Source organism: Hippopotamus amphibius, chromosome 6, assembly GCF_030028045.1.
Source record: "Hippopotamus amphibius kiboko isolate mHipAmp2 chromosome 6, mHipAmp2.hap2, whole genome shotgun sequence".
NCBI classification, from domain to species: domain Eukaryota; kingdom Metazoa; phylum Chordata; class Mammalia; order Artiodactyla; family Hippopotamidae; genus Hippopotamus; species Hippopotamus amphibius.
This window is the reverse complement of record NC_080191.1, coordinates 105,968,559-106,545,274: the sequence shown is the minus strand read 5'-3', so window position 1 is coordinate 106,545,274 and position 576,716 is coordinate 105,968,559. Positions and strand designations below refer to the sequence as shown.

At 38.5% G+C, this 576,716-nt stretch overlaps 1 protein-coding gene and 2 pseudogenes across 1 annotated transcript; all 3 read right to left on the bottom strand.

Annotated features, from left to right (window-relative positions):
* Positions 1-56,038: 56,038 nt before the first annotated feature.
* On the bottom strand, positions 56,039-78,758 carry LOC130854942 (ATP synthase subunit a-like; annotated as a pseudogene).
* Positions 78,759-125,940: 47,182 nt separating this feature from the next.
* Positions 125,941-535,622, bottom strand: KCNH8 (potassium voltage-gated channel subfamily H member 8). The gene is made up of 16 exons (XM_057739199.1): positions 535,547-535,622; positions 397,679-397,912; positions 363,306-363,437; positions 306,614-306,741; positions 300,508-300,748; positions 257,149-257,306; positions 252,342-252,549; positions 217,956-218,153; positions 206,447-206,646; positions 205,191-205,440; positions 199,260-199,474; positions 169,249-169,287; positions 164,711-165,066; positions 162,282-162,388; positions 159,516-159,592; positions 125,941-126,642 (listed from the first exon to the last, which is right to left on the bottom strand). Exons 1-16 carry the CDS (start codon positions 535,620-535,622, stop codon positions 125,941-125,943), a joined length of 3,321 nt encoding a protein of 1,106 aa, XP_057595182.1.
* On the bottom strand, positions 441,918-460,498 carry LOC130855502 (farnesyl pyrophosphate synthase-like; annotated as a pseudogene).
* Positions 535,623-576,716: the final 41,094 nt, after the last annotated feature.

Below are 576,716 nucleotides of genomic sequence, written 5' to 3'. Positions count from 1 at the left end.
GAAATAGGAGAATGCCAAGAGTGCTGTGAACTGATATGGGGTGAATTTCCTTCCTAGTTATTTTAGTAATTGTTTGCTCTTTGGTATTTTCTTAAAATTTATGCCCTGAGTGTCTCGAAGTATATGTCTTTCCTCTCATCTCTTACACACAGGTTGCTTATGGATTGACTAAATGTGGTTTTATTTTGTTTTCCCATAAATGTTAGACTCACTATTCTATTGCCTGGCTTGATAAATACTCCTGGGTAATAAAGGCAAACACACACACAGCCAGTCAGGTTGCAGAGGAAAGAGAGATAAAACAAAGCACAACATGCAAAGAAATTAAATAAACATTGTGTGGGTTAATCAGTAAAGTCATACCTCAAGCAGTATTTGGAAGGGCAAGCTTCATTCTTATAAAGTTAAAATCTTCCTTTTGTTTGTTAGGCTCATTTAAATATTTTAATGACAAAGCTAATATCAGTGTACATATTCTTTTTTTTAAATTAGTTAATTAATTAATTTTATTGGCTGTGTTGGGTCTTCATTGCTGCACACAGCCTTTCTCTAGCTGTGACGAGTGGGGGCTACTCTTCCTTGTGGTGCGCGGGCTTCTCATTGTGGTGGCCTCTCTTGTTGCAGAGCACGGGCTTCAGGCGCGTGGGCTTCAGTAGTTGTGGCACATGGGCTCAATAGTTGTGGCTCACGGGCTCTAGAGGGCAGGCTCAATAGTTGTGGCATATGGGCTTAGTTGCTCTGTGGCATGTGGTATCTTCCTGGTGTAGGGATCAAATCCGTGTCCCCTGCATTGGCAGGCAGATTCTTACCCACTGCAACACCTAGGAAGTCCCATATTCTTCTTATAAAAAATTCTGACACAGATAAATCACAATCTCACCCCTTATAACCTTGCTCCAAAATTCAGCCCCCCTTTCAAAAGTAACCATAATGAATGATCTAGTGTGTGTCTTTCTTACAGATTTCATTGTCTCCCAAAACCAAACCATATCAAACCTATGCAAACTGACTCAAACACCAACCAACCAGTTAATAAACAAAGAAACCAAAAAAACCAACTCCTTTCTTCACACCTTTCTCTGACCTCTCAGTTCTGTGTTCCAGAGTCATGTAGGAGAAACAGGGTTTGGCTACCAGGTTTGGGGACACATTTTCTATGCATGATTTGGTGAGGGAAGCAGGGACGCCCTGATGCTGGTTAACATCTGACAGCAGGAACAGAGAACACATGCCGTCATTTTGGTGTTTTTCTGGATTGTTCTTAATTCTGGATACACGACCAAAGGCTAGAAGATGTCATAATCCTTGGCCTTGTGATGGCATGTTGTCTTCTCTTTGATTCTGATCTGTCCAGGTGATTTCTTTTCAATAAATATTTTTCTGAGTTTCTGCTACATCTGAGGCATGATTCTCATCCCTGAGGAGCTTATAGCTGGGTCCCCCTAGCACTTTTTAGATAACAGTTTTATTGAGATATAGTTCATATACCATACAATTGATCCTTCTTAAAGTGACAATTCAGTGGTTTTCAGCATATTCACAGAGCTGGGCCGACATTACCACCACAATCAATTTTAGAATATTTTCATCATTAAAGAGAAACTCTGTTCATTAGCAGTCACTCCCCATTTCTCCTCAACTTCCCAGCCCTATGAAACCACCCACATACTTGCTGTCTCAGTGGATTTGTTTATTCTAAACATGTCATGTAAATAAAACCATACAATATATAGTCCCCTGTGCCTGGTTTCTTTCACCTAGCATAATGTTTCAGGGTTCCTTTATCCTGTAGCCTCAGTACTTCATCCTTTTTATTTCCAAATAATATTCCATTGCATGGATATATCATATTTTATGTATCCACTCATCAGCTGATAGACATTTGGGCTTCTTTCACATTTTGGCTATTACGAAGAATGCTGCTATGAGCATTCTTATACAACGTTTTGGTGGACATATGTTTTCATTTTTCTTGGGTGTATACCTAGGAGTAGAATTGCTGGGTCATATGGTAACCATATTTAATCTTTTGAGAAACTGCTAGACTATTTTTCTTAGAAGTTACACCTTTTTATTTTCCTACCAGCAATGTGTTAGCACTTTTGTTGTATTTTCTTCCTATGAAAGTCAGCATCAGCTTTACCCTATGCCTTAAGCACCACATCTAATCACTTATGAGCCCTGACAATACAGGTTTATGTGTGTGTGTTAAAAATGGCTTTCCATTCTCACCACGACTCATCATTTTACAACTTCACAATAACAATAGCCTTAGTTGGTCTCCCTGCATCTGATCTCTCCTACCTTCTTTGCATCCTGTTTTATCACTCTAGAGTAAAAAACTTTTTGTTTTCTTCCTTCCTCAAAATCCCTTAATGCCCATTTGGCCCTCCCTAGTTTCTATCCTACATAAATCAAATCTTCAGGTTGCAGCCTAGCTTGCCAAGCTCACTTTCTGCAGCCCCATCGCTGTCATGCGTTGCTTCAGCCTCTACAAAGCCCTTGCTGTTTCATGGGACCACCTGATGTTTCAGGCCTCTAGGTCTTTTCCCAGATTTTCTTTTGCCTGGCATGCCTCTCCCAGTTTTGTCGTTCTATTCAACTCCTGTTTGTCAAGACCTCAGCTAAAGAAACTTTTTTTCCCTTTGAAGACTTTCTTCCCCAAGACCTCCAGACAGAAGTTTTGTCCAGTTTCCCTCCAGTTTTACTGTTGTACACATCACATTGTATGACAGTTATTTGTTTTTAAAAGTCTGCCTCACTCTTTAGACTGTGAAATATTTTTCCAAGAGCAAAAGACCTTAATGATCACCTGGCTGACTCTTCTTGTTTGAAAGATGGGGCAACTAAGGTAGAGAAGTGGCTTGCCCAAGGTTATTGGATAAATGATCCCTGCCTTCATATCTAACTCGCAGAAACTCTGAAAAGTTTTTGGTTGCCTTTTTCCTGGTTTAAAATGCCACTCCTTTAGTAGATGTTGATGGGCCTAGAGCAATAAATAGGAATGAAGATCTATTGTTTACCCTGATGTTTAGTTTGTGTGGCTTTTTAGAAATGTATTTAGCCATAGAATCTCAAAGCCCTCATGATTTTAAAACAGCCTATCAGCAAATTTTTAGTTTGCTGGGATTTGACCAAAAGCTTATTAAATGAGATGCCTTTTTTTTTTTCAAATATCATAATGATATATTCCTTGAGGGATCAGTGCCCATGGTTGTAAAGACACCCACCAAAAATATTCCTGTAAGAAGTGAGCTTTCAAAACTAGACATGAACCAATAGCAATGCTGAACAGTACTGTTGCGTTTATTTTACAATACTAGGTATTTCTCTCTAGTTTTACTCACATCGAATCAAATATAGGAAATAATGGTGATTCTAAAGGGACAAGTTTCTCTCTTACGGTAGATTAAAAAGCCTCTTGCAGACTTCTCTGGGCCATTTTCTAAGGCATTGAGAAGGGACTTCTGGGTAGTTGTTATAGATTGAATAGGTTTGTAAAGTCCTAAAATGGAGGCTGTATTTTAGGATCTTTTTCAGGGGGGATGTTGGGAACTATAGAATCAAGAGGAGCTGGTAGAGCTCCTTCTAAGCAGTCCAGATGTAGGGCAATACTTCTATTCCATTTCATGTCTTTCTGCAAAGATGCTATGTGATTGATGAGTTTTCATTTTAGTTCTAGGACACTAGGGTGGCTATTAGCAGTTTTAACTATATCCGTATCTTTTTCCTGTTTATCTAATTGTCCATGTTGTTCTCAACCTGAATTCTCCCCCCCACACCACCTTTTTTCAATTATCAACCTTATATTTTAATGCACTTCTTTTTTAAGGACTTTTCAAAATGTTATTGTATACATATTTTCTATTCTACTGAATTCCCTGTTTGGGGTGGGACTCAAGAATTTGCATTTTAACAAGCTCCCTGGTCTGGAGTTTATACTTGGAGTAGCAAAGACATGGTGTGTGTATATTTTATGGTTGACTTAATTTTTAAGAATAATTACCGATTCTTCAGAAGTGAAGAATACAGTTTGGACAGGGTCAAAGAAAACACAAATGAATTTCTGGTCTCCTGAACACTAAAGAATTCTGGGTGGCTGGTGTCCTTCCCTGCAAGTGTTTGCAGGCTGTATTTGGGGTGAGAGAGGTGGTGACTTATGGGTCCCTGGGCTCAACCCCCAGTCTAGGGTATATGACTGTGGCACTGGGTGTAACCAGTGGATTGGCCTGTGCTGTTTCAGAATCAGTAAAGAAGAGGCACTCTTGACCTGGGTTATTGAGTCAAAATTGGGAGCAATATGAAAAATATGAGTCAGGATGGAGAGTCAGTATCTACCTTGGCCAACAGCAGGAGAAAGGAAGGCAAGATCTAGAGGACTTTCCTGAGCCCAGAGCTGCAGGGAATGACTTAAATCTTTTGTATTTTCCATGACTTCAAAATGGGATAAGCCCTGAGAACTTGAAGTCCAGGAACTGATAGAATATGTTTTCTTACTCTTCTTCATACCTCTTCTAGATAAAGAGGAACTAGAACACTTCATGTTCTCCCCAGAGAATACTGTCCTTAGCACCAAAGACAGGCAGCTTGCAACACTGAATAGGAATGGAGTCAACATGTTTAAGTTTGAATCTAGACCATTTCCTATTCACGGGTCACTAAATAAGTTATTCACCTCTCAGAATCTGTTTCCTCATCTGCAAAATGATGAAAATAATAGTACCAACCCCGTGCTGTTGAGATAAGGATTCAAGAAAACTGTGCACATAAAGTGCCTAACATGATTCTTGAAACTTTGTAAATGGTAGCGTTAATCATACTCACAGGTCATTGGGTAGGGCCTTAACTCATGATTTCTATCTGTAGTTGCCTCTGTTCACTTAACAGCCCCTGTTCATAATGCCAGGCAGCACTTAGGTACTGTGGGTATAATTATAAATACAAGACATTACTTCTCTAAAATTGCTCTCAGTTTCATGGTGGAAATAGAAACATGTACAATAAAGTTTAATGTGGTATAATTGGTTGTGTTCTAAGGTATGAACTAAGACTGTGGGGCACTGCAGTACTTTCTTTTCCACTAAATTTTTGGGTTCGGCAAAGGAAGTGTATAAAGTGGGAACTTGACTCTATAAGAAAAATCTATATGTTTCAGACTTCTTAGGACAGAAGTGTAACTGAGTTAAAGAATGCCCCCTTCTAAACAAGATGTGATACATATACACAACGGAATATTACTCAGCCATAAAAAAGAATGAAATAACAACATTTGCAGCAACATGGATGCACCTAGAGATTATCATACTAAGTGAAGTAAGTCAGGCAGAGAAAGACAAATACATCATTTATATGTGGCATCTAAAATAGGATACAAATGAATTTATTTGAAAAACAGAGGTAGACTCAGACGTAAAAGACAAATGTATGGTTACCAAAGGGAAAAGGTGGGGGAGGAATAAATTAGGAGTTTGGGATTAGCATATACACACCACTATACATAAAATAGATAGCCAACAAGGTCCTACTGTTTAGCACAGGGAGTGCACTCAATATCTTGTAATAACCTATAATGGAAAAGAATCTGAGAAAGAATATATATATGTAACTGAATCACTTTTCTGTACACCAGAAACTAACACAGCACTTTAAATCAACTATATTTTGATTAAAAAAAATGCTCTCTTCTTGCTATGCAAAAAGTCACAGCCTCATCATCAAAGGGTAATACTTTTTCTTTAAGATTTGGAGTTATATATGCACTTCTCTCAACCGCAATACAGAAAGAAATCTAAGAAGCTTTAATTTTGGGGTTGAAAGGCTTATTTATAAGACCAAATCCTGGGTGGGTAATTGGATTGATATATGTGTGTCTGTCCTTGAAATCCAAATGAAAGCTGGGGATAGAGGCAGAGTCGTGGGCCCTGTTAATTCAGTTCACTAATTAAATGAATTCCAATTTTAAAAAGACCTTAAGACATAATTTAGACAAAATTCTTTACATAATAAATAATAAATCATAGTATTTATTGTCTTCAGAAATTTGTTTTCAATTCAAAATGGGAGGAGAAAGGTCCTGGAGTAGATTCAAAACCATATGGAAAAAAGAGTAAATATATTGAAGGAACATTATTATAAATAAATAATAATGGAAATGTTATAAATGAAAGACTCCAAAACAAGTGATCTTCATTTTCCATAGTTTCTATCAATTTTTGTCCAAGTAATATTTTGAATGACTTCATTTCATATAGATCACATTTATGAATTTGTTGGAGGGTTTGATTTTGTGAAAAGTTCTGGCCATATCCACCAAGAGTTCGATTGGACTGGATTTGGTAGACAAGGTACGTTCACCTTGCTAACTATTCCAGCAAGCATAGCCTCCCAAAAGAAACAGCAGCTTGCCTGGCATTTATCAGATGTTGATTTCTACTTGTCAATTCTATGTTTGAAATTCACATCAATAAGAAAGGAAAGTGATAGGTGATCCACATGTTTACTTTCATTGTTTTCTTAGGCTGTCATTTATTAAACAGTTGAAGAAAAGTGATATTACTAACTCAAGCCCTGCTTCAATCGCATGCCCTTGGAGAAGCACTTTGGGTGAACTAAATGTTCAGAGGAATCATTACTGCATTGACTGCAGTGTGGTCCGTATAAGAACCCTAGAGTGAGAAAGATTCGGGTTCAAATTGTGACTCTGCCTTTCACAAGTTGCATGAGTCTTAGGCAAAGCAGGTACATCCTCTGAGCCTGTTTCTTCCTTTGTGAAAATGATTGATTTTTAGTATTCATTCGTTAGAGACTGAAAAGTTGGCATTTGACAGTCAAATCACAGTATGGTATCGAGGTTCAGAGCATGGGTTCTGGAGTCATACCACCTCAATTGCTGAGTGAATTTGCACAAATTACTTCTATCCACCTCAATTTCTGTATCAGCCAAATGAAGATAATAATGTTATGTACTTCATTTCATCCTTATGAGTTTTAAGTGAATTAACTCATGTAAAAGAGTTTAAAAATAATACTTGTTTCCTAGTAGGCACTCAATAAATATTTTATTATTACTACTAGAGTAGATGTAATATAATTTTAACCCATCTTTTTTGAAAATCTCCACTCATTTGGCTTCCTTGATAACAAATCTTCCTATACCTCCTTCAACCCCTGTGATCAGTTCTTTCCCAGTTTCCTTTAGGAATCCCACGCTGTGTTCGTAAATGTTGGTTTTTCCTAGGGGTCTGTCTTTGGCCTACCTCTCTTATCACTGTGAGTACTACATACAATTTTCTCCTGTCCTTTAATCATCAGCTGTACTCTGATGAAGTAAAAATCCTTAACTTTAGCCCCGATTTTCCTTCGCGCTTTCTCCTCATGCATATCCAACTGACTTCCACAAACTGTTACCTGAATATTTGAACCAACATATTATTGGCTCAGAATTTTCACCCTTGTCCACATCCACATCCTTGCTATAGCTGATTTGTGGATAAAGGTATCTGTCCACACTCTGTGGCTTTGCACTTGGCCGTGTGCCCTGCCTTCCTTTGGCCACTGGCATATGAGTGGGAGTGATGTATGCCAATTCTGAGCTCAAGCCTTAGAGAGACTTGGTGTATTTCTACCTGCACTCTTCCACCTCTGCTATCCTCATGAAAAAAATCCCTTAGCCAGTCTGTTAGTCCAAGGAGGATGAATGAAACCTGGAGCAGAGCCTCCAGGTTTCATCCAACTGAAGACAGGTGGTGGGAAGTAGACCCTTCCATCAAAGCATAAAGCAAAGTTGCCCTGCTGAATCCAGCCTGGATTAGCCAAACCCCAGTCAATTCACAAGATACGCAAGTGACAATAAGTAATTACCTTTTTAATCTACTGACTTTTGAGGTTGTTTTGCATAAATAGCTAGCCAATAGAAATAACGTTCTACAGGCATCTCACATACAGCTTGCCTAAAGGAAAGCTGCTTTTCCACCGTCTACCATAAACCTGTTCTTTTGGCTTGTGTTTCCTTTGTTGGTTGGTGGCCTCATCACTCATTTTCATCACTCAGTAAGACATCAGGATATCATTCTTGACTGTAACCTTTCCCTTACCCTCTGCATCCCCTAAGTCTCCAAACTCTATGAATTTCATTTCCTAACTAGTTCTAATATCCATTTTTTTTTCATCCCCATCCTCAATGTTGCTGTCTGTCATTGACCTACTACTTTTTCTATTGGGCTATTGCAATGGGGCCCTAATGGGTCTCCCTGCCCCGTCCTCACTGGCCTCTGATCCTCCACATGGCACCCAGAGTGGTATAAAATTAGCCATGCCATCGTGCTGTTTCAAATCTTTCAGCAGACCTCATCACTCCCAGGAGAAGTCCAAGTTCCTTAGCATGACTCCAGACTTCTTCATCTGGTTGTCATCTGCCTACCCAAATTCATTTCATGCGTCTTTCCCTTTATACTTTTTAAAAAAATTAATTAATTAATTAATTAATTGGCTGCACTGGGTCTTCGTTGCAGTGTGCAGGCTTACTCTAGTTGTGGTGAGTGGGGGCTACTCTTCATTACAGTGTGTAGGCTTCTCATTGCGGAGGCTTCTCTTGTTTGCGGAGCACAGGCTCTAGGTGTGCGGGCCTCAGTAGTTGTGGTGCCTAGGCTCTGTAGTTGCTCGCGGGCTCTAGAGCGCAGGCTCAGTACTTGTAACACACAGGCTTCGTTGCTCCGAGGCATGTGGGGTCTTCCTGGACCAGGGATCGAACCTGTGTCCCCTGCATTGGCAGGTGGATTCTTAACCACTGCACCGCCAGGGAAGTCCCTCCCTTTATACCTTTCATCTGTTAGTTTAAAACTGTGTTAATTCCTCCAAACATATCATGGGGCTTCCTACCTGGGTACCTTTATAAATTATATGGCCTTTGGAATGTTATTCCACCCTTTCTCCATAAATAAGCCCACTTTCATCCTTTAAAATACATCTTAGGCATCAACTGACCTTGGGCACCTTGTTGGCTGCCTCAGACAGAATTAGTTGTTTCTTCTGTTACTTGAAAGTGTTTATGTTACTAAACTCATCACTCTGAGTTATGATATATTTGTCTGTCTCTTCTACAAAACTCTGAGTACTGAATGGGCATGGATAGTGCCTGTAATTTCTGGTTATTTGCACCGAGCTTGATGTATAATAGTCAATATGTGTTTTCTTGGGTGAATAATGTTGTGGAAATGATGTGATTTTGTTTGCACTGTCCAAGTGGAGATGGGGAAGTCTGAAAAGCTGGTACAGGCAGCTCTCAACCACAGCCAGGGCCAGAAAGCTACCTACCCTGCTCTCAGAGGCGGTGTGCAGTCATAGGCCACGTAAACTGAGCAGACTTTTGGAAGGGGTGCGGGGCAGGGTATGAGGGGATTCAGAGAGAAGGCAGGAGGCTGGATGGTGATGGACGTGATCTCTTTCAGTTATTTCTCAATTATGAATGTGATTGGATTTTTTGGATGTTCACAGCCAAAGGGCTGAGTTCTGTCTGCTCTGCAAGAAGGGAACTTACTGAGATGTTACTCCCAGGTGAAGGGGCTGAGACAGAGGAGACGGTGCAAAAATAAAGTTGGGGGTCACAGGAATTTGGGGGAGTATGTTTGATTTGTACACGCTGTGAAAGGGGCACTAAGCCTATTAAACTGAAACCTCTGAGGTGCAAAGAGGCCTTGGTCATATCTGGATTACAATGCTCTTTCATACAGTTTATGGAAAATTAAAATATTCCACGGGGTCTGGCGTTTAGTACAATAAAAGTAAGTTTTCTTTCTTCTTAGATCGTCTTTCAGAGGAAAGAGAGAGGAAAATACTTTTCACATTTAACTATCTTAATAACCTAATTAACATACCTACACTTTTCATGGCTTATTTCTGCTAAAATGCAAACACCCTATTTTTAGGGCTACGTGTTAAATATAACAACAGAAATGGACAATTGACAAAAATCTAACTGCTTCTTGAACGTAAAGAGAAATCCTACTTTTGAAATGCTTGTTGACAGGTGCGTGCCCTTTTTCAAACCCTTTTGGCCCACATTTTACCCCAGCCCTTCCCACCGCAACCAGCTTCGTGCAGCAGGTGCCACGTCCTCCCAGTCACATCATGTATCTTCAACTTTCTGCCTCAGGGTTTTCTGACCCAGTTGCCTGGGAAGCTTGTGCGAACCCACTCAGTGTTTACACATGGGCGATCTGGAAACGCAAGGGAGTTGGCATCCTGTGGGTGACTCTTGACCAATAGGAATGGGAGCCAGAGGATAGAGGCCTCCTCTTTCGTCTCTGAGGTGTTCAACTGAGGCCTGTTCTCAGAAGGTCCCAGCAGGACTGAGGCACAGGTGCCCATCACAGTGACCAAGTCAGGAAGAACAGTTCCGTCGGCTTTCTCTCCTTTTCTCTCCCACTCTCACTAGCTCTTCATTCCTGTTGCCCGGAATCTCATCCCCAGATAACTACCTGCTGATGGGCTCTGTCTCAGGCTCTGCTTTTCCAGAGAAAACACAGGCTAAGATAATAAGCTTTAGTGGACACATTTTAAGCACGGTCTTCTATTCTCTAAAAGTCATACGTCTACAGGCCTTCAGCCATCAGCTCGTGGGAAGCCAGTGCCAACCTCACCATGGCTTCTTCTGCTAGAACAACTCCATGGCACTTGCCATGGTGTGAGCTCAGGGTGGACCCAAATGATCCTGACTCCTTTCTCTTTTATTGAACTCAGAACAGACTCCATGCTACAAGGCCTGAGATCTGGCTTCCCTAACAGCTGTCAAAAGGGGCCAAATAACCTAAACTTGAAGAGCAGAAGAGTTGATTCTCCATGGGGAAACTTTGGCCAAATGGGAGACAGGAGATGGGGAAGGGAGGCCATCAGATACGTCCCTCTCCCTTCTGCCCTTGTGGATGGTACAAGGCACAGTTTTCTATGCGTCTTGTTTGGAGGTGTTAGGATAGCTCAGTGACCAGATGTGTCTCTTTGTGGCTCGTGAAGCAGTAGCTGGCATGGCAATATATCACCTTCTATTTACTTCCCTTCTGTCTCTGTTTTTCTTACTGTTCAGAGATTGCATCTCTCAATAAAATGTCAACACTTAAGCCTTGTCATTGGCTTGCTTTCTAGGTCACTGAGGGCTTTTGCGACGTTGCCGATAATTCAGAATAATTGTGGGCAGGTAGAAATCGACTTTGAAAAAATGTCACAAACAGGAAGTAGGCCTTGGAAAGGTCTCAGGATTACACTTCCTTCTTACAGCTCAGTAGAGAAGGGATTAGTTCCTTTTATGTGAGATCAGAGATAACACAGTTGAGCACTGCCCTCACCTCACCTCTGGACAGAGAAGGAAGTGACCCATGCACTTTCATTCCCATGGTGCCTCATTCCCCCCTTAGACAAGGCAAGAAGCAATGCGCTTTGTTTCGGCCTTGCTCTTGTCTTATGGGGTGGGGGGTGCAAAATGCTTTGAAAACGAAAAAGGACTTTCTGATTCTGAAGAAAAACATGTGCACTTGTCTAGAACTTGGAAAATTCAGAAATTTCTCGAGAAGTAAACAAAAAGCCCCTGCAGTTCCCCAAGCCATAGACAACCAGTTAAAGTTTCGTATGTTTCTTTCTTAATTTTTAGAAATGCGTGCAGGGTTCTACACCCGCGCAGGCTCACATGCACAACTTCCCTTCTCCTGGACATCGCTCTGCACTCTCCACTCCCGGAAGGTCTCTTCAGCCCTTACGATGAACTGATTTGGAACCTCTTTTCATGAAGCCTTCTCTGATTTTCCATATCCGAGATTCTAAGACACATCATATTTTGCCTGATATTTTAGTTATTTCTGTTTATATGTGCATATTTTCCCAATTAGATTATAAGTTTCAAGATGAAAGGACAGGGTCCATGTCTGATTCATCTTTGAAACCCACATACCTAAGTATAGAATTAATATTTGATAAATGAACAAAGAATATATGTAATTGTATATTACATATATATCTAATTCAGCCAATTATTATGTTTCAACACTTTAATCACAGTGTTATTTCCTACACATGATTACCATTTTAATATATGCTTTTCTCATTTATGAATTATTTCATATGAATGTGTTTCATTTTACCAATTAGATGGTAAAATTTCCAAAGGCAAGGACCTTTGCTTGTATTTCTTTGCTGTTCTTCACAGCATTTATCACACTGTTGAATACAGAGCAGGTATCCAGGAAAGCTTTGCGGAGTTTTTCCAATGACAGAGCCCAGCCATCAGATGTAGCATGTTTTTTACCCCCTAATTGTCCAAAAGCAAATCAACTGTAGGGTTGGAAAATGATTGGAATCTGTATCAGTGATGTTCTCCGGCAATGGAAAGGGGCTTGTGCATGCATGTCTGAGTACGGTTATAGCTTATTCCTGGCAATCCATCTCTCTCATTGAGAAAAAGGACCAGATGCGTTATAGACACAACTCCAGAGAAGTCAGATTTTGAGAAAATGTAGTTCCCTCTGTTTAAAGTTAGAAGCTTGTGATATAAAACTATTGTTTGTTGACTTCATAAGATTGAAATTCACTTATGTGAGAGAAAATAGATAACAAATTCAAAATCTGAAGCACAGAATTATCAATTACATTGACTTTATCCAAAATGAAATATGGCCCGGGAAGGCAAATTCTGGAGTTGGTGCCACCCGCCTTCACCTGAGTGGCATGAGCCTTGTTTAGGATATTCCCATGAGAGTTTTGAATTAACCCAGTCCCAATCACTACTTGTCCACTGGCTTCCCATGTAATCTCAGACAAGTCCTTAAATCTCTTTAAGCCTCAGTTTTCTTCTCTTGGATGGGGATAACAAAGCTACCTATTTTATAAGATTATTAGATGATTAAGACTAAGATTAAGGTAGCCCATGGAAAAGATTTAGCAAAATACCAGCCTATCACCACTGTTCAATATAGGTTAGCACTTACTACTTTTTTCTCAGACGGTTAAAAACAAGAAAGAAATTGGCATTCCTTAGTATTAAGTTGAGCGATTTTTCTTATCAAAGTCAGTGTGCATTTCTTTTTCTTCCTTACGCCCGTTTGTCCTGCTTGTGCCTTTGCAATAGCAGAGTGATGACAGCCACTTTCACTGAGGTTCTTACGGTTGCAAGAGCCTGCTGCCCCCTCCTTGACATAAATCCTCCTTAAGTGTGGCAACTATTAATTACTGATATCAGAAATAGAAGAGCTGTGAAGTAGGTAGAAGTGTGTGTGAGGGCAGTCAGCAAGACAGCTCTCCTGAGAAAATATGTGCAAGTGACAGGCATCATAGCATCCTTTCATTAATCCTTCTAATATGGGACAGGCTCACAGCTTCTGAGAATGCCTGTTTGTCTTAAAACCGGCAAAGCAGCTTGATGAAATGGTACTGTATAGATACGTGTGAAAGTTAAATTTCATTAACAACTATTATAAATAATCACAAGAGCAATGCGACACACCCCAGTTCATTTTCTATGAGAAAAAAAGAGAAATTGAGAACAAGTTATATAAAAATGAACTAATTTTTATCTGTGTGCACTTCCATCCAGTTAATAACAGCAAAGTAGACAAGCTAATAAGTGTGGTATTATAAAGACGAGGGAAGGCATACTGACTTTGATAAGAGAGAATGCTCAATTTAATACTAATGAATGCTTTCTTTCTTTTTTTTGACAATTTGAGAAACTCTTGTCTCTATGCTGCAATGAAGCTCATTGATTTTGTTTCCAAAAGCTTTGGAAAAAAATTGTAAAAATCTTTTGCCTTGTGGAGAAGACAGTGCAGATGACTATTAGGATTTTTTTTTTACTTCCTTGATTCATGTCCTTTGAAAAAAGAGATACATGGTAGCTCCTGCTTCCCACTCCCTTGACTAATAATAGGCTGACCCTATTTTTCTTCTCTTTAATGTGCTTACTTCTGCAGAGTGTTCTGAAATTTGTTTGATTGGAAAGATTGTTTCAACCCAGGGGATTTAATTAAAGAAAGAACAGTCCTCACAGTCAGTGATGCAGGAGAAGGTGATTTGTAATAGAGCCTTAGTGTGACTAAGACTGCCCGCTCACTGTAGGACTTGCGGTCCTTCTTACTCCTGCCTGAGAGCAGATGCAGGTGAGTCGAGCTGATGATCCACTCTTAGGTTTGTACATGAAGCCGGATGGGTGGCCTCATCTCTTCATGTGTTTCCCAGGAAACAAGTCACGTGCCTGGGGGGAGCTGCATGTGGCTTCTCTGAATGAAGAGATGCTTTCAGGTGTTCATCGTGTTGGTACCTCCTGTCTTCATTCGTTCACTGTCTCTCTCTGGCAGTGACAGTTTCATGGCTCATGATGGAAGACAGGGAGAGTTCTTTTCTCATCTCCACCCCCTGCTTTTAAGTGATCTTGAGTATTTGTCAAAACTCACTATCCCTTTTCTAAAGGTGTGGTGCTCAAACTTTGGCATCCAGCAGAACCCTCTTGTGAGCTTTCTCCAAATACACACGGGAGGGGTCTTTCCCACGCCCTGAATCGGGGCTTCAGGTGATTCGGTGATTGCACGTATACCACAGGTGAAGCATCTCTGCTGTAAACCTTGGACGATGTTCATACACAAGCTCAGGAGTTTTCAGCTGTGGATGCACGTTGGACTCACTTGGAGACTTAAAAACACCACTGCTGTTTTAATTGGGAACCGGGCTTTGAGGTTTTTAAAAGCTCCCTAGGTGATGACGGTATTCAGCCAAAGTTGTGGACCTCTGCTCTAGCTACCTACCCAGCTAGGAGAGAAGCACTTTGAGCTTTCAAAGTGCCATATTTGATCCAAATACCTGCTAGCACTAATTTTTTTCTTAGCTTTAATTAATAGCTCCCTTGATAGGACTGCTATACTGGGAATGCTACAGGTAAGACTACTGTACATAAAGGATACCCTCTATTCATTTGTCTATTCGTTCATTCACACATTCATTGAGTATAGTTCCTACCATGTACCATACTCTGTTCTAGGGGCCGCAGCAGTGGACAAGGATGCACAGCCGTTGCCTTTGTGATGATTCAAACCCAGTGTTTTACGTTCTCTTCTTCAGTTGGGGTTGTTTATGCTCTCTTCTTTTGACTTTCTCTTAGGTGTCCCAGATGCTTCATTTTTATGAATTCGTTCTTCCCTGAAGGAATTGCATTTTTCCCACTCTCTGGGTCTTGTCCCTGTTGCTCTCTCTCTGCCTGGATGCCCCTTCCTCTTCCTTACTAATGAGCTAGCTTCCATCCATCCTTCCTTGCCCATCTTGGCCAGCATCTCTTTTGGAAGGCTCCTAGGACTGGAGTAGACGTCTCTCTTTCATGTCCCACAGTCCCTTAAATTGGGTAGAACTGGTCACAAAAAAAATCTACGGTACAAGGGGAGGAATATATAGTGTATTTGATGTCAGAATTGAATATATTAATTCAGTAAATTCTTGATGGACATTTGGAAAAACAAAGATGGTGAGGGTAAGATGATGGTGTGCTCACAGTTTTGTGGCTGTGCACATGAGATGAGCTCAGGGCAGCACTGGGTTCAACTTATGGGAACAGAGAGTCTCATGAGGACTGAAATGTGCAGATTTCTCTCCTAGTTGCCCTGGCCCCTCCTCATTTTAATGATGTTATGGAGAAAAGACAAATGCAAACAGCTCTAACAACAGACTTTAATAAAAGCAATGACCTAACTGGCTCTAATTAAAGGAAGTAGTTTTGAGAGGTTCTGTGAAGTTCACAAAGGATGAATCAAAGAAGGATTTTTTGGGTGCTAAGTAAATGGTTGAGTGGAGCACGTGAGCTGGGGAATGTTAGGAATATTGCAGATCTGTTGTCTTTTTTGCTGATGGTGTTATAACCAGGTTAAACACACTGTTTGTGAATTTGCATCATCTCTGTTGTTCCAAATGGTGCCATCACTAGATGGCAGGAAGCCTGAGGACAGGAAAAGAGTGGAGTTCATGGCCCCAAGTACATTCTTCACCTCCCACTGTTGCTGAGGAGGGCTGTCTCCCTGCAAGGGGTTGACTAGGTGTTCACTTTTCAAATTGCTTTTTATCCTCTATTCCAATTGTTGGTTTTTTTCTTCTGTCTCCTACCCTGGATGTAAGTTCCTTGAGAGCTACGACCATGACCTTAACTTGATCTTGCTCGTGGGCTACAGGAACTGGTATATAGTTGGTACTCTGAAATATACATTGCTCAATATGCTCTTCCTTCCACAGGGTTCGTTAAAAGTTTTGTCATTTTGAAATATCTTGAGCAAAGTAAGGAGAGCACTAGGAAAATTCAAAATCCTAATCTACTTCCTAAAACTTTATTTTAACCGCTGGAGACCAACTTCTAGAGGATTTTATGATTTATATCTTGCTATTACTCAGGGACTTTCTGACTTTTTTTATTTTTTATTTTGGAAGACTATTCTTAGGCTTCTGTGCCGTGCCTGAGGGAGGTCCCTCAGGTTTTTCAAAAGACAAGTGTAGGTGAGTTTCCATCCTAGAGAGGAAGTGGATGGTGGTGTTATAGGCAAGCTGACATTTCCTTCTTTGAACATATTTATTTGGCTGTGTGAGGGGGAGGGGAGTCATAACGGTGAGGTGCCCTCAAATGACTTAGAAATAGGGGGAATAATATATAGACCCTGGAGAGTGAAATAATAACTGCATTGTAGCACAGCCAGTCCCTTCAGAAATAGGTGAAGTCAATTTAACAAGATTGAATGGCCTCTAGGCTACAAGCCGTGACTAAAGGTGTTACATATACGGGAAAAGAACATAACAAAGAGAAGTGGCTAGTCAGTTTGGTTAAGGCAGAAAAGAAAGGTCAGAGAAATAGGGACCCTACCCCTGCAAACAATCTCTAGGGTGAAAAAGCCCCATATCTTAGCAACTAGCGTGAGCGCTTGATACCAAATGCATGTATGTTCCTATTGTGAAAATGGGTATTTTGGGCTGCCATTTGGTAACAACCAAAGCAAGAATCATATAATTAATTTCCCTACTTAGTCCCATGCTCACCAGGAACTGTTCTATCTACAGCTTGCCTTTGCATGAAGGTCTGCATATTGGAAGAAAATGTGCTTATCACAATGGAATGCATAGTCTATGCTGAAAATAACATGCCTTAATGTAAATATAATAATTGATATCCTTTTTTCCGTAAGTTTTTAAAATTAACGCAAGGTAGGTTTTCCAAGTGGTCTCTCTACTTTGATATTTACTTCCACATTCTGCTTTCTGGATCATGTATCAAAAAAATATTTAACATGATTGTTCATGAAAAGAAACTAAAATGTTATGGCAAAAGCTATTACATGATTGTCATATACCTAGTCCAGATTTTCAGAGTAGATTATCCTGTGCCTTTCAAGAAGTCTGTGTACCTTCTCATGGGTCTCTGTATTTTAAAAAGTTAAAGGAAAGGTTTCGATTATGTCTCCTAGCTTATAAAGCTTTTATGCACTTATCATTTCATCTGATCCTCACACCAACCAAGTAATGTACTGGCACGGATTTCTTTTTTTACATGAGGTTCTAAGATGTTCTTTTTTCAAGGCCATAGGTCTACATGCTGGTATAAATGGAAATTGAAAGCAATTTTCTATATCTAAGACCAATAAACTGCCCACATATCAAATGACATGTCAGATTGGGGAAAGGCATAAAAATTTCTCCACATCAATCTAAGTGAAGGGTCCTATCTTTGTGATCACTCTTCTAACCTTTGAAGAATCATTTCCCCATTACAATATACCCTGCTCCTGGCTTTATTTTATTTATTTGGTTCACTTCTCAGTTACTTCCTTATATATTTCCATAACAAGGAAAAATAACTATTTAAAATTAGATATTTTTAGGAGAGAAGATCCTGATAAAGGATCTTAGTTTTCTACTGGTCTTCTTTTTCTTTTTTCTTTCTTTTTTAGATGATATTTAGTGATCCAGCCTTATTTATTTATTTATTTATTTATTTATGTATTGACTGCATTGGGTCTTTTTTTTTTTTCCTACTATAGCATTTATTTTATTTTATTTTTAAGCTCTTTATTGGAATATAATTGCTTTAAACTCTTGTGCCAGTTTTTGAGGTACACCAAAGTGAATTAGCTGTATTTATACATATATCCCCATTTTCCCTCCCTCCCACGACTTCTTCTCACCTTCCCTGTCCTGGCCCTCTAAGGCATCACCCATCATCGAGTTGATCTCCCTGTGTTATGCAGCAGCTTCCCACTAGCTATCTATTTTACATTTGGTAGTGTATATATGTCAGTGCTACTCTCTCACTTCGTCCCAGCTTCCCTTCACCACCCCCCGCCCCCTGCACTGGATCTTTGTTGCTGTGCATGGGCTTTCTCTAGTTGTGACAAGCAGAGGCTACTCTTTGCTGCAGTGCATGGGCTGCTCATTGAAGTGGCTTTTCTTGTTGAGGAGCACAGCCTCCAGGTAAGTGGGCTTTAGTAGGTGCGGCATGCAGGCTCAGTAGTTGTGGTGCACGGGCTTAGTTGCTCCGCAGCATGTGGGATCTTCCTGGACCAGGGATCGAACCTACGTTCCCTGCATTGGCAGGCGGATTTTTAACCACTGTACCACCAGAGAAGTCCCTCTGCTGGTCTTCTGTGTTGCCAAGAGAAAAGATTGGCCATTTGTTATGTTTGACACATGATCAGTTTGGGATTCATTTGACGTAAAATAGATTTGGCACTAAATTTAGAAATAATATCCAGAGAGAACCGAATACACTAATAAATAGCAAGAACAGCTGTGAGCTTTTTCAGGACATTTCAGGAGGGAGTAGGGAAAGAGAAGTAGGGGAGAGATATTAAGAAATTGGTTATTAGAGTCTGGGATACAAACTGGAGCACAACAGCTGCAGTGGCAGAGTCAACAAGAGAACTTTGGGAAGATTTGTCTCAGAATCAACTTTAACTATTTTTTTTCATTATTGTGATGCTTAAACACCTCCTTTCCTTCCCTGCTCTCCAAACCTTCAGGAATGTCAACTCTACACACAAATGCTTTTTGTGAGGAGTTTGTCTTGATAGAAATCAAGAGAAAAGGCCAAGTTTCAAGTTCGGGTCAGTACAATTTTGGGAGAAGTTTACAATATGAGGACATGGTGAAATTTTTCATAACTTAAAGCAGATAATCGAAGACCAGGTGACCACAAGAACCAAAGCTCCCAGTCCATTTGCAGGAATCTTTAAGAGAGTGTTGGATTTCCCACTGCTGTGACATTGGGTTTAAGCCAATCTTATCTTCATTTTAAGGGGAAGGGTGATCCTAGCTGGCTTCCCGATAACTTAAAAAAAATTATCCTAATGACTAGTTTATTTCCCCTATAATCTTAATGTGATTCACAATTTTTTACCTGCTGGCCAAAACCTGAGAATTAAAATTTTATGAAGTTAGAACATAAAGGATTAATTTGTTCAGGGTTACTGCCCATTATGCAGTAAAGCCAATAGAAGAAAGTGATTGACTTAACAAATGAAGTCCAGAGACTTTCTTGGAAGTAGTTCATGTTAAACACTCATTGTGAATATAGTAGGCAGTTTTGGAATTTGTTTTAAATATATGAAATATCAGTTAAATTATATGTCCTTAATTGAAAACTGAAGCTGGTACATATTTTACTATAGGGGATCAACCCTCTTATTTACAAAGCAGAAGTAGACATGTATGAAAGCAAACCAAGAATTATCTAAGTTTGCTCATGAGAAATAGCAAGTCCATGTGATGGTACTAATAACAGCTACTATAATTAAACATTTTACTATATACTAGGGGCAGGGCTAAAAATTTTTATCATATATCTCATTTAATTTTCACAACTCTACAGAGATAAGTATTATTATTCTTATTATATAAATGAAGAAACGAAGGTTCAGAGACGGTAATAACTTGCCTCTGGTCACATAGGTAGAAAGTGTTAGGGTTTAGACTTGAACTCAGGTCTATTTCATTCAAAACTTGTATATACTATCTAGTGAGTCCTGACAAGACCATCGTCCATACAGGACCATTTTAACAAAAACTATCACTTGGTATATATCAAAGGGATTATTGCATGCTTCCAGCTTCCATCATTTGGAATATAAATCTAGGTCAGAAATAAAATCACCACTACCAACTTAGCCTTGGGAAAGCTACTTATTTTATAAGAAAATTGGTTTCCTCCTTCTATATCACATGTTCTATGGAGCCTAAATTATATACCAGCATTCCTAGTGTATATTCCTAGAAATCTGACCAGATTAGCTATTCCTCTGGCCACCTCACTTCCTAAACCCTTCCTAATCTTCTTCCCAGTTGCTGACTCACCTTGATTTCCAACTTCTTATTCTCTAAACTTTTCATTTTAATCAACACATAGATATTGAGAGGCTATTACATGCACTGAAGGTAATAATAAAGAAGTATAAGGCTTTTGAGGTGGAGCCAGAAGTTTGAGTAGAACAAGAGAACAAAAGTTAGGAAGGGATAAGATAGGATGAGAAATGGAGGGAATAATCTGACAGTGGTGCCTAACATAGAGCAGGGACTTAATGTATTCATTAACTTAATGTTTGTTGGATGAATGAATGGATAAATGAATAAGCAGTCAAGTGAATGAAGAGATGAATGAATGCATGGATGTCTAAATAAATGAATGGATGGATGCATGAATATATGAATGGATGGAATACATTGATTTGGAAAAGATGGGTTGGAGAAGATGAGTACAGCAAAACCATATCTTGCCTATATGGACTTAGTCCTTTAATAGAAAATCTGTTAAAAAATTTGGCAATGGTTCCAATCATCTTAAAACAATCTACAGATTTAATGCAATCCCTATCAACATACCCATGACATTTTTCACATAACTAGAACATATAATCCTAAAACTTATATGGAACCATAAAAGACCCCAAATTGCCAAAGCAATCTTGAGAAAAAAGGACAAAGCTGGAGGTATAACCCTCCCAGACTTCAGACTCTAATACAAGGTTACAGTAATCAAAACAGTGTCATACTGGCATAAGACAGACACATAAATAAATGAAAAAGAATAGGGAGTCCAGAAATAAACCCATGTACTTATGTCAATTAATCTATGACAAAGGAGGCAAGAATATTTGCAAATGATGTGACTGACAAGGGGTTGATATTCAACATATATAAACAGCTCATACAACTCAATAGCAAAAAAACCAAACAACCCAATCGAAAAATGGACAGAAGACCTGAAGAGACTTTTTTCCAAAGAAGACATACAGATGGCTAAGAGGCACATGAAAAGATGTTCAACATTGCTAATTATTAGAGAAATGCAAATCCAAACCACAATGAGGTATCACCTCACACCAGTCAGAATGTCTATCATCAAAGAGTCTACAAATAACAAATGCTGGCAAGGATGTGGAGAAGAGGGAACCCTCTTACACTGTTGGTAGGAATGTAAGTTGGCACAGGCACTACGGAAAACAGTATGGAGATTCCTCAGAAAACTAAAAATAGAGTTGCAGTATGATCCAGCAATCCCACTCCTGGGCATATATCCAGACAAAACTCTAATCCAAAAAGACACACGCACCCCTATGTTCATAGCAGCACTATTCACAATAGTCAAGACATGGCAACAACCTAAATGTCCATCGACAGTTGGGTGGATAAAGAAGATGTGGTGCATATATGCAATGGAATACTACTCAGCCATAAAAAGAACAAAATAATGCCATTTGCAGCAACATGATTGCAACTACAGATTATCATACTAAGTGAAATAAGTCAGAAAGAGAAAGACAAATACCATATGCTGTCACTTATGTGTGGATTCTAAAATTATGACAAAAATGAACCTATCTGTGAAACAGAAAGAGACTCATGGACACAGAGAACAGACTTGTAGTTGCCAAGGGGGAGGAGGTTGAGAGACGGATGGAGTGGGAGGTTGGGATTAGCAGATGTAAGTTTTATATATAGAATGGAATGTCCAGTGTCCTACTGTATAGCACAGAGAACCATATTCAGTACCCTATGATAAACCATTATGGAAAAGAATATAAAAAAAGAATGTATATATATGTATATATATGTATAATTGAATCACTTTGCTGTACAGCAGAAATTAACACAACATTGTAAGTCAACTATACTTCAATGAAAAAAGAAGATGCAGTATATACATATAATGGAATATTATGTCAACCATAAAAATGAATGACATTTTGCCATTTGCAGCAATGTGGATGGATCTAGAGAATATTATGCTTAGTGAAATAAGGCAGACAAAGACAAATACTGTATGATATTACTTATATGTGGAGTCTAAAAAAAAACCCCATAAATGAATGCATATGCAAAACAGAAACAGACTTGCAGATATAGAAAACAAACTGATGCTTACTGAAGGGGAGAGGGTAGGGGGAGAGACAAATTATCAGTATGGTATTAATAGATACAAACTTCTGTGTATAAAATAGATAAGCAACAAGGATACACTGTACAGCACAGGGAATTATAGCCATTATCTTGTAATAACCTACAGTGGAGTATAATCTTCAAAAATACTGGATCACTATGCTGTATACCTGAAACTAATCAATATTATAAAAAACTATATTTCAATAAAAAAACAAAAGGCACAAAACGACTGATCCCGATTTATGTTCCTCCTATTGTTTAGGTTTGAACAAACCAGAGGACACCTGGGGACTAGATGGTAGAATAAACCATTTTGTTGGTACCTAGCTTCCTGCTAGGTTATAGAGACAAGCAAATAAAATTAGTTTTCAATTTGATATAGAAAACCTGAGTATTTAACTAAATCCTAAATATCACATATACTGCCATATTTTAAAAATAGTGCTGAATAGAAAGAAGAAAGATGTTTACACAAAAGCACTGATGACGCCAAATGAGAGAAGGGGTGAGGACAGATAAACAGCTTAGCAAGGAACAAGCTTATGGCTTTGGAGTCAAAAAACAGAACAATGCCAAGCTGTGTCTTGCCTCTGCAGCACCAGCACTTTGCATCTCCATCAGTAACAGAAGATTACCCCCCAGGGGGCCCTGCCAATCTCCTGGGCCCAGAGAAGTGTGCAGAGTTTTACTTTTTTTCTTCTCTCAATTCTAGAAGATTGCTGCACTGGTTTTAGAATGAATATAGCCTGTAGCCAGACTCATGCAGATTTTTGAGATACAGCTCTTTTTTTTTTTTTGTCATTGTCTAACTTTGAACAATCTGAATATTGATCAAATACCATATGTTGTAACAGAACTCTTTCTGAGCTTCCGTTTTCTCGCCTGTTGAATGAAGATGATGAGGCTACCTCACAACGTTCCTTTAAGGATTGTATCAGGTATCCTTTACGAAAAGTTTTCTTGACTTACTGTGACCCATTCCATGAAATTCTATGATCCTATAAGATTATACTTATGCTAAATCCTATATCCTGAAGGCTGTGCTTATCAAATAGAGTTGCCTGCTTTTTTACTGTGTACGAAAGTGAGTCAAAAATTATCTGCACTCCCGTTATATGAAAACTTCTGTGGGCCACACTGTCTCATCAGCACTTTCTGTTCAAGGCTACTGTCTCCCCAGTCATTGCTGTGCAGATGTGAATCTGTTACATCAGTTCATTTGTAACTGCAGTGCAAGCAAAAATGGATGCCCCACTTGTGATTTGCATGAAAGAAGAGCAGCGTGCAGTGATTCGTTTTTTGTGGTCCAAAGGTGTACATGTCCTCACACTTCTGCCCACATTGTCAACACTCTGCAAAAACTTCATTTTGAGGTGTTAAAGCATCCTCCCTGTAGTCCTGATCTTGTGCCATCAGACTTTCACCTGTTTGGTCCCCTGAAAGCAACCCTACAAGGACAAAGATTCACTTCTGATGAAGAAGTGAAGAACAATGGTGAATTCAAGGCTTGCAGCTCAGCCTAAAACATTTTTTTTAATGAGGGAAGATGAAATCTTGTGAACAGATAGACAAGGTGTATTGAAAAGCAAGGAAATTATGTCAAAAATGATGTATTTGTTTTTTCTAAAAGTTAATTAAAATAAATTCTTTAGCCAAAGTGTAGATAATTTTTGACTCACCCTCATAGATGGAGACAGCAAATCATCTCAGAAAAATGTCTTTGTTTTGAGAAGGAGGTAGTATTTCTCTTAGATATGTACTGGTATGGACAGTAGATCCCCTTTGTAACAGGTCAGAGGCTAGAGGAGATCACAGTGTTAAGATCACGGAGACTTTGTGAGCCAAAGTTTCGAGGGCAAAGATGTGTCCTTTAATGAGGAGATATCCAGGGACTGAGAAGATCTTTACTTAAGACTTTTGTTGAACAAAATATACAGTGTGAAGAGGGAGTCTGTAATGCAGACCCAGTTGCAGTGCTGAGACTCTTGATAGCTTGAGATTGGCATAGATATAGCCAATGTTAAACTGAAGTTAGAGATGTCTCAGAGTTTAGGACAGATAGTCTTTCCTTCCTCATTGCAGGAGATAAGATTGTGGCAGACAGGGTGTGTCTGTCCTTCCCATGGTCTTTTGGGAAATTCAGAGGTGGAACAGACATTAAAGGGAACCACAACAGTTCTCTGATAATATGGCATGTGAAGCCCAAATACTTTCCGTGAATATTAAAAAGAGAGAACTCCATCCCCCACCCCCCCGAATCAAGCTTGAATCTGATCAGGGCTCTAGATCCATAGGAAAAAAGAAATTAATATAAATTTACAGGAAATATAGAAGCATAGGAACACATTATATGTTTGTGACCTGTAAAATGCATGTAGAGAGAAACTACAGGATGAAGCACCTGGTTTCTACAATAAGTGAATCAAAGAGAGAGTGAGGGAGTGAAAAAGAGAGATTACAGGAGACTGAAGGGGCATAGCACCTTCTTGTTGACCTATTGAACTGCATGAAACTTTTAGATTCTGGTTTGAACGCACAAACTGAAAATGGAGAGGAGAGACAGAGACAGAAACCTGAGTCGTGACTGGCTATTCAATGATATTAAGAAATTAATAATTTTCTTAAGTTGACATAGTATCATAATTTTTTAAAGGAGTCTTTATCATTTCATCCATAATGATGAATGATACTTGCATACTGAAATATTTATGGGCAAAATGGTGAGAGTTCAAGTGAGAGAGAGTGTGCCTTGTTGGCATCACAAGCTAGTGTAGCAGGTCATGGGTCTGACCCTGGGAGCACTAGAGAGTATGCAGTTCCTTCCTCCATCTGGAACAAGGCAGATGTTCCCTGGTTACTTCCCTTGATCCTTCTTTCTTTAGCAATATCAGAGTTTGTTCCCAATGCATGGTTTTCTGTGCTTCAGAGACTGTAATTGATTTCACGTATACTTCAATGATTTCTCCAGAACTGAGAAAACCTAGAGTTAGTTAGGGTTAGAAGAAAGACATATCATTGTTCACCATCCTGCAGGAGGCAGGACGCGTTAGATGCTCCTGGCATGCTTGCCATTAGGAGTATTCATCTGCACTGCAAGAAGCTCCACAGCCCCTCTTTCCATTGTTTACAGGGTTTCAGCAACAGATGAGATGGGCTGTTGGAATGCAGCTGGGGTCACTTTGGATTTGGTAAAAGATCCATTCCGGTCAAGAGTGATTCACAGGTTCTCATTTTGTGGTGAGACTAGTATGGTAAAGATTGTATCTGATTCCATATTTTAGCTCTGAAGCATAGAGGAAATTTTAAACTTTCAATCTCTTCCCAAATATTGTACTCTAATGCAGATTTTGGCCATTTGTCCCAGTGGAAAAAGTAGCCCAGCTCAGATTCATCAAATCCATCCATTCATCTATTTATTCATTGAATCTACTCATCCCTCCATTTATCCATCCATCTATCCATCCATCCATATTTATTATATATCTACTTTTAATCTATCTTCTATGTAATTTTTTTGAGAATTTTGATGAAAAATTGATTTTATGTGATAATTATTGGTCACCAGCATCAACATTTTGGGGCACATCTTTATATTTCAGTGGAAAAAGTTATGTTAGCAGGAGTCACAGTAATTTTAAGTCTTAACAGCACGTAATCTCAGAAAACTATAGTTTTCTGTGCTTAAGTTTCTGCACCTATAGATTGTTAATAAAATACTTTTCTCTGAAAAAAGCTGCCCCAGGAAAGAGTCATCAATGATGTTATATCATGTTCCAAAGAGTGTTTAAAGAGATGGGATATTATTATAATATGTCAGATGAAAAGAAAAGAATGCAATACTCTCCCAGAATAATCTCAAATTTGTAACATACAGAGTAGGACATGCTGAATTCAAACATATCAAAATTTTTGTGTTTCTCTAGTGTCCCAACTTCCTATAATTAAATATATTTATTTATGATCAGAAAAAATGCTATAAAAGGAATCTGTGAAGATATAATGAGGTAACAAATGTGAAAAGCCTGAAAAACTGATACGTAATGTAATTGTTCAAAAGCGCTATTTTGTTTACCAAGTTGCTAAAGATCAGAGAAAGGTAATCCAGTGTGCAGATAAAATAGATAAATAATGGTATCCTATTGTAGTCAGTGTAACTGTGTTAGATTCAGCAATCATCTATTAATCATTTTTTAATGAATAAGACACTAGGCTAGGTCCAGTAAAGCTATTTAAATGAGGGAAGGTAAATCAAAAGAATGAATTTGGCTTTTGGGTAGGTTGTTTGACCTAATTGAACACAGAGGAATTGGAACAGATAGTCTGATAACAAAATCCAAGTGTGGAATGTTAGTGCTGGAAGGAGATTTAGAAGGCATTGAATTCAAGCACCCACGATTAACATAAATGAAAGTGAAGGCAGAGTGTATGCATGCTTGCCTAAACTCAAAGAGACAGTATCAGAGTCAGTACTAAGACACAGGTTTAAAAGGTGGGGTTGTGTTCAATGGCATTTTACAGAGAGCTAATGTGGGGTGGCCTCAAGCTAGCTGTGTTCCCTAAAGTCACTGCTTCTCTTAAGGTAGACCTCTATTACTGAACCCTCTCCTGATGACTTCTGGTAATGCACCCTTCCCCTCTGTACTGTGGATTTAAGGTACCTACAGATCCGATGTTTTGACTCCAGTGTTACTGCACTACTTTCAGACTGCCCACACTTTTACAATGAGTTCTGCTGAAAACCTCCTATTCTGAGGATGCCATCTGTTTCCTGCTGAGGCCATGACTAGTATAGTGCTCAATAACTATTTTTGAATGAATGATTAAAAAACAGATTTTTCAGGACAAAGGGGTGCTTTCACAGGTTTATATTAAATTTTATACACATCCTCATATCATGTCCAATGAATGAGTATAGTAATTCTCTTTTTTAAATTGGAGTATAGTTGCTTTACGATGTTGTGTCCGTTTCTGTTGTACAGCAAAGTGAATCAGTTATATTCAATACAGATACATATATCTACTCTTTTTTAGATTTCCTTCCCATTTAGGTCACCACAGTGCACTGAGTAGAGTTACCTGTGCTATACAGTAGGTTCTCATTAGTTATTTATTTTATATATAGTAGTGAGTAATTCTAACTCTTAAAGAAGGATTCAGTGAATGTTCACATTCTGCAGAATTTAGAATGTTGCAGGTTACTTTGAATGAATTTAAATACAAAATTCTAAGCTACTTGGCATGTAAAAATAGCTTTTTCCTCTTTTATTCTTATAAGTGTATTTTACATTCATAAAGATTTAATTCCTTAATAAACCACACAGAGCTGAGTCGACAATAATTAATTTAAAACAAAGCAAGGGAATACCACTTTTCAATACTTTTAGATGCTCAGTAATTGACGGTACCTTATTAACAAATAAAAGACTAATAATTTGATTTAATTTAAATAAATGGTTTTCCATTATTTCTTAGCATGAAGACCCGTGGAATTGTTTCATTTCAACCTGGACAGGAAAAGAAAGAATAGAAATTAGCCTCATGAAGCTCCGCCTTCTCATGAGATTTTAGAAGCTTGAAAGGCACTTGCTGATTAATGCTAATTACTGGCTTATAGAAATAAAGTGGAATATAGATGTTAATTTGTCTTCATTTTTTAAAAAATATTTTATTTATTTATTTGGCTGCATCAGATTTTAATTGTGGCATGTGAGACCTTTTCATTGTGGTGTGCAGGCTCAGTAGCCCTGGCATGTGGGATCTTAGTTCCCCAACCAGGGATCAAACCCATGTTCCCTGCATTGGAAGGTGGATTTTTAACCGCTGGACCACCAGGGAAGTCCCTTGATTTGTCTTTATACTGAATCCTTGTTTAGAGAGTGACCACATTGCTAAAATTAAATTGCCAACGGTAGCTGTCAAGTTGCTATCACTCTATCTTTGCCTCCTGGAACGTTCACTTAGATTACACAATATAGAGATGAGTGGTCTCTTCCTAAATTGGAGTGTTGTGGGATGGGTGGTGAGGTGGAACAAGTCTTCCTTTGGAAATTTACAAGGTGGGACCTGGCCACTGGTAAGTTATAAATCTGTCAGTTTGGCTAGGGTGTAATTGCTCAGAGCTCTACTAAAAGTTCAGTGGATTGTCACTGTATCTTTGTGTGTGTGTGTGTGTGTGATTGTATCTTGATTTCTATTTTCTCTCATCTCTGTCTAGTCACTTAGTGTGTGTGTGTGTGTGTGTGTGTGTGTGTATGTGTGTGTGTGTCTGTCCACACATCTCGCCTACCTTTAAAATACATAGTTAAAAAATGCATCTGATCACTCTATACTCTTTGGTTTGAAAGTCCAGTGTTTTGCTTCCATCTAACAACTTTAATTTCAAGAGGAGTTAGAATTTAGCTCTTCCAAAGGAACAAATTTCTAGATGAAATTTAAGTTAATATTTTAAAAATTTATACACTCTATTAATTAGACTGTGTTGGTTAACTATTGTTTAATAACAAACAACTGCAAAACCTCAATGGCCTATAACAAAAAGCATTATTTTTTTTATGTCCCTGCAGGTCAGCTGGGAGTCAGGTGATCCAGGCTGGGATTGGCTGACCAGCTTTGTTGGTCTTGGCTGGACTCACTCACGTGTCTGTGGGTTGCCCAGGGGTTAGCTGATCTAGGTTGGCTGATTGGAGCAGCTTGGCTGGAGGGCTCTGTTCCTTGTGTTATTCATCCTCACTTGGGGTCAGTAGGCAAGCCCAGGCATGAACTTCTCAGATGTAGCAGAAACACAAGGAGGCAAACAGAAACACCCAAGGCCTCCTAAGGCCTATGCTGGAACTGGCCCAATTTCATTTCCATCCCACTCTTCTTCTGGCCAAAGCAAGTCACATTTTTTAGAGTGAGAAACTGCAAAGTCCATGACAAAATGTATGGGAACAGGGAGGTGGGTGTGCAGAACTGAGGCTAACGATGCAATTTACCACAAAGACCATCTAATCAAAGTCCATTTAATGTAATTAATTTTCTCAGTTTTCTATTTAAATGCAATGGTAGTATTATTTTGCAGAGTACCAGACCTGTTTCCCTTTACATGAGATTTCTTTAGAACTTCATTTTCCCTGTTGTATTCTAAAACTCAATCTGCTTCATCTTGAGCAAGTTAAGGAAAAGTCTTCAATTCTAGGGTGTTTTTCATTTCTTTGCAAAGTATGCTAATCAAAGTGCTTGCTGGTTTTTTTTTTAATTTCACTTTGATAAGTTCAATTAAGGTCTTATAATTTCAGAAACTTAAAAGTACAGAATTATAGACACATTGAAGACAATATGCAAATATTTCAATCCAAAGGCAACACACCCAAGTATTCACTAAGCTTTACTAATTATATTATAAAAGTAAAACCAAACAAAATTCTTTTAAAGTAGCAGTCCAGCATTTAGGCCTAGACCCATGGAAGGCATTTCCCTAGCTGACAGTTACGTGAACTCTGAAAATAACCAGAGCCAATTTCCCAGTAAAGGGGACAAGGGGTGCATATACCAGTGTAGGTTTGTGTGGGTTTATATTTTAGCCCCAATGCATTGGCTATTTGTTTTATGGCAGACAACGTTTGGGCAGCTATACAGGCCCTATGTAGGCAATGTGAATAGTTTGGTAAGTGGGACTGAAAGGTAAATATAGGTGACTGCAAAGATCAACAGTGCTAGTTTATGACAGGTGTTGATTCTTCAGCAGAGCCAAGCTTGTGCTAACCCTAGGTGTGCTGAGGCCTGTCTGGAGGGCTGGAGGGGTGAGATCACCAGGAATCTATGTGTATGGATGATAGAAAACCTCTTGGGAATGACTCTTCCTGAAAAGGCAGAGTGTGCACGTTGGTACAAAACACTGGCAGGGAGAAGGTGGTTTTAAACACTATGTAGATCATCCTGAGTTACTGCCTACATGGATTGGCCTTGAGTTTTAGAGAGCAGGGAGGAGGCTACCAATGACACCGAAGGCTAAGTTTCTCAAAAATTCTAAGTGGTGTGTCAGGCACAGGCATTCACTCTTTTGAAATCTGTAGGGAGAAACGCTTATGCCTCTCTCCTCAAGTTCCTGTCTTGGTACCTTATGCACATGAGGACTGAATGGACTTTTGTTCCATACCCCCTCAGGCAGGGCAGAAAAACACTTCTGGTTTCTCTTACTTTGCTGAGGGAGGTGGACGAGCTAATCTCACTGGGAGAACTTCGTTCGCTGGGATTTATCTACTAGAGAGCAGAGTGCTCACGTGTGGCATAGCACCTCCACTTTCTGCTTCCTGGCAGCTTTCATCTCCAAGCATTTATCCTGGGAAGGGCCCACAGCCCGAATCCTGGAGAAGGTCTTGTGAGCTTCTTCACCAAAAGGTGAGTCTACACAGATACAGAAAACAAATTTGTGGTGACCGCAGGGGAGAGGGAAGGGGGGAGGGACACATCAGGGGTATGGGATGAGCGGATACAAACTACTACATATAAAATAAATAACCAACAGTATATTGTATAGCATAGGGGATTATAGCCATTATCTTGTAATAATGGAGCCTAATCTGCAAAAAAACCCCTGAATAACTATGCTGTATACTTGAAACTAACATAATACTGTAAATCAACTGTACTTCAATTAAAAAAAGAGTCTAGATTAAGACGAGCAGGAATGATTTCTTTCAGTAGTCCAAATCTATTACTTTGTTGTCTTATGGTCTTGGTTAGCAAGCAATGGAAAGGATGCATGTGAGATTGGGGATACCCGATGCTCCATGTAGAGGGAGCTCCATACCTCCTCCTGGATCCTCATGGAAACGCACCTGAAGTGTCGTCTCAGCAGCCCATGCTGAGTGAAGAGTCCTCCTGGTCAGAGGAACACAAGGTGGGAGAAGGATGGGCAAGTCAAACTACCTAAAATGAATGTCTTGATGTGTCTTGCATACTTACGATTAGTTTTTTCTTGCTGTATCTTTGGGGCAAGGCTTCCGTGCAGCGGTCCTGTCCACAGTTGGCTTCTCCTCATCATTTGCAAAGCTCTCTCTGCTCTGGGTGTAACTGGGTGTACAAGGCCAGACTGTTTGTGTAAGCGATAAGGAGTCCAATTTATGACCCCCGTCAGGCCTCTGTGTACATGTCTGATCGTGGCTTGAAGATCCAGGTTTGGGGATGGGAGGTAGAAGGCTCAGCCTTGGCCTCCAAACCCTGCCATCCAGCACAGTTATCCCGAGGCTTAGCATGTTGGAGATTCCCGTACAAATAAACCAGGACTTTGTTTCTCATCTGTCTTGTGTGTGTTGCAGCACTCTGAACTGCTACAGGGTATATACAGTGGAGAGTAACCGCGGTGAGGCTGTCTGTTTTATCCACTGCTCTACTGATGGCACTGGGCAATCGGCGTGGGAGGGTGCTCGCCATATTGGGGATTTGACTGCCTCAGCATGACTTCAGACAACGCTGGTAACAGACATCATCAGAGGCAGCATCAGTGAAACTGCACCAGACTTCCCAGAGCTCGGAGGCTTGCTGATGCTTCCATACGCAGCCGGAGCTGACGCCCAGCAGAAGAACAGGAAGCAGTGGCTCGGAGGCCTTGCTCTTCAGTCCCAGGGGGACGTCTCCAGCGGGCATGTAGCAGTGCTCGGGGAAGCTTCTAAGGGGATCTGGAAAATACTCAACGCTAGGTGAGGGAGGAATTAGACAACGGCTGTGTTTCTATAAATGTGACTCTCTGTCCCTCCCAAACTGGCAGGGCCTGGGGACACACAGGTGCTGAGGAGTTTGCACAGGTGTTTGGCACACATTTAAAATTCTAGTCATATCTAATCTGATAGCCAACTTGGGTGCTGGAAATGCACTCTTTGATTGGATTGATGCTTTTAAATCTTTTATTTTCTTTTTGTTATTGTTGACTGTGAACAGGGAGCTTTAGCATCTATTTTTAGCATTTTGACAGCGTTCGCATTACTGATTTCTGAATCTTATCGATTAAAATGATATTGTTTTCTATGTCCTGTGTGTTTGTGGCAGGAGGGGATGAGGGGCAATGAATATCTATACAGAACAAAGTGATGGTTAGACGGTGGGACGAATGGACAGAAGATTTAGCAATAACACAGGAATTTCAAGTTTTAATATCCATTAGATTATAAACCCCACAAATATATATATATATATATATATATATATATTTGATTAACATAGTAATTCCAATTCCTAGCACAGTATATGACATAATGGAGACAAATTATTTTTTGATGAATAAATATTTACTATATCTATGTATTATTGCAACATATAAAAGAGTCTACAGGAAGTTGTGCTTGGGGGAGAGCCTGAGAGGGAAGGAATAAAATGAGGGCAAGGCAAAGAAAACTTGAACTGAGGACAAAGGATTTATTTTATTTTTTTATTAAAGTATAGTTGATTTACAATGTTGTGTTAGTTTCAGGTGTACAACAAAGTGATTCAGTTATATATATCTATATATACACACATTTTTTTCAGATTCCTTTCCATTATAGGTTATTACAAGATACTGAATCTATCGATGATGGATGATGACTTATAGGGCTGGGATAGGGAAGGCAGGAAGGAGTTGCTGGAGGGAGGGGATATGGGAACATATGTGTAGATGCAGCTGATTCACTTTGTTGTACAGCAAAAACTGGCACAACAGTGTAAAGCAATTATATTCCAATAAAGGGCTTAAAAATTAATTAATTAAAAAAAAAGATACTGAGTCTAGTTCCCTGTGCTGTACAGTAGGACCTTGTTGTTTATCTATTTTATATACAGTAGTGTGTTAATCCCAAACTCCTAATTTAACCCCCAACCCCTTTTTCCTTTGGTGACCATAAATGTGCTTTCTTTGTCTGTGAGTCTATTTCTGTTTTGTAAATAAGTTCATTTGTGTCATGTTTTTAGATTTCACATTTAAGTGACATCATATGATATACATATATTTTTTAATTTAGAAGACAAAGGATTTTGAAGAGGGAGCGTGACATGAATCTGTCACTTTAAACTCTAAAGCGACCATCCATCAATTTAGGGGCTTTTCTTGGGTTTTACTCTTTCTTTGTTCAGTGATGCCTCTTCAAACAGTAAGAAACTGTGCATGTACTTCCTGGGAATCTTTATTGAAGAAAAGTAATTCAGAGCATAAGACAGAACAGACTTTTGGCTGCATATGAACAATTTGTTCCAAAAAATCAGATTTAAATGTTGTTGCAGTGATAAAATGAAAACATTTTCAAGATCTGCCTTACTGAGACCCTGGCCTCCTAGGCGAACTCACATCCCTTCATCATGGTGATGGCCTCGTGTCCTTGAATGAAGGTGTCAGAACTGGAGGGTTGGGGTTGGGGCGCGGAGATGGCCCCTGCTTGGTGGTGGTGTCCCGAGGTCATCACCTCAGAACTGCAGAAAACTGCCAACGGGTGCCATCAGAGTCACTGTAAGAATCCTGAATATCAAAAAATACATCTTTTCAGAATGGAGAGCAGCACAAGCCGTCCATACGGAACAGAGCTATAGGCAGCCTGACATATTTTCAAGCTGAAAGCAGCGTAGTGCTTTTCCTTCCTTAAAAATAGGCCTTTGCTGTAAAATAAAATGCCTCAATCAATCTTTGGATTTCACTGTTATAACTTGTTCACTTCCGGTAAATTAAATTGTGGTCAAAACCTGAAACAGACATGCTTTTTTTTTAAAAATAAAATGAACATATAAGGTTGACGAGGAGAAGAGTGCAGTTGTGATTCTCCCTGCCCTTCCTACCCAACACTGATAACAGGGACAGTGCATTTTCAAGAAGCGATAAGGTGTGTTTTGTCACCTTAATATGCTCCAAAGACATCTTTTCACGTCCTGTTTTCTGTGATGTGGTTATTTCTCACAAATTCTTGCCATAGGATTTTTTCCCTTGAGAGTATATTATGAAACTACTGCAATAAAAATATGTTTATCCAAAAATAGATACACAGACATAGAAAACAAACTTATGTTTCTTTCTTGTTCCCTGAATGCTCCTTTTTGATACCACCATGTTCTTATTCCATGTGTGCAGTATATTCTGTGATCTCTGAGTATGTGAGTATATGTGAGAAGTCTTCTCCCAGCAAAGGGGACAGGGTGGGTAGAGATGAGTTAGGAGTTTGGGATTTAACAGATCCACACTCCTATCCATGAAACAGAAAACCAACAAGGACCTACTGTATAGCACAGGGAACTATACTCAATGTCATGTAAAAACATATATGCATCTTCTGTTTGCATGACTTAATTGAAGGCTTTCTGCTGCTCATTTTCGCTAATATCTTTTCCTGCATGTGTTAGATGGATGGATCCTTTCCTTATTTTCCTCTTTTCTCCCCTCTTTTCCATTTCTTTGTCCTTTTTCCTCTTTCACACACACACACACACACACACCCACACACACATACCCCTTTGGCTTTATCTTCTAACCCTACTCTTGACTTCTTTATTTCTGATATCATGTTTTTCTTCTCTGAGGTTTCTTTCTTATTCCCTGAATGCTCCTTTTTGATACCATCTTGTTCTTATTCCGTGTGTGCAGTGTATTTCATGACCTCTGAGTATATTGCTATATGTATATGTGAGAAGTCTTCTTCTCCCAGCAATCTTGTTTTTTTGCTTTTATTTTTGTTTTTCAGTATGTTCTTGTTTTCTATTTATTTGTTGTAATCTCTGTCTTTTGGGTTATAGACTTTGCTCAGATGTTTGGCAATCCTTGTTTGCCAACACATTTAAGAGTCAGGGATGAAAAAGCTGCTTTAGAAGCTCCGAGGACATACATAGAGCTTGTTGACTGAGAACTGCAGTGTAGAGTGATCTGGTTGGAAGTTTGTTGGGAAACCCATAGTATCGTTATCTTTGGTTCTGCCTCTTGGGCTGCTCAAATTCCAGCAAGGAGACTCTTTGGTTTCCTGCCTGAGAGCCTGGTGAAGTAAGAGATTTTTTTTTTCTTTCAGCATAATTCCACCAGAGTTGTTATGTGTATCAATAGGTAATATAAACGGAATCATAGAGTATGTGACCTTCTGAGATTGTCTTCTTCTCTCTCGGCATAAATCCTTTGTGCTCCACCGAAGTGGCTGTACGTATTCATATTTACTGCCGAGCACGGTATTCTGTGATGTGGAAGTACTGCAGTTTTAACCATTCACCTACTGAAGAATATTTGGACTCTTTTCAGCTTTTGGGTCTTATGAATGAAACTGTTATTGACTTTAAAGTATAGGTTTTTGTGTGAACATAAATTTCATTTCCCTGCAAATGCCAAGGAGTATGATTACTAGGTAGTATGGTAAGTGCATATTTAGTTTCAAAAGAAACTACCAAACTGTTTTCCAGAGTGCAATGCCATGTTGCACTTCTACCAGTAATGTATGGGTGATCTAGTTTCTCTGAATGCTCTACAGGGTTTGGCGTTTGCTCACTGTTAACTAGGTTGTTTGTTTTTCAGATTGTACTTTTGATGTCTTCTCTATGAATAATTAGCTTCACCCAAGGTCACAAAAATTTCATTCTGTTTTTTTTCCCAGAAGTTTTAGAGCTTGAGGTTTTATATCTAGATCTGGGACCACTTTTGAGTTAATTTCTTTTTCAAGTTTATTTTAATGGAGGCTGATTTTACCTCTCATAACAGCTCTCCAAGTATTTGGTTTATGGTGTCTAGCACTGATAGAATGACTAAATATTAAAGAGTTATGTAAACAATGTCAAAGTGCTCCTACCCAGTCTGGGGCTTCAACTTTTTCTGTGAAATTGTTGAGTTCTTAATATTGTTTTCTGTTTTTTTCTTCAGATCTTTATTGGAGTATGATTGCTTTATGCTGCTGTGCCAGTGTCTGCTGTACAACAAAGGGAATCAGCTGTATTTATACATATATCCCCATATCCCCTCCCTCCCACCCTCCCTATCCCACCCCTCTAGGTCACCACCAATCATCGAGTTGATCTCCCTGTGTTATGCTACATCTTCCCACTAGCTATCTATTTTGCAATAGGTAGTGTATATATGTTAATGCTACTCTCTCACTTTGTCACAGCTTCCCCTTCCCCCCCACTCCCGTGTCCTCAAGTCCGTTCTCTACATCTGCATCTTTATTCTTGCCCTGTCACTAGGTTCATCAGTACCATTTTTTTAGATTCCATGTATATGAGTTAGCATACAGTATTTGCTTTTCTCTTTCTGGCTTACTTCACTCTGTATGACAGACTCTAGGTCTATTCACCTCACTACAAATAACTCAGTTTCGTCCCTTTCTATGGCTGAATAATATTCCATTGTATATGTGTGCCACATCTTCTTTATTCATTCATCTGTTGATGGACATTTAGGTTACTTCCATGTCCTGGCTATTGTAAATAGTGCTGCAATGAACATTGTGGTACATGTTTCTTTTTGAATTATGGTTTTCTCAGGGTATATGCCTGGTAGTGGGATTGCTGTGTCATATGGTAGTTCTATTTTTAGTTTTTTAAGGAATCACCATATTGTTTTCCATAGTGGCTGTACCAATTTACATTCCCACCAACAGTGCAAGAGGGTTCCCTTTTCTCCACACCCTCTCCAGCGTTTATTGTTTCTGGATTTTTTGATGATGGCCATTCTGACTGGTGTGAGGTGATACCTCATCTTGGCTTTGACTTGAATTTCTCTAATGATTAGTGATGTTGAGCATCTTTTCATGTGTTTGTTAGCCATCTGCATGTCTTCTTTGGAGAAATGTCTATTTAGGTCTTCTGCCCATTTTTGGGTGTGGTTGTTTGCTTTTTTGATATTGAACTGCATGAGCTGTTTGTATATTTTGGAGATGAATCCTTTGTCCGTTGCTTCATTGGAAAATGTTTTCTCCCATTCTAAAGGTTGTCTTCTTGTCCTGTTTATGGTTTCTTTTGCTATGCAAAAACTTTTAAGTTTCATGAGGTCCCATTTGTTTATTCTTGATTTTATTTCCATTATTCTAGGAGGTGGGTCAAAAAAAGATATGTCTTTGATTTGTGTCATAGAGTTTTCTACCTATGTTTTCCTCTAACAGTTTTATAGTGTCTGGCCTTACATTTAAATCTTTAATCTATTTTGAGTTTATTTTTGTGTATGGTGTTAGGAAGTGTTCTAATTTCATTCTTTTACATATAGCTGTCCACTTTTCCTAGCACCGCTTATTGAAGAGGCTGTCTTTTCTCCATTGTGTATTCTTGCCTCCTTTGTCAAAGATAAGGTGACCATATGTGCATGAGTTTACCTCTGGGCTGTCTATTGTGTTCTGTTGATCTATATTTCTGTTTTTGTGCCAGTACCATACTGTCGTGATCACTGTTGGCTTGTAGTGTAGTCTGAAGTCAGGGATCTTGGGTTCTCCAGCTTGGTCTTTCCTTCTCAAGATTGCTTTGGCTATTCGGGATCTTTTGCGTTTCCATACAAATCATAAGATTTCTTGTTCTAGTTCTGTGAACAATACCATTGGTAATTTGATAGGGATTGTGTTGAATCTGTAAATTGCTTTGGGTAGCATAGTATTTTCACAATGTTGAGTCTTCCAATCTAAGAACATGGTATATCTTTCCATCTGTTTGTATCGTCTTTGACTTCTTTCATCAGTGTCTTATAGTCTTCTGCATACAGGTCTTTTGCCTCCTTAAGTAAGTTTGTTCCTAGGTGTTTTACTCTTTGTGTTGCAATGGTAAATGGGAGTGTTTCCTTAATCTCTCTTTCTGATCTTTCTTTCGTTTTTAGTGTATAGGAATGCAAGAGATTTCTGTGCATGAATTTTGTATCCTTTCTACTTTACTAAATTCATCGATTAGCACTAGTAGCTTTCTGGTAGCATCTTTAGGATTTTCTATGTATAATATCATGTCATCTGCAAAGAGTGACAATTTTACTTCTTCTTTTCCAATTTGGATTCCTTTTATTTCTTTTTCTTCTCTGCTTGCTGTGCCTAAAACTTCCAAAACTATGTTGAATAATAGTGGTGAGAGTGGGCACCCTTGTTTTGTTCCTGTTCTCAGAGGGAATGCTTGCAGTTTTTCACCATTGAGAATGATATTGGCTGTTGGTTTGTCATATATGGCTTTTATTATGTTGAGGTGTTTCCTTCTATGCCCACTTTCTGGAGAGTTTTATCATAAATCGGCATTGAATTTTGTCAAAAGCTATTTCTGCATCTATTGAGATGATCATATGGTTTTTAATCATTCAGTTTGTTAATATGGTGCATCACATTGATTGGTTTGTGTATATTGAAGAATCCTTGCATTCCAGAGATAAAACCCACTTAACCATGATATATGATCTTTTTAATGTGCTGTTGGATTCTGGTTGCTAGAATTTTGTTGAGTATTTTTGCATCTATATTCATCAGAGATATGGGCCTGTAATTTTCTTTTTTTGTGACAGCTTTGTCTGGTTTTGGTATCATCAGGGTGATGGTGGCCTCGTAGAATGAGTTTGGGAGTGTTCCTCTTTCTGCTATATTTTGGAAGAATTTGAGAAGAATAGGTGTTAGCTCTTCTTTAAATGTTTGATAGAGTTAGCCTGTGAATCCATCTGGCCCTGGGCTTTTGCTTGTTGGGAGATTTTTTTTTTTTTTGGCGGGGCGTACCATAGTTTCAATTTCACTGTTTGTGATTAGTCTATTCATATTTTCTATTTCTTCCTAGTTCAGTCTTGGAAAGTTGTACTTATCTAAGAATTTATCCATTTCTTCCAGGTTGTCCAATTTATTGGCATATAGTTGCTTGTAGTAGTCTCTCATGATCCTTTGTATTTCTGTGGTGTCAGTTGTTACTTCTCCTTTTTCATTTCTAATTCTGTTGATTTATGTCTTCTTCATTTTTTTCCTGATGAGTCTGGCTAATGGTTTATCAATTTGGTTTATCTTCTCAAGGAAGCAGCTTTTAGTTTTACAGATCTTTGCTATTGTTTCCTTCATTTCTTTTTCATTTATTTCTGGTCTGATCTTTATGATTTCTTTCCTTTTGTTAACTTTGAGGTTTTTTTGTTCTTCTTTCTCTAATTGTTTTAGGTGTAAGGTTAGGTTTTTTATTCGATCTTTTTCTTATTTCTTGGGGTAGGATTGTATTGCTATAAGTGTCCCTCTTAGAGCTGCTTTTGCTGCATCCCATAGGTTTTGGGTCATTGTGTTTTCATTGTCATTTGTTTCTAGATAGTTTTTGATTTCCTCTTTGATTTCTTCAGTGATCTTTTGGTTGTTTAATAGCATATTGTTTACCCTCCATGTGTTTATACTTTTTATATTTTTTTTCCTGTAATTGATATCTAGTCTGATGGCATTGTTGTTGAAAAGATGCTTGATATGATTTCAATTTTCTTAAATTTACCAAGCCTTAATTTGTAACCCAAGATGTGATCTATCCTGGAGAATGTTCTGTGTCCACTTGAGAAGAAAGTGTATTCTGTAGTTTTTGGATGAAATGTCCAATAAATATCAACTAAGTTGAGATGGTCTAATGTGTCATTTAAGTCTTGTGTTGCCTTACTTATTTTCTGTTTGGATAATCTGTCCATTGGTGAAATTGGAGTGTTAAAGTCTCCCACTATTATTGTATTGATGTCAATTTCCCCTTTTATGTTTGTTAACATTTGCCTTATGTATTGAGGTGCTCCTGTGTTGGGTGCATAGATATTTACAATTGTTATATTCTTGGATTGATCCCTTGATCATTATGTATTGTCCTTCATTATCTCTTGTAATAGTCTTTGCTTTAAAGTCTAATTTGTCCGATATGAGTATTGCTATTCCAGCTTTCTTTTGACTTCCATTTACAGGGAACATCTTTTTCCATCCTCTCACTTTCAATCATTATGTGTCTCTACATCTGAAATGGGTCTCTTGTAGACAGAATATATAAGGGTCCTGTTTTTGTATCCATTCAGCCAGTCTGTGTCTTTTGGTTGGAGCACTTAGTCCATTTACATTTAAGGTAATTATTGATATGTATATTCCTATTACTGTTTCCTTATTTGTTTTGGGTTTGTTTCTGTAGGCCTTTTCCTTCTCTTGTGTTTCTTGCCTGGAGACATTCTTTTAGCAATTGTTTTAAAGCTGCTTTGGTGGTGCTGAATTCTCTTAATTTTTGCTTTTCTGTAAAGCTTTTAATTTCTCCATTGAATCTGAATGAGATTCTTGCTGGGTAGAGTATTCTTGGCTGTAGGTTTTTTTCTTTCAAGACTTCAAGTATATCCTACCATTCCCTTCTGGCCTGCAGAGTTTCTGCAGAAAGATCAGCTGTTAACCTTATGGGGATTTCCTTACATGTTATTTGTTGCTTTTCTCTTGCTGCTTTTAATATTTTTTCTTTATGTTTAATTTTTGTTACTTTGATTAATATGTGTCTCAGTGTGTTTCTCCTTGGGTTTATTCTGTATGGGACTCTCTGTGCTTCTTGGACTTGATTGATTATTTCCTTTCCCATATTGGGGAAGTTTTTGACTATAACCTCTTCAAATATTTTCTCAGACCCTTTCTTTTTTTCTTCTTCTTCTGGGATGCCTATGAAGCAAATTTTGATGCACTTAATGTTGTCCACAATGTTTCTGAGACTGTCTTCCATTCTTTTTTCTTTATTCTGCTCTGTGGCAGTTATTTCTTCCATTCTATATTCCAGCTCACTTACTCGTTCTTCTGCTTCAGTTATTCTGCTGTTGATTCCATCTAGAGTGTTTTTAATTTCAATTATTGTGTTGTTCATTACTTTTTTTTCCCTCTTTAGTTCTTCTAGGTCCTTATTAAATGTTTCTCATGTTTTCTCTATTTTGTTTTTGAGATTTTGGATCATCTTTACAATCATTACTCTGAATTCTTTTTCAGGCAATGTGCCTATTTCTTCTTCATTTATTTGGTCATGTGGGTTTTTATCATGCTGCTTTGTCTGCAAGACAGTTCTCTGTTTTCTCATTTTGTCTAATTTACAGTATATGGGTCTCCTTTCCCTAGGCTGCCTAGTCATAATTCCTCTTGCTTTTGCTCTCTGCTCCCTGTGGTGGGGTTGGTCCAGCATCTTGAGTAGGCTTCCTGATGGGAGGGACTGGTGCCTGTGTTCTGGTGGGTGGATCTGAGTCTTTCCCCTCTGATGAGTAGGGCTGTGTCAGGTTGTGTGTTTTGAGTTATCTGTGAGCTTTGTATGACTTTAGGTAGTCTGTGTGCTGATGGGTGGTTTTGTGTTCCTGTTTTGTTTGTAGTTTGGTGTGAGGCATCCAATATTGGCAGTTGCAGGCAGTCAGGCGGAGTTGGGGCTTAGACTCTGATAGAGGCTTCTGTGAGAGCTCTCTGCGATTAATATTCCTTGTGGCCAGGGATTCTCTAGTGGTCCAGCATCCTGGACTCAGTGCTCCCTCCCCAGAGCATCAGGCCTGACTTCTGGTCAAAGAATCAAGACCCCACAGGTCACTTGTCCTGGCAATAAAGGGGATTAAAAAAGACTAACCAAGCCCCAGACTAATGGTAAAAAGTTAAATCAAATGAACAAATACTGAAACAAGGAAACACATACATGCACAAGAGAAACAAAAACAGAACCTAATAAAACATAAAGCACTAGAACAACCAGACAAAGAAAACCCAGAAAGAAATCAGACAATTAGAAAGAAAACCAATGAAAACCCCAAACCAAAAAAATCCAAAAAACAAAACAAAACAAACAAACAAAACCAGAGCAGAATACTAACTAAAGACTGATGCAAAGAAACAAAACAAACATACAAGAATGATTAAAAAGAGAGAGACAGAAAGGGGAAAGAAGACAGAACAACAGAAGAGCAATGTAGAAATGGAAATAGATTAAAAAATTTAAAAAGAGAAAAGAAAAGAAAAAAAGAAAGAAAAAAGATTTTAAAAAATGACAAAGAAAACCCCAGAGAAATGGTGAAAACAAGGACCAAATATAACAAAGACCAAATAGAAAAAAGGACCTAATATAACAAAGAGCAAGAGAACAACCAGATATACTGAAGATCCCCAAAATGAAATCAATTAGAATTAGAACAAAGATAAAGGCAAAACCTAAAACCAAAACCAAAGCAGTGTGTCAACTGAAGAATAAAGCAAGGAAACAGAACAGACTGAAAATAATGGTTAAAAATAGGACAAAATAAAATAAAGTAAAATATAAAGGGATAAAACACAGAACAACAGAAAAGCAAAGTATAAATGGAAATATAAAAAGAAAAAAATAAAATGAAAATGTATTAAAGAAAAAGAAGAAAAAAAGGTAGGGGAAAGAACTCAGTACAACAGAAAAGCCAACTAGAAATAGAAATATATAAAAAGAATAAAAATAAGAAATGGAATAAAAAATATGCTATAAAACACAAAAATCCCGTAAGACTAAAATAGTGATTAAAAAAAAAAATCCAGAACCAAGAACAGAATGAATCAAAACAATAGAATTAATAATAATAATTCTGTTTCCTTGGGGTCTCAGCTGTAAGTGTCCTTGTACACACCTTGATCCACAGGCCACTTTTGCCTCCCCAAGAGGCCCTCCTCTCCCTCTGGGTTGGACTCTGGACCTGCTGTGGGCCCTGTAGGATCCACTTAGGCTCTGATCTAGCCCAATTCCTGCTTATGCTTGCTCCCAAAGTCCACAGCTGCCAGAGCTAAAATTTTTTCATTTGTGGGAACATTCATTATCTACTTGGATATTCCAAAGACACAGGGTCTACCTAGGTGATCGTGGGGATTTCATTTGCAGCTTGTTAGCTGATGGAAAGATTTTTGATCCTCTTCCTTAGTCCCCCTGTCCCTGATATTCAGCTTTGGTTTTGTCCCTGCCTCTGTATCTGGTCCAGCTACAGGAGTCTGGTCCTGAGGCTGCCTTAGAGCTCTTGGGTCTACCTCAGTGACGGCTTCCTCTATTGCTCGTCTACTGATGGCAGCATGTGGGGAGAGAGAGGCTATAATAATTGCTCCTCTCCCTGCATGTGACTCAGCAGTAGCACCCTGCTTGGATTGCTGGAGCCCTGGCAGTGATGCCAGAGGTGCAGGGATGCTGGCAGGCACGTGTGTAGGTGCGTGCCCTAGTGAGGGTGTTTACTGGAACTCAGCATAAGGTGAATGAAGGCCAGCCCTGAGGGGGCTTTTTGTATTATTCTGTGACTAGCAGTGACAGCTAGTCCTGGAGAGGGCTTCCTTTATTGTTTGTGTCCAGGCTCTGGTGTGTGGGGAGAAAGAGGCTACAATAGTGGCTCCTCCCCTGCACGTGAGTCAGCAGTAGTGCCCTGCTTGGATCCTGGGAGCCCCAGCAGTGGTGTCAATTGCACAGGGAAGCCGGTGGGCACAGGTGTCAGAGGAATGGCCCTAGGGATAGCCCACCCTGGCCAGACTGTTTTTGGCTATCAGCAGCAGGCATGCTAGGGCCAGCCCTTGAGGGGGCTTTTTCTATTACTTGCTGACTGGCACTCAACAGCCAGGCCTAGAGGGATGTCCTTTATTGTTTGTCACAGGCACTGAGAGAGAGGCTACAATAGTGGCTCTTCCCCCTGTGTGACTCAGCAACAGTGCCTGCTTCCATGGCAGCCCAGTCTTCCCCAGTAGGCATTCCTTGTTGCGGATTTCTTCCCTCCCATCCCCTCAGTCTGTCTCCCTGCAGCCAACAACAATTCTCACCCTGGGCCTATTCTCCGGTCCCCACACTCCAGCTCCCCAACCCCCTGGACTCCTGTGAACACACGTCTCAGTCCAGGGCACGCAGGGCTGCAGTGCAGACCATCTGTGTGTTTCTCACTCTTTCCCATCTGCCACAGATTGACCACTTCACCCTCTTTGGACAGCCCCAAATGCCTCCCTTCTGTCCTAATCAAATTCCCCATTGGAGAGGGAGTTTCCTCATCAGATAAGGGGGGGTGGTTTCCCTGAATTTGGGAATCTCTCCTCTGCTTCAGCTCCCCTGCCATGGGGTGCAGGTCCCAAAACTTTTTTTCTCCTCCTCTTTCTCCTTTCTTTTTTTCATCCTACCTAGTTATGCAGGATCTTTATAGTCCTTTCTGGTGTCCAAAGTCTTTTGCTAGTGTTCAGCCAGTTTTCTGTGAGAATTGTTGCATATTCTGATGTATTCCTGATGCATCTGTGGAGAGAGAAGAATTCCACCTCCTTCTACTCTGTCACCATCTTTATACTCCTGAGTTAATTTTTATGTATAGTATAAAGTGTGGATCAAGGTTCCTTTTTTACAGGTAGACACTGAATTGCTTCAGCACCATGTGTTCAAAACGCTATTCTTTCTCCATGGAACTGCTTTGCATCTGTCAAAAATCAATTGGCCATATTTTTGACAGTCTGTTTCTATACTGTCTATTCTGCTCTGTCAATCTATGTATGGTTTTGCCAATTCCACAGCTTTATAGAGAGACTTGAAGTCATATTGTGTGACTCTTCCAATTTTTCTGTTTCTTTTTAAAAATTATTGTGACTCTTCTAGCTCTTTTATCTTTCCATATACATTTGAGAATCAGCTTAACAACATTTACAAAAATCTTACTAAGACTTTGATTGGGATTGTAATGAATTTATAGGCCCATTGGGTAGAGTTTACAACTTAATGATACTGAGTTTTCTAATCCACAAGCATGGCAATGGTTCCACTTACTAAGGTCTTTTATGATTTGTTTTATCAATGTTTTGTAGTTTTCAGCACACAGATCTTGAACATATTTTGCTAGATTTATACCTAAGTATTTCATATTCATGGTGCTATCGTAAGTGGTTGTGCCAGTTATCAATTTGTTTTCCATATCCCAGGTGATATTCTTCAGCTCTTAATCCTCAGAGGCTAGGACATTGTCTAGCATAGACTAAGAACTTAATAAATATTTGTTGACTACTGGTCTTAGAAAATTTGAGTTCTACTCCTGGCTCTACTCACAGAACCTCCCTGTGCCTTATTTCATCTAGCTGAAAATAATGCATTGGGTCAGGTGATATGTAAGCGTATCTGAGTCCTACTTACTCTGTGAGTCAAAGACTGAGCCAACTTGACATGAATTGCCAAAGCCTAGCTTTCCCCCTCCTATTCTGGATGACTTATCTAAACTAAGCAGAAGAATCAGAGGAAAAATTACACTTACTAAAGTTTTTCTTAACCCACTCCAGTGTCCAACTGAATTGAATACTCTTGACATTAAATGTTTAAAGCTTTAAAAGTGAGTATTTATTGGAATTAGTGGGTTGAGATGGAAAGAGAAGAAAATCACAGTGATACTTGCTTATTACCTTTTCCATTTCACAGCCCCAGGAGTATAATTTAGGGTGGAATAGTCTCATAATCTGGACATCTCCAAGATGGATGCATCTGGCATTAAATGCTCTGATAATGACCACTCCTCTGTAATCAACTTGATTTTATTTGATACTCTTTAAATGACAAGGAATCAGGTTGGTCTCATGAAATCATGCAAAGTAAAAAGTTATGGCAACCAGAGCAATTCCACTTACCTTCTCCTCTCCCTCACCCATGTGAAATTGTGCCTGTTTCATTTCTCACTGGCATTGTCTCAGGTTGTTGTAGCAGAAGAAGGGATTTGATTTTCATGGACTATTTACTTTATGACTGTTTCAGTGAAGTGGTGGCCTAATTATTATGGGCTTAAATATTTTATCACACTTAGGGAGATAACATTTGATAATGCTGGATTTTAATCACTCTTGTGGTCAGGTGTCGCTGACCAGTACAAAAAGTCATCTCCTTTCATGTACTCAAATTATTGCATTCTAAATTAAAACTTTGAGTACGACTCTCATCCTTTTCCAAAGTGAGGATGATTTCAATCAATTTTTTTTAGAAAAAAACTTAAAAGAACTTGTCATGTTCACTATTAGTATTCCTTCTCTACCTCTGCAGTTAGGATTGTGTTTCTACCACTCAATAGAAACTTCTTGCAAAAGTTATCTTTAGCTTTGTTTTGGTCTTCCTCTACTTTTAGACCTCTCTGAGCCACTTAAAGTCTTTGGCCACTACTTTTCTTGATATTTTTCTCTTACCCTGGCTTCCATAACACATCTTAAAATGTTAGGGTTTTTGTTTTGTTTTGGTTTTGTTTGTGTTTTTTCTTTCTTTCTCCTTTACTCGTTTTGCCTCGGAGTGACTTTGAAGTTATGAAGAGGAAAGACCTGGAGGGATTGATGACCAGAGACCACTTAGGGGTGGGGGGGGGGTGGGCAGTCATGGCAGATGTCAGTAAGGACAAGTGACAAACTAATACCACCCCAGTGCTTTGGCACTACATAGCCCTTCTAACACTATGGGCACAAACGCAGCAGAAGTATGAAAGGACCTGAATTGATGGAGGTTAACTTTTCACAACTAGTAGAATGAAAGCTCAAAATAGAAATTAAATTCCTTTGTAAAAATAAAGTTATAGGTTGGCAAATCTCAGTTTGTGGCCTGAGATTCACGTTTACCAAATATAGCTCTTTCAAATTGCTCTCTCTTACATGTATTTTGACCCTGATAATATTATGAAGAAGACAAGTCAATTATGGCTGCTTTCCAGAGTTAAGTGACTTTCCCAGTGTCCATGAAATCCAATAGCATTAAGCCAGGAATTAGATTTCAGGGCCTCTGCTCCACAATGCCATGCTCTTTCTACTAGACCACACAACCTTAGAGGTTAACTGGTTATTTAATAATAACAGAAAAAAATCTAATGATCTATCATCAATGGGACTAATGCCAAGTGAGCTCCAGAAGGAAAGAATCTGTATTCAGTAGCAATAGAAACTATGTTTATATGAAATACTTTCCAGTCAAACCAGTTGACACAGCCATCAATAGAGCTGATTGCTATGCGATATGAACTGAGTCATCCTACTTTGTCATTTTTGTGTCTAAGAATGATTGCTTCAGGCTTCAAAAAGAGGAATGTTATGAGTTGAAGTTAACCTCTTGTGCAGCCCATTTCATTTTCCAGGTAAGAGAATAGAGGTCCAGAAATGTTATGACTTTTGCAAGGTGACAAAGCTGGTTAGTGGCAGAAACAAGAGTTGGGACCCAGGCTTAAGATGGTGCATTTTCCCTAAAAACTGTCTTACTTTGGGAAAAGTGAAATGGTCGAATTGTTTCTATTTTGGCTGAGCTACAGAGGCTGAAAAAAGTGCAAGGACGTTCAAAGCAGGTCAGATTTACTGTGTCCTGAGCTTCCTGGGCTAGCTCTTCCTCCCTATGTTCTGTTGCCTGTTGTCAGAGCATTTCAGGAAGCCTATTAGAGGCTATTTGTGTTATTAACCCTTCCTTGGGCAATCTGAATATTTTTAGCTTCTGAAGGAAGAGCTTGTCTGAAAGAGCACTAGCTTAGGTGTGGTGAGTGGTAAATATATCTTCAGTCTATTACTTTCCAGTTTTCATCATCGTTTTCAAATATGTAGTTCTCTCTAAAAGGTCATACAATTTTCACCAGCCCTGTAAGTCATCCAGCTCTTAGGTCCATATCGTGTTCTACTGCAGAATGGCCATCTAAATTGCTGGACTTCCCACTTGCTCATTACTCTTTAATTTTTCTTCTTTTGCTAATGCTTTTCATTACTTTAAATTTCAACCTCAATTATGTTTCCCCTGTTTCTCCTCGCCACCCCCCCCCCAACAAATTGCACAGCAAGCGTACTTTGTTCCAAACAAGGATACTGTCTTAATTCACCAACCATGTGGTCAATTAATTAGCCTAAATCCTTGAACACCTGTCAAGTCTTGCTGAGTTGGCAGGTTCTTCTCCTTCCTTCCTTTCCTTTTATGCTTTGTCTTTTTGATTTGTCATTTGGTTAAGTTCCAGTGATGCATGATGTGGTTTTGCTGCAGGTTAGAGTGTTTTAAATTGAAATCTGAGCCTATAATTTTTTTCTGTGTCATACCAAAACAACGTATTAATGACATTTAGTCTTTCTTTACCTAGTAATCTACATAGTTTCCCAAGACTCAGTGTCAATTATTGAAGTGGTGTTAGGGAGTGAATTTTGGCTCTTACTGCTGAATCCAGGCACTTAGCCCTAAAGGAGGCTTGGTTCTAGTGAGTGAGGAGAGTTCAGATCATGTTTAAAAAATGGACCAATGCCTCTGCAGTCACATATGTGAACGAATTACATGAACCCTAAATTCTGTAAAATTAACCTGAATGAGTGTGGGGTCTTTCACACGATCTATTACTTTCCTATGTCAGTTTACCCCCAAATGCTTAAAAATATTCTGTGTCTTTTTATGATTACAAGAGTAAGAATTAACCAAAAACTGTTTCCCTCACTTTCTGGATGGCTATTACTTCCTGAATATATCTGATTTCATTTCCAATGTAAACATTAGTACTATGATGAATATTCTTCCTCTGCAAAGGGTCTGCTTATCAACAACCAGTGAGACAGCTTACAAGTCTGAAAAATGTACTGTTAAAATAACAAAGTCTATTTGTTAACAACTTTAAAAGTTTTCAAACCCACCATAAAATCTTTGTTGAGAACCAAATGGGGATGGGCCTCACTCTTTTTTTTAAATTTATTTTAAACTTATTTATTTATTTTACTTTTGGCTGCATTGGGTCTTTGTTGCTGTGTGTGGGCTTTCTCTAGTTGCAGCGAGCAGGGCTACTCCTCATTGCGGTGCGCTGGCCCCTCATTGTGGTGGCTTCTCTTGTTGTGGAGCACAGGCTCTAGGCACATGGGCTTCAGTAGTTGTGGCACGTGGGCTTAGCTGCTCCATGGCATGTGGGATCTTCCTGGACCAGGGCTCAAACCTGTGTCCCCTGCATTGGTAGGCAGATTCTTAATCACTGCACCCCCAGGGAAGTCCCAGACCTCACTCTTGTAGCATACATTGTACAGATATCTTTTGACCTGGAGGAGACACATCAATAGGAAACTGATTTCCCACTTGAAACTGGGAACAAAGTCATTTATCCTTCCTTCTCATCCTTGGAAATAAATGGTCCTTCTGTTCATATTTTTGTGTACGGACTTCCCACATCATCAGCTCTAATTTCATCCTTTTTGTTGTACACTTTAGTTCCTTGCTTCATGAAAGGTAGGTTCATTGAAGGAACTTTGGTGGGGAGGTAAGGTTAGCGATCTAATCACCTTTTTTTATTAGAGTGTCCATATGGACAGGGAAGCCAAATCTAAAAATCTCCATGTGAATTCCTGGGAAATCTCTGAGAAAAGAAACCAAAAGCAAAATGATATTGTGCTTCTTTCTAGTGAAAGCCTTTCTGACAACTTAGATGACTAGGCTTTCTATATTTTGGGAAGATGCAGCTTTATAGGATGGGAAGAATACTTACTTGGGAATATAGAATTCTAGTATGTCCTTAGATACATATTAGCTGTATGACAGAGAACGAATTAATGCTCCAGGCCTTTAGATTATATTGCCTCAAAATTTCCTTATAGCTGTAATGTCTCATGACTATTCTACAATAGTTGGGATATGGGGCCCAGGCAAGAGCATGACCCTGGATGCTTATACAACGCAGACCAAATAGGCTCCATAAACTGTGTGTCTACTTCATTCCCACCTCCTCCACCTAGTCCTGTTTAAAGGAACAAGTTTCAACACAACCTGGTAAGTACCTGAAAAACAATTTGCATATGCTATTTAGAGTTCTACTATTATCATGGTCTTTAATTGGAAGGATTATTTCTTTCTGAGTCATTCTTTTTGACTTCCAACAGTGGTATTTTTCAATTCTTTCCCTTGAAACAATAAATGTTCTTCATAAAAAAGTTCTGTAATGAAGTAGACTTAACAAACACTATATCGTGTAGTCCTCTACCAATTCACTTTCTTCTTTGGATACAAAAGTTCACTGATGTCCTTCTGTAAAGATCTCTGCTTAGTTGTATTTAACACAGCATGGTAGGCAGAATAGTTGTCTCCAAGTATATCCATGTTCTAATCCCCAGAATCTGTTAATATGTTATGTTGCATGACAAGGGAGAATTAAGGTTACAGATGGAATTAAGGTTGTTAATCAGCTGCCCTTGAGATGGGAAGATTATCATGGATTATCTAAGTGGGGCCAGTGTAATCACAAGCATCTTTAAAATAAAAGTAGAAGAGAAAATCAGAAGAGTCAGTTTTGGCATCAGAGAAAGACTTGACTGGCCATTGCTGGCCCTGAAAATAGGAGGGGGTGACTTCTAGTAGCTGGAAAAGGCAAGAAAATGACTCCACCCTAGATCTTCCAATGGGATCACAGCCCTGCTGACACCATGATTTTAACCCAGAGAAACCCGCTTTGGACTTACGGCCACCAGAATTGTAAAATAATACATATGTGTTGTTTTAAGCCAAGAGTGTAATAATTTCTTACAGCAGCTGTAAGACCCTAATACACACAATGTTTTCCAAAGTTATATGATCATCTTATGCCCTGGGTCTTGTGTCCAAATTTGGGGCAAAATTTGAGGGGAATGCTGGTCCCAGCCCTTCTTTCTTCTCTAGGTTAGCCACATCCAACAGAACTTTTTGTAATGATGGAAGTGTTTTATATTTTTGCAGTTCAATATGGTAACTACCAGCTACAGCTAACTACGGTTCATTCTCAATCAGGGAGCTTCCTGGATATGAACCAGCCTCTGTACATGGAGGGCAAGCCTAGACTGAAGATAGAGGAGAACACTCCATATTAATAAGCAAGGAAACTTAGATCTGAGGCTTGTCTTGGGCATCACAAGACGAGTAGATCTCCCCACCTGCATGCCAAACCTTAATAGTTTACACAGAGGCCTTAAGTGGGTTCAGACATATATACCATCCACATGGTATCAGCAGCACCTTATTCTCTCAAGGCTTCATCCTTGGAACAACTACCCCTGTTGGAACAGTGGGTAGAAGAATGTATGTTCCATGGACAGGGGCGGGGGTCAGGAGCTTTTGATTGTTTGGGTCCAGCTCACAGGTCAACCAGTGACCCTGGCCCTCTTGATGACCTCCTTCAACAGCTACTGCACACCTGAATTGTGGCAACTGAGGAACTGAAATTTAAATTTTATTTTAATTAATCTAAATTTAAATAGGTACATGTGGCTAGTGGCTACCCTGCTGGACCACACAACATTACATCAAAGTTTTCAAATTCGGTTGCCAGGCAGGATATATAAATATGAGAAACTGATCAAATATGAACAAGACAGCAGTGGAAGCATTATGATGAATGACGCTGGCTCTCTAACCTCAGTGTTCCTGAGATTGACAAGGAATAGTGGAGAATGAGAGGAAGTGTATCCTCAGAGGTTACGCCTTGGCTCAAGGGGCAGGGCTACCCTGCTCCTGAAGGTTATTGCAATGAAGGAACAAAGCTTACTCTCAGAACTAATTCTTCAAGAGAAATGGAGAATTTGGGTTCTTATCTTCACTACTCTGATTTCTCAAAGTTTCAGATAGAAGCAAGCGTAGCTCTGGGGCAAATCAACCTGTAGACTTCTAGTTTAGAAGCTCTGAACACAAATGATGCAGAATTGTTTCTATCATTTTAATTCTGAAGCCCTGGCCTAAGGAAGAGGTGTATATCAGCATTCAAGGTAGGGCTGTTGAGTATGGTGGTATAGACTGGGCACTGCCCGAGAATACACGTACCACAAGTCCCCATTGATATGGTCCACATGAAGGATATATATGCTTATTCAGACAGTTTTGTGGCAGGTAGCAGTAAAGTAATTTGTTCTTAGAAAGCCAGAGCATGGTGATAATTTTCCAATAATGGAAGTAAATGGCCTTGAAGAAATCATTTTTTTGTTTGTTTTTTTACGTACTCTCTGGGCTAGCGGCAACTTTGATAAGGAGAGGTATGAGTTCAAAGGAGAGTATGTAGAAAGGCTGAAAATCAGATACAGTTCAGCTTTATGAGCCCATTGTTTGTAAACTCTAAGCTTTTTTTTTTTTTTTTCTTGCACATTTATTAGGAGGAAATGTCTGTATCTTTCCCCAAAGGGTGCCAGACCACTGATACTAGCCAGGTATTCCTACCATGTTCCTTTCCTCAGAGAGTACTCAACTTTGACCACCACTGCTCTTCACTGCAGTGGTTTATGTAATTTTATCTTCAGATGGGTGATGACTTAGAGGGCTGGGATAGGGAGTGTGGGAGGGAGTCGCGGGAGGGAGGGGATATGGGGATATAGGTATAAATACAGCTGATTCACTTTGGTGTACAGCAAAAACTGGCACAACAGTGTAGAGCAATTATATTCCAATAAAGAGCTTTAAAAATTTTTTTATCTTTAGTCCCAGGGCCTGACAACACAGAACCCTCACAGAGAAGCTGCCCCATGGATTCTTGCTGACGGAATGTTCTTTCTCTCATATTCCCACTACAGGTGTCTTTTTCTTTCTACTTCTACCTGTTTTTCCCCCTCTCAACCCCTCTCTGTTTTTGCCTCTCTCTGACCCTGTCTGCCTCTGAGTCTTTCTCAGTCTCTTCCTGTCTTGATCTTTCTATCTGTCTCCACTCCTCCTCTCACAGCATCTCCTCCTCGTCTTCTGAATTACTTCCATCTCCCTCTTTCACTTTTCTTTCTCATTTTTACTCTGTTCAGTATTTCTAGCTCTACCTTTGGTTGTCTGTGTCCCGCCCACCCTGCCCCTGGGGCTTTCAAATCCATAAAATTGAGACAGCAAGAGGTGGGACACATTTACCTTAATTTTCCAATTGTTTCTTTGTTGGATGCTTTCAGGAGTTTCCTCTTTCCAACGTGTGGATCTAGGTTGGAGAATGAGTGGCAGGTGCTTCCAAATACAGCAGTCTTTCTCAAAGCACCAAGGCAAGGCCATTAAAAACGTCACTGACCTTCAGCAGCGGGAGACTCCGGTGGCAGCTTACCTCTTCTTATTCTCTTTCTTTTTTTTAATCTTAGGAAATAAGCTAGTTCCATCACAGTGGAATTTCCTGCTGCAAATGAGAGTCAAACAGCTGCTTATTTTAGTTTCCATGGAGTCCGCTCTTCTCAGGTCAGAAGCAGCATTGGGGGAGTTGAGTCTGGCTGTAACATCCCACCAGTCCATCTGGGGAAGACAGTAGGGATGAGGACGTGTAAATGAGGAAGAGAAGCTGGCTGTGCCTCGCTTGTTGTCAGCCTTGCTTTCAGATTCTCAGCTGTGAAGAAGCTGCCCTGCCTGACACAGCCTACTTGGCTTTGAATTATTGTGGACCGGGCTGCATTGACCAGCCACAGGCATTCAAGGGAAAGGCTTACTTAGTTTCTCTTCAGGCTCTCTCAGAAACTCAGAATGTTTTAGAAGCAAATGTTCTTCATTTGCAGTTAGGCACCCATCATTCTGGCATCGAATTTGTGCTTGGACTCAGATGTATGGCTGGTGGTGATGGCAATCATTGAAAGGTCCCGGAGTCCGCTTTCGCTGGTGAGGTAGGTGCGAATCTGCTATTCACAGCAGCTGAACTTGGAAGAAATTGTGTTTTCAGGAGGTGGGTACACAAACGCAGGAGGTGGGTACACATACACAGAAGGTGGGTCTTTTGATGTTTTGTAAATTACAAAAGGAACTAGTTCTGGGCCATCTAGGGGACCTCTTGTTTAAATCATGATTGAGTTTGCAAGAGGGTCTTTCAGCTGACCACTGTGTCAAGTTGGCCTCAATGATTTCCTCATGACCAGCCAAGAGTTTTGGTTAACCAAAATCGAAACTCTTGCCTTAAAAAGATACATGCACCCCAGTGTTCATAGCAGCACTGTTTACAATAGCCAAGACATGGAAGCAACCTGAGTGTCCATCAACAGGTGGATGGCTAAAGAAGATGTGGTACATATATACAATAGAGTATTGCCCAGCCATAAAAAGAATGAAATAATGTCATTTGCAGCAACATGGATGGACCTAGAGAGATCACACTAAGTGAAGTCAGTCAGACAGAGAAAGACAAATATCACATAATATCACTTATATGTGGAAACTAAAAAATTGATACAAATGAATTTATTTACAAAACAAATAGACTCAAACATAGAAAACAAACTTACAGTTACCAAAGGGGAAAGGGGGGGAAGGATGCATTAGGAATTTGGGATTAACAGATACAGACAACTATATATAAAATAAGCAAGGATCTACTGTATAGCACAGGGAACTATATTGAATGTAATAATAACCTATAATGGAAAAGAATCTCAAAAAAAAACACACACATACACACACACATATATATATATGCAAATATATATAACTGAATCATTTCCCTGAACACCAGAAACTAACACAATATTGTGAATCAACTATACTTCAATAAAACACAGACATACACACACACACACACACACACACACACACACAACTGTTGGCTTGACTTACATTTGACTGAGCAAAGCTGGAGATTCAGAAGGTAAACGCATATGCTGCCCCTCATTCTTTCCGCCCCAGCCACACTGGCCTTTTTTATTCCCTTGAATTCCCACGTTTCTTCCTGCCACTGCTGTGTTTTTTTTTTTTCTTTTTTTCTTCCTGGAATGCTCCTTCTTATTGTCCTCAACTGCTTGCCTTCTGCTCAGCCCTCAGCTCTCCCCAGGGGTCACTCACCCAGAGAAAGCTTCCCTGACTTCCTGGCTATTAGAACATGCCAATAACCTTCCAAATGTAGGATTGCAGATGATAGAAACTCCCCTTCATAGATTTGTCCAGGTTGTGATTTAATATTTCTTTTCATGATCATTCGATTCATGTCTGTCTCCCTTACTAGACTATGCTCCCCAGATTGAGGGACTGGTTTTGGTTACTTTGCCTCTGCAGTATTTGGCAGTGAGCTTAACACATGGTGAGCACTGAATAAATATTTGTTGAGTAAATAAATGGATGAATGAACAACAGGACTATAACACTGCAGTATCATGGTAATGAATCACCTTGGCCACCATCCTGGTTTGTTATTATTTAGTAACTGCAGGGAACAGCTTAGCAAGCAGGGACAGGAGGACCCAGAGAGAGGTAAATCCTTCCGGTGCAGCAGGGATACTCCAAGGGCCATTGGAAGTGACTCTGAGAGGAAAAGGAAAAGGCAGGGGGTCAAAGGAAGAAAGTACAGAGGCTCTGGTGAAACCAATTGAATCCCTCCCCACTGGTAGGATTAGTTTTAGTTAGCTGCCACTGGTTGAGAGCTTCTTAGTGCCCAGAATTACTGCAGATTGGATGTGGATTTTGAGAAGGAAGCAGTTATAGCAGCTTGGAGCACAAACCTCCAGTGAAAATGGATCAAGGATGGTGGGAGGATGGATCAGGGTTATTGGACCACATTCAACACTTCCTGCATTTTATATGCAAGGGCTACCAAGTGTGGATAAAACTTATTAGAGACTGCAATGTGAGAATGATGCAAATTCACAATGAAATTGGAAAATATTCATAGCGACAGCATTGTGCTCAAGTATCCAGGGGCAGCAAGAGTGCCCAGTGGTTGTGGCCCCAACAACACCATCCTAATCAGACTCTTCCTGTAATAAAGTATTGGACTGAGAGGAGTGTCCCTTGGTTCTTAACCATTTTCTGAGTCTGCTTTCTTAACCATTTTCTTAACCATTTTCTGAGTCTGCTTTCGTGTTGCGGCTGGGATTTACTACATGATAGGCACAGATTTGTTGGGTCATTGTATGCTGTGTGAGTAGAGACTTACTAATAAGGTGAACATGAAAGCTTGAATAAGAACTACTGCATATTTAAGAATGGTGAGTAGAATAAGAGTAATAACTAATGAGGGCTGTGGTAATACCAATGCTTATTAGGGCCAGGGTTGTTCCTCTGATTAGATGGATTAATAGGTGACCGTCTGTAATTTTAGCTATTAGCCATACCGCCAGGGCTATTGACTGAATAAGCTAATAGTTTCAATAATTACTGGCATGGGGTTAAGGGGAATTGGTATTCCTTGTGGTAGAAAGTGGGCTAGAGATGCTTTTGCTTTACAGTGGAAGCCAGTGATTATAACTCCTGCTCATAAAGGATCGCTATACCTAAATTTATTGAAAGTTGTTTCATGGACATAAATGAATGTGGTAAGAGACCTAGCAAGTTTGTTGAGCCAATATATAAGTGATGTGAGTATTGGTGTTCAAGTTTGTCCTCATTGTTGTGGATAGCCGTTATCTGTTTTGATGTGAATTGAACTAGTCACTGCTGAATAGAGATTACTCGGTTGTTAACCAGTCGGTTGGGTGTGGAAGTACAATGATTAAAATGACAATAGGTAATCCCAATATTGTTGGGGTGATGAAAAAGGCAAATACATTTTTATTGATTTTGTTTCTCAAGGGGCGGAGTTTTTGGGTGTTTTAGTTGATTTTAGTTTTAGACCTGAAGGATAAGTATATTTTGAAATTTTCAGTTGAAATACAATAAGTAGAACTGTAATTATTGATATAATAGTGATAAATCATGTTGATGTATCTAGTTGTTGCATGTCATTTAGGGGAGGTTTTAACTCCCAGCCTTTAACTTAAAAGGTTAATACTATTCAGCTTCTTAATGAACTTATAGTATAGATGCAGGTCATTTCTCAAAGTATTCTAGAAGGTTAGTAGGTAACCTTCCTGTTAACCTCCCAATAAATTATTTTTCTATTTACTCAGAATCAATCCCTGTTGCTTACAAGCATGAAATATTGGACTGCCGTATGAAATGTGTCAGAAAGTGCCAGGAAAATCTCTCTCTGGTGTAATTTCTGAACCAACAGCAGTCAAGCCTAATGCAGTGTCCCGCAGTGGCCAGAGCTGGGAAAGTGTGGGTGCTCCTGGCAGATCAGCAAAGCCTCAGCAAGCAGAGACTCAAGAATGAGACCCTTGCAGTGCAGGGTTTCCTCTGTGAGATGATAGCTCTCATGGATGTGCATCTTCTTGAGACCTACCTGTCTGCTAGACTGCTGGAGCCCCCAGACTCCTGGTTCCCAGAGCTGAAAAGGATAATCTAATTCAGTGGTTTCTAAATGGGGCAGTTTTACCCCCTGGGTGACATCTGACAATGCTAAGAGACATTTCTGATGTCCTACTGGAGGAGAGGGTTGTTAGTGAGTAGAGGCCAAGAATGCTGCCGGAAAGGCCCCCAAAACAAAGAAGTATCTAGCCAAAATGTTGATGTGTCACTATTGAGAAATCCTAATCTAAATAACGGGTCTGAGACTCTCTTGCTCTTTAGGAGCTTTGTCTTGGAAAAACTCTTGTATTGGAAAAATGTCAGCTTCATATTTTGAGGTAGTATATAGAACTGCATAGACCGGAGGAGTACTGATTAGCCACATGTAGCTACTGAGCACTTGAGATGTGACTAGTTTTCTGAATTGAGATGTGCATGTGTAAAACACACATTGGGTTTCTTAGTATGAAAAAAATGTACACTATTTTATAATACTTTAAAAATGTTGTTTACGTGTTGAAATTATAATTTTGAAATGTTGAATTGAATAAAATAGATTATTAAAACTAATTCCATCCGTTCCTTTTTCCTTTTTTTCTTTCAATGGGGCTACTAGATAAAGTTACATATGTGGCTTACATTATATTTCCATTGAATTGTTCTGGCCTGGAAAAGGAGGAGCTATTGAGTTAGAGATTTTGGGTATAAGCTATCCTGCTCATATTAAAAAGAACAGCAGCTAAAAGAAATAATCTTTCATTTATTCTTTTTTTTTTTATTTTATTTTATTTTTTTATTTATTTATTTTTTGGGGGGGTACACCAGGTTCAATCATCCGTTTTTATACACATATCCCCATCTTCCCTCCCTTCCTTGACGCCCCCCCCACCCTCCCCGCCCCAGTCCTCAAAGGCATCTTCCATCCTCGAGTTGGACTCCCTTTGTTATACAACAACTTCCCACTGACTATTTTACAGTTGGTAGTATATATATGTCTGTGTTACTCTCTCGCTTCGTCTCAGTTTCCCCTTCACCCCCCGCCCCCTCCCATACCTCGAGTTCTCCAGTCCATTCTCTGTATCTGCATCCTTGTTCTGGTCACTGAGTCCAACAGTACCATTTTTAGATTCCGTATATGTGAGTTAGCATACAATATTTGTCCTTCTCTTTCTGACTTACTTCACTCTGTATGACAGACTGTAGTTCTATCCACCTCATTACATATAGCTCCATCTCATCCCTTTTTATAGCTGAGTAATATTCCATTGTATATATATGCCACATCTTCTGTATCCATTCATTTGTTGATGGGCATTTCGGTTGCTTCCATGTCCTGGCTATTGTAAAGAGTGCTGCAATAAACATGATGGTACAAGTTTCTTTTGGGATTATGGTTTTCTTTGGGTATATGCCCAGGAGTGGGATGACTGGATCATATGGTAGTTCTATTTGTAGTTTTTTAAGGAACCTCCAAATTGTTTTCCATAGTGGCTGTACCAATTTACAGTCCCACCAACAGTGCAGGAGAGTTCCTTTTTCTCCACACCCTCTCCAACATTTGTTGTTTCCAGACTTTGTGATGATGGCCATTCTGACTGGTGTGAGGTGATACCTCATTGTGGCTTTGACTTGCATTTCTCTGATGATTAGTGATGTTGAGCATCTTTTCATGTGTTTGTTGGCCATCTGTATGTCTTCTTTGGAGAAATGTCTATTTAGGTCTTCTGCCCATTTGTGGATTGGGTTATTTGCTTTTTTGGTATTAAGCTTCATGAGCTGCTTGTATATTTTGGAGGTTAATCCTTTGTCCGTTGTTTCATAGGCAATTATTTTTTCCCACTCTGAGGGTTGCCTTTTAGTCTTGTTTATGGTTTCTTTTGCTGTGCAAAAGCTTTTAAGTTTCATGAGGTCCCATTCATTTATTCTTGATTTTATTTCCATGATTCTAGGAGGTGGGTCAAAAAGGATGGCGCTTTGATGGATGTCATATAGTGTTCTGCCTATGTTTTCCTCTAGGAGTTTGATAGTGTCTGGCCTTACATGTAGGTCTTTAATCCATTTGGAGTTTACTTTTGTGTATGGTGTTAGGAAGTGTTCTAATTTCATTCTTTTGCATGTTGCTGCCCAGTTCTCCCAGCACCACTTATGGAAGAGGCTGTCTTTTTTCCATTGTATATTTGCGCCTCCTTTGTCAAAGATAAGGTGCCCATATGTGTTTGGGCTTACTTCTGAGTTCTCTATTCTATTCCATTGATCTTCCTTTCTATTTTTGTGCCAGTACCATACTGTCTTGATCACTATGGCCTTGTAGTATAGTTTGAAGTCAGGAAGCCTGATTCCACCAACTCCATTTTTCCTTCTCAAGATTGCTTTGGCTATTCGGGGTCTTTTGCGTTTCCATACAAATCGTAAGATTTCTTGCTCTAGTTCTGTGAAAAATGCCATTGGTAATTTGATCGGGATTGCATTGAATCTGTAAATTGCTTTGGGTAGTACAGACATTTTCACGATGTTGATTCTTCCAATCCAGGAACATGGTATGTCCCTCCATCTGTTTGTGTCGTCTTTGATTTCTTTCATCAATGTCTTAAAGTTTTCTGCATACAGATCTTTTGCCTCCTTAGGCAGGTTTATTCCTAGGTATTTGATTCTTTTGGTTGCAATGGTGAATGGGAGAGTTTCCTTAATTTCTCTTTCTGCTCTTCCGTTGTTAGTGTATAGGAATGCAAGAGATTTCTGTGCATTAATTTTGTATCCTGCTACTTTACTGAACTCATCAATTAGTGCTAGCAGTTTTCTGGTAGAGTCTTTAGGGTTTTCTATATATAATATCATGTCATCTGCAAAGAGTGACAATTTTACTTCTTCTTTTCCAATTTGGATTCCTTTTATTTCTTTTTCTTCTCTGATTGCTGTGGCTAAAACTTCCAAAACTATGTTGAATAATAGAGGTGAGAGTGGACACCCTTGTCTTGTTCCTGTTTTTAGGGGGAATTCTTCCAGTTTTTCTCCACTGAGAACAATGTTGGCTTTTGGTTTTTCATATATGGCTTTTATTATGTTGAGGTAATTTCCTTCTATGCCCATTTTCTGGAGAGCTTTTATCATAAATGGATGTTGAACTTTGTCAAAAGCTTTTTCTGCATCTATTGAAATGATCATATGGTTTTTATCCTTCAATTTGTTGATATGATGTATCACATTGATTGATTTGCGTATATTGAAGAATCCTTGCATCCCAGGGATAAACCCCACTTGATCGTGGTGTATGATTTTTTTAATGTGCTGTTGCAGTCTGTTAGCTAGTATTTTGTTGAGGATTTTTGCATCTATATTCATCAGTGATATTGGTCTATAGTTTTCTTTTTTTGTGACATCTTTGCCTGGTTTTGGTATCAGGGTGATGGTAGCCTCGTAGAATGAGTTTGGGAGTGCTCCGCCTTCTGCAATATTTTGGAAGAGTTTGAGAAGGATAGGTGTTAACTCTTCTCGAAATGTTTGATAGAATTCGCCTGTGAACCCATCTGGTCCTGGGCTTTTGTGTGTTGGGAGATTTTTAATCACTGCCTCAATTTCCGTACTTGTGATTGGTCTGTTCATGGTTTCTATTTCTTCCTGGTTCAGTCTTGGAAGATTGTATTTTTCTAAGAATGTATCCATTTCTTCCAGGTTATCCAATTGATTGGCATATAGTTGCTTGTAGTAGTCTCTCATGATCTTTTGTATTTCTGAGGTGTCCGTTGTTACTTCTCCTTTTTCATTTCTAATTCTGTTGATTTGCATCTTCTCCCTTTTTTTCTTGATGAGTCTGGCTAATGGTTTATCAATTTTGTTAATCTTCTCAAAGAACCAGCTTTTAGTTTTATTTATTTTTCTTATGGTTTCTTTCCTTTCTTTTTCATTTATTTCTGCTCTGATCTTTATGATTTCTTTTCTTCTGCTCACTTTAGGGTTTCTTTGTTCTTCTTTCTCTAGTTGTTTTAGGTGTAAGGTTAGGTTGTTTATTCGATCATTTTCTTGTTTCTTAAGGTAGGACTGTATTGCTATAAACTTCCCCCTTAGAACTGCTTTTGCTGCATCCCATAGGGTTTGGGTTGTTGTGTTTTCGTTGTCATTTGTTTCTAGATATTTTTTGATTTCCTCTTTGATTTCTTTAGTGGTTCCTTGGTTGTTTAAGAGTGAATTGTTTAGCCTCCATGTGTTTGTCTTTTTTGCAGTTTTTTTCCTGTAATTGATATCTAGTCTCATGGCGTTGTGGTCTGAGAAGATGCTTGATATGATTTCAATTTTCTTGAATTTGCTGAGGTTTGATTTGTGACCCAAGATGTGATCTATCCTGGAAAATGTTCCGTGTGCACTTGAGAAGAAAGTGTAGTCTGTCGTTTTTGGATGGAATGTCCTATAAATATCAATTAAGTCGAGATGGTCTAATGTGTCATTTAAAGCTTATGTGTCTTTATTTATTTTCTGTTTGGATGATCTGTCCATTGATGTAAGTGGGGTGTTCAAGTCTCCCACTATTATTGTGTTCCTGTCGATGTCCCCTTTTATAGCTGTTAGCATTTGCCTTATGTATTGAGGTGCTCCTATATTGGGGGCATAGATATTTACCATTGTGATATGTTCTTCTTGGATGGATCCCTTGATCATTAAGTAGTGTCCTTCCTTGTCTCTTTTAATAGTCTTTACTTTCAAGTCTAATTTGTCTGATATGAGTATTGCTACTCCAGCTTTCTTTTGACTTCCATTTGCATGGAATATCTTTTTCCATCCCTTCACTTTCAGTCTATATGTATCCCTTGGTCTGAAGTGGGTTTCTTGTAGGCAGCATATAGAAGGGTCTTGTTTTTGTATCCATTCAGCCAGTCTGTGTCTTTTGGTTGGAGCATTTAATCCATTTACATTTAAGGTGATTATTGACATGTGTGTTCCAATTACCATTTTCTTAATTGTTTTGAGTTTGTATTTGTAGGTGTTTTCCTTTTCTTGTGTTTCCTACTTAGAGAAGTTCCTTTAGCACTTGTTGTAAGGCTGGTTTGGTGGTGCTGAATTCTCTTCACTTTTGCTTGTCTGGAAAGCTTTTGATTTCTCCCTCAAATCTGAATGAGATTCTTGCTGGGTAGAGTATTCTTGGCTGTAGGTTTCTCTCTTTCAGGACTTTCAGGATATCCTGCCATTCCCTTCTGGCCTGCAGAGTTTCTGTGGAAAGGTCAGCTGTTATCCTGATGGGTTTTCCCTTATATGTTGTTTGTTGCTTTTCTCTTGCTGCTTTTAATATTTTTTCTTTGTGTTTAGTTGTCGTTAGTTTGATTAATATGTGTCTCGGTGTATTTCTCCTTGGGTTTATTCTGTATGGGACTCTCTGTGCTTCTTGGACTTGGTGAATTATTTCCTTTCCCATGTTGGGGAAGTTTTCCACTAGAACCTCTTCAAATATTTTCTCAGACCCTTTCTTGTTTTCTTCTTCTTCTGGGATGCCTATAATTCGAATGTTGGTACGCTTAATGTTATCAGTGAGGTCTCTGAGACTGTCTTCTAATCTTTTTATTATTTTTTCTTTTTCCTGCTCTGTGGCAGTTATTTCCCCCATTCTATCTTCCAACTCACTTATTCGTTCTTCTGCCTCAGTCATTCTGCTGGTTATAGCATCTAGAGTATTTTTAATTTCAGTTATTTTGTTATCCATTGCTGTTTGTTTTTCTGAGTTCTTATGAACTGTTTCTTGTACTTTCTCTATTTTGTTATCGAGATTTTGTATCATTTTTACTATCATTACTCTAAATTCCTTTTCAGGCATTTTTCCTATTTCCTCCTCATTTATTTGGTCTTGTGGGTTTTTTTCTTGCTCCTTTGCCTGCATGGTGTTTCTTTGTTTCCTCATGGTTGTCCAAACTTTTGGGGTTGCTTGTCCTTGGGTTTTTTTGCGTTATTCTGTGACCAGCAGAGGTTCCTTTATTGTTCGTCTGTAAGCGTCGGTGTGTGGGGAGGGAGAGGGTACAACAGTGGCTCCTTCTCCTGGGAGGGAGTGAGCAGTGGCGCACTGATGTCTCAGTCAGGCTTGGAGGTGCCTGTTGCAGAGGGCGCCGGTGGCTCAGGCGTAAACAGAAAGTCTTAGAGTTGGGCCTCTCTCGGGGTTTTTTTTCTTTTCTTTTTTTTTTTTTTTCTCTCGGCAGCCTCCCTGCTGCTGGCGTTGCAAGGGGTTTTAATCTAGCCCCACCCGAGTGCCTGAGGGTACTTGTTATCCCTGAGCGCCTTAGGTGGCCCGCAGGGCGTCTCTCCACTGCCTGTTGCAGAGGCGTGGAAAGAGAGAGAGAGGCTATGCGCGTGGCTCCTCCCAGCTGCCAGTGAGCCTGCAGCCTCCAGCCGCCATCATGGCCGGGCAGCTCTCAGGAACGGGCACTCCTCTCCGCGGGCCTCCTCCCTCCTGTCCTCTCAGTCCGTCACCCTACCGGCAACAATGTTTCCCACACTGAACCAGCTCTCCTGCTCCCACACTCCTGCTCCTGGACCCTCCGTTCAGCCGTGGATCGATGTCTTGGTCCGGGAACGCTGAGCTGCGCTGCGGACCCTCCGAATGTTTCTCACTCCCTCCCGTCTGACACAGCTCCGCCGCTTCACCCTCTTTGAGCCCTCGTAGATGCCTCCCTACCGGCTATGTCGGGCTCCCCGCAGTCCCATCCGGTGTCCGAGGCCGTCTGCTGGTGTTCAGCTGGTTTTCTGTGAGAATTACTGCGTCCTTCCGTGCATTCCCAATGCATCTGTGGGGAGGGATGCACTCCACGTCTCTCTACTTCGCCGCCATCTTTTCCTCTCCTCATTTATTCTTTAATTCCTCCATCCAACAGACATTTTTGAACACATGCTATATGCTAATCTTTGGGCGTATTAAAGATAAGTACCTCTTCCTTTGTGAAAAGCTCATAATATATTGAGGAGGTCAAAGAGTTAAGGAAAGGCATTGCAGAAAAGTGTGTACATTAGTGTCTATATATAGAGAAAAGTGTGGTTAACTGCCTAGATGAGCCAGGAACCATGCCTGTAGGGAGGTTTTATTGGGACCTGTTCTTCAAGTTTTATTGGGACCTGTTCTCCCACATCTTTGAGGATGACCTGACCATTCCTTCTTCTGCAACTTACTGACTGGAATGTTGGTCTTCACCTCTCTACCAGCCAATACCCTGCCTGTCTTGAGCTGAATGACTGAACCGTAGCTGGACCACTGGAGCTCAAAACCATCCTTTGTGATTTTGAACTTTCAACAGTCTTGATTTTTTGCTCTCCATAGGTACTTGATAAGGTAGTTCTTGCCAGGGCTCTCTTGTTCTATTGTAAACTACATGAAGCACTAAAACAGAAGTACACAAATATGTTCGTTGAATGCAAGAATGCCCATTCCAGAAGGTCTCATTAAATTAAGTCCTGCTTATAGATCTTTCTGGGATTTACAAGACAATACACAATACACAGGCTTTGTATAGACTTCTTCACTAAATGATCTAGCTGTTCACTGTCTCCCCTCTGGCCTTTGCCCTTGGTGTTCCCTTTGCACGTTCTACCTTGCCCTTTGCATGGATAACTCCTACTTAGATTTCAGTCTCAGTTTCAATGCCATTTCATCTGCTAAGCCACCTCTGACAACCTACACCCCAAAAAGATTATGTGCTTCTTTTCTCAAGGCACTGTTTGTGCTTCTACATTAACTCAGTTCAATGTCTCATCTTCTTGATTAGACCATGAGTTTCAAGTGGCAGTATCTGTGTCTCATTTGCTCACTGCTACAAATGTTCTTAGCATCCAGCCCCAAGTGTGACACACAGTATGTCTTGGATTAGGCTCCCAGAAGCAGACACCGGGGTGAGAACTGTGTGCAGGTGATTTTATTAGAAAGTGTTTCCAGGAGAAAGAGAGTGGAGGGGAACAGGACAGGGCAGGGGAGGAAGCTGAGCAAGGATGTCATTTCAGGTGATGACCCACCTGATGTGGGGGTGAGGCAAGCCTCATTCTGATCTCACTGAGAGCTCTGAATCTGTTTTTCTTTTTTTGGCCATGCTGGGCCTAGCCACTGGACTGTCAGGGAATTCCCAGAGCTCTGACTCTTACACCTTGAGAACTGTGGAAAATAAATTGTGAACTTTCAATATATGCCTACGAAGATTTCTGGAGGAAGAGAATGAAGAGAGGTTGAAGAAATCAGATTTGAAACACTAATGACAAAATGAGAGACAGATTTGAGTATTGAGAATGGAAGGGCACTCTCAATACTGGCTAAGATAAAAACCCCACACCTGATAGTTAGTAGCGAAATGGCAGAATATGAAGAAGAAAAAATAAATTCTTAAAAGTACCATAGAGGAAGTACAGACTATCTAGAATACCAAATAATCAGACAGCAGACTTCATATCATTAACAGGAGATGCCAAAAACAAGAATGGAATATATTCAAAGTAGTGAGGGAAAATAACTGATGGCTTATATTTTTATATCCAGCTAGATTATCATGAAAGAGGGAGAAGAGGGTAAAAAAGACATTTCAGACATACAGTGATTAAGAGAGTTTTCCAACCATAGCCTTTAATTCAAAGAAATATTAAATAGTTTTCTTCAGGAAGATCAAAATTAAATGAGATACAAGATATTAAATATTTGTACACATAAATTTAGTGTAAATTTTTTATAGTTTTCTTTAACTATTATATTTAAAAATAATGCAGAACAAATATTGTGTGTGAATAAAAAGGAGAAGAGTAATGTTCTAGGTAGCAATGACAATGTGGGCACATTATTCTGTGGAAAGTTAAAGGGTGTTACATCAATGTCATTTTCAGGAGGAAAAAAGAAATCGTGAATAGCTTCAAATTTAGAAAAATGAAGACCCAAATAAGTATGTTAAACAATTTAAGAGTAGTCTCTATTTTTTCTCCAGAGGAGGGGGAAAAAAGGAAGTACCCAAATGTTTATTAATCCAACAAAATGCAGCCAAAGAGAAAGTAGGTGAAAAATAAGATGGTAGAAAAAGTGAGTATAATTTACAATACGATACCTATGGATTCCTCTGGTGGCAGCTTCAAGTCTTTCTCAGTTTTGTCTGTGAAAGTATAGAGATAAGGTCACATAATCTCACATATCACCATGTTCTTAGTCATCCTGATAGCCCCTTGACTCTGCTCTGGGCCAGAGAATGCTCTAGCATCTCTCCATAATCCTACTCAGAGATGCACTGTCAGTCTTCACTCCTCAGTGGAATCTGAAATTAAGACACAAGAACTTGGTGGAAGCGTCGTATTCTTCTTAATTTGCCTTTCTTTTCTATCTCTCACCTCTCTCCCTGGGATCTGCAATCAGATTCCTGGGAAAGTTCTGTAAATTAACCCCCTGGAGGGGCATATTCTATGAATCCCAGATCACATCACATGATCTGAAAAGTGGTTCCTGTATGGGAATATGGAATCGTATATTCTCAGTACTGATGAAAAAGAGAACAATATTGGACATATATGGTCACCATAAACTACAGGAAGAAAATAAAAGTGTATTATGTTGTTCATATGAAAGAAAGATAAAACATATGCAATGTTTTAGACGATCAATAAACTTATTGAACTGTTTTGTGACCAGTTTTCCAGCCTACTGTACTAGGTACTACACAGATACTTTTACCCATAAGTATGAGTTTCATCTCATCACACTATTTAATATCATGTCACTTAATTGAAAAATTGATGTTCTTTTTTAAAATTATACAATTTAATCCATTACATTTTACAGATTATAAAATTAAGCATGTTTTGGCAGAAATATGGATAGAACAGAAGAGTTTAGACAACCATTGGAAACAACTTGCTATATTTTTTCTGTCTTTTATTTACTTAGCATACCTGAAAAAGATGTTGGCTTGCCACTTTCTTAAAAACAAATATAATCTTTAGTGGCTTTCTGCATTATTCTTGGAGTCCCTAGTGACAAGCATATAGCAAGCATTTGATGAGTGAATGGATAGATGCATAAAGGAATGGAGTCATGAGTAAATGAATAGATATGTAAATGAATAGATATGTAAATGAAATTCATCAGAGCAAAACCATTTATTCAAATTCAGGGCTCAATTACACAGATACTAGTGCACAGAGGATGAAAAGACAATACATTACAAAGGTGGGTTATGGTTGGAGTAATATAAATTCCAAGAAACAGCAGTGTCTGTTTTTCTGTGAAAAATGATAGCCATCAATCCCAAATACAGAATTCATGCTTTGGGGAAAAAAAGTGGAGTGATTTTCAAATGACTACTAATGGCATCTATGTCATCTTCATGCATCTCAGCCTATGGAATTACTAACGACATATGCCAACAAATGTAGCTATAATTGGGGAGTTTCCCCATTCTGTGCTATTACTGTTTACTTTACACTATAAAATGACACCATTATACATCACATAAAGGACATGAGTTAAGCTGGGCTTCTCAGATTTCCCCCCAAGCTTCACTGAGATATAACTGACATAAAACATGCTGTAAGTGTAAGATGTGTAACATGATGATTTGAAATATGTGTATATTGTGAAATGATTACCACAGTAAGTTTACTTAATACATCCATCACCACACATATTTACATTTGTGTGTGTGTAGTGAGAACTTTTAAGATCTACTGTTTAGCATTTTCAAGTATAAAATTTAGAATTCTTAACTATAGTCACCATGCTGTGCGTTACATCCCCAGAACTTATTCATCTCATAACTGGAAGTTTGTACCCTTTGACCACCTTCACCCATTTCTACCCCATTCCTACTCCTCAGCCCTGGCAGGGGCAACCACCAGTCTGCTCTCTGTTTCTATGAATTTGGTTTTGTAGATTCCACTGTAAGTGAACTCATACAGTATGTGTCTTTCTCTGTCTTGTTTCACTTAGTATGATGCTCTCAAGTTTCATCCATGTTGTTGCAAATGGCAGGATTTCTTCTTTTTATGACTGAATACAATTCCATTATATATACATATATACATAAAATACATATACCTGTGTGTGTATATATATATATATATATATACACACACACATATATATATATATACATAAAATGTATCTTCTTTATCCATTCATCCATTGATGGGCAGTTAAGTTGTTTCCATGTCTTGACTATTGTAAATAATGCTGCAATGAACATGGGGGTGCAGGTAATTCTTCAAGATAGTGATTTCATTTCCATTGAATATATACTAAGAAGTGGAATTCCTGTATTGTATGGTAGTTCTATTTTCAATATTTTGAGAAACCTTCATATCGTTTTCTGTAGTGGCTCTACCAACTTACATTTCTACCCACAGTACACCTTTTTACACTCAACCAGCACTTATCCCGTCTTTTTGATGATAGCCATTCTAACATGTATGAGGTGATATCTCACTGTGGTTGATTTGCCACTCTCTGATGATTAAAAAGTTGAGTACCTTTTCATGTACCTTTTGGCCTTTGGAAAATCTTTTGAATAATGTTGATTTAGGTCCTTCTCCCATTTTTAAAATGGATGTTTTTGATATGCAATTGCATATATTCCTTTTATAATATGGATGTTAACCCCTTTCAGATATGTGCTTTGCAAATATTTTCTCCTCTCTCTTTTTCCCTTGGTTAGATTAAGTAAATATTTGCCATTTTAAAAAATCTTCTCAAAGAACCCACTCAGTTTTTTAAATTCCTTCTATTATTTTTCTATTTTCTATTTTATTTATTTCTCCTCTAATCTTTATTATTTCCTTTCTTCTTCTAACTTTGGGCGTAGTTTGTTCTTTTTTTTTTTTTTTATAATTCCATGAGGAGGAAAGTTAGGTTGTTCATTTGAGATTTTCTTTTTTGATGTGTTCATTTATTACTATATAGTTCCCTCAGTATTGCTTTTGATGGATCCTATAAATTTTGGTATATGGTGTTTTCATTTTTGTTTGTTAAGCTATTTCTTAAAATTTACTATTGATATTTTTCTTTGATCCAGTCATTGTTCAGGAATGTACTGTTTAATTTCCTTAAATCCATGTATTTGTGAATTTCCTGGCTCTTCTATTATTGATTTCTAGTTTTTTACTATTATGGTCAGAAAGATACTTTATGTAATTTCCATCTCCTTGAATATGCTTAGGCTTATTTTGTTGCTTTATATATACTCTATCCTAGCAAATGTTCTGTGTGTACTTGGGAAAAATGTGTATTCTGCTGATGTTAGATAGAATGTTCTATATATGTCTTTTATGTCATTTGGTTCTATAGTTTAAATCCATTGTTTCCTTACTGATTCTCTGTCTGGATGATCTAGCCATTGTTGAGAGTGTGATATTAAAGTCCTCAAGTACTATTGTATTTCTGCTTGTTTTTTCCTTTTAGTTTTGCTAATCTTTGCTTTATATATTTACATGCTCCAATGTTAGGTGTATAAATGTTTATAATTGTTATTTCTTCTTGATGGATTGACCTCTCTATAATTATCTAAGACCTTATTTTGTTTCTTTCAATCATTTTTAGCTTAAAGTCTAAAGATGTAAGCATACTTATCTCTGCTTTCATTTGATTACTAGAATTTGCTTGAATTATTTTTTTTCATCTCTTCACTTTCAGTCTATGAGTTTCCTTGAAGCTAAAGTGAGTTCCTTATAGGCAGCTTATTGTTGGATCTTACTCTTTTTATCCATTCAGCAGTTCAATGTCTTTATTGGATAACTTAATCCATTTACATTTAAAGTAATTATTGATAGGTAAGGACTTAACTATTGTCATTTGCTTATTTGTTTTCTGACTTTTTACCTTGCTTCCTCTCTTGCTGTCTTATTTTGTGATTTGATTACCTTCTGTAGTGGTATGCTTTGAATCCTTTATCATAATCTTTTGTATATATACTACAGGTTTGTCCTTTGTGGTTACCATGAAGCTTCCGTGAAATAACTTGTATTTATATATAACATTCTAAGATGGTAACAACTTAAATTTGATAGCATACAGAAACATTATACTTTTACTTTCTCCTCCCTCACTTACTAGGTTATTGACATTACAGTTTACATCCTTTCTGTATTGTGTATCCAATACCAAAATTATTATACTTATGGTTAATTTTAATATGTTTGTTTTTTTAACTTCTCAACTAGAGTTGAATGTCATTTACATACCACCATTTCAATATTAGCGAATCTGAGTTTGATTATATGTTTACTCTTCTCAATGTATTTTATACATTTATGTTTTATGATGTTAATTAGCATCCTTTTATTTACACTTGATGATTACCCTTTAGTATTTCTTGTAAAACAGGTCTAGTGGTGATGAACCCTCTCAGCTTTTCTTTGTTCAGGGAAGTCTATTTCTCCTTTATTTCTGAAGAGAAGTTTTGTTGGCATAGTATTCTTGGTTGATAACCATTTTCTTTCTTAGTATTTTGAGTATATTATCCCAATCTCTCCTGGCCTGCAAAGTTTCTGTTAAGAAATCCATAAATGGTCATATGAGGCATCCTTTCTATGTGATGAGTCACTTTTCTCTTGCTGCTTTCATAATTGTCTTTGACTTTTGACAACTTAATTATGTTTCTTAGTGTACTCCATTTGGGGCTCAACCTATTTGGGGCCTTTTGGGTCTCATGAATGTGGATGTCCATTTCTTTTCCCATGTTTGGGAAGTTTTCAGCTATTATTGCTTTAATAGACTTTCTGTTTCTTTCTTTCTCTTCTCCTCTATGCTAGGTAGTTAGCTAAGGTCCTAGAACAATACTGTGAAATCTTAACAAATGTGATTAAATAAATGAGTAGCTCTAGTATCATGTCATAGCCTTCTGTTCTCCTCTCTGTTATTCTTCTATTAGAAACAAATAGATGAAGACATGGTTAACCCCTACACCAACAGTGCTGATGACACAAATTGCATGTAGGTAATATTAGTGTTGAATAAATCAAAGTTGAAATTGATCATGAGAAGTTGGACTGTGGATCAAAGTGATCCAGACGAAATTTAATTTTAAAACCTAACCATTAGAGAAAAATGTCAACAGTACAATCCAAAGATGGGCTTGAATAGATTTGATAACAACTCATGTGAAAGACTTCTGGGTTTCACAAGCCATCTGGCCACCATAAACGAACATTATGCTTTGACTGCTGAAAAAGCTAATATGGTCTTAGAGTAATAATGTTACATTATGAAGTATATCTAAGACTGGTTTGTCTCAATCTAAAGAATAACACCTGAATTGCTGGTGATGGCCAGTCTGAAATGGCAGTAATGCCTCCTGAGGCAGTGAGCTGTCACTGGTAGGGTTCAAAGCAAGCCTGGAAGTTCATCTACGAAGCATAAAATTCACTTAGGAGGAAGATTGAAGTAGGTGATCTGAAAGATTGTTTCAATTTGAACCTTCTAAGATTTAAATGGAAATTCTTTGAGCTTCAATTTGTGTTATCTGTAAAATAAGAGGGTTTTCAGAATAGATAATGTACATCTACATAAAATTTTGTGCATAAATAGTGGGCATGTTTAGGCAAGTTCAAAATGATAGAGCAAGACACATGGCTTATTACACTAAAGATTTTCTAAATTATGCTGTCATTTTAAGTTTTGTTCTCATTTATTTCACTGTTTATAGAATTTTATACAGAGTAATGTAGAATTTGTTGGTAGAACACTAATGGGGCTAAAGTTTTAAATAATGTAATGACTCAGTTGTTTTGTTTTTAAAAATGAACCAAGTTTTTGTTTCTTGCTTTTTTTCTCCAATTTGAGAATATTTGAGTATCCTCATATCATCAGGCAACTGGTAACCCCAGTTTTCTGGTCCTCAGCTAGATCCTGAGAGGGAAGCTAAAACCAAAAACACAGGCCCTTCTAAAGTGGCTTTTTAAAACTAGTCCCAGTAAATAGGAGTGGAATTCTCTAGAAGAGCAGTTCTCAAGATATGGTCCACAGGCCCCTGGGGTACTCAAAAGCCTTTCCAGGAAGTCTGTGAGGTTAAAGCTATTTTTATAATAATGTAAGACAGTATTTGCCTTTTGCATTGTGTTGGCATTTGTGCTAATGGTGCCAACGCTGTTGTGTGTAAAGCTGCTGGTGCCTGAGTACAAATCCAGGCAGCTCCACCCAACGATATTAGTCAATAGTCATTGTACGCTTCATTGCTGCACACTCACAAATGTCAGTTTTATTTAAGAATATCCTTTATGAACTAGCAAAATTCTTAATCTTATTAGATCATCCTAGAGTACACTTTTAAAATATTCCCAGTGACATAATTGGAAGTAGGCATGAAGCACTTGTGTGTTTTCAGTGTAAAGTTGTTTTCATGGAACTTAGAAGTTCCATATTTACTTGAAAGATCTACTGACAAACAAACTATGGTTATTCAGACTCAGGTATTTGGCAAATATTTTTTCAAAAGTAAGTGAAGTGAGCTGTCACTCAAGTTTTCATGTGAAAATCAGAATTTTAGAAAACTTGCATCTGATACGTGATCTTGACATTTTCCCAAAGACTTTCCTAATGAGATCAGTGGTGATATTAACTAATATTATTTTTTGATAATCTATAATAAAATGTGTTAACATTTTGGAGATATGCATAACTCAAAGAACAAGTATTTTCCAAATGACCATCTCACGTTACAAATGATTCATTTTTTTAAGCTCTTTATTGGTGTATAATTGCTTTACATTGTTGAGCCAGTGTCTGCTGTACAACAAAGTGAATCCGCTGTATTTATACATATATCCCCATATCCCCTCCCTCCCACAACTCCTTCCCACCCTCCCTATTCCACCCTTCTAAGTCTTCACCAATCATCGAGTTAATCTCCCTGTGTTATGCAGCAACTTCCCACTAGCTATCTATTTTACATTTGGTAGTGTATATGTCAGTGCTACTCTCTCACTTTGTCCCAGCTTCCCCTTCACCCCTACCCTGTGTCCTCAAGTCCATTCTCTACATCTGCATCTTTATTCTTGCCCTGTCACTGGGTACATCAGTACCGTTTTTTTTAGATTCCGTATATATGAGTTAGCATACAGTATTTGTTTTCCTCTTTCTGGCTTACTTCACTCTGTATGACAGGCTCTAGGTCCATCCACCTCACTACAAATAACTCAATTTCATTCCTTTTTATGGCTGAGTGATATTCCATTGTATATATGTGCCATATCTTCTTTATCCATTCCTCTGTGGATGGGCATTTAGGTTGCTTCCATGTCCTGGCTATTGTAAATAATGCTGCAGTGAACACTGTGGTACATGTTTCTTTTTGGATTATGGTTTTCTCAGTATATCTGCCCAGGAGTGGGATTGCTGGGTCATCATCAAAAAATCCAGAAACAATAAATGTTGGAGAGGGTGTAGAGAAAAGGGAACCCTCCTGCACTGTGGTTGGGAATGTAAATTGGTGCAGCCACTATGGAGAACAGTATGGGGGTTCCTTAAAAAACTGAAAATAGAGCCACCATATGGTTCATGTTTAAAAGATCCATTCAGAGTGCAAGAAAGACCAATGGATTTTAATGTCACAGAATATGCAAAGTTCACTGAGATTGTTTCAGATTCCTTATTGCAGCTGGTTCAGTTTTGACATATCACAGAAGAAAACCCATAAATATCTGAAAAGGCTATTAAAATACTTCTTTTTCCAATTACATATTTCTCTGAGGCCTGATTTTCTTCATATCCTTCAATTCAAAAAACACATAGTATTTGGCTGAATGCAGAAGCTGATGTAAGACTCCAGCTGTCTTCTATTAAAGCTGGACATTAAAGGGATTTGCAAAAATGTGAAATGATGCTACTCTCCTTCACCTTTTTGTTTGGGAAAATATAGTTATTTTTCACAATATATGTTATTTTTGCCATAACATAGTATAATAAATGTATTTTAAAATCAATTAATAAGTATTTAAAATATTTCTGTAGTTTCTAATACTGTAAATAGTGTTGGATATAACTCACATAAACAAAAATTTTTGGATTTTCTCCATAATGTCAAGTGTAAAGAAGTGAAGAATACACCAGGGCTGCAAGATGGCAATTCCATTAGGACCTCCTTTTCAGAATCAACTCTATTTGCCCTGACACAGACTTTTCTTGGCTTTGTTTCTAGCCTTAAAATAAGATGCAAAGTTGAGGTCTTGATGATTGTTAAAGCTTCACTAAGTTTTCTCCAAATCCATGAACTTCACTGCCCTGACTAACCCCTTTGGGTAATTAACAGCTTGTGTGATCGAAAGTCCTCTCAGCCTCCCTTGGATGTGAAATAGTTCACTTTAGCGGCTGCACTTCGTGTGGTGGGAAAAGAGCCCTACTTTGGGCCCCTGCTGTGGGAGCCATTACCAACCTGGCAATGGAAAATAGAGACACAAACAGAGCATAAATGTGTGCTACCAAGAAATAAAATGACGTGAAAACTCAAACTTGGATTATTAAGGGATAGTTGTCTTTAGGAAGACCCACATTTAAAATGAAGATAAACAGATTTCCTTTAATATGTAGTCTTTTTCTGGGCAGGTAAATGTTTGCTTCTACTCAATCACTACGTACAGAATCTTAAATCTAATGAATAGAAGTCATAGTCAATTACTGAGCCTGTTAGAAATGGTTGCATGTTTCTAAAATTATCATGTAAGTCAAAAGGGTAATATTTGATTTAAAATAATTAGGCTGTAGGCAACTTTCTTTGGAAATCTCTTTTCTAAGCAAAGTGATCTACATATAAGGGTAAAATACAAACTCTACACAGTGTCTTTAGGCGTTGACAATGGTTTTTAAAATAAGGCTACTCGGAATGGCTTTTTCTGGCAATTGAAATGATTTCCCACATATTAGAAATTTCATTAAGCTGCAAATTATGGAGGAAATGTAATATCTTTTTCTTGAGAAACTTTTTGAATACTCACAAATATCATTCATGTTAATGACTGGATAAAAGTCAAAATAATAAGCCAGGTGTAGCACAGGTCTACACTTATGATTAACAGTCTATCAAATTTGTATTTAATGAATTCAGGTACTGTATGCTGAGACTTCCTGTAAGTTAGAAGCCACAACTTTCAATTAAAAACTGGAAAAAAAAATTTTTTTGGCTGTATTGGGTCTTCATTGCTGCGCACGGGCTTCCTCTAGTTGTGGCGAGCAGAGGCTGCTCTTCATTGTGGTGTGAGGGTTTCTCATTGTGGAGCACAGGCTCTGGGTGCACCTGCTTCAGTAGTTGCTGTGCGTGGGTTCAGTAGTTGTGGTACACAGGCATGTAGGATCTTCCTGGCCCAGGGATCGAACCCATGTCCCCTGCATTGGTGGGCGGATTCTTAACCACTGTGCTACCAGGGAAGCCCCAAAACTGAAAAATTTTTGTACAGTTAAAAAGTTAATAACAATAGGTAGCATTGATTGAGTGCTTGGTATATACACAAGGTACTACTCTAAGCACTTTACAAATATTGATTTATTTTTTGTGTACTGCCCTTCTCTCCAGTCTGACTCTTTTGACCATACACATATGTTTGGACTTATTAATTCTGTTGTATGTTTTGGTTTTATTTTTCATTCTTATTTTTCTCTTATTCTACCCCATCAACAAAAGAAATCATTATATCTCAAAATCATAATGCTATGACTTTGCCAGCATCAAATGCTGGTAATTTATGGAGTCAGGACTCAGATCCAGCCTCCCTGAGTCCATGTTCTTTCAGCAGGACTGTGGTTTGTTTCTTTTTAAATTGAGGATAAACAGAGGTGTCTGAGCTCATTAAAATGCCTTCCCTATAACATTTCCTTCCATGATTAATAGTAATAGCCACTTTATCAGTGACATGGTTTCTGAGTCAGTGACAAGGTATTTACATTATCCTCTAGGTTATCCAGATGACCTAACTATTGTCTAGGGCCATTCTAGCCATGTCAATCATGGCCAATGTGGAAGCAAAATGAACACTCTGTCCTGCTACCATTATGAATAAACATATACATGACATCCTAGAATGAGATAAACTGGAAATAACAGGCTCACACTGTCTAGTTCTGGTCCCTAAAATAAATAAAACTTTGAACATTTCCTCTGAATCACTTACTCCTTAGCAAAATAACTAAAACCCTGAACTTTGCAAAGTTGATTTCTAAAGATAGGTAACATCTTTTGTGAATATGATAATTATGTGAGAAAGTTGTTTCTGTACTAAGAATAGATTAAGGTAAACTGTATAACCTTGGTAACGTCACATTTTTTTTCCCTTTACATTTGTTGTATTTTTTATTTGACAAGCCAATCTTTCTAAAGTCTGACATTTGCCAACTTTTTCATAAGTAAATCTCTCCACTAAATGCTCTGATGTCTGGTTTTCTTCTGCATGAACATGTTTTTATGTTTCCTTAGGATGGAAATATCCCTGATGGTGGGAGGGGTGAAAAAAAGTAATTTTTTTTTTTTAGGTTGAGTCTATATAACATTAAAAGCAAACTTGTGTACCTATATTTCTGGTAATTTAATACATAAAAAGACCCAGCTTAGAGAATTTGTATTTTAACTTGGATTTGGTGGGGTTATTGATCTCGGGTAGCCTGGTCCTGCAGCAGCTTGAAGCAGGATTTCAGTTCCTTGGCTAGAGACTGAGGTCGGGTGGTGGTGGTGAGAGCACTGAATCCTAGTCACTAGACCAATTGTCAGTGACAAGGCCCTGGCCTTTCGCCTTTGCAGAAAAGAATTTCCACAAAGATGGTAAGTAGTGAAACAAGTAAAGTGTTTATTAGGAGGGAAAAAAGAGTATAGTACATGTGCACAGACACATGGGCAGGCTCAGAAAAAGAGAGTTGCACCCTCGTGGCAGTTTGAATCACTTTTATGGGGCAATTCTTCTGGGTTTCCTTTGGCCAGTCATCTTGCTTTGCCTGGCTCTGAGTCCGTATTTGGTTTATCTCAGGGTCCTCCCCTGTGTGTGTGTGCGCATCTCTTAGCTAAGGTGGGTTCTAGCAAAGAGGCCTATGCTAGAGGCCTCACTTACTGTGAGGTGGCGCCCCCTCCCTTTTTGACCTCCCAGGAGCCTTTCTGCGCATGTGTAGTTGGGGAGGTCTCCTTGACTTCGAGAATGAGGAACATGTGGTCTTTTATCTCTTAGCTGGGCAGGGTCCAGCCTCCTCCATCATGCTGCTATTATGGAGTTTCTGCTACCATGGAGTTTCTGTCCACAGGGGAGAAACTGCTCAGCCTGGGGCCCTTCTATCTCCTGCCTCAGTATGAGAAGGGAGGATGGGACGAAGCTGAAATCTGGGGCATATGGTTTATTTCATAACCTTTCACAGTGTTTAGAATATAATCTCTAGCATAAAACTACTAGCTGTAGTAGTTCAAATTTGAATTTATGCTTAATAGCTAGAAGATCTTGAACATTTCATGTAAATGTTCTCTGTCTCAATTTCTTTGTCTAGTAACTAGGGAAAATGAGAGGACCTACATTATAATGTTGCAATGAGGATTAAATGAAATAACATAAACATGAAGCTTAACACAGAACCTGTCACACAAGTGCTTTATGAATTTTAGCTATAATTGTTAAATCTTGTGGTATTTTGGAGGTCATCTGAAGCTTTTGGTACTCTTTCCTTGAAAAAGGATAAAAAATGGTTTAGTAGCTCAACCAGGGGATGTGTTGACCAATAGCTATTGCCAGGGGTTGAAATTCAAGGGGCCAAGCTAAGTATGTTCCTAATTTGCCTCTGGGAAGAGGGGTGGTGTTTGAGGTGGACCAAGTAAAAAAATTCTTTAGGGATGTTGGAAAGTAAAATGCTGTAGAGAAACAAGCATGAAATCCTATAATAGATCAGAGGTAGTGTCACATTTGGGACAGGGAACAATCTGGTGAATCAGAGGAGAGTGGGTTTGGAATGAAAGCCAATTGGGGAAAAAGAAAGGAGGGTCATAGGAAATATCTGAGATCAATCTACCCTCTGCCTTTATTGGATGATGGGAGTGTGGTTTATTGATTATCCAGCTGCTGTGTAACATCAGAGGCAATATAGATTGATCCTACTTTGGAGAATCCTTGAATGGGTGATGTAAATTCCCACATTGATGGGACATAGGTAGGGAATTAATACTGAGCAACTGTCTTTACAGATAGTAAAGTATTTCACCTGTATCATAAACTTCTGCATTATATATTTGTATTCTCAATTTTGCAGTCAGAAAACAAAGTTCAGTGAGGAAAATGTATTAGTCATAGCTCTTTTGATTGTAGGTGACCAAAACCCAGTTTGAAACAGTGTAGGCAAAATGGGAAATTACTTGGCATAAATACCCAAACTATGTAAAGGGCAGGGACAATGCTGAGTCCAGAGTTTTCTGGAACAAGGAAGAGTAGCATTGCCTGGCCCCATTCTCCTGCTGGCTCTTCACTCTCCCTGCGTCTTCCTGCACATCAACTTCAGTCTCACGTTGACATTTTTCTATGGCCGGGAACATGGCCCATAGCAGCTTTCTATCTCTGAGTTTTTCCTCCCAAGAGAGAAGGTGATAACTGAGTAGCTGGTATGAGCCATGTGCCCATTCCTGGACCAAATGAAAATGGCAGAGGGTTGGGTACTTAGTCTGGTTACTTCCACTATAGCCCCAAGTTTGGAGTCAGGAAAGAAAGGGCCCACACACTTCTCTTAAATGGTTTTGATCCGAAGAGGAGAGAAGGGCTAGGAAAACAAAACCAATAATAGATTAAGTAACTCTCCCATGGTCTTACACAATCTGTAAATGATGGGACTGTGATTAGAACGAGTTCTGCTCTGTCTTTGTCCTAAAGCCTTTGCTGTTTCCCTATCTGCCTCCAATGATCTAGTTAATGCCCATCAACAGGACAGTTGTTTCAGGACAGGGGGTGGGGAGGGGGGCCACAGAGTATTTCATAACACGGTTCTCACCACCAAAAGTGGTCTTTCCTTCTTCCAACTTCTATAACCCTGCTGCTGCATCTACATCACTTCTGTAATACTCATCACTTATTATTCTATGTTCTTTATTTAAATTGCAGTGTTCATGGATTAGTGGTGGGTTATTGCTCTCTCTTTTATTGATAGAAAGCTTCTGGAGGGAGAAAAGCCTTGTCACATGGCACCTGGAATAGTCTCCTGCTCTTATTTAGTGCTTCATGAATATTTGAATATTCATCTCCCCAAAATGGGTAAGACAGTGGCATCAAGTAGCCGTCATTTGTTTGCTTCTAGTGACATGTTCATTGAAGTATGATGTGCCTACAGAAAAGTGCACAGATCATAAGAGTACATCCTGATGTAGTCTCACAAATTGGAAAACACCCATGTAAGCCGCCGAGATCAACAAACAACAAAGCAGTAGCCCTGAAGCCCTTGTGTGCCTTTTGCAATCACTCTTCCTTCTAGAAGTAACCATCATAAGATGCTATTGTTTTTAATGATGTCTAACAAAGGTATCATATCTTTTAATATATGCTCTCTAGTGGTATAAAATCCCTATGTCAATGAGCTCAGAAGACTCCCATGATGTAACCTTTTGACACTTTGCTTCACGAGCATCTAAGGCTGTGCTAGAGAGCAGAATCTAGCAAGGAGTAAAAACCTAATGAGGTGTTCAGCCAAGGATGCTCTTGTGAAAGGATATTAAAATTGTACAGATCATCTAGTTCCTAGAATGGGCTTACACACAGACATTAATTTTCTGGCCTGTTATTGAGGCCAGTGGTGGCCCAGTGGAAAGCAAAGCATTCTGCTAAGTTTTATCTGATTGGATGAATTTTTTAATTTTGCTCTTTGTATCTTCCTATGATATCTGATTTTCTTTGTTTTAGCAAATACTCTTTTTTCCTATAATCTCCTTTTTTTTCTTTTTTTAAAGCTATTTATTGGAATATAATTGCTTCATACACTTGTACCAGCTTATGAGGTACACCAAAGTGAGTCAGCTGTATTTATACACATGTCCCCATATCCCCTCCCTCCTGTGACACCCCCCACCCTCCCTGTCCCGGCCCTCCAAGGCATCACCCATCATCGAGTTGATTTCCCTTTGTTATATAACAACTTCCTACTAGCTATCTATTTTACAGTTGGTAGTATATATATGTCTATGTTACTCTCTCACTTCGTCCCGGCTTCCCCTTTGCCCCCCGCCCCCCCCCAACCCTGTGTCCTCCAGTCCATTCTCTGCATCTACATCCTTATTCTTGTCCTCTCACTGGGTTCATCAGTAAAATTTTTTTTTTTTTAGATTCCGTATATATGAGTTAGCATAAAATATTTGTTTTTCTCTTTCTGGCTTAGTTCACTCTGTATGACAGACTCTAGGTCTATCCATTTAAAAAATGTTGTAGTATCAGAAAAACTGCTTATGGGATCTCTAGTGTTTTCTGTACCAATACAGCACCTAGATCTCCTATCTTTAGCTTTTATCTCTTCAGAGAGTCACCTAGGCAGCACACTTTCTCAGTAGCTGTCCCTGGAAATATTGATTCGTGTTCATATATTATATATGTTTCTCTTGTCATTAAGGGTGGACTTAGAGAATTATGCTTAATCCATAGTTCTAATGCAACCAAAAAGGCCAAATACTGATTTTTGCATTTTGTTTTGCCTTCATGCTAGTATGACTTTCAGGTCTTACTTAATCTTTGCCTGTTACATGGCTTTGAATTTTTTCCTGTACTTTGATTTTTAAAAAAATTAGTTTTATGTTTGTGCAGCTTGTGCATTTAACCTTATGAAATTCACTAGTGAAGACTCCAAATGATGGAAACTATGGACCTGAGGAAATGGGGTCCAGATTCTGATGACTTCAGAGAGATTTCCACACACTGTCACATTCTCATTTTGAGAATGTGGAAACCTAAAGCCATTGGACATGTTGTGTTGGGTCATCATGCAAAGCTGTTTCTGTCCAGTGAGATTTATGCTCTGTTCTTATAATACATCTTGAGTGGAATTCTTTAATTTTTGTATCATATTGTCCCCAGATATGTTCTGGGTTTTCTTAATGAATCTTTCACTGTAACCACTTCTCATTTGCCATTGATTCTACAGTTGTTATTTGTGATTTAAAATGCCAGAGGGTCGGAAGACAAAGCAGAGCGGGGGCAGTAGAGGATCTTGTTGATATGCAGTGGTGACACATAGACCCAGCTGCAGCTGTAGGCTCTGCCCTTACTGATTCTGTGGTCCTGGAACACTATGTAATACCTCTACTTCTTAGTATCCATACCCTCTAAATGGCGATGCTCACAGTAGCAACAAGGATCGTGCTCATATGAATCCAAATTCAAGAGACGGAGGCATCTTGCATCAATTTAGGCTTCCCAAGTCTGCATGGATGTTTCCAGTCCCAACTCAACTTTCTATTTTGTCTTCCTCCCTGAGGGCAGCCGTGATCACCTTCTTTCCCTCAGCCTTGATTAACTTCACCAGAAATGGAATTCAGGTGGCTCCTTGGGTCTGTGAGAATTAGCAGCTCTTGGTTACAAACAGGGTTTTCTGGTAAACGTTCTCCTTTTTGGAGAAAACCTTGGTTTGTAGCATTTTAAAATTTTCTTGGTATAAGTGCTGCCACCATGCCCAATCTCCAGCTATCCACTTCACGACACTGAATGTGGAAGTGGGCAGAAATGTGCACCATAGGTCCTTCCAGGCCAGTTGTAGCCAGCTACCCGACACCACTGGTTATAAATCACCTGGGCCTGGACTTGAATTATGATTCTCTGATTCTATAAGCCATGATCCACGGTCCTGGTGGAGAGTTTGCTATAGAGGTTTAGTAGGAACCAAAGACGAGACACTTCCCCTTAGCTGCTTGACCTGATTCTCTATTTGCTGCTTCATGGGTACATGCTTCAGGGTGGAAAGACAACTTTCCAATAAGCTAGAAGTCCTAGTGGGTAGACCTGAGTCCATAACTCACCCCTAAATTTGAAATCTGTGTACAGTTAACCCTTGAACAACACAGGTTTGAATTATTGATACATGGGTCCACTTACATGGGAGTTTTTGGGGTTTTTTTTCTAAATAGTAAATACTACAGTATTGTATGATCTGCAGTTGCTTGAATCTGTGGATGTGAAACTGTGTAAATGGGGGATCCACGTGTACAGAGGGCAGAAGCCTGACTATAAGTTATATGTGAATTTTTGACTGTGTGGAGGTTCGGCACCCCTCACTCTCACATTGGTGAAGGATCACCTGTATTTTTATCTAGTCTGTAGCACTTCTCAGCCTTTGAGGATTTGCATTCATGATAGCAGTATTAGTTATCTGTTGCCGCATGGCAACTTACCCCCAAGTTTAGCCACTTCAAACAGCATCTATTGTCTCACAGCTTCCATGGGTTGGGAACCAGGTGTAGCTCAGCTGGGTACCTCCAGCTCAGCGAGTGTTTTTAAGCTGCAATCAGGCATCAGCCAAGGCTGCCGTCACCTCATGGCTCAACTGGGGAAGACTCTGCTTCCAACTTCTCTCACGTGGCTCTCGGCAGGCCTCTTTTCTCCCCAGATGTGAACTGGAACCATGAGTTCCTCACCACGTAGGCCTTAGCAGAAAGCAGTTCACTATCATGGCAACTGGCTTCCTTCACAGCAAGTTAGAAAAAGAGAGGCTTCCCTAGACGAGGGCCATAGTCTTTTCATAACCCACCTTCAAAAATGACATTGAGTTGCTCTTGCCTGGTGAGTCACTAGGTTCAGTCCACACTCAAGGGTAGAAACTTACTTAAGGGCATGAAGGAAGCAGGGATCATGGGGCTGTTATTGGCCCTACAGCATCTTTTAATTGTGCTTCAAAATCTTTTTCTTCAGTTTCTGGTACACAGCAAACAGGACCAACAAGTCAAAAGTCTCCTTAACAGCAGTGTCTAGAGTAAAAGCAAAGTAAAAAATAAGACATATCATTATGCTAAGAGGGCAGAAGACTGGATGCAGTGTCAAGATATCTGCCTTTGCCCCTCAGTTATTCCAGGAAAAAATAGACTAATTTCTTAAGAAAGTGAAAGATCACGAAGTCTAGGTAAAAACCAGTTTTCAGAAAGTAATTTCATGAGCAAATTTTTAGACTTCCATAAATTTAGAGAATTCATATAATCTACCTACATCTGGTTTTCTACCAGGAACACACAATTTAAAACGGTATTCTTTCCCAAATTGTCAGTCTGGGTTTGCAATGATATCCTAAAAACCATCGCGGTAAATTTTGGCGTCTGTTCCTTGATACTATTTGACACTCTTTGACACTATTTTTCTAGCAGTTGAGTTGGTGTGGTTGGTGGGGCACTCCAGGGCTCGAATGTTTGCTAGTACTTTGTTTCAACGTAGGCCAGCATTGCACCTGTGTTCATACAACCTGTCTGGTGGCCCCCAATATACAACCAGTATAATCCTGAGCACCTAAGGATTCATGTTACTTTCAAAGAATTACTTTCCATTACTGGAAGCTGTAAAGAATGTCTGTCATCACTGCAGGTTTTCAAGGGGCAGCACAAGCAGTTTCATCCCAATATAGAAAGCTTTCTATATGTAACTTTTTTGATCTCTCTCTGTCCTTGAAGTTTTTTCCTACGGTGGCAACTACTAAAAACCTCTCCTCGTCGCTCTCATTCATGTAATTCCATCACCACCTCCCTGTGTTTCACTGACTTTCTCCTCCCCATTTGTACTCGGTATACAATACACTCTCCCAGAACAGCTGTGTGTGACCCTTGAGAAGATGGCTCGGTCTCCTGTTCTGATGGCTTTTCTCATGATAACCAGCAGCAACTCTGCTTTGAAACAGTCATTAGTAAAGTTATAAGTTAGGATCTCGATTTCTTTCTCCTTTGGTTCCTTTCTCCCAGACTCAGTTAGGATGGAAGTGAAGAGGAAACCTTTTCATGGGCAGTCTTAGGAATATAGAAAGGCTTTGGAAATGTAGTATTTATTCTAAGAACTAGCCTTAAATTATTCAGTTTAGAAGCTCTGAGTAGTTCTCCTGACTCCCCACTCCTGTCCACTGAGTCAACAGGGTGCAAAAACCCCCCAATAATTTTCCATGTTCAAGTCATATAAAGTTATATTTAATATCAACATTTTCTCCTACTACCTACTATTTTGTATATGTGTGGGGTGTTTTTAAAATTAATTAATTTATTGGCTGCATTGGGTCTTTGTTGCTGCACACTGACTTCTCTCTAGTTGTGGCAAGCGGGGGCTACTCTTCATTGTGGTGCACAGGCTCCTCATTGCTGTGGCTTCTCTTGCTCTGGAGCACGGGCTCTAGGTGCATGGGCTTCAGTAGTTGTGGCACACGGGTTCAACAGTTGTGGCACACAGGCTCAATAGTTGTGGCTCACGGGCTCTAGAGGGCAGGCTCAGTAGTTATGGCGCACGGGCTTAGTTGCTCTGCGGCATGTGGGATCTTCCTGGAGCAGGGATAGAACCCGTGTTCCCTGCATTGGCAGGTGGATTCTTAACCACTGCACCACCAAGGAAGTCCCTATGTGTGGGTTTTGAGAAGCTTAAAAGATTTTTTGGTCAAAAATACTGTAAATAAAGTTGCAGCTGAGTTTGCTGAAAAAAGAGGAAAGGAGATAAGAATGTACCCTTTGAAATAGTTTTTCCCATTTTATAGAAAGCACAGAGGAAAAAGAAGAGAAACCAACATGGAAATTACCTGGGTGATATTTTCTCCTTTTTTCAGTTTGGGCACTTACAGTAGCTTAGAGACTAGTTGGTAACCAGGAGAATTGGCCCTCAAATTTAAAGGCTATGATTTGTATCCTATAGTTAGGGATTGTGCTCATTTGTTTTTAACTTAGTGTATTTTGCTTCCTCATTTGTTTTTGGCTTGTTTTCCTGCCTACATAGCAGCAGGTGTTTGAGTGATAATAACATCTAAAATAATTCTAGGAATATGTGCAAATTGGCTGGAGAGCAGCAGGAGCTATCACAATATTTCCTCCCCAACCGCCCCCTGGTAATTTAGTTTAACTAATCAGGTTTCAGCACCAAAGCTGTTATGTGCTTGGGACACGATTGTTTTGGTACGTAATTGTGTTGCTGTTTTAACCACAATGAGAGGCATATAGAAAAGTTTTGTAGTTTGGGAGGGGTATTGCCACCATCGAGAAGTGCCCACTACCAAGGATGACCGCACTACAACAAGACTTAGGAAAGAAGAGTTTTTAATTCTCAAATTTGAGCTATGTGATATGAAACTGGTGTGCATTTATACTTATGTTGGTTAGGAATTTGCTTAAAGCAGAAGAAAATCCATCAAACAGTGGTTTAAACAAATAAGGTTTTTTTTTTTTTTTTTTTTTTTTTTAACACAAAGTCCAGAAATTATTCAGTAGGACTCGGATACCATCAGCATCTCATGTCTTTTTCCATCTTCCCACTCTACCATCTTTATTGTGTGGATACCCTCCTCCCAGTCTCTGAATAGCTCTGCACCTCCAAACCTCAAATCCGTATGCGAGCCTGCAATACATTCGCAGTACATTCCCACTTACGTGTCATTGGCCAGAACTGAGTCACAGGGTCATCTGTTGTTGCGAAAGTAGCTGGGAAACCAAGATCTTTAGTTGCACAAATCTGACATACTCCCCAGATCAGGCTTTTGGTTAGTAAGAAAGAAGGGGAGAATGAATATTTAGTAGGTAATTAGAGAGGCTTGCAAAATCACTTTTCAGAGAATAATCTTTCTCATCTGTGTATGAGATATATATATGTATATGTAAAATATGTGTGTGTGTTTCCTGACCATGTCTAAGAGTGTGGGCTTTGGTATCTGAACGAACTGAATTTCAATTTTCTTCTACTACTTACTCGATATGTGACCTCAGGGAAGTGATTTCAGCCTATTCATCTCATATTCCTGAGATTACAATAATACCTGTCAATACGTCACAGAGTTTTCGTGAGAATAAAAAAAGATAATATACGTAAAGCACATGGCACAGTGCTTTGAATAGAATAAATTTTTAATAACAGTTACCATTGTTTTTATTATTTTACAGTACTATCTTACTGCTAGTATTATTAACCTTTGAATTTTCTGAACTGATAGGCATTTGAGAAGCTAGGCAGGATAGGCATCTGCTCTCACATCCTCTGAAGGGCAGCCAACATTGTGGTTCAGTTGCAGGAACATGAAGGTGTGGCGGGTCCCTGTCCAAGGAAGAAAGAGAAAAAAACCACGAATGTATCTGCTTGTTCTTCCTTCCTCTTGGCATCTCTAAAGTACGCCTATTGCAAGTGATGGCAAATATGGGAGCATACCCAGGTGCAATTTGTGGTGAAGCAGACTGCATGGTTCAAGAGACACGACCCTTACCACAGGGAAGTCCACCAAATCTACTTGTGGAAAGGAACTAGCCTAGTCTTCTTCTGCTATCCCATTGTTTCTCAACCCAGAACCATTTCTGTAGGTTTACAAGGTAGTTGTACCAACTAAGTACAGCCTGTGATAACAGGAGGGGCATTAATTAGTATGTCTGTCTGGCTGCCCACTATGTTCAAAGCCTACATCTATGAGGGCTTCCATTGCAGCTCTCCTGCTGGGGTTGCTTGATAATATATCATCAATGGACCTCTGGTTTGAGTATTTCTGTAGCAACTGTGGCAGAACCACCAGGGACCCCATCTGAAGAAATGACATTTGAATGGCCAGAAATGGAATATCTATATTCAGTTCAGCCAAGAAGTCTGCATGATGCCAAGAAGGTATTGCCTGTACTTGAATGTTTTCTATTGCATACTTGATGGACACCTGAAATTACCAGGTAGGTGTCTTGTTGCTTAGGCTGTATAATCTGGTGACAAGTGAGGTAGTCTCACCCCCGGAATATTTGGCCCTAGTTCCATGAGCACCAGTGCTTAAAATCATCCTATAGATGACCTTAGAATAGAAGATATGTCTGTGGAAAGGCTTCTTCCTTCATTGCTATAGCTTTGTCACTGCCACCCCAAAGGGGTATGTGTGTCTGTGCAACACTAATGTAACCCACAGAAACCTTTGATGCTCACTCCCACTGTGACATCTCTAGCACTTCAATTTCCTGACTTCTAGGCAGCATAACAGACAAATGCAGCGGGCTAGAGGGAGCTCTGAGCTCACTGTAGCCTCCTTAATCCAATCCTTAATCCTACATTATCACAGTAAATTGTATCTTACAGCCATGACATCATCCTGGAGTCAGTGGACCCTGACCAAGATTCTGCACACCGTGCTGTGCTTCGCATTCATCACCCATAGGAGCCACTTCTATCCTGTTTACCCAAGGCATTTATCCCACTTCAATAATTTAATTCTGACAGATAGGATTTTGATTCCCAGAAAGCACAGGAGGAAGTTTTGTCTCAAATTGGGTCCTAGAGTTTACCCTCCCAGCCACCTCCACACCTGCCTCTGTATTGGATCGCACAGTTATAGTTCCTTGAATCTTGAGTGTTTCTCCTTTCTTTTCTTTGCCTCTGAATCTTTACCCACTTTCATTCCTTGTACTATCCATGACAAATGAAAGTATCTCTAAGTTATATGATGAATATGAAATATTGAATTCACGTAGCAGCTTGAGAAAAAAACAATAAAATAAATGAGACTTCTACTTAATGATGTGGCAGACAATTATGTATATACAGAAAATAATTCTGGAGGATAACTGCATTATAACATTTCAGACATTATGTAGTCATGCTCTTACTGCTCAACCCTCATTCTTGCTACTGCCTTGTCATTCTTTATACTCATCCTTTTTGTTTTCCTAGGTCCTTTCAGCAATGAGAGTCATACTGAAGGCAAAGACTAAAGAAAAGAAAAGAAATGCTAAAAAGGTGACTACCTGTCTGAATGTCAATGACCATTTCCAACCACCAGAGACAGAGCCACTCTGACTGCATTTTAAATTCCAGACTCAGTGTGTCCTGTGGCTGATGGAATTGGGACTGCCAGTCTTTCTGCACAGCAGAGGGGAAACCTTGGAATTAAGACTGCTTTTTCCAGCATCCAATTATCTTCTAGGTCCTAGAGCTTTGGAAACCCAGTAAATGATATGATACACTTCACTTAACCATGGTGGATGTAAGGGTCTCTATGATTTCAGGACAATAATAAATATTTTAATATAGAGTAAATGTGATGGCAGAATATTCCATATAATACAGTAAATGTTAACTTAGTGGAAAGATTTAAAATTTAACCTAAATCAAAACTAGTATTTTTATAAGTATCAGTTTAATTTATTTAATCGGGAGTATTTTAATGATAAAGGGCTCTAGAAATTAGTGCTGTCACAGGGAGTAATGGGAATTGATGACGTTGGCTGAAAACCACATTCTTCCGTAAAACTGATCTTGTGTTCACTCATTTATTCACTTACTACTTTACAGACAGTTGCTTGCACAACCACTAAAACCTAACTCCTAAATACTGGAGTCTAATGTGATGAAACTTTGGAAATACAGGTATAGAAGAAAATATCTGCTTGAAAGGATTCATGCCAAAATGAAAGTATAAAAGAAAAACAGAGAAAAGTAATATCTTTGAGGATTTCCATTATTATTACCTTTAATTGACATGAAGGTTTCCATTATTATTGCCTTTAAATTAATATCCTTCAGGGTTTCCATTATTATTACCTTTAATTGGAATGATAGTGAATACAGACCTTTTTCACTTAATTTGGGTTGCCTCCCACCAATTGAATATGTATGTGCGTGTGTGTGTGTGCATGCATTAATGAATGCAGGGCACAATAAAATGTTAGATGAGTTGATGAAAATCATTATATAATCACCATTGATGTTGTCTGAAGCATTCCTGTTGGATATTTGAAAGTAGAAATTATATCTGTGACCTTATTTGGAAATAGACTCTTCACAGATGATCAAGTTAAGTTGAGGTCAGTAGGGTGGACTCCAATCCAATATGACTGGTGTCCTTATAAAAATGGGAAATTTGGACACAGAAACAGACACACACACAGGGAGAGCATGAAATAAATGAACATGAAGACAAAGATCAGGGTGATGCATCTACAAGCTAACAAATGCTGAAGATTTCTAGCAAACCAGCAGAAGTTAGAGGAGAGGCACAGATGGTCCCTCACAGTGCTCAGAAGGAACCAACCCTGCCACCACCTTGATCTTAGACTTCTAGCCTTCAGAACTGTGCAAGTATGTTTCTGTTAAATTAAGCCACCCAGTTGTTGGTACTTCGTCATGGCCACCCTAGCAAACAGATACAACCCCAAACCCAAGAGTTTTAGTCAGCTTTGCTCTGGTAGCAGACATTCCCCAGACCTCAATGGCTTCAGGCTGCTCTCTGCTCCAGGCAAGAGTTGAGGGGAGGTCTTTCAAAACTCTAGCCCCAAACTTAAGTGTACAAAACCGGTATGGCATGATGAAATGGCATAAATCATTCCAAAATCTAGTTTGTAGATAAAATCCAGAAGTGGTTATGACTTAGACTTGACTTTCAACACTGAGAGTGTGCCTATCCTTCAGTGATACACCCGTTGAATTAAATTTAATTGAATTAGGACTATGAACACTATAAAGATGTCCTTTTAAGATTTTTCCATTTTCCCTTTTTCTTTCTCTTTTGCAGTGTAGAACTCACTTATGACTGAGACCAGATAACTGACTTTTCCTCTCAAATTTCCTAAGATTATTTTCTTAATATTCAGATAATAATACTTGAAATGGGTTTTTATAGAATTTTAGAAGAAAGTAGTTACCTATTTTCAGTGATAGAAGAGGATATGAAAGAAAAGGTAGAATTCTGCTGTCAACAAATTCACATCATCTCTGAAAACAATACATGACAGGAACAACGATTTAGAAAGTCAAACTAGTGGAGTATAACATGGTGAAACATAAGACATTAACTAAAAGATAAATATGAGAGAAAATAGGAGTGAAAAATCAGAATAAAAGAACATATTGATGATAGTATACATGAGAAATACAAATGTTAAAAAAATAACTGAAGTAGGAAACAGTAGTGTTTTACTCTATTTTAGGTGAATGAAAAAAGGAATAATACTCTACAAGACATATTCTGGCTATTTCATATCTTTCAGAGTATACAATTTTTTTCTTATTCCATTCCCTTCTTAAAATTAAAGACCAGGAATTAAAATTTGCATAGCTTTTACTTCTCTATCATACTATCAAAGTCAGAAGGTAATAGAGTAGTATCTAAATATTCTCAGTGAAAAGCTGTGATGCAGGAATGCCATGCCCAGCTGAGATGTGACCACTGTGTCAAGTATAGTCCCAGTGATTTGTTGCTGTCAGATATGTGCTGAAAACAAGTAGACCAAAAGTGCAGAAGGGTAGCAAAAATGGCAGAGTAAAATGCAAAGATATCATAAGTGAAAGGTAATCATGACAATATAATATAAGGTATAAATTATAATGAGTATAACACATGCACTAACACATGCACAAATAAAACACTAATGTATGCACAAAATAACAGCAGCAAAATTATGTGAAATAGAAGGAAAGGGGAGGATTTTAATCCATTGTAGTCTGCTACAGATTTAATGAGAAAATATTAAATACATGGAAAAAAACAAAGTACACTCAACAAAGTAAAAGGTATGTTACGCAGCTCATTTTGGAAGCTGGAAGCTTCCAAAAGTATTTTCCATAGAGCAAATGTGATCTTAGGTCCCTAACCTGATAAAACACTATGATCAGTGTAAGAATTAAAGGGGAAAAAACCCCTAAAATTAATGGAAATACTTGAGAAAGTGACTTGAAAAATTTTGTATGCATATAAAGCATGAATACACACACACATATATATATACAGACACATAAATTGAGTTTTACTAATGATAAAAACTAGAAACTTTCAAAGTCATGATAGAAAATATGAATTGAATTAAAAAAAAAGAAAATATGAATTGATTATATATCACCTTGCTCTGATAAACATTTAAATTTTTAAAATATTTTATTGAAGTATAGTTGATTTACAATTTTGTGTTTAACTTCTGCTGTATAGCAAAGTGACTCAGTTATATATATATATATTCTTTTGCATATTCTTTTCCATTATGGTTTATCACAGGATATTGAATATAGTTCCCTGTGCTGTACAGTAGGACCTTGCTGTTTATCCATACTGTATATAACAGTTTGCATCTGCTAGTCCCAAACTCCCAGTCCTTCCCTCTTCCACTTTCCTTCCCTCTTGGCAACCACAAGTCTGTTCTCTATATCTGTGAGTCTGTTTTTGTCTTGTAAATATGTTCACTTGTGTCGTATTTTAGATTCCACATATAAGTAATATCATATGGTATTTGTCTTTCTTTGTCTGACTTACTTCATTTAGTATGATAACTCTAGGTCCATCCATATTGCTGCAAGTAGCATTATTTCATTCTTTTTAATGGTTGAGTAATATTCCATTGTATACATGTACCACACCTTCTTTGTCCTTTCATCTGTCAGTGGACATTGAGGTTACTTCCATGTCTTGGCTAATGTAAATAGTTCTGCTACGAACATAGGGGTGCATATATCTTCTCAAATTAATTTTGTCTGGGTATATGACCAGCAGTGGGATTGCTGGATCCTATGGCAACTCTATTTTTAGTTTCTTGAGGAACCTACATACTGTTTTCCATAGTGCCTGCACCAATTTACATTCCCACCAACAGAATACTATCTCCCAGTTCATAGATTGTCTTTTCATTTTGTTTATGGTTTCCTTTGCTGTGCAAAAGCTTATATGTTTGATTAGATCTCATTTGTTTTTTGTTTTTTTTAATGCAAACTATGTATGCTGAAATTTCCTATTCTTTCTTTAAAAATTTATTTCATCTCACTTCGGTTCATTTCATTTTTTGGCCACGTCATGTGGCATGTGGAATCTTAGTTCTCTGACCAGGGATCCAACCTGTGCCCCCTGAAGTGGAAGTGTGGCATCTTAACAACTGGACCACTGGGAAATCACCCCATTTGTTTATTTTTTGCTTTTATTTCTATCATCTTGGGAGACTGACCTAAGAAAACATTGGTATGATTTATGTCAGAGAATGTTTTGCCTATGTTCTCTTCTAGGAGTTGTACAATGTCTTGCTTATATTTTGGTCTTTAAGCCATTTTAAGTTAATTTTTGTGTATGGTGTGAGGGTGTGTTCTAGCTTCATTGATTTACATGTGGCTGTCCAACTTTCCCAACACCACTTGCTGAAGATACTATCTTTTCCCCATTGTATATTCTTGCCTCCTTTGTCCAGAGGTATGTGGGCATCCTTTTGTTCTATTTGGTTCCATTGATCTGTATGTCTGTTTATGCCAATACTACACGGTTTTGATTACTGTAGGTTAGTAGTACTGTCTGAAGTCTGGGAGGGTTATGCCTCCGGCTTTATTCTTTTTTCTCAGATTGCTTTGGTAATTCTGGGTCTTTCATGGTTCCATACAAATTTTAGGATTATTTGTTTTAGTTCTGTGGAAAAAGTCATGGGTATTTTGATAGGTATTGCATTAAATCTGTAGACTGCTTTGGGTAGTATGGCCATTTTAACAATATTAATTCTTCCAAGCATTTAAAGTTTTTGAAAACAAATGTGTAAAATGGTGCAAGAAAACATAAAGTTCAAGTAGGTAAAAATGTATATTGTTTAAAAAAGTTAACTATGTAGAATTTCTTAAAAGTATAAAACTTTGTTAACATATTTAAAACAAAATTTGAATAAAGATAAAACTGATTCTTGAAAGAATCTCTCTTCCTTGATCTTTTGCAACAAATACATTTTAAAACCATATTGGAGGAGTCAGGTGCCCTAACTTCAGACTATATTACAAAGCTACAATAATCCAGACAGTATGGTACTGGCACAAAAACAGAAATATAGATCAATAGAACAGGATAGAAAGCCCAGAGATAAACCCACACACACATCATCACCTTATCTGTGACAAAGGAGGCAAAGATATACAATGGAGAAAAGACAGCCTCTTCAATAAGTGGTGCTGGGAAAACTGGACAGCTACATGTAAAAGAATGAAATTAGAACACTCCATAACACCACACACAAAAATAAACTCAAAATGGATTAAAGACCTAAATGTAACACCAGACACTATAAAACCCTTAGAGGAAAACATAGGCAGAACACTGTATGACATAAATGACAGCAAGATCCTTTCTGACCTACCAACGCATATATATGGAATCTAGAAAAATGGTACTGGTGAACATAGTGGCAGAGCAGGAATAAAGATGCAGATGTAGAGAATGGACTAGAGAACATGGGGGGAAGGGGAGGCTGGGACATAGTGAGAGAGTTACATTGACATATATACACTACCAAATGTAAAATAGATAGCTAGTGGGAAGCTGCTGCATACACAGGGAAATAAGCTCAGTTCTTTGTGATGACCTAGAGGGGTGGGTTAGGGAGGGTGGGAGGGAGGCTCAAGAGAGAGGGGATATGGGGATGTATGTATACATACAGCTGATTCATTTTGTTGTACAGCAGAAACTAACACAACACTGTAAAGCAATTATACTCTAATAAAGATGTATAAAAAAACAAAAACAAAAAACCATATGCAGTTTTAAGAATCCAGAAGAAAGATTAACTTTTGTAAGCACAAAGCCACCATTGTACTTGAATGAAGTATAGCCATTCCTTTATATTTTATTTATTTATTAAAAATTTTTTTTTGGTTTCATTGGGTCTTTGTTGCTGTGCACAGGTTTTCTCTAGCTGTGGTGAGTGGGGACTACTCTTGTGGTACATAGGCTTCTCATTGTGGTGGCTTCTCTTGTTGCAGAGCACAGGCTTTAGGTGCATGGGCTTTAGTAGTTGTGGTTCATGGGCTCGAGAGCACAGGCTCAGTAGTTGTGGCACATGGGCACAGTTGCTCTGTGGTGTGTGAGATCTTCCCGGACCAAGGATTGAACCCATGTCCCCTGCACTGGCAGGCAGATTCTTAATGACTGCACCACCAAGGAAGTCCCTAGCTATTCCTTTAAATTCAAGGACAATATAATAGTGATGCCCACTGTCATCTTTCCTATTTACTAATGCAATTCACACTGAAAGACAGAAAAAAGGAATGAGAAAACTTCCAAATGTTGGAAGCAACTTATTAACTGTCCTTTAATAGGTAAATGGATAAACACTATGGTATATCCATACAGTGAAATATTATTCAGCAATAAAAAGGAATGAGCTATCAAGCCATTGAAAGGCATGGAGGAAGCTTAAATGCATAAAGCAAATTAAAAGAAACCAATTTGGAATAGCTACACAATGTATAATTCCAACTATATTACATTCTGGAAAAAAAATTGTAGATATAGAGATAATAAAATAATCAATGATTTTCAGGGGTTCTGGGAGAGGGAAGAAGAGAGATGTGAATAGGTGGAACACAGGGGATTTTTAGGGCAGTGAAACTATTCTGTATGATACTGTAATTGTGGGTGCATGACGTTATGTATTTGTCAACACCTATAGAACTCCAGAAAGCAAAGAGTGAACCCTAATGTATACTATGGACTTTAGTTAATAGTATTGTATCCATATTGGTTTATTAGCTATACCAAGTGTACCACAGTAATGCAAGATGTTAATAATAGGGGAAGGGGGAGTGGGGGGTATATGGGAACTCCCTATACTTTTTGCTCAACTTTTCTGTAAACTAAAAACTGCCCTAGGGCTACCCTAGTGGTGCAGTGGTTAAGAATCTGCCTGCCAATGCAGAGGACACGGGTTTGATCCCAGGCCAGGAAGGTCCCACACGCCTCGCAGAGAAATTAAGCCTGTGTGCACAACTACTGAGTCCATGTGCCACAACTACTGAAGCCTGCATGCCTAGAGCCTGTGCTCCACAGTAAGAGAAGCCACCACAATGAGAAGCCTGTGCACCTCAATGAAGAGTAGCCCTGCTGTCTGCAACTACAGAAAGCCCAGGCAAAGCAACGAAGACCCAACACAGCCAATAAAAATAAATAAATAAATAAATTTATAAAAAAACAAAACAAAAAAAAACTACTCTAAAAAATAAAATCCGTTAATTAAAAAACACAAAAAGAACAGTAAATGTAGGAAATTATAATTGAAATGTAATTATTTGAAAAGAAGTATTTCTAAATTACTCCACTTATTTTTTATATTCTTCTATATGATGCCATAATTTTTCCAATTGTTAAAAATTTTACTGATGTGTAACTGAAATATAACATCATATTAGTTTCATGTATGCAACATAATGATTCAATATTTGTATGTATTGCAAAATGATTACTGAGGAAGTCTGGTTAACATTCGTCATCACACATAGTAAGAAAAATTATTTTTTTCTTGTGATGAGAACTTTTAAGATCTACTCTCTTAGCAACTTCCAAATATGCATTACAGTATTATTAACTATAGTCACCATGCTGTACATTACATTCCCAGGATTTATTTATTTTATAGCTAGAAGTTTGTACCTATTGATTCCCTGCATCCCTTTTATCCGTCCATCATCCCCACCTTTGGCAATTGCCAATCAGTTCCCTGTATCTAAGAACTTTAAAAAAAAAATTAAAAATTACTTTTAAATTTCACATATAAGTGAGATAATATGGTCCAGTTGTTAAAATTTTTTTTTTAATATCTTCAAGTAGATTTATTTTTACAAATTTTGTTACCCTGTTCTCCTCTTTCTGGTTTGCAGCTGGTTAAACATTTAAATATTGTAATATTAAATTCATATATTTTGCCCAGCTTTTCTGAATGTTTGAGGCACAGCAGTCAATTTTCCATAGTAATTCAATGCATCATATCAATTATAAGTTCTACATGTTTTTAAAAATTATGTTTGATGCTATTTCTATCAAAATCTGAAAAAGTTTAAAAAATTCATTAAAATCTTCTAAATCACTTGAAAAATGAACAGGTAAAAAAAATCAAGACAAATCTAGTAAAGAGCTGCAACAGGGAGATAAATACCTATCAGATATTAAAATCTATAATAAAATAATAACATTTAAGGAATTTCAGTATTGTATAAAATATGAAATAATGGGGTGCAATCAAATAAGAATACATAACCTCATAGAGATGAGTAAATTTATGAAAAATGGGTAGAGATGTAAATTATGTTTTTGGTGACTTTGGGTGATTATGATGTGTGATGGAAGATTCATCAGTTGCAACAAGTGTGACTACTCTGGTGAGGATGATGATACTAGGGGAGGTTATGCTTGTGTAGGGAAAGAGGGCATATGGGGAATCTCTACTTTCAATTTTGCTGTGAACCTAAAGCTACTCTAAAATAATAAAGTCTTTGTTAAAAAATGTAAATGAGTAGTAAAAGATAAATTATTAAATGTCATGTTAAAATAATTCATTTGCATTTTGAAATATATTTTAGAAATTAGTTTATACTAATGACCAAAATATACTCTATTTGAATAAGGGCACTGATTGTCATGGGACTAGAGGGCCTGGGGGAGTGGGTGGTTAGGTGTGGAATGAATAAATGCACTTTGTAGAATCATACTGCATTTTTTACCATGTGAAAGAAAAAGGAGTAGCTTTACAGCTAGATTGAGAGTTGGAATTTTAATTTATCTGTTTCTGCTTGTGTGCCTAAGAAAAATGAAAGGTCTAGAGATGTCAAATTAGAGAGTTAAATATAAAACGTCAAATTAGAGAAGTTGTAGAAAATAGAATCATTAATTTACCATATCTATGGAGGAATAATAACTTTCTAAACTTCTAAATAACAATAAGAAAAATGGAAATATATTAATATATAAAAGTTTAAAGTGTTCTTATGACGAAAAGTAGTAAAGAAATAAAATGTACCACAAAATATTTACATGACATGACACAACTTAATATCTATAAAATATTAAGAATGCACACAAAGTTTATGAGAAAAATATCAACACTACAAAAGATAAATAGGCAAGAGATATGGGCCAGCAATTCCAAAGAGGAAATACAATTGAGGAGAGTGTGGTCAAGATGGGGAAGTAGGAAGACCCTGAGCTCACTCTCTTCCACAAGCACACAAAAATTACAACTGTTTATACAGTAACTATGAGAATCACCTGAAGACTAGCAGAAAACATTTTTTACAAATAAAGATGTAAAGAAGGAATGACAATGAGACAGGTAGGAGGAGTGGAGACATGGTATAGTCAAGACCCACACCCCAAGGTAGGAGACTCACAAACAGCAAGAGAATCACAATTGCAGAGGTTCTCCCCCAAAAGCAATAAGTCCAAGCACCAGCTTGACTCTCCAGCCTGGGGGTCCTGCCATAGGAAGATGAGCCCCAGAACATCTGGTTTTGAAGGCCAGTGGAGATTGCATACAGGAGAGCCAGAGGACTATAGGAAACAGGGACTCTACTCTTAAAGGACACATGCAAAACTCATATACCTCAAGTCCCTGGGCAGAAGTAGCAATATGAAGGATTCTGGGTCAAACTCATTTGTTAATCTTAGAGAGCCTCTTGGAGAAACAGGAGGCAACTGGGACTCTGCATGAGGGTGTAGATGTTCATGGCAGTCATTTTGGAGGAACTTTTTCTACCACAAGGACATTGGTACTTGAAAATGACATTTGGAGTCCTCCCTCAATCAGCCACCCAAGGACCTGACCTTGCCCACAATAGGCTGGCACCAGCCCAGGGACCACACAGCCCCACCAACCAGCAACTGGCAATCTTCACACAAGGCAGGACCTGGCAGCCAGCTGGGCTGGTGGTCAGCCCTGTGAACCAGTGTATCTGCAGTTGTTGGCCCTGCTACTACAGAAAGGCTCACACAACCCACATAGGAGGTACTCCTAGAGCATATAGCTCTGATGACCTATGGTGAATGGGCTTCTGGGCCCCATAGGAGGTCTCCCACATAATGCCACTTCTCCAAGGTCAGAAAATGTAACTGACTTACATAATACACACAAATCAACATAGAGAATTAGGCAAAATGAGGAAACAGAAATATGTTCCAAACAAAGAAACAACACAAAACCCTTAAGAGAAGAACTAAACAAAGTGGAGGTAAGCAATTTGTACAATAAAAAGTTCAAGGTAGTGGTCACAAAGGAGCTCAATGAACTTGGGAGATGAAGGAATTAACACAGTGAGAATTTTAACAAAGAGTTAGAAAATATAAAGTACAAAACAGAGCTAAAGAATACAATAACTGAAATAAAAAAAAAATAACTTGGAAGAATCAACAGAGGAATGGATACAGAGGAATGGATCAGTGAACTGGAAGACAGGGTAGTGAAAATCACTCAGGCTGAACAGAAAAAAGAATTTAAAAAATTGAGGATAATTTAAGAGACCTCTGGAACAATATCAAGCTTATGAATATTTGCATGAAAGGGGTCCCAGAAGGAGAAGGGGGGCAGAGAACTTATTTGAAGAAATAATACCTGAAAACTTTACTAACCTGGGAAATGAATCAGGCATCCAGGTCTAGGAAGTACAGAGAATTCCAAACAGGATGAACCCAAAGAAGTCCACACCAGGACACATTGTAATTAAAATGGCAAAAACTAAAGGTAGAGAATCTTAAAAAAGGCAAGGGAAAAGCAACTTGTTATGTACAAGGGAACTCCCATAATGCTATGAGCAGACTTTTTAGCAGAAACTTTGGAGGTTAGAGGGGAGCAGCATAGTATATTCATAGTGATGATAAGAAAAACCCTACAACCAAGACTGTTCTACTCAGCCAGGTGCTTATTCAAATTTAAATGTGCGATCTTGAGTTTTACAGACAAGCAAAATCTAAGACTTCAACACCCCCAAACAAGCTTTACAAGAAATATTAGGGGGCTTCTCAAAGCAGAAAAGAAACCACATTATAAATATGAAAATTACAAAAGGAAAAATCTCATTGGTATAGGCAAATACACAGTAAAGATATTAGATCAATCACTTATAAAACTAACAGGAAGGTTAAAAGACAAAGTAGTAAAATCATCTATATCCACAATAGTAGTTAAAGGATATACCAAACAGATGTAAAACATGACTTCAAGGGACTTCCCTGGTGGTGCAGTGGTGAAGAATTCACCTGCCATTGCAGGGGACATGGGTTTGATCCCTGGTCCAAGAAGATCCCACATGCCATGGAGCAACTAAACCCATGTGCCACGGCTACTGAGCATACACACTAGAGCCCATAAGTCACAACTACTGAGACTATGAGCCACAACTACTGAAGCCTACATACCTAGAGTCTGTGCTCCACAACAAGAGAAGCCACCTAAATGAGAAGCCCCTGCACTGCAATGAAGAGTAGGCCCTGCTTGCCACAACTAGAGAAAGCCTATGTGTGGCAATGAAGACCCAATGCTGCCAAAATTAAATAATAAATAATAAAATTAAAAAAAACCTACTGATGACTTCAAAAACATTAAACATGGGGGACATTAAATATTGCTCCCTGATTCAAACTATACTACAAAGCTACAGTAATCAAAATAGTATGGTACTGGCAAAAATATCAGACACAAAGATAAATAGAACAGACTAGAGATCCAATAAATAAACCCACACAGATATGGTCAATTAGTCTATGACAAAGGAGGCAAGAATATGCAATGGAGAAAATACAATCTCTTTAATAAGTGGACAGCCATAAGCAAAAGAATCAAATTGGACTATGTTCTCACACCGTATACAAAAGTAAGTTCAAAATGGATTAAAGACTTAAATGTAAGACCTGAAACCAAAAAGCTTCTAAAGGAAGCACAGGCTCTACATTCTTTGACACTGGTCTTAGCAATATTTTTTTGGATATGTCTCCTCAGGCAAGGGAAAGAACTGAGACAACAAAGGAAACCATGAGACTACATTACACTAAAAAACTTTTGTACGTTGAAGAAAAGTATCAACAATATGAAAAGGCAGTATAAACAGGAAAAGATATTTGCTAATGATATATTCAATAAGGGGCTAATATCCAAAATAAACAAAGAAGTAAAAGAATTCAACATAAAACCCCCAAACAACTTAATTGAAAATGGGCAGAGGACCTGGATAGACATTTTCCCAAAGAAGACATATGGTCAACAGACACATGAAAAGATGCTCAAAATCACTAATTGTCAGGAAAATGCCAATCAAAACCATGAGATACCACCTCACACCTGTCAGAATGGCTATCATCAAAAAGACAGTAAATAATATGTGTTGGTGAGGCTGTGGAATAAATGGGACCCTTGTGCACTGTTAGTGAGAATGTAAATTGGTGTAGCCCTTGTGGAAAACAATGTGGAGGCTCCTAAAAAAGTTAAAAATAGAACTGCCATATGATCCAGCAATTTGATTTCTGGATATTTACTTGAAGAATAAAACCCACTAGTTTGAAAGAATAGATGAACTCATGTTCATAACAGCATTATTTAAGATAACCAAGATATAGAAGCAACCCACGTGTCCATCCATAGATGAATGGATAAGGAAGATGTGGTATATATCAATATACACAATGGAATATTACTCAGCCATTAAAAAAAGAAATATTACCATTTGTGAAAACATAGATGGATCTAGAGGGTATTATGCTTACTGAAATGAGTCAGAGAAGGACAAATACTGCATGATTTCAATTCTATGTGGAATCTAAAAAACAAAATAAACAAAACAAAATGAAAACAGACTTACAGATGCAGAGAACAAGTTGATGGTTGCCAGAGGATGGGGGGCGGTGTGAGGGAAGTGAGCAAATAGGTGTAGGAGATTAAGAGGCGTAAACCTCCAGTAATATAATGTCATGAGGGTTTATTATACAGCTTATGGTCAATAGTATTGTGATAACTTTGCATGGGGACAGATGGTTACTAGACTTATCTTGGTAAGTGTTTCATAATGTACCCAAATGTCAAATCTCTGTATAGTACACCTGAAACAAATCTAATATTTTGTATCAACTATATTTCACTAAAAAAAGAAACAGTTGCAAAACAAAATATAAGCAGTTGTTCACACTCTCTACTGTTGAAAATATAGAATAGCACAACATTGAGAAGAAAAATTTTAAAAAGTTGATAACACTCTGTGTTGATAAAATTGGGATGGAATTGGTATGTATTTTTAAGTTGCTACAGCTTGATTTAAAATAAAAGTAACTGGGTTGACAATAGGTATTTTTTACATCTTAAAACTACAACTTTTCTGGGTTTATTTAAAAATATATTTATAAATGGGCTTTAAGTATATCAGACTTTTTGGCCCTGTTGGGAGAATGGGTTATAGTTTCATGTGTAATCTATGTTAGCATGTATAAAGCTGTTGCAGGGCGAAGAGTATGATGAAACAGAAACCGTATCGAAAGAAAGTGGTCATAGTGGCACATTAAAATGGTATTTTATATTTAGCACTTTTGCATCTTTAAAACTCTGTATATTTGGGCAAATTGATTTCTCTGAAAATAGGGACAAGATTTGGCTCTATTATTACAGGAAACAGGGTAATGTTCAGAGAGAGATCAGCAGCAAATCCCAGTATCTGATGCTCTTATTTATGACTGGAATTGTCCCTGCAGTCACCTGAGATTAACTTTTAAAGTTGTGCCTTCACTGTAAGGATACATGGTTATGTTGAAATAACCTCTTCTTGTCTTCTATTGGCCTAGATTAGAATTCCTAGGGAATAAATCTTTCTGTTTACTGACAAGGGGTTCATGTTCTTGCTGCTGAATTTTAAAGCCCTTGGTGGTTATTTTAACAAGATTTCCAGCTAGAGAGTTGGCAGAACAAAAGCTTTCATCCCTGAGTTGCCAAAGATTTAGACCACAAGTGAAAGCTAATCAGAGGTCTTTCTTTTCTTAAGTAGCTTTCCATAGGCAACTTGTCTGCTTAGAAAAACTTTAGCACTCTGCTCCAGGTCTTGTCTGAAATGTACCATATAGTTTTAATTCTGAAAATTTATAAAAATTATATTTTGTACAATTGTGAGTGACATTTCTTTTTAGTGTTATGAAGTGTTCCCTGTCTTATTTGCCTTCATCTCAGGTTAGGCTACTCTCGTTTTGTCCTTTGTTGTTAATAGCTTGGAAGATGAGTGTTCTGTTGCGAGTGACTACCACATCATTTGAGGGAGAACCTTCACCCAACAACTTCTGCTACATGACTTTTTCTCATTTGTTTGATAGTGGAATGAGAGATATTCTTTAAACGATTAACTGGAAAACTTTAGGAAATGAGGATGGCATCTTTAATGGGTTTCAGCATAGGTGTAGTGCTAGAAGATATCTACACTCCAAATATCATATATTTTTTGAAATTCCATTGCCCTCCTCTTTGAAATAAAATAATATACAAGATGACTTTGTAACCATACATTGCTTCTCCCTCTCCCTAACATATCCTTGGTGACTTTTATCCAATAAAAATATTTTCAACATATGATAATAACAAAAATCTTTTCATAAATTGATCCTCTTTCCATAGTGTGATGGTAATAATTATCCATTATAAAATAATTGAGGCTCTCATCTTAATGGACAAATTTGATTAAACAACTTTATATGCCATTAGGATGTCAAAATGCTGCCACATATAACATGTATTCTTATACATAAATATTTGTGAACAATTGGCTGAGAATATTTGTAGAATAATTTTCTAGAAGCGTAAACCTCCATCTAATTGTATATGCACTTTAAAAATTGACAGATGTTGCCAAATTGCCCTTTGAGAAGGTGAGACCAGTTTAACCTACCATTGATAGATGTTTTATTAACCATGATAACCATTAATCCTTTCCCTTTATCAGTTTTCCCATGGGATAACTGATCTTTTATTTTAATTAATATTTATAGTTTTTTTCATATAGCAATACTGAGAAAATTATCATTTTGTCCTTGGCTGCATATATTTTCTCCAGGCTGTTGATGTTGTTCATAGTATTTTTTCTGGTACAAAAGTTTTCATTTTTATGTAATCAGATTTATCAGTCTTTTTTATTTGTGTTTTCAATCTTTCTGTCTTTATGGCACTAGGTTTTGTGTCCTGATTGGAAAGGAATCCTGTACTCAAAGATTTTCATGTACGTGTGTGTGTTTGTGCATTTGTTCTTCTGGCACTTTTATTATTTCATTTTTTTAGTACCTAAATCTTTGATCTTCTGGAATTTATATTTTAGCACAAGAGGTAAATTAGAATCCAGCTATTTTTTTAATGCTAGTTGTTTTCATATCGTTTATTGCCTGTTGACATGAAATATTAACTTTATCATATACCAGATTTCCATCATATTTGTGTATAATTCTGATTACTCTATTCTTTCTTTATCATTGGGCTCAATAATCTATCTCCAGCAGCAAGCTGCTTTCATTACTGTGATGTGCTTTTTTACCTGGTAAGACTCATTTCTATTCATTATTGATAATATGCATGTGTATGGAAGGATAGTGTGGGGACTTGGTGAAAAGCAAGGAGAATTTTATAATTACTAAGCTAAAAATCCTGGAGCCTAGTTTTTATTTTTGAAAATTGTTACTGCTGGTCACTAGTCCTTAAACATCTTTTGCGATAGCACACTTCAGGCATTGTTGTGTTTCTTCATTTGTTCTTACAACATTGTGAGTGAATTACACCTTTTGGACAAATGAGATATTGGCACTGCTATAAAACAACTATAAAACCTGAATATATGTGCTGTATTTATTGAATATAGTTTACATTCAATAAAATGTTATATTTTGAAAGCTTTCTAATGAGTTTTGATAAATTTATACTCCCAATATACAGAACATTTTTATCATCCCACAAATGTCCCTTGTGTTTTTCTAATTGGGATCTGCTTTTTGTCATTATAAATTCAGTTTCTCTTTTCTAGCATTTCATATAAATATAATCACACAATATGCTTCTTCCATGTAGACTAATGCTCTTGAGATTCATCCATGTTGCTGCATGTGTTAGCAGGTCATTCCTTTTACAAGCATTTTATTTTTTGATTGAAGTATAGTTGATTTACAATGTGTGTTAGTTTCAGGTATATAGCAAAGTGATTCATACACACACACACACACACACACACGTGTTCTTTTTCAGATTCTTTTCATTACAGGTTATTACAGATATTGAATGTAGTTCCCTGTGCTATATAGCAGGTCCCCTGTGCTATACAGCAGGTCCTTGTTGTTTATCTATTTTATATATAGTAGTGTGTATATGTTAATTCCAAATTCCCAATTTATCCCTCTTATCCCTTTCCCTTTTGGTAACCATAAATCTGTTCTCTTTGTGAGTCTATTTCTGTTTTGTAAATAAGTTTATTTGTATCATTTTAATATTTTCCACATATAAGTGATATCATATATTTGTCTTTCTTTGTCTGACTTACTTCACTTAGTGTGATAATCTCTAGATCCATCCATATTGCTGCAAATGCATTGTTTCATTCTTTTTTTCTGGCTGAGTAGTATTCCATTGTATATACATCTAACAGATCATTCTTTTTTATTGCTGAGTAGCATTTTGTCCATCCCCTATTGATGGACATTTGGGTTGTTTCCAATTTGAAATTATTATGAATTAGGCTGCTGTGAATTTTTGTGTACGTCTTTGTGCAGACATAAGCTTGTCTGTTTTTGTTTTCCTTTTGTACACTCTATCTCCCTATCTGATTTTCTACAGCTTCAGAAAGCCATGCCTTGAAATGGACCAACATGAACAAACTCAGAAATAAACATGACAGTGTTTGTAGAGCTTCCTGCCTTTCCTGTTTCTATTTTGGAGATGCAGAGAACAGTCACTTCAAGAAAAGAATCCTACTTCTTTTTCAGTTAGGATTTAATCTTTTTAACTAACCAACAAGACAGTAGTTCCGTGAGGAGACAAAAGAAATTGGAATGGATGTGAGAGCTTGGAAGTACAAACAAGTAATTATCTGAGTCAATCAGAGGAAGAGCTAACCTTAATGAGGTATTGCTTACTAAACTAAATTGCAGGGAATCAAACATGTAAATCTAACTTGAGAGGTAAACAACTTTCTAAGCCTCAGAAAGTTCAGGCTCAGTTAGCGCTCTTTGTTCTCTCTTGCCATAAAACTCTTAGAAGAGCCTCTAGTTATATGGTATTACTCTGGAATCAACAATCAATCATATGGTTGATCCTTTTTATACTGCAAGTGGTTTGATGATGATTTGGAATATCAACAATCAATGAATTCTCACAGATGTTTTATCTCAGTGGTGGAGAGAATATCTAAGACTAATCCTAGCCTAGCTTCTAACTTACATTCTAACCCCAAGAAAAGTACTGAATGCATTAAGGCCTCTTTGAGAGGAGGAAAGTGGAACTGAACATTTTAGCTACTATGGCAACAGGGGCCATTTACATCTTATGGTTTTGTTCTTGGAGGAAATCTACTCAGGAGCAGAAATGGGGACAGAATCAGAGGGGAAAGTGGAACATGTGGTTCCAAGATCTTCTCGCCCAACCTCAGTGCAGAAGATTTCATAACAATGAAGCCAGAATTCTCAGAGCAGGGAATTTCCATTCCCACCACTAATTATACCTGCATACCAAACTACAGCTGAGAAATTTTGAGGCATTCTAAACCACAGTGTCCTTATTCAAATTTCCCCTGATATATAAAAGCTAGAAACATATTAAATACAAACACCAGGTATCTTACCATGCTCCCAATAACAACATATTGAACTGTAAGAGGAAATACCATTGTCTCAACAACCTATCAGTTTTAAACACTTGGGCTTTGAGAAATGTGCTATAATTCTTTGGTAATTATAAAAGATATAACTAGTTACATGAGAATTATTATTTTTCTTATTTCCAATTGTTGTGTTGAAAAATCAATGCTCTTTTCTGTTTTCTTTCTCTTTTCACTTCCCAACTTTTCCCCTTCCTTCACTGTTTTCTTCTGTATTCAAGTATGGCTGAATTAGACCTAGAAGTCCAGGATTTCTTTCAAGTTTTGAGGACACTCTGACTCAATGCATATAACTTCATGCTCTTTAGATAAGAATCCTAGAAGTTCTTTAAGGATGCAGATGCAGAGAATGGACTGGAGGACGCGGGGTTGGAGGGGCGGGGGGCGAAGGGGAAGCTGGGACGAAGTGAGAGAGTAGCATAGACATATATACACTACCAACTGTAAAATAGATAGCTAGTGAGAAATTGCTGCATAACAAAGGGAGATAAACTCGATGATGGGTGATGCCTTGGAGGGCTGGGACAGGGAGTGTGGGGGGGTGTCGCAGGAGGGAGGGAATATGGGGATATGTGTATAAACACAGCTGACTCACTTTGTTGTACCTCATAAGCTGGTACAAGAGTGTAAAGCAATTATATTCCAATAAGGAGCTAAAAAAAATATATATCAGATACATATGAAATAAAAAAGAATCCTAGAAGCTCTGGATGTTGATAGCAGTCTTTTAGTCAGTATCTGGAGAGTCTGAGGAAGCTACAGATTGGATGTGCTTGGACCTAGCAGAGCAGCTACACTGTTAGGGACTTCAAGGGGGCTCAAAGAATTCAAAGTTAGCCCTGAGTTCTTCTACTGGAAGATCCACTGCCTTATGAGGTGGTAAACATGACACAAATAGGGGATACAAGTGAGAGACTGGCCGGATGTCAACAAGATTTTTTAAGGACACAATTTATCACACAAAAAATCTGATCCCAGCTCCTTTTCATTTGTGCATTCATCCCTTCATTTATTCACTCATTAAGTACATGTGTGTTAATTTCCGTGTTCTTTGTAGATATACTGATGTGCAAAATAGACAAGCTCTCAAAGAATTTACAGTCTGAGTAAAAGACATTAATCAAATAAGTGACACATATTTTAAATTTAAATCCTGTAAAAGAAAATCTCACAGAGATTTAGAAGAGGAAAAAAAATTCAGTTATCTTTAATTCTTTTCTTTCTTTCTTCACTATGCCAAGCTAGTTCTTCATGCCTAAAACACATTACAGTGGACTGCAAAATTACAAAATGATGTTGACTTTTAAGTTTCTTACTATCTTTATTCAGGGAAATAGAGTAGCCATGAGCATTAAGCACATTTTCTAGGATGGTTTACAATCATTTATAGGTTAAGACTTTGGCATTTAAGATATTAAACATTTTATGAACTTAATTATTAAAATAGAATAACTTTTTTAACAAGAAAAGAAAATCTCACAGCACTCTAAGGGTAGAAACCTAAACAAGTGACATTTGAGCTGGGACCTGAAGGTTGAATTGCCATATGTATCTCGCTGAAACTTCCAGTTTCATATTAAAATTGTAGTTGAAACTAGTCCAGCCTCTACACATAGGTTGTAAAAATTAATACTGATTGAATAGGGAAGAGAATAAAGAAAGACGACGGTGCCTGGCATTTTACACATAAATTTTGCTGAGGAAATCCCAGCAGTTCTTACATTCCTTAACATAAAGCTTGAAACCTTACACTGAATATAAGAAATATTTAAATTTATTTTATCTGGATAAGAAACCATTGAAAAGGGAGCTGGAGATCTTGAAGGTAAAGGATGAAATTTTGCCCTGGGCTGGGCTGGGCTTGGCTTGGCTGTAAAGCCCTCTGTGAAGTGGTAAGTCAATCAGCAGACTACCTAGTAGGCTCCTTTCTGATTCTCAAGTGAGCTCAGTAACTGTTGTGCATCCCAGGCTAAAGGCATCAGTAAAGAGGAAAGACATCCAAACTTTAACGCTCAGAATACAGTTTCATGCAAAAACTGGAGGCCATTTTCCCCTAGTAGAGAGAAAAGGCAGAAACTAATGAGAAAAATGAGTAAACATCATCAAGGATAAACTGTTTCTTGGAAATAAACATAGGGTGATTATCACACGGCTTGAAATGGAAAGACCGAGATCAGGGAAGGTCTGTGAAGTGCCTTTCTGATTCCATACAGTGTGAAATCACAGCTGGGAGGAATAGACTCAGAAGAAAGCACACAGCAAGAGACAAAGTCTGTCATGTATCATCTGATTCATCATATGACATTGGTCATCTCTGGACTTACTCTGGGGATTTTGTCGGGCGTTACAACACTTTCTTGAAAGCAGATGAACTCATGGGATCATTTGCAGATTTATCTGGGGACCAACATTCACATTAGCTTGGGATTTAATAACATCAACTCCCCACCCCAATAACCTTGAAATGATGCCTAATACCTAACATACTGTGTGGCATTATTGCTTGGTGATATTGAACAAAACTTCAAGTGAGAAACAACACAACAGGAAGAATCAGCCCATGAAAGAATGCATGATTTAAACATTTTAATTATGTACTCAGTTGATGTTGGGTTTGCCAAAGTAGACAAAGAACTAGTTAGTCAAGAAAAATAGTCGACTCCTTTCCATTTATATAGGAAAGACTGTGGGGGAGATAATAGAAAAGACAGGTGGGAGAGAATTAAGAGTTGCTGAGCACCTACAATGTGGCAGTCACGGTGCTGATATTTTGTTTCTAGCATCTCATTTAATTATTAAAACATACATGATTATTTCAATTTTTTTTCCCAGAAACTTAGGAACCTGAGGCCCGGAAGTATTAATGCAATTTTCTCAAAATTCACATATGTAGTAAATGGTAGAACCAGAATTGGAACCAAGGAAAGCAAGATTTCAAAACCCATGCCTCTTCTAAGCCTTTCGAGGAGGCAAGAGAGAATATCTGCGGAAGAGTCTAAGATTCTAAGGCTGGAGAAGCGATCAGAATGTACTTTGGAAAGCACAAAGCTGGGGGAGGGACTATATAACCCCCCAAAACAAGAAGCTGGCATCTTGGACAGGATGTTAATGTAGAAATAGTTAGAACAGGGAGCTACGTCCACTAGTCAACGTGAAAGTCTTGAAGTTTATTTTATATTTTCACAAAGAATCAGGAAGCAATGGTATTGAGAGGCTGGGTAATCCAAGAGATGAGCCCTTGAGATTGGATTCTATTCTCGGCTCTACCACTTATGTGTCACGTGACCTTTCTCAGAGTCCCTTATGCATAAGCTGGAGCTGCTAACTGTAGTTACTGGGACAAGACTGAGATGGAAGCTGGCAGCAATCAGCACTGGATGGACAGTAGGACCATCTGTGTGAGACTTGGAAACCATGCAAGCCAATCGGTGTGCTCAGAGGGTGGTGAATTGGGTGATTACTATAGAGGGCAGAAACGTGATCCACTGTATTGTAACTGGACTGTCTGGAGAAGGGCCGTGGAGAACAAAAGGGCCAAAACTCACGAGTGCTTTCCTGTCCTGTCCAAAGGAGAAAACGTTGCTTTTTTTTTTTTTTTAAAGCTCTTTATTGGAATATAATTGCTTTCACTGTTGTGCCAGTTTTTGAGGTACACCAAAGTGCATCAGCTGTATTTATACATATATCCCCATATCCCCGCCCTCCCGAGACTCCCTCCCTCCCACCCTCCCTATCCTGGCCCTCTAAGTCATCACCCATCATTGAGTTTATCTCCGGGTGTTATGCAGCAACTTCCCACTAGCTATCTGTTTTACATTTGGTAGTGTATATGTGGCAATGCTACTCTCTCACTTTGTCCCAACTTCCCCTTTGCCCCACCCCGTGTCCTCAAGTCCGTTCTCTACATCTGCATCTTTATTCTTGCCCTGTCACAAGGTTCATCAGTACCATTTTTTTTGATTCCATATATATGAGTCAGCATATGGTATTGAAAACATTGCTTTTTAATCTTTAGATTCAGAGTTATTCAACTCTGGATGAAAGAGCTTTTAAAGCTACTGAATTTCTTTTTACCTTATGATATGCTCATGACCATGAAATGTTTGGGTGTTTTTGGTAGCTACTTTTATATTGAGAAAGGATGTAGAGCTTCTGCTCAACTTAAGGGCATACTCTCCCATTCTTACTGTATTACGTATCTATTGCTGTGTAGCAAGTTATCTCCAAAATTATTGGCATAAAACAACACATGTGTACTATATCATAGGTTGTGTGGGTCAAGAATCTGAGCATGGCTCAGCAGGGTCCTCTGCTGCAGGGTCTCTTGCAAGGCTGCAATCAAGGTATAGGCAGAGGCTCCAAAGTTCAACTCCAAGTTGTTCTCCGTGGGCTGTTGGGCTGGAGCCCTCAGTTCCTCAATGGATGCTGGCCAGAGGCTGGCCTCAGTTCCTTGCCTGGTGGAGCTTCCATCACAGTAAGTAAGTGAGAAGATCTAAAAGAGAAAATACCAACAAGACAGGAGTCACAGTCTTTTGTTACCCGGTAATGGAAGGGATATTGCATCCCTTTGGCTGTATTCCGTTTGTTAGAAGAAAATCACTAGGTCCAGCACACACTCAAGGTGGGGAGATCACACAAGGGCACGAGCACCAGGAGACAGGGACCACTGGGCCACGTCAGATGCTGCCTTCCTCACTTCTCATCCACAGACGTTGTAGAAAACACAGGAGTCCACATGAATACTTAAAACTAAGTGGATGATAGCTTAGGAAAAATCCAAATTCCCCCTTACTCTGTCAGATTTCCTCTCTATAAATAAAAGATTTAGCTGTTTGTTTTCAATCAGTGAATCACAGCAAGTGAATCATCCCTTCTGGTATTATTTAGGGCAATAAAAGAGCAGCCACACTGTGGCCTCCGGCATAGCCCTGTCTTTGAGCAGTGTATTTCTGAGCGGGCCCAAGTGAATCGTGTAAGCTGAGGTCCCTTGACATATGGTTTTCAAAGTATATTGACACTTCATGTGGGTCAATAACCTTGATATTTGGCAGAGGTCCCTGAGCAGATGATGGAAATATTTTATCTTGCATTTAAGCCAACTCTCTTGTGTTGATGTGGGGATGAATTCAGGGGAGGAGGGACACCAACGAAGGGGTGGAGGAGGGGAAGGAAAGAAGGGCAGAGACATTTTTTTGTTAAGTCTCAAGCTTTATAAATAGTAAGGGCTTGGTTCTAAAAGAAAGCTCTAGCATCAAACAAGAATTTGGGGGCCTCAATAAAAAGTTCATGTTTAGCCTAGAATAGTTCAGGTGACACAAGAGTCACAGTTAACTTGTCCCTATTTGAATGAGAGGCTGAGGAGAAAGGTATCTACCTGTCTTGAATGTTCATGTGTGACTGTCTTGCCACTTTGGTTTCGATAGAAGAATAAAACCCTCTACGTGTCTTTCTGTTCTCTTTATCACTAGCAGTGTCTGAGCTATTGACTCTGGCAATTCAGAGGCCTTAAAGCTTAAGAAAAGGTGCCATTTTCTTTGACTTTCATTTTTTTGGGGAAATAAGAATGGTAATGCTAAGTATTTAGGTTATTGATTTGCAGGGTAATCAATACCTTAAGGTATTCAAGTTCTCATAAGTTCCCGCAAAGAGGGAGGCCACAGTGTGGTTGCTGTTTTATTGCCCTAAATAATATCAGAAGGGGTGATTCACTTGCTGAGACTCATGTATTGAAAAACCAACCGCTAAATTTTTTATTTATAGAGAGGAAATTTGAGAGAGTAAGGGGGACGTCAGATTTTTCCTAAGGAAAGAGGTTGTTAATAGCTAAGAAGCGTGTATGGAATGTGTGGAGATCCTGCCCATCTCTGGGTTCTAGTTTGGAGCACAGACCCTGAACCGTATTACACCCTGTTTATGGGAATTCCCTGGCGGTCCAGTGGTTAGGACTCCGCGCTTTCACTGCCGAGGACCAGGTTCAATCCTTGGTCAGGGGACTAAGACTGCGGCCAAAAAAAAAAAAAAAGAAAATCCTGTTTACATCCTGCCCTTGCTGCATGGTTGATGGGGGATCTGGAAGCAGTGGCTTATTTAAATGCCATTTCAGTTATTTGCTTTGAATGCTAACTGTGTCAGGTGAAGCCTTGAAAGGACCAGTCCTTCATTAATTCCCTCGCAAATAACGGTCATCGTCTAGATTACATGGTCTTTTAGTCACATTTTCACAGCAGCCATCATCTCATGCCAGGCTCTGACCTGGTTGCTGCGTTGCGAGTATGCATCTACTGAAAGACTCTGGCTGTCTTGGCATGCCTTACAGCCTAAGGTGGCGCACAGGTAATAAACAGGCACAGGAGTGGAATATGACAGAGCTAAGAGCAAGGGTTCTGGAACCAAAATAACTAGGTTTAAATGCTAGTTCAGCCACTCACTAGAAGTGTGGCTTTGAATAGATTATTTAACTCCTGTCATCTTCGTTTTCCCCAGCTATGAGACAAAGGTAACAGCAGTAACCCCCTGATAGGATTAGTATTTGGACAAAAGGAATTGATATCTGAAACTGAGCAGAGTGCTTGTTACCCTGGAAGTGTCCATTACAGGTCAGCTATTTTCATTTCTCTCAGGGTTAGACTCCTTGTTCAACCTTGCCTCAACATCCTCATCTATAAAATAAGCTTAATATTATACGCCCTGACAATATAACAGACTTATCAAGAGACTCGAGTAAAAGCACTTACACTTACAAGGGATGATACAGTTATAGGTGCTTATTAATAAGATTTGTTTTCCAAGTTCAGGTTCATGAAAGGATTAAGTACGTGCTTATAAATGTCCAGGATAGAGTCTGAGAGAACTCTGAAAGTACCCTGTTTCCTATTTGTTGCTTTCTCAGACTCTGCTTTCTTATTTGTGACAAAGGGAGAAGAAAGCACATTTTATGCAGTTTTGAGGAGTATTAAAAGAGCACACATGTTTAAAGCACCTGGCATATAGCAGAGGTTCAATAAAGCCACCTTAGGTTGATATCAAAGGAAAAGAAAAAGGTAAAAATGGGAGGCAAGTCCTGGAAGAAGGGCAGTGAGCCTCAACATGGAGACCCATTGACGCAAACCCCAGAGCTGCGGGTACCTGGGCGCATGTACTGTGGCACTTTTCATCTCTATTCACTTTATAGCTCACAGCTGTCTTGTGCTCCAGCCCCTCTGCTGGACGCTGGCGTTCCGTGAATTAACTGGCCCAGAATCAGTCCCAGCTTCAGAGGAAGGTGGGATGCAGTTCTCCCTGGTGGTTCTAAAAGCTGGCTTTCTCTAAGCTTTATGAGTTAGGGGATGAGCTACTTGAATGTTGACTATCCAAATTGTTTCTCACTCTTGACTATTCACTTCCTATGCCTCTGTGGACTATCAGTTTGAGTTTGGGTCACATATGAGTAGAGTGCAAGTGACCCATGGAAAATTTTCCTTAGTCTTACTTTTCTCTCCTTTCCCCATGATTGGAAGACCTTAACCAGAAAATGTTTCTGCAGCCACCTGGTCCAATTTAGTTCAACCCTGGGCTTGACCAGTGCTCATCTAGCAACTCGACCGCTTGTGTTATATTTTCCTTCAAAATGCCAATTGCTCTGCCATGCGCCCAACTCTCAAAAGAGTGTGTGTGTCCCTCTGTGTTGTCTTTTGGTTTCTGTGTCCGTGAGTTATGATGCCATGAGAATGTATCCCTTGGATGGCCTTTGAAGTTTCATGAAGCAAAAAGGAGGAGGAAGAAAGGAGGATGCTCTGGGACTTCTCTGGTGGTGGCACAGTGGTTAAGAATCCGCCTGCCAATACAGGGGACACAGGTTTGATCCCGGGACTGGGAAGATTCTACATGCTGCAGAGCAACTAAGCCTGTGTGCCACAACAACTGAGCCTGTGCTCTAGAGCCCGTGCTCCCCAACAAGAGAAGCCGCCACAATGAGAAGCAGTGAAGAGTAGCCCCCGCTCTCCACAACTAGAGAAAGCCCATGCACAGCAACGAAGACCCAGTGCAGCCAAAAAAAATATAAATAAATAAATAAATAAATAAATAAATCTATATATAAAAAGGACGCTCTGACCTACCAGCAGACCCTAAGACAGGTTGTTTTTTCTATTTTTAACAGTTATGAGTGACTATGAACATGGACAATAGTTCAAAGAAAACAATAAATTAGTAGCTAGAAGCATATCGATGGATCAAGAGATTAATTCATTTAGCGGAAAGGTTAATGAATGGGATGTGTATGTGATAAAGACATCTCAAGGTGATACTGTAATTGGCAGTCTTAGCCTCACCCTAGTGAGGAGGAGAAGAGAGGGCAGTGAGCCCTATTGGAGGACTTCAACTTGGTGCTCTGTTGAGGTTGTCTGACTCTGCACTAACCAGGGTGAGCGGACATGTGGTTTCCGGAGGGTCTTTTAGGGGAGGAGGCAGTGCCATTCCAGCTGTTGAGTGAAGGCTTATTCATCTGTACCCCAACCATCTGCTCAGTGTCACTGCTGCCTGTCAACATTTGCAGTAAAAGAAATAAAGATACAGCAAAGCCCTTCTCTTCTATGGATTAGAATGGATCTATTGCACTTGTTAATTGTAGAAGAAAGACTTGGTCCCTATTAAAGGAGTTTTAGGCAACCAAAGATGTGTATGGATCCAGGAGTCAATTTGCAACATTCTTACACAGAATACAAATCCTATTAAGAAGTCCACATGCCAAACACTTTTTAGATAAAATAATAAATCAGTGCAGTCAATGAAAAACACCTTATTGGAAGCAGTAATTCTGATGATGTTTTTTGAGTAAAAACACTAAAAAAACACTATCAAGGAGAACTTTACAGTTTGAAAAGTAATTTTAATACCTGTCATTCCATCTTCTTCACATGGAGTGATCTTATGGGAATAGTGTTATCTTGTGTGATTGCCTTTCACCTGGAAATCCATCCCTCACTGCGCTGCTTCATGGCTGTTACTGGACTGGATCTTGTATTTCCCTTATGCCAGTAGGGGGTGCTGGAGAGACACTGCAGAAAAAATGGGGCTTCTCCTGGTTCTGTGGGCTGCTTCTTGGGTATAACAAGGCGAACTGCAGTGTGTTGGATGCCCAGTGACACTCACCTTCAGGCTTGCCACTTCTGGCAGTGGCAGAGTGGTCCACCTGCACTCCAGGAGGGGATTTTCTGTTGGCCCTGCAAGCGTTTCCTTGCCCTCCAGCCTCAGTCCAGCTACTGCGGACATTTCTGGTCCAGGCAACTGAGCAAACCTCTCTGCTATTCAGTGGGCTACATCTCTACCTTCTCCAACCAACTCTGGATCCTACCTTTGGGAATGCTTCTTCCAAATTTGTTCCTTCCTTGGCAAGTCTTCCTCCACCACCGAGTATTCTCTGGCATTTTCTTTCATCTCTTCTTAGGAGCTAATCCCCTGTAAATAATTGCAAATTCTTTCTATTAAGTATTTCCTGTTCCAGTCACTGGTTTCTGTCTCTTGACTGGACCTGATACATACCGCAGGGAGCAGATGCTCCTGGTGCCCTGTCCGTATCTGCTGTCACACACCATTCCACTCCATGCCCAGGAGGCCTACTGCAAACACCTTGATGCTAAGGCTTTGTCTTGGCATTTGCATGGGACAGGCCGGGCAGGCTGTGGAGGCAGCGTGTCTGGGAGCCTCCTTCCGCCATTGGCAGGTGAGAGCTGGAGGATGAAGGCACCAGCTTCCTCCTCCTCAGATGGGGCAACTCACTGCCATGTTTACAACATCTCCCAAGGCTCCTTTGGGCCATTGAGACTCAGTTGCTCAAGTGATTATCTGCTCAATAATGCATCTTTAATATCTGGAGAAAGACATGGTTCAAAAGGATACATGCACTGTTAACAACAGCCAGTGGAAGCAGCCTAAATGTCCATCGACAGATGACTGGATAAAGAAGATGTGGTCCATATATGCACTGGAATATTAGCCATAAAAAAGAATGAAATAATGCCATTTGCAGCAACATGCATGGACTTAGAGACTGTCACGCTGAGTGAAGTAACTTAGACAGAGAAAGACAAATATCACTTATATGTGGAATTAAAAAAATGATACAATTGAACTTCTTTACAAAACAGAAACAGACTCACAGACTTAGAGAACGGACTTATGGTTACCGGGGGGAGGGATGGGGGGGAAGGGATAGGTCGGGAGTTTGGGACTGATGTGTACACACTACTGTATTTACAATAGTTAACCAACATGACCAGCTGTGTAGCACAGGCAACACTGCTCAACACTCTGTAATAACCTAAATGGGAAAAGAAATTGAAAAGAATAGATATGTATATATGTAAACTGAATCACTTTGCTGTACACCTGAAACTATCACAACATTGTGAATCAACTATGCTCCAATATAAAATAAAGTTTTTTAAAAATACATCTTTTATGGGCTTCCTTTCCCTCCTTGACATATTTACCCACGCTCCTACCAGTGTTTCCTGAACTCATCCCCCAAGCAAACTATTTCACTAAAACCATTTATCTCAGGACAGGCTGCTAGTACTCAAATGAGTACATCGCATTTCAGAGATGAGGGAAGGAAGAGCCTGCGAATTTAATGATCATGTCTAAAGTCAAATAGTCACGTAGAGGAGTTCAAAAAGCAGCTCATCTCAGCCCAGTCTTGTTATTTACATTTACTTCAGCATGTATCTCTCTAAAAGTATTAGCTCAGTTTAGACCTATTTGTCTAATCTAAATACGTAAACCCTAGAATACCCGTGCCCCATATATAGAAATAAAACTGACCTGTTTAAAAGTGAAAACACACTGCTCTGGGACAATGGTTCTCAAAATGTGGTCCCCGGACCAGAAGCATTAGCATCACAAGTTAGAAATGCAAATTCTTAGGCCCCACCCCAGACGTACAGAGTCGGAAACCCAGGGGGTGGGCCCCAGGGATCGGTGATGCTTCTGATGCCTCTAAAGTCTGAGAATACGGATCTACTCTGGATGACAAAAGAACCAGCACAGGCTGAAGTAGGTCTTAAGCAGGTGGGAGTCTGGCTGTATTATTATATTATTATATGTTAGATGTTCAATGTCAAACGTGAATCTCTGCGGAATTTAGAAAAATGGTAGAGATGACCCTATTTGCAAAGCAGAAATACAGACACAGAATGTATGGACACCAAGGGGGGAGGGGGGTGGGATGGACTGGGAGGTTTGGGATTGATGTATGTATGAAGTAGATGACGGGTGAGTGCCTACTGTATAGCACAGGGGAAAAGAATAAAGAAAGTACAACCTGTTTGCAGGACATATATTAAGTTAACCTTAAAAATGCATTCCAACATAGATTATGTGCGTACCAGTACTGTTTGATTCCACTTACATGAGGTACCCAGAAGAGTCAAATTCATAGAGTCAGAAAGCACATTTGTAGGTTCCAGGGGCCGTGGGGTAGGGAGGGTGGGGAAGGGGAAGGGGGAGTCAGTGTTTAATGGGGACCGAGTTTCAGTTTAGGAAGGTGGACAATTCAGGAGATGGATGACGGTGAGAGTTACAACGTGATGTGCATGTACTTAGTGCTACTGAACTGTACAGTTAAATATGGTTAAAACAGTGTGTTTTATGTTATGTGACTTTTACCACAATTTAAAAAACATTAAAAAAAAGTGGATCTCTGTAAAGGTTTCCCACAGCAGCTTACATAGGCATCACGAGAATAAAGAAAGTTTCTGATAAAACTTTTTCTCATTCTTTTGTGTGTTAGTTTCCTGTCAGTAGGTACCACCTCTCCACAATCAGATGATAGGTTATTATTCATTTTCTGTGAATGTGATCAAAACAGCATCAAGTTGCTCTTATGGCTTATATATGCAGCTGGTTCTGTGTTGAAATATGAAGGTATACAACAACCTCTGTAACTAACACTAGGAAAGACACGGGGTTGGTTTTCCTTGGCACATACTGTCCATGGTTTTGGGGGAAGCTTTTCTCCCAGGCCATGCTTCTAGTGAACCAGCATGCTTTTCCCAAGGCAGATGTTATGAAACTGAGATGCACCGATACTATCACAGGAATACAATTTTTCACCAGGATATCATCAGGCTAAACTGTAGGAATAGAAAAGATGGGAATGGAGGGAGCCTCTTCTATTTAGAAAGCAGTATGTTCATCTATCAGCTTGGTTTTATTTATTTATTTATTTATCTTTTGAATTCTCTCTTTTTAAAAAACTTTTATTGAAATATAGTTGATTTACAATGTTGTGTTAGTCTCATGTGTACAGCAAATTGATTCAGTTATACATGTATGTATATTTTTAGATTATTTTCCACCATAGATTATTTTAAGATATTGAATACAGTTGTCTGTTCTATACAGTAGGTCCTCGTTGGTTATCTATATTTTTTATGCATGTATGCATGTATGCATTTATTTATTTATTGGCTGCATTGGGTCTTTGTTGCTGTGTGTGGGCTTTCTCTAGTTGTGGCAAGTGGGGGCTACTCTTCGTTGCGGTGTGTGGGCTTCTCATTGCAGTGGCTTCTCTTGTTGCGGAGCACGGGTTCTAGGCGTGCAGGCTTCAGTAGTTGTGGCACTTGGGCTCAGTAGTTGTGGTGCACAGGCTTAGTTGCTCCGAAGCATGTGGGATCTTCCCAAACCAGGGACTTGAACCGGTGTCCCCTGCCTTGGCAGGAAGATTCTTAACCACTGTGCCACCAGGGAAGTCCCCTGGTTATCTATTTTATATACAGTAGTGTGTATATTTTAGTCCCAAAGTCCTAATGTATCCTTCCCCCAACTTGCCTCTTTGGTAATTGTAAGTTTGTTTTCTATGTCTATTGGTATGGTTTTAAAACATAGAGAAATATTTGAAACAGGTAGAAAATGATGAGTCTCCCAGAAGAAGGTTGATATTGATAAACATCTTATTAAACATCTAACATATAATAATATATTATTACCATCAAACTCCCAGCTGCTTAAGACCTACTTCAGCCTGTGCTGGTTTCTTTGTCATCCAGACTAGAGCAGTCGTCTCAGACTTTAGTGGCATCACAATCATCACCGATCCCTGGGGTCCACCTCCCCGCCCCCGGGTTTCTGGGGTGGGGCCTGAGAACTTGCATTTCTAACTAGTTCTCGGTGATGCTGATGCTTCTGGTTAGGGGACCACATTTTGAGAACTGCTGTTCCAGAGCAGTGTGTTTTCAGCCCTGGGTGCAGACTGCAGTCACCTGAGGAGTTTTAAATACTGCCAACCCTTGGGTCGCATTCAGACAAACGAAATCCAAATCTTTGAGGTCAGGCCCAGGAATCCGGTTTTTAAAAGCTGTACAGGTGCTTCTCATGGGTAGACAGAGTCAAGAACCAACGTTTATCCCAGTGTTTCTAAAGAAGTATAACACGTACACCCAAGGATCCTGTTAAAATGCTGACTCAGAATCTCTGGGGTGGGATCCAAAATTTGCATTTTTAATCAGCTCCCAGCTGAAGCTGCTATGGCGGCTCCACGGACCACACTTTGAGAACCAAGAGTGAGACATGCTGCCCCTGTCGTCCTTGTTCTGTGGATGTGGTTTTTGGGTAAGTTAATGAGAGATATACTAAGAGACCCAGGTGAAGCGCTCAAATATCTTTTTGGTACTATAAACCAGAGATGACAATTTGATTTTTTTCTATAGGTTACCTGATTAGAGCAGGAGGAGAAGTCAGGACTCATTGTGGGCAATGGGTTACCATGGAGACTTTCAGAAATCCACATTTCAATTGAGGGCTCCTGGACATCACTGCTGGTCACAGCAAGGGACCCCCAAAGACACTCGGAGTGGTGGCTACGTCCCTGCAGCCCCTCAGCTCTGTGTTCCCTGAGAGCTGGGGCTGAGTTTGAGCCCTTCCTCCGCAGTGGTGAACACGACCCCTGCCCCCAGTTCAGAAATAATTCTCCCTCAGGACAAGTGAACCATCGTAAAGAAGAAACGGCCCACTAGAGCTCAGGAGCCTCAGCCCTGGTAGAAAATTCACCACTGAAAGCACAAGTACCAAAGAGATAGTATACTCTTCACCCCAGAGGGAATTCTTAAATGAGAATGGTCCTTTCAAGGGATTACATTGGTTTCTTACAAAAATGGAAAACGCAGACCGACACACTTTTAAGTCTCACTTCCTCCCATTTTATTTTCTGTTGTACTCAAATATAGCACGCATGCATGCACTACTTTTATCAAGTCGACTGTAAAAAAAAAAAGAAAGAAAAAAAGTGGAAAAATCAGAGCCTTAGATTCAGTATTAACTTCATCTCATTCTCAGCTTCTTATCTCCGTAGGGGAAAAACACGTGAAGCAGGAGTCTGGGAAGGCCTGCTTTTGCCCGCAGGTTGTGTTTTGCCCACCTTGCTGTTTTTTGTAGAATGTACAGATACTCACTTCCCTGGAACCACAGGTACAGACGTGTCGGTCTCTGTCTCACTGGGCTGTCCTCGGTCTTTTGCGAGCTCTTATTCAGGGCTCTGTTGAATGACACACCTCAAGCAACAACTTCTCTCAGGACACACACTGCAGAAAGTGACATTTCGCTTACTCCCGCTGGTGGGACCTTCTCTCTCCATGGGAGACCAAGGGGAGGCTTTGAAGGCGTCTGTGTGAAGGGGCCGACATTTCATCATCTCTGCTTCCAGCTGAGGAGCTCTGAGCAAGAGAACAAGACTGTTTGCCAGAAAGTTCCGAGGCTTGTGGCCCGGGGTGGTGGGCCTGGCTCGTGTGTGTGTGTGTGTGTGTGTGTGTGTGTGTGTGTGTGTGTGTGTGGTTTCTGAAGCAACTGCAAACTTCTGTAGGGAAACTTCATGGGCAAAAAAGGTATATGTTTATGTCACATGTTCACATTCATGAATAAATGTCTCGGATCTTTCTGTAATTGTAAAGAGTTTTAAAATAGGCTTTAGCACCGGGATCTCCTCTCAATGCTCTGTCATGACCCGTATGGGAAAAGAATCTGAAAGATCGGATATATGGATGTGTGTAACCGATTCACTTTGCTGTACAGCAGAAGCTAATGCAACATTTTAAATCAACTATACTCTAATAAAAATTTTTTTTTAAAAAGGCTTTAATTACTAAAATTCAGATAAAGAAATCAGAAGCCACAGGGGTTGGGGCTAAGATGGCTGGGCGCAGAGAGCACATTTTTCCCCTGGTGCCTTCCTCAGTGATTTTTTTTCTTTTAGGTAAATGTTGACATGACTGTGAACACTGTGAGAAGTAGGCTGTTGGGGATGCAGTATAAAAGCCAGATTGTGACCTGTGCAGAGGGAATGTCCAAGGGGACTCAGTTTCCAGAAGTTAGCCTGGGACACATAGGGGAGAGGAAAGGAGGGAGCGGGAGGAAGGGAGGGAGAGGGGGAGAGGGAGGGGAGAATGGAGGAAAAAGGAGAGCCAGGGGAGAAGGCTGAGGGCCAGGTCTGGGGAAGGAAGGTGGAGGAATTAGAGGGGGGAAGGAGCCAGGGAGATGGGTGGGGGGATTGCAGGGGGAGGTAGGACAGAGTCAGGGGAGAGAACTGACATTTGCTTAGCATTCATCAGCTGTCAGGCAGTGCACTTTCACATAAATTACTTCATTAAATCTTCACAAAGCCTCTGCAGTTAGATGTGGTTTAATCCTCGATTTTCAAACGGAGAACTGGAGACGCAGAAGTGTTATATAACTTGTTTGAGGTCCCAGAACAAGGGAAACATGATTGGATGCAAACCCTCATTTGTGTTCTGCCAAAACTCCTACTCTTTTCTCAGCATCCTATTTATTTGGAGCATTTGTCATTGGATAAGAAGAAAGAAGTGGGCAAAGGAAGCCTTTGGAACAGGCTTTAATGGAGCCTGCACATGTGCTGAGACTCTACTGTCAGTGATGACGGAGATGTGAGGAAGACGACACTGGGAGAATTTTAGATTCAAGAGTGAAGGCGATGTCTGATAAGGATGACCACGGGAAGGGAACTACACACTTCACGAGAAGAAGCAGCCTTAGCAGGAACTACTTGGAACGAGCTGTTTTCACTGTTTTGGGTAAAATCATAATCTCAACAGGAGCAGTGCTGCTCCACACTGGGGTGTTCATATTAACTGTTATTCTCCAAGCAAATAGTTGGCTTCCTTCACATCCAAATATGCATCTCCATATCCAGGTAGAATGGACCCATTTATGAGACTTCAAAGGGCATTTTCCCTTTTTCCCTTTTAGCAAATCCAAATGAAACTCAAAACAAAGACCTACCACAACTTAAGAGGTACTAGTGCACGACACACAGCAGGCACTTGACCATTAGAGTTGAAGTAGTAAGTGAAGGTTCAAAGGTCTCTTGGAGAAAATGATCAATCATTTTCAAGAAAAAAGTCACTGATGTGTTAGGAACTATATGGAAATAGTATTGCTTGTGATTGCCAGTTGTAATTGGTTTGATTATAGTTGGTCTAACTCCTATGATTACACTGCTTAGGGTCATTTTTCAAGAGCTTTTTCCCTGGAACAACTATATCACATGGGACCCAGCCTATATCTTAGGCGTCAGGGCCTTGAAATCTCTATTTTAATAAGAGCCCCCGGAAATATGATATTCAAACTAAAATTTGAGAACTACTGATACAAGGGTTAACCAGCCCTCTCTGTTATACAGTTATAGACCCAGGGCTGTCTTTAATAAAATTTAGATGCTAGCCCACTGATGTGTAAATTAGCTAGGACTCAGTCTCTTACTACTATAGATTCTAGACCAATATTTCTCAGTCATTAATGCATGTAAGTCACCAGGGAGTATACTAAATGGTAGGTTCCCAGATCCCATTCAAATGGACAGAGTTGAAGTCAGATTTTCTGCATTTTAAACAATTACCTACCACGTGATTCTGATGCAGATATTCTGCTAACTTCACACGAAAAACAGAGCACTTCTGGAAAACAATATGCCTGTCAAATAGTTAAGCAACCTCTGAGAAGACAATTTGTTACAGATTTTTACCACCTCTTAAGCCAATAAAGTCCACTTGTAAGTAGATTTAATTGCCAGAAATTACTTCGTATGGTGTATCAAAATAAAATCTCATATAATCCATCTATCTGGTTCTCTTAAATAGAACTACAGAGAAAACGTTAGCCTGCAATGTTATTTTTAAGAAAATATACTTGACCAAGAACATAAGTGCTTCTCTGCCCTGTAGATCCCTGTTCTGCACCTTTAGCAGAGAGTGGGGAGGTGAGGAAAATGTAGGGATACAAAAATGTATCTCTGGGGGGACTGCAAGGGCCTCTGCTACTCCCACAGCAACAGGGTTTAGAAGATCAAACATCTAGAAGAGCTTGGAATTCTCATTTCCCAGAGTAATAGCACAACACATAAACAAAGCATGTCATTCTGAGCTGCTCTGGATATGGGAGAGTCCTGTTTGTCAGCATGATGGTGACAAGGGGAAAGGTTAGTAGGAATCAGATGAGGCTGATTCCGTGAGGCAGGTGCCATCTTGAAAGAGTCAGTGGGGACCCCCAGTTCTCCCAGGCGCTTGCTCATTCCTGTCCAGTTGCAGACCTGCCCAGAGTGGGCAGCTGGGTCTTACGCCCCCTAAAGTCAGCCGTCAGGCGTAGGTATGGAAAAGGTAACTGGCTGGAAAAACATGGACCCGTTTCCAAGCATTTCACTAGGACTTTCCCCAATCCTCAGCGCTTGACGAGTTTATCCCATATGTATGCTTTAAGAAACCCAAATATTTTATTTTATTTTATTCACGGGTTTCAAAGGAGATTAATTACTAGTATAGTTTCAAAAGGCAGCAGGAATGGAATTGGACATGAAAGGAGGGGTACCCAGAGCGGCCACTGGGGTATTGGGGCAATTTATTTAAAACAGTGTGATTGGGCACGTTAAAAAAAATATGTGTCCCAATCATTCATTTACAAAATGGGGATAACATAATAACAAGTAACTTTTAGCACTGTTTGACTATTATGTAAGGGAATGTTCTGTTAATGCCTAAATACCTGTGGGTACGTAGTCAGGACTCAAAAACCAGAATGTCAGTCCTTGTTAGGCGTATCAGGAATAGTCGTGCTCGCCTGCCAGGAAGACAGTCACAAACCAACAAAAATTAGTTCTATTTGAATGGTACCTAAAATGATGACCTAGGTCAGGCTTAGCAAAAACGGTGACTACAAATAAATACATGAAATCCAGCAGGTTGCCTTTGCTTCAATTTTCCCGTTCATTTAGGGGGGAGAGATTGAATATTGGAGCTGTGGGAATAGAAGACATGGAGTCTGAAGTCACCTGCCTCAGACACATGTACTGTTTCCATTTTAATTAGAGAAAGTTTACTTTCTTTCTGCTACTCTAGCCAATTTTAGGACATAAGAGTCGCACACCAGAAGTCTTGTTTTGTGTAGATGTTTTTAATAATACAATTTTCAAATTGTTTATTCTTTGCGGTGGGAAATAAAAACAGGGAGACTCCAGAATGTGAATTAAACATGTTTTCTAAGAACATCTGGGATGAGGAGGCCCTAAACATTCTGAAACATAAAATAAACCTGAAGTGAAGGCGTTTAAATCATTACTACTCCAGTATCTGAACTTGGAGATTGGTTGAGATGTAGAAAGCATTATGGGTTCTAGACTATCTCCAGCATCCTAGCTGTGTAATTGCTGGGGCTTTATTTACTTATTTTCTCTCTGCAAAATGAGAATGGAAACACCTGCTCTGTACAACTTACAGCATTATTGAGAGCTTTAAATGAAAAAATTAAAATGCTGATCCAAAGCAAGCTGGCATCCCTCTCAGAGCTCTGAAGTCAGAATTCTGAAGCCTTGGTTTCATTTTGGAATTTTCACCAGTCTACACGAGCTCTTCTGAAAGAATAGCACAGAGGAAGAATACACCCAAGATTTTCTTCCTCATTTTGAGGCCAAAATAGCTCCGTGTAGTTGTGATATATTTCCCAGACCAGTTTTGGGTTCCAGAACCACAAAGTAAGATGGCTGGAGGAGGGAAATGTACGGGGACACAGAAGGGGCAGCCTCGATTCAGGTTGTTACGTGAGTCCCCAGAGACCAGGTGGACCCCTCCCCACCACCATGCCACACACTCAGCCCAGGTTTTTATTTCATTACTAAAATATGACCTCACTTTTCTTTTGTAATCCAGAAGTGTGAGGATACACTTGTTGCAAACTGCATGCAGAGAAAAGGGGGCTTCCTTTCGAAACTACATCTTCTTAATAATTTTTGATCTACTATACATAACAGTAGTGCATTTCTTGTTAAAACGGCAAGCTTTTTTTTTTTTTACCAAAATGAAAAGAAAACATTCATTTCTTTATAAATAGTTTAAATAGTTTAAATACATATTTCATACCAAGGATATAAAAATAGCCTCTCTTTTTTTTTTTTGATAAATAAAGACATATTCATTTACATGGCAAATAACGTGCAACAGCTGACCACTGGCCACCAGCTCTGTGTGACTGATTGTCTAGGAGATGACATGCAGTGATAATTGTCCCTTTGCCTTCTATATCTGAAAAATAGCTCAGCAGGAGCTGTGCACTCCCAGGCCCCACAGTGCTGTGGATATTGTTTAGGAGTGATACACAGGCACTCAGGAAAAAACTTTGCTGCCCTTCACAAAAGCCACCTAGGACAAAACGAATCCACACATCCTTTGTCTGGAACTTCTAGCTGCTCAGACCCTCAGGGTCTTTGGACTTTTACCAAAGTCTGTCAAACAGACCAGTAAGTTAATACCTGTACAGGAAAATGTTCCTATTCTGTTTCTAGGATCTAGGAAGTGTGTCTGCTACAGTCTGGAGGTGGTTCTGCCTTTCCCCGGAGCCTCTCTTCTGCAGGTCTCCCAGCTCTGCCCAGTCTTTGTGCTGCTTGAGGAAGGAGAGGCGAACCAGGGCTGTCATGCATCGGTGGGACTGAAACCGGCGGCTGCCTCATGTACGCTAATATCATAGGTCTATGGCTTTATTATCTTTCACTTCTGCTGTGCTTGTGACAACGTCCAGTGGGAAGTTCTCCAAGGGTTCAGTAGAGATGGGTGCCCTTCCTTCCCGGTTCCAAGATCCTGGCAGGTTTTCCAGACTGAAGGAACTCACGGCTCCCTGGCCCAAGTTGCCCTCCTCCGATCTGCTTGGGAGAACCAGGTGCAAAGATGTTTCAGAGGAGGAGCAGACAGAAGACGAGAGAGTGGCAGAGATGGACTGCAGAGGTGTCAGCGTGGTGTCTGACTGTGGAGAGATGCACCTTAAAAACTGCAAATGACCTTCTTGGACAACCTGGTAGTGGGCCGGTGAATAATCGAGGTTCGGAGAGTGATACAGTTCACCGCCTGCAGCATTTTGCCCGTGGGCGCCAGTTCGCTGGGGGCTGCTCCCTACAGAGGAGGGATCCACACTCCATATGTTGGGGGCGACATTCCCGTGACAGAGCTGGGCTTGGTTATAAGCGGCTCCACCCGCTTGCAAGTGTAGACAGGGTTGGTGCGTGCTCCACGTCAGCCTGGTCTGTAAGCTGGAGGCGGGACACACAGAGGGGGTGTGCAGAGAGCAAAACTGAGAGGGCTGCTGGGGGGACAGGACGTGTTCTAGAAGTTGCAGCACAGTCCTCATGTCTTTCCCTAACTGGGAGACCTCCTGAGTCAATGTCGTGACCTGTGTGGACAGAGCAAAGCAAAAGGCAGCAGTCAGAGGAACACAGCAGTGATGTCAGAGCGGTGAGGAAGGGGAGTGCGATTTGTCAGTAAGAAGGTCTGGGAGGCTGCTTCACCTCCATCCAACTCCAGCCAAGCCTAGAGGGTGAGTGAGGAGGCTGGGCACCTCATCTAGAGCCCTCCTCTCACTCTGAGGGGACCTAGAGAGAGACACAAATAGTCTGGCCTTCTTTTAAAAAATTTTTTCTCTACATTATTTTTTATGGAAGTATTATTGATTTATAATGTTTCAGGTAGACAGCAAAGTGATTCAGCTATACATATACATCTATTCCTTTCCAGATTCTTTTTCCTTATAGGCGATTACAAATTCTTGAGTGTAGTTCCCTGTGCTATACGGTAGGCCCTTGTTGTTTATTTTATACATAGTAGTGTGTACATATTCCCAAACTCCTAATTCATCCCCCCTGCTCCGTCCCGTTTCCCCTTTGGTAACCATAAATTTGTTTTCTATGTCTGCGAGTCTATTTCCGTTTTGTAAATAAGTTCATCTGTGTCATTTTTTTAGATTCCACAGGTAAGTGATACCATATTTGTTTTAGTCTGATATTGTTAATCAGTGATTTGGGGGTTCTTGGACAACATTAGCAGTGTGGGTCCATCGTCTCTTGTGCCTCTGAAATACAGGCAGCATCTCTGGCTTGCTCTAAGTTACTGGGACGCTCCAGGGTGCGCACCCACCAGCCCAGACACCTCAAGACGACGTGGTGAGGTGAGTACTGCACATAAGGCACTCAGCACACTGCCTGCCCAGGGCAGACACCCAGTAAATGACGGCTCTCACTCCTGCCATTTCTGGTCAAGATCTACGTTCATTCAGAGACACCCTGGCCTTCAGGGGTGGGGAGGGAGGTAAGCGAGAACTCACACCAGATTTGCTAGGATTTGTCGATGGAAAAGGAAAGTTGCAAAATGAGATGGAGAAACGGGAACGTCCTCAAGGTGGGTCAGTCCAGATAAGCACTGTGGGGAGCCCAGGAGGGCTGGGGTCCATCAGGAAACTGGAACCCCAAGCAATTACAGCCCCAGTTGTGCAGTGTGTTCTTGTTTGCTTGTTTATACGTCTTTATTGGAGTATAATTGCTTTACAAGATTGTATTAGTTTCTGCTGTACAACAAAGTGAATCAGCTGTATGTATACATATATCCCCACATCCCCTCCTTTTTGAGGCTCCCTCCCACCCTCCCTATCCCACCCCTCTAGGTCACCACCAAGCATCGAGTTGATCTCCCTGTGCTATGCAGCAGCTTCCCACTAGCTACCTATTTTACATTTGGTGGTGTATATATGTCAATGCTACTCTCTCACGTCATCCCAGCTTCCCCTTCCCCTACTCCTATGTCCTCAAGTCCGTTCTCTATGTCTGCGTCTTTATTCTTGCCCAGTCACTGGTTTCATCAGTACCATTTTTTTAGATTCCATAGATATGAGTTAGCACACAGTATTTGTTTTTCTCTTTCTGGCTTACTTCACTCTGTATGACAGACTCTAGGTGCATCCACCTCACTACAAATAAATCAATTTCTTTCCTTCTTATGGCTGAGTAATAGTTCATTGTACACATGTTCCACATCTTTTTTTACCCATTCAGCTGTCGATGGACATTTAGGCTGCTTCCATATCCTGGCTATTGCAAACAGTGCTGCGATGAACACTGTGGCCCATGTATCTTTTTGAATTATGGTTTTCTCAGGGTATATGCTGAGTAGTGGGATTCACTTTTCTACATGAGACATTTAGTTTGTGTAAGATTTTCCAAGGAGACATGACCCCCAAACTCTCAAGAACCATTGAAGAGTCTTCAGTATCCATTTTACACTTAAACCAATACTATAATTTACCTGAGGATTTATTTTCCTAACAATCACATTGCTTTTTTAACCATGAAAGACTACCAGAAAATTGAATTTAACTTAAATCCAGCTTTTCTGGACTGTTTCTATTCTTCAAAGTGATGAAAATCTATATTTCAAGAAGCAGGCCACACACACATTTTCCAGTCTTTGGTTAGATTTATAACACTAACACATATTGTAATATTTTTCCTTCATTGCTCTAAGACTCTTTTATAAATGACTTTCTATGCCTTAATTTTTACTATCGTGAACCACAAACTCCAATATAAACAGCTGAACCCATTTGCTAAATACTATTAGAAAACAAAACAAAACAAAAGGGGCAGTTCAATTTCAATGATGCCAAAATCAAGATTGCTGTTTTGGGCAGACTTTTTTCAATATTTAAGTATACATTCCTAATTCATCCAGTAACTTCACTTCCTGTTGAGGAATTCTGAAATTAATTCTCCCTGGCGGGCCCATCAGGAGGTAGTGCCGCTCAAATCAGGCATTTTTAAAAGGCCAGAAGGAGGTTTTTCCATGGTTCAGGCAACCAACTGGTAACACCTGCCTTGGAATTGCCAGGCCAAAACTATTTCTGCCTTGCTGCTAGCATGGAGCTCAAGGGACTGGATCAAATACTTGCCCAGGCTTTTCAGCAGATCTAAAACTTTTGGCAACAAAAAGATACCTCTGAGCCTCACATTTAAGAAGAGAAACAGTGAATCTGAGAAAGAGTCTATGTGTCTTGAAATTTTCACTGCAGGCTGTCAATTTCATAACCTGCCAAGCCTCAAGCCTAAAGTGCACGGTGACAGAAATCATCTCTGGATCTCGGCAGACCAGGCAAGCACCCAGGGGTTCTCTCTTGAGTTGATTAGCTCTTCCATCAAAATTTCAGAAGAGAAAATTGATACTAAGTGAGATGTTTGAAGGATACATTGACCTTCCATTCCTGTAGGTTAAGTTAATGCCTGTATCAAATTCACCGGGGCTCAGCTCCCAGTAAGGATGCTTTCAGTTGGCCTTGGCATTGAATAAAGACATAATCTTTGAAGCACGACTTTGCATTTTAGACATTGCAACAATTATGCTATTCAATAAATGAGTACATTTATAATACAACATGCTTTTAGGTACATTTTCCCTATTGGACCTACAAACAACACTAAGATCAGTAAGAATACACTATTATTTCCCCACCTGTAAAATGGGGACACTAAGGCCCAGAGGTTAAACAATAGTTTAAGGTCTCTTATTTCATGAATGACAGTTTCTGGTCTGGAATTTGAGCCTCCTAGGTTTGGTGCTCTTTCTATTACAGTATCTTACCACATGGCAAAGGAAATATTGCTTAAGAGTTGAGCGATTTTTGCTAACATGGTCAGAATTTGTGAAGGGCACGGATGATACAAAAAGAAGCCCTGTGTGTAAAAGTTGTCTGAAATGGGTTCATATTTCTTTTCTTTAGATTCCACATATAATGATATCACATGATATTTGTCTCTGTCTGGCTTACTTCACTTAGTGTGATCATCTGTAGGTCCAATATATATACGAAACAGAAATAGGCCCAAGACAAAGAAAACAAACTTACGGTTACCAAAGGGGAAGGGTGGGGGAGTCATAAATTAGGAGTTTGGGATTAACATATACACATTCCTATACATAAAACAGAAAAGCAACAAGGTTCTACTGTAGAGCACAGGGAGCTATACTCAATAGATTGTAATAGCCAAGAAGGGAAAAGAATCTGGAAAAGGCTATATATATTATGTATGTTATATATCCACACATACATATGTATGTATAACTGAGTCACTTTGCTGTACACCTGAAACCAACACAACATTGTAATTAAAAATAAAATTAAAAAAAAAGTTGTCTGAAATGGTAATTCAACATCAAATAAGTAAATAGTGTCATCTAAAAAAAAGCAGGAGACTAATTAAGCACAGTAAAATCTCTTCACAGCAAATTATATGAATGTGACAACAACCAAAAAGGTTGTAATAAGGGAAAATCAGGAACTGGGCAATATATTAATAGACATACTGCTGATGAACTCTTTTTTTCTAGCTTTCAAAAGAAATGGATATTTTCCAATGGCTGAAATACATCTCACGGCCATGTTCTTGACCCTGAACTTTTGCTGTGTATTTGCCACCACTTTGAGGCCATGAACTTTGGATGGGACTCCAGAGTCTGGACTGGCTCTGGGAATGTAAATACCATTAACATTTTTAGAAAACAAAATTACGGTATTAGCTTGAACTAAAAGGAGCAAAGAAGCCAGGCAAATAGAGCTTTTTTTCAGCTGTAGAGGGTAACGTTCAGTTTATGTCAGGGAAGATTTCTGTCACTGTGTCACTGGGGACACACCCCTGCACCGTAGTAAAGCTGCATAGGGAATTCATCCCTATCAGGTAAGGGACCTCTCCCTTTGTCAGGACAAAGCCGGCTGCCACAGGAGAGATGGCATCTCCTGAGGGTGAAGACTCTGGTGTCACTGAAGGCGACAACATCCTGCTGCACAGAATACAGTTAAGTTTCACAGCACTTCTGTTTACTGCTTCTTGCTGGGCTTGCTAACAAAATTCATTCTAAAACAGGAGAGCTTTATTCTTAACCAAATGCGGAAAGCAAAGAATGCAACCTCGCTACTCTCTAAGGGTGGTGGGGCTCAGACTTTTTCACAGCACAGTCAAGAAGATGGGCATTTGCTAAAAAAGGTTATTGAGGCTATGCTGTGAACAAGGCACTGTCCACTTGAGGAGATGTCTTCAAAATACAACAGAAACGCAGAATGCTGCAGAGATAGATCAATAAAAACCAACAAAAAAATCATTCAGATCTAAATGTCTTCTGTCCCTCATATTAGAAAACAGAGAAGGTACTATAAAGCCCTTCACAAGTCCCACTTGGTTTTTTTTAAAATCAATTTTATTTATTTTTTAATCAAAGTATAGTTGATTTACAATGCTGTTTTAGTTTCAGGTGTACATGACATAGTGATTCAATTATACATATATATATATATTTTTTTTTCCAGATTCTTTTCCCTTATAGGTTATTACAAAACATTGAGTAGAGTTCCCTGAGCTAGACAGTAGGCCCTTGTCGTTATCTATTTTATAGTAGTGTCTATATGATAACACAAAACTCCTAATTTATCCCTCCCCTCCTTTCCTCTTTGGTAACCATAAGTTTGTTTCTATGTATGTGACTCTATTTCTGTTTTGTAAATAAGTTCATTTGTATCACTTTTTTAGATTCCACATTTAAGCAATATCATATGATATTTGTCTGACTTACTTCACTTAGTACAATAATCTCTAGAATAATGGCATTACTTCATTCTTTTTTATGGCTGAGTAATATTCCATTGTATAAACATAGCACGTCATCTTCATCTAGTCCTCTGTCGACGGCTGTTTAGGTTGCTATCATGTCTTAGCTATTTACATAGTGCTCCCACTCGGTTTTTTAATGGCCCATTTCCTGCATTTTCCCCCTTGCACACCATCCATCTGAATACAGCGCAAGTCACATCACACAGCCCTTGTGAAGGCTGTTCCTCTAATGGGGTGCTCTTCTCTTCGGTCCCTTTCTGCCTGGTAAGTTTCTCTCCCTTCAAACATCTAATCTGTTGTTTCCTGTGCAGAGCTTTTCCCTGACAGCTCACTGATACTCACAGAGCTGTCTGAGCATCGACAGGGCTGTCTGCCCCAACCAGGCTCTGATTTCCATGAGGGTAGAAGTTATTATTTATCTCAGTATCTCTAGGACTCAGGGCAATGCCTGGAACACAGCATGCACTCAGTAAATCTTGAATGTAGAAATGAATGCAATTCTTGCCATTTTGAAGGACTTGTTTCTCATATCTCCTTCAATTTTCATGTTATTATTTTACCATAAACATGGGGGAAAGATTCCCACTACAAAATTATGTTGGTAAATCTGTAACTGGTGGTCTTCATTCCAAGTAAATATGTTAAAAGTAGGTATGATGCCTGTTAAAGTTTTTGTATATAAATTTCCTGAATCAAATCCTTGGGTATTTCCCAGTTTTTAAGAGTAGGTGGCATTTCCACCACTAAGAATCCCTTTTATTTTATCGTGTTTCCTTCATAATTGTAGAAATAGGTCTCTTTTGGCCAAGATGTCTGCTAGACTTCATTTATTTTGTTGCTTTGTCACTTGTCCCAGCATAAACTTGATTTCTGTGGGTAGTTTCCCTGGGGAAATTTCTCCTGTTTACTGACTCCCATATCTCTTGACTACATGATGAGTGCCAAGTGACAAACGCAATTAAGTATTCAGAGTTGCCTTATCAGCTGAAATTTGGCAAAGCCTTTGGCATCCCTGGTTGCCACCCTTATTTCAGACGTGGCCTTCTGATTATTTCTACTTCCAAATATAGTAGATAAAGAAATCATAACTTAATACACATTACTCTTTTACTTGCATATTAACTTACACATTTTTTTAAATTCATTTTCCCTTTTCCTTCTCCTCCTCCTTCTCATTCTTCAGTGGATAAGAGTCCATCAGTCTGGAATTTAAAACTGTTGGCCAAACCAGTTCACCATTACCATCTGTGTAGGCAATTGTTCATATCCAAGATTTCTCTAGCCCTTCCAAAGTCCCAACTGTTAGGAAGAAGAAGTGATGAAAACACCATCTGTGTGTCCAAGTAATTCAGTGTTCTAGCCAAAACTGGAGCATCTACAGATTCTTCCCTTCCCTGTTCTCCCAACACCACACATTTAACTGACAAATCATTGGGTGTTTAGAAGGTTTCCGGGCAGTGTGTTCCCTCTTTTGAGCAGCATCTCCCATCATGAATAGAAACACCTATGTGACAACTGACTTAACTGTCCGTGACAATCCACATGCCGATCTTTCCATACCACTAAGAAGGGAGTCACTAACTGCCCCAATTTTTCTGTTTCTGCCATATATATCCAGGTTTCCTCTGACCTTCTGTTGGCTCAGAAATAAATCCCTGTCACCTACATTTCCAGAGTACCTAGGTTTCTCCTTTCACGTTTAATCTGTTTCACTGATGTGATAGTACTTCTTACTCTCCTGAGTCATATTTCAACAAGGGCTTTGTTGTGACGATTAAATAAGATGATGGATGTTAACGTTTATTCCCCACAGGACTGGTATTATGTCAGCATTTCAGGTGTCTGTATTTGATAATGCAACACAGGCATTAAGTGTAGTTGAAACTTTGTGGTAGGGAATATGAATCGAGGAAACACTGAGCCCAAAGAAAATAAAAGCCGGTTATCTCTGTAATTCCTCTTCAGCCTCAGCACGGAGAGGTAAACCATTCCTGTTAACACTTTTACATAACTAATATTGGAAGAAACAGTGTCCACATGTTAGCATTGTCTTTATGGATCTTTCCAGTAGCAAATCGTAACAGTAATAACCAGCGATTTTGAAAAATTTTGATGAAGATCCTATATCCTGTATCCTTAAGTCTAAGCTTTGAGTAATTGCAGTCAGATGGATTGAGTGCTCTGTAAAGGATGTGTGAACCTAAATACAATGATATGCAGCTTGGTGTTGATAAGAACTGAGTAAGGACCGATGTGGGGCAGGGCTGGGGGCAGGTGCACTTGGTCTTTATTGTTTTAATAGTAGCTCAAGGCCTTGCACAAATCCTGCCATCTATATACATAAGTAATTTCATAAATGGTTAATTGTGTGGTTTATTTCTTGCTTTGAGTTTGTTATTTTCATTTGAACCTAAATAACTTTCTCCAGTCTCCCCTAAATAGCACTGCAAGACACAGAACTAAATATCACTATACCTCTAGCTGGTAAGAATGTTTCTTACGATCTCGGTGTCTCTAGGAAGTCCCCACCACTTCAAACTAGGAGATTTTAAAATACTGTGTTATTACCTGGCTTAAAGAATCCGTCTGTGGTGTTGGGGACCTATGGTCCCAATAAAACCTGCATGGCCAGCTTTTACAGTTAGATTAGGTGCATTTTGCTATAAGCACCGATTTGCTTTTCTTGTGTGTCTTTAGATTGTGCCTTTTGCATACAGGAGTGTGAGTTTCATTATGAAGCCCACAATGTGTCTTTGACAGTATCTTTCATTTCACATAGAAAATAGCTTCCTTTCGTCTGATATTATTCTTGCTTTACATTTCTCAATCTTAGCTATTGGTGTGGTATGATTCACGGACTCTGAGTATAACTGAAACTTCAGTTGATAGAGAAAAAATGTGATTTCCATTTCTGTGCATTCAGGGAGCAGATGGGGAGTGCATCTGTTGATATAATCGTCTTAGCTTGAAGAGTTCTTGACCTGTGGCTCAATTTTTGCCAAATGTGTACACATTTTCCTGCCAGACACAATTTTCCTAAATTCAGGGGTACTAATTACACCAATCCTCTCCCCCTGCCACAAACACATATACATTTTTACAAGCTCTGATTCAGGTAATTAAATGGTCTTTCATTTAATCCTTTGTTATGTTGCATATTTATCATGGGATTCAGATACGTTCAATCAAACTCCATCAGCAGGCAAAACAAAAAAGACGATCGGCATAATTTCATCCTCGTGTCTTTTGCTTCACAAAGCAGTCAAAAACAAGTGACAATCTTTTTATCTGTCAGCTAAAATAATAATCACACTCGGCACTTGCATACATTTCAGCCAAATGAAGATCTCAGTCCCATTACTATTAAAAGTTGTAAATCTTTGTCTACAGCTGGAGAGATTAGAATGTTTGGGGGTGAAGTGGCTTATCTGAGGTCACACTAAAATAGTACCAAGGGCTTTACTTTTGCAGGTGCATCTGATGCCTCTCAAATTATAATAAGAGAAGAATGCAAGTCTAGCATGACCAATACAAAATGACGAATTATAGTCTTGAATGTGGTGACTCCAATGGTTTCACTGAATTTCTGCAAGCCCAGGCCTTTGGACACAACTGTATAACTTTAGCCGTACTATGCTAATGCATTATTTATCAGCCCTTTGATTGCTTTCCTCATCTAGACTCATGCTTCCTGTGACAAAGTTTGATTAGTATTCCAATTGCTGTCTGGCTAAGAGATCCTCACCGGTACCAGTGAACACTAGAAAAATCTGTCTCCTTTCAGAATACCAATTGTATAGGGCACTGCTTGTCAAGATTTAACATATACAGGACTCACCTGGGGATCTGTCACAATGTGTATTCAGATCCAGCAGGTGTGGGGTGGGGCCTGGCATTCTGCATTTCTAACAAGCTCCCAGTTACCACCAGTGGTACCCTGGGTTCCAGCTCTCAGAGTCAGGTCAATAATTCCTATTCTTACGGATACAGTTCCTATTCTTATGAGTCTAGTCTCTTTGGTTAACTCTTCATATACTGATCTTTCAGTAAGAGCTTAAAACTTAGTCTAACCTGCTTTTTTCAATTTTTTTGGGACGTTTATAGTTGAAGTTTTTCATTTGTTTAGATCTTTCTATCAACACTGTTTTGTAATTTTCTGTATACAAGTCTTGTAGCTCCTTGATTAACTTTATTCCTAGGTATTCTATTCTATTTATACTATTGTAAGTGGGACTGTTTTCTTAATTTCTCTTTCTGATAGTTCATTGTTAGTATACAGAAATGCAAAGGATTTTTGTATGTTGACTTTGTACCCTGCAACTTTACTGAATTTGTTTATAGTTCTAACAGTTTTTTTTGGTGGCACCTTGAGGGTTCAGGGTCTTTGTTCTTATTGGCTCCCTGAAGTTGAGGATATGTGAAGACCTGTCAGCATCTCAAAGCAGAAAATGTCAGTAAGCACCTGGATGTAGGTTGATGAGAAGCTGGACACTCAGGCATCGGCTGAGAATGTACGCAGTCCAATTCCTTTTAGGGAGAAACTGGGAAATGGGGATTTTTGCTGAGCCTGGGTAAACAGCCTTGGAGGTGCCCTTTAAAAACTGCTTCTTTTTTTGCTATAGTCCTGTGGAGCTTCTGAACACAAGCCCCATTGTCTCACAGAGTTAGGTGTTTTGGGGGCCCATCCCTCAGGTAGGAGTCTTACAAGTTGGAGGCACTAGATGCACGGTCCAAACCCTTCAGTCTCAGGCAGAAGCTGCAAGTTGAGGGTTCCTGCCCGATCGCATGGTGCTATACCAGGGATGGGGTTTATGAAAAAAGTGTGTCTCAGCAGGCCCTACCTGTTTCCACATGGCCATTTTTTTCATTCATCTGATGTGCAGGAGTCACCCAGCTAGTGTCTCTATTTCTCTGAGAGGAAATTATTCTGTGTGTAGCTGTACGTTCCGTGCATCATCTATTGGAGGAGGGAAATTCAGGCCCTTCTTGTGGTGCCCCTTTGGAGCATTTGTTATCTATTATATGTGTTTTAATCCATTGCATTTCTTATCTTTACTGAAGCTTGAATTATTTCATCTTTGGCCACAGAGAGACTCTTCATTTTGGCTCCTGAGTTCTTTCAACATGATACTAATAGGGTTTGATAGCTTTCTTGCTGTGCTCTGAACGCTAAGGTGTTCCAGACTCATCATGTATAGTTCATGCCCCAGAACTGGAAATAGCCATTCATACAAGAAACTCTGGTTTCCTTTAGTGGGAAGTTGTATTTCAAGATCATAACTGAGGCACAGAAATATTCACTGTTATTGGGCTGGCCATTGTTTTTGTTCCTTTGTTGTTGAAAGAGCTTGGAGATGTGTGCCTGTTTACGCTAGTACATCAGTTCATACTAGCGTTTCTAATCCCATTTCAGGACTGTAGGCTTCTTACTTAATATTTTTCCATATTATATTTGTATCTCCTTTATTCTACACTGTGAATTCTGGTCACCGAAGCACAGAGGATGATAGAATTAGGATATGCCCTAATTACAGGGCTACATCACTTTCTTGTTCTCTGCTTTGTCATGCTTCATGGACAGAGCACTTTTCACAAATTGGTTTGTGGCAACACTGCATTGTCAGATGATGGTTAGTATTTTTTAACAATGAAGTACCTTTTAAAATTAAGGCATGCACATTTTTTTTCCAAGTACATTTATTTATTTATTTATTTATTTATTGGCTGTGTTGGGTCTTCCTTGCTGCACACAGGCTTTCTCTAGTTGCAGACAGCAGGGGCTACTCTTCATTGTGGTGTGAGGGCTCCTCATTGCCGTGGCTTCTCTTGTTGTGGGGCACAGGCTCTAGGTGCATGGGCTTCAGTAGTTTCAGCACACAGGCTCAATAGTTGTGGCGCATGGGCTTAGTTGCTCTGTAGCATGTGGCATCTTCCTGGAGCAGGGCTTGAACCCATGTCTCCTGCATTGGCAGGTGGATTTTTAACCACTGCGCCACCTGGGAAGCCCAAGGCATGTATATTGGGTTCTTTTTAGACATAATGCGATTGTACACTTAATAGACTACAGGATAGTGTAAAATTTATATGGACTGGGAAATCAAAAAATTTGTGTGACTCACTGTCTTGTGATATTCGCTTTATTGCAGTGGTCTGGACCTGAAGCTGCAATATTTCTGAGGTGTGTCCACATTCTTTTGCTTTACCCCTCCCCCCCCATTACTCATGCAACAGTCTCAGTATATCCATACAGTACTACCATTATAAATTATGATTACTGAAAACAGTTAAAAAGTTTTGGGGGACATATTTTATTATCATTCTCTCCTCAATCCCTTTTTAAAAAAGTGGTTCTGCTACATTAACATTGTCAGGGCACATGGCCCTTGACAACTTATACTCTCTCCCATTTGATTTTCATTTAGATTTTGTGTATAAACAAGTACGTATTTAATGCTGATGAACTTGTTCTCTAGCACATTCTTCAGGAAATGTATATGGGAATAATATTCCCTGAGTACTTTTGTATTGATTACAGTTTGATACTCGATGGTCATTTTTTGCTGAATAAAGAATCCTTAGTGTACACTTTACTTTCTTAAGAATCATATATTTTGAGATGATTGAACCTGGTGTACCCCCCCCCCCAAAAAAAAAAAGAGAATCATATATTTTGTACACTATTCCATCTTCTTGCAAAAAGTGTTGCTGTCTAAAAGTCCAATAATAGTCTAGATTTTTCCCTTACAAGCCCTTTATAGCAGTGGTCCCCAAGCTTTTCAGCACCAGAGACCAGTTTCGTGGAAGAGAATTTTTCCACGGACTGGGCTGCGGGGAAAGATGGTGCAAGCGGTAATGCGAGCGATGGGAGCGATGGGGAGCGGCAGATGAAGCTTGGCTCACTCGCCCACCGCTCACCTCCTGCTGTGCAGCCTGGTTCCTAACAGGCTGCGGACTGGTACTGGTCCACGGCCTGGGGGTTGGGGACCCCTGCTTTATAAGATCTTTTTTGGCTAGATGCCCAAAGGATTTTTTCCCTTACTTTAAAGTCTAGGAATTTCACTCTAGTACATAATTCCAGTATGTAGTTTCATTTAATAAAAATTTCAGGAGAATTTTATTGGATTACCAATTTTAGTGTTTGTTAGTGCAGAAAGCCTAAACTTGGCTTTTTTCTTCGGAGACTTGTATTTTTCGTATGTTTGATCATTTTTGTGTATCTTAAATATTTGTCACCTTCCCTAAAAAATCTTCTTCATCCAGATTAGACACTTTACGTTTTCCTTCTTTTTCACCATCTGTTTTGGCAAATTTATTTGCTCATGTGTTGCTTCTAATTTAGTTAATTTCTACCATGCTCGTTTTCTCACTTCTAGTTTCTTCTTGAATTTTTTCCTAACCCTCGAGTTCTATAATTTCATGAAATAAGAAAGAAGACCTTTAAGGATATAAAATTTTAAATTTCTTTAAAGCACAACATCTGGAGACATGGGGACATGTTATTACTTGCCTAACATGAATGATAGTTATTTGGATATCTGTTATTGTATAAGTTTCTACGTTTAAATTAGCTCATGGTTAAAAAGGGAAATCAAAATATTCAGTGCACACATTAGCCTTATTTTTATAACAATATCTATGTGCCTTTAATTTTAAAAAACCTAAATACTTTCCATGAAACAAAGAACTAATTTTCATCAATTATTTCTCCTTTATCTTTGGCTATTGCACACTTCAATGACCCATTTTTAACCACTGCCGATCAACATCCACAAAAACTCACCAAGAGGTTGGATTCTTATTGAATTAATGCAGAGACTCATCCTTCACTCTCAGACAAGCTCAGCAATGAGGATCACAGTGAGAAAGATCAAGCAAGGTCTAGAAGAAAACCTTCATGGAGCCATGGTACCTAAAGTGTGTTTCTTTTCTTTCAAAGTCTTTATTGAATTTGTTACAATATTGCTTCTGTTGTATGTTTTGGTTTTTTGGCTATGAGGCATGTGGGATCTTAGCTCCCCGACGAGGGATCGAACCCACGCCCCCTGCATTGGAAGGTGAAGTCCTAAGCATTGGACCACCAGGGAAGTCCCCCAAAGAGTCTTCTTTTAATCATTGGTAGACACCTCCCTCAATCAAGCTTTTTTAATAATGGAGCTTTAAACACAAAACATATTTCCCTAACAAACTCTCTAATAAATGCTATTTGAACAGAACTCTTCATCTTCAAGGCTGAGGAGGTTCAGTTTAGAAGGTGAACTTACAGATCATCAACTGAGGCCAGCATAGGAATGTAGTAACAGTATCTTGTACCAATGATTTGATTCGATTTTAAAAATACATTGAAAAGTCAGTAAATTACCAGTGGATTCCCCAAATCTGTCTCTCAACACTCTTTCTCATTTTATTTCCTTTACAATGCACTCCTTTTTTTGTTTGTTTTAAGATTTGAAAATGCTAACATGTGGAATAGTCATGCATGGGAAACATACATAGAAAAACATATATGGGATATACATAATTCCCCCTTTAATAAACATATAGTATATTTTATCAGGCTTTCTTGAGAAGCTCTTTCTGAAATTATTCTATCCTAAAATTAACTGTCCATGATTTAATCAAGTCTTAGATTTAAGTATATATCCAGCCAATTTAAGGACTCAAAGGCTCAAGTCTTGAGGTAGTCTTCTGATATTTCAGAGAGGAAATCTTTTCAACACAGACCAAGGATGATCTGCTTGGAAAGCTAACCCTACTGGGCTGGGACTAATGTCTTGTTTCCAGGCCCTTCTGTGCCACTTGCTGTGTGAGTGATGATCTCTGGACCTCAGTTGACTCATCTACAATAGCAGCATCTCCCATGTCAGGATTTCTAAAGTCTCCTCAAACTCAAAATTAAAATCCCATTTTCCTCTTCTATTCAACGTCCTAATGCCTGATGGTTAAGATGGACATAATGCGTAATCCAAGCATCTTTTTTCATTTATCAACCATTAATATATGTCTACAGATTCCAACCGATAGCAAAGGAAAAAGCAGATAAAGATTCTTGTCCTCCTAGAACTGACTTTCTAATGGGGGGAGAGAGACAATGAAAATGTAGATAAATAAACCATGTGGTATAATAGGGGTTTGATAGGGTGATGAGAGAAAACAAATTTGGAAGTAAATTTGGGGTAAGGGGGCTGCCATTTTTAAAGGCTGGTCAAAGAGGAGCTCATTGAGAAGTTGACATCTGAGCATAGACTTGAATGAGGGAAGGGAGCTGTCCACACAGATGTCTTGGGAGAGAGCTTTCTGAACAGAGAGAAGGAATACAAGACCTTGAGTTGCGTTCATAAGCTGAAACGTTATGATAGACAATAACCTCTGTTCTGGAAGTATCATCTGTAGGACACTGGGGTCATTTGTCATTGTCTTTGGGAAATTGGGTTAAGAGGAGGGGGAAGAGGCAAAGGAAGTTGATCATGATGATGAAGAGTCTGGATCTCACATCACATGAGTAAAGTTTCAAGGAAGACAAAACATTTATAGAAGAAGAAAATATGCTACAGGGTGGGGAGGGAGAGAGGTGTTAGCTACCTTCAAAATTTAAAGTATTTTCATTAAAAAAGATCAGTTAAGTAGCTTTTTCTATTCTAACCAAGAGCAAAAGAAGTAGGAAAAATGAATAACAGGCTTTACAGAGAGTTATACCAGCTAAGTAGAGAGAAGAGTTTTCTAATAGCTAAAGCAATTGAGAAATGAAGTAGGCCACTGCCTGCATGGTTTGCTGTCATTAAGAACATTTGGAGCATTTTTAAAAATAGAGATGCCCAGTGCCAACTCTAGAGGTTTCCAGAGTCAGTCTATAATGGGCTACAGGAAAGGTTATTTTAAAAATATTTATTCATTATTTTACATATTAATTTCTGAAACATTTTTATCATCATGTAAAAAAATATTCCCAGAGAATCTTAAAGCACGACCAGGTTTGGGAACCATTGCCATAGATTTCTCTGGAGCATGGTGAGATTCTTACTATGGAAAATATTCAGGTAAAAGAACTTCTTGCCAGTAACCTCAGAAAGAAAATTCCCACATTGGGTGAAAAGTCAGAGTAGGTGTCCTCTAAGATAGCTCTCAGTTTCCGTGTTTCATGATTCTACCACATTATGAGACTGTAATAGTATCGAGGTGAAGGTACTTAATTATTTGTTTCAGGACAATTCTTTCGCCCATTTTTTTTAAGCTGCTTATTGGAATATAATTGTTTTACACTCTTGTACCAGCTTTTGAGGTACACCAAAGTGAATCAGCTGTATTTATACATGTATCCCCATATCCCCTCCCTCCTGCGACTCCCTCCCACCCTCCCTGTCCTGGTCCTCTAAGGCATCACCCATCATCGAGTTGATCTCCCTTTGTTATACAGCAACTTCCCACTAGCTATCTATTTTACAGTTGGTAGTGTATATATGTCTATGCTACTCTCTCACTTCGTCCCAGCTTCCCCTTCGCTCCCCGCTCCCCCAGCCTCGTGTCCTCCAGTCCATTCTCTGCATCTGCATCCTTATTCTTGCCCTGTCACTGGTTCATCAGTATCATTTTTTTTCTTTTTTTAGATTCCGTATATATAAGTTAGCATACAGTATTTGTTTTTCTCTTTCTGGCTTACTTAACTCTGTATGACAGACTCTAGCTCTATCCACCGAATTACACATAGCTCCATTTCATTCCTTTTTATGGCTGAGTAATATTCCATTGTATATATGTGCCACATCTTCTTTATCCTTTCATCTGTTGATGGGCATTTAGGTTGCTTCCATGTCCTGGCTATTGTAAAAAGTGCTGCAATGAACATTATGGTACATGTTTCTTTTTGGATTATGGTTTTCTCTGGGTATATGTCCAGTAGTGGGATTACTGGATCATATGGTAGTTCCAATTTTAGTTTTTTAAGGAACCTCCAAACTGTTTTCCATAGTTTGCCCATTATTTTTAACAGTTGATTATTTCATATTCTATCCTATCCTGTGGTCATAAAAGCACAAAAAAGGAAATTTGACTGTTTTAGTATTGATTTATATATAAATCAACTGATTTATATATAATGACTGAGTATTGATTTATGTATATTGTGTTTATGTCTAATTGTCACAAGTAAATGGAAAGTGTTGGTCCTCATTTCTCTAGGTACCTTATTGTTCTCTAATGAAAAGACTGAAAAAAATCCAAGCCTCCCCAAGTTCATGTATATTTATTTTCTAGGCCTGAACACTGAGTTACTTGAGATACAGGGCATTCTATATTGTACTTCAGAAAAGTCTGAATACTTTTAAAATAATAATAATAAATTTTGAGGCAATTCACAGAATTTTTTTGTGATATAATTCAAGTTCTCAAGAACCTTGTGCTCTATTTGGGGAAGGAAGAAATGTACACATGAAAATAATATAAAACTATATAAAACCAAATATTAAATGGCAAGGTTAGAAAGCTGGTATTGAACTTCAAAAAAGGGACTTAGGAATTGGGATTCACTGTGGAAGAGTCAAGGAAATTCATAGAGGATTGGAGGGAGAATGAATGCTAAAGGAATTGGAGCCCTTTTGAAGGATCTATGTTGTTCTAATTTTTAAAAGGGGAAATTCATGTTAGCAGGGAGAGGATAAGAAAGAAAAGGGCCTTTGCAATCCTTTCCAACTCTAAGATCCTAAAAACAACAACAACAACAAAAAACATCAAAAAGAAACCCTCCAACATTACTCGTAGTTGTTGGATTAATCATTGAACTTAATTTTCCTATTGATGAGTGAAAAATGGCAGAGCTAAGTGTTTTTCAAAAATTACATCAACTTACAAACATTTTAGGAGGTCTGGGGTTGAATACCTATATCTGTTTTTTAAAAATAACCAGTGATTCTGAAACTATCAGTTAGTGGTCCGTTAATAACTAGCTACCACCAACTGACTAATTTCTAGTAATGAATAATTAATAACTAATTGTTTAATTTCCTTTGAATTTTTTCTATACTTGTTTGTATACATAGTAACTCATTTTACTAAATCTTTCCATTTGTATCTCTAAAATAGATCCACTTTCCAACTGACTCTGTGCCATGGAGGCTGGCTTGTATGATCTCCATCAATAGGCTCATTGGCTCTTTGGCTTCTGGTTGGGTTTGGCCGTGGAAGGACACCATCAAATCAGAGGGAGGAAGGAGAGGGAGGTGAGGGCATGTGCTCCTCTGGCTGCTTCCCTGCAAGGTTGAGGTGGGCAGAAGATCACAGGAGGTGCCAGCCAAAGATCACAGCTCCTGTCAGGTGGCCTTCCCCATCTAGCTTTCTCTAACTCAAGATTCTGTAACCATTCTCTACTCTGGTTTCTTGGACCTAGGAGTGGTAGTGAACTTCTGTTGACATTGCCCCAAGGTTGGAGCGGCTCTTCCATCCTTTGTGGCTTCCTTACACTCTACTAACTTCTGTAAATACTCCTTTTATTCGACTCACCTCAAATTGCTCATTTGGAATGTGGCATTGGTCTCACTTGGACACAACCGTCATACCCATTTAGTCCCTCTATTAAAAGATGAGGGGCTTCACTGGTGGTGCTGTGGTTAAGAATCCACCTGCCAATGCAGGGGACATGGGTTCGATCCCTGGTCTCGGAAGATCCCTCATGCCATGGAGCTACTAAGCCTGCGAGTCACACTACTGAAGCCCGCGTGCCTAGAGCCCATGCTCCACAACAAGAGAAGCCACTGCAATGAGAAGCACACACACCGCAGCGAAGAGTAGCCCCCGCTTGCTGCAACTAAAGAAAGCCTGTGCGCAGCAACGAAGACCCAATGTAGCCAAAAATAAATAAATAAATAAATAAATAAATTCATTAAAAAAAAGAAAGATGAGAGGAGGCCCATATATAAGTAATCCTAGGCACAGAGGACAAAAATAGTTAATCTCCAAAAGTTACATTCATTTAAAATCCACATTTCACAGAGCAAACTTTTAAGTGGCATATTTTCTTCTTTTGAGACAGCCTATTTTTTAGGGTTTATTTAAATTAATTTACTTATTTATTATCAGCAAAACTCTCATGAGAGCTACAAATCTGCCTATGCACAGAGGCTTGAGAACTGGAAAATAACCAGAAAGTGTCCTACAAATCATTAACTAGTTGGATATATTCCAGTTTAAAAATCTGTGTCCACAGAATGTAGCATGAACATGCACAATACGTACATGTTAAAAACAAAAAGCAGAATGGTTTTGCCAGTAGTTTAAGTGGACTTTGTTCTTCTATGTCAAAAAGTGAATGTACAGCCTTTGCTTATGCCTTGCTTTTGAGAGTTGATGGTCAAGTACTATTTGTGATCATGACGAGGAAGAAAAGGGACTGTGCAGTCAGATATTGGGATGGTCTGGCAGTTCTATCAGTGTATTTCAGTCAAATCAATCGCTGATAAAAAGATATAATGATAACATCAATTCAGAGGACTAAAGAATGACTTTATAATAGGGTTTCCTTATGCGAATTACTGATAGAACCCTGAGTTTTCATAGCCATTTAGAAAAGTAGTAAAGCAACTCTTTTTTTAAATTGAAGTATAGTTAATTTACAATGTTGTGTTATTTTCAGGTATACAGCAAAGTCATTCAGTTCTATCTATATATAGAACTATAAGAATCTTTTTAGATTCTTTTCTATTATAGGTTATTACAAGATATTGAATATAGTTCCCTTTGTTGTACAGTAGGTCCTTGTTGTTTATCTATGTAAAGCAACTCTTAATTAAGGAACAATCTCTGATATTACTATTCTATTTATTTGACTGAAAGAGACTTCACTGATCTAGTGACACAAATTTAAAACGCATCTGGTAGCTTTCTGGAATATAACCTAGAAAACTACTGAGATTCTCTCTGTTTTTCAGCAGATAACATTTCATTACCTGTATCCGTTTACTTGGATATTATAATTTAATTGGGGATATGTTGGCCTTCAACTTTAAGCAAAGGAAAAAGGAGACAAAATTTCCCTGTTGGATGCTATGGTAGATATTACTAATGCTTGTCAGTAACTAGTTTTCTGTTACTTCTAGAGTACACGGAAGATTATACTTTCTTATCTCTTGAAATTAATTGTATCCATGGAATTAGCTCTGGTTAATGAAACATAAACAGAAGTTATGTGTATATCTTCTGAGCCAAAATAATTGTCTGCACTCCCCTCTTCAAATGGAACAGCTAATTAATGACATTCCAGGTAGTGATGTCCTCTCGAGCTAACTAGTATTAGGTGTTTTGCTTGAACAAGAAATAAATTTGAACCAATGAGATTTGGAGTTTGTTTGTTACCTTAGTATACTTTACCCTGTAACAATGCCTATGTGAGAATAACGGGACTCTTCAATATTTCAGAAAAAGTTACTAGGCTTTTTTGAGGAAGTTGCAAATGAGGAAAGAAAAGCTAAAAGATGTTGATTAAAATATAGTCTTAGTGACTATTATAAAATGATGCTTTAAAACCATAGGAAAGGCAACTTCCATCCTCGAGTTGGACTCCCTTTGTTATACAACAACTTCCCACTGACTCTTTTACAGTTGGTAGTATATATATGTCTGTGTTACTCTCTCGCTTCGTCTCAGTTTCCCCTTCACCCCCCGCCCCCTCCCATACCTCGAGTTCTCCAGTCCATTCTCTGTATCTGCATCCTTGTTCTGGTCACTGAGTCCAACAGTACCATTTTTAGATTCCGTATATGTGAGTTAGCATACAATATTTGTCCTTCTCTTTCTGACTTACTTCACTCTGTATGACAGACTGTAGTTCTATCCACCTCATGACATATAGCTCCATCTCATCCCTTTTTATAGCTGAGTAATATTCCATTGTATATATATGCCACATCTTCTGTATCCATTCATTTGTTGATGGGCATTTAGGTTGCTTCCATGTCCTGGCTATTGTAAATAGTGCTGCAATAAACATTATGGTACAAGTTTCTTTTGGGATCATGGTTTTCTTTGGGTATATGCCCAGTAGTGGGATTACTGGATCATATGGTAGTTCTATTTGTAGTTTTTTAAGGAACCTCCAAATTGTTTTCCATAGTGGCTGTACCAATTTACAGTCCCACCAACAGTGCAGGAGAGTTCCTTTTTCTCCACACCCTCTCCAACATTTGTTGTTTCTAGACTTTGTGATGATGGCCATTCTGACTAGTGTGAGGTGATACCTCATTGTGGCTTTGACTTGCATTTCTCTGATGATTAGTGATGTGGAGCATCTTTTCATGTGTTTGTTGGCCATCTGTATGTCTTCTTTGGAGAAATGTCTATTTAGGTCTTCTGCCCATTTGTGGATTGGGTTATTTGCTTTTTTGGTATGAAGCTGCATGAGCTGCTTGTATATTTTGGAGGTTAATCCTTTGTCCGTTGTTTCATAGGCAATTATTTTTTCCCACTCTGAGGGTTGCCTTCTAGTCTTGTTTATGGTTTCTTTTGCTGTGCAAAAGCTTTTAAGTTTCATGAGGTCCCATTCATTTATTCTTGATTTTATTTCCATGATTCTAGGAGGTGGGTCAAAAAGGATGGCGCTTTGATGGATGTCATATAGTGTTCTGCCTATGTTTTCCTCTAGGAGTTTGATAGTGTCTGGCCTTACATGTAGGTCTTTAATCCATTTGGAGTTTACTTTTGTGTATGGTGTTAGGAAGTGTTCTAATTTCATTCTTTTGCATGTTGCTGCCCAGTTCTCCCAGCACCACTTATGGAAGAGGCTGTCTTTTTTCCATTGTATATTCTTGCCTCCTTTGTCAAAGATAAGGTGCCCATATGTGTTTGGGTTTACTTGTGAGTTCTCTATTCTATTCCATTGATCTTCCTTTCTATTTTTGTGCCAGTACCATACTGTCTTGATCACTATGGCCTTGTAGTATAGTTTGAAGTCAGGAAGCCTGATTCCACCCACTCCATTTTTCCTTCTCAAGATTGCTTTGGCTATTCGGGGTCTTTTGCGTTTCCATACAAATCGTAAGATTTCTTGCTCTAGTTCTGTGAAAAATGCCATTGGTAATTTGATCGGGATTGCATTGAATCTGTAAATTGCTTTGGGTAGTACAGACATTTTCACGATGTTGATTCTTCCAATCCAGGAACATGGTATGTCCCTCCATCTGTTTGTGTCGTCTTTGATTTCTTTCATCAATGTCTTAAAGTTTTCTGCATACAGATCTTTTGCCTCCTTAGGCAGGTTTATTCCTAGGTATTTTATTCTTTTGGTTGCAATGGTGAATGGGAGAGTTTCTTTAATTTCTCTTTCTGCTCTTCCGTTGTTAGTGTATAGGAATGCAAGAGATTTCTGTGCATTAATTTTGTATCCTGATACTTTACTAAACTCATCAATTAGTGCTAGCAGTTTTCTGGTAGAGTCTTTAGGGTTTTCTATATATAATATCATGTCATCTGCAAAGAGTCTTAGTGACTATTATAAAATGATGCTTTAAAACCATAGGAAAATAGTGGATCTGGGGAGATAACTGGAATAGCTATTTTTAAAGAACATGATCTATGATCCAATTATGAAATGTGATGCAAACACAGTTGTGTTTGAAAAGAAGATGCTTTTCTGTCAGTCTCCATAGCAACAAGAGCTTGGACTCTAACATGCTAGAGGCCAAGTTGATATGAACAGATTTCTCAAATCTCTTAACAGTGTGCTAATGTGTCAATGAAACAAAGGGCTCCAGATCACTCAGTGAGATTCCCAGCAAAGTAGTGGTGTCAAGAATAGAACTGGTCTTCCCCAAATTTTGGTTCTCATTATACATATGTATATCTTACAATATATGAAGTTGTAAAATCACTTTTTAAATTCCAGAGTTTGAGAAATTGTTTAATTTTGTCTCATAAGAAGAACTACAACATCTTGGCCTTAGGAAAATTTTTAAAAAATTAGAAAATTTTTTAAAGGAAAAGGATTATTTCCACCAAAGCAGTTTAAACATTGAAATGAGCCAATGACTTACACTGGAAATAAAGCCACTGGCCTGACAAACAGAAGGTATTTGGTGGATGTGATGGTTAATTTTATTTATCAACTTGACTGGGCCATGGGGTGCCCAGACATTTGGTCAAACATTACTCTGGGTGTGCCTGTGAAGCTATTTCTGGATGAGATTAATGTCTGAATCGATACAATGAGTAAATTAGATTGTCCGTAATGTATATGGGCCTCATTCAATCAATTAAAGACCTGAATAGAACAAAACGTCTGAGCGGGAACTCCTCCTGCCTGTCTGTGGATCTGGGACATCAGCCTCCTCCTGTGTTTAGACTCAAACTGAAACATAGGCTCTTCTCGGGTCTCGAGCCTGCTGATTTTGGGCCAGGACTTATAGACTTGTACGATTGGTTTTCAGACCTTTGGATTGGACCTGGAACTGCATCATCAGCTCTCCTGGGTCTCCAGCTTGCCAACTGCAGATCTGTGACTCCTCAGCCTCCTAAATGCAGGAGCCAATTCCTTACAATAAATCTCTCTCTTACTCACTCTTTGTTAATATATGTTTATATCCACATGCACATTTAGGGCAACAGATGAAGTGTACAAACCTTTACAGAAACCAATTGGTAAAGACAGTACTTGAAGTGAACTTTAAGCAGGTGCAAAACAAAAATCAAGGATGTTCTGGGAACATGAAAAAGAGATCTGAAATAAGGAAGCGGATAAATCCTGGTATATAAAATGGGGCAAAACTAAACTCAGAATAGCATAAACTAAAAAAGGAAGATGAGAATTTTGGATAACATCTGAAAGATGCTTCTTCTTTAGTCCAGTGCTTTCCATGTTATTCCAAGCTATGCTAATGGGAAACAAAACGTTAATAGTTATTTTGTCATTAAAATGATCCACAAGCAAATGCATTTGGTCAGTGCAGGCTAAAAATAAGTTGACTTAACTTCTTTACTGCAAGAATTCATAGAGTCTTAGTATGCTGATAACTAATGTACATCTCTAAGAATATGAGTTAATTTTAAGAAAAATATACCAGATCTTCTTAACCACAGAGGAATTATCCTCTAAATTTTATTTTAAGTCATCTGAAAAAGAACAAAAATGTTCAAGTTACTATATATGTTTTTGGAATTATATAAAGTGAGGAACATCTACCTCTTGGTTTATATAATCCTGTTTTATTAAGTAACCATTGTGTTTTGAACATATCTTAAAAAAGAATATTTGATAATATAAGAAGACTATGACTCGTAGTAAATTGAAAACAAGCAGATAGGAGACCAACAGAAAATAAAAAGTAAAATAGAAGACATAAACTATATCAATAATATTAAATGTGAATGAATTAAGCAATCTATTCAAAAGGCAAACACTGATAGACTAAATAAAAAGTCAAGATTCATCTACAAGCTGTCAGCAGAAGACATACTTTAGAGTCAAAGATACAAGTAGTTTGAAAATAGAAGGATAAAAAAAGAGATATCATGCAAACAGCAACTATAATAAAGCTGGAAAGACTATACTAACATCAGACAAAATAGACTCAATTTTTTTTTACTAGAGATAAAGAGAAAACATTTTGTAAAACAGGTGGTCAACTTTACAGGAAATTATATGTATGTACTATAATCTATCTACTACAGATATCTAACAACAGAGCCCTAAATAGATGAAGCATAAAAAGTCAGAATTGAAGGGAGAATAGGCAATCAGTAACAGGAACTGGAGATTGCAATATCTCATTTTTAATAATAAATAGAACAACTGGACAGATTAACAAGGAAATAGAAAACTTGAACATTACAGACCTATAGCCATAGACATAACAGACATCTATAGAATATTTACCCAGCAACAGCAGAATACATAGTCTTCTCAAGCATCACAACACATTCTCCAGGTAAGACCACATGCTATGCCATTAAAGAAACCTAAATAAATTTAACAGGATTAAAATCATACAAAGTGTGTTCTTCAATTACAATGGAATGAAATTAGAAATTAGTAACAAAGAAAACTAGAAAATTCTCAAGTATGTGGACATTAAGTCATGTTACTAAATAACCAATGGGTCAAAGAAGAAATAACCAGATAAATTAAAAAATAATTTGAGATAAATGAAAATGAAAACACAACATGCTAAAGTTTATGGGATGTAGTTAAAGCAGTGCTTAGGAAGAAATTTATAGTAATGCCTATCAAAAAAGAAGATCTAAAATCAACTTCCACCTTAAGGCATTGGAAAAAGAAGATCAAACTAAATTCAAAGGAAGCAGAGAGCAGAAAATAATAAGGATTAGAGCAGAAAACAATAAAAATAGAGGATAGAAATGAGGAAAAATTATCAAAGCCAAAAGTTGGTTTTTTGAAAATGTCAACAAAATTGACAAAGTTTCATCTAGATAAAAAGAGAGATGACACAAATTACTAAAATCAGGAATGAAAGAGGAGACATTACTACCAACATTACAGAAATGTAAAGAATCATAAGGAAATACTTTGAACACTATAGGCCAACAAATTAGATATCTTAGATGAATCAGATAAATTTCTACAAGGACACAAATTACCAAAACTGACTCAAGAAGAAACTGAATATCTAAATTACCTGTAAAAAGTAAAGTGATTAAAATAATAATCAAAACACTTTCCACAAAGAAAAGCCCAGGACCACATGGCTTCACTGGTGAATTATACCAGATCTTTAAAGGAGCATTAACAGAAACTCTTCACAAACTCTTCAAAAAAATAAAAGAGGAGGGAACACTTGCCAATCCATTCTATGAGACCAATATTACTCTGACACAAAAACCAGACAAAGATATCACAAGAAAAAGAAAACTGCAGAGCAATAATTATGAATACAGATGGCAAAAATCCTCAAAAAAAATACTAGCAAATTGAATCCAGTAATATATAAAAGGGATTCTACACCATGACCAGTGGGATTTATTTTAGGAATGTAAAGTTAGTTTACCATCCTCAAATCATTAATTAATGTAATATACCTTATCAGTAGAAGAAAGGACAAAAACAAATAAACACATTATCATCTCAATAGATGCAAGAAAAAGCATTTGACAAAATTTAACACCCCTTTGTGACAAAAGCACTCAGCAAATCAGGAACACAAGGGTACTTCCTCAACATGAAAAAGGGAATTTATGAAAAACCCATAGTTAACATCATATTCAAATGTGAAAGACTGAAAAATTTCTTCCCCAAGGGGAGACACAAGACAGAGATATTTCTTTCCATTTCTATTCAGTGTTGTACTGGAAGGTCTAGCCAAGGCAATTAAGAAAGAGAAGGTAATTAAAAGGCATTTAAATTGGAAAGGAAGAAATAAAACAATCTCTATTTTTAGATGGCATGATCTTATATAAAAAATTTCCAAAGAACTTACCCCCAAATTATTAGAACTATTTAAAAAGTTTGGTAAAGTTGCAGGATATAAGATGAGCATACAAAAATCAGTTTATTTCCATACACTATAAATAAACAATCCAAAAATAAATTAAGAAAACAATTCCATTTACAATAGCATCAAAAATAATAGAACTCTTACATACAGATGGCCAACAAACACATGAAAAGATGCTCAACATCACTAATCATCAGAGAAATCCAAGTCAAAGCCACAATGAGGTATCACCTCACACCTGTCAGAATGGCCATCATCCAAAAATCTAGAAACAACAAATGTTGGAGAGGGTATGGAGAAAAGGGAACTCTCCTGCACTGTTGGTGGGACTGTAAGTTGGTACAGCCACTATGGAAAACAGTTTGGAGGTTCCTTAAAAAACTAAAAATAGAACTACCATATGATCCAGTAATCCCACTGCTGGGCATATACCCAGAGAAAACCATAATCCAAAAAAGAAACATGTACTGTAATGTTTATTGCAGCACTCTTTACAATAGCCAGGACATGGAAGCAACCGAAATGCCCATTAACAAATGAATGGATAAAGAAGATGTGGCATATATATACAATGGAATATTACTCAGCTATAAAAAGGAATGAAATGGAGCTATATGTAATGAGGTGGATAGATCTTGAGTCTGTCATATAGAGTGAAGTAAGCCAGAAAGAGAAAAACAAATATTGTATGCTAACTCATATATAGAGAATCTAAAAAAAAAAAAAATGGTACTGATGAACCCAGTGACAGGGCAAGAATAAGGATGCAGATGCAGAGAATGGACTGGAGAACACGAGGTGGGGGGCGGGGCGGGAGGCGAAGGGGAAACTGGGATGAAGTGAGAGAGTAGCACAGACATATATATACTACCAACTGTAAAACAGATAGCCAGTGGGAAGTTGCTGTATAACAAAGGGAGATCAACTCGATGATGGGTGATGCCTTAGAGGGCCGGGATGGGGAGGGTGGGGGGGAGTCGTGAGGGAGGGAATATGGGAATATGTGTATAAATACAGCTGAGACTTTGGTGTACCTCAAAAGCTGGTACAAGAGTGTAAAGCAATTATATTCCAATAAAGAGCTAAAAAAAAATAACAGAACTCTTAGGAATAAATTTGACCAAGGAGGTGCAAGACTTGTACACTGAAAACTACAAAATATTGTTGGAAGAAATTTAAAGATATGAATAGACACATAGATCAACAGAATGGAACTGAGAGTCCAGAAATAAACCCTCATATCAACGGCAAGTTGAGTCTCACAAGAGTGCTAATGTGATTCAGTGGGGTAAACAGTGTTTTTAACAAATGGTGATGTGATAACTGAACATCCGCATGAAAAAATTAAATAAACCTGGACCCATACATCACCTATATACAAAAATTAACTCAAAATAAATCAAAGACCTAAATGTAAGAACTCTCACTATAAAACTCTTAGAAGAAAACAGGAATAAATCTTCACGACTTTGGGATAGGCAATGGTTTCTTAGATGTGACCTCAAAATCACAAAGAACAAAAGAAAAAGATAAACTGGATATCCCCCATATTAATACTTTTGTGCTTTATAAAAAAATGTTAAGAAGTCCAAAGGGCAACTTAAAGAATGGGAGAAGAAAACTGTACATCGCAACTTGTTATCTAGAATATATAAAGAACACTGACTCAGTGATAAACAGACAACTCTTTTAAAATGGGTAGAGGATCTGAACTGACAGTTCTCCAAAGACATACAAGTGGTCAATAAACACATGAAAAGATGCTCAACATTATTAGCTATCAGGGAAACGCAAGTGAAAACCACGAGACATCACCTCAAGCACACAAGAATGATTATAATAAAAAAAATCAGATAACAGACAAAAATTGTTGGCGAGGAAGTAGAGAGCCTGGAACCTTCATATGCTGCTAAATGTAAAATGCTTCTGCTGCTTTGGGAAACAGTCTGGCAGTTCCTCAAATGTTTACACATAGAGTTACCAGCAATTCTTTACTCAAGAGAAATTAAAACCTTGTGTGAATGTTTCATGAATGCTCATAGCAGCGTCATTCATATGGCCAAAAAGTGGTTGCAACACAAATGCCCATCAAGAGATGAAGGAATAAACAAAATGTGGTAGAGCTATATAATGAAACATATTATTTGGCAATAAAAAGGGGTAAAGTACTCGTCTGCCACACTGTGAGATGAAAACCTTGAAAACATTATGCTAAGTGAAAAAAGCCAGTCACAAAGGACCATACTGTATAATTCCACTTACATGAGATGCTCAGAGTAGGCGAATCTATAGGCACGGAGTGTAGATTAGTCTTTGCCTGGGGGAGCTGCTGGTGTTAGGGGTGATGGCTATGTGGTGCAAAGTCTCTTTGCGGGGTAACAAAATATTCTAAAATTTATTATGGTGATGAATGCACAAGTCTAGGAATATACTAAAAACCCTCCAGTTGTACATATTTTATTTTATTATTTTATTTTATTTTAATTTATTTTGGCCATGCAGTGCGGCACGTGGGATCTCAGTTCCCCAACCAGGGATCAACCTGTGCTCCCTGCCCTGGGGGCACGGACCAGCAGGAAAGTCCCGAGTTGTACACTTTAAAAGGATGAATTCTACCACATGTTAATTACATCTCAATAAAGTTGTTTTAAAAATGGAGTTAAAAAATAGAATGAGAAGCCAGACTTCTGTCTCCAAAAAGTCAATATAAGTTGTTTCTACAAAGCTCATTTTTTTTCTTTGTTTAGGCATGTATATATTTCATTCTCCTTAATATAGTTAAGACTCAAGTTAGATTAAAATTGCCTAATATTTTTAAAATTTATTTTTATTTATTTATTTATTTATTGGCTGTGTTGGGTCTTTGTTGCTGCGCTTAGGCTTTCTCTAGTTGTGGTGAGTGGGGGCTACTCTTCATTGTGGTGCGTGGGTTTCTCAGTGTGGTGGCTTCTCTTGTTGCAGAGCACAGGATCTAGGCACATGGGCTTCAATAGTTGCGGCATGTGGGCTCAGTAGTTGTGGCTCGTGGGCAGTAGAGAGCAGGGTCAGTATTTGTGGCTTATGGGCTTAGTTGCTCTGTGCCATGTGGGATCTTCCTGGACTTGGGCTCAAACCTGTATTGGCAGGCGGATTCTTAACCACTGCGCCACCAGGGAAGTCCCTACAATGGCCCAATATTAACTGGCTCCTTTATGTACATACAAAATGAAATGCTAACAGGCGGAGATTTGAGCACTCCAGCCAAAGGGCACTCTGCCGAGGATGATTTAGCAAGCCACCCCATTTTCTCACTTTGAAATTGAAGATTTGTCTGTGAATACCTTTCTGTTAAGTTTGGCAGGTCGTTTTCTGCCTAGTTTCATAACAATTTTGCCACTTATACATTTCGTGTAATGTCAAGTAATGGTTAAGCATTGTTAACTGGCATACTGGGTCTCTTTGCGCTTAAATCAATATAAGCGTTACAGAATAAGCATTCTTTACAGTAAATTGGTGACATTATTACATCAAACTATTTAGCTAAAATAAGATGCACTGAAATGTAAATGTTTTACCCTATCATTTTTTATTCTAATTTTATAGTGAGCATCTTCATAGCAAAAGGAAGTCTCAGGTGAAAGCAGTCATTTTCGTGATTAAATATGTTTCCCTTGAGTCCATTCAATTTCTCTTTCCTATTACTCTGCATGGGGCACTGTTGGGTAGCAAAGGGGGCTAACTTGAGAGTCACAATTGTTGGCTAGAAACATGACCTTGTTTAAGAGGGAATGAGCACCTGACCACTTATTAAGGGAAGACATCATGTGTGCTGCTTTACATATAGCATTAAGTTCTTAAGACACTCCTCTATGACAGATTTTATTATCACCATTTAATAGTGGAAAAATCGGAACTTAGGCAAGGTGAACACTTTGCTGAAGTCACAGAGTTAGTTTATGAATAAGGATCTAAATACCCTTCTCTCTCCAAAGCTTCTGCTTTTTCTCTGCTGGCATGTTTGGTGTCTTACATCTGCCCTGGGGGAGCACACAGCTTCCCTAGGCAGGCTTGGCCCAGAGTCTTTCTGGGTCATCCAGATTTCAGAAATGAGGAAACACTCTGAGCCTCACCTACAGACCTTTTCAGAAGTGGAACATTTGACTGACACAGCCCCTGGCCCTCAAAGTGATGCTCTGTTGTTATTTTTAAACAATTTTCTTAGCATTTCACTACTTCTCTGCTGTAAAGCAATGGCAATGTTTTCAAAAGCATTCTAATATTAGCAGCTGCCCTACATCTTTTAAACTCTCTTAACTGTTCCGTGGATGTAGGTTATTACCAATAGCATTCCTTTTCTGAGTTTCGTTCTGTGTTTAGCCAGCTGATTACAAACTCTACACATCAATGCACAATTTCTTTGTATCTGAAATGTTTGTGCAAATACCAGAATGGGGATTGTGCAGTGCCCTCCAGATTACACAGTGTTCAAGAGGCCTCACCTATATTAAGGGGTTGCCCTTTTGGTTACAGAGTTATTATCATGCAGTGCCTCTCACATTTATTATTAATTCTTCTCATGCTTACTCCTAAGAATAGAATAAACAAAGAATAGAGCGATCAAATGATCACATATGTGAGTAGGTGAAATGGAAAAATTAGTCTTGGACTTTGAAAAACAGATTTCTTTTTAGGCTCTATAAACATTACTTTGTAGGAGATATGAAAAAAAAAAAAACCAAGGAGGTGGTTAGATAGAAGGGGGTTAATTTTATAGTTTGAAGTCAATGTGTATTTTCATTGTCTGTCTTAGTGAGTTTTAATATACTACCCAAAGGGTCAAGACTATGTATAGATTAAATTATGTGTGAAAAATAAGATCTTTTTTCCTTGCTTTAACCATGAAGAAATCTGATACTTTCCTCTGAAGGAAAAACTAATTCTTTAGGGAAGGATAATCGAACCATTGATACTTTATCTTGCCCTTTTTATTTCAATACATGACAAGATAATGAGATTTATGTCATCTCGCTAGAAAAGCAATCATGAATGCAGAATCACACAGGGGAAATATTTTGTTTTTCACTTGATTATCACTTTTAATGCATCTACCACTGGCTCACATTTTGAAAGAAAAATCATATAATGTGTGGGCTTATAGCTATAACTTGGAAAAATTATCATCATTCCAAAAGGTGAAAATACAAACACATTTTTTTCCCCAGACTAATCACTGACTTCTGTATTTGAGCTAAGATATTGATCAGTCAGCTCTTAAAACTATTAAATAATCTCCTCAAATGTGAAGGAAAATAATTCAAATGGTATTAATGGGTGATTTTATCTGAGAACAAGATCTGAAAGGAAATTCTTTAGTAAAAATTTATGTCCAAAAAAAAAAAAAACACAAAACAAAAAAACAAAATAATGACTCCCCGCCACCAAAAAACCCATAGTAAAGTGTTCTTAAACCACACACACACACACACACACACACACACACACGCACGCATGCACACACACACACACACAAGTTGATATCCAGGTCTCCAACAGAGTGTTGAGTTTGTTTTGTTTTGATTTTTTGCTGTATTTTTAATGAGATTATTTGGGTGATCTCACATATGGCCAAGTCCTTGTGATTTAAGAAGTTTCAATCCAGTTAGTTTTTCTGTTCCTATCTTGTTAGTCTGCCCTTTGGCCCTCTTACTTCTTGTTGGCAACAATCTCACTTCTGGAGAGTGTAGACTCAGAAGGAGAGAAGGCAGTAAAACCCAAATCTTCACTAAGCTGATGGACCGCAGGTTGAACAAAAACCTATAGACTTTATGACAAGCTGTCCAGTTTTCCATTACAGATAATTGGAAACTGATTATATGAATATCATTTTTCTCAAATTTCATTGATATCATCAGTTGGTTATATTTTCTGCCAAGATCTCATCAGAGAATCTAAAACTGCAGCCCTATTACCCTGTGTCAGCCCCCTGCACTTGACCTAGGTCTACCCAGAAGGTCACCACAGACAGTTGGGTCTTCCTACATATTCCTGTCTGAAGGATCTTTCTAGGCGCTTATGCAGCTAAGCCTACAGATTACCTCTCAGGAGCCATCCTCAATTCCTTTTGCTTGTCTCATGGAAGAACAATTCTGAGCTGCCCTACCCAGTCTCTTAGTGCCCCCTCCTGCCCCCGGAAGGATGGAGTTCAAATTGCCTACAGAGTTGATGATCTCAATAACACACCCATATTTATTTGCTTTCCTTTCTTTCTTGTTTTGTTCCTCTACTCCTTCATCTTGCTTCTGGATCACCTCCCAAAGAAACTATTTGCATCCAAATCATTGTCTCAAAATCTGTTTTTTTTTTTAATTTAATTTAATTTTGGGAGGGGCACCCAAATTAAGAGAGTGATTCAGACATTACCTTCTCTATTTATGTGACATATCCAGAAAAGACAAATGTATAGAAACAGAAAGTAGGGAAGTGGTTGCCTAGGGCTAGATGTGGCAACAGGGATTAATCATGAATGGGTGGGAGAGATTTTGTCAGAAGGAAAAATATTCTAAAACTCACATGGGCACGGCTGAACCACTCAATAAGGATACTAAAAATTATTAAATTGTACCCATTTCAAATGGGTGAATTTTATGATACATACAATATACCTCAATAAAATTGTTTTAAAAATTACTTTATTTTACACAAAGAGATGGTAAGATCTAGAGAGCGAAAGTGCTCAAAGTTCCACTGCAAATACAGGCCAGAGAAAAGAACAGAGTTTCAGGCCATTCGATTACTCATTCATTACTTTTGATTCATCTGTGGACAAATGATCTTGCTTTAACTCATTAAAAGTTAAACTACATGAAAAAAGTGAAAAAGCACCAATTAAACCAAATATCAATACAATTATGACACCACTTATCATAATCATTTAGTTAGTGCTTCCTGTACGTTAAATAATGTACCTAGATTATTTCACTCAATTTCACGAATGGGCCATAATGTAGGGATAACTGGTATCTCCTTGTTACACATGGGGAAACAGAGCTTGAGAGAAGGGAAGTGATTCATACCCGCATGAGGCTGAGTGGGAATTCATACACACTTGTCACCAGACACCAGAGCGCGTACTCGACATGCCTGTATCATACTGCTTCAGCTGGCGATTTCTATTCCCTCTAACCTCTCCAGCACGACCAGAGAAACACAAAGCTCCATACCTCGCTGTTGAGTTTGCTTATCTGCTGCTTGGTCTCCTCTGCTTTGATGAAGAGAACAGCAGCTCCAATCTCTGGGTCTGAAAAGTGACACACACACAGAATGAGTCCTTTAGGAATCCTCATGTCTGAGGATTGGGGCAATTGGAACAGGCAGGGAAGCCCAAGCTACCCTTCACCTTTCCTGATGTCTGCGCTGTGGGTTTTGTCGCCCTAGTTCTCCTCTGGATGGTCCCTGATGGACTCTTTGCCAGTAGCCACACAGCATGGTGGTGATGGTGACCATACTTACTGGACGTGTCCATGGCGCATCTCCCCCTCCTTGGAACACAATCACTGCTGTGTGTCCAGAGGACACATGCTCTCTTCATTGACCATTTTCCAAAAATACACCACAGCCAGTGTCCAAGCCATCGAAAAGAGATCTTCTTCTTCTTCTCTCTTTCCTTTCCAAATTTTGATGTATGTGTCCAGGAGACCATTTTCCTCCCACCTCTATTAAAAGTGTTCATCTCCACTGCAGGTTTTCTGTCTCCTTCTGTGTTGCTCTAAAAGGTAATTTCTCTCATTTCCTGGTTCTCTCATCTCCACTTTTTCTCTACCTTACTTTTACACATAAATTCATATCTGTCAGGAGCAGAAGCATGGATGAGTCATTGCTAGCTACAGTGGAAAGGATTTGATATATAGAGATATCTATATCTATATATCTATTTATAAATGTCATGTACTGTATATATATCATGATATGACTATCCTAATATCCTAATTCTGATCAATTATGTGTAGAAAATTTGTTTGTGGGAAGAAAAACTTGCTCAAAACAATCTGAAATGGCAGAGTAGTAAAAGCTCCTTTTGCAGAGATATTTTGCAAAGTTAATCTATTAATGATAAGAGATCACCTACAATAGGCTAGGCCTCCTTTAGAGGAGCCAGAAATAAATACAGAAAATATATTGACCCTCATGGAGCTTTGAGTCTAGCAGGGAAAAGAGACATTTAAAAAGCAATTATGGGAGCTTCCCTGGAGGCCCAGTGTGTAAGACTCCGTGCTCCCAATGCAGCGGGCCTGAGTTCGATCCCTGGTTGGGGAGCTAGATCTCACATGTGTGCCTCAACTAGGAAACCCTCACACCACAACTAAAAAGATCCTGCATGCCACAATCCTGCAACTAAATATCCCATGTGCTGCAATGAAGACCCAGTGCAGCCAAAAGTAAAAAAATAAATGGATAAGTATTTAAAAAATTTTTTTGGAAAAAGCAATTATGCAATAGGTTTGGATTTCATACAAAGAGCAACAGGAATCCATCTCAGGAGTTTAAGCATAGGAATAGCATAATAAGAATAAATTTGTGTTTTAAAAAAAGTTCACTGTGTATGGAGAACAGTGTGAAAGCAAAGAGACTTTGGTAGCCATGCAGGCAAGAGATGAATGTGGCAGGGAAAAGGGTGTGACAGGAAGGACAGAAAGTCTCAGACAGAACTGAGAGAGATATTTAGGAGGTAGAGTCAAGAATATTTGTTGCTTGAATGGATGAGTGTCGGGGTGGATGTTGGGAAAAGGAAGAAGAGGAGGCTAATAAGGTGGTGGGACCAGGAATGTAGGTGGATTGGGCATGGAGATGTCCTGTGACCCATCCAGCTGGGGCCCCCCATCAGCTTCCACAGCTTCCAAATACTCACACCCGTTTAGCTAGGGCTATGATTTCTGTGCCTCTTGCCCCCAGCAGAGTAATATCAGCACATGCAAGTCCATTAAATGGATGAATCAGGGCTGTTGACTGACATCTGCATTCCTCTCCTCACCTTTCCCCCTCCCACCATCATCCTACCAATAAGTCTTACATTTCCATCTTCCCAGAAGATGGTGAGTGTTGGGAAGAATTGTTGACTGAGATAGAAGACTGGTATTCTACCGAAGGGAGACATACCCCCGGAGCTATACATTCAAAAGTCTTTCTTGGGCTTAGTTTTGCCCAGGGAAGGATTGGTTAATTAGCAGGAGATCCTGACAGAGCTGGGTGGGAAGGGGAGGAGAGAGTTGGCAGGGGACTCTGGCCTTGCACCTGGTGACTGTTTGGGATGCCTATGCCTGTTTAACACTTCTTCATTGTTCTCTCTTTGTCAGCTATAGGTGTGTCTTCTTTAGAAGTTGTCATTTCTGGCTTTCATCATGTTGACAAATTCTTTTGTGGTCAATGAACTTGAGAATGAAAGGGAGAGAGAGGGGCCTGAGCTAGGTTTGGGGGTACCTTACATTAATTCGACATCCCTAGAGGGTAGTACTTCATATAGTTCCACATCATTTCTGATATTCTTACATACTTCTGAAGATGTTTATCCCTGACAAACTGCAAGTACATAACCTCTTACCCAATAAATTGGTTAAATAGAACCAATGTTCCTAAGTCTACAACCAACACAGCATTTCCTTTGTGTAACATTGCTTTTGTGGATTAGTCTGCATTTATAATAGGAAAACATGGTGACCCTCTGATGAAAAGCAGAAATGTGAGTTTCCTGGTGTCATTTACCTGGGCTGGTAAGTTGCAGGGCATTGAGCTGGCACGGAGGAACAGTTACAAATGCTATCTTAATAACTTGGAGGTGGCACAGATCCAAGTCAAATTACCCTATGGCTTTGGTAAAGTTCTATCATATGGTGAATATTCCAAGAATGGGAAGGCAAAAAAGTACTTATGTGAGACATTACAAGTTATAAAGAAGTATCACACCGTGAGAGAAGACTAAATATAGAACTTACCTCCGAGAGGAGGAGAAATTCTGGGCTCTGGTCTGATTCGTTCAGAGCCAAAGTCAAAAGTCTGGTTTTCCTCACTACTGTTTCCATCTTCAATTCCATCAACAATCCTGTTTAAAATAATGAGGATTGGCTGGTTGTGCATTTATATTCATGAGTTCCAATATTTCTAGAAGACTTAAAAAATCTTGTATTAAATATCTAAATTCTAGACACTCTAGCGCTGGGCTATCCAATATGGTAGCCGTTAGCCTTACACGGCCATTGAGCACCTGAAATGTGGCTACTGTACTGCAAATCGAGACATACTGTAAGTATAAAACACACACTGAATTTTGAATATTTTAGTAAAAGTTGTAAATTATTTAATTAGTAATTTTTATATTGTTTACATTTGAAATGCTAGCATTTGGGGCATATTGAGTCAAATAAAATATATTATTAAAATCATTACTAAATAATTGTGTGTGTGTGTGTGTTTACTTTTCAAATATGTGGCTACTGGAACATTTAAAATTACTCATGTGGCTCACAGTTTTAGTTCATGGTATATTTCTGTTGAACAGCTGTGCTATAGATCTTAGACTCATTTATTCTCAGATTCAAAACTTTAGGCTACAGAGTCCTCTTATCTAAATTTATATTAATTCACAGAATTAAAGAGTTTTAACATAATATTTACAGCATCACAGAAAATAACTTTGATGACACCTTTGCTCTGGACTTGGACAAAACTCTGAAGTGAGAGTTGAAGAATTATATTTAAATGACTATTAGGATTCTAGCTAATCTTCTTTCATTGGTAAAGAATATCTAACCCACTCTATTTTTTTTAAAAAAAGACAAATTTATTGCAGAAAATGTAAACATACAGGTAGCAAAAGTCTGAAAAGAAAAATTATCTTTCACCGCTACTGTTAAAATTTTGGTGTGTTCTCAAAATCTTTTTCCATATATAAAGTAAAATATATTTTTTCATAAGTGTAGAATCAGTTGTACATGACCTTTCTTTCCCCGCTCCCGTACATTTTCCTCCTATTTATAATTTATTATTTTTCATTTTAGAGAAATTTTAGGAAGAAGAGTTAAGGGATGTTTTCAAATAACCATCTCCAACTGAATTCCTGAACATTTAAGGTCCATCTACTTTTCACTAAGCCTGTTTTGCTTATTTTTTCCTTAATATTTTCTCTAAATGAATAAACAGTCTTCTTCAAATGAGTAATGAAATATATAGTATATCAGAAATATCTTTTGCCTTATAAGCAGAAAAACAGATTTCAAATCTATATTACAGAACTCAAATTTTTGAGATTTTGGATAAAATATTTAACCTTCAAAACACTTAACACTTCATACAACTTCATATGAGATAATAAGAACTACTTTATATGATTTCTGAAAAGACTAAATGTAATAAATAGTAAGTGAAAAATTACCTAGCCAAGTACAAGAGAATAGGAATCACTCCATGTTTTTTTCTTATGTCTATTTTTTATTTAGCTGTTACGCACCATAGCCTACCCCTTTCACATTTTCTGAGTCAGGATTTTTTGCTGTCTCGATCATCTTTGGTTGATCCTAAAGTGAATTTTTAAAAAAATTACACATAGAACCATCCCATATTACCTACTGAAGAGGCCAGATATAAAACTGGACTTCAGTCATCCGCAAAAATGAAGCAAATACTACAGGAAATGAAATCTAGCACTTCATTTCCTCCACAATTTCCACTCATTGCTTCATGAAACTTTTGGTAAGGTCAGATATTGAGGGGATAAAAATACAGACTTTGTTCCACCGCTTTCAATTTCATTAGAAATTTATAAATTATAAAATTACAATGTAGAAATATACACCTATAAAAATAGGTAGAGTATATACTACCAACTGTAAAATAGATAGCCAGTGGGAAGTTGTTGTATAACAAAGGGAGTTCAACTCGAGGATGGAAGATGCCTTAGAGGACTGGGATGGGGAGGGTGGGGGGACTTGAGGGAGGGTGGGGGGGGAGTCGAGGGAGGGAGGGAATACGGGGATATGTGTATAAAAACAGATGATTGAACTTGGTGTACCCCCCAAAAAATAATAAATAAATAAATAAAATAAAATAAAAAGATGAATAATGCTCCCCCCCCCCCCCAAAAAAAAGTAGGTAGAGCTACATGGATCAAGTGAGAAGAGAAGGAATTTGGAACATTTAACGGACCCTTTTGAGAATGTGACTAAAACGATGCATTCCCATCTTACACACACCTCCACATAGAGTCAAAAACTGCGTACAAAATTTCAAAAAGCTGAAGCATCTAGGCTAGGAACCGGCGTGGCAGAATGGCCCAGAAGGCTGTATATAATCTACTAGCCCAGGTACTAGTGTGAATAAAGTGCAGCCACTTTCACCTGGGAAAGAATTCTATGATGTGAATTCTTACCTGGGACTGAGGTCTGGGGGTCCAGCATTGTTCAAAGTTGAAAGTTGCAATTTCAAGTTCTTCTCTTTTCTTTTGCCATGGTTAGGGGAGTCCATTTCCTGCTTCGTTTGGGGGGAATTTGAACTGGAGACTCTGATAGGTGAGTGAAATGGCACCGTTCCCGAGGCCAGCTGCTTCAGGCTTAAGCCAAGGTAGCTTTTACCGCCTCCGGGCTTCTTGCTGCGTGAAGAGGACCCCCTCGTATAGATGGGAGAGAGGGAGGCTATGTCCTCCTCCTCCCCCTCCTCCTCCTCTTCCTCATCTTCCACAATGGATGGGAGTCTCTTCTTGATGCTGCCATTCCCCTTGGGCTCTGACTGAATCAGAGGATAATACAGATGAGTACAGATTGTGAAGCCCTCTGGAGAGGCATATCATTCATGCTGTAGGGCCCATCTGAACAAAGTCAGATCCCCTAGAGACTTCAAAACTGAAGACTTCACAGATTTTGATATTATTTATTCAGGTGCTCAAAGTCTTTCCTACTGTCTAGCACAGAGAACTCTACTCAATATTCTGTAATAACCTATATGGGAAAAGAATCTGAAAAAAGAATGATTCACTTTGCTGTACACCTGAAACTAACACAACATTGTAAATCAACTATACTCCAATAAAAATTTAAAACAAAACAAAACAAAACAGAAATAGCCTCACAGACACAGAAAACAAACTTAAGATTACCAAAGGGGAGGGGTATAGAGGGATAAATTAGGAGTTTGGCATTAAAATATATACACTACTGTATATAAAATAGGGAACAAATAATGACCTCCAGTACAGCACAGGGAACTCTACTCGATATCTTGTAAAAACCTATAATGGAAGAGAATGTAAAAAAACAAATCCCTTTACTGTATACCTGAGACTAATACAACATTGTAAATCAACTCTATTTCAATATAAAATTTTAAAAGTTTCCCCATTTCTGATCTCTGCTAGGTTTACTCTCTTTGCTTTCCTGGTGTTAGCCCACAATCCTTCTCTTGGTCTTTTAAATTCTCTTGGTGGTGAGCTATGTAAAGGGTGCATTTTATCGGGTTTGCATTGAGCTTTTCATCAGCCTGTCATTTATAATAGCATACGATGGCATGCTTTTAGGAAGAAGACATTTTCAATTTTACTGGAAAGTCCTGGGCCTTGATAGTTTATTTTATTTATTTATTTATTTACTTATTCATTCATTAAATTTTTCATGTATCCTCATCATTTTATTTTTATTGAAGTATGGTTGATGTACAATATTATATGTTATAGGTGTACAATATAGCGTTTCACAATTTTTACAGGTTATACTCCATTTATAGTTATTATAAAACATTGGCTATATTCTCTGTTGTACAATGTCTCCTCATATCTTATTTTATAGCTAACAGTTTGTACCTCTTACTCCCCTACCTGTATTTTGCCTCTCCCCCTTCTCTCTCCCCACTGATAGCCACTGGTTTGTCCTCTACATCAGTGACCCTGCTTCTTTTTGGTTATATTCACTAGTTTGTTGCATTTTTTAGATTTCACATGTAAGTGAGATCATTCAGTATTTGCCTTTCTCTGTCTGACTTATAACTTTAAAATATCAAGGCCCAATTATTCTAAGTCACAGGGTCCTCAGTGGAACTTTATGTGGACATCAACCAGCAAAATTATACTTTTTTAAAAATACAATTAATTAAATTAATTAATTAATTAATTGGCTGCGTTGGGTCTTCATCGTGGCTTATGGGCTTTCTCTAGTTGCAGCAAGCGGGGGCTACTCTTCGTTGCAGTGCGTGGGCTTCTCACTGCAGTGACTTTTCTTGTTGCAGAGCACAGGCTCTAGGCACGCGGGCTTCAGTAGTTGTAGCACATGGGCTCAGTAGTTGTGGCTCGCAGGCTCTAGAGCACAGGCTCAGTAGTTGTGGCTCATGGGCTTAGTTGCTCTGTGGCATGTGGGATCTTCCTGGACCAGAGATCCAACCCCTGTCCCCTGCATTGGCAGGCGGATTTCTCAACCACTGCGCCACCAGGGAAGTAGCTATATTATCCTTGAGAATAAAACTCTTTCCTATTTTGGATCATAGATAGAAGAAGATCGAAAGCATCCTCGGCTCTCCCTATTCTCACAAGTCAGGTGGCAGGAAATGCAGCAAGCCATTTGATCTGCTTCTCTTGCAGAGCCATGGGAAAGGAAGGAGAAAGCCTTGCAAACCCTATTGTAGGATTCTTGCCTGGGGTCATTCAACCTTACAGGCTTAGAAGAAGCAAAGGGGAGGATGAAAGGACAAAAGGGGTGATACTGAAGGGGCAGTGCAGCCAGGGTGGCAAAGACTGAGCTGATGGCCCTCAACAGAGTCACTATAAGAGTGTGCGTTTCTTACTCTGCCCCAGACGTGGCTTCCCTGCTCCAAAAGGTCAATGTATTTTTCTGTGCCTCTGTTTCTTTCACAGATGCAATCATTTATACCTGCTTATCAATAATTTCTAATAAAAACAAAATAAACTGAAAAGACCTGAGTACTATTTAAACATCATGAGCTGTCATAGTTATTACTTCATCTTAATAAACACTTAGTTCATTGGTATATGAATTTTACTATACAGTTATAACGGTGTGTATATATATAACAACAAAAAATAAATAGACTTGAATGTGTAGTGACTGACAGCCCCATTTACCCATTCAGTTGAGGCCATAGCTGTTAAGTGAAATGATCAGTTCACTTAGGAAGTTTTTTGTTTGTTTGTTTGGTTGGTTTTTGGTATTTTAATCTTAAGGGTCAAAATTTGAAGAAATGGAATTGTTAGACTCATCTTTCCAACTAGATGTGATTATTTTAATTAATGGTAAAACCATTTGTTCTTTATTCAATAGTCATGGTTTTGCTTTTGTTTTTTTTCCCCACAACATTTTAAAATTCTGTGCTTTTAACAAAAGTTGTACCCATGTGGAATTGAAGAGGAACATTTGTATAGTCGTGTTGTAGAATAGAAAAATGAGCTCACCCAGCTAAAGACACAACAGGGCAAACTTATCAAAGAAATTAAAATCAGTGAGCACATTCTCTAATTGGACTTCTGTTTACATTTGGATTGGCAATTGAATCATTCCTTTGTTTCAAGAAGGCTCCCTTGGCTCTAATAGCATCTTCTGACTAGTAACCTATAAGATGTTCATACTTCTACAAGTTTGTTTAATTTTCATACTTCCATTTTGTCATGGAGGCTTGGCACCTTGGACAAGTTACTTAGGTACTGTGATCAAGGCAGCCAACACGATTTACAGCAAGAATTCATTAGCCCGTGGACCATCTTTGCAGACAGTACCCAATTTATTAAATTATTAAATACCCAGCCCCACATGCAGCCTCTGTGCAGGAGGAGGACCAGTTACTTTCTTCAGTCCATTGGTACAGAAACACCCTCCTCCCTTGTGATGCTGGATTCACCTGTATATAAGGCCACAAAGTTCAACACTGTTATATCGCCCACCTCTGGCCTTGCCCATGAGAGAGAAATAAATACCTATTGTATTGAAACCCCTGTTATTCTGGTAGTTTTGATATTGCAAATGAACGTCCGCCTTAATTATACAGAATTTTTTTTTTTTTTGAAAGTTAAGGATGGTATATTCTTGGGAGGGGTGTTCCTTTTCAGAGTGCTATGGAGGGGTGAGGAATTCAAATGGGAAAATCCAAAAGAAGGCTAAATTTCTCTTCATGAGAAAGAGACTATAGGCAAAGTCTGGCAGAAAAGAGGTACGGTGATGAGGCAGGGATGCCTGCTGAGAAGAGCTGAAACATAACGACTCTTCTAGTTCCTGAGGAGGGATTTTGTAGAGACGAGAGAGAAAAGACAGCTAGAGCCAGAGAGGAACTTGGTTGATGGCACTGAGGTGTTTTAGCACTGAGGTATTTTAAGAGCTTTAAAAATGTGTCTCAACAGTAACTCTGTTTGCTCCCCACCCCCAACCATCTTCAGTCGTCATCTTTGTAACATGTTATGTAATTGGATTTACATGTGCACCTCTGTGTGCACGTGTGTCTGTGTATGTGTGCAGGTGTGTGAAAGTTGGGGTGTTCTGCTTCAAGGAGGGCACAGAGTAAGAAAAGGAGCTTTTTATGTGGTTTCTGTCACAGGATTACTGACAATAAAAGTCCAGGTAATGAATCTGACAAGTCACTATTTGGATGGAAAGTTTTCTGTGAAATTGAAGGGTTCTTAAAAGTTGGGACTGACTTAAAACTCAATTCTTCTAAGATCAACACCTCAGGACTTTGCTACTTTGGGCAGGTTTTGTTGACAAACTACATTTTAACAATAACAATCAGACCCTTAAATAAATACATCAGTTTCAATCTTCCTCTATTCCCAAGCTCATGAAAGTCATTGCCGCGTCTCTTATTGGGAAGTGTTTTAGGGGAAGTCAAAACTGAATACATAAACCCTCAAAGGGGAGACAGATTTGTTGGAAATCCCACAAGTTTTAGAGAAAGATTTTGCTCTTTGGCAAAAAGCCATACCTGTGAGACTGTAGATTTGTTCGATAATCTTGATATCACCTGAAAGAACAAACAAACAGAAGTTGTAACAATCATTTACATCTTCCTGTTGGCTTGGGACTGGCTGAAATGTAGGAGGCGGGAAGGAGATGAAAGTTTAGAGGGTGTGTGTGGCGGTGATTGGCCCACCTGTATAGGCCAGAGAAGAGAAAATACCTCCTGAGAGATGCTGGGAGCATCTTCCGCACCCTATCCTCTAGGAGCTCTATTGGCCAATGTGTGTAACAAAGAAAAGGGAGCAGCAAATCAACTGTATGGTTTAGGGCACCACACCTAGGAAACAGTGGTCAAAATCGTACACTCATTGGCTACGTTTCCCATCTTGATGCTTCATTTGCTCGCCTTTTGTTTTCCATCTCCCTCATTGCTCTTTCTTGCCCTTTTGCTAAATTATCTTATTGTCCATGATTTATCTCTGGCTCTGTGAAAAAAGAAGTCACAGAAGTGTTTCTTTTTCTTTTCTTTTTCTTTTTTTTAAGATTTTTTTTGGATGTGGACCATTTAAAAAGTCTTTATTGACTTTGTTACAGTGTTACTTCTGCTTTATGTTTTGGTTTTTTAGCCAGGAGGCATGTGGGATCTTAGCTCCCCAACCAGGGATCAACCCTGCACCCTGTGCATTGGAGGGTGAAGTCTTAACCACGGGACCACCAGGGAAGTCTCATGGAGGTGTTTCTTATTTAATCTCACTTCTATCTATCCACCTCCCTTTTTCTCTGTATACAGGCGGGGATGATGAATCCTTTCTGTCCCATTTGTTTTACTCGCTGTGATGTTCCCTGTGGACTAGGATTAAGTTCACTGCAGAACCTAGTCTTCAATGTAATTGATTTTAAGATCCAATTGATTGAAAAAAAAAATGCTTTCAATCAAATTGTGACATGCCGTCAATTATGACAGATCCCAATTTCAGAGATGTTAAAATGTGAAAAACAAATGTGTAACATAGACTCACTTAAGCTTAAACACATCTTAAATAAAATCAAACTACGGAACTGTGGAGGAATACATTAAAAAACATGCACCTTCCATGATGTACAAAGAAGCTCTGGAAATTATAACATATCCTGGAAATATGCTTCAATTCTCATCCACATTGTTTTTTGCTTAAATATACTCCTCTCATTTTAAAGTGGTAATAGATGCTATACATTAACATAATTTTACTCACATGAAAAAAAAAACTTGCACTTGAAAATGATCTGCCTAGTAAGTGAGACATATTTGGTAATTCTGTCACCCCCCTCACTGTTTTTTTTTTTCTAGATGATTAGGGAAATAGATCTGTTATTATTTATACAAATGCCAGCATCATTATTGCTGTGCAAATATGTTTCATCAATGTTTAATTTTATCAAAGCAGTCAGCCTATTCTACATCTGTTTAGTTGCCTAAATATGCATTAATCAGTAGCATTGTAGACATAAGTTTTGCAATAATTCCCTAAATGGTGACAAATACAACAGCTGAATAATTTAAAATGTGAAACATAAAATCACAATGCTGTTGCTACTGTGGTAGACATAAAAATGGGTTTTTTAAAAAGCTTTTCAGTTACTGCTTAGATGAGGGAAAGAACACCCTAGTGGGATTCAGGAAGCCTGAACATCTTTAGGTCAGAGATGCTCTCTAAGGAATACGAGAAAGGTACTGGCCTTAGCATCTTCTGATTTGGGTCTGACACCCACCCCCCAAGGTTTACTACTAGTATGAGTTCTGTCGAGTGGCTAAACCCCAAGACTCTTTTTCTGTATCAGTGTTTCTCAAAAGTATATATGCACACGAATCACCTAAGGATCTTGTTAAAATGCAGGTTCTGATTCAGGAGGTCTGGGGTAGAGCTTGAGACTTTGCATTCCAGTGAGTTCCCAGGTAATGTTGATGCTACTGGCCCATGGGGCACACTTTATTATAACCAATATCACTGTTATTATCATCCTATCAGCTATCAATTCATTAAGGATTCACTGTGATCAGCACCCTGGCAAATACTCTCCAGCCATGACATCCACAAATTTTCACTGCAGATCCTATGAGGCAAGTGTCCATTATCCAGCCAGCACGACTGTGATAGGCTCTCTGAATAAATCATTTCACTCACCTATGGTATTAATCACATGTACTATGCTATATTCATTCTGTTGACTAACGCTTCATGCTAATTCAGATTCTGCCTAGTGCAGAGGATATTGGTTTAATGGAAACCCAGTATTTTAAAGCTAGAACATGAGCAGAAAGCATCTCTGCTACAATGGTTTGTACACCTGGCAGATAACAGGATGCTTTGAGAGGTTAAAAGGTTAAAAAATCAGGTTACAGAGTACCAACTCCAGTGAGTCTGGTTCAGTTGGGGGTGGGTGTGGGGCCCAGGTCTCCAGGTCAGGTTTGAAGTCACTGAGTGTGTCCAACTCCCTAACTAGAGATGTGGAAACAGTGGCCCAGGAAGATGGGGTGACTTGCCCAATTCAGGCAACAAGTTAGTGGCAGAACTTTTCTATCAGAAGCCATGCCTCTGGACTCTCAATGTACTTTCCACAGAATCATGAGTTTTCTCAGTATCTCCTCCAATAGTTAATGCTATTTCTTAAGCTAAAAGACAAAATGCCTGATGAACTATGGTTTGATTGCTGTCACATATCTGACCCCCCAAACTCAAGACGCTAAGTTACACAAGCACCTCTTTAAACCTTTTCTGAGCCACAGATCTTTCAGGAAATCGGATGAACTCTAGGCATTCTTTCCCTGGGGGGTGGGGAATACATGGATACAAACTTTGGATGGAAAGTGTTTATTGATCCCATTTTCTTGACCCAGCAACTAGAAGACCCAATGGTTTTGAAAGTTTTGAGGAAGGTAGCCAAGCAATTTTGAGTTCCTCCCACATGGACTTTTTACACCTTTTAGACAATAAGAATTATTTCTGATCTCTAATGGGAATAATTAGGGGGAAAAAAAGACTGAAGCCATAGAGGTTGGGAAGATAAAAGGGAAGTAAGTCAGCCACAAGAGAAAGAAAAGAGGTCGTTGCCATAAAGTCTTGACAGAGATCAAGAAAGGTGAGGGTCAGCCCATTTGCATCTTGGGATTGTGCCCTTCAGTCCATAAGGATGGAAGAAGCCCAGTGCGGGCAGACAGGCTGAGGACACAGCCTGGAACAAGGTTATGAACAGAAGTAAGGCTCATTTGTACCGTTTTTTGTTTTGATTTCACATATAAGGGATATTGGGATTGACATATACACACTGCTATATATAAAGTAGATAGCTAGGGACTTCCCTGGTGGCACAATGATTAATAATCTGCCTGCCAATGCAGGGGGACAGGTTCAATCCCTGGTTCAGGAAGATCCCACATGCCGCAGAGCAACTAAGCCCCTGTGCCACAACTACTGAGCCTGCACACCGCAACTACTGAAGCTCACGAGCCCTAGAGCCCATGCATCGCAACAACAGAAGTCACCACAATAAGAAGCCTGCACACCATAACAAAGAGTAGCCCACGCTCTCCACAACTAGAGAAACGTGTGCAGCAACGAAGACCCAACGCAGTCAAAAAAAAAAAAAAAAAGATAACTAATAAGGACCTACTGTATAGCACAGGGAACTCTACTCAATACTCTGTAATGGGCTATATGGGGAAAGAAACTAAAAAAAGAGTGGATATATGTATATATATAACTGATTCACTTTGCTGTACACCGGAAACTAACACAACATCGTAAATCAACTATACTCCAATAAAAATTAATTTAAAAAAAGAAGTAAGGCTTCATAACCTTGAAGACTGGGAAAGAAACATTCTCAGCTTTGGTGCATTGGTTTTAAAAGTTTCTGCATTGTGATTCTTCTTTTCCCATATCCTAACCACCTAAATTACTCTATTACTCTGTAAGTCCCGTGGGAACTGATAGGGTGGATTCAAATTGGAAAAATACTGCTCACTGGCATCGAGGACCAGAAGAGGAAAAATGGTCTCTTAGGCCTCATGTAATTGGCTACAAAAAAAAAAAAAAGCAAAAGAAATTCACAATTTTTTTAACTGTGTCTAAAAGGTCCCAAGTTCTACTATTGAGCTTGAATGGCAATGGAAATCAAATACATTAAATTAATAGTAATTTTAGATGTGAAACACGCCATTGCATTCTTTAATGTTGTCTCTTTTATTGAATGAAGACTTTTAAAACATATATAAATTATATATTTTATTTTTCGTGTACACAAGGCATTTATCAGCATTCTTCTTTTTAGGAAAGTAGACTGTCACATTACTAGAAATATTGGGTGTAGTGGTGTGGGAAATTGTCTGTAAAATCCCACCATATCACTAAATCAAGAAATACTTAATATTTTTGTCAACTTTACACAAAACATTAAAACAAACAAAGATAACATAAAACTCTTAGTTTGCCAGTAGAATGAAAAGATTGGCAACATGGATGAAGACCTTTTTATAAGAGCTTTCATAGGCTCATGCTTGATCTTGGTCATTCAACCATTTTCCTTAAGTTCTTAAATTTCCAGCTAGTAAATTTTCTTGATATTAGGATTTTTATGAATTCTTTTAGTTGGGAAGGGAGCTCTTTGATTTCTTTCATCTATTTCTCCCACCTATTAAAAACCCTTTGCGAACTGACAGATGGTTCTGTGACAGTAAGGTTTGGGGCTCCGCCTTTCTTGGACGGCTAAAGGGTCCATTCTAGAAGGAACGTGAGTGGTTTCTCAGTGGTGAGGCACTACCAATAACCTCTCCTTACTCCCAAGCTCTTTTCAAGAGGCTGAACCACTAAGAAACTGACCTCTATGAGGCAGGAAGGAAGCCAAGGTGAGTGGAACCCACAGCACAGACCCAGGACTCCTAACCGTAACCCAGGGGGCCAGTGGCCCAAGAAAGGTAGGAAATTTATTTCCATTGTCTGCTTGATCCTCAGGTAGGATTTATAAATCCCCGTGTGGTCTGCAAATGACCTCTCGACTATGGAATCTCATAAGACACGAAAGTGCCCTGGGGAGAATGTTATCTGCAGCTGATTACTCAATCGGGAAATGAGATGCGAATTACAAGGCTCTTCTCTCTGACTGATTCATGACATTCTCTGCTTTGTTAGTAATGCCACACTGATGAAGTCACAAAGCAGACTGAAGGAGCACGTGTCCCCGTTCAGAAACAGGGATTATCACAGGTTTCATCTTCTTCACTGGACAGCAATATCACCAGCATTAGTGGTTGTTTGGAATAAAGAGAATATGAGTGAAGGATACTTGCAAATAACCCCATAATTCACATAGTTATGATGACAAAGTCATAAATAATTGTTAAATCAACAGGCCTCATTTTCTGATCGCCTTCTTTCTCTTGCTGACTCAAGTAAAGGTGCCAACGAGTAGTGACCCCCACAGCAGGTGGCAGATGGGAGGAATTAGAAACCTCTGGAGACGGGACTTCCCTGTGGTGCAGTGGTTAAGAATCTGCCTGCTAATGCAGGAGACTCAGGTTTGATCCCTGCTCTGGGAAGATCCCATGTGTCACAGAGCAATGAATCCCGTGAGCCATAACTACTGAGCCCATGCACCGCAACTACTGAAGCCTGTGTGCCTAAAGCCCGTGCTCCACAGCAAGAGAAGCCACTGCACTGAAAAGCCCGTGCAGCACAACGAAGAGTAGCCCCCGCTTGCCACAACTAGAGGAAGCCCGCGCACAGCAACAAAGATCCAATGCAGCCAAAAATAAATAAATTAATAAATTAAAAAAAGAAACCTCTGGAAAAAGGATAGATAGGCTTTGAATAGGGAGCTTTCATCTTCAACTCAACACGTGTGGGAGATCACCACCATCTAATCTAAAGAAGAGATTTTTCAGGGTGTTCTGAAACCCTAAGTGGGTAATACAGTTTCCATTATGTTTTCTTTACTTGTTCTATAACTTAGAAATGGAAATGAGATTTTAATGAAAAGACTAATGATTTTGACATTTCCCAATTTCACCCGGAGCCTTGAGATCAAGACAAACCATTAAGACTGGGAGGAGATTTCTCTTCCCCTGGGTAACTGCTATCGCTTCCAGTGTGGGAAGTATAACGTCAAGTAATCAAGTCTTGAATTTAGTGCTTGCTGGAGCTAGGGAATTGTCCCCTGAGCCTACAGTGTAGGAGGTACCACAAAACCTCTTCACTGATGTATAGTATGATGAAAGGTCTGTGTGTGGGGAATGCGACCCGTTTAGGAGGTAGTACAGCAGAAAGGTTTAGAGCTGGAATTGCCTCAGTCTTGTCACTTATCAGCTAAGTATCCCTGGGAAGTGTACCAGTAGTAACAGACTAGGGAATGCCGAGGTAACAAACAATGCACAGAATTTCAGTGGCTTAACACAAACGAATTTTATACCACACTCTTCCTCTGAAAAACGATGATAACCACTAAACATGTTTTGAGGATTCAATGAGATACATATGTGTAAACTGAACCGATCTTGGAGACCCAGCTGGACACTTCTGATGTAGTGTCACATTAAGGGAAAATGAATACAGCAACCAAAAAAATTAAAAAATAATTCTCATCTTTTTGTCCAGATCTTTCACGAACTGTAGAGGCAATATGGTGATAAACCACAGGAAGACCTTTGTAAAACGACTCCCCTTTTCTATTCCATTAGTGATACAGTGATGCCTCTCCAGATTCCCACACTGAAACCCTCCCCCTGGGTCCTTTCTCTTCTGCTTCTCTCCGGCCATCACGTCCAGCATTCCTGCCGGAGGTGGCCGCCAGGTGACGCCATGCTTTCCAGGCCTCTGGCTTCTCCAGGGAGAGAAGATATTTGGAACCCGCTGGGAAGTGTACATCCCTAATCACTTCAACTTAATGATCCACAAGGAATTGATGATGAAAAGAGTCCTCACATTGTTGCATTTGGTAAGAATTTGGTCCGGTGTCTGGTATAAAGGTAATTCCTGTTAGTAAGTGGTAATTACATTATTAGTGATACATTGGTTATGAAGAAAAGTTTTCTTTGAATTGAGGTAGTGAGGAATAGGGCATTATTAGCTAGGTCATTCACACAGATAGGTGTGTCCAAGTTAAAAAATAATATATATATGCATACATACATATAAAGACATCTTAATAAGGAGGCCACTAAGCTTCTTAAACAGAAATTTCCCTCCAAATTGCTCTCCTGGCAGAAGGGCTGTCATCCCATGCCACGAAAACACTTTTCTTTGCACAGCACTGGGTAGAATACTTTATTTAAAGTAATAGCTTGGCATTCTATTCTTTTCTCTCTCAACCCCTCTATCTGCTTCTCTTGAAGAAAATGAGGTACTTTCCAACTGTTCACAGGTATGAATATAGTCCATAAGACATTGACAATATATGCAAATTAACTTAAACAATTTTAGCTTCCTTTCTTTGAATTCAAATATATGAATTACAAGGCTTTGGAATTAAGAGAAAACCCAAAGTTGTCCCTTAATACTTATTTAAAAACTGGGAAATATGGGATAATTTTGAGGGAGAGAGTTATTTACTAATACATAGTTCTTATTATCCTAGAAAGAAAAATGGAACGAAATACACACTACAGTGCGAAGAAAACTAACTAGAAATCTCTCAGCAATGACACACACCTTTAAAGACATCAGGCTGAAGGAGCTATGCACCAAATCAATGATCAGGGAGTTCAGCAGGGTAATCAGTGCTAGAAGAATTTACAGAGTTTAAACTCATTATGCGGAGCTGAGATCCCAGGCCCCCCAGGGACCAGCTTCTGATTAGGGTATAAAGGCTCCTGGTTAGCCTGTAAAACCAGCTATGTAATTGTAAGGAAACACAATAGCTGGTTTCATAAGATTTTCAGGATACACGCTGAGTACTCTGGTTCCAAACCAGGTCGGTGAACAAAGATGCTCAATTTGGAGTGAGACGTTTTCCCATCACAACTCCCAATAGCACTTTTAAAATTAATGCGAAATGCCTGATTTGCTGCCTAGGAAGCCCATTGTCAATTACACACTGTAATAGAAAAGTCGGACAGCCCTATCTATGGAAGACGGTGTTTGAACCAGCAAACTGAAATGAGCTGTTATGTGTATTTGAACCATAGTGCCTTGGGCAAGCTCACTCGGCTTCAGAAAATAAGAGGTCTATATAGGACCATGGTAGTGAGGTCATAGGCAGCTTCTACATGACCAAGTGCATACATTTTTCTGGAATTCATTTTTTAATGAAAGAAATCTTTGAAACTCGGCAAGATGAATATTGTTCATCACAGCATTCACACTTTTAGCAAACACTCAACAATTTCTAGGTGAGGAAGAAAGTCTCACAGTTCGATGTGAGGACAAGATTCTAAAGTTAGGGTTTTCCTCCTACACTGTTCGTGAGAATGTAAGTTGGTGCAGCCACTATGGAGAACAGTATGGAGGTTCCTTAAAAAACTAAAAACAGAGCTCCCATATGATCCAGCAATCCCACTCTTGGGCATATACCGTGAGAAAACCATAATTTGGAAAAATACACGCACCCCAATGCTCATTGCAGCACTACTCACAATAGCCAAGACATGGAAACAACCTAAATGCCCATTGACAAAGGAATGGATAGGGAAGATGTGGTCCATATATACAATGGAATATTACTCAGCCATAAAAAAGAACAAAATAATGCCATTTACAGTGACATGGATGGGCCTAGAGATTGTCATACTGAGTGAAGCAAGTCAGAGAAAGACAAATATTGTATTATATTGCTTATATGTGGAATCTAAAAAAACGGTACAAATGAACTTACAGAAATAGTGTCATAGATGTGGAAAACAAACTTATGGTTACCAAGGGGGAAGGGGGCAGGGATAAATTGGGAGATTGGGATTGACACATACACACTACATAGAATAGATAAATAACAAGGACCTACTGTACAGCACAGGGAACTCCTACTCAATACTCTGTGACGACCTATATGGGAAAAGAATCTAAAAAGAGTGGATTTATGTATATGTATAGCTCATTCACTTTGTCGTACAGCAGAAAGCAATACAACCTTGTAAATCAATTATATTCCAATAAAAATTAACTAAAAAAATTAAGTTAGGGTTTTGCTGTACAAAGGTGATGTGTGGAACCAAGTGAGGAAGATATACTGACTAATTACCTACAGACTAAAAACAAGTCTTAGTGAGAATTCACAATGGATCTCCAAGCCATTGAGATTTAGGAAGAAATGTATCTGGTTTGGCATTTTTTATCCTCCAGTGGTGCTCCAGGAAGTTCCCAGATCAGAAATTGTCAGTGATGAAATATGCCTGATCATATTTTTTAAATATTTTTATTTTTTAAGCTCTTTATTGGAATATAATTGCTTTACACTGTTGTGCCAATTTTTGCTGTACAACAAAGTGAATCAGCTGTATTTATACATATATCCCCACATCCCCTCCATCCCCCGACTCCCTTCCACCCTCCCTATCCCAGCCCTCTAAGTCATCACCCATCACTGAGTTGATCTCCCTGTGTTATGCAGCAGCTTCACACTAGTGATCATATTTTAAAAATATGCTGTTTCCTTCTCTGGGTCTCTTTTCTAGTAATGTTCTCACCCAAAGCATGCTTCCTGTGGGGGGAATCATTTTCCAGTTACTTATACCGTAGTGGGTATTTTCTATTTCTTCTCTTATATAAATTTATATTTTGAACCTGAGCTTTTATCATAGGATAAACCTTTCCTCAATCTTTAAAAATAAACAGTGAGGAATTTAGGGGAGAGGTTTGTGAGGAAAGGGGAGGCAAGGAGCTCTTTCTTGAAATTATACTATGTGGACAAGCTTTTAGAGTTATCACACGGCAACCCAGTCACAAAGTGGCTATTTCTGCTGTTGGGGGAAACCACAGTGATATCCATCGAGGAACTCCTCTTCCTAAAAACATGAACAGCGAGTAAGGTAGATCCATTTAAAACAGGCAGAACTTCTTACAGCGGGTTCTTTCTGAATTTACAGAACTGTTATGTACAGATTCATACAAAGACATCATTCTTTTCGTTACACACAGGAAATATATACATAGAATACTCTTCAGAACATACTTTCTCCCCCAAGTTTTTTTTTTCTTTTTTCTTTTTTTCTTTCTGGCTGCATGGCTTGCAGGATCTTAGTTCCCCGACCAGGGATTGAACCCAGGCCCACAGGAATGAAAGCACGGAGTCCTAACCATTGGACTGCCCAGGAATTCCCGCCCCGAAGTTTTGACAATTATTTCTATGATTGCAGACTATGCACAGGAATCTAATGGAAGGATGCTGCTTTCATAACTATTTACACAAATTTGTGCAAACCAATTCTGCCCCTTCCTGTTTCCTATCTCCCATATCAGACTGTACTTGTCAAGTTGTTTCTTTGGGGGTTGCAAGAAATTGGAAATGTTGGGTTCTTTGAAGGAACACTTCTGGCCTTAGTTGGACTGTGAGAGCATACCACCTTTAGATAATAAAGATGCTTCCAGAAAAAGTCATTTGGAGTCTCACAGAGGAAGTCCTATTTTCTCCATAATTTTCCATTAGATCTTCAGGAGGTGTAACTTTCACTCGGCACTGGCTCTAAGCTATTGCCGTTGAGACCCTCTTACTCTTCCCTTTCTTTAATCCACTCAGAATTTCTAAATGAATATTTACTTTTACTTGGGGAGGTCCCTAATGGACTTTAATAAGTGACTCTGTGGTAAATTATTTAAAGGAAGTGAGGAAATATTTTACATATTTTAATGTCCCCTACAAATCAGCACTTGCCACCTACCTCTACAAGGATCAAATTATGAGCCGCTGCAGCTGCTAACCTGCAACGCCCCTGAAAGGAGCTCAGGAATGAGGCCTTCTGTGCTCTGGAGAAAAACTGGCAGAACAGGTCTTCAGAGAGTTAGATATTCTCTGGAGACTATTTCATGTGCTCAATTCGTGCATCTCCTTGTATCTAGAAAAGCACTAAAATCCTTCATGGTGACATCTGTCTGCTCCTCGTGACGAGCAGTAACCTTCCCCAGATGGGCAGAAACCTTCTGCAAAATATGTGTTTTGTTGCATGCGCTTCCCTTCACCAAAATCACATATATACTGACCTTCCCCCCACCTGTTTGGAGCAGTTCCTCTGAGCTTTCTGAAGGGCTGTCTCCCGGGCTATAGTCCTCATTCTGCCCCCAATAAAACTGAACTCACAACTCTCACGTTGTGCATTTTTTTCAACCAACAGTCATGGATACCCTCCGATTTATCAATGAATTTGGTAGATTCGTATTCTGACAGGCCAGGCTTCCTTAAAATGATAGCACACTTATATACCAGCAAACTGCCTTCATTTTCCACCCCTCACATTTTCCTCGAAATACTAAGTGATGTCACGTGTGCCGATTCTGTCTTTTCTAAAGAACGATTTCTCATTTCAAGGCAAAATAAAAACACACACTGAGAAAAAGCAAACAGTTCAGTTTGGTGGCATACCTTTCTTGGTGTTTGAAAGCTTTCTTAAACTGGAATTAACAAATGATGGGAAAATAACCCTAGAAGGGTCTGTGGCTCACACGGGTTAGTTGCTCGCCAGTTGTGTCCTCTTAGACACACAACTTGAGGAGGTGGTCCAGACTGCTTGCACTTGGGCTGACCCATGTGACGGGCTATGCCAGCGGCATGTCAGCAAACATCCAGGCTATTTCTAGGTCTGGTCCCTGAGCAGTGCAAAGAAGGCCTCTGTAGTCTCTCTTTCAGTTGGCTGATGAGGTATAAAGTCTCCAGTGGAGACTGAGTTCCAGAGGATGCTGAGACTTCCAGGTGATGGAGCCCCCAAATGAAGGAAGCCTGGATCCTCGAATCACCCTGGGAAAAGCCACCATCTGCCCACAACCTGTACACTGTAATATGAATGAGTCATGCCTTGTATGTCTTATTCTATGTACTGTATCAGATCACTGAGACTTGGGGCTGTTTATCACAGCATTTAGCCTGACCCAGCTGATACGGTTTCTTCGAGACCACCCAGGCCAGAGATGAGAACTGTAGGAAAGAAACTTATTCCAAGCCACACAACTTGTATGTGTACTGAGTCTCACACCTACCATCACCCCTCTTTTTGACAGAAGCCTGTTTTGGTGTTTTGGGTATTTTCCCATATATGATGCTAACATTTTGTACCATCAAGAAAAAAAAGGTGACAATAACCTCAGAGGAAAAATGTAAGCTGTATAACCTAGAATATAAATATGCTTCGTTAGCACTAGTCAGACTTGGGACTATTTATGAATGCTGGCAAAATGCAGTGACACAGATCGCTCACCATATGCTCTGCTTAATCTTCAGGGTGGAAAATAGAAGTGGGATTACCACATCACTAAAAGCTTAGCATCTTGCAGATGTTCATCTCAGAATTTTCCTTAATCATTTTCCTCAATGACACGGAAACCAAATCCTTTAAGTCTCAGTTCATTTGACAGAAATGCATCTCCCTGGTCCCTCCACCTGCATCGAGTTGTCTTTATTACTGCACGCTGGCCTCCAATTCATAACTTCAAGGTACTTCCCTTTCCTCCCTAACTTGGCATCTTGTTTGCTTCATATTTCTGACTATTTGACTACTGTTAACTGTAGTCAAAGCTGCTGCTCTTCTGGTGCCACAGATTGCTGGGTTTAAATGGGGAGCTTACAGATGCCTTGAATCTGATGAAACTGGAGGCCTCCAGCTCTGCCTGCCATGTAAGCAGACTGTGTCCGCCACATGCCTTTTCTCTGTGGTCTCCGTGCTTTTGGGGAACTTCTCGGGAAAAGTGCTGTAAAGATGTTTACCTTGGAATTTTGTAATTCGTTTTCAATTTTAATTTAATTTCCACTCACTTAGCTCATTTACAGTAGCTTTAATCAGAACACCCAGTGACTGTCCTGTAACAGTTGAGTCTGGGTTTGGGATTAGAGGGATACAGTATGAAGAAATGTCGCACACGCCCAAGGATGAGCTATGAAACATGATCAGACTGGCATAGCCCAAACGGTGAAATATTTACTGCAGTAAAACATTCAGGGTTATTATAACAAGTCCCAGGAGATCAAATACTTGACCACTACCACCACCACCACCAACAAAACAGAGTAAAAGTCTATTTTTAAAAAGTCCTAACATATCCACAGGAAAAGTATTTGCAGACATTGAGAAATGTGAGAAAAACTCTAAACTTAAAATAGTGTTTCTTTCACTTATACTCTCAATCCCTCTACATAAGTATATATGAATGTGTGCAGGTATTTGGGTACATTCAGGAAGTGTTGAGAATGTGTTATTTGTTGGCAAATGTGATATATTCACATGCCAAAGAGATTTTTAAAATTTCAACTAAGAAGAAGGCTTCTACCTTTTTTCAAGGATAAAACTGAGTCTAGAAAGAAACTGAAATGCTATTTTGTATATTTGGAATGATGATGGAGTGGAGATTTTACAAGTTTACCCTTGAACATGGAGCGAGGGAAGAATAAAAAACAATGATGTGGGGCTTCCTAGGTGGCGCAGTGGTTGAGAATCTGCCTGCCAATGCAGGGGACATGGGTTCGATCCCTGCTCCAGGAAGATCCCACATGCCGTGGAGAAACTAAGCCCATGTGCCACAACTATTCAGCCTGAGCTTTAGAACCTGTGAGCCACAACTATTGAGCCCATGTGCTGCAACTACTGAAGCCCACGCGCCTAGAGCCCAAGCTCTGCAACAAGAGAGGCCACGGCAATGAGGAGCCCGCACACCACAACGAAGAGCCCCCACTCACCGCAACTAAAAAGAAAGCCCGGGCACAGCAAAAAAGACCCAACACAGCCAAAATAATAAATAAATAAATAAATTTATTAAAAAAAAGAACAATGATGTGCATAGCGGACTGAAAAGCAGACACTTGAATGGGAAGAAATTCTCCCAGAGCTAGTCCGTGACCACAGGGTTATTTAATAAACAGATGGACAGACTTATGAGCAACTAAAAGCACAAACATTAGGGGAGAGCACAAGTTGAATGGCTGGACTACAGTAGTTCTGCTGTCTTGTCTTCTTGTTAATGAGATGTCTTTCCTGAAATATTGAGGAACATTGAGTTTTTGATGAGCCATGACAAGTAATAGCATTAGGGTTAAGAAGATTAAAGTGAACGTTATTCTGGAAATTCAGTATAGCTTCTGCTGTAAGTCAAAATGCCTGAAGGAGAACAGCCCTGTTTAGGAGAATTGTATACTGATTTGTGGGAGAGTGCTGTAGTGGACAAATGTCCTAGGCTGAGGTTCAGAATACCAGAGTTTAACTGCGTTTTATACTGTTTGATTTGTTTGATTCTTTCATTGATTTTGTAATCTCAGGCAGCATGCTACTTGGATGCCCGGTTCCTTCACCTGCAAAGCAGAAACAAAATCCAAACTCTCAGGGGTGATGTAAAGAAAGACGGCAAATTAAATTAAATGAGGTACTGTACATAAATCGCCTTGCTTATAATACATACTCAATAAACATTAGTATCTTTTCCCTGTCAGTAGATGTGTTGTTAAGTGTTCAGTTGACAAGAGAAATTAAAACCCGATGAGATACATTTTGATCTTCTGATGGAATCTTATTTGAAACATGTTTTCCTGTGGTGGATAGGAGATTGTATCCAAAAGTCACATCCTCTTTGTGCAAAGGGAATATTCTAACTCATTTAGGTCTCTAAAATGGGAATTTTAGTTCTGTGAGTAAACTTTCTTTCCCCCCTCTCTTTAAGCCACTTGTAATCAAAAGAAAAACTGAGTTTTATCAGATGGTGCACTGGGTCCCTTCTAGTTCTGACATTCTATTATCTTGTGGCTGTGGAAACATGTATATATACGAGGGAAAGAATTAAATTCCAATATAGGCATGCATCGAGCACACACTTTGTGCCCACAATTTCATAAGAAAAGGATTACAAAGGTGAGGAAAATGCAGTTGCTGCTTCCAAGGAAGTTGTATGTATACAGCCAAGTTCTCCACTTACAACTTGGTTGAATTCTCATGATTCATTTTTCAAAAACTCTCATTAAAGTATAACCTATAGATGAACTTCCCAGATGGCGCAGTGGCTAAGAATTCACCTGCCAATGCAGGGGACCCGGGTTCGAGCCCTGCTCTGGGAAGATCCCACATGCCGCAGAGCAATGAAGCCCGTGCGCCACAACTATTGAGCCTGCGCTCTAGAGCCCATGAGCCACAACTACTGAGCCCATGTGCCACAACTATTGAAGCCTATGCACCTAGAGCTTGTGCTCGGCAACAAGTGAAGCCACTACAACGAGGAGCCGGGCACCACAATGAAGAGTAGCCCCCGCTCGCCGCAACTAGAGAGAGTCCGTGTGCAGCAACAAAGACCCAACACAGCCAATAAATAAATAAATAAATAGATAAATAAATAAATTTATTTAAAAAAAGTATGAGCTATAGAAAGAAGTGCACAAATCCAAAGTGTTCCTGCTTGATGGATTATCAAAAAGTTCTGTGGTTCGTTTTTTACTTACACATTTGGCACGTGAAGCTCATCTTCCCATGGGAACACTTTCTGTGAATGCTCCGTTAGCTGGCATTCAGTGCTCAGAGGATTGAAGGACAGAGCAGGAATTTCTAACTTTGTTTTGATGGATAAACTTACACTACATTTCAGCTGGGTTTTGGAGTCAGGTGGTTTAAGACTGAAATTTCCTAATTTGCCTGAATTATTTGCTGAGGGACACTGGACCAGGTTTTTACCTCTCTTTTCCTTAACTAGTGTTCTTATGTAGTACATGAACCTAACAACCTATCTCCATGATTGTTGTGGGGATAAAACATTTAATGTCTGTAAAGTGCTTCTCATGCAGTTTAGTTCCTAAGAGCCATGGTACCATCAGCAGCATCAACATCACCTTCAAGTCACAGAGCCTTTTTCAGGAGGGCAGGGCTCTGTTATCCCAATCTATAGACTTTGAAGAAGGCAAGCTCTGTACTCCTAAGCCTTAGCCATTGAGAATGCTGTGTGGAATGGAGACGTGGGTCCCTCCAAGTGGGGCAGGGTTGAGAATTCCTGGTGGATGGAGCCTAGATAGTTTTTCTTTCTCAAGCTGAGGCCTGCCTGTTGGTGTGTCTGTGTGTACGCATGCAGATTTGATAGCTTTTACTTCAGGCTAAACATCTGGTGTTCCCTGCAGCGTGGAAGTAACCAGGGAGGTAGGGCATGAAAGACCTTTTTTTTGTCTTGTTGATGGGATGGCAGGTGCCCTTTTCATCCTCTGACTTTTCCAGCCCAGCTAACCCCCGTCTCCCCCCAAAGAGCTTAAAAATCTGACTGCTCACTGTGCAACTTGCGAACACAAGCTGAAATCCCCAGATGTCACGGCAATGGGGCTGAGCTCTTTGCAGGGTATGCCTCCTGCTATTTGATTGACAAAAGGCTACACAGGAGAGAATCCAGAGGAGATGAAACACAAGCCCATTCAGAGCTGTTTAAAGCTTTTTGTGTGTTCTTTATTTTATGTGCTTTTCTCTTTTATATGTATTTAAATGGAATTTGGTTTCTAAGAAAATGTTGCTGAGATATGATTGTGCAACCTACAGCGATGGGATGACCCACAGTTTGCTTCATTTGTCTAACTACCTCTGACCACCCCCTCCCCTTTTCTGGATCTTGTCTCTTAACTCTTAGGCCCTCTTTGTTGTCATAGAAACCACTGTGGTTTTGACCACAGTGTGATCTCCCCTCATCCTTGACCCCCTCCCCCCCCACACAAACACACACACACAAACTGATAAAATCTGACTTAAGCTGAACTTCTCAGTCTCTCCACATGAATATAGAATCAACTAAGAGAATTAAGCTTAATCTTTTGTCTCCTGGAATTGAGGAGCTGCTATCTGTCACAGTTTCCTTCCATTTGGACAAGGAAAGAAAGATGGCCAGTCTGCTAAAGGAGAGAAGAATGGAGAGAAAAGAAAAGGAAGAAATGGAGAGAAAATAGAATAAGATACAAAGCTTGAGAGCCTGATTATAAGAATTCCTGACATTCCTGCATGTAGGTCTGTATGTGGTGTGTGTATGTATTTTATTTATTCCCATAAGATACCTGGAATTCTTACAATAAATCTCTGCCTTTAGTTATCGACTTGAGTTGGCTTTCTTTCTCTTCCTTCCTTCCTTCCTTCCTTCCTTCCTTCCTTCCTTCCTTCCTTCCTTCCTTCCTTCCTTTCTTTCTTTCTTTCTTTCTTTCTTTCTTTCTTTCTTTCTTTCTTTCTTTCTTTCTTTCTTTCTTTCTTTAAAACAACAGAAATTTATTTCTCACAGTTCTGGAGACTGGGAAGTCCAGGATGAAGTCACTGCCAGGTTCTGTATCTGGAAGGGCTCCCTTCCTGGTTCATATATGGGTATCCTCTCACCATGTCCTCACACGGAAGAGGAGTGAGGGAGCTCTCAGGGTCTACTTCATAAGGGCACAAATACCGATCATGGGGGCTCCATGCTCATGACTTAGTCACCCGCAAAGGCCCCCACCTCCTAATACCATAATGATGAGGGTTAGGTTTCAACATATGAATTTTGGAGGGGCACAAACATTCAGTCCATAGCACTTGGCTTCTGTTGTTGCTTTTTTTGCTTTTTAGAACTTAGGGTGTTTTTCATTATGGTTTCACTTTTCAGAAGCTCAGATCATCTTTTTTTTTTTTTTTTTTGGCCACTGATTTACAAGTTTTATTGAAATGAAAAATACAAATTTTTGTTCATTTAGTGCCTTATTTAAATAGATGAGTTAAACCAACAATACTTTAATTTGTTTTTATATCTGCATTTCTGAGTACCGCATTTGCAGTAGTTTTTAAAGATATAATTAAAATACAATAAAATGCACACATCTTAAGTGAACAGCTTGATGAATTAATTCCCTAGGATCCAGCAGTTTCACTCTTAGGTATTTACCCAAGAAAAATGAAAGTATATGTTCACAAAAGTCCATAGGTAAGAATGCTTAAAGCAGCCTTATTCATAACAGTCCCAAACTGGAAACAACCCAAAATCCATCAACAGGAGAATGGATTTTAAAATTGTATATCAATAAAATGGAATATTTAGCAATGAAAAAGAACTTCTGACATACTCAACAACATGGATGTAATCTCAAAAACATTAGGTTAATAAGCAAAAGAAGTCAGATTCAGAAGGGTACACACTGAATGGTTCCATTTCTATGACACCAAAATACTAGCAAAACTAATTGACATTGATAGAAATCAGACAGTGGGGGTGGGAAGATTGGCCGGGAACGGGCACGATGGAACTTTCTGGAGGGATGGACATGTCTGTTTCTTGTTTCTGGTGGTAAGTTACATGAGCATATATAATTGAGTTGGATTTCCGTTACTCACAGTGGATGTCCTCATTCTAAACTGCCCTAAAACTTGCCAGGCTTCTCAGGCTGCACTATGAGAAGCCTGAGAATTTTTGCCAATGCCCAGCACTAACTCTGTCCTAAAATAAAAATTTCAAAAAGAATCAGTCTGTAGGGACTTCCTGGGTGGTGCAGTGGTTAAGAATCCACCTGCCAATGCAGGGGACATGGGTTCAATCCCTGGTCTGGGAAGATCCCACATGCCGCAGAGCAACTAAGCCCATGTGCCACAACTACTGAGCCCAAGCGCCTCAACTACTGAAGCTCACAGGCCTAGAGCCTATGCTCTGCAACAAGAGAAGCCACCGCAATGAGAAGCCCATGCACCACAATGAAGATCCAATGCAGCTCAAAAAAAAAAAAAAAAATCTGTAGTTCAAGAAAGGATTTACAGCATTTGGAAGTTATAAAGCCTTCATCTCTCTGAGGCTGGGATCCAAGCAGGAGGAACAAAACTTCAGGGGTAGAGGGGAGTGTAAACTTAGAGTCCAGTGGAGTCCAGTCCTCCCCAAGATCTCCTTTAAAGGGGGAAAAGGTGGGGACAAGACTGATAATAGTGGAGGGAATGAAGCAGTAAGCATAGCAACCACTAAGAAGAGAAGAGGACACTAGGGACATTGTACTGCAGCCATAGCTGGTAGGATGGGTTAATACATGTAAGCTATTCAGCAGCAGACTTCCCTGGTGGTCCAGTGTTTAAGACTCTGAGCTTCCAATGCAGGAGATGGGGGTTCGATCCCTGGTCAGGGAACTAAGATCCCACATGCTGCACAGCTGGGGGAGGGGGCAGAGGAATTCAACAGCAATCTTCATGTACTCAACGCCACGAGGCATATGCACAATACTAGCTCTGAGGACACTAACTGAAATACAGTCTCTTCCTTCAAGGCACTATGCTTGCTGCAACTTCTGAATCCACTGGAAAACACCTGTCTGAGTGTTTCAGAATGTAAAATATATACTGGATGCAAGTAAAATTTTCAGACCATTATGTACTGAGCTTTCCTCAGTGTATCTGACACTGTCTTCAGCACCATGAAAGTGTAGGGTAGGTAAAACCATTCACAAAGGAAGTAGTTTTGCTCCTTAAAGGGGAGTACTTTAAAATACACAGCCGACAAAACACTTGTTGAGCCTGGGATGGCAAGGAAAGCTGACGTGGTGAAATGCCATGTGAGCCCTTCAATATGCAATTTTCTAAGAGCAATTATCTCAGAAAGCTGCAGAATTAATTACGTTCTCTTATTACACAAGGCTGTGCTAGCAGATGCGCACCTACTCACAGGCTACTCTTGAAGAGCTAAGTATCTGGGCTGTCAGGTATGATTTTTTAAATTATTAGTATTCCGTAAATCATTTTCAAGAAAATTGCTTCCAAGCAGCCCAATCTTATTTCAGACTGAACTAGGGACTAAATTTAAACCAAGTCCCTCCTTTGGAAATAACTCTCTTTTCAGTATAGTGTTGAAATACATTCTAATATAGTTACATAGGAAGCAAGAGATATTGCCAAATCACAGACTTCACTTGAAAGACCCATTCAGGCTTGTTTTTATCTAAGGGAAGAAGCAAGGAGCCGAACCTCATGGATACAGTACAGCTTAATTACAAAAGAAATTGTCTAGTGCCAAAGGGTCCAAGTGAATGTAACTCAATAGTGCCTGGGAGTTAGATGCTTCTTCCAATGACATTTGCATTTGAGATAGGGCTGCCTTCTGAAAACATAAAACTGGAAATAAAGATTCACCTTTGAGTACTAAAGACATGGGGTCCATACCCAACTAGAAACACAAATTCATATTCAGAAGCCACTCAGGCCAATGCTGAGTAAGAAATAAGAGAAGCGCTTGCCCATCATACATGTTACAGACCTTACACCTCACAGTTTACCACTTAGGGCAACAGATCTGTGTATTACGTTCTGAAAAGATATTTTATAACCATAGATAAGCTGCCCTACTAGACCCTGGAGTCTTCCACATGTTCGTTTCATCCAAAAAGTTTGTGACCTCATGCCCTGGGCAATAAAAGTGAGGTGAATAACAGTTCAGAATAATTTGATGTTTAACAGTATTGATTCTCTACTTTCTGGGAGTATTCGTGTTATAATAGTTAATCTATTGCTACAGAAAATATATGGGTTAGCTTAGATATGAAGGCAGGTTTTCTTTCTTTCTTTTTTTTTTTCATCTTAACAGAACCTACTATACCAAACCACTTGGAGAAATTACATTACCTATATAGCAAGAGGTTTTTTCCTCTTATTCAGCTTAAATTTCTCCCATGGCTTTTGAAAACCACTTGTCCTGAACTTAGGGGAAGTGGAAAATAGCTGTTTTGCAATTCAGCTGTTCTTTTTTTTTTTTTTGCTTTTTTTTAATTTTTTTTTATTTATTTTTTTTTGGGGGGTACACCAGGTTCAATCAACTGTTTTTATACACATATCCCCATATTCCCTCTCTTCCTTGACGCCCCCCCCTCAAGTCCCCCCCACCCTCCCTGCCCCAGTCCTCTAAGGCATCTTCCATCCTCGAGTTGGACTCCCTTTGTTATACAACAACTTCCCACTGACTCTTTTACAGTTGGTAGTATATATATGTCTGTGCTACTCTCTCGCTTCGTCTCAGCTTCCCCTTCACCCCCCGCCCCCTCCCATACCTCGAGTTCTCCAGTCCATTCTCTGTATCTGCATCCTTGTTCTTGTCACTGAGTTCATCAGTACCATTTTTAGATTCCGTATATGTGAGTTAGCATACAATATTTGTCCTTCTCTTTCTGACTTACTTCACTATGTATGAGAGATTGTACTTCTATCCACCTCATTACATATAGCTCCATCTCATCCCTTTTTATAGCTGAGTAATATTCCATTGTATATATATGCCACATCTTCTGTATCCATTCATTTCAGCTGTTCTTTTAATTCGTTCTTTCAAATCCTGCTATTGACACTCTCTTTGCTTTTGTGAATTCTAAGATACATAATTCTAAATTCCCACAACATTTCATTTTAGACTCCATTTACTGGTTATATAGGCTGCTGTCTTCAGGACTTAATTCATTTTCTCAAAATTTCATATAGATTCCATGTCTCAAAGTAAATTTTTGACATTTATTCATTCAATCATCAAATATATACTGTGTTGATTCTGCACCATGCTCTGATTTAGGCACTGAAGATATATATAGAACAGGACAAAGCCTTCATAAAATAGACATCCTGGCAGGAGAAACGGACGATGAACAGGAAAGCATATATGTTAAAATAACTAAGATTTTGTTAAGTGCTGTGAAAAAGATAAACATGCTTATGTGACAGAGAATAACCGCGAGAGGCAAACTCCAGGGCAGGTGTCAAGTAAGGCCAGAGGAGTAGCACTGCAAAGAGAAAAAATAGCAATGCAAAGGCCCTGAGGCATGAGAGGCAGGCAGGCGCCTGGCAGGTGTAAGGAAGGGAAAGCAGGCCACTTTTTTGGAATGTAATGCTGGGCAGAGGATGATATCAGATATATCAGATAGGTTTGAAAGACAGGTAGGAGTTGGAATGCAGAGAATCTTGAAAGTTATGGTGAGAAGTCAGGATTTTATTAACAGTTGGTAAGGATCCATTGAAATAATTTAAGCAGCAGGATGACATGATCCAATTTATATTTTGAAAAGGTTTCTCCTGTAGACTTGAGGAAAGATGGTGGTAAGGGTTTAAGAACAGAGGCAAGGACGGGTGCAAGCAGTCTACACAGGGGATGCCCCCACATCCCACAAGGCCACTCCTTCAGGTACAGAAAAAAAATTGACAAAATTCTACATGCATTTATGATAAAAACTAAAAAAGTGGGTACAGAGGGAATGTACCTCAACATCATAAAGACCATATATGACAAATCCACAGCCAACATCATACTCAGTGGTGAAAAGCTGGAAGCTTTTCCTCTAAAATAAACAGACAAGAATGCCCACTTTCATCTCTTTCATTCAATATACAATATTATTGGAAGTCCTAGCTACAGCAATCAGGCAAGGAAAAAGAAAAAAGTCACCCAAATTAAAGAGGAAAAAGTAAAACTGTCACCATTTACAGATAACATGAACTCCCCTCCCCCCCAAAAAAACAACTATTAGAACTAATAAGTGACTTAGTAAAGTTGTAGGATACAAAATTAATATACAGAAATCTATTGCATTTCTACACACTAATAAACTATCAGAAAGAGAAACAAACAATCCCATTTATAATTGCAACAAAGAGAATAAAATACTTAGGAATAAATTTAACCAAGGAGGTAAAAGACTTATATCTCCTCAAAGACTTTGAGGAAAGAAACTGAAGATGGCACAAACGAATGGAAAATTATACTGTGCTCACGGAATGGAAGAATCATATCATTAAAGTGTTCATACTACCTAAAGCAATCTGCAGATTCAATGCAATCCCTATCAGAATACCAATGGCATTTTTCACAAAACTACAACAAACAATCCTAAAATTTTTCGGAACCACGGAAGACCTCAAATAACCAACAGTTGACATCCATCTTAGCAATATTTTTTTGGTTGTCTCCTCAGGTAATGGAAACAAAAGCAAGAATAAACAAATGGGACTACATCATACTAAGAAGCTTTTTCACAGCAAAGGGAATTACCAACACAGCAAAACGGTAGCCTACTGAATGGGAGAAGGTACTCGTAAATGATATATCCAATAAGAGGTTAATACGTAAATGTATATAGAACTCATACAACTCAATATCAAAAACCCAAACAACCCAATTAAAAAAATGGGCAGAAGACCTAAATAGACATTTTCCCAAAGAATACATACAGATGGCTAACAGGCACATGAAAAGATGCTCACCATCACTAATCATCAGGAAAAAGCAAATCAGAGCCACAATGAGGTATCACCTCACACCCGTAGGAATGGCCATCATCAAAGAGACAACAAATAGCAGGTGTTGGTGAGAATGTGGAGAAAAGGGAACCCTAGTGTGCTGTTGATGGAAATGTAAATTAATGTAGCCACTACAGAAAACAGTATAAAAGTTCCTCAAAAAACTTAAAATAGAAAAACCATATGACCCAACAATTCCACTTCTGAGTATTTATCTGAGGAAAATGAAAACACGAATTTGAAAAGGTGTATATACCCTTATGCTCACTGCTGCACTACTTGCTATAACCAAGATATGGAAACAATTCAGGTGTCCATCAATATATGAATGGCTAAAGGAGATGTGATATACTATACAATGGAATATTACTCAGCCATAAAAATAATAAAACCTTTGCATTTGCAGCAGCATGGATGAACCTGGAGAGTATTATGCTAAGGGAAATGTCAGACAGAGACAAACAAGTACCGTATGATTTCACTTATATGTGGAATCTAAAAAACAAGAATAAGCAAAACAGAATAAAACAGAAACAAACTGGTGGTAGTCAGAGGGGAGAGGGTTGGTGGGGGGTGGTGGAATGAAATAGACGAAGGTGATTAATAGGTAAAACCTTCCGGCTACAAAATAAATAAGTCACAGGGATGTAACATACACACAGGGAATACAGTCAATAACACTGTAACAACTTCATATGGTGCCGGATGATAACTGGCTTTATTGTGATGATCATTTTATAAGATCTAAAAATACTGAATCAGTATGTTGTATATCTCAATATAATCTAATATTGTTAATTATAACTCAATTTAAAGAAAAAGAATAGAGGCAGGGAGAATCATTACATCACTTCTCATTTGTCATGGTCAGGGAGATATGTCTCAGCATCTAACACGCACACACACACACACACACAACCCCCATAGACTGGTGAGAGCAAGGTGACTCTCCCACTAGCATGAAATTTTTACATTTAATTGTGTTTAATATATAGGTGTTATCTGATGCACATGACCACTCTGGAAAGTTTTCCATTAATTATTTCTATAAATATGCTTGTTTCGCTCAAGAGTCAAGACTCTGGAGTGTGCAGTTTTGTAACTACACTATTGACATAGGATGCATGGTGTGTAGAGAGAGTGTGTGCTGGTGGGGGGTTTGGGGTACCGTGATGAAGGCTGAGGTTCTGAGCATCAGCACCGTAAACCACCCATGTACCATCAAATACATCAAACGTGGAGAAAAGCTGCTGAAAGTGGGCGCTGCTCGCAGGCTCCCTTCTCTCTGTTCAGAAACCTTCTCTGAGTATTGGTGTAACCTCTTGTGCTGTAGTGGAGATAGGAGTTCATAGCCCTTCACCCTGAGGCCACTGACCCTCAGGAGCCCTCGGAGATATCTCTCCCTTTACTAAAGAGGTGGGGAGACTGAAGGAGGAGACTTTATTTTTTTTATGATCAGATTATATGAAAATAATGGAAAATTGAGGGGGGAAATGGGGTACCCAACATGTTTAAAATTTAATAGGTTTCCAATCAAAAAATCGGCAGAAGACGTAAATAGACATTTCTCTAAAGAAGACATACGGATGGCCAACAGGCACATGAAAAGATGCTCAACATCACTAATTATTAGAGAAATACAAATAAAAACTACAATGAGGTATCACCTCACACAGGTAAAAATCGCCACCATCAAAAAGTCTACAAATAATAAATGCTGGAGAGGGTGTGGAGGAAAGGGAACCCTCCTACACTGCTGGTGGGAATGTAAATTGGTACAGACACTATGAAGGACAGTATGGAGGTTCCCTAAAAAACTAAAAACAGAATTACCATATGGTCCAGCAACCCCACTCCTGGGCATATATCCAGAAAAGACGAAAACTCTAATTCAAAAAGATACATGCACCCCAATGTTCACTGCAGCACTATTTGTAATAACCAAGACATGGAAGCAACCTAAATGTCTATCGGCAGATGAATGGATAAAGAAGATGTGGTACATATATGCAATGGGATACTACTCAGCCATATAAAACAATGAAATAATGTCATTTGCAGCACTATGGATGGACCTAGAGATTATCATACTAAGTGAACCAAATTAAAGACAAATATCATACAATATCACATATATGTGGAATCTAAGAAATGATACAAATGAACTTATTTACAAAACAGGAACAGACTAACAGACACAGAAAACAAACTTTGGTTACCAAAGCGGAAGGGGGAGAAGGGATAAATTAGGAGTTTGGGATTAACATATATACACTACTATATACAAAATAGAGAAACAACAAGGACCTACTATACAGAACAGGGAACTATACTCAATATCTTTTAATAACCTATAATGGAAAAGAATCTGAAAAAGAATACTCTATGTATATATGTATAACCGAATCACTTTGCTGTATACCTGAAACATTGTAAGTCAACTATACTTCAATGAAAAAAATGACCAAAAAAAGTAATAGGTTTCATTGAGTAAATCCTGGTGAGGTAAAACTGGAGAATTCATCACCTTTTTTCAACAGCCATTGCCATTTGCTGCTCCACAAGCACACCACCAAGTCAGAGTCCACCATACGTAAACCCAGAGGGTATTCACATATAGCCTATATCAATATCTGATTTTCAGTGTGTTAGCACTATTTGTTTTTGAAAACATGTTTTAGATATTCTTCAATCACTATCTCAAATTTAAAATTTTTATGTTATGGCAAACTAAATTTCATAACTAACAACAGATGAGTCTGTGCTAAAATCAATTTTATAGGGTTTACTCTGAGAAGCCATGAAGCAAATTTCTCATCATCTCCATAGGCAGAAATAGCTAAATTAATCTATGTCGTTATTGGAACCATCCAGGAGATATAAATAAGGGCAAACATAGAAAATACACTGAGGACATAAAACAGTGCTAGCTAGCCTTTTCAAAAAATTAGAAAATATTTCATACATTTAAATTTTCCTATGAGAATCAGATAAGCTGCCATTCTAAAGTTACCTAATTTATCACAGTTCTAGAGTCACATCTTACTGCCATGTACATATCGCTTCTAAATTTTTACTATTTCTTTTTTTTTTAATAAATTTATTTATTTATTTATTTATTGGCTGTGTTGAGTCTTTGTTGCTGTGCGCAGGCTTTCTCTAGTTGTGGTGAGCGGGGGCTACTCTTTGTTGTGGTGCGCAGGCTTCTCATTGCCGTAGCTTCTCTTATTGTGGAGCACAGGCTCTAGGTGCTTGGGCTTCAGTAGTTGGTGGCACATGGGCTCAATAGTTGTGGCGCACGGGCTTAGTTGCTCCATGGCACGTGGGATCTTCTTGGAACAGGGATTGAACCGGTGTCCCCTGCATTAGCAGGCAGATTCTTAACCACTGCGCCACCTAGGAAGTCCCTTTACTATTTCCTAAAATGCGTTTTTTGGTCTTTATTTCAAAATGGGTTGATGATCAGTCTGCTCTTTACCCAGATGTCTGGTAACCCTCTGTGTCACCTGATAGTTCATGAGCTACTTGGGATAGAAGGTAATATCCAGAAGGAAATTAGCAAGACACAAACCAATCAGAGAGAGAGAGAGTTAAGCTGATATGCATCAGAAACAATGGGGAATCTGGGGTTGGAGGGAGAGGATGAAGAGAGGGGAGAAGGGGAGAGCAAAATAAAGGGCTGGACAACAGGAAGGGCAGCCAAGGAGTTTCAAGAATAAGGATATGGAGTGAAGTTACATTTACACTGTTTGCACTTCCATTATGCAAATATTCATCCTTCTAGAACTCACTGACCAACCTTCCACGAAGGCTTCAACCCTCTGGAAACCCTATGTGATTGGATATTTTTGTTTGCGTATGCGTGGGAATTAAGGTGACGGGCTGGGTCTATATTGGTCTGACACCAGAGTTGCAGAGCAGAGAGTAGGAATTCATGACCACAGGTAATCGTCCGAATATAAGCTCTCCCCAAAGGCACAGTATCCTTAGAAACAGCACAAGACTTCTCCCCTGGGGTATGAAATTATGGGACATGGTGGTCCAAATTTACCTTTAGAAGGCATAGCATCCCAGGACCTTGGATATGATGTAAATAGAAGTTTTGAGTGATACAAGATGAGGCAATACAAAGCAATAAAGGTCTCAGAGGTAAGCTCCAGCTCCCATTTGCCCTTAAAAATGCAGCTTGGGAGGAGCCCTCTGTAAAGAAGCAAGACTTTGGGTTCCAGCTATAATGAAATAGCTTATACTGAACTAAAATTAATTATAAAGCTGGACAAAATACTTAAACTAACTGTTTGAAAGCACTGTTTGAAGGGCTGTGGTCCCTGGGAAAAGGGAAGCCCACCGGTGTGAGGACCACCTTTATCCAGCTGTTCTCCTGAGGGAATCTGCTGTTTCACTGTGAGGTGGAATAGAGCAGAAGAGAAAGGAGCAGTCTTCCAGGAGGAGGACGTTCAGGTGAACCAAACTACCAGGGATTTGAGGAGTAAACCCCAGAGAGGAGGTAACCGCGTCAACGTGGCTCTTAAAGCCTCAGCCAGCTCCCCACTTGAGCCTGCACAGGGCAGGGCTCCAAGAAACAAGATGATTTCAGTAACTACGTGGTGCTCAGGAGATGCAGGATGGAATTCAAGGCCTTGCCACATGGGAGGCACCTCGGTGAACGTTCAAGGATTTTAGCCGAGATCCTGAAAGAACCATGTCTTAGGAGTGAGAGCTGTACCACCAGAGTTAGGGGCAAAACTGAGACAGATTGGCTTAACAAAGCTGAAAAGGAACCGTGGACAGGATGAAAGTGATTTGCTAGTACTCTAAAGAAGTACCAAAAGAAAACATAACCCTATTTGAAGGAAATAATATGAACACTTTTTCATAAACAACATCTACAATGAAGCAAAATCATGATATCCATAAAAAACAAGGGGTGGGGGGAGGGTCAAATGACCAAAAAAAAAAAACCCAAACCAAGAGAAATAACAGATTAACACTGTAAAGCAACTATACTCCAATAAAGATGTACACACACACACACACACACACACACACACACACACACACAGATGAATATGTTAAACACACACACACAAAAAATAGTCTCACTGGCAATTCAGACACTGGGGTTTTAAAATCACTGTGATTAATGTTTCAGCAAAGAGAAGAAGAGATTAAAAAAGGATTAAAGGTGAGAATCCTTAAAAGTAACCAAATAAAAAGAAACTAGGGGTTGAAATCCCATATTTTCCATTTGTCCATGCTGAGGAATGCTGGCTACTTCTCTCTTCCCTCATTTCTTTTTCCCCTTTTGGTGGTTTCTACCCCTTAAGTCACCTCCGCTCTTCAAAAATTGTCACATTACACTGTCGCGGGGAGCATGAAAGGCAACTATAGTCATAAAACTCAATATATTGAAAGGGAAGACAAGAACTAAGTGTCCTCAAAGAAGAAAACATAACTACGAGTGTACAGATTTTTAAGTGACAGGCACCTGTGCACATACTCCGTCCCTGCCACCTACGGGTTTGTGTGATCACACATGGTACTTAACCCTTCTGCATCTGTTTTCTGCCCCGTAAAACCCGACTGACACCTTCAACCGTCGCTTTAAGCACTACGTGAGATGTTTTACGCAGAGTACTTAGCACAAATAGGTTCACTGTAAATATTGACACTTCCTTTGCTGTATGCATCATCAATGGAGAGAAGCACTCATTCCAAACCAGTAATCTTGAATGTCAGAAAGCATCTGCGTACGGACAGCCATTTGATATCCTCAACCAAGATGAAGCCATACACAATGTGGATTCTTTCTTTACCTTTCCAAGTGGAGAACATTGATGACAAACAAAATGTCTGCACAATATGAGTTAGTCAAAACAAGAGCTTCGCTTCTTAAATCCTTACGAAAAAAATCAAGTATAGCAGATATCTGGGACAAAGCTCAAGGCAGCAGATCAAGGCTTCTGTTCACAGAGGATGCTCTGTGTCCATGCTCTGGCTTGCCTTCCAACAATCATTCCTATTAAATCATTTGTCTCTCTGATACATCTAATGAAGTCATGTTCACGGGCAGCTTAATCACAGGATGCAGTTTGGTACATATTTTGACAGGAAAGCTGTTTGTGTAAACGGAAACATGCAGCAAACATATAATTTCAGAAATCAATGTGACAATCTTTGGCTTGAATCCTTCCATGCATATTTAGTCATGTTAAGATAGACTGTTTTGAGTACTGGTTAACAAATAAAAAAGATATCCTTAAGCAAAATGCATGTCAAGCCAGTGGAGTAGTGAATAATTACACACACAGCAGACTCTGAACCATATTCTCTTTCTGGAAATTTTTCAGTTTGGGAGAAATCACACATCTCTAGCTAAACACGATATGTCCCTGAAATCGACTCTGGCTATAAGCACATGAAAATAAACAAGAAAGAAACTGAATGAAGAGAAGGCCCCCCTAAATAAATCTTCCCTAAAATGTTGATAACAAACTCCAGGTTTGCCTTCTAGCTAATTATCTAATTGCTCAATTAGTGACGGAACTGTGCTACCGTATCTGTTCAGAGAATTTTGAAGTGAGGTCAGGACATGTGCCTTTCCTCATATAAATGATCTCCAGGCCCCATGTGTTTGGACCTCAGCACTAATTAGAAGTGAGACTTACATCACTCTCGTGACCTTCTCGAAGGTTGTATGTGAGGTCGTGCTGAATGTCTTCCACAAATTTGTGAGCATATTCTGGGTAAAGGTCCAGCACTTCAAAGAGTCCTTTGAGGATGATGCACTGCAGATCACAGTAGGTTAGAGCCTTCACGTCTGCGTTGGTCTTAATCACTTGGTCTTTAATTGATAGATTGGCTCCAATTAAATCCCCTTTCCCTTGAAACAGTGAAAAAAAAAGAGACATGACGCTTTAAAGAAAAGCAAGCTGGCAACTTCATTTGATTTATAGGCTTCATTTCTCTGAAATTACCCTGAAAGAGTAATTTCTTTATCTGGGGCAGGGTTTCTCAGCCTCAGCAGTGTTGAGATTTGGGGCCTGATCATTCTTTGCTGGCGGGGGGAGTATTCTGTACAGGGTAGAATGTCTAGCAGCCTCTCACATCACCCACCCCCAGAGATGGCAACCCAAAATATCTGCAGACATTGCTCAGTGTCCCCTGGCAATCAAAACTGTCCCCAGTTGAGAAAACGGGTCTAGAGAATGAAATCTAGGAGACCGAGAGTTAGAAATCATAGGTCACCCATGCGCTCCACACGGGTCCCTCACAGGATTCAGTAAATGACTTTAGACAAAGCTGTTGACATTTCTGGTCACAGTTGCTTTAACCATTAGAGGGAAATAATAGTGGCTCAGGTTTTCTGACTGTAAAAATGATCCAAGATTTTGAGCTAAGGCCATCAAGAGGTATACTAATCATTTTGATTCTAGCACTTTAGACAATAATATAAGCACCACCATCCGCTTTCTAATATACTCGGGTTGTTTTATGTATCTCTGAACATGTCTACAAGACAGGAGGGGGTGTGGAGGGGGAGAGTTGAGAGGCAGAGGTAACTTCTGGGCATTACGGACAGTGAAATCCGCTACCTAAAAATGCAAAATACAAGTCATAGTTTTAATGCTTTGTGACAGTGTAAAAATCCCATTTTCTCCAGCAAAAAAGAGAGTGAATACATAAAAACTATGAGCTCCTCCACTGAGGGGAGAGAGGGTCTAACACTACTCTACTCACATTTTCTGTGCCCCACCCCACAACCAGTACCTATGATCTTTTGTCTGTAACCCCTCTGCCGATCAGTCTGAGGCTGCAATTCAGCTGCCTGGGAACTAGCTCGCTTCCTCAAGTTTGCTGTTTCGATAATATTGGACAAGTTATTTGAATCTTTAAAATCTTAAAATTGCTTTGAATCAGTTTAACCTTGCGGGAAGGTGAGCACAACTGTAATTACTATCAAAGAGCTGATTATAGCTTCAGTTTTATTTTATACTGAGCCATGAATTAACTCAGCATCCACGGGAGAAATCTGCAAGAAAATCCATTCAGTTCTCAGACAAACTAGGTTAAAAGCTGAGGTAATACGACCCAGTTCACAAAGGACGCTGGCATTGGGTTCAAGGCTACACCTTAGGAATTTCTGTTTTGTCTTTGCTCTGTCCTCAGATATCATCATGCCTGGACATTAATTTTTATCGCCACTTTGTTCCATTTCGTAGGGAACCAACAACCAACAACTGACCACCAAAAACCACCAAGCAAATTGTATCTTTGGAATGTTATAGAACAAACTGCTCCATCCATTCGTTATTCGATTCATTTTTTAACTTCAAAATTTTTATTTTTTATTGTGCCTAGAATTTCTGGGAGCAAAGTCTGTGGCATACAGCAGGCTTCAATAAAAGTCTGTTTTATTGAACTTGACAGTAAAAGGATATGTGCCAATGTAGCCACAAATACCTGAGATATTCATAAATATTTGTGGTAGATCAAAAATTTTAAATTATTGAATTATTTCTAGGTATTATCTTTGCATTAAAACCTTGAAATTGAGCCTATTTGGCAGAAGAAAAAAGACTAAAATCTATATTTATAGACACTAAGAGAATAAACAGCCACATGGTGCTGAAGAATTCGTTTGATTTATTGTTGGCACTAACAACTGCTAACCTTGGAAAATTTTTTTCTTGCACGCTTTGTTAGAAATCTAAATTGCTGCACAAAAACTCAAAGTTGGGCACTGATGCAAGATGTAAATATAGCCAGGATGGCTTGAATACAGCAAATTTTCAAATTTTGTATATCTGAGCAGAATTTACCATGATGCACCAAGTTGCCACGATGAGAATTCACATTTTCTGTTAAGCAACTGGTGTTTGGAAAAACTTTAGGGTCATCAAACTTTCATACCTTGGGTGGCCACAGTATGGTGATTTCGGCCACAGTGACCCAGTATCTTGCTAAACTTGGCATCCTAGAAAGAAGTCTAGTTTATTAATTTATTCAGTGGATATCTATGGACCACTGACATGTGTGCCAGACCTCGTGTGGAACCTGGTTCTCACCCTCACTAATTTTACCATTTTGTGGATTACTCACTATCTACATTTAGACCCTAGATCCAAGCTTCTTAATTCACTAGATTTCAGTTTCCTTATTTCTAAAAGAAGAGATTTATGGTCCCTTAGAGTCTCTATTACTCAGAATTCTGTTACTGACATTTGCTAATCGGTTATTCTTCCATTGGGCAAAAAAACGGTGATGGGATGCATGTGCGAACCATCCTGGTTGGAGCTATAACTTATGTTCAATGATAACTAGGCAGACTAATGCCATCTGTGAAGAGTGCAGTTATCGGTGCTTTGTCGTCTTCTTTTAAATCACAGTGCAGAAATTGGTGAGAAAACACAATTACCAGGACATGAAATGAAGGTGTATAAGGCAAACCAATTCTATTCCTGGAACAAATCCCTGCCTCTAGGTTAACTGCCCCCACAAGCATCAGATTAAAAAATGCCTTCAAGAATCAATTGGACAACACAATTGCTTGAATAGATTATGGCTTGACAGCTGTTTGGTGATACTTTTCCCCTACGACATTATGTATTAATTCATTTTGTTGGCAGAGTGAACATATATTAAATATCTATATTTAAGCCATGTGCTGAAGTTGATCAAAGATAGTATTGATTTAAATTGGTCCATAAAACAATATTACCATAGGGAAAATAAAATAGTCAATCTCCATTGAAATAATGTTAACCACAGAGAGAAAATATTAATAATGTATTACTTCTGTTTGGGTTTAGTCCTAATACAACATAGTTGTGTTTAGGATGGTCATGTGCATTTAAAGCGCTTTTGAGAGAGATACGGTAGCAGCAAAGATGTGAAAACATTAATTACAGGAAGCTTAATTTATGGAGGAAATTGGGGCCAGAAGCACAAGGCAATGAATTAAGTCTTTTAGTTGTTAGTAGAATTTTTTAAAATAAGAAAATCCGATGGAATTGTGTATTACAAACAATAGTATTTATATAGAGGCCATCAAATTTGTACCTATCGTGACGTAATATCAGGGATGATGCCTTCACATTCCATTCCCAGAACTGTTGTTAGTTACCAAATTTAAAAATTCACCACAATTATGGAAAAAGCCACATTATATACATTTAAAAGTGGTGCATTAATTTGCTTACGTGTATATCGAACCATAAGTTGCTAGAAAAATAACTAAATGTCCTATAATGTTATTTACTTTATTTTTAAATTAATTTTTGAGAGTATAGTTGATTTACAATGTTGTGTTAGTTTCTGCTGTACAAGTGAGTCAGTTATACATATACATATATCCACTCTTTTTTAAGCTCTATTCCCACATAGGTCATTACAGAGTATTGAGCAGAGTTCCTCATGCTATACAGTAGGTTCCTATCAGTTATCTATTCTACATATAGTACTGTGTATATGTCAATCCCAATCTTCCAATTTATCCCCCTCCCACCTTTCCCCCCGGTCCGTAAGTTCTACATCTGTGACTATTTCTGTTTTGTAAATAAGTTCATTTGTACCAATTTTTTAGATTCCACATATAAGCGATATCATATCTTTGATTTACTTCGATCAGTATGACAATCTCTAGGTCCATCCATGTCGCTGCAAATGGCACTAAATGCCCTTTTAAAAGCAGACTGTGTCAATGGACAAGCTATAAAACTTATAGTGGTACTAAGGAAACCCACAGAAAAATGTTTTATGATTAAAGCAAGGTTTTCGAAGCAAATTAAAAAATGATTGTCACTTTTAATTTTGAATAAAAAAAATGACAGAATGACGGGTCTTTAACTTCACAGAGTTGAGAAGTGGGCAGGAAGAGTGTTAAATTCTCCTCTTGAAAAACACATACCTATGGAGTCTCACACTCACATATAACAAGCTGGCCATGCTGAAGATAAATACACTCTCTTAGTTGCTATTCCATGCCTTTCTATTAAGGAGAAAACAAAACCCCTTATGTTTAAGTAAGGGGTAGTTCTCAGTCAAGAACTGAGCCCAAACTTTGGAAGGCGACCCTGCCTTTCCTCTGGGAAGTGCTAAATGGAAGTCAATGGCAAGCAATGGAAAGCATGTTGGTGTGTGACCCCTCACTACCCCATCTCTGCACCTCTAACTGGGGATAATCCCAGCAACCTAATAGGGTCACAAGATTTAATTTAGATAATGGACATACAAAACCCAGCTGACATTAGAGAATCAATCGATATTAGTTCTCTTTTCTCTTCCCAAATATAACCTATCCTGAAGCTTCCTAGCTAAAAATCCAGGGACTGCAGACTTACAATGATCATATAGAATAAAAGGCACTGTTTAAAGGTGGAAAGAGCACTGGATATAGTCTGAAGACCTAGGTTAGCTTTGACTTTGGAAAAATGAGAAAATACCTCTCTTATCTCTCTCTTCGTGTTAGGAAAACTTAACATGTGAGAATATTTTGTAAAAGGTTAAGTTGTTCACAAATACTAAGTTCTTAAATACAAAAATTAAAAATAAATGAAAAGTGCTGCATTAGTCACTTTCGGTTAACACATATTCTAAACATCGGTGTTCTACACTAGTGTTCAAAATATACTGTTTAGACCAGTACCTGATTCATTTATAAGCCCTCAAGAAGTATGAGTTGATTAAATAAATAAACAAACAAATGAAAGTGGTTTTTAAAAGAGGTATATAAAATTGTAGATAGGAAGTTTTCTACAGTAACCTTGCATGTCATCTTTTGTTAGCTGACCTTTACATTTCAACGAACACCAACTACATCTAAATAGTTGGAGTCAACTTCGTGGTACAAAATTTTCACAAATTGTCCTATGAGTTTTCTTTGAGAGAGTAAAAAAAGCCTATCATCACCTTGACAGTATTAGGTTAATTATTGCTATGAGAGCTTATTCTGAATGTCTACTCAGTTTTGTGCTATTTCTAGCACAGTTAAAACAATTTTCAGTGTTCTCCGAATTGATTCTCCACAAAAATGCAGAAATGCCCTCTGAAAACTGACCAGCTATTTCACCAAGAGGCAGTCTACTTCATAATTTATAATCTGGCTTTAGGAATCAGAAAGAACTTTTTTTTTCCTGATTCCATTATGTTTATTAAACAGCGACTTTCCACACATGGCTTTTTAAATAATCCAGGCAGAAGGAGAAGGAAGAGGAAGATACAGTTGGAGCTCCTCTTCCCCAATACCTACATATTTACATTTCCCCAACTTCATTCTCTTGCTAGGTTATTTGGGACAAATTAAGTTAACCAAGATACTATTCATTCACTTGTAAAATGGGGATAATATTCATACCACTGGATTTTTAACAGGAATCAAAACATGTTGGATATGACACAGCATAGTGTAAACCCATATATGGCACAACACTTTATAATAATAAAATACCACTACTAATAATTTGGTAAATTAAACTCATATCTCAAATTCACATATTCATCCCTAATTTTCCTTCTCTCAGTCAGTTTTTTCCCCCATTTCATCTCCTTAATTTATGTTCCAGAGTAAAATTTCATGCAGCTTTTCAACTCAGACCTACCAAGAATTGCCAGCACCATGCTATCTTTAAGAACTTCCATGGAGCCCGAGCACACAAAGTAGATGGCCTGCAAAGCATCTCCTTGACGCAGTAGATACTCCCCCGGAGCACAGAAGGAGGTTTTGATGTGTAGAGACAAAGACCTGAGGCAGCCCCGGCTGGCACACTCAAAAAGGGACAACTGTAAGATTTCCTTGTTCAGGTGCATGGTGATGTCAGAACGAAGCTCATCTGGAAAGTCTTTCAAAAGCTGTCAAAGAAGATGAAAGAAGGGATCAAGTTGGGGTTCAGTCTTGCGTAACTGATTGACTATAAGACCACAGGAACTTTTCCCCACTGTCTGACCAACCAGAGTACAGAAGAGGAAATATACGCATGAATAATCCTGGAGGGGGAATTCTCGGGCAGCCCAGTGGTTGAGACTCCGGCTTGCACTGCAGGGGGCTCAGGTTCAATCCCTGGTCAGGGAACTAAAATCAAACATGCCGCACAGCGCGGTCAAAGAAAAAATAATCCTGCAGAGATTTTTCCATCATGACTGTGACCCCAGTTGTGTGCTCCTGAATAATCAGCTTTTAATAAGTCTGGAGAAATAGAATAAATTAACAAAAGACTCTAGAATGAAACATATAGTTCCTTGTGACTTGCTTCTCACAGAGACTCCTACTCAGGATAGAAGACATAGAATTTGGACCCTCTAGTGTTTCCTCTGCTGTCAGGATAATCCAAAGAGAGGAAAAAAAAAAATCACTTAAAAAATACTGATGACTGGTTTCATTGGGGGGGTTGGTGGAATGGTGCTTGATTTATAGGATACCTTTTCTACAGTGGTGGTCTGTGGTGTTTCTGGAAGCCTATACATAACATGTTTGCTGAAAACCTATATATATTTTTTCCTTTGTTGCTTTTAAAGGTAAACAGTAACTTGATTGATCTAATATTCCATGATTCCACCATTCAACTGTCATAAGAATTCGTTCCTTCAAAGAGGGTCAATGGGAATGAAAATAAGTCAATCTGATTGACCAAAGTAGAAAGTTATTGTAAAACACTGGCCAATCCAAAGTAGTATCATGAAAAAATGAGCCCGAGCAGATGAAAGAAGATCTACTGGGGTCATGAGAGATTAAAAATTAAGAGATAAAGAAGTTGGTAGGTGTGTAGTTCACATTCAAGACCTGCATTAGATCACTTTGCTTTTACCTTAGAATATGTGCTTTCTGCCTGAAAATGTCAACATGAGAAATGCACATTACCTCATTGGAATCTATTCCATTGTTGACTGACCAGGTTGTTTGGAAATATTCAAGCATCCTCTGCTTGAGCTGCTGGGGCAGGTGATGGACACGTATGAAGTCCTTCAGATCCTTGGTTCTAGTGTGATAGAGGGACCATCTGGAATACATCCTCTGTATGATTGCGGTCACGTTTCCAAACACCAGGGCATGCATCAAGGCTGGAGAAAACAACACAGCATATAATGGGAGAGAAATGGGATGGAGGGGCTTCCTCCTTACACATACACATACAGTCTGCATATCCTGAATCAGCAGGGCATGCAGAGCTGGCCGTGTTGACACAGCTATTTTGATACAGGCACTTTGGTGCAGCCACTTTGCCACAGGGCACATTCTGACATAGTCATTTCGATTCCATGTGGCTTGATCAGAGTAGAAATATCTTTTGAAAACATTCAATAATATGAAAAATAGACCCCTTGGACCCACACTTAATCTGTTAGCTGCCATTCTGGCTATGACAAACATTTTGTACTCCATTCACACCTGTGTTATTATTTTTTAAAATTTTACTTTTTATTTGGTTGCGCCACACAGCGTGTGAGATCTTAGCTCCTTGACCAGGGATCGAACTCGTGTCCCCTGCATTGGAAGGGTGGAGTCTTAACCACCCGACTGCCAGGGATGTCCCTGTATTATTTTAATAATGGGGTATGGTTGTGTAGGTATGATGAAATGGTTTTAATAATTTCATAGAATAAGCTATCAAGTTAGGGCTTCACAGTTATTTTTACTATATGATAACAAATGCATTTCAAAAGTAAGTCTATAATAAAAAAACTGGTTAGCTTTTATAAGAATATTAGTCCCTTCCCCCAAAGCCATCATTTAAAATTAGTTTTAGGATATTAAATGTGACATTTATATCAATAAAGGTACTGGAAAAAGTGTTATAAATGTAATTGAGGATTTCCTGGGCAATCTGAAGCACTACCCCAGCTCTCTAGCCACTTTAATTTTTAAGGGAGATAGATATTAGAAATTCTGAGACCGTTCAAGAAACAAAGAATTCACAGAGAAAACCAGCTATTCTGCTCAGAGTCCTCGCTGCCCCTCTGAGAAGAGCTGGGTGGTATATGAGGTTTCTTGGTCAGACAGTATTTAATCCCAGCTTCCTTGCTGACCCTTCCCCTCCCAAAAGCATCACCAGAGTGTCAAGAGAGAGCAGGCTTTGTTCACCAGAATTCCAGTGTTTGCAGACTTGGGATGGGTTTTCTTCTGCAAAAAAGTCGAGTGAGCCGATGGACTTCACTTCCCAGGAGCTGTGGGGAGTGGTCAAGTATCTCAAAGTCAGAAAAGACGTGAGGATTTTGCGCTACACAGTAGCTGTTGGTCAAACAACAGGAATGGCCTAGCGGACACTGGCAGGTAGGCCGAGAAGGCCTTTGACCCACTAAGATTTTGACCCATTAAGACTAAGAATGTCTAGTTTGTCTATTAAGACCTATCAAAATGTCCCTGTGCCAAAATCTCAACGTCCAAGGAACTATGTTAGTTTCTTAGCATCACAATCGATAAATTAGTGCAAACATATCAACCTGTTATTATACCCATCCTCCTGAATATTTCAAGATAGTCCCAACTCGAATTCTTCCTTTCCCTACATTACCAGAAATTAACTTTTGTCATACTAATTTAAACCTAATCTAACACTGGAGTTAAAATCCTTTATCGGTTATACATCATCATTTCTCTACGGAAAATATGGTCACCATGCCAATAAAGTCACCCCGTAATAACAAGGAAGGCCTCAATATTTTGGAAAAGTTACCAGAATAGGGTTAAACTTAGGATCTATATACAGGAGGCAGTATAATGTTCCAAAGGAAATATGGACTTCAAAATCAGACACCACTAGATTTAAATCCTGGCTTTACCACTTCCTAATTTTATAAACCAGGCAAGGTATGAATTTCCTTTGCATAGTTCCCTTATATGTAAATATAATAGTACCTTACTCATAAGGTTATTTCAGGATTTAAAGAGTTAATATATATTTTTAAAAGTGCCTTTAAATAACAACCTACTGTATAGCACAGGGAACTCAACTCACTACTCTGTATGACCTATATGGGAAAAGAATTTTAAAAAAGAGTGGATGTATGTCTATGTATAACTGATTCACTTTGCTGGACACATGAAACTAATACAACATTGTAAATCAACTATACTCCAATACAAATTAATTTTAAGAAGTGCCTTTAAATGTGTATGTGTGTGCTCAATGTACGTTAATTTTTCCTATGAAGGTGAAAAGTGTTATGAATTTTCAGGATGCTCAATGGTGTAAAATATGGGGGAGAAACCCAGAGTTAGGGTTTGCCAGCAACCTGTAAAATAATTGAATGGTTCATTATGGAAGTAACTTCTTGATGGAAGAAATTCAAGAAATATTCAAGAAATGCCTGCTACATGCAAGCCCACATTGGTGTATATTCTTCCTAAATGTTCAAAAATGAAATGTCTTCCAAAGTGTTAAAAATGTTGAATGGTTATTGGTAGGTTCTAAGTAGAGGCTCATTCTTCTGTATGGTTTTAGAAGCACAACCATTTTGATGCTTAAATATTTTATTTGGAAGAGGAGAACTCTATTTATGATAAACACTCTGCAGAGAAAAGAACGGATTCTTCTCCAAGTCCAAAGAATTAAACACCGATTTCAGGCTCTGTTCCTATACTTATGGGCTCAGTGTTTGGAAGCCCCACCATCTGTAAAAAGTATGTAGTAACAGCCTCTTATGGCGATTAAACTGAGTACCAAGAACAATTTTATTTCATGTATTTTAACACAGCTTTCCTTAGTTATGTGTATGACTTTAACTTTGCTTTGCTTAATTATAACATATGTAAAGCACTTAAAGTAAGAGAAGTAACGTGTTCAGATCATTTAGCATCCTAATTGTACATTATCAATAAGATGAATTACTGGATTACTTGTAGCATTCATAAGTGTTGTTGGAAAGTACTAGTCTATGTTTGAGTCACCATAATTTCAGTCTCATTCCAGCACAGGAAAATACTTCTAATTTAAGTAGTTAAAAAAGCCCTAGCTCTCATAGTTTTTCAGTTTCCAAAGTTATTATCGCCTCTCTGTCACTGGTTATCATTTTCACACTGGCAAAGAGTGTGTGCCGCTGTCAGGCCAAATCATTCCATCTGCTGTGAAACTTTGACTGAAGAACTTCTATATCCAGGTCAGTCTGGAAATTATCATTTGCTTTTCCTTTTATTCCCAGCAAATGTGACGTATATAATTCTTAAAGTAGCATGCTAGCCCTGCTGCTGCGTGTGTGGGAGTCTCTTTTTCTTTGTGGAGGAGTTTTGTATAGAATGCATTTTGTAAAATATCATCCTAATATCAGGTCTTTGGAGGAAGCTCCATGATCAGGATCTGAGATGAAAATAGACAGACCTCATGAAAGTGCATTCTTATAGGTTGCCTGGCTTTCTTGTTCCCATCTTTCTTTCTCTCTCCTTTCCCTCCCTCCCCCCTTTTCCCTCCTCCTTCCTTCCCCTCCTCTTTCTCTCCCTCTCTCCCCACCACCTCTCTCTTTGGATTCTGGACAACTTGCTAGCCTGAAATATAACATCATTTCTGATTTCTTTAGCCAACTACTTTGCAGTGCCTTCAGGGTCTACAGGAGGACTGTGTTCTCCTGGTATAAAAGGAGACCAGAGCTCAGGCTTTGGATAATCTTAGCTGCCCTATTCCTCTCTCTCACCTACACATTGCCCTGGAATTTTCCAGTCCTTGCTATAAGTACACAGGGTTGTGGGCGGCAGATGGCAGAGAAAACAGAGAGTGAGAACAATTTCCTAAATGATGAATTGAAATGACAGTGTAAAGACACCTTAAAAACAGCGAGTTTGTGGGTCCAATAAAATCACATCAGGGTAGTATATATAGGATAAGATGACCCAAGGAAAGCCATGGATGTTAAGAGTTTCACTCTACCTTCTCCACGACAACAATGCCTCATTTAAACTGGACATGTCCTGAGTGATGAGTCCTCTTCACTAAGAGGCTTTATCTAACCTCTGAGGCTGAATTGACGGTCCTAACCCTTGGGGCTAACTCATTAGGTAGTCAGTAATAAATGTGATAGAAGAATTTTAAAAGACATGGGAAAATAGTCTCAATATATTTTGTTTGGTGACAAAAATGATATGTGTAGTTGATATAAATCTTTCAGAAAATAGGGGGATAAATGTATAAAAAGACTGAAAAGAATATCTTTCGGTGATGGGATTATATGTAATTTTTTTTAGGTTGATTTTCCAGTCCTTCTGAAATGTGCATTATAATAAGACAAGTTGAAATGGAAAAAGAAAGAACATCATCTGCCGAAGTACCTTATTTCCACTACTCAACTGTGAACTCCCTGAAGGAAAGCATCATATCTCAGCCATCTTTGTCTCCCTAGCATCTAGCACAGTGCCTGGCATGATTTTAGTGTGCCGTAAATATTTATGGAACTGAAATGAACCTCTGGTAGTTTGATACTTTCTTTAAAAAGTTTTATAATCATAAGCAAGTAGCTTAGAAAATGTATGAACAGTTCAATCCCAAGCCCGCCCCATCATCCCCATCCTGCTCCCCAAAGGCAAGCATTCATAATTATTTCTTTTAGGTCTTCTTGTGACTATCACCAATATTTTAGGTCATGCCATTTCACTTCTACTGCTTGACTTATCAAAGTAAGACAAAACCTAAAAAGCAACTAGACCCGAAAGGTGAGAAAGCTCACTGCTATCCACTTTCCCATCCCACACTTGATAGTTATATTATTATTTTGAGCTCATCTATTACAATTTTATAAGCTAAAATTAGTATCAAAGACACACACTGAGAAAAGGACACAGATAGTAAATGCTGAGTCCATTGAGATTTCTCAGTGTGAACAGATCCACGGAACACCTCCAGATGAATGCACGAGATATTATCAGCTCCCTGGTGTCCCCTCACAGTCACTACCCAGCACCCTCACCAAAGGCAACCACAGTTTTGAATTATATTACAATCAATAAGTTTTGCCTGCTTTTGAACTTTCTTTAAACAAAATCGTACAATGTGTACTTATTTGTGTCTGTCTTCTCTGCTCAGCATTGAGTTTGTAAGATTTATCCACGTGGTTACATAACATAACAGTTCATTTATTCTCATTACTCTGTTGAATAATTATTTCATAATTTACTTATTTATTCTCCTATTAATGAGCATTTCCACTTTGAAATTTTTGCAGTAGTGCTACTACGCGTATGTCTTTTGATGTGTCTATATATGATTTTTTGCTGGATATACACTCACAAATAGAATTGTTAAGGCACAGAATACAGATATGTTCAAACTTGGTAAATATTAACAAGAATTTTGTACCAACTGACACTCATATCAATTCTGGTGAATGTAAATGCTATCTAATTTTGATCTTAATTTGCATATCCTATATGAATGATGTTGAGCACCTTTTTTTAAATATATTTACTGTCTTTTCAGGTGTGAAAATCTATTTTTGAAGTGCTTTTTAAAATTTTTAACGCATTGTTTAGTTATCTGCTCTTATTGATTTGTAAGAGTTCTTTAAATATAATAAATAAGAGTCTTTTGTCAGACACGTGTTTGCAAATATCTTCTATTCCTGTGGCTTGCCTCTCCACATTTTTTAACAATGCCTTTTGATAAATAGGAGTTCTGAAGTTCAACTTATCAATCTTTCCTTTATGGATAGGGCTCTTTGAGTCATGCTTAAGAAACTTGCCAAACCCAAGGTCATGAAAATACTATCTTATGTTATCTTCTCAAAGCTTCATTTTCCCTTTCACAATTAGATCAAAATCCACCTGAATTAATTTCAACTGAGTTTTAAGAGGGTGAAGATTGTTTTTCAACATGTAGAGATACATTTAACTCAGCAATATTTATTGAAAGCATTAGATTTCCCACTTGTATTGCAGTGTCAGTGGTGTCATAAATAAAGTGACCATGTGTTTCCGTGCAGGTTTTGCATCCTCTTCCATTCCACTGGCCTATATCTATTCCTGAGCCAACACCATATTTTCTTAGCTACTGTGGCTTTGTTACACACCATGACATCTGCAGCATAAATCTTCTAATTTTGTGCTTTTTTATGATCGCTTATACTTGTTTTAGTTCTGCAGTTCCTCTAATTTTTAGAAACAGCCTTTCAGTTTTCAAATAGGCACATCTACAGACTAACACACATCTATTGGCTTTTTTAAAATGAGGTTGCATTGACTTGTCAGGTTAATTTTTTTCTAGTAGAAGTCATTTTTTTCTTGTTTTTCTTTTTTTATGATTTTTTATTTTTTATACATCTTTATTAGAGTATATTTGCTTTACAATGTTAGTTTCTGCTGTACAACAAGGTGAATCAGCTACATGTATATATATATCCCCATATCCCCTCCCTCTTGAGCCTCCCTCCCACCCTTCCTATCCCATTCCTCTAGGTCATCACAAAGCCCTGAGCTGATCTCCCTGTGCTATGCAGCAGCTTCCCACTAGCTATCTATTTTATACTTGGTGGTTTATATATGTCAATGCTATTCTCTCGCTACTTCCCAGCACCCCCTTGCCCCCTGCTCCGTGTCCTCAAGTCCGTTCAATAAACCTGGTATGTTTATAATACTGTGTCTTAAAACCATCACCACAGTATATCCTTCCATTATTTTAAACTATTTGTAAATTTTCTGATGTTTTGTAATTTTCTGTGTAACAGTATTGCACATTTGTAAACATTTATTCCCGAGCATTTGTTTTTATAATTCTTTTTTTATATTTCATTGTCTAATTGTTTGTTACTAATATAGAGAAATACAATTGATTTTTGCATGTTGACTTTATCTCCATCAGCCTTACTAAATTTACTTCTTAATTCTAATAGTTTGAAGCTTTTATGGTTCCTTCTTTGTTCTGGGTGTTCTCAAAGTTCACACAGGATTGTCTAGGTATGGATCTTTTTTTCATTATTTTTGCTTAATCTCTTTGGTAGTTTTAAATATGCTTCCCATAAATCAGTGGTGTACACACTCTTTAACTACAGATGCTCATGTGGACGCTCTCTCTTCCCCGCTCCTCCTCACTCAGCCTGTGAGCGCCTCTGCCCTAGGCACTTATTCTGCTACGTTTAATATCACTCCAGCCTGCTTTTGTAGTAAATACTGCATCCCTGTCATTAGCAATTTCATTGGCCTTGTGTGGGGATTCCTGATAAGATACCTTAGTGTTGATTCCACGGCAATGCATACTTTAAATGAAGAAAATAAATTATTTGTATATGTTTATAGAGATTAAAAGAATAAAATCAATTTGTAGTATATAATGAAATGGATATTTTACAAAAAGTTTGCTAGGTCTTAGTGATTAATCTTGGCATTTAAATCACTAAACTTCTGCTGCCTTATATCTAAGTTGGGGTGTTAACCTCTATTTCATAGTGTTACAAGAATTAAATCAACAAAGTATTCAATATTGTGAGCTTTTATGATTAGTTCTCAAAATTATGCCAGTTATTAGTTAACTAGGAAATATTAAAATGAAGGCATCATTTGTCTTAGCCTAGGGTAACTGTCACAATAATACAGGGTTATTTCCCACAAACACAGATTTGGGAAGCTTTAATTAATAAATTTGAGTTACTCAGATGCCATTTGCCGTTCAAAATCAATGGTTTCCTAAGTGCTGCTCAAGTCACCCAAATGCTTTAACGCCATTTCCAAATGAGTGCTGGTTTTGCACCAGGATGCTTTGCTCAATAAACATTTACCAAGTGACAAAGTAGCATCATCTGATTATTTGCCATATCTTTTGGCTTTGTGACTGGCTTAGCTTCTACTCACAGTGAATAGCAGGGAATAATAATATCCCTAACGATTTCTGATTCAGGACTGCTTACACTATAGTCATCAAATCAACAGGAAATAAGCTCAATCATCTAACATATTCTTCCAATGTCAAATTAGTAGGTTAAGCCTCGAGCATTGGAGCATTTTCCAAAATTTCCATCAGAAGTAGAAGAAACATGGGCAAATATTAAATAAGTATAGACTGTGTTTGTTTGCAAAATGCTTGTCATTCTGCTAGGCTGAAAGATGGGCCATTGGGGAGAGCTGCAATTATGTAAGCCATAATACTGGGTATAAAATCACCACCGCGGGATCTGGCACAATGTAGCTCTTTAGAAAATGAGAATTCCTGTTCTCTGCTCCCTAGGCTGTTACTGTTCTACATTGGCCGAGCCTCTTCCAAGTGCTGCAGTCCCCGCGTGCTACTTCAGCAACTCTGCCTTTCCAAGAAATTCTCCTGATCCCTGGCCCCGTTTCTCACTGCTTCTCAACTTCCTAACTGATTTGGCACTTAGCATTTACTGCCTGGTATTGTTAAAACTCCTTCCACATATTTCTTGCAAACTGATCCTAAACTCCTCGAGGGAAAGTTTGCCTTCACGCTGCTCTGGTTTCACGGTAGGCTGGATGACTTATTGCTCGAAGTCCCATGTAATCATTTCACATCTATGCAAGGACGTTGGTAGAAACCATCCTCTATAATAAGGTTTAAACCTCAAAGTGATATCTGGGATTAAGGTCATCAAGGGAACATGATGATGTCAATTAACACACACACACGATGATATATAAGATAGATAATCGACAAGGACTTACTGTATAGCACAGGGAACTCTACTCAATATTCTGTAATAACCTATACGGGGAAAGAATCTGAAAAAGAATGAATATATGTAGAGGTATAACTGAATCACTTAGCTGTACACCTGAAACTAACACAACATTGTAAACCAACCATACCTTAGTATAAAATAAAAATTAAAAAAAGAGAGACCATGATATAACAAGCTGTTGAGGGAATACAGTGGGGCAGGAAATACTAATAGAACTCTGGCTTAAGACTATTTACTCAGTCCGCATAGACACACACATCTCCATGAGAACAGCTTTATAATTCAGTATGTTTCCATTCATGTATTTAATGACAGAAGTAAGTATTCACCTGGGTTCCAACTTTGCCTCTTTACTTACTGGTTGTAAAGCACTGAAAATGTTACTTTATTTCTGCAAGCTTTAGAGATGTTATTTTAAAAATGTGGGTAATAAAAGCATCAATCCTGTCAGGAGGTTCAGAAAAGAGAAATTAGACTAAATATTTCATCTGGGGGAATTGTTTTCCCTGGTGTTGGAGAGCCTAGCGATCAAAAAGAGAGTCTAGATAGAGGTAACGAGTGTGATAGCTGCAGGAAGGCGCTTCTTCCCTTGGAGCTAGATGAACAAAGAGAAGTGGGGTTATCAGAACCTAGGAGCCCAGAGGAGAAGCTGTGGGAGCCACGAGGAGTTAGGGCTCTGACTTTGGATGTGAGGGCAACTCTAGCAGATGCAGGGATGTCTGAGAAAACCCAATGAGGCTGCTTCTGAAAGTGCCTGAAGAGGCTGCAGGCTGGAGCCACTAGCACCCTGTCTGAGGTGGCCTGCCACTCAAGATACACTGCACACATCACAACCCGGAAAGTCCTTCTCCCCTCCTCCTGCCTCCAGTCTCCCTCTGGCACCCCCTATTGGGAGAAGCGACTGATGTTAGCTGGCAAAGAAGAGTGAGGTTTACAGAGTCCCAACACTAGCAATACAAAGCAGAGTACAGAAGGTGGGTTTGAAGCTCAGAGATCATGTAACAGGGAATAACATTTTGCATTCCATTACAAGTTAATCACTAGAGGTGTGTTGCCTATAAGCTTAAATTATACATAATGGCCCATCTCTGGGAACCCTGCTTCCTAGGTAATGAGTATTAAGCTAAAACACCTTTGTTTAGCTCACAGGAAACATCCTGACCAGGCCCACCAGTGAATGACTGCAGGGAGGAAGAAATGAACACATTCCCTCTGGAGGCTGATGGGAACCAGGAAGTGCTTGACTTGACTCCCTCCCCTATTAGTATAAAAGGAGCCTGAATTCTAACTCAGGCAAGGTGGTTCTTTGGGGCAGGGGTCCACCATCTGGCTTTCTGAATAAAGCCACTACTCCTCGCCCCAGCAACTCGTCTCTTGATTATTGGCCTGTTGTGCAGTGAGCAGTACAAGCTTCCACTCGGTAACAATAATAGTATAATAACTTGTCTATCTGTTAAATGGGATAATAATGATGCCAAACCCACAGTTTTGCCTTCAGAATTGCTTCAGGCATTGTACTGAAGCATTCAGCACAGAGAATGGAACATAAAAGCCATTAATTAATGTAATTGATTAATTAATTAATTAAAAGGTTAATTGCTTAACCTTTATTAAGGTTAAATATTTATTATTTATTGTATCAACTTTTGTTGCTTTTGTTTTAGCTAAGTTATCTATCAAACATCTTTAATTTACTATATTAGTATTAACAAAATTTGATAACCCTGACCTGTTTGGAGCTATATCATGGCATTTCAAATGTGTACCTGTGATTCAGACTCATGTAACTCATAAACACTGAAGGTAAATAGCGTGCTGAGAAAACAAAGTGCCTGCCCTTTCAAAATCAACCATCGGATACGTATACACACTACTATATTTAAACCAGGTAATCAACAAGGACCTACTGTAGAGCACAGGGAACACTACTCAATATTCTGTAATCAACTATAAGGGGAAAATCTGAAAAAGAATATATATATTCTTTATATATGTATATATATACACATATACATACATGTATATGTATATATATTCTTTATATATGTGTATATATATACATATACATACATGTATATGTATATGCATAACTGAATCATTGTGCTGTACACCTGAAACTAATACAAAACTGTAAATCAACTGTACTTCAATTAAAAATATATATATATATATTTTAAAAATCATGGGTTTCCCTGGTGGTCCCTGGGATAAGAATCCACTTGCCAATGCAGGGGACACGGGTTCAAGCCCTGGTTTGGGAAGCTCCCACACGCTGTGGATCAACTAAGCCCATGCACCACACTTCTGAACCTGCACTCTAGGGTCCGTGAGCCACAACTATTGAGTGCATCTGCCACAACTACTGAAGCCCGTGCACCTAGAGCCCGTGCTCTGCAGCAAGAGAAGCCACCGCAATAAGAAGCCTGTGCACTATAATGAAGAGTAGCTTCTGCTCTCTGCAACTACAGAAAGCCCATGCACAGCAACAAAGACACAATGCAGCCAATAAATTAAAAAAAAAATCAACCATCAGGCAAACGGTTCTTTCATTTCATCGTCAGAACATGGGATTCTTGACATCACAGACTTTCATAGCTAATCTACATATATATTAAAATGTTGGTCACTGATTTCCTAATTAGTGCTTTTAGACTCTTCCAGTGTAAACCAATCTACCTGAATTGGGTTTTAGGATAGAGGAAACAGAACAGCAACTGTTTGGCAGACACTTTTTCCTTCTCTTGGTCGAAAGGAAGAATGTTCCTTACCACCAATCAGCATGGTGCAGATGGAGAAGATCTTTTCTGCATCTGTATTAGCAGAAACGTTCCCAAACCCAACACTGGTGAGGCTGCTGAGTGTGAAGTACAGAGCGGCGATATAGGCACTTCGGATGGACGGTCCCCCCAGGGTATTGTTGCCATAGTACGGAGATTCCAGTCTCTTTCCCAACTCATGCAGCCAACCTGCAAGGGAAAAAAAAAAAAATGAGCATTTAAGCCCCCAAAATAAAGTCCCAGTATTAGCACCTGGGCATGATGATGAACGAACATTTAAGGATGCACGAAGTTGCTCAGGAGAAAAGAAAGTTAAAAGGAAGTTAAAGGCGAGGAATTAGATTCCATGACTCTAAAAGCAAAAGCATCACTTTCATACAACTGTTTTTTATAACACACACAGCAGAGAAATATGCATTCAAGAGTGGGTTGGTGGTCAAAGCTAAAGAAGAACTACTGGCAGTGTCAGAAACCAGGATTTCCACCCTCAGTAACAGTGCTGTATATTTCACTAGCTGTTAAGCTTATTTCTCCACTGGAATTTTAAGAAACAAAGGCATTGAGTAGGTATTTTTAAACCCTACGTGATAGTAAATAGCAACCAACACAGAATCTAGACTTCAGATAGTCAAGATGGGCTTTATTTCTATCCTTTCTATCCTGTATAATCTTTCCCTATTTTATTCACTTGACCTGGTATCAGTAGCCTTATGGGTCTTAGCTCATGTTTTCCTCAAGAAGCCTCCTCTGCAACCTCATGTGCTGTTTGGGGGTGGTGGGGAAAAGCTGCACAATTAAGAGTTTCCTCTAATGGAATTGGGTGCCCCCCTGCAACCGTTTCATGACACTGCTGTACATATGTGTCAAACCTCATCTTATTAAATGCTTCAAATATGTGCATTTTATTGTGTGTCAATTATACTATCATAAAGCTGTAATAAAGCTATCTTAATAAAGGTGGGAATTATCAAGTATAATATTAGTAATAATACAGTGGAAACACAACGCAAAGACCACTTCAAAATCCTTTATTGGAAATATCTGTCCTTTAAAATTTTATATATAAAAGTTCTATGTGTAATGTGAATTAGGTGATGTTTGTCTTCAGGGTTCCCAGCCTTCTCCTCTCAACCATTCAGTTCCTTCCTTGCTGTAACTCTTTATCAGAAGCAGGAAAGAATAAAAGCAAATATAGCTATAAAAAAATTGTATGTTTGTGTGCGTGTGTGTTACAAAACACTATGACAATTCAGCTCAACCCATAATATAAGTAGTAATAATGCTGTCATTATCAACTAAAGTTATAGATTATGGAACTGTGCTAAGTAATTAAAATGCAAATTTGAAACAACTGGGTTCCTTGCCATCAAGGAGAAATGCTCAGTGGCAAGTACTCTGTCTTTTTTATCCTGTCTCTAGAGAAGTGTTTCTTAACCATTAGCTTGCCTCAGAAATATCTAGAGAGCTTGTTAGAGACAGCCAGGTACTATCCCTGGAGTTTTTGGTACAGTGCATGGGAAGGCTGGGGAGAGTGGCTGAGAATTTGCTTTTGCAATAGGTTCCACATGATGCTGCTGCTGCAGATCTAGGGGACCATGCTTTGAAAAACCACCCTCTAGAAAAATGATTCTCAGTGTTGATTGCAGCTGGGAGAGCTTTCTAAAAATACATTGCCCAAGTGCCACCTCCACGTACTGAATCAAAATTTCTGGTCCAGCAAAGTGAGAGAGTAGCACAGACATATATACGCTACCAACTATAAAATAGATAGCTAGTGGGAAGCTGCTGCATAACACAGGGAGATCAACTCGATGACAGGTGATGCCTTAGAGGGCCAGGACAGGGAGGGTGGGAGGGAGTCGCGGGAGGGAGGGGATATGGGGATACATGTATAAATACAGCTGATTCACTTTGGTGTACCTCAAAAGCTGGTACAAGAGTGTAAAGCAATCATATTCCAATAAAGAGCTTAAAAAAAGAGTAATAAAATGGAAAGATAAACCAAAAAAAATTTTTTTACAAAAAATACATTACTTGAAAAGAGCAAAAAAAAAAAAAAAAAAAATTTCTGGTCCAAGCTCAGGTATTGGTGTTTTTAAAAAATTCCCCAGTGGAATCTGATGTGCAGATAGAACTTACAGCCACTATCCCAGAACTCAGCAAAGCCCCTAAAAATAGTAGGGTTTAATAAATGTTATTTCTAAAAGTGAATGGATTAATGAACATATAAATGGTTCTTGCCCTCTGCTATAATGTGATGACATTGATGTGATAGAGCAACACGTGCCTTTATAAATTTGTACTAGATTCATGCACAGAATGAACGTATCTTTTGATGATGGTGATGGCAAAAAAAATGAAAGTTACGTTATGAAAGCTGACACCATTAGTGAGCTATGGTCATTTATTCCTTTCTGGAAAGGCTTCACGAAGGACTAAACTCCACATTCAAACAAACACATTTAAATCTGGACTCTTCCATTACAGGCTGTGGGAAGGACTAACTTCTTTGAGCTTCACTTTTCTCATTTGTAAACACAGGGATACTACCTAACTTGTATAGTCGCTGTGGGATTAAATGAGATGCCACACGAAATGCCAACCCCCATTAGTGGCAGAGGTTTAGTGTATAAAACCTTTTTTCTCTCTCTTTCTCATGTTACTTAAATTGGAACAGAGAAAATACAAAATTCAGAAAGTAAGAGAAAATAGGAGATCAGGAGTGAATTATCGTATAATGGAAAAGGAAGGTGATGACTGAGTTTGGTAGAACCCCAGGGTGCCATCTGATAGAACTGAGCAATTCTTAACTAATAGAAATGAGAGGGAGAAAATCTAGGTGACAGTAGTTCTTAAGACTGGGGGAGTTATACATCCATTTGTGAATCTGAAGAAAGACATGCTCCTTTTCCCAGGACAAAGCACTCGTGGAGACACACACAATTTCGTGTACATTTTCAGGTGGTTCCTGGCCTTTTCACATAGGCCTGGTCCCAGGGCCCAGATTAAAAAGCTCTGCTCTAGAATTTCAAGTGATGGGAAAGAGTAAATGATAAAGCATGATTTGGTAAAATCTGGTTTAATCCTGTATGGAAAAAGATTTAGGTATAAAGACAACTTATCTAAGATTAATTAAAGAAATATCACAAAAGCAAAATACATGTACATTAAAAAAAATATTACTAGTGTATTTCTATGCAGTGTAGGGGAGTGTAGGAGGAGAGTCAAGACAAGTAAAATCAGGGAGCAGAGATGACACGTGAATATATCATTGTCCCCAGGATGCTGATTTCTGCAGAGCAGTGCTCTTAGAGGCATTTGACCCAAGCTTCGTCAAGTACAGCTAACCACAAGATGGGGATGACTGCTGGGTTGGCTACTTCTCATGTGCCCTCCAAGTAGCGCTCTGAAAAGGATGTCATATTTCTGCTCAAAAAAGAAGTGATTAGAGGGGCTTGCCCTAATGTTGGGCATTCCCGCTAAATCTTGGGAAGCCTGAGCAGCCGAAAAATCTCATTTTGCCCAGAGAGTAAATATTGCATGACTAACTTTTGTTTTAGTTGATGCACAAAGGAATGAAAAAACAACACACACAATAAAGCCACTGCTTCCTCTTAGCTAAATCAGCTCTACAATCAGGTCATGAATAAAAAACTGGATCTATCTACTGATCTCTAATTGAAGTGCTCATTTGCTTACAGAACCCCAAGATTTCTCATTAGAAAAATAAAACCAAACAAACCCAGCCAATATATTTGATTAAGTTCCTTAATTGGAACAAAAGTGAAACATTTAAGAAGTCTCCAAACCAAATAAGTTTTCATACAATTTGGTTTCCTTAATAAAATAGGATAAAATTTTGTGATAGGTCACACAGATTATATTAAGTTAAATTTTCACTCAATTCCTGTTCATTTACGTATGTGTGAAACTGTCTTAGAAACAATTCTAGGAGCAAAACACAGACAAACAACAGACCTACTTTTGTTGATATCTCTTTTCTGTCTAGCCAACTGTTCTGTCTATTTTCAGAAGCATCTTGTTTCTTAAGAAGGGTTGTTACTAAACTGTGTTAAAGCTGATGGAGCAGAAGCAATAATGATGATAAAAAAAAACTTGGTAACATGGAAAGGAGGTAACACCCACAAATCTGGGGATGGGCTCTATGGGCTAAATACAACTTTTTCACAGAACAGCTTGTCCGAAATGAGAGCACATGTTCCACTGTAACAAGACAACATGTCACTGTACTGTACAGAAGAAGCAATTTAACCAATTTGGGAGCCAATCTTTTTTTAATCCAGAGAAACTCATTTCTAAAGGAAGGGATGTCCTAGAACAGTCTGTCTGCTTCTGCTCAATTTTTTTTTCCTGAAGAACATTTTGAAGGAAAAAGCATACACAAAATAAGGTAGAATCTAAATATACCGAATACACTGCCATCTGACAAAAAGATAAAATAATCCTGCATTACCAAAATAGATTAGATGAATAAAAGAGAGTAGATTTGTGAAATACCAATTTCAAAGACAGAATGACTCTTAATGACCATACCCAGAAGAGCCTACAATTAAGCATAATTCAATCCATGTATTTTTACTGCATACTTACCATGGGCCCAGTATTTTGCTTAATTACATACTTTTAACTCTAAACAAGAGTATCTTATTATTTTACTCTAGGTTTCCTACAATATTATACTTACTTTTAACAACAATAAACTTGCGCATTCATAGTTTGTACAGGTGTGACCTGCTTTATACAATAGACATGTTCCTGAAAAGTTTAGTTTATATTAGTATTTGGTAAATTAACACATATGTTAGCTCTAATGAAAGGAATGGAAGTATGTTATTTAAGGAAAGCCCATGGGAAGGTGTGGCCAACATGACAGAATAGGAAGACACTGAGGTCACTTCCTTACACAGACACACAAAAATGACAAATACTTACAGAGCATCTTTCATGAGAAAGACCAGAAGACTAGCAGAAAAGATATTCTACAACTAAAGATATAAAGAAGAAACCACAATGAGACGGGTAGGAGGGGTGGAGGTGAGGTATAGTCAAGACCCACACCCACAGGCGGGTGACCAACAAGAGGAGGATAACCACAATTTCCAAGGTTCTCCCCAAGGAATGAAGGGTCAGAGTCCCACCTTAGACTCCCCAGCCTGGGGATACTGGACTGGGAAGATGAGCACCCAGAACATTTGGCTTTAAGGCCAGAGGGGCTTACTTTCAGGAAAGCCAGAGGGCTGTGGGAAATAGTGACTCCACTCTTAAAGGGCACACACAAAATCTCACATGCTCCAGGATCTAGGGCAGAAGTAGTCATTTGAAAGGAGTCTGGGTCAGACCCACCTGCTGACCTTGGAGTTCACCCTGGGGACAAAGACACTGGAGGCAGACACTTTTGGGAATTTGTTCTACCACGTGGACACTGTTGCTGGCAAAGCACCAATTTGGAATCCTCCCTCTAGCTTATTAGTATTGGGACCCAGCCCCAACCACCAGCCTGTCAACACCAGTACTGGGACACCTCAGGCCAAGCAACTAGGCTGGTGGGGACACAGTCTCACCTACAAGCAGGCTAGCTGCCTTAAGACCCCTTGAGCCTGAAAACACTCTGGGACCTGGCCCCACCCACCAGTAGCCAGCAGCCTCCACACAAGACCACCAACCAGACTGAGAGCCAACCACACCTACCAGACCACCCACAGTAGTCAGCCTGCCAGAAGAGAAGGACTCACACAACCCACACTGGGGCACCCCAAGAGCTTATAGCTCTGGTGACCAGAGAAGAATGTGCTGCTGGGATGCACAGGACATTTCCTGCAAAAGGCCACCTCTCCAAGGCCAGGAAAAGTAACCAACCTACCAAACACATAGAAATAAAAACAGTAAATTAGGCAAAATGAGACAAAAGAGGAATATGCTCCAAATGAAGGAACAAGATAAAACGTCAGAAGAACTAAGTGGAGATAAGGAATCTATCTGATGAAGAGTTCAAGGTAATAATTATAAAGCTGTTTAAAGAACTCAGGAGAAGACTGGATGAACATAGAAGTTAGAAGTTTATAATAAAGAGTTAGAAAATATGAAGAACCAAACAGATGAAGACTACCATAACTGAAAGAAAGAATACATTAGAAGGAATCAAGAGTAGATTAAATGATATAGAGGAATGGATCAGTGAGCTGGAAGACAAGAGTAGTGGAAATCACTGAAGCAGAGCAGAAAAAAATAAATAAAAAAGAATGAAAAGAAAGAGTATAGTTTAAGAGACATCTGGGACAACATCAAGCACACTAACATTTGCATTATAGGGTTCCCAGAAGGAGGAGAAAGAGAGAAAAAGGCAGAAAACATATTTGAAGTCATAATAGCTGAAAACTACCCTAACATGGGAAAGGAAACAGAAATCCAGCTCTAGGAAGAATAGAGAGTCCCATACAGGACCAGCCCAAAGAGATCCACACCAAGACACTGCAATTAAAATGGCAAAAATTAAAGATAAAGAAAGAATATTGGAAGCAGCAAATAAAAAGCAATGGTTACATACAAGGGAATGCCTATAAGGCAATCAGCTGACTTTTCAGCACAAACTACAGGCTAGAAAGGTGTGGCATGATATATTTAAAGTGATGGAAGGGAAAAACCTACAACCCAAAATACTCTACCCAGTAAGGTTTTCATTCAGATTTGATGGAGAGATAAAGAGTTTTGCAGATGAGCGAAAGCTAAAAGAGTTCAGCACTACCAAACCAGTTTTACAAGAAATGTTAAAGGGACTTATCTAAGAAAAAAAAGAAAAGGCCACAATTAGAAATATGAAAATTATAAGGAAAAATCTCATTGGTAAAGGCAAATATAAAATAAAGGTAGAAATGAACCTAGTAGGAAGGTTAAAAAACAAAGGAACTAAAATCACCTATATCCACAATAAATAGCAAGGGATATACACAACAAAAAGATACAAAATATGATGTCAAAAACTATAAACCTGGAGGTGGAAAGTAAACGTAGGATTGTCAAAATGCTTTTAGACTTAAGAGATAATTGTTATTAAAATAGTCATGCATATATACAGATTGCTATATATAAACTTTATGGTAGCCACAAACCAAAAATCTATTATAGATACACTCACCAAAAAGAGAAAGTAATCCAAACAGAACACAAAATACAGTCATTAAATCACAAGGAAAGAGAGCAAAAGAAGAAGCAAGGAACAAAAAAAAAAGCTACAAAAACAACCTCAATTAACAAAATGACAATAAGAATGTAAATATCAATAATTATTTTAAATATGAGTGCACTAAACCTTCCAATCAAAAATATAAAGTGGCTGAATGGATACAAAAACAAGACCCATATATATGCTGCCTACAGGAGACTCATTTTAGATCTAAAGACACACATGGATGGAAAATGAGAGGATGGAAAAAGGTATTCCTTACAAATGGGAATGAAAAGAAAGCTAGGGTAGCAATATTTATATCAGACACAATAGATCTTTAAAACAAAGTCTGTAACAAGAGACAAAGAAGGACTTTGCATAATGACCAAGGGCTCAGTGCTGGAAGATATAACAATTGTAAATATATATGTATCCAACATAAGAGCATCTAAATACACAAAGCAAATATTAACAGACATAAAAGAAGAAATTGAGAGTAATACACTAATAGTAGGGGACTTTAACACCCAACTTACATCAAAGGACAGATCATCCAGAAAGAAAATCAGTAAGGAAACATTGGCCTTAAATGACACATTAGACTAGATGCAATGAATACATACATACAGAATATTCTGTGCCAAATTAGCAGAATACACATTCTTTTCAAGTACACATGGACCATTCTCCAGGATAGATTACATGCTAGTCCACAAAACAAGTCTCAGTAAATTTAAGAAAACTGAAATCATATCTTTTCTAACCAATATGTTATGAGACTAGAAATCAGCTACAAAAGAAAAAAAAAAAAACAAAGCCATAAATATGTGGAGGCTAAACAATGCTACAACACAATCAATGGATCACTGAACATCAAAGCAGAAAAAAAACCATCTGGAGACAAGTGAAAATGAAAACACAACTATCCAAAATCTGTGGGATACAGCAAAAGCAGTTCTAAGAGGGAAGTTTATGGTGACATAAGTTTACCTCAGGAAGCAAGAAAAAAATCTCAGATAAACAATCTAACTTTACATCTAAAGGGATTAGAAAAACAAACAACAAAACCCAAAGTTAGTAGAAGGAAAGGAATCATAAAGATTAGTCAGAAATAAATGAGAGGCAATAAAATAATAGAAAAGATAAATGAAAATAAGAGCTGGTCAAACAAAATTGATAAACCTTTAGCCAGACTTATCAAGACAAAAAGAAAGAGGGTCAAATCAATAAAATCAGAAATGAAAAAGGAGAAGTTACAACCAACACCACAGAAATACAAAAGATCATTAGATTACTATGACCAATAAAATGGACAACCTAGAAGAAGTGGACAAACTCTTAGAAATCTCCCAAGACTGAACTAGCAAGAAATAAAAAATATGAACAAACTACTAGTAATGAATTGAAGCAGTAATTTAAAAACTCCCAACAAACACAATTCCAGGACCAGATATCTTCACAGGTGAATTCTACCAAATATTTAAAGAAGAGTTTACATCTATCCTTCTAAACTATTCCAAAAAACTCCAGAAGATGAAACAGTTCTTAATTCATTCTATAATGCTAGCATTACCATGATAACAAAATCAGATAAATATATCACAAAAAAATAAAATTACAGGCCAATATCACTGATGAACACAGATTCAAAATTCCTCAACAAAATATTAGCAAACAGAATTCACCAATGCTTTAGAGGATCATACACCACGGTCAATTGGGATTTATTAGAGGGATTCAAGGCTGGTTCAATATCTGCAAATCAACCAATGTGATACAATACATTAACAAACTGAAGAATAAAAATCATATGATCATCTCAATAGATGCAGAAAAAGCTTTTGACAAAATTCAACATCCGTTTATGATAAAACTTTCAACAAAGTAGGTATGAGGGAAACTACCTCTACATAATTAATGCCATATATAACAAGCCCACAACTAACATCATACTCAATGTTGAAAAGTTGAAAACATTTCGTCTAAGATCAGGAACAAGACAAGATGCCCACTCTTGCCACTTTTAGTCAACAGTGGAAGTCCTAGGCATAGCAATCAGACAAGAAAAAGAAATAAAAGGAATCCAAATTAAGAAGGAAGAAGTAAAACTCACTGTTTGCAGATGACATGATACTATACAAAGAAAGCCTAAAGACACCACCAAAAAGCTATTAGAACTAATAAATGGATTCAGCAAAGTTGCAGGATGCAAAATTAATATACAGAAATTGGCTGCATTTCTAAACACTAACAACAAGCTATCAGAAAGAGGAATTAATAAAACAATCCCATGGATTTAAACCCTAGTGTTCTCATCGCAAGGAAAAAAATTTTTTCTATTTCTTTAATTTCATATCTATCTGAGATGATGAATGTTCATTCACTAAAGTTACTATGATAATCATTTCATGATGTATGTAAGTCAAATCATTATGTTCTATACCCTAAACTTAGACAGTGCTGTATGTCAATTACATCTCAGTACAACTGGAAGAAAAAAGGAAAGCCTATGGTGAATCTCTTTGGTACTATAAACCACTTCAGTAATATGAAAAACCATCTAGTAGAACATGAGCTTCTGAAATCAGATTTATATGTGTGTGTAAAGATGAGTTTATATGAATAGAGAAAAAAGAGAAAGGATTAGCACATCTATAATTCAAAATGGTGTTTTTTGGTTAGGATGAACCAAGTTGTAATGGGGTTTAGCTAGAAATAAGAGTGGAGCCCATGTTAGGGGTTTTCTGCTATTACATTGACACAAGGTTAGTACTTTATTGAGTGCTTCCATCTCATTTATATGCACTAACCTCATAGAATAGATACAATTATCATCCATAGTTTGATTCATTATTTCATTAATCATTAAACAACTTAGAAATTATTATCCCCATTTTTAAAGATGAGAAAACTAAGGCTCAGAGAGATTAAATAACTTGTTCAAGATGGTGGGGTTAGGATTTTAATCCAATCCAGATCTGTGTGCTTTGAGAGCCCAGATTCTATGTCCACTATGCCACCGTGCTTTACATGCTATATGTTCAGACCCAAGGGCACTGGTGTTGCAGCACAGCTGAATGCCTTTACAAGCAAGAGGTCATTTTTATTATGTTATATATACATGGTGGAGAAAGAAGCCATCTTAGTTAAGGCTCTCCAGAGCAGAGAAGCCTTTAAGTGTAAGTAATTTGTTTAAGCATTGGGTTGAGTAAATATCTTTAGGAGATAATAAGGAAGGGACACAGAGAAAGGGAGCAGCCAATGAAGTATGCCTAATCCCGAAAGCTACCACTACAGGCAACTAGAGCTTAATCCCATTGGAAACCTCCGGGACCAGTGTAGAACACACACCCTTGCGAGACCAGGGGAAGGTTTGCACCATCTCTCAGCCATCGCTGATTGAGGACTGCTCCTATAGGCATTAACTATCCACAGTGCCATGCCCACTATCAGAGGAGATTTTCACAGCTTGGGACAATGACTCAGGGGAATAGATCAGACCCTAAGGATGAGACTCAGACAGATTTAGGGGTCATGGTGGAGTACCAACAACATTTGCCACAGCAGCCAACCTCTACTCAAGGCCAAGTATAATATTTCACTAGACCTTTTTCACATAACATCATCTTCATCCAACTCTCTGCTTTTCTTTTTTTCAAACTGATGGCGCCCCAACAGAGAATTTGAGCGATTTTCTCTTTTTTGTAGGAAGTGTTAGAACTGAGAGGCAAATCTTTCACTCTCTAACTTAAACATCCATGATCTTCCTGCTACATGACTGCTTATAAAGAGGTAATCATTTAAAATTATCATTTAATTGTGCTTATTGCAACCATGACCAGATAAGTTTGCATTTCCAGTGCCCACTTCTGCTTAGAGCCGGGAAATGCGTCCCCAAATAAAATCAGTAAAAAATAAATCATCTCTGAGAAAATAGAAGATTTATCCAAATGTAATTCACAACGTAGACATGGGATAATGCGGTATTTAGAACATGAATATTACTGTAAAAGTGACCAAGAAGTTTCTAATGTAAGTTCCAAGCATAGAAAATACTACAGTTAACATTTGCTCCCGCCTCTCTCCATAACTCTGAAGACCTGCTTAATCTTCTTGGACATCATTAGGGTGAGAGGTGGAAGATCACTGTGATTCTTGTGAGCGATAAGTCAGCAGGTGGCTGTCTGGGAGAGGCAAAGCAGAGGGAGGCTGTGATTGCTATGGGGCACAAAATGAGAACTTCTCCGACCTCTTCAGCCTTCTTTGCAAGGGGCTGAAGTGTGGGACTGCTCGGTTGCAGAGGTGATTGAAAATTAGCAGGAGAAGTGTCAGAAGTCTGAATGTACCCATGTGTTTATGTGTGTGTATGGGGAGTGTGTGGCAATTGAGACCCAAAGCATTTGTGAGGTATTGTATTTGCTGCTACAGATACTCAAATAGGGTTGTTCACCTCAAACAAAATATCAAAGAAAAGCTTGAGGTTTCATTTCCGTTGTCTCAAAATAGCTACACCCACAGCATTAATAACATCATTGATAAGAAACATACTTCTCTCCGTTCCTCAAGGTTCATCCGGTGCCTGCCACCATAATTTTTTGTTTTGTTTTTTGGTTTAAAGAAACTTTTTTTACTTTGGGATACCTTTAGCTTAACACAAAAGTTGCAAAGAATACAGAGAACCCCTGTATATTCTTTACCCAGTTTCCCCTATTGTTGATATCTTATATAACCATGGTACACAATTTGTCAAAATTATGAAATTGACGTTATACATTATTACTAACTAGACTATGGTCTGTCTACATTTTAATCGAAGAAACAGAGCCAAGGAGAAGTTCAGAGACTTAGATTCCAAAACTCACTCTCAACCTCCCACCTTGTTCCCATTTTAGAGGATGTGACCAAGGACAATACTGGAGGGGCACAGGCTGTAGTAGTATTTGATACTGATTCATTGATTCCACTAAAGAAAAGGCATTGGTAAATTTGAGGTCCCAATTTGAACAGGAACTTCATTACTTGGAGTTCCCACGAATCTCACACTGATTCTCACAAACTAAGAGGAGACTTTCATTTCTGAAGTGGTTGAACCTACCCTTAAGGCAAAAGTCTGAAACAAAAAGAATTAATCACAGAATAGTAGAGACTGGATTTTGAGTCAGGAAATGGGAGTCATAATCTTGGTCTTGCCTCTAATTAAGTACATGTACAGTCCTTTATGCACTGGTTAGCATTTCTGATCTTGTATTTTTCAACTTGTGTATGAAGTGACTGGATTGAGTAATCCCTAGGTTCTTTTCCAGGTCTAAGAGTTTATGAAATAAGGTCCTGTAATGTTTCTTCACAAATGGGTGAATTTTTTAAAGCAAAATATTTGTGTAATAACCCATGATTTTGTGAATTTCTCTTTTATTTGTTTTTAATTATTTGAATGATGACCTATCAGCAAATATTGGTGGGATAAGGATGGGAGGTTTTCACATTTTGATGCATGTATCATTTCTGCTCTATTTCCACTGCTGAACAATTTTTCAGAGCAAGAAATGTTATATGCTATTAGTACTGTCAAGAAAAAAAAATGTACCATTTGTGCTAAAACCAGCCCAGAGTCAGCCAATTCTCTGAAGCCTACTTACATTTGAAGTTTGTATAATAAAAACTTCCTGAATATTGATAACTAAGATACAGCATTTCATTTAAGCAAACATTAATTGAAATATTGTACAGTATTGCAAACTGCAATAGACTGTCATCGCATGCATCAAAAAACCAAAACCAAAACCAAACAAAAACACCTTAGAAAGGATGAAAAATGTGAAACAATTCAAAACCACAGTTGAGTAGCTACTGTAGAGTTTTCTGATGAATCCTAAGAAGAGGCAGAACAAACCATCAGTTTCCAGCCAACTGGGGCACTTCCAAATGCCTTTCAAATTAGAGCTAAAAATAGAAGAAATTCGAACATAGATTGGGCTCATGGTTAAGTTAGCAGAACATAAAGGATGAACTCTTTGCACTTAACCTTCCTACATAAAATGCTCATACAACTCACAATGCTTTCAGATCTGTGCCTCCACACAGGCATTTTTTCCTAAGTAACTGCCCTGGTGTTTCTCATGGATTAATGAGTTTGTGGGACATACATTCATACCTGAGCTCAGCATATCATGTACAACTTGTCACTCAGTAAGAAAAATTCTAATCCAAAGCCCTCATTGATTGCACTTACATCAGGATAAAAACCTGTTTCAGGAAGAGAATTTAGGATAGAGGTAATTGAATCCAGCCAAATGATTTTATTTTATTGGTTTGCTAGTTTACTTTTATTATCTGCCCCCAGTTTCCATCTTGTCTTCTCTTTTGTCTCAAAGGTTCAGAGTTGCTGCAAATCTAGGGAAGAAAAAGGAATTGACATATCCATGGCCACAAGCCATTCCTCAGCTGTTTTCAGTAGTTGCCTGATAGTCATTTAAGTTAGAAAGATAGGGCTTTGGCATCTACTGAAGAGAAATCTCAAATTTCTCTGGTTTGCAGAATTTCAAATTAAAATTCTAGTTACATTTCTTCCAAATACATTAGAGGGAGATACATTTTCTAACAACTCAATTATAAAAGTAACTCTGAAATAAATGAGACCACATAATATGCTGGAATGTTTTATTCAAATAGCCCATTAAAGAGTCCCCTGGATTCTATTTGTCTTTACTTGGTATTGAAACTGTTCTGAACGCACGTTCTTCAAGTTCCTAGGAAACGCCCGAGTCTCAAAATGAAACACCAACTTTGAGGTGTCAGCCTTTGTGCTCCTTTAGAAGAGCTGATTCTGAGTCATATATCTAGTAATGCATTTAAAAACATATAACTAACTTTGATGACTTGACGGGGCGTGAAACACAATAAGTAGTGGGAGTTTGTGTGACCATTTCAAAACAAGTTTTTAGCCAGCAGGTGGCTGTGTGATTGGACTTGAAATAAACACAGGGCAATGGGTTATGTCAGAGAGATCAAAAGGGTGGCATGGGAATTTTTTAAACTGAGAAGTAGATAGAGTGCAGAGAGGTAACACATGGAGGAACCAGAAACACAGGAAGAATGCAGAAAAGAAACACGACCACAGAGAAGAGTGTCAGACCTGGCAGTGCAGGAAAGCTTGAAAACCCAGAAGGCAGGCAATGCGGCATCATCCTGACGTGCATAGGAAGGCTGGTCTTGGAATTCTATTGCCTGACCTTGTCGTACATGTAGTCATTGTGTAACAGTGGGAAAGAGTCTTGTCCTCTTTGTGCCTTAGTTTCTTCCTTTCTAAGGTAGAGACCATGGCAGTAACTTGCCTCACGAGCTGCTGTGAGGTTAACTAGCACAGTTGACATTGAGTGCCTAGCAGAAGGCAGGGTAACACAGAGCAAGCTTAGGCTGAAAAGCTGGTATGATGGCTGTTGCTATTGCTTCAGAGGAACGAAGGTTTTCTGTCTTACTGAACATATGTATGAAATATGAATCCTGAAACCTATTTCTATAAGTGGAAAATAAGCAATACAACAGTAGAAAAAAAGGACACAATCACATCATTCTTGGAAATCAAGGCTCTCGCATCATTCATCATTGCAAATGCTGCTTCCCGTGATGAGATATTGAAGACATAAAATGGGTAGGACATAGGTTCGTGTTTTAGAATACTTTCTGGCTTCCATTTGCTTTGCTGTTACCTGACTGATTACGGTAAAAATAGTAGTAAGTTGTAATATTTTTATTTGTGCACTGTCGTTGGAGACCAGACACTGATCACCCAGTGTACTGAATACATGTATTTAATATATAAATGATGTTTATACATTAAAGAATATACATACTTTAATATTTATATATTCTGTGATTTAATCCTATAGTGTGTAGTTTAATTTCTTACAACCCTAACAACTAAGTATTATATGCAATGCTGATGTTAAAATATTAAAATGTTGACATAAAATACTAAGAAAGGCTCAAGTAAAAGATGACCAAAAGCAGACATCTGTTAAGGAGAAGGACTCGGTTTTGAGTCGGAGTTCATCTCAGCTGAAAGTCTCTATCCTTTTTAATATGCCACACTCCCTCCTGTCCCTTCTTGTCAGTCAAAGTTTTGGTATTAATCCACTCCTGGCTGACTTCATCTCCTTCACAGAAGTGGCTACCCCAGGGGATTTTTCTCTGTCATTGCTCTTCCCTTCTACCTGCCAATGGGAATTTTCCACATGGTCTTCTGCTTACAGTTCCCTTCATCTAGGACATATAGCTTGGGAGGCCTGGCATTAGTTTTCTTTGGAGCATGGAAACTTTTGTGAGGTTCTCCACCACCCCCCACCCCCAGAAGCCCTAGCTATTCTTCCAAAGGTCGTTGGCGGAAATTGATGAGTTAATGGTCTGTGTATGCAAAGGCTTGGGTAATAAAAGAGCTTTTAGGAACCACAGACTGAACTCTGAGCAACACTTCATTATCCAGGAATAGAACTCTGGTTACCCTCTTGCGGACTTTGCAAGAGACCTTTATGTAGGTCAGACCTACGCTGTGGAAAAATCAAAGACCACACAGTTTTTCTTACGAGAATCCACTTTCTAATGTAATTTCTTGGACCTGATTGAAAATATTGGATACACTAAGCATCTTGCATCATGCTTTAACCATTCTCCTCAACTGGCCCTTGATGTTTACTTTCACCTGCAGGCACCAACTCTCTGTTTACAAGCCCCATCAGCTGACAGCCATCTTGCCTTTGTAATGGTTTTGAAACAATGGAAACAAGTGCAAAATATGGTTTAGTCTCCAGCCCTACACACAAAACTGATGTAACTCACATTGTAACCAAAGTGCGGTATGCAGTTTGTTTATCCATTTGCCTGTCTTGCCCTAACAATTTGAGAAAAATGTGTTTATACTTTCATTGGATGGTATCCTCTGAAACCCCTTCCGTCTAGTTTCTGGGAAATATGTTTCAAATTCTGTGGGGCAGCTTTTGTAGGTGTCATGCAGGGAGAAAGCTGTCCAACTTTGGGTATAGAGCTGAGGTGACAAGAAGCACACCAGTGACGAGCACCGGGAAGTCCAAGAACATCTTGGGGAAAAGTGGCTGGAAGCAGCATCAGCTTAACCTGGCAGGGAAGTGGGAGTGGCCACAGGGCTTGGGAGGAGGCAGCTAAGCACTCAGGACCCTGGTGAGCCCAGGCCTTAGTGGAGGCCAGGATTTGGCTTCTAGTTCCAGCAAGAGCTGAGGATGCAAGGAACGCGTGATTTAACCCGCAGTCACAGCCCTGGCCCTAAGCTGGGTGCTGAGTCCAATCTGCCTTCCCTGGTTCTCCACCCTTCAGCCCTATTTCTACTCTCTTCTTCCATAATATGCAAGACATGTTCAGAAATACAGTCGTGAATGTTCAAGAACCATTGCTCTTGATCACTCATAACTGTGCCCATGAATCGTAGAACAATGATGTGACTTAGAGGTCTTTCAGTTCAATCTTTTTATGCTATACGTGAATAGAGACTTTGGGAGGCTCTGTGACTTGTCAATCAATATAAGGTACCACTAAGATTAAAATGTTGACCTCCTGATTCCTAAAAAAAAAAAGAAAGAAGTACAGTTGTCAATGGCTCAAGTCCAACTCCACCCACTCTATGAGGTCATCGTTTTCAAGGTCACATGCCACCACCTGCTGTGCATGACTTCCGTTTTCTGAACATCCTGCAGATGTTGTTAAAGTCTGTGTTTGATGTTTTGTCTCAGGTTTAAACACAGTCAGTTTTGGGGGGGCTGCATGACAACATTTCCTGATTTATGAATGCTCTGTTTCCAGCCAGTATACATTCAGATCAATTCCCTTTGCTTTCACCTCCACCAGTCCTGAGGAGAGGCTTTTCTTGAATCAGGGGACTAAAATATTACCTTCATTGCTTCTACCTATCCAGCAGTCTCTAAATAGCTTCTAATGAGTTAATTAACTAATTCGCTCAATTAGCAAATAGTTAGCGACCATGTGTAATGCTTGAGATGCTGTGTGATATATAAAGATAAGGGAGATAGGTCTTCATTACCTGTGTCTATTGGGTAAACTTTAATACAAGTATAAGGTTGGCCAAACTAAGTGCTCCTTGCTAGAGCCATCAGAAAGAGTTTAAAGGAAGGCAGGAGTGTTCAAGTTGTACTGTAAGAATGAGTAGGATTTGGAATAACAGATGGAGGAACGTACATCTTGGGATGCTGAACACACATGAGTAAAGAGACTAGGCCAGGATCATGTAATGCATGTACTAAGAGGAAAAGGAATGCACTCAATTTGGCAAAAGTGAAAGGTGTGGGATAGAAAGCCATGTAAAGTATGTCTAACCTACGCGTTTCCAAACAAATATTTTCCTTCTCTTTCAAGGTATCAAAAATCAGCAACCACAAGAAAAGTTGGTTTTAAACTGCTGTATCAAGGCTCGTATTTGATAAGCCTTTATACTTGATACTTCCCGCAAGAACGTTAAGCCTTTGATAAACTAACAGGAAAAGCTGTCAAATCATTCCCCGTGTGTGTGTGTGTGTGTGTGTGTGTGTGTGTGTGTGTGTTTAACAGAAAAATCACAAATAACATGGGGGGGTGGATTTAGTTTAATTCTTCATAGAGTGAGGGGGAATTTGTTCAGCTTTGCTTTGAGAATCTCATAATGCAAAAAGATAATGCCCATTTTTAATTTTAGAAATAATTTTTAAAGAAATGACAAACTGAAAGGTACTGAGGCTTTGAGAAACTGCTGGAGAATCGTTGTGGGATTCACCTGAGGGTCATTCAGTCTGGCTACAAAGTCCAATAAATGTAGAAGCATGAGAGACACTTTATAGTCTTCTGAGCAGCTCATACGATAGATTTCAGGTTGATGACATTCAACTCTTATGCTGGCATCTAGATAATTATTTGTAATCATTATGAATCATCATCTCTATGATGCTACTTATAAGCATCTTAAAGGATCTTTCAGGATAGCACAAATTGTCTCACCTGCAGTGATTTCATTTAGGGGTATTTTTATCCCCTCTCACTTTTCAGTAATCCTAGTAATCAATTTTTCATTTTCATTGCTGAAATGGATCAGTCCCTTAGCCCTCTACTCCTTTATCCCCTGACTGGAGGGCTTATTGCACTGGAATCACATTGATTACCTGCTGCAGCTCCCGCTAGACGGGCATCTTCGTGAGAGTAGGGATTATGGTCTCTCTTATGCACTCGATTCCTAAGCCTAACTTGGAATTCAAGGGGTGGCACCTAATACGTATTCAGTACCTGTCTGTTAAATGATAAAGCACAGCTTTCTAAATCTTAGAGACCGCAGAATATATGGCATGTATATAAAACAGGCTTCGGGTTTGCAGAACAGCTTGGGCTGCAACCTCATCACTACTTAGTAATGTGACTTCAGGTAAGCTAGCCCCCTAAGTTCCAGCTTCTTCAGCTAAAAAATGGAAATAAAAATGTCTCCTTGTTTGTTGTGAGGATTGAAGAAGATAATTTTGCAAAACACCTGGCTTGGTGCCTGGAATATGGTTACTTGCTTAAAATGTTGGTTCCTTTTAACTTCTTCTGTAGTCTATCACTTTTCACAAATAACTATATTATTCAAAAATAAGTTACCATTCTAAACTCAAAGATGAGTTGACAAGGAATTTTCATCATGTATCATGGATATAACTAAAAATGGACATATGCCAGTGGGGAAATTTGGGTGTTCAAATAAAGTGATCCGTAAATGTAGACAGAGAATAAAACACACTGAATATCTCAAAGGCTTCATTGTCACTTAGCAAAACCATTTGTTTCCTGATTTTTTCCACTGAGGTATCTACAAATTTGAAGGAAGACATTTTGACCCAGTGTTTTGATTGCAATAACCTTTGACCCCCATCTCCCCCCAGATACCATCATTTGGTTTATCTCATTGCTCTCTGCTCCTTGTTCAAAGAAATAAACACAAATTTTACTTAATTTTTTCAGTAAATAAAGATGCTTAGTAGAAATGAGACAAATACAGTTGACAATGTTTAAGATAGAGCAAGTTAAAATTGGTTAGTTTTCAAAACAAAACAAAACGACCTGATTGAAAATAAACATTCCTTAGGAACACCGAATACCGCAAACATTGATTGGGGGAAAACTAGACATAGCAGAAATAATGAATAAAAAATAAAATTTGCAATAACTAAAGCTGTACAGAGTAAAATTTGTTATTCATCAAAAATGACTAAAGAATAAAATCTTCTTGAAAAAAATTTGTTCAGATTGGACTGGATAGCAATGTCATCACAAAAGAAAATTCATCCTATCTGATATGGAATTTTAAAAAAATGATTGCTGAATTAAATCTTTGGAGTAAAGTTTATGTAGAAAAGAACTGGATAAAAATAATTCCAATACAATAACAAAAGAAAATGGAAGAAACCTCTTTAACCCTGCTGTATAGGTATTTGATTAAGAAATTAAATTAGTATGATGAAGCTCTAGCAAGTTCATCTAGCCCTCTAGATGAGAAGTCAGAAATGTTGCCATCATTCTAACGAGAACGTCTGTATTCATCATACAATGGAAATGTCCTTAGGGGTCAAGAGAGTAAGCACAGAACATCCACAGGATTAATATAGGATGTTCAAAATGGTAAGATCAAAACAGCTTGTATTCATCAAAATCAATTCAGTGTTTGGTCGAATAAAGATTTTTAAATTGTCTGATTGCTATCTTTGAATGCAGCTGTTGACTCATAGAAAACAGAGTATTTTATCAAAAGAATTCCATTAAGCTTGCCACACAAAGATGGAATCCTTCCCTTCTAAAGAATGAGAAAGCATTGGATTCACTAATTTAAAATAATGTCAAATCTATTTTAAACCCTGGCAAAGAATTGCTGTCCTCTCTCTCCTCCTCACTCTCTCACCACACTCAACATGGCCATGATATCTGTAAAGAATGACCACCATAACATGACTTGCTTACATAATTTGCCAGACATGTTCTCAACAGAGAAATCACAGAGTCACATACTCTCAGTTGTCAACAAAAAAACACTGAATTATTCGTTTAAGAATATCTAACCCTTCAGAATCCTCTTACACTGTAGTATTATTTTTTTGGATTTTTGCAGATACATTTGCATGGCTATGAATAAATGTTTTTGTATGAAACACATAAAACACTATATTTGAAGAATGGAATCACATATGTTCACTTATGACAGGCTCTTAATGCATCTCAGGTGCTAACCGACTATTTGGAATTGATTTGTTGGTGACTCTCAAGTGGGTCAGAAAGAGTCACCACATATCCCAAAATATACCAGTTAGCCACAGAATAGCTTTGCAACCTGTAAACCTAAACCAGTATCCTTTAAAAATTAATGGAATTAGCTAGCACTAAAGCATGATTTTAAGGGCAGATGATAAAATTAGAAATACTGCCCTCCTTCTATGCATCACATTCAAAAAAAGTCAATCTTGACAAAATTCCATTTCAGGCTAGAAAGATAGCTAAAAATAAGTCCGTCATCCCTGACCATCAGCAGCAGGTTTTCGGTAAATACCGCAGGCAATTTGGACACTGACTTCAATACTGTATAGTTGCACATAATTTCTTGGGAACAAAATCAGCTGCTGTAGTCATGAGTTTAATAAAACACCATATGTTGGCAATAGCAATGATGATGGTTACATCAATAGCAACTGTAGCAGTGGCAGCAGTAAATTTAACATGTACTGAAGATTTAGTAACCACTTTCTATTATTTAATCCTCATAACACCTGATGAAGTAACTAATCCTGTCTACATTTTATAGATAAGTAGACAGTGCCTTAGACAGGTAAGTAACACAAACAAAACTGACACAGGTAGACTTCCCTGGTGGTCCAGTGGTTAAGACTCTGCTTTCACTGCATGGGGCATGGGTTCAATCCCTGGTCAGGGAAGTTCGAAAGTTCTGCATGATGGGCAGTGAGGCAAAAGAAACAAACAAAAAACACAAACAAAATAAACAAAAAACCCAGATGCAGGTAATAAGCAGAGGAGCCAGGCTGTGAAATGAATCTAGAACTCACATTCTTAAAAACTGTCATGCAACATCCTACCCTATGAGATCCCTACATATAGGTTCACAGGTGGCTGTCAAGCCAAAGGTCCATTTTTAATACCTTCAGAAGAGAAAATGGATATAGATTTTGAAAGCTACATAAAGTTAGATGAACATTAGCTTTTATTTCTGTCTTTACTATTTCAATTGACTGAATCTTCCCATATCCAATTACTGTCCGTCTATTTCACTTTGGTGTAGAGGATGGTGGTGTGAACAAATATACTAGGATACAAAGCCACCACTTTTAAAAAGAGGACCTTCATAAATCATCTCTATCTTGGATAGAGTTCTTGGATATGTGTTTCTGAGAAATTAAAATTGTGTTTTTGTCTGTGTCTTTCCCAACGAATCTTGATGAAAGAAAAAATCAAGACTCATGTCCAAGTAAAGGACATGTTAGCAAGGAGATTTTGGCAGTAGTCTCCATAGAATCGTAGACTACGAAACATTTTAATTATTTCTTCTGCTTGAAGCTAGTTGGAGAAATTTTAAATACAAAGCAAATGCCCGCACAGACACACATGACAAGAAAGAAGAGAAAAGAGGTATTGAAGTTTTTATGCCAGATGTCTAATTAGTTTAGATAAAATGTGTAATTATCTTCTATTTCTTATTGTGTATCCACGAGTTATGTTCATGCTTGTTAAAAATCTTAAATGGGAAAAGCGTTCCAGTGAATTCTTTATAAATTCAATCCTCTTTATAAAAATATTCACAAAATTAGGATAACAAACAGAGGAAAGCTTTTCATTAGTTCAAGTCTATAGATGTGAGACTAATTTTAACATGTACCAACTACTATATATAAAATAGATACCCAGCAAGGACCTACTATATAGCACAGGGAACCATACTCAATATCTTGTAATAATCTATAATGGAAGTGAATGTATTGATAAAAAAAGAATATGTATATGTATATATATATATGTATAACATACATATATATAACAATCACTTTGCTGTACACTTGAAACTAACACAATATTTAATCAACTATTTTGCAATAAAATATATCTTTAAAAAATCAAAAAATAGCATGTGTATCCCTTTTCATGAGAATACACAGCTGGACTAGATAGTCTGGCAAATATCATGAAGAAAAGTATTTTCTGTGTTTCTCCCTCTTGAGTTTGTAATAAAATTCCTAAAAAACTATATTAATCAGGTCATACGTTCTTTGGCCTCTGCTGTCTCGGAGATTGTATGTGCACAACATCAGCCAAGACTCCAACCCATTATTTTGGTCGCATCCTTCTTTTTACTCACTATGAGTCTGGAATGGAAAATTGGTGACCAATGAGCTTGATCAGGGCCCCAGAAATATCGTTTGGTGGTGACACTATGCTTTTCAAGTTCTGAATTATTTGCCAATGCTTAAATATCAGAGATTTACCCCCAAATCCCAAGTCCCAAATTCTCTGGAAGAATCAGATGTGGTCACACTTCATCTACACCGGTGCTGTGGTGAGGTCATGGTTGGTCCCCTCAGAGAGGGCTTGCCTTCTCCACTTCACCCATAAATGCTAGGTCCCTTTATCCTCTAGGCTTTTTATTTTGCGACCCCAGCTGTTCAAGAATTTTCTAGACTAAACAAATCCATCTCATCCACTCCCTGTTCCTCAAACACATTATGAGATTTCCTACTTCTATGCCTTTATTCACACCCTGTCCCCCACCTAAATGTTCTCTGATGCATCCTCTCCAAAACAGTAGTCACCTTTTGAAGCCCAGCTCAAATGCCATCTCTAGACAGATTCAGTTAGAATCGCTTCTACTTCTTTCTAAGCAATTGAGGAAGTTGTTGCCTGTACAACATTATGCCAAATCAGTATTCAGAAATAGTTTTTGGCATATTTTTTATGTCTGCTTGTTGAATTTCTAATAACAAAGTACACTTCTGGAAGGCAGGCTCTAATGTTCCTTGGCTTGCTCACAGCTCATAACTCTGTCCTTCTTAGGACCTCAACAAATATTTATTTTATAGTAAATAATGAGAGCTTTGTAGAGTTTAAATGAAACAATCTTAAAGAGTTCTTTTTCTGCTCTATTTTCTATATATCTACAGTTTTTTAGGAAAATAATCTGCAGTACATTAAACCAACACTTATTCCAAAAGAATTATCATGATTAATATAGTAGCTGGAAAGAAATAATTGTATATTAAGCACATTTGATGATGTCTTCTTAAGATGGTGCATAATTTATTTTCCTGGTAACTGAACAATCTGTCTGAAGAATTGAAGATTTCAGGTCTTAAGTTTAAATGATTTTCCCCCATAAAAGCATTCCAAGTGGGAAAAAGTTCTTGAGTAATTAACCCTTATTTAATTGGCCTTTTACAGGTTAGATTACAACCATTTTTTATATTTCAAATGTAACATACAAAAAAATAATGCTAGAATTTAGGTTATGTTACTTGGGGTAGAAATGAAGACTGTGGTTCTGGCAAGATTATGAACTTAGCTCAGGTGCAAGCCTTTCTGATAGAAACACCTGGAAATATATAGATTCTTCCAAAAGAGGAAGTGAAATGTACACATGCAAAAATGAGGAGTAGCAAGCCTGTGAACTGACCCCGTGGTGGTGATGCTGATGGGGAGACAGGGATGGGCGATGGGTCAGAAGTAATAGTGTCTGTGGGCCTGGGTATCACAGCTGTCCTTGCACAGGAGAGAACGCTTAAATGCTATAATGCTGGAACTGACACCTTGTACACAATTGAGATACTCAAAGTGTGATGCATGCAGGGAGAAAGGTAGAAATAATTTACCCAACAGCTTAGAGGGATGACGAGAAAAAATAGAGTTTGAAAAAAAGAAGTCTCTTGAGAGAATTTAAAAAATTTAGGCTTGTGCCTTGCACGCAGTGGTGTCTGAATGTATACTGTTCATGAGGAACAGAAACCTTGAAGCTAAGAAACTTTAAAAATTTGATCCCAGGGCAAGGGAAAATCCTGCTGTCCTTGGCAAAAGCAAGCAAGAAAACAACAACCAAAATTCTGGATATTCTCATACCTCAATCTGCACAGGACTCTGACCAGGAAGAAGCCCTATTAAAGATGAGCTCACAATAAGAATATTAAAAAAATACAAAATACATAAGGAAACAGCTTACCTTTTGCAATAGTTAGATGAACAGAAAATTAGCACACGATAAACTCCAGTCAATAAAATAAAACTGAAGAAATAAAATAAGATTATATATTTTTTACAGTATTTAAATTCAATTCAGAAGCTTGATTTAATGGACAAAAAATAAGAAACTGGAGCTATAAAAAGGAAACCAAAAACTATGGAAAATGAAGAGATCTGAAAAAGCACCAAATAAAATTTCTATATATAGTTGGTCAGAAAATAGTTAATAAGGATCTATAACATATATATAATTAAATTCAGAAGCTTGATCTAATGGACATATATAAAACCTTGAATTAAAAATTATACGCAAAAAATCGTATGCACATCATGTCCTCACACATAAAGAATGTGTTCAGCTGAGCCTCCACCAACACTGAAGAATCAGTATTACAGAGACCAAATTCTGTAACAACCAACAAATGTAATTAGAAATCAATAGCCAAAGACTTCCCTGGTGGCACAGTGGTTAAGAATCCGCCTGCCAATGCAGGGGACATGGGTTCGAGCCCTGGGCCGGGAAGATCCCACATGCCACGGAGCAACTAAGCCCGTGCTCCACAACTACGGAGTCTGTGCTCTAGAGCCCGAGAGCCACAACTACGGAGCCCATAAGCCACAACTACTGAAGCCCATGCGCGCCTAGAGCTCATGCTGTGCCAACAACAGAAGCCACTGCAATAAGAAACCCATGCCACACAACGAAGAGTAGCCCCCATTCACCACAACTAGAAGAAGCCTGAGCACAGTAACGAAGACCCAATGCAGCCAATAAATAATTTTAAAAATGAAAAAAAAAATCAATAGCCAAGTGTTAACTTCAAAAGTTCCATATAATTTGAATAACAACTTTTAAAAACTTCAACACAAAAATATATAGCATTAAAAAGATTATTTAGGAAAGAAGAGAAATTGCAAATTAATGAGATCGAGGGTCTAATTTACCAAAGAGGAAACTAGAGTGACCTTCCCCACCGAAAAAAAATATGTTCTACCTTGTTCTACCTTACTTACTCAGGGAAATGAAAATTCAAGCAAGAATTAGACGTTACTTTATAGCCTCCACTCCCCAACACCCTTCAAGATTTTCAGAAGTTGAAAACCATTGGTAGCAATTGTTGGTGAAGCTCTGGGGAAAGAACATGTATAATATGACCAACTAAATTCATTAATACAACTGCTTCAGAGAAGAATTTGACAATATGTGTTAATTTTGCAGACGCACAAGCTCTTTGACCGAGAGAAATCCTTGCATATGTGCACAGGGAAACTTGTATGTCATTACTCATTACCCACTGCTCATCATAGGTGCAAAACAACTCAGTAGGGGAATGGTTAAACCAACCAAAAGAATGAGTAAACTGGCTTATGTAAAATAGAATTCTATTAAACAGTTAAAAATAAACATATAAGATTCACATTTATGATGGATTGATCCTAAGAAAAAAACAGTTCAATGAGAATGTGAAAAGATACAAAGAAGAGAGAAATCCCAGCTCCTGTGTATATTACCTGTGTATCTAGGGCAAATCATAAAATCTATGTGCCTCAGCTTTTTTCACCTGTAAATAGAGACGTTAACAGTATTGGGCTCATAAAATTATAGCAGGATTACATGAATTAATGCCTTGAATAGTGCCTGGCACTGAGAAAGCCCCATGTGTGTCTGTTATTATTATTATTATTACTATTATTTCTTACATTTGTGATGATTTATATGGAAGATAATGAGGGAAAATTATATCATATATTGTTTTACTAATACATTTTTTATGGTAACAACAGCCTCTAAGAAAATCTTATGCACCAACTTTAGAATAGTAAGGAGGAGAAGATGGAGGGACAGGGCAGAATTGAAGGGCAGTGGGGCTCTGGCTTTATCGTGATATTGAATTGATTTTTAAAATAGAAATAAAGTAAATAGGAACTTCCCTGGTGGTCCAGTGGTTAAGACTCTGCACTTCCAATACAGGGGGTCGGGGTACGATCCCTGGTCAGGGGAGTAGATCCCGCATGCTGCAGCTAAGACCCAGCACAGCCAAATAAATAAATAAATAAATAAATAAATATTTTTTAAAAAGAAAAAAGCAAATACCTTAAAGCAAAATGTTAAAAAAGAAATCATTTTTAGAAGGTGACCATGATATTCATCCTAAACTTTTTTTGTGTTAAAAATATTTAATTTAAAAATTAAATTTCCTGGAAATTTCAAACTTTTCAAGCTTTAGTTTCTTCTTTTGTACAATGAGGTTGAAAATCTCTGCCTCATGGGATTTCAATAAAGAGCAGATGAAAAATGCTGCTTAATAAATGTAAGCTAAATATTAATCTGATATAAATCGTTTTCAAAAACTGTGAAGAAAAAATAAGTTTGTAACTTATTTTTCTACTCATTAAACTTATTTCTAGCTCACTTGTGAACTAGTTCACAGGTGTAGTGGGGATTGGAAAGGCATAGGAAAGTGAAAAATAGGAAGAACTCAATTGTTGCTGGTTTAGGACTTTATAACCAGGAGTAAGTATTAAATTCACAAAATGTCCCAAAGTTTTTCAAAACTTTGCTACTCAAAGGGTGGTGTGGTGTCCAGCAGCCCTGATTTCACTGGGGAGGCGGTTAAAAATGCTGGATCTCAGCCTCCTCCTCAGATTTACTGAATTAGAATCTGTTTTTTTAATTCAATCCTCACATAATTTCAGCACACATTAAAGTTCAAGACCCTGCTTCAAAAAGAAAAAAAATTAAGTTCAGTAGTCTGTCACTAGGGTCCATTTTAATGGTTAGAAATCTTCATTTTAGCCTTTTTCTCCTCTTTTTTATTTCGTATATGCCCAAGAATGAGAATCTACAGATCAAGGTTATCTAAAAATATTTTTATAATCCTTTACACAGAACCCGAAAATGTAGAGTGCTAGTCAATTCTACTTTCTTGAGGAAAATTTGATACAGTTATTGAAATAATCAGCTCACAATATCATAAGCCTGGTTATTTTTTTCCCATTACATGAGGCTTGTAAATGCTAAGCAGCTAATAACTAGAGAGTCCTTCAAATCAATCAGCTTTTACGATGTTTTATCCAACGAGGATTGGGAGATTTAGGATTAAAATTGTCAATGAAAATTTGAAAATGATATCTGACTTAATCCTTTTCCTCCCATTCTAGATTCTTGGATTTTTTTTTTCTTTCAGATACACGTTCAGACATCTACAATGGATGGGGTACTCCAGCCAAAGGATTAAAAGATTAAAAAGATAAAAAAAGCTTTCCTCTATTACAATATACTCTCATCTCTAACCTTCGAAGCAGATCATTTAAAGTTCAGTGTGTCATTCCCTTAGAAATGGAGGTAGCTTCGAGAAAGAACGTAAGGTAGCATTTTAGGTACAAAAGAGAGTTACCGACCACAGTGCAGTCTGGCTGAGGAGGCACAGCTTGGTAAGTACGACTGTTAGGTTGACACAGCAGCACAGACTGTGTTACAGGAACCAAGATGCATCGAGAATTACTGCATCCCCATCTTTTACCTAATTACATCTGATATGTGATGTATAAGGGGGGTATAATGATTTACAGAAGCATTTTAATAAATGTTTTTATAAATGTTACCGTTTAAGTGTTAGGGTAAAGATGTTATTATAGAAGACATTTGTCTTTTTGGGGGGCTGTCTAAAATCCTATGTGAAGGGGATATTCTCCATTGTTATAGTCATGGAGAGACACAGGGCCCCACTTCTGACCATGACAGTGTAAGATGGGGGATCCCTCTTCACCCAGCAGTCTGTGTCTGAGTGTGTGATGTAAGCTCGGCCAATCGGATTCTACTCTCAGGGACTGAGAACCAGGCTAACAGAAGGTTAGGACTCACTTATGGCCTCTACAAAGGCAGAAACACATCCAGGCCATCTTTGCAAAATGTCAGCAATTGTGCTTCTTGCACTGGGGTTTCTGGATCTGCCTTGGCTCACATGCTTTTCCCAAGTCTTGTTCTCCATCCTTCTATTTCTGAGTCTGCATGTCCTGCTAAGGCATTCCTTTTCTGTTTTTGCTTGCAATCAAGAATCATCACTGATACGGAAATATCACCTCTTCACTAGATTTGAACAGCACTGCTATCTCAGCTCTATATAGCTCATTGATGTAAGTTTAAGCAGGTGGTTGAAGCTTAAAAATGACCTCAATTAGTGATGAGTGGAGGTCATGGTGGTAGTTACCAGGTGCAAGAACATAATATGTACCAGAAACTATGTGAAGTACATCAACTTGAGTACCTCTATTTCCTCAAAAAACGCTGTGAGGCTCAGTACTATCACAACCATTTTACAGATGTGGAAACTAAGATCGTTGTATAAAAAGTCATACACTGAAGTCACCTTGGTGAAAATCACATGCCTAGTAAATTCCCAAAGCAAGATTCAAATCCAAGTCTTTCTAGCTTAAATCAGAACCATTATATTCCCTCCAGGAGCTCTTTAAGGACTAATTCAATGTCATTAATTGAACTTTATATGTCATTAATTGAACCATAGCAATGGTAACTAAAATAATACATCCCTACATTAATTGGGATGTAAGGAAACATGCAAGGTCTTCTTTATTATTATTATTATTTTAAATTGAAGAATAGCTTATTTACAATGCAGTGTTAATTTTAGGTGTACAGCAAAGTGATTCAGTTTTATATACATGTATTCAGTTATATATACATATATATACATTTTCAAATTCCTTTCTCTTATACATTATTAAAAAATATTGAGTATAGTTCCCTGTGCTCATGCAAGGTCTTCTAACACATTATTTAGCGAGGTGTTTATTAAAGTCTTCTTACAAAAATGTTCTGAAACATTTCTTCACATCCAAAACAAAATTTTAAATTTAAAAGCCACACTTAAACTTGAAGCACTATGTCTAAATTGCATAAAAGTTTGTTATATCCCAACAAGCAGGTAGGGTGGATGTTGAACCTCTCACCTATATCAGCTTTCTTATTTGTGTGCAATTATGAGGCTATACGAAAATTACTAATTTTTCAAAGGCTGACTCAAATAGAAAGTTTGGGCAGACATATTGTTTTGAAGATATGTGTAAAAAAGTATATAATAAACTTATCCAGCACTATAACTACACTGGAAGGCAACAGTTTTAAAGCCATTACTTAATGCTCTTCCCATATACAATAAGTATTACTAGTCCCAGCTCATGGTACTTTATTAGAAGTAATTGTCTTGATAAAATAGTAATGACAGTTATAATAGCTCCTATTTATTGAGCAGTTACTAGGTGGTGTGCACAGTGCTAAATGCTTCTCAGAGATTGCCTAATTCAATACTGCAACCCCAGTGAGGTATGCACTATTATTATGGTCATTTTACAGATATTGAAAAAGAAACAAAGCAAAACATCTCCCCTTGCTTCCCGAGGTTCTATATTCAAAGGATTGCTGCTCAAGAGAGAATTTTAAGCCTTGCTGTAGCCTTAGGATGAAGCCCAAACTCTAAAGCTTAGCATGAACTGCCTTTACAGATCTGGTCCCTGACTACCTACCTCTTCAGCCTCATCACCTCACTACCACTCCTCCTTCACCCTTTCTGCTGATTCTGGTGAACGGCTTCATACAGTCCTGTCCCTGCTGTGACACACATCTGTTCCTCAGCATCTGCAGAGACAAGACCTATTCATTCATTAAAATGCAGCTCATCTTGGAAATGCCTCTGCTGAAATTCCCGTCAGATTTAGCTGCCTCTCTTCTATGCGTGTTCCTGTTACAGTACGTACTGCACTGCCATATATCCATTGAATTATTTGCCTGCTTTTCCTACTGGACTTTAAGTGCCTTGACATTAAGTATCTTTTTTCTTTTTTCTTTTCCTCTTTTTTAAATTAAAAAAAAATTATTTTTATTATTTATTTTCACATATACATGTATCTATTCTTTTTCAAGTTCTTTTCCCATTTTGGTTGTTTCATAATATTGAGCAGAGTTCCCTAAGCTATACAGTAGGTCCTTGTTGGTTCTCTATTTTAAATACTGCACTGTGCACATGTCAGTCCCAAACTCCCTACCTATCCCTCCCCTCCACCCTTCTTCCCTGGTAACTGTAAGCTTATTCTTGAAGTCTGTGAGTCTGCTGCTTTTTTTTTTTATTGGAGTATAGTTGATTTACCATGCTGCTGTGTTAGCTTCAGGTGTACAGTAAAGTGATTCAGTTAAATATTTATATTTAAATATTTAAATATAAATACACATATATATTATTTTTTAGATTCATTTCCCTTATAGATTATTACAAGATATTGAGTATAGTCTCCTGTGCTATACAGTAGGTCTTTGTTGGTTATCTATTTTATATATAGTAGTGTGTCTATGTTAATCCCAAACTCCTAATTTAAGTATATTATTTGTTTTGGTATCTCAGTACCTAACACAGGATCAAACATGCAGTGGGGCACTCAAAAAATATGTTTTGAATGAATGACTAAATCTTAAGCAACTAACCTATTTGTTCTTCTTTTGATCTTCCTGCTGGAAAGAATTTGCTAAATAGCTATTCCCTATAATATCATAATGCTCAAAATTATTAGAAGGACTTCTATGCAAGGAGTTAGGGAATTTAGGTTCTTATCTCATGATTGTTATTTAGTGATGAAAAGACCTTCAAGATTGATTCATTCAATAATTTTCTTTTTACGCATTCGCCATGCACCGGGAACTGCACACCACGGTGAGGAAGGAGCAGTGGACACAAGTATCAAAAGCCCCCTCCACTAGAAAGCTTGTATTTCTCACCATAAAATCGAAGAGCTGGGCTAAGGTCCTTCTAGGCTTAAAATTCCATGAAATAATAAGCCAAACCTCAAATTCCTTAAAATATGAACACATACAAATATGAAGTAAAATAGAACACCAGGCAAATCAATTCATAACTGACCTTTGATACAATTAATCTAGCAGTATTAATTCTTCCTTACAAAAATAGATATATTATAGAGAAGTGACATTATAAAACACTTTTTAAAGGTTAGCTTTGGTTTGGTCTGCTGCAAAATATAGGAACTCTAGCTGTAAGTAGCAGGCCTGTCAAGGACAAAAAGGGGGAAAAATCATTTTCAAGGACATTAACAATGATGAGAAAGGAAGAAAGGAGGGAGAAAGGAAGAAAGGAGGGAGAAAGGAGGAAGTTCCATTTTATTCCTGAGGAAGACGAATCTATTCTGTACATCTAATGGTAGTCAAAATACAAAGAACAACGTGTTCTTTAATCAAGTTTTATTTGTGTGATGAATTTTTTGATTCACGGTAATTGGACCAGAAAAGGTAAAGCGTATTATTAGTGGACAAATTATATAGTAAAAACTAAATTAGCCTAGACTCTCAGCTGCTTCATTATAAAATTAGGTAGGGAAGGTCATAATTATTTAATTTGTGTCCAAATCTCAGCTGGAGAATGTTCCAAGTGAACAAATGATCCAAGTAATTTTAGGGGAAGGAAAAATCCTTGTAGCCAAGCTTATAAACCCAATATTGACAGACTACAGACATAATTAACATACTGTCTTCCTGACCATGTCCCTAGAGGTGTTTGGACAGGGTATCTAATTCTCTAAAGATAAATGTTTAGTTATTTTTTATCATAACTGAGTAAACCATACCAATTTGTTGACATGCTGTGATCACAGAATGTCCTTCCTGACACATCCCTCAAATCTATTGCCCTTGGACAGCTGCTTCTGCTGGTTAATATGGGCACTGAGCTATGATAGAAAATAGATATACAATATTAACCACACAAAACTGGGTTTGTTCTTCCATCAAAGTCATAAATCATGGAACCTGAAATAGCCTTTCAAGTTATATAGTGTGTTTTCTCATGTTGCAGATGAGGAAACTGAGGCCCAGACAGGTGAACAAAACTACTGCAAATCTCACGGTTGGTGGGTGTTGGAGTCGTGATGAAAGGAGAGACCCATGGCCCGCAGCCCAGTGTTCTTCCCATCGTTGTATTTTGCCAACACTCTCTTTGTGAGCTGACTTCCAGCTTGCAAGCCTCCCTTCATAACACTGAACCATAACACCTGGACCAAAAGTAGGTGTGGTAGGGGGCAAGGCAGAAGCAGTTCAAGGGGTTGGCTTCTTTTTCTTGGAAAATAAATCCTCTGCATATTTGTGGGAAGAAAAACATCAGCTAGTTTGATAGTCTGCAGCAGGACTGGTATGTTGGAAATGAAACACAAAGCTTTCCTCCTATAACTAAATTTGAGAGCGTGCATACGCTGAATTTCCCCATCTGGAGACTCTCAGACTAGACAAGCCTTACAAATTAATGTGAGCGTACAGGTCTGGGGCCTGAAGGAAATGAGGTCAGGTCCAAAAAGGAATCAGGTGGCTGATCACACGTCAGAACTTTAGTACAGATTCACAACCAAGGGCAGAGATCGAATGCTGTAATTCACTGAAGAGCATCAGGCCCACACTGGAGTCTGCTATGAGGAAGCCTTCGGAACAAAGTTATAAAGAGGGAAACAATACTGAAGGACAGAAAATGTTTTCATCCAAGTACAATCCAGACTTCGATCCTCCTTTTAATCAGATATTGTCTTTCCCCTTCTCCATCCCCCTGCCCCGCCACACACCTCATATTCTCTTTATGCTCTCATCCTACAGTCTTATTTCTCCCCTTACTTTGTTTCTGAGAATGGAAGTCCACAGCAAGGCATAGAAAGAGTGCTCTGATAAGGAAGATAAGAAAACAATTCAGGATGCATCAGTTTCTTTGTGTAGCTCAAGGACAAAATTGAGATGTGTAGGAACATTTTTAAGAACCTAGACAGGAGATTCACACCCTCGAACCTGCTTTCCTAAGGTCCCCAACTCATTCTCCAAAGACGCCCTTTGAAGGCTTTGTATATGCCCTATGGTGAGAAAGTGGTATTTAATGAGAGTCCATCCAGGGATGTTCCAAATGCCACTAAGTGCTGGTATAAGACGTTAGAGCATTTTTCTCTCCTGAGAATCTCTTGTGGCTTTATCCCTGTGCAAAGGTCTGAGCTTCTTTCAAAAGTCCAAGATTGATTTTTGGAGGAGAAGATAAATGAAGGATTTTCTAGCTAAGCAAGAAACAGATTCTCTGATTAAATGTCAGATTAAGAAGAAAAAATACCCTACATAAGGTACTATGACAATTCTCTAAAAAGAAAGACTGTGAGAAGAACACAGATATTTTAGGATAGAGGGTTATAGCCTTCAGAATTTTCAATTTTTAGAAAGTTCTTGTGGTTGATATAAGTTTAAAAATGTATTCATGTGCAGAACATTTCAGATTCATTTATGCAAAATTATGTAACACTTGGAACATATCCCTTAAATTCCCATGAATTATGGGGACACAAAATTTTACAAATTATATTTGTAAATATCCATTTTTCTGTATCATCACAAGTTCTCAAAGTATACTAAATGTGGAAAGTCAGTAAGATAGTGCTGTCTTTTTCTTTTTAAAGAAGATAGTAGAGATATCCTTCTTATTAACGTGCCACCTCAAATACAAGTGATCATTTTCTTATGATTTAAAAATATTGTAATGACCGGCCAGTTCCCCATAATTCACTGTTACTAGCCCTCCATTGGATATGTCGACATAAGATCACACATTACTTATCTAAACACTTCTACAGACATGCTGGTCACTTTTAAAAGTTCACCCATTGAGACCTTAACCCACTGCTCTTTGAAAAAACTGCAAGGTTGTTCCAGAAAAGTTTCTCAAAAGAAATCACTTGTACTAATGACCCTCTCCACATCCCCTCCCCCCAAAAAGATGAAACACATCAACAGTCAGAAGACATACATTTATAGCCTCATTTCACCTCCTCCAAATTCTAGACAATCTTCTCTTTTTCACTGAAAAATGGAAAATGAGACAAATGTAAGCCCTTACCAACTTCCCACTTCAGAAGGCTGTTGTCTTCCCTCTCCATTTTTCCAATGACATACCAGATACACGCCATCCAGTGGGCAAGGAGAGCAAACATGGACATGAGCAGGGTCAGGACGATTGTGCTGTGTTGGGAATAACGGTCCAACTTCTGCAACAGACGCAGAAGACGCAGCAGCCGCACGGTCTTCAGGAGATGCACGAGAGACACCTGCGGGGGGAGACAGAGCCGCACAGCTTGGCTCACGGGGTCATTGCATCCACAACAGTCACTTCAGCTAGAGCCATTCTGGGAAGTTCTTGAAATTGAGTATAATCGGGATTCCAATGCTATGGTCACTTTTATGACCATTTCTATGTCATTTCTTCACATATATTAGAAGTTGACAAGACAAAGGAATGATAAGACAATTTAGTTTCTTTCAGCGAATACTTATCTTCCTTAAGATTTATCTTTTTTTTTCTCTACCTATATGACTGAAGATAATTTTATATATTCTGATATACAGCTGAAGTGCATTATGGGACCAGGATTGAATAGAAGATGTCTCCACCCCTTTCTATGAATTTCTTTCAATGCCACTTCCCCTTTTCCATGTAAGGGAGCTGTTTTATAACAAAACTGTGTATAGACTGAAGTAAAACCCTGTAAAGTGGTAGCAAAAGTAACTTAGGTTTCTTATTTTTAAATAGTGAGACCTAAAAAGTTGAGTAAGATCTGCTCTGGTGTCCACCAGAAAGGTCAATGTCATTATTACAACACATGTGATGCACTAATGTACACTCTTTTTATACCTTCCAAGAGAAAAGAAAAGAGAAGTCAAATAAAATATTAACTCTTGCGCAAGTAGAATCTGACAAATTCCTTGACCTTTTCTAATTTGGGGGTTGAACCATAAATAGACGGGAAGCAAATGGTTTGCATGACTACACATGAGAATAATTTTTCCTTTACAGGCAGAATCATAAACAAGGTCAGCATCTTTTGAGAGTATGCCTTTATAATTATCTGGAGTCAGCTGACTTCTAATTTCTCCCTCCTCCAGCCATCTTCCCTTATCTCCAAGAAAAACATACCTAGAACACTGCCTGACACATAGGAAGTGCTCAGTACATTTGTGTTAAATGAGCGAATGGATAAATTATTATGTGAATAACTCCAAGCTCACTATAACAATGGATATTCCCTAAAAGTGTTTTCAATTGTAATCTTGTGAATTATTCTCCACTGAAATATAAAAACATCATAAGGTCAGTTGAGGAATTTGCCAGGTAGCTGTGGTCTTTTACTCATTTTGTCAGTCTTCTGGGAAGAGTTTTACTTTCTTCTCATTCACATTCATGTTCTCTTCTATCATTTCTCCAGCTGATTGCAGTCTCTACTTTGTGGCTTAGAGGGATCACTGGGGGTGAAGTTTATTTTATAGGTGATACAGAGATGACAATTTTGTAAGTAAAGTGAAGCCTGGAGTAGAAGTCTCAAATGGAGGATACCATCTGCTATGGACTGAATTGCGTCCCTGCAAATTTCATATGCTGAAGCCATAACCCTCAATGTGACGATATTTGGAGATGGGGTCTTTGGGAGGTAATTTGGATTAGATGAGGTCATGAGGGCAGGGTCCTCAAGATAGGACTAATGCATCTATAAGGATAGACCAGAGCACTCGCTCTCTTTTTCCCCACTCACCCCAACCTCTCTCCCTCTCCTCTCTGTATGAGGGCCTGTGAGGACACAGAGAGAAGGCAGCCATCCACAAGCCAGGAAGAGAGCCCTCACCAAGAATCAAATTGATGGAAACCTTGGACTTCCCAGCCTTCAAGGCTGTGAGACATAAATTCCCAGTGTTGAAGCCATCCCGTTTATGATATTTTGTTATAGCCGCCTGAGTGAACTAACACACCATCTGGACAAATAGTATTGATGGACAAGCTCCCCATTTTCTCTGCCAGAAAGGGATGTTTGAGGGAAGAATGTGAGGCTGCCCTTGCATGAGAACAACAGTCATTTGCAAAAATAAGGGACACGAGCCTGGGAGTCCAGGATGAGGCAGCCCTGGTGATTCTGCTGGCATTTAAAAAAAGTTATATTTATTTCTATCTGAGTTAAAAACTTCCTGCTATAAAATGTGAATTTTGGCTCCTGATGACTGACAGAAGAAAGAGGCATATTTGATTTAGATGGAAATATATCATCTGAAAAAAAAAAGGATTCTTTTTACTCTTGGGATGCGGCTCTGAATTTGTCACTGATGAGAAATATAAGCCCCTTGTAGACAGGGGCAAGACAGTGAGTGATGCATTCATCAAAAACCTCTATCAAATTGTAGGTTCCCCCATTACCAAGTGGACATAACCGCCTCCTGGCTATCAACTAGGGAAGAAAGAGAAAAGTTAATTAACAGGTACCGAGGTCTTTCTAGGTAGTAGACACTTGGCAAGGTATTTTATAGAAAGCTTGCCTTTTTAGGCTGTTCAGAAACCCTGCAGGAATTTTTATGATTTTAGCCCTATTCTGATGTTAACCTCCCCATGGAAGTCACTCAGATGGTAGGTGATAAAACTTGGATTCGTACTTTTGCCTTTTTCACTCTATCATACTTTCTAGGTCTCATTCATGATTTATCTCATTGTGCCTTTCATACTGATGTATACATAGAGCGTTTTAATAAACAAATGTGTGAGCTGTACATAAGACATTTGCCATCAGCAATTGCGGGCACAGCCAAAGCTAGAGCAGGCAATGCGTTTTTGATGGTTGTCATGCAGTTTTGAATGTCATCTACGGAGATGCACTAACTGAACCCACTTAAAATCAGCACCTGGAAAATCTGCACCTTTGTTACTTTGTTTGTTCCTGCTCTTCTTCTTGTAAGTCTGTGTAGTATAACAATAGCATAACTTATAAACTTTTCCTCATCACTTATGCTTTTCTGGGAAGTAAGTATAATATTTTGAACAAGCTTTTCTGTTCAAATAGAGTATTTCATACTGACTAATTTATTGGGAGGAATACACATTTATATGCCAATTTGTTAAATGATCATATCCTCACCCCTATGAAAAGCAGAAAAATTATTACTGATAAGAGAGAGAGTCCTTCCTTCCTTCCTCCTTTTCTTTGTCTCTGACTTAGATGTTGACCTATAAATTCAAGTCCTTATAAAGAATTCAGGCCGTATTTCACAAGTGAGAATGAAGAAAGGTAATAGAAGTGCAGTGAAAATGTACAAGTGTTTAAAATTCATCAAATTATGAAAATTAGACTTTTTCAAAAACTCCTCACTTGCCTTAACTTTAGGCAATGAAAATTTCAATCATATCTAAACATTTTATCTATTTTTTATTTTATACACTGTATATTACATAATATATATATTTAAAATTATGCTATTTGTTCAGTGCCTAAGAGAAATGGAATAAAATTATTATTAGTATTTAGTAGCAGAGAAGGAAGTTAATTTACAGCAGAGTTTATGAAACACCATTTAGTTAACAATTCTCCAAGATAATTTGGAAAATTTTTCTTATCGTTTTAATATACTTCTTCGAGATAGTTTTTGGCAGTCTTGCAAAAGCCTTGTTTTAAGTCATTACATTTTCATTATAGTATACTTAGCTAGTCAAATTCAATCTTAAAAAGCACTTTAAAAAGCTTGGATAACAATTCAGTTTAGCACTGATTTATATTATATACTAGATTTTCCCCAGAGCTTTCCTTTCAGTTGAGTTATAAACCTCTTAACGACGTTGACACTCTCAACTTAAAAAAAAAATGAAAGAAAAAGAAAAGAAAAATACTATTATACTGGCAATTAACAAATGTACAAATTTGTACTAAATAGTCAGGAGTATAGTTCAATCTTCATTCTGAAGTCAATAATGATTGTATTTGAAATGATCACTTTGTTTAATACTGAAAACTATGCTTTTAAATTCTTGATAAAGAATATACTTTCTATGGGGGGAGGTGTATTAACTGAGTCGGAAATATGTTTAATTTGAACTAATGTTTAGTAAAATTTTGCCTGCTAAAATCGTTAGTCTAGCAGCAAATTGCATTACTGGTCCAAAAATGCTATACATTGCTAAAAGTCTATTTATAAGGGAGCACTTAATGCTTTTAAGAGTGTCAATCATTAGTAAAATTAGCTATGACTACAAGTGGGCATACTTTCTTTCCTGTAAGAAATTATGAGAATAAAGGTTTTAGATGAAGAAAGAAGTTACAAATATCAATAAAAATTCCAGAGAAAGCTTGGTTTATGTTGGTCATTTTATCATTTAGATTTTTGCTCAATCCAACATTTTTTACAAGGACTTCTAAGAAGTGGTTGAATTTTCTTATTTTAATTTCAGCCTTTTTTTCTATCTTGATAGGTCTTCTGTTTGTTTTGCCAATGAATAATAAAATATTCAAGAGGTAGCGAGCAAAGGTCATAAAAATAGAAGAAACCTTCAAACTTTCCATGAAATTCTTGAGGCAAATATCTGGCTCAGTAATATAAAGTAATGCTTATATTCCTGCAGATGGTTTCCTTATCAAAGAATTTATTTAGTGAGTCAATGTGATGATAAATTCAGGCTTTTTATATCCTGGTTCTAGGTATTTAAATGATTAGAAATGGGTAACTTCTGTAAGTGGAGAATCTGGCCTGCATGTCATTGGTCACCTTGGCTCTTTATTAAAAAGGGCACAAAAACCTGGACATACAAATTACCACAAACATTTAAATGCTGAACATGTGAACAACAAACACAGGGGTAAAACCAACCTTCAAGGTCATGTGGATGGGATCTCTTTACTCACCACTGTGACGTTGAAAGCATACAGGAGATCAAAAGGCAGTGCTGCGATTAAATCAATGATGAACCAGGTTGTGACATAGTGGATGCAAATTGATCTTGCTTCAAAGATAACTTGGCCAGACTTGCTGACATAGGTTGTTCGAAAATTTAAAATAATATCTGCTTGAGAAAAAAGGATAGAGAAAGGGAAGTTAGGAGAAAGAGAGGGAGGAGAAGGAAAGAAGGAAAGACAAGGAAAGAAGGAGGATGGAAGGAAGACAGGCAGGTGGGCAGGGAGGAAGGAAGGGAGGAAGAAAATTGTATCAAATTAGACTAATGTAATTTAGATTGACAGTATCCAATACTCTTTTTGACAGATCCAGTTCAACTCAACAAACAGGTATTGGAGAAGGGTGAAGAAAGGAGTATTTTTTGAACACTTAATGCATTCCAGACTTTGGGCCACATGTTAAAATAATGAAAATAAATAATAATAGCAATAACAACAATAGTGGACACTTACTGAATGCTCACTATGTACCAGACATTGTCCTAAGAACTTAACATATGTTGCTTCACATACTCAGAACATCTTCCACAGTAGACAGTATTAACATAGTACAGTACATAGCAGGCAGTATTAGCAGAGGCAGAAACTAAGTCTCAGTGGGAAAAGCAACTCATCATGAGCATCTAGCCAACAGTGGCAGAGAAGATTCTGAACATAAGTATAATCTGTAGTCCGTATTCTTTTTATACTTTATGTTTATCCAATAGTACTCTATTTCATGTACAAAAGTTTTACTGCTCTCGGTATAGATATGAAATTCATCCCTGCCCTGAAGGTGTTTATATTCACAAAATACCAGATGTTTCTTGTTTGGATTTCTAGGTTAAATTTTATTTTACGTTTATTTTATATTTGTATTTATTTTATACTTGTATTTTACTACCTATTTATCAAGATTTTTACAATACATGACATCCTTGTGAGTGCTGGTCAGAGTATAAAGTCATAGCCATGTGCATCACCTAGAGCTCTTGTCGCCTATGAATAAATGTCTTTGAGTCTGTCACGTAATTCCTGGGTTAAATATCATTAAAGCATTGGAAAAGATGATCTTTTTCTTGATGTGTTTTAGAGTTGAGTACAGCCAGGCTATAGGGAATTTCGGGACTGGTGCCTACACATAAGCGTGAGGCAGACTGAGCATTTTATGCACCGGTGACCCCAACAGAAACATCTTTCTCTGTGGAACTTTGTTCTTGGGGATTGTCATGAGTTGGTGACAAAGACCAAAGGAGGGAATGTGAGAAGTAAATACCCCAAAGAGAAGAGGAATTCACGGAGTCAGGAAGTGAATGCTAAGCTCTGAATTACATAATTTTTAAATTAATTGGCGTACCCTTTACAGCTAATTTAAACTATTGAAAATAAGTAAGGGACTTCCCTTGTGGTGCAGTGGATGAGAATCTGCCTGCCAATGCAGGGGACATGGGTTCGATCCCTGGTCCGGGAAGATCCCACGTGCAATGGAACAACTAAGCCTGTGCGCCACAACTACTGAGCCCAAGCACTGCAACTACTGAAGCTCACGCACTCTAGGACCCACATGCCACAACTATTGAACCCGTGTGCTGCAACCGCTGAAGCCCACTCACCTAGATCCAGTACTCTGCAACAAGAGAAGCAACCGCAATGAGAAGCCTGTGCACCACAACGAAGAGCAGCCCCCGCTCACCACAACTAGAGAAAGCCTGTGTGCAGCAATGAAGACCCAAAGTAGTCAAAAACATTAAAAAATAAAAATAAAGTATATAATTTGAAAAAAAAAGAAAATAAGTGAAATAGTGTCATGTGAGCTTAATAACTTGTTGCTATCATGTTCATCATGGTAAAGTAATAAAAATTACGATAGTGTGCACTTTATATTTGTGTATCATTTTTACTTTTCACTTCTTATCATATTTGAAGGCAGAATTCTAAGATTTGTCCTCCCTGCCCGACTCACCCCGCCCCCCCCACCATCCTCACTCTCCTTTCATCTCTCCCCTCAGGTAAGGGTGGATCCTGCGAGAATGATGAGATATGAAGGCATGATCACGTTACATCACAGGACTAAAGGGTGATGATCTGTGTGGTCTGACCTGATGAAGTCAGCCCTTTAAAGCGGTTGTCTTCATCTGGTGTTATGGGATAGTGAGGCGTGCTCTTCCTGGCCTCGATGGAAGCAACTGCATATTATGGGAAGGGCCACATGGCTGGTAACGGCTGGTGAGCAGCCTCTAACTGCTGAGAGCAACCCCTCGTTGACATTTAGCGAGAAACGGAGACCTCAGTCCCACAACCATAAAGAACATTTGTTCAACAGCTACATGAGACTGGAAGAGAATCCTGAGCTCCAGGAAGGAACACAAGCTGACACCTCGATTTCAGCCTTGTGAGGCCCTGAGCAGAGACTTCAGCTAAGCTAGACCTGGACTTCTGACCTATAGAATCTATGAGATAGTAAACGGCTATTGTTTTGAGCTTTGTGGTAACTGGCTCTGCAGCAATAAAAAACTAATACAACATTTACTAAGTCATCTGGTTCTCATAGCCTGTGAGATAACACAGGAATTATGACAAAGCAGATTACTATTACACTATTATAGATTACACACGTTCTTTTTTAAACAAAATTTATTTATATATTTTAAAATTTTTGGCTGCGTTGGGTCCTCGTTACAGTGCGCGGGCTTCTCAGAGTGGTGGCTTCTGTTGTTGCGGAACATGGGCTCTAGGCCCATGAGCTTCAGCAGTTATGGCTCATGAGCTCAGTTGCTCCACAGCATGTGGGATCTTCCCGGACCAGGGATTGAACCCGTGTCCCCTGCACTGGCAGGCGGATTCTTAACCACTGCACCACCAGGGAAGTCCCTACACATATGTTCTTAACATGAGCCCAGTGCTATTCTAGGACCTTTATAATCATAATCTCATTGACTCTTGACAACAATGCTAAGAGGTAAGCACTTTTTAAACGCCTTTTACAGATTAGAAAACTGAGGCAGAAAAGAAGTCAAATGATCTGCCCAGGGTCACACATGATGAAACTGAAGCACAGGATTAAACCCCTCAGCTAGTTAGTGAAAGAGTGAGACCCAGATCCAAGTCTCTTAAGTTCTAACTGTGTGCTTTAGGTTTTGGTGCCTCAACAGAGATCAGACATGTTTCCGATCTGGAAGCAAGTTCTAGGTGACTCAAAAAGAAAACATTCATTGTTCTAGACTATTGTGAATGATCTAACTTATTAAGATGGCATTATTAGAAGTCATATTTTTGTCAAAAAACAAAAATGTTAAAACACTTCCCTTGTTAATACTGAGACTGTGAAAGGATGAAGCTAGTGGATAAGCCGCTCGCAAAGAATGAACACAATCCCGAGGTGATTTCCACTGCAGAGTAAAAATGCCATCACGGCAAAGAACTGATGCATGCCTGAAGCATGGCTACCAAGGGGGCGCTGGGAGCTCAGGGGAATGCTGTGAAGTTGTTAGGGTAACAGGTGACCTTTTCATTTTTTCTTTTTAACTTCCTAGACTCATGTATTTGTGCATTAGCAGAGCAATTTAACAGCTTAGACCACCAGTTGCTGAAATAAAGTAGAGATTTCAACTTCATGGTTTTCAAAAGAAAGCTCAGGTTAGGCATTTAGATTTCCCTCTTACGAGTGAGAAATCCAAAGAGTAGCTTACCAAGCCCTTCAGTGAGCTTTGGTTTCCAAAGCAAAGGCTGAGGTAAGTCGAAAAGTTCATTATCAAATTGGAAGAAAAAAATGCCTTGTGTATTTACTAACTGATCACCAGATTCTACCACAAATTTTATAGAAAACCCACTGCCACCACCCACATACCTGGGGTGCCCTCCTGATGGAGGAATGAAAGAAATGATTGATTGGCCTTGGGTTGATTGATACAGTAAACATTTTTAAAGCTATGTGGTTAATTATGTGGTTGACTGAAGAATAAAATAGAGGTGCAGACTTCTGAATAGAAAACATATTTTCTTGGATGAGTCATTACAGAATGTCAGTTTAGAAAGCTTTTTAAAAAATAATCTGTTACTCAATTGAGTTAACTGGATGAAAAGAAGATATGCTTATTTTAAGTTTAAAAAGAAGTAATGGTAAGGCTTTTAAACAGCAAAAGAATAAAAGCTATTTTTTAAATTTATGGATACAAATCTATTTTTGAAGTACTTGAGTACTTTCAGGGTTTATTTTCAGGGAAAAAAACCTAGATATATAGTATATTCTAAGATTTCTAGGACTATGGTACCATAGAAAGACTGTAGGTTTGAGTGAGTGATGAGTATTATTTTTAGTTTATTTTTTTATCTTTTAACTCTAAAAAATTTTATTGAAGTATAATTGATTTACAATGTATTATTTTTATTTATTTTTAAAACATTTTATTTTATATTGGCGTATAGTTGATTAACAATGTCGTGTTAGTTTCAGGGGTATGCAAAGTGATTCAGTTATACATATACATGTATCTATTCCTTTTCAAGTTCTTTTCCCATTTAGGTTATTACATTATTATTTTTAGATAGCTGATTTAAAAAAAAGCTACTTTTGTCATACACATAAGAATAGACATAGTTCTGTTGTAGTGTGATTTACAAAACATATTTTCATGTTCATTACTTTGTATGGTTCCCGTGCCAACTCTCTCAGCTATACTATCACCGACATTCTACTAATGACTCAGCAGATTTAAGGAAATTGTTTAAAGTCATGAAGATTGTAAGCAGGAGAGAAACAGGACATTCTTTTGACAGGCAAATCCATTTTCTTTCCATTATCTTAAAGATTTACTGCACTTTCAAATATATTTCAGGGGCAATAACAATAGGTCGGTGCAGAGAAATGCATTTCTGATTTTAGCCCTTAGAGTCAATTCAGCACTCGCAGCACCCAGGTAAAAGAATATGAAATCAGGGTCACAGGATGGAATGTGGGGGAATGAACTGTCTTTGATTCTGGACATATGAAGATTCAGCATCTGTCCAGAGAGAACTGAGAAATCACTCTGTGTTCTCTCCACTGATAAGGATGTGGTGGAAAGGAAATATTCCCTTAATGGAAGGGCAGAGATGGGTAGTACAAGTTCTTTAAGAATGAGGGAAAGATAGAATAAAATTAGATTGTGATGAAGGAGAAAAGAACCTTCCAGACCTGGCGTCCCTCATAAAAGAACCATGGCAAGAGTAAGATGCAGATGTAGAGAACAGACTTGAGGACATGGGGTGGGGGGCAAAGGGGAAGCTGGGATGAAGTGAGATACACTACCAAATGTAAAATAGATAGCTAGTGGGAAGCTGCTGCATAACACAGGGAGATCAACTCGATGATGGGTGATGACTTAGAAGGCTGGCATGGGGAGGGTGGGAGGGAATACCAGGAAGGAGGGGATATGGGGATATATGTATAAATACAGCTGATTCACTTTGGTGTACAGCAAAAACTGACGCAACAGTGTAAAGCAATTATATTCCAATGAAGAGCTTAAAAAAAAAGGATATTCCCAGAAACTGAAAAAAATAAATAAAATAAAATGCAAACCTTCTAATGAAAAAAAAAAAAAAAGAACCATGGGGGCAAAGAGGAGATTCACCAACAACACTGGCTCCAGCTGGTCTTTTCCCCTGTAGTCATCTTACTTCCCATAAAGTTTTACATCATCAGTGTATTAAATCAGTGACTCATTCAAATTTTGCAGTAAGAATGTGGTCTCTTCCAGACCCTAACCCTAACCCTAACCTTCCTAAAAGGCAGCAGTATGATTTTCATTCTGAGATATCTAGAAAGTGTGATGTTTTCCAACTTTATGTCAAAACATACATGAAAATTCATTAATATAGAAATTTTTATATTTAACTTTTCTCATTAGTTCCATTTATTATCAACATGCACAGCTGTCCATAAGTACACATACACACATAGTCTGAGTCAGGAGAAATATTTCCAAAACGGTAATGAATTGATTCACCCGAATTCAGCACCTAGACATGTTAATGCCTCGTGTATGTGTATAGTCTCTCGTGCCACGTGGCGCCGGTATCACGTGAAATGAATAAATAAACAGGGTAGTAGAGAATTACCGTTCATACATATACACATACACACATGTGGTTTACAGAATCTCAAAAAAATTGATCATGATATGCCCCACCAACATGAGGCAGAATATAATTGAATTCTCTGATGATTCAGATGGTACTGAATTATTGTGCAGGATAATCCATTTACCTTGCTGTTGTTAGGTTTTACATAAGCATGATGAAAATAAAGACAAGTAATAGACAGATAACTGCATGTGTTTTGTTCTCATATGGTTAAGACCTCCAAAAATGAGTGTTTCATTTCTCTCTCTATCTCACTAAATTGTTATGTGTGAGAACTAAAAGGCAAGAAGGTTAAATCCAGTTTTTCCAGTTTGATTTCCTCGAGAACTATGTAATGAGAAAGTACACACAAAAAAAGGTTAAATTTGATATGGCACAAATTAGTAGATTTCTTTATTAGCATGCCTGCCAGATGGGAAATAATTTAAAAATAATATTGGCTTACTTGTTAAAAAGTAAATTAAAATATAATGGTGTGCAGGAGAGCATATGCATCAAATAAAAATAATTAATATCTTCATTTAGCCATTCCTCTACAAATTAATCAATGCAGTACAGCGTGGGTAGAGAGAGATTTAACTAAACCAGCTGCCAACTAATATTCTAAAGATACCCTGCCTTTTTGCATTGCTTTGAGGCACTCCTCTGAACACAGTAAGATGCCATGGTGAATTTGAGCTGGAGGTGTGGGAAGAATGAATAACTGGAGGTTGATTAGTGAAGAGGCTTGAGGGACTCACAGTCCTAAGAATGGCTGTAATTGATCACCGGGATTAGTGGAGGAGATTTTCACACCACTTGATCCTTGCTCATCTTGTCAGCATTTGTCCCTCTTGCTTACCTTAAATGAGAAATTTATGGAAAAGCAAGGTCAGCAGACACAGGGAGAGGCAGCATTTAAGAGCAGTTGCCTGCAGAAGAAAAGGTAAGGCTGAAAGAAGGCAACCAGGTGAGTCAGGGGGTGGTCAATGCTGTCACTGGATTCAGTTTGGTACCAGGGTCATGGTGGACTCTTACATCAGTTTGACCCTCAATGTCAACATGAGATAAACCAGCTCAGAAGAGAAGTCTTTCCATCCTAATGTCTCTTTGAACAGAAGAACCCCATCCATGTCATGCTTCGTAAGGCTGCGGTCAACCGGGTATTGACTGCTTCCAGCAATGGTTGAGCCCTCTGCCTTTTGAGAGTGTTGCCTTAGTTTGACGTGTCCTTCTTACCTTCCTCAAATAGATGTCTTTCTCCTTCTAACTCCCCCTCCTTGGTTCTAGTTTTGTCCTTAGCAGCAACACAGAATATGTTGTCCTCTCTGACCTCAAAGCCCTTCTTATAAATATTTGAGATCAGCCATCAAGTTCTTTCAGTGTCGCGGGCTGTATGTCTCCATTTCTTTCAACTGTCTCTTGCTGATACAGTTTCCTCTTCTCAGTCCTGATGCTTTTCTTCAGTTTCATGGTTTTCATGGCTAAGTCTCATGGAAGATAGGTTTTGGGCTTTTGCCTTCTTCCTTCCATCCTTCCTCCCTTCCTTCTCTCTCTCCTCCTCCTTTCTCTCTTTCCCTCCCTCTTTCTCTTTTTCCCCTTTCCTTCCTTCCTTCCTTCCTTCCTTCCTTCCTTCCTTCCTTCCTTCCTTCCTTCCTTCCTTTTCTTTTTCTCTTTCCTCTTTTCAGGCTGAATTTTTATTCATTTTACATAGTGAGCTGTCCCATCAATTTTTTATTTTGGAAAGAAATTTTCAAAGTTTTAACACAATAAAGAAAAGAAAAGAAAACCACTCACAGAGTTGACTACTGTCCTTCTGGAAGTAAGTTACTGAAAGGGTAGCAGAATATCCCAGCCTCAAATATGCCACTTTGGCATAAGAATAATTTGAGCGGAAGGCAGTTGAGAAGGAGCAGAAGCCAAAAAAGCTCCCTGCCCTCCTGCTATTTGCCTAAAAGCAGGACATACATTTTCAAAAGTGTCCTTGCCCCCTGCTCTACCAGGAAAGACAGAAGTTAATTCCCAGATGCAGCCTGTCTTGTGGGAAGACAGTAGCAAATATGTATACTCCCACCAGCAGGGTCTGCAGAATTCTCATTATTCCACAGTCTCACCAACACTCGACGTTGTCCCACTGAAAAAATTTTGCCAATTGGGTTGTAATATAATCTTTCTTTTTTTTAAATAAATAAATGTATTTATTTATTTATTTATTGGCTGCTTTGGGTCTTCATTGCTGCTCTCAGGCCTTCTCTAGTTGCAGCAAGCGGGGGCTACTCTTCATTGTGGTGCACAGGCTTCTCATTTTTGCAGAGCACAGGCTCTAGGCTCGAGGGCTTCAGTAGTTGCAGCATGTGGGCTCAATAGTTGTGGCTTGTGGGCTTAGTTGCTCTGAGGCATGTGGAACCTTCCTGGCCCAGAGTTCAAACCCATGTTCCCTGCATTGGCAGGTGGATTCTTAACCACGGCGCCACCAGGGAAGTCCTATAATGTTTCTAATAATAACATTTAGAATTGTTTTTCTTTTAGTAATGCAGCCTTAGTAAACTGTTGGGGAATCTTAAAAAAAAAAAAAAAGACTCACGTTATTATTAGCTGAAGTAAACTTTTGCCAACTTAAATCCCCAAATAATGTTTTTTTGTACAGATTGCTCCCATTTGACTGCTTCTATCCTTTATTGGAAGATCTAAAGCATAGCTATACCTTTCAGTTTTGCAACATCCTTAAGTACTAAGAAAATGTTGAGATTCAGGACCTCTTCTGCTCTTTGCCCTGTGGAGGGTTCTTGGCACTCAAAGACAGACAAGGCATCCAAATTCATCATGCCTCTGGTGGGGACCATGGACTCTCGTTTTTATTATCTGATGTCATCCTGCAGGGAAGCCCCCTCTGTGAATATGCTGGCAGGTCAAAGGACATGGTGCACATTCCCAGCAGGTCTCTATGAAACCCCCCACTTACTGTCTATAACTTATACTGAATTTGTACATTGCTTTAATTTTTTTTAAGAACTTTTATTGAGATACGGTTAACAGACAATAAACAGCATACATTTAGAGTGTACAATTTGGTATCCCAATCTCCCAGTTCATTCCCCCCCAACCCGCACCCCCCCCCCCCCGCTATCCCCACTTGGTGTCCATGTGTTTGTTCTCTACACCTGTGTCTCTATTTCTACCTTGCGTTTCCTCTTTCATAGTTGTTAGCATTTGCCTTATGTATTGAGGTGTTCCTATATTGGGCGCATATATATTTATAATTGTTATCTCCTCTTCTTGGATGGATCCCTTGATCTTTATGTAATGTCCTTTCTTGTCTCTTATAACATTTTTTATTTTAAAGTCTATTTTATCTGATGTGAGTATTGCTACTCTAGCTTTCTTTTAATTTCCATTTGCATGGAATACCTTTTTCCATCCCCTCACTTTCAGTCTGTATGTGTGCCTAGGTCTGAAGTGGGTCTCTTGTAGACAGCATATATATGGGTCTTGTTTTTGTATCCATTCAGCCAGTCTGTGTCTTTTGGTTGTTGCATTTAGTCCATTTACATTCAAGGTAATTATCAATATGCATGTTCCTATTATCATTTTCTTAATTGTTTTGTTGTTGTTTCTGTAGGTCCTTTTCTTCTCTTATGTTTCCTGCTTAAAGTTCCTTTAGCATTTGTTGTAGGGCTGGTTTGGTGGTGCTGAATTCTCTTAGCTGTTGCTTGCCTGGAAAGCTTTTGATTTCTCCATCGAATCGGAATGAAATCCTTGCTGGGTAGAGTATTCTTGGTTGTAGGTTCTTCCCTGTCATCATTTTAAATATATCATGCCACTCCCTTCTGGCTTGCAGAGTTTCTGCTGAGAAATCAGCTGTTAACCTGATGGGAGTTCCCTTGTATGTTATTTGTTGTTTTTCCCTTGTTGCTTTTAATAACATTTCTCTGTCTTTAATTTTTGTCAGTTTGACTACTATATGTCTTGGCGTGTTTCTCCTTGGGTTTATCCTGCCTGGGACTCTCTGCGCTTCCTGCACTTGGGTAGCTATTTCCTTTCTCATGTTAGGGAAGTTTTCAACTAGAATCTCTTCCAATATTTTCTCAGGTCCTTTCTCTCTCTTGTCTCCTTCTGGGACCCCTATAATGCGAATGTTGGTGCATTTAACATTGTCTTAGAGGTCTCTTAGGCTGTCTTCAGTTCTTTTCATTCTTTTTTCCTTATTCTTTACCACATCAGTGACACCATTCTGTCTTCCAGGTCACTTATTCGCCCTTCTGCCTCAGTTAATCTGCTATTGGCTCCTTCTAGTGTATTGTTCATTTCAGTTATTGTTTTGCATATCTCTGTTTGTTTGCTCTTTAATTCTTCTAGGTCTTTGGTAAACTTTTCAATCTTTGCATCCAGTCTTTTTTCAAAGTCCTGGATCATCTTCACTATCATTATTCTGAATTCTTTTTCTGGAAGGGTGCCTATCTCCTCTTATTTAGTTGTTTTTTTGGGGTTTTATCCTGTCCCTTCATCTGGTACAAAGTCCTCTGCTTTTTCATTTTCTCTGTCTTTCTGTGGTTGTGGTTTTTGGTTCCACAAGACGAAATACTGCTGATACTGCTTGATACTGCTGTCTGCCCTCTTGTGGAGGAAGCTATCTAGGAGGCTCGTGCATGCTTCCTGATGGGAGGGACTGGTGGTGGGTAGGGCTGGGTGGGTGGAGCTCAGTAAGACTTTAATCTTTTTGTCTGCTAATGGGTGAGGCTGTGTTCCCACCTTGTTGGTTGTTTGGCCTGAGGCTACCTAGCAGTGGAGCTTACAGGCTCTTTGGTGGGGCTAATGGCAGACTCTGGGAGGGCTCACACCAATGAGCACTTCCCAGAACCCCTGCTGCCAGTGCCCCTGTCTCCTCGGTGAGCCACAGCCACCCCCCACCTCCACAGACAACCCCCCAACACCAGCAGGTAGGTCTGGTTCAGTCTCATATGGGGTCACTGCTCCTTCCCCCTGGATCCTGGTGAGCACATTTTTTTTGTGTGCTCTCCAAGAGTGGAGTCTCTATTTCCCCCAGTCCTGTGGAGGTCCTGCAATCAAATCCCGCTGGCTTTCAGAGTCTGATTCTCTGCGGATTTCTCCTCCTGTTGCTGGACTCCCAGGTTGGGAAGCTCAGAACCCTCACTTTAGTGGATGGACTTCTGCAGTATAACTGCTCTCCAGTTTGTGAGTCACCCACCCAGCATTTATGGAATTTGATTTTAACGCGATTGTGCTCCTCCTACAGTCTCATTGTGGCTTGTTTGTCTCTGGATGTGGGGTGTCTTTTTTGATGAGTTCCAGTGTCTTTCTGTCGATGATTGTTCAGCAGTTAGTTGTAATTCCAGTGCTCTTGCAAGAGGGAGTGAGCACACATTCTCCTACTCTGCCATCTTAATCCTATCTCCATTGCTTTCATTTTACTGTATAAGGATAACCGTCTCAAAAAACTTCCACATAACATGCACATTAATATGTGTAAATACTACCAATTTTGGCTCCCTATAAATTATCCACTTTCAGGTGATATGTAACTCTAAATTACATATTGAATTTTGTAATTACTGGATCATTTTTAGTAAAAATAATTTAATGATTAAATATAAACCTACTGAAAAACTATGACTTATGCATACACTAGTTTTTTTAAGGACTTTTATTGAGCTATAATTGACATACAATAAACTGCATATATTTAAAGTGTAAAATTTGATTTTTTTCTTATTAGTAACGTATATATGGCAATCCCCTAATCCCAATTCATCCTACCCCAGCTCTCCTGCCTCCACTTTCCTTCCTTGGTATCCATATGTTTGTTCTCTACATCTCTGTCTCTAGTTCTGCCTTGCAAACCAGTTGATTTGTACCATTTTTCCATATTCTGCATATATGTGTTAATATACGATATTTGTTTTTCTCTTTCTGACTCACTTCACTGTGTATGATAGTCTCTAGGTCCATCCATATCTCTACAAATGTCCCGATTTCATTCTTTTTTATGGCTGAGTATAATCCATTGTATATATGTACCACATCGTTTTTATCCATTCATCTGTTGATGGACATTTAGGTTGCTTCCATGACCTTGCTGTTGTAAATAGTGCTGCAATAAATGTTGGGGTGCATGTGTCTTTTTGAATTATGGTTTCTTCTGGGTATATGTCCAGTAGTGGGATTGCTTGGTTATACAGTAATTCCATTTTTAGTTTTTCAAGAAACCTCCATACTATTCTCCATAGTGGCTGTATTAATTTACATTCCCACCAACAGTGCAAGAGCATTCCTTTTTCTCCACAGTCTCTCAGCATTTATTGTTTGTAGATACTCTGATGATGTCCAATCTGACTGGTGTGAGGTGATACCTCATTGTAGTTTTGATTTGCATTTCTCTAATAATTAGTGATGTTGAGCAGTTTTTCATGTGACTCTTGGCCATCTGTATGTCTTCTTTGGAGGAATGCCTATTTAGGTCTTCTGCTCATTTTTTGATTGGGTTATTTGTTTTTTTGATATTGAGCTGCGTGAACTGTTTATATATTTTGGAGATTAATCCTTTGTCTGTTGATTTGTTTGCAAATATTGTCTCCCTTTCTGAGGGTTGTCTTTTCATCTTGTTTATACTTTTCTTTGCTGTGCAAAGCTTTTAAGTTTCATTAGGTCCCACTTGTTTATTTTTGTTTTTATTTCCATTAATCTAGGAGGTGTGTAAAGAGATCTGGCTGTGATTTATGTGAAAGAGTGTTCTTCCTATGTTTTCCTCTAAAAATTTCATGATGTCTGGCCTTACATTTAGTTCGTTAATTCATTTTGAGTTTAGTTTTGTGCATGGTGTTAGGAAGTGTTCTAATTTCAATCTTTTACATGTAGCTGTACAGTTTTCCCAGCACCATTTATTGAAGATGCTGCCTTTTCTCCATTGTATATCCTTGTCTCCTTTGTCATAGATTAGCTGACCATAGTTTATCTCTGGGCTTTCTATCCTGTTCCATTGATCTATATTTCTGTTTTTGTGTCAGTGCTATATTGTCTTGATTACTTTAGCTTTGTAGTATAGTCTGAAGTCAGGGAGTCTGATTCCTCCAGCTCTGTTTTTTTCCCTCAATATAGCTTTTGTTATTCTGGGTCTTTTGTGTCTCCATACAAATTTTAGGATTTTTTTGTTCTAGTTCTGTAAAAAATGCCATTGGTAATTTGATAGGGATTGCACTGAATCTGTAGATTGCTTTGGCTAGTATAGTCATTTTCACAATGTTGATTCTTCAAATCCAAGAACATGGTATATCTCTCCATCTGTTTGTGTTGTCTTTGATTTCTTTCATCAGTGTCTTATTTAACCTCCTTAGTTAGGTTTATTCCTAGGAATTTTATTCTTTTTGTTGCAACGGTGAATGGGATTGTTTCCTTCATTTCTCTTTCTGATCTTTCATTGTTAGTGTATAGGATACAAGAGATTTCTGTGTGTTAATTTTGTATCCTGCAACTTTACCAAATTCATTGATTAGCTCGAGTAGTTTTCTGGTGGCATCTTTAGGATTTTCTATGTATAGTATCATGTCATCTGCAAACAGTGACAGTTTTACTTCTTTTCCAATTTGGATTCCTTTTATTTCTTTTTCTTCTCTGATTGCTGTGGCAAGGACTTCCAAAACTATGTTGAATAGTAGTGGCGAGAGTGGACATCCTTGTCTCGTTCCTGATCTTAGAGGGAATGCTTGCAGTTTTTCACCATTGAGAATGATGTTTGCTGTGGGTTTGTCTTATATGGCCTTTATTATGTTGAGCTAAGTTCCCTCTGTGCCCACCTTCTGGAGAGTTTTTATCATAAATGGGTGTTGAATTTTGTTAAAAGCTTTTTCTGCATCTATTGAGATGATCATGTGGTTTTTATCCTTCAGTTTGTTAATATGGTGTATCACAGTGATTGATTTGTGTATACTGAAGATTCCTTGCATTCCAGGGATAAACCCCACTTGATCATGGTGGATGATCCTTTTAATGTGTTGTTGGATTCTGTTGGCTAGTATTATGTTGAGGATTTTTGCATCTAAATTCATCAGTGATATTGGTCTGTAATTTTCTTTTTTTTTGTAATATCTTTGTCTGGTTTTGGTATCAGGGTGATGGTGGCCTCAAAGAATGAGTTTGGGAGTGTTCCTTCCTCTGCAATTTTTTGGAAGATTTTGAGAAGGATGAGTGTTAGCTCTTCTTTAAACATTTGATAGAATTCACCTGTGAAGCCATCTGGTCCTGGACTTTTGCTGGTTGGAAGATTTTTAATCACAGTTTCAATTTCATTCCTTGTGATTGGTCTGTTCATATTTTCTATTTCTTCCTGATTCAGTCATGTAAGATTATACTTTTCTAAGAATTTGTCCATTTCTTCCAGGTTGTCCATTGCATACACTGCTTAATTATACTTATCCTGTTTATAGTTTTCAAGTGGTAAATTTTCCAAATTTAACTCCAATAGAAAACATAAAGACTATAACATCTATAATATTCAGTCATGTAATTTAAAAATCTAATAGAGTCTATTAGTTTCATATGAAGTAAATATTAGTTATCCAAGTAATAAAACTTGGAATTAATGAAGACTAAGAGAGATTCCAAAAAATGTATTAATACAATTAATGTTTCCCCCAATGTGAAATCCAACATACATATCCTCATTAGAAAGAAAAATTTTAGATTACATAATGAGAGCTTTTATAGTTACATCGCACTTTACATTTTAATTAGGGCTTTCATATTCATTTTCATACTGGAGGAAAAGAATATCCTTAGTATTTGCAATAGTCTTTAGTGCTAGTTGCCAAATCTTTCTGGCTCTCAACCTCCTGGTATGATTATATTCTCTCCATCTGAAGAGATTATGTGTGTCTCTGTGACTTGCTTTGGCTAAAACTGTGAGAGCAGGAGTAGCCTGAAACACTTCTGGGCAAACTTTTGAGAGTTAGTGTGCAATTCCTCACATTTTCTTCTCCTTGTCTTGATGATCATGGAAGCACATGACAAGATGGGGCCTCTGTCAGCCCAGGATTGAGTGACTACAGGGCTCAGAGCTCACAGCTGATTCACAGGGCCACTTACTACAAGGGAGGCACAAACCTTAGTGTTACATCCCACTAATGAGGTTGCTTGTTATCACAGCAAACCCTTGCCCATCCTGACAAATATTCCTAAAAGGCCATAGAGAAGAGGTGGCTCACAGGGAGAATTTGGAGTCAGGGTCCTGGGTTGCAGACCACTGAGCAGTTATTAGTTGCCTTCACTGCTATTACTACCAGTAGTGCTACTGCTATTCTATAAGCTTCAAAACTCAGAAATAGGGACCGTGAGTGACTTATCTAAGGTTGCCTGTCATATTCATACTATTATTTTTACTGTTACTTTATAGACCTGATACACATAATATAATGGCATTAAAATGACAATAAAACAATAACAAAAATAATAACAGCTAACATTTATTAAATTCTTGCTATGTGATAGGGCTTAAATGTTGTCCATGTATTAGCTATTTTGATCCCCACATGGTCACCATGAAGTAGATACTATGTCTGTTTAGTGATAGGTTGAAGAATTAACTTGACCAAGGTTATCCAACTAGGAAGTGATAGAGCTGGAATTTACATTTAGAGTCTGTCTGTATACTACCACCAAAACATTTTTTATGATAATTCTTCCTCTCCTTCCAGCCTAGAAAGGGGATTCTTCTGGTGATATTTATAAACTGAGTTTTGAAATTTAGGTAATATTCAGAGTCATAAAAACTATAGCATTTTGACTACAGGTTGCCATATGTTAAACTGTTCAACATAGTTAAAAATGTCTTATTTCAAGAATTACATATATACTGTAAAGTACATTGGTCTTAAATGGATGGCTTGATGAATTTCTCCAAGGTTGACCATCTTTGTCATCACCATGGATAGAGATATAACTAGGACTAGAACCCTAGAAGCCTTCCATGATCCTATCCAGTCATTAACCCTTCCCAAAGTCACTGTTGTCCCAATTATCATAGATTAGTTTTGCTTAATTAGTTGGGAACTCTGTATAAAAGGAATCTTATAGGGTGATGATGTAGACGGCCAGGATAGGGAGGGTGGAAGGAGTTGCGGGAGGGAGGGGATATGGGGATATATGCATAAATACAGCTGATTCACTTTGGTGTACCTAAAAAACTGGCACAAGAGTGTAAAGCAATTATATTCCAATAAAGAGCTTAAAAAAAAGGAATCATATAGTATGTACTCATGTATATAAATTCTTTCACTAGACATTGCATATGTGATTTTCATCAATTTGGTACCATTGTACCATGTTCACTCTTTTTTACTGCTGCATAGAATTTCATGTACAACTATAAAAAAATCCATTTCTCAATTTTATTGTTGCTTAAAAAATTTGATTTGGGCTGTTTCTAATTTGGGCTATTACAGTTAATACTCTTAGAAATAAATACATACATATACACACATACATAAGCATGTACACACAATACCTATACCTTTCCTTGTACAGGTATAGGTGTGTCTATTGATTCTATGAGTCAGATTTCAGGATCAGAAAGTAATTATGTATTTTACTTTAGTAGATAGTGGCAAAAAGTTTAACAGAGAGACTGTACTAATTTACATTTTTACATACAGTGTATGAAATTTCAGGTTGCTCCATATCTTCCTGCTACCTTGGTAATAATTTGTCGTTTTTTTTTTTTTTTGCCATTCTAGTGGTGGTGAAACTCTTTACATTTTCCTAATGATATCGAGCACATACTAACTGCACATTTGGGTATCCACTTTCATGAAGTTTGGGTGCAGGACTTTTGTCTATTGAAATGTTTCCCTCCCTTTTCTTTTACTGACTTGTAGGAATTGTTATTATAAGTTCTGATTATGAGTTGTGTTCTGCTTAAACAATTAATGCCTATGCCAAGGTAATAAAGATATTCTACTATGATGTCTTCCAGAAGTTTTATTTTTTAACTTTCACATTTTGTCTATACTCCATGTGCAATTGATTTTGTGTATGGTGTGATGCAGGAGTCAAGATTTATATTTTCCCAGTAAATATCCAACTGACTCAGCACCATCTTAGAAAACATTATCATTTCCCCAAAGCATTTCAGTGACACTTTTGTCATAAATCAGATCATATATGTGCAGATCTATTTCTGGTCTCCACATTTTGACCCATTGACCTGTCTATCTATTAGGATTGCAGCTTTTCCAGCACAGTCAGAAACATGTGTTCAAGCTTTATTTAAGGACTCTCAATAGCATTCAAAATATGACTAATACATTTGACTTTAAAGCATAAGTTGGTTAGTCACAAATCTGAAGTTGCATTTAAAAAAACTAAATGGATTTTTATTTGAAATATTTGAATTTCAAATACTGAATTTGAAGTATTTAAAATAATGGAAGCATTATGATTTTATAGTTATTTTTAGGAATGCCATCAGTAGAAATTACATTTGTGTTATGCCAGAATTGCTTTTCCACTTGTGGTTTCTAGAATTCAGTCTATTTTTAGTCATTGTGAAGAGTAAAATCACAAAATGGTCAATATATCAAGCCACACCCATTTGATTTCAGTACTGTATGTGTAGGCCCAGGGGAAGATTTCAAAGTTGAGGTACACAGTAATTCTTTGCTCTACTGGCATTATATTCCTGACCACTAAAATCAAAGGGAAAGTTGGAAAGTAAAATGGTGTCCATTTCATTAATTCTCCCTCAGGCTGTTTGAGTAGCGAGAGTAGCCCAATTGAAAGCAGCTCTTTTGCCCCTTTCCTGTTTGCCCATTTCTGTCCCCTCTAACCTTAAAGAACCTAGTTATCAGAATGAGATCACTAGGTAATTTCACCTAATTCCTGACTTGTTCTCTCCTGAATGCACACCATGCCTTGCCTAACCTGTTGACTCTTTTCCTAGACAAAAAGAAGTAAGAATGAAGAATAAAGTCGTTAAGAATGACTAGCTATACGGGGATATGTGTATAAAAACAGATGATTGAACTTGGTGTACCCCCCAAAAAAAAATAAATAAATAAAATTTAAAATGAAAAAAAAAAAAAAAAAGAATGACTAGCTCTCTACCCCACCAGCCCCCTTAGTAATCCTACAAGCAGATCATGCAGACAAGATTACATCTGAGGAGACAGTCAGCCAGTCTGCACGCAATGGAGAATGATGACACAGAACCCAACCTCCAGACTCAATGATCCACTGAGATTCTTCTTTTTCCCTTTAAAAACTGTCACGGCTGAGCAGAATCTTCAGAGTTGGTTTCAGGGCACGAGTCCAACTTCTCCCCAGATTGCAGGCTATTCTGAGTAAAGCACCTTTCTTTTTTATTGACACTTGCCTCTAGAATTATTGGCTTTTGAGCAGCTGAGCCTGAGCTCGGTAACATAATGACAAGTCAGGTCACTATCTTCAGGCCTTTAAGAGCCAAGAATTCATCATGGTAGCTAGATCACCAAAGCCAAGAAAGGAAATCACAAGGCCAGCAGAACTAAAACTGTAAATACTCACACTGGAACTCAACAAGACAGAGAAGTACTGGAGGAATTCCAGAGCCAGTTAATTCTGGGATGCACCTGGTTATAGTCAGAGTCAGGACAGAAGATGTGCTCCAGGGAATTAACTATGGTTTGGACATATATACAGTGTCAACAGGGCTACCAATTAGAGCTGGAGCCTTAAAAGAAATGAAGTCCCCAGTTATTTTACTTGTTCATATTTCACACTGAAAGCTTTTCTATGTTCTTACAAAGTTTATCCTTTAAACTTATTGTATGGTATTTCTGGAGGGAAGGGAAGAAACTGCTCCTGTATCTGTTTATATAATGAAAATATAGTCTCTAGAGTTTCTCAGTGATATTCCAGAGAGAACAAGTCATAACTTTCAAAACCCACGAACCCTATGTTTTTCTACTTATTTTATTTTCTACTGATTTTAATTACTTATATCTACTTGTTTTCTACTTACGGGGCAGTGGTTGTTGGTGTAAAAATGAATAAAATTTTACAAAAACACATCTATTTGTTAAAAGTGATCTACTTGTACTCAGGAAAGGTCTTTTCCTCAAATTAACCTTTTATTATATGGAGATAGTTTTACTGCTATTTTTCCAGCAATAGCGACGAAATCCCATGTCTTTATTGGGGCTACAGTAAGAAGATGCTACAAAATTCAGGTTACTCAGGACTGAACAATGCCACAAACTGCAGGGCTAAGGTTTTATTCTGAGAAATTGTTTTCTGAGGCATCACTCAAACAACTGAGTAATGCAAATGTGGTATTTGGCTGTTACTAGTATGTTAACAGACTTTGAGTGGTTTTGATGATTTCTATTACCTAAGCTAATGCTATTTGCTTATTTAGCATTTGAATGTCCATCAGTACTGATGCTCTTCTGAACAATATATTTAAACAGAAGCAGGAATGCATCCTTTGCTATTAGGGAGATTCAAACACAGCTGACCCGCGACTTGTTTCAAGATGGCTATTGGCCATGAATTCTGTATATTTCAATTGTTATCACACTTTTCACTTTTTTGGCAAGTTCAGATTTTCAATCTGTCATTAAATACATCTATTGATGATAAGAATTCATTTGTATTATCTTAATAAAGATGTCCAAGACAGGAGCTGATCTGAGCAAATATCACCCTCCATAGCTGTTCACTATTCTTCCTCCTATTTTTCTTTTATGGGGTAACTTTAACGAGCATGTAAGTTATTACCTTTGCTTATTAATAGACCTCACCACTTGGGAAGAACTGGCTTGGCATCTTGTAATACACACGATTTGAAATGCATTCAAAACATGCAACAGAAAGGCTCCTAATAAATGACTGTAGAGATTTTTCAGGTAGAAAATTTGCATATTATGTTGACATTAGGATCTGAACTCGGTGGGTACACAGTCATTCATATAGCGTCAAAATTACACCCAAAGGAACGTGAGACACCCTGAAAGTATGTCATTGCCTCTAATATTTAAAATAGCCCCTTGCTTTTCTTCTCTCTCATTCCCTCAATCTAAAGGCCCTGTAATGCAACTATAGGATATAATGCAAAATATAGCTGTTCACCAAAATTCATATTCCCCTTTTTCCAGAGTAATAGAATTGTAGCTGGATGACATTCCAAGGCCCCCTTGCAACTAGTGTGGTCACATAGCTAAGCTCTTGAAAACAGAAGTGTTGTGTGCAAATTGTATGTTCTGTCCAGTAAGACTGTGTATATTAGCTTTTTGATGATCTTTGCTTTTCCGTTTTTCTGGCTGGAATAAAGAATGAAGAGACCTTCGAAGCCACCTACTAAAGATGGTGGAGCCACTGTCAGTCTCAGTCGTTAAATGATTATGGAAGAGAACCACTCGCCCCAGCTCCTCTCTACTAGCCTTCAATACACTCAGCAGAGCATAAGGTGACAGAAAATAAATTTAGACACCCCATAAGCCACAGAGTTACTGTTGCAGTTCTTGTTATATCTTGCTAAATCTAACACAAAGCAAAGCCCACAACCCTCTCCTTCCATTAACTTAGTAGTTTAACAGTTCCCAGCCCCAAGAAGCAGTGCTTTGGTGGCTGGTCTTAACAGTTCAATCAAAATGTGACTTTTTATCATAATGGGCAAAGACTCACCCACTTCTTCAGCCTCTACTAAGGATGGCAGTACTCCTTAGCAGTAGCTTTCCTTTTGCAATCCCTAGTCAAAAACAAGTGAGCATCATTTCATTGCAAATCCTTCCTACAGCTGCTCCTGGGCATTCAACCTCCTGGTGGGCTTGCTAAAGCCAAGGCATTAATATGATCCATTGAGGTCACCCCTGTGTTTACTTGCCAGATTCAGCAGATCAAATACAGGACAGCTAGTTACCTTTGAATTTCAGATGAGGAATAAATAATTATTTAGCTTAAGTATGCCGTATAAATAGAAAAAGTTCTTTTATTGCTAAAACCATCCTTAGACTATTAAGCTCTCAAGAGACATTCGGAGAGCTTGGAAAGAGACCTAGTCAGAAAAAGACAAACAAGCACCATTTGACAAACAAGAGGCTATAGGTGATCAGAAAACTCTTCTGAGGGCTTGTTACAAATATTAAATAAAACAATAAACGTAAAAATCCTTTCTTAAATTTACCAAAGTCTGTTTACTCCTCATTTCCCTTTGTACTTCCTTTCCTTTTAAAGTGACGACCTCTTGGATCTTGTTTCTTTATCTATAAACTGGAAAAAATATTACTATCAAGTTTCATTCTTAATTATACTGTAGTATGTAAGATCAGCCTAAAATATTGTGAGACAGGAAAAACAGGAAGTGGCTTTTGCAACTTCCATCTTCTTGAAGAGTTGCTCTAAGTTTTAAATGAGATAATGTCAATAAATATGCTTTTAATCTTCTAATATTTTCTATAGAAATGAAATACCAGTAATGTTAAGAATCAGACTTAACATCGTTCATTTGTCTTCATGACACCACCTGTTTTATCCAGGCCATTATCTGATTCAGCACAAGTGACTCACAGTCTTCTTTACTTTACTTCTTTCCTATCCTAGTCAACTTTTTTTAAAATTTTATTTATTTATTTTTAATTTATTTATTTATTGGCTGTGTTGGGTCTTCGTTGCTGCACACAGGTTTTCCCTAGTTGCAGTGAGCAGGAGCTACTCTTTGTTGTGGTGCACAGGCTCCTCACTGCTGTGGCTTCTCTTGTTGTGGAGCACCGGCTATAGGCGCATGGGCTTCAGTAGTTGCAACACATGGGCTCAGTAGTTGTGGCTCATGGACTCTAAAGCACAGGCTCAATAGTTGTGGCACACGGGCTTAGCTGCTCTGCGGCATGTGGGATCTTCCTGGAGCAGGGGTCGAATCCATGTCCCCTGTATTGGCAGGTGGATTCTTAACCACTGCACCACCTAGGAAGCCTTTTTTTTTAATGTAATGAAAATGTTCCTTTTTCTTTTCTTTTTTTTAAAGATTTATTTTATTATTTATTTATTTATTTTGGCTGCATTGGGTCTTCATTGCTGCACATGAACTTTAGTTGTAGCAAGCAGGGGCTACTCTTCATTATGGTGTGCTGGTTTCTCACTACAGTGGCTTCTCTTGTTGCAGAGCACAGACTCTAGGTATGCGTGGGCTTCAATCGTTGTAGCACGTGGACTCAGTAGTTGTGGCTTGCAGGCTCTAGAGCACAGGTTCAGTAGCTGTGGCGCACGGGCTTAGTTGCTCCACAGCATGTGGGATCTTCACGGCCCAGGGATCGAACCCGTGTCCCCTGCATTGGCAGCTGAATTCTTAACCACTGCGCCACCAGGGAAGCCCATGTAGTCAATTTCTGATCATGCTCACTTTCAAACATTCAACATAAGATTACTGAACAGTTAATGTACACCAGACACAAGGAATCCAGGGTCTTTATGCTGAATTCCACTTCTACAAGTATGATCTTTATCCAATGACCCTACTCGTGGTAGGTTTCTTCCAACATTGCACTCTAGCAATAAATTTCATTTTGCTTGGAAAGCTAGGCTTAGACAGAATTATGAACGGGTGATATCAGGAAGGCTGAATTTTTCCTTTTCCCTTCTTGGTTCCTTTAACTGGTTGAATAGTTAACATGACATAAGAAAGACTAGCAGAAGAAAATCAAATGTAATTACATACATACATACAGGGAACCTGTATAAACATGGGAGAGTCCAAAGACAGGCAAAATGAAGTATGTATTTCATTCTGGACGAAAGAAAATAGGACTGGGATACAATTCACAGGAAGATGAGAAAAGGGCAAATGTTTGGTAAACAAATGTTTGCTGGGTCATGAAGAAACAGTAGCACACAGAAATTTTAGCAAACTTTGCTAGATCTAGGGCTTTGCTAGGTTCCTCCCTGTCTACACACCTAGTTCATATTATACTATAGATCTCGCTGGTGATAGTTCTCCTTCCTGGAATAGGCTCTCTATCTAAATTCTTTTAGGCAGATAAAGGAGAGGGGAAAAAAAAACACCTTCCTGAGACTTCTGTTTCTTCCGCATGCCAATAAGACACATTTAAGCGTGGCCAACTTTGCTTCCCTCCAGTGCATAACCAAAGGTATAGAGCTTATTTCTTGTTGCCACCTTAGCAACAAGAAATTCCAGATGCTCAGGCCTCATAGTTTCTCCCAATTTCCTATCAACTTTTCTTCTCTGATCACATCTTCACATTCCAAAACTAATATGGACCAGTTCTACATCTGTTTCAAAAAATAGCACAGATGTGTTTCCCGCAGTCCTGGAATCATACTACACAAGTTGGAGCAGGGCTGCCACTGCTCTTTTACTATCTGCTAAGAGTTTTTCACACTTAGGCAAATCTCCCCAATTATTGTATAAGCTTCTCAAATACAGGGAGAATGCCTTCAAGTTTTTCAGTACCCTTTTCATCACCCAGATCATGATATCAGATTTATAGCAGGCTTGCCTTTAAATAGTTCTTATTAGTTGATTGACAGAAAAGAGTTTACATTTTCTGGTGGTCAGTAGGTCCAGCCGAGTCAAGGCTATTGCATCTCCTTGTTTCTCTGCATGTCCATAGATTTCCCTCCTAAGGTTTCATCCAGAGAAAGATGGCATCCTAACGCCTAGCTTTTAGAATTGCTGGCCTCATCCCATGCTCACTCAAATGCATCATTTGAAGGGGCTTGACAAGCTCTTGGTGTATTTGTGAGGGGTTGGGCAGGGCACCAAAGCTTGTGCAATTTCCCAAGCTACCTGCTGTTTGCTTAATGGTACTGATTTGCTAAGGATTAGTAACTCCAAAGTGGTCCATACTGTTTAAAAATAAAAACAGTCACCCGGGAGCCCATTCGAAGAAAATCGTGTAGGCCTGCCTTTGGAAACAAGGCTATTCAACTCAATGAGCTACATTTCATATTTAGTTTTTCTGAACTATGGAAGTAGGTAATCAAGAATTTACTGCCTACTAGGGGTCAGATACTATAACAGTCGGAGGAACTAGAGAAATATACATATTATCCAGTTCATATCCTCTGGGAGTTCATAGTTTAATTATAGTATGTGTGTGGCAGGTGAGAAATAGACAATTATGATATAGGGTTGAAGAACGGGCAAGGAAAACCACTTAAATAGTGCAGGAGAGAAATCTAACCCGGACTCATGGTGACAAGTGTAAGAAGAGTCAAAAAGAAAACTTTGTGGAAGAGGTCAAAGATGACACTTCAAGAATAAGGTAAATTTGCTTGCGTAAAGAGGAGCTAAGTGGATGTTTTGCCTTTTTTTTTTTTTTTCTGAGAATAGAAAATGCAGAGGAGGTGAAAATACAAAGATGCAAGGAATGACGCAGCTGATGGACTGCGAGTGGTCTGTTGTGGCTGGAACCACAGAAAGGAGGCACACGTAGTGACAGATCGCAGGATAGAGATGCAGGGTGCAAACCATGAAGGGCGTTCTATGCTCCGTTAAGGAGATGCATGTGCAGTCACTTGGGTGACAATATATTGATCCTCAATACTTAATCAATTGAATAATAGTGAATCATATCTAGACCCAGGTGATCATGATGTTTTCAGTTATTTAAAATCTTTAAACAGCTTCTCAATATATTCAATATGTATTCGGTTTTCTAAATTATTTATATATTTATTTATCTTAAAACGATGGGGGTAATGGGGGTAAAGCTTATCCCAATGGCAAGTGCTAAATGCATGAATTGAAACGGGAACTATAAGCCACATGAATAAGGCCATTTTTGCTTAGAGAACATCATTTTTTTTAAAAAATGCAGGAAAACATACTTGAAAAAGTGGGCTGAAAATGACGTAGCAGAGTTCACATTTGGGTAAAAGGCAAATGGAAAAAGAACCCTCATTACTCTGCAATAAGTTTCTAAATCAAGAACTCGCCATTTTCTTCTGGGTTTCTAACTTTAGTAATATTCCATTCTTAATTTCCTTGCCTTGTTTGAAACAAGCACTATTGTTTCATATTTTATGAGCATGTGCTCTTTCTCAGTCTATTTACAGTAATCTGGAAGTCACAAGCAGTGTCCTTCTCGGATGTGTGCTAAGACAATTTTCCTCCACATTTGCCATTTCACAAATGTTTCACATTTAAAAATAATTCAGGTACATTGGGAAATAAATTTTGAATTTGTCAGGCAAATACAACTCTATTTTTCATATATGTCTCATCTCTTAGGAAAAAAAGGAATGAAGAACAATAATACGATTTTTTTTAAATGCAAATTTAGGTGACTCAACTGCCCACTTGTTGCTCTCTCTGGTGAAAACCAGCTTTGCTTTTTTTTTGGTTTTTTTTTTTTAAATAACTTTATTTGCTGCGTTGGGTCTTCATTGCTGCACACCAGCTTTCTCTAGTTGTGGCGAGCGGGGGCTACTCTTTGTTGTGGTGCTCGGGCTTCTCATTGCGGTGGATCTTCTTGTTTCAGAGCGCCGGCTTCAGTAGTTGTGGCACACGGGCTCAGTAGTGGCGGCTTGCAGGCTCTAGAGCACAGGCTTAGCAGTTGTGGCACACGGGTTTAGTTGCTCCTCGGCATGTGGGATCTTCCCAGCCCAGGGATCAAATCCGTGTGCCTTGCATTGGCAGGTGGATTCTTAACCACTGTGCCACCAGGGAAACCCAATAATACAATATTGATAACATTATTTTGTTTGAATTACTCTATTAAATGACTGTATAGTATTTCAAAAATTCAGAAAGCGATATGCACCTAGAACCTTCTCACAATGGCTACTTCTGTAAAAAATACAAGCATGAAAAAATTGCATTCCAACTAGAGTTTTACTACCAATAAATGCTCTAAGGATAGTGTAATTAAAAGATAAAACTTAAGAAAATGCGTCATAAACTGCATATATTAATATTTTTGGCCCAACAATTCCACTCCCTAAAATAATTCTAACCACAGGAGTAGGGTCTTTTGTATTTGATGCTGTTTTGCTTGAAATGTTCATCAAGACATACATTTGTTAGCTGCTTCTCTTCTGTCTTTACCTAAACGTCATTTCTTGAGCCACTTTCCCAACCAATTCACTTAAAATTCCAACGCAGCCCTTCCCCCTTCTCTGACTTATTTTTCTCCATGCAACTCACCACTTTCTGACTCACTATATATTGTACTTAGTCGTTTTCTTTCCTCTTTGTCTCCTGTTAGAATATAAACGCAAGGATCTCCATTTGTTTCACTGCTCTATCAATGTCTAAAACAGTGCATGGCAAACAACAGGCATTCAATATAGATTTGTTTAATTAGTGAATGAGTATATTTTTCACAGAGATGTTAATTAAGATTTTTTTATTTCAGGGGCAAAAACATAAAAGTGTTCCTAAACGTTTAAACAACTAAGAAATGGTTAAGTACACTTGATATTTCCTTCACATGATGGAATATCATGCAACTATTATGTTTATAAATATTTATAAAACACAGATAAATATTTGTATTAAAATGTTTCACCAAAATTTGTGTAGACCATGATTACAACTGCGTGAAAAGAAACAGAGAAAACAGCAACCAGAAAGCTTTAATGTTGGAGTGGTTGTATTGGAATGGGTGTGTCTGAAGAACATTTGTTTCTCCTCCACTGTTTCTATTTTAAAGTTTATATAATTAGCATAATATATCCACAGAGGAGAAATTAAATTAATCAGAAGAAAATGTCTCGAAAGTGTTCATATTTTGGTTTGTTAGAACTCTGTCATTGCAGACGATTTTGCTCATAGCAAAGAATGGTGAGAATATTTCCAAAAACCTACGTATCTAACAGGAAACGGTGATGTACAAAGTGCTTTCAATAATGAAACACAAACCTATTATTCTAGCCCCAAGGAAAATATGAATTGCTATTTTTTAACCAATCAAATGAAGAAACACTCTGCTTTGCCATTTCACATAGGTAAGGAAAATACAACGGTCACATATCAGTAGCTGATTTATCATAGCACTTCATGTGAAAAGCCTAAAGAAGCAATAATTGAAATATAGTTTATTGGCAAAATAAATGCAATTTTCGTTTTCGTTTAAGTGCTTCAGTAGATACTCCTAAGCCAACTTATTTTGGAACTTCTAATAAAAGTGATGACATTGAAAAAGTAGTACCTCACTTTTCAAAGCACTTTCTTTTCTTGCCCAGGCATTCTGACACATAAAATCTCTCCACTTTTGAGATAAGACACTGGATATGGTACACTTCTCTGGGAATATGAAGGGGCAGGGTAATTTTCTTTTTTGGGTTTAATTATCGCTGTATCCTCAGGCTTAGATTTATTCAGCAGAAAATAGTTGGTCGGTAGCCAAATGGGCACTGACTCATTTCTAGTTAATGGTTAATGCTCAGTGCAATACATTTCATTTATCTGATAGTCCAAATATGTTATCTATGAATGTAGGCACTGGGAATGCTCTCGTAGTTGGGTTCAAATGACTGCATGGGACAAGGGTCAAATCTGAGCCCTAGCAATGAATGCCGTCTTGAGTTACTGTTAGTAAGACACCCTACAATTCCATCCAAGATCATTGTGAATGGTTGAATGGAATAATTCAATATGCAAGGGCTCTGGGTTGTGGGGCTATAGGCCTGCAGATATGGGGGTGGAGGGCCGTGTGGACTTGCATTGCCACCTAATGTCTGAAACGCAGAGTAAGACTAACAGGAAGAATGGGGCCAACAGAGGGAGAGAGGATGGGACGGAAGGCCACAAATGCTAAGAGATAAACAGATGCTAACTAACCAAAGCTTCTATATATTAATATGTATGTAGTCCGGGGATACCAGGAAGCCCAAATCATTCAGTGGTAAAACTTGTAATTCCATCATCACCATGAAATTTCAACTTTATTTATTCTTCACAGCCTTTGCCTCCAGTATCCAAGTCTATATCTTTAATTTTAAGTCATTTAACTAAGAGGGGAAAGGACATCTTTGCACTTTTCAGGAAAAGGAGTGTAAGTTAGGGTTTGCTTATACAATGAAATAGCAGTAAAATGTCTATACTCTTTCAGGTTCCACTGAGATTTACTTATCTTACCTAATAGAAAAACACACTCAAGAATGCTGAAAGAATTAAAGTACTTCTTTTGAGGCTTGAATTTCTACTGGAGAGTAATGAACTGAAGTTGAATGGGGTAAGAATCTTACTCCTTGGCTCTATATTAAATGGAAAACAGGCATATTTATAAAGATTGTGCACAACAAAGAAGGGATTTGGGAAGAAGTTTTACGAAGCAAACATGTATTTAAAAACACTATTAGAGGGCTTCCCTGGTGGTGCAGTGGTTAAGAATCTGCCTGCCAATGCAGGGGACACGAGTTTGAGCCCTGGTCCGGGAAGATCCCACATGCAGTGGAACAGCTAAGTCCATGCACCACAACTACTGAGCCTGTGCTCTAGAGTCCCTGAGCCATAGCTATTGAGTGCACGTGCTGCAACTACTGAAGCCCATGCACCTAGAGCCCGTGCTCCATAACAAGAGAAGGCACCGCAACAAGAAGCCGGCACACCGCAATGAAGAGTTGCCCCCGTTTGCAGCAACTAAAGAAAGCCCATGTGCAGCAACAAAGACCCAACTCAGCCAACAAACAAATTAATAAATAAAATAAATAAATTTTTAAAAAAGAAAAAAAACACTATTAGAAATTGAACGAAGATCTAGTAAAATGATAAAGTTGTTGTATAGACAAGTCAGTTTCTTTAAAGCTGGTGATTAAGGTTTTAGCTAATACCTTCCTTCTTGACTATTACCGGAAGCCCAGCTTTTGCTCTCAGGCTTTATCAGAGCTGGGCAGGAAAAAGGAAAAGAGGCTGAAATGCAGATCGGCTCAATTCCTTGTTCCTAGGAGTGGTGATGAAAGATTGGATGGGAAAAGACATGGGAATAATCACCTTTAATATTGTTTGGGAAACATTCAATGCATGCCAGATCACAGCACTGCAGATTAAGGACGCTTGACTTAGGTAGATGTCAGGTGATGGTATTTGAGATCTGCTCTCAGTTTTTCTAAGAGGATACTAAGCCAAGTCTGTAGGAGAAGCTATAAACACTCCTATCCTTCAAGTGGTAAATAATTCCCCAGACACCTGTGTTCCTGAAAGCTTAGGATGTGGAATATTCTGGTCTACTTTACTGTCATGATTAGCTGGATTTTAGTATGTATTAAAGAGTGCTGATTTTCTGAAAATAGTATTAAAACTAACCAAGGAAATATGGGCTTGGTGACATTGTTGAGAATACTCATTACTACTGACTTAACAGTGAGTGAGTTTACTTCCTGATACAATTACCTCACTAAATCCTCACACTAATACTATTATTTTTCCCATTTTACAAGTGGGTTTTAGTCCTAGCTTAGTGAATCATTAGCTAGGTCTTGGGCAAATTGCTTACTGTTTTTCCTCTTTTCTTTCTTATGCATAAACAGATTGACCTGCCTTCATTATGTCACAAGGTTACAATTAAAATTAAATGATATGAAGAAATAAAGAGTCTGAGATAGCAAAATTTTGGTGACATGTAGGTGAATAGAGGCACTGGTTAACAAAGCACTGCATACAAAAGGAGAAAAATAAAATAACCAGAAATGATGAAAATATAGATATATGTTCATAAGAAATACTGTAGGAAATTCTGTTCATTAGTTGGGGTAAAATCATTTGAAAATATGTGAATTGTGATCTAAAAGCACTAACTAAATACCAAATGATGGCAGTGATGATTAATGAATTAAAGTCAAACCCACATATTTCTAAAATGGTCCCTATGTGTGATACTGTCCCCGCACGGAACCAATGAACCAGAACTCCCTAAATCAACACAGAGTATAACCTTAAAAATATAACATTGAGAAATAAATGCCTTTCGAATATGCATGGAGTGTTGGCATTGTCACAATTATTCGGGAGCCTTGCTGGTGGCTAGTGGGAAAGGATGTTAGACGTTCAAGATGTTCAAACCTGGACGGGACTATGCAGTGTAAGATTACCCTTTATCTCACATGACTCTCAACTGTCCTTTTACGACTAAGGTAAATGCAGAGGAAATAGAAAGTATGATTGCATACCCTGTTTCCATTGTCTTGTAGCTTTCTGAGGACTTCTTAGAGAGATAAGTCAATCAGAGGTATAGGTTTATGGCATAGCCTATACTTCTAAGCCTTTGTGGTTATAACAGCAGATAAGAAGTATGTGCAAACACCTCCTAGATAGGCTGGCAGTGAAATGACAGGTCAGAAGAAAGAACATTCTATTTCTTTGGAATAGATAAATCTTACAACCTCTGAAATCGCCCAGTACAAAGGGTCATGGATAAGAGCATGGTGATTTATTTTTTATTTTTAGAGTGAGAGAGCTATCAGTAACAGAACATCCAATTAACGGTGGTTCTAATAATAGGAGCATTATCATGTTACCTGGCAAAGAGTGCAGACGTGCAAAATTTCAGCTTCCTTCTTTGCCATCCACATCTTTCCTGTGTCTCTTCTCTAATAATTAAGGATGACTGCAGTAGTTACACACAACATATTCTTCTATTCACACATCCCGGGGGAAAAGGAAGGAACAGGGACACTAATATTTTTCCCTCACATGTCTCTCTTCTTTTTTCAGGGGAAAATGATTTCCAAGAAGCGCCAGAAACAACCTTTTTATATCTCATAGGACAGAACTGATCACATACTCACCCCTGCTCCCGAAACAGCTAAGAGGAAGGGAATTACCCCTGGCTTAGAATACTCATCATTGTTTCCCTGGGCCTGGGCATATTGCTGCCTGCACAAAATTGGGTTCTTTGGGTTGTTAGGAAATGGGGAAGTGATTAGTGGACCTATGGGTATACTACAGTTTTTATAACCAAGATTTCAGAGATTCAAATTATTAATTTCTGCATTCAAGGAAAAAAGAGAAGGAAGTTGGCATTCTTTCTCTCATTTTCTGCCTCATTGCTATTAATGAAGGAAAGCAAGTTGAGTGGAAGTTTTCAGAAAATGGAATCATAATTATAAACTCTTAAGAAACCTGATCTAACAACCAGGAGACCTCCCATCAGTTAGTTATGGGACCTTTGGGCACTAGGGCTTGGTTTCTCACAAAGTAAGAACGAATTACATATGTTACCAGTAGGTCACTTCTCATTTTAAGTTTCTGTAAGGCTTTGAATCAGCAGCTAATTTATATATGATGGTTTTCAAACTAAAAAGAATCTTATAACCACTTTGTAACTTACAGTAAAACCTTGTGCCTTATTGATCCTAAAGAAACAATGTAATTTACAAACAATTTATTTGAAGAGGAAGAGAGTAGTTAGGAGGTATTCAAGCTCACCATTCATATTTATATTCTGAGAAGCATAATTAAACTCAGATACTTTCTTTACGGTGAATCTATCAGGAAAACATGTTTTTGAGTCAGTCTTCCCAAAAGAGGGTTACTTATCAGCTGATTTTTCAGCAGAAACTCTGCAGGCTACAAGGGAGTGGTAGGATATATTTAAAGTGATGAAAGGGAAAAACCTACACCCAAGATTACTCTACCCAGCAAGGATCTTATTCAGATTCCACAGAAAAATCAAAAGCTTTGCAGACAAGCAAAAGCTAAGAGAATTCAGCACCACCAGACCAGCTTTACAACAAATGTTAAAGGAACTTCTCTGGGCAGGAAACACGAGAGAAGAAAAAAGACCTACAAAAACAAACCCAAACTAGTCAAGAAAATGGTAATAGGAACATACAAATCAATAATTATCTTAAATATAAATGGATTAAATGTTCCAACCAAAAGACACAGACTGGCTGAATGGATACAAAAACAAGATCCATATGTATGCTGTCTACAGAAGACCCACTTCAGACCTAGGGACACATACAGACTGAAAGTGAGGGGATGGAAAAAGATATTCCATGCAAATGGAAACCAAAAGAAAGCTGGAGTAGCAATACTCATATCAGATAAAGTAGACTTTAAAATAAAGACTGTTACATGAGATAAGGAAGGACACTACATACTGATCAAAGGGCCAATCCAAGAAGAAGATATAACAATTGTAAATATCTATGCCCCTAACACAGGAGCACCTCAATACATAAGGCAAATGCTAACAGCCATAAAAGGCAAAATTGACAGTAACACAATAATAGTGGGGAATTTTAATACCCCATTTACACCAATAGATAGATCATCCAGATAGAGAGTACATAGGAAACAGAATCCTTAAATGACACATTAGACCAGAGCAGATAGACTTAATTGATATTTATAGGACATTCCATCTGAAAGCAGCAGAATACACTTTCTTCTCAAGTGCACATAGAACATTCTCCAGGATAGATCACATTCTGGGTCACAAATCAAGCCTTGGTAAATATAAGAAAATTGAAATTATGTCAAGCCTCTTTTCCAACTACAACACTGTGACATTAGAAATCAATTACAGGAAAAAAAAAACTGCTAAAAACACAAACACATGGAGGCTAAACAATATGCTACTACTAAATAACCAAGAGATCACTGAAGAAATCAAAGAGGAAATCAAAAATTACCTAGAAACAAATGACAACAAATACACGATGATCCAAAACCTATGGGATGCAGCAAAAGCAGCTCTAAGAGGGAAGTTTATAGCAACACAATCCTGCCTCAAGAAACAAGAAAAATGTCAAATAAACAATCTAAACTTACACCTAAGCAACCAGAGGAAGAAGATCAAAAAAACCCCAAAGTTAGTAGGAGGAAAAAAGTCATAAAGATCAGAATAGAAATAAATAAAATAAAAATGAAGAAAACAATAGCAAAGATCAATAAAACCAAGAAAGTGTTACTGAGTAGTCAGAGAAGAATGAGCAGAGAGATAAAAACAACTTTAGGAGATTCTGGATTAATCACAGCTAAACCGACTTCTTTATCACTGAATTTCTCAGAGGATTTATAATGCTAAAGTACATTATGAATCTCCTAAAGAGATACATTATCTCCCAACTTTCATTTTGACTATGTATTTATTTTTCATTGCACAGTTAATTCTCCCATTTAGAAAACAATCTCATTTATATAAAGTGGTACAAATTACAAAATATTTTGAAAAACATCATTTTTTTGCTATATGAAAACCTTTCCCTTTCAAACCTCTTGTTGAACTATTTTTTAATAATTCTGACCCAGTTGATTATAAGATGCCAATTTAATACACTATTCTATAAATAGAATATAAACAATATGTTAACTAGGCATATGGGTTTTATTGCACATACCAATTTAATAAATATTAAATGGTATAAACACTGCCTTAATATTATAAAAAATACATTATAAGAGGCAGTACTTTTATTTCTTATATTTTGACTTCTTTCTCAATGGTCATTTTTAGGTCACCTTTGCAAAATATTTCACAGAATAAAAGTTTTGGGAAACATACTTTGAAAAATGTTAGTTTAAATTATTTTCCCAAATATGTTATGAAAAAATGTAGAGGAGTTTAAACTCATTTAAAAGAAGAAAGAGCAGGAGGATAACAGTAGGAAAGAACAGAGAAGTTTGTAGTGCTTACAAAAATGTCAGTCAACTAGGAATTCCAGGCAGGAGTTATACTAAAACTGCTGGCAAACCCAAATACCAAATTATAAAGTCATCTTTATAATTAAAGTAACCTAAACTGCATAAAAACAGGAGTGGAGTTTCTATTCTTTTGTCATGAAACTAGTAAAGGATGGGTATTGTTTACCTAGAAAAACATCTTGCTGCCTGGAGTACAAAGAAATGGCAGTAAGAAAGAACACAGAAGTTTTAAAGGCAACTATCAGAGGGGCAAGCCAGACTCTTTTAGTTTAGTAGAGGAAAGCAGCCTAAAAAAAAGAAAAAAACACCTTATAATATATCTTTCATAGTACCAGAAACAGCTTCTAAGCCCTAAAAGTGTCTAATATCGAAGAATCAGGAAGAGTGGGAAATACAGTTCCAAGATATAACCTCGTCTCTATGACAGAGGTGAAAAAAATAATAATGATAATAAATATTCTTTAAGCAGATACTCAGGCTTAGATATGTTGAATGATTGCTCAAGTTCATGAAAACTTTAACAAGGTCACAAGGAGCCTTTTTAGAGTTCTGATTTATGTCTGTCTTGGGTGTGTGGCAGAAGGCATCAAAGGTTAGCAAAGTAAAAGGATATAAAACTAACTGAATGTAAGTTGGTACAGCCACTATGGAGAACAGTATGGAGGTTTCTTAAAAAACTAAAAATAGAGTTACCATATGATCTAGCAATTCCACTCCTGGGCAGATATTCAGAGAAAAACATGGTTCAGAAGGCTGCATGCACCCCAATGTTCATTGCAGCACTGCTTACAATAGCTAAGACATGGAAGAAACCTAAGTGTCCATGAATGGATAAAAAAGATGTGGTATAGATATACAATGGAATATTACTCAGCCATTAAAAAGAATGAAATAATATCATTTGCAGCCACATGGATGAAGCTAGTGATTACCATACTAAGTGAAGTAAGTCAGACAGAGAAAGACAAATATCATATGATATTGCCATTATGCAGAATATAAAGAGAATGATACAAATGAACTTACAAAACAGAAACAGACTCATAGACTTAGAGCATGAACTTATGGTTACCAGGGGGAAGGGTGGGAGGAAGGCACAGACTGGGAGTTTGGGATTGATACGTACACACTGCTATGTTTTAAATAGATAACCAAGGACCTACTTAAAAAAAAAAAAGAATCCTAACAAAATAAGCAAATAAAAGCAATGGACTGGCATATGGACCACCCCATTTGTCTATGATTTTCACTTTCTTCTTTTCTTTTTTAATTGAGGTATAATTGACATATAACATTATATTAGTTTCAGGTATATAACATAATGATTTGACATTTGTATATACTGTTAAATGATCACCATAATAAATCTAGTTACCATCTGTCACTGTACAAAGTTACACAAATTTTTTTCTTGTGATGAGAAATTTTAAGATTTATTCTCTTAGCTCTTTTCAGATAATGCAATACAGTATTACTGACTACAGTCACCATGCTGTACATTCTATTCCCATAACTTTTTAATTTTGTAACTGAAAGTTTGTACCCCTTCACACATTTTGCCCACCTCCCAATACCTCCCTCCTCTCTGGCAACCACCAACCTGTTCTCTATCTATTGATTTGGTTTTCCAGAGTGAAATACCCTCAAAGTCCATCCATGTTTTTGTGAATGGCAATATTTCATTCTTTTTTTATGGCTGAGTAATATTCCACTGTATATACAGTTGCCCCTTGGTATCTGTAGGGGATTGGATACCAAAATCTGCATGTGCTCAAGTCCCTTATATAAAATGACATAGTACAGTATTTGCATATAACTTACACATATCCTCCCATATACTTTAAATCATCTCTAGATTACTTACAATACCTAATACAATGTAAATGCCATATAAATAGTTGTAAGCACAATGTAAATATGATGTAAATAGTTGCTGGTGTGTTTCAAATTCAAATTTTGCTTTATGGAAATTTCTAAAATTTTTTTTCTCTAATGTTTTTGATCCACAGTTGGTTGAATTTGCAGATGTGGAACCCACAGATATGGAGGGTTGACTGTATATATAACAACTTTTTTCATCCATTCATCAATCCATGAAGTTGTTTCTGTATCTTGGATATTGTAAATAATGCTTCAATGAACATAGAGGCACATATATCTTTTTGAATTAGCCTTTTCAATTTCTTCAGATAAGTACCAGGAAGTGGAATGGCTGGATCTTTTAGTAGTTCTATTTTTAATTTTTTGAAGAACCTCCATACTGTTTTTCATACTGCACCAATTTACATTCCCACCAATGCATGAGGTTCCCTTTTCTCCCTCTCTTCACCAACACTTGTTATTTCTTGTCTCTTTTATAATAACCATTCTAACAACTGTGGTTTGATTTGCATTTCCCCGATGATTAGTGATGTTGACCATCTGTATGTCTTTGGAAAAATGCCCATTCATAGCTTCTACTCAATTTTTAATCACATTATTTGTATTTCTATTATTGAGGTATATGGGTTTTCTATATATATTGGATATTAACCTTCTATCGAATATATGATTTGCAAATATTTTCTTCCATTCATTGTTACAATTTTATTTTTAATTTTTTGATGGTTTCTTTCACTCTGCAGAATTTTTGTGGTTTGATGTAGTCCTTCTTCTTCACTCTTGCTTTTGTTGTCCTTGCCTTTGGTGTCTGATCCAAAAACTCCTCACCAAGACTGATGTCAAGGAGTTTATTGCCCATGTTATCTTCCAGAATTTCTATGGTTTCAGATCTTGCATTCAAGTCTTTAATCAATTTGAGTTAATTTTTGTGCATGGTATAAGATAGTAGTTTATTTTCATTCTTTTGCATGTGGCTGTCCAGTTTTCCTAACACCATTTATTGAAGAGACTGTCCTTTCCCCATTGAATATTCTTGCCCTCTTTATTGTAAACTAATTGATCATATATGAGTTTATTTCTGGGCTCTCTATTCTGTTCCATTGATTTATGTGTCTGTTTTTATGCCAATATAATATTGTTTGATTACCATGGCTTTGTAATACAGTTTGAGATCTGGGAGCATGATATCTCCAGCTTTATTCTTTTTACTCAAGATTGCTTTAGCTTATTAAGGGTTTTGTGGTTCCATACTATTTTAGGGTTGTACGTTCTTTTCTGTGAAAAATGCCCTTGGGATTTTGATAGAGGTTTCACTGAGTCTGTAGATTGACTGGGTAATATGAACATTTAAATAATATTAAATCTTCTGATCCTTGAGCATAGAATGTCTTTTGATTTATTTGTGTCTTCAATTTCTTTCATCAATGTCTCATAGATTTCAGTGTACAGGTCTTTTACCTCCTTGGTTAAATTTATTCCTTGGCTTTTTAATCTTTATTCTGAAGCTGTAACTGGAATTGTTTTCTTAATTTCTCTTTCTGATAGTTCATTGTTAGTGTATTAAAAATGCAACAGATTTTTGTAAATTGATTTTGTACCACACAACCTTTCCAAATTAGTTTAATAGTTCTAATAGTTTTTTGCTGGGCCTTTAAAATTTTTCTATACATAAAATCATGTCATGTGCAAACAGTGAAAGTTTTAAGTCTTCATTTCCAATTTGAATGACTTTTATTACCTTTTGTTGCTTAATTGCTCTGGCTAGGACTTCTAATATTATGTTGAAAAATAGTAGCTAGAATGAGTTTTCTTGTATGCTTCCTGATCTTTTAGGAATGTGATGTGGGCTTCTCATATATGGTCTTTATGAAGTGGAGGTACATTCCCTCTATAACTCATTTTGTTAAGAGTTTTTATCATAATGAACATTAGCTTTTTTTCAAATGCTTTTTTTGCAGCTATCATGATAATCATGTGATTCTTTTATCTTTCATTTTGTTAATGTGGTGTATCACAGTGATTGTTTTTCAGACGTTGAATCCTTCTTGTATCCCTGAAATAAATCTCACTTGGTCATGGTGTATGATCCTTATAATGAACTGTTGAATTTGGTTTGCTGATATTTTGTTGAGGATTTTTACATCTATGTTTATAAGGGATATTAGTCTAAACTTTCCTCTGTGTGTGTGTGTGTGTGTGTGTGTGTGTGTGGTGCCCTTGTCTGTTTTGGTATGAGGGTAATGCTGGCCTCATAAAATGAGTTCAATTTTGCAGAAGAGTTTGAGAAGGATAGGTATTAAATCTTCTTTGAGTGCTTGGTAGAATTCACTAATGAAGCCATTTGGTCCTGGACTTTTGTTTGTTGGATGGTTTTTGATTACCAATTCAATCTCCTTACTAGTAATTTGTCTATTCAGGTTTTCTATTTCTCACAATTCAGTCTTTGAAGATTGTATGTTTCTAGAAATTTATCCATTTCTCCTAGGTTGGCCAATTTGTTGGCATATACTCATTCATAATAGTCTCTTATGATCCTTTGTATTTCTTTGGTATCAGTTGTATCTTCGCCTGTTCATTTCTGATTTTATTTGAGCTTCTCTTTTTTTTTTCCTACTGACTGTAGGTAATGGTTTGCCAATTTTGCTTATCTTTTCAAAGAACAGTTCTTAGTTTCATTGATCTTTTCCATTGCATTTTTAGTCACTATTTCATTTATTTCTTCTTTAATGTTTATTATTTTCTTCCTTTTTCTAACATTGGGCTTTGTTCTTCTTTTTCTAGTTTTTTGGAGTGTAAAGTTAGGTTGTTTATTTGAGATTCTCTTTCTAGGGGTAGGCTTGAGTCACTACAAACTTCCTTCCTACTTAGAAATGTTTTTGCTGGATTCGATAGATTTTGGTATGTTGTATTTTCGTTTTCATTTGTCTCAAGGTATTTTTAAATTTCTCCTTTGATTGCTTCATTGACCCACTTATTGTTCAGTAGCATTTGTTTAATCTCCACACATTTGAGATTTTTCCAGTATTCTTCTTATAATTGATTTCCAGTTTCATACCATGTGGTCAGGAAAAAAAAAAGCTTCATACAACCTCAATCTTCTTAACTTATTGAAACTTGTTATGTGGCCTATGAGCTATCCTGGAGAATATACCATATACATTTGAGAAGAATGTGTATTCTGTTACTTTTGGATGGACTGTTCTGTATATATGTATTCACTGCATCTGGTCCAATGTGTTAAGGCCAGTGATTCCTTATCAATTTTCTTCCGAATGATCTATCCATTGATGTATGTGGGATATTAAAGTCCCTTAGTATTATTGTATTGCTGTCTATTTCTCCCTTTAGGACTGTTAATATTTGCTTTATATATTTAGGTGCTTCTATGTTGAATGCATAAATATTTACAAATGTTATATCCTCTTGTTGGATTTATCCCTTTCTCATTATGTAATGCCTATCTTTGTGTCTTATTACCATCTTCGTTTTAAAGTCTATTTTGTCTAAATATAGCTACTCCAGCTTTATTTTGGTTTCCGTTTGTGTGAAACATCTTTTCCATCCCTTCACTTTCAGTCTGTGTGTGTCCTTACATACAAAGTGAATTTCTGGTAGGTAGCATGTAGATGGGTCTTGTTTATCTATCCATTCAGCCACTCTGTGTCTTTTGATTGGAAGATTTAGTCCATGCACGGGTAAAGTAACTATTGATAGGTATATGCTTATTGCTATTTTGTTAATTGTTTTCTGACTGTTTTGTAGTTCTTCTCTGTGTTTTTCTTCTTCTCTTGTTCTTTTCCCTTGTGCTTTGGTGGTTTTTGGCTGTTATGGTTAAATTCCTTTCTCACTACCTTTTGTGTATCTACTACAAGCTTTTGCTTTGTGGTTACCATGATAGTCACAAACAATAGCCTATATATATGTATATAATGGCCTGTTTTAAGTTGATAGCAAGTTAACTTTGAGCACATTCTAAAACTCTATATTTTTACTACCTTCCCCATGTTTTTTCTTTTTGATGTCACAATGTACATCTTTTTATTTTGTGTATCTCAATTATTGTACATGTAGCCATTTTTACTACTTTTATATTTTTAACCTTCATACCAACTTTATAAATGACTAAATACTACCTTTGCTATATATTTACCTTTACTGATTAGATTTTATTTATTTATTTATTTATTTATTTATTTATTGTTACTAATTAATACCCTTAGAAGCCCCTTTAACATTTCTTATAAGGCCATTTTAGTAGTGTTAACTTTAGCTTTTTCTTGTCTGGAAAGCTGTTTATCTCTCCTTTGATTCTGAGTGACAATCTTGTTGGGTAGATTACTCTTTGTTGGAAGTTTTTCCCTTTCAGCACTTTGAATATATTGTGCCACTCCCTTCTGGCCTGCAAAGTTTCTACTGAAAAACCTGCTGATAGTCTTATGGGGTCACCCCTGTGCACAACAGGTTGTTTTACTCTTGCTGCTTTTATGATTCTCTCTTTAACTATCAACATTTTAATTATAATGTGTCTTGGTATTGATATTTTTGGGCTCATCTTTTTGGACTTCTCTGGATCTGAGTCTGGATGTCTATTTCTTTCTCCAGCTTAGTAAAGTTTTTAGCCATTATTTCTTCAAATCAGTTTTCTGCTCCTTTCTCTTTTCCTTCTCCTTCAGGACTCTCTATAATGCAAATGTTATTTTTGCTTGATATTGTCCCATAGATCCCTTAAGCTATTTTCACATTTTTAATTCTTTTTTTTCTTTTTGCTCTTCTCTTTGGGTGAGTTCCACTGCCCTGTCTTTCAGATTACTGATTCCTTCTCCCACTTCATTAGTCTGCTGTAGAATCCCTCTAGTGTATTTTCCAGTTCAGCTATTATATTCTTCAGCCATGTGCCTTCTTAGATTTTCTGTCTCTTTGTTAAAGTTCTCACTATCTTTATCTGTTCTTTTCTGAGTTTGGTGAGCATCTTTATGACCATTCTTTTGAACTATTTACCTAGTTAATTGCTATTTTTAATTCATTAAGGTTTTTTCCTTGTTTTAATCTTGTTCTTTTGTTTGGAACATTTGCCTATGTTTCCTTGTTTTGCCTGACTCTCTGTATTTATCTCTATGCATTCTCCTTTCAGTCCTAAAAGAGGGGCCTTCAGTAGAAGATGAACCTTATTGTTCAAACTTGCCCTGGCTCTTGGTTGTCTCTTGAAACTTTGTGATTGTCTAAGCAGCCTGATTTGCTCTTGACAGATCCCAGTTGTTGAGGATGTGCCCACACCTGTCAATGTTCCAAAGGGAGGATCTCAGTCAGCACCTAGTTTTAGGCTGATCGAAGTCAGATCCTCAGGCAGTAGCTTTTAAAGTATGCAAATAGATCCAGTCCTATGAGACTTCAGTTGTAAACCCTGCTGGCCTCTAGACAGGGCAATTTGGAGGTGTCCCCCTGGTGACAGTTGTAAAAATCAGTGCTCCAGGTGAGTCTGTAAGCTCTCTATGGGAAGTACCAGTGAGCTGTAGTATGGCCAAGGAAGAGCACAAAGAAGGCATCCCCAGCCTGCATTCTCTGAGGGTACCTTCTTAGTCCCTACATGTGTGGTAAACCTGAAGCCTGCCCTTCAGGCTGAAGCTCCAGACAAGTAAATGGATCTCTTTCACAGGAAGATATGAAGTGTGTTTCAGTCTGCTGTCTGTGTCATGCCCTAGGGGTGGTGGCACACCAAGAACTGTCTCTCTGATTGTTTCAGCCTCATGAGGCCCAGAAACACAAGTTCCCCTGGCCACTAGAGTCAGGCAATCAAGGAGCATGCACCAGTGAATTTAGTGGGGCAGTGGGCAAGTGCAGGGGTAGGGTATGCCCCCTAGCACTAGCAAAATAGAAGGAGCACAAAAATGGAACCCACCAGCCCCTCAGTCCCTGGAGAGAGCCCCTACTAGCTTCTGCCCCTTCAGCAGACACTTTAAGATTAGCTAATAAATCTCCTTCACATATGGTCTAGGCATTTTTCAAACTGCTGCTTGAACACTTGGTCCCAGGGTGAGTTAAGTCATTGCATGAGCCCTGTAAGAGTGGAGTCTCTGTCTCCTACAGCCCTTTTCACTCTTTCGGATGTAAGCCCCATTGGCTTTCAAAGTCAAATGTTTGAAGGGCTTCTTTTCCAGGTGCAGGTCTCAAGGGTTGGGGTCCTGATGTTGGGTATGAACTTCCTCACTCTTCAGGAAGAGTTTCCATATGTGTGAGATTCTTCTGGTTGTGGGATGCCACACCAACAGTGGGGATTTTGATGAGACCACATCTTTGCCTCTCTTACCTTCTTCATGTGGTCCTTTTATCCTTTATTGTGAAGGAGAAATTTGGTTAGTTGTCAAGTCTTTTTCTGAGGAAACTGTTCCATATACAGCTGTGGATTTGCTGTTTCTAGGGAAGGAGGTGAGTTCAGGCTTTTCCTACACTGCCATCTTGAAACACCTTGTACAATTTTTATTTTAAATTCTGCTTCAAACTGGAATGTTGTAATTTGCCATTTAACAGTGATTTAATATCCCTTTACGGTTATACATTTCCAATAAAGAATAGTTTAAATTGAAAAAAAAAACCAGATAAATTTCCTTGAGTTTGTAGCCTTACCAAGCTACCTAACTAGACAACATTGCCATCTAGTGGCTTAAATACACTACGAGCATCAACTTTGGGGTGGGAGCTGGGGTCCTAGCATAGGTCTGAGGGGTGTGCAATGTTAACAGTGGTGCCAAAACCACACCGGGAGCACACAAACTCTTCCAGAGCAAACACTTGCTGACGTTCAGTTGGAGAACCCAAAACTGTACCAGTTCCACAGAGAAAAATGTACTGCCACCATTGAAACAAGTTTTGATCTGCCCCACTTACTTATTTCCTTTTCTTTGAACTTTTGGGGCCCATTTTTCCACTCCCTTGTTCCCCTACTGCTTGAAAACGTTTTCTGTTCTCTGATCCTTATGAGAAGGATGTTACCCTACATCACCATGACCAGGTAAAGATGCAGGAATCAAGTTGCTAATGGTGGTCAGGAACTCCACAGGGGATCAACCTGAGCCTTTATGGAGATGCAGAATGAGCAAGCAGGAGTTTGGCTTTGGTCTAAACAAGACAAAGCTCTAAGGAACAGGAAAATAAGAGAAGGCTTACAACGTGGAGCAGATACAGCTTCAACTGAGATCTCCAATATTCTAGAGATAAATATTCTTAGCACACATCCCTCGGGGCCTCTCCTTTAGTTAAAATCAGACACTCAGTGCTTCTTCTGATTGACTAGAAGGTTTATGTAACCCTTTGCTTCTGCAACTAGGCCACCTATGGCAACTACCATGAATTGCCGGAAAGGTAGGGATGGGCATGAAGAAACATGCCCAGGATGGGACCATTATCAGGACACCACTGATGGGTTCTTGCCAAGCCTCATCTCTGACCCTGTACAGGTAAGATGATAATAGAAGTTGAGAGTACAAACAAAGCAGCCGTTAAGTCTTTTTCAGCCCACTTTTGATGAAGTAAGAATAGAAACAAAAAACATCGGTTTAGGTCTGTTTAAACAAAGGAACAGTGAGAAAGCTGGAAGAGGCAATTTTCAGAAATCCAAATATGTGCTTCTCCAAAATTTGCATCAGAGGCTGAGTCATGCCCATGCAAATGGATCTCAGTTCCAATTCATGTTAGAAAAATCTAGAACACACTTACTTCCCCTATGCAAATCTCCTAGGAAAAGAGCAGTTGGTTCTTACCTATAATAAAAAGAATCTCCACTGCAATGTCACTGACTGTTGTGCTCCGAGTCGTCGACAGGTCATCGTTGCCAATAAAGCAAACGTTGTAAGGTACGGTCACAGCAACATAAAACGTTGCCAATAGAATAAGCCAGTCCCAGCCAGCTTTGAAAGTGCTAAAATGCAAAAGTATGAATTTGGACTTCTTTGCATCCGAAACTTTATACTCCGGAAATGCTGGTTTATCTACAAAAACATTCTGTGGATAAAGACAAAAAGGAGAGAAGGGAGAAACACAACATCAGAAATAAGGAACACACAGCCTTAAACACACACATCTATGGGGAGAATGATTTATATACACAATGTCAATACATCTTACAAGTGACTTTTAGAAGTTGGGGAAACAAAAAGTATATATTAAACTGGGCAGAGATCTTTGTTATAAGAGACAGAACTACGCAGAGAGTAGTCGCCAATGTTAACGAGTAAACCAGATTTTGTTCATAAAGAAAAAAAAGATCATTACCTAAACTATCACCTAGAAACATCCAAAGTTGCAAGTATAAGCCTACATACATTATAAACACAAAGATACAGTTATGTTCCTGTTGTCATGGGGACATTTCCATATACTCATAGTTCTGAGATGACAGTCATTATTTAAAGAATATATTGAACCTGAAATTCTTCTAATAACAGCAAAGATACCATTTTTTTCCTAGAAAGGATAGAGCTGTATGATCAAATTCGATTGTGAATAGCTGTTAACATGTCTTTCAAAACATAGCGAGGTTGTGCTGACTACTTGCATTTTGTATTACAGTTGTTGGTGAAGTTTCTAGTTGGGCACCCAAATCTCATAACCTTGAGGGACATGGATTTATTCTGATACAGGCTAGTCCTTGTTAAGATGGCAAAGCGAGAAACAGTTACTTAACAGTTATTATTCAAGTCATGGGAAGAGAAAGGCAATGTTCACTGTGCAGCTGATTAAATGCAGAAGAATAGCTGGAGTTTTTATAACTGCAAAAGCACTTCACTTTGAAAGCAAGCAAATTGATGAACAATTCCCTTTATTGCTATGAGGCAAAAGGAGGCTCAACAATAGTGTGTGTGGAAATTTGACAGCCTATGACCAGATACTTGCAGACCTTGCTTTGACCTCAATTAATGAGAAACAGAAGATAGGTAATGGAAACTTAAAACTAAAAGTTACATTGAATAAACAGAACAGTTAAATGGTCTGGAATACCTGTTACTTGTAGGTCACATTGTGTTTTCTCATTTCAGGCATTGAGGGAAGGGCAAATTAATGTGACATGTTCAGGGATTCCTAAAGTACTTGGGGATTCAAGAGAGGTTCAGGTCAATCAGGAGCACGAGCTCTTTAGTGGTGACCACCAGGGGCCAAATATTTCTGCTAATGTTACCTTTCATGCCCCTTCTGTCTTTCATCTCTCCTTGGTAGGCACTTACAACACGTGTTTCTACTTCCTGTTAATATTCTCAACCCACAGGGCACCTCGTAAAGTCAGGATTTCGTGGTGAGAGAGGGCCTGCTTCACTCCTTCCAGATGGTTCTTTGATGCCCATCTGCCACTGTGTCTATGCTCCATTCAATTCCCTGACTTGACCCGCCTCCTTCATCTCATTCTCTGGTTCCTAGGAACAGGTTCCAAAGGTGGACTGTGGTATAAAACTGAGAAAGGAAGAAGGAAGTAACACCTGTCGGGCTTCTCATCAAAGCTGAGGTTAGTACATGGGAGAAGAGAGAGATGGGGTCCATAAGTATTAATCGCAAGGTTGACAAGTACTTCTATTTACAATAGACATGATGGATTACAATATGATTTTTTTTTCAAATATTTACTGCACAAACACATACCCAAAAGCCATGGAAGAATATCTCAATTTTTATGCAAAGGAGTCTTTTTCTTTCATGTTACAGAAATGAAAAGTTTACTTTATTTGAGGGAGAAGCCAGCTCTAGGAGTAAAGGTTGGGAAAACTCAAGAAGTATTTTTTTTTTATTTGAATTATGCTGATTACATGAAGCTTTAGTGATGCTGATGCAGAAGGTCAGCAATGGAACAGTTATCTCTACAAATCAGAAAATCAATCACACTATCTCATTCTATAGGCTACGCAAAATATATTACTTGAATTACTTTAAAAGATATTGAGAATCCAATACATCTCAGATTAGACAAATTTTAAAAGGTTCTTCATTCACATCCTACATACATCCTGACACAATCACCTGAGTGAAAACAGAGATGTCCTTCTCCTCCTGCTTCTCTATTTGTAAAGTTTTATCAAAAGCCTTTTGAATGGAAGAAAATTTCTTACAATTGGAAAGTGTGCTTTTCGCAAGTAAGGGGGAAAGAGACATATTATTTATGACCCTGAAACCTACGAAGTCTGCCCAGAGAATAATACAACAAACTATTCTGGATTTTAGTTATATTACTTTTTAATTTTGAAGCCTATTCTTTAGTACCAATGGTATTTGAGTTGTTTAACCTCTACCCTACGTATTACTGAAACACAATAGTTAAGGTCAAAGCTTAATCAAGGTAACTGCTTCTTAAACTATTTTTGCAATGTCTTTGAAATTAACTTCCAAATGAGCAAAAGGATGGGAAAGTGTTTCTAAAGTCATTACGCTGAGTAACTGCCAGGTAGCATATGCTTTTGATGACGACCAGCCTAGTACTCTACTGGCCATATTTGGGCATCTAAACACTGTCCTTTCAAGCTCCCAAGGCTCTCACGTGATCTTTTGGGTTGAAAACACTTGCCTCACCCCAATGTCATTTAATAGACAGAGTAGCAAATCAAGGAAACTAGAAACTAAAAACCTTTTCCAAGATGTACCAGGCAAAGCTAGAGGCAGGACTAAATGCTGTTACATCCTGATTCTCAGAGTTTGCCAATGGCCTGATGAGCTATTTTTTTCTGAATTGAATCATACATTCCTGTTCCACAGAACTGTATCAGAGGAGCAGCAAGGTAGGGCAGAAGCACCGTGGCTTTGAGTCAAGAGGATTCACGGCTGGGTCCCACATCTGCTGGTTCTACGTTTGATATCTCAAATAAGTTGTTCTTTTCCATCTTTAAAATGGAACTAATAAAAAATCGTATCTAGTACTGGCTTGTAAGGATCAAATAATATGATAACAGCAAAAGGAATTTGTAAATACCAAAGAGCTACAAAAATATTAAGAAGTCTTTTTTTTTTTTGGCAGGTGAATGTTAATATATCCAGAATTCCCCAAAGATTGTTTAGCCAATAAACCATCCAGATCATTGTTTCCTCTTCCTTCTCTCTCTGTTGCCTTTTAGTCATTCTGCCCTGTTCCCCTTGAAAGGAGATGGTGAATAGGGCCAGTCCTGATTCCAGAAATAAGCTGTTACCTGTATTGTCAGAGTCCCTGAGTTGATTGGATATCCTTCATTACCATGTATTATTTTAATGTTCCACCCCAATGTTTGTAAATGCAATTTACCAAATTAGCAAGTGGTGGGAGTTACGATTTTTTACATAAGATCTTCAAGTACTGTTCTGTACTTTGTTGAATCGAAATGGGAAAAACAGCACATTCTGTGAATGCATTTTTAAGCTCACTAATACTTGGTACGTTTAAATGGGTCTAGACTAAAGACTAGAAGAGTGTCATCCTTCAGCCTCACAGAATCTCTAGCTAATACTTGTTTAGGTGCTCTGCTGGCTGGCTTGCATAGAATCAAGCCCAGGTGTAGTTACTTTTCCTTCTTCCTAGAACTTGTTTATTGTCACTAAGGCTGACTGGGTAACTGAGGGCAAGTCAACAAGGGACCGGGGGAAGGATTCATAGATCAAGTGGTGTGCACTGTTTCAAGTCTATCCTTGGACTCTCAGGAAGCCAATGTGACACACAGGTATCCCTAGAAAATCTGTATTTAAAGCCAAGAGAAACTAAACAGAATGTGGCTCTTAACAGCAGTGCATGGTAGATCAGTACCAGCATGGGCGATGGTCCTGGAGCTCAGGGATAGAAACAGCTTGCCTGGCTTCCAGGGAGGAATGCCACTGAAGCAGAACCAGGCAGGCAGCCCTTTCATGTCAGATCACACTCCACACCTGGACTAGGCTTGTGCACCTTTGTTCCCTAAAATCAGGTAAGTGGATACTTTGTGTGTCTGACGCATGCCTGCTTTAGCAAAGCATTCGTGTGCCAGATTAGGTAGTCTCAAGCTCTCTATGTAAAATGAGATGCCAAAGAATCTCCTGTGTCCCTAACTCCCAGAACCTTGGGATCTGAGATCAATTCCAAAATAGCTCTGGTTGTTTGATATGACTTTCTCTAACGTCATTGGCAAGTCAGACCCTGAATCTTGATGTCAGCTGCCCATAGTCACACCCCCCCCCCCCAGTTGTCTGTTCTGGAGATTCCACGATGCAGATTAGTGACGTTACCATAATTTGAAAAATCATCTTTGAATATCTACAGCCAAACAGAGTTCTGGATCTCTGAATGAAGTCTCTTAGTTCTAAGAACCAATGACAAAATTGACTGTGAAATCCTGGAGGACGTATGTTATTTAAAACTCTAGAGTCACCTTTGTTTTTGTTTTTTTTAAATTTTATTTATTTATTTATTATTTTTTGGGGGGTACACCAAGTTCAATCATCTGTTTTTATACACATATCCCCGTATTCCCTCCCTTCCTTGACTCCACCCCCCCCCCTCGAGTCCCCCCCACCCTCCCCGCCCCAGTCCTCTAAGGCATCTTCCATCCTCGAGTTGGACTCCCTTTGTTATACAACAACTTCCCACTGACTATCTATTTTACAGTTGGTAGTATATATATGTCTGTACTACTCTCTCGCTTCGTCTCAGCTTCCCCTTCATCCCCTGCCCCCTCCTAAACCTCAAGTTCTCCAGTCCATTCTCTGTATCTGCGTCCTTGTTCTTGTCATTGAGTTCATCAGTACCATTTTTAGATTCCGTATATGTGAGTTAGCATACAATATTTGTCCTTCTCTTTCTGACTTACTTCACTCTGTATGACAGACTGTAGTTCTATCCACCTCATTACATATAGCTCCATCTCATCCCTTTTTATAGCTGAGTAATATTCCATTGTATATATATGCCACATCTTCTGTATCCATTCATTTGTTGATGGGCATTTCGGTTGCTTCCATGTCCTGGCTATTGTAAATAGTGCTGCAATAAACATTATGGTACAAGTTTCTTTTGGGATTATGGTTTTCTTTGGGTATATGCCCAGGAGTGGGATTACTGGATCATATGGTAGTTGTATTTGTAGTTTTTTAAGGAACCTCCAAATTGTTTTCCATAGTGGCTGTACCAACTTACAGTCCCACCAACAGTGCAGGAGAGTTCATCAGAGAAATGCAAGTCAAAGCCACAATGAGGTATCACCTCACACAGATCAGAATGGCCATCATCACAAAATCTGGAAACAATAAATGTTGGAGAGGGTGTGGAGAATAGAGTCACCTTTTATAGGCAGAGTTATTTGCTGTGGCTTTTGACAGATAAACACTAGATTTCAGAGATTAGCCCTACTATAATTTACTTAGAGTGTGACTTAAAAAAAAACTACCTAATATATGGCATGTCATTTCAAATCCAACGTTCTAAGGTGTGAAATTTCCAAGCGTGTGTTGCATAAAATGTAAATTTCTAAATGGAGTAATGACTTTGATTTGTTCATGGTCCCCCGGATGAAAGCATTCAGTGAAATTAGATAAAGTGCAAAATAGATGGAATGAAAATTAAATTTGAGAAATTTTAACCAATAAACTATGAATGTGTAATATAACTTGTTCATAAAATGTAACCAGTCCCATTTGCAGCATCCCTAGTACCATATTGTACTGACTGAAATAATATTCTATAAAGTGATAACACTATGATTAATCACATTTATTACAGAAATGCCTCGTGACTGCTGACCTTTTCCAGTTTGTTCTCTATAGGAAAGCACAAGCCAAAGTGGAAAAAAATCTAAGAAAGCCAATAAATGAGTAATTGGAGCCTTTCTTTAATGGATCAAACACTGTCACCAAAGAAAAGTCGAGCATTCAGAGTGTACACACACCACCTACATTATTTATTTTCAATTTGTTCTTTTCTCTTCTTTGCAGGTGGCCAGAGATGTGATAAAGGACCGCTCGGCTCCGTCTCCGGGCTGAATCAAAGTGGGTCCCTGCTCTTGATCTTCCTTTGGCTTTGTCTGGGGGAAAGGAAAACTCATTAAGCACCAACGAATATATCCCTTGATCCCAAGAATGTCATTTTGACAGTTCCTTCTCAAGAGCACATACTACACGTTTTTCAACACCCCAAATTATCTGCTGGTTCCTAATGACATTTATGTTTAGTTCCTTACAATTTATATATTTTTATCATCGTATTAACATCATTATTTTTCAGAATTAAAGGAAAACATACAAGAGCATAGAGGAACTTTCAAACAGTTCAGGAAAGCATTAAATAAAAAATCTTACTCCTTCCTTCCTGCTGTTCCACAGACATTTCCCTAATTCTACTTTCAACCTTTTTTCTTGATTTTTTTTCCTGAAAAATATCTAATCTATATGCTAAATCCACATCTATATTTATGTCTTTGCATAAAGGAAAGTTTACAATAAAAACTATGTACATATTACTTTTTCCACATCAATATAATGTAAATCATTTCTAATTTTCACATTATAGTTCTCTGTCATTCTTTTTCACAGCTAAGAATGTACCATGTTAAGGATATAACTAGTCTTATTTCCCTTCCTATTTCCCTATCATGAACATTTAGGTTTATGTGGGAATTTTTAAAAACCTGTGTAGATAATCCTGCAACGAAAATTCTTCAAAGCACAGAGCTATCATTGGTGTGCCAAGATATTCAGTAAATAAATTACCAGCAGTGGATATGTACATTTCAAATCTTGATAGTCCAAATTTAATTCCAGCAACTTACACTCCCAAGCATCAGTGAGTGGATCGCCTGCTTTACCGCAGAAATCAAAATTATGAAATATAAAATAAGTGTTGCCTAACATTGTGATAGTTGAAAAATGCCATAACATTGTTTGTAGTTGCATTTGTAAGATAACGAGTGTGGATAAGCATTCACTTCAATATTTATTGTCCATTTGCATTTATTTTTATGAAGTCTATTCATATTATTGTTGCCAATTTTGAAATTAAGTTGGTACTTTCTATTTATTTGTATGAGCTCTTTGTATATTAGTTACCATTTTCTTGTCACATATGCTGCGGACAGTGTTCCCCTTTTGTTACTTGACCTTGGATTTTTATTTACAGAGTATACAAACTAAACATTTTTATGTTGTCAGACTTATCAGTCTATCAATTTGTGGTGTCTAGACTTTATGTCCTGCATCACTAAGCTGTCTTCACTCAAAAATGACTTAAAAAAAAATTTATGCCTGTTTTCTTCCAACATGTTTATGTCTATTTTTTTAATCTAAACATTTAAATCTTTAATCCAATTGGACTCCATTTTAGTAAAATTAGGTAAGAATTCAGCTAATTTATTTTCTTTCCAAAGGCCTACTGACCAAGAGAAATAAATAAACTGATTATACAACATGAAGAAACATTTAGTGTTTATTTGGTCAGTTGGTGAACATATAATTTCATGCTAAATAAATTCTATATATATGATAATAATTGTAAAATATAAAAATTAAAAACATTTATCTAAGCTTCATCATCAGATCTCTGTAGTACTTTGAAGGCTATTTGATTGCTCTTCGTAAAAATGATCTGGTTTGGCTGCTACACTGGGGAAGCCATCTGACTATTATTGATGACCAGTGTGTGCCAGGACCTGTTCTAGATCCTCAGTATTAATCAATTTCAATTAACCTTCATAAATACTCAGTGAGATAAGCATTATTATCCTCCATTTACAGAGGAGAAAACGGAAAGGTCTAATATCGTATCACACGACCACATGGCTAGTTAGGAGCAGAGCCAGTGTGTGAAGCCAGATTGGTCTAAATTCTCTACTTCCGCATGCAGCCCAAGTCCTTTAATGACTTAATTCAATGTTCAAATGCTGCTTGGTGTCACATAGATGAAAGTGTCACATGGATGAACGTGTATCCTAATCACTGTCCCTCTGAGCCTGATATCCAGGTGCTTCAAGGCCTTTAACCATCCCCCATTCTCAGGCCACCCTGGGATGCTTTCAATGACCAGGAAATAGGATGTTTTATGCACGGCAAAAATTTAATCTGATGTCGCATGTTTCTTCAATGCTCACCTTTTGCTTCAAACTTTGAAAGAATGTTTAAAATAAAATATATTACTACAGACCTGAATCAATAAAAAAATATTAACAAAAACACACAATGCAGAAGATCAAAAGATGCCCTTTCTTTTGAAATCCTACTGAACAAAGCACATTCATGGTACTACTAAAAGTTAAGATCACATCTTCATGTGTTCCATTTTTTTTGCCTGCATAGAACTCATAAATTGCGTCTGAAAATGTAATTATTAATCCATCAGGGTGTAATTTTAAGTATATTTAGATTGAAAAACTGCCAGATTTTTAAGACAATGTCCACAGGAATGTGGTAGGGAAGGCCAGCAGACTGCTTATGCAATGTCAGTCGGTATCACAATGCCAGATGGAATTACAATGCTAACTACAAAATGGACCAGATTAGAGATTTATGACAGTCAACAAGCCAAATCCCCTCTCTGTGGAGAAATCTAAGTATTGGTGAGATTTTCCAAATAAACGACAGCAATTTTATAGTCAGAAAAAAGAACCCCTCAAAGGGAAACGTCAAAGACATGTATGTGTCTTGGTCTTGGCTCGAAGTGGAAGGAAAAGAAGAAAAGGCTTCCTTGAAAAGTTTTAGTCACAGTTTAACCCTCATGCAAGGTTGGGATTGAAAATCTTTCTACTTAGGTGATCTAAAATCTCTCAAGCAAATGAATCAGTTTAAAATGGTCCTGGGTTGATGGACCTAGAGACTGTCATACAGAGTGAGGTAAGTCAGAAAGAGAAAAACAAATATCGTGCATTAACCCATATGTGGAATTTAGAAAAATGGTACAGATGAACCGCTTTGCAAGGCAGAAATAGAGACACAGGCGTAGAGAGCAAATGCATGGACATCAAGGGGGGAAAGGGAGGTGGGATGAATTGAGAGATTGGGATTGACATGTACACACAAATATGTGTAAAATAGATAACTAATGAGAACCTGCTATATAGCCCAGGGAATTCTACTTTGTGCAGTAGAAACTAACACAACATTGTAAAACAACTATACCTCAATAAAAAAAAAAAAATGCTGCTGGGTTGATAGTTCCCAAATGAAAAAAAATCATAGAGTAGGGAACAAGTCATTAAAATATGTATAATTTTGTATAGTTATATGTATAATATATATAATATATATGCATATATAAAATAACATATATACAAAAGTCATGACAGCAATATTTATAATTTTCATATACATACAAACACATAAAATATACATATGAAATATACACATGTGTGTGTATAACTAGAAACAAGTCAAATGTCCATAAACAAAAAAATGCATACATGTTTGTATAGTCATGACATAGGATGTTAAAATTCCATTAAACTAGACTTACTGAGAATAAATGGAAATGAATGAAATGGTGCCTACCTGTTAGCATAGAAATACCTCAAAAACATAATGCTAAGTACAAAAACAATGAATAGGTGAGTACTGACAACATGGCAACATTTTTATAATATTTACACATAAGCAAAGCTAAGTAACATATCATCTAAGGAAATGTGTGAGCTGTAAAACTACCATAATCACATGACTACAGCAAATTGCAAAGAGATCGGAAAATATAGTCTCTAGCTGGGTCACCATGTGCCTTACTACATGGAATTAGTAAAATTCTATTTTGTAAAATGGATTTGGAGTGTATGGGGATTTTTAAGAACATTTCATATTATATATATTATGTATACAATATTTTTGAATGTAAAAAATATTTCACAATCAGAAAAGGACCAGACTAAAGTGGTATCGGACCATGCAGTGGGACCTGACCAAATTCTTTGGAGTGGGGGTGACGTTGGGGTGGTGGGCATCAGTTGCTTACGATGAATGACTCACGGTTAAAATCTGAAGGAGGAAGAGTTGTTAATAAGAGAAAAGGTGGCAGAAGGAAGAACATTCCTGAGAGCAAATAAAATGTGTGAGAACCTTGGTCAGAAAGCAGCTCAGTGTCTTGGAAGAACTCAAAGAAGTCCTGGAGGGTTGTAGAGAATGGGAAGAGAAGAAAAGGGGAAAGTAGAAGGTAGGCAGAAGCACACTTCCCTTTTCTTCACAGTATGTTAGCCACACTGAGCTGCAGACAAAGCTGGGGACTATATTCTCTGGTGAGCAGCCGCGTGCCCTGTTAAATCGCAGCTGTACATAAAAGAGTCTCTCAGACAGAAAATAAACCTGTATGGTCACCTTTATAACTATGACTCTCTATAAGAGGAGACCAAGTAACAGTAAACCAGAAGGAGATACAGAAGAAAGAAAGACATGAAATAGGAAATGAAGTTTAGAAAATATATGACCAATAAAACCAAAGGAAGATAAAAGAACTAAACTTCAGGCAACTGTATTCAAGGGAAAAATAGAGACAACATCAACGTTAAGAATTTTAAAAGAACCCTAAATTTAGAAGGCTTTTAAAATGATGAGATTCCTTTGTGCAAAATGAAATTCCTTTGTGCAAAAACCTATCAGCATAGTTTTCCAGATTAAGTGAATACTTTAGGGAGGGTAGTTAATTACCAAAATTAATAGGTAGTTAATTACCAAAGTGGTAAAAACCCTGAATAGACCAATAACCGTAGAAGGAAGTAGAGAAAGAGACTGTTTCATTTACACTGGTTATCACCACCACTACAGCCTGTTTCAAGTAGTTTTAAAGGCCAGTGTTAGCAAGCCTTAAAGGAACAAATACTTTTTTTATTGATTTACAATGTTTCAGGTGTACAGCAAAGTGATATATATATATACACATATATATATCAGGTGTACAGCAAAGTGATATATATATATATATATATATCTTCTTTAGATTCTTTTCCATTCTTAGCTATTACAAAATATTAAATATAGTTTCAGGTGCTATACAGTAGGTCTTTGTTGTTTATCTATTTTTTATATAGTAGTGTGTATCTGTTAATCCCAAATTCCCAATTTATCCCTCCCCTGACTTCCCCTTTGGTAACCATAAGTTTGTTTTCTATGTCTGTGAGCCTATTTTTGTTTTGTAAATAAGTTCATTTGTATCCTTTTAAAAATTCCACATATAAATGACATCATATGATATTTGTCTTTGTCTGGCTTACTTCATTTAGTATGATAATCTCCAGGTCCATCCATGTTGCTGGAAATGCCATTATTTCATTCTTTTTTATGGCTGAGTAATATTCCATTGTATATTACACCACATCTTTTTTATCCACTCATCTATTGATGAACATTTAGGTTCCTTCCATGTCTTGGCTATTGTAAATAGTGCTGTTATGAACATTAGGGTATATGTAGCTTTTCAAATTAGAATTTTCATCCTTTCCGGATATATACCCAAGAGTGAGGTTGCTGGATCATATGGTAACTCTATTTTTAGTTTTTTAAGAACCTCCCTACTGTTCTCCATAGTGGTCTCACCAATTTACATTCCCACCAATAGTGTAGGAGGAGGAACAGATAATTTTTTTAAAGCTTTGGAAAACAAAAAAGGCTGAAAATTTCTGAATTCAATCTACAAGTCCAGAAAAGTCTGATACTAAAACTAGGTGAGTATAATACAAAAAGGAAACCATATACAACTTTGATTATACATGCAAAATCCTAAACAATACATTAGTAAACTGAATATAGAACTATATTAAAAGAAAAGGTATCATGCTTATTTGGGATTTATTCCAAGGACAGTTCCATATTAGGAAATCATTATATAATTCAGCAGATTTATAAAGAAGAAAACCCATGTTATCTCAGTAAACAATGATTTTTTTAAAAACATACTCAATAAATATTCTTTTTTTAAAAAATAACTTTGTAATAAGCAGGCAATAGAAGCAAGGAAATTTATTTAACTTGATAGAGAATATCTATCAATAACCAAAGGAAAACTCAAATTTAATGACGTGACATTAGAAGCTTCACAGTTTTTGCAATTTATAAAATGACAAAAATTTCCACCCAAAATGGAAAATGAAGTCAATGTAAACCCATTATGGAAAATTTTGAAAATACAGAAAAATAAAAAAATAAAGAATGCCTGGTTGTTTTCAATATCAACATATTCATGTATTTCCTTTGAAATTTTTACTGCATTTATTTTTTTACCAACTCTGTTGCAATTATGTAACATATACACAATTATTCCTTGAATATTAAAAAATAATACATGTACCTTTTATGAAATTTAGAAGTGTAAACAATAAAAAGCAGAAAACGAATCTTTCATAATACCACCTCCCAGAAAAAATTGAACATTTTGATGAATTTATTTTTTGATTTTGTTCTAGGCTTTTTTTTTTCATATCACTGATCTCATATCATGTCACTAATCTTAAATATAATTAACACAGAATATTCAGATTTGTTGACATGAAGAGGGCTGAAGGGGAAAATATCTGCCGAAAGACATGGGACTGGACTCGTAGCTTCACTTGATTAAGAAAAGTGTCCATAACTCAGTTTATTCAATATGGTTTATATATATATAACATATTATATACAAAATTATTCTCAAAAATGTATAGAATTATCTTTTAAAGGTTGTAGTGCAAAGGGTCATTTGGTCATGAACTAAGCCTCGCTTTCGAGATGGGAAATGAAAACGTTGAATGATTAGGCTTGCAGAATTGCAGTGCATGCTGTGCTACCCATCCAGACGTCCCCTCAGAATTAAAAGGGTTAAGTCTGGGGTGGCTGGGAATGTGCCTGCTCAGAGCCCTCACTTCTTAGCCCTCAGTCCTTTCTGGCACTGCCTTCAGCTGAAGGAAGTGACCTTGACCAAGATCACGCCCCTTTCCCAGAGCAGCCTGCATTCAATGATGGGTCAATATGGGCATGTAACAGGAGGCCCCCCTGTCCAACCCTGAAGGCCACCCAGTTTTAGCTGGCAGTGTACCTGGAGTCAGCAAAATCTCTTGTTGCAACAGCACTGCAGCCCAGTTTCTTCCTCTGCTCAGTCCCTCCTTCTCTCCCTTTACGCAAGTGTTAAGCCTAAAAGGATTCCCTAAAAATTTCCTGCTTCTTCATCTCTGACTTGCTTCCCTGAGATCCTGTCCTGCAGCAACAGTGTTGCAGCTTCACCCTTGTTCCCAGGGTCTGAAAAAACACAGCTGGTTGGTGTTTAAGTGGTGATTACCCTCTGAACTGTGGGGTAAAGGATGTGCCCCAGAAAAAATATTTACTATCTGTTATGTGAGCTAAGTATGCCGTCTGCCATGTAAGTAAACAAAGGATGTTGCAGCCATCAAGCCATCACATTGCAGCCTCCCCAGTGAGGGAACTTAGGATGGAAACAGGATGCCCACCATTAGCAGTCAACTGCTGCAGCCACAGTGACAGTGCACCCTAAGGAGACTCAGGATGAGAAAGCACAGGATACCGGTCCCAGATAGCCAAGGTGCATACCAAAGAAATGATTTCAATGCACCCAGACTCTTGCATCTTCCCATACATAGAACAGCACTAAATTTCTTAACTTGAGGTGTCTGGTTTTCTTTAATTAACAGTAATCGTTTGATGTTCCAACTACCTGGTTTTTGTTGCAAAAAACTCCTATATATACTGGCTCCCTCTCCTTGCCTCTTCAGAAAAGTTGCTCAGAGCTATCTGAGAGTCCTGTCTCACAGGCTTGAAGTCCTGAGAAAGTCCACCAAATAAAACACAACTCTCAACTTCTAGGTTGTGCATTTTTTTCGGTCGATAGTTATGATTCATAGAAATGACTAGAAGGGAAAGAGGAATAATGTAGTGAATTTTTACAGGACCTGAGTTATTCCATGAACTGAAGAATCCCTCTGGATTAACATATAACTGGTCCAAAATAACTGAGGAAAGACACAAGTTTATAACTTTAACACTCTTAGATTTATAATCTTGAATCATGTGTATTGACCGCAATACATCTTTAAGTAGCTTTTTTTTTTAGAGACATTTTTGGGTTATGTAATTTATAGTTTTCCATATCCTGAACTCGGCAATAGTCTACTGTGCCCTTGTTACTCTGAGAATGTCACAAGAACTGCCCATCTCTGGATGGCTCAGATGGGTGCTGTGTGGGGACAGGGTAATGGGAGCATCCAAACCACATGTAGGCAATAAGGAGAAGCGCTGTCTGTAGAAAATTTAAAAACAGTAACTAATCCAACCACATTTTATTACTGCCACGTGCTGGTACTTTAAAATAATACCAGTGACAAAACATTCCTCCTCAACCCCCAATTTTTTGTTAATCTTGATTCAAAACAATTCCTGTGGTTATTGCTCAATTTTAATAACACACGTAAGTTTCAAAATTAGCACAGTTATAGTACAATTACAGACTGGGAGAAAATATTTCCAAATCACTTATCTGACAAGGGACTCTAGAATACATGAAGAACTCCCAAAACTCAACATTAAGAAAACCGAACAAGCCAATGAACAAAACACACTAGGAGATATTTCACCTAAGAGGATACAAGAATGGCAAACATTCACGTGGAAAGATGTTCAACAGGGAAATGCAAATTGAGACTATAATGAGATATCACTACACGCCAACCAGAAGAGCTAAAATGAAAAATAGTGACAATACCAAATGCTGGTGAGGAGGTGGAGAAACTGGGTATTTCACACATTGCTGATAGAAATGTAAAGTGATACAGTCACTCTGGAAAATAGTGTGGCAGTTTCTTGAAAAACAACAACAACAACAACTAAATATACACATAACCATACAGACCAACAACTGTTTTCCTGGGCATTTATCCCAGAGAAATGAAAACTTTTGTCCACACAAAAACCTGTGAACAATTGTTCACAGCAGCTTTATCTGTAATAGTCAGAAACAGGAAACAACCCAAATGTCTTTCAGTCAGTGAATGGTTAAATAAATGGTGGTATATCCATATCATGGAATACCATTCAGGAATAAAAAGGAACAATCTATTAATATAGGCATAACCTGGATAGATCTACAGAGCATTATATTCAGTTAAAAAAAAGGCTAATCTCAGAAAGTTATACACTACGTGATTCTATTTACATAACATTTTCTAAATGCTAGAGATGGAGAACAGACTAGGTAGTCAGAGGGTAGAGGAGGTGTATAACTCCATAAGGGTAGAAGAGGGAGATATCTGTAAAGATGACATAGTTATGTATCTTGATTATGGGGGCAGTCACACAAATCTACCACTTGATGAGATGGAAGAGAATTATACACACATAATGTCCCAATGCCAATTTCCTAGTTTTGATATTGTACTACAATTATGTGAGATGTAAGCACTGGAAACAACTGGGACCTTTTTCTCTCTCTACCATCATTGAAAATTCCCACGAATCTATACCTATTTAAGAAAAGAAAGTCAAAGAGATGTGTTCAGGTTACATCTAGATATTGGTTTGCTTTTACTAATTTTGAGTGCAGCATATTGAGTCCTTTTCATTGCTTTCAACACGTGAGAATTTAAGTTGCACTGAAGCCTGGAGCTGGTTTCGCATGCTCGGTGATGCTGGTGGCCCAAGTGTTTGTATCAATTTGGGAAAAGAATCCTTCCTTGGAACGTATTACTTCCATCTATTATAAACTTGCTACACTGAAATGATCTTGTCAGAATATGACACTTGACTGTCATGTGCCAGAAAATTTATTATAAAATATAAAAATTTACACATCTACAAGGCAAATGTGTATTTTTATATCTGTCAATCATACATTTCATGAGCTACACATGGTTTATTATTGTATTACTAATACTTATAATAGAGCTTGGCATATGCTAAGCATTTAATTTTTTTAAATGAACAAATGAACAAGATAAGAAAACACTTCCCTATTATATATTTTACATGGCATTGTTTAGTTGAATGTCTATTGATTATTGGGAATCTGGCTTAATGCTATGCTTATCAAATAAGCACCATCACTATCATTGATTTCACCTCTTGTCTTTTTTAGTCTATTTTCAGAGAAATTCTTAAAGATCACTGTGCATAAGACTATATTTTACAGAGTCATGTATATTAAAATCAGTATTATGTCTCTTACAAAATGAAAAAAATAAAGACTAGAGACTATATTTTAGAGTTATATATATTTTATACTATTGCTGTCTGATGTAATTATTTTAGTTTATTTATTTACATTATGAAGTAAACATTTAATTGAGTATAACACATATATCCCAAAAAAAGACAAATCAGAAGTGTGCAGCTTGATTTCTGGTTGGTACTGATCTTGAATACCTAAATCAGAGAAAGATTTTATATATATATATCACACATATAATATATAATACATATGATATATAAATATTTATATATATTTATAAATATATAATATATAATATATATTGCATGTCATATATTAAATATTATAAATATTTATTTATAATATATAATACAATATAATGTATATTTAAATAATACATATATTTATATAATATATATATTTCAAATACATAATATATATTATATATTATATAATTATAATAAAATAATATATACAATGTAGCATACAATATATAATATACTATATATTGTTTATTATTGTATATATAATATTATATGTAACATGCAATATATATAATATATATTAATATATTAATATAATATATAAATTAAGTGTTTACTCAATTAAATGTTTACTGCATAATGCAAATATTATATAAATATATTATTATATATTATAAACAATATTAATATTATATATAATAAATAATATTATAAATAATATATATTATATGTTATATAATAATATATGTACTATATATTATAAATTTGTATATATTATAAATAATATTAATAGTATACATAATATATATTATATAAAACATATATAATATATATTATCTATAATATATAAATATACAGTATATAATATGTATATCTAATATATATTAATAAATATATGTAATTTATAAATATGTATATTTATATATTATATATTTTATATATATATATTACCCCACTGGCTCTGTTTCTCTGTAGAACTCAGTGTCTGGCTTTCCCCATCACCCAGCTTCAACAAGTATGAATACATGTATTATCTTGTTTAGTTCCATCCACTTTACTCATTTGGATTTTTGGGGAGCAAATTCAACCTATTTATCTGTGTATGTATCTACCTACATACATATACATATTCATATACATGATTAAAAGTTGCTCAAACAGAATTACAATATCTATCACATAAATATATAACCATAACATTTTAACATTATCAAATATCCATTCATTGAGGAAGTTTGTTTTTTAATCGGGATCCTTAAATTCCCTGGGGGTTGTAGGGATGGAAATGTGCTGAGTGTGGAACGGGAAAATATCACCAGGTAATACACAAGGCCAAGTTCCATTTCTGTGTGTCTATTTTATAAAGTGCGCTTCTGAATGAGATTTTATTGAATGAAATAACTCTTTCATTTAAAGAAAAAGGAAATTCCTAAATAAGAAATCTTGCATTAAAATAAAAAAGCAGTATACCAAAGGGGATCACTGAGGGGTGGGGGAGGGTGTCAATGGGGGAGATATATACAGTTTGGGATCAACATACACACACTACTATATATAAAATAGATAAATAACAAGGACCTGCTGTATAGCATGGGGAAATATATTCAATGTCTTGTAGTAACCTATAATGGAAAAGGATCTGAAAAAGAATACATATATGTATACAGATAACTGAATCACTTTGCTCTAACCTGAAACTAACACAACATTGTAAATTAACTAGAGTTCAACTAAAAAGAAAAGGTTAATTTAAAAAAAGTAGCATTAGTTCTACTTTTTTCAAACTAGGAAAAAAATGTACACTTAGTAGAGAAGTGTACTGGATAATCCTTTATACAGTTTCTGGTCTAGAAGACACATTTTACATTATTTAAAAGCCTTGGGGCTTCCCCGATGGTACAGTGGTTAAGAACCTGCCTGCCAATGCAGGGGACACGGGTTTGAGCCCTGGTCTGGGAATATCCCACATGCCTGCGGAGCAACTAAGCCTGGGCGCCACAGCTACTAAGCCTGGGCTCTAGAGCCCATGAGCCACAACTACTGAGCCCACGTGCCTCAACTACTGAAGCCCGCACACCTAGAGCCCATGCTCCCCAGCAAGAGAAGCCTCAGCAACAACAGAAGCCACCACAATAAGAAGTCTGCACACTGCAATGAAGAGTAGCCTCCACTCTCTGCAACTAGAGAAAGCCCACGTACAGCAACAAAGACCCAACGCAGCCAATTAAAAAAAAAAAAATCTTGTTACTCATAACTTCGTACAGAGATGGGGTAAGTCAATAACTAACTGTACCTAGAGTTAATTAATTGATTTCTTTATTCATGTAGTTGATATATTCACTTCAGTTGTTCTCTGTAAGGAATTAAAGTAAGTGGGGAAAGTCTGGGAGGAGCCTTTGTGCAAGAATTGGATAAAGAGACAAAAGGAGAATTATCTCAGAATTCAATGGCAGGACTTCAATTTCCTTTGAATAGACCCCTTATTGAGTTAGAAGAAATCAGAATAATGCCAGAGGATTATTACAAGAGCAGGTAGTTTTCCCCTGGGAGTGAGAAGCAGAAATATTAAAAATAATTTAAAAGCCTGAGAAGTCCAAGCAGCAAAACAGCAGGAAATAAAGTGAGGGATTGAGATAAACTAATATTAATAATTTTAAAAGTATTAACAATTATAATAGATTCCCGGTATGAAGATCAAGATTAGTTTAAATTGTCATAAAAAGCAATAAAATTCCTTTGTATAACTTACTAAATCAAATTACAAAATGACTCAAGAATTATTCACTTTGATATTTGTTAGAGCAAATTTATATTTATCTACTTTTAAATGTCGATAATTATTACAGCTAGATAACGAATGCCTGGGGTTTTATTATAATATGCTTTGTACTTTTTTTCTGAATTAAAATTTTTCATGACAAAAACCTTTTAAAACATACTAAAAGAACATCAAAGTTTGTGGTTATAATCTAAGTAGGTACCAAACCATTAGCCATTTTGATTCTTAAAAGTGACCACTCCCTGTATTTGAAAATTAAAATATGTAAATTTTAAAATCAGAAAACATATTCACCAGTTAACAGAGGAGGAGGAGAGGCAAATGGAAGAGTAAATATTTCTATTTAAAAAAAAATCTACGTCTTAACAATACTGGTGGAAACGCATTTTCAGAAAATATCAGAAACAAAATGTTTTGATGAGTGATTCTTTGAATCCTTTTAAATCATGGAAGTGTCTTTCAGAGATAAATTCAAATAACTGGACCAAGGCTGGGGTACTTATCTTCAATTAGCACCAACAATTTCACCGAGAGAGATGTATGCACACAAATCAGAAATAACACACCAATTTACCAGAGGACCCTACATTTCTGCTTTTTACTCCATTTCTTTTGGTTGAGTGTTGCTACCTAAGTAGAAAACAGACTGGGAGAAGACTTTTGGCTCAGTTTATCGGGATTATGCTAAATCATTTAATTTTAACTCAAAAAAATATTAGGGTGATCTAGACGGGAAAGATGTGAACGGACTTTCGCTCTTGGATTTACAGGATTTTAGAGACAGAAAGACCAAACAAGTAGTGTTTATCCATAAAAACTCTAATGATTGGTAAGACTGGCTTCTAATTATTTACTCTTTTAGGACATAGTTCTGACAACATTTATCAAGGACATAAATAAATCTAGCAACACACACTAAAGAAAAAAAGTCCCTGCCTATTCCAAATATAACAAGTATTATGATGGAAACAGAATTCTCTTATTCACAATTTATCTTTTAAATGCTTAGTCACATACTGGTTAGGAGCTTCTTTTATGGAAATTCTAATCACACAACATAATGCATGAATCAAGCAAGATAACATGCTTTCTTCAATTTTGTCCTCTCAAAAACTGCAATCAGTCAATCGTCCCTACTCATTGCTATTAGTTTCTATTTATTCTTCCCCCCTACAGGATTTATCAAGACGTTGAGTAATGCAGTTTCTGGAAACTCTCCTGGATAGTGTGGCCCATAAAACAAGTTTTTAGTGCTTCTTTGGATGTTCTGTAGAAGAATTCAGGTCAACATGTTTATATTGAAAAGTGCCAATGGTTTCGTTGTAGGTATAGTGTGTGAAATTTGGAGTAGTTGGGAGAAAGATGGTTTAAAAGACCCCCAAAATCATTATGGAGACTAAAACTGATGGAAAAAGAGTTGAGAAACCTAAGACAGATTAAAACACAAAGTTTTAAGTATTAGGCACCAAAAACACAGTTTTCTAGAAGAGACAGGATTTCATGCAGATCTAGGAACAGGCAATGAAGATGCATTACTAGGAAAGAGGAAATCATGGACCAGGGCTTAGGGGTAACAATAGCATGAGAAATTCAGGAAAGAATAAGGCAATCAGCATAAGAGAATGCTCAATGAAGCCTGACACATTTTTTTTAGAAACTGTCAGAGGGCTTAGGGCAAATGCATTTGATTATTATAAGCAGTGTTTAGAAAGTTTCAAAAAATGTTCTCATCCAGAAAAAGGTAACCGATAGAAAAACTGGGAGAGAGAGGGGGAAACAGGGAAAAATAGAGGAATGAACATTTATCGAGCATCTACTGCATTTCAGTTAATCACCGTGGATAAACTATATTAATACAAACCTCATGTTAACCCTATCAGGTAAATTTTATCCTCTCTATGTAGTAGATGAGGTAGGAGAGCTGATGTCCCTTGTTCAGTGTCATCCAACCAGGAATAAGAGGCTCTGACATCCACTTGGAGGTCTGTATGTCTCTAAAATCCATGTATTTTCCACTAAACATACACACTGCATTAAAGAGAATGGTGACAACCACTCACCCCTTATAAACTGAGAAACCATTGATACCATTGATAGTGACAGAGAATATATGAAAAGGGACTCAGGAGGAGGAGAAGCTAGAAGATGGGGTGAGATGGAATGGTTTCCCAGAGGGTGGTAGACTACAGATACAGCCACCAAACAAGCCTCACATTCTTATCCACACAATCAAAACACAGAGTTTATTTCCTCTCCCCTTGAATTTTGGCTGCTCCTGTGACTTTCTTTGCCTAACAGAATATAGCAGAAGAGATGATGTGTGACTTCTGGACTTACAAAGCTTCTATATTTGCCCTGTTTGGATGCAGCTTCTATGCAAATTAGCAAAGAGCTCAACTACCAAATAATAGAGAGTGATAGATAAAGATGGAGCTAGACAGAGATGGAGGGAGAGATGGGGAGTGAGAGAAACCTAGACAACCTCCAGTCATCCCATCCTCCCTCTGTTAGGGCACCAAATGTATGAAGTCCTTTAGAATGTTCCAATCCCAGCTGAGGTCCAAGCTAATGGCTACATGTGTGACTCCAGCCACCACTATTTGGAACAGAAGAACCACATAGCCTACCTAAAGAATCACAAGAAATAATAAGCTGTTGTTGACTTCAAGTTCAGGGGGATATTTATGTAGCAAAGGCTAACTGATACACCGTTTTGGGGATCCTGGAGTGGAGAAAGCAAATTATAAGGAAAAGATGAACAACAGAGCAATAGAGTAGTATTAGCTTAGTTTCTATCTTTATTCAGATCCCTGAGCCAATAGCTGACATTAAAGAATACCTCTATTAAGATACAGATACTCCCTGGAAGGGAGACTTGGCTTCTTAGCAAGGATTAGTTGGCAACAAAAAAAGCACCAACATATGGCACAGGATGGAGGAAAAGGTTCTGTTTAAGCCTGACCCAGAAAGAGGAGTAAGAAAAGTACCAGAGAGAATTCAATCCTTGCAGAGCCTTGACACTGCCACATCTAGTTAACATAACTACCATCACCTGCACAATCACCATTAGTCATAATCATTACCATGATTATGATTTACTTACAACCACCTACTTTATGCAAATATTACCCCAGATAACATCTAATTTACTTTTTCTCTAATTCTCATAGTGACACTCTAAGGTAGGCATTGGCGCATTGTAAAGATAATGAAACTAAAGCTCAGTAAGTTTCAACAACTTGTCCAACTCCTTGTAGTTTGCAAGAGGCAGCATGACAATTAGTACCTAGCTCTGCCCAATTCCAAAGCCTTTGCCCTCTGCCTGTATCATTTAGTTTCTCACAATTTATGGGCACTTTGTTCTTGAGAGCTGTGAACCCCCCAAATTTTTTTAAATGTTGGTAATTGATTTCAAAAAATAAAGTCCTATAGGAAATTGGTCCATATTTTAGAGTTATAGAATACATCAAAAATTATTTAACATGTTAAGTTTATAGGCATTCTAATACAGAAATCCATTAAAAGTGAAAAAAAATTTAGAGTTTGCAGTAATAATTTGTAACAGTAACAATTTTATCACAATGAAGGTGGATGCTGAAATAATCCATTTTTTTCACTGTCCTCAATGTCCTACATTAAAATTCCATAGTGCCTTTTTGTTCTGGGCTCTTCTCAGGTTCATAGAAGGCAAAGCAGCAAAATCTTGGCCATCCTTTGAGTCAGTGAAGGAATAGACTAGGATATCTGTGAGTAATTCAGGCCAGCAAGAAATATTCAGGAATCAAAGTGTAAGGGTAAAGGAGGAAGAAGGAAGAACAGACAACAAAAACATATGCCAGCTCCTTGTCTACAAGATCAACAAATAGATTCAACTCATTCATCCAATTTTAAAGCATCTATTTATCCTGTGCCAGCCACTGAGCTGTGGAGACAAAGATAAATAACCCACATTTCTTGACCTTAAGCAAAAGTAAGCAGTCTGATTATCTAGACAAAAGGTGTGCTGAGAGATGTGAAGGTGAGCCAGCTAATTCATGGAGGTCCCAAGATAAGGTCCAATTCACTTTCCCTTCTGAGACTTAACTCCATCACTGCTGCTCTGCATGCAATCTCCAGGTGAAGAGCAGAGTCAATAATGCAATCCTCTTACTGCAACCATAGTGTGATATTGACAACATGATACACAAGAGATGTAGGAACAGAGAGAGGAGACCCTTATTGAAGACTGTTTTATATCTAAATGATGTGCTTCCTTGGAAAGCCTGGCATAATAATACACCACTCAAAAATATATCAATTAATTTACTTCAACTCCAAAATTCAACTATTAAAGAAATACTTCTATTATTAATAGGATCTCTCTTCTAGTCCGTAATGCTAAATATATGTTATAGGGTGATGGCTTGGGTGCTATTTACCAATGCCTCTCAATCAGGGAGTTTTTGACAATATCTGGAGACAGTTTGGGTTCTCAAAACTGGGGTGTGGGTGCTACTGGCATCTAGTGGGTAGAGACCAGGGATGCTGCTAAAAATACTACAATATATAAGACAACCTTCTACAATAATAAAGAATTCATCTGAACCAAAAATGTCAACAGCTCCAAGGTTGAGGAAACCACCTGTATGTCATTTTCACATGAACCTTAAAGCTTTTTTATATAATCCAATCACAAAATGATGCAACAAATCATATACAAAAGAGGAATTACTCCTAAGGAAATTGTGAGATTTATTTATATTTTCAAAAGAAGGAGAGTTGTACGGAAGCCAATTAACTTTTTTTTTTTTGCCAACTAACTTGAAATGAATACATTACTTAATATCTCTGAAATCTTTGGGTCATGCATTAATAATCAGGGTGACATTAAATATTCAATTCAGGGACAGTCACCTTTCAATTGGTCCATGTTTCTGTCATTATGCCTATCAATTCACCAGATGATTTAAGCCTCTGAAAACTTTAGAGATTTTCTTTTAAAGCAATTCTTACAGATATGGGGACAATCTATAAAATATTCTCTTGATTTTTTTCCTTAAAAGAAAAATGAGGGACTTCCCTGGTGACTCAGTGGTTAAGAATACACCTGCAAATGCAGGGGACGTGGGTTTGATCCCTGGTCCAGGAAGAGCCCATATGCCGTGGAGCAACTAAGCCGGTGCACCACAACCACTGAGCCTGTGCTCTAGAGCCCGTGTGCCCAGCTACTGAGCCCTCAAGCCATAACTACTGAGCCCATGCACCTAGAGCCTGTGCTCCACAACAAGAAAAGCCACCGCGATGAGAAGCCCACGCACCACAATGAAGAATAGCCCCCGCTTGACACAACTAGAGAAAGCCCGTGCAGCAATGAAGACCCAATGCAGCCAAAAGATAAATAAATTATTTAAAAAAAAGAAAAATGATAGCATCTCACTCACTTGAATTCAAATTTTGAATCTACAACAATCTCAGTAAAATCTAAACTAAATGGTCCTAGATTGCTAGCCTTGATTCTATGATTCACTAATTAAATTAGTATTATAAAGATAGCTTTTAGGTCAGGGGACATATTTTAAGTGTTCAAAAACTATTTTTGAGGTATACTAAAACATTCCAGATGGGTCAACCTGGTGGCAAACTACCAACTATTAACACATATTATTTTTTATTCACACAAAATAGATCCTCAAATGATCTCTGTATGTCAACATTTTACAGTTCTGCCTCTACTTAACCATGTGGTAGGTGCCAGGAAGTGCCTAGGTGCCAGTAAATTTTGTGAGACAAGCTGGGAAAAATACCCTCAGTTCATTAAAAGAAACTCTTGAGTAAGGCAGAAGCTGAGCAGGGCTTGGAGAGCTCTCATGCACAGTGCAAGCAAGATTTCTCTTTCTCATTATCCTGGCTGGACCGCCAGTGCCCTGAGCTCCTAATACTCTGTCTGCTTGACTTCAGGGTCTCTTGAACCTCCTTGCATAAACCTGACTCTCCCTATCCTCCTTCTTGAATCAGAGATTGAACCATCATTTTCTTTACCACTCCTGGTACTGCCCCTTCACTTCCCAGTTTTAATACTACACAGTTCTGTGCCAGGTCTGTTATGATTCTAAACATGACCATTTCCAGGACCATATGGAAGAATTTTATCTTTCCTCCCTCTCCTTCAGACCAGAAACATGGGCCTATAGATCTGAGTCCTCACCTATACTTCTTTTTTCAAAAAAATTTATTTTATTCAAGTATAGTTGACTTACAATATTGTGTTAATTTCTGCTGTACAGCAAAGTGATTCACTTATACATATATATATATATATATACATTCTTTTTCATATTCTTTTCCATGATGGTTTATCACAAGATATTGAATATAGTTCCCTGTGCTATACAGTAGGACCTTGTTGTTAATCCATTCTATATATAATAGTTTGAATCTGCTAATCTCAAACTCCCAGTCTGTCCGGCTCCCCCACCCCCACTCCCCCTTGGCAACCACAAGTCTGTTCCCAATATCTGTGAGTCTGTTTCTGTTTCATAGATGAGTTCACTTGTGTCATATTTTAGATTCCACATGTAAGCAATATCATATGATATTTGTCTCTGTCTGACTTACTTCACTTAGTGTGATAATCTCTAGGTCCATCTATGTTGCTACAAATGGCATTATTTCATTCTTTTTTATGGCTGAGTAGTATTCCAGTGTGTGTGTGTGTGTGTGTGTGTGTGTGTGTGTGTGTGTGTGTGTGTGTATGTGTGTGTGTATCTTATTTATCCATCCATCTGTTGATGGATATTTAGGTCACTTTCATGTCCTGGCTATTGCGAACAGTGCTGCAGTGAACACTGGCTTGCATGTATCTTTCCAAATCATACTTTTCTCCAGATACAGGCCCAAGAGTGGTATTGGAGGGTCATATGGCAACTCTATTTTTAGTTTTCTGAGGAACCTCCATACTGTTTTCCACAGCGGTTGCACCAATTTACATTCCTACCAACAGTGTAGGAGGGTTCCCTTTTCTCCACATCGTCTCCAGCATTTGTTATTTGTAGACTTTTTAACGATGGCCATTCTGACTGGTGTGAGGTGATACGTCATTGTAGTTTTGATTTGCATTTCTCTAATAATTAGCAATGTTGAGCATCTTTTCATGTGCCTTTGGCCATCTGTACTGACCTACACTTCCTAAGGCTACAGAAGTTCCAGTGATAGTTAAAGTATTACACAAGATATAAAGCACAGCAACAGCAATCTCATTAGCTCAGCTAACACACGTTCAGTACCGAATATAACAACTGAAGTAAGACCCATGTCAATAAGACTTTCCAGAGGATCACATCTAGTGATTAGAAACTGTAATTGGGAACCAGATATATGGGTCCCCTATTCCAGCGCTATTTCCAGTTTATAACCAGACCAGTCATCTGTTCTTGTAAATAAAGTTTTTCTGGAACACAGCCAGACCTATTTATTTACATATTGTCTATGGCTGCCTTTTTGCTATAGTGAAAGAATACAGTTTTGATAGAGACTACCTGGTCCACAAAACCTAAAATATTTACTATCAGACCTTTCCAGAAAAAGTTTGCTGATCTCTGATCTAGATCAAATGAGAAAGAGCAAATGAGAATGAAAATCTGAACTAACCATTTTCCCAAATATATTCCTATCTGAGAATTAACTTGCTAAAGGAGAAGGAGAAAGTATAATGACCCAACTTTATTAAAACTTTTAAAAATTAAACTTTGCATAATTGGTCCTGGGTTTATGTATGTAGGTGTTTAAAGGGGGAAAAAAAAGCATACGCAGCAAGTACAACTGAGGTTCAAATATTTGAACCCAATTCTACTAATTTCACCATCATGTAACATCAAACACTCCATAAAATATAGGGTTTATGAGAATCAAACCATTTAGGAAATAGTATTGAAATGTAAATTCCCATTAAATTCACAATGGATACTGAAGTCTATTTTTGTTTTTCTCCTCCCTGAACAGGACCATAAGTTAACCAGGGACCCTAGGAAACTTCATAGGACCACCTACAGTTCTGCATATGACACTCTCCAGGATCTGCTTCTTCACTTAGGCACAGAGCTATTTACTGGGTTTTTCCAGTTGAATCTATGGAAGCATCAGAAAAACAGTGTACACTTCTTATGCCAGAACAGGAGCTTTTATTTATTTATTTATTTAGCTGGTAAAACTGAATTTGGCAAACATGCTGACTGTTCCCTTCCTCTGGTGAGTTCATATTGAAGATGTAGAAAATAGGATCGTCAGTTCAAAATCTGTAAAGATGCTCTGTGACCCAGCACACTACAAGCCTTCCTATCATGTAATATGATTATGGAATTACAGATCCTTATACTAAAAGAAGGCTAAGAAATTATCTAGACTATTTATGTTATACCATAGTTGCAGAAATTAGGAGAGGGAAAATGCCAGCCCTAAGGTGACACTACTGGCTAGTGGCACAGATGGGACTTGAACCTGTAACTCCTGGGATCTTTTTACTATCTTATACAGTTAGCACGCTGACATGCCACAGATAAAATTATGAAATAGAGAGAAGCTAGCCTCAGACAACCATAAATAGTCCCAAACTCCATTCTGATTGCACCCCCACGACCGAATGAAAAATAAACACCAAACTCCTTAGCGTGACCTGCAGTTGGAGGTGTGAATTATCTCTGTGTTCTCTATGCAAGGCAAACATTCATATTCCCAGGACAGAAATTCTCTAGAACAGCTCACAGGCCAGCTTCCAGGTGCTCAGGAAGCCCAAGTACCCAAGGGCAATTCTGGAGAAAAAGTGTCTTCAGGAAAACCTGAGAACCAGAATTCATCCAATTCCAAAAGAACAGGTATCCGGAATAAGAGGAAGGAGGCCCTATCTTGACTATGCAAGGTACTCTCAAGCTTATTCCAGGAACAGAATTATGTCTTTTCATAGGAAACTGGGGCCGAAGGAGCCTTGTGGAACACCTTGCCCAAATACTCCATGGTTTCAACTTTATGACCCATTAAAGCAATGAAGGAGCAAACTCCTTGAGCTAATTTTAATAGTGCATAAAACCTAAGAGAAATCATTGTTATACATCATAATACCCACGAGAGCCATATTTCTATCATAGTCTCCTAACCGAGACTTGATCTAGAATAATATTTACTAACAGTCCATAACCAGAAGCTCTGATTAGCTGCTGATGACATCAGAAGGATCTCTATGAAGTGACTGATGGGGCAGAAACAGCTCAGCTCATCATAGTTCCCATTCTTTCTAATAAAGTGAATGACGAGGAAGTGAAAAAAAAATCTGGTACATTCAGAGTACGTGTGAGGAAACTCGAGCCCAAGCCTGAGAGAGTATTAAAAGCCTATCTGAGCTTCTGAAACATGCCAAGTTTCCCATTTCTAAGTCAGTGTTCCTTTCACTAGAGTATATTATTTCATAGTATGGAATCTGCTATAGCAAAACGGTCAAGGAGCCCAGCTTCCCTCATGTTCTGAAAATAGGAAAGAAATAATAAGGAAAAGTAGAGAAAATAGAGACAGAAGTAATTTCTCTCTTTTTTTATGCCCTAGATTTATCTACAGGCACTTGCCTTTTTCAAATGTATGATTTCAAATAAAGCAATAAAAGTTTAAATCACAGTAAAGTTAACCTAAGTCTGTATGTAATTTGCAGTACACAGCATGAAATTTGGTTTAGCGCATATTCAGATTTCCAAAATGAGTCCCTTAATATTAGACAATATCTAAGTGCAAAACACTGCAGAAGAAAGAGTTTGAAAAAGTCAGTCCTTACTTCTAAACATTCACCATTTATTATAGAAGAGCATGTTTACCCTATATAATTAGGATGCTTTTTGCAGGCATTGACAGAAAATTCCACCCAAATTGGCCACAAGGGGGAAAAAAAGGAATTTTGGTCAAGGCTCTGTGTTAACTCAATTCTCAGAGAGGGTCTAAGAATTTGCACCACCTCAGTTTCAAATCTAGCCAGAAAGTACATATGCCTGCATCTTATGATGTCTCCTTGGCTCTGGTAGGGTCATGTGTCTAACCCTGGATCAATTTCCTCATCAGAGGAGTATACAGCTCTGGTTGGCCAAGAATGTCAGACACCAATCCTGGAGATGATGAAGGATGGAGACCACCAGGACTGGTCTGAGAGTGAAGAAATAGTTGCTCCTCTCTTCTCACTCGTTACAGGGAGTAGGGCAAATGAATCACAACGGCCAAGAGACAAAAATGTCCATGAAGTACACACAGTAAAAATGATTAAAAGTATATCTACCTTGCAAAATAGGACAAACAAAAGGCAAAATTGCAGAGCGGTTAATAGTTTGGGCCCTGGAACCAGACAGTATAGGTTCAAAACCTCACTCTACCACTCGTTAGCTGTGTGAGCTTAGGTAAGTTACTTAACCTTGTCAGGCTTTAATGTATTCATCTCTAAAAATAGAGATGGTAATAATACCCACGTAAAGGCATTTTGGGATAATTAAATGAGATAAAACCTATAAAGTGCTTAAAACAGTTCCTGGCACATGTTAACCACTCAGTGTTAACTGTCACAATTGTTACTACTCTTGTATCTGCAAGGCAAAGATGATAAGTGTTGTAAAATCTCAGAAGAAGGAGAGACACAGAGGGATTAAGGATGCGATGAATAGTGGACCTCATGGCACGGTGGAGGGAGGCTAGTTGTGAGAGGCAGAAATGAGGAGATGGCACCAAGCCAAAGTGTGGTGGTGTGGAAAAGTGCAAGTCATGATAGACCAACCCATCTGACTACACTGCAGAAGGAAATTGTAACAAGGTCTTAACTGCCAAGAGTTTTTCCAAAATGCTGAGCGTAGGTAAATCTGCCGGGTGTGTTCCTCCTAAAATATATTTGAAAAAAAATCGATTGTTTTCAGCTTGGATTTATAGCTCTTTTGTATAAAGAAACAATTATATATCTCCTGTTTTATTTAAGCCATTCACTAAGAAATTTTATATGAAGACATCATCATATGATTTGGGGGACATCGTCATGAAATTACTCTATTAAGAAACAGATTGTAACTTAAGAACCTTTGAACTCAAGAACAGCAATCTATCTTGCCAATATGGATGTGTTGATTTAAGGGTTATTATTCCCATTTCAAAAGGCTCTTACCCTACTGACCTGCTAATCCCTTTCTCATGGTCTATCCTCCAAGACATCATAAAAGCAATACTTTTATGATTCCTAAGTTATGAAGATACGTAAACAACACAAAAAGAAAATCATATTATTTACATTAACATTTCTTGGCATTTGATGTCCATCCCTGGATAGAATTTGGCAACATTTTCTAGAAGCTAAGAATTCTGTATTATGTTGGATAATTATTTTTGTGAGCAGCTCTATGCTAAAGAAGGCATTACTATTAAACAAGGAGTCAAAATCCTCTAACAAATCAATAAGTACAATTAAATAGTTTTGTAATAGTCATTTATACAGTACCACTGGAATTTTACTTGGGTAAAAAATAAAAGGAAAAATTTCTCACCCCATTTGCCTTTGGTAATCAGTATGCTGACTGTTTACACTTTCACACATTCCAAAATGTGCTTGTGTGTGTATTTTTCAAATACGTGTCTACCACGTGGCAGCCACTGTGCTGGGAGCTAGAAAACAAAGACATAGTCCTGTCTCACACATACTGTACTATTTCCAGGGTAGAGAATCCCCATTCTTTCTTCCTAGGAGGTTTGTACACGCTCCTTAGAGCAATGTTCTTAAAGCCCCTTAGAGCAACACGCAAGCCCCAGGAGAACACAGAGATGATGGGTGAGGGAGACCCTTAACTGGATCCACCACCAATTAGAGCCCGGTGTCAAAACAAGCTGTCCTGTTCCACCTCCGTATATTGTGGCTGCAGATTCCAGCTTTTCATGCAGTTACTAGTCCAACTCTTATGTTTGGTGGTTCCAGTAAGGTCATGGCTGTTTGTTACAAGAATCTGATTTTTTGTGTATGTTCCACCGTTGCTCTATCCAGTTTTCTTCTGAGACTGGCATCTCCTTTGAGAAGCCTTACTTTCCTTTCCCCATCCTCTTCTATTCCTACTCAGAAATAATTACATGACCCTCTCAAAACACTTTTCCATAGCTCTACTTGACTATGTAGAATAATGTATTGTAGTTATTTGACCATGTCACTCCCCCATAGTCAGCAGTTTATGAATAATTTGCCTTTTTTTCACCCTCATGTCTCTAGATGTTTGATGACTCTTTGCTGCAACAGTGAATCTAGGGGTAGCACTTGGGCTAACTTTTCAGCGTTTCAAAGTACACATGTGACATTGTGCTTTCTGACTTTATGAAACAGCATTAAGCCTGCAAATAATTTTTGCAGTAACAGTCAAGCGTGATACCAAGGCAGCTTTCCCTGACCCCTCGGTAATTTACATAAAAATGGAAGTTCACTAGCATTTTGGGTGAGTATCTTAGCTACAGGGAAACCCAGTGTCTCTTACACATAGCAACACTTATCGTTGAGCCCTCTGAAAAAGAAAACAGAACAATTCTAGCAGATGGAAAAGATTTGTAAACCACTGAGCTCAGGTTATGTAAGAATCAAATGACAGTCAAGCATGCCAGATTTACAAAGATATTAGAAAACAAGCACTTGGCGACCATCAAGTTTTAATCTTATGGTCACATTCTGCTTCCACTCTAATCCTAGAGAGTTGTGATCTGGTGTTACTTCCAGTTTTGACACTGCTGCTCACATTATTCATTTTTTGCTTGTTAGTGTCACTGGCATTTACATTAAGGCGGCCTGCCTTGTGCCACTGAAAACTATGGAGAACAGTATGGAGGTGTCTTAAAAAGCGAAAATTAGAGTTTCAACATGATCCAGCAATGCCACTGCTGAGCAGACATTCAGACGACACTCAAACTCAAAAAGGTACATGTACCCCAATGTTCACTGCAGCACTATTCACAACAGCCAAGACATGGAAGCAACCTAAATGTCCATCGACAGATGAATGGATAATGAAGATGTGGTACATATATACGATGGAATACTACTCAGCCATAAGAGAATGAAATAAAACTGATTTAATTTAATCCGTGGTTTTCATTACAACAAAAGTCAATTTTGTTCCGTGTGTGTAAGTGAGACACACAGACAGGGATAAAGAGATAGAGACATAGAGAAAGGAGGGTTGAGTTGAGTTCCCCAGGAAGTGAACTAAAGAAGAGAATTGCACGTAAGGCAGATCTCTGGGAATGTCCTCAGGGTGTACATCTGTTAGGAAAGGAACAAAGCAGGATTGCATCAGGATTGGGCAGAGGGGAAAGTAGGGCTATGCTAGAGTTCTAACAAGGTCCTCAGCCAATTTCCGGGAGTTCTGGAGCTGAGAGTATTCTTCAGAATTGTCCCAAGTTAGAGGCGAGGACTGGGCCTTCATGCCCAGTCTCCCCTGACCATTGAGAAGGCATTGGATGAAGATTGCCTGGGATGGGATGCAACCTTGGATAGGTCCTCTTTTCAGCTCAGATAATCCCTGTAAAGAGCTTACAGCTCAGGGCTGTCAGCCACCAACACTTCCGGAAGCTGGAGGTTCTTCAGTTCTGAAGGGGTAATCTAGTGTCACAACCTCTGTTAAATTTAGTAACGTAAAAAATATACGTATCATTTTTAAGTATTATTTTCTCTCCAATCCTGGGTTAGGGAGATGGCAGTAGGAAAGATCACTGAGAACCAGTAAATCAATAACTTGAATCTTCCATTTTTTTCACCTGTAAAACAGACTTGAAAGTGCTGTTACTTTATGTGGAGATACTTAAAGTTATTTTTTCCTTTTGTTGTTTGATTTGGTTTTGTTCTCATCAGCTATAACCGGTCTTTTAAAGAAAAAGATGTCATTCATTGTCTATTTATGAAATAAAGACTCCCGTGTTTTTCCTATGAAGAAGTGGTGCAAATTTGTTAGGTATACAGTGTCATTTCCTTCTTAAACCACTTTCCTGTCTCAGTTGTCAAAGAATTCAAACTAAAACTGATCTATTTATCCTTTTTCCAACAAAATCCTTAGAAATAACCCCCCTTCTTGGGAAGCAGTGTGACTAATTTTTACCCAAAGTTGGAAGAGCTTTGAAAAGCAAGGGGGATGTGTGATTTTAGCGGTTAGCATTGTGCTTTCAGGTCTGCAAGATTCCCTTGAGATGCGATACTTGATCACTCTGAGGCTGGTGCAGGAGCACAGCTCCCTGTTTAGATGTAAATGGAAAACTCCATGACTCAGGGTCATACAGGTGAACTGTAGGCTAAGCGAGGCTCAAAATCCAAAGTGCTTGAAATCCTGAGTTTCTTGGACAAACACAGGCAACGCTCACAGGGTCCCTTCACGAGTGAGCTTGTTATGGGCTGAAGGTTTGTGTGCCCACAAATTCACACACTGAAGCCCCAGCTCCCAATATGACAGTATTTGAAGGTGGGGCCTTAGGAAGGTGGTAATTAGGTTTAGATAAGGTCATGAGGGTGAAGCCCCCGTGATTCAATGAGTTCCCTTACAAGAAGGGGAAGGGACCAAAGAACTGCCATCACCCCACTCCCACTTGCAGTCACAGTGAGAGGCAGCCCAGTGCAAGCCAGGAGGAGGGCTCTCACCAGAACCCCACCAGGCTGGCACCTTCGTTTCGGACTTTCCCAGCCTCTAGGGCCACAAGAAATATGCGTCTGTTGCTTAAGCCACCTAGGCTATGGTATTTAGCTATAGCAGCCCAAGCAGACTAAAACAGGACTCACTGGGATTTTTTTTTTTTTAATTAATTAATTAATTAATTAATTTTTTTGGCTGAGCTGTCTTAGTTGCTGTGCATGGGCTTTCTCTAGTTGCAGCGAGCGGGGGCTACTCTATGTTGCGGTGCACGGGCCTCTCACTGCGATGGCTTCTCTTGTTGTGGAGCGTGGGCTCTAGGCGCAAAGGCTTCAGTGGTTGTGGCACGTGGGCTCAGTAGTTGTGGCTCGAGGGCTCTAGAGGGCAGGCTCAGTAGTTGCAGCGCATGGGTTTAGTTGCTCCACGGCATGTGGGATCTTCCCAGACCAGGGATGGAACCCGCATCCCCTGCACTGGCAGGCGATTCTTAACCACTGTGCCTCCAGGGAAGTCCCCTTCATTGGGATTTTTTAAAAAATATTTGCATTCTTTGAGCACTTGAATACTTCTACTGCAGTGGGAATGACGTTTGTGTGACATTTCTAGAGTTCACTCAAGTGTAAACAATGTGATGATCTCAGCAAGTTTTATTTTGTTGAACTGACAGACCCTGAAGTATCCTTCTTTCCAAGGTAACTGATTAGACCCCAATTGGGCAATGGGACTACTTGGGGCTTAGGTCAGGTCGGGGAGAAGTCACCTAAGGCTACTGTGCACAGATTAGTGTGAGATCTGGTATAAGGCCATATAAATTCCAATTATCATTGGGAAAAAATTGAAGGAAAATTCCCTGTTTCATGTCATATGAAGTCTATAAGCTTTTACAGGATAGCCGTTCTAACAGTGTGGAAGCAAGTTTTTTTATTTTTGGTGGGTCCAGGAAACACTTGGAAAATGGACCTTTGGCTCATAATTGAAGAACGTAGATGATCCATAATATTTAATCCTCAAAATGACATCGCATCTCCCGAGAGGCAAATGGAATCAAATGAGCCACCTATCTGCACCTTGTGTATTGCTTTGCTTTACAGTTAAGGACGATAGGACGCGATTCCAGCTCCGGGGCTCCTGCTCCAGGGCTCCCACCAGTAACCAATCCACCTCCACGCTGGCCCCAGTTTTGTTCGTTCTTGAGAATGAAGTGTTTCCTTTTGTCTTTGAAGTCAGACCTGGGATGCACCTTAAACCCTCACCAGCTGCAGGGCCTTGGAACAGGCTTCAGTGGGAACTCGCTGGTGAAAGCACCCACTGTTATGCCTCCCAGCGCTCAGTGAAGAGTTCAACACCCCCTCTTCCCTGAAGAGAACTCCTGGTCCATTAAGGCAACCCAAGCCTCCCCCCTTAGTCTTCTTCATAAAAGGCCACTTTTGAATGCGATTCTTCCCTTTGGAGTAACATGCTGTTTCTCCTAATATGAAGAGCCATCTCATCAACTTAAGTATCTGACAGAGAGAAAAGGGAAGTGTTATTTGTTTTATTTTGTTTTGTTTTTTTTTATGATGTATTTTATTTTATTTTTTTTTATTAATTTTATTTGTTTATACAACAACTTCCCACTGGCTATCTACTTCACAGTTGGTAGTATATATATGTTTTACGTTTTTTTTCTAAGAGTTTTGTAAATTTCTTATCATGCAGCTCAATATAAAAAAAGCAAATAACCCAATCCAAAAATGGGCGGAAGACCTAAATGGATATTTCTCCAAAGAAGACATGCAGATGGCTAACAAACATATGAAAAGATGGTCAACATCACTAATCATTAGAGAAATGCAAGTCAAAGACACAATGAGGTATCACCTCACACTGCGCAGAATGGCCATCACCACAAAATCTAAAAATAATAAATGCCGGGTAGGGTGCGGAGAAGTGGGAACCCTCCTGTACTGTTGGTGGGAATGTAAGTTGGTACAGCCACTATGGAAAACAGTATGGAGGTTCCTTAAAAAACTAAAAATAGAACTACCATATGACCCAGCAATACCACTACTGGGCATATACCCAGAGAAAACCATAATCCGGAAAGAAACATGTACCACAATGTTCACTGCAGCACTATTTACAGTAGCCAGGACATGGAAGCAACCTAAATGCCCATCAAGAGATGAATGGATAAAGAAGATGTGGCACATATATACAATGGAATATTACTCAGCCATAAGAAGGAATGAAATTGAGTTATCTATAGTGAGGTAGATGGACCTAGCATCTGTCATACAGAGTGATGTAAGCCAGAAAGAGAAAAACAAATACCGTATGCTAACTCATATATATGGAATCTAAATAAATGGTACTGATGAACCCAGTGATAGGGCAAGAATAAGGATGCAGATGCAGAGAATGGACTGGAGGACATGGGGTTGGAGAGGGGGTGTGAAGGGGAAGCTTGGATGAAGTGAGAGTAGCATTGACATATATACACTACCAGATATAAAATAGGTAGCTAGTGGAAAGCTGCTGCATAACACAGGGAGATCAACTAGATGATGGGTGGTGACTTAGAGGGCTGGCATAGGGAAGGTGGGAGGGAGTCATAGGAGGGAGGGGATATGGGGGTATATGTATAAATACTGCTGATTCACTTTGTTGTACAGCAAAAATTGGCACAACAGTGTGAAGCAATTATACTCCAATAAAGAGCTTAAAAAAAAAAAAAAGTCCTGACATAACCAAATAGATTATAACAGAATAAAAGTATTTAAAAAAAAATTAGAGCAGATTTGGATGAGTGCTGACTGAACCGAAGGTGGAGTAATAATTTCTCAACATATCTGAGACAATCAGACATGCATATTCTTCTTTAAAAAAAACTGTTCTACATGCACATGATTGTAAATAGTCCAAAAGTTCTTAGAAAACCAGAAGCTTCCAGATCCTATCATCCCATTTTTTTCTGCACCAGAAACAAAACGTTTCAAGTCTTTTGGCCATTTTGTTTTTAGTAATCACTTCCTTACAAATAACATATCTATATTGTCACTTTCTTGGTTTTCCAGTTCTCGGCACTGTTGACTTGTTTCTCACTGTAACAGATGAGAACTTCGTTCGCTGTTATATCACCTCCCCCAGGCACCCACATCCTATAGTGATATTGTTTCTTTTGTTAGATTGGTATTTAGTGTTCGCAATATGGTGAGATTTGACCCATTTTCTGTACGATAAATTTGTTTTTACAATTTACTACACAAGTTTTTGTTTTCTTTGGAGTTAATATTTGAGGTGTTTTTTTTTTCTATATTCACACACCAGTTATGCAAATTTTCCCTCAGTAGATTTTTTTTTGCCTCAAGTGAAATATCAGCTAATTTTGAAAACGTCTCCCAGAGCCTTCTCCCTGCTCTCACCTGGACAGGATGGCTTGCTGAACCTAGCACCCAGCTTTTATCCTGAGCTGTCCTTTGACTGTCATCCTGAAAATACCATATACTCTCTCCAATTACATCTTAATTTCCCAAAACTTATGTCTTCATTTTTCTTGGCTTCCTCCTCAGTTTTGTGCACCACACTCTCAAGTAGGTTCTTGAGAAAAGGTACATGGAAGGGACGTAAACTTTTAGAGATCCTTCATGTCTAATATATATACATGCCCTTGACTTTACTGGCAATTGGCTGGGTATAGAATCTAGGTTTGAAGTTATACTCAGCCAGAAGTTTTTAAAATATTGTACTGTGGTAAGAGCACTTAAAATGAGATTTGCCTTCTTAACGGATTTTAAAGTATACAATTCAGTATTCTTATCTATAAGCACAACGTTGTAGAGCAGATCTCTAAAATTTACTCATCTTGCATAACTGAAATTCTATACCCGCTGATTAACAACTCCCCATTTCCCCCTCCCCTCATCTCTGGCAACCACAGTTCTATTCTTTGCTTCCAGGAGCGTGACTATGCTAGATACCTCATATGAGTGGAATTGTGCAGTATTTGTCCTTCTGTGACTGTCTTACTTCATTTAGTGTAATACTTCAAGTTTCATCCATGTTGTCACATATTGTAGACTTTCCTTCTTTTTAAGGCTTAATATTTCATTGTATGTATATGTCACATTTTTTTTATCCATTCATCCGTTAATGGACATTTAAGCCATTTCTACATCTTGGCCATTATGAATAGTGTGGCAATGAATATGGGCGTGCTAATATCTCTTGGAGATGCTGATTTTAATTCTTTTGGATAAATACCCAGAAGTGGAAATGCTGGATCATATGGCAATTCTATTTTTAATTTTTGGAGGACCCTCCACATTGTTTCCATAGAGTTTGCACCATTTTGCCTCCCACCAACAGTGTACAAGGGTTCCAGTTTGTAAGGCACTGCTCCACTGTTTTCTAGTTTCCAGTTTACTCTTGAGAAGTCTAAAGTCATTCTGGTTTCTGATCCCTTGTACGTTACTTTTTTTTTCCTTTCTGGAAACCAAAAGAAAGATTTCACAGTCTGGAAATTCATGTCCTTCAGTTCTAGGAACAGGTATTAGCTGATTGATGGATTCCTCCCCTTCTAACCAGTTTCATTTTCTCTCTCTCTCTCTTTTTTTTTGGAGGGTGTGTTTACACTTTTTAATCTAGTTGCTTAACCTCCTAAATCTGTGCTGTTCAATATGGCAGCTGTTAGACATATGTGGCTTCTCACCTCTACATTTAAATTAATTGAAATTAAATAGATTTGCAAATTCAGTTCCTTGGTCCCACCAGCCACATTTCGAGTTTCAATAGCCACATCTAGTTAGAGGATACCATATTAGACAGTGAAAATACAGAATATTTCCATAATTACGGAAAATTCTAGGACAGTGCAGTCCTAGATGATCCTTTCTTATCGTTTTTTTTTCTATTTTACTACATCTTTATCAGTTTGCTTAAATTTATGGACGATTCCTCCACTTAATCTTCCAACCTTTCTATTGACATTTAAAAAAAAATAGCATCATTATTTCTTATTTTCTGAAGTTTTTTTTTTTTTTGGTAGTTTGAGTGTTTCTTTCCTTTTTTCCACAGCATCCTATATTAATTTCACAGATTTAATATCTATTATCTCTCTAGAAATATTAAATATTAACCTTTATTATTCTTGAAGAATTTCTTCTTACACAAGGTAGCTTTTTCTTTTTGTTTATAAACTTCTATATTAGAAGGTTTTAGTAGATGTCTGGGCAGGTTTTAATGTCAGCTCATATTTAAGAGTGAAACGTGATAAACCTGAATAGATGGCCTAAGCACATGCGTAGTGTATGTCAAATGTGCTCTGTATTTTAGGGTGATGAGAATTTCCGTGAGCAAGTCCTGATATCAGTGTATTCAGAACTTTGCTCCTGCTGCCCACATTACTTTGAAAAGATCTTCCCAAGCCTTATCAAGAGAGTATAGACTTGGATGCTAGCATTCCAGGAGCCATGTTGAGGAAGAGGGATGGGGTTGCAGTATTTGGCTGGCAAACATTTATTTCCTCCTTTTTCAGTACTGCACCTGTATCCAGAAATGGTTCTGGTTTCCTTCAGTCTAGAGACCCTGTATTTCACCTTGCACATTTCAGGTTTCCTGCAAGGGTGGGGAGGTATGCTGTGCCCTCCATGGTCCCCTTCACAACCAAAGGATGTATTTCCCAAGCTGTTGGAAGCACCCTTGGGTGAAGAGGGTCACCTTGCCCATGGCCATGGACTATTTGTGGAGACAGCTTGCCTCCAATGATTGGTCAGCATGAGTGTCCTCACCCCTCACCCAGCTCAGGACAATTCAGAAAAGTCATCCCAGTTGGAAGGCCTTTTGGTGACTATTGACGACTTAAAGCCTTCTGCTCAATCTTGCTTGCTTGCTTTCCCATAGAGATGTTGATTCCACTGACACTTGCTTCTGGGAGAGCAGTTGTCTGGTTGCACATATTAAAGGAGGAAATCTGGATCTAGCTGCTTCTTACTTTCAAATTATCTTTCTGTGTTTAGCTTTACCATCATTGTCACTTTCAGGGGTATCTATTCTTAAGCTTTTGGAAGGTCCTACAGCGGGTAACTGCATTGCTTCTTAGCTTTTTCCACTGCTGGTTAGGATTTAGGTTTCTCAGATCCATTAAGTCAGTTCACACGTTAATAATCTTTCCCATTATCTTTGACTTGTGGGCTTATGTCTTTTTTTTTTTTAAATCTCTTCCCGGTTGTTTTAGTGATGTTTTGGAAATGTATGCATTTGATCTGCCAGTTTCTTGATGTAGACTTCCTGCTGCATCTAGAACTTCTGACGTTTTTATTTGCAAGCCATATTGTATAGCAAATACAAATATTCATCATTAAAGCTTTCTGGTGGCACTAATCCAGGAGAGTGAGTAAAGAAGAGATTGTATTTCTTGAAATTTGATATATTCTTGGGGAAGTAAGTGATGGGAAACTATCCGATTGAGGTTCAGTATGGAAGGAGTTATTACAGATTTTGCAATTACAAGATGATATAAATGACTGAGTATAGATTGAAAAATCAACATTATTTCAAGGATCACGGTGGTTTACGACCTTAATGACAGTCATAATTATTTTTAACAGCCACACTGATGGCATCAGATATATAAAAGGCAGGCACTTAAAAGCTATCTTTTCATTAAACTCAGTATGATGAGATATAATATGCAATAGTGTGTACCGTTCTAGACGTGAAAGGAGTAGGATGAACTTCAAGAGGGCTTAGAGAAAAATGGCAAATATGATTAAAAGGCTGGGAATAGGGAGAACTGAAGTGAAGCAGAAGAACATACAGTTTATTCAGAAGAGAAGAATTAGATGGTTTTCTAATGGCCCTAAAGCATATAAAGCAATACTAATTCGTTTTCACATTTTAAATGCTTTTTTTCTGGGAAAATTTAATGGGATAATTGGTGGGGAAAGCCTTTCAGTGTTAGTTTTCTTCCCTCTTAAAGGATCCAAGCATGATAAAATGGTCTTTAACTTCTTCAAGAAGGACTTAAGTTTTACATAAGAATTCTCTAGAAGTGAAGATTATTATTGGATAAATTTATTCATTTAAAAACTGATATTTACATAGAAAAAGGATGGATGGAACTAGATCAATGAATGTGTGAAGGTGGTTTCCCTTGCGTTATGCACCTAGGAAAGGTGTATTTCCTTCTCTCTTCAATTTTCTTTTATATTTTCCTAATTTTTCACATAAGTTTTCATAAGAGACCAGGTAATATTTTTTCCAATGGAGACTAACTGACACTATTTGTATTTTTAATTAAATATGATATTGTGGCTATATTCTTTTTTTTATTGTGATACAGAGGACATGTAAAGATTATAGGTCAAAGTCGAGCAAAACAAAGCTTGTATTCGAGTCCTGGCCTTGCCACTAAGTAATTTTGTGAACTTGGACGTGTTACTTAACTTTTGAAAGCATTGATGATAATATTGCTTTTACCATAGGGTTGTTGAAATGATTAAATGAATGAATATATGGAAAGCATTTAGAAAAATACCTAATTTAGGATAAGCACTCAGTAAGTGTTAGATATTTTTATTCCAAAAAACATTTAAGCTCTCTTGTACATATATATTTTAAATTTATTTCCAAACAACTCATTTTTATTTAGATCACTTTAACACCCATGCACTGATTATATGTTTTCTAATGTATATGTAAAAATATGAGTTGTCTTCAAAAAGTTTTTTATGTATCATCTAAGATCACTTTGTGTACTTCCAGCAGCATTTGCAACTTTTTTACTACCTTTGGGGAAACTTTAGAAAACTATACTTTGACATATATATTCGCATTAAAGCTTATTTTTAAATGTGAAGCTAATAATCTCTAATTTTAAAATGAAAATTATATTTCCTTGATAAATGAAAAAAACAAAAAGGGAAATTTTGAAGAGTACATTGACTGCTAAAATGAAGCCATGACCATCCAGCTGGAATGACTAAATGCCTTTCTTGCTTTACTAGAATAATGTCAAATTTTACCTACAAATTTCAGCCATCGGTAACATACAAAACTTATCTAATGTAATCAACTGAATTAATTCTCCCTACTTCAAAAAATTTTGTTTACTTAGCATCATTATAACTGCATTTTGAGGGTCTTAATAAGTACAACAACAAGGTGTGCCCTAAGCTCATTTTTCCCAATATGGTGGGTATGAAATCCTACCTTTTTGTTTTTAATTTGAACTTTCCTGATTACTAATTAGATTGAGTCTCTTGATATGTTTATGGCCAATTCACATTTCATTTCCTTTGACTTATTTTGTTTATTGTAATTTTTTTATATTGAGTTGTTTGTATTTTATTTAGTTGGAGGAATTCCTTATGTATTCTGGATACTAATTGATGGTCAATTTTTTTGTGTTGCAAATGTCTTTCCCGGACTTTTGCAGGATGGGCCTACAGCTGGTCTATCAACCTATGACTGTGAGTTTGCATTGTACACCAGTTCCATCTCTGTGTCCCAAAGACGTCTGAGTCACCAGCCCTTGTTTTTGTCTGGACATTCTAAATTCAGGGAAGCACTAACTTTGGCTAAGGCTGTGTTAGCTGAGGGAAGCGAAGAGCAGTAATAGAGAACTGCGTTCAGCCTAAGTGTGATCTACTCCACAGCTGCCTGTGGATTACATGAAGGAGCAGACTTGTAGTTCCTTAGATGAGGTGGTCCTCTGCACGCATCTAGACCAGTTTACACGTGGAAGTGCTCATCTCATGTATGTAGGACTAGCTTGGAGAGGCACAGCTGAGATTCCAGAACATCTGATGGAACATCATTAACTCTGTCTTTAATCTGCAGTTGTGCGCACTGGTAGAGATCCTTTTGCAGCATTTCTGGAGACGTCTGTTATCTTCTCTCACTGGATAATAATGCAAGTTCTCTGCTGAGTATCCTGAGTGATCTAATGTCCTTCTCTATCTTTTAGATGAATGACCCTTGTTTTGCTTACCCAGGTGATTTTTGAGTATGGTCGGTCCATCATATGATGCTCCCCTTGACATCTGTCAATTCTGTGGTCATTCATCTTTTTCCGCTTATTGTACTGTCTTTTAACGAATGAGTTCTCAGTTTAATGAAGTCAAATATAAATCACATTTCTGGTATCATGTTTAAGAAAACCTTCACTATACCAAAGTCAGTTAGATATACCTGTATTTCTTTCTTTAAAAATGAAGCATTGAATTCTCTTTGATTTGTGACTACGATGTGATGTGGGAGTCCAAATACATTTTCATTTAAATCTACATGTTCAATATTTCCAGCATCATTTGATTAAATATAAATAGTCCACCCTTTCTGCATTAGTGTACTATGCAAGCTGTGTCATATATCAGGTTTTCACAGGTATATATGTGTGATTCCTGGCCCTCCATTCTGTTCCACTGGTGCATTTCAAAAAAACTGATTTGTCTACAACACTTTATTTATTGCTATAAGTTTAGTATAAAGACTGATATGTAGTAGCACAAGTTTACCTATTTGCTTTATCTTTGTCAGGATTGTCAGCTATTTTTGCAGTTTTTAAAGTTTCACACAAATTTTAAAATCTCAATGTCATGTGGCAGCCTGGATGGAAGGGGAGTCTGGGGAGTGGATACATGTATATGCATGGCTGAGTCACCCTGCTGTGCACCTGAAACTATCACAACATTGTTAATTGGCTATACACCAATATAAAATAAAAAGTTAAAAAAATCACCTTGGTGGATTCCACAAAAGAACAAACAAACTAAATCAAAATGAAAAAGGAAAGCAAAAACAAACCAAAACAAAACACCATGTTGAGATTCAGGATTTTCATTGGAATCCATATATCATTGGATTTATACATCAATTATGGCTTAACTGACATTGCTGTGATATCACCCATCCATCCATGATTATTTTGCAGCACCCCACTTATTTAGATATTCTTTAATGTCTTTCAATAAGGACAACTTTTTCTCCCTAAAGTTCATGCACCTTTTTGCTAGGTACTTTTTGTTTGCTATTACACATAAAATTTTCTGAAAGTTGCATTTATTTATAACTTGTTGCTCATGGATAGAAACGCAATTGGCTTTGGATAGCTGTCTTGTAATTGTCAATTTTGCTAAGGTCAAATATCAGTTATTTCTCTGTATATTTGTGTGGGCTTTCTTTGTAGGCAATTACATAATTTGAAAACAATGATAATTTTGTTATTTTCATTCCAATCTTTACAACTTTTACTTCTTTTTCTCTTCTTAGGACACCGGCAAGGACTGCTAGTGTATTATTAAACAGAATCATATTGGCCATGATTTTTTTAGCGGGGGACGGGGGAGGAGAGGAACATACCCTTAAATCAAAAAGTACAAGATTCCCTTATTTGTATTTTTACCATTAGTTCTATCAAAACATGTTTAATGCGTACTTCTGTGGAATTCCTCAGCCTATTATGATGGTTATATTTTCTCCTTTAAGTGGTGAATATGGTAGATTTTATTAATAGGCTTTCCAACGGTGAACTTTTCTTTGCTGTAATAAATTCAATTTGCTCAGGAAACATTGTAGCCTTTATAGGATACACTGTTGCTTTCTTCATTGCTGAATTTGGTTTGCTTATTCTTTTTGTTTAGAATTTTTGCTTCTATATTTACAGAGAGATTAGCTTTTCATTTTTTTCTCAAGCTGTCCTTGTCTGGTCTTAATGTCAAGATTATATTATTTTTCTATCCTCTGAAGGAATGTGTTTAACATTGGGTTTATTAAATATGTGGGAATATTCATCCACAAAATCATTTGGGATTAATATTTTGGGAAAATTTTTAAATCTAATTCAGTATGTTTAATAATTACAGATAATTCAAGTTTTATTTCTCTTCCTGACCCAATTAAAAAAAAATTAACAGACTTTTCATTTCACCTAATTTTCCAAAATCATTGGCATAAGGTTTTTTTGTTTTTTTTAAAAATTGTATTTATTTATTTATTTTAAGCTCTTTATTGGAATATAATTGCTTTACACTCTTGTACCAGCTTATGAGGTACACCAAAGTGAATCAGCTGTATTTATACATATATCCCATATCCCCTCCCTCCCGTGACTCCCCCCCACCCTCCCTGTTCCGGCCCCCCAAGGCATCACCCAACATCGAGTTGATCTCTCTTTGTTACACAGCAACTTCCCACTGGCTATCTATTTTACAGTTGGTAGTGTATATATGTCTATGCTACTCTCTCACTTCGGCCCAGCTTCCCCTTCGCCCCCTGCCCCCAACCCCGTGTCCTCAGGTCCATTCTCTGCATCTACATCCTTATTCTTGTCCTGTCACTGGGTTCATCATTACCATTTTTTTTTTTAAGATTCCATAAATATGAGTTAGCATGCAATATTTGTTTTTCTCTTTCTGGCTTACTTCACTCTGTATGACAGACTCAAGGTCTATCCACTTCATTACATATAGCTCTATTTCATTCCTTTTTATAGCTGAGTAATATTCCATTGTATATATATGCCACATCTTCTGTATCCATTCATTTGTTGATGGGCATTTAGGTGGCTTCCATGTCCTGGCTATTGTAAATAGTGCTGCAATAAACATTATGGTACAAGTTTCTTTTGGGATTATGGTTTTCTTTGGGTATATGCCCAGTAGTGGGATTACTGGATCATATGGTAGTTCTATTTGTAGTTTTTTAAGGAACCTCCAAATTGTTTTCCATAGTGGCTGTACCAACTTACATTCCCACCACCAGTGCAGGAGAGTTCCCTTTTCTCCACACCCTCTCCAACATTCCTTGTTTCTAGATTTTTTGATGATGGCCATTCTGACCTGTGTGAGGTGATACCTCATTGTGGCTTTGACTTGCACTTCTCTAATGATTAGTGATGTTGAGCATCTTTTCATGTGTTTGTTGGCCATCTGTATGTCTTCTTTGGAGAAATGTGTATTTAGGTCTTCCGCCCATTTGTGGATTGGGTTATTTGCTTTTTTGGTATTAAGCTTCATGAGCTGCTTGTATATTTTGGAGATTAATCCTTTGTCTGCTGCTTCGTTGGCAGGTATTTTCTCCCATTCTGAGGGTTGCCTTCTTGTCTTGTTTATGGTTTCTTTCACTGTGCAAATGCTTTTAATTTTTATTAGATCCCATTTGTTTATTCTTGATTTTATTTCCATTATTCTGGGAGGTGGGTCAAAAAGGATCTTGCTTTGATGGATGTCATAGAGTGTTCTGCCTATGTTTTCCTCTAGGAGTTTTATAGTGTCTGGCCTTACATGTAGGTCTTTAATCCATTTGGAGTTTATTTTTGTGTATGGTGTTAGCAAGTGTTCTAATTTCATTCTTTTAAATGTGGCTGTCCAGTTTTCCCAGCACCACTTATTAAAGAGGCTCTCTTTTTTCCATTGTATATGCTTGCCTCCTTTGTCAAAGATAAGGTGCCCATATGTGCTTAGGTTTACCTCTGAGTTCTCTATTCTGTTCCATTGATCTTCCTTTCTATTTTTGTGCCGACCATACTGTCTTGGTCACTGTGACCTTGTAGCATAGTCTGAAGTCAGGAAGCCTGATTCCACCAACTCCATCTTTCCTTCTCAAGATTGCTTTGGCTATTCGGGGTCTTTTGCATTTCCATACAAATCGTAAGATTTCTTGCTCTAGTTCTGTGAAAAATGCCATTGGTAATTTGATAGGGATTGCATTGAATCTGTAAATTGCTTTGGGTAGTACAGTCATTTTCACAATGTTGATTCTTCCAATCCAAGAACATGGTATGTCTTTCCATCTGTTTGTATCATCTTTGATTTCTTTCATCAGTGTCTTATAGTTTTCTGCATACAGGTCTTTTGCCTCCTTAGGCAGGTTTATTCGTAGGTATTTTATTCTTTTTGTTGCAATGGTAAATGGGAGAGTTTCCTTAATTTCTCTTTCTGCTTTTTTGTTGTTAGTGTATAGGAATGTAAGAGATTTCTGTGCATTAATTGTGTATCCTGCTACTTTACTAAATTCATCAATTAGTGCTAGCAGTTTTCTGGTAGAGTCTTTAGGGTTTTCTATATATAATATCATGTCATCTGCAAAGAGTGACAATTTTACTTCTTCTTTTCCAATGTGGATTCCTTTTATTTCATTTTCTTCTCTGATTGCTGTGGGTAAAACTTCCCAAACTATGTTGCATAATAATGGTGAGAGTGGACACCCTTGTCTTGTTCCTGTTCTTAGAGGGAATGCTTTCAATTTTTCACCATTTAGAATGATGTTGGCTTTTGATATCTCATATATGGCTTTTATTATGTTGAGATAATTTCCTTCTATGCCCATTTTCTGGAGAGTTTTTATCATATATGGATGTTGAATTCTGCCAAAAGCTTTTTCCGCATCTATTGAGATGATCATATGGTTTTTATCCTTCAGTTTGTTGATATGATGTATCACATTGATTGATTTGTGTATATTGAAGAATCCTTGCATCCCAGGGATAAACCCCACTTGATCATGGTGTATGACATAAGGTTTTTATTATACTGTCTCCTTAATCACTCCTGCAGCTGTTGTCAAATTCCCTTTTTCATTTTTAATGTTGAAGTTTGTAATAGTAAAGTTTTGGTTAGGGAATGATCTACAGTTTTGAATGAAGTTTCTGTACCTTATCTCTATTTTTTTCAAGAGTTCAAGTTGATAATACACTCTAGTTGTCACTCTTATCAAAATTTTGAAGGTAGTATTGCACTCTCTTCCAGCTTTTATTGTTGCCCTTGAGAGCAAAGCTGTCAGTCAAATTGGCTTTCATTTGCAGATAAAGTCATTTCCCTAAGTCTGCTTTTAAGACATTCTCTTTGTATGTAGTGTTCTTTAGTTTCACAGTATTTCCTAGTCTTGGTTTGCTTACATTTATACTGACCTTTCAGATGTGTTGGGCTTTCTAAATCTGAGTATTGAGTTTCATGAATTTTGAAAAATCCTTGACAGTTTATTCTCTACTGTTCTAGTCTCTCTTTCTAAAATTCCAGATATTTTGGATTGTTTTGCTTAGCCACTATTTCTCTTGAACTTTTTTTATGTGTGTCTGTAATATATTGCATGGATATATTTTTCTTTTCTAATTCACTAATTCTTTCTTATTCTGTGAACAGTCTGTTTGTCCTGTTCATTGAGTCTTTATTTTTAATTATCCTCTTTCTCATTTATAGATGTTCTCTTTGGTTCTGCCAACAAAAAAATTGGCACTTGCCATCTGCCTCTACAAGGATGAGGTTACTAGCCACTGCAGCCACAGACCTTCAATACCCCCTGAAATGCATTCGGGGTGGAGATCAGGAAGGAGGTCCTCTGTGCTCTGGGAAAAACTGGCAGATCAGGCCTTTAGCTAGTCAGATATTTTCAGGAGAAGATTTTATGAGCCCAATTCTTGCACCTCCTTGTATCTAGAAAAGCACTAAAATCATTAAGAGTGACATCTGCTGCTTGAGACTAGCAGCAAGCCTCTGCCATGATGTGTGCTTGACTGCAGGTACCCCCTTCATTAAAATCATATATAACCCTGACCTCCCCCTACCTCTTCCAAGTGGTTTCTCAGAACTACCTGAGATGCTGCCTTCCAGGCTATAGTTCTCATGTTGCCCCAAATAAAACTTAAATCACAGCTCTCACGTTGTGCTTTTTTTCTTCAGTCAACAGATTTTTTTTTCAAATCTACTTGGTTAATTTTGACTGTCTTTGTCCTTCCACCATTTTTTTAAATTTGTTTTAAATTTTCTTTAAATAAATTAAGTAGACATATTCTTATCTAATAATTCCAGTATCTTCAGTCCTCGAGGATTTAATTTTGTAAGTTAAATCTTTCTTTTCCCTTCTTTTCTGATGACTCTTGCTCATGATGGCTTACCTCACAGCATTTATGGTTTTTAGAACTTCAATTTAAAATGCCCAATAAGGGACTTTCCTGGTGGGGCAGTGGTTAAGAATTGCCTGCCAATGCAGGAGACAAGGAAGATCTCACCAGCTGTGGAGCAACTAAGCCCCATGTACCACAACTACTGAGCCCGTGCTCTACAACAAAAGAAGCCACCGCACTGAGAAGCCCACACATCACAAGGAAGAGTGGCCCCCGCTCACCGCAACTAGATAAAGCCCGTGCACAGCAACAAAGACCCAATGCAGTCAAAAAATAAACAAAAATTTAAAAAATATATATGTTAAAAAAAAGTCCAATAAGAAAAGTTTTGCATTCTACTTTCCTATGTGTCTGGGGACCCCACTGATCAGAATCACTTTAAATAAAATTTTCAGCTAGAATTACTCAATATCCTACAGATATTGTGATTCAGACCACAAACCTAAGTGAAGGTAAGGTTCAGATTAGGAATTCTTTAAAAAAGTCTTTTTCTTTTTTCATGCTTTTCCCGGAACCAAGGTTAAATAAGCAAGTCTCCTTCTTTGGGACCTCTCAGCCCCTGTTCCAGGTGACAATGTCAATGTCTTTCACTGTCCCAGATTCATGCTGGTGACTTCAATCTGATCTCCTGCTCTGTTGAGGGCCTAGGCTTTGTCTTACTTCCCTCACAAACTCCAACATACTCCTCTTATTCATACTTTCTTTTTGTTCCTCAAATCTAATTTTTTCCCTTACTTTACCACCAGTGCAGCCATATTGTAAAATTTTTTATTTTTTGCAGCAATTTTAGATATTTGGTATTAGGATTTCTCTTCTGCACCTCTAGCTCATTATATGCTTCTTCATCTTATAATTTATTTCTTCATAAGAATAGATTCTTGAGAACTCAACAACAAACCACAATGGATGCATTATTTTCATTTCAAAAATATATGAAAGGCTATTTTGTATCGGCAATTTAACCCTACAAGAGCGGGTTGTGGTCTCCAATTTTCTACTCGTTATAAAAATTATAATGCTTTCCTCAACAGCACGTATGGTAAATACATGGCTTGCTAATGACTTTTACCTTCTAATATATTCACCGTGACCTTGGAAGAGGTCAATCATTGATTATAGTTGCCCTTCCCCTCTGAGACAAGATGCCACTTCAAAAGGCTTTTCAACATAAAATTCTAGGTAGCTATTACCAATCACATGACATGAGGTAATATAGTACCTCTTATTTGCCATTCTTGTCTACATTATCAGATTCATTCAAGTTTTTCTCACCACTATTATTTACTGTCCTCACAAATTAATAAATATTTTGACTCTAATGATGATGTGTGTTTGCACAAGGGTGATAGTCACTATGGAAAAACACCACCAGACACCAGCAAAAGACGTGCAATCCTTTAATGTAGATAGTGGATAAAGCACCCATCTATAAATCTAGATATGACCACCAAGTGAAATGGCCAGCTTGCAGTACTCAGGTAGTTTGATAAGTACTCTTGGCTTTCAAGTTCTCACATTGTTCCACTGCTGCCAATGAGATCATCTGACTAAGGATAGGATATCATCAGGTCTTTGAGAACCCGCCTTCACCATTTTCCTGTTTTTCAGTTATGTGTGAATTTTTAGATATGCTCTAGTCCCTTCCTATTCACTGGTAACCACTGTATTCCTAAGATCTTTGCAGTTAGACTACAGAATTAAAAGCCAACTTTCCAGGGGACCCAATCCCCCATAGATCCAGGTTCTGGGTTTATCTGAAGTTCTGTCCCTTCACAGAAGGTAATTACAGAACTGTAATAAGAATAATTTTCACTGTAACCTTAATTTAGCTACTCAGTCTCTCTGTTTAACACAAAGCTAGACTATCTACTCAGTAAGTCATCACACAATGGTATGGCTTGATTTTCTGTACTCCTGTTGCAATGCATGTAAATAAGTTATTAAATAATTTCTTTGCTTGTAATCTCATCAATCTATCCTTTAGATTTTGCTGAAATTCTACTGCAAGATGAAATATAGCTGGAGTCACATTTTGGGTCCATCACTTTACTTCTTTAAGCTCACACCTAAGGCAGTCTAAACATGTCAGAGACCATGTACTTGAAAAGTCAAACAAAATTTTGACTCTTAGCCATTCTGATGGCTACTTCTTAATACTTTGCTCCAATGTGACTCAGGGTTCTGCCCTATTCTTCCCTTCTATCCTGGGTATCTTAGCTTCTTTTTGATGCTCCTGAGTATATAACTAACTCAGTGATCACATTATTCTAAACCACTTTCTTGAGAGGTAAACGCTTTCAGTGTCTATATCATTCTGTACTATAAATGTGTTTGTTTTCATATTTCCTCTAATAGGCATATTTACCCATCTTTGCACTAGGTTGTATTAATGAATAATATATTTTGTATATTGTATATATATCTATATACTTGGAATATCTCATTTCTACTTTTTATAGGAGAATCACTAATTTTCTTTATTTACAGTTAGTAGAAGTTGCTATTTTCCTTTTCAATACTTATACCATCTCTACCCTTTTTTGCCACTTTATTTCACACCGTTCCTTATGATCTCTCACACCCTAACAATCACCACACATCCCCAAATCTGAGATTATCAGTGGAGTTCCTCAGCTCAAAAACTGTCTTTCTGCATTCTTCTCCTCAAGTTAAAAAAAATTATTCTAGATCAATTCCAAGTAGCCACAAGACTCTGTATCTCTTAATGCCAATCAGTTCAGTCTTCCATGTGTTACATCCTAGCCTACATTCTGGGGCTCAAAAGTGAATGAGACATGGTCTTTGCCTTCACAGAGCTCATAGCTGAGAAGGGGAAAGGAACATATGGAAAAAAGGTACAATCCAATGTGCTCCTAAGCACCATTTATAACCTCCAGAGTTTCTCATCAATATAATCAGTTATTCTAGCAACTTTTTAGTTAATATGTTCATTTCATCTGCATAAACACCTTTAATATCAATGTCTGCTATGAAATGCTAATACACAAGAAAAAATTTCATTCTCTACACTGAGAAGCAGTTGCCAAATTATGTGTGTATATATTTTCCTCAGGAACTGAAAGATGTATTTTTAAAGTCGATCAAATGAAATTGAGTTACCATATAATTTTAAGAGATTGAAACAATTATAGGAACATTTCAGGAGACACTTATCCAGTGAAACTTCTGTGTTGTCTAGGAGTCAAATCATTTCCCACATAATGTGTCAAATAAATACTTTAAAAGTCTCATGGAATTTACTTATTGTAAAGGTAAGCAGGACAGTTTGATGGTGGTTCCTGAAAAGTCTTCCTGTATGAAAACAAGCTAGAGGGGACAGAAAGCTTATTTTCACTGATGTGAGAAACTGCCCTGAAATTGGGGACCCAACCTCTCCTCTTCAGGGCACCCAGTGTTTCCCAGCACTTCTCTAAGTTGCTGGCACCTGAGCTCTTGGCACCAAATAGTCTGTTTTTCTCACACTGGCAAAGCCATTAACACACTAACCAATATAAAAAGAAAAGCAAAAAGGGAAAGCACTCCCCCACCACCATCCCCTGAAGCATAAATCCACAGTCCCAGGAATATCTCTCTACAAGATGCTAAAGCCTGAGACTCAGGTACCTGCAAACCTTTTGGTCCACGGTTTCCAAATTCTCCCAAGTGATGCTACCATCATTCATAACAGTGACAGCTATAATCCTAGAACTGGGAACATCCCTAATACCAAGGTCTAGTGAATTCTGCTAGACATGGAGACCTCACTAAGAATGTACATCCAAGCAGGAAGTCAACTTACACCACTTTTTAAACTCTCAACCTGAATTTACAAGTCCTCTCAATACATATTTGTCTGGTGTTTCAATTAATTGGCTTTTTGATTGCAAAACATTTTTAAACGTTAAATTCACCAAAGTTAAAGATACATCTCCATCCTCAAAGTTATAAAACTAGAAATATCTTTTATAAAAATCTGACTAATAAGAAATTTGTTTGATAGTTTTGTCCAGGGGGCATAAACTATTGACCAATAGAACAAATTCAGTCCACAGGTATATTTCAGTTGGCTGCAGGATATTTAAAATTTTTCTTTAAAACAGAGTGACATGGTGAAGCATACCATGTGAATTATGTCTGGGTTCCCACCAGGGTCTATCACAGCATTTTGTTCACCACATTATCCCGTGATCTCTAAAGGCGATTTAGTTTATAAACTCTGGCTTACAATATTTGCCTTTAGAAGATTCTAAGAGAGAATGATACTGGTGAATATGTAAAAAACAACCCACGGCTTTTAACAATGTAGGTAATATGATAAAAGACAAATGTGACTACAATTCTTCAATCACTCTGAGGATCCACCTGGTTTCTTCATTTCCAGTTTCATCACATATTTGACAAAAAGTTAGTAGAGGTCTCCTGGAAGCAGAAATCTACCTCCTCAGATATCAGTTATTACAACTGTTCTTTCATCAGACAACTGCTGTTTATTAGGATTTTAGCCTGTGTCTCTTCATTATGCAGACAAAAAAAAAATCAGGCAGGATATTTCAGCAGGGGAAAGGAACACTATTAGCATGTTCGACATTGAAAATTAAAATATTCAAAATATATCAAAATCATCCTAGACTTAATATCTGATCAGTGGCTTCATGTCTGTTTTTACGGGGAATATTTTATATGTATTTTTAAGAAGTGACTTCCTTTATCTTAAAAAATGTGACCAAACCGAGATTCTCAGAAACTGGAGGACAAACAGAAGAGTCAACAAGAACACAGAATTCACCAATAGCAGGATTCTATTTGAAGTGAAAGGACCACTCCACACTAGGAGTAAGAACCTATTTTGAGAGGCTTGGAGGTGACTTTGATAAATACATATCGCACGGTCTTTGATTTAAACTAAATATATTCATCAGAATGTGCACCTGGGACGTGCAGCTTTGATAATTATGATACGATTATTTTGAAAAAGCAGGACTGCTATGTTGTTTTCTATCTCTGAATAGTCTCCTAAATTGGATATCATTTATGTGTTTATTTATTTATCCACCCATCAATCAAACATTTATTGAGTATTTACTAAACTTCAGACACTCTGTGTTGGGGATATGACCTTGAATAAAAGAAGCAAAGCTTGTTTCCTGATGAAGCTTACATTTTAATGGAGTGGAGAACAATCACAATATAAACTAAGCTTTAAAAAGTATTTTAATTTTATTGGGGCATAGTTGATTTATAATGTTGTGTTAGTTCCAGGTGCAAAACAAAGAGATTCAGCTGTACAAATACATTTCTTGTTAGGGTCTTTTCTCATATAGGGTATCACAGAATATTGAGTAGAGTTCCTTGTGCTACAAGGGTGAGTCAAAAATTATCTGAACTCTGGTTATATTAAAACCTCTGTTGGCCACACTGTTTCATCAGCACTTTCTGTTCAAGGCTACTGTCTCCCCAGTCACTGCTGTGCAGGTGTGAACATGTTACATTGGTTCATTAGTAACTGGTGTGGGAGCAAAAATGGGTGCCCCACTTGTGTTTTGCACAAAAGAAGAGCAGTGTGCAGTGATTCATTTTTTGTGGTCTGAGGGTGTACCTGGTACCGTTATTTATCGAAGACTTTGTGCGCAGTATGGAGAAAGTGTTTCGTCATGAAGAAGTGTATATGAATGGATAGAGAAGTTCAAGGAAGGTCGCACAGGTGTTAGCCATCAAGAAAGAGCTGGATGCCTGTCCATGTCCACGGCTGATGATAACATTGAGTGTACACATGAAATGATTCTGTCGAATAGACAAGTGTCAGAGATTTGCAATCAACAGTGCTCGTTACAGTGAGATGCTTATTGAAGAGCTGAAGACTGAACTTCAGATTAAATGCAAAGGACTATTATCCAAAGGCATCGTGATCTTGCATGACAATGCACGCCCGCACACTTCTGCCCACACTGTCGACATTCTGCAAAAATTTCGTTTTGAGGTGTTAAAGCATCCTCCCTATAGTCCTGATCTTGCTCCATCGGGCTTTCACCTGTTTGGTCCCCTGAAAGCAGCCCTACAAGGAGGAAGATTCACTTCTGATGAAGATATGGATGCATTCATGGCTCACAGCTCAGCCTAAAACATTTTTTAATGAGGGAATACGAAAGCTTGTTGACAGATGGACAAAGTGTATTGAAAAGCAAGGAGATTATGTTGAAAAATGATATATTGGTCTTTTCTAAAAGTTAATTAAATTCTACAGCCAGCACGTGGATCATTTTTGACTCACACATGTATATAGTGGGTCTTTGTTGGTTATTTATGATGTGTAGTAGTTTGAAAAAGAGGTTTTTGAAAAAGAGGTTTCATATAGCCACACAGGCTATGCGGACAGTGAACAAGGTGATGGGATACAGTGGCTGGAGATGGGCCCTTCAGACTGGATGATCAGGGGGACCCTTCTAAGGAATGTGTACAGCATGAGGCTTCTCAAATTCGGATGTGCCTGTGAATCACGCGGAATCTTGTTAGAATGCAGATTTTGACTCAGAGGTCTGATGTGGGGCTGGAGAATCTGCATTTTTTAATGAGGTCCTCAGACTACACTTGGGATAGTAAGGACTCTGAATAAGAAATGAGAATGGTAAAACTCTTTGCCATATATCTGGAAACGATGCAAACTCTAATTTCAAAAGATAGATGCACCCTAATATTCATAGCAGCACTATTTACAGTAGCCAAGACATGGGAGCAATCTAAATGTCCATCGACAGATGAATGATGAAGAGGTGGTACATATACACAATGGGATATTACTCAGCCATAAAAATGAACTAAATAATGCCATTTTCAGCAACACAGATGGACCTAGAGATGATCATACTAAGTGGAGTAAGTCAGACACAGAAAGACAAATATCATATAATATTTATACATGGAATTTAAAAAAATGATACAAATGAATGTATTTACAAAACAGAAACAGACTCATAGACATAGAAAACAAACTTATGGTTACTTAAGGGGAAAGCGGGGGAGAGATAAATTAGGAGTTTGGGATTAACACACATGAACTACTATATATAAAATAGATAAACAACAAGGACCTACTATATAACACAGGGAACTATATTCAGACACACATATATATACAGACACATATATATGGATATATATGTATATACATATAACTGATTCACTTTGCTGTATACCTGAAACTAACACAACGTTGTAAATCAACTATGCTTCAATTAAAAAGATTTTTTTAATAAATAATAAAAGAAATGAGCATGGTAAAAAGAACTGGGGCAGGAGCTCTCAGTTTCAATGACAATCACGTGTGGGAGTCTGGGGAGGAACTGAGACTAGCTCAGCCTTGTGTCCACCTCATTTCTAATTTTCTCTCATTTGTCTCATAGGACACCCCAGGGCATGGCAGGAAGATCAGAGCTCTGAGATCAGAGAGGCCTGGGCTCCCGTTCTGTCTCCAGCTCTTCACAGCACTGAGGCTTTGGGCGGCTCACGTGCTCTCTCTGTCTCTTTGCTGCACATGGTGGGATCCCTGCGTAATCTGTCTGGCTTAGAGCAAATAATCAGTAAATGATAGGCACGCTGCAGCAGGCATCACACTACCACAAGGTGACAAGAGAATGGCAAGCAGCACATTAGGGCAGCAGAGCAGAGAGACAAAAAGAGCCCAAGGGCCCCCAGTCTTGCTGCTTTGCTGATCCAAACATGGGCTTCTCAGCTCCAGACGCTTCAAGATATGAGAATAAGCCCTTACTAGTTAAGCTCATGTTAGTTAGGTTTTCACGTTCTTGTAGATAAATGCAATTCATATCTGATTGTTGAGTGCAGCTATTCATTATTATTGTTTCTTCCAAAGCCACTTAGTAATAGGAAAAGGCTGGTGCAATCTAAAGCTTTTGCCAGCATCCTAAATCGTGCCAACCTGCTCTGCCTGCCAAAAGCTAGACTACCAAGAAATGCCACTGCATTTGTCTCCTGAATTGTATTATCACTGAAGATAATGTGGAAAGCTTCACACATCAACCCATAAATCCTCAAGGCAAATTTGCAGTGTCCACTCTTTAGAAATTGTCATGGAAAGACTGACGTACACACTGCTTTATTTAAGATGGATAACCAACAAGGACCCACTGTATAGCACAGGGAACTCTGCTCAATACTCCGTAATAACCTAAATGGGAAAGAACTTGAAAAAGAACAGATACATATATATGTGTAACTGAATCACGTTGCTGTACACCTGAAACTAACAACATTGTTAATCAACTATACTCCAATATAAAATAAAAAGTTAAGAAAAAAGAAATGGTCATTGAAATCCCTCAGTTTGCGGACAACTATGCTGTTGGCACATCATGAATAAACCAGTGTCAACTGTCATTTCAAGCCAAATCTGGGACACCTCACAAGAAATAAACAAAAATAACTGCATCGGGCTATGAGGCACGTAGTATTCTACTTGGCTGCTTTGAGCTGAAAACCAAATTGGCGTGTGAAAAAGTTTAGAAAACTGAGACACATGCAACTGAGGAAAAGAAACTTTTAAAAGAAACTAAGTGCTGTCACAGAGGTAAAGGTTCTTTTGTAACCTTAATTAATCAGCAAGTTTATTCTCAGCGTCTGCTATGTACAAAGCACTGAGGGAAAGTGAAAGGCAGCTGAAGCAGGATGCCAAGTTTAAGGCCCTCACTGGTGTGGGAAACCCAAGTCAGAAGCGTTAGGCCAGCAGCAAGGCACAGAGTGGTCTAAGGGAAGGAACCCCACTACGACCTAAGGTGGTTCAGGTAACATGACTATCAAAAAAAAAAAGCTGGGAAACAGGGGTAACAAAGATGTTCCAGGTGAGGGAAAATTTGAGGAGCTGGCTATGGAGAGAAAAAGAGGTGTGAGTTTTACTACCTGAGCGTGAACAGACCAGCTTGGTTTGTCTAGAATCTTCAAGAAGGTTTAGGAGGTGCAATAGTATGTAGTTAGAAAGTGGATTGTGGGGAACATCATAAGCTGATTCTTAAGTAAGTGGAACTTAAAACCTGCTTACCTGAGCTAAGAGCAGGTCTGTTTAATTAAAAGAGGAAGTGCTGCCATCTTGCTTCTCTTCATGTGTTCTTTCCTCTGTGCAGGAGTGCCCTAGTATCTGTCTCTCTGCGACCAAACCTCCTCTTTCTAAGGACACCAGTTGGATTGGATTAAGTTCCACCCTAATGGGCTCATTTTACCTTAATACCTCTTCAAAAGCTCTATATCCAAATACAGTCACATTCTGAGGTCCTGGAGGTTAGGACTTCAGTGACCAGAACAGTCCCCAAACCAGAAACTTGAAATTCATCAACTCTTTCCTTTCCATCATCTGACTGTCAAGGTCTACCTGTCGTAACTCTGAACTCTAGCCTCACACCATCTAAGCTCCTTAGAAAGACAATAATAAGAAAAGCTTTAACCCATGCCTGTCAATGTAGAGTTGAACTTCAACACCTGGACTTTTAGAATCTACTTTGGAATAAAGGTCAGCTATTTGTTATTTCATCTCCTGAAATTACCATCCTTTCCTTTCAGTTTATCAAACTCCACTCATCCTTCAAGTTTTGCTTCAGTATTATTTTCCCTATGAAGTTCTCCTTGACTATGCTCTAATTCTTGCTGGCCCCACACTATCTTTTTACTTTGTCTGGGAAGAATTTACCATTTCTGCCACTCTACTGTCACTGAACATAGTATGCAAATACTGGATCTGGATCTATGTCCCCCATAAGACCATAAGCTCTTTGGAGAAAAAAATACCAATAAAAAGAATGTACGTTCTTGAGTTTGCATGACTGTAAATCCTAGTTCTACTTTTTCACTATGTCAACTTTGTCAACTTACTTAAATTCATTGGTAAATAAGAATAGGAATAATTCCTATTTCATTGGGTTATAATGAGAAGCAAATGAAGTAATCTATCAGTATGAATCAGAGACTCAATAACAGCTACCTATTTTTATAAAACATGTAGAATATAACAATGACCACAACTCTTTTTTCTTGAGTATATTCTGTATGCTCTGTGCCACATGATTTCCAGATATTATCTCTTATATAAGTAAAAATAAGTATAGACCTGTATGATTACCCCACTGTATAGGTGAAGAAAATCAGTCTCTGGGAGGGTAAGCAGCTTGTCTAAGGCCTAACAGTCAACACATGTGGAAGCCAGATTGAAGCTGCGTTTTAGATGGTCCAAAGCACACTGTGCCCAATCTGACATCTCCGAATAATCATTCAAAACGGAAGGCAGAATCGGTGCTCAATAAATATTGGTTGAATTGCTTAATTCATTATTAGTGCATGTTTAAACTATATTAAAATATTTCTTACTGATGGGAAAGAGGTAAATAGGGTCTCATGTTAAATGAACTCAGTAATTTACACACTATTTTTAGAATGGAAATGAACCTTGTCAAAAAATGGAAGGTATTTTAAAAGTGGTTAAAATCACCAGATTTCTGCTGAAGTCTCTCTCTCTCTCTCACACACACACACACACGCACCAGATCACAAGCTGAAAACTACTGAGTGTCCAAACAGTACTTTGCATTTTATGCTAATCTTCCATCAATGCTGTTCATTGCATTCCACATCTTATTAGCTTCTTCTATAAAATATGTTTTTCCTCATTTTAAATAAACCCTAGAGCAATGTAGACATTACTGATTAAAGTATTTTTAAAAAATAGAAGTGCAATTTATATCACTTAAGCCAAGTCCATCATATGAGCCTTGGTAGGGGGTTAATTTAATTAACACAAACCTTATTTCTACAACTCAGGTGAACTTCAGGGATACATTTGTATGACATCCAATATCGGGTCATATCAGGCTACACGCTCACCTATAGTTTTCTAGTGCTGAGATACAATACTGCTCCAATTACAGAGACATTTGAAGAGTTTTCAAACACATCTTGAAGTTCTAAAAATACCATACGCTAAGGTGTGCTTTTCCTGCAAGACATGCCATCAATTGGTGAATTTTGAGGTATTTTCCCCTATTAAAAGCAGGGTAAAAAAGAGAGAAAAAAAATATATGTATTTTTATGACCATTTTCTAACTATGCTGGTTTACAACAGTAACTTTGCCTCTACTGAAATAATACATACTTTTGTGGGATATTTTTAACTTAGCAACAAAATCTTGAGTGTTCAGTATATATTAGAAATAACAATTTAATATGAAATAATCATTTGAGGAACAAAGTCATAAAGCTATAAAAAGATCGAGAGACTTGCTATCAAATATTGCAAATTTTTTAAAACATATTCTGCCTTATACAATTAATGTTAAAAGTGTTTTTAGATGTTTTTTTCTTTAAACCTTGCAAGAGATAGTCTTTATATTTTACATGTTCTCTCAACAAAATGGGACTATTATTAAGCATAGCTTAATATATTTATTTAAGCAGAAATGTAAAACTCATTTTAATGATGGAACTTGGGATTAGAATAATTGTTACTGGTTCCATAGAGTGTTCAAATGCGTGCCCTCCACCCCCAAATGGCAGGTGCAAGCTTTCCTCGGAAAGCAGCTCTGCTAGTGTAACATACTTGGCCTCTGTACTGCTCCTTTACTTGGTCTTCCCAGGGGGAGAGGAGGACTTTAATACGACTGCGTTTAACAGGAGATACGTATGGGGTGGCCCTTCTGCTTTCCTCTCTTTAAGGAACAGCTGCCTTTGGGAGGCACCTGTTCTGCACTGGTCCTCCAAGCTTTCAGTTATACCATGGGGAGCCCTGTCTCTTCCCCAGTATAGCTCCGTTTGTGACTGGGAGGTAACTCTGCCTAAATCTGGGCTCACTGGGAGGAAGCTCATTTGCTGTAGATAATAACGCCACATTCTCTGGTGTCGGTTTTATCAGAAATAAAGGTGATGTGCTGGTCTCCCATCTGTCTTGCTCTTATTTCTTTGTCGGTTGGCTCAGAACTTGGGTGGGGAAAAGGAGTGTTTGTACTGAGCTCTTTCAAACCTCAAATTAATAAGGACAGTTTTACTCCTTTTATCCATTGCAGTCTTGTAAAAGGGGGATTTCGCCCCTATCTACAGACACTAGGAATATAAGACAAAAATGATGACCTAAATTATATAAAACCATTAGTTATGATCTCCATGTTCAAAGCAAGTCAGGTTGATTACTGCTCCCTTTGAAGCTCCCCCCAAAAAGCCATATATTTCTTTCTAAATATAGTTTTATGTGTCTATCTATGCATATATGTGAATATACGTAATATATACATATATATTTAATACATAAATAATAATGTTATTCAAATAATCCTTATGGTGGCATAATAGGAAACGTACTTGGGCTTTGTCCCTGTTTCCTGCACACAACCCTATAACCCTCGGACTCTCCGGAGGGATGAGTGTCTTTTATGTGCTAATAAATGTTTGGTGATGGGGAAGGGGAGGGTGCCCTAGATTGCTTCAGTAGGAGAACAATTGCCAGAAAGACCAGGGCAAGATTAGACCGCTGGACCTTTCAGCCCCATCCCCTGACCTTCTGGGGAGGGGAGAGAGGCTAAAGAATGAGTTGATTACCAATGGCCAATGATTTAAACAATCTTGCCTACGATTTAAACAATCTTGCCTACGTAATGAAGCCTCCATGAAAACCCTTATTAAACAACCGAGCAACACATCTAAGTGCTGGGAAAGCGCTGTGCCCAGGGAGAGCACAGGAGTCCCAGGCCTCTCCTCCCTATACCTGCCCTAGCCATCTCCTCCGTTTGGCTACTCCTGAATAATAGCCTTTATAATAACAGAAGTGCTTCTCTGAGTTCTGTGAGCTGTTCCAGCAAATTAGCAAATCTGAAAAGAATGGGGAGGACAGTGAAATTCCCAGAATTGTAGCCAAGCTGGACAGAAGCATGTGGGCCCCAGAAGTGTTACCAGAGCCTGCAGTGAGGGTGGTCACCCTTATACCTCTGGACTCTGATGCTAATTCCAGGTGGTTAGTGTCAGACTTGAATTAAATTATAGGACAATTAAATTATAACTGGTATCTGGAGAGTTGCAGAACTGGTTGTTGGTTCAGAAGAAAAACCTACATTTGGTATTAGACGTAATCTGAGTAAATACAGTTCATACTTACCTTTTGTTTTCCTATAATAGCAAAAAAAATAGTAAAAAAACAAAAACTGCACACACTGATTTCCACACTTTTCTCTTATTGAACAGGTATTTACACTTGCTCTAGTATCCAGGTAACTTTAAGTATAAGACAGCTCGCCCCTCCTGCAAGCAAAATATGCCACAGTATTTAGTTATGCAAATACACAGGAAAGCACTCCTGCATTTGCAAACAGTCCAAATGATGAAAGGTGGGGGATGGGTGGGTAGGGGCACTAAAAAGTTCTCAATCTGTGTTGCCATTTCCAAAGACATAATATATTTAAAACACTCACACACGTTTAAAAAGACATAGTTGTTGAAATGTCAAATAGCTGGTTCTCATAAAGAACTTAATATACAGGAAATCTCTACAATGACAATCGCCAAAATACCTAATCCTACTTCTGTTTAAATTAAATAATATGGGCATTTTTTCAGTGTGAATTTTTGTCTGCTTACGTGAATGCAGGGAATTTCCTCCTAAACTATAGACAGAAGCTATAAAGTAACCAATATAAAGTCTTAGAATCCTTAAAAGATCACTGAGAAGCTTGTTTGTGTCTCAAAACTAATTATTTTTGCGAGATACAGATACACATTTGCAATGTTCCACTCTAACAAGCACTAAACTTGAGTTTTGGATTTTGGACATAAAACGAAGTCTTCCCCTTCTAAAGTTCTGAGCTACTGTACATCAGATTCAACCGAGACCTGTATTTTTAATCACATCATTTTCACTTCACTTATTGCTATCAAGTTATATATTTAACCCTGATAAAATAAGGTGGTGTGCATCTGTGTATGCTGATAAATTGTTTTCCCATCCTCATCCTCCTCAAATAGGAATATAAATGGATTCCTGTCAAGTGAGTCTTCATTACAAAGAGGAGAATGCAAATTCATGTGAGTCTCTGTGATTTGGGGATAGGCACCAAATACTGACTTGCTAAGAGTCATGAATATTTATCAGTTGCTGTTATTAAAGAGACAGTTTTTTCCTACCGGAGTTTTTGAGTAAACAATTTCAAAATGTTACTCCATCTGTCAATGTTTTCTGAAAACAGTACAAACCTTCTTTTTTATCTTCTGGAGTAATCTTCACTTTTGTATCTGTTATATCTTTGAATGAGGCCAGAAAAAGGACCACATCTCCTTTCTCGTTCTTTATAGGAACAATATCCAATAGGCACCAGAATGAAGACCCTGCAACAATAATAAAAATAGAAATCAACCACCGCTTAGTGTTTTTTCTGTGAAAATCACATCATTCGTGGTATAGTTAAGAAAGTCCTTACTGTTTTCTTCTATCCCACAACTCTCCCCCAAAATCTTAAAAACATTGGTTCTCGGATTCCATAAATGTCTAGTCTGTAATGCATATCTCTTCATTCCCAAATGAAGTGCTTTCTCTGAAAATAAGGGAGTATTTTATGTCATTCAAATTGTATTTCTTCTTTGAATGTACTGATGTCGAAGCATTCCACTTGATGAAACTTTGCCCCTTCCCACCCCGCAGCACACACTGGTTCCTAAATAAAGACCTTTGTTTGGTATGAGTTTGCTAGAGGTTTATTTAGTCAATTAAAAAATCAATGCTTATGCACCAGAATGCCTGAAAGAAAACAGATGGAAAATACCAAGTTTGGGGGAGGATGCATAGGTACTTGAACTCTCCTACATGACTGACTGGGTGCAAATTACTACATATACTTTATTTTTTTTTAATTTTTATACTTTAATATTTTATTTTATTTTATTTTGGCACACGGGCTTAGCTGCTCCGCGGCATGTGGGATCTTCCTGGAGCAGGGATCAAACCCATGTTCTCTGCATTGGCAGGCGGATTCTTAACCACTGCGCCACCTAGGAAGCCCTACATACACTTTAAAAACTGTCCGGCAGTATCGAGATATATTCTCACAACATTCTGCAGCAATGTGAATAAGTGATATATAATAATCGACAGTGGAATGGAGGAATATCACTAACAAAATGCTGAGCAAAAGTAGCCAGACACAGAGGAGGAGAATGCACTTACATGAAGTACAAAAACAGGCAAAACTAATGTATGGTGTTAGAGGTCCGGTGAGTAGTTCCCTTGGGGAGACTGTGATTAGGAGGGGGCACAGGTGAGGGTGTTCTGGGATGCTGGTCCCTATCTTTCATGATCCTTATGTTGATGACACAGGAGTATTCAGGTCCTGAAACTCACCAAACTCTACACTCGTGTGTATTTTTCAGAATGTATGTTTTATTACAAGAATATATTCTTAAAAGTGATGCTCAATCCCATAAAAAAGAACGAAAGAATGCCCTTTGCAGTGACATGGATGGACCTAGAGATTATCACACTAAGTAAAGTAACTCAGAGAAACACAAATATCATATGAAATCACTTATATGTGGAATCTAAAAAAATGGTACAAAGGGACCTTATTTACAAAACAGAAAGTCACAGATGTATAAAATAAACTTATGGTTACCAAGGGGTAAAGAGGGGTAGGGATAAATTGGGAGATTGATGTATACACACTACTATATATAAAATAGATAACTGATAAGGACTTACTGTATAGCACAGGGAATGCTACTCAATACTCTGTAATGACCTAGTTCAGAAAAGAATCTAAAAAAGAGTGGATATATGTATATGTAAAACTGGTTCACTATACTGTACAGCAGAAACTAACACAACATTGTAAATCAACTATACTCCAATAAAAATTAATTTAAAAAGTGATACTCAAGTTCAATTCTACTTTTTGAGCAAAAGAACCATGAGAAATATCATTAACAGATTCAAATTCAAACCTAAGGCTTATATTTTGAAAAGTTTTTGTATCCTTTAAAATACACATTTAAAAATATATTAAAATTCCAGTACTAGATTGTCTACTGAAAAGCATTCCTGGGCAGAAACATTTGAAACTGATGAAAAAGTTATTGCTTAAAAACTAAACTGTTGATCTATTTACACATAATTTTCCTTCACTTTTCTTTTGATGGGAAAAAGTCTGAATTTCCATCTTATTTGGGAATCAATTTCAAGGCTGGGTAGAAGACAAAAAATAACAGAATGTCAGAAATATCTTTGATATTTTAACTTGTTTTGTGTATACTGTGTTAGAGCTCACAATTTCCAACACAGCTGATGTGATGTATTCATCCTGCCTTGGAATCTCTCATTTTTTTCTTCAGTTGAACACCAGATGAAACAGCTGATTTGTATTTAGGTCCATTTGACATAAAAATCATATTTTAAGGACTTCCTTGGTGATGCCGTGGTTAGGAATCTGCCTGCCAATGCAGGGAACACAGGTTCCAGCCCTAGTCCAGTGGGGCAACTAAGCCTGTGCACACAGCAATGAAGAGTAGCCCCCGCTCGCAGCAACAAAGACCAATGAAGCCAAAAACACATAAAAATAAATAAATAAATTAATTAATTAATTTAATTAAATTATCCTGTAACAACGGCAATATTTTAAAGAAATCATATTTTATTATAGATACTGGTGTATTTTTTTTTGAAAAGTGTGGTTAAGTACGCATGTAGTAAATGTATGTGTAATGTACTGCTACTTATAAAGTATGCCTTGAGTATGTACCTGTTCCCCCACATCCTCCTAATTGTTTAGTGGCACAATTGCCTTCTTGTTCTTTTGACTCAGACCCATGGCTTCCTTTCAATCATCTTCCCAAATATCTATGCCGCAGCAATAACATCTCGATGTCCCATCACCAGGCTGCAGAAGACCTAGAATCTAAGGCTTATCACCAGGGCTCCAACATCAACCAGCCACGTCACCATGGGGAAGTCAGCTAACATTTTTGGAACAAGGTTCCCTCAGTTGTAATACTCTCACATCCTTCTGTGCAGGGATACGTAGAGTAACCCCCCAAAACGTGAAATGATACATCAACAGTGTTGTCTATGACTGATAAAGAAACTTCCTAAATGAGCCACATCCCTGGCCAAACACCGCTGACCACTCATCCCAGAATGGCTCTTACGTCCAATTTTTTCTATGATCACCATTTCAAGTTCGGAGCCTTTTTCACTAATGCTGTAGCTACAATAGGCACAAAAAGAACCTCTGGGTCAAGCTATCAATCAGACGCTAGAGGCGGTAATCATGGGGACTTGGAGAATGGCATGAAGCTATAGTTTGGTTCACATTTTAAAACATCTCTGTCAATTCCCTTGCAGGAACACCACCCAACTCAGAATGGAGACTATTAATTTTCCTGAAAAATCACTCGATCTCTGCACTCAGACGAGCATCATTATTGTCTCCACAAAGCCTTCGCACAGATGCACCAGCGTACTGCAAAGAGAGGCAAAAGCACATAATGAGGTGAAAGCCAAGGAAACAGCTGCCAACACGACAATATTCTCTAATCAGCCATGCTGCACGGGCGTCATGTCATCCATCGCATGTTCTGGAAGAGTTGAAAAATCACTTTGAAATTTGTCTTTTAAGTTATAATGAGATGTGATCTTTGACATTTCATAAATTCATTAGAACTTCATTAACATGTGCCCCTCTAAATTCAAATTTTGTAATTAATTGGCATTCACTAGGCTAATGTCAACCTTCCCGTTGCACATATGACAAAAAAGTGAATCAGGGAAACAGTGTAAGAGACACATACGCCTATTTTTTTTCTCCCTCCCTTCCTTCCTCCTTTCCTTGCTTCCTTCCTTCCTTCCTTTTTCTTCCCTCCCTCCCTCCCTTTATCCTTTCTTCCCTTCTTCTTTCAACTGCTCCTTCACATTTATCCATACCAACTTCCTTACAAATACAGCCTTGGGTACCTCTAAAGTTAGAAAGCAAAGCATAAGCCACTTGCTTCTTCTTCCAGAAAAAGAAGATGGATGCCAAAACCTACCAATCAGGCTCCAAGAAACACCCTTCACACAATTTCCTTCCCTTCCCTGCTGTCCTCAATCTCTTCACCCTGGCTCTCTGACAAAATCTTCAACCTTACACAACTATAATAACGCCAAACAATTCCCCAGGGTCCGCCTCTTCCTCTCTTACCCATGGTAAGAGCTAAGAGAGGATCAATTTTGATCACACAACGTCTTTTGGTCATCAGCAACCCAAGCCGGGTACAATAAATCTCTCCTAGTGTTAAGGAGGGAGGCAGAAAATCCCTCTGCCTCCAATCCAGAGATGGGATGGGTTCTGAAAAGCAGGGTTAGAGGGCAGAAATCCTATGCCAGTTAACGCCTTCTGATTATAGCAGCAGTAATTACCATGTGGGTTGGTGAGGGCTAAAACAGATGATGTTCTGCCATGACTGACATTAATAACACCTTCAATTTCGGTGGATAAATGCAATTCATGGGGAGAAAACAGGGTTTATGCCCTAGATGGTAAGCTGTATTTTCAGAATCGCGTAAATAATTACACAGAGTTTAAACCTGGTGGAATGTCCCACGTTTCCATTTTTGGTACTTTCTCTTACTTCGTTGGGAAACACTGGTGCAAGAGAATTTGACTTGCTAATATTTACAGTGTAAAGAAGACATATGCTTTCCATATACTCCCTGAAAATTATATTTTACAATAAGCGAACACTAATGAAAAAGTTTCTGGTGTGAGTTCATGGTTTAACAACCTAGTACAAGGAGGTAGAGATATAAAGAAAATTGAGTTGCGAGTTGTCTTCTCTTCAGTGACTGACTGTGTTGCCATGATGGGACCCAAGTTGTGTTTCCCAATGGAACACGGCAGCGGAAAGTGGAATGGGGACCCTTTGCATGACCCTTATATCAAGCAGGATTTTGATTGGATTTTTAATGATAAATATGTGTGACCTTCAGTTTTTGAAATTATGGCTATGATAATATAATAATCCTGAGTGTTAACAGCATCAGTATCACGTGACCTAAACATTTTCAGGTGCTCCTCAAATGTCACAGTAAATCTGACAGGTCTTGTTCTCTATAACCATTGTCTCAGCGCTACCGACTCAATGGTGTGATGACAGGTTTGACAATGTTTAGAAGTTCGTCCAGGGGATATAATACTGGGGAGAGTGTGGGCAAAGGGCTGCTGGTGTGCAAACAAGGCACCGCTAATGCTGGCTGAGTGATGGGGCCCTCACACCTGCAGCAGAAAGCGTAGGGCAGTGATGAGTGTCTCAGGTGAGTCTGCTCAGAGCTGTAGTCGCCCCTCCTCTTTATCACAGTTGTTTCTGTCTTTTTCTGGCCCTAACCATCTCTCACCCACCCTTCAGAGATGTTCTCCCTACCTTTAGTTTTCTTCCCATGCTGCTTCCAAAAATCTGTAAAAACAGGGTCCTGATTAAAAAACACCCACTGGCTGGGACTTCCCTGGTGGCACAGCGGTTAAGAGTCCACCTGCCAATGCAGGGGTCATGGGTTCTGTCCCTGGGCTGGTAAGATCCCACATGCCTCGGAACAACTAAGCCCACGAGCCACAACTACTGAGCCTGTGCTCTAGAGCCCGTGAGCCACAGCTACTGAGCTCGGGTGCCGCAGCTACTGAAGCCTGTGTGCCTAGAGCCCGTGCTCCGAAACAAGAGAAGCCGCTACAATGAGAAGCCTGTGCAGCGCAAGGAAGAGTAGGTCCCACTCTCCACGGCTAGAAAAAGCCCAAGCCCAGCAAGGAAGACCCACGCAGCAAAACAAACAAAAACAAAAACAGAAAAAACCAAAGGCTTTTCCCCGCTTGCCTAAAAATGAGCTCTTTTATCAATTAGGAAGGTCTATTTTCATGGAACTAGAAAGAAAAACAGGAATGGGTGGGTCGTATGAAGAGGTGATCTAAAATAACGGGTCAGATTAAAAAGGAGGGGGAAGTCCCAGGATGCATCCAGAGCATCGTGGGAGACAAGCCCTACGGCAGCCTCCCCAGCGCTTCCTGATGTTTGTTCTGTTCTAAGTGATGAAAGCAAGGATTCTTTGGTGAAAAACTAGCAGGTAAAGGCTTCACTGTATCTGCAGGGGACACCTCTTCCAAGGACCATCCATCTATAGTGAGCTTATATGTGTTTCAGATCTGTGCTCAGTTCCCAGTGAACTTGCCTTGGGTGGATACCCCTCCTGCAAATGCCCCAGGACCCTAACGGACTGGGGCCCCGACCCCTCGTGCAGCAGTGGAGGGCAGAGTGAGGATGCTGGGACACGAACTGAACCGGCTGGAGACCTCCCTGAGCAGAGCAGTGGCTAAGGACACCTCTCATTTCAATGTTTAATGATAAATGAGGATCTCAGAAAACATGTTTTTAGTTTGTTTCTTTACAGGAAAAAAAAAAAAGACTGGGAGGATACACACAAAATATTCATAGTGGTGGATTGTGGGATTATAGTTTCTTTTTTTCTTAGCTCCTTTGTTTTCAGTTTTGCTAGAATAAGCATGAAGGAACTTTTAGTGGGATTCTGGCAACTCTAGAGATTTGGGGTACGAAATAGAGTTCAGGACTGGGTGATAAGAGTGATGGGGTCATATTTCTGGGGGAACACTGTACATATTCTCCATGATTTAAGTTCTCACAGATATTCCATTTCAAACTTCGAGAAAAGTTCTATGTTAAGTTAGGGTAACTGAAAAAAAAAGAGGGAAAGAAAGAAAAGAAAAAAGGAAGGCAGGAGGGATAGATACAAAATCAACTGATGCTTAGCTGAATTGTAGTTTTGTTTTTTTCCTCTTTCCATTTTGTTCCAAGTTCCCTCTCTTCTTAAATAACAGTACTTTATTTCTCTCCCAGGAGTATATATTAGCATCTCTCAGAAATCTCTAATAATGAGGAACAAGAGGAGCTTGGGAACTTGAGATCCAAAAAATATCTCCAAGATATGCTCTAGTTAATAATTCCAGCATCTTTGCTCAACAAATCATTTATTGGAGTTTTGACCAGTAGAGCTATTACTTGCTTTAAGAAAATGAAGCTATTTCTGATGATAAACGTAGATAATTCCTACCTACAACTGAAAGAATTTTTCACATTTGGGTAGCCACAAATTCATCTGGGATAGGTTTAGAGGAGGAGCCAAGATCACTGCGTATGGTTCAATGAGAAACAGAGATAAGGGATTCTGGGCCGTGTAATGCACATAGCAAGGTCCTAGGGACAGCTGTCGTTTATAAGCTTCTATTATGTGCTGGACACCGAGCCACGAGCCACATGCTTTATGTGTATCCCATCTAAACTTCTCATCAATTACCCTGACCAACATTTTCGTAAACTGAACCATATTTTATCAATGTGGAAATCGAGATGTGTAGTATCTTCCTCAGGGTCACACAGCTAATGTGTCAAAGAGTGGAGTTTAAACACAAGTCTGATGTGTTCTAATGTTGCCTTACTATAATCTTCTGGGAACGATCTTATGCTGAGAACAGTGTTTTATAAATTGTTTCACTTTCATTTAATCTTTCTTTCTATCCATGCTATAGGACATAATGATACATGTTCTTTTTAAAAATGTCATATTATAAGAGATAAAAGTGAAAGAAAGCCTTTGGATAATCAACAAATTTCCCTCTCAACCCCGGAAGAAGAGTAGAACTTCTATGTGAAACAAGATTCAGGTACTTTAGTTCTAAATTGGAATATACCCTTCCTTTAGGTGCTCATGGCTCTGATTCTTAAATCTGCTTCAGTAGCCAGTGAGACGATGGGATCTGAAAACCACCACTGGTGCTGCTTTTAATCGCCTTGTTGAGACAAGGACGCAGTCATAAACGCTTCAGTATTGCAGTTTTGAGGTGTAGTTACACAAGTTGTCAATATATGTAGCACGATATTCTGACCTCATTCACAAGACCTTTGCTTGACCCCTCCCCCCAGGGTGTTTCTGCCTCTTTCCTAGAAATGGTGATCTCCGTACCATAGCATTGGGTTGGCCAAAAATTTTGCTCAGGTTTTTCCATGAAAACCCAAATAAAATTTTCGGCCAACCCAATAGCTCTAGATAGGATGCACAGCAACATCCCCTATGCTCCTCTCGTCTAAGACTGGAAATAACAAAGAGAACTAAGCCCAAATCAACACTGAGCAATGGCTCGCTCTTCAGTGATGCTCTAGGGTAAAGAAGGCCTAGATGTGCTGGGCCACTCTTAGTGAGCACACAAACGTCTGATCCGACAGGCTTGGCTCCACGATTGCCACTTGGGAGCCACTTCTTTCTGAGAACAAGGCGCTGAGACAAACTCACTCCCCTGATACTTGACTTTAAGAAAAGCAATTTAAGATTCCTTCAAACTTGCAGTTATTCAGTGAGAATGAACTTGGTTTAAATGAGAATTGGAGGATCAAGTTAACCCTCTCTAATTGCACAAGGCTTTAGTGGGAGAAATTTATGGTCTTTGTAAGGCAATGGGAATAATTGTCGGTACCAGAAAGCATAATGCTGACACAAGCTCAGCACGGTTAAGGGGGTCTGGGACTCTGCAATTACATAGCTTAAGACCCGAAAGAAAATATTAGGAGATTCCATTGCAAGCAATTGGATATAAAGTTATTTATTCATTCAACAAATTTTACTGAGTGCCTGCTATGGCCTGAAACTATTTTAAGCGTTTGGATACACATCAGTAAACAAAACAGAATAGCACTCTGTCCTATGCCCCGAGAGAACTTACATTCTACCTCAGAGAGACAAACAATAAATTATAAATAATTGTATAGTTTATTAGAAGGTTTTAAATGCTACAGCAAAAAGAAAAGGTAGAACAGGGTAAAGGGATACAGAATGTAGGAAAAGGTGGAGTAAGACTGCAGCATGATGTTCTTAAGTGCTACTGAATATTGATTTTGAATGTTAATAAATGACGTGTGTGTTGTCGCTGGTCCTCTTAGAAGTCAGTGATGAAAGACCACGATGCAGATCTGACATCGAGCAAAGGAGAGAGAGAAGCAAGAAAAATTGGATGACAGTGTCTTAGACCTCAGTGCAGTCCTAAGGAAAGTTCGCCAAGGCCATCGAGGAGTCTGCTAGCCAAGCCGACCGACAGAGCAGTGCTGCCTCTCCTCGAACAGACCTGTCTTAGCAGCCCTGCTTCACTCAGTCACTGGCTGGCAGCAGCCCCTCAAAAGTCTGGCCTGTGCCAACAGTGACGTGTTTCAGAAGATGGCAACTGGGGTCATCAACCACAGTCCCCGTAATCAGAGGCTACGAGATGCACGTTCTCATGGTTGCCAGTCAGTGGAGCAGACACCGCGTGCGTGTGGCAGGCTAGCATCCTTGCCCCTTGCTCTTGTCACTGCACTTCCTTGTTCCATTGGAGATGCAGACGCCTCTCTGTGTCCAGCTTTGATAGAGCTACCCCACCTGGTGCTCAGACGAGCCCTCACTGGAAGGATGGGCAAATCATCCATGCTGGACCAATCATTCTTTCTCGTCTGGTAATTTAAATCTTGAACACAGGGACCCAAGATCAAAAATGAAGGAAGCAGATTCATTCAACAATGAAGGCCAGAAAAATCTTTCCATTATTCCTGCTACCTAGACCTCATGGAACACCACTGCTTCTTGCCTTTTTCAAAGACTGGTTGCTATTTCTTTCTTTGGTTCCATAAGGTACAACATATGTTTTCAGGAAATGAATATTTTTGCTTCAGATAACCAGAATCAATTTATGTTGCTTACAAAGAACTCTAATTACAAAAATGATATGTTTAGAAAAGGATAATCAAAATCCAGGACTTAGATGACATTGCATGTGGCTGAGTTCTGAATTCCTCATTTATTTGCTGGTTATCTCCAGATACAATTTTTACACCTGTTTGTAGCACATCTGCATACAGGCTATATGTCCACTTCTCATGGTTAGGAGCTTTGAAGAAGTCAATACATGTAACAGTATTTTATACTTTTTGACTAATTATGTACAGTAAGGGGTTTACCTGAATGTATAATGCTTTAATTCTTTAACCTTTTAAAAAAGTCAGGCATAACGATGGCTCAGCATTAATATTTGTTAAAGCTAGGTGGGTATAGGGTGAGTATTTATTATAAAAATTTCTGTATTTTGTGTACGTATGAAACATTTCAAAATTTTTTTTAATTAAGGAAATAGGAGAGTTATTCAGGACTTCCTTGAACATCTAATCTCGTATGGTGTTGTAACATACAGAGTCTTTCCAGATTGCTGGAGTTAGAAAAGACCTGTAGAGATGATGACAAGGAACTCTTTATTGTAAAGATGAAGATCCTGAGTTCAGAGTGGTTGAGCAAACCATGCAAAACAATTAATGTTAATTGTTGGAAGAGGTGGGATTAGACCTGGAGTCATATGGTTCTCAGTTTTGTGGGCTTTGTGCTAAAACACAGGGCATTTCTCCAAACATTAAAAAACAAAACAAAACAAAAAACAACCACAACAAAAAGAAAAACAACAAAAAATAAAAAAACAAAAATAATTATCACATGAGTAAATAATCTAGTTTTGATATCTTAAAAGGAAAAATTGTGCTTATATATGTTATTCATAAAATAAGCCAGGACAAGTAACAAACTCTGCATTAATCAAGTTCTTTTTAAGCAATTAGATGCAGAATTGGAATCTGTGTTTAAAAGCTTGGGCAAGTAAGGTAAAAAAAGATGGAAAATATGTCCTACAGGAGAAAGCAGAAATTTTGAGATGAGAATTTGGGAACAAGGAAATAGGAATTGAAAAGAGACAGCTAAGGACCTCCTGACAATTCCCCAGTGTATAAATATATGATTGCAGTTTTAGGTGTCAATTTAGCACTTCAAGAACATGAAGACAACAGGCATACTGAGTATTTCTTCCATTGTGTAAACTTGACTCTTAGCGAAGATTCATGAGCACTGTGCCAGATTGCCCTGAGTCACAACTTGGCAGGCACGTGAGGCAAAACAGTTAGGTGTTTCCTCAACTTACTGTCTCTCCCCTAAAATAGAGCTGATATGTCACCAGAACTGGAGGCCACACACAGGTGCCTGGACAAGCATCACTAGACCCTCCAAGCTCAGGGGAGCTATTAGTACTGACAAGCCTGTCCCAAGACAGACATCATCTTGTGAAAAACAAATCTGTGTACAATATTTTCTTACTAGCTTCCATATGATTATAGGCATTTTCTTCCGACAACAAGAAAAGTACCTTTTGAGCCTATAGCTGTAATTAAAATATGACAATTCGGAATTCTCCTAAACCACGAGGGCTTCAATTTGGTAGTCCACCTAACAGATTTGGTACGTCCATCTTCAGAGGTCAGCAGGTCAGATGGGAAATACTTTTGGCTTTGCCATTCATATATCCTCTGTCTCAACTACTCAACTCTGCTACTGTAGTGCTAAAACAGTAACAAACAACATATAAAAATAAGCATGATTCTTTTGCAAAAAAATGTTCTTTGTAAAACAGGCATCCCGCAAAATATGGCCCACGGTCCCTATTTTGCCAACTCTTTACGTAGAAGCCTGCAGATTACTGTATATGTGTATTAACTTTTGATTCTTTGGAAGTTTCTACTGGACTCTATCCTGACATAGTATTTAAGAAGCGCTATTTGTTAGTGCAAGAACCAGGTAGAGTCTTTGTTTAGGTAGGACCCAGATTATGAGTGTCATAGTGGTACATGCTAAAAGAAGATTATCCAGACAACCCTCTTTTCTAGAGGGTCGTTATTTCCTTTCTCTTTTGATAATGATAATAGACTTAGTTATCCTTCACCTGAAAAATAAGCTTAACTGTCAATGACCCAGAGGGATCTCTGAAAAGGCTTTTCTTCCAGTTCCATCAATAGAAGCTACTTTGGGGCTTTCTCAGCTGCAGCACAAAGCAAAATACATGCAAATCAGGAGACTGAAGGAGTGAAATGGAGATTGTGGTCAAAGAGTCTATACAAAGTCAGGCCAAAGCAAGCTAAAAAATGTAACAAAGAAGCTACAAAATGTGAGAAATTTCTACTCTGGCAGTCTCTTTTATGCAAGGAGAAGAACAGGTAGTTTTCCAAATCACTATATATAGTCCACAGAATAAAACCACCTTAGGCAGAAGGGGATTTTTTTAACCTCCAAACACATTCCGAGTTTAATGTTTTCCCATTCAATAGTATCTTTTCTTAGTAGCATTGTTAACAAGATTTCTTTTGCTGTTTGACTCCTACTGTATTTCTGAAACAGAGTGTTGGTTTGTTTTCAAATAGTGGAACATAATGTTTCAAAAGATAATTTAGTGGACTCAAAATTGAAGAATTCTGGGGAAGTCAAGGCTTCAAGAAAAATAGCTCTCCTTATCATAGATGAAATCAGCTCTCCACTTATAGCTTGTTTTACTGCCCATCAGCTGAGACGGTCCAAGCATAAGAGCTTTTTTCACTTGATGTCAGTTTTAATAATGATGCTTCTTGGATCCTCTTATCAGTGCCCTGTGGGTTAGTAAATACTAAAAAAAACAAAGACGGAATGCCCCAAACTCATGCCCCAGACCTTCCTCTCCTCTCATCTTAAATACACACCCAACAAAGCATAAAAAAGCAGGTAAAGTGACTTCTACTGCAGATGCACATTTTAGAGACATTCTTGACACTTCTTTCTCATCCATAAACCAAAGACAGCACCCAATCCTGTCACTTCCAGTAGCTAAACCTGTGAAAGCAGTCCTAAATCCATTCACTCTCCAGTCTTTATGGGCCACATCCTAGACTTAAGCCAGGGTTTCTCAAACTTTAATGTGCATCAGAATCCCCTGGGGGGCTTCTGAAAGTACAGACTACTGGGCCCACCTCCAGATCTGATCCAGTGGGTCTGGGCGGGCCTGATAATTTGTGTTCCCCACAGTTCTGAGCAATGCCAGTACTCCTGGGCTTCTCATCACACTCTGAGCATCAACCTGTCTGAGGGACCATTACGGCATATGTGCATTACCCACCTTGCATGGCAGCAAAAACAATCTTTGAAAAACAGAATATTCATGTGACTTCCCTGCTTAGAACACTCTGACCACCGTTAGTTAACTGTCAATGGCCTGAGCATGACAGTGAGCTGACTCCTGTCTCCCTCCCCACACCCATGTGAACCTGGTTCTCCAAGGACACTGGCCTTCTCTCCTTTTCTCAAATGAGGCTGTCTCCCCCAGGACCTTTGCACATGCAACTCTATTTGCCTGGAATGCTTTCATTCTGTCCTCCATGCAGTCAATTTCTACTCATCCTTCAAAATTCAACTCAAACATCACTTCCTCGGTGAAGCCTTCCTTATAACCCAGATTTGGTCATATCCCTCTGTTTTTCCCTCCCATAGCAGCCTGTAATTCTCCTGCAAACTGCTTAACAGGTTGAGTGATTATTTGATGCATCTTTCTTTTGCAGCAGACTGTAAGGTACAGGAGATCAAAGACAATGTCTTCTTTCTCTTGCATCCTCCCAAGTGCAAAGCAGACTGCCTGGCCTGAACATGGCAGGCGCTCTAATATCTATGTTAAAAGAACAAAAGTTCATCATTATAAGATGAATTCCAATTTTATAATAATAATACTGTTGGTTGCAAGAGTGAGCACTAATGTTTACTAAGCAGTCATGTGCCAAGCATTGTGCACTGCCCTTTACAAGCAATATTTCATTTAAGCCTATGAAGTAGATGGTATTTATTATTGCCATCTTACAGATGAGAAAACTGAGGCTCAGGAAATTGAAGTACGTTGCCCCAAATCACATAGATTATAAGTGATTAGAGCTTTTTTTCTGCCTGACAGATGCAAATCTAGACTCTGATTATTACAGTCAGCATTTATGTGGTTTGTTATATTTTCTATCATTTATTTCCTATATCTGATCCTCTTAATGGCTTTAAGATATAAGTATTATCTCCATTTGCCTCTTACAGACCAGATAAGATATTGAAGGGTGAAATGACTTGGCCAAGGTCACTTACAGAATGTCAATGACTGAGCCAGGACCCGAATTCAAGTCTTCACACAGGAAGCTCATAATTTTTCCAACCAAGCATGTTGGAAATGGTAAAAAGTGCTCTCTAAAATGAGGCAATTTTTACTACATTTCTGTTCTCAAATATGCATCTGAAAACATGAATTCATTTGAACATCCTGCCAAGTTGCAAAAGGCCAATCATTGGATTGTTTCTTAGAAAGCTCTTTCAGCTTTCAGAGGTATTTCCATGCCAGAGATTCTAGGTAGAGCAAAAGTACTTCTTCCTTTCACATTTAGAGGGGTCCTTTTATCTCCAACACCAAGCACAAGGATTCCTGAGTTGTGTGCAAGATGCCAACTTTGTCTGTATTTTCAGTTGTCACTTCTCCAGCTGTTCCCCCCTTGCTTTTTTTTTTCTTTTTTTTTTTTTTTGATTTTTATTGGAGTATAGTTGATTTACAATAGTGTGTTAGTTTCCTCTGTACAGCAAAATTAATCAGTTATACATATGCATATATCCACTCTTTTTCAGATTCTTTTCCCATATAGGTCATTACAGAGTATTGGGTAGAGTTCCCTGTGCTCTACAGTAGATCCTTATTAGTTATCTATTTTATATACAATAGTGTGTATGTGTCAATCCCAATCTCCCAATTTATCCCTCCCCACCCTTTGGTAACCATACGTTTGGGGTCAGAGGCCTGAGGGAACTTAGAATAAGAGGTAACATGAGTTTAAAACAAAAGGGCAAAATGAGCTCATGGGAGACAGACTCACACAGTGTCTCAGGAATATTCCTATATGCGAGAAGTACAGGACTTCATGTGAAACAGCAACAGAAGTATTTTTATTCAGCTGGCAAGTATCTATTAAACATTTCTTAAGTATTAAGGACTATTCTAGGCAAGATTAGTGTGAGCTATAACACAGGGTGTGTCTCAGTCAGTTCTGGCTGCTGTAGCACTGTACACAGACAGGGTGGCTTAGAAACCACAGAATTTTTTTCCTCATAGTTCTGGAGGCTGGGTGGGCAGCACATCTGAGCTCAGGGTACTGGCACCATTGGGTTCTGGTGAGGACCCTCTTCTGGGTTGCAGACTGCGTCTTCATGTGGTGGAAAGAGAAGGGGCGAGCTCTCTGGCCTCTTCTTACAAGGGCACTAATCCCATTCAGGAGGGCTCCACCCTCATGACCTATGACCTCACAAAGACCTCTCCGAATACCACCAATGTGGAATTAGGGTTTCAACATATGAATTTGAGGGGAAAAAAAAACATCCAGTTGATTGAAGGTTGGGACCTACTCTGAAGAACGGAAGCACGATGTGACACAGAAGGATCACAAGGTCACAGTTGGTGAAGCCCTCGCAGGTGAGACAGGCTTGAACTGAGTCTCGATGATTTTATTAGCATAATGTGAGGGGGCAGTAGGTGGTGGAATACCATTCCTGGCAAGGAGAACATCAAGTTCAAAGGCACAAGGCACATTAGAATGTGGAACATTAAAAAAAAAAAAAACTGTAAAATAATGGATCAGGCTGAAGCTGGGGTGGGGGTGTGTGCTGGATGGGAATGATGAGTGAGGGAGGGGGAGGGTGGAAAAGAGGAAGGATGAGTGTGAAGAGACAGACTACAGACCAGAGCAAGCTCATCAGTGGCTTTATATGCAGCCTAAAGAATCTGCATTTATCCTGAGATGTAATGAGGAACCACTGAAAGCTTTGTCAGAGGATAGCAGTACGATCAGGTTTGCACTGTAGAAAGATGAGTTTGGAAGTGGTGAGAAGAAGGGGTATGGGGGGGGGCACCACTGGAGATTGAGTCATTAATCTCCAGTGACTGGTATTGATGAAGTAGAATTATTGCAACTCAGGCCCCAAATCATGAGAAATCATGAGAATGTGAACAAAGGCAGCGGCAGGAGACATGGCTTTCTATATCAGGGCAAAAGTGTCCAGGTGGGGGCCCTGGAGGTCTGAATTGCTGGTACCAGTTATTGTGTAAATTTCATGAGTGTCACTAAGAAACAGAGCACAGCTCTATTTTTCCATACTTGTAACCAGTCAATATTTTATAATTATTCATGTTGAGGGTATACTTTTAGCATGTCTAGAATGGTGCAATTTTTTGATATTAATTTTGTAATCCAAACACAATTCAGAGATAGAGCCTCTTGGCTAAGACATTATAGAATCGTCATAGGATCTTTTTTAGGTGGTGAGATGTCCACGGCTTTCTAGTAAGGTGAGGGGACTGAAAACCAGCCCACCGGGCAGGACTCAGAATTTCCCCAGAGCCAGGCATTGGACTCAGGCATCTAACTGGAAGGTTCTGAGGGTCTGAAATTCTGGGAGATGGGTTCTTCTTGTTGGGGGAACATGTTGGGGGAAGAAGGGGTATTTGCTAAATAGCTATAATATTCAGAACTGGCCTCGTGGGCATGCAACTTACATAGCCCACAGGCCCTACACTCTGAAGTGCCCCCAGGCTTTGGTTTCAAGACCTGCTCTTGCCATCTTGAAATTTCTGGTAACTTTTTTTTTTTTTTAGCACAGGAGTCTGCATTTTCACTTTGCAACTGCAAATTATGTAGCCTGTCCTGACGATGCATGCCGAACAACGGTTATCTCATTTGGTCCTTCATTGGACATCCATGAGGTTGGCATTGCTAGCTCTGTTTCAGAGAAGATCAAACTGATGGTCAGACAAGCAAAGTCCCTGAACACACTTTGTGTGTGGAGAACACACTTGGTGAGTGGAGAGACCTAAGATTCCACCCCAAGTCTTCTGGACTCTCACCACCAATCTCTTTATACTAGCTACTCAGAGCTAGTCCTTGGCCCGGGCACAGGGAATGTAGTGGGAAGACCTTTTTCATGGCTTCCTGCAAGTTCGCTATCATTTCTTCCCACCACAGAAAGAGAGAGAACCTTTCAAATAATGAGCTTCTCTTATTTCAAAGGCAACGTGTTGAGCTCGAAAGAGTCAAACATTGCTTGTGATTATATTTCATTTCTGGCTCGTAAAGGTGAGAATAAAGAAGAGGCACAGATATAAAAATGAGAAACTGGATTTTTAAAAAACTTTTTCTTTCTTTTTTTAAATTGAAGTATAGTTTGTTTACAATACTGTGTTAGTTTCAGCTATACAGTAAAGTGATTCAGTTATACATATAACTATATATATATATATATATATATATATATATATATATATATATATATATTCTTTTTCAGATTCTTTTCCCTTATAGGTTATTACAAGATACTGAGCAGAATTCCCTGGGCTACACAGTAGGACCTTGTTGGTTATCTATGTTATATGCAGTAGTGTATATACGTTAATCCCAAACTCCTAATTTATCTCCCCCCCAACTTAATGGATCCCTGCCTTCCCAGTCTGCCAGTTATCCCCCCAGAGGGGTGCCTAGAGCACCTGGCAAGTCCACACATCCCCCTCAGAGGCCAGGGCAGGTGAGAGGTGAGGGAGGTCTAGGGTGTCCTGGATGGGGAGCTCAGGTTTGCCAGCCTCGTGCACCAGACTTGGTGTTGCAGAGCACAGGGGTCACTGCCAGGACCTGGAGTCTGACCCTCCCCTCTCACTTCCCTGTGAGTCAGTTTTATTAGGATCTGCTTCCAAGGGTTGATGAGAGAAATCGTGGGAGAAACAATGGGGGTGAAGGGCAGAGCACAGAGCCTGCCCGCAGTGAACACTCAGTGAATGGGAGCGCTGTCTATTTGGGGATGTTGTCTGTGTTAGGTCAGGAAGTGAAGGTCCGCAGGAATCTAGCTAGCTAGGTGGTATCAGGGGCCGCTCAGTCATGACTGGACAGGCCCGGCTAAGCACTTCCTGATGAATGAAATGAGGCCCGAGCTACACGTCTGCCCGGCTTTGTTTTGATCATCCTGGCTGGAGAGCCGTGGTGAGCACAGGCCCCTTCAATAAACGGTCTGACGTAAAACTGCTCATTGATTAAACAATGCAAGCTTAACCGTGGGTGTAGAAAAAGAACAGGCTTTCTCTCGGAGTAGCTAGTTCAGATATATGAGAAGCAGACCAGGAAAGCTACCTACGTGTACAAGTACAAAGCCTGAACCCAGGCAAGTGAAAAGATAAACTGCAAGGCAGGCTCTGAGAGTCAGGTGGCAGGTGCCGCCCTCAGCCAGGTTCTTTCTGAGTCCTTCCCCTTTGGCCACCATCGCTTTGAAGTCCTTAACCTTATTTGCATTTCTGAGCCTCACCTCTTGAATGTAAAAGACACGGGAGGAAAATAGAAAACACTAATCTTCTATCAAGACTGAAGAGACTTATTGGGGAATCATCGTAACATCATAAAAGCATCATAAAGTGCTTTCTATTTCAGAGGAGGCAAAGTCTCAAGTGAGGTCTCAGAGGGATCAGGCTGGAGAAAGTAGCTGACAGTAGCAACAACGACTGGATCCATGGTTCCCTAATAACTTACGCGTAGGGAGTGTCGTCCCTATTGGGTGGCCCCTCAGACCTTATGAAAACTGCAAATTTTGCAAGCATCACAATTAAATGTCCTCTTACTAGACACATACACACACACCCCCTAAAAGTGTTTCTACAAATCTAGATGTGGCGTTTTAAAAACATGGCTGCAATGAACATTGGGGTGCATGTATCGTTTTGAATTATGCTTTTCTCCATATATGTGCCCAGGAGTGGGATTGCTGGATCATATGGTAGTTCTATTTTTGGTTTTTTAAGGAACCTCCATACTGTTCTAACACAACCTTGTAAATCAATGCTACTCTGATAAAATTTAAAAACTAAATAAAATAAAAACATTTGGGGCACACTTCCTATCAAGAGTTGGGGTCTAGCTGCTCCGCTCATGAATCTGAGTGGACTTGTGTCTGCTCCATCCTACTTAATACCAATATAGGATGGAATAAGTTATGTTAGGTGATTTCCTAAAATAGGTCACAAAAGGTCTTGCACCTTCTGTGTGCTTTATGGAACTTTAGACTACCCAGAGGCCCCCAGGCTAGGAAAGCTATGGAGGGCACTTCAGTCCACTGTCCCAAATGATCCCAGACTTTCAAGATGCCAGACCTGGGGAAGCCATCTGAGATCCTGCAAAGCAGTGCATCTACTGTTGGAACCCCACCTAACAACCAACCTCTGCTAACTCCGTGTGGAAGATGAATCACTCAGCCAAGCCCAGCTTGGATTTCTGACCTACAAGATTATAAGGTATAAGAGTTGCTCTGTTAAGCCACTAAGTTCTAAGGTAAAGTTCTAAGGTAGCTCTTCCAGAGCTATAGATAGCTGGAATGCTAAATGAACTTCCTTGACTCTACTAGCCCGTGAGTAAGAATATGGTTGCATTCATTTCACAGAAAAACGTTTCCAGGGTCTCATCTTCACTAGCTTTTCATGAAACTGAGTCCCCAATAAGGCTCTTCACAAATACTTCTAAAATCCGAAGAAAATGTCCCCACAGGCTCCTCTTCTTGACTTCCAAGCACGCAGGACTCCGAGTTCTGCACTGTTCTCCAGGCTCACTTGGGTGCTCTCAGTTGCTGCCAAAGGTACCACCCTGAGACAGGCCGGGACCTGGGACCTGGGACCCTTTGCTGCAGTGCTTGCAACTGGATAAATGTCTCCTCTAGTAACAAAATACAAAGGAGCTATAAGGGACTAAAAATAACTGTGCGCATGTGCAGTTGGGGCATATAGGGACAACAAGATACAAAAAGACCAAAAGAACCCAACTGCCACTTCTAAAGAGCCGGGAACAAAAGCAGGGTATTGGGAGCACACGGCACCACCAAAGGGGTGGGCAAATACCTAAGCCATCCCTCTTCCCAACCCCTGGACCCACCCCTACCCTCACCCCACATGAGGAACCAGCTCCAGCCTCTTTCGACCAGGGAGCAAGGGAACCAGTTACTTGTCCTAGCTCTCCATCTGCTGCAGCAGGGGCCCCAGTTCAGGCCTTGTCTGAATTTCTTGTCTGGCCTCTGATCAATTTCTATTGATTAAGGAGGCCAAGAACCCTGGTGGGTAACAATCCCATGCAAAGCGCATGTCCATGGGGCTGTGGCTCGGACAGCCTCAACAGCCTGAGGAAATCTTTAAAATACTGCCCTGTTTCACCCCTCTCCGGGTCTGGACTCATCCGAGTCCATTAGAGAGCTACACGGGGAAATGATCTTTTTTTGCTCAGAATTATCTTCCTTCTTCCCCAGGACTCACTCAACCCTAGGATAAAGTTTCTTTTATTTTCTGTAATCTCAAGCCTAGTTTTCTTAGCTCTGTTGAAATAGATTCCTGGCTGGCTGACTTGCTCACTGTTCTCTAGATGTGGTGAAAACCTAAAGTGACTACAAGTGATTCCCATGCTGGGAATCCCCATATCCACAGAAGATGTTCATTTAGACACTGCACTTTCCACTGGAAAGCATTTTCCTATTGTTTTTCTATTACACGGTTGGCCACAGCGCACCTTGCTCTGAAATTTGGATCCTACGTGAAACCATTTTATATGCATTGCTACAAGCCTATTTCCTAACAGTCAAATGGTCAAGCTACATATGCTATACATTTAAGATGTCAATTTTGAGAATAATTTGATGTTCTACAACCCCAAGGCTTTGTCTTTTTTCCTATATAAAGCTCCAGTTCTAAAATACCTAAAGGGTATAATCAAGTATTCTAAAAATCTTCTGCAGAGTCATATTGAATAACTGAGTGTAACAGAGCTAGCAACTCACTTCAGAAGTAAGGCAACATATAGGCTGAAAGTGAGGGTATGGGAAAAGATATTCCATAGCAATGGAAACAAAATGAAAGCTTGTGTCAGCTATACTCAGACGAAAAAGACTAAAAACAAAGACTATGATAAAAGACAAAAAGAGGGGCACTATATGATGGTAAAGGAGTGAATCCAGCATGAAGATATGATATTTATAAATACAAATACACCCTACATAGGAGCACCTAACTATATAAAGCAAATATTAACAGACCTAAAGAGAGAAACAGACAGACAGCAATAACATACCAGTAGGGGACTTTAACACCCCACTTACATCAATGTAAGACGATTCAGAAGAAAACCAGTAAGTAAGCATTGGCCTTAAACAACACATTAGACCAGATGAATTCTATGTCTGTTGATAGTCTCATGGAGTTTCCATATATGTAACAATTAGTTTTTTTCTTGCTGCTTTTGAGATTTTTCTCTTTGTAACTTTTAACATTTTAATTACGGTGTGTTTTGGTGTGGATCTCTTTGGGTTCATCTTTTTTGGGACTTAGCTTCCTGGAACTGGATATTTCCTAGGTTTAGGGAAGTTTTCTGCCATTATTTCCCCAAATAGTTTTTCTTTTCTCTCTCTTCTCTAGGACCCCCACAATGTGAATATCATTCTACTTGATGACAAGCAGAGTCCCATAGGTCTCCTATCTTCAGTTTTTTTTCATGCATTTTTTTCCTTTTTGCTGCTCTGTGTGGGTGGGTTCCATTATTCTGTTCTCTAAGCTTGCTGACCTATTCTGCTTCCTCCAGTCGGCTGCTGAACCTCTCATGTATTTTTCAGTTCGGTTATTATATTCTTCAGCTCTGTGACTTCTGTTTGGTACTTTCTCATATTTTCATCCCTGTACTGAAGTTCTGTGTTCATCCATTCTTCTGAGTTTCTGAGCATCTTTATGATCATTACTTTGAATTCTTTATCAGGAAGATTACTCATCCTCATATCACTAAAGTCTTTTTCTGAGGTTTTGCCTTGTTCTTTTGTTTGGAACATACCTGTTTCTTCACTCTGCTTGACCCTCTTTTCCTGTTTCTATGCATCAGGCCGAAACGTATCCCAGCCTTGAAGGAGTGGCCTTGAGCAGAAGATGAACTTATTCAAACTTGCCTTAGCTCTGGGTTGCCCCTCAAACCTCTGTGATTGTCTAAATCTCCTGATTTATTCTTGATATGCCTCCCTTGTTGAGTGTCCCAGAGGGAGGAATCTCATTTAGCACCTAGTTTTAGGTTGCTTGGAGACAGACCCTCAGGCAGCGGATTTTACAGTATGCAAATATACACAGACTTGTGGGGCCACACCTGTGATTCCTACTGGCCGGCAGAGCAGATCTGGAGGTGTCCCAAGGGTGACAGCTACACAAATTGTGGCTCCGGATGAGTGTGCAAGCTCTTTTCTGTAAGGTCTCATTGAGCTGTAGTGAGGTTGCAGGAGTATGAAGAGATGGTGTCTCCCTGCTTACATTCCCTGGGAGCACCTCCTCAGACCCTAGATGTGAGGGAAACCTGAAGCCTGTTTCTCAGAATGAAGCTCCAGGACAAGTAAATAAGCAGTTTCCACAGAAAGATGGGTTTTGTTCCAGTTTTCTGTCTGTACAGTTCCCTGGGGATGGTGGCCTGCCAATAACTGTCTTTCCAGTTGTTATGGTTCTACGGAACTCAGTAACTTCAGCCCCTTGGGCCACCAGGGCCAGGTGACCAAGGGGTGTTCCTTGTGTGGAATGTGCACAGGTGCTGGCTTCAGCAAGGCAGCTGGAATGTACAGAAGGTGGGGCACCCTTGCCAGCTTCAGAAAAGCAGTGGGACAATGTCTGGACGGCACACACCGTGGGTTTTAGCAACGCAGCAGGAGAATGCCTTGCTTGTGTGTGTGAGCTGGCTTGAGGCTGGGAGCCCAGACCACTCGTGCTCGCCAACCCCAGCCAGGAAGCAGGGTGGGGTGAGCTGCAACGACCCACACTCTCTGGCTTCAGTAAGGCAGCAGGATTGTGGCAAGAGGTGTGCTTATGGGGCAGGTGCTCAATGTAATAATGGTACCTGCCAGCACCTCTGTCTTCAGGAAGAGTTACAACCCATCCCTCCAGCAGATGGTTTTAGGTTAGCAAATGAGTCCTCCTCACATAGAGTCTAGATGCTTTGCAAACTGCTGCTTGTTCACTGGGTCTTGCGGTGAGTAAGATTGTATGTGAGCCTTTTAAAGAGGAAATCTCAGTTTCTTATAGCACTTTGTGTCCCTTGGACATCAGCCCTGTTGGTTTCCTTAGCCAGGCATTTTGGAGGCTCGTCTCTCTGGTGCAGCTCCCAGAGGTCGGGGTGTCTGATGTGGCGACCAACCCCTCGTTCCTCTAGGAGAAGTTCTGCATTGTTAAGATTCCTCTCTACTGTGAGTTGTCATGTCAGGGGTGGGGATTTTGCTGAGACCGTGTCTCTGCCTTTCCTACCCATCTCGATGTGGTCCTTTCGACCTTTGTTGTGAAGAAGTAGTTCATGTAGGTTTCAGATCTTTTCTTTTTTGCTTTAACAAATGTTTATTAAACATTTCTTATGTGATAGGCACTAAGGGGAATAAAAACATGAATAGGACCATCCGCTCCAATTGTCTATTTGAGGACACACACACATAAACAACTGCAAAACAATTCAACAGGGGCTGTGGCAAAGGTTTGTATGAGGCCCTGCTGGAACAGAGAGAAGGGAGTCAGGTGTTTAGCCTGGCTGCCTGGAAGAAAATTCCAGAGAAAGGACATTTAAGTTGCTTCCTAAAGGGAACAACCCCACGTGCAAATTTCCAGAGGCAAGACAACTGAGGCCTGTTTGGGGAACAGTGTGAAATTCCACATGAACGTGAAGAGTTTTTTTTTTAATTTATTTAACATTATGTAGCTGACATTTACTCTTCAAAGGACTGCAGATGCATGAGCTCATGCATATTTTTTAATCTTCAAAATTAGGTTTCAGATCTTTTCCAGAGGGAAATGATCCCTGTGTAGCTATAGATGGTATGTCCATGGATGGAGAGGTGGTCGGGATCTTCCTGTGCCACTATCTTGGACCCCCCTCTCCTTGGCATTAATATTTCTAGGCATTTTACCATGTCATGGGAAAATTAAAAAAGGAAATGTGAAGTGCATCAGTGGGTAAAGAAAACGAACACAGGAGACGTGCTAGGGCAACGGCAAGGTGAGCACAGGGGGCTGTTTTCACATCATTTCTTAGCATCACACTTTCTTTATCTGTAAGTGCGAGAAAATTCATATTTACTTTGAAGTGGTATCAGAAAAATTAAATGAAATAACGTGCTGATTGGCAAAATATAATCAATTTGATTTATTATTACTTAGATTTTATGTATAGTTTTTATTAATGTTAAAAGTTTAATAATGGTGTTTTCATTGTCTATTTATGGTTACCTTCTTTTTTTATTTTTTTAAATGTATTTATTTATTTATTTATTTTGAGGTACACCAAGTTCAATCATCTGTATTTATACACATATCCCTGTATTCCCTGAGGCTAGAGATCCTTGTTTTCCATTGAAAGTGGTGATTTAGTTTTCTTCTGCTTGAAATTTGAGTAGAACTAGAGTCAACTTAAAGAAAAACATTACGCAAGCAATAGTTCGGTAGGTACATGGACATAAATGACAAATCTTGAAGGTGACATGAGAATGAGTTTATGAGTTGAGAATCTTCCACAACACTATCATATTCAAGATTCCCTTCTGTAACAAACTCTTGTATTTCCCTCTTTTCTATTTAGAACTGAAAAATCTAAATAATAAAACTTGCCTACCCATAATACACATTATTTTCAGAAAAGCGACATTCTATATTATTAACAATAATATAACAGAAGTAAAAGTGAGGTTGTCTCTGGATAAAATAATATGTATCTCAACATGAAATGCTCAGGTATGATAAGACTACAACAGAAGATGTTATCAAGCCATTGGGTAATTGGACCAAAATACAGAATCATTATGAATGCAGCAGCTCCAAGTGCAGAACCCATGCAGACGCGCTACGTCCGTGACAAGTATTGGGAGACGAGTTTCTGAAATGGTGAAGTTCTAAATGAGACAAAGTTCAACTTTCTCTACACTATGGTTTTATTCTTGGACATTCAGCAAGAAGTTAAAGCCTTCCAAAAAACGCTGTGTGTTAGGTTCCAAGTTGGGTCATTAGAAACCAGTGTTTTACTTCCTGGAGAGCCTGGTGGGGCTTTAGAAAGTCATGCACTGCACAATAGCGTATTGTTAACTGCGGTTACTATGATGTACAGACCTCTACAACTTACTTATCTTGCATAACTGAAACTTTATATTCATTGAGCAACAACTTTCCATTTTCCCCTCTTCTCAATCCCTAGCAACTGCCATTCTATTCTCTGCTTCTATGAGTTTGACCATTTGAGATGCCTCATATAAGGGGAATCATGAAGTATTTGTCCTTCTGTAAGTGGCTTATTTCACTTAGCATAATGTTAAGAGAATAGATCTCGTGTTAAGTGTTCTTACCACAAAAAACAAACAAACAAACAAACAAAAAACCACAAAAGAACACAGGAAATTTTTAGAGGTGATGGATATGCTTAGTATCTTGACTGTGGTGGTGGTATCATGTGTGTATGCATGTGTCCAAACTCATCAAAATATACACTTAAACGTTTGAAACATTTTGTATGTCAGTTTTACCTCAATAAAAGCTCAGAAAGAGAGAGAGAGAGGGAAGGAAGGAAGGAAGGAAGGAAGGGGAAAGGAAGGGAAAGGAAAAAAAGGAAGGAAAGAAAGGGGGGGGAGGGAGGGAGGAAGAAAGCCAAGCCAAACACTGGACAATTCTTCAATTGCAAGACCACCCCATACATTACAGTATATACAGCATCCCTGACTCCTGTCCATTAAATGGCAAAGAACCCCCAATTTTGAGCCAAACACCCCCAGAGATTTGCAGAATGCTCCTAGGAGGTGGTACCATTCCCACTCCCACAGAGAATCAGTGGTTTAAAAGCAAGGACTTTAGAGTCAGGGGACTTTTATATATCCTGGTTCCTTTATTTATGATCTTGAGAAAATGACTTAAATTCTAATCTGTTTAATGTAAACGTAACCAGGTGTTACGGGTTGAATTTTGTTCCCCCAAAAGAATAAGTTAGAGTCCTAACCCACATTACCTCAGAACATAACCTTATTTGGAAATAGAGTCTTCAGAGAAGTAAGTTAAGATGAGGTGATTAGGGTGCATACTAAACCAATACGACTGGTGTCCTTTTAAAATGGAGAAATTTGGACATAGACACCCATGCAGGGAGAATTGTATGTGAAGATGAAAGCAGAGATCAGGGTGATGCTCCTACAAGTTAAAGAATACTGAAGAGTGCCATAAAATCACCAGAAGCTAGGGGAGAGGCATGGGATAAATTCTTCCTGTCAGCCCTCAGAAGAAACCAACCCAACTGACCCCTTCATCTCAGACTTTGAGACTTCAGAACAGTGATACAATAAACTTCTGTTTTTTAAGCCACTCATTTTGTGGTACTTTATTATGATAGCCCTAGCAAACTAATATATCAGGATAATATTTTTGCAAAATTAACTATATCATTTTAATTTTCTTCTTAAATCTTTGTTCTCTTGCAGCATTTCTCTTCCTGCTGAATCTATTTAATATAAAAATAGGCTTGAAAGGTAAGCTTTCTGCAGAGGAGATATGCTAAGATAAAAGTATTAAGGTTGGGGTCTGTAGATTCAACCATGATGGTCTTCCATGACACAGACATGATACAATTTTCTACCATTAACATTCAGCCAAGACGCGAGAGTTAGGAAGAAGGCAAATATGACATAACATCCCAGCTTGTCCATTCTCAGCTTGAGGGATGATGAGAAAGTAGGGGAGGCCAGAAATAATCTCGTATCTATGAGGTTTCACAGCTTTGAGAAAGGAAAAGCTGTGTGTATTTTTTTTATCAATTATTTTATTTATTTTTATTTTTTCCTTTTGAAATTTTATGTTTTTAAAGGTTGCTTTCCATTTACAGTAATTACAAAATATTGGCTATATTCCCCATGTTGTACAGTGGATCCTTGTACCCTATCTTATACCCAATAGTGTTTTGATAGTTTTTTGGAAACATCGAAGGCAGAAGAGACCTTTTACCTTCTCTTTGGGACTCTTGAGAGAACCTGCTTGTCAGACTATCTCTTTATCAACATGAAGGTGGCACCCACTTTTGAGGAAATGTGATAGCATAAAGGATGATTGAGTGTACTCAGAGACTCCCTTTGCTTCTATGTGTGAAGGATGGGAGTGCTCACCTAAGATATCCATTATCCTCCTCAGGTTAGCGATACAGAGGATAGAGAACAATAATGAATGCCTTGATCCACAGCATGATGAAGAGGAGGCAAAAATGAAGAAAGAACTACAGTGGTTTCAAGAGCTAAGGGGAGGTGAAGTCAGGTAGGGAGCATCACCAGCCGCAGAACGCAGCTGTAAATGCCAATAAGACAGATGGTCCAGGCATGAAGCAGTGACCACCCAAGGAGTTAGAGGGAGCTTTTCTACACTATGCCATGAGTTCATATAAGCTCCTCACATCCCAAGATGCAAATGGAAACTTAGAAAGAAAGGAGAAGGAGACGCTAAAAAATTGGGCTTATATACCCAAATTATACCTCTAAAGAGATTATTGAAAATACAGCAGTGGCTATGGAGACTTTCGTTTTGAAATATCCCCAATCCTTTCACAAAATTAAAGTAACTAAGATAGCAAAATCAGAAATCCAAAACATACATTATCAACAAAATTATATGACAGTGAGTCCCCATAAACCTCAGAATGCAAGACGAGGAGCAATACTAATTAAGATGCTAGAGCCTTGCAGGAACAGCAGCGCTACTGGAAAAAAAAAAAAAAAAAGAAAAGAAAGAAGGTCAGTTGGACTTCCTAGGTGGTGCAGTGGTTAAGAATCCTCCTGCCAATGCAGAGACACGGGTTTGATCCCTGGGCCGAGAAGATTCCACATGCCACAGAGCAACTAAGCCTGTGCACAACAACTATTGACCCTGCGCTCTAGAGCCCATGAGTCACAACTATTGAGCCTGTGTGCCGCAACTACTGAAGCCCGCGCTGTGCTCCGCAACAAGAGAAGCCACCGCAATAAGAAGCCCAAGCACCACAATGAAAAGTAGCCTTTGCTCACTGCAACTAGAGAAAGCCCATGCACAGCAACGAAGATCCAATGCAGCCAATCAATCAATCAATCAATCAATTTATATATTTAAAAAAGGAGGTTGGAAAGAAGGCTTTTAATAGCCCTAGAGCTTGGGACCTCATAATTTGTCAACAGGTATCTACTCCCCAAAGAAGAAATACTCTGCAAGTAGAGGATTCCACACACAGATCTGAAAAAAACTAAAACTAGCTAGCAGAGAGCTTCCCAGTCCCCCGGTTTGAAGGTGAGTGAAAATAGAAGGTAGGATGGTGTTGGGGTTGCCTGAGCCTTCAATGCTCTCAGAAAATCCATCAGAAATCCTCTTTGGACGTACAGAATTCACCGAGGTATAGAAGCATATTGAGGAGAAACTGTTCAAAACAGAGCCCTACTTGGTCAGAGCAGGAAAATCAGGATAAAGAAAGGAAACATTTCAAATACTAGTATGAAACAGGTCCTCACTAGGGGAGAAGAACTAACTCAGAAAGCAAAAATTGTAGCCATATGGGGAAGGCATTAAATAAATAAATAAATAAATAAATAAATAAATAAACTTTGGGGGAATGGCAAAAGGAACCATAGGTTTAGGAAAGTTTTCCTAGCACACCTCTATTTTCAATATTCTTAAAGTTCAGAAAAAAATTCAAACATGACAATAGGAAAAGATGAAAGAGAAGATAAAAAGAAAAATTATCTAATACAGATACAGAAAGTAAAGACACACCCAAAATATTCCATAAGACACAAAGCCCAAATATTTCAAAATAAGTAAAAAGTAATTAAGAAAATTTACAAACTCTTGGGACTTCCCTGGTGGTCCAGTGGTTAAGAACCTGCCTTCCAATGCAGGGGACATGGGTTCGATCCCTGGTCAGGGAACTAAGATCCCACATGCCGTGGGGTTAGTGTTAGGGTAAGCCCATCCACCAAAACTAGAGAGATCCTGCAAGCCTCAGTGAGGATCCTGTGTGTTGCAACTAAGACATGATGTAGCCAAATTAATTAATTAATTAATTAAAAGGAATTAAAAGATAAAAAGAAAATTTACAAACTCTGAAACAACTACATACATAACATACACTGATTTAGAAAAGATCAGAAATAATATAACTAGGAGTTATGGGATGAATTGTATGCCCTCAAAATTCATATGTTGAAGTCCTAATCCCCATTACCTCAGAATGTGACTGTATTTGGAGACGGGGATTTTTAAAGATGTAATTACTTAAAATGAAGTCTTATGGGTGGGCCCTAATCTAATATGACTTGTGTCCTTGTAAGAAGAGGAGATAGGACAAAGACACACAAAGGGAAGACCATATGAAGACACAGAGAAAAGACTATAAGCCAAGAGGAGAGGTCTCAAAAGAAACCAACATTTCCAACACCTTGATTTGGAGCTTCTAGCTTCCGGAAGTGTTAAAAAATAAATTTCTGTTGTTTAAGCCACCCAGTCTATGGTTTGTGATGACGGTCTGAACTAAGATACAAGTCAAAAGAATGATATACATCATATGAACTGACTGAGCTCAGGAGAAGATATAAATGAAAGATAAAGAACTGCAGACTTAAAGAGACAAAATGCAGGTGTGAATAGATACCACAAAAGGGAAGGAAAGGAAATAAATTGTACAAGGTGAAAAATTGAAAAAGAAAAAAATAAAATAAATGAAAAAGAGAAAGAAAATGATAGGTACAGAGGACCAGCAAAGAAGATCCAATACATATGTAATAAGTGACCATAAAGAGGAAAATCAAAGTGAGAAAACAGATCAATGGTAATGAAAATCCAAGAAAAACTTCCCCAAGTAAAAGGGACTTAAACATAAATACTACAGGGCATATCACATATCAGAGGAAAAATATGATCCAAAAAATTTTTTACCAGGTATTAGTAAACTGGCCTGCAGGCCAAATCTTGCCCACCTCATGTTTTATGCAAATAAAATATTTATTGGAAGACAGTAACACCCTTTCATTTACATATTTTCTTGGGTTGTTTTCACAATACGATGACATAGATGGGTACCTGCAGCATAGGCTGTACAGCCTGCAGAATTAATAATATTTACTCCCTGGCCCTTTACAAAAGGAGTTTGCTAACCTGGGCCTATGCCAAGATACATTCCAGTAAAACTATTAGATTAAAATAAAATAATGAAGAAATGAAATGAAATGAAAAAATAAATTCACTGAACATCCAGGACAAAATACCAACTCATTTAATTAACAGCACTTTCAGGGTAAGATAATACTCTATGCCAGTACACAAGAGAATAACATAATTGAGATAGTAAAGTGAAGAAAATATAAACAAAAGATTTAATTTTCAGCCAAACTGATGTACAAGTATAAAGGCCACAGTCATACTGTCATTAACATGCAAGGGCTCAGGGAAATAGCTTCCATGAGCTTTTCCTGAGAAGGCTCAGAGAACAAGCTTCTGACAACCAAAAAATGACTGGAGAAGCTTTATGATAGAATATATAGTGATTGTTATTTCACTGTAGCAACAAGATTAAATAAAGAAGGATAAGAGTGACAAAATACATGTAACTGTTACTTGCTCTGACAATGTAAATATAGCTATGAAAGAGATGAGAAAGGAACATAGATACAATAAGCAAAGTAGACCATGCATGCCAATTGTCTTATCGATATCAACTGGTACTAAAAGGACATTACTTTAAATTAGCTGGTGGGGAGAGCAAGGAGGGAGAAGTGGCTAACTACAACACTGCTTATGATAGAAAATGAAGACAAAAATCTTTAGTAAGTGGGACTGTATAATATAAATAAACATCTCACATAAAAGATAACTTTTAGAAAAAAAATACCACAAAACTTCATAAACAGCAACAGTAGTACTTCAAAGGGAGAGACAGGCACAAAGAGCAAAGAAAACAGATCACATCCTAGAGGAAAAGTAAATGTCCATCAGTAGGGAACTTGTTGAATCGAATCATGGATTGATGGATCCAAATGATGTAATACTATGCAGCTGTAAAAAAGGAGTGATCACATTCTAGAAGGAACACAAGTGTCCATCAGTAAGGGATTTACTGCACTGACTGATGGGTCCATTTGATGCAATACCAGGTAGTGCTATGTAATACTATGATGGATCCACATGATGTAATACTGTAATTGACTAGGAAGAATCCATATGATGTAATACTGTATAAAAGAATGAATGACTTCCCATCCAGCATATGTTGTTCTGCAAGGCATACACAGTTGTAAAAGATACTGTTCTGCAAGTTATAGAATGGTGTGCAAAGTATGCTGTGTGTAAAAAAGGAGGGAACCACACAGATATAAGTATTGCTGATATTTAAAAAAAAAACAACAATGAGAGGATAAACACCAAATTGATTAAATGGTTACCCTTGGTTAGGGTACTGATATACTTATTTGTTTAGAACAGCTGTGGTTAATAATGCCTTTTGTATATCAGCAGAAGTAGAGGGGACTGCTTTTTGAAAAGACATCTTAATGGTCTATTTCTGACATATAGGCAGAACCTGGGCAATCTAAAGGGAGGACAAGAAGTGAGAAATGTTAACTCCTATACATAAAAATATAAGTATTACTCTCTACTTTAGCCAAAGAAAACTTTGCATATTATATTTATCTGTGAAACTAGTTGTCTTCTTAATTATTACTTTATTTTTAAAAACTTTATTCTTTTGTGGCATCTTTAATGATTTTCATCCAAAGGGGTCCAAGGTTTCAGGAATCCTTATAAAAAACTAGGCTCAGGAAACTCTTTTGGGTGTTCACTCCCACCCTGTGCTTTATATTTCTACTTATCTGGCCTCCAAGGTCTCCATCCTTTGGCCTGCCACCCAAATTCTCCTCCTTGGCCTAAACCTTCCACAGAGGTGCCACATTTGGATATTGTGAGAAGGCTTAAAAAGGAAGAAACACAAATGGATTTGGAGAGACCTCTACAAGGCACTTATCTTAAGAAGGAAAAGTCTGCAGTCAGCGGATATTTCAGACAAAGCCTCTCCTTTTCCCTTTGTTCACCAGATGGCGGTTTTATCACTCCCTACCAGTTTGCGTTCTCAGTGACCACCTCCATTTTCTTTTATCTCAGGTCCTCTTTTCAGTGATGGTGGTATAATTAGATAGAGCTAGAATCCTTTTATTTTGTCGTATTTGCAATGTAGGCCTGTCTATTGACACTGAGAAGGACACAACAGTCTGACCCATGTTCCTGGAGCCAAAGGATTGGATATCCTGTTCCTCCCTGAGGGGTGTTCTCCAATACTTCCTGACTACTGTGCGTCCAAAATTCACACGGCCAAGGAATGTCCTCCAAGGAAAAATAACTGTTAAAAGGGGACAAAGTTCTCACGCTCAGGCTCCGATATCTCCTCATAAAAATGACCCCAATGCTAAGTATTGAAGAGGCCAGAGATGCTGCTAATTGTCCACAAGGCACAGGAGAGCCCCCGCAACAAAGAATTACTGGCTCAAGATGTTAACAGTGCCAAGGTGGAGAAATCTTGAATTAGAGTACAACTTAAATGTCATCACAAAAAGACCTAGAAGTAGAGTGACTCAAACAAGATAGAACTGGATGTGTCTTTGTCTAGGATGGAGAAGGTGGGCCGATGACACCACCCAGGCTCCTTACCTATTGTTGCTCTGCCTTCCTCTAGGGTGCTGACCTTGACAAATGGTTCCAGCTGGCTTTCCAGCCTTGCCTGAACATTCGGACCCATATGTATGAGTTGACTGGGGTTGTCATAACAAAATACCATAAACTGGGTGGTTTAAACAACACCCAGTTTTTCTCACAGTTTATTTTCTCACAGTTCTGGAGGCTGGACATCCAAGATCAAGGTGAGACCTTGCTCCTTGGCTTGTAGATAGCTACCTTCTCACTGTGTCTTCACACGACCTTTTCTCTACGTACACATATCCTTGGTGTCTCTTCCTCTTCATCTAAGGACACCAGTCATATTGGCTTAAGGCCCCATCCCTATGACCTCTTTTCACCTTAAAGGCCCATCTCTACATATAGTCACATTGGGGAGTTAGGGTTTCAATATATGAAATTTGAAGGGACATAATTCAGTCCATGACACCACAGGAAAGGAAAAGAGACAAATTAGAGGGCAAACAATTTCATCCTTTAGTGATTTTCCCCAGAAGTTGCATAAATCATTTGCTTTTATATACCATTGGCCAGAACTTAGTCACATGCCCAAGTGAACTGCAAAGGTGGTTTGGCAAATACATTCTTTAGCTTGGCAACCATGTGCCCAGCTAAATAAAACTCAGGGGGCTGTGTTACTCAAAGGAAAACTTTTAAAGCAAGAGATAGAATTCTACAAACTGGAAAATATGGTTTGTTCTCGTTTTTGATTTAGTGTTTCTCCAATATATTGCTTCCTGGATTCACCTCCTCTACCATAGCTCACAGTATAATGATATCTATTCCCACGTAGGACCCGAGCACTGCGGAAACCATATCTATCCCTAGACACTTTTTCATTTAGAAGAGAGTCACAAAACTGCAGCTACAATGCATATTCATGGAATCTAGAAAAATGATACTAATGAACCTAGTGGCAGGGCAGGAATAAAGACGCAGATGTAGAGAATGGACTTCAGGACACGGAGGCTGGGGGTGGGGAGGGGAGGGTGGGATGAAGTGAGAGAGTAACATTGACATATATACACTATCAAATGAAAAATAGATAGCTAGTGGGAAGCTGCTGCATAACACAGGGAGATCAACTCGATGATGGGTGATGACTTAGAGGGCTGGGATAGGGAGGGTGGGAGGGAGTTGTGGGAGGAAGGGGATATGAGGATATACGTATAAATACAGCTGATTCACTTTGTTGTACAGCAGAAAGTGTAAAGCAATTATACTCCAATAAAGATGTATTAAAAAAAAAAAGCTAACAAACAGAAAAACCAAAACAACAACAGCAACAAAAACCGCAGTCACGAGAAAATACTTAGTATTACCCCAGTGGCAGTGTTGAGTCCAGGCAAATGTACTCCTACCCTGAGACACTGTGTCTCTTATTTTGTCTCTGGAATTTAAGAATAGTGAGAAAGGCTCTGTGGCCAGGAAACTGGAAGAGAAAATGCCTATGCTCACATCGTTTAAGGCAACCTCTATTTCTGCTAGCAAACACTCGGATCTCTGCCCCTAATGACTGAGGCTGAGGTGTGCTTCTTAAAGATGGAAAACTATCTCTGAATAGATCATCTGTGAATATACTAACAACTATCATATCTAATATATATCTTAAATGACCACAATATAATAGTAATACACTGTATTTTAACATACAATACTTCAGTTAATATATTGACATTGAATAAATTATAATTCTAATGCTAAATTTTCAGGTAGCTTATGCTGCTAATGGCTAAAACAAGGCCATTGTCCTAGTTGTTTGTGGAACTTCAATAACAGACTGTATTTAAGTGAAATACCATTAAGCTTTAGTGGGAGTTACACAGCAATTATGCCAATGGGAGTTGAAAGAAGGTGACCTTTCACAACTGTCCAAGGAGCACCCATCAGAAAAAGCCAACTCACCATTCTTCTTGTAGAACATAATTTCTCCTTTGAATTCTGTTTTTTCCTCCAAGGACTTTTCAATTTGAAGCATCAATTGCTCGTTGGTTTCAACCCCGAATAAGAATTTGCAGCTGCAACTCTTCTGCATGACTTCTGTTCGGGCAAAGCCAGCAAGCTCACAGAAGCCATCCGAACAGTAGACTATGGGGAAACCCTTAGCCACCTGGGCGTTGGCAAGGATGAAGTTGCTATCTGTGGACCAACAAGGAGAAGACAGTCAGCAAGTAAACAAGCATGAGAAATTCTTTGTAAATTGCACTTTGAGTAACAAATCATGAGCACATACTTTTAGCTGATATTACCTAAAATGCATATCTTGATGTGCTGGGGAGGAAAAGAGACACCCGAAATATAAAACAACATTTCCCAGCAGAAGTATGTATTAGCTGTGACTCTGGCTTGCATTTTGAAACACACCATGGAGGGAACAGAGTATTCCTTGGCCTGCTTTGAGGCACTTTTTCACCATCTAGCTAACAGTAAGGGATGGTGCTTCTGAGTGTGGCTTCTGGTTCATAGCTTGAATCTGCCACTTGATGTACAGGTGACCTTGAATGAATTACTCACACATTCTAAACCTCAGTTTCCTTAGGTTTGGTTTCCCTAAAAGCAGACCCTGAGGCAAGGATTTGAGTGTAAGTAATTTATTTGGCAGGTGATTCCAGGACATAAAGAAGTGGGCAGGGAGGAAAGGTAATAAAGGGTGAGAAAGAAAGTGGTTTACGGCTATGAGCAACTGAGGCTCAGTCACACAGGGACCCACCCAAGAAGTGACAGTAGGACGCAGCTCAAAATCTTCCCAGAGAGGAGAGAAAGCCGGGGTATTTATCTGCCACTGTCTAGGATCACTTTGGGGTTGTCAACATGTTAGCACTTTGGCCTGCCCACTTGGGCTGAGCACACTTTCCAGAGGTCACCTGGGCAGCAAGATGCTGGAAACCATTGTATGTAAGGAAACGGTCTGCACAGGAACTTAAGGCTAAGTCAAGGAGATACTGGGAGGACACTGACAGGTGTGCTGCGAGGGTGACAGTATTCTTTACTTGGCAGATGTGTTGTAGGGATTTGTGAGAAATGTTGAGTACAGTGTCTGGCACAAATAAGTACTCAATAAAAGTTATTATTAAGAGTATCATTCACATCCTGTGGCTATTATATTAACAAATAAGAATCATAGGGAAATAAAAAACAGGACACAGTTGTTAAGTGCTTAGAGAGAACTCCTGGAGGAGAGCCTGAAAGGCAATATTCAGGGAAGGCTCAAGTTTTTTGAGATTAACTTGGATGTTTTCAGGCTAAAAGATGCATATTAGAGATGGGATGTAAGACAAGGCATGTGTTGGTGGGTGACTTTCAGGTTCAGAATGAATTAGAGACTATTATGAAATCACTCTTTGTAGTGAGGTGGATGGACCTAGAGACTGTCATACAGAGTGAAGTAAGTCAGAAAGAGAAAAACAAATACCGTATGCTAACATATATACACAGAATCTAGAAAAATGGTACTGATGAACCTAGTGGCAGGACAGGAATAAAGATGCAGACATAGAGAATGGACTTGAGGACACAGTGGGGAAAGGGGAATCTGGGACAAAGTGAAAGAGTAGCACTGACATATATACACTACCAAATGAAAAACAGACGTAGCTAATGGGAAGCTGCTGCATACACAGGGAGATCAGCTCGGTGCCTTGTGACGACCCAGAGGGGTGGGATGGGGAGGGTAGGAGGGAGGCTCAAGAGGATATGGAGATGTATGTATACATATAGCTGACTCACTTTGTTGTACAAAGTAAACTAACACTACATTGTGAAGCAACTAAATTCCAATAAAGATGTATAAAAATTCACTCATTCATTCACTCATGAAACTAAAGTTGAAGTGTCAGTATATCAGACAATATTAGAGGCTGGGATTTTAAAGAAAATTTAAAAAATGGAAAGAACTGTGGCATAAGTTGTTAAATGAAAAAATCATGATTCAGTGTAGTATGTTATTAGATGAACTGTTTGTCCGAGAATATACAAACCCATATAAACATGTACCTGTATCCCCAAATAGGAAGTGTTTATGTATACTTAAAACCAAGTGGGATAACTGGTAACTGTAGATGTCTTTAGAGAGAGCAACTACGGGCAAAGGTGATAGGAATACTTATTTTTGCCATATTCCTATTATCCCCTTTGAATCTTATACCATATGTTTTATGTACTGCTTACTCAAAAACTAAGATATTTCAAAGAGGTTTGCAGCAGACATCATATCTTGTATGTCATGAGAAAAGAGGAATTGCAGCTACTTTTCGGTGACCAGCAGGACAAGCACTAAAGATCTATTCCATGGGCTTTTCCATCTCTTTTTAAACATCTGTTGCATGCTTCCATAGACCCCTCTCATCTGGCAGAACCAAACCCCGTCTACGCGGCTTTGCTCCAATCAGCTCCTAAGCCCAGAGTGCAAACCCCAGGGCTAATGTCCGCATCCTGCCTGAGCCGGCTGACCCCTCTACTTGCCCAGCCACCCTCTCCCTGTGCAGAGGAGCCAGAGCTGAAGGTCCACACTGGGAAGCCTTCAATGGCACACTGTTTTGAGGCCATGTGAGTGAATTAAATTATCCAAGACTAATACGTAATTCTCTCACACTTTGCAGAAGCAGCTATTGATGGTGTACTATGTGCTGGACTTTGTTCGATGTGCAGAGGCAAAAAAGTGCATTAGATGCAGTTCCCTGCCCTTAAAGACCAGCCATGAACCTATGGGAGTTCCCAGCTAGGTCCAGAGAGGGGTGTCCTCCTACCGAGGCTGTGGTCTTGGTCTCACCAACTCCGCATGGTTCTGGGTAACTCTTTAACCGTTCGTGTCTCTTCCTCCCTCCATTCTAAAACTTAGGCTGAGAGCTAGCTTAGAAAATGTAAACGCATAGCATTGTCAAAGTATTCAACGGACCTGAGGACACAGCGGCCAGCGGAGGTGGGGCGGGTAGCGGAACCTGGGACGAAGTGAAAGAGTAGCACTGACATATACACACTACCAAATGTAAATTACATAGCTAGGGGAAAGCTGCTGCATAACACAGGGAGATCAACTGGATGATTGGTGCCGACCTAGAGGGGTGGGGTAGGGAGAGTGGGAGGGAGGCTCAAGAGGGAGGGGATATGGGGATATATGTATACATATAGCTGACTCACTTTGTTGTACAGCAGAAACTGGCACAACAGTGTAAAGCAATGACAGTCCAATAAAGATTGGAAAAAAAAATTTGCAAAAAAAAATAAAAAGGTACTCAAACGTTCTGAAAGAGCTTTTAATGTGTTTTCAGAAGCCATTTTTCAGTCCACTGCTGACATGTTTATTGACTTTCTACTATGTGCCGTGTGACATGGTTCTACCATATGGCAGTTCCTAGAGTGAGGTGACAGAAGGTGTTAAAAGATGAATAAAGTATAATTCCTAGCTTCATTAAAGAAATGCATCAATATCTGTAACATTAAAACACAGTATATAATAAGTACCAAATCAGTGGTACACACATAACACATACTACCAGAGTTGAGAAACTGAAGATCCAGAGCTTTAAAAATGATTAGTTAGGAATAAGATAAAAATAGGTGGAGATAATCATCAAAAGTCCTGGGAGGTTAGAGGATGGAGCAGTTTCAGAGGATGAATGGAGAAATAGGAATTGGAGACAGAGAAAATGAACAACATTACATTTTGTCCTAAAGTCCAGTTTCCCATTTTTAAACAGCCACAATAAGTTTTCTTTTGTTAGTATTTATCTGGTATGCTTTTTCTTGTCTTTCTACTTTTGACCCTTACAGAGACTTGTATTTTATAGCTGTGCCTTGCATATAGCATATATTTAAAATTTTTTAAAGTATGATATGAAGATACATCCATCAACCTGAGATTGATATATTTACTTTTATTATGATTACCATATTACATTGGGTTTTTTTTTTTTAACCAACTTAACTTGTGCTTTCTGTTCCCTGTGTTTTTCTGTTTTGCCTTTTCCATTTTCAAAAATTGGAAACTATAACACATCTAAAAAAAGATTTAATAACAGCATTTAAAGCCAACACTCAACACCCACGGATCATTCATCTAGCGAGAACCCCTGTGAGCACCATACAAACTGTTATTTCCCTCCATCTCCAAAGAAGAAAACAATAACTTGAGTTTTCGTAATAATCATTCCTATTCACATAGTTTTTACCACTTACAGATGTATTCTCATGCAGCATGTTGTCTATTTTTTCCGATTCTTACGGCATATGTTACAGTATTTCATTCTACACACTTTTTAGTGACTTGCTCTTTTATTAATTTCCTTAGCATCTTTATAGTTGTTTATGGACATAAGAAAAGACCCGTCCTTCAGAGGTACAATAAGCTTCTGGTGAAGCCGCTAAAGGATTCACCAAATTGCTGGATCTGTGCATTTCAGTTAAGGATTACAGAGGGTTTGGGGTAGTTAATTAATTCTTCCTGCAAATACCCTGAAAAAACAAAGCAAAAAAATAAATAAAGTCATGTATTTGGCCTTTTCTGTTTATATTTAGCACTTGTCCTTGATATGTAATTGCATTTCAATTCCAAAGAGAACTGAGTGGCAGTCGGCTCCTCATAAAGCTTAGTGTACTCGGTACATGATCGTCCTTCTGTTTGGGAAAGAGGAGCTCCTCTTCCCAGCTATCTACTTAGAAACATATGCTCTTCCGAATACCAGTCCTGGAATCTCCAAAGAAGAGATGTGACATTTACTTTAGAATAATGTAAAACAAAGCCACTGCCATCATGATTATGAACCCATCATGGGTATATCACTCACCGTACATATGCCAGGGGTATTTAACCTTTTAAAGAATCAATTATGCATATGTGATATGCATCTAAATGCCATGCAGCTTTTCCCTGCTTGTTTCTAGGTCATCCTTTGTGTAAATTCAGCTTCGAAGTGCCAGTAAACAGTAGGACCTAAATGTATTTACATTTTAGGGAGTTGATTATTCTATAAACGCCTCCTTAGCCAAAAGCTTTCATGGGTCATCAGAGGGAATCTCAGGGTTGGTAGAGACCCAGGTCATTTTCTCTGAGTGCCTACTGTAGGGTAACACCTTCCCATCCAAACGGAGATGTACTATTCATTGTCAACTTCTAGGCACACAGGGAATGGGGGTTGGAAAGGAAAAATATGGAAGGGAAAAAAAAGAGGGGAAAGCAAACACTGATCCACTACTCATTCCTTTAATCCTCGGTCCATTTTTCACATGAAAACACTGAGACCTGGAGAACTTTAGTGTCCAGTCCAAAGTATGAAGGGATGGATTAAAACCCAGTCTATGTGACAATGTTTATTTACTACTTCATGCATCCTTTCTGTAAAGAAGTGACTTGTTCTCGGTTAGTTCCAGAAAAATATTTTCACCTCTTCAGTCTACAAAGAGCTCAAAGCCACAGATTTTTCTCTGCAAAGATCATTTATTAAAAGTCCATTGATGACATCTCCTAAACCAGTCTGGATCTCTCAACAACCTCTGTGTCATTTCCTCATTTCCTCCAGAAAGTCAATATTTCAAAAATATGAAAACAACTTTCTTGGCTCCAGAATATTTTGCATAGGCCCATTCCAGCATCCCTCAGGAGACAAAGAAACGTAGTCGCTATTTGAATGATCTGACTTCTGACCACTTCATGCCCTTTTGATGTACATCACAGTACTTCTAAAATTTCCCCATTGAAATATCCTTCTCCTGGCTGAAGCCACTAAATGTGTATCTCAAGCAGCCTGGAGGCATTGATCTAAGTTCAATATTGTTTTGGAAAATCTCATGGTTAACTTAAAATTTCATCAGAATTTTGCATTCTACTGTGTCATGTATTTATGCTTGTTTGAGTATTTTTTGTTTTAATATGAACGTGTCAAGTTTTTAATTCAAATGAAACTTCAGGGGGATATGTTGTTTGTTTTCTATGACTTGTGCATACCGTCTAGTACACCTCTACATCGCCTACGTTTGAGAATCAAGACTGGTGGTAGAATAGTGTACACTCAAGACAATTGGACAGATCCAAATCACTCTCCCCCCGCAGCCTCAGGTCCTTCAAGACCACCACCTCAGCACCCAGTCTGAGAACTTTCCACATGGCAGACCCAGGAGCCAGTTACACCAAAGGAAACACTGAGAGGTACTGGGCACCAAAGAGAAACCTGTACCCCTTGGCTCTTTCTGTCAAAGACACAGAAATTGAGACTTTGATGGTCCAAATCTTTATTTCTGGAAAGTGCCTCTGATACAGGTTCTCTTTTAAAACCAAATCTTGTGTTGTGTCAGCCACTTTATATATATATAAAAGATATGTAGACAATACATGCTATTTAAATGTTAGGGCTTACACTGGGTTTTAGTATAATATAAAAATCTATACATTTGTAAAAATATTAAATCTTCAAATATTTAAATATTAAAAATAAATATTTTAAGTATGAAAATATTGCAAAGGGGGGAGGGATAAATTGGGAGATTGGGACTGACATAGACACACTACTATATATAAAATAGATAACTAATAAGGACAGGGGACTAATAAGCCCAGGGAACTCTACTCAATACTCTACAATGGCCTATACAGGAGAAGAATCTTAAAAAGTGTGGATATGTGTATACGTATAACCGATTCACTTTGCTGTACGCCTGAAACTAACACAGCATTGTAAATCAACTCTACTCCAATTAAAAAAAAAATATGAAAACAAATCTTGTGTTGTGTTAGCAAGTACTTATACAAACATACTCCTCAGACAACACAGATGGGCAAATATGAATCTTGTAAGCCTTCACTTTCTTGCAGAGGGGAGGAAACAAACATGAAATTTTAATTTTCTTTTATGAGTTACCACCAAGCTTTCTGAATTGCATTTTACATACGGGTCCAAGCAAGACAACGTCTGTACCCCTTGTGACACTGAGCACCATTCTCTCTCGAGTCTACCCTATCCAGGTATATAGAAGATGAATGCCTACGACTTGAAAATATTTAAAAGATCTTTGCACTTTATACTGCTTTCAAGGAGCTTCTCGGTATCATTTCCAAGTATGATGGCATCTTTATTAGATTAAGGTACTGGCTGCAAGCTAAAGCTCTCAGTGTGCCCTCTGCCAAAATTTAGGTTGCTTGGAATTGAGGACTTCTCTAACCTTGTTTTAAAAAGCAGGTGAAAAATTTGCAAAGAGGGATTCTCGGAGGCGTTACAATTTACACATCACCTAGTAGCATGCTTCAAATGGTTCTATTGCTAGCTTTCATCCTTCATTTATGATTGGATTTTTAAAATAAATACTGTAAAATGATCGCTTCAGACAAAGATGAGAAGAAAACTTTGTAACAAAGGAAAGCTTAAAGCTGGAACCCTAGGGCTGAAGTCATCCCAGAAAGCAGAAAGTTGTGTATGTGTATGAAAATATGTTGCTCTCTTAAGGCCAATAAACAAGTAAACACAAATATAAACAGACGTGCTTCACCTCCTCACCAGTGAAGCTAGCAGCCTCCACTGGAAACTTCTTAGAAATGGAGAATCTCAAGCCTCAGCACAGACCCCCTAAATAAAATCTGTATTTTAACAAGATTCATATGCACCCTGCAAAGTTTGACATGTTCCTTTAGAATATCACAGGAAAGATCTAGAAGAACCTAGTCACAGTAAGTGACTGAAGGAGGGTACCTGGGTGGCTGAGGACAAAAAGGAAAAGAAACATTTTCATCACAGTCCTTTTTTAATGTTTGAATTCTGTACTACATGCATGAATACCTATTCAAAAACATCTTAAAATGTATTAAACCATTCATTTGAATGGATTAATAAAAATAACTTGATTGAAAACAAATACTAATCTTGATGAAGTAACATGAATCTAGATGAACAAATTTCAAAATTTCCAGTAAACAAAGGGAAAAGCTCATTAAGACAAATAAATTCTAAGCAAATTTAGTATACTCTTTATCGTAATTTGGTATTAGCAAAATCACCAGTAAGTTTTGCAAATTTCACTTTTCAGCTGTGTGAACTTCAACGGTGAGTGGTACTATAATATTTCTTTTCAGGTGCATTGTCTCTTAGAATTCAGTAAATGAGTTTAATTTCAAAAAAGAATGATTTTTAATTAAGACAGGCAGACAGGACTCATCAAAAGTAAAATGAATGAGGGAGAAATTAGAATATCTCAAAGGCAATAATAATAAAACGTGTTTGGTATTTTATCCACAATTGATTCTCCACAAATACATTTGAAATAATGTGCCCCAGTTTTCTGTGGTTCTTGTCTACAAAAATTAATATTTTATTTTATTTTTTTTAAATAATTAAACCTGTTTTTACAGGCACCCCACTGGGTGGACTCTTTCCTAAGACTGTTACTCCCATTTTATTTTATTTTATTATTTTATTTTCTTGGCTGTATTGGGTCTATGCTGCTACGCACTGGCTTTCTCTAGTTGCAGGGAGCGGGGCCAGCGTGCAGGCTTCTCGGTGTGGTGGTTTCTCTTGTTGCTGAGCACAGGCTCTAGGCATGCAGGATTCAGTAGTTGCAGCACTCGGGCTCAGTAGTTGTGGCTTGCAGACTCTAGAACACAGGATCAGTAGTTGTGGTGCATGGGCTTAGTTGCTCTGCGGCATGTGGGATCTTCCCAGATCAGAGATTGAACCCTGTCCCCTACACTGTCAGGCAGATTCTTAACCACTGTGCCATCAGGGAAGTCCCTAGAGTTAGTCTTTTACACAAAATGGTCTTTCACATAATCTGTTTACTTTCTTAAAAATTAGGATTATTTATCTACACTCTGCCATTGGAATCTACACTCCAAGGGACAGTGGAGAGAGGAGGTTGGTTTGTTTTGTTCATTAATGTAGTCACAACCTCTGAAATGGTGTCTGGCACATAGTAGGTGCTCAGTAAGTATCTGTTAAGCAAATGAGTGAAATAAACTTGGAACCTATTAGTTTTTACTAAAGCACACCAAATGAGGGCAACTGTTTTTAGCCAAATCTATTGTTTTATTAATTAGCAGGAATCATTTATAACCAGCACCTTTGCTTTAAAAATAAAATCAGAACCACCCTGAACAGTCCATCTCATGCCTATAGTTTTCAACCTGACATGCTGCTTTTAGTAAAGTCTTTGGTAAGCAGAAATAGAAAATTTTATTTTCTATTAGGAAACCAACTAGACAAAAAAAAAAAAAGGAAAGTTAAATAATGCTAAACAAAGCCCTTTCTCCAAAATATAAAACAAGATTATGAGGCACTTTCACTCAGTAAAGAAAACTATCCTATGCACAAGAATTCAGCATTTGGGAATCCTTGGGAGAGTCTTCTGGGCTACTTTGTAATTGTCTGATCCAGGATGCTGCCTTTTAGCCACTACCCTAATGAGGGAAGGCTAGCCGGTTCCCAACAGCGCCTAGAGAAAAGAAGTAGGTGTATGTAAATATCCCTGTATTTGCATGTGTATTATTCCTATATTTTCATATTCATGATTCCTGTCCCTCCCTACCTCTCCTCCCTCAAATCAAATACGAAGGTAGGTGAGCTGCCTGGACGGTCAAGCTTTTTTCCTGCATTTGCAAAGAACCAGGGAGGAGAAAGCACAGTGTTCACTATACTTTCTCCCTTTTCAAATATATAAGACTGGATGATACAAAAATGCCAACTCCTCTAACCCAGAGGAGGGGTCAAGGAGAGAGGAAGTTAGGCAGAAACTGACAGGGGAGGGCTTAGCACCTTGGCAATCAGGGGACAATTCTCATTTTATTCTCTTAAATAAACAAATTACCAAATAGGTAGCTAATTGTTGTTTCAATTTTACACCTTTGTAAAACTTTTCTTAGGAGTTTATTTAAAGACAAAATAAGACCACATGATAATATTTCTGTTCTGAAAGACATAATTTCTTTGGGCATCTTATTGGATCTATTGAAAGACAGATTGAATAGAACCCAGTGAATGAAACCAGCCGTATTCTATGTCTATCCATATTCCCCAAATATTTCATTTAACTTGCCCCCCGATTCTCCTCCAGCACAACCTAGAGTTTGCTTGCAATTACATTTAATTCAAAGAATACTTCCTTTCAATTTCAAACAAACTAAAACAGGCTCTTTACTGCAAACATACATGAAGATTTGAAAAAAGGGGTATTTTAGTCATTTTATTATTTTTTTTTATACTTCAAGCATTTTCAAATTTGAATTTCTGAAGACAACAGATACAAATTTGTGTGCCCAGTGCCCAGTGCCCCAGAGTGGACTGACTTTTCTCTCTCTGTTCAAGCTTTGTTTATATTCTGTGGGAGCTGATGCAATCAAATATTTCTCATAATTTGGTAGCATTTTCCAGAACCTCATCTAGTCACTGCCTAACCTTCTCTGCTTCACAGTACTCACGTTAGATTAAACAGGAAAAATGAGGGGTTTTATAAGAGAGAATTAATTGTGAGTTGGGTAGCAGGAAACACAAGAGCAAACACAAGAGTAAACGAATCTGATAGTTACAGATATTCCACTACTGTAATATTAGCCTTTTTATTCCAGCGTCTTTATAATGATGCAGAGAGAATGTAAAACTTTAATTAAGGTGATACCTGCAGGTCTCTGGGAATTTGTGGGCGAGGTGGAGGCAAGAAAAAGATGACAGTAATGGAGAAACAAACCAGCATAGGTCAATGCTGACTCGGCATTAGGAAACCAAGAGGACTAAGAAGGAGGAAGCTAAATAAATTAGACAGAAATAAGGCAGATAGTAGGTGCTGTTTATTAAGGAGCTATGATAGGGCAGGCGCTCAGGTCCTCATTTTGCATTTCTGGCCCTCACAAGAGCATCTTTTTTTTTTTAGCTCTTTATTGGAATATAATTGCTTTACACTCTTGTACCAGATTTGAGGTACACCAAAGTGAATCAGCTGTATTTATACCTATATCCCCATATCCCCTCCCTCCCATGACCACAAGAGCATCTTATGCTGTGATTATACAGGAAGGGGGTTTTGCTCATAAAGGTTGAACCACCTGACAATACAAGTTAAAATATCCTCAGAGCTACAATACTCCTGATTTCAGTAGATGAAAATAAGAGATGAAGGAGAGCTAGGATCTGCATAGGAACATCACCAGGTCCACTGTTCACCTAAGTGCAGCCCTGAGGATGTCCCTCGTGGTCCAGGGGTAAAGAATCCACCTTCCAACGCAGGGGACTCAGGCTCGATTCCTGGTCGGGGAACTAAGATCCCACAGGCCACAGGGTCGCTAAGCACACACGCACCACAACTACTGAGCTTGCGAGCCACAACTGGAGAGAAGCCTGCACACCACAGCAAAGAGCCCATGTGCCACAAGGAAAAAGATCCCACATGCCTCAACAAAGGTCCCAAGTGCCACAAACACCCAACACAGCCAAAAAAAAAAAAAAATTAATTACTAAATAAAATAAAATAAATAGTTTTAAAAAAAAACAAAAATTGCAGCCCTGGTCCACCTTGCCCATTGGAACCTCCTAGGTTGCTTATTAAGGTTGAAATTTCTCAGGCCTCACCTCAGGTCTATTAAATTAGAATCTCCAAGGGAAGGGAGCCCTGGATCTTTGTTTTAAACAACATCACTGGATGATAAACATTTCCAGAACATTTGGGACCATCTGCCCTAATGGGAGGTTCAGATTGTATGTGTCAGCCTCAGTGTAGGAAGGGGATATCCACTTTGTAGGTGAGTACATATTCAATACATAAGGCTTGGGAGAATTCTGTTCTAAATAATAACCCCTTTGTTTTTTACAATTTTTCTATTATTCCTAAACAGACTTTTAATAGCTTGGTTAATAGCACTACAGGAGCTCAAATTTGGGGATGATTATAAAGGTCCACATATAACCTAATGCCCCATCTATAATCCCATAGGCCTGCTATGCAACAGCTTGTCTTGTGGTGGCACAAGTATCTAGTGATGGGGTCCTCACTCTTTCACAAACCAGAGACATCAATGCTGTGACAGTGAAGCATGGTAACCTTCCCCATAAATGGATTTAACCCCTGCTTTGGTCTTATTACCTAGAATAATCTTTGCAAAGAAAAACATCCCTCTCCTGTTTTAAATTTTTTAAAGGCTTTCCATGGTAACTGGAATGAAACTCAAATATCTCTACCATGACCTATAATACCTTGTCTAAGATTTCATTTACTCCTTATCTGGTAGCTGACATTTCAGAATGTTCTTCCCAGCTCTCGCTACCCCCAAGGCTTCAGCCCGTGCAGTTCCCTCCCTCTGTGTTTCATGTTTCAGGTCTCCACTTTTCAGAGAGTCATTTCCTGACCATGCTATCTAAATAAGTCACCCCACATTATTTTCTATCATTATAGCCTGTTTTTTCCTTTACGACTGAGTATTACAATTTTAATGATGTTTCAACATGTTGGTTTGTTTATGATTTCTTAACCACTCAAACCCAAGCCCACTATACACAAAACTGTAAATAAATGCTAAACTCTATATAATGAAATGGTCTATCCTTGGATATTCCACCATGAAGCACATTATGTGGGTGTGCATTTTTTTCTAATTAAATCTTCTCTCTCTCTCTCTCTCACACACACATACATTTTCCTTAGTGGATGCTACTGGTACTTCTGAGTTACTCTGACCAGACACCATGGTAGCCACCTAACCTGCAATATAGAAAACTCTCTTTTCATGAGAAAACTCATTTCTGTTGATGATTAGGTTTTAGGTTGAACACCTTTCAGACCTAAGTCATGAGGAGGTATAAATATGAAATAAAACATATCTGTAGACATTTTATACTTTGGATGAACACTGATCTATATACGAGATATCTTAGAATTGGGTTCTGGCTACCTCTATGATAAGCTGTGCGACCGTGCCCAAGTCACCTGCCTTCTCTGGGTGGTAGCGGTGGAGGTGATGGGAAACATTCAGATCAGAGGCCTCTTTAGAAGGAGAGGCTGAAAGGGTTTGCCAATGGATTCAACTGCAGCAGGAGAGAAAAAAAGAAACAAAGAATGATGCCAATGCTTTTGTGTTAGAAACTAGATAGGCAGAAATTCGTTTTATGAGATGAGAAAACAAACAACCCTGCATACTTGAGGGATTTCAAGAGTTTGGAATTTATACAATGTTTAAGAAGCCTATTAAGCATCCAAGAAGGAATGTCAAGTAGGCAGTTGAATAAATGGTCTGAAGTTTAAACAGCATATCTATGCTGAAAATATAAATGTGGACTTAAGAATTAGATCATTCAGGGAGTGAGTTTAACCAGAGTAAAGATGAGGTCTGAGTACTGAGTCAGGAGACTTTCACATTTAGAGGTTGGAAAATCAGGAGAAGCCATCACAAGAGCCTGGGATGGGCCAGTAAGGTAGGAGGAGCACCAAGAAGGAGGTTCTTAGCCAAAATGAATCACAATGCTTCTAGCTCACTACTAAGTATATTCTATGTTTTAAATATGATTTGCAGGATGGATTTTTAAATAAATCAATATAATCATGTTCTGAGTCAGAAGACATGAACAAGGTGTGGGTTGTGACGTTTACACACTCTATAGTTAAAAGAATGACCATAAAGTCCCCAGCCTGGCTTTCCTGCCCTTTTCCCTGCTTTGCAAAAGTACAGATATGTGGGGTGGGAAGTAAGAGAAGGTTCTGGATAAATCAATGAGTCTTTCAGGCAAGTCTAATTACTTTGCGCTCAAATGAACTTATTTTTATTAAAAGTGCATGGTTTCATCATCAAACTAATGTAGCCATATTACAAAGCCTTAGGAAACCAGAGAGGAAATAAACATGATCCCTTTTATTCTACCCTTCTCAGCTACTGGTCATAATTTTAAACTAGTTTCTTAAATTTTTAACTAGTCATAAGTAATCATACAAATGTGAAACTGATTTTTTTTCACTTGTTATTATGTGGCCAGGTTAATAAAATCTGTTCAGTTAGATATCTGGATGTCAGTTTGTAGGTATTCAGTAAGATTTTAATTTCTATTAACAGAGAGATACGAGCAAAGGAATGTTCTCATCATCAACGCCATCATGCCCTTTTACCTTCGATTCCAGCTCATTCAGGCCTTGGAATTTAACTGTGGTATCTAGAGCTGCGGCAGTCATTTTGCGACACTTAGGTGGCATGCCTGAATATGGCAGAACTCAAGGATGGAAAAAGCCTAGAATTTTTATATCCTTGAATAGCAAAATTAATGCCAGTATTTACCTCTATTTTGCCCCTTCTCCTGTCCCTTTCCTTACAGGTAACCACTCATTTGTTCTCTGTATCTGTGAGTCCACTTCTTTTTTGTTATATTCACTAGCTTGTTGTATTTTTCAGATTCCACATACAAGTGATATTATACTGTATTTGTTTTTCTCTGACTTATTTCACTTAGCCTAATACCCTTCAAGTATGTTCATGATGTTGCAAATGACAAAATTTCATCCTTTTTTAGGGCTGACTAATATTCCATTTTACACACACACACACACACACACACACACACACACACACACACACATACACACCCCACATCTTCTTTACCCATTTATCTTTTGATGGACACTTAGGTTGCTTCCATATCTTGGCAATTTTAAATAATGCTGCAATGAATATTGGGGTGCATGTATCTTCTGGAATTGATGTTTTTGTTTTTTTCTTTTTGTATGTATACCCAGGAGTGGAATTATTGGATCATATGATATCTCACTGTGGTTTTGATTTGCATTTCCCTGATGATTAGCAATGTTGAGCAGCTTTTCATGTGCTTGCTGGTCATTTGCTTTTCCTTTTCGGAAAAAGGTCTACTCAGTATTTCTGTCCATTTTTTAATCAGGTTGCTTGTTTTCTGATGTTGAGTCATGAACTGTTTTTATTTTGGATATTAATCCCTTATCAGTCATATCATTTGCAAATATTTTTCTCCCATTCAATAGGCTGCCTTTTCATTTCACTGATGGTTTCCTTTCACGTGCAAAAAGGTTCAAGTTTAGGTCCCATTTGATTATTTTTGCTTTTATTTCCTTTGTTTTAGGAGACAGGTCCAAAAAAATATTGCTGTGATTTATGTCAAAGTGGATTCAGCCTATGTTTTCCTCTAGGAGTATTATAGCTTCCAGTCTTACATTTAGGTCTTTAATCCATTTTGAGTTTATGTTGGTATATGGTGTTAGAGAATGTTTTAATTTCATTATTTTACATATGGCTGTTCAGTATTCCCAGCATCACTTATTGAAGAGACTCTCTTTTCTCCATTGTATATTCTTGCCTCCTTTGTTGTAGATTAATTGACCGTAGGCACTTGGCCTATTTCTGGGTTCTCCACCCTGGTCCGTTGATGTATGCATCTGTTTTTGTGCCAGTATCATACTGTTTTGGTTACTGTGGCTTTGTATTATAGTCTGAAGTCAGGGAGTATGATTTCTTCAGCTCTGTTCTTCTTTCTAAAGATTGTTTTAGCTATTCAGGGTCTTCTGTGTTTCCATACAAATTTTAACATTATCTGTTCTAGTTCTGTGAAAAATGCCATTGGTATTTTGGTCATTTGCTTTGGCTACTTGGGGTCTTAGGTGGTTCCATACAAATTTTAGGATTAACTTTCTTGATTCTGTGAAAAATACTATTGGAATTTTTTTTATAGGGATTGCATTAAATTTATCTTTCACCTCCTTGGTTAAATTTATACATAGGTAGTTTATTCTTTCTGATGTAATTGAAATTGGGACTGTTTTCTTAACTTATCTTTCTGATAGTTTGTTATTAGTGTATAGAAACTCAAAGTATTTGTGAATTAAATTTGTATCCTGCAACTTTACTGAATTCATTTATTCTAACAGTTTTTTGTTTTTTTCCCTTGCCTTCATAACTTTTTTTTTAATTAATTAATTAATTTTTTTTAGGTCCATCGAAGTCAATCAGTTGTATTTATACACATATCCCCATAGTCCCTCCCTCCTGTGACTCTCCCCCACCCTCCCCGTCCCAGTCCTCTAAGGCATCACCCATCATCGAGTTTTTTGATGGAGTGTTTAGGATTTTCTATGCATAATATCATGTCATCAACACATAATGACACTTTTACTTCTCCCTTTCCAATTTGGATGCCTTTTGTTTCTCTTTCTTGCCTAACTGCCCTGGCAAGGACTTCCAATATTATGTTGAAAAAAAGTGGCAAGAGTGGGCATCCTTACCTTCTTGATCTTAGAGGAAAAGCTTTTCACTGTTCACTACTGAACATAATGTTAGCTGAGGGCTTTTCATATATGGCCTTTATTATGTTGAGGTATGTTCTCTCTATACCCACTTCGTTAAGAGTTTTCATCACAAATTGATGTTAGATTTTTCCAAATGCTTGTTCTGCATTTATTGAGATATTACATGATTTTTATGCTTCATTTTGTTAATGTAGTGTACCACAGTAACTGATTTGAGGATGTTGAGCCATCCTTGCATCCCTGAAACAATACCCACTTGATCATGGTGTATGATCATTTTAATATATTGGTGAATCTGGTTTGCTACTATTTTGTTGAGGACTACATGTAAATTCATTAAGAATACTGGCATATAATTTTCTTTACATGTGGCATTCTTCTTTGGTTTTGGTATCAGGGTGATGCTGGCCTTACAAAATAAGTTTGGAAGAGTTCTCTCCTCTACTTCTTCTGCTTTTCTTTTTTTTTTTTTAAGACTTTGAAAAGGATTGGTATTAATTCTTCTTTGAATGTTTGGTGGAATTCACCAGTGAAGGCTTCTGGTCCTGGATTTTTGTTTTGGGGGAGATTTTTGATTACTGATTCAATCTGCTTAGTGATTATCATTCTGTTGAGACTTTCTATTTAATAATGTCTCAGTCTTGGTAGATTGTATGATTCTAGGAACTTATCAATTTCTTGTAGGTTGTCGGCATACAATTATAATCATAGCAGTCTCTTATGCTCCTTTGTGTTTTTGTGGTATCAGATGTAACAACTCTTCCATTTTTAATATTATTTAAGTCCTCTCTCTCTCTCTCTTTTTTTTTTTTTTTTTTGGTAAGTCTAGCTAAAGACGTCAATATATTTTGTCTTTTCAAACATCCAGCTTTTAGTTTTAATAATCCTCTCTATTATCTTTTCAGTCTCTATTTCCTTTACTTATGGTCTGATATTTGTTATTTCCTTCCATCTATTAACTTTGTTAGTAGTGACTTCATTTGTTCTTTTTTTCTAGTTCTTTGAGGTGTAAAGTTAGGTTATTTGAGACTTTTCTTGTTTTATGAAGTAGGCATTTATTGATATGAACTTCCCTTTAGAAGCGCTTTTCTTATGTCCCACAAATATGTTATATTTCCATTTTCATTTGTCTCAAGGTATTTTAAAATTTCTCTTGATTTCTTCTTTGACCTATTGGTTATTCACAAGTATGCGGTTAAATCTCCACATATTTGTGAATATTTCAGTTTTCTTCATGTAGTTAATTACTAGTTTTATGCCATTGTGGTTAGAAAAAAGATGCTTGATATGATTTCAATCCTCTTAAATTTAGTTTAAGATCTGTTTTGTGACCTAACATATGATCTAGCCTAGAAAATGTTCTGCATGCACTTGAGAAGAATGTGTATTCTGTTGTTTTTGGATGGCGTATTCTCTGTGTGTGTGTATATATATATATATATATATATATATATAAAGTCCAGTTGATCTAACATGTTACTTAAGGCTGCTTTTTCCTTATTGATTTTCTTCTGGATGATCTACCCATTGATGTAAGAGGGATATTAAAGTCCCCTACTATCATTGTATTGCTGTCTATTTTTCCATTTAGGTCTGTTAATATTTTATGCATATATATATATGCTTTTATGTTGGGTGCATAAATATTTACAAATAGTATATCCTACTGTTGGATTGACCCCTTTATCATTATGTAATGCCCTTCTTTGTCTCTTATTACAGTCTTTGTTTTAAAGTCTATTTAGTCTGATATAAGTATAATTACCCCAGCTTTCTTTTGGTTTCCATTTGTATGAAACATCTTTTCCATCCTTTCACTTTCAGTCTGAGTTCTTACATCTAAAGTAAGTCTCTTGTAGGCAGCATGTATACTGTCTTTTTTTTTCCATTCATTCAGCCACTCTATGTCTTTTGAGTGGAGAATTTAGACCAGCAAAAGCCTATATCAAGATCTTTTATCAAGTAAGAAAAATAAGGTCCAATTTGTTCAAAGCACTGATATTTGGGTTTTCTGGTTTTTAGGCTATAAGTATTCCTAACTGAACCATACATTATCATGAATATTTACCCACTTATTCTTGTTTTATAATTATAATTTGAATGGAGATATAATAATCATTCTATCAAAAGTTACTTAGCTAATCCTCCCATTCTGAAAATTATATATGTTTTGGGGGGAAATTTCTAGGTCTGTTCCTTAAAAGCTTTTGGTGTTAGTAAAAATTAAAATTAGTATTTTGGAATATATCTTCTGGAATAAAGAAAGACTAAGACACTTTCTTCCTATCTACTGTTAGACACTTATTGATACCAAAGGACCTTAAATACTTACACCAAGTTCTCTAATTTCCAGCAAAAGTCCACTGAAGGAAAAACCCAAGATGTTTATTTCATGATATAAATGTATGCTATGAAGTAGCATCACCCTAAAAACTTTTTTTGCTCTTTTTTTTAATGTTAACTACAATTTTAGAGACAGGGAAGTTAGATAATTGGTTCCTCTGCGCTTGTAAAGGCTCCTCTTCATCTGTGTTATTCATTCACAATGGGAAAGCAAGACACATTTGCTCAACATGTGGTTATATAATCACAAAAAGAGAGTTTTTAGTCTGTACAAATAAGAAATTCTCAGAAAGGGGTGCAAGTGTCTGTAAAAACAAAGACTTGGATAATCTCTACTTCCTGTTTTTTTCCTTCCTTTTTCAATTTGTTTTATAATTTTCCAGTCATTATTTTCTCAGCCTAGAGATGAGAAAATTGTACCATTTCATACAGTCATAGCATTGCCACAGAGATGAGAGAGCAATCTTGTTCTAGGTTTGTCCAGGAAGCAGAAGCAAGGTCCACCAGTGGATATTATAGGAAAAAAAGATTTCATCTCTGCATGAATATAATTGGACCTAATAGCCAAGGCGGCCCAAAAGATCACAATCTACCTCAAATATGATGAGTTTCCTATTACCAAAAGTACTCATACTGAGACAGATGACTGACACAGACACAGTAGGAAGGGACAACAGTAAACAGCAGAAGCTTGGTCTATATGACTTCTAAGACCGTTAACAAAAATCTAAGAAATAATCTTGCCATGCTTTGTTGAAAGGTTTCCTCCAACCAAGCCCTGAATTCTCAAGAGCTTTACTTCTAAATATAAAGTATTCAAACTTGTGTTAAATTTCTTATCATAAAATTTTATGATGTATATGTACATATAAATTATTATAAATATATGTATATACTTATCCCTTAACCAATAGTCTTAAATGGACTCTTTAATCACATCTTTCCTAAGCAATAGAAATATTATTCGGATTTAAATTGTTTTGAAACAATGTAAACAATTTTGAAAGATACACACACACACACACACACACACACACACAGGCCCTGGATGTACATTGTATCTTGATCCTGTTCTGGGTTCTATGCTGGTCCATGCTCTTTGATGTATCAGATCTGATGTACTCATTGCAGGGGTTTCTCAGTGCTGCTGTTTGCACTACCACTAAGCTCAATCTGTAAAGTACAGGCTCTTCATTGCCTGCATTTATATGACCCTAATTATTTACTGATATTTGCTTCTGCATAAATTTGTGTAAATCACTGAAATTAAGGAATGCACTGCTATATAATGCATGTGTCTACTATGGTTGCCCTCTAATATAGGAGCATGGGTTCTTGTGCTAATGTCAAGGGCAGAGTTTTATAAGCCATCATGACTTTTGTAGAGAAGAACCAGGGTTGCCACATGCAATTGAGCAGGTCTGGGCATATACCCAGAGAAAACCATAATCCCAAAAGAAACATGTACCGTAATGTTTATTGCAGCACTATTTACAGTAGCCAGGACATGGAAGCAACCTAAATGCCCATCAACAAATGAATGGATAAAGAAGATGTGGCATATATACACAATGGAATATTACTCAGCTAAAAAAAGGAACGAGATGGAGCTATATGTAATGAGGTGGATAGACCTAGAGTCTGTCTTACAGAGTGAAGTAAGCCAGAAAGAGAAAGACAAATATAGTATGCTAACTCATATATATGGAATCTAAAAATGGTACTGATGAATTCAGTGACAAGACAAGAATAAGGACGCAGATGCAGAGAATGGACTGGAGAACTCAAGGTTTGGGGGCGCGGGGGGTGAAGGGGAAGCTGAGACGAAGTGAGAGAGTAGCTTAGACATATATATACTACCAACTGTAAAATAGATAGCCAGTGGGAAGGTGCTGTATAACAAAGGGAGTTCAACTTGATGATGGATGATGCCTTAGAGGACTGGGACGGGGAAGGTGCAGGGGAGTCGGAGGAGTCGAGGGAGGGAGGGAATAAGGGGATATGTGCATAAATACAGATGTTTGACCTTGGTGTACCTCAATGACTGGTACAAGAGTGTAAAGCAATTATATTTCAATAAAAAAAAAATTGAGCAGGTAATGTCCTGAACAAGTCTGTCTGACTGAGGGCTGTGCAGGGACTAAAATCCAGCTTGCCCTCAGCTCAACGAACCATGAGCCCTGGTATTGGGCTGTGTCCACTGGACATATGAGGTCCCATCAAATAGGATTTCCAGAATGTTTACAAATAATAATTATAGAAACAAATGAAAAAAGCCTATACAGCTCTTTGCTCTATTAACATGTATTATTCAACTTGACCATGAAAGAGACATCTATGTCCTATAACCTCATACCATTCTACAGTACAGATAAAAATACAAAAATAAATAAGTGACTTCCAAAGGAATTACAGTTAGTCAAAGGAGAACAATACAGTCAAGCTCAACTGGGTTTTAATCCAAATGATTCTTTTAATCAATTGTAGTAAAATATTTTTAGCATGATATATGTATAGCATATAGGATACTGAGGTTTATTATATTCCAAAAAAGTATGAATAATTTCTATATTTAAAACTTACTCCTTGGGGAAGCTGCTAGATGGCGGCGAAGTAGAGGGACGTGGAATGCATCCCTCTCCACAGATGCATTGGGAATGCACCAAAGGATGCAATAATTCCCACAGAGAACCAGCTGAACACCAGCAGACGGCCTCGGACACCAGAAAGGACCACAAGGAGCCCGACATAACTGGTATGGAGGCATCTACGAGGGCTCAAAGAGGGTGAAGCGGCGGAGCTGTGGCAGACAGGAGGGAGTGAGAAACATACGGAGGGTCCGCACCGCAGCTCAGCGTTCCCGGACCGAGACGTTGATCCATAGCTGAACAGAGGGTCCGGGAGCAGGAGCGTGGGAACCGGAGAGCTGGTTCAGGGTGAGAAACATTGTTGCCAGTAAGGTGACGGACCGAGAGGACAGGAGGGAAGAGGTCCACGGCAAGGAGTGCCCGTCCCTGAGAGCTGCCCAGCCATGATGGCGGCTGGAGGCTGCAGGCTCACGGGCGGGAGGGAGGAGCCGCAGGCATAGCCTCTCTCTCTCTTTCCGCTTCTCTGCAACAGGCAGTGGAGAGACGCCCCGTGGGCCACCTAAGGCGCTCAGGGATAAAAAACACCCTCAGGCACTCGGGCGGGGCTAGATTAAAACTCCTTGGAAAGCCAGCAGCAGGGAGGCTGCCTAGAAAAAAAAAAAAAAAAACAACAAAAACAAAAACAAAAACCCAAGAGAGGCCAACTCTAAGACTTTCTGTTTACTCCTGAGCCACCGGCTTCACTCTGCAACAGGCACCTCCAAGCCCGACTGAAACAACAGTGCGCCACTGCTCACTCACTCCCAGGAGAAGGAGCCACTATTGTACCCTCTCCCTCCCCACACAGCAACGCTTACAGAGGAACAATAAAGGAACCTCTGCTGGTCACAGAGTAATGCAAAAAAACTCAAGGCGAGGAGAAGGACACTTACAGCTGAGACTCTAAGGAAACAGAAATATTAGTATCAATTCCTATTGAACTGGTCCATTCTGGGATCAGTTCTGGATTTTTTTTTTCCTTTTTTTTTTCTTTTTCTCTCGCTTTTTTTTTTTCTTTATTAAATACGATCTTAGCCCTAAGAGATCTACAAGTTTTATAACATAATTTTTTAATGATATTGTTTATTTTTTATTTTTTATTTTTATTTTTTTGCCTTTTTATATACCTCTATATCTAGCTAAGTTTTTGGTAGTATGGACAATATATCTCTCATACTCTCCTTTCATCCCTATCTTTTATACATTTCTATTCCTTTCTTTTTATTTGCATATTTCCAACCACATTACGCTCTTCTGTTCCCCTTTCTTCCAGCCATTTTAAGTTTATTTTATCTTAATATACTTATAAGCAACACTATCGATCTGCTCAGACTCCTTTCTCTATTCTCCAGATGACGCACCGCCTTGGTATTTAATATTAGGTTTTTGTTTTTATGTTAGTTCTTAGTACACTTGTCTAATTACATTCTGAGAATCTCCATTCTCTCTGCTGGTACTCTGGCTCTTTTCTATATTTGATCCTAGCTTACAAAATCTCCCTGGATTAATGTTTGTATGTGTAAGGTGTTATTTGTTTGTTTGTTTGCTTTTGCTTTTGTCTCTGATTTGTTCTGTTTCAGTTGTCAATTTCTGTTGGGTTTCTCTTTGAATATCTGATAGCACACTGGGGTTCTGTCAGGTCTTTCTAGAGCCTTATGTCCTAACAGATTCAGTAATTGTGTGTCTTATACATGTATGTGTTTCCTAGACTTAATATTTGTTTAATCCAATACTTAGACATTAGTCTGAGGCTTGGACAGTCTTCTATAAACACCTCTATCGCCAGGACAAGCAACCCCAAAAGTTTGGACAACCATGAGGAAACAAAGAAACACCATGCAGGCAAGGGAGCAGGAAAAAACCCACAAGACCAAATAAATGAGGAGGAAATAGGAAAAATAACTGGAAAAGAATTTAGAGTAATGATAGTAAAAATGATACAAAATCTCGATAACAAAATAGAGAAAGTACAAGAAACAGTTCATAAGAACTCAGAAAAACAAACAGCAATGGATAACAAAATAATTGAAATTAAAAATACTCGATGCTATAACCAGCAGAATGACTGAGGCAGAAGAACGAATAAGTGAGTTGGAAGATAGAATGGGGGAAATAAATGACACAGAGCAGGAAAAAGAAAAAAGAATAAAAAGAATAGAAGACAGTCTCAGAGACCTCAGTGATAACATTAAGCATACCAACATTCGAATCATAGGCATCCCAGAAGAAGAAGAAAACAAGAAAGGGTCTGAGAAAATATTTGAAGAGGTTCTAGTGGAAAACTTCCCCAACATGGGAAAGGAAATAATTAACCAAGTCCAAGAAGCACAGAGAGTCCCATACAGAATAAACCCAAGGAGAAATACACCAAGGCACATACTAATCAAACTAACAACAATTAAACACAAAGAAAAAATATTAAAAGCAGCAAGAGAAAAGCAACAAACAACATATAAGGGAAAACCCATAAGGATAAAAGCTGACCTTTCCAAAGAAACTCTGCAGGCCAGAAGGAAATGGCAGGATATCCTGAAAGTCCTGAAAGAGAGAAACCTACAGCCAAGAATACTCTACTCAGCAAGAATCTCATTCAGATTTGAGGGAGAAATCAAAAGCTTTCCAGACAAGCAAAAGTGAAGAGAATTCAGCACCACCAAACCAGCCTTACAACAAGTGCTAAAGGAACTTCTCTAAGTAGGAAACACAAGAAAAGGAAAACACCTACAAATACAAACCCAAAACAATTCAGAAAATGGTCATTGGAACACACATGTCAATAATCACTTTAAATGTAAATGGATTCAATGCTCCAACCAAAAGACACAGACTGGCTGAATGGATACAAAAACAAGACCCTTCTCTATGCTGCCTACAAGAAACCCACTTCAGACCAAGGGATACATATAGACTGAAAGTAAAGGGATGGAAAAAGATATTCCATGCAAATGGAAGTCAAAAGAAAGCTGGAGTAGCAATACTCATATCAGACAAATTAGACTTGAAAGTAAAGACTATTAAAAGAGACAAGGAAGGTCACTACATCATGATCAAGGGATCCATTCAAGAAGAACATATCACAATGGTAAATATCTATGCCCCCAATATAGGAGCACCTCAATACATAAGGCAAATGCTAACAGCTATAAAAGGGGACATCGACAGGAACACAATAACAGTGGGAGACTTGAACACCCCACTTACATCAATGGACAGATCATCCAAACAGAAAATCAATAAAGACACACAAGCTTTAAATGACACATTAGACCATCTCGACTTCATTGATATTTATAGGACATTCCATCCAAAACTGACAGACTACACTTTCTTCTCAAGTGCACACGGAACATTTTCCAGGATAGATCACATCTTGGGTCACAAATCAAACCTCAGCAAATTCAAGAAAATTGAAATCATATCAAGCATCTTCTCAGACCACAACGCCATGAGACTAGATATCAATTACAGGAAAAAAACTGCAAAAAGTACAAACACATGGAAGCTAAACAATTCACTCTTAAACAACCAAGAAATCACTAAAGAAATCAAAGAGGAGATCAAAAAATATCTAGAAACAAAAGACAAAGAAAACACAACAACCCAAAAACTATGGGACGGAGCAAAAGCAGTTCTAAGAGGGAAGTTTATAGCAATACAGTCCTACCTTAAGAAACAAGAAAATTATCGAATAAACAACCTAACCTTACACCTCAAACAATTTGAAAAAGAAGAACAAAGAAACCCCAAAGTGAGCAGAAGGAAAGAAATCATAAAGATCAGAGCAGAAATAAATGAAAAAGAAAGGAAGGAAACCATAGCAAAAATCAATAAAACTAAAAGCTGGTTCTTTGAGAAGATTAACAAAATTGATAAACCATTAGCCAGACTCATCAAGAAAAAAAGGGAGAAGATGCAAATCAGCCGAATTAGAAATGAAAAAGGAGAAGTCACAACGGACACCTCAGAAATACAAAACATCATGAGAGACTACTACAAGCAACTATATGCCAATCAATTGGATAACCTGGAAGAAATGGATACATTCTTAGAAAAATACAATCTTCCAAGACTGAACCAGGAAGAAATAGAAACCATGAACAGACCAATGACAAGTACAGAAATTGAGGCAGTGATTAAAAATCTCCCAACACACAAAAGCCCAGGACCAGGTGGGTTCACGGGCGAATTCTATCAAACATTTCAAGAAGAGATAACACCTATCCTTCTCAAAGTTTCTTCCAAAATATTGCAGAAGGCGGAACACTCCCAAACTCATTCTACGAGGTTACCATCACCCTGATACCAAAACCAGGCAAAGATGTCACAAAAAAAGAAAACTACAGACCAATATCACTGATGAATATAGATGCAAAAATCCTCAACAAAATACTAGCTAACAGACTCCAACAGCACATGAAAAAAATCATACACTATGATCAAGTGGGGTTTATCCCTGGGATGCAAGGATTCTTCAATATATGCAAATCAATCAACGTGATACATCATATCAACACATTGAAGGATAAAAACCATATGATCATCTCAATAGATGCAGAAAAAGCTTTTGACAAAGTTCAACATCCATTTATGATAAAAACTCTCCAGAAAATGGGCATAGAAGGAAATTACCTCAACATAATAAAAGCCATATATGAGAAACCAAAAGCCAACATCGTTCTCAATGGAGAAAAACTGAAAGAATTCCCTCTAAGAACAGGAACAAGACAAGGGTGTCCACTCTCATCATTACTATGCAACATAGTTTTGGAAGTTTTAGCCACAGCAATCAGAGAAGAAAAAGAAATCAAAGGAATCCAAATTGGAAAAGAAGAAGTAAAATTGTCACTCTTTGCAGATGACATGATATTATATATAGAAAACCCTAAAGACTCTACCAGAAAACTGCTAGCACTCATTGATGAGTTTAGTAAAGTAGCAGGATACAAAATTAATGCACAGAAATCTCTTGCATTCCTATACACTAACAACGGAAGAGCAGAAAGAGAAATTAAGGAAACTCTCCCGTTCACCATTGCAACATAAACAATAAAATATCTAGGAATAAACCTGCCTAAGGAGGCAAAAGATCTGTATGCAGAAAACTTTAAGACATTGATGAAAGAAATCAAAGATGACACAAACAGATGAAGGGACATACCATATTCCTGGATTGGAATAATCAACATTGTGAAAACGACTGTACTACCCAAAGCAATTTACAGATTCAATGCAATCCCGATTAAATTACCAATGGCATTTTTCACAGAACTAGAGCAAGAAATCTTAAGATTTGTATGAAAACGCAAAAGACCCTGAATAGCCAAAGCCATCTTGAGAAGGAAAAATGGAGTTGGTAGAATCAGGCTTCCTGACTTCAAACTATACTACAAGGCCATAGTGATCAAGACAGTATGGTACTGGCACAAAAAGAGAAAGGAAGATCAATGGAATAGAATAGAGAACTCAGAAGTAAGCCCAAACACATATGGGAACCTTATCTCTGACAAAGGAGGCACAAATATACAATGGAAAAAAGACAGCCTCTTCAATAAGTGGTACTGGGAAAATTGGACAGCAACGTGTCAAAGAATGAAATTAGAACACTTTCTAACACCATACACAAAAATAAACTCCAAATGGATTAAAGACCTACATGTAAGGCCAGACACTATAAAACTCCTCGAGGAAAACATAGGCAGAACACTCTATGACATACATGAAAGCAGCATCCTTTTTGACCCACCTCCTAGAATCGTGGAAATAAAATCAAGAATAAACGAATGGGACCTCATGAAACTTAAAAGCTTTTGCACAGCAAAAGAAACCATAACAAGACTAAAAGGCAACCCTCAGAATGGGAAATAATAATTGCCTATGAAACAACGGACAAAGGATTAACCTCCAAAATATACAAGCAGCTCATGAAGCTTAATACCAAAAAAGCAAATAACCCAATCCACAAATGGGCAGAAGACCTAAATAGACATTTCTCCAAAGAAGACATACAGATGGCCAACACACACATGAAAAGATGCTCAACATCACTAATCATCAGAGAAATGAAAGTCAAAGCCACAATGAGGTATCACCTCACACCAGTCAGAATGGCCATCATCACAAAATCTGGAAACAACAAATGTTGGAGAGGGTGTGGAGAAAAGGGAACTCTCTTGCACTGTTGGTCGGACTGTAAGTTGGTACAGCCACTATGGAAAACAATTTGGAGGTTCCTTAAAAAACTACAAATAGAACTACCATATGATCCAGTAATCCCACTACTGGGCATATACCCAAAGAATACCATAATCCCAAAAGAAACTTGTACCATCATGTTTATTGCAGCACTATTTACAATAGCCAGGACATGGAAGCAACCTAAATGCCCATCAACAAATGAATGGATACAGAAGATGTGGCATATATATACAATGGAATATTACTCAGCTATAAAAAGCGATGAGATGGAGCTATATGTAATGAGGTGGATAGACCTAGAGTCTGTCATACAGAGTGAAGTAAGTCAGAAAGAGAAAGACAAATATTATGGAATCTAAAAATGGTACTGATGAACTCAGTGACAAGAACAAGGTCGCAGATACAGAGAATGGACAGGAGAACTCGAGGTTTGGGAGGGGGCGGGGGTGAAGGGGAAGCTGAGACGAAGCGAGAGAGTAGCACAGACATATATATACTACCAACTGTAAAATAGTCAGTGGGAAGTTGTTGTATAACAAAGGGAGTCCAACTTGAGGATGGAAGATGCCTTAGAGGACTGGGGTGGGGAGGGTGGGGGGGACTCGAGGGGGGGGGTGGAGTCAAGGAAGGGAGGGAATACGGGGATATATATATAAAAACAGATGATTGAACTTGGTGTACCCCCCAAAAAATAATAAATAAATTAATTAATTAAAAAACAAAACAAAACAAAACTTACTCCTTGGGACTTCCCTGGTGGTGCAGTGGTTGAGAATCCGCCTTCCCTTGTCCGGGAAGATCCCACATGTTGTGGAGCAACTGAGCCCATGCACCACAATTACTGAGCCTGCGCTCTAGAGCCCACGAACCACAATTACTGAGCCTGAGTGCTACAACTACTGAAGCCCACATGTCTAGAGCCTGTGCTCCACAACAAAAGAAGTCACTGCAATGAGAAGCCCAAGCACTGCATTGAAGCGTAGCCCCCACTCACCACAACTAGAGAAAGCCCATGCACAGCAACAAAGACCCAATGCAGCCAAAAAAAATTAAGCTAAATAATAATAATAATAGAACTTACTCCTTTATCTTTTTTCTTGTCTTATCTTAGATATCTCCATTTAGTCATGTTCTATGGGAACACCTATTAATAGGGACTATGCCATTATAAGCCTGCAGTTAGGTGAATAATTTTATGAACTGCCTCATCTCAAAGTTATACTATATCTTCATTTGTTGGATTCTGAGAAATGGGCCTATACAATGGTTAGAGTTTAATAGTTTTACCTAATTCCCTATGTGATATTGTGATTTATAATAACAAATATATATTTGGTCTTCCTAGAACAAAGCTCCTAAAACTGTTGTAATTTCTGAAACAATAAGAGCAATGAGATAATCTTTTGTTATAATATTTGATCTCAAATAACTCCAAAGTGAAATAGCTCCAGTGATAAAGATGAAAGGTGAGCACCGTGACAAAGAGTAGCCCCTGCTCACCACAACCAGAGAAAGCCCATGTGCAGCAACGAAGACCCAACACAGCCAAAAATAAAATAAATAGAATAAATAAATTTATATAAAAAAAAAATCGCCAGCTGGCCCAGTGGTAAAGAATCCGCTTTGCAATGCAGGGGACATGGATTCAATCCCTGGTTGTGGAACAAAGATCCCACATGCCGCGGTGCAACTAAGCCCATGTGCCACAACTACTGAGCTCACGAGCCTCAACTAGAGAGCCTACGTGATGCAAACTACAGACCCCACGCGCTCTGGAACCCATGTGCCACAACTAGAGAGAAGCAGCCCACATGCCGCAAGGAAGAGCCTGTACTCTACAATGAAAGATTCTGTGTGCCTCAACGAAGATCCCACGTGCTGCAACTAAGACCCGACGTGGTCAAATAAATTTTAAAAAGAAAAAAAAAAAAGACGAAAGGAGAGATAAATGTGAGGGGGTGCCTTGTTATTCATAATAAGCCCCTTTCAACCACACCTGAGTTTGTTAATGAGGTGACTTTCAGAAAGTTCCTAAGGATGGGGGCTGGTTGGTGGTGGAGCCAAACACTTGATTAGATGGTTGGGACGTTCAGCCCCACCCCCACCTCAAGGGACGGGAGAGGAGCTGGAGGTTGAACCAATCACCAAGTGCTAATGATTTAATCAATCATGTCTACATTATGATGCCTCCATAGAAACCCGAAAGGGCTGGATTGAAAGCGATTTGGGGTTGGGGCACCGAGGAGGTGCTGGGAGAGCGGCTCACCAGGAGGGGATGGACGCTCTGCACCCTCTGCATCTCTTCCATCAGGCTGTTCCTGAGTTACATCTTTTATACTAAACAGATAATATAGGATGTCAAATGTTTTCCTGAGCTCTGTAACCGTCTAGCAAATTAACTGAACCCAAGGAGGGTTCAAATAGCAGTCTCTGAGTCAGAAGAACAGGTGACAACCAGGACTTTGGGATTGGCATCTGAAGTGTGGAGGCAGGGGCAGTCTTGTGGACTGAGCCCTCAACCTCTGGGGTCTGATGCTAAGTTGTATAACATCCAGTTGCTGCAGCTGAATTGCTTCATGTGTAGAAAAACCCACACATTTGGTATCAGAGTGAAGTGCAGTATGAGAGTAAAGGAGAAATCTCACGAGTGCTTTTCCAAAACACTAGAAGAATCACAAACTAGTTTTCTCCAGTCTTAGTTTTTCTGTCTCTCTTACATAGCAGCTTTTTTTTTTTAAGCCCTTTATTGGAATATAATTGCTTTACACTCTTGTACCAGCTTATGAGGTACACCAAAGTGAATCAGCTGTATTTATACACATATTCCCATATGCCCTCCCTCCCGTGAGTCCCCCTCACCCTCCCCGTCCCGGCCCTCCAAGGCATCATCCATCATCGAGTTGAACTCCCTTTATTATACAGCAACTTCCCACTGGCTATCTATTTTACAGCTGGTAGTATATGTATATATATCTATGCTACTCTCTCACTTCGTCCTAGCTTCCCCTTCACCCTCGCCCCCCCAGCCCTGTGTCCTCCAGTTCATTCTCTGCATCTGCATCCTTATTCCTGTCCTGTCACTGGGTTCATCAGTAACTTTTTTTTTTTTTTTTTTTTAGATTCCGTATATATGAGTTAGCATACAATATTTGTTTTTCTCTTTCTGGCTTACTTCACTCTGTATGACAGACTCTAGGTCTATCCACCTCATTACATATAGCTCCATCTCATCCCTTTTAATAGCTGAGTAATATTCCATTGTATATATATGCCACATCTTCTGTATCCATTCATTTGTTGATGGGCATTTAGGTTGCTTCCATGTCTGGCTATTGTAAATAGTGCTGCAATGAACATTACGGTACCTCTTTCTTTTTGGATTATGGTTTTCTCTGGGTATATGCCCAGTAGTGGGATTACTGGATCATATGATAGTTCTATTTTTAGTTTTTTAAGGAACCTCCAAACTGTTTTCCATAGTGGCTGTTACATTCCCACCAACAGTGCAGGAGAGTTCCCTTTCCTCCACATCCTCTCCAACATTTGCTGTTTCTAGATTTTTTGATGATGGCCATTCTGACCTGTGTGAGGTGATACCTCATTGTGGCTTTGACTTTCATTTCTCTGATGATTAGTGATGTTGAGCACCTTTTCATGTGTTTGTTGGCCATCTGTTACATATCAGCTTTTAACCAGTGGCCCCTTACCCCACCTTCAACAGATGCAAACACACACCACACATCACAGTGTTTTCCAGTTCGCCTCCCTCCCCAGCAAAAGGTTAACAGGTTGGAGAGGGGACTAAGTAAAGGGTGAGAGAAGAAAAGGATAGTATGTGATTTATCAAGATACGTCTATTCACACCTTTCTTGTTGTTGTTAAACAAAGAGTTGCACAGACCTAACCTCACACAAAGGAAGACTTCTCAAATGATTCAGAGAGAGACAAGCAATTTCTAAGAAGTTTCTACAGCCTTGGTATTCCACACTAGAGAGCTACGGAAGTCAAAATCCCTCTGGAGAATCTATGGAGCCATTATTATACTATTAATAGATTCTCATGTTTGTTATACTGGGAAGTGTGGGACTGTGTTACAACAGACTTACATAGATGATCATTGCTGTATGGTTTGTATTATTAAATATTCAAACATAAAAAGTAAAGGGAGCAATGTGAACAACACCTAGGTACATATCCTCCAGAATGAATGAATATTAAAATCTTTCCACATTAATTTTTCATTTAACAACGTTAGAGATGCAGTTGACTTGTCTTCCTCAATGCTAATCCCTCTCATCCTTCCCCAGAAGCACACATAATTCTGCAGTGGACATGTATCCAACTCATCTTTGTTTTTATGTTTCCATCATATTTTTGTGTGTATTTAAATAGCATACAGAAAAGTTTTATGTGTTTCTAAAATTTACAAAAAATTGTATCATTCTTGATGGATCATTTTGAAATCTGTTCCCCCATTCCCAGTAAATTTTGTTTTTGAGATTGATCCACGTTGATAAATGTATATCTAATTGTTTCATTTTAACTACTCTACTGTAGGCTTATATCACAGTCTATCTATTCCTCTAAGGATGGCTATTTAATATCCTCCCTGCCTCCTTTCACTTACGATAAACAATGAAGCAAAGCACATAAGTGCCAGTTTCTCAACGTTCATTTTTATCTTACATATATGTTTCAGGTGTATGGAACTATAATTCAACATCTGTATACACTACAAACTGATCACCACCACAAGTCTAGTTAACATCCACTACCACAGAGTTGACCCTCTTTACTCATTTTCCTCCATCCCCTAATCTTCTGGTAACCACTAATCTGATCTCTGTATCTCTAAGTTTGTTTAGTTTTACTTTGTTTCTTTTGGTTTTTTGAAATCCACATAGGAGTGAAATCAAACAGTATTTGTCTTTCTCCATGTCATTTATTTCACATAGCATAATATCTTCAAGGTCCATCCATGTTGTCACATGGACTCAAATAAATAAAATCAGAAATGAAAAAGATGTCACAACTGATACCACAAAAACACAAAGGATTATGAGATTTTAATGAAGAATTACCAACCAATAAATTGGACAACTTAGAAGAAAAGGATAATTCCTAAAAACATACAATCATCCAAGACTGGATCATGAAGAAATAGAAAAACCAAATAGACCAATTACTAGTAAGGAGATTGAAGCATTAATTAAATTTTCCCAAAGAACAAAAGTCCATTACCAGAGGACTTCATTGGAGAATAGCTACTCTATCTTTCTTTTTTTATTTCTATTTGCATGGAATATCTTTTCCCATCCCTTCACTTTCATTCTTTCTTTTTTTGAAGTAAATCTCTTTTAGGCAGCATATACATATGACTTAAAAAAAAATCCATTCAGCCCCTCTATGTCTTCATTAGTGAATTTAGTCCATTTACACTTAAAATAATTATTGATAGGTACATACCCTATGCCATTATGTTAATTGTTTTCTAGCTGTTTTCTCAGTTCCTCTCCTTTAGTGTTATGGTTACGTTCCTCTCTCATCCTTTGTGTATCTACTATAGGCTTTTGCTTTGTGGTTACAATCATGTTCACATATAACAGGCTATATACTTAACAGTCTACTTTAAGTTGATAGCAAGCTTGAGTGCATTCTAAAACTCAAAATTTTTACTACACCCCTCCTCCAATGATCTATGTTTTGATATCACATTATTCATCTTTGTATTTTGTGTATCCCTTAACTAATTATTGTAGTTGTAGTTATTTTTACTACTTTCATCTTTTGAACTTCATATCAGTTCTATAAGTGACTAATCACTACCTTTATTACACAACTACCTTTACCAATGATATTTTTACTTTCATGGTTTTTTTTATTGTTGCTAATTAGTGCCCTTAGAAGTACCTTTAGCATTTCTTGTCAGGCTTTAGTGGTAATGAACTTCTCTAGTTTTGCTTGTCTGGAAAACTCTTTCTCTCTCCTTTAATTCTGAATGATAACCTTGCTGGGTAGAGAATTCTATGTCGGAATGTTTTTGTTTTCAGCACTTTGTATGTGTCACATCACTCTCTTATACCCTGTAAAGTTTCTGCTGAAATATCTGTGGTAGCTTTATAAGATTTTCCTTGTATGTAACAAGTTACTTTTCTTTTGCTGCTTTTAGGATCCTCCCTTTAACTTTTACTGCTTTAATTATGATGTGTCTTGGTGTGTGTGTGTCTTTGGGTTCGTCTTATTTGGAACATCTGGGCTCCCTGGACCTGGAGGTCTGTTTCCTTCCCCAGATTGTGGAATTTTACAGCCATTATTTGTTCAAATTTTTTCTTGTCCTTTCTCTCTCTCCTCCTTCTGGGGCCTCTATAATGTAAACGTTATTCTGCTTGGTGTTGTCCAAAAGGTCCCTTAAAGTATTTTTATTTTTATTTAATTTTTTTTTTTTTTTTCATTTTTCTGCTCTCTCAGTGAATTCCAATGTTCTGTCTTCCAGGTCACTGATTCACTCTTCTACCTCATCCAGTCTGTTTTTTAACCCTTCAGTGTATTTTTCAGGACAATTATAACTTCTGTTTGGTACTTTCTTATATTTTCTGTCTCTTTGTTGAACTTCCCACTGTGTTCATACACTCCTCTCTCAGGTTCAGTGAGCATCTTTATTACCATTATTTTGAGTTTTTATCAGGTAGATTGCTTATCTTGGTTTCATTTAGTTCTTTTTCTGAAGTTTTGTCCTGTCCTTTTGATTGAAACATATTCCTCTATCTCCTTATTTTGCTTAATTCTCTGTTTGTTTCTACATATTAAGTAAATCAGCGATCATTCCCATTCTTAAATAATTGGCCTTATTGAGGAAATAAGTGGGGCTCAGAAATGCAATCCCGCCTGGCCACCAGAACCAGGCACTCTAGGAGTGTCCCCTATGTGTGCTGTGTGTGTCCTCCAATAGTGATGGGGCCGGGGCTACTGCTGCAGCATAATGCTAGGCAGGGCTGGCCCCCAGACTCACTGTGGGAACACTGCTCACCCAGCTGTGAGCCCTGGCAAAGGCACAAGGGTAAGGAGAGCTCTCAGCAAGGCACACCCACTGGCACTAACAGAGTAGAGGGAGAACTCTGAAACAGTGCAGCCTGAGATGATAAAACTGGTTTCCAGCAGTGACTCAGTACCCTGGAAAGTTCCCACCTGGGTACTGCCTCTCCAGCAAATGCTTCAAAATTAGTAAATGGGTTCCCTTCACTTATGTCCTTGTGCTTTTCAGTCTGGTATTTTTGCACTGGTTTTTGGGTCAAGTGTGTCTGTGTGCAAGCTTTTTAAGACTAGGTTTTCCATTCCCTGCAGTTCTATACTTTTCCTGGATGTATTCCTGTTGGTTTTCAAAGCCAGGTGTTTTGGGGGCTCATCTCTTCTGTGCAGGATCTAGGAGTTGGGGTTCCTGATGTGGAACTTGAATTCCTTGCTCCTCAGGGCAAAGATGCACACTTTTGAGATCCCTCTCAATGTGGATTGCCACAGCTGGGGTGTGGTTTTCTCCTTGGTGAGACCTTATCTCTGCCTCTCCTACCTGTCTCTTTGTTGTGGAGGCTCTACTTTCAGGTCCTTTTTCAAGGGAGTTATCCCATATGTAGTTGTAGATTTGTTTTATCCTTGGGAGGAAGTGCATTGATGACCTTCCTATCCTGCCATCTGGAGTCTTCCTCCTTCTGTTATCTTACATTTTTAATAGTAAATTCAATAACCTTTCTTTTTTATTTTTTCAAATCGAGGTATAGTTGGTTTACAATGCTGTGTTAGTTTCAGGTATACAAAGTATCGATTCAGATATATATATGTGTGTGTATATATACATATACACATATATATACATATTCTTTTTCAAATTCTTTTCCATTATAGTTTATTATAAGGTATTGAATATAGTTCCCTGTGTTATACAGTAGGTCCTTGTTTATCTATTTTATATATAGTAGTGTGTGTCTGTTAACCCCAAACTCCCAATTTATCCCACCCCCACCACTATCTCCTTTGGTAACCATAAGTTTGTTTCCTATGTCTGTGAGTCTATTTCTGTTTTGTAAATAAGTTCATTTGTATCATTTTTTTAGATTCCACATATAAGTGATATCATATGGTATTTGTCTTTCTCCATCTGACTTCACTTATTATGATCATCTCTAGGTCCGTCCATGTTGCTGCAAGTAGAATTATTTCATTCTTTTTTATGACTAATATTTCATTGTGTATACATACCACATCTTCTTTATCCATTCATCTGTTGATGGACATTTAGGTTGCTTCCATGTCTTGGCTATTGTAAATAGTGATGCTATGAGCATTAGGGTGCATGTATCTTTTCGAATTAGAGTTTTCCCCAGATATATGCTCAGGAGTGTGATCCCTGGATCATATTGCAACTTTGTTTTTAGTTTCTTAAGGAACCTCCATGCTGTTCTCCACAGGGGCTAAAACAATTTATATTCCCACCAACAGCATAGAAGAGTTCCCTTTTTTCCACATCCTCTCCACTATTTATTATTTGTCAACTTTTTAATGATAGCCATTGTGACTGATGTGAGGTGATACCTCATTGTAGTTTTGATTTGCATTTCTCTAATAATTAGCAATATTGAGCATCTTTTTATATACCTGTTGGCCATCTGTATGTCTTTGGAATAATCTTTCTCTTAGGAGACAAGAATTCATTTATTTCATACAAACAGCTAGATTATAACTGAACATTAGAACCTACAAAAACTGTATATGTATTCTATAAAATATTTACAGCAATTAATCCAACAATTTTTATTTTCTAAGTATAATTAGCAAATGCTGCTGGTGACTCTTCTGCTACACACTGTCTACCTACAAAAAATCCGTCGCCTACTATGGTGTCCTGAAGCTGGCACCCACTCAAGGTGCTGACAGTAATGGTAATATTAAGTCAAAACTGTTTTCAGTAGTATCAAGAGTTAACAGGGCCAGGTAGAGACGGCAGCCACTTAAGATTCCAGCTTGGTTTATATATGGAGAAAGGAGAGCAAGGCATGAGGTGTAAGGATAAGAGACAAATAGCATTTGTAATCAGAACATCAGAAAATGGCCAGGTGCTGCTGACAGGATGAACTATTTAGATTGAACAACAGAAAACTGCCATTTTGCAGGTGAAATACTGGTAATACATCAAAATAGGCTGTTACTCATGCTTTCTGGATTTGGAATGAGCAGGACTGGTGTTTTCCGAAATATTCAAAAACTATTTCTAAGAGACCTGTAGATTCCTAAACCATATGACCCATGCCAATTGAGATTTGGATGTGTTCCTTTCACACAGTATCTCTCAAATGTTCTACACAATCCTCACTCATCCTTTACCCAGGGCCGCCATCCAGAGCTGTGCATTTGCACACTTCACAAAGGATACCAAGCAAAGAGGTGGCAGGGGGCTGGTGATCAACCTTGTGCCGGAGGTGCTACTTAGTCTACCCCAGGAGGTCCCTTTTTCAAATTGATCTTCCCAACAGGTGTACCTTTTTCTAATTTTCACAAAATCACCCTAGAGGCTATTGTAGATCATCTCTGAATTCTATGTGAGCCTGGAAATTGAAGCATAAGATGAACTGGGAGGTCAATGGTGAGCTGGGCCTTCACAGCACATGCAGATGGCAACTCTCCTTTGTTAGATGGGACATTTGATTTTCTTGTAGCTCAAATCTTTCTATATTAAAAACCCCTCTGCTGAAATTGTTGGGAGATTTTCAGTTCTAAAGTCTGAGTGAAGAATATGGTTGGGAAGTAAAACCAGGAGTCAGATTATCTTCTTGGCAAGCAAACAAAGATGACGTATTGCAGTTACATTAGGACATTTGCAATCTATTGATTGAAGTTAATAAACCTGTGGGGTGTGTTTTGTTTGCCGATCATGAGAGAGGCTCCCATTTGACCATGTATTTTTCTTTAAAAAACAAAACAAAAAATTCTGTAGCACTAATTCCTCTCAATGATTCTCTTGCAAAAAACAAATTCCAACTGAGATACAGCAGCAAACATCTCAAATGTATAATTCAAAGATTTTAAAAGCAATTCAGCAGTGACCTCTGATTTGATCTAGGTATTATATATTCACTTTGGGTGTCAGGTCTCAACTCATTGCAATTAATTTGATGTATTGATTTAATATCTTGGGCAGAGCTGTATTTACCTGGCAAAAGCAGGTGGAAGATGATTCTGGGACAAAAGGAATGTTTGGGAATGAAGATGAGATCCTTTGATGAAACAAAAGCCTAAAGTAAGTAGCATTCACAGAATCAGACCCCAAGCACCCATTATCTCAAGGCACAATCTCCCAAATTAGAGCTAATAATGATTCAGCATTGCATTGTTGGGTACTTTCATTCTGTAAAAGAATACCCTCGGGTAGCAAGGAAGCCAAGCAACAGATCCAATCTTGTAGGTTGGCCCATTAAGAGAGGGTTATTTAAACTAGAGCCAAATTACAAAGAACCATTTCACAATAATATCTAAGCTACCAGAAGTTCTGGAGAAAAGATATCATCTTTCTTTTCTAAAATATAAATTTACTATTACTTTTAAAATGATCTGTTCTGATTGTATACATAATGAAGTACTAAGTAAAATGCAACATGTAAAAAAGATAATTTATATAAAGACAACCAGATCATGTTCTTTCACCTTTCTTATTCATTCAAAAGAAGTTGTAGATTGTCTACAACATCCCAAGCATTATGTATAATGAGAAATATACTGAATAAAACAATCCTTGCCCTCAAATTATGTATCATCAAATGGGGAACATGTATAAATAGAAAGGAAAATGCAATACAATTTGATCAGTGTCATCTTGAAAGTGCATGTGCATATTTTATATTGAAATATAATCAATTTAAAAGATTGAATCCATCATTTTCAGTTAATATGTTTTCCCCATGATAGTAAATATATATTTGGAACATCATGTTACTGATTGCAAGCTAGTTCATGCTTTGGATATACTTTCGTTCGTTACACATCTTCTTACACTTGTGTGTTCAGATTATTTAAAAATTTTCACTCCTTAACTAACATAGTAATGGACATCTTTCACATTTGTCCTAAGGCAAATTCCTGGAAGTTAAAAGTTTTGGCTCAAAGGTTAAGAACATTTCTAAAACTCCTGGCACATATTGTAAAATTGCTTTCCAAAGAACAAAAGCACTGTGCCAAATTGCATGCCCACAGGAGGTGAGCCTTTTAAAAGATACATACACAATACATAATATTCATATGGACCCTGATTTCATCAAAGTTTGAAATTTTTGTAAGTGCAAACAATCTCTTTATTCTTGGGCATAAGTGAATAGATGTTTATATTACATAAAGACTCAGAGATGATCATTGATTTTATCTGATTATATCTATTTCAAAATTAAAACATTTTTTGAAGCAAAAAAAGGTGAAATTTTTGGTGTCATGTAACCAATTGACATATTACGCATTTTGCTGTCACCTTTTATCCCAACCATCTAAAACCATGTAGCTGACCTGTCTTCTGTCATCATCAAGTCTGGTATCTGTGCTACCTGGTTCTGAGTAACGTGAAATAGTCCACTGCTTATTTAGACTTCATTAATCTTCTATTTTTACCCTTTGCAACTATAAAATTGTGATACCCAGCAATCACAAGTAAAAATTAGTCATACACACAGAAATCAAGAAGGTACTCTCTCCAATTTCTATAAAAAACTGGGAATAAAACTCACTGAAACTGTCAAATTATTAAAACATTCTTTTGCATGAACATTTTCAACTATTTTTTATGTGTGTGAGATATGAATAGACGGCAATATTATTTACTTCCTCAACTACTTTCCTACTTCTGAACAACTAATAACAGACAGAAGTAAAAGAATCAAACAACGAGCAACGTTTAGAAAGAGATTTGATTGTCTCACTGGAAAAGGTAATTCTAGACTAGTTTAAAACTTGAAATGATAAATGCCTTGGAATTTGTTTTATAAGAAGACACCAAATTTGGAGTTGAAAGGTCTGGTTTGGCTTTGTCACTACCTAGTTGCATGACACACAGCAGTTACTTTATCTCTAAGCCTTGGGGCCCTGAACCATAAAACAGTGTAGGAATAAAATCAGTTATTGCCCATAAAAGTGAATGACACACAGTAGGTATTTTGTATATCAGTCTTTTTCATCAGTAGGCTAATTCCTTTATCCTTTCTCATAGGCCTTATGAGACAAACCAGTAAGTGTGAGGCTTTAGTCATAACTTTCCAGTTAATGTTCTACTTTTTTATCTATTTTGGAAACTAACGTGATGAATACACATAATACAAATTAGCTAAATATACCGGTAATGTAGAACATGAATAAACCTCCATTTTATTTGTCAGTGGGGATGCATTATTTCTAATGAGTCACAGAGCTAGCAATGGTGTGAGGAAAACATTTATCCTATTTTTCTACAACACAACATAGAATCTATTTTATGGTTTCATTGGGCTGCTCTAAAAATTTCACATCTGTGCCATTTTCATACAAAGGTTCCCAGATGATTATTATTTTTATTTTAAAACTCTCACATGGTGTAAAATAATCTAGAAATTCTAATCGTACTCCATATGCACCTAACATGATCAAATAGAAAAAGTATAGCCTGAAGGTTAAGAATGTAGGTTTTAGAGTAGGGATCAGCACACTTTTTCTGTAAAAGGCCTGACTCTAAGTATTTTAGGCTTTGAGGGTCATCTAGTCTCACACACACTCGACTCTGTCATAGCACGAAAGAAGTCATAGAAAATATATAAACAAGTATTGTCATGAAATATTCTTTTCATTCTTTTGAATCATTTAAAAATGTAACCACTATTCTTAACTCACCTGTTGTTCAGAAACAGAAGATGAGACAGACAGGGCCTGCGGAGGGCAATTTCCAGACCCCTGCACCAGAGTCACACTGTTTGAATTCAAATTCTGGCTTTTCCCTTTGTGGCTGTGTCATCCTGAGCAAATTAGTCTCCTCCCTCCACTCAGGGGTCTAAGCTGGAAGGACAACCTCTACCACATTCATGTGACTTTCAGGGGGCCTGAATGAGGAGTACATGAAAGTGCATAGCATTATGCTTGGGGGGCTGCCCCACATGGCAGCTCACCTCCCATTCAAGCATCTTTATTTTCATAGGCATCATGTACCCTGGAAACACAAGATCCTTGGATGCAGACACACTCACACCCAAATTCTGACTGCTAATTTTTAACTGTGTTTCAGCTCACTGAGGGATCACAAGATGGCTGCAAGTTACCTGCACTTCAGAATCCTTGTGAGCACCTGGTTCTCAGACTACATACTGAATGTTTCCCTGAGTCTCTGGCATAAACAAGATGTTTAAAAAGTTTTGGTTATTGTTATTTTATGCTAAACTCCTTTGCCTAATCTCCATAGGGTGCAGGTAGGTGATATGCTTTCTATGTCTGTGCCACTTCTAACCTGTGTGTGCCTCTGTGTGCATCTCCTGTCAAGTTCTGTACTGAGAATAAAGCACTCATATTCAAACACAACCCACAGTGATTGTTGGAAATTCTTGAGTTCTCATGTATGTGTGGTTCCCAATCTAGACAATGAATCACGTCCAGGAGCCAAAGTTCTCAATAAGGGAGAAGTATCATGCATTACCATCTTACTCTCCATCCTCTCCACTTCTCTGTGATATCAGCAGAGAATAAAAGACAGGCTCATTTGGGGATACAGATCACTAATACTACAGAGAACAGAATCTTTGCCTGAGTTGGGAAGAAATGAGTAAAAGGAAGAAGAATCAAGGACAAGAGAGGCTAAGGAAGAAACACAGAGGGAGGGTGATGTTTTGTCTGGTTTTCGAGATTAGTAGAAAAACCAGATTGAGGCACCCAAAGAGTGATGTTGGCTCTGGAGGGGGACAATGATATTTCCTATATTATGCCTAAATGCAAGCAACAAATTCCAGGCAGGGATTTGAAGGAGTCACTGGATCTGTCCAGGCAAAAGGAGCCCAGTGAAGAATCCAGGGGAAGACTAGGAAGCACAGCTCCTAAAATAGACCCTAAGTCTTGTGGTCTAGTGGAAGTTCAGGGATGAGAAAACAGGACATTGTGGATACTCAGACTGTACATAAGCTACAGATCTCATGCATGCTGGTGGTGCTTCCTGTAATTGAAAATCTCTGGGGAACATTTTAAGATGAGTACTGCGTTTGCAAAGCAATGCAAAGCTGCAGGGGGCGTTATTCAGACCCCTGGTCTAGGAGTCTCACGTGAATGGCACCTGTTAGAGCTTTGTTGAGCACAGCCTGGAAAGTCTGCGCATTAGCAAGTTAACAGCTGCATTTCCTGCAGAGTGAACTGTCGTGTGTATGTGTGTGTGTGTGCGCGCTCGCGCACAAGATGTTGAAGCAGAAACCTTAACGCTAAATAAAGCATGATGCCTCCCAAATGTAATCCAGTTTCTCGGTGCCAAGGCCTTATCAAGATAAGGATTATAGAAACTATATCTTCTTTTGAGGGTCTTGGTCTCCACAAAATACCAAGCGCGCCCTTGTAACAGTTGAGGCAAAAACTCTCTGGGTATTCCAACTCGTACTGATCAACACACACACACACATACACACACACACAAATATATATAATTATACCAAATATACGCAGACATTTTATAAAATAAATACAGTAGGTGCTGCCTTTCCCAAAGCCATCCTGCCAACACTGCGGGTAGCTGATGCACTGCTCAGTACAATCCATATTTCCAGGATGAAGGCTGTAAGCATTTTTCAAGCTATGCCTTTACAAGATAAGTATTTAAAATTTACACTATTGGAACATCCAAGACTGAAGGAAGCTTTGTATCATCAAGAAGAATTTCCAATCAAAAGGGTTATTTCAAAGTATATATTGCCATTCCTGACAATATGATTTACTCAAAGTATCACTTTTCTTAGGCACTGAATTCAGAATAAACAACCATGAATATACAAACAATAAGCCTCGCTTTAAATCACTGGCAGGTACATACACCCAACCTACCACAACAGCACAAATATTTTATGGGAGAAAATAACATAAGTATCTTAAATGTATACATATAATTTTGTGCTAACTTTAGTTCCATGTCATGGACATAAATATTGCCCAAATCTGTCACATATGAATGCGGGAGCCCAAGAAACAAAAGGACTTCCAGAATAGATGAGAATGCCTATTCTAGAGGATAAGAATTACAAGGAACTTGCAAATCCACATCAATAAAACACATCACCTTCCAAAAGTCATGCAGTAAGCCAACGATTTTTGGAAGAAGAATTTTATATATGAAGGGCAAGTTATTACATATAGTGAATATATAAACCACATTTAGAATCAGGAAGAAAGCTATTATTCTAAGAAGCCCTTAGGAGAAAAACGGATGCCAAAACCAATGACAAGTAGGCCAATCTACTATGTATTCAAGAAGCAGTACCTATGAAGACTTTGACTTTGAATAGCCTACTGTAGCGTGATGGGATAAAAAGGATTTCTAGGCTAGGAGCCAGCAGACAAGTTTTTGGCCCCATGATGCTACTGATATTCTATGTGACCCCTCGTAGGTCACTTAACCTCTCTGTGCCTCCGTTTCCTTATCTGTACAGAAATGGTTTGGATTTTTATGGACCCTTCCTGCTCTAACATTCTGTAACTCTGTTTATCTCCTCAAATTGTCTTTCATATTAGCATTTGATTTCAGGGACTGAGAATAAAGTCCAACTCCTCTGGTTAGCATTAAATTCTTCATATTCTGACTACAGAAAGTCTTCATCTTTCTCTCGGTCTGTTCCTAAAACCACAACAATACCCCATTCAGATCCTCTTTTCCTCTCACTCTTCTGTTTTCCTTCCCTCGTCTTCAGCTGAATTGACTTTTACTCCATTCTATCATTTTCCAAAGCCACCTCTGGGTTACAGTTCTATATATCCGTCATCACTATAAGCTATAAGCCCCTCGAGGTTGGAGGCTGGGCCTTACGCAGGGTTTGTGCAGTAGCCAGTAACACTTTGCCCAGAATATATCCTTGAGAATGACTGGTGACTCTAATCTTGGTAAAACAACAAAAGGTCTGTTTTTACTTTAATCAATAATATATTTAAGGAAACTTTAAGGAAACTGTTTCTCTCACCCTTGTTGGAATGAATGCCTTTGAAAAGGAGTGAGAATTAAATGACATTTCAGATCATTATAAATCGTTTCTTTATTTTTAAACATAGACTAGCCAGGATTCACAATTTTCAAAGTAAGCATGTTTCAGGTAAACAAAGTAAGTGTTACCAGACTAATTATTCCAGACTGCACAGGAACTTTTAATGAATTACGTTATCAGGTGATTAAAACACCTAATGGCTGGAATAAGGTTGAATATTTTCTAAGGTGGAACATATAACATACTCACCATTGAAATACGTCAGAATTTGCCTTTATTCAATGTTGAAGAAAAACTGGTCTCCTGTTTGCGTTAGACTACTCTATTTCCCATGTTAAAAAAGCTTTACGTTGAAATTACCAAGAGAATAACCACTTCATACCAATTAGTCTTAACAGAAATTCTGGCTCTTCTTTTAAGACATGTACACATTCTCCAACAGAGAAGCACAGATCAATAGAAGATGTGTCACTGTAGGTCTTTTTTTTTTTTTTTTTTAACATGTTAGACAATAATTAATTGAGAGCCTCCTCTCCCCACCTTCAAGTCTCTAGGTCACTTTTTCCGCTCGTGGATCTTGTGTACTCGGCCCAGGATGATGGCTGGGGGCAGGGCGGCAGCATACTCCCCGATGAGACCCATAAGGTGGCTGTAAGCGTCCTCCTCATACTGTGTGAACACAGCCGGTGGATTCATCTCCTCGTCCAGCGCCTTCACTCGGGCCACCTTCTCAGCCTCCTCTGCCACAGTTCTCCTGCAGGATCTAGGGCTGTTCTGGACACTGAACCACCAGCCAGCTGCCCTTGTTGTCCCAGATGTCAGTGCCAATCTTGCCCATCACACGGGGGTCCCCAAAGAGATGCAGGGAATCATCCTGGATCTGAAAGACCTCTCCCATCTCCAGTGGGGTCTCCTTGGCACTGGCATGCTCCTTCTCCCCATCCATGTCCGCCACATACACGGCAGCAGCTACAGGAAGAGAGAAGGAGTAGAAAACTGTCTGGTACTTGACAATAGGTGTGTACCTCTTTTCAGTGAATCTCCAAGAGCCACATTGCCCTGCAGGGCTGTGATGAGGTCCAGGGTCTGTCCAATCTCAGTCTGATAAGAACTCTGCAGGAAGAGCTCGATCAGGTTCAGGTAATAGGAGTGTTCCCAGCAGTGGAGCTTCAGCCCCGGTAGATACATTCAGGCGGTAGATGCATTCTTTCAGGAGGAAAGCATCATTGATGGCATCCAAACCTATGCCTGGCTTCTGATACCAGCAGATCTGTCCCCCGTCGGGTGATGGTTGACATCATGAGGTCGTCTGACACCAGGAAGAAGGCCTGGAGCAGTTACACACACCAACCCTCAGTCATGGCCCTCCAGAGACTATCAGCATCCTGCTTCTTGGACTCCACCAGCTCCCCAAACGATATCAGCACCATCAAACCCCAAAGGTACTTGCTTCTGATGGCACAGAACTTCAGGAACTCCTTGAGACGGGCAATAGCATCTCCCATCTCTGGGTGCCCAAAGTCCTCCTTGGGCAGCACCAGGACAATCTGGGAGAAGTGTTGGATGAAATCCTGCCTTTCTTGGGCATAAACGTCCAATTTCTGGTCTCCATTTATTCTGAGGGAGGAGTAAAATGTCCTATTCCTGGATGCCGGTTGCTGGTCATCACTGTAGGTCTTAATCTGCCTTTATTACATCTTCTGTGCGCCACCAAATATGATTTATATGATTTTAGGGAATTTCCTTTACATCTTCCCCATCCCTGACTTTGCATACCTTTTTAGCTCAGAAAGATATTAAAGATTAAATATTTGATATGAAACTAGAAAGTGAAATAGCAGTACAACCTTTAAAAAGGCAGACATTATTTTTTTTAATTTCCCAAACAAATAAAAGAAATTGGCAAGTAAATGGTGAGCCCTTGAGGAACTGGGTTAGAAGTGTGAGGTTTCACAGTCCCCAATGGTCAAGTGAAAGTAGGAGGCACAGATGATCAGTTATAACGTGGTTCACCAGAGCAATGTGAGTTAGTCCTGAATGGCTGACACAAACACTTGCTCTTAGCAGTCAGCTTCAAGACCTCAAATGAAAAGTAATACAACGGCATCTAACCCCAAAGAAGTAAGTTTAACTTACAAAAACTTAATATACAAACTCAACATGAACAAAGAGAAAATAAGTAAGCAAACAATTTAAAAGAGAGGAAAAAGGTAACTTGACCATTCAATTGGGATGGCGTCAAGATAAGCTTTTGTAAGGACTGGGGGAGGGATAGATTGGGAGATTGGGATTGACATATACACAGTATTATATATAAAATAGGTAACCAACAAGGACCTACTGTATAGCACAGGGAACTCTGCTCAATATTCTGTAATAACCTAAACGGGAAAAGAACTTGAGAAAAGAATAGATACATATATACGTAAAAAAAAAGATAATCTTTTTTAAAAAAATATATTGTGGCCCCAAACATAAGATAAAACTATTTCATCAGAGGGTCAATTCAGGAGTCAGTTACCTGTTCAATTCTGGGGAAAATATGGCTGTGTTAGTTAAAGACAGGGTGCAGTAGACTTACTTCATAGGGGACAGTGCTGGGTAGTTTGGACCACATGCATATTTAATCTTAGCACAGAATTGCTGAATGATGTGTGACTGTTTTTAATGCCCTATGTTTGGAAAATCCCCTTTGGTAATTCTCACCCAAGTGTCAAGCAATTATTCAGTGGAATCTTAAGGGCTCCAGTGGTGACTTCATCTGCCCCAGCATCTGTGAAACAGAGTACTCATAACTCTTCTTCTCCCTTATGGATCTGACCCACTTAAGATATAGACAGAGATAAAGACCGTGGAATATTTGTGCCAGAACTGGAAACAGAATTGGAGATGTGGCCTCAAACCTTTATATTATAAAACGAGGAAAATGAGACCCAAAGAAGTTCGGGGATATGGTCCAGGTCGACACTTGCATGGGGAGTCACTTGGGAAATCTCCGGACAGGAAATGCAGGTCTTTTTTCATTAGAAAAGCATAATGTGGAGCCTTTCATTTTCCAAATGGGCTTCATCCTAACCTAGAGGGGTGGGATAGGGAGGGTGGGAGGGAGGGAGGCTCAAGGGAGAGGGGATATGGGGATATATGTATAAATTCAGCTGATTCACTTTGTTATACAGCGGAAACTGGCACAACAGTGTAAAGCAATTACACTCCAATAAAGATTCGGAAAAAAAAAGGGAGCTGGAACAAACTGGATGCGAGTGATCTTGCTGTGGATTTATCTGTGGTCAAAGCAGAAGCTTCAAAGGTTTCAAAGGCTCTACGACTACCTTATCCCTGAGCTGGAAAGTTCTTCTGATCCACTTACTGTTATCAAAGCTTAATATATCTATTTTTCTTGGAATGCAGTTTATTTACAGGGAGAGTTGGTATTATTTGTCACACCACAGGCACTTTTACAAGGCATTACTGATGTTCTCTGAAACCTTTACTGCAGTTATGTTGATGATTGGAAATGCCAAACAAAATTACCTTCTGTACACAGATGCACATGCACTAATTCTAATTAGTCAATTCTAGTTCAAGTGGAAGTGAGGAAACATTTAACCACCATCTTTTCTCCCAGGAAACTAGAAGATATTTTGGCTATATAAAACATTTATATTTATTTAAGTATTATTATAGAATAAAGGCATTCAGCAAAAATGGCATTTAGCAATTCTCTCATATCTGAAAATAATGAGAAAAAAAAAGTTTTCTCATGGAGAAATGTAGTTTTCTATGTAGATGAACACAGCCCCATTTGGAAGGCAGATACATAGAAGCATTGAGGCTACGAAAATCTACTCAAGTTGCCTGACTACACTTGTCCTATAAAAATGTTATTTTTTCTTATATTTAGAGATTCGATAAGTACTAATTATTTAATATCTACATATTTTTTAGAAGTTGCAGTCCAAGTAGACATTACTAATATTAATTGAAAATGACATTAAACTTTGAGACTTTTATGCATTAGACCTCAGAGGACTTGTCAAGAAGTAACAAAGAGAATTGAGACAACAGAGGCAGAGATGATCCAGGTTTTGGAAGTCCTAAAGCTTTTTAAAAATAAGGGGAATCTTGTAAGAAAAAATACAAATATTTTAGAAGTAAAGATGAAGATTTATTTAGGATGAGAATAATCACAACAAATGACGGACTGTAAAAAGCTGACAAACACTGGATTTTATGACAAAAAGCCATAAAATCCAGAGTAATAACAATGGCTCTATTCATCGACTGTCTGACATCCTTTGTGATACTTTTCACAGACACGTGGCTGGCTCTGTCTGTTTCAATCCTCCTTTCTCCTTCCCGGGGTTCACATAATTCCCGTCCAGGGCATCCTAGGAGCAGCTTATCCTGAGACAAGATCTCAGGCCCTGCACTTCTGTGTCTGGACACCTGGTAAGTCACAGAGTGGGTGGCCTGAGTATTTCTGCAAGCCCTTCATTCCCACACCAGGATGGCTAGCAATAACTATACTCAGAAATTACTGCAAATGACATTAGCATATCCTGTTCAACCTAAATGAAATAAATGTATTTTCAATGCAACTCCCATTTCAGCTGGATCCCAACATCGCCTGCAGCCACATGAAGGCAAGTGTGGCAGAGGGGGAATTAAAATGGAAGGAGAGAGTACAATGAAACTACCAATGGTTAACGTATATGACTTGAAAATTTTGCAAACAAATGATGAATGGAACACGGTAGGGTCCCCACTGTGGCAAGTGAAAGGCCCTGAAGCTTAAGATTCCTTGGTTCCTGATAAATCCTCATCTGCAGAAAGAATGCATCCCATCAAAAGGCACTACTTCTGGAGTCAAACACACCCAGTACTGTATTTCCTTTCAGATGGATTCATGGGGGCAGCACCAACAAGACAGAAGGAAAGAGCAGACACTGTGCAGGAAACATATGACAGGGGTTTATCACCTGTGGACTGAGGGATCTGCTGTGTGGCCTCTGTCAATGCCAACTTCCTGATACCCCTGCTGTTTTATGGTCAGTCGTGGATAATGTTGCCAGCCAGGAATGAGTGTGCCTGAAAAAGATCAATGGCCTCTGTGTAGCCAGGCCTCCCCTTTGAAGTCTCATCCCTTTTGGGTGCCTTGTTGAGACAGTTTACCTCCTGGGCCTCGTGATGTCAGAAACACCCTTCCATGCTCTGCTACAAACCACCAATCTTCCTCCTGGCTGAAGCACTGCTTAATGTGGTATTTCAGGCTTTATTTTTGAAAACCATTCATGAATTCCAGGAAGAAGCTAAACCAAGATGGCCCAGGCAGAGCCGCTGCCCACTCAGCTGTCTAAGCCAGGAAGCTGGGTAGTGATGCAGCTCTGAGGCTGGACTTCAGCTGGGGCTTAAGAAACAGCTCTCGGGCATCCTGTATATGCCAACGTCTATGCAGGCACCCCAATGAAAACCAACAATATGTAAGACACCGCTGCCCTCATTATCTCCACTTTCTATTAGGACAGAGGCTCATAAAATTCACAGTATTTGTGAGGGCAAAGGATGAGAACAAATAGAAAATTTTAATATAAAATGATGGATTTTAAGACCAAGAAACACACGGGGAGTTGCCTAGCTCAGTGGTCCAGGGGGGAATCGTTTCTGACATTGGCTACCGGGGGCCCATGAGAGAGAGGCCTTGATGTGATTATTAAGGAACTGGATGTGACATCTGTGGGCCACTGAAACCTCATCCACTCTAGTGAAGCCAGAGAAATGTCTCCCAGAGCACTTTGTGGTCATTTTCGGAGCTTTTTGCCTTTTGATGCTAAGAGAAAAATCACAGCAAGTCGTGATGCCTGAGTTCTCAGCCTGACCATCAGTTTCTTCCAGGAGCCTCGGTGATCACTCCACCAATAGCTAAGTGACAGTGGAAAGTCAAATGAGGCTTCTCAGTGTCTCAGCAGAAGGGTTTTGGTTTCTTCTTGTATGTGGAAAACACTCTGTGCTCTCAGAGGGGAGGGACGACAAGGTCCCCACCCCCCGCCCCGCCCCCCCCCCAGATTTGCAATCATCATGAACGTGACATTTGGCTAAAGGTCCCAGGTGAAGGGCATTACAGGAAAGCTATGTCATGTGCTCAAGAAAATAGTTTAAGGTATGTTTTGCCCTCCTCCCACCTGCTTTACCTGTGAAAGGCATGCACCTCCGTGACTAAACCAACTGATAAGGGAAAATGAGAAAGCTACACACATTTTCCCAGCTCTTATTATGCTCCAAGTACTGTTGTTCTAGGTGTTTGGAATAAATTGGAGAAGGAAGCAAAGAGCCCCTCATTGGGCTGATATTCAAGGGTCAGCGTAGGGGGAGGACAAACAAAAAACTAGTAAATAAGCAAATTACCATGTATGTTAGAAGGTTCTGAGTACTACGGGAAAAAGAAAAACAATAGACCAGGGAGATGGCAGGGATGTGGGGAAGAGGGGAGATGTGATTTTAAATGGTATGATCGGGGAGGGAGGCATTACTGAGAAAAGTATATTTGAAGCCAGACTTGAGAAGGGGGCAGCTTGTGAGCCCTGTGGACAGTTGGGGTGCAAGGGTGTTCCAGGCAGTGGGAACAGACAGTGCAAAGGCCTTAAGGCAGGAACACACCCAAGTACTCACGAGACAGCACAAGGGGCAGCCGATGCCTCACAGGGAGCAAGAGAGAGTACAGTAGTGCTACGGCTTGAATTGTGTCTCACCAACATTCACATGCTGAAGTCCTAACTGCCAGTACCTCACAATGTGGCCTTTTTGGGAGACAGAGCCACTGCAGATGTAATTAATTCAGATGAGGTCATACTGGCGTAGGGTGGGCCCCTCACCTGCTAGGACTGGTGTCCTTATACAAAAAGGAGAAATTTGGACACAGATAGATATGCACACAGTGAGGCTGCCATGTGAAGACTGCAGTGATGCTGGCACACGCCAAGGTCCCCCCAGAGGCTAGGAGACAGGCCTGGAGCAGATTCTTCCCTGGTGCCTTCAAAGGGAGCACAGTCCTGCTGATACCATGATCTCAGACTTCTAGCCTCCAAAACTGTGATACAATAAATGCCTGTGGTTAAAGCCACTCAGTTTGTGGTACTGCATTATGCAAGCTCTAGCAAAGTAATAGGCAATTAGGCCAGGAGAGAGAGAGTAAAGGGGCAGATGATAAAAGGTCTTAATGCAAGCACTTTGGAGGTGAAGTCATTATAGCATCTTGAGCAGCAGAATGAAATGATCTGCCCAAAGGCTGAGTTCCAGAGCACTACAATTTCATGAAGTCTCAGAAAAGAGGAGCTGAGAAGGAGCCACCAGTGATGCAGGAGGAAAACCAGGAGAATGTGCAGCAGGGAAAGCCCATGGTACTTTTCTATCTAAAAACACGGTCAGGTGGTATTGCACAAGCAGCTCACTGTGGGTGGATCAGGGACAGTCACTGAAGAGGGAGAACAAACAAGTCCATCAACTTCCCCCAAAGCATACATGAGCCAGTGAAGCATAAAAAAATCTTTTACATCCATGGGCTTCCTTATGGTTAACAGAATTTGAAAAATTTTTTTAAATTCAACATTTATTTATCAGAAGAAAAAAAAGAAGATAAATGGTAAAATCCTGGTTTCAGTATATAGGTCTTCTATTTGTGCTGAGTAAAACTATTCTAAATCACTAAGCTGGGCTCTTGAAGGTGATTCAGAAATGCCGAAGGTCTCAGAATCTCGTTCAGAGATTCACTGAGAAAACAGCTAATTCATTCAATTGCAGTGGCTCCTAATACACACGGCACAGATTCCCAAGAAGGGGTCCTTAATCCCATGTTGGGCAACTCTGCTTCCCTAACTCCCCATCTGTAGGGCCTCATGCAAAGGGAGATTCCTGGTGAAAGTCTCAGTCCTAAGCTGATGAAATAAGGTTTCTGAATGTAAACCCAGAAATCCCATCCTGACAGACACACAGAGTAACTTAAATAATCTCAGCTCCTGTCATTCAAAAGCCCCCACACCACCAACAGGCCAGATTGGCCCAGTCTGCTCCCTACAAGCACTGATGCTGAAACCTGTCTGCCTGGATTAGAGTCCTGGCTGGGCAGCTCACTAGCTAAGGATCTTGCACTTGCTTGAACTTGAGTGCCCTTGGGCTTCGATGTACGTATCTGTAAAACAGGGATGACAACAGAATCGACTTCAGAGTATTGTAATAAGGCTTCTCCGAGCTGATACTTGTAGTGAACCTAGAACACGCCTGGCACTACGTAAAAGTTATTTAGGAATTTGTTAAATCCATAAATAAACAAGTACGTATTTTTCCCTGAAAAAGATTTTGGTAAACAAATTTTAGAAAAGGGGGCTAGAAAAGACTTCAAAGAAGTAAACAGAAACTTTTCAAGGTCTTAAAATATCTGCTTCCAGAAAACAATGTGTGTGTTAATCACAGCTACTGGCTACGCGTGTGCACTCACCTGCTCACAAAATCCTCACCTACTTTAAAAGTCTGCACTTGACAGATTTTTATAAACTGTGGAAATGGGGAAATTTCTTAAGCCATATTCGCTAAATAAACTAAAACAGAACACTTTTCAACAAAAGCAGATAGTTTCTCCCAACATGAATTAGCAGTGATGCTTAGTGTACACAAGCCAAACTGTTAGCCTTTCCAGGCGATGCTGCCCGGACCACAGGAATCCCTCATTCAGTCCTCACGGCAACCTCAGGAGGTGCAGCCTGTTGCCACTTTCTACTTAAACCTGAAGAAATGACCTTAGAGATGTTAAACACCTTCTCTCCCCTCACACAGCTATGCGTGGTGGAAAAGCAGAGCTGGAGCTCTTGACCACACTGCCTTGATGGCCCCAAAGCCTTGCCTTCAGCCTCTGCTCAGCCTGCCCTGCGTCTCTGGCTCCTCCTCCCCTTCCCGGGCTCCCCACACCTGGCCCGCTGCCCGCTGCTGCCGTTCCCCGGGGCCAAGTGGAAAAATCAATCCTGCTGATAACGGTTTCCTTGAGAACAGCACTCTGACTGCTGGGGAAACTGCAGAGAACACAAACGGGGTTCCTGATGTATCTAGGGCTTTGTACTTCCTGGAAGGAGAAGCATGGCTATTTCACGGGGGAAAAAGAGGGTCTACAAAAGGGCACATACATGAAGGTGGTAGGCAAACTAACACACTTTAGCGGTCTGTGGAATTATGATGAATGTTAAAAATTTGGAAGCTGTCAGTGACAGTGACTTATTTTCCTGAAGTTAAACCCCACCGTGGTGAGAGGGGTTGGGATCACAGACCTGAAAATTCATCGAGAACTGCTGGTAAAATGCTGACCGTCGTTGGTATTTCTGTTACGAATATCTGCCCTTTCACCTCAATGCAGCACCACTTGAATTTCATCCAAAGTTACCTGCGTAAAATAAACAAGCTTCCTCCCTGATACAGATAGAGGCCAGCCTGCCTCTGCTGGCACTATAATCTCTTTCTATTTTTTTCTCCCTCATTTCCCGCCTACAATGGAGAAAATCGGCTCCAAGAGCCAGGAAGCTAAAGGAAAGGGCAAAATTTGATGGGAAAGTGATAATTCAAGTTGTCCTGTGAATGACAGGTAGACCCAGTAGGTTCACTCAACACGGACAAATTTTCTTAGCAAAACTGCTCATTCGCATCACCAGAGGAACGGGGTTTCTGAACCCATAAACGGTTCATTGCAAGCATGCCCATTATTCTAAATTCCTATTAATTTCTCAGTTCCCAGCTGAACCCCGCTGCCTTCAAAGGCGCATTGCTATTTGCAGTTGCCGACACTCGGTAGGGACGGCTCGTAATTTCATCTAATGGTGGGACGACGACGAATGTGGCTGAATTAACGACAGCTGTACTTCATCCAGCCACAGAGGAAAGGTGGCAAAGCTGGCGTGGTACCACCTCCTGAATGGGGATACACGGCCTCCCTAATGGAAGGAGAGCTACTAGTAAGAACACCAGTCCCTTATTTATTAGTTTGTTTTTTGAGGCAGGGAGAGAAGAAGTCGTGAAACTGTCAAGTAATTGCTACCACATGGGAAAACAGGAGTCACTTAGGGTCAAGCAGGGAACATTGACTAGGCTGAGAAACCCTCAATGGGATCGGTATACAGTGGTCAAACGACTAACCACAAAACCAAAATACATGTTGGGATCGCAGAAAAGAGACAATTAATCCCAAGATCTGCTGAATCTTTCACTCTGCATTAGTGCACCTGAAAATGGAATGAGCTGAAACAAGCTGCTTTCACACAGTGTTGGCCCTATTATCTTTCGAGATTGACACAGACAGCCTTACCTGTAAATCTAGGTCCTCCTAGTTCTCCTGGGTCCCTGAAGCCTACCAATTGCCTCCTACCACCTTTCCATTTCATGCCAGGGTGCAGTGCCGGGAGTTATAAATAAACCTTCTGTTATGGCCCCCAGTAATAACCATGATTTACCTAAAAGGCATGCAAGTGTCAAGTTGTCAACTTCGTTTCTGAACCTCAGTGAACGCCAGCGCACAATTCCCAGGATGCGGAGAACTAGCCTACGCCAAATAAACATACCTGGAGAAGAGCATCAAGATTTAGCTAAACACGCAGGCTCACTTCAGGGAACTGCGATGGTAGAGCTCCCACCAGGATGCTGGTCCACGCTCTTTGGGGAAGAGAAAGAAGGAAGAGACACGGCTCAAGGCAGTAACGGCAAAGGGTGTGTGAGCCTCCACGTTACAGATAATGGGCCTCCAGTAACATGGGCACAGGCCTTGGATATTATTGAACCAGTAATCACAAACTTCACCCTGGACCAATGACAGACCATCAACAAGACCAAAATGCTCAGCACAGGAGACACATTATGTTACAGAGAACATGCTGGAGCGAGAGATTCCCTCAACCATAAGAAAGTGGTAGTGAAGAAGACAGGAATCATGGACCTAGAGATGATCATAGTAAGTGAAGTCAGACAGAGAAAGACAAATTCCATATGATAACACATGATACAAATGAACTTATTTACAGAATAGAAACAGATTCACAGACATAGAAAACAAGCTCATGGTCACCAAAGGGGGGAGGGGGGAAGGGCGGAGGGATAAATTGGGAGTTTGGGATTAACAGATACACACTACTATATATAAAGTAGACAAACAACAAGGACCTACTGTATAGCACAGGGAACTAGACCTAATATCTTGTAATAACCTATAGTGGAAAAGAATCTGAGATAATTAAATCATTTTGCTGTACACCTTAAACACAACATTGTGAATCAACTATACTTCAATTAAAAAAAAAAAAACCCACAGCACTGGGAGTCAGATAGACCTAGTACAATCACCAGCATCACTATCTTCTTTCAGTGACCTGGGTACATGTTTGAGGTCAGGCTGCATCAATGCAGAGCCTGAGACAAGGATTAGGACATACCCAATTTTTTGAGGGCTGACTCTCAGCAAAAACCTATAAGAGAATGAGAGGAAGCAGAGGATTGAAAATGGGATAGAGAGTGACGAAAGGACCAGGTTTCTAGTGAAGCTTCACCTCAACCTGATCCACATGGGGGCTCTGGAGGGTGAACTGTATCACAGAGCTGTCTCTGCCTGGGGTCACAGGAGCTGGCTGTGGTGGGTTAGTCACTGGCTCTGGCCTACAGGTGGAGAGGAGGATTAGGGAGGGTGCTAACCTCCTGGACAAGGCAGCTCCCATTGCTGAGGGCAATTATTTGAGGATGGGGCACTGTGAGTTCAGCAGCCAATGCTTGGAGCAGCCATGAGATGGGCCTGCAGCAGGCGGGATCCAACCCGGATATGGAAATCATACAGGAAATGAAAAAGGAAAAGCTCAATATAAATAATTACTAACTGTGATGGAGTAACTGTGTAGTACCCTGGGGTTGAGGCAGAGAATCCAAGGAAGACAAACTTGAAGACAGGGGGGTTCAGTTCACCAGAGAGCAGAGAAGGATGCTGGTGTGGCCACAATGGACAGGGGCTGGGCTGCCAGGCAGGCAATCGGCCTCCACTCTCAGGAGTGCAGGGTGCAAGCAGGGCCAGATCAGCCACTGATGCTGTGGGTGCAGGTGGGGGACCTCTGGGGGCTGGTGGGAGGATGGGAAGGATGGCACGAGCCAAGTGGCAGGGGAGGGTTGGTGGGGGCTCTGGTTTCTGAGTCAAGACAGCTGTGGGGAGGTTACAGCGAGACTAAGGCTGCAGGTTTGCACAGCAACCGTGTTTGGGGCTCAATGCCTAGCGGGCCATCCTGGCGCTCAAACCTCCCTCCTCCAGGACCACCTGGCACCGACAGAAGAGCATCTTCCTCCTGCAGAGCAGAGTCCCCCCGGTGCCCTCTACTGGAAGTCCATTATCACAGAGCATATGTGAAAGTGCATTCGGAGCTGCCAGGCAGCAAATTGATGACTGACCTAAGTAAAGTAAAGGGGATCTGGACGGGGCACCAACCAAAACCCACTCTGAAAACAAAACAGTTTTCTCCTCTAGAAAATAGGAATAACATCCAGTATATAGTTGTTGTGCAGATAAAAGTAGTTTTTTTTTTTTCAGTGAGTGACATAGGGTAAGTACTCAACAAAGAGTATCAATTGCTGTTGGTGTGGTCATTACCCTGTGATGACAAACTATGGAAAGAAATGGTGGGTTCGTCCTCTCCACTTCTTTTAAAAATGCCACGCACCCAGGCTACCTCCAGCACTGCGAAGAAGAGGGCTAACTAGAGACCAGTCTGCCCAAAGCTGTAGAAACCAGCAATTCTTCTTGGATTTCCTAACAAGTCATTTGGTCCCAGTAGGATCCCTCGGGAAGTAAAGTAAAGCTGTGCTCACCTTTCAGCTGATGATCAGAACAGACTGGTAAAACTAAGTCTTGTTCCTTGAAGGTGGCATACTAACCAGGACCTTCTTGCACTTAAACAAATCTCAGGCAGTTTCTAGAGGGCTTCTCTGCTGTCTAGAGGTTTATCCTTACCTATACATCCTTCAACACTTTTTAAAAAAAATATTTATTTATTTATTGGCTGCGTTGGGTCTTCCGTGCTGCCCACGGGCTTTCTCTAGTTGCAGTGAGTGGGGCTACTCTTCATTATGGTGTGCAGGCTCCTCATTGTGGCGGCTTCTTTTGTTGTGGAGCATGGGCTCTAGGTGCGTGGGCTTCAATAGTTGCAGCACACAGGCTCAATAGTTGTGCCTCATGGGCTCTAGAGCGCAGGCTCATTAGTTGTGGCACACGGGCTTAGTGCTTCACGGCATGTGAAATCTTCCTGGAGGAAGGACAGAACCCGTGTCCCCTGCATTGGCAGGCAGATTCTTAACCACTGTGCCACCTAGGAAGTCCCATTCTTCAATACTTTTAATCAGTAGTTTCTAGTAAGGTGCCATTATCAAATTTGCAGATACACAGACAGAAGGGAGAAGCAATACAGAAAAAAGAACATTAAGAGGACATGCACTGACCAATAGGAGCAAAATAATTATTTATTCATCTTTTTTAGTCCTATTAATTATATTGCCATCATGACAACGCTTATTGAGCTTTTCCTCTGTGCCAGGACTGTACTAAGCATGGGACCAGAGTCATCTAATCATCATAACAATGCTAAGAAGTTGGTATTACTGTTACTCTCATTTATGGGAGGAGAAATATCAAGGAAGGAAAATGACTCGATTGACATCACACAGCTGTGTGAGTAAATGCCAACCCAGATCTATCTGCTTCCGATACCATGCTCTTCATTACAGCAGTGTATTTGAATCCGGGACACGTGGCTTTGAAGTGTGGCTCTGCTCTGCCATTCCCTGGCTGTATGAGCAAGTCGCTTAACTCTCCAGGCTTCACTTCCTCCTGTGCAAAATGAGGACAATAGTAGCATTGCCCCTAGGGTCATTGCAAGGATTAAGAGAAATAATATTGAAAAGTACCTGGCAGGGTGATGACCGCATAAGTGTTCAATAAATAGTAACTGTAGCTAATATCAGTAATCATTATAAATTAACTTAGGATGGCAAAAATGCAGATTCGAAAAGATTTTGCCAACTTTGCCTCATGGCCCCAAACTAAAATTACGATATTTATAGGAATAAAGGCAAATGCCTGCACAGGGGTTCCAGAAACAACACAGTACAAGACCTGCCTAAATGGCAAGGTTAAAGGAGAAATTCATTTAACAAATATTGAATATTTATTGATTGCCCCTACGTTTTGCAGACACCATGCTAGAGGCTGAGGAAACTGTAGGAAACCACACAAAATAAAGTTAAATCCCAGCTCTCACTGAGCTCACACCTTTGTGGGATATTCGAAGGATGAAAAAACAAACAGGTAAGTGCATCATTTGTCAGACAGTGATAAATGCTAGGAAGACAAATTAATCAGAGTATTGGGATAATACATGGGAGAGGGAGTGATCAGTAAAAGCTTCTCCAATAAGAGGAACAGAGATGAGAGTGAGTGTGGGCAGGTCAGAAGGAAGAGTGGTTTTTTTTTTTTTTCCAGTGTAGAAGTTTGGCTTATTTTATAATTATTTAAAGAATTACTTTTTAATATTGAATAATCAGGAAAGTTCATACAATCATCTAGAAATGCTTATCTTTTCTCTAAAATAATTCAGTTGACTTTTTTTCAAATTATCCCCCACACTTAACGTCACCTACCTCCTCATAATTTTAATTCCCATTTGTATCCTCAAAATAAGCAGTGACAAGACAGTTACTAAATGCTACCTTTTCATAGCATTGGTAAAGATGTGGTCTTGCCTTGAGTCAGTTTTCAGATTTACTATGGAATTCAGATATCAATTCATTATCAGACTCCTATAAGCATAGATAATTCAGAATGGAGTGTATTAAGAGAAACACTTTCAAAATGTTACAAAAAAACACACAAAACTTTAGAAATAGGTCACAGATCATCATTATAACCTTAAAATCAGAACCTTGATCCTCAATTAAATGCTACCTCGGCCACCTACAAAGAATAACTAGGTAACCAATCTAATATTGACAGTGAAACTTTTCAATAACTGGTGTACTTTCTTGAGGGAAGATGGTTGTAATTAGAGGGAACTGCAAGTCACAGGGCTGGAGGTGAGAGTTCCTGGGGCAGGTTGGAGGGACAGCAGGGAGGCAAGGTACCTAGAGAAGACCGAGTGGGAGGGAGAGGAATAGGCGATAAAGTCCAAAAGAAAGACGGGGCTTTCAGATCACGGTGAGGAGCTTGCAGACCATGGCGAGGATTTTGATTTATGTTCCAGCCACTGTGGGAAGAAGAGACTGCTGAGGAACAAGGAGGGGAGAGGATGGTCGTCTGTGCGGGAAGTATGATAGCCTGAACTACCATCGGAACAGTGGAGATGATAAGAATTTGTTGGATGCTGGAAGTAATTTTCTTTTTTAATTTTTTTAAAGAAAAGTTTGATATATTTAATATTTAACAGTGGTAAGAAACAAACTTCTGTTCATCAAAAGACATCATTTTTTTAAACTGAAGTATAGTTGATTTACAATGCTGTGTTAGTTTCCGGTGTACAGCAAAGTGGTTCAGAGAGAGAGAGAGAGATATGTATTCTTTTTCAGAGTCTTTCCTTTTTTTAAATTTTATTTTGTATTGGAGCATAGTTGGTAAAAATGCTGTGTTACATTTAAAATAGAGCCAATAGGGTAGCTGATGGTTTAGATAGACAATGAAAGAGAATAGGAAACACCAGGATGACTTCAGGTTACTGGGCAAAGTAACCGAAAAAACAGAGGAGTCTCACTTCATGACATGAAGATTAGGGGGTGGGGGAAGCTTTTTGGTGGGAAGGTACAATCAAGATTTGGGTTTTGGGTATTAAATCTGGAATGCCTACTAGACATCCAAAAGAAGACATCCAGTAAGTAGTTGTACATGGGTCTAGAGTTTAGAGGAGAGGGTTGGTCTAGAGATACAAAGGTGAAAGTCCTCAGTTTATAAATTTAAACCCCTGGAATTGATAGGATCACAGAAATATATGTGGATGGAAATGAGGACAGGTTTAAAGGGGAGCCCTAGAAAACTCTGCTGTTTAGAGCAACGGACAGGATTGCAAGGTCCTACTGAGTATAACAGAGGAAAAGAGGCTATTTAATTTTAAATGGAATGGATTGCTTCTGAAGAAAATGAGGTTCTGTTCCATGCTCACAAGGAGCCCCAGTTGACAGCAGTCAGAGGTACTGCAGGGATTCCTCTATTGGGTGGGAAGAAGGGGTGCATGACCTCCAAGCTCAAAGCCATCAACATGGAAGATAATTGACTAGGAATTGAGAGAGATCTTTAGTTAAAGGCCTACCCTTAGCATGCTCTGTGGCCTTAAGCAACTCATCAAATTCCCTTAAGTCTTCAGCTTCCTCATTGACAAAATAAAGGAGCTGGATAAGATATTCTTTAAAATCCTCTCCTGACATCTAAAAGTCTATAATTACCGGGTATCCTTTTTTGTGCTGTTTAACTCAGATGTTACACAACCCATCTATTTTAAAAAACTAAAATGATTTAACAATACAAAGAGTTGCTGCTTTGCTCAAATTTAGTTAGATTCTTGTAATCTGACAAAGTAAAGCCTTTCCAGGTAGGTCTTGAGTTATCTTTGTGAGAGCTCCTGTTCACACTTCCAATCAGAGGTGATACAGCTTGGTACTTCTATGATAAGTCACAGCAGAGCAAGAAAATTTAGCTCAATTCAAACAGTATGAGCCTTGAGCATGAAAATAGTACAGTTCTGGATGCCTTGGGACATAGGAACAAGCCTTCTGGGCCCCCTACAATCTAGTTCATAGATGGCCAGAGAAACACTTCTAGTGAAGGGGAGAAGAAAATTACTACCTAGAAATATATAGTGATGGATGCAGGAAATCCAAAGAGGAGATTGACTGTGTGTTGGAAAGGTGGACTTAGACAGAAAAAGCCAGTGTTCACATTGGGGCTGGATAGGGTGATGAACAGGATTTCTAGGCTCAAGGAAGAAAAGAAGCTTTGGAATCAAATAGGTCTGGGTTCCAAACCCGACTCTATTCATCGTTAGCTGTGTGCCTTTAGTAAGATTCTTCACTCCTAAACTCAGGCTAATACCTTCCTGTTAGGGTGGTTGTGATGAAAAACGTGATAATTATATGGAAGAGAATACTATACCTGGCATCTGAGAAGGAATCAATAAACCCTAGTTATTAACATCTGGGTAAAGAAAGTGGTCTTGGAATCCCAAGGAAGATACAACATGAATAAAGTTCATGAGTCCCATTTCCCCTGACCTTGACCTGCCTATAACCTCTCTTCCTCATCTTATTCTGGCTCCTTTCCATCAGGACTGTCCTTGTTATCTATCACATGGAGCTATTTACCAAGCCAAGCATAACTTACATCGAAACTCATGTTCTCCCAAATTCATTCCCATATCACCCAAACAAATTCTGCCCTATCTGCATAACACTTGCACTATTATTTGCCTCTACGTTCCCTTACCTTATTTAAAGTTCTCCCTTAAATACATTTATTTGATTAAAATATTTCACACCACAACCTTAAACGGAAATCCAACATGACTTTCCATAAGATGAAGAGAACTGAAAAACAGATGCCGTCTGAAACCCATGTAATTGAATTACAGGCACTGAGTCTGCCATCGTCTTTGAGCCTGGGGCCCTACTGGCTATGTGTTAAAGAACAGGGGGGAGAAGAGGGTAAACCAGCAAGCACAGACAGGGGTTAAAGATGTGTTTGCATCAAACTGAAGCCTTCTCTTTTCCTAAACAAAAGTACTAAAAGACAACTGGGAAGAGAAAACTTTCTCACTGTGTGGTTCAGTATGACTTAATGTCCCATGTATTACGGTGCATCTCGGCAGGGGTACAGAGCCTTCGAGAAACGCTGCCTCGGTTCACACCAGCCTGCTTTCTCTGCTCGTCACAATCCTTCGTGACTTTAGTGCTCCCTCGAGCGCCACCTCCTCCACAGAGCCTCCATGGAGGGTCAGAGGTAAGCTCCCAGCCTTTACATCAAAGTACCTGGTGTTTAGAAAACCCATTTGGAAATACATCACGCACCTCCTCATGACCTCTGTTCTATGACTATTATACTGGCAATTCGCTCTTGCTTTTTTAATCACTGTATATGTTTTTTTTACCCCCTCCCCAATATAAGTCATTGTGAATGGGGAATCTGTCTTTGCCACCCAAGGTATCTTACTCCTACATATCTTGAAAGTGGTAGGTGTGGGGTAAAGTATGTAGAAAAGTGTGGTCAATGGAAGCATCAAGTACTATGGCCAGTATTGGAGAACAGAGATAATCTACATGAAGACTGAGAATACCGACATTAACTAGGTGTTTTTGAAATAAAAATATTTGAATATTGGGTAGTAGGGAAATGTTTTCCTGAGGTGATTCTGGTTGCATATGGGGTCCAGCAGGTATAAGGCTCTGTCCAGGTGCTGCTGTCCAAGGAATCTACTGTCAGTCTTGCCAGTCCTTTATTCGCATCTCTCATTTGACTCCGTAGGAAACGTGAATCATTCTTCTTTGCACATGTGTTTTCTTATCATTTTTTTTACCAATAGGTACATGAAACTCAACCTGCTGCAATATTAAAGCAGCCATTTCTCAACATGTCAGAACCCACCACAGTGGAATTTCAGGAGTAGAAAGGCAAGCTTTTTTTTTTTTCATCTTTTATTGGAGTAAAATTGCTTTATAATGTTGTGTTAGTTTCTGCTGTACAACAAAGTGAATCAACTATATGTATACATATATCCCCATATCCCCTCATTCTTGAGCCTCCCTCCCTTCCTCCCTATCCCACCCCTCTAGGTTGTCACCAATCATCGAGTTGATCTCCCTGTGTTATGCAGCAGCTTCCCACTAACCATCTATTTTACATTTGGTAGTGTATATATGTCAATGCTACTCTCTCACTATGTCCCAGCCTCCTCACCCCCCTACCCACCTGGGTCCTCAAGTCCTTGAGGAAAGCACCATATTACACAAAAGAGGGTAAAGTATGCAAATGAATCCTCTCACCTCTTGGACTTCACATGAGATTGGAAGGATGAATAGAAGGTTTTATTCAACCGGCGGTAGGCTTCTTGCATGACTTTCTACTAAGCCCTCTGCAACAATCAAGACATGAATCATCACAGGACTAGGCTTACAGTCTGCAAGAATATAATTTCATTTCATACATTTGGGTAATGTCACTTTAGAGAAAATAAGATCATAGCAAAAGAAAGCAAGTAGCAGGAGAAAGGAATTGTAACTGAGAGCCTAGTGTTGAGGCTATTCCTTGCCCCTTTCTTTCCATTTTAAAAGCTGATGGCAAGTCTCTTCACCCATAGAATGTTAGAGGCTTTTTTTTTAATATATAAATTTATTTATTTATTTATTTTATTGGCTGTGTTGGGTCCTTTCTGCTGTGCGCGGGCTTTCTTTTAGTTGTGGTGAGTGGGGGCTACTCTTCGTTGTGGTGCGCAGGCTCCTCATTGCCATGGCTTCTCTTGCTGTGGAGCACAGGCTGTAGGTGTGTGGGCTTCAGTAGTTGCGGCACATGGGCTCAATAGTTGTGGCACACGGGCTTAGTTGCTCCGCAGCATGTGGGATCTTCCTGGAGCAGGGATCGAACCCGTGCCCCCTGCATTGGCAGGCGGATTCTTACCCACTGTGCCACTTAGGAAGCCCATTAGAGGCTTTTTGAAAAATAAATGAGAAATTCTAAAAGTGATCTTGTTAGGACGGGGAGAGATTTCAGAGACTGCCGAGTTCATACTGTACAGACACAACAACAGCAGACCAGAAAGGAATGTAAAATGTCTCAGATCACTCAGTCACTTTTGGCAAAGGAAGGTCTGGAACGCAGGTCTCCAGAGCCACATCTCTAGCCTTGGCCTATCCAGTGCTTCTCCCCGAAGAGTTCTCGTCTCAGAGCTCAAAGCCTAAAGCTTTCCCTGCATTTCAGCCCAGGCTGTAGTAATAGTGGGAAACAGGAGTCTAGTGACACAGGTGACAATTCGTCAGATACCTGCAGCTCGTCCACTAATGCTTCTGTGGGTCATTAGAGAGCACATGGTTCCTGTCTGTGACCTCTCTCCTTGACACCTGGAGTGGACAGACAGCACTTACTTCTCTCCGGTCTCATACAACCGTGGACCATGTATCTCCCTAAGCAAAGCTGCCTTTTGTTTGGAATGCAGTAGACGGAGCTGTGCTGGGTACTGAGAGCAGACATGAAGACACAGGCATTGGCTTACTTCTGCAAGGGAATTTCAACCTCTTGGAGAATTTCAGACAGTCCACGTGATTGGTCTGAATGTTTTTCACTGGAATAGCCAAGTTCTAGGTTAAGTGTTACATAACCTTCCAAACTCCCAAAGGTAAAATTAGCTTTGCTTGCAGGAACCTATTCTATCTTCACATGGTTGAAGTCTTTTCTTAAATATATCAGCATTACTTTCTAGATGAATACACTTCCTTGACCTCAGAAAGTACAATGACATTGTGCCCAAGAAATACAAATTATTCTCCTAAATGAAAAAAGCAGATTTTAGTGATTTATTTTCATCAGTAAATGAGCTTCGAAACACGGAAGAGATTATTGGTTTGCTTGTGATGGCAATCACAGTGAATCTTTTTAAGTAAAAAGGCATATTTGCTTTAAATACCAAAGAATAAGCTATTGCCAAAACAGCTAAGGGAAGGAATTGTAAAAATATAAATGTATGCACAAGAAACATATATTTTATTTTTAAATAAATATGTGTGTGTGTCTGTGCGTGCATGCACATGCGTATGTATTTAAGTCCTTTCTTTAAGGAACCATTTCCCTACTATTGCAAATCTCAAAGGACTGAGTAAAATTGCTTTGCCCAAAGCAGACCTGTGGTTCCATTTCCTGAATAAGGAAAGTATGGAAAAACACCCCTAGGGTCCAAAGATGTTGAAGATCTGACATCTCTTGATTCCTAGCTTTAACCCTGAGTTCCTCCAAGTGACAAATTCAATTCCTCCTTTCCCATCTCCCACTCATCAAAAAGGATTCCAGTACCAACTGGGAGAAACAAATTTTTCTTTGGGACTATGACCAACACCAAGTAGAACAGGAAGATGACCACCTTCCCTACGAAGCCTCCTTTGACTCTCTTGGAACCCACGGATCTCTCCCATCTTTAAACACCTTCTACTTATGTGTGCAGCTCTAAAGGGCTCAACACTGAATTGTCCATTTATTGATTTGTATATGGTTCCTGCAAACTTCTGAAAATAAGGAGTACGATTTCTACGTATTTATGATCTGTGGTACTCAGTAGCGTATCAGTGCAGACAAGCATGCAATTCAGATTAGCTGGATTGAGAGTCACACTTTTTTCAATCTTTCAAGTCCTTGAAAACATACGCCCAGATAGAGTTAGGGTGTTAATTTAACTACAAAGAGAGAGTGAATTTAGTCTTTGGTAGCACCCAACAATTTTTGACCCAGTCATTCACAACATTTTATTTTATAAAGGAAATGCACAATAGGAATACAAATAATTACATCCGAAACATTCACTGTGAACTCTCAGACAGTAAATACAGAGAATAAAATATTCCCTTATGAGTAAAAATGTAATGTAGAACCTTTCAAGCTGGCCAGCTTTTGCACTGTTCCTTTCTTGCTGCATTGACAAGAGGAGTAAAGGAATAATTTTCTTAAATTGCGATTGAATCTTGAGAAATTAACTTCTGTAGCATTTCGCATTTATCTCAACTTGTGGAATAAGCAGATAAACAGGCAAAGGCTATCCATGCTAGAGTTTTATTAAATTCAGCTGTAACTATTTTCTTATCTTAAAACAATCTTAGTCGTATTGCCAATTGATACTAAATACACTGTATATCCTGAACTACTAGCAGAAGAAAAATAATTTTGAAATCCATATCAAGTACAGTAAAATCTCATTCAAGACAACCTTCCCCCATCTTTGGTATCCAGAACACATCATGGTGGTGATGAGTATTACATCTCCCGTTTACATTTTTGGTGAGAAAAGTCGTTAGGCACATGAGACAGCTGTTCATAGCTTTGTAGACACAACTTGGCATATTTCAGGACATACAAATGATCATTTATAAATTAAATGAGTCCATTTACACATTGGATATATTTTGCCACTGGCATAATTCAGCTGTCTATTTGTGCATATTGGTAGGAAAACAGACGTAAAAAATACAACCCTGCAATGTCTATTTCTTAGAGTCTCAAAATACTTCATAGACATCAACATATTATTTCAATATATTACCATAAAATAATTAAGGGAGAAGCATTAATAATCTCTACTTTCTCAGATATAATATCTGATATAATATTTTGGCCAAAGATCATTATAACAGTCTAGGCACAGAGACCTGCTTCTATATTTTCAAAAAAGGTCCTTTTTTCATTGTAAATCAATGTAATTTACTTGTTTATTATTTCATTCATCTCACAAACATTTTTTTGAGCAGCCAGCCCCCAAGCTTACAGAGAAGAAAAACACTGTCTCCACTTAGTTTTGTATTTTTCTCTCAAACTAACTGCTATGTCCAGGGATACTGCTCATTTATTTGAATATGCCTTTCCACAGCATCATTACGAAACAGTTTTCTTCCTGAAAGGCTTCTTTGGCAGATGTGATATCACACTTTCCTAGCTCACCTCTCACTCCGGACCATTCCTTGTCTACTCCTCTATTTCTTTATGTTCCCAAAGGTCCAATCATCAGCCTCCCTGTTTACATCCCTATACACCGCAATCCTCACTTCAGCTGACACTCAAATGCTCCCTTCAAGACCAAACTTCTTCACAGTTTCAGGTTTGTATATTCATCTATCCACCAGACCCATCAGCCTGGGTGTAACTCAGGCATCTTGAATCCCCACCTCAAAAACCACACCCAGAGACTTCCTAGGTGGCACAGTAGTTAAGAATCCACCTGTCAATGCAGGGGACACGGGTTTGATCCCTGCTCCAAGAAGATCCCACATGCTGCGGAGCAACTAAGCCTGTGTGCCACAACTATTGAGCCTGTGTGCCACAACTACTGAAGCCCGAGTGCCTAGAGCCTGTGCTCTGCAACAGGAGAAGCCACCACAATGAGAAGCCTGCGCACTGCAACCAAGAGTAGCCCCCGCTTGCAGCAACTAGAGAAAGCCTGTGGGCAGCAATGAAGATCCAATGCAGCCAAGAATAAATAAACAAATAAATAAATTTATTTTAAAAAATCACACACAAAATTTCTCCCTGCACCCTCCTCCCCCATTTCTCTTCCTTACCATGTTTTCCATCCAAATTAGCTGCCATTATCTGTGGTTTCTCACTCTAATCTCCACCTCCATATTCAGGTCTGATTTTACCACTTCTCTTTCCCCCTGAAATTCACCTGTAAGCAGTTTTTGAAGGAGAGAGTCCTTTGCATGAGGCCCCTTTGTCTTGTCACTAACCTTAAACCAGACACCCCTAACGCTCTACTCATCTCCAGCCCAAGCACATCTTTCTAGTCTTTTGATCACACAACACCTTGTCTAACCTATTGGTTCTTTCCATAGATCAAAGAAGCAGAAATGAAGAATAAGTAATTAACAGATGACCAGATCTCTTCCCTAGCTCCCCCTTCAGTAACCTCATGAACAAACTGTGTGAACAAGGCAGCATCTAAAGAAAGATCACAAGGCATTGACAAGCCTGCACACAGTGGGGGACGGTGACGACTCTGCCCCCATCTCAATGAGCAACTGAGATTATTTCCCTTTTTCTTTTCAAAATTTTCGCGGCTGAGCCAAATTTTGGGAGATGGTTTTTGGGGGACACTGAGTCCACCATCTCCCCAGATTACCAGCATTCTGATTGAAAGCAACTTTCCTTTCTACCAACATTTGCCTCTCTCAGGTATTGATTTCTGAGGAGTGAGCAATCGGTAACACACTCTCTGGGTGACTCATCTAAAACTTAGGGTGACATTGGCCCCCAGGGGACATTGGCAATATTTGAAGACACTTTTGGTTGTCACAGTTGGGTAATGTTACAGGTATCTAAAGGATACAGACCAGAGATGTTGCTCAGCATCCTATAACACACAGGACAGTCCTCCCCACCACCCCAAAAATGCAAATAACTACCTGGCTCACATGTTTGCTAGTAGTGCTGAGGTTGAGAAACCTGATCTAGACTAAAAACGGATCTTGTCACTATCCCCCCAACTTAAAATCGCTTCAATGATGTCTCAAGACTCAAGCTTCTTGAAAGCCCATGGAAGTTCCTGCAGGACGAATCCCAGCCATCATCTCCGGCTCATCTCCTGCCCACAATGCCTTCCTCTTTCGCTTTTGCAGCACCAGTTTGCTTACAATTCTCCACCTTACATTTTATCACCTTTGTGCCTCTGCTCATACCTTCCCCACATCTAGGAATGCCCCTCCCTCCCTTCTCTTATGTGGTTAATTTTCATCCATTCTTTAAGACTTCTCCCAGAGGTCTTTCCTGACACTGTTCCAGCTCTCCCCAACTCTCAGACCAGGGTCAGATTAGATGCCCCTCCTTCATCCTCCCGGAGCATCAGTGCGGTGGTTTTCATATTGCTGCTGCTACTACTACTACTACTATTACTACTACTACTACTACTACTACTACTACTACTACTACTACTACTACTAGTACTTGGGTGAGTCAAAAATTAGCCACACTCTGGCTGCAGAATTTATTTTAATTAACTTTCAGAAAAGATAAAGACATCATTTTTCAACATAATCTCCTTGCTTTTCAATACACTTTGTCCACCTGTCAACAAGCTCTCATATTCTCTTATTAAAAAAATGTTTTGGGCTCAGCTGCGAGCCACGAATGCACTGCTGCGTACACTTCTTCATCAGAAGTGAATCCTCGTCCTCGTAGGGCTGCTTTCAAGGGACCACAGCAGTGAAAGTCCGATGGAGCAAGATCAGGACTATGGGGAGGATGCTTTAACACCTCAAAACGAAGTTTTTGCAGAGTGTCAACAGTGTGGGCAGAAGTGTGTGGATGTGCACTGTCATGCAAGATCACAACGCCCTTGGATAGCAGTCCTCTGTTTAATCCAAAGTTTAGGCTTCAGCACAAATTTTCAAAACCTAAGTCTGTCATGGATTATTTCATGAGCCATTGAGAGCCATGGCTGATTTGCAAATGATTTGCCACATAATCCACTGTCACTTAGCTATTCGACAGAACCACTACACGTGTACGCTCAATGTTGTCATCAGCCGTGGACACGGACAGGCGTCCGGCTCCTTTCTGATGGCTAACACTTCTGAGACCTTCCTTGAACCTCTCTATCCATTCATACACACTTCTTCATGACAAAACACTTTCTCCACACTGCACACAAAGTCTTCAATAAATAACAGCACCAGGTACAGTCTCAGACCACAAAAAATGAATCACTGCACGCTGCTCTTCTGTGCAGATCACAAGCGGGGCGTCTGTTTTTGCTCACGCCGCTGTTACAGATGAACTGATGTAACACGTTCGCACCTGCGCAGCAGTGACTGGGGAGACAGTAGCCTTGAACAGAAAGCGCTGATAAGACAGTGCGGCCAACAGAAGTTTTCATATAACCAGAGTGTGGATAATTTTTGACTCACCCTCATATTATGCCCTCTTTGTATACAGGGATGGTGTTTTATCAGGGTTCTCTGTACTCTTGTGCCTGGCTCATCAGTAATCAGTAAAGATTTGTTTAGAGTTTGGGATTGCCATGTACACACTGCTATATTTAAAACAGATAAGAAACAAAGATCTACTGTATAGCACAGGGAACTCTGCTCAATGTTATGTAACAACCTTAATAGGAAAAGAATCTGGAAAAGAATAAATACTTGTATATGTACAACTGAATCACTTTGCTGTACACCTGAAACTATCACGACATTATTTATCAACTACACTCCAATATAAAATAAAAAGTTAAAAAAATATTCATTTAAAAATTTTTGTTTAAATGAAGTAAAAGAGTTAAGTGGAGATTGTATTTACCGGAGGCTGAGCATTTTACTAGCATAAAGCATAACTCTTTAAGATATTTTTCTAAGTTTTCAGAAAATAACTCATCTTGCCCCAAAGTAGTAGCACATAAGCAGAAATCTCCTAGCCACACTGAAATATGTATATATTGATTTCAATCCCTGCATTAGACTGAAAGCAACATAAGATCAGGGTCAGGTCTTTGCATTCCTTGCCAAGGAAATATGTCAAAAAATTTGCACTCATTAACTATTAGTTCAACACATGAATAACTGTGTGGGTAGGTAGATGGGTGAGTGGATGAGTGGACAGATAGTTTAGACACTATATTCTCTTGATCTCTCTTTTGATCTCTTTATGGCCACCTACTTATTAATAGGAGTAGGAAACACTTATTGTATCTCATTACTTGGTCTGCTTGTGTATATATTTGTCCTTCATTTTGACAAGACTTAGGATGACCAAGTGCAAAGACTTGGGAGCATTTGAATGAATAGTTCATCATTTTTGAAGTTCATGAAACATCTTGATTTCATTCATAATGCCTGAAGTGAGTATCTCTTCCCATTCCTCATTGATAGTTGGGTATGATTCTCCTTCCCAGTACCAATCTGTTCTCTCAACCAGTTTAAAATGTTTTGATTAAATACTTTTAATCAAAAAATTGTCCAAAATATGAATTTTAAAAGGAAGTAAAACCCGACAACCACTTGCATGATGACAGTGGGGTTAAAAGTTTTAATCTCCTTTAGAACTCTCTGTGTCTTTCTTTGCGGAATAGGGTGCCACAGTTTAAAATTGTCAATTTGCAATTTCAAGTCAACTGGTAGTTGACAGCTTTAAGGGCATCTATGCTCTAAAACTGTCCCATTAACAAGAGGGATGGGCTTCACAGCCATGGTAGCTGGTGGAATTCCATTTCCAAGACAAATGATTATGACACAGCGGAGAGACAAGAGACATAGAGTAGCAGCCTCAGTCCACAGTACGACTGAGTTCCTGAAACGCCCTTCCCTCCCTTCTATCTGGTTAATTTTCATATATCCTTTAAACATGAACAGGGAGACCATATAATTTATCATGCAAATTGGAGTATATGTAACAGTGAACAGCAGCAATAAAAATAACTAAATTATATAATCTGTAAGATATTTAACAACAGGCAATTTGGTTTTAACATATTGGTGCACCAATAAAAAGTTCTATTCAATAACTAGTTTCAAAATAAAATTTTCTAGGGACTTCCCTGGTGGTGCAGTGGTTAAAAATCTGCCTGCCAATGCAAGGGACACAGGTTCAATCCCTGGTCCGGGGAGATCCCACATGCCACTGAGCAACTAAGCCCGTGCACCACAACTACTGAAGCCTATGCACCGAGCCCGTGCTCCGCAACAAGAGATGCCACTGCAATAAGAAGCCCTCGCACCGCAACTAGACAAAGCCCCCATGAGTAACAAAGACCCAAAAGCAGCCAAAAAAATAAAAACTAAATTTTCTAAAAAACAAAAATAGCACATTTCTCGTGTAGTAGAAAACACCAAAATATTTCTTCATTCCCAGATTCTGATAGTTGTACTGATTTTATCAGAGGCTGTTTTGATTGTAGAAAATATACACTGAAGTAATTAGGAACTTTGTTTTTAAAAAGGCTTGTATAGCTCTATAAAATTTTACCAAGAGAAATAAGTTTAGAAAAAACATAAGCAGAAAATTATTTATGCACATATTTAGGGACTTTAAACACATTCTTATCCATAGTATTATTTGTAAAATGCATTTTTCAATATGGTCCTATTATTTCTGTTTTTCTTTTTTTTTGGTAAAATTACCTGCAAACTTCCTCAAAGATGCATTTTATGAATAACACATAAGAAATCGTGGGCATTTCAATTGGCTTTTTTTTTTTTTTTTGGTACACTATAACATTTCTTTTAATTGAAGTATAGTTGATTTACAATGTTGTTCCAATCTCTGCTGTACAGCAAAGTGACTCAGTTTTACATATATATATATGTATATATATATACGTTCTTTTTTAAATATTCTTTTCCATTGTGGTTTATCCCAGGAGGCTGGATATAGTTCTCTGTGCTATACAGTAGAACATTTTTGTTCAGAGAATTTGTTTTTTAAGGTCTTTATTGAATTTTGTTACAATATTGCTTCTGTTTTATGTTTTAGCTCCTTGGCCACCAGGCCAGCTCCCCGACCAGGGATTGAACCCATAACCCCCTGCACTGGAAGGCGAAGTCCCAACCACTCGACTGCCGTGGAAGTTCCAGATATTGTTGTTTATTCATTCTAAATGTAATAGTTTGCATCTACCAATCCCAAATTCCCAGTCCATCCCCTCCTGGCCCACAAACCCGCTTGGCAACCACAAGAGTCTGATCTCCATGTCTGTGAATCTATTTCTGGTTTTGTAGATAAGTTCATTTGTGCCATATTTTAGATTCCACATATAAGTGATATCATATGATATTTGTCTTTTTCTTTCTGACTTTTGATAATAATCTCTAGTTGCATCCATGTTGCTGCAAATGGCATTATTTCGTTTTTTATGGCTGAGTAGTGTTCCATTGTATATATGTACTGCATCTTGTTTATCCACTCATCTATGAATGGACTTTTAGGTTGTTTCCATGTCTTGGATATTGTGAATAGTGCTGCTGTGAACATAAGGGTGCACGTATCTTTTGAATTATAGCTTTGTCTGGGTATATGCCCAGGAGTGGGATTGCTAGAGCATATGGCAACTCTATTTTTAGTTTTCTAAGGAACCTCCTCCTCTTATGGTTTTCCATAGTGGCTGCACCAACTTACGTTCCCACCAACAGTGTTGGAGGGTTTCCTTTTCTCCACATCCTCTCCAGCATTTGTTATTTGTATACTTTTTAATGATGGCCATTCTGACCACTGTGAGATTGTACTTCATTGTAGTTTTGATTTGCATTTCTCTAATAATTAGGTACACCATAAAAATTTTAAGTGAAAAATTATTCTCTCTATAAGTGCTAAGGTACCTGGTAAGCAAAAAGCAAATCATAAAGTATGACCTCATGAAGTATAATCTCAGCTCTAATATTATTACATTGAAACATGTAAATATTCTTATAGGGCATTTGTTCCTTCATTTATACAAAATATGTCTTTGCCAGACATTTCTATACGATACATTAACAAGTTATCTCTATTATGATTCTTTGGAATGTTTAGAAAAATTTAAATACTTCAAAATATATAAGTATATTCAAAGAGGAGTGCCAAGAAAACATTTTTCCCATAACTCAAGGTATTTCAAAGTGCAATTCCAAAATTCCAAAATTAAGTCTTTTACACCAGTTGAGCTCTTGTTATTTTATTTGTTTAGTTTCTCCTTTTGTCGGGATCCATTTCAATGTGTTTCTGTTTGCAAGCATTGTCTGCAATAATTACAGTTTGTTACATATTCAAAATATGGGTATTTTTGCCACTCCATTCTTTGAATACTTTGATTCCAAATTTCCAACGAATTTTGAGCCAAATGCAAACAGTCTGAATGGACTCTGGTGCTTTTTCAGCAAATTTGCATCTTCTGCCGGTCATGTGGTTAGTGACATGTCTATAGTCTCCATAATGGATTGGAAATATCAACAAACTTTTTGTGCAAGTTACATGCTTATCATCAACTTTTTAAAAGAACTATAAATCCACTACCTAACATCTCATTAAACATTCATTTCATTTTTTTCTCTGTTATTGCTGTCAAAGTTGTTAATTCCAAAACAAAAAAGGTTTTCTAAACCATGCATATAGCTGTACACTTAAACCATATGATAAATGACAAAAATACTACAGACTACTCTCTCTAGGAATAGGATTGCTCATCCTCTATTTCCTGTACACATTTCCCAAACCACAAGCAAAATTTCCCCCATTTCCTACTAACCCCAATTACTGGTATCCTAGCAGCTTTGTGAACCTGGCACAGAAGGAGTTAGTTGTGCCTAGTCCTTGAGGTCTGAGAGCTTTTTGTTTTATCAGCAAGCACAATGCATGCAGTCTTCAAAGAGAAATTGAAGCCAGAAAGGATTGGGAATAGAGAGATAGGCTGGTCATTGTCTTTCACATTTAAGCACAAGTTAAAATGATAAATCTCTTCATTGCACCTGGATCTCACAAACTGTAGACCAGATTTTAGCAGAAGTGACAAACAAAGCAAAAATCTGTCAAGCCCAACCCAGCTCATTTTAATAAAACAAATAATAAAAACATGTCCTTAAAAAAAACCTGGATAGAATTTAAACAAGAATGAGTGACTGGATAGCAGGCATAAGCCAGACTGGCCCAGGTGAAACCAGGACACATGGTCATCCTCCTCACGAAGCCTGTTTGTACTTTCAACTTTAACTGAAGAAGGACTTTTTTTTTTTTTTTTTGACTCGTCCTAACTCACTAATTTGGTGCAGGAGATATGGTAATGAAATTGATATTATTAGTTTTTATCTTTAAAATTACCAATGAATCCATCCATCAAACTCAATGGACTGACCTCCCAGTTTGTTTTATTTTGTTTTTTAGAATAGAAAAGAACTTTAATGAATTGTTTTCCAGGAAACATAAATTAACATCCAACAGTTTTGTGTAAAAACAATTTGTTATCCAGAGTAACCATAAAAGTGAAGCATTTAAAGGGAAAACAGAATGGAGCCTAGTGGGGAGAAAACTTGTGTTTTGCTGTGGGAGAATTCAGATATTCTGTACTTGCTCTGTCTTGTAAAGGATAGTATTAGTGTGGATAGTTCTTCAAGGCCCCAACAGATTGCTGAATTAAGGTGTGTGACCTAGAAGTGCTGACATAAAAAGTCAGATTTGAATAGGGCATCCACTAAGGACAACGAAGAGGAATTGTGCTAATTGTAGCAGCTGGTGGGGAGCTGTATTAAAAACCATTAAAAAGTTTATATTCAATTACTCCCCCTCTGTCACTTACGACAAACCTTTAACATTGCTAAACCAGTTTTCTTGTTTGTAAAACAAATGTGCTAATATCCTCAGGGGAGAGAACGTGAGATTAAATAACACAGTGGCACATAATTGGCCCTTAAACAGTATTTGTCGAATTTCAAATGTTGAAAACCAATTAAATGGAAACAGAGAATTGGGGAGGGATAAAATAAACACATTGTGATAAAAATATTGTTAGCAGCATAGGCATATCTAATACATGTTTTTAAGAGAATAACTGTTAATTATATTTTCACTTACATACTTGAAAATATCCCAGTCATCTGTTATTCCTAACCTAAGGGTACAAAGTTAATTAAACAGCACAACTTTAGGGGTAGAATTTTCCCAGTGAAATTTCACTGTACAAGTTAATGGTTTGGGGAACTTCAGGCCTCAAATTTTTTGTTTATTTTTTATTTTTTTGTTTTTAATTTATGGGCCAATCTACTGTTATTATAGACTAACACTAGTACATACTGCAGGGTTAAATCAAACCCGTAACAAAAATTAGTTGATAAAGATGAAGCTGAACTGACATTACTTTAAAAGTTTAAAAACCGTAAGTAAAATTGAAAACAATCATTAGCTAAGTATAACACCGATTATACCCTGACAGTAAATCATTTTTCCAGAAAGGAAAAGAAGTGGGAATCCCAACTGTCTGTAATGAAAGCTTTGCAACTTTCCTTGGGTGCCATATTGGTTAGATTTTCAGTAAATTTTAAAGACATGCAATTTTTTTCAGAATATAAAATGTTAATAAACTTTATTCATTTAATAGGTTATTATTAATTATTCCTGAATCATCTTTAAAAATAAATATCTAAAAATAAAATCTACAATTTATTTGCTTACTAATTGATCTGGATATATTTTTGAACCACATTTAGCAACTCCTCAAGATCATTTTTTTAATTAATTAATTTATTTATTGGCTGCGTTGGGTCTTCGTTGCTGTGCACGGGGTTTCTCTAGTTGCAGTGAGCGGGGGCTACTCTTCGTTGCAGTGCTTGGGCTTCTCTTTGTGGTGGCTTCTCTTTTTGCAGAGCACAGGCTCCAGGTGCACGGGCTTCAGTAGTTGCAGCACGTGGGCTCAATAGTTGTGGCTCATGGGCTCTAGAGCACAGGCTCAGTAGTTGTGGGAAACAGGCTTAGTGGGATCTTTCTGCACCAGGGATTGAACCCATGTCCCCTGCATTGACAGGTGGATTCTTAACCACTGCACCACCAGGGAAGCCCTCAAGATCATCTTTTATGTCAAGCTGATCCTTGGGGGATTTATCTTATTTTCTATTTTTATTTATTTCTTCACTTATTTCCTCACCCATTTCTCATTTTGTTTCTATTTTAATGTGGAAACTGATTTAATCTTATTTACTTTTTTTTACAGTTGATTTACAATGTTGTGCTAATTTCTGCTGTACGGCAACGTGACTCAGTTACACACATACATACTTTTTTTAAAATATTCTTTTTTATTATGGTTTATCCCAGGAGATTGGATACCATTCCCTGTGCTATAGAGCAGGGCCTTGTTGTTTACCCATTCTAAATGTAATAGTTTGCATCCTCTAACCCCAAACTCCCACTCCATCCCTCCCCCAACCCCCTCCCCCTTGGCAACCACAAGTCTGTTCTCTACATCTGTTATTCTAGTAAACGGATTTTACTTTTCATCAGTTATTTGTCTGTCTGAAAGAGGTCTCATACGAGTTTCTGGAATGATATAGGGAATAAACTAATTTTTTAAAAAAGCAAACTCCAGTAATTCATCAAACAAGATATTACATTCTTCAGTTTCACAATAAAAATATGTACTAAGGTGTTCCTATCATATGAGAGTTTATAGCAAAGCAGTTTTAAAGGAGGTCCTACCCTGAACTCTTTCATTATTAACTGTGGCTCTAGATCATGAAATTAGCTGAATAAAGCCAAGTTCATCAGAATAGACAAGACTAACACTTTTTAAATAGAAACAGTAATATTATATCACACACGGCTTTGCCTTATCACCACATTTGTCATTTGTCAATAAGACTCTCGGTGATTTGTATATTTTACTGAATACAGCCTTTTATGAGACAGTTTCTTATAATTAGAAACTTTCAGTATCCATTGCTGAGCAATTCAAATATATATATGTCTTTATTACATAGCTTTTAAATTTTATGTAAGAATATAAATACATAATGTATATATACATGAATTGTTCCCAGAAAGTAATGACTTAAACACACACTTCTGCATGGATTGCATGAATAACAATTTTTATCCAGCAGCTACAAGAACTTTTAATATTGCAAGCCGAGAATACATATTTACGAATTTGAGGGAGTGACTTTTGTTAGATGATTGAAAAGTTTGCCTCTTAGGACGTGGTGTCCTTTTTTCTCATCATGATTTATGTAATAATAGTGAATTGCTTCTATAATGAAGGTTTGTTTGTGCACTGACATTTGTGGAACCTACTGTTCTAAAACCACCCTGTCAGATGAATAAGAGAGGGTAGAATTTAGCTCAGTTCAACACATAACGTGATTTATTTCAACCTGATTAGCGATGAATAACTTATCAGACTTAATACATTAGTAGGACAACACAAGAAAATGAATGCAAGACCACGCAGCATGTAGAAGTTAAATATTTGAGAGGAGAGTGAAAACAGCTTTCAAAATGTTAAGCTATCCCTTCCCACAGCATTTCCTATTTTATAATTCTCTGCCACAAACATGAGGCCGATAATAGGCAGGTGTGGTCTCAACCAGCCAGCCTTCATCACCTAATTACCTTTTACCAGCCATTGCTTTGAGGTTCTGGTGACTTTGTAACAGGGAAGAACAGATCTGACTGCCTATTAGATCTATTCCTTTTACTTTAACCTCTGTATTCTATTGCTTTTGCTGCAAGTTAAGAATGTTGCCTATAGGCTGAAATATACATAATAACCTATTCTCAAGGCTCTGACCTTTAAAGATATAACACTTCTCCATTCATGTAGAGATAAAAAGTTTCAGAACAGAAAATAACAATTGTCTTATGGGAGGTTTACAGGAAAATCATGACCTGACCTATATGGACAGTTGCAAGAACAGGTTCCCACACCAAGAAGTTTGCAACAACCAGTCACACCCTTTTATACCCTTTTAGTATAAAAGAAGCCTAAATTTTAACTCAGGCAAGATGGTTCTTTGGGACACTAGTCCACCTCCTTCTCTGTCTGCTGGCTTTCCAAATAAAATCGCACTTTCTTGACCCAACAACTCATTTCTTGATTTATTGGCCTGCTGCAGGGCAAGCAGTACAAGCTTGGACTCGGTTACATTAGGCTCTTCCAAGTGGTGGCCTTGCTTGGGACCCTCTCATCCCACCTCTCTTCCTTCCATATTTTCTGAAATATGTCTTATTTCTGCAGACCCCTATTCTTTTTTTTTTTTTACAACTTTTATTGAGATATAATTGACATACAATAAACTGCATGTATTTAAAGTGTACAATTTGATATGGATTTTTTTTTCTTAGTAATGTATATATGACAATCCCAATCTCTCAATGCATCCCACCCCAATACTGCCCCCCCACCCTGCTTTCCCCACGTGGTGTTCATATGTTTGTTCTCTACATCTGTGTTCAGACCCCTATTCTTAATGACACAGCTAATTCATCTCAAAAGCTATGGCATACTTAATAAGCTTCTACATTCTAAGAGATACCCTAAAAACAAACACAGTGTATTTCCCTGTTAAGAATACAATGAAAACAACACTGAGGATCGAGAATTGGCACTAGTTGTTATTACTGTTTGGGACACTTTGTTGTTGTGGGGTCACTACCACATTAACTGTGGTCATATGATATATCCTTATTTCTGTAATATTAAACCAAAGTGTAACTTAGAATCACAATAGTTTATGAATCTTATTGATCATTTATTATAGGAATTCAGATCTCCACACATTCTTTAAGTCTTTTCTATGGCAGGATGGAGCTCTGTTACCTCTCTAGCTTTGTTTTGTGCCACAGTCAAGACTTATCCTCCTACAGTTTTCTATGCTGCCACGCTGTTCTGGCCTCCACAAATTTGCTCTACTTGCTAGAACACTCCCATACCTTTACTTTCCAATGCCTTCTATTTAGCAGTGACTTAAAAATCACCTCCTTGGGACTTCTCGGGTGGTGCAGTGGTTAAGAATCCACCTGCCAATGCAGGGAACATGGGTTCGATCCCTGGTCCTGGAAGATCCCACATGCTGGGGAGCAACAGAGCCCGTGCGCCACAACTACGGAAGCCCAGGAACCCTAGAGCCTATGCGTTGCAACTAGTGAACCCACGTGCTCTAGGGCCTGTGTGCCAAAACTACCGAGCCCACGTGCTGCAACTACTGAGGCCTGAACTCCTAGAGCCCGTACTCCACCAATAAGAGCAGCCACCACAATAAGAAGCCCACACAGCGCAATGAAGAGTAGCCCCGGCTTGCCACAACTAGAGAAAGCCTGTGGGCAGCAACAGACCCAATGCAGCCAAAAAATTTTAAAAATTAAAAAAAAAAAAGAATCACCTCCTTGGAGAAAACCAGTTCCATCACTGCTTTTGTTTCCCACTGCATCCTGTGTTTATGCATACTTGTATCATACAGCTCAGCAATGGCCTACCCCTCTTCATATACTTATCAATTTTCCTATACGGGATGTTGAGTGCCCTAAAGACTGGAATGGTTACTTGTATGAATCATCAATCTCTATGACTGATCTCTGTGTCTGACACATGGTGAATACTAAATAAATGTTTGTTAATTGGAAATGAATAAAAAAACTATTGCCTGTTCGGGATTACTGAAGCAGCTGTTGATTCAATAACTTTTCCAATACCTTGCTGCATGGTGTCTACACACTGCCTTTGGCACAAAAAAACCCCATTCAAAAACCTTCAACAGTTCCCCTATACCAAACATCAAATTTGTAGCACACGCTATATAAAACTTTTTTTTAAAAAAATTACTTCTTTCCCCAAATAACTTAAAATCCCATTGGGAAAACAAGGCAAGAATGAGTAAAACAGAAATAATGTCAACAATAATGGTAAAGTTTTATACAACACTTATTTTGAACCAAATATATTTATAAGTACCTGACATATATTAACTCACGTAATCGTGACAACAATCTACTTAGATAGGAACTCTCAATATCTTCTTAGAAGTGAAGAAACCAAACCACTGAAAAGTTATATGGCTTTCCTAAGGTTGTAGAGGGAAGAAGTGGCAAAGCTGAAATCTGGGAGTTAAGCAGCCTGGCTCTAAAGCCTATATTCTTACCTACTGCATCATATTGCCTCTAAGAACATGACTCATAAATGCCTACATGCCCCCCCAAGAACTGCAAGACTGACTGCCAAATGGCTGAACAGACACAAGCTATAACTTAAGAGAAAGGAACAATGGCTCCATGCCAGACGGATTTGGGAAAACTTTATGGGAGAAGTGAAATTTGATTGGAACTGGAAATTGCAAATTGCCTTTCTAGGATTTACTGGATTTAGAGCAAGGCCTCACAATAGAGAAAACAAAGATGAGGAAATACAAGGTATGTTGTTTGTAAGATAATATTGGAGGATATTTGGGCAAGATAGGGGAGGATTAAATTCCAACGTCTGCAGTTCAAAATATTCTAAATGACCCCAGAAGTCATTGAGAGAAATAGCCAAAGACAAAGGAATAAAGCATTTTTTTCAGAATAATAATATGTCAGGGACTTGTAAAGCAAAATCAAGGATAAAGATACTTGAAGCAGGAAGCTCATGAAAACTCTAAATTTACAGGTTTGGGCAGAAGTGATAGGATACTTGTTTTAATTCTCACTTCTTTCCTGTAAAAACACTGTTGAATTTGAAGTTGGAAAATCTGGCCTTAAATTTTACCCCTGCCATTCATTAGCTATGTTCAAGTCACTAGGGGCCAAAAGTGTAATATTTCCCAGTTGGTAAACTGAGATTGTTAAAGGATCATTTTAAAAAAAAATAAAATCTCTCCTGCAAATTTACAGTGTGCAGGTGTCCACGATTATATTTAACTTATTAATTAATGAGACAACCAGTCAGATGTTAAAACTAGCTCAAAGGAGTATCCACAGAACCACAGACACAGGCAGTAAACAATGCTGAAATAAATTTACAAATAAGCTAAAAACTGGCTTCTTGCACAGTGGGGAAAGGAAGCCAATTTCACCTCACCATTAAAAAAAAAAAGTATGTGTACATTTATATACAAGAGTAATTTGCATTGCTATTAGTTATCTACAATTTATAGAGTTGTAGGTAGCTCAAAGACAATTAAAGATATAGAGACTTCAATATAATCAGATAGCCAGGAGGGATGTGTTACTAAAGACCGCTTAGTTTTCCACTGAAGATATTCAGTAATTTTTTCTTCCATTTCAAAGTCTTTCATTGTACCCATTACATGACACTGGTGTCAGCATTAAATGAGAATATCAATGATATTAGACCAGAATAGGAATTCAAAATTCCTAAAACATGGAATTAGATGGTCCTTTCCCTCTCCTCAGCCCGTGAATAACACCTAATCATTTTCTCAATATACATGTGAAACTGGAAGATTCAGAAAACAGAGCTAATGTTCATTAGGTTTAGGCATTTGCAAGCATACCACTCCCAGCAATAAAGGAAGATGACAGTTAAACAAAGGGCAGATCTGGGGTCTCCTAGGGAGAATCTGGCACAAGAAAAGAAATGTCAGCATGGCCCCATAAGCCAGACTTGCAACAGCATCTTTTGTTTTGAGTCAGAGTGCTTTGTTGCGGAAACATAATAAACTAACTTGAGCTTTCTTAATTTTTTAAAAAAGCTAATGAATATTCTCTAACTTTCTATCTTTCTAACATTTGATAGAAAGATACCAGGTGTGGCAGAACCTGCAAGAAGGCAAGAGAAAGATGCAAACTGAAAAAAGAGCAGGACTCAGGGAAGATTGGAGCTGGAGGACCAAGGAGACAGGCCCTATTACAAGACTGATGCTTCTGCAAAGATATGACCACTTCTAGAAGCCACTGGCATCAATGCCGAAACTTGCTGTAGTCATCATGGCTCCTAAATGACTCTTCTCACCTGGTTCACTTGCTCCAGAATCAGGGTCTCAGGCTGCACCATCTGACTGACTGAGCTTGGGCTGCATGCTATGCCCTGGCTCCTGGGTAATTATCAGGTAGATGGAATATCCTTCCCTCCCACTTTTGCAGCGCAAGGCAAAACACTGCATCATGGGTATATGATACATTGTGCCAATACAAAGGGGGTAACAGATGCTCCACTGTCAAACAACAGAGCAAATGTCCAAAGAGAGGTTCTCTGTAGGGTATGGAGAATAGATGGGATGTAAACCCATCTGTGATGCATCTACTTTGTCAGCATGAATGTGCCTTGAAGAAGAGCTCTATGGGAATCAAGGGGGGAAAGCCTGTAATGCCAGAGCCAAGAAGTTCTGCTGTTGGATCCTTTCTGAAAAGGCAGAATACGGCAGGGAAAGGAAGCCTTTCACAACTAACAGCGGATTGAACACAGTGGAGTCTTGGAACTGCAGGAGGTCAGGCAGCAGCTCATGAGTGGGTACCAGGGTAGGAGATGACAAAAATGTCAAAGGCATGGGGGGGCCTCCCCAGGAGCCTCAAGCTGGCAAAAGAGGATTTAGGTGTTTCCAGAGCTGGTGAGCTTCAGGGAAACATTTAACTATAGAAGTTATTGGTATTTTCCCCTAAAACATATCATGTCTTGTTACATGATTCTACTATCACTCTCAGTTATGATGGTCTTCCACATAACACTTTACTACCTTGAAAGGGTCTTCTACCCTTTTTTACCTAATTGTTTAAAAATAACTGGACAATGCCACTGCTTAACAAAGCATTTTCTGACCTAAACCAACACACATTGTTTTCTCCATTATTTAAGTTCGTAAAGCTCTCATCAATTTAGTACTTAAAATCAAACACTGTCTATGACCTTCTCTAATTGTTTCCGACCCATGAAATTTGTCTTTTCAATCAATGTGGGGGCCCGATGAAGACACTAGACTGCCAGACTTTGAAATTCTTTAAGTCTATAATGGGTGCTTAATAAATATTTCTTTCATCAGAGGTTTAACCCAGGATGGGAGGAACAGAAAGCAGAAGTGAGAAGGTCTGAGTCAAACCTGTCCCGCACTGGTTATTGGATAAATACTTCATTCAACTGCCGATCCTTATTCCCTTATCAATAAAAAGAGGGACAAAGATGGTGACAAAAATACAGTCACTGAGACCTAGCTCAAAATGTTATCATGAGCTGATAAATACACAGCAAAATGCTTTCAAACGCTGAACCCCTGCATTATAAAAATACTGCTTTGGAAAGCATGCTATTAACGGCTATTAACATCAAACAAAAACAATGTCCCTAGCAAATTTTCAAACACCATAGCAGCTTGCAGACAGGAAGACATTTTTGGAAATGGAGTCCATCCTACTGTGCCTCCAAATATACCATATCAGGAGTCTTAATTTTGTTTAAACTTACTGTACGGTCTTTTCCTGTCCCGATATGGCCACGGAAGCATGGTTATGCATCTTAAGCAAATTCCCCTTTTCACACCACCTCCCTTCACAGTAACAGCACCTGATATTTCTACAGCACTTCACAGTTTATAAAACACCTTCACACCTCCTGTCTTGTTGGATCTTTGCGCCCGCATGCGCACGCGCGCACACACACACAAATTACAAGAAGGAAGTGTTAATACTTAATAATTCCCCCAAATGTTTGAAGCTCTGAAGTTAAAGCAAAATTTCTTTAGTGAATTTTAGCTCTCTCTTGGAGGAGACTTCTTTCGCAACAGCAAAATTATCTCCAATTTAATACTCAGTACTTAAGGCACAAACTGGAAAGCTTTTAGAGCTAATTTTACAACTTTTTAAGTCTATACCCCAGATTTAAATTGAGTAACTTCTGTATCTACCTGTACTTCTATGGCACCTTATACTTTGACAGCACTTTACAGTTTACAGCACTTTTCATACCTACCATCTCACTTAAATTTGCACACACACAAAGGTCAAGGCATGAAGTCAAAATCACGGCTTATTCATTCATCTTCGTATCTCTTGGGATACAAAGTACCTGGTCCGTATGAGATACTGAATAAATGTTTGTTAGATTAAATGCGAAGGAAGGGGTGAAGAAAAACAAGGAGGAAAGGGAGAGAACGATCTGATTCAAAAGCGAGGAAAGATTAGCGTCCATGGAGATACAGAAGAATGGTTCTTATTTTTCCTCTGTGCAGAAACTCCACTAAATTACATTAATATTCAATTCTCACACACATGCTTTGTGTGGAGCACTAAATTACAGGTTTCGTAAGGAGGGGACTTATTAAATATTGGAATTAGGAGATGTTCTCTCTCCTATTTTTAAAAATGGCATATGTTTGAGAATCTAAAACTTTCAGTCAAATAGGGAGTAAAAATCATCCCTGCATGGGATCAGCCTTAGCTTTCAAATTGAAACTCCATCTCTCATTACCGATGTTTTAAAATGAAAGAATTTGAGTGCCTCTACAAAGGAATATTTCTAAAAGGTGATGTGGAAATCTTAAATCTTTTATGACAATTGGTGGCAATCCTACACTTAAAACAGCATAAAAAAAAATAGTGAAGAATAAGGCTTCTAATAATATTTGGTTGAAAATGCCAGCAAGTTAGCAGACCGTTTCTAAATATACCTGCTACAAGTATCTCAAACTGAAAACAAGAGAGGTCGTCATCTCTTTTATGGGAATGAGGCTGAGTGAAAATAAATCTAATGGTAACGAATTCAACCACACACCCAAGTCAACTCCATAGAAAGCCGGAAAGAAATAATAATAATAATCAGTTACTCAAAATGAATGCATCATTTGTCTAGAGACATTTTATGTCAATAAATAAAAGAAACGTGGTCGTCACAAATCAAGACGGAAGAGAGTTGGATGAACACAGCTCTTCACTCCTCAAAATGCTTTGCAAAGGACACATGAAAAAATAAACATAAACGAGCACTGGAAATTTGGGATGATTAGGGACTGACTTCCTGGCAGATATAAAGCAGATGGGAATACACTGATGTCAAAATCTAGCCGTGTTATGATTATCTTGACCAGAGGAGACCCTAAACAACCCGGATAATGGCGTTCTTTGGAGAACTGAATCACAGGCAGTCAAGAGAAAAACTACAGCGTGTCGGAACACCAATAAGAATAGCTGACTCTTAAGGTGGGTCATTATTTTTTATTTTTATTTTTTGATACCTGGAAAAAAACAAAAACAAACCTGAGTGCATTCTGTCACAGGAGGAACTCTGACATGGGAGACTCCAACAGTGGGCACAGGTACTAGAAATAGGAGACAAAATCCTAAGTAAAGCATTTGCTGGGACATTCAAGGAAAGCTCAAGCGAGCTACAGGTCAATACCCTGCCCATTCTCTCCTCCGAACAATAACCAGAGGCAAAACTCTTGTCGTTAAGACATGTCTTTAGTGCCTAACAAACAAAAATCATCCAGTCTATGGAAATACACTGAAGCTAGCAAGACTGTACAATCTGAGATGTGTAGATGAAAACCAGTAACTTGAAAAAAAGGCAATAGTCCACTATCCCAAATACGAATCAGAATAAACTGCTTAAGCATAGGACACAAGAAAGATTAAAAGTGAGCAGAGCTAAAACCCTCTGAACTAATACCCAAGAGAGTACCGAGAATAAACAAAAACCTTTAAGTTATACAACACACATAAATACCTTGTTATAAAAAAGGATAAATACCACCATTAAAATTAAAACAAAATAACAGAAGACTAAATAGCAGAGTGGACCCTGACAAAAACAGGAGACCCAGAAGACTAAGCCTGGGGACCTCCCTGCTGAATGCAGGGGGCAAGAGTTGGACAGTGTGAGAAAAATTTACAAGACATAATGATTAGCCATAGATCATCTAACATTAATCCAACAGGACTTTTTAGAGAGCAGTAATGGAGATGAAGAAATAACCAAAGAAAAAAACTTACCTATGCCATGGAAAAACTCCATAAGATAAAATTAACACATAAAAATAAAGAGACTATATTAAGGCCAAAATGGCAGAGTAGAAAGACCCTGAGCTCTCCTCCCCCCATGAACACACCAAACTTACAACTATTTACAGAGCACTTATTGATGAGAAAAACTGGAATCTAGCAGAAAAGATCTTCTACAACTAAAGGTATTAAGAAGGAACCACAATGAGACAGGTATGAGGGCAGAGTCGAAGTATAGGCAAGACCACACCCCTGGGTGGGCCCCTCACCGATGAGAGGATGATTACCTTTGTAGAGGTTCTCCCCAAGGAGCAAGGGGTCTGAGCCCCATGTCATGCTCCCCAGCATGGGGGTCCTGCACTGGGAATATAAAACCCCAGAATATTTGGCTTTGAAGGCCATCAGGGCTTACTTTCAGGAGACCCAGAGGTCTCAGGGAAATAGACTCCATTTTTTTTTTTTTTTAATTAGAGAATAGTTGGTTTACAATGTTGTGTTAGTTTCAGGTATACAGCCAAGTGAATCGGTTAGACATATACTTATATCCATCCATTTTAAAATTCTTTTCCTACCTAGGCCATTACAGAGTACTGAGTAGAGTTCCCTGTGCTATAAAGTAGGTCCTTATTAGTTACCTATTTTATATATAGTAATATATATTGATATATGTCAATCCCAATCCCCCAATTTACCCCTCCTCCTGCCTTACCCCCTGGTAACCATAAGTTTGTTTTCTAATTCAGTAACCCTATTTCTGTTTTGTACATAAGTTCATTCTTAAAGGGCACACAGAAAATCTCACATGCTCTGGGACCCAGGGCAGAAGCAGTAGGTTGAAAGGAGCCTGGGTCAGACCCACCTGCTGCTCTTAGCCTCCCAGAGAGGCAGGAAGCAAACGGAGATCCCCCTGGGGGCACAGACACAGGTGGCAGGCATTTAGGGGAGCTTGTTCTCCCACGTGGACACTGGTGCTGACTAGGTCACTCTGGAGTCCTCCCTCCAGCTCATTAGCACCTGGACCCAGACCTCCCTACTGGACTTTTCCCACAAGTACTGGGACACCTCAGGCCAAACACCTAGCCAGGTGGGAACACAGCCCGATCAACCCATAGGTCAGCTGCCTTACTACTCCCTGAGCCCACAGCTGCCCCAGGACCTGGCCCACTCCACCAGAGAGCCCAGGAGCTGGCCCTGCAGGGTGAAAACCAACTCTGGGACCTCCAGAGCCCTGCAGCTTCAGACCCTGGGCCCTTGCCCTGTCCACCAGTGGGCAGACACTATAACCAGCAACAGCCCTGCAGCCTCTCATTCTAGGATACCACCCACCCACCAGCAGGCTGGTCCCAGGCCTGGGAGCCACTGGGTCCCAGCCCCACCCACCAACAGTCCAGTACCAGCTACAAGATACTTTGAATTCCTCAGCCAGCTGCTCTGGGATCCAGCCCAACTCATTAGCAGTTTTGGGACACCCCATACTCAGCAGCCAGCCATGTCAGGAACTGACCTCACCCACCAGCAGGCTGATACTACATCCAGGACCCCTAACCCACAAGCACCCACTCCAGAAGCCAGGTCCACCCACAGGGGTCAGCACTAGCCCCAGGACCCCCTAGGGTCCTACAGCCGAGAGCCTTGTGACCCAGCCTCACCAACCTGTGGCCGGCAGTCTCTGCACAAGCCAGGCTTGGCAACCAGCCAGACTGGGAAACCAGCCATGCCTACCAGACCACTGATAGCAGTCAGCCTGCCGCAACAGAAGGACCCATGCAGCCCACATAAGGAGTAATCCGAGATCATACATTTCTGATGACCAGGGAGGAGTGCACTGCTGGGACATATAGGACGTCTCCTGCATAAGGCCACTTCTCCAAGGTCAAGAATTGTAACCATGCTACCAGGTACATAGCAGTAAAAACAGCAAATTGGGCAAAAGGAAGTGACAAAGGAATATGTTCTAAGTGAAGGAATAAGATAAAATCCCACAAGAAGAACTAAGTGAAGTGGAGATAAGTAATCTAACCAATAAAGAGTTTGAGGTAATGATCATAAATATGTTCAAAGAATTCAGGGGAAGACAGATGAACAGAGTGAGAAGTGAGATGTTTTTAACAAAGAGTTAGAAAATATAAAGGAGAACCATGGGACTTCCTAGGTGGTGCAGTTGTTAAGAATCTGCCTGCCAATGCAAGGGACACGTGTTTGAGCCGCAGTTCGGGAAGATCCCATGTGCCACAGAGCAACTAAGCCCGTGCACCACAACTATTGAGCCTGTGCTCTAGAGCCCAAGAGCCACAACTATTGAGCCCATGTGCCGCAACTACTGAAGCCCACGTGCCTAAAGCCTGTGCTCTGCGACAAGAGAAGCCACCGCAATGAGGAGCCTGCTCACCACAATGAAGAGTAGCCCCTGCTTGCCACTACTAGAGAAACCCCTTGTACAGCAACTAAGACCCCATGCAGCCAATAAACAAATAAAATAAATAAATTTAATAAAAGAAAAAGGAAAATATAAAGGAAAACCAAACAGAGACAAAGAATACAATAACTGAACTGAAAAATACACTAGAAAGAATCAACAGTAGACTAAATGATACAGAGGAACAGATCACCAAGCTGGAAAACAAAGTGGAAATCACTGAAGAGGAACAGAAAAAAAAAAAAGAAAAAGAAATAAAAAGGAGTGGACAGTTTAAGAGACCTCTGTGAAAATATTATGTGCACTAACATTCACATTAGAGGGTTCCAGATGGAGAAGAGAGAAAGGGGCAGAAAACATATTTGAAGGCATAATAGTTGAAAACTTCCTTCACCTGGGAAAGGAAACAGACATCCAGGTCCAGAAAGCACAGAGAGTCCCAAGCAGAATCAACTCAAAGAGCTCTACACCAAGACACATTGTATTAAAATGGGAAAATTTAAAGATAAAGAGAGAATAGTAAAAGTGCAAGGGAAAAGCAACAAGGTAAATACAAGGGAACTCCCATAAGACTATCAGCTGACTTTTCAACAGAAACTCTGCAGGCGAGAAGACAGTGGCACAGTATGTTAAAGTGATGAAAGGGGAAAACCTGCAACCAAGAATATGGACATATGGTGACATATGGAAACAAGCCTTATTGTGGTGATTATTTTTACATGAATAGAAATACCAAATCACTACATTGTATAACAGGAACTAACACAGTATTGTAGGTCAATTATACTTTAAAAACAACAAACAAACAAACTCATAGAAAAAGAGAACAGATTTGTGGTTACCAGAGTGGAGGTGGGGTGAGGTGGAGTGGAAGGAGAAAGTGGATGAAGGTAGTCAAAAGGTACAAATAAGTAAATATTAGGGATGTAATATACTACATAATAAATATAAGTAACACTGCTGTATATGTGAAAGTTGTTAGAAAATCCGGAGTTCTTATCATGAAAAAGAAATTTTTTTTTCTATTTCTCTGATCTTGTACCTGTATGAGATGATGGATATTCACTAAACTTTCTGTGGTCATCATTTCTTGATGTATGTAAGTCAAGTCATTATGCTGTGCACCTTAAACTTACACAGTGCTGTATGTCAATTATATTTCAATAAAACTGGAAGAATAACTAAATAAATAAATAGGCTAAATATGTCCAACAGTTAAATCTACAAAAGGATAAGAAAATTATGCTGATGAACAACTAACATGTGAAAGAGGTTCAACTTCATTACTAATCAGACACATCAAAATCACAATGATATATCACTTTTTGTTCATAAAATTCAGGAGCTTGGTAAAATAAAACAAACAGTGGTAAGCTTATGAGACAATGGATATCCTCACACAATTTCAGTGGGAACATAATTAGCTTAGCAGGAAAGTTGTATAGGGTATTAAAATATTAATTGTGAACATGTTTTGACCCAGCAATTCCACTTTTAGGATGCTATCTTATGGAAGCACACAAGTATAACAGAATATATAAACCTAGTTTTATTGCAGCATTTTTGAATAGTTCAAATCGAAAAAACCTAAACATCCACAAAAAAGCAGAATTTGATGCCTTATATATCTATGCTGTGAACTATGTTACGATGCAGTATATATAATACTGTGGAATAAACTATGGCTACTTTCATTACATAAATTATCCATGTTATGGAATATTATGCAAGTGTTAAAAATGAAGTAAATATACATTATTAGCATAGAAAGATCTCCAAGGTATGTAAAGTGGGAAAAAATTGCAAAATATCAAAGTATGAACCCACTTATATTATATACATGAATGCAAATGCATAACAAAGGTGTGTAAGGATGCACACTAAAGGCTTTGCGGATGAGGAACAGGGTTTCCAGGCAAGGGGGGTGTGTGTGTATGTGTGTGTGTCTATGTCTATGTCTCTGTGGGTGTGTGTGTGTGTGTGTGTGTGTCTATGTCTGTGTCTCTGTGTGTGTGTGTCTATGTGTCTCTGTGTGTGTGTGTGTGTGTGTACACAGAAGTCAGGAGTCAAGGAAGACTCCACTTTTTATTCTATGATTGTACTAGTTGCATTGTGTATTCATGTTTTAATTTTGTAACTTTCAAATATTCTTCAGGGGACAGTTTATTACTATTCTTTTACAAAGATAAAAGTTTCTTTGAAAGTTTTAAGATATGATTGTGGCAATTCCTTAAAATGGAAAGTAATTCTATGAAATTATGGGCAAAGTACTGGCAACCACATGTTAATAAATAGCAAAACATTATTTTTTATATATAGTATATATTTCTTTTTTCATAAATTTAAAATTCACACAACATATTTGAAATAAAGTCATGCAAATTTGTAGAAGCCACCCTACCTTCATAAGGCTGGGTTTGAGAGATTTTAAGTGGAGGCTTGAAAGAAGAGGTTGCCAGTAAGTACTTCTTTTGAGTGCTCTGTCCTAAACTCTAAAGTCTGTTATATATTGTGAAAGCCAAACTATTGCCACATTGTCATTCCCACTTGTTACTTTAAGAAATCAGCTAATCTGCAACCTTATCTTATTTTCTTCCACAATAAGGCATTAGGCTTCTTGTCCACGCATCTTATATTTCTTTGGCTATAAATAAATTGGACCCATCTTATCTCCCACAGTGCTATTCCAGGGAAAAAAAAAAAAAAAAACATTCCTTCAGAGAAGCCAGTTTTACATATTTTATTCCTTTTACCTCATCAAAGGTCAAATTAATTTCACCTGGGTTGTTTACATTTTTTCACACACTTCTGCTGGGATTAAAAAAAAAAAAATCCTTGATCTACTGAAGACAAAGCAGCCTGGGCTGGCCAAGAGTGGGACTAGAGTTAGTGAAGCATCCATTCAGCTTTTGCTCTTGGCAAGATGAGAGAGAGGGAGAGAGAGATACAGAGACAGAGACAGAGAGACAGAGACATGAATATGAATGACAGTAAACTCAAAACTTCTATAAAGGAACCATGGAACCATGGAACTTCTAACTAGGCTGGAGTACCAGAACCTAAAAGAAATTAGAATCTAATGATGAGGACATACAATCATTAACAAGGAAGAACAAATCTGACTCCATATTGGATCTGCTTCTTCTACTTTGATCTTTGTAATCTACTGATTTTGCTACAAGTTAAGAATGTTGCCTATGGCCTGAAATATACAGGAGAGCCCATTCTCAAAGCTCTGATCTTTAAAGATATAAGGCTTTTCCATTCATATAGAGATAAAAAGTTGCAGAACAGAGAATAACACTTGACTTGTTGGAGGTTTACCAGAGCATCATGACCTGACCTAGACTGACAGCTGCAAGAACAAAGGATTATGACTCCAAAAAGTTTGCAACAAGAAACCACACCCCCTCCTCTTTTAGTACAAAAGAAGTGTGAATCCTAACTCAGGCAAAATGGCTCTTTAGGACACTAGTCAACCATCTTGTTGGTCTGCTGTCTTTCCAAATAAAGTCTCTATTCCTTGCCCCCAACAACCTGTCTCTCAGTTTATTGGCCAATTGTGCAGAGAGCAGAATGGCCTTGGACTTGGTAACACAAAGAACACCTGCAGACCACTCATGAGAAGGGCTATTCTATGAGCATATATGACAGAGGTCCTAGGGTTTCCTCTGACAACTAGAAGTAGATTTGTTACCAATACAAACAGCTACTGACACAGTAAGGAGGGCAATGACTCAATTTTTTCTTAGAACTTTCATAGGTGAAAATTGGAAGAAAGCATTTACTAGTTTCTTGAATCAATGGAAAACCTGTGAAAACCAGCTCTCAAATGTTCATTTTGCTTCACAGAAATATTGATTCCAATGCCCTCAATTAAGTTTTCATCTCAAGGCAAGGAAAGGTGTTTTTGCTCCCTTAACTAGGCCATCTCTGCTAGCTCAAGATCAATTTTGCCAAAAAGCAACTAATTATCACCAACATTTACCAAATGTATCAACTCTTCTAAGGAATGTTAATAAACTTAAAAATTGTAGTCAATGACAATATATTCTTTTTTGTTTGAAGCTGTTATGAATACATCAGCCTTAATTTTTTTATTTCTATCAATTAAAATTTTAAATTTCAGCACTTTGCATGTAATGAAATTGGCTTGGGTTTTATTTTTTTAATTCTTTCACATTCTTTGCAGTTTCATTTTTTTATACTTTCAGACTTAAAATTAGTTTATTTCACCATTATTTCACCAAATGCCACATCAACCATAATTTGATAATTACTAGCAAAACAGTCAACAGTTTAAATCAATTTATTTGCTTTGGAATGTTTATAAGCAAAGTCATGTTTATGGCATTGTAAATCAAATCTTCCTCTAAATGTTGGTTGTATTTGATATGAATTATGAATTTCTGAATATAAAATATATTCATAAGTATAATAATAAGAAAACTAAGTCATCCTATGACATTTTTAAAAATTACCTTTCAACCAAATAATTCTTAAAAATACTGCTATGAAGACAAAAATCCAATAACCTAAAACTCACAGAAATATTTAAAAACTATTAATATAGTCCTATAATATGAATTGCTATAAAATTTATAAATTTATAAATGATTAAATAAACTAAATCAATGCCACTTGAAAATTTAAAAGATCCTTTAGAAGACATAAAAGCAAAAGTGACTTTAAAAGGAATTTAAAATGGATTACCATAAGCTAAAAATTCCCATATGAAACATTTGTTAGATTCATCAAAAATAGTAAATAAAACAATAGACTTACCAATGTATTCATAAAAATTAATCAACTCAGCAACTGAATATTTATTGGATATATTTTAAAAGAAATGGTAATTTTGATAAATTCTGCAAATCAGCCATCCAGCAAATAGATTTTTGGGGAACTGATGAGCTTTTAAACTTTCTTTCTGGTCTGTCAAAGTGTGACCCACCAATGCATTTTAACTATTGAAATTTCTTCATCCAAACGGCTTTGATTTGGCTGACATCTAAAAATCCTTCACTTGCAAGATGAGCATGAAAAGGTATGTCCTATAATCTAGGGGTATAGTTAGCAATTTATTTGGTTACTCAAATAGGTACATGGGTTATGGCAGAGTCAAAAAGAAAAGCTACCCATAGTCTATTTAAAAAACTTGTGGAATGCAGGACAATTTTCTTCAAGAATGAGCTTTTAATTGAAAAAAATTTTAAAAACCTATAATTCTTTATCTTAACATAAAGCATTAATAATGACCTTATACTTCTATAAAGGAAGGATCATGTTGTCAAACAAATAACAGCTTCCTCAATTTATTATTCCTAATTTATAGAATAATTTTGTTGAAGTAGTACATAATTAAAGACAGATTTTTCTTAGATTTGTGAGAATCATCAGGTGCTCTAGAATAGGAGTTAGCAAACTAAGGCCCTTGTGCTAAATTCAACCTAGACCCTGTTTTTGTAAACAAAGTTTTATTGGAACACAGCCACACTCATTAATTTACATATTGTCTATGGCTGCTTTCATGCTACAAATGCCAAGTTGCACAGCTGTGATGGAGACCTTAAAATCCAAAATATTTACTATCTGGCCCTTTACAGAAAGATTGCTGACACCTGTTCTAGAATATATTTGTATATCCTACAACAAGGAGCCAGAGATCACAGCTGGAACAATGTCACAGTAAATATTAGACTTTAAAACATTGGCTAAAGCCCACCAAAAAAATAAACGTTAAGTATAGAAACAAAAACAATATAGCAGTACTTGCTCATAAAATGGGAAACCAGATAATAGAAAATATGCTTATAATTTTATTAGGTCATTCATAAAAATAAAGATACCTATTTTAAAACCTATTAAGAGATCACAGACCCCCAAGAATATATCTGATGACTTTAGCATATTTCTAGTAGTTGTAAACCACAGTAACAGACAATAGAAACATAAATATATAAAAATATAATTTTATAGCTTCTCCTGATTTATGGAATCATCAGTTTATTCAGCTGAGTGGATGACAGCTGGTAAAAGTTTATTCACAAAAATTGTCTTGATTGTTTTACATGTGCAATTTAAAAAATATTACTTACTAAAAGGAAAATATTCATATTTACAGTCCCGCTGCATGTTTGGAACTCCATGTGAGTTTGGTAAAAGAAATTCTGAAAGAGAATCACTTCAGGATTCAGGTAATTTTGAATTGATCACATGGAGCAGAGTCTTATGACCAAAGTGAACAGTAAACTGGGGTGATACAATTTGAGTCAACAAAAAGGTCTAGTAATCTTTACTCAGCCAAGCATGTTTTTTCTGGCTGTTTTAGCATGAGGCTTTATTGCTGTTTTCTTACTGCTATTAATTATTTATATTTATAGACAAGATAGATAGATAGATAGATAGATAGATAGATAGATAGATAGGCAGACAGATAGGGATTGATTGATTGATTTATGCTATCTTGTATGGTTATTTATTACCATAAATCACATACTTTGTAAAAGCTGCACTAATTTTACTTATGAGTTCTTCAGGTTACTCCCTGTAGATTAGAGGTTATCCAAGTTTGTCTCATAATCCCAATTTGATCTAGGAAAAAAATTTTAAAGGAAGAATAATGTTTCATGACACATGAAAATAATATGAAATGCAAATTTCAGTGATCAGAGATAAAGTTGTATTCAAATATTACCATGCCCTTTCGTTCACATATTGTCTATGGCTACTTTCACGTGACAGCAGCAGAGTGGAGTGGGAGACCAAAGGCCCGTAAACCTAAGATACTTATTATCTGGCACATGACAGAAAAAAAGGACACCCTGCTCAAGACTGTACAGAAATTTGGAATAGGCAGAAAAATTTACTGGGTGTCTCCAATGAAATACCAGGCATCGTCCTCCACCTCCTCCCCACCCCACCCCACCATGGAAAAGGCCAGTTTCACCTCTTCTTGAAAATTTATTTCAACATTTCTTTGCTCCCTATCAATTTGAGATTCTTTGACTTCTCCTTTGGACACTGCAACATCTGCATACTGCCCTTTTGGAGAACAGGTTAAATGAAATCTTTAACACGTTTATTTATCTGTACGCAAGTTGTGAATTTTCTTTTCTCAAATGTATCCGTCAACAGAACAACAACAAAAAACATCAAAGAATATGTATTATTCTCCCTGCCCCACCACTTGCATCATGTGAGGGGCGAGCACACAAAAGTGATCTGTTTATGCTCTGCCCTTTCAATATATGAATAAAAGACAAGGCCCAGGAAAAGTGCCCTTAAGCAACACAATAATTTGTGAAATGCCAGGTGTTTATACAAGGTTTTCTTTTGGAGAGACTTTTGAAAATGAAACAAAAGGCATATTCAAGTGTAAAGGACATTCATTTCAAGTCCATAAGGGTGAGCTGCAAAACTTTTTTTTTTTCTTTTTTTAAGAGAAGCAGTCTGCAAAAAATAAAACTGTGAGAGAATGCACCCAACTGGGTTATGTCAATGAAGCAATGTCTCCCAGACAGCTGCAAAGGTGATTCAGGAGGGGAGTTACCTGCCCCAGCAAATTTCAATGCTGATGAATCTAATTCCTTTCGATGCATTTAACCTCTAGAATTGTTACTTACTGTTGTCTTTTAAAGCATATTTAGGAATACTGTTTATTATTGTCTCACTAAATCCCATTTTCCATGAGGCACTAATCTTGCCAACTGGAGTCGGCCCAACTACTATCTGCAATTGGCAAAATATGAACTTAGAGTTTGAAGCAGAGAAAGTGAGCGTGTGTGTTTGTGTATGTATATTGTGTGCAGGTGGTTCACACTCACTTAGAATGCAAACCATGAGAAAATCTCACAGAGCGTTTTGAATAATGGTTATATTTTTGGATAAATGTGCAGAGTAAATATAATTACTTTGACGGAAGCACCGGTAATTGGAACGCACGAGTTCTAATACGTTTGAATTAATGTTTTGCATTAGATTTAGATCACCTTTAAAAAGCAAAAAGGGCAAATAAATCACAGGCGCACAAAAATGCTAACTACCTAAAGTATCAGCTACAGTGATAATGGTCCTCTTTTAAATTGTCTTCTCAGCAGTACTTTCTTCCAAATTAAGACCATGGGAGAGATATGATACACGTGAAAATAAGGCCCCACTTAAAATTAAATTCTTTCATACAGAAAAAAAAATTGCAAGTCTTAGAATCTGGTAAAGGATTTGTAACCAGATTATACCTCTTATAACTTAAATAATAATAATAATAATCCAGTTTAAAATATAGCAAAAGACTTGAATAGACATTTCACCAAAGAAGACATCAAATAGCCAATAAGTACATGAAAAGGCATTCTGTATCGCTTTTCTTTAGGAAAATGCACATAAAAACCACACTGAGATACCACAACATAGCCACCTGAATGGCTATAATCAAAACACAGACAGTAACAAGTTTTGGCCAGGATATGGAGAAACAAGAGACCTCGAACATCACTGGTAGAAATGTACAGTGATGCAAACACTCTAAAAATAGGTTGGCAGTATTTGAAGAAAAACATAAACGTTCAATGACCCAGCAATTCCACTCCTATGAATCTACCCAAGAGAAATAAAAACACATCTACAAAAGACTTGTACATGAACTCCATGGCAGTATTATTCACAAACACTAGAAAATTCCAATGACCACCAACTAGTGAATGGATAAACCAGACATAGTGTATCCAGGTAATGGACAACAGCCCATTCAGCAACATAAAGGAACAAATCATTGACACACACACTACAACATGGCGAACCTCAAAAACATGTTACGTGAAAGCAGGCAGATTCAGAAGACTACACACTGTATGGTTTCATTTGTATGAAATATCCAGAAAAGGCAAATTTATGGAGACGGAAAGCAAATCAGTTGTTGCCTGGGGGTGTCAACAGGGATTGACTACACACAGGATGTTGGGAATTGTGTGGGTGATGGAAATGCTCTAAAACTAGAATATGGTGATGGTGGCAAAACTCTGTACATTAAACGAAAAATCACTTGATTGTACACAAAAAAATTCATGGAACATAAATTAGACTTAATAAAACTGTAAACTGCCTACTGAAATCTTTTAAATTCTACAGATATTTTATGGCACAAGTTTGAATAGCTTTTCCATTAAATCCCCACAAGCAAAAACCATATTTTAAAAAGCCTCACCCATTTTGGTTAAATATTTTGACCACAAGGCAGGTGATTGTCCAGACCCTACAGACTCACACTGAAAAAGAATTCTGCAGCATTGTCCATCTCTAGATTTGCATTTCACACACTTGTCCTGCAATAATCTAGTCTCTCAACATATACCTTCAAAATTCATTCCCTGGGCAAATGTGTTAGAGGAGCACTGCATACTACATGTGCCTCTTAGAGAGTCACAGTGCATCCTAGCTTAATAAAGGTTCTGAGAAGTCCTGCATCTGCAATAATACAGGTGGACGTTAACACCATTTATCAATGAAATATCATTACTGTCTAGAATGTTATAGAGAATGACATGTCCTTGTATCCCTGAACCAGTTTTATTAAATTTCAAAACATTCCATTTTTACTTTCAATTATATTGGATAAAAATATTAGATATACAGTTGAAGCACTTCTGTAACCAAATTCTATCTCTTCTTCTCCAGCTAAGCTGGTGTTCGGGGGGTGAATTCCCATGCCTATTATTATACTATTGATGCTACCATATAGATATATGTCTGGTAATAATATAAGGTATTTTTATATATTTCTAAACTTTACATGAGCAATGACACACTTGCCTTTTTTCCCTCAAGACTGTGGTTTTTGAGATTCTTCCATGTTAAAGATGGTTCATCTTCATAGGTGTTTAGTAGTTCATTATATGATTACATCCAGAATTTCCTTTATCAAATTTACAGCAAATTTTACTATTAAAATTATGATGCACAAGCATTCTGGACCTACCTCTTTATGGACTGGTAGTGGGTTATTTTCTAGAACATATTTTGAAAGTGGCAGAGCTCTGTTAAAAAGCATACTCATGTTCAAATTTACTATAACTTGTCTAACTGCTCTTCCAGAGAGGCTATTTCAACTCATAGTAATATAAGCATATTCAAAACCTGCTCTTCCAAATTCTTGCCAATACATGCTATATCCACATTTTCAAAATTTACACTAACCATATAGATGCAAAATCTTTAATTTGCTTTGTCTTCATTACTAGTGAGGTTGGGCCATCTTTCCCTTTTTCTTGGGTTGACTTACTGTAAGAGTTTCCTCCTCTCTGACTTGCCTTGACCTATTTCTTTTTCAGAGGACTATAAGAGGACTATAAGGAGTGTTCTGAGTTCTGTATGTGATCTTTTGTCAGTCCTGTATGTGGCAAATATCTACTTCTATTCTGTAGCCTGCGTTTCAACTATGTTTATGGGAGGTGTCGTGGTTGTTGTTGTTAAATAATTCTAAATTTTACTTTAATTGCATTTGTCGAACTTTTATAGTTTGTGCTCTTTGTGTGTTTTTAAATGCTTCCCTTCCTATGATCACAAATACGTTCTCCTATAGTTCATGTTTTGTGACATTTATTTGTCTTTAGTCCTCTTAGAATTTAAGAGTTAGCTCACTCTTTCCCAATTCATTTGCAATGTCAACTCTGCTCTGGTTTTTTTTAGGCTTTAATAATTTTTTTTATTGAAGTATAGTTACTTTACAATGTTGTGTTAGTTTCAGGTGTAGAGCAAAGTGATTCAGATATAGATATAGATATAGATATAGATATATAGATATTTTTTCAGATTCTTTTCCCTTATAGGTATTACAAAATATTGAGTATAGTTCCCTAGGTAAGGTTTTTATACATACCTAGATCTGTTTCCTGGTTCTCTACTCTGTTCCACTGGTCATTTTTCTACGCCTGCACTTTGCCTTGTTATACACTTACTGTAATTTAATAAATAATAAATCTTGCCAGCTGGTAGAACAGGTCTCCAAACTTTGTTGTCATTCATCAACATAATCTTGTGTGCTTTTGTTCTCACAGTATTTACATTGCCCAGGGCTTCCTACATAGACAATCGTCTCCAATCTTTTCTAATTTATGTATATTATTTCTCTTTTTATTATTATATTACTTTGGCTAGAACTTCTGGTACAATATTAAACAAAAAAGGTAACAGTAGGATTCTTGACTAGCTCCAAATTTTAATAGGGATATTTCTAAAGCTTCACTACTAAATATATTAAGTACAAATTTATTTTGTCCCTGTTACTCAAAAATGGATCATTCATGTACAATATCTGACTAATATCACAGATAAGTACATCTTGCAAAACTTCAGAGAAACAAGAAATAAACATTTCCCCACTCCATATAAAACCTGAACAACAACATCTAGCAGTAAATTCTCAACAAAAACTCAGTGTTTGGGGCAAAGAATTCTTCAGCTAAATGAACAGTATTTAGTACATTAAAAACATATTATTTCTCAACAATGTAACTCGCATTCATCTCCATCTTCCTAGTTCAAATTTCCTTCTCTGGTTCACCTTTCTTGATACCATGCTCACAATTCCTAACTGGTTTCTTTGCCTCTAATATCTCCTCTCTTCTAATCCTTCTAAATGCCATTGCTAGAAGGAATTTGAGGCTCTGACTTTACTAGCTCAGTATTTTGCAATAGCTCTTTATTGTCTATTTATTAAAGTCCTACCATATTACCTGGTTTCCAAGACCTGAACCATCATGTCCCAATCACTACTGCAGCCTTGCAAGAATTTGCCACCCTACGATCCTACGATTTACTTTCAGTAATGTCCTGCTGCAGCAAGATCTGCTGAAGAACCACACTCTCTCTCTTCCTACCTAACAGATGCTACTTGGAATACAAATCCCACTCTAAATGCTCCCTTTTCTATTCTCCTTCAACATCAGCCTCATTTATCAATTCATAGTCCTTGTTGCTAGTTCTTGGATAACCTTTCCATTCTACACCGTGTTTTAGTCACTCCAATCTTGCCTCTGCCTCCCTAAAGAGCATCTTGAGAGAGGGAAGATTCAACCCTCAATTTCAGCCACTCTCTCGACAATATGTGGCACAGTGATCTACATTAGTATTTGCTGAAGTAACGTTTGAGGCATGGAGTTAGAGCCTAAAGATTAGGGGACGGACAGAGCACCCATTTTTCATTCCCTATTTCCAATTAGTTTTTTAAATGGACAAAAAATTAAAATGAAAAAATATTTCTGTGATCCTAGAATAAGGCAATAAAAAAACTCTAAGTACAAAATATAATACAAACCTAGGGAATTTATTTCCAAGAGGCCTCAATGCTAGATCTTATTAACAATCGAATGCCGAATTTCCTGGAAAAGTCCACCCGATTAGTATATTTACTTTCCTGTGCGATTCAGTGTTACTAGAAGGCATAAATTAATTTTGATAAATAAACAAAGAACTGTGTTGGTAATATATTAAGCAAACGTTCCACTGATTTTTATATTAAGAAGGAGGGGGGAAAAGAAGCAAAGCACCACCTTCTAATGTATAATGACCCGTTCAAATTCAGTAGCTACAAGTGTGGCAAAAACGGAATTAATTATGTCAGAAGATGGATGGCTTCCCATTAACTGCCTTTTAAAATAATGTTAAGATTATATGAATTACGAAGCCTTTTCATTTTAATTGTCTATAAACAGAAGAGGGTAAGTCAATTTTATGTACTTCCAAGAATTTTCAAGCAGGCTAATACACTAACACATGAATAATTAGGACATTCATTACTTTTAAAAATTAGTTTCTTCTGTACATCAATTTGTCAGGACTCTCTCTCCTTCTCTCTCTCTTCCACTCACTCTGTCTCTCTGTGTATATACAAATAATACATGTGTTCTTAAATATGCCTGCACTTAAATACTCAAGTATGTGACACACATGTATATAGAATTTGATAAATATTGCCATTAGAGATATTTGCCTACGACTAACAACAAATGGAGGCACAGAGTGGACTTGGCGATCCACCAAGTATTGTGACAGGGAAGAACAAATCTGACTCCATCTTAGACCTGTTCCTTATACCTTGACTCTTGTGCTTCGTTGCCTGTGCTTAGTCATGCTGGCTCTGCATCTTTGTAAAGGAAATGTTGCCTATAGCCTGAAATATACAGGATAGCCTATTCTCAGGGCTCTGACCTTTAAAAGTCCATTCACATAAAGGAAAAAGTTGCAGAGCAGAGAGTAACATTTGCCTTGTTGGAGGTTTACAGGAACATGGTGACCTGACCTACGTGGACAGCTGCAAGAACAAAGGATTCCAACACCAAGAAGTTAGCAACAACTAACCACACCCCTCCCTCACCTTGCCTTTAAAAGTGCATCAGGAAGTTCAGTGATCTGGAGGCACAAGCCACCAGTCTCCTTGCGTGGCCCTGCAATAAACCTTTCTCTGCTCCAAACTCCATTTCAGTTTGTTTGGCCTCACTGTGCATTGGGCACACTTGCATTTGATAACAGTATCATAAATTAAAAGACAGAACATAACAGGAGAGAATTCCGACCCTGTACTAACCAAAACATGTCATAGATGCATCTTTATATAGTCCATCTTCATTACTTGTGGATTCCTGATTTGTGAATTTCTTACACACTAAAATGTAATCACAAAATCAATACCTGTGCTTTCACAGTCATTTACAGACCTAAACAGAGTCACCTGTCATGTTGCCACTTGAGGTGGGTCAGGACAATTCTCTGCCTTCTTGTTTAAGGTCTCATATTGTAAACAAGTGCCCTTTTCATGGTCTGTGTAGTGCCACATTTTTCTCACGTATGTGCTTTCTATTGGTGATTTTGCTGTTTAAAATGGACTGCCCTCCTCCCCCACCCCGTTGTCGTGCTGAAGTGCTGGCCAGTGCCCCTAAGTCCAAGAGGGCTGTGATGTGCCTAACGGAGAAAACACGTGTTAGATACACTTGTTCAGCCGTGGGTTAAAGTGTTGTTGGTCATGAGTTCAATGTTAATGAATCAACAATATGTATTAAATAAGGTTTTGAAAAAACAAAATCATGTACTATCAGTTGACAAAAATGTGGTGACCAGAGGCTCAGTAGAACCTACACTTGTACTTCCCCTAGAAGCACTGTTCAGTACAGCATTTGCTAAGTCAACATTCACAGCAACTTTATAGGCCATAACTATTATACATAATGAGGATCACCTGTATATCATGCACATGCACACAGTCACAGACTCACATGCACATACACACATGAAATAGAATCATCTGAAATAAAGTTATGAAACTGAATAATCAAAAGATAGGTAATGTTTAAAAAAATTACTTTTCTTTAGCTCAATAATTCTGCTCAAAATCAGTACACTTCAAGTCAAACTAAGTATCATATATATGAAATTTCAGTAAAAGGAAGAACATTTTTCTATTTCTCTGGTAACTGTTTAGAAAAGAATCTTAGGAAAGAAAAAAAGTCATTTGGTTGCCACATTAAATGTATGTTAAATGCTCTAATAACCACAATCTTAGCATTTTCAGATCTTTCCAGAACTTTCCGTCTCTGCAATGTTCTCACTTAATCTAGAAATCCTCATCCCCTGTTTGCAGGACCCCATACTGCTTATTTCCAGTAGATAAAAATTCAGTATAGATAATGGCCTCCAGCCTAAACAACTCCTTGAATTTATGTTCTAAAGTTCTGTTAAAATAAATGAGATTGTTTTCATCTATAATTATGCAAAATTTTCTCTGCTAATCAGCAGGATAATGCAGAAAATGTGGTCCTTAAAATTTATCATAATTTAGATCATTTATCAAAATCAAATCATTTAATTGTCATTAATTAGATTTATCATAATTAAATCTTCAAAGTATTACAAGATAATTTTGTCATATTAATATTATAGCTGGTACCATGCTAGAAACAGTATAAAACAATTTACAGGGACTTCCCTGGTGGTGCAGTGGATAAGACTCTGTGCTCCCAATGCAGGCAGCCTGGTTCAATCCCTAGTCAGGGAACTAGATCCCACAAGCATGCCACAACTAAGGGTTCACATGCCGAAACTAAGAAGCCCACCTGCTGCAACTAAGACTCAGTGCAACCAAATAAATAAATACTTTTTAAAAATTTATAGTGATGTACTCATCTGCAGAAAATGATTAGATTTTAAAGTTATAATAGGCATCTTTTACTATAGTTCCTTTATAGCTATCTATCTCTCGATACACATGTATGTGCTTTTATATACAGCACAGCTATTTATAAGCAGGGGTCATCATTTCTATAGAAGTGGTATAATGTGGTCAAGATCACAGAATTTGTGGTCAGCCAAGGCAATGTTCAAATTCCAGCCCAACTATTTAAGTCACTGAAATTCTCTAAACCTTAATTTCCTCCTTAGTAAAAATCTCGATTCCAAATTTCTTTTAAAAAACTCTGAATATGGGAAGCTTTTCGAAAGCTTAGCACAAATTCTCTTATCTGCAAACCGCATCTGAATTGATGTGAGGCTATTTATATTCTTAATGTTTCCCATATTGTGTGGATAACAATATGTTTTGCTGCGGAAATATTAATATGTTCCGGAGAGATTAATTAGGGGTTTGAGATTAACATATACACACTGCTCTATAAAACAGATCAACAAAAAGGACCTACTGTATAGCACAGGGAACTATACTCAACATCTTATAATAATAACCTATGATGGAAAAGAATCTGAAAAAGAACTGTATAACTAAACCACTCTGCTGTACACTTGAAACTAACACAACATTGTAAATGAACTATTTCTCAGTAAAAAAAAAAATATTAGTATGTTTCATTACAGGGTGCCACCCCAGACTCCAACAGGGTGTTCAGTAACATCTGGTATATGCACATTATCTTAACTAACATCAGAAAAATTCTTAATTCCAAAATGCATCTACTCCCAAGGGTTGTCAATAAGGGGCTGTGGAGTAGTAGTACTCAATTTGAAATTGCCGGGAAGAATACATGACAATACGTGACAAGTACGTGTGTGTAGTTTATGTACACATGACCACATAATATCAGATCACATCACTCTAGCCCATATTCCATATATGTCTTTGGCCCAACAAAAGGAGGAAAAAAAGAAAACATGGAAATTCATCGTGTTCATTAAAATATCTCAAGTTGGCCTTCAACCCACCCGTATTGTGGTGATTTCCTGCCTGCCCAGATCCAGGTCTATCTTCTTCCTTTTCCTGCCTGCCCCAAGCATGCCTGTTTAACTTCCTCTCTCAGATACAATCTGTCTTTTCCTTCAAGTCCTAGTGTTCCCTCAGGCATCAAGAGCCTTTTTGACTCAATCAGTGCCTCTCACATCTCTAACTACCCTTGCATGCAGAAGAATAACCCACATCCTACTCCTCCTCCAAGAAACACTCATACACATATACACACAAAAATAACCTACATGATCCAAAGGGACCCACCAAGAAGATTCCTTTCTATCCAGCTCTATAGATGATAAAACAATATATGAAGAGCTGACTTCCATGAATGTCTATCTACCACTCTGTTCCCTAAAACCTTATCCTGGCTTCTTATTTCCATTTGAACACAACCCAAACTCCTTTCCTCCAAGGCCCTATAAGGCCCTACATGATTCGGCCTCTTCTTCTCATTCAGAACTTGCTTAAGATCACTCTCCCCCTCTCATGAACTATCTGCCTTGGACATTCCCTCCCTACCCCAAATATTCCCATTACTGGTTTGTTATCATTAAGTATTAGCTTAAAGGTCACTTTTAAAGAGCCTTTTGGTGATCATCCCATCTAAAGAAATAACCTCTTTTCCCCTTATTTACTCTTCTTCTCCCTTATATTTTCTTAACACTGTACATCTCTCTCTCTCTTTTTTAACAATTTATATTGAAATACAGTTAACATAAAATAAACTGCATCTATTTAGAGTGTACTATTTGGTATCCCAGTCTCCCAATTCATTCCCCCCCAACCCTCCCTGCTTTCCTCACTTGGTGTCCATATGTTTTTTCTCTACATCTGTGTCTCTATTTCCACACTGCAAATTGGTTGATTTGTACCATTTTTCTATATTCTGCATACATGTGTTAATATATATTTGTTTTTCTCTTTCTGACTCACTTCACTCTGTATGACAGTCTCTAGGTCCATCCATGTCTTTATAGATGTCCCAGTTTCGTTGCTTTCTACAGCTGAGTAATATTCCATTGTATATATGTACCACATCTTCTTTATCCATTCATCTGTTGATGAACATTTAGGTTGCTTCCATGTCCTGGCTATTGTAAATAGTGCTGCAATGAACACTGGAGTGCATGTGTCTTTTTCAATTATGGTGTTCTCTGGGTAGATGCTCAGCAGTGGAATTACTCTATTTTTAGTTTTGCAAGGAACCTCCATACTGTTCTCCATGGTGTCTGTATCAATTTACATACCCACCAACAGTGCAAGAGGGTTCCCTTTTCTCCACACCCTCTCTAGCATTTACTTTTTGTAGATTTTCTGATGCCCATTCTAACTGGTGTGAGGTGATACCTCATTGTAGTTTTGATTTGCATTTCTCTAATAATTAGTGATGTTGAGTAGCTTGTAATGTGCCTCTTGGCTATCCGTAAGTCTTCTTTGGAGAAATGCCTATTTACGTCTTCTGCCCATTTTTTGAATGGGTTGTTGGTTTTTTGATATTGAGCTGCATGAACTGTTTATATATTTTGGAGATTAATCCTTTGTCTGTTCATTCCTTTGCAAATATTTCTCCCATTCTGAGGGTTGTCTTTTCGTCTTGCTTATAGTTTCTTTTGCTGTGCAGAAGGTCTGAAGATTCATTTGGTCCCACTTATTTATTTTTGTTTTTATTTCCATTACTCTAGGGGGTGGATCAAAAAAGATCTTGCTGTGATTTATGAGGAAGAGTGGTCTTTCCTATGTTTTCCTCTAGGAGTTTTATAGTGTCTGGCCTTACATTTAGGTGTTTAATCCATTTTGAGCTTATTTTTGTGTATGGTGTTAGGGAGTGTTCTAACTTCATTCTTTTCCATGTAGCTGTCTGGTTTTCCCAGCACCACTTATTGAAGAGGCTGCCTTTTCTCCATTGTATGTCCTTTCCTCCTTTGTCATAGATTAGTTGACCATAGTTTATCTCTGGGCTTTCTATCCTGTTCCATTGATCTATATTTCTCTTTTTGTGCAAGTACCATACTGTCTTGATCACTGTAGCCTTGTAGCATAGTTTGAAGTCAGGAAGCCTGATTCCAACAACTTCATCTTTCCTTCTCAAGATTACTTTTGCTATTTGGGGTCTTTTGCATTTCCATACAAATTGTAAAATTTCTTGTTCTAGTTCTGTAAAAAAATGCCATTGGTAATTTGATAGGGATTGCATTGAATCTGTAAATTGCTTTGGGTAGTACAATCATTTTCACAATGTTGATTCTTCCAATCCAAGAACATGGTATGTCCCTCCATCTGTTTGTGTCTTCTTTGATTTCTTTCATTAGTGTCTTATAGTTTTCTGAGTACAGGTCTTTTACGTCCTTGGTTAGGTTTATTCCTAGGTATTTTATCCTTTTGGTTGCAATGGTGAATGGGATTGTTTCCTTAATTTCTCTTTCTGATCTTTCATTGTTAGTGTATAGAAATGCAAGAGATTTCTGTGTGTTAATTGTGTATCCTGCAATTTACCAAATTCCTTGATTAGCTCAAGCAGTTTTCTAGTGGCATCTTTAGGATTCTCTATGTATACTATCATGTCGTCTGCGAACAGTGACAGTTTGACTTCTTCTTTTGCAATTTAGATTCCTTTTATTTCTTTTTTCTTCTCTGATTGCTGTGGCAAGGACTTCCAAAACTATGTTGAACAGTAGTGGTGAGAGTGGACATCCTTGTCTTGTTCCTGACCTTAGAGGAAATGCTTCCAGCTTTTCACCATTGAGAATGATGTTTGCTGTGGGTTTGTCATATATGGCCTTTATTATGTTGAAGTACGTTCCCTCTGTGCCCACCTCCTGGAGAGTTTTTAATCATAAATGGGTGTTGAATTTTGTCAAAAGCTTTTTCTGCATCTGTTGAGATGATCATGTGGTTTTTATCCTTCAATTTGTTAACATGGTGTATCATATTGATTGATTTGTGTACACTGAAGAATCCTTGCATTCCAGGGATAAACCCCACTTGATTATGGTGTATGATCCTTTTAATATGTTGTTGGATTCTGTTGGCTAGTATTTTGTTGAGGATTTTTGCATCTAAGTTCATCAGTGATATTCGTCTGTAATTTTCTTTTTTGGTAGTATCTTCATTTGGTTTTGGTATCAGGGTGATGGTGGCCTCATAAAATGAGTTTGGGAGTGTTCCTTCCTCTGCAATTTTTTGGAAGAGTTTGAGAAGGATGGGTGTTAGCTCTTCTCTAAATGTTTGACAAAATTCACCTGTGAAGCCTTCTGGTCCTGTACTTTTGTTTCTTGGGAGATTTTTAATCACAGTTTCAATTTCATTCCTTGTGATTGGTCTGTTCATATTTTCTATTTCTTCCTGATTCAGTCTTGGAAGGTTATACCTTTCTAAAAATCTGTCCATTTCATCCAGGTTGTCCATTTTATTGGCATACAGTTGCTTGCAGTAGTCTCTTATGGTGCTTTTTATTTCTGCAGTGTCTGTTGTAACTTCTCCTGCTTCATTTCTAATTTTATTGATTTGAGTCCTCTCCCTCTTTTTCTTGATGAGTCTTGCTAGAGGTTTATCAATTTTCTTTATCTTCTCAAACAACCAGCTTTTAGTTTTATTGATTTTTGCTAATGTTTTCTTTGTCTCTATTTCATTTATTTCTGCTCTGATCTTTATGCTTTCTTTCCTTCTACTAACTTGGGGTTTTGTTTGTTCTTCTTTCTCTAGTTTCTTTAAGTCTAAGGTTAAATTGTTTATTTGGGATGTTTCTTGTTTCTTGAGGTAGGATTGTATTGCTATAAACTTCCCTCTTAGAACTGCTTTTGCTGCATCCCAGAGGTTTTAGATCATTGTGTTTTCATTGTCATTTGTCTCTAGGTATTTTTTGATTTCCTCTTTGATTTCTTCAGTGATCTCTTGGTTATTTAGTAGCATATTGTTTAGCCTCCATGTGTTTGTGTTTCTTACAGTTTTTTTTTCCTGTAATTGATTTCTAATTTCATAGCATTGTGGTTGGAAAAGATGCTTGATACAATTTCAATTTCCTTAAATTTACCAAGGCTTGATTTATGACCCAAAATGTGATCTATCCTGGAGAATATTCCCTGTGCACTTGAGAAGAACGTGTAATCTGCTGTTTTTGGATGTAATGTCCTATAGATATCTATTAAATCAATCTGATTTATTGTGTCATTTAAAGCTTATGTTTCCTTATTAATTTTCTGTGTGGATGATTTGTCAATTGGTGTAAGTGGGGTGTTAAAGTCCCCCACTATGATTGTGTTACTGTCGATTTCCTCTTTCATAGTTATTAGCATTTGCCTTATGTATTGAGGTGCTCCTATATTGGGTGCATATATATTTATAACCATTATCTCTTCTTTTTGGATGGATCCCTTGGTCTTTATATAGTGTCCTTTCTTGTCTCTTGTAACATTTGTTATCTTAAAGTCTATTTTACCTGATATGAGTATCACTACTCCAGGTTTCTTTTGATTTCCATTTGCATGGAATACCTTTTTCCATCCCCTCACTTTCAGTCTGTATGTGTCCCTAGGGCTGAAGTGGGTCTCCTGTAGACAGCATATATATGGGTCTTGTTTTTGTATCCATTCAGCCAGTCTGTGTCTTTTGGTTGGTGCATTTAGTCCATTTACATTCAAGGTAATTATCAATATGTATGTTCCTATTACCATTTTCTTAATTGTTTGGTTTTTGTTTTTGTAGGTCCTTTCCTTCTCTTCTGTTTCCCGCTTAGAGAAGTTCCTTTAGCATTTGTTGTAGGGCTGGTTTGGTGGTGCTGAATTCTCTTAGCTGTTGCTTGTCTGTAAAGCTTTTGATTTCTCTGTCAAATCTGAATGAGATCCTTGCTGGGTAGAGTATTCTTGGTTGTAGGTTCTTCCCTTTCATCACTTTAAATATATCATGCCACTCCCTTCTGGCTTGCAGAGTTTCTGCTGAGAAATCAGCTGTTATCCTCATGGGAGTTCCCATGTATGTTATTTGTCATTTTTCCCTTGTTGCTTTTAATAATTTTTCTTTTTCTTTAATTTTTGTCAATTTGACTACTATATGTCTTGGCATGTTTCTCCTTGGGTTTATCCTGCCTGGGACTCTCTGCACTTCCTGGACTTGGGTGGCTATTTCCTTTCCCATGTTAGGGAAGTTTTCAACTATAATCTCTTCCAATATTTTCTCGGGTCCTTTCTCTCTCTCTTCTCCTTCTGGGACCCCTATAATGCAAATGTTGTTGTGTTTAATGTTGTCCCAGAGGTCTCTTTGGCTATCTTGAGTTCTTCTCATTCTTTATTCTTTTCTGCATCAGTGATTATCACCATTATGTCTTCCAGGTCACTTACTCACCATTCTGCCTCAGTTAATCTACTATTGGTTCCTTCTAGTGTGTTTTTCATTTCAGTTATTGTGTTGCATATCTCTGTTTGTTTGCTCTTTAATTTTTCTAGGTCTTTGGTAAACTTTTCTTGCAACTTTTCGATCTTTGCATCCAGTCTTTTTTCAAAGTTCTGGATCATCTTTGCCATCATTATTCTGAATTCTTTTTCTGGAAGGGTGCCTATCTCCTCTTCATTTAGTTGTTTTTCTGGGGTTTTATCTTGTCCCTTCATCTGGTACAAAGTCTTCTGCCTTTTCATTTTCTCTATCTTTCTGTGGCTGTGGTTTTCAGTTCCACAGAAGGAAATACTGCTGATACTGCTTGATACTGCTGTCTGCCCTCTTGTGGAAGAATCTATCTAGGAGGCTTGTGGGTGCTTCCTGATGGGAGGGACTGATGGTGGGTTGGGCTAGGTGGGCAGAGCTCAGTAAAACTTTCATCTGCTTGTCTGTCAATGGGTGGGGCTGTGTTCCCACCTTGTTGGTTGTTTGGTCTGAGGCTACCCAGCTCTGGAGCTTACAGGCTCTTTGGTGGGGCTAATGGTGGACTCTGGGAGGGCTCATGCCAATGAGCACTTCCCAGAACCCCTGCCCCCAGTGTCCCTGTCTCCTCAGTGAGCCATTGCTGCTCCCCACCTCTGCAGGCAACGCTCCAACACCAGCAAGTAGGTCTGGTTCTATCTCCTATGGGGTCACTGCTCCTTCCCCCTGGGTCCTGGTGAGCACACTATTTTTTGTGTGCCCTCCAAGAGTGGAGTCTCTGTTTTCCCCAGTCCTATGGAGGTCCTGCAATCAAATCCCACTGGCTTTCAAAGTCTGATTCTCTGGGGATTCCTCCTCCCATTGCTGGACCCCCAGGTTGGGAAGCCTGATATGGTGCTCAGAACCCTCACTTTAGTGGGTGGACTTCTGTGGTATATCTGTCCTCCAGTTTGTGAGTCACCAACCCAGCATTTATGGGATTTGATTTTAACACGATTGCGCCCCTCCTACCATCTCACTGGGGCTTCTCCTTTGTCTCTGGATGTGGGGTGTCTTTTTTGGTGAGTTCCAGTGTCTTTCTGTTGATGATTGTTCAGCAGTTAGTTGTAATTCCAGTGCTCTTGCAAGAGGGAGTGAGCACACATCCTCCTACTCCGCAATCTTCTGGTGGAAAACCATGCATTTCTCTCAACTCATGTTGCGTGTTTAGGATTTCCTCCCTCCCCCACCAACAGAATAGGAGCCTCATGAAGGAAGGGGATTTTCCTGAATCATTCACACCTATATTCCTACTACCTGGAACAGTGTCTGGCACATAGTAAGTGTTCAGTAAACATTTATTGAATGAGTCATTGCTCTGAATTGTCAACAGGTTAATAAATATCTGAAAATAAAAATACTGCTCTAAAAAAGCTGATAGTGTCTCACCATGACAAGTTATTATATATTACAAAGTAGTGCAGAATGATGTCGAATGAAGAGCTATATATACTAGTGAAAAGGGGAGAGATTCCTGTAAGCTGAAGTTGTCAGGGAAGGTAGCATTCAAGAAGAGTGCTTTGCCCATGTTCACATGCCTGCCCCCAACTGGAATGTTGCTGGGTGGAGTTCTGTAGGCTTCTAGGAAGAAAAGTCACTCTATGGCCAGGATGTGACTACCTGCAAAAACAACAAGATCCATGCCATATGGAACACAGATATTTAACTTAGTGTCAATTGTTCATTAGTTGTGGATATTGTAACCTTAACCCAAAGAAAAGCTGATTCAGTAAGGTACTTTTAACTTGCCACAATGAAAACTAAAAAGTGATTCTTCATCTCCTCCCTCCTTTCCACCTGCAGAGATGACTACTAAAGACCACTTCTGCTTCAGAGAGCAAAAAAGGAGGTTCTAACATAAGAGAACAGTGGTGCCCAATGGAATATGCAAAACATCCAGTATAAAGCTTAGAACTCAACCAATAATCAAGGATGTTAGTATCTAATTCAAAAAGAATTCATAGAATATTCTTAGAAAACAATTTCTACCAAGGTAGACATTGCCTATTATGAGAAATCTGGAAGACTCAGAATCATATTTTAAACCTTAATAGATCTTCCTTTTTTTTTTTTTTTTACTGAGTCTTCATTATGTTTTCACTTTTCTGCCTTGCTTAACCTCAACTTTACAATGTCCACAAAAAGTCATTTCAAAGAAAATACTTAAAATTTATTTTCGTCACTGGTGTCCAATCAAATCTCATAACTTCTAAGATATTTACTATTTTACATCAATTTCCATGGAATAAGAGTCTATGTAGAAAAGACATTTCCCATGGAATAAAAGTCTACACAGAAAAGACACTTTAGAGTCTTAAAGTCAAATATTCTCTCAATTTCTCTTATTCACCTATAGAATGAACATGATACTGGATAAAAATCATGGGTTCTAACCAGCTATGTGACCCTTGACAAGTCACGCTGCCTTTCTAAGCCTTATTTTCCTTATCTTCAAATAAGAAGCTGAAAGAAGATAGTTCTTCAGGTCTCTTTCAGGGCTTTACCAGAGAAGGCCTTCTGAATCCACTTGAAAGTAAAACCAGAGTGAAATATTAAAGGACAAGAGGTAAACAAATATTTCACCCCCAACTCAGCAGCACACATTTTCTGAGAAAATCCTAATAATAGGAAACAAGTCAGAGGAAGTACTGACATCACGATTTGAATTTTTATCATTTTAGGAGCATTATTTCTAAACAAGCTAATGTAGCTAAATTGATCCTAAACTCCCACACAGCTGCTGAAAATGTATTAGTTGAGGAAATTGTCTAAGGTGAAGTCTGTACCATATGAGAACTTGCACTTGAATTCAAATATAAATATAAATAGCTCACAGGGTTTTTTTTCCCCTCTGAAATGTCAGAGAGAGTATTAGGAGAACCAATTTACAATCAGCCTTTACATTAAATTGGACAAATATATGATCCACAGAAAAATCAAGATGGTAAACCAAATTTAATATTAGAAGTAATCAACAGTGATATTACAGTATTTCCAAAAGAAACATACTAGAAAGTATGGCAGAATTAGTCTTTATGTTCTTGTGGAGTTTATAGAAAATGTTATCATAAAGTGGCATCTCAACTATTTAGAGTCCATGAAGTATTCACTGCCACTTTATGAACCGATATAAAATAAAAGAATGAGTACAGAAAAAGAGTATGACTAATAAAACAACAAAACAGTTATTCTGCATGTGTTTCAAATTATGAACTTCTTCAAGTCTACGTATTTTTAGCTAAATGTGAAGAGAGTTCTAAATTACTATATTTAGAACAAGCTGACCCATTATAAAAAGTATGTACTCTGAAAGTATTTATCCCAGTGTGATGATGTCCTTTAGAACTCATGGCATCTCATCTGGGGTAAGGAGGACATATTCCCCATTAGAAAAAAGAAGGAGAAGGAGAAGGAGAAGAAGAAGAAAGAGAAGAAGAGGAAGAAAGCACAGTCTCATGAATGAGCTGGTCAAAGACTCTGTAAAAAAACACATAAAATGACTGGTGTCCAAATTGTACACTCTAAATATATGCAGTTTTTTGTATGTTAACTGTATCTCAATAAAAGTTCTTAAAAAATAAAAATAAAAAAATAAAATGACTGGTGTCTAATTCAAAGGGGTACATCAGCACATTACTTTCTTTTGCAATACTTTTCACTAACAGGAACAAAACAATGACAGATAGACTCAAAAATTCCTTTTCTTAAAGAAAACAGGCATAAAATGTTTACTATATAGAAGTCAAAATAATTCAAATGTTACACGTTTCTCCATTATAACAGTCTCCAGACTTTATCTTTGGAAATAACACTCATATCCACCGCCTAGGCTGGACTTCACCTCTTTGAGGATAGTGAATATTTTTATTAATTACATTCTAAAACATGCAGTAGATGTCAGGCGAATTGAATAAGGAACATGCTTTAAGACAACTGGAAAATAAACTCACAAGAACATGAAAATTCAGTTTTGGTTTAGTTCTGAAAATTGAGGACATAAAAAAATCAATACTCCTTAAAAAATGTGAAGAAGGTCCACATTAGAGCTTTTAAAGTAAATCCTTGATGATTTACTGCTTGCTTGACTTCACCCAAGATATTTTTCCATTTCCTTAAAAGTAGAGGGAGTACTGAGATTTATGAACTTGTCAAAACTATAGAAATTTAATTCTTAATGTCTGTAGAATCCTTTGGAGGCATTTTAATATGATTTTTGAGGAAATTTGTTGATGTTTAAAAAGCTATTCTGTTAAAAGGTATTTGAAAATATACAGAAAAAAAAAATCCTTAAAATACAGCTGCCTTCTAAAGCCTAGTACCAAGGTCAGAGGTAAAGATGTCAAACACGACTGAGCTGAGGGAAGAAACCATGTCATGTAGAGATGCAGCCTGGAGGGGAACCACGGAAGAGGAAGGAGGAAACATTACCTGCCTCAGGGCATCTGCCCCTCATCTTTTCCTTCCTGTCTTTATTTTGTTAGGCACAGAAGGGAGAAGAAAGAGAATGAGGTGATATGAGAGTGGTGGCAGGGATGTTGAGGGGAAGGAATCACAGTGGTGATGGGAGGGGAAAAAGGCATGTGAGCCTAATATACAGGTGCTAGATACTAGCCCAGATCAAAAATCAATAACGTCGCCTGTGGGACCTTTGGGATGCCAAACCTCATAAACAGTTGCTGAGAATTTGTGCGCACTTACATGCTGGGGAAGCAAAGAGAATTATTTTCTTTGAGGATGAATTGTAATATACAGACTATGCAGTGGTCAAGAGAATCAGAGTCACATATGTAACTCCTTCATTCTTAGGTGAATTTATTTAAATATGCAGGTCTCAGTGTTCTATCACACATTGTGAACAGCTCACACTAATGACAGTGTGTTCTTCTGCCACGATACATATGTCCACACAGAGTTTGTGCCTTTCTCCCCGCTCCCTCCTCTCCAAATCCTTTATCTCTGCGACATTTACAAATTGAGCAAAGGACAGAAAAATGAGACGTTGTGTGCTGTAGATGCAATAGATCCACCTCACCATTTTAATTAAAAAGAAAAATAAAGCAGTTTGATTGATGGAACAATTTCCTGCTCTCTACACTTGGGCAAGTACAAGATTTCACACATTGTCTGGCACACAGTAGATAATCAATACAGATATAAATCAAGAAGATGTGGAGGTACTTCCTTCCATGACCATACGGTGGGTCAGGCTTGAAAGCAGGCAGACCTGAGTTCCAATCTTGACTCTTACTTTTTCAGCTGTGGCACTTGGGCAAATTGCTTGACTTCACTGAATTTCAGTGTCTTCATTTGTAAAATGAAAATGTGGCTAATGGCACACAAGGCTGCTGTGTGAATTAAATGAGCTTATGTATAAATCATGCTTAGCAGAGTGATCGGTACTTAATAGCAGGCCAACAGGTGGGAGGTGTAATGGTGGCAATGACAAGGACATCATGATTCCTGAATACAGGTGACCAAGGAATTTTTTAAAAAACCCTCCGTAGTTGAATAGAAAAACACTCTCTATAATTCTCGTGTCATACTGATCAGCTTAGAAACTTTTAGTAAATTTTTCTGTAGATCTACCATGTTTTTGGCATTCTTCAAAAATGAAAGAAAATCATAAAAAGACAACTCTGTGTCCAAGGAGTATGTGTTCTTGTGTGGGAGATAAGTATATAAGTAAAAAATAATAATAATAAAATAATACCAGTGTAAGGCCTATCTCGTTCTCTGAGCTATAGTTCCGAATAAAATTCTTGTTAAAATAATCTAGGTACTAAGAGGATGCAGGATTTACAACAGTACAGCTTTTTTGCAACTCACCCAACCCAGGAAGGTAGTCAGAGTATTCCCACTACTGCAAAGTAACGAATGTCAGGACAAAAGCAAAGACATTTTCACTTGGAAACCCCACTGACAGATGGCATCTCCAAAGTCTGAAGCTTTTCCCACTCGCTCTGCAGGATGGAGAAAGGGGACTGCCATGCTCAAGTGAGATTACCCTAGTGTCACGCTTTAAGTGCAAACGCTGTCAAATTCCTGGGTACATTCATAAGGAAGATCCTTCACAACTGAGTGAGCAGAAAAAGCTCAAATCAGCTCACCATCCCGACACATCAACACAGCAAAGTGAGCTTTTTCTCTAGATTTCAAAACTCATCTCAGTTTCTCACTTTACAGAGGCCATCCAAAGCATGTCTCACTCTGGGTTAATGAGATATTTCTCATTTTTCTCCGTAAACTTGGCAATGGAAGCAATTAGCACATGTCCTTGCTCACTTCAAAAAGTGTCACAGACACTAATTTAAAAGTATACCTGCCATCATTTCAGTGAATTCAGTGATCAGAGATCTGTCACTCACGGCATCTTACTCCTCATAGGCTTATTTATTTATTCAAGCTACCAAATATCTATGTGAAAATGGAAGAAGACCTGAAGGAAAGCCATGTACCTTTACTATTTGCATCAACCCTCAACAAATGACAGCTTGAAAAATAGGCTGCAAGGAGGGATCATTCATGTTTTTCCTGAATCTTAGTCTCTACCTCTCTAGTCACTGAAAAATAAGCAGCCTTATCAAAATGAATGAATAAGGGCAAAAAACATATGCTGCATTCTCCAAAGGACCTAATTTAACCTACAAAATGCTAAGCCATTGAGAAAGCCTCTCAGCAAGCAAAAAACCCAAGTTTTCTTAAAACTTATGTTTCTTTGTATTGTATGATGAATAGTTCTAAAAAAGAAATTATTCACATGGCTCACAAAAAATATATATACATATAATGTATCAAAACAAATCAATGAGGGCCCCAGAACAAGTATGACTAATAGAGAGGCTATGTAGCTAGGAATAGTATCACTCCTTAAATTATACGCCACAAGGACCTGTACATTTGCTAAAAGAGGCTGAACATTCAATTCTGAGCATTCTTAAGCCAGTTCATGGAAAAAACAGGCCATTTCACAACATTTCCAAAATCTATTCCCCATTTAACTCTCTGGTATTGGAAAATGTTGTAAATTCTTTAAGCCTGAGAAATGATTACACTATATAAGATATTATACTTTGGGAGCAATTAACATTTAATTGAAGTGATACTAAATTATAAATAGTTATGTGTGTGTGTGCGCACACGTGCACGCGTGTGTGTGTATCTACGTGAGCGTACATGTTGGGATAGAGTTGGGGTAACTGTTAAAGAAAGAAAACAAAGAAACAGGAGGTTAAGAACACAGCAGATGCACTTTACCTAGGACCAGAATGCCTTTCTTTCAAAAGCCACATCTGTGAAATAAGAGTGATGTCATTTTTAAGGATATCACGAAGAATCGATAGAATAAACCAATAACATAAAGTGATATAAGGAAAGAATAACAGATATGAGGTTGTAATGCATGGATGTGAATCTCCTCCGTGGACCTCAGGTGGAAATACATCTAATTCCTTCCCAAAGTAGTCAGATACTGTGAACGATAAATGAGATACTATGGATGTTTTTGTAATAAAGCATTTCTGTATGGTTTTCAACAACAAAAGGTAAAACGAGAAATGAATGCTGAAGTTCTATGACAAGAAAACAAAAGATATGTGTATACAACCTTTCAGTCATCAGGAGACTATTGATCCTTGATAAGCTCCGTAAGATCCATTTTATTTTTTTTTCATTTTTTTAATTTATTTATTATTTCTTTTTGGGGGTACACCAAGTTCAATCATCTATTTTTATACACATATCTCCATATTCCCTCCTTCCCTCGACTCCCCCCCACCCTCCCCATCACAGTCCTCTAAGGCATCATCCATCCTCGAGTTGAACTCCCTTTGAGAGAGTAGCATAGACATATATATTCTACCAACTGTAAAATAGATAGCCAGTGGGAAGTTGCTGTATAACAAACGTAAGATCCATTTTAGCTGGAGCTACCCATTTGCTGGAGGACAAAGTGTGCCAGGCCTCTTTGGTATACAACAGGATAATAAAATAGATCTATTTCCCCACATTACAAAAAGAAGTGAGAGGTTATACACAAGATTTTTAAATGAGGTAAACAAAAACCAGTTTTGCACATCTTAACCCTTGGGAGGTTAAGGGTGGTGGTTTTAAGAAATAGAAAAGGCTTGGCTTTCACCTCAGACCGAGGAAATGGGCCTTCAGTAACACAGTCAAAGAGTGTCCTCTGGAAATTTGGGGGAAACCAATTCAAAAAGCGAGCAATTGTGACTGGCCAGCCGCTCTGCTGGTATGGTGCAAGGAGCTGGTTGTATTGAACACGGCCTGCAAAGAACATGAAGGCATTCATTCCCTGTGGAGTCCATGTAATCCACACGCACAAGAGAAACAGCTTGGGGTTGTTCAAGATCCTATACGAGGGGGACCCCTGGAGGGCTAAAGTGACCCCCTTAGAAGAAGCAGCAGGTGTACGCTGGATGTCTCGGGGATGAGGAAAGAGTCATAAGCTAGAGATGAATGTGATCTCCCAGGTCAAGGAAACAACAGGTGATAAATCTCCTGGGAGGTGTGCCGTGTGTGTGTGTGTGTGTGTGTGTGTGTGTGTGTGTGTGTGTGCGCGTGCGCGGGCGCGCGCGCACCCATAAGAGGTCTTAAGAATCCCAGAAAGTGTCCCAAAAGAGAATCAGCTTCACCACGACCCCAAAGCACCTCATTTTTCAAAGATTTAACAACCAGATGGCCCAGCCATCAACCAATCAAAAAGGCGCAGTCACCAATCAGACGGCTTCTACCACTTGGCTGGATTAGCACATAGCACACGAACCTCAGTTTTGTTCCAAAATGCCAATGACAGCGTACAATATTTGTGAGCTAAGAACTTTTCTGTCCCATATCGCTCCTCTCTCCTCCAGGTTCAACCCTAATGATTGGGGAAACAGGAGGAAAACCTTTAGGTGGGGAATGGTCCCATGAAGATGCCAAACCGAACCACTGCCCAGGGGGAGGGAAGAAGCTGTCATTTCAGAGGAAGATGGAAACTGTGGCTATCACACTGCACTGGATCTTTGTTAACCAAAGCTACAGTAACTGAAAGACCTAACATTGATCCAAAATGTCACAGAACTTGACCTAGAGTCCCCCCAAGTAGAAGGAAAGGATTGGCCTCATAACAATGGGTTTGAACAAGCAGTGAAGTTGGGAGTGGGGGGAGGTAATTCAGTGAAGCAGTTACAATTATATAATGTTCAGGTGACAGTGCTGATGTTTTCAAATGTTCTTTTCAGCCACAGAACACATTCTTCAAAAGAAAGCTGATGCAAAGCTCAACGTGCAACATAGATGATCTCAGAGTTGCTCTAGTTGGGGGAGGGGGGGGGCAAGGAAGGAGGGGTATATGCCAGACCCCTGAGGGTACTGAAGGACAGGTGAAAAGCCAGCCCTGAGACAACCCCTTCAACAGATAAGCCTTTGGAACTCATAACTGGATTCGTTAATGTTTTTGATTTTGATTTGAGAAATGAGAATAAATTCCGCAAGTTTTTCTGCGGGAACTTGTTAGTGAGGCACCTCCTTTAAACACTTCAGTGAAAGCTGTTACTCTCCACCCTTCATATTTCAAAATAATTGCTGCATGACTGAGATGACACTTACATACCTGAGGCAGCACATGCCATTTTTCTAAGGCTTACAGCTTGCAGGTCTGTTGACCCTTGGAGGGTGTCTCAGCATTTTTTCAAAGCATTTGTTCATATTTGCCCTTTAGAGTTGCAAGTCCAAAGAGCCCATTCCATACCAGCTACAGATGAGAGCAGTGGAGCTCAAAAATGAACAGATGGACCATGGCTCAGTAATAAAATGCAATAAACTATTGATAGATGTGCGAATCAACTTGGGTGGACCCTCAAGGAAATATACTAAGTGACAAAAGTCAATCTCAGAAAGTACTTATTGTATTATTCTATTTATACCATGTTCTTGAAATGACAAAATTACAGAAATGGGGAACAGATTAGTGGTTGTCAGGAGTAGGGAAGGAGGTGGCTGTGACAATAAAAAGATTGCACAAGGGATCCTTGTGATGGAATGGTTCTGTGTCTTGACTATGGGGGTTGTTCCACAAATATACACATGTGATAAAATTGCAAAGAACTAAACACACACACACACACACACACAAACACACACACATAAATGAGTACATGTAATACTGGTGAAATCTGCATAAGGTGGATGGATTGCTTCAATGCCACAATTAATACTTAATTTCTTCATTTGCAGCATGGGGATAAAATTTCTGCCATGCCTACTTCATTCCATGTGAAGAATAAATAAAAGACACACCTGTAATAGAGAACATTAGGAAGTATTATACAAATACATCACAATATCTAGTAAATGGAGGCACTTGGACATAATTTCTCTGGTCATTTACAGCTGACTTTCCAGCACCACAGCTGAGCTGTGCCAGTGTACTAACCATCGGTGGTCTTGTCAACTGTGTCAAATAGCACATATCAGTGACTTTGTTACAGGAAAAGAGGGAGAATTACTGAGGATCTAAACTTGCTTTAAGGATTCGAGATAGCTCTGTCATTCTTTAGTTCAGTGTAGAGCTTAAAATTACATGCCATCACCATCTTCAACTTGACTTTCAAAGAAATCTATTGGTTTTCTTGTTATCCCCAAGCCTACCATGGTGTATTGCATTCCAGTGAGGTAATTTAAGCAAATTTGGTTCCATGTAACTAGGAAGGTCCTTGACTTCACTAAAACTTTAGATGAAAAAGTGATTTTTTTTTGTGTTTTGCAAGTACCATTAAGTTCTTAATTTTAATAAGCAAATGCCTTACAATTTAGCTCCATTTTTTATCTTTTTATTAAACACAGACTGCTATAGTCAAAACAATATTATAAGTTCCAGCTTCACTACTTGTAAAGTGTGTGACTTTTGATAATCTAGTCAGCCTTCCTGGGTTTCAATTTCCTTATCCAGAAGGTAGGAATAAAAACAACTACCTTGTGGAATTGCAGCGATTAAATAAACTAACATAGGTGAAAATACCAAACACAGCATTGGGTTGATAGTTACTCATTAAATGTCAATTCTCCTCCCTTTTCTTCCTTCAAAATCAGAATAAAGTGGAAAGAACACGAGTTTTGCAATTAAAGGATAATAAGAGCCCAGCCCTCCCATGTGCTAGTTTGAGACAAAATACTGAGGCTTTCTAGGGTCCTCTGCCTCCTCATCTCTAAAATAGGGACAATAAAAATATTCATGAACAATCACAGGCCAATAGAGACCCCAGTCACTTCTATTCAAGGTTTCTGGTATATCAAAATTAAGGAGACAGCAAACAGGGTTATAGTAATCCATGAATATTTTAACAGTTATATTAACAATTAATATTGGGGGATAAATTCTTCCCCAACTTCATCAATGTACCTCAGAAGATAATATCAAAAATAAATTGTATAGAAAGTCTAATTTAAAGAAATTTGTACTTGGAGACCTAAGGCAGGTCAAAATGTGCCGTTTCAAAGACCTGTGAACATATTGTTATGAGGTGAGCAATTAACATAGGATCACTTGGGGATTCCTTTGAAAGTGAAAATAGGTATCAAAGAACAGAATTGTATAATAATTTATTTTTTTTAATTTTTGACTGGTTTTATTATACTAGTGAACCTACAATCTTTCTTTTTTTCCAAAACTATTTTGAAAAATAAAATTATTTCTGAGATAGTAACTATATATTACCTGAAAATAAAATAACCTAAGCACAATGATTTTTCAATATATTTTCACGTATTTGTCATGTACTTAGCCATATTTGTCTATTACACCAAGTTGCTGATATTATTCTAAAGACTATCTCTTTTGTAACTATATATTATTATTATTTCAATTTTTTTCCATAAAATTGCCTGCAATTTTCTTCAATGGTGTATTTTACAGTTAACAAATTTGAAAATGTGGGCATCTTTAATTAACTCTTTGCTATAGACCATAAAAAGTTTTAACTGAAAAAATACTCTGTAGTTGCTGAAATACTTTGTAGACACATGATAAATTCTGCTACATAGAGGATATTTTCAATTCTATGTGTCCCTCCCCCAAATTTTGCTACATTGAGAATATCTCAATTCTGTGTTTCATGTTGAAAAGTGTAAATATTTCAGTCCAAATACCTCATTGGACCTTTCGTTTTTCTTTATTCAGAGTAATTACCTTCAAAAAAATTTTATACTACAAAAAATGTGTCGTAAAAGGTATCCCTATGATTCCTTTTAGTGTTTTGTCAAATGTAGGTGCCGCAAAATCACAGAACTTTTCAATTGCATTCGGTTTCAGTACCGAAAAATGTATCCAACTAAAAACAGAAGCTTCATCAAAAAAGTCTTCCAAGTTGAAATATTCCAAAGGAAAATTATTAAATCTAGCACAGAATTTGAGCTCTTATTGTTTAATTTTTCCCCTTGTTTATCTAGTCATACATTTCAATGTATTCCTGTCTTTAAGTTTGGTTTACAATACTTGCTATCCACTAAAATGAGGTTTTTGATACTCTGTTTATTAAACACTTTAAGTATTTTCAAGTGATTTCAAACAAAAGGAAAAGAAAATATAAAAGGCTCATTCAGAAAAGAACAATAACTGTCAGGCACTTAGATTGTTTACAAAGCGTTCATTCAAAGGCTCAGATATTTTAAAATTCTGACTGATGACGGCAGTAAAAAGAAAAACCAGGTACTGCCACACCAAATGGTTTTCTGTATTTAACAAATATCATATAGCGTAACTAGTGTAACTAATTCTTCATATATATAAACATATTTGGTAATTCAGCCTCTAAAATGATTGATAGAATACACCATTTTTTGGACACAAAAATGTACCATGCATACGCTACAACCAAATGGCAGGAGGGTACTGACCTTAGTGGGGAGAAGGGGAAATACTGTTCCAAATCTTGATTGTGGTGGTAGTTTTATGACTGTACACTTTTGTAAAATTCACTGAACTACACACTTCTAAGGGGTGACTTTATTGCATGTAAATTATACCATTATAAACCTCAGCAAAAAAAAAGAAAAGAAGAATGAATGAAATTCATTTAGAAGACCAATCTTTTGATCTAAATGAAAACTCATGCTCCAACAGAGAAAAACAAACCTGAGTCCATATTGGATCTATTCCTTTAGCTCTTACCTTTGTGCTCTGTTGTCTGTGCTTAGTCATGCTAACTCTGTACGTTTGTAAAAGAATATTGCCTATAACCTGAAATATACAGAATAGCCCATTCTCAAGGCTCTGACCCTTAAAGGTATAAAACTTTTCCATTCACTTAGAAATAAAAAGTTGTAGAACAGAAAACAACACTTGTCTTGGAGTTTTATAGGAACATTGTGACCAGACCCACACTGACAGCTGCAAGAACAAAGGACTCTTGCACCAAGAAATTTGCAACAACCCCTTCCTCTTTTAGTATAAAAGAAGCCTCGATTCTAACTGAGGTAAGATGTTTTTTGGGACACTAGTTCACCATCTTCCCGGTCTACTAGCTTTCCAAATAAAGTCACTACTCCTTACCCCAGCACCTCGTCTCTCCACTTATTAGCCGTCACTCAGCGAGCAGTATGAAGTTAAACTCAGTAACAATGCTACACAGTAATTATGTCCAAGATACTTTCTGTGGAATGAATTATCATTTGCAGGCATAGTCTTCTTAAATCAGATACTAATTTTAAAAACAAAAGCAAAAAAACATGCGGATGCTTATTCAGCAAATTTGTGGCTTCTGATTTTAATGTGGTCAGGGACACTGCCCCAACGTGGGCACCCATGCGAGATAGAAATGTCAACATTTTCTCCCAGTTACACATTCATCATCAGCTTTCTTAAGAAACGGGGATTCGACACTTCATGAAACGCATTTTTCGTATTTGTGAGGTCATCGAGGTCAAAAAGTTTGATTGCAAAAAATTTTTTAAAATACACACTATGTATAGTTCATGCACACTTAAGTAAGTTCCCATGTTTCCTACTGAGTCCACTAACTTGTGACCTGGTAGCATCATGCATCTCGCAAGCCAGGGTGTTACTGGCTGGTGTACAATGTGCATGTGGTTCTAGGAAAGAACATGCATATATATTTTTCATCTGAAAAAGGATAGATATGTATTGTTGCTGGGCATCTTTCATATTTAAGGATGTATTAAAGTAAGAACTGTATTCACTACATAGGCATCTGAGACACTACCACAAAACAACAGAGCCAAAGCTGCCAGAACTAACTGGAGATCTACCAGCCCCCCCTTGGCTTGTTTTAATGTTATAATGAATGACAGTAATTTATTAAAATAAGAAAAATCTGGCACTAATACTAAACCCAATGAGACTACATTATAACTGGCACAAATATGGCTATGTGGTTTTGCCACCAAAAATCCAATAATACACACATACAAAAAAAAGAAAAAATGGATATTACATGCACACATTCTGAAATTCTAAATAAAACATTAACAAGTAAAATTCTAAATGAAACGCTAAATAAAACATTAACAAGTATAACCCAGCAACACATCCAAGAACTTTTATTGAAAGGATGCAAGGCTAGTTTATGTTATAACATTTGTCAAAAGAATCTATTATATTAATTGATTCAACAAGAAACATAAATCTGAATAGATGAGGAACAGAATTGATAAAACTGCTTTATAAAATGGGAATACATGACAAAATCTGTTAATAATAAAATATTTATTTCTCAAGCTAAAACCCAGAAAAATACTTACTAGAAAAACACTAAAATAATTCCCATTAAAGTCAGGAATAAGAAGGACATTCTTTATTATCACCATTTTCTATAGTATTTATAATACTAGCCAAAGCAACTGGGCAATAGAAAAAAAATAAGGGGACAAAAAGTAAGAGTTGTGAAAATTTGAAACAGGAAAGCAAACTTTTTATTATTTGATGGCAATATTATTTATTACCTGAAAACCTCAAAAAACCAACTGCAACATTATTACAAAGAATAACAGCAACTCAGAAAGCTGACTGGTTATAAAAATAATAAAATATAAGAATCAATTGCCTTCAAATAAATAAACATGACTGAATTAGAAAAACTAAACAGTAGAAGAAAAAATTCCATTTTACATAGCAGTTATAAAGATGAAATTACTAAGAACCAAATAAACTAGAAATGCATAAGAATTTTATTGAGAATAACCTAAAACGATCTGAAAAATGGAAATACATAGTAAATCTTCGGATATGAATTTTCAACATTATAAAAATGTCATTTTCCTACAGGAGATTCCATTAAAAATACCATCGGGGTTTTTCCACTAGATAATCTGATTCTTAAATTCCTGTGGACTTCCAAGTAAGTATAACTAGCCAAGTAAAATTCTGGGGGAAAACATAGAATGGAATGAGACTTTTAACACACATCATAAAACTTCTATAATTAAAACTGTAGAACTACACATAAAGAAAAGATGAATGTAATAGGATAGCAAGTCAAGAAATACAAAGAACTACATATAGAAATATAGACTATGATAAACTAGACATTTCAAATCATCATGGAAAAGATGAATTATTGAATAATATCATTAGAAAAATGGATGGGAATCTAGAAAGAAAAAATTTGATCCCTATGTTGTACTCAATAGATCAAATTACAGAACTTGTTAACAGAGGAGAAAAGAATTAATGTACAAAGTGAAACTATGGTAGAACACAAAGGATGCATTTTTTAAATAATTTCAGATTAGAAAACACCTCTCTAGGTATGACACAAAACACAGAAATCACAAAAGGAAAATTGATTAATTTCCATAAAAATTCAAAAACCCACCCAAATTGCGGAAAATCTATACAATTCACATAGCCAATAAAGTCTTCATTTTGTTACTATGTAAAGAGCTCATAGACATCAAAAAGAGAATGCCAACGGTTTAATTAAGAAAGGACAACAAATATGAACAAATAATGCCCAGGAAAGGAAATTCAAATGGAACTTAAATATATTAAATAAAGCTCAACTTCACTTACAGTAAAGTAAATGTACATTAAAAATTATATTAGGAAACCACTCTTTATCTATTAGTTCAAAAGCAATTCAAGTGATGGAATAAAAGAATGAATACATTGAAATGCTAGGCAAAAATTAGCTATTATTACTATTTTTCAAATAATTTTATATCTTTTATTCAAACTGAAAGTTACAATACAATACAAAAGCTCCAGTCCCAAGGCATTCATTCTTTTCCACAATTCATGGAATCAGAGTGGAGGCATTTATTTCTGTGTTGAGGTCAAAAGAATGCCCCATTTAATCTTCTACACGATTCTCTCCATTGAAGGAATAGCCAGAACATTACACTTAAGGACAAGCTACTTTCTGTCAAAGTGGGTATTTGACATTTTGATAACTTCTTAACATCTTACATGGATCATTTTTTCTAGACAATCAAGAAAAACAAGAAAGAAAGAAAGAAGAAAGAAAGAAAGAAAGAAAGAAAGAAAGAAAGAAAGGAAGGAAGGAAGGAAGGAAGGAAGGAAGGAAGGAAAGAAAAAGAAAGAAAGAGAGAGAGAAAGAAAGAAAGAAAGAAAGAAAAAGAAAGAAAGAAAGAAGAGAAAGAAAGAAAAAGAAAGAAAGAAAGAAAAAGAAAGAAAGAAAGAAAGAAAGAAAGAAAGAAAGAAAGAAAGGAGGGAGGGAGGGAGGGAGGGAGGGAGGGGGGGAGGGAGGGAGGGAGGAAGGAAGGAAGGAAGGAAAAGGAAAGGAAAGGAAAGAAGGAAGGAAGGAAGGGAGGGAGGAAGGGAGGGAGGAAAGAGAGAGAGATTTAGGGACTTCCCTGGTGGCACAGTGGTTAAGAATCATCTGCCAATGCAGGGGACGTGAGTTCGATCCCTGGTCCAGGAAGATCCCACATGTCTCGGAAAAACTAAGCCTGTGATCCACCACTATGGAGCCTGAGAGCCACAACTACTGAAGCAGCCCGCGCACCTAGAGCCTGTGCTCTGCAATAAGAAAAGACATAGCAGTGAAGAGCAACCCCTGCTCACCGCAACTAGAGAAACCAGCACACAGCAAAGAAGACCCAACACAGTCAATAAAAATAAATAAATTTAAAAATCTTTAAAAAAAAAAAAAGAGCTTTAAATTAGATTTGCGAGTCAGAGAGCTAGGCACCCTATTTCTTCCTGTAAGTTCACTGTAGAGAAAAAGTAAATGATTGCTGTTAAAAGTGCCTGACACTGGAGAGTACATTTCTCCCAATAAAAGCAGACTCAAAATAGGTAGAAGAATTTCCTCTGTAAGACACAAACAAGGTAAAATTACAAAATGATGTCACTATAACAGCCATGAGAATTAGAATATCTCCTATAGAAAGATTAGCCTGACAACAAAAACATCACAAGGAAGTTCTAAAGTCAGCAAATTCTGAGCACCAAAATCTCAAAGAAAATGGGTTTCTTTACTTTTTAAAAAAAAAATGGACAGTAGATTTTCTTTGATGAGGAAAACTGCTTCACACAGTGTGTGCATTTAGTAGTTCCAGAGTCTTAAATACCAATCTAAAAACATTCTTTAAATGACAAGGACTTAAAGCACAATATATCAAAAGAAGAAAACAGCATATGGTCTAGGAAGGGCTAAAATCTTTAAAGCAGAAATCCCTTTTCACAAGAGTTAGAAACTAGAAATGATATCACAGGTTGCCCCAGCCTATTTATACTTACTATTAAAAAAGCACATTTTAGAGGCAGTGTGATATAGTAGCAAAATCACAGGCTATAGTAGAAAAATCACAGGCTACTGTGATAATGTTAGAAAAATTCTGAGCTTGAGTCCTGTCATCTGGAACAGAAAGGGGACTGCCTGCCTCCTTACTGTGTTGGGTTGTGCAGGAACAGAGAAAGCACCAGCACAGCACACAGCATGCAGGCAGACATTCCCTGAATGGTACTCCTTATTATCATTAGAGTTTTCTCAAAGAAATTAGTACTTCAAGCACGTGAAAATGAGGGGCTAGAAGCCAGTCTAGAGTTATGTCTCAAAACTAAATTTAACCACATGGTACCGTGTAAGAGGAACACCAGTTATCACTGAAGGGAAATCAAGACAATTATTATACAGACCTGGCCTTTAAGAAGTATGAAATTCTTTTACCCAAAGCAACATTTATGAAGCAAAGACTTTCTTCCAAGCATAAGTCCAAGCAAGGAAAAAACATATGGATGATGACACCGTGAGGGCTTGAAGAAGTTGATGGTTGAGTGTTGAAAATCTGAAAGCAGATCATCAGAGCACACAGAAGAGCTGACGAGAGGAATGGAATGGGTGAGGCAATAACACGGCAGCACAGAGGAAATATCAACGGACTGTACTTGGAGCCTCACTGAAAGAATTTAGGTAGAAGGTAGCCTGCAGGATGGGTGCTATGCAGAGGCCCAGGAGCACGGGCGAGCGAGGCATCTGGGGTGAGTGTGTCTGCAGCCTGAGGAGGCAGTGGACTGGGAAAGATTCTGCGGAATCATCTTAGGGGTCAGATGACACTAAGGGCTTTGGACCGTCTCCAAGAGGTGGCAGGGAACTGATGGATCGTTATGTGGTTACATGATGATATTGTTTTTCATGAAACTCACTCTGGGGACAATGTGGACTGAAGGGGGCGCAAGCGGGTCGGATAAGAGCGTATGACCACAGGAGTCTAGATAGAGAAAGGCCGCAATGGTGTCCATAAGAAACAGGGTCCAAACTAAAGCAGAAGCAAGGAAGAGGGAGATGAGCACCCAAATTAGGGTATTTCTTTATTTTATTTTTGGTTGTGTTCGCTTAGTTGCCCCACGGCATGTGGGATCTTCCTGGACCAGGGCTCGAACCCGTGTCCCCTACATTGGCAGGTGGATGCTTAACCACTGGGCCACCAGGGAAGTCCAAATTAGGGTATTTCTAAGTGAAATCTCAAAGACTTGATAATCAATTAGATGGATGGGCAGTCAAGACCGACTCAGATTTCTAGCCTGAAGAGATGGGTGGGTGGTGATGCCAACTCTGGGGCCAGAGAATCAATAGGTTTCATGGGCTGGAGAAGATTATTAGTTCATTTGGGGACATGTGAATTTTGAAGGGCTTAAGGAAGATAGATGGTTGTATTAACAGCTAAAAAGGAAAGTAAAATTTATCTTCCAGCGAATTTATAAGCCAAGAACTACGTCTGACTGTTTAAATTACTGAGAAAACTCCTCACCTGCTCCAGTAGCTAAGTATGAACTATGCCACAGGTAAAGTTGAAGTCTCATCGTTTTTGTTTATAGGCTCTGCTAAGCCAAAATGGGTTTAAAAACTTAGCGTTTAGACTGTATCAGCAAATATGCACTGCCTGGTGAACCAACTATCTCTGAAGCTGCAATTCTGTACCTTTGACTGTTGGCATTTCTCCAGTTGCTTTATGGGGGCAGAATTCTAGCACACTCTCCATTCTTTTTCTTCTCCACAGGCGTAATCCTACAGTACAACACGGGAGAGCAGCCCTGGAGAAGAACGCCTTGCAGCTATATGGTGAGAAATCAATCTTTCCCTTCCTTAAGAGAAAGTCAGCTCCCTGGGCAGAACACACATTCATAAGCAAATGAAGAACACACAATTCTGCCTTGTAATAGAGGACCCTTGTTCAAGTGTAAAGGCTCTATTAGGACAGACAGTAAGAAGAAGTATCTTAGTGACTTGGTTTGCACACCTGGAAGCATACAAGAGGTAATACTTGTACATGTATAACCGAATCACTTTGCTGTACACCTGAAACTAATGCAACAACAATGTGAATTAACTATACCCAATGTAAAATAAATATTTTTAAAAAGGAGTTCATTAGAAGCACCTAGACATAGGGGCCAGGTACACACACACACACACACACACACACACACACACACACAATAATATCTTGCTTTTTCAGTGGCAAGACCAAGCCAATGTAGCTTCCCATCAAAGCCCATGGGCTTGAGGAACTCTCAGCTTTATCCAGAGAGCCCAGGCTAAAATTCAGACACTAAGTATTGTAAACCTTAATGGGTAGTAGCTGAAAAATCAGTAAAACTCTTATGAAAGCTGCAAGTAATTTCTAGCTGGAAAGAATGAACACTTTAGGAGGAAAGAGGGGAGGGGCAATATAGGGGTACAGGATTAAGAGGTACAACTATTAGGTATAAAATAAGCTACAAGGATATATTGTAATTGGACTTCCCTGGTGCTGAAGTGGTTAAGAATCCACCTGCCAATGCAGGGGACACCGGTTTGATGCCTGGTCCGGGAAGACCCCACATGCCGCGGAGCAACTAAGTCCATGTGCCACAACTACTGAACCTGCATGTCACAGCTACTGAGCCCGCATGCTGCAACTGCTGAAGCCTGAGCGCCTGGAGCCCATACTCCACAACAAGGGAAGCCACAGCACTGAGAAACCTGTGCACTGCAACAAAGAGTACCCCTGCTCACTGCAAGGAGAGAGAGCCCGCGCACAGCAACAAAGACCCAACACGGCCAAATTAATTAATTAATTTAAAAAGGACATATTGTACAACACAGGGAATATAGCCAATATTCTGTAACAACTACAAGCGGAATATAACCCTTAACATTTGTGAATCACTCTATTGTACACCTGTAACATACAATATTGTATACCACCGATACTTCAATTAAAAAAAGAAGAAAAAGAAAAGAATTATCTTCGGTTTAAGGTTGACATTTCTCCCATATTATGCATCAGCCTGCACAATGTGGGAAGGCTGAGAATTTTTACACCAGCATACAGGACAACACATTTCTCTAACCAAGACATGGATCTACCACCTCCCATGCCTTATTATGACAAAGCACGCCGGCTTTGAAGACATTCCATTGTCCTGTTGCCCCTACACTGCCCCCTTCACATCCTCTAAGATACCTGCTATTCTCCCTAAAGGCCCCCCTTTCCAGCCTCAATGACAAGTGCTACACAAATTGACCTGGTAAACGCAATACTGATTTTTGCCCTTACCATATATGAGCCAATCGTTCCCACCCAAAAGTCATTTACTATATGATGCCCAATTCACGCCCCCCCACAGAAGTTATTCCTCCCTCATTCAGATGTGCACAGTCCTTCATCTACACCCCCCTGAGCACTCTCATCCCTTTCGCACCTGTATGATGGTAATTTGTGTACACATGTGTCGTCCTCTTTGAGACAAAGACAAGCATGATCTATCCCAAAGATCCTGGCATAGTGGCTTTGTGTACAGTCAGCATGGATTAAATAGGGCTGAAGAAATGTTTGATTGGCTGAATGAAGTAAAGACTTCCTAAGAGAGTCCTCCCAGAAGTGTGTTGGTTCTGGTCTACATCAAATGCCAGAGCCTAGAAAAATATATAATTTCCATTCTTCACATGTTAGCTATCCATTTTCCTCTATATGATGATGTCAAAACAAAATTATCTGGTATTTTTAAAGACTACATAATAAAACTTTTCTTATTATTTATATAATAATACATACATCCAAAGAAGTGCATTTCTTTTAAATACCTAAATCCAAATTCTTGTAACTCAAACACTTTGTTCCTTGCAGGGAAATTTTGAGAACCCGTGTGATAAGTCCTTTGCAGGATAAAGAATTCATCTCCAACGTCAAAAGGATGAAAATAAAAGAATTCCCTCCTTCCTCATCTCTCTTCTCTCTTCTCTCCTCCCTCTCCCTCTCTCTTTCTTCCCTTCTATTTTTAGTAAACTCGGAATAAAGTTCACATAAAGAAAATTATTTAGTTTAACATAGTCAGCCTCAATACAAGAGTGCATAATGCGGAGTTTCTTAATCTGAAATGTGGTCAGAAGCATAAGAAAAAAGATGGAAAACATACTGTTTCAAAACAGTCCACATAGCTGGCCCAGTAATAGGCATGGTTAAGAAGATAAATAAAGTGGAAACAGCTAAGTTTCCGCTTAGAGTACAAGGACCTGTCGTGGGCCTTTGGCAGATGCCACATGTGTGGACTGGTTCACCTTCCGATGCAGATTAAGACACCTGTACATGGACCAACAGACCCCAGGTAACCTTCCTTATCTGGAATGAGGGAACACCCTGTCAAGAGACTGGAATAAGTATGCTGAAAATATCCCTATGTCTCCTACATTACTTCTAGATCAGAGAATGAAGAACCTAATAACAAAACTGACTAAACACATGCTAGGCTAGGCTGACTCATATGCCATCACCAAATACAAAGAAAAGCCCTCCCTCCACTGAGTTGGGCCTTATATTCACCAAGACTTCAGATGCAAGCCCAACAGAGTTTACACGCACACAGATTACAGAAGCTGTGCTCAATAAATCTGCCTCACCGAAGAACAGATGTGAGAATGTTAGGCTTTGTATGATAGTACAGCGATGGGACAGCACCAGTAGCAGACTGAACTCTAAGCCAGCTCCTGAGAGTCCCAACCCCTTGTGTAAACACCCCGTCTAATCCCTGTCCCTTGAGTTTGGACAGCTTGTATAATTTTAGAAGGAGTTTTACAGATGTAATTAAGATCCATAATCAGTCAACTTCCAGTTCATCAAAAGGGGGATTATTCTGAGTGGGCCTGACCTACATGAGCTCCTAAAAGAAAGGCATTCGTGCTGGTCCTTTTTTTTTTTTTTTTTTTTAATTTTTATTGGAGTATAGTTGATTTACAATGTTGTGTTAGTTTCATGTGTACAGCCAAGTGAATCAGTTATACATATACACATATCCCCTTTTTTTCAGATTTTTTTTCCCATATAGGCCGCTACAGGGTATTGAGTATAGTTCCCTGTGCTATACAGTGGGTCCTTACTGGTTACCTATTTTATATATAGTAGTGTGTCAATTCCAATCTCCCAGTTTATCACTCCCCTCACCTTTCCCCGGGGAACCATCAGTTTGTTTTCCACATCTGTGAGTCTATTTCTGTTTTGTAAATAAGTTCATTTGTACCTTTTTTTCAGATTCCACGTATAAGTGATATTATACTATGTTTGTCCTTCTCTGTCTGACTTACTTCACTCAGTATGACAATTTCTAAGTCCATCCATGTTACTGCAAATGGCATTATTTCATTCCTTTTTATGGCTGAGTAATATTCCATTGTGGAAAAATAAGCTCTTCTGTTGTAAGAGGGCCTGGGGAAGGGGCCATGTGTCAGGAGCCAGAAAGAAGCCTTTGGTTGCTGAGGAAAGTCCCATCTGATGGCTGGCAAGAAAACAGGGGCCTCAAACCTAAAACCACAAGGAATAAATTCTGCGAACAACCACGTTAGCTTGGAGGGGGGCTTCAAGCAGCCACCCTTGGTGGCCGGCCTGTGGTCTTTGAAACCCCTGAGCATACGACCCAGCTAGTCTTTGCCTGGATGTCTGGCTACAGAAAATATGAGATGATAAGTCACGGAATGTGTGGTAATTTACTACACAGAAACAGAAAACTAACATGGGAACTCTCTCTCTAAACATACAGTATGGGAATAAAAGAGACTACCTGTGGCACACAAAAAATACAAACGTGTCTTTATAAATTTACATTTACGAGGAGATAACTGTGGAATGCTAGGTATTTCTTTGAATGTTTTCATGTAACAGCCTTTTGCAGACAGACTCATACGTAATGGAACTCATTCTTTCTTATTGGCTAAGTGCCTCTGATGATATTCAAACTACCACCCAGCAAAGACTTAGGAAGTCTTCACTGTCCCTTTCCTCCCTGTGTCCCCTTCCTACAGCATTGGGTACATCAGCCTTCTGTCTATGCTTCTCACGTTAAGAGATCTATGTACCTTGATGAACGTATAAAGAGGAAAAGAAAAAACACTGAGAATTGCCTCTGCAAAGGAAGTGTTTCAATTTAACAAATTTCCTCGGACCATTTTGAACTGGAGTACATAAAACATGTGCAAATACGAATGAGTGTCTAAACCACCATTATTTCTGAACACTTTGACTGGAATCTCCTTGATGGAGTCCACTGGGCTACAAGCTTCCTTTAAATCTCAGATCTTGTCTCCCTGACCTCAAAGGGAAAGAAGTATTCTGGCCAAATTTTGATGTGGCTGGAAAATGTAGGCTAATGCACCATTTTCTTTGAAAATGGACACTTCCCTTTGAAAGTTTTATATCCTCAAAAAAAAAAATGTTTTTCTCAAATGGTACCCTGTGGCACATATTTGTACTGAAAAACTATTTTTTTAAATTAATTAATTAATTTATTTATTTATTTTATTGGCTGTGTTGGGTCTTCGTTGCTGCACACAGGCTTTCTCTAGTTGCAGCGAGCAGGGACTACTCCTCCTTGTGGTGCGCAGTCTTCTCATTGCAGTGGCCTCTCGTTGCAGAGCACAGGCACGTGGGCTTCAGCAGTTGCGGCACATGGGCTCAACAGTTGTGGCTCACGGGCTCTAGAGCACAGGCTCAATAGTTGTGGCACATGGGCTTAGTTGCTCTGCTGCATGTGGTATCTTCGTGGGGCAGGGATAGAACCCATGTCCCCTGCATTGGCAGGCGGATTCTTACCCACTGAGCCACCTAGGAAGTCCTGAAAAACTATTTTTAAAACTATGCACTGATGTGTTCTGTTGTTATACTTTCCTTTTGTCCAAATTAATATTCATGAACTTAAAGCAAAAGTCTACTCAGAAAAGATTTTTTTAAGTACATTAAAGGTGTAAAAAAAAGGAACCATATGTAAAAACGTGTAAAAATAAACTATATGCAGGTCATAATGTTAAGTGTGTGTGTGTGTGTGTGTGTGTGTGTGTGTAAGTGTTTCAAGTGAGAAGTGTGGCTATATGGAATGAGTCAAAGAATTTCATTGGAATTACTTTTTCCCCCTAAATTGGGTACACATATTCAGTATTTGCTAGCTTCTAAGTTTTTCTGAGTCTCATTTACGTTCAGTTAAATGTAAACCAGAAGAACATATTTCAATAGTAAATATATGTTAGGGTAGTTTTACATGAAAAGATTTATCTTTTCCAATAGTTTTTAAAAATTATATTGAATATGAGAAATACAGTTTCAATTAATGTCCCACTATTGACTTTCAATTCTGACAAAGAGTTCACTTCTTAAACATTAAAAAGAAAAAATACCCTATTATGTGCAACAATAAAGTGTCACTAGGTGATGAAATATATTATTAACTTATTTTATGTTGCCCTGTGATAATACCTCAACTGATAAATTAGTAAGATTATGTAATAGGCTTTTATTGTCATATATTTAATTTTTCCTGGGAGAAATTTTAGATGATGTTTTAAGATTTATTATTTCCCATTACAATATTAAATCAATAAAGATAATAATAATACTTCACGGTGGTTAAGTTAGCAAGGTGGTTTGTTAGGGTTATTATTTGTTCTCTTACTTTTTCAATGATATTATCCAAAATAAAACAAAATAAGAAACTAACATGACTATAAAATATACCTAACAAATAAGGCAGCAAATGTACCAAGTAAACACGTTACATTTTGAGTATAACAACATTACTCACTCTCCAGTATAGTTTTTATTTGTGCGAGTGGCAATTTTGCAAATTTAAAACTTTCAAATGGTTTTACCTTGCACAAGAAAATAAATGACTGCTAAAAAATCAAGAGAAAGATGGATGATCATAGGAAAAGTTACAGGGATAGTAATTATACTTAATAAAATTGTGTCGACACATAAAAGATAGAAAAAGATAAACTAAATATTCAGCAGGGAAAATGGTATGCCATGATGCTAATTACAGCAAAATTTTTGGCTAAAATTTGCTTAAAGTACTTTTTTTAAGTTTCAGATTATTCAAGTCATCTTGCAATTCAAATGAAAAGCAAATGAGAGGATACAATCCTCTTTCCTCGAGTGGGATTTGCTGGGATGAGAGGTATCGTTAAATGCTGCCAACAAAATTTTGCTAAAGTAAACCTTTCTGCCACTCGTTACTTTGAACTTTACTTCACTTATTTTCAGACTGATTTCACACAAAGTGGTTCCCCCTGGGGATCCCACAGACCCTTGGAGCACAGACCAAGCATGCTCTCCAACAGTTTTAGTTTTGCTAATATTCTAAATGCTGGTTCTGTGATGATGGCCTTACCCAACAAGCATTTAAAACTTCTAACCTTCTATTTTATTCACATTAATGTGTAGTTAAAATAGAAAAAGACCTATTCACTAGTATACCATTCTTTCTCTACATGCTTTCTGTCTATTAAATGTGATAGTGAAAGAGGCAGAGGTATCCTCACACAGATGATCCAAAGTTCCTCTCATTAGCAACTGATACCTAAATATTTCCCTGCAGTAATTCCCAGGGCTATGCTGGGAACACAATGCATTCCATTCACTTTAAATCACAATGAGATAAGCAACTGCCACTTACCAGTTAGCTCATTTTCAATAGATGCATTTGTGATCAATATGGAAAGTTTTGGGGTTTAAATCTTCAACTTCAAGAGCAAACATCCACTAGAAACTGATCAGTTCCCAAGGTAATAAACAGTAGTAACCACAATTATGCATGAATACAGCAGTGGTGACTCTGTGCAGTGGTCGGGTGGTGGGTATGATGGCATTGGCAGGGATCTGAAATTTTATTATGATGTTTTCCTCTTATCTAAGGAACACATAAATAATAGCATTGCACTTCACTCATACACTTTGACACATCTAGAACATAAAAGGGGAGAGAAAGGCTAAAGATAAAGATAAAAAAACACTGGAAAAATGTTCACACCGACTACGTGGAGTAGGCTGGAGGTCAAAAGCAAAAATTGAATAAAATCCAGTAAATAGTTCATTTCTCCCTCATGTAAACTTTTCCAACTATTCCTGAAGCACAAAAGTCCAGGATTTACTTCCCGCCGTAATAAGACTGTGTCCAGACAACTGGAGTGAAAATAGAGTTAGATGTGCTCTCTCACATCAGCTCCGAGAAATATGCCAACATCCTAAAAAACAATGATGCCTGAATCACTACAAGCCTTTAGTACAAATGAGTTTCTGCAAGTCTTGTGTAACAGGCATTAAAAGAAGGACAGCACGCAGAAGCAACATAACCTAGGAGGAAGGTGTAGATAGTCATAGTGAAACCAACTGACAGCTTTTGCTGGGGGTGGAAGTACTGACTCCTGGTTACAGGGAAAACCAACGGGCTCAAGAAGAGGGGAGTCTGGGGAGTCTGAGAAGCCTGGGAAAGAACGGGACCTGACCGTGGTCCTGAAAGAGAACAACTTGCAGATGCTTCCCAACAGTCTCCGAGAATCCACACACCACATCTTTGCTTTTTAACTGTAGCTTAAACGAGCTAAACGTCCAGTAATATTTGCCCTCTAAAAATACTCGTTGAAACTTTCTCTTAGAATCAGATCAGGTTTTATAACGCCCAGCATCTCCTTCTCCGACAGTCTCTCCTCGAGTGTTAGGATAATGTCAGATTGAAAGGTATGCTATTCTACTTGAGAAGCAGGAATCGGGATTCTGAGACTCAGGACGCTTAGAATTCTACAGGAAGCTTACACTTGGCAATCTAGATTCTAGTTGCATTTCTTAAACTCAGATGGGATCGTGCCCATCCAAAAGACCTCACGGAATGAAGCTCCATGGACGAAGAACATTCTAAACTCCCCCTAAAATTAGGGAGCCTTGAAACTCTAGAAGGATTGATTGGCAATTCACCAATATGGACAATTTTCATTTTCACCTCATAAAATTAATAAAAGCCGATTCCTTAAAGAGGAAATACGGGTCCCATAGTGAACACAGGTGTCGGTCTTTCTTCAGGCTCTTTTCCAGCCTTTACAAACCCAAGAGACAAGGGGGCCAAATACACCGAACCACGGGAGGAAAAACATTCTCCGCACAAAAGACACCTCGGCAGGAACAGAAGGAAACACACTCCACTGGTACAAAAAGGAGGGTGGGAACGAAACTAATTTACACGAGAAAAATCATTCAAAAAACAAAAAACAAAAAACCAATGCAACTCATGGAAGTGCAAGACTTACGTGTTCCGTCAAAACGGGTGGCGATGGTGTCGAGGAAGGTGTTCTGGGGCGCCAGTAGTCCTTTCATAACCGGCATCTTTCCAGCGTGGCGTGAAATTCTCCATCAAAGTTTGTCCAGAAGGATGGTTTGAGAGGAAAGTGCCAAGAAGGGAGAAGGGGAGCGTGATGACGGCAGGGGAGGGGGGCCCGGCGCGGCGATGGGGCCGCTCGCGAGAAGGGGGAGGATGGAAGGAGCGAGGGAGCGGGTTCCAGCCGCCGCCGCTGCTCCGGCAGGGCAGCCCCGGGAGCGCTCGCGGAGCCCGCCCCGCACCTCCAGGCTCAGCCGGGCGCAGGCTCCCTCTGCCGCCCCCTCCACCTCCGCCAGCTCCGAGAACCCCCACCGTCCCTCCGCGGGCGGCAGAGCCCGCCAGGCGCCGCCGCGCAGCCCGCCCGGGAAGAGCCCGCGGTGGCCCGGGGCGCCGCGCCCTGACCTCAGGCGCTGGGGTCGCGGAGGGCGGCGCGCGAGGCTGGGCGAGGCTGGGCGAGGCGCGGGTCCTGCCCGTCTCCCAGGGGCGTGGGCAAGCGGGAGCGAGCACGGCTCCCACCCCCCGGGAGCCGCTGAACAAAGACCCCTTTGTTCCCGCTCTGTCCCTCTCCCGGGGAGACCGGAGTCCCGTGGGTGTGGTGCTGGAGAAGGGGAGGAGACAGGTCGGGCAGGTACCCGGCCGCCCTAGAACTTGGGAGCGGGTACGTCCCCCAGCGGTGTCCGGGAGAGCGGAGGCAGCCCGGCGCCCCCGGGGGAGGTGGCCCCCTTCCGGCTCACCTGCCGCGGTGAAGTGCCCACGAGCCGAGCGGGGCAGCCTGGAGGGAGCTGCGCGGCCTCCGCCCCAGCCCCTCGGTCTTTCAATCGGGAAACTGACGCAGAGCGCCGGGGTCTTCCCACCTCCCCATCCTGGGCTCCCACACGGGTGTTTCAGCCCCTCTCCCCAAATTGCCACTGGTCTCCGCAAGCCATTCTAAAAGAAAAGAATATAATACTATAATAGCTTTTTATATGGACAATGAATGGTTTCCTACTCCGCGGTGAGACGTGAACAAAACCTTTCTAGAAAAGTTTGCTGTTGCTATTGATTTGAAAAATACAATGTAAGACCCGTTAAGATCGCCTCGTAAAAACAGCTGCAGCACAAATGAGCCTCGTCTGCCCTACCCCTCCTTCCCAGACCGGCACCTCCAGGTAGAAAGCCCGGCCGAGTCCCCGGCACGGCCAGCATCTGGGAAAACGAAAGTGGTCCCCCCCCCCGGACCCGCCGCCCTCGCTGGCGCGGGGACTCCCTCCTGGGAAAAGCCTCGCCCAAGCCCGGGGCGCAGCGCTGCTAGGAGTGCGGGACCCCCGAGCAGGGAATCTACAGAAAACCTGGAAGGGAAGGGGATGTAGCAGGAAAGTTGAGAGCCCAGGGGTGGAAAAACAAACGTCAGCCCAGGTGCCTGTGCACCCGGAAGGAGGGGGTGGGGGAAGCGAACAGGTGAGAGAGCCGCAGACGGGGCAGCGGGGTCCGCGCCGCGGGGAAGCTCGCGCGCGGCGGGAGGCGAGAGCTCCCGCCCCTCACCACTGCGGGGGAGGGGGGGGCTCCTGGTTTGGATTCTCCCTGCTGGTGGGGCGTCGGGGGGGGGGGTCCCTGAGGGTGTCGTCACGGCAGCCCAGGGCTCCCGGAGGGCGGGGGTGACGAGGGGGAGGGACGCATCCCCCTCTCCCCGCCCCCGGTCCCCCTTCCCCGTGATGCACTTCCTGCGGCCGAGGATTCCCTTTGTGTTGAAATTCAAGGAGATCCGGCCGCCGCGCGCGGCCAGCTGGGCGGGGGCGCGCCCGGCAGGGGAGGGGATTCCTTAGTGGGCGGCGCGGGACTGCGGAGGCGGGTGAGTGGCGTGGGGTCTCCCGCCCCGCGGCGCTCAGCGCCCGGCCCCCGCGCGCCCCAGATCTCTCCCCCATCCTTGCGTCCCGAGCCGGCAGTGTCTGGAGGAAACGGAGCTCACGCGGGTGGTGTTCCCCCAGCGGCGCGTCCAGCCAACTGCGGGTGTCTCCGTAGGTTCCCTCTCGAGCAGAGCGGGGGAGGGAAAGATGAGGGAGTCCCTGCTGTTTGGGCGGTACATCGGGTTCTAGAAAACCCAGACAACTGCTGTCAGCGTGAAAGCCAGAAAAACGCCTCCTTTGAAGTGGCTTGAAGTTCATATGAAATATATGAAGTGTAAACCACGACTCCGGTTCATAAAATTTGCACTTTAGGGTGCCTCTGTGTGTGTGTGTGTGTGTGTGTGTGTGTGTAAAAGCTGGTTTTGTGGTGGGCTTGAGCTATATTGCCAAATGCATGAAATCACTTGCAAGAAAGCAGCAACAGGAGAGGCTTAAGAATGGCAACCCCAAAGAAAGCTTCGGTTTTATGGCAAAAGGAACCCAGCATATCACTAGCTGTCTTAGTCTCTCCTCCAGCACCTGCTGTGTGTCAGGCATGACAAGACTCCTGCCCTAAATGCATATTCAGGGCCGGGGTCCTCTTCAATCCTATTGGTCTGTATTAGGTAGATCTCTTTCTTATATGCTTTCCCCACCCAGAACGAATCTTTCTTAAAGAAGAATCGTTAGCATTCAGGTCATTGGGTCCAAGCCACCTCTAAGGTCTGGCCCAGTCCAGGACCTAAAGCTCTTCCTAAGTGTGTGACGTGGGTGAGGCTGAACTGTGACATTAAAACATAAGCTTGGTGAGAGTTTAAGCATTTCAAGGCCCTTTAAACATACTTTGGCACCTGGAAATCAAAGAGGCTCAAGAAAGAGGCACGATGGGAACTGGGAATTTCAATATCTGTCCCAAATCTCATTTCCTTCCCTTAAAGGAAATGTTCCCACTGTCCCCACTGATTGACAAAAAGAAACCCAGCTCACTTCATTGAATAACCCTTTCATCCTGTAGAAATGTGACCTTTCCCTCTGATCCCCATTAAGAAAACACTTCAACACTCAGGATAACCACACAATCCACTAAACACAAGGCCCATTTGAAGAGACTCGTGTTCACAGAAGAGTAGATCATTTCTTTGACTCTGAAACATAAGAGAAGACAAAAAATCCCTAAACTCAGACCAAGGTACTCAATATTATGTACTCTTGAAGACCTCTCTAGGTGAAACCAACCTAGGTAAATTTCACTGATTTACCATGTAACAAACCACCCTAAAACCCACAATAATAATATTTTGTTTTGCTCCCAGATCTGCCATTTGAGCAGGGCTCATTGGGACAGCTCATTTCTGAGTCACTTCCATTATGCCTCACTGACACAGGTGGCAATTTGGTGCTGGCTGTCAGCTGGGGGCTTTGGGGCTTCAGTTCTTCATATGAATCTCTCCTGGCTTCCTTAGGGCATGGTGACTGCATTTTAAGAGTGAGTATCCCAAGAGATAGGAATTAGGAGCTACCAGTTTCTTAAGGCCTGGTCTACAAAATGATAGAGCAAAACAGGCACAGAGCCCAGATTCAGTGGGAGCGAACATAAGTCCCCGTGTTAAAATCTCCACACCAATTTGTTAATGTTTCAAGTTTCAAAGGAGGTTGCCTTACAATAGTATTCCGAAATTTGATTTAAGAATCTGTTTTCACCTAGTCTACGTATTTCTTAAGAGTTTAGAATTTATGGGTGCAAGATCTGGGCTCAAAGTCCATAAATCTTTACAGGGAAAGTGTAAGACACAAATGAAAAACATACATGAAAATCACTTGAGAACTAAAGCCACGTATAAATGGCAATTGTCATTGTTTCCTTTAATATTGATTCTTCCCTGCTGGGGGAGGTCATGGAGAGGGCTTGACTGCTGGCTGACCTGCAAGCCTGATGGGGCAATCCCAGTCCCTCTCCACCACACAGCCAGAGATGTTTTCAGGGACCCAGCCTTGACAGAGCAATGAGGTGTTGAAACCATTGGGACTGAAGACCATTAGGGCCTCTGTATAAATGCTCAAGGTTCTGATGGGTGGGTGTGAAGTTCTATTGTCCTGCAGCCACTCAACAAGCCTCCTGTGTAAGTTCTCTTGCTTATTACACCTGCCACCTACCCACCTGGAGGGGTCCGCCTCTTTCTTTGGTCCCTCCCTGCACTCTGTGCGTGGGGCCAGTTTCAGGGTTCAGTCTAGCATCTCCTGACCTTTTGAAGCAACATCTCCCCTACACTTCACACTGTCTTTTCAGTCTGGATGAGACTGAAAGGGGCTTTAGAAACCCCCATATCTTTTCAGCGGTTTTACGTCCATTTTCTAGCTATAGCATTCATCCAATACCATGGCACAAACAAGTGCTTCTTATATGTTCATACATTTGGCTATCGGCTTTGAAAATATTCTTAAAAAATTTTCTGGCAACAAGAAGGTTAGCCCTCCAGAGAAGTAACTATTTTCATTAATAGGCTGGTATAAAAGAGCATCTACAGAATGGTCCTACATTTGTCTCTACCACTTATCCCCTTTGTAACTTTGATGTGACTTTGGGCGAGTCATTTACTCTTTGTGATTTTTCCATTTCCACAGCTGTAAAACGGGGATAATACTTTCCCTACCTCCTTCACTGAGTAGAAGAAAATATTTGTGCAAAATCTTTGAAAACTATAATGAGTAGCATATGTTATAAGGGATTATTATAGTCATTTATTTCTCCTTTTTTTTTTTTTGAATTCTGACACACCTAATTCAGTTTTTTGTACACAATAAATATTGTTGACTGGCTGTTATAATGTGTGATCTTATTAACTAAGAACACATTCATGTGTAATAACCTGTCACAACCATTGGCTTCTGAGCTTTTCCTTCTAATTATAAATGGTTCTAGAAGCTCAGAAGGAAAATCAGTGCTTTTGAATTATCTTCTCTATTGTTCAACCAAACTGGATTCTGGTAGTATGAGCACTGTCTCCTGTTCCCAACATTGCCTCAATGTGTATAGAAACTGGAATACTCTGGAAAAATCCCCAAAGCTATAATCACAGTGGCAATAACCTAGATTATACCTCAGTAAACACGTAAAATCTCGGTGTCTTATGACATCAATGCTACTGTGCGCTCATTCTGAGTATCTAACATATCAAGTGCCCCTGCTTATTATTGGAGTCCAGACTGATGGAAGCTTTGCTCAAAATATGTCTTCCTTGATGGGAAAAAGATAATCTGACAGAAGGTGCCACGTTTTAAAACTTCCCCTTGCAATTTAATGGCCAAAATAATTCACATGACTTTCTGATTTTAGAGGGGTGGTAGAATACAATTTGTTTTGTGCCTGGATCTTAATTTAGAAAAAGGACTGAGAGACGACAGAGAGAGATCAATGCCTTTGAAGAGAAAGTTTAAGGTTACTGACATTTTGTGGAGGAACACCGGGCTTTAGTCAGAAGTGAAGAGAGGGCTTAAGCCCCAGCCTTTATTGGGGTTTCTGTGGGGAAGGCAAGGCAGGGCAGAGGGAACTGTTTAGGACGGGCTAGTATGAATAACTCTGGGGGGCTTTGGCTTTAGTTACCTGGTACCTGTCCCCAGGATGATTTAGAACGGGAAATACTGGCTTAGAGTGTGAGATTTAGGTAAGGAAGTGGTTGGGGGTATAAACTTGGGATGGGTTGATTTTCACATGAAAGGCGTACTCAGAGGTACGTTGTCATTATCTTTAGGAATTGGCTAGCCCTGGAAGGGCAGTCTCTCCCAGAGTCTGTAAGGCCCCCCAAATATCAGAGGATCAAGAATACAAAAAGTAAGAAAATAGTTAATATCATTGGCCCTGTGATGAATGGATGCCAAATAGACAAATACGTAATCTAAGAAAACACAGAACACAATCCAAGCATGGTCTTTGAAGAAAAGGAGCTTTGGAATATTCAAGAACGGGTACTTGGTGGCCATGCCAAGTCTCCTCTTTAGAGCATCTGCTGGGAGGAGGAGGGTTGCTGGTGACACGCTCTCCATTCTGAGCCGTGCTTGCTGAAGGCTGCTACCAGCCAATGACCAACAAGATGCAGGTGTTAAATCTTGGCTGATGGTGCCCAATGTGGGATTCTCCTAACAGGTAATCTTTGCTCAGGGATCCCTCATAGCTTGGCGGACACTCAAATGCGTATCTTACTTCATACACATCCTCCTGCCTTCCTGCTCCTTTCATGGGTGTCAACCCTGCATCATGGTCTGAAGACTCTCCGTACACCTGATCCCACCCCACTTCACCCCTAACAGGCTTTTTCCTCAATAAATCTCTTGCATGTCTAACCCTGTATTAGTACCTGCTTTTCAGAGGATCTGAACTAATCTGGACACATCAGGGATGTTTCCTGGGAGAATAGAAAAATCTAGAATTTGCTAGATTCTACTGTTGACAATGAATCTTAAATAGGAAAAACAAAACAAAACAAAAACAAAAAAACTTCATTTATCTCTTTTGCCTCACTCCAGCATCTACTTTTCCTTTTTCTCTCCATTTTTCATCTGTGATTCACCATCAGCCCAAACTGCAATCCAAAAGCCAATCTAAATTATCCTCTCCTTACACTCAAGTAATCTATCCCTCATTTCTGTCCCTTCAAGCTCCATAGCATCTGTGGAATCTTTTCTACATTTTCTGCTGTCACCCTCTTAGTTGATGTACTCATTATTTTTCACTAGGACAATTTCCCCTAGCTGGTCATCCTTCATCAAAGCTATTCTTCTTCATTTGATCCTTTGTTCTGCAGCCAACATAATGTTTTTCTACACTATAAATTCATCACATCGTCCCCTCCTTAAAATCACTGTATTTTCGTAGACAAAAGGAAATTTCATCACCTATCAAAATTTCATCGTCACCTTGAATAGTAGGGGCCATTCAAGAGCTTGTCTCTACATAACCCTCCAGTCTCATCTACATCCTACTCTTGATACATGCTGAATTACATTCAGTTCCCAGAATGTGCTATTCTCGGAGTGTAGGAGGGAGGCTCAAGAGGGAGGGGATATGGGAATATATGTATAAATATAGCTGATTCACTTTGTTGTACAACAGAAACTAACACAGCATTATAAAGCAATTATACTCCAATAAAGATGTATTTTAAAAAAAAGAATGTGCTATTCTCTTTAAGGCTGCCATCCCTTTTAACGTAGAGGGCCATCCCTCTATCTCAGAGGACCACCTTATACTTATAAACTTCCTCACCAGCTGAACTCATAATCCAAGGAGTACCTTCAAGGTCACTTTGACTGAAAGTTTTCTTTGAGTTTCCTGATCCAATTTTAGTACTCGTTTCTCTGTGTTCCTATAGTAAGTCACCTATGCCTTTATCATAACCCTTGCCCTCTGGGTGTAGGCATGTACTTGCCATAAACGTGGAGTGACCAAAACAAAGGTCCATACCATGGAAGACAAACAGGTTTCAGATCACATATCAATTCTAAAAAATTGATACCAGCTACTTGGCTTCCTGTATTGAAAATCATTTTTAGACCATTCCCAGACTCAGGGAGAAAGAATTGAAGATGAATTAAAGTTCACACTCTCCCATGAGTGTGAAAAAGAAGGCAGTGAGCACATAACTACCAAAAACATGAGGGATTTAGGTCACTGCAATGTACCTGGACCTGTGAGGTAGGCAGCAAATGCCCGAGAGCCCTGTTTGTCCCATCTCACCATCATAGGGGAAAGTGAAGGGAGTCCTTACTATCTCTGTGATCGGAGGCCATGTTCCTTATGTTGCTCACTTGATAGTTAATACAAGTTAGATGATGTTGTGGTGGAACTAAGACCCCACCTCAAATTTAAGGGATGTAACCACCAAAATGTAATTATTACTTGTAGAACAATAGAGGGCTCTCCTTTATGAAGTGACTCAGGTACCCCAGGCTGGCAGAACCATATTGTAGCTGCACATCCAGAAACTGAGCCCTCCATCATTACAATTGAACAGAAAAGTCACCTGGAAGGTCCTATATCTGCTCTTCTATCTTTCTACCTGGAAATGATAAATGTTACTTCTTCTTGGAGTTCATTGATCGGAATTACTCATATGGTCTTACTCACCCATGAGAAGGAACACTACCACCTCAAACATTTTGCGATAATTAAATGTTAATAATGTAAAATATGTAGAATGCTGTCTGAATCATTGTAAGAGCTCAATAAATATAGGATAGGAATTTAGGTCACTACAGAGGACCTGGGGCAATACTTGGGTAGTAGATGTTTAGAGGTACATGGATTCATCTGATAGCTTCCTCAACTAGAGTACATTTTCACAGTAGTCAAGTCACATGGCCAAGAACACAACCCATACCTTTTGGCCCTTCAGTGACTGTGAGCCTCTTTGGGAGAGCAGAAAGTGAAAAGTGGAGCCAATATTGGCTTTATTCATTTATTAAATTGTACCACCTCTCCCTTGCCTTGAGGATATTCTGTCACAGGAAACTTTATGTCCCTCAGGGCCTATGCCAACTTTTCAACACTCTGCTCAGGTCTCTTACACAAAGGCTGCCACCCCAATTACTGCAGACCCTCATGATGGACACCCTCCATTCCCTGCTTCTCAACTGCCAGTGAGTTTATACCTGCACCCGTCCTACCATCTTTCCTTTGCTCTCAGAAGATTATGTGTTCTCTTCTGAAACATCATACAACCACCTGCACCTTTTCATAGTCTAGAATCATAGTCTGTTTCTCAAGACTTTCTCTCCTATATCTTTATTTCTCCCTTTCCACTGGCTCCTTCTGTTAACCTATGAATATTCAGGACTCTCTTGATCCCAAGAAATAACCTTCCTTGATCTAGTTTATCTTTCGCATTTCCTTCCCATGCAAATTTCCTGAAAATTAGTTTATAATCACCAGGACTGCTTTCTTTCTCCCTTATTCCCCCATTAACCCTCTATCTGGATTCTTCTTCAAGCATTCTACCAAGGGGTCTTTTTTGAAATCATTAATGACTCGGTTGTTTAAACTAATGGACATTTTCTATCTGTATGTCCCTGAGTTGTTTTTTTTTTCTTTTTTTTCCTGCATTTGATTCTGTCAAATGCAGGGATCTGTCAACAAACTCCTAAAAACTCCCTAGTCCATAAGTTTCTAAGAGAGGAAACTTTCTTATCTTGGACAAAGAGATACTGACCTTCTAAATGTTCAGTTTTCTTCAGAAGATCCTCTTCCTTCAGCCATTCTTCATATTCTAGTGTTCTTCAAGTTTCCATAGACTGGACCACTGAACTTCTACATCTCAGTTCTTGTCATATCTTCAATACATCCTCTAGGAGAACACATTCCATATCTTTATCTGAAGCCCAGATCTTTCCTCTAAGCTTCTGACTGACAATATCCAACTGTGGACTTTGTATCACCCGTTGAATATTCCTCCCACATGAACTCTTATCCTTACCATCAAGTTATCTATATGAGACGCCAGGAAGTCATCCTTCTTATATCTTATTCCCAATGTCAATCAAATCTTTAAGCCCTTACCTTGTCTCCTAACTATATTCTGAGGAGTCTCTAACTCCTCCATCCAATCAATGCCCTAGTTTAGGCCTCTACCCTCCCTTGTGGGAACCCCTGCAATGCTTTCTTGACCTAAAGTTTTTCCTTCCTGAATCCTTTCTCTACACTCCAGCCTGGCATGACCTTACTAAAAGGTGAATGTGATATTGTCACTTCTCATGCTGTGTATGGGATAAAGTCAAAGGTCTATGTTTGAGTTCAGCTCATCTCTCAAAACACATTATTTACCATCTTCAAATTTTATGTTCAAGGAATCCAAAGTTCCTAGAAGCTTCCAAAATGCAAAGTGCCCTTCTAGAGACTATGACTTTGGTCATTCTATCCTCACCTCCTGGAAAGCGCTTCCCAGACTTCCTGGGCACTTTCTACTCCGGGTGAATTTGGATGTCCCTTAAAAGGGAGCCATTTGCTCTCATAATAGCTGTACATCAGTTGTTGAATATCATCTGACCTAGTTTGACCTATGTGGTTCTGGGTAGCTTATTTATCTTTTCTGAGTCTCATGGGCATGATAATAAGATACATTTCACAGGGCGGTTTTGAGGGATAAAGGAGACAACATAAAAAGTGATAAGGACAGTATCCACTGTCTGTTCACCACTGAATTCCTAGTGACTCATGTGGGCTCTGGCACATCATAGACGTAGAAATATTTGTTGAAAGGATACATGTTAGTTATCCTGATTATTATCTCAATCACTTCACCATTACATGGCTCGATATCTGTTTGTTTATCTCTCTATCTCTTACACCACACACCGAGCTTTTTAAAGTTTATCTTGAGGAGATTATTTTATACAATCTTTTATTTAAAGTTATTTGGTACAGATGATGTATTTTTAAATGTTCCATGAATGAAGAATAAATGAGTGGATGAGTGAAACGATTCTATAGCAGGTCCTTCTCCGCAGCAAGTGTCAACCCTTACTTTGTGGTTCTTTTATTACAATTCCCTTTGCTCTCCAATCCCATGTCCTTTCCCAAGTTGACTGATATCCTGAATGTAGGTGTGTGGGTACAGATGTGGGTGTTCACATTTGATTTATTGATTTGTAAATCACACAAATTTGACCTTAAGGAATATTCTGAGTGCTTTCCCCAATATTGCTGGATTGATCATTTACATGCAAAAAAAATGAGGGGAGGAGTTGGTAGGTGATGCAAACTTCTCTGTTCAAAGTATTGAACAGGTACTTTATAATAATGTACATTCCTTATGTCACAAAAATTTCAAGCTATGGAATATTTCTTAAATCTATAACCATTCACTATATTCAAAGCAAGCTACTGTGCCCCTGTCCTCCACTAGGACCTCCATCTCCCTAGGACATGTATATTTTTAAAAAGAGAGTTCCATTTGTTGGATGCCTGTTAAACTAAAGGAACTACCCATATTAACAGATGGGTGGATATCCATGAAGTGTGAGGTAATGCTATAAGTGTTTAATAAAATAAACTTATTCATCAGGTAATCTCTTCCTAAACTATTTCAAGGCAGTTTATAGTTAAAACATATATAGAAAGATTGTTCAAATATAGTAATACGTGTGATGAGATAAAACTCTTTTGTTTTTTTATAGTCTGACATGTTTTCCAGCTTTTCCACAATGAATATGTTTTCATTTTAATAAAGTCCAAAATTCACTGGGAAAAAAAAAACCAGGAAAAATCAGAAGTTATATAAAGAAAGGGACAATTTTTTGGACAAGGAATGTCATATGCTCATCTGAGCATTAAATTAAGCTCTGACTTAAGTCGAGGCCAAACCATGGCGCAGTGATTGTACACATCAGTCATATGGGTGAGATCAAAATCTTTCCTGGAATTAAATTCCAAGAAAAAAACTGTGACTTGGTTTTATTGAAATAGCAAAATATTGAGCATCAAAAACTCAAGTTTCACTCCGAGCTTATTTTCATCCAATTTGTGACTTGGAACAGATCATTTCCTATCTCTGGAATTCACAGAGAGAGAAAGAAGGAAGAGTAGCTTCAGATCTCCAAGTTTACTTCTTGCTTTAATAATGTGATCCATGTTCAGATACACAATTTCAAAATAAGATTACAAACCTTCTCTCTCCACTTGAAAATTGAACCCCAGCAATGATCCTTACTGCCCCTAAGAACTTGAAAGAAAACCTGTATTCCTTTGCTCATGTACGGATAAAGACAATTCAGAGTCTTGCCTAGTGCACTAAAGATGAAAAGAGTGACTTTTCCACTCTTGTTCTTGTCCCTAGATTCTATCCTGGTTTCCATTTTTAGACTTTCACACAAGAAAAAATAATACATACATATATTTATATAAAGTCGGTCTTTTTCAAGTCTCCTGCTGCTCCTTTGAATGCTTTCAAACCCAGTGTTTTAGGAGAAGATGAGAATAGATGCTCAGTGCTGATGTAAATGGCAATGCCGTCATCACTCAGCTAACGGAAAACAGAAATAAAAGGGTAGCAAGGTGCAAGGGAGGAGGGGAGCAGTTCTTAGTGTTGGTGAAGTAGATGTTTAAAAATGATAAGTTCCTGGTGGTCAGACATCATGCTGTTCATTTCTTTTTTAATCTCATGGTGCTGGCTCAGTGATCTCTCTCTTTTCTGAGTTGTAGTCTCATTATTCAAATTCTTTATTTGGTAATGTCTCATAAAACATCGAGATGGGTCTTCTTTTGATGTCTTGATTTCTTTCTATAAAATTTAGTTTTTTTACATTTCAAGGTCTGGATGCTTTGAGTCTTATACTAAATCAGAGATATCTTAGGGGCCAGTATTGTATTTTAGACGCTCTGTATCTTTCATGGTCCCTGGCTTGAATTTATGCTTTTTGTAGGCTTTCAATATAGACTTATGTCCTCTGACAAAACAGCATTATTTCCTCCATGTGGATTCATTTAAGGAACTAAACTGTGGCCTCCATATTTGCCAACTTCTTCATTCTACTACTACGTTAAAAACCCTTATTCCACAAATTCATTTCAAGTGCATTTTTGTTACTTCCCCAAAGTCTACTTTCCCTTCCTTCTTTTTATTACTTAGCTATCATCTTCCCCCAGATTCAGCTGGAAAATTCACCTTCTCTGAAAGATTTCTAACATTAATTCTTTCTCACGTTGGCCATCACTTTAAATTTCAAGATTCAGTTTTGCCTTTGCTGCCGCCCAGTTTTGAAATGTTTCTTCTGTAACTCCATTTTATAAGTTTTGCTTCTAAATAGATTGTAAGGAACAAGGTTGAGTCATTTCTTTCTTATTGTGGAATATGCAATGACTGGCACATTGTGGTAGCTCAAAAAGGCTAGTTTCTTCCCTTTGTAGCAGCCTCAAAATTGCAGGCAGTCAAAACATTTTAAAATTACATTACTGAAGCTATTTCTGGTGGCGAGCTTGGCACTTAGGGATCGTTGCCACTCTACTGTGTTCATTAATTTAAAGTGGAGCGCAGTAAAGTGACAAGAAATTCAATGTGTTTTTGAATCATAGGATGGAAGAACTAGAGAAGGCGGTAGAGACCATGCAGTGGCTCTAGCCGATGGAGGGTGGTACACTAAGAAAGGCTACACTTTATCCAAGGTCAAACAGTCAGTTCAAGAGAGGACACTTAAATCTAAAGGGTCCCAGTAGAGTGCCCTTGTGACTTTTCCTTTGTACCTCTGCTCTTTCCTGGATCAATATTTTTTTCAAACTGTTAAGGTGGTACCCTTGATGCTCCATCCTTTACGTGGCTATTTAACTTCCTCCTTTTCTTTTGAGTTCTGACTCTTCTGATAAAATATTCATGGCAGTTCATCTTTTGTAGATCACCTTTAAAGCTTCTCAAGCTGGAGTATATGTGCCTCTGATGATTCATGCCATGTGGTAAAGTTATTTCTAAAGCCACAGGATAAACAAGGCACATCTTCCAGAAACTATTTTCATATTAAAGTGCAACTATCTATTTCTTTTTTAATAAAGGGATTTTCAAAATTTTTAAAGTTGTGGCTGCTACTTCTGGCTCTTCTCCCAGGAATATGCATCCAATCTGCCTTGAAACTAGAAGAACACAAGAAGAAAAGTCAGAGCAGAGAATGTAACAGCACTAGTGAGGTGTGAAACACCCGCAATGTCAGTTTATAAAACTGTCTGTAATTATTGTATAACTTGTGGTTCAACTTTGACTTTCTATCTGTCAATCTCATTCTTTGGGTTCCTTACTGGTTAGCAAAGTACTGAGCACCATGAGTATCTCTTGCTTAATAAACGTAGAATATATGTGAAAGGTGACAAATAGTTATCGAGACAGTTTGTAAAGGCAGAGAGAGTGAAGACTCTGCCTCAGGGAATAGGAAGACCCAGATATGCTATAGTAGGTATCACAGGAATTGAGAAGGTACAGAATTTTGAGAATATTTTAAATTCTAACAAATATTAAAAAAAAACCCAAAAAACAATTACAGGCTACTTTGAGGAATAACTTTATTTTAAATTGTTGATATGAGAAAAAATCGATGGAAAATTCAATAAAACCTGTAATGCACATGAGTTTTAATAAGAATAAGAATAAGAATTAAAAGCTCAATAACTTTTGCATGCACATTAATTGATCATTTTATTACACAATTACCTTATCCTATATCCTGTTGTAATTATTCTAAGAGCGACCCACATAAAATCCCTCTTGATAACCTTAAAGAGAAACAATCATATTTAAATTATAATTAAAAGGAAAAAAATGGAAAACAAAAAAATTAAGTGTTTGAAATAATGAAGTCATTAAGATTTTAAATCTACTCTGTGGGTTTGGGGTTTTTTTTGGGGGGGGGTTGTTTTTTGCTTGTTTTTACTAAATAAAAACTTCACACTTCCATGTTGTAAAGCAAAGATTATGGAGAGATTGCTTTCTGAAAACAAAAAATTATCAGTGTTTTAAAGAATATAATTTGTAGTTAACTTTTCATTTTCTTCTTTCAGCTGATCATTTCATATGGCAGTCACAATCTTTTTGGGGAGGTGGGAGGTTAGATCTGGAGAAACAAAGTCTAAAAATCATTGGGAATGCTAAGATACATTTGAACCGAGTAAAGCTTCAATGGTGTACTCTTCTCGTTAAAAATACATAAGGATCAATATCACAGCTGTGCTTAGTACACTAAATGATTCAAAATAGAAATGATTCATAAAGCGATTCAGGTACCGTAGGGATGTGATTGCCCCAGTGAAGAGTGAGTGAATGTGCGAGTGAATGAAGTCAAGTACGCGGCCATCAAGCAGCAGGTGCTGGGCTCCATGTGCTCTTTCTGAAGTTCAGTCCAGAAGTGTAGACTTATTTGAATTTTGGAAATGAAGAGTATTTTTATCGACCAACAAGCCTACGCTGCAGCTCCTTTATATCAAGTTCATTTCAGCAAACACTTCCCTAGATAGCATTTTGTAAGCTTACTCATTCTTCGCTGCCAAAGGCAACAAAACGGGAACATCTAACAATTTTAATTGCTTTCAAATGCTTATTTAAACACTTGTGGAAGAATTTGGGAGAGGAGCTAAAATCACCTCTGTTCCCTATCTTTTTTTCTAAGGATTAGATCCTTTGAAAGGTTTACTTTCTTTTACAAAATAATATATAGTGTGTTATGTTCAAAGGATAAATTGTACTCAGTCATATTGTTTGCATTCAGGAAACATCAGAAATACTATTATAAACTGGATTGTCAAGGCTAATAATGAAACTGAAAGTTTTCTTTCCCATTTAACAAAATGTCAAGTTTTTTTTTATTGCTTCCTGTGATATAATTTAAACAAACCAAAAATTTGGGGGCTTTTGTGGATTATAAATTCACAAAATTCAAAAGCATAGCTGGACTTATCAATTGGCCTCTTTCTGCATAATTATATTAATGTGGATAATGGTTCCACTCATAAAAACTGCTTTAATAACAATTTGAATACATGGTTCAGAAAGTAAACACGGGGCAAAGGTACTTTTAACACAGTGGTATAATTGACAAAATAATGAACTTAGCATAAGGAGACTTGAGCCCTAACTTTGAATTCTTAAGGCTCATAAACAATATTATAAATACTCAAAATCTTTGTTTGTCACCTGAAAGTGAAAATTATTGACTAGATAAGATAGTGGTCATTTTTTTTGTGGAAATTTCCCTAAAGGACCTAGAATAGTTTTATAGGCCTCTAATATTTCTCACATTATGATACTATGAGTTGTTTGTGAGATGATTTTAGATTGTACTAAAATTATTTTATTTGGGGGACTTCCCTGGTGGTCCAAAGGTGAGGACTCTGGGCTTTCACTGCTGAAGGAACAGGTTCGATCCCTGGTCAGGGAACTAAGATCCCACAAGTATCACAGCATGGCCAAAAAAAACCAAAAAATCAATCAAAATTATTTTATTTTAATAATTATCTATTATAAAAACATATATTAGAAAAAAGTTTCCCATTTCAGTAAGTGATTAAGATACTGTTTCATATTTATTTTCTGTAAATGTTTTATGTCTTGAAAAAGATTATGTAAAATATTAAATATCTAATACTACATGTGGTAATAAAGTTATATATATATATGAAGCTGATTATTATGAAATAAATGTTGCTTAGGCTCTGTAAATCGCAGTTTGAGAAATGCTGGACCACATGTATTTGAGATTCCTTCCAGTTTTAAATACAGGCCTTTAACAAAAGTGAACCATGGTAGTTTCTCACTAGGTAGCAAAAAAGAGATGACACAGGAAGTATCCTAAATATAAATTTTGGAAACTTTAACCCAAGTTTTGTTTTTTCCAAAATGTAATTCTTTATGTTTTAGGAAGTTCACATTAGTTGTTCAAAGGCTTTTAGATCTTAGTTATTCAGAGGCTTCTAAATGGAAGCTATCATATGAATATAGACCATCACCCGTGACCCCTCTGAAGAGATATACTGAGTCAATTCCATACAGTATTTGATGCAAAGACAGACATATAAACCAAAGCAACAAAATAGAGACTACAGAAATTGATCCATTCATATAGGGTTAACTGAATTTCAATAAAGATGCCAAAGCATTTCAATGCGGAAAGTAAAGTCTTTTAAACTAATAATATAGAAACATTTGGATATCTCTTTGGGGAAAAAAATGAGCCTTTTATTTTTTAAGATTAAAGCATAAAATAAAGTATATTTTAATTAAAGTATAGTTGATTTACAATAGTGTGTTAGTTTTACATGTACAGCAAAATGATTCAGTTACATATATATATTTTTTCAAATGAGGATTTACTGCATAGTACAGAGAATTATATTCAATATCTTATAATAACCTATAATGGAAAAGAAAGCATTTTAAAATCCCTGCCCGCTTCTTTGATTCCTCAAAGCCATTACTCTGCTAAATCAAGTTAGTAAGTCAAATGGTTTTCAGACCTCTCTTTCATCCCCCTTCATTTCCCTCCTATCTTTATTCAGCAAGTTTTAGCTAAGCACCCAGTTTGCACTAGTCAGTGTCCTACAATCTCCAAGGCAAGAACGGCCCTGCCCTCTATCACTAGAGAGACCTTGGCCATCCTATATTGATCTGCTCTTGAGGCAGATTCTAAAACCAGCCCCAAAGGTAGCATGTACAGAAATCCCAGACACCTCTAATTGGGTGGGCCTTCTTCCTGTTCCACTCACCCATCCTCTAGAAGGAGAGGTTAGGCTTTAGACACTTCAGAAGGAAAAACAATGAAGACAGTGACTGACTGAGTCAGAGATTCTTCTTTTGGGCTTTACCTTCATTCCCAGGTGTACGTCCCCTCCCCACCAAGCATGCAGGTTCCTTATCTTTGGACTTTCTCAGTCCTCGACTTGTGAAGAGTTGCTTCTTCTTAACTTCGTTAAGCAAGATTTGAAAACAGTTGCCTTTGAAGGTCCCCTTTGTCATTTTATAACCCCTATGACTGCAGTCTCTGAAGAATTTAACTTCAAAATGTTCTAAGAGTGTCTTAGTGGGACTATTTCATAAGAAATGACTACCTTTGAAAACATAACATACTATGCTCTATCATTGTCTAAGCATATAAAGCAAGATCTTTGGAGGCTTGAAGCTTCTCTGGGCCTCCAATCTCTGTCTTTTCTTACCTGGTAGATATTTCTCTTTTTTAATTTTTTAGTGTTATATTGGAATATAGTTGATTTACAATGTTGTGTTAGTTTCAGTTGTACAGCAAAATAATTCAGTTATACATATACATATATCAATTCTTTTTCAGATTCTTTTCCCATCCAGGTTAAAAAATGAGCCTTGATCCTTAACTCAGACCACACACAAAAATTCATGCAAAATGCACCATAGACCTAAACATGAAAACTAAATCTGCAAAATTACTAGAGGGTAACAAGGAGAAAATCTTTGTTAACCTGGGGTAAAAGAAGACTTCTTAGATAGGTTTCAAAAAGCACCAACTATGTAAGAAAAGTTGTTTAAAACATTGTAAAAAAAATGAAACTGCTTTTTGAAAGACATTATTATGAAAAGGAAAAGAAAAGCGACTGGCTGGGGAAAAAATGCAAAATACATATATCTGATAGAGAGAAGTGTCCAGCAAACCAAAAACTCTTATGACTCAATAATAAGAAGACCAGACAACCCAATTAAAAAAAAAAAGATGGGCACGTGTGTGGAATCTTAATTTTTTAAAAAATGATACAAATGAATTTATTTACAAAACAGTCTTACAGATATCAAAAATAAAATTATAGTTACAAACGGGAAACTGGTGGGGAAGGATAAATCAGGAGCTTGAGATTAACATGCACATACTACTGTATATAAGATAGATAACCAGCAAGGACCTATTGTATAGCACAGGGAATTCTACTCAATATTCTGGGATAACCTATATGAGAAAAGAATCTGAAAAAAGAATACATAAATGTGTATGTATAACTGAATCCCTGGATTGTACGCCTGAAACTAACAAACATTGTGAATCAGTTATACGCCAATAAAATTTTAAAAAACAAAAATAAATAAAAATTTTAAAAATTTATCCCTGGGATGCAAGGATTCTTCAATATACGCAAATCAATCAACGTGATACATCATATCAACAAATTGAAGGATAAAAACCATATGATCATTTCAATAGATGCAGAAAAAGCTTTTGACAAAGTTCAACATCCATTTATGATAAAAGCTCTCCAGAAAATGGGCATAGAAGGAAATTACCTCAACATCATAAAAGCCATATATGACAAACCAAAAGCCAACATTGTTCTCAATGGAGAAAAACTGGAAGAATTCCCTCTAAGAACAGGAACAAGACAAGGGTGTCCACTCTCACCACTGTTATTCAACATAGTTTTGGAAGTGTTAGCCACAGCAATCAGAGAAGAAAAAGAAATTAAAGGAATCCAAATTGGAAAAGAAGAAGTAAAATTATCACTCTTTGCAGATGACATGATACTATATATAGAAAACCCTAAAGACTCTACCAGAAAACTGCTAGCACTCATTGATGAGTTTAGTAAAGTAGCAGGATACAAAATTAATGCACAGAAATCTCTTGCATTCCTATACACTAACAACGGAAGAGCAGAAAGAGAAATTAAGGAAACTCTCCCATTCACCATTGCAACCAAAAGAATAAAATACCTAGGAATAAACCTGCCTAAGGAGGCAAAAGATCTGTATGCAGAAAACTTTAAGACATTGATGAAAGAAATCAAAGATGACATAAACAGATGGAGGGATATACCATGTTCCTGGATTGGAAGAATCAACATCGTGAAAATGACTGTACTACCCAAAGCAATTTACAGATTCAATGCAATCCCGATCAGATTACCAATGGCATTTTTCACAGAACTAGAGCAAGAAATCTTACGATTTGTATGGAAACGCAAAAGACCCCGAATAGCCAAAGCAATCTTGAGAAGGAAAAATGGAGTTGGTGGAATCAGGCTTCCTGACTTCAAACTATACTACAAGGCCATAGTGATCAAGACAGTATGGTACTGGCACAAAAATAGAAAGGAAGATCAATGGAACAGAATAGAGAACTCAGAAGTAAGCCCAAACACATATGGGCACCTTATCTTTGACAAAGGAGGCACGAGTATACAATGGAAAAAAGACAGCCTCTTCAATAAGTGGTGCTGGGAAAATTGGACAGCAACATGTAAAAGAATGAAATTAGAACACTTCCTAACACCATCCACAAAAATAAACTCCAAATGGATTAAAGACCTACATGTAAGGCCAGACACTATCAAACTCCTAGAGGAAAACATAGGCAGAACACTCTTTGACATACATCAAAGCAACATCCTTTTTGACACACCTCCTAGAATCATGGAAATAAAATCAAGAATAAACGAATGGGACCTCATGAAACTTAAAAGCTTTTGCACAGCAAAAGAAACCATAAACAAGACTAAAAGGCAACCCTCAGAATGGGAAAAAATAATTGCCTATGAAACAACGGACAAAGGATTAACCTCCAAAATATACAAACAGCTCATGCAGCTTCATACCAAAAAAGCAAATAACCCAATCCACAAATGGGCAGAAGACCTAAATAGACATTTCTCCAAAGAAGACATACAGATGGCCAACAAACACATGAAAAGATGCTCAACATCACTCATCATCAGAGAAATGCAAGTCAAAGCCACAATGAGGTATCACCTCACACCAATCAGAATGGCCATCATCACAAAGTCTGGAAACAACAAATGTTGGAGAGGGTGTGGAGAAAAGGGAACTCTCCTGCACTGTTGGTGGGACTGTAAGTTGGTACAGCCACTATGGAAAACAATTTGGAGGTTCCTTAAAAAACTACAAATAGAACGACCATATGATCCAGTCATCCCACTCCTGGGCATATACCCAAAGAAAACCATAATCCCAAAAGAAACTTGTACCATAATGTTTATTGCAGCACTATTTACAATAGCCAGGACATGGAAGCAACCTAAATGCCCATCAACAAATGAATGGATACAGAAGATGTGGCATATATATACAATGGAATATTACTCAGCTATAAAAAGGGATGAGATGGAGCTATATGTAATGAGGTGGATAGAACTACAATCTGTCATACAGAGTGAAGTAAGTCAGAAAGAGAAAGACAAATATTGTATGCTAACTCACATATACGGAATCTAAAAATGGTACTGATGAACTCAGTGACAAGAACAGGGAAGCAGATACAGGGAATGGACTGGAGAACTCGAGGTATGGGAGGGGGCGGGGGGTGAAGGGGAAACTGAGAAGAAGCGGGAGAGTAGTACAGACATATATATACTACCAACTGTAAAATAGTCAGTGGGAAGTTGTTGTATAACAAAGGGAGTCCAACTCGAGGATGGAAGATGCCTTAGAGGACTGGGGCAGGGAGGGTGGGGGGGAATCGAGGGGGGGGCGTCAAGGAAGGGAGGGAATATGGGGATATGTGTATAAAAACAGTTGATTGAACCTGGTGTACCCCCCAAAAAAAAAAAAAAAAAAAAAAATGGACAAAATATCCGCACAGACACAAAGTCAGATATACAAATGGTTTACAAGCACATGGAAAGACACTATCATTAATTATCAGAGACATACAAATTAAAAAATCATAAGATACCACTATATACCCACTGGAAAAGACTAAATTTTTTAAAAAATTGACAATTTCACGTGTTGGCGAGGAAAGGGGCAAATGAAAATCTCATACTTGCTCGTCAGAATGAATATGCACTTTAGAAATCAGTTTGGCAATAAAGTTCAAGTTAAGCATATACTGACTTTGTGACACATCAGTTCCATCCCTAGGTATTTCTCCAACAGAAAAGAAATTCTAAAATAGGCAAAATTAATCTACAGTGACTGCAAGCAGATCAGTGATTGCCCAAGGCCGGAGGTAAAGGGGACTGATTAGAAAAGGAAGGCCTTTCTAGGGTAATAGAAATGTTCCTTTTCTCACTGGGATGTTAGTTACACCTGCATATACATTTGTTACAGCTCTTTGACCGGTACACTTAAAATGGCTGCATTTTGATAGTAAGTTTGATATAGTTGATGCTAAAAACTATAAAATCAGAATAATGCCTGCTTATGGGGGAGGATTGACTTCAAATGGGCACAAGGGAACTTTCTGGAATGATCAAAATATTCTATACCTCAACTGGGGTAGTGGTTACTCTATTATACACACTTGTCAATCAAACTGTAACCTTAAAGTATTTATTTTATTTTATGAAAACTATTCATCAATTAAAAAGTCACTTCAAAAAATAACACAGATAGGGACTTCCCTGGGGGCTCAGTGGTTGGGAATCCACCTGCCAATGCAGGGAACACGGGTTTGAGCCCTGGTCTGGAAGGATCCCACATGCCATGGAGTATTGACACTTTCTTCTTTTTACTTCCATCAAATTAGCAAATATATATAATATATGAGGGTGAGTCAAAAATTATCCACACTCTGGCTGTAGAATTTATTTTAATTAACTTTTAGAAAAGACAAATACATAATTTTTCGACATAATCTCCTTGCTTTTCAATACACTTTGTCCACCTGTCAACAAGCTTTCATATTCCCTCATCAAAAAATGTTTTAGGCTGAGCTGTGAGCCACAAATATACTGTTGTCTTCACTTCTTCATCAGAAGTGAATCTTTGTCCGCGTAGGGCTGCTTTCAGGGGACCAAAGAGGCAAAAGTCCGATAGAGCAAGACTAGGACCTTAGGGAGGATGCTTTAACACCTCAAAACGAAGTTTTTGCAGAGTGTCGACAATGTGGGCAGAAGTGTGTGAATGTGCACACCCTCAGACCACAAAAAACTAATGACTACATGCTGCTCTTCTTTCATGCAAATCACATGTGGGGCGTCCATTTTTGCTCTCACTGCAGTTACAAATGAACTGATGTAACATGTTCACACCTGTACAGCAGTGACTGGGGAGAGAGTAGCCTTGAACAGAAAGCACTGGTAAGACAGTGAGGCCAACAGAAGTTTTAATATAACTTTAATATAACTTCAGATAGTTTTTGACTCACCCTTGTATATATCGTGTGTGTGTATGTGTGTGTGTACATACATCAGTGCTAATAAAAGTTTGGTAAGATGGACATATTTGTATACCAATGGTGAGAGTACAAATTAGTATATTTCTGGAAATAAATTTTCCAATATTCATTAGCTTCTGAATATGTATACCCTTTAATCAAGTAATTGTACTCCTTGGAATCTATACTAATGAAACATTAAGTGCAAAAATACATGTGCAAAGAGACTCATTTCTTTTAACTTGTAATTTAGAAAATTAGAAAGAAACCTGAATGTCCACATGCAGGCTATAATTATATAAATTATGGTACATCTATGTGGTTGATTGAATAGCTATTAAATGATGTTTACACGTGATTTTGACTAGTAGGGGAAAATGCTATCTTAAGTATTTAGCAAAATGAAAAGATATCAAAGAATATAAACCATGGATGTGAAAACGGAAAAAAATGTAAGTGCTAACAGTGGTTGTTACTGGGAAGCACGATTATGATTGACATAGTCTTTTCTTCAGTTTTTTGTTTCCTATTTCATAATTTGCCAGTATTTTCTTGACAAAATTAGGATTAAAATTATGTCATAACTTTAAACATTAATCTTGTTAATATTTGTTATATAATAAATATAAATGTTATATAATAAATATTTGTCATGTAATAGTATAATTTGTTATATAATAAATATAAATGTTTATACTATCAAGGATACTAAAACTTTATAAGGTAAAAGTATCTAAATACATGTTCTATACAGTTGTCAATTATGTCATGTATTTGATATGCAAGTAAAACCAAGATATATTTCTCTGAACACAAGGTATTGCATTATATTTCAGTTTGGAATAAATTCTTTAAGCCTTTTCTTCTTCCTTGATAGACTTATAAAAATAACTTCTATTCTTTTTTCTTTTGGGAGGGGCGGTAATAACCTGTATAAAATAGATTTAGAGTTTTCAATATAGTACTCAATACTCATGATTAATACACATCATATATCATGACAGAGACATTTAACACTCACCAAACATCCACATGCTTGCTCACAATTCCTGTCTCCCCTTCGGTTTGTGTGACCGTGTGATGAATTTTGGCTAATGGTGGTACTCTGCAGATCTTTCTTCCTTTCTGCAGTAAACTGGAAACCTCATCATATGATTAAAAGAGAAAAATGTTCTTCACAGATATCTGTTAACCAAGAGAGTCACCAATGAACAACAAACTATACGAGTGTGAAAAACGAATCTTTATCATATTAAGCCTTTCAGGATTTGTTTCTTACTTCAACTTCAACTAATTATACTTACCTATACAAATATGGATAACTAGAAGTGAGGGCTGCCATAAAAACAAAAAGAGAAAAACAAAACCAAAATATGTGCCATTAGGTTAACAGGTGGGCAGTAGGAAGTGAAAACAAAGTATACAGAGGCTAGGAAGATGGGGAACCATGTTATCCTGTGGCAAAGCACTTGGTAAAGCTTGGTGGTATGAGGTGGTGCTATTGCTTACCTTTGGCAACTTATTTCAAGAAAACACTGAGATTTTGAAAAAATATTGGCTGGTATGTAAGTGAAAATGAAAGAGAATGAAAAGAGTCCAGAGATTCAAGGCCTTGTAGGATTGGCATAGTGACTGATTCTAGACACCAATTCATAAGATATAGCATTTAAAAAGACTCTTTTGAAAAAGAAAAAAAAAAATTTATTTATTTATTTATTTACTTATTTATTTATTTTTGGCTGCATTGGATCTTTGTTGCTGTGTGCAGGCTTTCTCTAGTTGTGGTGAGTAGGGGCTACTCTTCGTTGTGGTGCCCGGGCTTCCATTGCAGTGGCTTCTCTTGTTGTGGAGCATGAACTCTAGGCACACGGGCTTCAGTAGTTGTGGCACATGGGCTCAGTAGTTGTATCTTGTGGGTTCTAGAGCACAGGCTCAGTAGTTGTGGCCCACGGGCTTAGTTGTTCCTCCGCATGTGGGATCTTCCCCGACCAGGGATCGAACCCATGTCCCTTGCACTGGCAGGTGGATTCCTAACCACTGTGCCACCAGAGGAGTCCAAGAAGACTCTTTTATAGTTAAAATAGATAATCGACAAGGACCTACTGTACAGTGCAGGGAACTGTGCTCAATTTTCTGTAATAACCTAAATGGGAAAAGAATTTGAAAAAGAACAGGTATATGTATATGTATAATTGATTCACTTTGTTGTACACCTGAAACTAACACAACATAGTAAATCAACCATATTCCAATATAAGATGAAAATTAAAAAATAAATAAATACAGATAGAAACTGAATCCAGAGGGGGAAAGAAACTGTAAAATGGGCAGCCAGTTAAAACGACTTGGGACAATGATCTGATTAAGGGTGTGACCTTCATAGCCATTGTTCTGATGACCCTAAGATACTTGCCCTTAAATCAAGCCAGAGAAGCTAGATAAGGGTAAGAAAACAATGACATGTAATGAATCTGAGAGCCATGGTTACAGCATGTTGATGTGACTGGGAGCAAATAAAGGGTAAATGTAGTGACTGTTTCAGAGTTTTACAGAAATGTAGAGTTTGATCCAAAATTATTTGTGATTATTCAAAACAGAGCAATACTTAGTCTCCCAAACTTTCACAGACAGAAAACAGACTGAAAAAGGAAAGCCATGAGAAACACTGGCCAAGGGACTTTCTCCCTGATTGTAGAGTCTGGGCCTAACAAAGGTGCATCCAGGTTAGGGAGTAGAGTCAGATTTCAGAATGACTGTCAACCAGTGCTCACTCTGTGTCCCCCAATCTTGCCCTTTCTGGTGGCAGAGTTTCCTGACGTTGTTACAGGAAGTGTGGCCCTTTCAGGGCCCGAGAAGGGGCTCTTGTCTAATGCTTAGAAATGAATTGTCCAAGGAGACACATGTGCGGACAAAGCAAAAGACTTTACTAGGAAGGGGTGCCCGGGCGGAAAGCAGCAGGTTAAGGGAGCTCAGGAGAACTGCTCTGCCACGTGGCTCACAGTCTCGGGTTTTATGGTGATGGCGTTAGTTTCCAGGTTGTCTCTGGCCAATCATTCTAACTCAGGGTGCTTCCTGGTGGTACACTCGTTGCTCAGCCAAGATGGATTTCAGCGAGAAGGATTCTGGGAGGTTGGTAGGACATACGGACTGGTGTCTCCTCTCTCCTTTTGATCTTTCCTGAGTTCTTCCATTGGTGGTAGCTTGTTCGTTCCAAGCTCCTTACCAGGGCTTCCTGTTGTAAGATAACTCATGCAAGTGGCTACTGTCTTGCCTGGCCAGGCTGGCGGTTTCAGTCAGTGTTTCCCCTAACAACTTCATCCTGTCCCTGTTCCACCACTGTGTATTAGATGAGAGAGGAGCAGATAACTTGCTTTTTGTTTGCTAGATGACTGTGTTACTGAACCAGACTTGGGTCTGCTCGTCCTTGTGCAGTAAAACCAATCAACTGATACCAGGTTGTGGTGAAGGAAATTTATTGTATTAAATGTTCATCTCCATTTATTCAAATCTTATTTTATTCAAAAAATTTTAAAATTCTTAGATGTTAGAATGTATTTTAAGGAACACCGAAATCTCACATCCAAAGAGTTAAAAAAATATAAAATATAAAGAAATATATAAACAATAAAAAAATGTAAAAGAATTCTAACTATAGTCATGAAATGGAAGAAGGTAAATGTCCTGACTGAAATAAGGCATATTGTGTATTGAAAGGAGACTAGAATAGTAGAGCTGAGTTGATTCTGCACTACTAGGTATGTGACAATGTATCTCATCTACTTTAAGATGCTAATCTTTTCATGCATTCACTCTGTATATCTCTGAAATTGTCATGTGACATACAATTTAAGGTGTCTTCAAATGGCTTTCAGCCAGGCAACACTTAGGACAGAGTTATCCTTGCCTGTGTGTGTGACCAAAACTCGATCATAGCCAATTATTTCTTATGACATCAACTGAGCTATAGACGTTACTAAAATACGCTATGTATACTAAATTCCGTTGCTTTAAAAAAATTCACTATGATTTAAAGGTTGAAAAGTTATTATCTGCCTAGAAAGGCAACAGAAGAAAGCAGTGGGGCATAAATTTTCTATTTGCAAAGCAAATATTTCCACTGGAAGAATAAACCCATTCTACATTTTCTTGCAAAGCTACAAGCAAATACTTTATAAGAACCATGGTAAGAAGAAGTCCATGGTCAATGATGTGTGAGGTTTTGTTACTAATACATATTGTCTATCACATATGAGAAACAGTAAGCATCAAAACTTGCAGAATAGATGTGTGGAGCATAGAGGAAATTGCAGAGACAACTGCCGGGCATATAAGAAGAGCTATATTCCCAAGGAGAATATTTGGTACGAACATATGGATGATGATGACGATGGTTGAAATGACTTGAGAAGACGTGAGGTCTAAATGGGGACACCTTTGAGGATTATCTTAACTGGTCTCTTTCATTCACAGGCCTTTTCTAATGAATGCCCCACCAAACTTGCAAGAGAAAAGGAAGAAACTACATTTCTAAAAGTCTAACAGAGACCTTTCAAAAAATATAAAAATTTTAAAAACCTAAGGGATATAACAGTTCTTAGCTTAACTGGAAGCATTTTTTTTCCCAGTAGCACATAAAATAATGATGATTCTTACCATGGATAGCGTTTCAGATTAAATGACATATTTTATATCAGTTGGAATCCTTTTGTTGTAAGTAAAAAAGCAAAAGACTGAAACTTCCCTATACACTAAAGGTAATTATTTTATCTAATATAAAGTCCAGATTTTCAGCTTGATTCAGGTCAGCCTTGAGCCAGCAGCTCATAATATCACTAAGAAATGTATTTCCACGTCCCCACCCTGCCTTCCACATTATAGATTTCATCTCCAGATTTGCTCCCTTTATAAAGTCAAGGTGACTCCCAGCAGCTGCTGGGCCAACAGGCTTCTTTCTCCACATCCAGCAGAATAAAGTGGGAAATGTCCCCCAGGAATCCAGAAAAAGTTAGCAGGTCACTCTGATTGGACCAGCTGAGGTCACATGCTTCATCCCTAGGTCCCCAAAGGTAATAGAGAACTCTTGGGCAGGAAGACAAAGAAAACCACAAATGACAAGAAAATACACTCATTCACCAGGTACAGCAACTCATCAATTTCCTGTCTATATCGTCACACACATCTCTGCTCTGGGGCCTGATTTCCAGTCACCAGCACCCACAACTTTTTGCCATAGGACTTTTATGGTCTCCAAAACTCTTTTTGTCCACCTACTCAGCAGGCCAGAGGTAATAGAAAGATGATACCCCAAATGTTGGTGGATAAATTCCAGCTCCTGGTTCTTTTGCTCTTTGGGCCAGATCACTCTAAGGTGTGTAAACTACCCTGGTTCCCAGAACACAATTAAATCCCAGCAGCCCTTAGTGGTAGATGAAGTGATGACACAGCCTTTACTGATGACTTCTCCTTCCTTGTCTCACTTCTTCACGACCCTTCCAGTGTTTCCTCCTCCCAAATACACTCTCTGCATTTATATCTTTGGCTCAGGATGTGAATCTGGGGAAATCCAAACTCAGACAGTGCTAATAAAGCTTCACTTTCCCCTTCTGATTTCAAATAAGGTGTTTATTTTGCAAGATTTATCTGAACCTCAGTTTCCTCTTGAATAAAAAAGAGATGACAACATGTGCCCCCTCTCTTGTCCTAATTATTATGAAGATCAAGTGAGATAATGCACACAGAAATATTGGGTAAGGTACTGTCCAAAGGAGCATAGGTACAGTAATAATTACCATATACTTTAGAAAAATCAATCCTCTCAATTATTGGTAAGCAAACAGCAAATAGTATCCATCAGGGATCCTAGGCAGAGCCTTCTGCCTTCTCTTGAAATAAAAAGGACAAGAATGAATAATTAGATGATTCACCACAAAGGGATTACCTAAGGCATCCTTTTGTGTAGGCTACAGCTGCCCATTTATTTGTTGTTAATACCAGACACCTCTCAGGGGAAGGGAGCATAAAGTAAACAGGGAAGGAATGCCAGAAAAGGGCAAAGGGAAGCCTCCTGCTGGGCACTGCTCTCTCAGAGACTAATGTCACCTGAACTGACTCACACTTTAGGCTCCACAGGGTGGCTGATGGAGAACGTGACCCCTGCCACACTCATTTACCCAGTGCAGAATGTTGGTTTCCAGGAAGAATTCAGATCACACAGACAATAGATAATCACCAGTTTTAGGGTCATTAATTTTACTTTGCTCTATTTTATTTTTTATTATTTTAAATATATACATGTTATTGAATTCTAACATACATGCAAGTTCACAAACCATAAGTGGGCCGTGCAAAGAATTGTCACAATGTGGTAATCACCACACAAATCGAGAAGTTGTTGATGCTGAAAACTTGGCCTCTCTGAACCAGTGCTGAATCGAATCTCAGAGACAGTGTTTTGGGTGAAGTAGAAAAAAATAGCTTTATTGCTTTGCCAGGCAAAAGGGGACACAGCAGGTTTGTGCCTCAAAAACTGTGTGCCCCCACCTGGGGGGGATTTGGTGAGGAGTTTTATAGCAATGCTTCCAGGGTAGGGTTGCTAATAAGGATCAGAGTGTGTGCAGGGCCTGCACACCTTTCATCTGGCCTCAGGTGGTCTCCTCATGAGCTTCTCTAGTTCTCAAGGTTATCAAACCCTGCCCTTCTCTGGAATGAAGAATGATTCATCATTCTTCATTCCAGAGAAGTATTTAGCATCTTCCATTTGGTGGGGCTTTTATTTCTGCAAAAGAGCTCAAAGATACTGTTCCATGTATCCCTTAAGCAGGCACCAGGACCCTGCCCCAAGATTGCACTATTGTGTCTTGGCTGCTCCTCCCTTGTCTCTGCATCCCCTCCCTTCCCTGTTTAGCAACTGTTTGAACTCGCCCTTTGGAACTCAGGGAAGGTCATGGAGGTTGAATGAAGCCTATTTCCTACCACCAAGAAACAGGGGGCAGGCTTCAGTGCCCAGGAGCCCCCAGGGTCCTGCTCAGGTTCATCATCAGCCCCCTCCCCGTCACTACCCTACCCTCGTCTGTAAAGTTTACCTCTCTCTGGATTTTACCACCAGAGACTGACTTTGTCTGATGTTGAACTTCATAGAAGTGGAATCATGTGGTAGATTATTAGCGTCTTTCACGAAAAGGTGAATTGTAAGACCCCTCTGTGTTGTTGCCTGTGGCCATATTTCATTCATTTCATGGCCGGATAGCCTTGCATTGTATGACGTTACCGTGCGTTATTGACCCATTCTACTGTTGATAAACATTTGGCTTGTTCCCTGTCTTGGGCTGTTATTACCAAATCTGTAATGTATATTCTCATAAAAGTCTTTCTACAGATATTTGTACTCTTTTCTCTTGGGCATATTCCTAGGAATTGTTGAGTAATGGAGAGTACGTATATGTTTAATTTCATTAAAAATGACATTCTTCCAAAATTCTTGTACCTTTTGCAATCTCATCAACAGTTTATGAGAATTCCCATTGCTACACATGCTTGGAAACACTTGGTTTTGTCAGTTATCTTCATTTCCCACATTCTGATGGTATCCCATTTGCTTTTTAATTACATCTCACTGATTACTAATGACTTATACCTCTTTCTAAATACTTTTGGCCATTTGAATATCTATTTTTGTAAAGTGCCTGCTTAAATCTGTTTCCCATTCTTCTACTTGAGTTATCTGTTTTTCTCTTGTTGATTTGAAGAAGTTTCGACATATATCGTGAATACAAATAACTTCTCTGTTAAGTGTATTGTGTCTTACTTCTACCATTCTGTGGCTTCCTTTTACATTCACTTCATGTATTTAAGGAACATAAGTTCTTAATTTTAATCTATCAAACAAATTTTTCACACCATGAGGTCATGAGGATATTCTTTTATATTATCTTCCAGAAATTTTATTGCTTGGATTTTTATATTATTTCTAAAATCTACCTAAATTGAATTTTGTGTATGACTAGAATCAAAATTCATGTTTTTTTTCTTATAGTTATCCAATCATTTGTCCTATGCCTGAAGAACTTCCTTTAGTATTTCTCATAGTACAGGTATACTTGTAATAAATCCTTTCAGTCTATGTTTTTCTGAAAACTTTTTTTTCCTCCTTTATTTCTGAAAGATTTCTTTTCACCAGATATAGTATTCTGGCTTAACAGCTTCCCCGCTTTTTTGTTTTTTTCCCTTAGCATTTTAAACATGTTACTTCATAATCTCTGGCTTACATAGTTTCTGACAAGACGTTGACTATAATTCTCTTTTTTTCTGCATAAAATGTGTTTTTAAAATTTTAAGATTTTTTTAATCTTTGATTTTCAACAGTTTGAATATGATGAGCCTACATATGGGTGTTATTATTATTTGGTGCTTATTTTTTGTGGTTTCTGTGTGTTAAGTGTCTTAATAGCAGACAATTAACATTGGACAATTTTGAGCCATTATCCCACTAAATATTTGTTCTGCTCCATACTCTCTCTCTTCTCTTTCTGGAATTGCAATTGCATGTATATTAGACTCTTTAATATTGTCCCACAAATCTTAACTGTTCTCCTCTGTTTTAGCCACTCCTTTATCTCTTTTACCTTCTTTGAGATGATTTCTATTGATTTTTCTTCAAGTTAACTGGTTCATCCCTCCTCTGTGTTAAGTCTACTGGTGATCCCATTAAAAGCAGAATCCATCTCTCTTTCTGTACTTTTCACTTTTAGTATTTCACATATCTGTGGGTTTGTTCTTTTTTTAACACTTTTCCCTGCTGCTTCTTTGGTGCATAATTGTTGGTTAAAAGTTGGCATATTGTATAGAGTACCAGAGAATGAGGCAATAGTGTTTATGGATGGAAATGGGCATGCCTTGTGTTTTGATAGGGATTAGATGTGGAGGATTTGATCTGGATTTGAGTTTTGTTTTTGTTGAATCCCTTCACATTCTTTTAGTTCTGCCTTGTGCTTAGGCTGAGACATGGTGTATTAAAGGGGTTTTCTCTATGCCTTCTTCACCTTTGGCCTCAGGTCTTCTCTGTGAATCTGCTCCTTAGAGTCTCTCTCCATATTCTTGCCTCTCTCCCAGAATTAGAGCACTGTTACTGACTTCTCAACTCTTGCTAACCTGATGGTGATGGGCAAGGCATGGGTCCTGCGTTATTTGAGTTTGATCTACGTCTTAGGCAGGTACCAGGACTCTGAACATCAGGGATGACACCTTCTCTATGATCCTGCACCACTCCTGGTGGCAAAGAATCTCTAACAGTCTGAGTTCAGTATGTTTTCTTGCCCTTCCTCCACCACAGGGTTATTGTTTGCTTGCTCTAGCTGCAATGAGTTTTCACATGTGGTCTAAGGGCAGCAGAGTTTGATGCCCCTTTCCCAGGCGCTGAAAGCTTTTTTTCAGTGTGGGGGATGGTGAGGAAGCATCAGAGCAGGTCTTTCTGGCTTTCTCACAGGGGAGGCCATGCCCCCTCCCCAGGCCTGCACCCTCAGGGGGCTTTCTTAGGGTTCCCTCCTTGCCCCTAATCTTGTGAATCCCAGGAGATCCATTGATAAGAGCCTTCAAGTAGGTGGTCAAACTTTTGTGTCTGTTGCTCCCAGAGGTCCTATAATTTCCTGCTAGTTCATATATGTTTTTAGTAATTTAATTAACATTTTGCTTGAATTCTTTTTTTTTTTAATTTATTTATTATTTTTTTGGGGGTACACCAAGTTCAATCATCTGTTTTTATACACATATCCCGGTATTCCCTCCTTCCCTTGACTCCCCTCCCACCCTCCCTCGAGTCCCCCCCGCCCTCTCCGTCCCAGTCCTCTAAGGCATCTTCCATCCTCGAGTTAAACTCCCTTTGTTATACAACAACTTCCCACTGGCTATCTATTTTAAAGTTGGTAGTATATATATATGTCTGTGCTACTCTCCTGCTTTGTCTCAGCTTCCCCTTCACCCCCTGCCCCCTCCCAAACCTTGAGTTCTCCAGTCCATTCTCTGCACCTGTGTCCTTGTTCTTGTCACTGAGTTCATCAGTACCAGTTTTAGATTCCGTATATGTGAGTAAGCATACAATATTTATCTTTCTCTTTCTGACTTACTTCACTCTGTATGACAGACTGTAGGTCTATCCACCTCATTACATATAGCTCCATCTCATCCCTTTTTATAGCTGAGTAATATCCCATTGTATGTATATGCCACAACTTCTTTATCCATTCATCTGTTGATGGGCACCTAGGTTGCTTCCATGTCCTGGCTATTGTAAATAGTGCTGCAATGAACATTACGGTACATGTTTCTTTTCGGATTACGGTTTTCTCTGGGTATATGCCCAGTAGTGGGATTACTGGATCATATGGTAGTTCTATTTGTAGTTTTTTAAGGAACCTCCAAATTGTTTTCCACAGTGGCTGTACCAACTTACATTCCCACCAACAGTGCAGGAGAGCTCCTTTTTCTCCACACCCTCTGCAACATTTGTTGTTTCTAAATTTTTTGATAATGGCCATTCTGACCAGTGTGAGGTGATATCTCATTGTGGCTTTGACTTGCATTTCTCTGATGATTGGTGATGTTGAACATCTTTTCATGTGTTTGTTGGCCATCCGTATGTCTTCTTTGGAGAAATGTCTATTTAGGTCTTCTGCCCATTTGTGGATTGGGTTATTTGCTTTTTTGGTATTAAGCTGCATGAGCTGCTTGTATATTTTGGAGGTTAATCCTTTGTCTGTTGTTTCATAGGCAACAATTTTTTCCCATTCTGAGAGTTGCCTTTTAGTCTTGTTTATGGTTTCTTTCACTGTGCAAAAGCATTTAAGTTTCATGAGGTCCCATTTGTTTATTCTTGATTTTATTTCCATGATTCTAGGAGGTGTGTCAAAAAGGATGTTGCTTTGATGTATGTCATAGAGTGTTCTGCCTATGTTTTCCTCGAGGAGTTTTATAGTGTCTGGCCTTACATGTAGGTCTTTAATCCATTTGGAGTTTATTTTTGTGGATGGTGTTAGGAAGTGTTCTAATTTCATTCTTTTACATGTTGCTGTCCAATTTTTCCAGTACCACTTATTGAAGAGGCTGTCTTTTTTCCATTGTATATTCGTGCCTCCTTTGTCAAAGATAAGGTGCCCATATATGTTTGGGCTTACTTCTGAGTTCTCTCTATTCTATTCCATTGATCTTCCTTTCTCTTTTTGTGCCAGTACCATACTGTCTTGATCACTATGGCCTTGTAGTATAGTTTGAAGTCAGGAAGCCTGATTCCACCCACTCCATTTTTCCTTCTCAAGATTGCTTTGGCTATTTGGGGTCTTTTGCGTTTCCATACAAATCGTAAGATTTCTTGCTCTAGTTCTGTGAAAAATACCATTGGTAATTTGATCGGGATTGCATTGAATCTGTAAATTGCTTTGGGTAGTACAATCATTTTCACGATGTTGATTCTTCCAATCCAGGAACATGATATGTCCCTTCATCTGTTTGTATCATCTTTGATTTCTTTCATCAATGTCTTAAAGTTTTCTGCATACAGATCTTTTGCCTCCTTAGGCAGGTTTATTCCTAGGTATTTTATTCTTTTGGTTACAATGGTGAATGGGAGAGTTTCCATAATTTCTCTTTCTGCTCTTCCGTTGTTAGTGTACAGGAATGCAAGAGATTTCTGTGCATTAATTTTGTATCCTGCTACTCTGCTAAACTCATCAATGAGTGCTAGCAGTTTTCTGGTAGAGTCTTTACGGTTTTCTATATATAATATCATGTCATCTGCAAAGAGGGACAATTTTACTTCTTCTTTTCCAATTTGGATTTCTTTGATTTCTTTTTCTTCTCTGATTGCTGTGGCTAAAACTTCCAAAACTATGTTGAATAATAATGGTGAGAGTGGACACCCTTGTCTTGTTCCTGTTCTTAGAGGGAATTCTTCCAGTTTTCCCCACTGAGAATGATGTTGGCTTTTGGTTTTTCATATATGGCTTTTATTATGTTGAGGTAATTTCCTTCTATGCCCATTTTCTGGAGAGCTTTTATCATATAGGATGTTGAACTTTGTCAAAAGCTTTTTCTGCATCTATTGAGATGATCATATGGTTTTTATCCTTCAATGTGTTGTTATGATGTATCACATTGATTGATTTGCGTATACTGAAGAATCCTTGCATCCCAGGGATAAACCCCACTTGATCATGGTGGATGATTTTTTTAATGTGCTGTTGGAGTCTGTTGGCTAGTATTTTGTTGAGGATTTTTGCATCTGTATTCATCAGTGATATTGGTCTGTAATTTTCTTTTTTTGTGACATCTTTGCCTGGTTTTGGTATCAGGGTGATGGTGGCCTTGTAGAATGAGTTTGGGAGTGTTCCGCCTTCTGCAATATTTTGGAAGAGTTTGAGAAGGATAGGTGTTATCTCTTCTCGAAATGTTTGATAGAATTCGCCCATGAACCCATCTGGTCCTGGGCTTTTGTGTGTTGGGAGATTTTTAATCACTGCCTCAATTTCCGTACTTGTGATTGGTCTGTTCATGGTTTCTATTTCTTCCTGGTTCAGTCTTGGAAGATTGTATTTTTCTAAGAATGTATCCATTTCTTCCAGGTTATCCAATTGATTGGCATATAGTTGCTTGTACTAGTCTCTCACGATCTTTTGTATTTCTGAGGTGTCCATTGTTACTTCTCCTTTTTCATTTCTAATTCTGTTGATTTGCATCTTCTCCCTTTTTTCTTGATGAGTCTGGTTAATGGTTTATCAATTTTGTTAATCTTCTCAAAGAACAAGCTTTTAGTTTTATTTATTTTTGCTATGGTTTCCTTCCTTTCTTTTTCATTTATTTCTGCTCTGATCTTTATGATTTCTTTCCTTCTGCTCCCTTTGGGGTTTCTTTGTTCTTCTTTCTCTAGTTGTTTGAGGTGTAAGGTTAGGTTGTTTATTCGATCATTTTCTTGTTTCTTAAGGTAGGACTGTATTGCTATAAACTTCCCTCTTAGAACTGCTTTTGCTGTGTCCCATAGGTTTTGGGTTGTTGTGTTTTCATTGTCATTTGTTTCTAGATATTTTTTGATTTCCTCTTTGATTTCTTTAGTGATTCCTTGGTTGTTTAGGAGTGAATTGTTTAGCCTCCATGTGTTTGTATTTTTTGCAGTTTTTTTTCTGTACTTGATATCTAGTCTCATGGCATTGTGGTCTGAGAAGATGCTTGATATGATTTCAGTTTTCTTGAATTTGCTGAGGTTTGATTTGTGACCCAAGATGTGATCTATCCTGGAAAATGTTCCATGTGCACTTCAGAAGAAAGTGTAGTCTGTCAGTTTTGGATGGAATGTCCTATAAATATCAATGAAGTCGAGATGGTCTAATGTGTCATTTAAAGCTTGTGTGTCTTTATTTATTTTCTGTTTGGATGATCTGTCCATTGATGTAAGTGGGGTGTTCAAGTCTCCCACTGTTATTGTGTTACTGTCGATGTCCCCTTTTATAGCTGTTAACATTTGCCTTATGTATTGAGGTGCTCCTATATTGGGGGCATAGATATTTACCATTGTGATATGTTCTTCTTGAATGGATCCCTTGATCATTATGTAGTGTCCTTCCTTGTCTCTTGTAATAGTCTTTACTTTCAAGTCTAATTTGTCTGATATGAGTATTGCTACTCCGGCTTTCTTTTGGCTTCCATTTGCATGGAATATCTTTTTCCATCCCTTTACTTTCAGTCTATATGTATCCCTTGGTCTGAAGTGGGTTTCTTGTAGGCAGCATAGAGAAGGGTCTTGTTTTTGGATCCATTCAGCCAGTCTGTGTCTTTTGGTTGGAGCATTGAATCCATTGACATTTAAGGTGATTATTGACATGTGTGTTCCAATTACCATTTTCTGAATTGTTTTGGGTTTGTATTTGTAGGTGTTTTCCTTTTCTTGTGTGTCCTACTTAGAGAAGTTCCTTTAGCACTTGTTGTAAGGCTGGTTTGGTGGTGCTGAATTCTCTTAACTTTTGCTTGTCTGGAAAGCTTTTGATTTCTCCCTCAAATCTGAATGAGATTCTTGCTGGGTATAGTATTCTTGGCTGTAGGTTTCTCTCTTTCAGGACTTTCAGTATATCCTGCTATTCCCTTCTGGCCTGCAGAGTTTCTGTAGAGAGGTCAGCTGCTATCCTTATGGGTTTTCCCTTATATGTTATTTGTTGCTTTTCTCTTGCTGCTTTTAATATTTTTTTCTTTGTGTTTAATTGTTGTTAGTTTGATTAATATGTGCCTTGGTGTATTTCTCCTTGGGTTTATTCTGTATGGGACTCTCTGTGCTTCTTGGACTTGGTGAATTATTTCCTTTCCCATGTTGGGGAAGTTTTCCACTAGAACCTCTTCAAATATTTTCTCAGACCCTTTCTTGTTTTCTTCTTCTTCTGGGATGCCTATGATTCGAATGTTGGTACGTTTAATGTTATCACTGAGGTCTCTGAGACCGTCTTCTATTCTTTTTATTCTTTTTTCTTTTTCCTGTTCTGTGGTGTTTACTTCCCCCATTCTATCTTCCAACTCACTTATTCATTCTTCTGCCTCAGTCATTCTGCTGGTTAGAGCATCTAGAGTATTTTTAATTTCAGTTATTTTGATATCCATTGCTGTTTGTTTTTCTGCGTTCTTATGAACTGTTTCTTGTACTTTCTCTATTTTGTTATCGAGATTTTGCATCATTTTTACTATCAATACTCTGAATTCTTTTTCAGGCATTTTTCCTATTTCCTCCTCATTTATTTGGTCATGTGGGTTTTTTTCCTGCTCCTTTGCCTGCATGGTGTTTCTTTGTTTCCTCATGGTTGTCCAAACATTTGGGGTTGCTTGTCCTGGTGATAGAGGTGTTTATAGAAGACTGTCCAAGCCTCAGACTAATGTCCAAGTATTGGATTAAACAAATACTAAGTCTAGCAAACACATACATGTATAAGACACACAATTACTGAATCCGTTAGGACATGAGGCTCTGGAAAGACCTGACGGAACCCCAGTATGCTATCAGATATTCAAAGAGAAACTCAACAGAAATTGACAACTGAAACAGAACAAATCAGAGACAAAAGCAAAAGCAAACAAACAAACAAATAACACCTTACACAAACAAACACTAATCCAGGGAGATTTTGTAAGCTAGGATCAAATATAGAAAAGAGCTAGAGTACCACCAGACAGAATGGAGATTCTCAGAATGAAATTAGACAGTTGTACTAATAACTAAGATAAAGACAAAAACCTAATATTAAATACCAAGGTGGTGCATCATCTGGAGAATAGAGCAAGGAGTCTGAGCAGATCGATAGTGTTGCTTATAAGTATATTAAGATAAAATAAACTTAAAATGGCTGGAAGAAAGGGGAACAGAAGAGTGTAGTCTGGTTGGAAATATGCAAATAAAAAGAAAGGAATAGAAATGTATAAAAGATAGGGATGAAAGGAAAGTTTGAGAGATATATTGCCTGTACTACCAAAAACTTAGCTAGATATAGAAGTATATAAAAAGGAAAAAAAATAAAAATAGAATGAAAAATATCATTAAAAAATTATGTTATAAAACTTGTAGATCCCCTGGGACTAAGATCGTAATTAATAATGAAAAAAAAGAAAAAAGAGAGAGAAAAAAAGAAATCCAGAACGGATCCCAGAATGGACCAGTTCAATAGAATCGTTACTAATATTTCTGTTTCCTTAGTCTCAGCTATAAGTGTCCTTTTACTCGCCTTGGTTTTTTTTGCATTATTCTGTGACCAGCAGAGGTTCCTTTATTGTTCGACTGTAAGCGTCGGTGTGTGGGGAGGGAGAGTGTACAATAGTGGCTCCTTCCCCTGGGAGTGAGTGAGCAGTAGCGCACTGTTGTTTCAGTCGGGCTTGGAGGTGCATGTTGCAGAGGGACGCTGGTGGCTCAGGTGTGAACAGAAAGTCTCAGAGTTGGGCCTCTCTTGGGTTTTTTTTTGTTTGTTTGTTTGTTTTTTCTCAGCAGCCTCCCTGCTGCCTGCCTTCCGAGGGGTTTTAATCTAGCCCCACTCGAGTGCCTGAGGGTGCTTGTTATCCCTGAGCACCTTAGGTGGCCCATGGGCATCTCTCCACTGCCTGTTGCAGAGGCACTGAAAGAGAGAGAGAGGCTATGCACACGGCTCCTCCCCACTGCCCGTGAGCCTGCAGCTTCCAGCCGCCATCATGGCCGGGCAGCTCTCAGGGACGGGCACTCCTTGCCGCGGACCTCTTCCCTCCTGTCCTCTCGGTCCGTCACCTTACTGGCAACAATGTTTCTCACCCTGAACCGGCTCTCTGGTTCCCACGCTCTCCGGTTCCCACGCTCCTGCTCCCGGACCCTCTGTTCAGCTGTGGATAGACATCTTGGTCCAGGAATGCTGAGCTGCTGAGCTGCGGTGCGGACCCTCCATATGTTTCTCACTCCCTCCCCCCTGCCACAGCTCCACCGCTTCACCCTCTTTGAGCCCTCGTAGATGCCTCTCTACCAGTTATGTCGGGCTCCTTGTGGTCCTTTCTGGTGTCTGAGGCCGTCTGCTGGTGTTCAGCTGATTCTCTGTGGGAATTATTGCGTCCTTCCGTGCATTCCCAATGCATCTGTGGAGAGGGATGCATTCCACGTCCCTCTACTTCACCGCCATCTTTTTCCTCCTGCTTGAATTCTTTTATTGGGTTGTATGGGATCCAGGTAGGTAGATGGTCATGTCTTCTCTGTCCTAGGAGCCCATACTTTCCCTAGATTTTAGATTATTTGTGTTGCAACCTCAGTTATCTTGCTGGGATTGAGAAAAAATAGTGAATTTGCAGATTATTTGGTTTTTAAAGTTTTTGTTGTAAGGATGAAAATAATTTTCACAGGGGGTTTATTTTTTGGCCTTTTTTTTAAAAATTAATTTTTATTGAAGTTTAGTCACTTTACAATATTGTGTTAGTTTCTGCTATACAGCAAAGTGAATCAGCTATATATATATATATATATATATATATATATATATATATATATGTTGTCTTTTTTGGATTTCCTTCCCATTTAGGTTACCACAGAGAGTTGAGTACAGCTCCCTATGCTATACAGTAGGTTCTCATTAGTTATCTATTTTATACGTAATAGTGTATATATGTCGATCCCAATTTCCCAATTCATCCTGCCCCTCTTTCTCCCCTTGGTATCCATACATTTGTTCTCTATGTCTGTGTCTCTATTTCTGCTTTGCATATAGGTTCATCTGTATCACTTTCTAGATTCCACATATATGTGTTAACATAAGTATTTGTTTTTCCCTTTCTGACTACATCACTCTGTATGACAGTTTCTAGGTCCATCCATGTCTCTGCAAATGGCACAATTTTGTTCCTTTTTATGGCTGAGTAATATTCCATTGCATATATGTACCACATCGTCTTTATCCATTCCTCTGTTGATGGATATTTAGGTTGCTTCCATGTCCTGGCTACTGTAAACAGTGCTGTGATAAACATTGGGGTGCATGTATCTGTTTTTAAAGTAATTAATTAATTTATTTATTGGCTGTGTTGGATCTTCATTGCTTTCTCTAGCTTTGGCGAGTGGGGGCTACTCTTCGTTGCAGTTCATGGACCTCTCATGGCAGTGTCCTTTCCTGTTGCAGAGCACAGGCTCCAGGTATGCATGGGCTTCAGTAATTGCAGCACGAGGGCTCAGTAGCTGTGGCTCCCGGGCTCTAGGACACAGGCATGGGTCTAGCTGTTCTGCAGCATGTGGGATTCTGCCAGACCAGGGATTGAACCTGTGTCCCCTGCATTGGCAGGTGGATTCTTAACTGCACCACCAGGGAAGTCCTGGGGTGCATGTATCTTTTTGAATTATGGTTTTCTCCAGGTATATGCCCAGTAGTGGGATTGCTGGGTCATATGGTAGTTCTATTTTTAGTTTTTAAGGGAACCTCCAAACTGTTCTCCATAGTGGCTGTACCAATTTACAATTCCCGAGTATAAGAGGGTTCCCTTTTCTCCACACCCTCTCCAGCATTTTTGGTTTGTAGATGCTTTGATGATGGCCATTTTGACTGGTGTGAGGTAATAACTCACTGTAGTTTTGATTTGCACTTCTCCAATAATTAGTGATGTTGAGCATCTTTTCATATGTTTGTTGGCAATCTCTATATCTTCTCTGGATCCAGTTTTCTCCATTTTGAGCAGAAACTAGGAATCAGTTATAATACAGTATTATTACTATTCCTTTAAATAGTAATTCCTCTTTGAGAGAAATTAAGAAACATGGAAAACAGTTATTTTTATTTACCTATAGTTATTTTTATTTACCTACTTTTACCTAAATAGTTTTATTTATTTTTTACTTTATTTTTGTGCTCTTCTTTTCTTTGGTGTCTCTGAATTTTTATCTTATATCACTTTCTTTCACGCTTAAGAACTTTCTTAACATCTTTGTAGTGTAAATCTTCTGGTAGCTCATTCCTTCAGTTTCTGTTTATCTTAAAATGTATTTTATCTTCAATTTTGAAGAATACTTTTGTGGCTATAGTATTCTAGATTTTCTTTTTTTTTTCCAGCATCTTAAGATGCCAGACCATTGTCTTCTGGTTTGCATTGATTTCAATAGAAATCAGTGGTAATGCTTATCATTGTTTGTTCATATAATGTGTT

Coding starts and splice junctions, on each gene's coding strand:
- KCNH8 (XM_057739199.1), bottom strand. CDS start 535,622: ATGCCGGTTATGAAAGGACTACTGGCGCCCCAGAACACCTTCCTCGAC. Junction 252,550..257,148: donor ATGCTTTCAACGTCACAGTG/GTGAGTAAAGAG, acceptor CTCCCCCCGCAG/GTGTCTCTCGTGCATCTCCT. Junction 199,475..205,190: donor CATGGTGCTGGCAATTCTTG/GTAGGTCTGAGT, acceptor CACTGTTTCAAG/GGAAAGGGGATTTAATTGGA.